Source organism: Pipra filicauda, unplaced genomic scaffold, assembly GCF_003945595.2.
Source record: "Pipra filicauda isolate LSUMZ 115617 unplaced genomic scaffold, ASM394559v2 scaffold72_size3293161_pilon, whole genome shotgun sequence".
NCBI lineage: Eukaryota > Metazoa > Chordata > Aves > Passeriformes > Pipridae > Pipra > Pipra filicauda.
In genome coordinates this window covers 2,854,999-3,292,962 of record NW_024104898.1, presented here as the reverse complement: position 1 = coordinate 3,292,962, position 437,964 = coordinate 2,854,999, and the positions used below count along the sequence as shown (strand labels likewise).

The window sequence follows — 437,964 nt, the reverse complement described above, 5'->3', positions numbered from 1 at the left end:
CAGAAAAATCAGCAGCTGAAATTATTTTCATCTCTTGTTCTGAACATTTCAGCTGTATTTTGAGTCTTTTCATTGTTTCCTCCTTGAACATGGCATTTCTTGTTCCTGCTTGCTCTCTGTTGAAGTCCAACCAGTCTGTACTCCAGGCCACATCTCTATGACCCAATGCAGGGTGGAAGTGGTAAAAATGTTTTAATTCCCTGATTCTTATACAGTATTGTTCTGGAAGCTCTGGCTAATGGATGATATGGAAACATCTCATATTTGTAAACTACTATTCTTAGCTAATCTCTGGAATATAAGCATGGTTTTTAAAATAAACTTTCAGCTAAGCACTTTTGTCTATTACCACAGAACAGAGTAAGTTAACCTTGCATTGAGTTGCTATGTCACCTTGCTCTTAAGCTGTAAATTCTTTTTTTATGATCAGTTATTTCTCATACTCATCATGAGGATTTATTTATTAATAATATTCACTGCTAAGTGTTATTTATGTGTGATACTGTGGACTGAGAATAAGTAATTGCATCTTTTCAAAATCTCTCAATTTACTTCTGGTGTGAGATTAACAATTTCAAGGCACTTTCAAAGGTTATAGAACAGTTCTTGGCTTTACAAGAACAAAATGTCATGGAAATGCCAACTCTCAGCTCCCTCCACATCAGGAATAGTAAATATTTGATCAGCGTGTACTTTCCATTCAGCTCAGCATCCTTGGGCTGGTTTGGCACATCTGTTTTGGAGAAGTCTCACATTCATGATAACATGATCACAGAACGGTCAAGGGAACCTTCCCTAGGTATTTCAGTGAGATTGGTATAGATAACAAAACAAATGAAAGACATGGGTAGACTTTAATGAAACACATAAAGACAAAAGGCCATTGGTTTTTTTACAGAAGTTAAAAAAAAGTATTTTTAAAGAAGGTTTTTACAACGAGGATGGTAAAACACCAAAACAGGTTGCCCAGAGAGGTGGCAGATGCCCCATCCCTGGAAACATTCAAGGTCAGGGTGGATGGGGCTCTGAGCAACCTGAACTAGTTGAAAATGTTCCTGGTCACTGCAGGGAGGTTGAACTAGATGACCTTCAAAGGTCCCTTCCAATCCTATGGTCCTCTAGATTCTTATATTGCATAACAAAACAAGCATCCCTGCTTTCTGCGATTTCCTCCAGATTTGTGTAAACATTAGAGAAACCCCATGTCCTGATCCTCATTTTTCTTCATATTTTTAAATCATTCGGTCTTTGGAGCAGCCAAGCCCCATCTCTTCAGTAATGTTGTTCTCACATTGGTTCTGTGGCATCTGTCCAGCAAATGTGTACCATTGGGCAGCTGTAGGCTTTGCAGGTCCTCAGCTGGGAGATATGGCACAGCAAGAACCACTGAACTTGAACTTGTCCATCTGCTCTTGAACACAGCTGCCTGCCAGACCCACCAGGCAACTTCTCTGAACCACAGGAAGTCCCATAACCTTTGCCTGTGAATTACTCTGTGTTTCTTTCCACCAGCTTCTGAAGATATAGGGCATGTGCCTAATGGTTCCCCACTAAAATCTCCAAAGAACAAGAAAGGGAAAAATACTGTAGAGCCTCAATGCCAACTTAGTGGGAGGCCTTCTATAGGATTTCTGCAGGCTCTTCTTGCTGGAAAGCCAAAGGAAACCAAAGCATAAGCGAAAATTAAGGCAGTTGCCATTCCCCCCAAATATGGGCAAAAAGTAGCAGCAGCTATATTACATTCTAGTGCCTCAAAGGAAGAGAAAAAGACTTATTCTTTTAAACCTGTGCAGAGAAACTAAATTCCAGGGGGAAAGCACTGATAACAATCTGCTATAAACCCAAGATTAGAGTCCAGACAAAGTAGACTTGTTCTTGTTCTCTAACAAGAAATTTATTAACTCACACAAACTATTCAAAAGAGCTTCTAACCAGGTAATTAGAGCCTAAAATTCTGCTTTCAAGGTTTTGTCATATATTACTCCCTGCTTGTTTTTTATCATTCAAGCTCAGACACTCCAGTGATAAACTGTTTGCTCTGTGGCCTTGCTATGGTACATGGAAAACTTTCCATGACTGTACTGCCGTGCAACAGAAATAGCTAGGCAAGTCTCAAGCAGCTTTTGAAACCCAGTTTGGATCCTGATGAAAAGAAGGATTATTCAGAGGCTCATCACTGTCCCATACAACTTGTTTGTTTCTCTTTAAATGTGTTATATGAAAGAGCATGAAATGCTGGGAAGAGATTTTGTTTCATATTCTCTTAATAGCTTTTAGAGGGGCAGAATTCTGTGCAGTTCTTGAAGAAAATGAGAAATCTTCCCTATTTTTCAGAAGCATACTAACCTTTGTCTATTAATTTTACCCTTATGTAGTGAGAAATGGAGTGTTTAACTGGTTTTCCTTCTGGAGTCTTTCATAGGCAAAATTTTTCTGCTGGCCCATAGCAAGTCTGTGTGCCAGTGTTTCAGATACAGACAGATAAGAGGAGAGATCAGTATTTTCTGTCTCAGTCACTAATGTTGTAATAACCTGACTTCATTCTTTTGTTCTGTTCAAAATTTCCCGGGTGAGCCACCTCGCTGCTTCATGCCTCTTTCCTTCTTTGAAGGAACTCCTTCGATTTCCACCGTCTCCTCCTTTTTGTTTCACTGGGATATAACCTGTAAGGCTAAAAAATTAAGTGCCTTCAGCAAATGGATAGACAACTCTATCAGACTTAGGTGATATTGTAACTAGAATTGGCACTAAAATAATTATTCTTGTGGGTTTTATCTTTAAGAAATAATCCTTTGTATTTTATATGTGAGGGCAAGAATACTCACCACTTAACTTTCCTTCCTCCAGATCACTTTGATCTCCTACCATTTTTGTTGTCTGTAACCTCATAGAGATACAAGAACATTGAATTCTGTTGTTCGAACAGGAAAAAACTGAATATAAGATATTTTTTTATAAGAGACTTCCTCTATTCATTTGTGTGTATGGATGCATCCCCTGCCTTGATGAACATTTTCTTCACATAGTTTGTCTTGTCTTGTTTGGCTCCTGCTCTGTCAGGCACAGTCAACGTCTGTATCGTACACCTATTCCCTCAACTAAGCCTGTGTTTATCTGTCATCAAACTTAGACCGTTTACATTTACCTGTATTTCATACCATTCTGAAGCTTGTAGGGACCTCATGGCATGGCAATACAGCAGTGTAACCCTGCTTTCAGGGCTGGACAGGACTGAACCACAGCTTCTGACAATGTGCTTTTCTATACACAGTGTTCTCACAGCAAGAGTTTCCAGAGATACCCTATCAATAGCTTAGTACCAAGTCCTGTTCAATGATCCATGGAAAGCAGAATCCTGAGCTAATACCCTTAGGGAGAAAAAATACTTGAGCACTCCAGAGCTTTTGAATTGGAAACTTGAAGATCCTGTTATGGTGGATTCAAGATTTCCAGCTGTGACACTGTGACCCGCTGTTTAATTTCAGTGATGTCACTTCGTAGGATATAAGCAACTTAAAAAGTTTCCCAGGACATCATAATGCTGTTTAATAAACAAATAAACTATGTCTTAAGATTGTGGCTCTGAACTCAGAACAGTTAAAATGATTTTGAATGTGTACATCTCCTGATAAGCTCAGGTTCTGGGAGTCCCTCGGTCGAATTTGAAAAAAACACATGTGAGAATGTTGGTCAGATATCTTCCTCACTAGCTCCAGGGGGCCTTACCAGATGGTTAGAGAAGACACATCCAGGTGTTCAAACAAACCAATGAAGTTTGAGAGGCAAACTAGGGAACTTCAGGGGGAAAAAAAAGGATGGGAGGATACAAGACCTCTGCAAGGATGAGGAAAGACACTTGCTAGACAAATTCCAACAGAACTTCTAAGCTCTGCTTCAGGGAAAATGTTACACTTTCCCTGAATGGGATTTGCAGCAAGAAGTCTCCCTCTGAACCTGATGGTGCCTGATGAAGATAAACAAAGCAGGAAATGGAATGTATTTTAAATTGAAATATGCTTTATGTAAAACTCTTGCCCTTGTCCAGAGTAGATGCCACATGTTGGTTTTTGGAAGGTGGAGAGATTACTAGGAAACCCAGGCTGGTATGTCTCTAAACAGAGTTCAGCCGATGGTGTCAGTGCACTGCATAGGCAGCTCCCTCAGGAGCTGCTGGATGCTGCTTTTCAGGTGCTTAGAATTAATGTAAAGAGCAGAGATAGAAGGCCACAATAACCAAGGTCATTTGTGTACCCGCAAGTCGTGCTATTAAGACAGTATTTAGGCTGACACTTGTTTTCAGTTAACTTCTTCCACCTTTGCCTAGGATCAGGAAGATGGCAAGACAGGGTGCAGCTGGTAACATTTCATGGTCCAGCTGAGAAGCTGTGCTGGAGGAGAGAGGAAAGTGGCACTGGAAAGAGCTAATGGTGTAAGCACGGGATGAAGAGCTGAAATGGAGTGGGTTTGGTTTGCTTTCTTAAGAGTAAGCTGCATTTCTGGAGGCTGCTAAAGGCTGGTGGGGGAAGAGAAAGGCAGGCATGGGGAGGAGGAAGCTATACAGCGAGAGTCTCTGCTTAACAACAGTTGCCCCTCATTTGTTTTACCATGTTCTATAAAATATTTTCATTTTGCCCCCTACATGTAACCGAAAGCAAAGAGCAGTGATTTTTGAAAAGACTTCAGATGAATAGGAAAGAAAAGCAATACTTGTGAGGAAAGGGGTGCTATTTTAGTAACTTATTAGTAACTAGTTTTCCTGAAACAAATTAAGCAAACAGGTAGAATTTGTTTTCAGACACGACTTTCTCTGAGGGGGGCAGAGCTTTAAGTGTGGTGCATCATGGAGAAATGGATTCGTTAGAAAATCCTGATTCCTGTAGCCAAGACGCTTGAGAAACATCAGAGATGATGTGTTGTTCATAATGGCCAGTCTTCGCGAGCGAAGATTTGGGAAAGGTCATTAACCCTTCCAGCCTGCGCAGTGGATTTTTTAGGTGAGACACAGCGTGCGCTGAACTGAGCCCACCCTTTGTACAGATAGTGGAAAATCACCAGCATGTTCTAGGGCAACGCTGCAGCTCCAGAGTAAGCCCAAGTTTTGTAGTGGGGAGGGGTGAGGGATATTAGTTAACCTTGGATGAAATTATAACTGAATGTGCTGGAGACTTTCTGCAACAGAAACTGATTGTATCTTGTGTAAGATAAAAGAGGATGGTCAGAAATGTTTCTCTTCTGATGAAGTTTTTGCCTGGAGCTGTAATTTACTACAAATCAGGAAAGGAGCTTTTTTTCCTACTAAAAATGTAAGAAGAAATATAGAGATGTTTTTATTGGGACAAATTTTCAGGGCTGTAACCATGGAGTCATATGCTCTGGTGCTGTCATGATTAACATCTTCGCTGCTGTCAGAAAGCACATGTGCTCTGGCAACATATTTCTTCCGACACTATCCCCTCTTTTAGGGATTACTGCTTTGGTTTTCTGTTACACTCATACGCTGAAAAACAACAGGAACATTCTGTAGGGAAATGCTCTGTATAAGGGCTTTTTTAAGGCTTGCTGTGACCACAGGAATATTTGTGTACTTCACTTCTTTACAGCCCACTGTGAAAAGAAAAAGCGATACCAGAAGAGGCATAATAAATAATACGAACAAAAGTTTGGAGAGGTAATACACTTCATATTCCAGGATTTATACCAATCCCTCAATACCTCATTAAGACTTAAAGTATGTGGGGTAAGGAGGGTGATGTTCTCTCACACTTTTTGACTGTCAGTTTCTTTTTTTTTTTTATTTATTAATCAATAAAATGAATTGCTGAAGGAGGAGAATTTTCTTCTGAAAGAATGCTTTTTAAATGCCTTTTGATTCTGTTCTGGATTCAGAGACCCAGACAGTGCTTTTGTTGATCCAGCTTAAAGTTTAGTTTTGTTTTTAAATTCAGTGAAACTATAGATGTGACCTGGGTACAGGCCTGTCTAAATGTGAACAAAACTTGGGCCAGAGACTACAAAATCTGCTACATTTATTTTCAGCTGACTGTATTCTGAGGTGCGGTGTATGCAAGGCTGTATACGTATCAGCAAGCAAATGTGCCCTTTTCTGGCTGTTTCTCAGTGAATGGCTTCACATTCTTGCTTACAAAGCTCCCTTGCTGGAATTGCTGTGACACAGTCACTGAACTGAAAGAAACGTAATTACCTAGCCTTTTGTTTACTGATTGTCAGCTGATACAATACAGTTCATTCAATCCCAGGCTAATAAAGTCCTGAAGAAACACTGCTATGAACAAGTTCTGACCTAAGTGTTTTCTCATTTAATCTAAGCTTTTACAAAATCCTGTTCAAAGGACATTCTAATGGAAATAAAGCATTAAGACTTAATCCCTAGTGGAAATTACCCAAACAAAACATTTAGTAGAAGCAGACATTTCAAACTGCTTTCACTGATGGGCCAAGATCAGAGGAACTTTTCAGGATTTCAGTTTCACTTCACCCTGGGAATGGCATTTTCTGATATTTAAAACAAACTGCACTGTAATAAAAATACAACAACTCTGAAAAGAAGAGGAAATGCTTTTTCCTTCCTTATACTATTTCACGGCAAATTCACCTGTGTTTTCCTTCCTTTCTTTCATGTGGAGCAAGAGGGCTTCTTCCCATCCACGTATTTTGTAATACCTAATGAAGTGGCAATCGCTGTTCTACTGGCAGAGGCACAGAGGGTGGATAAGAACCCCTTTTGGCTCTCTATGACCATTTTGTGAAACACAGTCAGTAAATCCGATTAAATACAGCACTGGAATTACAGAAGCATCCAGTTACTGAAAAGATTATAACATCTTCTGACTACAGATCAAGTTTTCTGCTTATAAGCACATTTTACTGTGGTGATATGTTCAGACAAACAGCCAAATTTTTATTTCCATGTAACGTCTTTTGCATCTGTCAAAGATTATGGGGCTTCTTTATGTATTTGTGGGTTTAGAAGAGCATGGCCTCTTCTCCTGGGCATTGACAGTGCTGCCAGCACATAAATTTAGTCTCATTACTTATACCTCACTCTCTAGTGAAGAAGGATTATAGCTGAAGTGGGTGATGCTGATGTGTTTTTCTTCCAGAAAATACCAGCTTTCACTGGTAAAACCTCAAATTACATTTAGGCCCAAACCATATTTGCCATTGTCCCTTTCCTATACCTTTCTGATCTAACTGCAGATTGTGAAAAGCTTTCAGCTGCAGCAATTTTGGCCTAAAAGAAGAAGATCTGGGATTCTGGCTAAGTCTAGAAGGATCCTAAAGAAAGGTTTTCTATTTTCCAATTTTTCCTACATGGTATTCAGTAGTAATGAAAGTAAGAAACCAAGATGCTGTGATAGTTGAGGGTTTTATCTGCATGTTTTTAGGGTCTCTTGAATAGATTTTTTTTTTTTAAATTTTGCTCTAAAAACCTGGGGTTTTTTGATCCTGAAGCCCACAGAACATCCTGAAGAGATGTTAAACTTGTAGATACAATTAGTTTATACATAAAAGTAAGTCTTTTTATATTGCCAGAGTTCAAACCTAATGCTCTGTGCCCACCAGTCATTCCATTCCAAAAACTAACTGTGCTTTTCACTTGAACTTAAGTTCTGTGTGACTGGTTTTTTCCTGGCCCTTGAAGCTGACCCTCAGAGTACCGCATGCCATCATCTCGCAATGCATCATGCCGCAGAAAGCTTGGAAAGGAGTTAAACGTTATGTTGGTCAGTGAATTAACCAAGCTTTTCCCAACAATTATTTTCTTCCTCTGGTAATCACTAGTGACTTTAAAAAAACAAACTATGTTTGGATTCAAAAGACCAGCTCTCAGAGGAGTTAATGTAATGGCCGTGTTGTAGAATGTGAAGTGTTCTTTCCTAGTTCAGTCCTTGCTTAACTGCTTTCTTCAAAGCTGAGTATGCTTGGATGTATTCTTTGGTATTTGAATGTTAGGAAATGGAAAATTAAAAATAATAATGGAAGAAATTCCCATCTGGGAAATCTGTTGTGTATTCAAAGCACCTTTGGTTGCAAGCTTGCACTTTGTGGCCTTGACACATATTGTACCTAAAGATCAAGCTTGGGTTTGAGCTTTCCCAAGGCTTTTAGTGAGGGGGTGGAGGGCCTGGGAGAGGATTAATTCAGCTCTGCCTAACTCCATTGCTCTCAGTAGTTCTGGTGCCTGGTGCATGGCCAGATATCCCCTTTTCAAAGGAAAGGGAACACAGAGCTTGCCTTGGCTCTAGATTCAGGCCCATGACCATGATTGTCCCATTTAACTCCTGTGCAGAAAATAACCATAGCAGTGAGAAAAGATGCAAAAGAGCCTTGTTTTATGGTCAGTCATCAGAAATTATCTGTGCCCTGGAGGAGGGCATGTACAGAGTGTGTGGGAAAAGCAGTGGTAGAAGACTTAGGTGAAACTTTCACAAGAAGTGTAAGAAAGATATTCAGCTCTCTTCTGGCATGGATGAAATAACAATCATTGCTGTTCAAAGAGTAGATCTCAAAATCTCAATGACATTGTGAGCTGTGTAGAGTTTATGAGGAGCTGAATAAACCCAAAGATGGTGATGATCTTCCTATGGAAGTGTGGGTCTGGGAGAGCAGCAGCCAAGGAAAGCTTGCAGAACCATCACACAGATTTATTTGACGCGTGAAACCAAGAGAGAGAAGGAGCTCTCAGGGCTCAGCTGGAAGGAGGCTTGGAACCATGAGCAAAGGAAGTACCTCCTTGAATGCTCAGAGGTACTTTGCTTATGTAATTTGTAAATAAATGCAAATGTCAGAAAGAGAGGAAATTAGTAGATGGTACAAAGTTTGTGTAAGGGCAGGGTAGCATAAAAGCCCTCTCTTCAGCTAATTAACAGGGCAGGTAGTAGGATCCATTTGTAGAACACTCCTCTCATGAGCCAGGTGTCCAAGAAGACATCCTGCTTTCTAAAGTTCCTAGATTGGTAGTGTTACAGTCTGTGCCACAACCAAACCAACTTGTGACAAAGCTATAGCAAAGTACTAATCACAGTCACTTGTCTGCAAGTCACAAAGAGCTTGTGTGTCTGAATTCACTCAAAAGCAATGGTTTTAAATAATATTTTACTTCTCTCCCCTGTGATACCATGTGATCCAGAAGTAGACCATCATTCAAATTTAAGAAGAAGCTAAAATCTTAGCTCTGGCTCAACAAGTTAATATTGTTTAATAATTCTTTGATATGAAGGCCTGAAGGCCAAAAACTTGTAGTTTTCCTTGAGACCATTGTGAGCGTGTCCATGTGTTTGAAGGTAATTGACTGATCAAACTGTTTTTACAGGAAACATGTCACTTCAATCTCAGGTATACTAGGATTTAAAAAATTGTGCAATTATTCTTGCTCTTACATCTGTAGTGTTAGTCGTGGCTGTGAGCCTTCTGGTGGCATTTGGCAGCCACAAAAGGGCAGCATAACTGAAAGGCAAATTTTCACTACAATGTTTTGCATTTGGCAGTTGTATACTTCTTTTCTGAAAATGTCCGTAGAGTTTTGCCCTCACATTTCTGTAAATTCCTATGACAATCAGTGTTACTGGTTCTCCCGCTCTTCAGGTGCTCCATCCCTGATCATCTCCATGACCCTGCTCTGGACTCAGGACCCGTCTTTCTTATGCCAAGAGCTCCAGAACTGGAAGCAGTACTCCAGGGGTGGGTTTCACTTAGCTGTATAACAAAAATTGTTCCTTGTCAGCTATTTTGCATGCAAAACCATGTGAATTTTTCCTTCTCAATTTGCATGTAACTGCAAGTATCTGTTACTATAGGAATATTGAGAAAGTTAATTCCTGATTGCAGGGGAGTATTATATTTCTGCAACACCGAGATCTTTCACAATAATCCATTTGTCTAGTGTGCTAATCCCCCTATTTGACTTAAGAGAGTGGCACAGAATACAGCTTGTATGCCACAAGCCCTGTGGTGGGGCAGAAGCAGCACAGCAACCACCTCTGAAGTGAACTGTCTTGCTTGTACTTGCTGCTGGGTCTTCGAAACAAATACAAGTGTAGAAGAAAAAAAGAGAAGAATATGATGGTTAATCAAATTTGTGAGTGTCTACGAGCAACCAGTGTGAAGCAGAAGTAAAATGCATAATGTACTTTTAGGGTGCGTTAAGCAAGGTAGTTTCATAGAGTTATCCAAGCCATTGTATCTGACAGTGATAAAGTTTTATGTATGGCTGAGATAACCTAGCTTTAACAAAGCTTAATGTGAATTCAGACAGGTACTGATGAGAATTGGTCGGTTGGTTAGAAGAATGAGATGGATTAAACTTTTCCCTGTTACAAAGAGACAAAAATACCTTGATTTCTTTATCCTGGTTGGCAGATGCTTATAAGGGGATAGGACAACTATTTGTAAATGGATTTTGTATCAGGGAGGCAAAAATCTTTTATAAAAGTATAATATTACTCCCAGATCAAGTGTTTTTTATCTAGCTAATTTAGGCCAGAACCTGGAAGGTTCCTGAACACTCATAGTAAGATGCTCCAAACAGGACTGGAAGGACTGAGGAGTTTAAATTGTTGGGAGATTGAACACGATAAGACCAATGTAAGGGATTGTGTAACTAATTTGGAGAATTTCTGAAGATAAGAATCCACGTCTATCTGCTAGGTTCAAAAGGAAACCAGATCACTGCTTGCACTGTATTTATTTTTTGTTAATCCTGTGCTAAGACTTCTTCCCCTTTCTTGTAGGGATCAGCAGAGATTTGTCCCCTTAAACTATTTAACAAACTTTGTTTAGCAGTTTTCTTGCGTATTGCAGGGATCTAGCACAGCAGCAGTGCCTTCAGTCTCTCTTTTGCTGCCTTCTGTCTATAGCTATTTTGTCTGACATGTTTCTTAGGTCCTTATTTGGTTATCAATAGGCAGATACTGTGTGGAAAGTGGGCACGTGGACATCTGCTGTGTGATTTCCTGGGAGTGCAGGAAGCCTTACTGCAGGATCTGTATCCCAGTTCTTCATTCCTGCTGAAGGGAGAGCTGCTGAATTCTTTTTCCATTAAAAGGTGTTGGTAATCCAGTAGTGTCCCCCCCACCTCTGTTTACGCAAACAGTTTGTGTCTTTAAAGGCTACTTATCTTTTTGTTTTGAACGTTTCACAAGACACGTTGCTGTTTACTCAAAGGCCTGGAGTACAACTGAGTATTGTCATGCTGTACTTATTGAATCTAAATTTATTTTAATTCTGTTATTCTTCCTTTCTGCTGCATAAAAAAAAGATATGGGAGAGAAGCACTCTTTGGATTCCTTAAATATTCCTTGTGCCATCGTGTTGGGGCAGAGCTCTGTATGTAACAGAAATGACAGCAGGAGAGATCTTTCTCCATAAGTTGCACAGTCAAGGACTGCTATGTAATTTTCTCTGTCATGGTTTTTGCACAGGTGAAATAGCTATGAAATTTTAGAGAGCAGCAGTCATACCTTTATATATCAGTTTATTTTTCTCAATAGTGCATAGTTAATTTCTTTTTTTATTCTGTAGATTGCTGTTTAAAAGCACTTGCTGTGGAGCCAGCTACTGTGTATGCTTTAAGCTGAGGAATAAAAACACACTACCAGCTGCAAGGTCTTGTTGCTGTACTTTTCCTTGCGACCTCTAATAAACTCAAATCATTGTTATTGTGCACAGAATCCAGCAAGGCTATAATCACCATTAAAGAGGGTGGTTGGTTTATGTTTAGTTTGGGTTTCACTGTTTTAGGGCAGACGGGAAAAATATTTATGTTTTTTTAATTTTTTTAGGACAGGCATAATCTTTTCTGTTTACATCTGTGGAGTGAGCACAGCCAAGTCCATGCAGTGACTGGGACTGCTGTACCGCAGTACACAACTATTTCTCACCTTACTTTTCTCATCTCCCATCACACTGACCAGTGGATAAGCAGGTTTTCAACTGATTGAGTAAGATGTCTAAATAGTTAGGAAGCATTGCAGTAGAAAGAAACTGTTTTTCTTCTGAGCTGCAGAAATCTAGTTCCCCCACGTCTTGCATCCTACATCCCAACTTTCTGCCAGCAAAAATAAATGAATATAATAAATTTTAAAAACCTCTCCAGAATTAACAGTTGCATTTTTTCTGAGGCCTCCACCAGTAGGTTTTTTCCCTTTCACTGTTTCTTGCCTTTCTGCTCCCTACATACTCACTCTCATCTTCCTCTAAGCCTCCACATGGGCAGAAGGTGGTGTGTGCCTTGTTCAGAGCAGTGTCCTCCCTGACCCGACTCAGCAGGGAGCTGCAGATTCCCTGCTGCAGCCTTTCCCTCCACAGGGAAACTTGCTAGTATCTTCTGTCATCATGCAAATCTCCTAAAGCACTGTGGGAATTTGGGACCTCCTCAATCAATCCATGCCTCAAATGTGGCTAAAACTGCCTGTCATGTTTGGAAACCATTAGGAAATGCAAAGCTGGACAGATGTACAGCACTACTGTATAAAGCCATTTAGTTAGCAAAGTACCCTAAGAAGGCTGGATTTGCAATTGTAATGTATACATATGCATTCCTGCCCAGATCATATAACATTAGCTCTGAATATGTGCTGTTACATGCATTCTGCAAATAGATAATTGGAGGGGGAGAGAAAGGATGGAGAGGGATTTTGTGTCATCTCGTGGCAGGTAACAGTGTCATACCACACCTGGGTGCTGCTGACTTTGTTACTCACACAAGTGCTAATGAAATATTTTGTGGTTAAAAAGAAAAAAAGAGCTGGGAAACCCAGTATCCAAAGAGTTTCAAAACTTTATTGTATGTGCCAAATATTTCCAGCTGTTATTGCCTTCCACTTATTTCCCACAGCATCTTGGCCTGGGTTTGCTAGTGATCTTTCTTCGTTGATGGCATGAGATGTTAGCTGAGCCAATGTTTATGCTGCTCAGAAATATATTCCTCAAGCCTTACTTCATTAATGATTTTAAAGCTTGTTAACCTGTTTATCTTCAAAGGATGGAAGCTTTCAATGCTAAATAAAGTGAACAGCATTTATGAAGATTTTGATAGTGAGTACAACTGAATATCAGACTCCAGTCTGTGTTGTAAACTAGGAGCCATCACGCATAGTTCAGTTGCTTCTCACTAAGAGAAGGGAGATTAGACTGCATACATGGCTGTCTGAAGCAGCATTACATCTGCTCCCTCCAACTCACTGAGAATTTTTAATGTACAGCTTCTTCAAAAGAAAACAGTTGCTAAGATATTCCAGAGCAGAAAATTTGGGAATGGTTTGCTATAGCTTCTGTGATCATCCATGGATTGCCTTGTGGCATAGCCCAATCATGTGAGTGGTTTAATTTAATTAAATCTAGATCAACAAGGGATATCTTGGATATTGTGGGATCAGCTGCTTTCTATCATGAGACTTTAGAAAGTCCTCTATGTAAAGCAGTTGCAAAATCTGTTTAAATTTTCGTATATGTCAGTCCTACTGTGTCTTCTGAAAGAGCTGATGTCAAGCTACTAAAGTTACTCAAAAACACAGTCTGGTTGATTGACTGCTTTTTGCTGTTGCTCTGGCTTTCAAGCATTCATTAGAATGGAAGGAAATTTTTGCTTTCATTTTCCACCATTCATATTCGTGCCACTTGCATTTTCTATTTCTTTTTGTTTTGGTGACAAAAACATCCTACTTGGTTGTTAATTGTTGTAAACATTTACCTAGCACTCTGCAGCTGCTAATGAATTATTCTCTCTAATTCTGGGTAAGTAGTACCTGTATTTTAGAGCTCAGGCGTGCTGATGAGACATACTTAAGGCTTTAAAGTGTGTCAGTAGTGTAGATGAGGATTTAATTTGAGAACCTTACTGTGACTCACTGTAGTTAATGTGCTAGCTTTGTCAGTCCGTGGGTTTGTATATGAGCTGGGATTTGCAGTATTACAGAGATTACATCTTTCTTATTGTTCTAAAGCATTTCTTTCAGGTTGTATTCATTTTCCTTTGAGAAGAGGGTATTTTTGAAAGCTTGCTTTTGTGAAACTGAAAGGTTAGGTTTATTGGAAAGGAAGTTTCATTTACAGCTAAAGCAAACCATTAACTGTTTCAATATCAGTTAGACTCCAAAAGGTGAAAATCCCCTCTTCTTCTCCCACTGACAGGGTAGAGAGAGACAACCTGTTCTCTTTTCCACTTGCCTGTCTGCAGGGACCTCCGAAACCAAGTTGTTTTGCTGAACCTCAGAGGTGCTCCCCTGTCTTGCACGACAGAGCTACAGGAAGCACAGCCAGGAGGAATCCCACATCCCACCCTGCGTGTGATTAAGCAGCCTTAGGGTGAATGGACTAGGGGCTCACCAGCACAGGCAGATTCTGCCCTAAAGGTCTCTTTGAACTTCAACTCACAACGGTATCACCCTGCTTTTTCTGGGAAGATGAGAAAAGCACCCTTCCCATTATTCTATCCACGATAAATCTTCCCACAAAGCAGAGACAGAGAAGCTGTCCCTTGCTTTACTACCAGCAGCTCACAGCAGATAGAACAGAGTATAAGGCACCACTAACAGCGCTGGTGCAACAGAAGGAGCAACCTATGGGGGTATAAAGTTCTTGTATTTCATATTCTCATTCAACGGCTGTGTTTCTGCTATTTAAGCTTCCATACTACTGGGTCTACACTCACAGCCTAGACTGTACCACTTAAGTACGCATGACTATGGCTATGGTTTGGCTTGGCTCTTTCCCCACCCTCAAATAACTTTATATTGCTTCATTCTCTCCTTCAGAATTCAAGGTAGAACAAAAAAATTGCTGAACTAGATACATAGGGTGGAGAGAGGGAAAAAATTTGCCAATCACACATTACTTGTTCCTCCCTTTTTCCCTCATCCTTATTTCCAGATGTGGCAAAATGAAACTTAGGGCTCAAAAATGTAGAGGTCGGGATTTGTAGCGGAACACCTCGTTTAAAGGCTATTTATTTGAGTGAAGTAACAATGCCAACTAGTGGTCAGATCGTTCATAGAGAAGACGCTTGGTATTCTAGCAACGAAAAAAATGAATCAAAATATAGGCAAATCACAGTAGTTCTTGTGAGAATCTCATTAGTCATCTACGGAAAAGATTAATTATTTATTTTGTTTAATAGGGCATTTCAATTAGTAACATAACAAGTGCATCATTTGATTAATTATATTCTGTCCTTGGACCATGCATTAATATACTGATATGTTTTTCTTTTTTTCCAAAATTAATTCATTTCACTTGTAATCTGATTGCCTGTGCTAAAAGTTCCAAAACCAAAGAAAAGAGTATATATTGTCTCCATCTTGTTTCACAATAGTATCTGGGTTCTTCTTTCCTAGAATATGGACGTCCATTTGGGCTTGAATAATCCACTCTGGCTTCCGTGGTTATTCTAATAACAAGGGATAATCTTCCAACATCATTAAAGGTTTTTTTACTTCCCCTCTTCAGTCTTAGTTTTAAATGTAAATCAACATATCAAAGTTCATGAAGTGCTGTTCCACAAGTTGCTCTTTTTTCTTTCTCAAGGATTCCTTTTGCATCAAGATAGCTAGATTTTTGGATACATGTGTAAATATCACTGCCTGTAATCTGGATGCTAATATCGAAATTAATTATCATCTTTATGGTTTAAAGAGATAAAACTGTAAAGCAGCTGTCTGGGTTTCCTTTTCTTTTAGGTTTATGGGGCGGTTGGTTGCCTGTCTTTTTCCCCTTTCACTTCCCATAGTGTTCACCTAGCCCTCAATTTTTTAGAAAACTCATGGGCCGATTAACAAGGTGATTTCACTAGATGACGCAGGGAAAGGCACCAATCAGGAAAAAAACTCTCTGAGTTCTACAGACTGGTTAAAATTACAGTATCTTTTTAATCTGCATCAGCTAGATATTTTCAAATTCTGCAGTATGTATGTGCTGTGTCTTCAGAACCTACATCCTGCACATCTCTTGATGTGTCTGATGTTGGAGTGCCCTATTCTTTTAGTATTAAACTATGGGAGACATTCCTTGGAGTTTCTCCTAGAAATTTGCCTGACTACCCACCTATCTACTTTTGAAAACTAGATTTGCATGTGTTATCAGGTATTTGTAATTATGAATTTTGCATTCATAATAATTTTGAGCATCCCTATGCCATTCATCATGCTTTATGGCTTCTTCAAATAATTGTGACCGTATATATTCTGCGAAGTCAGTTAGTTTGTGTATGCCTCCTATTTCTTACAAATACAAGAGTCACCTGTGTTTTATCGTATCCAAAGGCAAGCCTGATTCACAATGCTTAGTGAACTTTGGATCAATTCCTTGATTTCATGTCTTTTGCTATGATGTTGAGATTAGAAGTTCTGATTCACTTTGAGCTGCACAAAAATGCGTGTCACACTTAAAGGAAACATTTTGGGGTCTAGTTTTGATTTGTGCTAAAGCTCCAAATCCTTCTTCCCCTTCTGGCAGGCATCTGTGTGTGCTGTCCTCTTCCACCAGGGAATAACAAAGACAGAAAGCCCTCTTCTTCCTGCAGCATCAGGAGTTGAAGCCTGCTGCCTGTGTCTGTGAAGCTGTCCAGTGACTACTTGTGGCACTGCTGAGTGTCAGATTTGTATGAGCATCCTTGTCCAATGTGGTCCTTCAGCTTTGCTTTCACCTCCCTTTGATGTCCTGTGTTTCAGAGCATCATATACTTCAAGGCAATTCTGAAGTTTCCCATGTGTTTTGGAGAAATGTGGACATGTATCCCATTCTCTGGCTTCTCTGCATCGCTACAGGGTTTCTGGGTTTCTCAGTCACTCTTCTGACTTCAGACCATGGGGTCTTGATTTTTCTCCTCCTACCTTGCTTGTTCAGTGCTGGTAAACCAAAAGAGCACACTTACAGCAGCCACAGTTTGTTCACTTATTTTTTTAATCTGTGTCTACTTTGAAGATCATTTACTAACAACCTTCACAGAAACAGCTTTCTACCATTACTGTTGAATTTGAATTTGAATGTTGCTAGTTGCTCAGCTACCTCAGAGCTCATTTTTTGCTTTTTCTCCACTTGACTCTAAGCTCCATGGTTTGCATATTGCTTTTATTCTGTACTTCAATTTTATTATTTTATTTAATTTTAGCTCAGAGACATCAAATGCTGGCTGCATTTCTGGGTATATGTATTTCCTGCTTTCTTGCCCTTTGTAGCCTGAAGGCAGTCTAAGTTCATTATTAAACTACAGGCGAGATGGGAAAAGAGAACTGTTTGTTCCATGAACTCAGCAGCATTAACCATTAACTATGTCTCTGTTCATTTATTTTTAATGAAGGAATAAGTGGAAAAATAATAGCATCCACCTCTCACCTGTATTAATATACGGCTTTTATGGAAGTCGGAAGCTAGAAAAGGGAGAGAGGAAGTTACTACCATTGTTTTATGTCATCTTTTCCACTCTACTCCTGGAGAAAGGATTCCAAAATTTATTTCCCCCACCTCAGTTTTTGTCTCTTTCTTTCTCCCCTCTTCCCTGACCTTGCATTCCAGTAACTTTTGAAAGAAGAGGGAATAGAAAGATGAAGCAGTGTTTAATCTACCATTCTGCTCCCCATTGCAGTCCTTCCTCTTCCCTTCCTGACAGAAGAATGCTGCTTTCTTGCTTTTGGGGTTTCTCAGTTGCTAGGAATTCAAAATATTTGTGGCTTTTTAAAAAATAATTTTGGAAATTGCGTCAGTGCTGAGGCCCCGGGGCTGGAAATGCCAAGGGTTACCTCAGTGGAATACTTGGCAGCCCAGCATGGCACTGTGTGATAGGAGATGAACCTGGGGCAAGAGGAGACAAACACCAAGGGTAGAAGGCCCCCAGCTGTTTCTGAGTCTCAGTCAGGCGGAGGAGCAGTGCCCTGATTGCAGAGGGTTGGCTGCTGAACTGAGCATTTGTCCTTCACAAGAAGCAGCCCACACGCAGATCTCGGTGGCAGAGAGAAACCAGAGACTAAATGGAGAGGTGAGCAAATAAGGATCAGAAACTTTTGACTGGTAGGAAGAAATGGGTTCCTGAAGACAGACCAAAGTTGAGGGAGATCCAACTAGCCTTAACCTGTCATGCTTCCTACTTTCAAGCCTGCTATTTGCCACAGGAGTCTGGGCAAATGCAATTACTCTTTTTCTCCCACCCTGTACAAAACTGTCCTACCTGGTGGATTCAGAAATGAATGATGAACAAAGCCAGGGAACAAGGAGGCTTGTAGTAGTTTGTGGACAAAGAGCTCCTCACTGTAAAGTTAGTGGAAAAAAACAGAGGAGACATCTCTCCCTCATACTGGCATAACATGCAATTCTGTGGAGTAACACACAAACCAAGGGAATCCTGCCATCTCTAGGGAAGGCTTAAGATGTTAAAATTCCCGTTTTCTTTGGCATGTGAGGAAATATTGTTTGTTGTTTTAAAATGAATATTTGAGTAATGCCAGCAGAAGAATTTACAAATGTCATGTACAGCAATGAGGAGGTAGTGTCTGTGCAAGTGACATCTATGAGAAAGAATCTGGAGTGTTCAGATATGTCCCATTTGCTGTAAACATATAAGTTTTTTAGTGTAATGCGCTTTACAATATATCGATCATTTGGCTGTTTTGATTCTTCTTCAGAATTTGGATGTCTGTTGTCAGTAGAAATGACCCTTCTTCAATGAAGAGGCCCTTCGTTTCTTAAGGAAAGAATTTTACATTTTCAAGAAATTCTGCTCAAGTAGAAGGGAAGCTTTTTTTTTTTCCCCACTTTTTTCCTATGCCCGGTTTCCTTACTAACAGCTACACTGTAGTCAGTGCAATGGTCCGACTACTTTGCTCCTCAGCACTGCCTGGTATTCAGAGAAAGTTCATCTAAATCTGTACAGGATTAGTCACTTTCAGTGTGAAAGAATGTTCAAGAATATACTCATAAATATTACTCAGTACCATTTTGCAACAATACACATGAAGGAATTCTCCAGCTGCCATTATAATATCCTACAACTAGCACTAGGCTGCTGCCGTGCAGTTGTTCATACATAGCTCTGGGGAAATTTTTATGGCCTGTGTTGCAAACTTCTCAAAATCCAAACCAGAAATTTCCCCTGTTGGTTCAGTTAGGTCCCCCACGGTTTGCCTTGCACTGTGTCCAAAGGTTTGGGGGACCAGGGCTCCATTTTCTTCCGTTCAGAGATGGAGCTCAAATGTGATGCACATCGGACAGCTTGGATTGTGCTTCTCCGGATGCCTTGGAGAACACAAGTGTAATACAGACTTGAGGTCAGACTGCTCTGACTTCTTCTACCTTTCCAGGGATTTTCTTATGGGAATGCTGACCTGGCTAAGTGTTTTGTGCTCTACTTCTTCCTCTAGGCAAATTCCCTTCTCCACTCTACTCCTGTGATGAATTAGGGACAGATACCTGGACTGCTGAGACTTCTGTTGATAAGTATGACTATCCTACATCCTTTTCCTCACCTTGCTATTGTCTTTTGAAAACTATTTTGTTCTTGTTGCCATCTGATAAGTCCAGACTGAACTTTTGAAATCCTGGAAAAAGGAGGAACTCTGATTCTTTCCTGCAAGGGGAAGACTTTAGCTGATCACCTACGTCCAGGGAAAGAGGATGGAATATTGCCAAAGCTGAGCAGGCAGAACTAAAAAACCACAACAGATTTGGTGATCTGAGGCAAGATGGGAAAGGAGTTGCAGATAAGGGGGAGTGTGTGTATGGGGTGACGGTGAGCTGGAGGAGAATTTGAGGGCAGGATAGAGGATTGGGGGTGAAGGGAGGAATGAGAAGATGGTGATAAGAGGCTCCAGGGTGGCTTGCGGGATCAGGACTAAGATTTTGAAACAGGAGAGTGTTTAATGAGGAGATGCTCTTGAAATGGAGAGGCAGAGGGCACCGTGGTTGACTTTTGGGACGTTTGAGAAAATGGGAAGTGGGGTATTTGAAGCAGGAGTGGTGCAAAGGGATTTGGGATTGGAGGAAAGCTGGAAGGAAAGGGGGTGATGAGGACAAAGGAAGGAGTTGTAGAGTGAACATAGGTAATTTGAACTCTTAGTGGGTCACTGCAGTACAGGGAGCTGAGGAATATGACATCTGGGTCAGAAGAAGAATAGGCTAGGAGCATGATCAAGGCCACAGGGACCTCTAGCTCAGGAGGGACTGTGATTAAAATAGGGACAATTCTTGTCCCTATTCATCTACCCTTCTCACTTGGACATCTTAAAGCTGGACTCAGGCACAAAAGACTTCCAAACCTGCTTCTTTGCCTCTCCTCTCTGCTCCAGACCAGTGAAACCCTCCTGTCATCATGGCCTTCCCTCCTGCCACAGAGGTGGTACACCAAGCAATGCAGCAGAAACTCAAACTCACAGAGTTCAAAGTTCTTGGTGTTTCCAGTTTCCCGCGAGGGGAATGTTTGACCTGAGTGTGCTGGTTTAAGAGTTAACCAGCAGGGGAAATGAACTCAACTCAAAGGAGAGATTATAAGTCAGAATAACAATTTACTAAAATAATACAGTAAGTACAATCATACAAACAAACAATTGGTCTTAACCCACAAAACCCAAATGTATAACCCAGTACCCTGGGGCATGAACAACGTGGTGTTCCTTGGGCCCCGCTTGAGTCCAAAGTAAAGGGAGAGGGGAAGAACCTGCTGGTGGGAGAGCTGTTGCAGTCTAGTCAAAAGTGGTGATTGCAGTGAGATGCTGGGGGGAGAGCTGTTGCAGTCTGGTCAAAGTGGTGATTGGAGTCCAGTATAGGGTGGTGATCCAAGTCTGTTTGAGAGCGATGAGCCGCAGTCCTTCTCTGGATCCCACAGAGTGGTTGCAAATGTTCCAAGACTCCAAGATTATATATCCTGCAGTTCAGGCAGAAATGCTCAGCACTTCCCTCAGGGCGGGGAGTTCCACAAAGGGTGTGAGGACAGGAGCATCCTCCTATCTCACAGGCCTCTTAACACCTAGTTTATAGCCTGAGGAGTCAGGCTCTATGGGCAGAGGGTGTAAATGGTTCATTGATAACAGTTTCTGGGAAATGGCATGGAAGGCTATAGAATACACAGTTTTGGGTTACACCCATACCCTGATGAACTGGTCTCAGTTGTCCTAACTAGGACACTGAGGCTGACTTCTTCTTTTAGGTAAACTTGAGCTTTGAATACATGTTCAGACATGCAGAGCATAGTTCAGAATTACAACCACGATCATGATTTTTTGTTTCTAAATATAAACTACGGGTAGTGGGAGATAAGAATAACTTCATCCAGGTTTCTGTACATTCCCACATTGTTTGACATTACTGCAGGTGCAACACTACATTAAAATCCATTACACTTCTATTTTCAGATTAAAACTTTTTATTAACAAAGTCTGAGTTTTAACGAGTCTGTTAAATGAATTCTACAGAAATTACTGAACACCATGCAAAATGCAATAATTGCAAACAGCCTACTAATTTATCATCAGATAATGTAAAAAAATGTCATCATGGCTTTGCAAAACCTATTAATTTATGATAATTCTTTTAAAATATTATATACATGTTACAACCAGAAACAAGCACTGGGCATTGTTTTAAATGAATCTGTATTCTTCTTCAGTAGGATGATTTGTTAAAAATATTTACTAAAAACTGGATAGGAAGACACATCAGTGTATATGCATGCCATGGCAAGTTGTGTTTCTCTTGTCTGGGGACTAGACAGTTCTCCTGTAGGCTGTACCTACAGACGTTGCTGTGACTGTATCCTTAGGCCAGTTTTAATTTTTCTGTTTGTTTCAATACATTTCTTGTTTCAATACTGGAAATTTTAAATAGATAAATTGTAAAAGTAGAGAAATAAACTGAACAAAACATGAAATCTTTTATTTGAGAAGCTTAGCGCTTGACTGTGAGCGAATAGCTGTGGAGTTGTTGATGTTGTACAAAGAGGAATACAAACTCCTCTGCAAAGTCTTGATGAAAAAGTTACTATGTGACCTCAGTAAAGTACATCTGCAGGTAAAATAATATGAAAAATATTGCAAAATTTCTTTCCCAGGGCACAGAGCATAAAAACAAAGGTTTGCCTTCAGGTGCAGTCACCAGACATAGAGTAAGAAACAGCAGCCTGAGGTTCATGCTGTTGATTTTGTAACATTTTCCAACAAACTGTTAAGGTTTATTTACCTATCCTCTTGACCTTGAGCACTTGCTCTAACTGGTGCTTGGTTATACAAAATGGCATCCAGGACTTAAAATGCTCATAACTATGACATAAAATTCAACTTCCTAAACAACTCAGGTAAGACACGACTTGTTTGTTTGTTTTAGAGGAAAAAGCAAAACCATGAATGTTATGTTGATTTGAATGGAGAATTTATCTAATGCAGTAATAAATAAAAATAAGGAAAACCAAACAACTTCACCTGCAGGTGAATTTCAAGACTAATTTGTCCCTCTTCAAGGAATGTCCTCTTGTTTACTGAGGACATTCAGGCTCATGTTTTGTACTAAATTAATTCCCTGCACTAAGCCTGGTATCACTTAGGATAACAGAGTACTAACTAATCTTCTATGCCCTTTTATAGAATCTTTTAATTCCAGCTCTTTGTGTTAGTGTAGCAACCTTTTGTGTTTTCAGTATCCCACAGCAAGCTGTTGCTAGAAGCCAGAACAAGGGACTGAAGCTCTTGATCCAGCTCTGTGACGTTGCAAAATTACTGAATGATTATATGCAGGTATATACCCAAATGCATATTGTTCCACTTACCTTCCAAATATTTGAAAAACAACCAAGCTCAGGTTTGCAGGTAGGTGAATGCTCAAAGTCGGAACCCTGAGAGCCCCAGAAAAACACTCACTGGCTTCACAGGTTCTAATCCTCTGAGAAACACTAATCCGGAGCTTTTGGGATAGTGGATATGAGCGAAAACCTGCATCACTAAGGTAATAACTCTGCTCTAGTGAGAGATGTGGATTGGGAAACACCTTCACTTCTTTTTATATTTCTATTTTTAAGTTTTTGCAAAATTCCACATAGAAAAACTTAAACTTTTGTTGCCAAATTCTGTCCCAATATGCACAAACACGACCTTTTGAGGGTAGGCTATGGACTTCACTGAATATTGAAGAGAATTGCATAGGCTTGGAGTGGGAAAGAAAAGTAACTATCAGGGACTTCAAGAAATTTATTACCAAGTCAAAAGTACCTGATGAGAAAAAAATGGTCAGTTATCTCATGGTTGGGATGTGGAATAGATAAAGACACAGTAAAAAATATAAATCAGCAGGATCAACACAATATCACACAGCCAAAGAAATAGCAAAATGCTGGATAAAGGTCAACAAAACCAGAAATGTCAGGAAGGCAACAAAAGATGTGACAAAAAAGGGTTGAAGATTGTGAAGTCAAAGTAGGACATTTATAATCATGTCAGGAACAAAAGGTCTGTTAGAGAATGCTTTAGCCAAGGGGAAGTTGTTCATGGATGTGCTAGATAGTGCTGGGAAACAGACACGTTTCTTCACCTCAGCATGCAGCAGGAAGAAAAGGGAGAAACCTGCCAGAACCAAAAAGGCTGTTTTGTAGATCAAAAAATTGAAGATTCCTGAACACTATGTCTGCCCACTGCAACTGACAGAAGAATACAGTGGTTCAGCAGAGAGGTCCCAGGGCAGCTGGCATCCTCTCTTACTCCCCCCAAAAAGGCAAAGATGGGAAGCAGCAACAGGAGGACTGGCAAGAGCCAACTGCAATATCTGTATTGTCCCACTATATTGGTCAGGGCAGCCCTTTCTTCCCTGTCTCCATGCATCATACATGGTATGTATGAGTTTTGGTGGTTTTTTTTTTTTGTTTTGTTCTGCTTTGGTTTTGGTTTTTTTTTAATTTTATGTGAGTGTGCGTGTGTAAAGCCTTTGGATTTAATTTTAGTCCTGCTTCTGCTTGTTCTCCTTATGGCCTCTCCTTTGTTTAGTAAGAGTAAGGATGTTTACTTGCTCTTACTAATGCAGCACAATGTGCTCAAAAAATGCTGAATGTTATGCTCAGACCCACCGTCCCCATTTGTCTGGGTTCTGTGCTTACCCAAAAGCTCCGGGGCTCAAATAAACCAGGTGATATTGCATTTATAAATAAAACTCTGCATGACTAACTCATGCATCTGATGGCAGAAAATAAGGTGACACTTGAGGTTGCAAAACTCGTAGTCACAAAAAAACAAGGTTAATGAAATTGCAAAGGCCAAGACAGTTTATTGCTACTGCTGCTCCTGGACTGTCATCCATGAAGAACATGATAACAGAATACTTCATTTAACCATGGGATAGGCAAGGTTCGGGCATGCAAAAAGGGAACTTGTTTTTTTTCTGCTTGTATGCTAACCCTAGTTTGGAGAAAGCACTGTTAGGCATCAGCACAGAGCAAACAGTCATTAAATGAGCAGGGGATGCTGCGCCCACTAAACTCTTCTTGCTGGCAGGAGGTAAAGGTATTAAAGCTTCCATTAGCTTGCATATGTACAGCATGAGATTCTGTTCACAGGACTCCCTGACCCTGAAGTCTTCTAAATCTGTAAGATACTTAATTGCTTGACTTACTGAAAATGTCCACTTTATTTCATAACAGCTGGTCTAACTTTAGGTTCTGATTATTAACTCTTTGGTGAGCAAGGCCAAGTGGACTCCTATTATGCTTTATGAATATCTTTTCCCTGGAAATTAGATCAAGATCCCTCAAGTCTTGCAATCTAAAGTGCTGCTCTTTGACATTTGTTTGGCAATTGAGAAGGGCAGGATTCAAAACAGCATCTTAGAGGTGAAAGGCTACATATCCTGTTAGTGGGAAAAATCATCTATAAAAGCAATGGTATTTGTCAAGGAGCTAGAGAAGATATGACATCAGGAAAAGCCTTTGTGAAGTCTACCATAGTAACAGAAATGTATTCACCTTGATTTAAAGCATTCTTTTTACAGTGAAATCTAAAAATGGAGCAAGACTGGGTTATAACTTAAATGCAGGAACTGTGACAAATAACAATTTATATGAGGAAATGGAAGTGCCACAGGGATTGGGTTCCAATGCACACTTGTCTTGTGAAAAGGATATGAAGTTAAGCAATGGTCAAATAAACCATGGTTCTGTTTTCAGTATTAGTTAAAAAAAAATAGTGACAAAAAGAAAAGCACAAGTACAGGACTGTCTGACATTGAAGAAAGGCTAGCTTATGATTACTATACCAAAGAAATTGCTGAATAGTTTATCCCTGTGAAAGTATTTCTTCTAGGATGTTGTTAAGATCATGAAAAAATCTGGATTATTGATTACCTTGCCTCTGAATCAAACCTGCAGGAATGTGGGAATAAAAAGCTGATATAACTAATCCTGTTTTACATGGGACATTTTCTGAATTTTTTGCTCTTGAACCAATTCACTTTTAATAAAGAGTTACTGTTTTTGTTCTGTTTCTTTTTTTTTCCCTGCTCTGCTTTTCTCCTGCAGAACAATAAAACCTCAACTAAACTGCAATCTGGTGAGGATTTCTCCAAAGAAATCTGAACTGTTGCAGCCTAAACACAGAGGACCTGGAGAAGAGAAACAAACCGCATCTTTCCCAGTGCTACTTGGTTGGTACCAAATGACTACACAGGCATTCTGTCACCCTTTCTATTAGGCTCCAGCAGTAGCTGGGAAGTTGTATGTGCACAAGAGGTCAGGCAGTTTGCTGAGTTTGCCTTTTTTACTCTGAAATCATGGCCCTCCTGCTTCATTGAACAAAGATGGTCAGGAGTTCCTGGAGCAATTTTCCAAATAAAAGATGCTTTTTTTGGCCAAATGTATTGCAAGAATGTTTCAGCAGAAGATGTTTCCTGTAGTGTGGTAATTCAGATTAACATGCTGGGAGAGACCTGCAAAGAAGCAGAGGCTGGGTAGACACAGACTGCATGACTGTGTCCCATGAGGTGACCTAGAGGTCACAGTCTCTGGTAAAGCCACCCATTGAAATCAAGGCTTGCCTTAAGTCAAGCAGGTCTGGGATTTGAATGAGAGATTTTTCTTGGTTTATTTTTTTCCTTCCCCATGTAAATGTTCTAATTATTTCAAGGAATTTCTTTTGCTCTTTTTTTTTTTTTTCCACCAAAAATAATGCCATCTTCCATTTAAAAAATATTCAGTTTGTCCCTATATGGAAAAGTAAAACTTCTACAAGATCAGATGCTTCATATATTTTTACTAAGCTCTAGTGCTAGCCATGTTACAGATGTGGAGCAGGAGATCCATGTTTGTGTCTTCAGGCTTCCACCTGAATCTTTATCCAAACAAATAGCTTAGTTAATTTATTAATTGTAGGTAATTTTAAATGAAGCAATAATGTCATCAGCATATGAACTACCTTTGCCTCTTTCCCCTCCTTGACCTCTAGCACTTTACCCAGGGATGGCCTTATTGTATGTAGCATATCGTGATGAAATGAGCAGAACATGGAAACTTCCATGCATGTGTGGGGGAACACCAATGCCCCAGAACATTCCTTTGCACGTTTTGGGTGTGCTTTCAAGGAGAAAATTCACAAGAATTCCCTACTTCCTATTTTGTAGTTCTGAAAGAGCAAAACATTTGCAGCAACTTGCCTACCTCACATCTACCCGAAGTTTGAGAAGCATTTACTCTTTATCAAGCTCATAGTTTAGGATACATACAATTGAAGCTCCTCAGAGTTTTCCCCCACCTGCCCACCCCCAGCAGCAGCCTGACTCCAGGTCTGCCCTGCAGATATCTGGGGAGAAGGATGCAGCCACCCGGGCAGAGAAGAGCCCTGCAAACCCTTCCTTTCCAATAACGTCTTTTTGCTACCACCTAGTGGACGTAAACTGGTGTGAAAAAACAGACTTGTAGAGAGGTGGATGTCAGTAACGGGAACAACGTGGAGAACTGTGTACAGAAATTTCGCCTAACTTCGATTTGCTTTTCCTGGGCTCTGACCCTGCTGCTGTTGCTCTCAGTCCATGGCACAGCTTAAACAGGCCAAAACAGAGCTATGCCGTGCTCTCATCCGAGATCTGCCTGCCATGATGCTACAGCTCCTTCATTTGGCGCTCCTCGGTGCCAGATGCTTGCTTTTGCTTACCTGCTTTGGGATGATGCATGCTGTAAAACTGACTGAGATTGCTAGAGGGTTCCCTGCACTGTTTATACTGAAGAAGACCGCAGCAGTCTTCTAATCCTGTACTGGGTTTCATCAAGAGATCAAAGGAGCCTTTGCTGAATGTCCTAGATAATGATTTGAGTGCCTCATAGCAGATGTCAGTCAGCAACAGCAAAACACCACAGCAACTTGTCTGAAGGCCATAGAATTGCATGTCAAGAAACCTAATTTACATGCTGTGAAAGGTGGCCTTGGCCTAAAGAGACAACCACCTATCAGACAGAGATAATATTTTTGTCTTAGACTGCAAGTATACACCAAAACTGTAAGTACAACAAAGCATTAACAGAAAGTTATAATTAAGCACCTAAGCATTGTTAGGTGGAAGTGGCCTTGGAAGCCTTACAGCCCTGCTAAATGCTGAGGAGGGGACGGGAGGACCAAGGCTGTGACAGGCAAATATGGATTTCATTTTTCTACAGTCAGCAAAGACTGGAGAACAAGAAAACATAGGAAAACAGGAAAGGGAATCAACTCCCTTGTGAAGCGAGGCTGAGGTGATAAAAGGGCAACCAAAGAGAGACCCAAACTGTGATAGGTCTGGAGATATGGCAAAAGTTCTTTTGGCTATATAGTAAATATAACTGTAGAGCAGATGCCATTTTGTTCAATCTCCTAGGAATTTTTTCCCAGAAATAAACATAGACACTGAATTGAACCAACCACTTAGCATTGGTCCAGAACCTTCCATGAGGAAAACTGGGCCACATGCTTGCTAATGTATGGTATGCAGTGCTAGTGATTTTTATGTACCAGCTGATGGCCACTGAGAACCTAGACAGTTCTGTCCTATTGATTTCCCATTGGTTTTGTTGTTTAACTGCATGCTAACATATCTGGGCAATGACATGAAGCAAAAGCAGTGCTGAGATAATTATGTGTTTGTTCTCTCTTAGTAAAAAGTCTATTACTTCATGTACATTACCTGTACTTACTTTGCATTTCTCTCCTGAAAATCACTTTTGTTCAAGAACACAAATGAGTACTAATACACAATGTTTTAAAATCACTGCCAGCAGAACAACTTCTTATAAGGAATACAGAAGAATCTTTTCTAGCACTTCAATTTAAAATGTTGATATTGAGCATTTAAAAAAAGAAACAAAGAGAACAGAATACTAGATTTCCTTTCAAAAGAAATAGCAGTAGTTGGAAAACCTGAAATTGAACTCTGAAATCCAGTTAATGAGATAGACATTACATATACAGCAAGACTTCATCCATTTTTGGCTTAATACCTCACATAAAGTTTCTAAAGTAAAGGATTGTCTTGGTATTGAACCAGAGCTCCATTTTCAGCATCCCAGGGTCTGGAGACACAGATGCTTTTGTGCAAATCAAAATATTATAAATCCAATATATTTCACTCTGTTCACACATGCGAGGGAATTAAAAGCAACTTGAGATCTATCAGATCAGGTCTACAGCAAGTAAGTCCACTTCCATAAATATATACATAAATAAAGCCTCTGTGATTTTACATTTCTTTTAGAACTTATATAAATCAGAACCACAAACATATGACCATCACAGAAGGGAAGCAAGAATTAGAGACAGAGGGAGTATATATTCATCTAATATAATGCAAACTGTACTTCAGCCCCTAATTCTGGAAGTAAATCACTTCAGGCTTCTGTAGTCAGTCCCCAACTATGTCTATGGGAGCTTAGTGTCAGAATCACCTGCGTCTGCATCAAGGAAAAGGGAGATGTAGTCTCAACTGGTATTGTGCAGTTTTCCCATGTTAGCCGTATGAATTACAGAAGTGAAGATTAAACCTGTCTGGCTCTCCATCAGAGAGTAGGATTTAGAAAACATATGTTGAAATTCAGTGTACATGTGATAAAAAACATGTTTATTGAAAGAAAAGGTATATTTCTTTCAATAGAAGGGTGAGTGTTACCTTACATAAGTAGAAGACGGATTTAAAATTTCAGTTCTTTTTTAGATCTCAAAAGACAAACTAAACTGAATTGTGGAACATAACAGTAATTTACAAAAGAGTAAAATAGAAATAAATCACAAGGCCGTCACAGTCTTTGTAACATGAAATAAAAATTATGAACCAAAGATTCCGTCAGCTTTTTTCCCAGGGAAGATAAAACTAGTGACATTAACACAGAAATCTTTAAGGTAATCATCTAAAATGACAGCAGAGGGCGCTATCATTTCTCCTTCGGTTCACGGTGTCATGAGGGAATTCGCAGCTTTCTTACCCCTTGTGTTGCTACGCTTAAAAAATCTCAGAAAAAGTCTCAACAAATCTTGAAATTCGGTGGAAGTTTTCCAGAAGGGAGTTAGAGACCGCAAATGGAGGAAGAAAATATAGACCGGTATGTCTTTAAGGCCAGAACTCAACTTCAAAACGTGAAGGCTGTGCCACAAGCACTTAGGTTGTATAAAACAAAAATGAAGAGATTTTTGCTGTTGTCTATTTATGTTTTCTTTAGAAACATAAATGTCAGACTTTTTAATCTGTAAATATTTCTCCCTCATGATTTCATAACTTATCTGCTACATATTGTTGTCCTTGCTGGACTGCTCAAACAGAAATTATAGGATAATATTACTAAATGTTCACAATGTCCTGCCTATGACAGCCACTTAGTCATCCTTTGGAAGAGCTGACCAAAGAACGTATTGCATCCTTTCCTGCTCTCTGAGATAAACAAATGGTCTGTAAATGGTCCTCAGTCTTTTCTGCCATCTGAAATCTCTACTTGACCAGTACATACAAAGTATGGTTTTCTTGAACTTGTTTTCCCCCTTTCTTTCATAGCTTGATTGCTCAAAGCATGGTCTGTGAGGTCCCAGACAAGTGAAATACTGAAACTCTGGTCAAGTTTGACTGAAGAGAGAATCCTGGTAGGAGGTTACATGCTGAACTTGCTGCAATGCTGAGTGCCCCTCAAGATCAGCACAAAAATGCTAAAACAGAGCCCATGGTTTCTAAACCCACCAGAGCCAAGATGAACCCTCTGCATTCTCTTCTTTCATTAGAACCAGCCAGACCCAGATCTGAACTTTACTTGTCATAAATTTGGAGACTCATCCCCATGCCAGGTTGTCTTTACAATCCAGTACATAAGAAGATAATCTTGTTTAGATCCCCCTAGTGTAATTTATGTTATTTTAAAATGCATAAGGTACAAGATTTGTGGGGTATGCTTACAGTACAATAAATAGAATAAATTGTCTAGACTTGTCATGGTAAAAAAAAAAAAAGTTGTAAGATTTTATTGTTGTGCGGTTTATTTTTAAGGGAAGTAATGTGAAGCTACTTTGCTTCAGGAGATGTCATCCCAACCCCAGTGTAGTCCTGGCAAAGTGCTCACTGACTTCGGTGGAGCCAGGTTTTCACGTTGCAGGGTCTCATCACTTTAGAAAAACTGAGAATCTAGCTTGGTGCCTGTTTCTCTCAGACCCACTGGAGTGTCTCTGGCCTCACCTCTGTTATTTTCACATCAATTCCCCTTGTTTTTCTCTCCTACCTGTGTATTCATCCAGTCCCACCTTACCGGCTTTACTGCTGAGATGTTATATCTTGATCGCTAACGACAGGCAGCTGTTGCTGAGTCTCTGCTCGATGTGGTGTTTGATACGTGTTTTTTCTGGGCTCACAGTCAGACTCAAGCCACGGAAATAACTTGAAGACAAAGTAGTAGCTAGTAGAAGACAGGATTTTCCACTTTTTGAGGATGTCAGAGGTAGGCTTCTGCATTATGCACTGTATTTTGGAGTACTGAGTAGATTTTTTTGCAAGTCAGGGTTGGCAATGTGTTTAAATCAAAGTGTTATTAACCTGTTTCAATAGGCCAAATTGCCTTTTACTAGGTTTCAGCTGTTAGCAAATGCTGTCTTTCTGCAAGTCTTTTGTAGATTTAAGACTTTCTAATATCTTGCTTTTCTTTTCTCATACTGCTTTATATAAGCTTTTCTTCCAGATCTTTGTTCCATTTATTAAAACAAATATTGACATGAAAAATACTCTGTCTGTGAACTATTAAATTTAACTTAAAAAAGCAAGGAACTCTGATTACTAAAGAGTTCTGTACCACCATTGTACCTTTTACTCTGGCTGTACCCTTCTGGATTCCTGTGTTTTCTTTACAATCATGAGGATAAATTTCTTGGTAGTTTCTTAATGAATTAAAAGTCATCATTTGGAGGGTAAGATCCAAAATAGCACGTAATTACCTAGAGCAAGGCTGAAATTTAATTAGACCTTTGCACACAGATCAGTTCAGTCTGGACTGTGACTTGATCCAAAATGCCAATTATTAGATGTAAGACAATAGAGCAGATGCACCCACCTAAACATGGGTGAGGGATTTGGACAGAATTTAGATTGCATGGCTGCAATCCAAGACAGCCATGCACAAAATCTTTGCCCTGGGGATTAGACACTCTTTATTCAGAAAGCTTTCTTGGGTGCTTCTGTGTCTACAGAAGTGGTGTCATATTAAGTGAGCAGAGCACCCTCATGTCCTGTTTTCTATAAAATTAATTTGTGATTCTCAAACCACTCATCCCTAAGAATGGTAAATTGCTCTGGTACATGGCTGAGATATCTGATAGCTCTGGATTTAAGTCAGAGCATTAAAAAATAATCACCAGTTCCATTAGAAAATGAATAAGTGCTTGGGGAACTTTGTACCTGTGGTGATGTTCCCACTTTGTACGATGTATCACAGTTTGACCATTCCCCCACTGAACAATGGATTTTTCACAGCTGATTCTGATGATGCCCCAGCCTGGACTCATTGCATTGGTGGAATATAAAGCTTTTTGCTCCTGCCTTCCTCCCAGGGTTCACAAACCCATAAAAATTCCTTCCAAAACTGAAAGATGAATTTAGGGATTAAGTTCATTTTTCACTTGTGTGAAAAATTTTTCACTTTTGTGTGCCATCCACTAACTTTCACTGGTGGACCCCTACACAACCTTTGTGTATTACTGAAGGCAGTTTAGAGCTCAAAGCTTCTGTTGCAATGACGATCAGCTACTTGCGTTATCCCGTAGCAGAGTTTGGAACGAAGTACTCAGTATATCATATGTTTAAATACTGGTTTGGAAAAGAGTCTTCCTAGGTCATGCTCTTGGTGGACTGCCTAGTTTATTCCTATTTTTGAAAGCATTAGGGAAGGCTTTAGTCCTAACCTTTAGCTGTGATCTGACTGAGCAGTTTCACTTCCAGTGGTAAACATCATAAATATTCCAAAATCTAACACAGGTGTTGGGCCTAAAAGGTGATTATGATAAGGAGAAATTGCCAAAAAGAGTAAACAGATAATATTTTCATACAATGCAACAGCTTGTCAGAAGTAATAGTTGGACTTCTGTCCTTACATAAAGATACAGATATTCAACTATTTTGTTTTAGATAAGCTAATTTCTTTTGTGTAGAGCCAAGGAGGAATAGGAATGTCATGATGTCTCGCTCATTCATAATTTGTGGGAATTAATAAATAGCACCAAGCCCTTATGCCTGGTATACCTATCTCAGGGGCACAGATGAACTCTCACCCTTATTTGAGCTGTTTATAAGAAAATTATTTCTATCAGCAAGAGCCTGAGGTTCCAACCACCTGGCTGGAACGCACCCTGCCAACCGCAATGATAGCTCAGTGTTTCTGGACGATGATTTGCCCTATCATATAGGGCAGAGGCTTGAAGGCATGAGAAAAGGTTGCTGCAACACCTTGCTGGGCATTCTGCTCCTCTAAAAATGAAATCAGTCAGTGTTGTGATGCCCTTGGTGTTTTCGTGGAAGTGGCTGTATAAAACTGGCAGCCAACGTGAGTATTAAAGCTTACAGTGCACACTTAACGAAAGACTTCTAAAGACTGAGTGTGTATGTGTGTAAGGGGATAGTGTAGTCCCCTTCTGTCTTCCTCACTCTTTATTCAACTTCTAGCATATAGAATTTTCTGTATTTTAAACTCCAATGGATTTGAAGGAAATAGACTTGGAACCAGAACTCAGATCTACAACTGGTTTTAAGGTCTTCTCTGACATTCTATTTACTTCATTTCTCCTGTCTGGAGAAATGCTATTACAGTATCTAGTTACAGAATGTTGTGGCTAAGTGCTATACAAACCTAGAATAAAAAAATATTCACTCCAAGCCCAAAGAGCCTTCTGTATTTCCAGAAAATACTTTCACAAAAGTACTTTGTTAATTAATTTACAAAGTATTTTTTTTTTCAAAAAAAGTTATGAGAAGAGTAGACTGATTAAACCCAACATAACATTGACTGATAGGAGACACAAATCAGGTTTCCTTTCTCTTAAGTTATAAGGAATACCAAGTGGCAAATGCCTCTTTTCCCACACTAGCTATATGATAAAAATCAAAAGGCAATATTCTGAAATTCTGAAATTTTTGAACAGTTTTCAAAACCTTGACTTTGAAATCAGATTAAAGTTATGAATGCAGCAAAACAATCCCACTCAGAGTGCTCACTGGGTGTTATCTTCTAAACGCAATAAAATAGCTCATCTCCCTTTTCTGTTACAATGTTTTCACTAAGTATCTGACATTTACAGCTAGCATTGCACTAGTGAGGGATTTTCACTCTGTTCCTCAAATGGAAGTTTCTTATGAAATGATAAGGAACAGTTCAGAATTGTGACAGAAACATTAATAACTCTGCACTGCCCAATTTTAAATGTGTTTAAATATAGAGCATTTCAGTACATAAAGCAGGAACATAAGTGCTAGCATCTCAGAAACTTTTAGTATGCACTGCTGAATATACAAACGTACGTTTCAAAACCACACAGATACGAAAATTTGCAATTCAGAAATTAAACTAGTTCAATAAAAAGAATAAAATAAAATATTTCTTTCTGTCTAATGGCAAAATACCCTGATGCTGCTATTTTACAAAGGAAAATTAACGACCGTTTTTTAAAAAGGAAGCAGCTCTTCTCTGTAGTTTAGAACTGATTAGTAAATGGATATGCAGGAAGCTCTTTGCGGAATTAGACAAATATGAGTCTGTGCACTTCAATCTATTTTATACATGTTCTGCAAGACCTCAACAACTAGAGCTAATGCTCCCTCAGCTCCATTGAACTAATTAAGCTAGGTCATTATATTAATAATGGGTTGCCCTTCTGTCTGCATTTATGGCACTTAGCAAGTCAGTGCAAGAGTGAACGCTTATCTCACGAAGGAGAGAGCTCCTGAATTAGATTAATCCATCAAGATAATTAATGTGACTTGATTACTGAAAAATCTGGCATATACAAACAGGTATCTGCAGTCATAGGATGCAAGCAACAACACTCCAAAATACTGAGCAAGGCCCTGAGCCTGTACTATTGAATAAAGAGGTGGCTGACACCAAGACATGGTGACAGGCTGCTGATGTGGTACATGCAAAGGGTGCCACAGGATCTGAATGTTGCTATCAATGCTTAGGTTAACTCAGCTGAGTTGATATTTTGCTACAAACACTTCTAATGCTATTTGTCATATAAAAACACCTCATTGAATTAGTTTCAGTTCTCTTCTTTAAGGGGCATGGAAGAGCAGAGATACTTGATAACTAATTAAGAAAAACTCTGCAGTCACCACCCCAAAAATATAAAATCGAATGCACTTTGGGTATGGCTTCAATAGCTTTCTTGTTTTGCCAATTCTTTCAGCAGGCACTTTACCTCCTTCAGTTCACTTGCTGACAGAGTGCCATAGACAAAGTTCCTAATGGCTTGGAACATTAGTTCCTTACGCTGGTGACAATTGGCTGAGAGCAGAATGCAATAATTCTTCTGTATCATAAATACTAAAATATAATGAAAAGTTGATAGCTGGGATAAGGGAAAAGGTTTCAAAATTGCTGAAGTGGAAATTTATAAAGAACAAAGGTTTTCTTCTTGGCAGAGAGAAATACACATGTGAGCTTCTATGTAGTACGATCTATTACAAAACAAATGAAAAAAAAATCCTAAGTTTTTTAAGTGATCTTAATGCTGCCTCCTAGAAGCTGATGGGCAGTTTCAGGATTTCTGTTATCAAGAATGCAGGTTCTCCCAAAGGGGAGAAACCCTTGGCTCAGTCTCACACCTACAGACCCACTATATTCAATTTGTTTTTCTCATAAATAGTGAGAAAGACATGAAGTGATTCAAATCCCACAGAAGTATTCTTCAGCCTCTCCATGTCCCCTCTGCACTCCCAATCACAGGCTGAGGATCCAAAGATTAGGACTGGTGAACTGCCAAGGATCTTTGTAGGCACTGGAGTAGGAAACAAATTGTCCGTATGGTTTGTTAAACAAACAAACAAAACTGTCTATTCAATTAAGCTGTTTGTTTAAAACAAGATATATTGAAGTAATTTAAGACTTTATGAGTACAAATTTGTACAGGTATTTGTCTGCAGTGAAACCCTCATTTACAGTTGAGGGTAGTGGAGTGCTCTTAGGCCTCAAAGGCCTGATTCATGGCACTATTCTATGTGTTTCCTAACAATACATGGCAATATAGGTAGCTCAACATAGCCATAAAATAGCTGTTTGGATGCACAATAGCAAATACATAGTAAAACCAGAAAATTTTGAATTAAATTTAACAGCATGGGAATCACTGGGTGCAGCTCGCAAAGGAGGTATTAAGCTCAGGTATAACTACTAGTGTGACTAATGATATATACAGAACAAGGAGCTATTTCAATGAACAGTAGAACAAGAGGAAGAAAAAAATATCAAACTAAAATGATGCCCTGTGCAGGCTATCTTAAAACATTTTTGACTGTTATTTCAAAATCAAATTTCCACAAATAAAGAGAAAAATGTCATTCATTGCAGCACTTTTTGTAAAGTCGGAAGGTTAAAAGAAAATAATTTTGTAACCAAGCATAAAATAGGCATTTGAAAAATGATTTAGCTGGGGAAAAACACAATTTTTTCCACATTAAGATAACTTAAGAACACCCAAATTGATTTTTATTAGACTTCTCATAATCACTTCTGAGCTGACACATGCATGAGACATTCAGCCCCAAAGGTCACTTCTGAGAAGGCTATAAGTAACTGGAAACAGCACTGCAGGATGAAATGATGTCTCATTGCTGACTATTACTGCTGGAGAATGATGAATATTTTACTCCTGAGGCTAAGAGACAGATCCTGTAAATAAATTTTCATTTCTTGGCAGTGCTGATAGCTGAAATGTGATGTGATAGAGCTGGTTTTCCCAATCTTAGTTTTTTATTTAAAGAGAGGGCGAGATGGATGCTGGCAAGGCCTGTGGGCCTGTGTTGGAGGGAGCTCACCACACACTTTTCTCCATGGCCAGCAGCGGGTGGCACAGGGTGAGCCCTGGCTCCTCACATGGTGAGTGGCCGTGGCCACGGCAGTGCCCTCCTCCTCCACTTCCTCCATGCTGCCCCTGCCTGGGCTGCTCAACACTCTTCTAAAACTTCATCTCGAATGCCTGATGCAAATGTTGCTGGTCAGCCTGGCTGTGAACACTTTATTCACCTTCCCCAGGATTTGGTTTCCCCACATTTTATTCTCTGCTCCACCTCTTCATTTTGGTGCCAACACTGGTCACTAAGGTTGTTTAGCGTGGAGAAGAGGAGGACAGGGAGACTTTGTCACTGCCTACAACTCCCTGAAAGGAGGTTGTAGCCAGGTGGGAGTCGGCCTCTTCTCCCAGGTAATTAGTGAAAGAACAAGAGGACACAGCCCCAAGCTGTGCCAGAGGAGGTTCAGATTGGACATTAGAAGGAATTCGTTCACAAAAAAGGGTGATTAGATATTGGAATGGACTGCCCAGGAAGGTGGTGGAGTCACTGTCCCTGAAGATGCTTAAGGAAAGACTGGACTTGGTACTTAGTGCCATGGTTTAATTGACATGGTGGTGTTTGGTCATGGGTTGGACTCGAGGTCTCTTCCAACCTGATAGATTCTGATTCTGTGAAAACAAAACACAAGAGGAGGCCTCTGGTGAACTACAGCTTTTCACCAGAGCCGGTCGGCCGGCTCTACTATCCATACAGGGCAGCGACGCGAGCAGCAGCTCGCTGCTTGTAGCGGCTTGTGGCTGCTTGTGTCTCCCCACGGCGGAGTACCCAACTCTTCTCCTTCCCCGTTTTTTTGTTTCCACCGGCCCCGCCTCCCCACGGAGCCGTCACGGCCCTGGCGCAGGCGCGGCTCGGCCATGTCGGCGGCCGTGGAGCGGCGCCTGGCCGAGTTCCGCGCCGCCCGCGGTAGTGCTGCGGCCGCTCCGCGCCCCGCGGACCCGCCGGGAGTGTCCGCGGCTCCGGAGCCCGCCGAGGGACCGCCGGCCGCAGTGGGCCCGGGCGGCGGCGCTGCTCAGGTGAGCGCCGAGGCGGGCGGGTCGGGGGTGCGGCGGCCAGTCGGTGCCTGACGCCGCGTCTCGCTGCCGCCTCCGCAGGTCCATCCCGCCCCGGCGCCGGCGGCTCCGGTGTGGGCGCGCCCGCTGCTGCTGAAGGTGCTTCTCTGGGCCGTGTTGCTGGCGCTGTTCGCGGAGCTGGAGCTGGGGCTGCCCTACTTCGTCCTCTCCTTGCTCTACTGGATGTACGCCGGCACCCGCGGCCCCGCCGAGCGGCGGCCCGGCGAGCTCAGCGCTTACTCCGTGTTCAACCCCGGCTGCGCCGCCATCGCCGGCACGCTGACGGCCGAGCAGCTGGAGCGGGAGCTGCACTATCGGCCCGCCGCGGGCAGGTAGCGGCGGCCCGGCGGGGACAGCCGCTGTGCTGGGCCGGCCCCGCCGCCGCCGCCGTCCCAAGGACCCGAGGAAGGGCCGACGGGGGAGGAGACGGGGGTTGTTTCTATGCAAAACGCCTTCTTGAGCCTTACTGCTGGCCCCGAGTCCCCCGGCGCCGTCCGGTCCCGAATAAAGCCCTAGCAAAGCCCGCGCTCTGGTCTGGTTTCCTGGGGGCCGGGCAGCTGTTGCGGCCGCTGTCGGGCGGCCCCGAGAGGCACGGTCTTGTCACAGCTGTGGCTGCCAGCGTGTCAGCTGGTGCATTTCAGCTCCATAGGAGTTTTGCCGCACCTTTGACTACACCTTCACTAGAATGGTCCAACTGCTGCTCTTCCCAGTACTGGCTGGAAGCCTCTTTCTGGAGAAAAGACATGAAGAAGTGCTATCCATTTATCTAAAACAGACTGCTGTTTCAGTTTGCACTCGTGTCTTTGATCTAACACAAACATCTGATTATCATGCAAAGTCCGTTTGCTTCATATTAGTTCTCATAATTTGTAACATAAGCAAAAAAAAAGACTTATGCCTGGCAGGTGTACTTGTATGATCCGCCACTATTTTTAATATAAAGATCATTGCATTAAACCAGATCTGCCCAGCAAAGTGGTAGAATCACCATCTCTGGAAGTGTTCAGAAAACAGGTGGATGTGGCACTTGAGAACATGTTTTAGTGGTGATTGTTGTGGTGGTGCTAGGTAGACAGTCAGACTTGATCCTAAAGGTCTTTTCCAACCTTAACGATTATGTCATTCAATGAAATCATTAAATCATAGTGAAGAGCAGCTGCTAGAACTTGTGCCTCTAAGGACAAAGTTGAGAAAAAACCCCACAAATTGGTCCTTCAAATCCTGATTTGTTATGCCTTGTCTAATTTAACTGTTAAACACAGTGTTCAGGCTTGAGTTACCGCAAGTTTTCTCATTGGTTGTGGAAACAAAAGGAAGTGGTGTTTTGAATTTAACTGGACTGGAAAGAGATTAATAGATTAAAGCATACATAATATGTTAACACTGTTAAGCATCACTCAGTAGTTAAACATCTCTCAGTAGCTCTCCACAGCACTCTCACAGCTTTTTAGGCTTTTGTCTAATTTCCAAATGCCGCTATTTAAAGCCAACCCCAGAATTTTTTGATTTGCACATAATCAACCATCCCCTGGTAAAAATCCCTCAGAGTTCTCATTATTATTACACATTCCTCTTGACTGTACAAATCACAGAAGCACAGAATATGCTGAGTTGGAAGGGACCCAAAAGGATCACAGAGTCCAACTCCTGGCCCTGCAAAGGACCATCCCCAGGAGTCACACCATGTCCCTAAAAGTATCATCCAAACACTTGAACTCTGTCAGGCTTGATGCTGTGACCACTTCCTTGGGGAGCCTGTTCCAGTGCCTAACCACCCTCTGGGTGAACCTCTGGGTGAAAAACCTCTTTCTTATATCCAACCCAAACCTCCCCTGACACAACTTCAAGCCATTCCCTCGGGTCCTGTCACTCATCACCACAGAAGAGATCAGTGCCTGCCCCTCCTCTTCCCCTCATGAAGAAGTTGTAGACTGCGATGGTCTCTCCTCAGTCTCTTCTCCAGGCTGAACAGACCAAGTACCCTCAGCCACTCCTCACATGGATTCCCCTCAAGGCTCTTCACCATCTTCACTGCCTTCCTTTGGACGCTGTCTAATAGCATAATATCTTTCTTATATTGTGGTGCCCAAAACTGCACACAATATTCAAGGTGAGGCTGCCCCAGTGCAGAGCAGAGTGGGACAATCCCCTCCCTTGACTGGCTGGTGATGCTTTGCCTGATGCTCCCCGGGACATTTGGCCCTCCTTGGAGCCAGGGCACTGCTGACTCATATTCAACTCGCCATGAACCAGGACCCCCAGGTTCCTTTCCATGGCACTGCTTTCCAGCATCTCATTCCGCAGTCTGTACGTACATCCGAGGTTGCCCCATCCCAGGTGCAGAACCTGGCACTTCCCCTTGTTAAACTTCATACAGTTGGTGATTGCCCAGTCCTCTAATTTGTCAAGGCCTCTCTGCAGGGCCTCCTTGCCTTCAAGTGAGTCAACAGCTCCTCCAGTTTTGTGACATCTGCAAAATTGCTTAATGTCCCTTCCAGTCCTGTGTCCAAATCATTTATGAAGAGGCTGAAGAGGACAGGGCCTAAGATGGAGCCCTGCAGAACCCCACTAGTGATGCTGCATTTTGGTTTTGATTAACATAGGTTCTGCAGGTTCAAAGGCCTCTTTGTAGTGGACACAGAGTAGCAAATATAAATATTTGTTTCCTCAGAAGAACCATGAACTGTCAACCTTTCCATTCTTAAACGCTATTCTAATTATAGGTCAAGAAGTAGTCAGATGATACTCAAAACACCTGTAAACAATGGAATTTTGTGAGTTGAAACTTTATTCACAATGATAAAAATAAACATCAGCATAGTGTTTATGGGGAATTGATAATCTGACATCCTGTACAGTTCAATTCTGTGGGGTTTTTTTAAAACAAGGAAATACATGCAAATAAATATTAAATATAAGGTAAGATTCAGGAAATTATAAAACTTCATAGCAGCAATGCTGGAAATAAAGTTTTCACTTGCTATAAACTCTAGTTGCATTATGTCCAGATGGATTTATAGACTCTTGTACTTAATGCTTCATGAAACAAGTTACCACAATAAGTGAGCATGAAGCTGGAAGGCACAAGAAATAAAAACTGACACAGTTCATCTGTTCCAGTGCTTTGTGTTGGTTCACCTATTTCATTCTACCCAAATAAATGTACATTACGCATTTTGAAATAGAGATGACATGAATAACAAAGGCTTGTAAAAGGTTTTACTGAAGTAGATAAAGAATGACAGAGAAATTGGCATTGAGACCTTGCACTGTCTCTAAATACATGAATACTGTAATTCTGCTTTAGTGGTAATAACTTTCACTGAGTTATTCTTAGAGGGGATTTAAAAAAGTTTGAAGAAGTGAGAGCTTAATCAGAGAGGGAAAAAAAATTCCTCCACAACCCTCTGCTTGGCTAAGACCTCACTCTGTTACCTAATTTTTCTCTTGTATTCTAACAAGGCAAAAGTTACCAAGATAAGTTTGATATCTGGTGCTGGAGCTATTCTTGTGGGCCCAAAGCCCTCACTTCTCAAATGACTAGAGGGACAACTCAAAAGCATGTCAAGCTGTTGAAAGAACCTTGTGACAGCAACTAAGTACAGGTTTGTTACCACACATGGAAATGCTCTCTATTCCTATGACTTTCCTCTTTCATTTGTTACATACACGTTTTTTCCCAGCGCAGTAGTGAGTTAAAACACTTCTGTAACTTCCTGTTGTCATAGCAAAATTATCATCTTGCTAACAGCTGCACAAGCAGCAGAAACTTTTTTTCCCAGGTTTACAAGCAACTAAGCAGGGCCCTGGAAAACTAGTATCCACTCTTGAATATTAATGAGTGAAATTATTCCCTCCAGAGTGCATTATCCTACAGCTGCAAATTTCATCTGTCATCACGCTGCCTTTTCACCTACCAGTGACTATCATTTTTTTCCTGTTCAAAGCACATCAGAGTACATGGTAGATAGAAATATCAAGCATACTCTCTACGTATAGGAAGCTAATTAATTATATTTTAGGACAGCAGTTAATATCTGCATGTGGTAGTCAAGTATTGTATTGACAGTCACACAACACAGAAGCTAGTTATTAAATTTACAGAAGAACCTGAGGTGCTTCATTCCAAAGTTAGCTCTGCAACTGATGTTAAGGAGGGAAGGCCTGGGAATGGCCCACATAGAAGCCAGCATGCTAAACATATATAAGCCAGCCTGAGAACTGTGGTGGATTTCTACAAACATGTCTGACTTTCTCCCTGGAGCTCTATTACAAGTATTATAGCAGAAGAAGGTAACACATCCTCTCTTAATTCAATTCTAACCTGGTGATTCCAAAACTAATCCACACTGTTGGCAATTCGGATTCTAATACAATGATTAAATAATACCATGCAAAGCAATCTAGCTTCAGGCAGGAAAGATGCTGAATTACATCCCAGAATATCCAGTGTATTTTCTTGGTAATGGGGGCTGTGAGTGCAAGTGCAAAGAGACTTGAAAATTGGAGGGTGGTAGTGGTGGTGGTGTGTTATTTCTGCTAAGTATTTCTTAACTGCTATGCCATGGAAGTTACTTACTAAAAAGTCTCTGAACAGGGAGATTCTCAGGACTAGTCTTTGGCATTTGGCCTCTGTTGTAAAGGGAGCCGAGTAACAGCTGAATAAAGATATGTAAAGCTTGCTATTGAGTGATGCAATGGATTATGTCCTGCTTGTAAAGGTACCTCTGTTTTTCCCCAGCAACTCTTGTAAACATCAGGGAGGGAAACACTGTGCAGTGCAAGTACAGTCACTGCACAAGCCCTCACTGTTTTAAACTCACAAAAGCTCGTGGAGTTCAGGATAGTGGGTTTGGGGATTTTTTTTTTTGGAATCCCACTCATGGGAAGCAGGCAGATTCTGGAGGAGGATGGCAGCCCACCCGGGCAGGAGCTCTCCTTGGTCCTGAACCTGTGCCCTATGCAAGGGCTGCCTTCCTGCCCCCAAGTGCGGGTACCTCATCTCTGGAGAAAAGGACCAAGGCTGAAGGAGAAACAAAAGTGAGCCCACAATGCCAACCAGTGCATCTTTTCAATGCCATGAGATGTGCTAAGACCAGCAGTGGCCACTAGCTGACTTCTGTGTGCTTGCACCCACACGAAACAGAGTAAAGCTTCGACAGAAAACATTCTCTTGAAGCAGAAGTCATTATCCCATCCCTGTGTGCCCACCAGACAAGCAGAGTACCAATTGGAATGGAAGGGCTGTGCATTTAGGGGACACTTCCATCCAAGTCAACAGAGATAATGTGTACCTAATTCTGTAATTCTAGCAGATGAGGCCCCTAACAGATACTGAGTTTGGTTCTTTGTTTTTTGTTTTTTTTTTTTTTGCAAGTGAAGCTTAAAAAGAGCATTCAGAAGTGTTCAAGTGTTCACCAAACTACCTGCTGTAAATTGATAAACCTTCAGGATGCTGTCCTTCACCTACACAGAAAAAATGTTAGTATATTTTCACCTTTAACTTTGGGAAACTCCTACTACAAAACTGGTTCTTCCCTAAAACATGAGTTGTGTCCCACTAAATTATTTTTTTCTACAAATGGTGACCTTACCCTGTCCCCATAAAAGTCTAAACGTATTTTTTGGCAATAATCATATTCTGTATCCTTGTAATTTAATCAGTCAATCACTCAGCTCGCCCACTCAACAGTAATAAGCCATTGACCCTGTGGTTTCAGACTGGATCAATGCTATGCTTAAGTTTTGGACACCTGGAGGCCTTGTGTGCAAACAGGAGGAAACTCTTTTAACTTACTTTAGACGTGATCAATTTTTCCTCTGATGTGTTGATTACATTAGCAGATTGCTTTCGCTAGAAACCTTTGTCCAACAGCCTGCAGGCAATGAGCAGCATATGCTTAAGTTTCTTGCTGGAGATGGCATACTTAAGCCACTTGCTTGGGTATTTAAGGGTTTTCAGGTATATCATACAGTTCATTGTTCTCAGTCTGATTCACCTGCAGAAATCTCAGCTGAATGTGGCCTGACAAGTGGCAGCATAGACACTACTGCCTACCGTGCCTCCGCTACTGATGCTGTTGGCTGGACATTTCAGAGGTTTCATACTGCTGTCTCTCTGGACATACAAATGTTCTAATCTCCAGCGCTCCCAGCTTTTCCGAAACTCCATCTGAACCTAACAGAAGCAAAGAAGAAAACAAAAGGAATTAATGTAGAACTAATCCGCTCTTTAAATGACTCCATTTGCATTAGAAAAGAGCAAGGGAAAAAAGAGAAAAAAAAAAGATACCACACTGCTGAGAAAAGCTGAAACCTGCAATATTATTGCTTCAAATTATCCAATTATCTTGTTAGTCCATTGTAGGGTATTTCACATTTGAAATAATGACATTCCTGTTTACTTGTAGAAATAAAGCTCTTTTATGCACCAGAAAATCTTAGCTTCATTATTTTACTCTAAATTGTATTCACCTGCAATACTGATTGTACTCTGTGCCCTACCGATACTAACAATTAAGTTGATTTTGCTTATCAACCATGAAATGTCTGAAAAGATTGGCTTCGTGCTCAATACTGTCACCATAGGTATTCTTAAGAGTTCTGTTCTAACTTCTGATTTGATTTAAACATTATTATGTCCTGGATTATTTTTGTTCTTTGAATATTTATGTAAGTTTTTTTTATTCCATACAAAAATGAAGATTTATTCAGAATTCAAAACAACAATTAAGCAAGTTGAAGACTGTACTGTTTAAATAGCAATTCCAGTATCTTTTTCCAGATACTAGCTTTTTTTCAAAGCTACAAAATATACTGATCTAGTCGCAGGTTCTGGGTTGAACTGTGTAACCTCTGTACTCATTTGGAAGTTTATCCAGGGTCTTTTCACTGCTACACAAGACCAGAATTTAGATCTCCCAGTTCCATGGGCAAAGTTCTTGCCACTTGACCAAAGTAAGAACCTCCATTAGCTTTTAACACATAAGGCAGAGGACAGAAAATTGAACACTCAGTACTCTAGATAGGAAGGCAGGAGTGCAACTACAGTAATCAATTCATTATGGCATGTATTTCAGCCTGGAAATAAGTTCACTGTAGGTGGGTCACTCAAGTGAGCCTTCTCTGGAGAGATGCTTTTTGTTTCCTTTTAGGATCTAGTAATGACCACCAAGAGACTAAACAGGCTGATGGTAGTTTCAGCATAGACTTGTCATCATTCCTGGGCTGCTGAAACCTTCATATTCTGAAGGCAACTTCCTAGGGAACCAGCTGCTGTATGTCTGTCTCCTCTGCTTGTTCCCTGTGAAATACTGAATCTGGGAGGCAGCCCTAAAAAAAAGAAGCAAAGCCTTATATAACTAATTGTCTTCCCTTGTTGGGTACCTCTAGCAGTGCTTATCAGCTCTGGGCTACAGCCCTTGTATTGAATATTGTCCTGCTGGGAACCAGCCGCATCTCTGCGTTTCTGACAATAGAATCTGTCCCTCCACTATCACAACCAAATGGGTCAGAAGAAAAGATGCTAAGACGGAAGCTTGCGTTGTACCATGGTAACGGGGAGTTGTTGTGTAAAAAGGTGCACAAAGACACCAGAGAAAGACAGTGTGTCTGGGATAGCTTGGCATTGAAGAATGAGGGAGAATGGTCAGATAAAGACAGAAATGCTCAGGAACCATACTGTCTGCAGAAGAATTGGCCATATTACCATCCCTTGGCATCTTTTGTGGGCATGAAAAACAACAGGCAGCACTGGGAAAAAGCTGTTTTAGAGATTTACAGGCAAACCCTGAACAAAAGCATGAATGTACTGACTGACAGAATAAGTCAATGAGCAATAGAAATAGGTACCTTCAAGTCAGTCAAAGGGAGGACATAACAGGCTGTAGCTATGATATAAATAGCCTGCAAGATTGAGATAAAGTGAATGGAAGACTGGAACAAAAGACTGTAGGAAAGGATCTATCTTAGGAATGGATCTGTATGACAGAATATAAATTTTCTCTCAAAAGGTTAGGAAAAGGATAGGGAGCAGCTCTGCTGTCTGAGCTGAATTGAGCTTTTGCCTAGATGGCTGTGAATGTATAACCAAGGGAACAGCTTAAGATTTATTTTGCAAAGAGGCAGTTCTCTAGCACAGAAGTAGACCTACAGATCTTTCAGCATAATTATTATCCTAGTAACTTCCACGTGTCAATAAGATTCCCCAGAAATAAGCTCTACAGGGAAAAGGAAACCAAGAACAAACCTCTCGTGATATGCTGATTTTGTCTGGGTAGAGTTAATTTTCTTCATAGCAGCTGGTATGGGGCTGTGTTTTGGATTTGTGCTGAAAACAGTGTTGATAATACAGAGATGCTTTTTTTATTGCTGAGAAATGCTTACACAGTGCCAAGGCATTTTCTGCTTCTCATCCCACCCTGAGATCGAGCAGGCTGGGCATGCACAAGAAGTTGGGAGAACACCTGCCTGACAATGGGAAGTAGTCAATGAATTCCATGTTTTGCTTTACTTGCACGCACAACTTTTGCTTTTTCTGTTAAACTGTCTTTATCTCAACCCATGAGTTTTCTCACTTTTACTCTTTCAATTCTCTTCGCCATCCCACCAAGGGGGAGTTAGCGAGTGGCTGCGTGGGCTTAGTTGCCGGGGTTAAACCATGGCACGTGAGAAAGGGGAAGAAGAAAAAAGTTTATGTAGCGTATTTTGAAAGGGAAGAGGTAGGAGAATTTGAAAAAGACGGTGATGGAGGGTTAAAGTGGAGAAGACTTCTCATAGAGGCCAGTTGATCGAGCTTAATGCAGCTAATGGGGAAGGATGTTGAGAGTGTGGCAATGAATGTGGAATCTGATTACAAAATAGTTAAATTCTGGCAAAAAAAAAATCTCAACAAATCACAGTGAAAGGAGAGGAGGTCTGAAATGGGATAGAATGGAGCTGATGGAAGTTTAATGAGTTTTCTATATGGAGAATGAAAAGAAATTACAAGAAAAAGGGAGGATTGGGCAGTATTTAAAGAATTCAAGAGTCCTGGCATCAGGACAGATTCATTAATGTAGACGAGAGTGAAGTGTACTTCCATAGTGATAGGAAAGAGGCAAAAAGGAGAACCAAGACTACAGAGAATTAAACCTGAACCATCTTAAACTAACTGTTGGAAAAAGGCAGCATCTCTGTGGTTTAAAATATTTCCTATAGAAAGCAGTACTAACTGCAGAAAAACCGGTCATATTAAGCCTAGCTCATTTTGCAAAGAACAACGGTGGTAACAGGTGAGACCCTGTTATTGGCTTCAGAACAAGTTCAGAGAAAATCCAGAATCTTTCAGGTGAAATAAGACTTAAATATGAACATATTCTAGTGTTTTTTCAGAAGTAGATACTAGAAAAGGATAACAATAGCACTTCTAGCTAAATTTCTACTCTTGATCTGGGCACTAGGACTTGCAAAGATCTTTCATTCTGTATGGTTAAGGAAAAAGCAAAGGAGTCAATGAGTCACAGACAAAAATAAAATATAGACCACGTTGCAAACAAGGATATTCTTTGGACACATATAGTGTGTCAGAAGACAAACAGTTTCTCATTCAGTTTAGGAAAATATTTCTCATATAGAAAAGAAACAGAAGAGACTTTATTTAATCAAACTCTTTACATGGATTTATTTTATGTATGCTGATGACTGGGCTTGACAAAACCCTACTCCCTTCTTTTAACAAGAGCTGGAACAAGCAGAATAATTCATCCTAGATTGTCTGTCAGTGAAGCTGAGCACACTGTGGTTAGATTTTATGAACTATATTACAAAGGCAAGAGAATTATAGTAATAAGAGATTTGAAGGATCTCTTAGAAACATAGATAGGCTATTACATAGTAAGCCCCCTAAAATGAAACAAGCCTACCTGTTTCAGGTTTGTAATAGAGTCTGAGTTATGATGTAACTTTGCCCTCATATCATGTGAAGGAAATTACTGGACATTACTCAGGAGAGGCCTGGCTGCAGCTGCACAGGGGATGTATGAGCAAATGCCAAAGTGAATCAAAAGAAATACAGGATGCACCAGCAGACAATGCTGCATTTCACCATTAAAGTACACCTGTAAAGTTGTACAAGGAATTTGAAACAAATATTTTCTAATTAATATTTGAGTAAAGCCTGCTGCTACCTACCTTTGAGTTTCACAAGCAGTACAACTAACAGATTCACTTAAACAAAATCTTACCCACAAGCTACAAAAGTAAACATTCTCCTGCAAGGCTTAGTTCAGGATGCCTGCAGCTTTTCTATTGACTCCAGCCTGGCCATAATGACACAAGTAGCACATTTTTCCACCAATTCCAATTCCTTGATGAGGCCTGTCTCTCAATAGGTGATCTTGAATTACCATGTCATGGTTAAAAGTAGATTTAGTGCGAGTGTAAAACACATTAATGCTCATTTAATTTAATAATGTACTGCCAAATAGGAAGTGTTTGCTTCCCTTGAAAATCTGGCTGCTGAATGAATGAATGAATGAATGATAATAATCACTTAGAAGGTAACATGAGGAATTCCTGCGATATGGAAACAGAATTATACCCTTTCACCCAACAAGGCTGGGATTCAGCAGAATCCACAGGAGATGGTATTTGCAATCAATTACTCAAAGCCAAAGATACATTTCTTCTGGGCCTGTGGGAGAGCTCACCACTTTGTGAAGTTCAGTGTCTTAATGAGAGAGTGATTATGTCTTCAAGAGCTGGGCCACAGGGAAACCAAATGAAACCAAACTATACAGCAATAGCCATGAGGATTCTCCAGCTTCAACAGTCAGTTGAGTTGAGTTCACAGAATAAAAAGGGCTCCACTCCCACATTCACCAAAACAAGCAAAAAAGAACCACCATGAGATTAAGAAGAGCAGCTATAATTCTTAAAAAAAGATTCCAGCAGTACAAACTGTACAATTGTGAGCAAGACAATTTGTGAGATTCCACATCTACAAATAGTGACCCTAAATTATACTGCCAGAATTCCTTCCAACAACATTTGTCTCTTGAGTTATCCTGTGCAGCTGTGCAGGGAAGGATCTGTAAAAAAAAGTGAAATTTCTGAAAAAGGACAATTTAGCAGTTCAAGACCATTTTCAATTTCCTTTTCCTACAGTGTATGCTGATAAGGCAAATTGGAACAAATGGTGTCTCTCTTACCTCATTATTGATGAAACAGTAGAGAATTGCAACCATCAGCCCCTGAAACCAACAAAAACCAGAAGAATAGTCAGCAGAGCAGTTTCCTTGCTTTGTCAAACAAAACTGCAGAGGTCTAGAGGCTCCACACTGGCATGTCCATGATAAGACTGAAAGGTGGAGACAATCTTTGGCCCCTGTCAGCTCTCATGGCAGAGGAGAGGTTTGACCAAACTATATCTCAAAGCACATGACCTTAGGAAAAATGAGTTACTGTTTTCTTCAACCTGTTATTTTTGTTAAATGATTCCTTTCCCCTTCTTTTTCCTTACCTGGTTTGAAGTCATAAACACTTCATAAGTGAGCAATTCACAGCTGTCTTAAATACATCTCTGTGCTTGATAAACAGGGGATTAGTGAGTGTGCAGGGAAACTAAAGGAATAATGATTTCTTTAAACAAGGAGACTCAAAATAGCCTTTACCTAAGGCAACAGTTAAATAAAAGTCACAATAAGCCTACATCCTCCTCACATGCAGTTACAGCTGTAGACTTCTCACAGCACAGATTTTCCAAGGAGTATCAAAAACACTGGAGAAAGCACAAAATTTGCTTTCAGCAATGCCATTATACAATTATATGAAATCACAGACATTTTTGTTATTGCCTTGAGGTGATCCATAGGAAGTAAATATTAATCTATAGACAGGAATACCAGTTTACTGCAGTAAATTTAAGACACTGAAAATAAGTGTATGTGACACTAACATGTAAGTTGGCTATTAAAACCTAGTCCTTATACTTTCACTGTCATAATCCTGTAACATCCAGTGCTAAACTAACAAATATAAGGAACAAGGAACATGCAATGAATTAGAGAGAAAGCAGGTCCCCAAATAGCAGCTAAAAAGTATCTTATGCACATGTGCACACTGTGAGTGCTACCTGGAATGAAGCAAAGGAGAGTTCAGTAAAAAGCTTCACAAAGCGCAGCATCCCTCTGGCATGCTCATCCGTAATAAAGGCAAAGATGACCTCGTGGGTCCCCAGTAGTGGGATCAGAGTCAATGTAGACTTGGCCAGCCTAAGACCACAAAGAAAGAAAAAAACACAGTGCCACTGAATAGATCATTGTTGATTCAAATGATCACTGAGAGTCACTGTTTCTGCATTCTGCTTCTGACACACTGTCAGCTTTGGTAAGCCACTGTACCACTTTGTGATGCAAGGTCCTCCTCCAGAGGCAGCAGGAAAAAAGAAATCCTCAAAATAACCTTAGTAAGTTTCCATATCATTTAACTGCCCCTACCCCTTCACTGCAGACCATTTCTTGGTGAGAGCTACTCTCTGTATCCAGTTGTATTTAACCTGGAAAATCTTCCAAACTCAGAAAGAGGCCACGTGCTTTCTTGTACCTGTGATGTCTTCCTGCGTATCTTTTTCTCCACCTGTAATTCGGGAAAGATGACCAAAACCTACTTTGTTGATGGCCTGAAAGAAATAATCTATCAATAATTCGAATATTTTAAAAGAATCTTGGCAAAGGGAGGCGTGCTTGCTATTCCACCCTGTGGTGTGTTAAATCTTCATTGTAACTATCTGTAACTGAGGGACACTTTGTCAAAGCAATTAAGCTGTGTTAAAGTGAGTGATGGCTCCATGATTTAAACAGCAAGTTCAAAGACACAGCTAGCAAAGGAAAGAAGACAAACCAACCTGGAATAAAACATTTTTCACATGTGAGAGAGTACTTCTCAAGAGATACAACCACAGGAAAAAATTCACAAGAATGATCCTTAACTCTCTTTTGACAGACAACACCCAACAGGATAATGAAAGATGCCTTAGCATCACATGGGAGCTTCCTGGGCCACAGAACATATCAAGATCTCACAACAATTCAGTAGATACGAAATCACTCATCTAGCAGGGCTGTCAGTACTTAGCAGATCTTGTGTGCCTGCGGGCTACTGGCTGCTATTCTGAATCATGTAATCATTCAGATTGGAATTAACCTCTGGAAGTCTCTTGTTGAACTCCAGTTCACAGCAGGTTACTCAAGGCTGTGTCCAGCAAAGTTTCGAATATCTCCAAGGTCCTCCACACCCTCTTTGGGCCACTCTTTCAGTGTCAGATCACTCTGATTGTGAATTTATTTTCACCTGAGCTGCAATTGGAATTTCTCTTGTTATAACTTGTGACCTCTGCCCTTGTCCTTTCACTGTGACTCTCTGAAAATACTCCAGCTCCATTTTCTGTATAACCCACACTAGCTGAAGACTGCACTTAAATCGTTACTTACTCTTCTGTTCTGTGGACTGAATAAACCCATTTTGCAGCACCTCCTCCTGTGTCACCTGGTCCAGCCCCTGAACTGGTTTGGTGCAAAACTGATGCAAGACCCATGAGGCTGGAGGCAAGGGACACATTGCCTTTCTTATACTGGGAAGCCTCAAGGTGGACACCAGAAGCAGTCTCATAAGTGCTGAATGGAGGGGACCAGTCACTTCCCTTGACCTTCTGTCTCTGCCCTTGGTTGTGCAGCCCAGTGTGCAGTCACCCTACACTGCCACAAGGGCACACTGCTGAACCACGTTCAACGTATTTTCCTCCAGCCTCCCTGGGTCTTCTGTAGTGTTCTCCCCAGTAAGTGTGCATCCTGTACTGCTGCATGAGGTTATCACAAAGCAAGTGCAAGGTTCCTGCCAGCCCACCCACTGGCCTGCCAATGTCCCTGATACACAAGGACCAAAGGAGGATGAATCAAAGCAGCTGTTGAAATTAAACAGGTTTACACATATAGATAAGCAGAAATGTTGCTCTTAGTAGACCCAGGCACACCACTGCTTTGGGGGATAGGCAGCCTGTTTAAACAAGCAGCTTACCAGCTAGCCTTGCAATGGAGGCTGTACTCCACCATCACCTGCCTGAGATAGAGAAGTGGGAACCTGAAGCTGAATTGGCCCTGGGTAAAAATAAGGAGTTGTGTAGGTGTACAGCAATCTCCTTGCTTATTTAATCAAAGTTAATTGCTCTAGATGGGATACCTGGAGAGTTCTGCCTTAAACAGGAAGCCATGCAAAGTCCTATGAAAAGGATTCCTGGGTGAGCAAAATCCCCCTGAGCAAGGGGAGAAGTTTCTCCACAACTCCAGTCCTGTAGAGAAAACAGGTTTGCTGCCATACTGAACAATGAGCTTGCTGTGGGCAAGTGGGCAACAGGAGAGAGATGAGAGACAGACTGGCCTGAAAGCAAAACACTTTTCTCCTTTCTACACATATCTAAACTAGTGACCTTCTAGGGCACCTAGACTAGTCCTTGTTTAAAATAACCCATTCCAGCATAGCAGTTCTGTCTTTCCTCTGCCCAACATCTCTTCCAGTGACTTTGAGTGGAAGAGAAGGGGGAAAAGAAGTCTGATACAGGAATCTCTGATTACTGGTCTTGTTATCATCAGAGGCACACTGAACTCTTTTCAGTAAAAGACTTCTCCAAAACTTCTAGTTACAACCACCGACCTCCAGACAGACCACCAAATCTAGAGTCTTCATGAGTGAAGAAGAAGGCTCTGTTGCTGGGTAAATTCTTTCCTGATAAAACCCTTCTGTTCACACAGAAGATTTTTGAACATGTAAAATGAAGAAATGTATGAACATGCACCTCTGAGGTGATGGCTCACCTGCATCAAACCTTCCTGCCACTTGCACAAGTCATGAGGGCAAAGGCTTTCTCCCTTGACAGGGTAAATTTACAGTCAGACTTTTAAATGGGTTCAAGCCATAAGGACTGGAAAATCCCCCCCTTACATCACCACAAATTTTATCCTGGCAAATAAAGCTCACACATATTCAAATAAAATAAAAAAAAAAAGGAGGCTTGAAAACAAAGCTCATTAAAACAAGTCCTTTTCTCTGCTTTGAGCTCTAAAGATGCATTAGGATTTCTAAAATTTCAAGTGAGGTAAAGAAGATAGGTAACATACAAAGCAACTCTATACTGTGATGAGAATGTATCAAAATACATGCTTTGTCTAGCTTAGAAGGCTGCAGCACTGAAATACCCAATTTCAAAGTCGCTAAGTCCAGTGCCAGTAGCAGTCCAGCTGCCACAGCATGTAGCTCCACACTGGAAAATTCAACAGCTAACCTGTTATTCCTACATTGTTTTTCAGACTGCAATAAAAAAGTATTCTTCAAGATGCAGAAATGAAGGATGCAACCATGAATCTTAGCAAGGTGATTAAATAACAGGAAGAATAGAAACACAGACAGGGTGAAGCTTGAAAAACAAAAACATTTCTGTGATAACCCTGACATTTCTCTTGAAACTCCTCATGCATTCAAGATTGAAAGTTTGTCCCAATAACAACTGGCATGAAGAACAAGGAGCAAAACTCAAAATGACCCGTCTTACCTTTCTCAAAGTGAAACCTTTTATTTCTATCATTCTTTTTTTTATTTTTTTCAAAATTGAATAGGATAGGATATTTCCTTTGGGAGAAACCTACAATGACCAAGTAGTCCAACTGCCTAACTACTTCAGGGCTGTTCAAAATGTAAAGCATGTTATTAAGGGCATTGTCCAAATGCCCCTTAAACAGTGACAGTCATGTATATCGACCACCTCTCTAAGAAGCCTGTTCCAGTGTTTGACCACCCTTGCTGTAAAGAAATGCTTCCTAATGTCTGGTTTATCCCTCCCCTGGTGCAGCTTCAAATCATTCCTATACATCCTATCACTGGATACCAGGGAGAAGAGCTCAGCTCCACCCTCTCCACTTTCCCTCCTCAGGGAGCTGTAGAGAGCAATGACAAGTCAAAAGTTCTCAGCCACTCCTTACAGGTCATTCCTACCAACCCTTGCACCAGTTTTGTTGCCCTTCTCTGGACACTTTCAACGACTTTAACATCTAGTACTTGCATGTGCTGCATGTATTTTAAAAATATCTGTTTAATTAATATTCATCCAGTCTAATGGAAGACTGTAAAGTGACAGACATCAAGCCTTTGTCTATCTGTAACACAGGTATAATACCTGCCCCCAGCTTCACTGAGGCTTTTCTGGGGACTGACTAAGCAGCTATACCAATGTGTGACACCACACCTGTGCATTACTCAAGGGCTGTGATTTTTAACCACGTTTGTCCATCCAGTCATGTCACGTACCTTCTTGTCTACTTCTATTTTGAAGGGTATGGAAAGAGCCAGACCACCATAAGACATACCTGCATTTTATGTCAGTTTTGCACATCAAATTAGCCTGTAGTTTGGAGATGATGATGCATATAACTCTGATAAAGATGAGGAAATTTACCTGGAGAAATGAAAGAAGGATTTATATCATCATCATCATCATCATCAAATAAATAAATATGCGCAAGTACTCAAGAAAGCTGGTTTGTGTATGCACGCGTAGGTCTCTGCATTCAGCTACTCTGTAGCTGCAGAATTTGCTACGTAACTCAACTCCTTGCTAAGGAGTTGTGCTCTAAATTCATATTGTGAATGCACAAGTCATCTTTGAAAACACAGGCACTTCATTAAACAGAGCAGGGAAGCCTACCTACTCTCTGGGAAGTGAGACACTATGAAAGTGTGGGTTGGCCCATTTGCCTTGTCTGGAGATCTGAGATTGACACAGTATTGTAGCTGCAGAACATGGCATTTCTACACAATACCACACATTTGTGGCTCTTTCGCAGTCCAGTACCTAAAATACTGTCTCCACCCTCCCTGTACTACCTGCCATAGCTTTCTGTTCGCTGGGGAATTAACTGGATTGCTGCAGCATGCTGTTTTGTTATCATTTCCTGCCACTACAACATGACAGCATGTGGCCAAATTAAACAAACAAAAGGCTAGTCTGGAATTCCAGTGATAGAAACCAATTTGGTTTCATAAAATCACATTTCTGAATGAAAATGCCAATAGCCTCAAAGGTTATTAGCCTTTGGACACTCACAAGGGCCATGTGTGCATCTTTGTACTATGTCACGTCCTGTTCTCATGGAAATCTGCCAACTCACAGCACATGCTTCATACTCACCCCAATGGCAATGAGAATGGGCAGTCTGATGATCAACCAGTAATTCATGTTATAGTTTCTGGTCCAGCAACTAGGAAGATGACAAAAAGGAGACAAGAAGCAAAAGTTTCAGTACATTACTAAAATCTCCTGCTTTTCATTCTGTCACAGCAATGCAGATGGAAAACAATATTAAGGACTAGATACTAGGAAAGCACATCATGCTGACATGGAAACAGAGGCAATTGCTTCTCAGAAACACTGAATGCTTTGTACTATTGCAGCTATCATAATCCAACTGGATACTACTCACTGGCCTTTCTTGCCCACTAATGGCTAGCTCTCCTCCACAATTTGCTATAAATTATCAACCATTAATGGTGAAGATTTATTCCATTAAAACCAAGGTCAAACTTGTCATATGGCTGAAAGGAGAAGCGGAAGGAGGGGAGTCCGTTTGAGTCAGATCTTTCCTGAGTGGTTCCTAGCCTCCTCTTTCTGCACTACTTTTATTTGTCCTTATTTTCATAAAGGACCTACTAATTTCAGCCCGGAGAAAGCAACTGAGGCAGCAAACTCCAGTTCCTTCAGTGCATATGCACAGTGTTTCTGGCCCAAAGGGAGTTTTAAAAATTATAAACAAGTAAAATCAAAGATGGGAGTAATAGTTCCTAACTTTTTGTTGACCTGAGCCCTCTGCCAAGTAAGCAGCATGCTGCAGGCACTATAATCCTTAATTTCCCCCATGAGTCTCATTTTAGCTTTTTAAATTCCTGTCTCCTTGTGCAATATTGGAGAACAATGACAAGAAAAGTGATGCCTGACAGCCACAGTTTGGGATTGCTGGTTTGAAGTGAACCTTACATGGAGGGGTTTGTACATCTAGTCCTTTTTGGTTCTGCTCTGGCCACAGCCAGCGACCACCACCAACTGTCTGATGGGCTATGTCTGTGCACAATGGTGGCCCAGGTGTTAGGGCAGTGCTCACTTGTTGCTGCAATGACAGCATTCTTAACATTTCTATGAAATAACTTCGTTAGCCTCCTGCCATATTGCTCAGCATTACTCAAAAGCAACAGTCACCAGTAAAGTGAGCAAGTTTCTGAGCTACACAGGCTGTGAAACACAAACTAGAAAACAGCACTACAGAAAACACAGGTTCCTTCACAAAACAAGTTTCTCTTCCTCTCCAAGTTTCATCTCTCATCAAAACATACATATGCACAATTTTCCTTAAGATTTCTTAACAGACCTCGGAAACTTCAACTTGGGTGATGGTGGTGGAGATGAAACCCTCCCAGCCTTGAAGTGGGACAGTCTAAGTGGAAAGAAAAAAGAGCAAACCATGCAGTATGTGGGAGCGATCCATGCTACAACCACATGGCCACATGTGCCCACAGACTAGAGAGGAAAGCGTAGCAGCTTGGCTGTGGCAATTCCACATTCCCTTGCAGGTAATGCAAGTCCGAGAAGGTCCCAGGATTTCATTTTTCTTTCTGTTTCAGTTTAACGCGTATAACAAGCATATTATTGCCACCAGCAGCTCTACGACCTACAGCTCAATCGTATTTTAGATATTGGAGAAAACAGGTATACGGACTGTGTGCAGTCAGCATACCTGAGCTGGAATCTGAGTAACAGAAGAACTTAATTGGTACGTGTGACTGGGAGCCAGCTTCATGGAGCCTTTGAAATTAATTTTATTTGAACCCCTCAAAACCGATGGGATAACAGGCATGGCTGGGAGTGGAGTTCTACTTTTCTCACTAGCTGCAACAGATGCAAAGGCAATGTATAAATTTCTTTATAATAACATACACTGAGAAACAATTCTTTACATTAACTTTGCTACATTTCTGTGTATGTTAATTTGCTTCCTGTGGCACATAGCAGTTTTAGCTACTTTAAATAAATGTGTGCAATAAAAATACCACTACAGGTCAATTAAAGTGTCATGGCTATTAAAGTGTCCAGAAAATAAAACTGGTATATCTGTACATGATTTCTTGCCCATTTGTGCGTTCTGTGATTGTCACACCGATAAATACACCAACATCTATTGTGTTTGGGATCTATCCCTGCAGTTTGCTCAGCACCACTCAGAAGATGCTTGGCAACTAATAGCCTCAGAGCCATGAGTGGAGAATTTGTCCAGTGAAACAAATGCTACTGGGAAGCTTCTGCCTTTGCTTACCAATCCTGTATTCTTTCTCTAAAAGTGAAAACACTAAATTTTTACCCTGAAGAGCTAGAGCTGAATGGCTCCATTTTTAAAAAAGGATTGTAGGCTGGCTGTTCTCCTCCCATACTTTATTGCGGACAGGAACAAAAATGTGTAAGTATCAGCTTTTTAGGCACGGTCTAATAACTAAGAACAGCAGCTTGCTTTTAAATTTACTTCTAAACTAGACAAAGTATTTTTCAATAGCTCACTTTTAAAACACAATTGCTTTCTAAAGGAGTTTATACCTGCACATGTAAGGAAAGAAGAAACCAGTGTGCAAGTAAGCCTTGCAGGCTCTGGTCCTTCATTCAAATGGCTACGTTCACAGGACTGCCTCAAATTCCCAGCCCTGACCACATTTACTTCCAGTTATTCTTCATAGCCAGGGAAATAGTTAAATCACAAATGAAATTTACAGCCCGCTGCACATCCACAGTGACAGAGCTATGGCAAACAGCATGAAGGATATCCCTGGCTGCTCCAACAGCCCAAGGCACAGAAATCTTGCCTTTCAGAGCAGCTGCAGCACATGGTTATTTATTGCTGTATTTTACAAATATTTAGACAAGATTTAGAAAATTCAATAAGGTGCAAGATTGCCCCTTTTAAGGTCCGCTGAGGGCAGTGAGTGACAGTTTTCCCTAATAGAAAACATAAATCAGCTCTGAGCACCGCATAATGTAGGAGGCTCAGTATGGGCACTTTGAATACATTTTCTACATCAATGGGAAGATATGTCCATGGAATGCTGCCTGCTCAGAGACTGCATGGTCTCTATACCTATTCTGATAATTTCAATAAAACTTGCAATATATCAGTACAGCCACAACCTTGCCACAGAATATTGTCAAGTCAACCTTGAAAAGGAAAGTCAGAAAATCCTAGCATTGCTTAACCCAGAAAAAGCAGCTTTGACTGAACTGGTTCAGAACTAAAAAAAGCGCTGGTTCTTAATACTAACGAACACCACAAAAATGTCTGACTACATTGAATTTTCACACTGCAGCATCCCTCCAGCAAGGATTATGCCTGGGGGTAAAAAGAAAAACAAAAAAAGAGGAAAAAAAAAAGGGGGGAAAAAAAGAGAACCTTCTACAAAAGTTTGGCTGCGTAGTTCGGAAACTAAGTAAGAATAAAACTCATCAAATAGTAAATTTATAATAGAAATGAAATACCATACGTTTATTTATATCATCACAAAGAAAGCTACCCAAATACTTCCAGGTAGCCACTGCCACTAAAAAGAGGAAGCCACTTTCCTCCCTTTTACTTAATTTTTTATTTTTAAAAACCCCTACAAATTGCCTACAATGCAATTTGGTACAGAAAGCACATACAAAGGTAATTTTTTCAGAACAGCCACTATGGTAAAAACAGATGAAAAGTATTTTGTGTTTTACAGCAGTCTTGTGCATGACATAGTTGACTTCAGCAAGACTAACGTAAGCAGACAGAGAATGTGCATTTGTTTTAAGAAAATCTAAGTAATGGAAGCTTAAACAAGAGCAGGCAATCACATCTCTGCTGCTAGGCATAAGCTAACCACTACAAATCGCAGGCAGAATCCTGTGGGAGGTTGTTGCCTCCCTCTGAAGCATAACTGTAAAGGCTACTGCCAAAGGCACAGCATCAGGAGCGGTCTTGGTTGGTATGATGACTTCTACTGTTGATACTGTTGATACTGTAACTACAGAAAAACAAAACATACCTTTCCTTGACCTGCAAAAGGATAGATTCATTCAGACATGCAGAAAATTTTGATCAGAAAAAAACATATGCTCCTTTCTGAAATGTTATGCAAGACCTTCAGACAAAACAGAAGCAATTATGTGAGGTTTCAGCACATTGCCAAAGCAAACCACACCGAAGAGAAAGCAAACAATGACCTGCTGGTGCACACATACAGCACAAATGAGATAGCTAGAAAAATCAGAACAAACCAACCCTTCATCTTCATAAAGGTACTTGACAGTTCCCCAGAGGATAACAAACAGCATTGGCACACCTGGGAAGAGAGGAGACAAGGTTGACACTGACACTGAGACTGGTAAAAGCAGAGAGGAGGACAACCCACCCCTCCCCATACAAACACCATAATGATGAGCAACATAATTAACTGGTGGCAGGGTTGCAGCTCCTATCCAGCACAGATGGCCATCAACAGTGGGAGGAGGCATTTAACTTACAAGTAACTAATAGATATAACTCATTTTCTTCTGGGCTCCTACCTAGTTTCCAACAGGCATGAAAAATGAAAAACAGAACTGCCCCCATACTTGGCATATACCACTTCTTCCATGTAACATTTCACGGAGGGGCCAAGGGAATTAAATTTTTGGAAGTTCTACTACCCTCTGTACTCACATGAGAGAGGAGTGTGCTCTGACCCTGACCTTTGCCTCCAAATTTCTGCCTGTGGGTCACCTACCCTTCATTCAGGCAGCACCAAGCTCAGTCTGTCCATTGGCATCGGGGCTGGAGCACACCCAGCCCACATTCCTCCGATGGCAGGAGTGTGGGCACACCTGGCAAGTGTGCTCAGGCCTCCCCCACAGTGAAGTCCCAAGTTTGGGCTGCAGTACTGGCATGGACTTGAGTGGCTGCAGCAAATACAGCAGAGGCACCTTGCTTTGAGAAGAGGCTTGGTCCTACCCTTACCTCTGACAGTGCATGTGCCACAGTTGGTCAATTTATCTGGGGTGTAAAGGGAAGAGAGACAAACCAAACAAACTCGCAGACATTACCTGCTTTATAGTGTCAAAGGCTCTCAAATTAATTTCTTTAATTTATGAAATGCCTATGTCATGAAAAATAATTTGACAGTACATCTACCAACCAATACTCAGTACACAGAATGCCAAAAAAAGCACACAGGGAAGGAAAGCAGGTTAAGACTTAAAGAGCAGGATGAGGAATTTCTGCCTAGGGATGGATCAAAATGGACTAATTTCACCAAGTACCTCCTTGGTAAGTATTTGATGATGCATGTACATTGTATAGAAAGGGCAACATTCACTGTACTTAAAAACATTGGGGTAGAGCCGTAAGTGCTGTACAGGGCAAATACACAGTTCCTGGCAACAAAAGCCACACAGAAATTGGTTATCTCCTGCAGTCTGAATATCTCAAGCAGTTATCTGTAGTGGGTATTATCAGTAAAAAAACTTCTCTCTTGTACTGCAGACTGTTTCTGTTATCAGAACAGCTAAATACTACCAACACAGAAGAACAATATTCTCCTTAATCAGTTAAAAAAAAAAAAAGAGAGAGAATAAAGAACAGCAAGAAAAAAAATTACCAATAATTAGAACAGCAAAGATAGTGAATTGAGTAGAGATTATTTGGGCAAGTGGTTGAACACGTTCCATGAATGTACCTGATACTGAGAATACACAATATTTTGGGAGCAAACTTTCTAAGAATTCTATGCTGCTTTCACAGTGACATAAAGAGACTAAGAACATTTGCTCATTGCAAATCAGTTCCAAACGAAATGAGCTTGTGATTCATAGAAACAAATTATAGATTGAATTATTCCTTTCTTGACTTTGCAGAGAATTAAGACATCTTAATATAGAAGTTACAGGATAAGATACAAACACTGACAGCACAAGGGCTGTATGTCAGTGGATATATCATTTGACATATCAAGTGATAACAATAATGATTTGTGGATATCTCCATCTTCTGGATATCCCCTGACACCTACCAAATTCACAAAACCTTTCCTTGAGAAATGGGTGGCTCTGAAAACCATCTAGGACACACTCTCAGCAGATGGGAATGCATCCAGTTTTCCAAAGTCCTCGTGAAGATCTAAAGAGGAGACTGCCTCAAGAACATTCCCTTATTCACTTCAAGCCTATAGAAGTCTTTCATAACAGCAAAAGGGCAAGTCTAAAGCATCTCTGCAATAGTTGTAGTATGCAAGGAGCACTGAGACTCTCCAAAGATTAATTAACAATTTTGACACCTAATTACCCTGCATTAACTGTCACAAGTGCAAATATTATTCTGGTTACATCACTCAGTCAAGAGAATTCTGTCTGGTTTGAGCAGGGAGTGGAAGTAAACTGCATACAACTCTTTGAATAAATACTACAGATGACTATATTTCATTAACAGAGTCAGTGGTGTATTCCACTGGGCTCTCAACATGCAGGTCTTTTGGGGCATTTAAGTTTCAGTCCTACATTTCTTTCTCTTGCTGCTGCTATTCAAAGAATACCAGATATCCGAGAAAAAACTGCACTCATTTATAGGATGCACTTATTCAAGATATAGGCTGAACTCTTTCTGGTTTTGCTTTTTATCACACAGAAAGCTCTGAGATTGATCTTTTCCTAGATTAACTGACCAGAGAAAGGTCTCTGAATTCTGGAAATGGTAATGTCTACTTTTTTCTGTACTGCATCACTGCTGAAGATGCCAGAAATTACAACAGCCTGCTCATAATAGCTTCTGCAATGTTAATTCTTGCAGGCTGATAGCTGACCCAAAATCTTTGAACACTACACGGTGATTATGAAATCTGTCAAGTGTACTAGGAAATAAGCCTGCTGACAGTTCAGCTAATAAAGTTCAACTTCAAATGACTGGGCATCTGAATTATAGGCTGCAATAATAATATATATTATGGATGATGAGAAAGTAATGGAACTGCCAAATCAACACCTTAACACCACACTGCACAAATAAGCAGTACAACTTTCCTAGTTTCACTCTAGCTTATATATTCTACACCTGGTCAGGTGTCTGCATTGTAAGAAAAAAAATCTGGAAAACCAAGCATTTTCCACAATGACAAAAGGATGGGGTAGGTAAGAAAAGAAAATTGTAAGAAAATCTGCACAGGTTGACATTTTCAGAATGCTCCACTGTCCTGAATGAGCAGAGGGGCATGAAACTCGTGGAGCTGCTAATGGAAGTTGCAATGTCCTGACCACAGCATGTAGTAATCAGTCTCTTCATTTAATGGGTCTAAGATATTTTGGTAACTGAACAGAAAAGCTCAGGTTTGTTCCGGAATGCACAAAGTCCCAGTTACCATGAAAGGTGTCACCAGGTGGTGCTATTCCATGCCATCTTCTTTCCCTTACCTCCACGTGCAAGCAAGTTTCCATTCTTACAGACACACTGTATTTGTGGCTTTGCCTTGTACCCACTTTCCGTAAAGGCAATTTCAGGGAAGATATATGAGGAGCAAGAGAGGATCCCCTCATCCTCACGTGCTGAGTAGAAAGTCTTCCTGAAGTGAATTTGTAGGACCAAAGCACTGCCATCCTGCTGAGACCCTTGAATGAGGACATATTCTGAATATAGCATTTTAGGACTGTATTCAGTATTTCAGCTGTAACCTGACGTCACTGGTTGCCATGTGTGATAAGTTCAACCTCTGAGACAATAAGGCACACAAACCAGAAGGACAGTCCTGCTGTCAGAACAATTTCAGTCCTCTTTTTCTCAGAAAGCATCTAGGATGCTCTGACTTGATCAGCTGCTTTATGTATGAATGCATGAACAATGCGATGAGGAACTGAAAGAATTGATAAATACATATGAGTAGATGTAGAAAGAGTAAAAGCGCTGAAGATGTGAGAAGAAAAAATGAAACATTTTTTATTTCTAAGAAAGGAAAAGAATGAAAGACTTCAATCTAGAAGACAAAGAGTGAAGAGAATTAAAAGGAACTCCTGACATGCATTTCCTACCAAGATCAGTCTGGATACCAAACCTACTTTCACATCCTCGTCTGAAACACCATTTTCTTTTGAAAACAGAATGGAAGTGGTCAGTGCAATGAATGCATCCTGTTGCCGCACTGAGTTCATACTGGGCTTCTGAAGGAAGGTTTCTTACTGCCTCTGTTCCAGTCAGATCTCCCTTGCAATCAGGATGGAGATTTTGATGCCCTAGCCAGGCTTCCTGCTTTTGATAACTTCATTCCCTTAAAGTATTCTTCCTTAGAGCAAGTTTGGATTGCCAAGGCTTGAAAGGAAATGGATTATTTATTTTTTATGGCAATTTCCCTGCTGCAAGAGCAGCTGGGTGTAAAATTGCCATAGAAGCTCAGAGAATATTTAGTTTTTTATTAACATTTTCTTCTTAGCCTTTAGTGCTGAAAATGGTCTCCTGTTGTTCTTCCTGCTGGATGTCACACAGAGTCACCGTGTGATATTTCTGTTGTTCCCCATTCTCCCCTCCTTGCTACTCCTAAATGCGAACAGGTCCTTTTCCCACTAAAAGCTTCTGATACAGCAGCGTTATAGTCTAAACTGCTCTTCTCCAGAGACTACTGTTAGTTTGAAGTCAATGTCAGGCTCAGCAGCTCTTCACTTGGGCTCAGATGCGATGAACACCATGTTGGTGTCCTGGACACTCTGATTCAGAGCATTCTGCACATCCCAGTAAAGAATAATTACTCATTTGAACTGATAATAAATGGACTACTGCTTAATAACTGACTTAAGAACTTACCTGAAATGATCATATTGCAAAAATATATTTGGGATATCTTGGAACAACTGGTCTACTGTGGACTGATGGTGTCCATCAGATAGAGAATGGAAAGAGAATCTAAGTCATAGGCTTGACAAGCTGGTGAAGAGGACTTTAAACTAAAGTTGCTGGGGAAGGGGATCCTCAATCCATCCCACTCCTACCAACTGGATGCCAGTGCCAGCAATAGATGATGCCAGGCCCAGAGCCTGAAGGAATCAGAGGTTAGCAAGAAAGTACCTGAAGAGCAGCATGAAGGAATATCAGCCACTCCTGACATCAACTCCAAGTCATCAGGGACACAACTAAAATGCCTCTATGCAAACACACATAGCATGAGGCATAAACAGGAGGAATTAGAGATGTGTGCACACCTGCAGGGCTATGATCTTACTGGCATCACAGAGCCATGGTGGGATGGTTCCTGACTGGAGTGTTGGAACAGAATCACAGGCTCCTAAGGCAGATCAGGCAGGGCAGACCAGGAGGGCATGTTGCCATCTATGTCAGTGAGAGCTGGAGTGTATGGAGCTCCACCAGGGGATGGATAAGGACCTGACTGAGATCTTACAGGTCAGGATGAAAGGGAGGGCATGGACAGGTGACATAGTGGGGGTCTGCTGCCAGCCACCAACCAGGAAGTCCAAGCAGATGAAGCCCTCTATAGACAGACAGGAGCAGCCTCACATTCTCAAGCCCTGGTCCTCATGAGGGACTTCAACCACCCCCATATCTGTTGGAGGGACAACATACTAGGGCATAAGCAGTCCAGGAGGTTCCTGGCATGTGTTGATGATAATTTCCTTCTCCAAGTGACAAAGGAGCCAATGAGGAAAGGTGCCACGCTGGACATTGTTCTCACCACCAAGGAAGAGCTGGTGGGAAATGTGAAGCTGAAGGGCAGCCTTGGCTGCAGTGACCACAAAATGCGGGATTCAAGATCCTTAGGGAAGTGAGGAGGGTGCACAGCAAGCCCAGTAGTCTGTACTTCAGGAGAACAGATTTTGGTATGGTCTGAGAGTGATCACAAACTTCAGTTATAATTAGAAGAAATAACAACATGAAGTGACTAACACCCACGGTGTTTTTGAACAATACACACATGAAATTTGTATACATAAATATTCACCAAATGATGAATAATGAACAAGTTAAAAAATTACCCTGTAAGAGGACAATTCATTAATGGGAAGAAGGGTCAGGGTATCAAATCAGCTCTGACAACCAAATATTTATTTTTTTGTTCCAGCTTTATTTTTATAATTGATAAACTACTTCAAAGAGAAGGACACACAGCTCAAACAGGAACCTACCGTCTCTCTCAAGCCTCAGCATTATACTGAGTTTATCATGCTGCTAAAAAAAAAATTAAATAAAAATCTTCTGAGCAATGCATACAGCAGAAAGTCACCCAGTGAGGGACTTGAGCACCCAAAAAATGTAATCATCAGTGAAGAAGCAGAAAGAGGGGGAAAAAAATCTTCATCTCTTTCCCTTGGTAAGAGATGAAACTGTTATCTAGTATAACTAATCTGGGAGCGCTGAAACAGCAGATGCTTCCGCATTTGGAGGTGGAGAATCATTGGCAAGGTTTGTACATGCAGACACATCTGGAATAGCAAGAAATTGTACAGATGAGGATTGAATGGCATGGACAGACCTTTCTAGGAAGCTTGGATGAAGCCTACATATCCAGTGCCAAGTTCTGACATTGCCGCTCATTTCCACAAACTCATCCAGAAATTCAATATACAGTAGCAGAACTGCCATTGTAAAGGAAGAACAAAACCAAAATAACATCTTCTGTTTCTGCCTTCTGCTCTTGCAGGAGACAAACTCTAAATAGAAGTGATTCAGACCAAAACCAGCCTATCCCTTTCTTATAAAACATCATAATCCCCTTGGGATTTGACTAGATATAATTTTGTTCTAATTTCTTTACCATTTCCTTTCATGACCTCAGTCAGTGCTTCGGGATAGCTCCCCCCACCTTTTTTTTTAATTAAATTGAGGGTATAATTAAAACATATATAGTTCAAATGTTATACAAATTGGTGTTGCTTTTGCTGCATGCCCTATATAAAAGAATATGGAAGATAGAGAACTTCAACTAAAACTCTCCAGCAGGAGACTGCTATTATTTGCATTTATTTATTCCCATCAGTATGCCAGAAAGCCTTTGCTCCTCATATATCACTGTTCAGTAAAATTGGGTAATTCACAATAAGCCATTTATATGCATTTTACCAGGGAATTAATTTGTTAAAATATTCACAGTTGAAATCCATGGAGAGAAAAGAAGAGTCAAAGCAATTTAAATGTTCAAACTAGCATCTGTGAAAGCACTTGCAGTATTTACTTGGATTTACTCTCAGCTTTCCAAAAGTGGCCTGATTCCACCAAAAAGGAAGGGTAGAGAAGAGGAAGGGAGAAAATGCAATAAAAATCCATAAAAGATCATTCCAAAATTAGGATGAATCCTGAACTCTAATGTATTTTCAGGTGAACCGGACAGTGAAAGAATCAAAGCATTAGCATTTCTACACAAGGTGGCCCTTGCTCAACCAACTGATTTCAAGGCATCACAATTCTTGATTTCAAGCACACACATGCCCATGGCACATACACCCTGACCATTTTTTTCCCCCAACAATCCCTATTAGACCTGCTCTGCCCACTTAATCACCCTGAAAATTCACGGCTAGCAGTTCCTTGTTCATTGGTCCCTTTGCATCCCGCTGCTCACACTGCCACCATTTCTCTACTGCTATCCTCACCCAGATGCAAGGCATCATTGCTCTTTTGCTCCACAAGTAGTTAACACATCTGTAAATGCAATGGGAAACTTCAAGGAGATGAAGCAGGGCAGGCAAGAAAAGTTCACACCTGTATGGAACCACCGACATGTAATTTGTACTGGGAAGCTGATGACTTGCAGGAAAAGTTCCATGTGCCTGCCACTGGTGTGTGGAGTTTCTGTGATGTCACACAGCCCCTGCGTTCTGAACTCACAGTTTCTACTCCATTAGCATCCAGAAGCTGCGACAGCCCAGCACCCTCCAGCTCAAACAAGGTAAGGGATTGGGAACAAAACAGGAATGCAGAGTGCAGGACTTGAACTGGGCAGCACTGGGGTAGAACACAATTTTTCCCGTTATACCATGAGCCAGTGTAGCCACAAACAGAAAAATCAACTTACCCCAGCCAATGCAGAGATAAAGCCGAAAAATCCTTTGCTCAGAGAAGACCGAAAGTACCAGCAGTGTGTAAAGGTACATGCCTTCCACCAGCAACCAGTAGTAGTTTGCAGCCACACAATACTGCATCATCACAAAGACCAACCGGCAGCTGAGTGATTCCTGTGAGGGAAGAAAGCACAGCCCAAGGGGCCAAGAATAAAAGGATACTAACACGAAAGACTGGTTCTCTCTCCTACTTTTGTTCCTCAAAAAAATGACTGCTAAACTAATCACATTTGAGTACTGAAGGGGCAGAAGCCGGTGCTATATGCAGCAGACAGACGCTTTTAACAACATTCCTCCCTTAAAAAATAAAAAGTACACATTCTGCATTTAGAATAATAAGCAATAGACTGTATCTCAATAAGCAATAGATTACAGCTTGAAAAGCATGACACAAAGATGAAAAGAACAAGTGGAAGGTACTATATCAAATGCTGTCAGTGAATCTTTACATTTCCCCAGATACTCTAATCTGCAGTTGAGAATTTCTCTATTAAAGAGCAAACAGTGGATGCCATAATGTTGACTATTTTCCAAAGCAAAGATTTTTTAACAGAATAGCAATATTGCCCAGTGCACCACATTTAAGAGCAAAATCTCTCATAGTTGGCAAATTACAGAGGTGGTCAGCAGGGCTTTAGATAAATATGAAATCTGATTACTTAATTAATATATCCATCAGAGTTGATGAAACCACTATTTGAATAAGCCGTCTGTAAAAGAATAAAGCCTAGGCTTTTTGGAAGAGGAAATGACTGACAATCCTATATGAACATTTCCAAACCATTTAAGATGTGTATTACAATGTTATTTTCTGGCAACTGATACACTGCAGATGAGAAAAAAAATCAACTATCATATGAGATTCACTATGTGGTATTAGCGCTTAAGCCTTAGGCAGTGTCAGAAAAGAATGGGTACTAAGGATGCATCAGAAAACTTACCCTTTACAATCCCAACCCTGTATAGCAGCAGTAAATGCTGTACCCATGTTTTAGAACCACAAGAGCTATACAGATAATAAAAATACCTTTCTTTGAGGATTCAAGTACATTTTGTATTCCAAATCCAAATGGGGAAAGGGACACTTTCATCGTATTTACAAAAGAGCTGTATATCCTCTCCCAAGAGTTAGAAGTACTTAATTATCCTGTTCCTCCGAAGCTTTTCTAAATACTTTCAAATTTGCATTTTAATCAGATGCTTCCTTTTTTTCCTGTCATCAAGAGATTAAAGATCTCTAAGAACAACCAACTAATTTGGTCATTACACAAGGCGGAGAGTCCTATCACAAAAGGTGCTGGCTTAGGGAAATGAAAACCCTCTTGTCACTGCTAGAAAGAAATGAACCTGCAGGATGGGAAGAAGATATGGGTATTTGTACATATACATATATATATATATACACATAAAGCAATTTCTTTGTGTTTCCTCTGTCCATTGGGGGCAAACTTCTCATAGCTAGAGAAACATGCCACACCATCAACTAAAGAATTAAATGACTTGATCTCATGCAGACACACACAGTGATGACTTCAATATCCTAAGAACCACCACAGTGTCTGACCTTACCTGGAAGGCAATAAGTCCTTCCCACTGGTGCTCTTGTGTGGCTGTGCTGTACATCCACTTGACCACTGAATCTTTAATGAAAACAGATATAGCTCGGAGGATGAAAGAGGTGAAGAGGTTCAGGTGAATGTAATTCCTCGTGCAATGCAGATGTCTGTAAAAAAACAAACTAGTCATGATCTGCTACCTATGTAAAAGCTGCAACATCACACATAGGACAGAGAGGGAATAATAAGCCCTGTAGGGAATCAGAAGGTACCAGAGGAAATCTCATAACTTGAGAATCGCTGTAGGGATTTCAAACTCTCTTTGAAAAGAAATCACTACCAAGGAAAAGACATTCAAAACTTCAAGCCTAAGACTGAATATTTGGGAAAAGAAAGGAGACCAGTGTGTTAAGGAAAAAAAATTTAAAAGATTAAATAGTGTAAAAATTAAGTAGTTTTCAGAAGACATATCTGAAAGGACTGAAAAAGTCAAGTTGCACATAATGCTGAAGCTAATTGCTTTGAATTGACCCCAATGTCACTGCACAGGTTTACTTTGGCAAAGCTCAGGAACTGGTGCGGTGCAGCTTCTGGCTGTGCTCAAACCCACAATGAAAAAACATCCACCTGTAAATTACCACTTTGACAACAAAAGAAAAATCTGCATTCAAATTGCCTCCTGGGGGAATTGTAAATATTCTCGGTAGAAGTAAAAGGAACAGACTTTTCACCTCTGCATTCAGAATGGAAAACAAACAAACAAAAAAAAACCCAAAGAAAAAAATCCTCTTGAATTTCAGCAGCCAGCTGCAAAGACAATAAAACTGCTACTTGTCAAAAAAGAGCATGTTAAGGGACAGCAAAAGAAACTGCAGTCATGTAAATGGCATCCAACTGCAGAGTGCTGCCAATGTTTTACCAGCCTTACCCACAAACACTTTTCTTCCAGCTCTGCAAGGGTACACACTTTGCCCCGAAGTTATACTGGGTAAGACTCTTTTTAAATGCTAAAAGATAGAGGTAACATATGGTAATCAGCAATTATTCCAGCAAGAGTTTCAGCGAACTTACACTTTAAATGTCTGTTTTTTACTGCTCTATAAATTTTGGTAGAAAAATTGACTTGGTCTGAAAGTAGGAGATTTTGCGCTGAAGAAGAAGAGCTATTTTTTTCATAGTTCTAATGAAATCTTTTAATCACTTTTAAATCACATCTTATTTCAAAACTTACCTATTATTAATATTTATTTTCTTTTAACTCAAAATTCATTTGTTTCTACCCTTCAGAACTGCTACACATTTCAATTTGATTGAAAAAATTATGTAAAATAGGCAATTGAAGAAAATAGGTTGCAAATAGTTACTGAGTATTTCTGCTACAGGCAAAGCAAATTATTCAAATTGTTTCAGTCATAAAGTTATGGGCCTAATTCAGCTTACACCACTGAAATTACAGATTTTTCTTCCATTTCTTTCGGAAGATGCAAAATAGGACTCTAGAGAGATAGTTTCCTCTGCTGTATCATCATTAAAGACAATTAGGAAGGTTATTTTGTAGTCTAAGAATTTAAAAAGCCCCATCAACATTCAGGTGTCATTGATTTAGATTTCAATCCGCATTTGTTGAGGCTGCACAGCTCCAGGGAGAGGCCACAGGAGGAGATTCCAGTCAGAATAATTCACATAGGAGCAGGTCTCATGTATTTCATGAGATCCAGGACCAAGTTGTCTCCTGATAGACAATTTAGAAAGAAAAGCATGAAATGGATTGATGGCATAGTATTAACAAGACTCTTGGCCCCTTTAACATCTCTGGAACCTCATTTCCAGAATAAGAATCACACACTCCTGTACACTTCTCCAGTCCCTGCTTCACAGCTGAAGGAAAAATTGCTGAAGCATCACCCCACAAAAGTGAGGGCATCAAAATTCCCTCTCTCCTACCAGTCCTTGGTGACAAACTTGCTCTTTGCTCCCTGCCAGAAAACACGCACATCCTTTCTTCCTTTCTTCAAAAAGTATATGGTTGTGCTCTGTGACCTTTACATTTGGGCTGCTAAGATTACTCAAAAAGTGTCATTGATAGGTGAAATGAGGAGAAAACACTTATCCTGGGAGACATTTGGAGACTTGAAGACCATCTGGTGTTTTGTCAGATGGGTCCCAAAGTTGCACAGGTAGAACACGTACAATTCATAATTATCACATGGCATTCACAGAGGGTGAGCACGTCTCTGCACTTCTGCAGTCATTTTAAAACTTCTTTGAGATTGCTTGCCTATGCTTCTCCACTGCAAGGAGGATGGATAATACATTGCTAAAAGGTGTGATACAATATTAGAAGGTTTGCATCATTCCCACAACAGAACATCTTTGTGTTTTCTAAATACCAGTCTCCTATGCTCAGCATCCCCAAACCACAGGACAGTCTGGCTGGAATCAAGATGTCTCTTGCATTTACAGAGGAAAAAAGGAGATCTCTCTTGGAGTCCAAAGTTGTGTTTTGGTTTGTTTGGGGTTTTTTTCTTTATTTTTTTAACCAAACATACACAGTGTATCTTTGGCATGTGCAACCAAGAGTCTCTCAATGCACTCCATGGAATTTGTAGGTGCAAACCTGGATGAACTCAATACATCAATATGGCCAGGTGACAGCAATTTATTTCACATAAACTTTTCAAGTTTCAAAATTAGGTTCTCTTTTATATTGCAAAAGAAGTAAGAATTTCTAAAAGTTCTCCAAAAACAACAATTGTTTAAAAAATCCCTGTCTGCACACCTTGCACGTGAGGGCTGGGAAATAGGCCAGACTGAGATTTATGCTCCAAGCAAGACAAGATGAAAATTTCTCTCCTAAATGTCTTTGCCCATCTCAGACTTGTGCCTCATCTGCAAGGTGACACCACAAAGGAATGCTGGCATCTCTTTCTTTTACCACCTCTTCCAGTGGAAATTTCATTGAAATAAAAATTGTCACAATAAAATATTCCAATTGACAAAAAGTATATGTTCCACATATTCATACAGGAAACTGCAAAAATTTGGCAATTTTACTTGCATTTTGAGAAGAAATTCTTTTCAGAAGGAACACAGAAGTGACAAAAGATAGAGAAATTATGAGGTGATGGAAGGAAAGAAAAAATAATCAAAAGTTTCTGTCGAAGTCTGACACGTTCATACAGAAAAACATAAAACCTTTACTCCACTCTCTTCAAAGCTTTGCCAGTTACCTGAATCCAAGAAGAATGGCAGTTGCTATTACAAGGGCAGAGAAGGAAAGAGCATATCCAATGGTGTATATGATGGACAAATTCAGGAGCTGTTCTTCTGGTGCATCCTGAGAGCATATAAAGGAGAAAAGAAAAACAAGAAAGGGGAGGGGGAAAAGACAGAGCTCATGGGCTTCAGTTCTTTTCTCCCAGCTGCTTTCTAACTTTTCTTAATGATAACCAGAAATCATTCTCCTACTTTTAAGTTTAAATGCACATATCAAATCAGTCTTCCACTTTCCATATACTCTAAAGAAATAAAAATTTAATCTTAATTCCTCAGCTGCTCCCAGGTGTTCACTCTAACAGTTGAGTTTTGCAGCTAGGCTAGAAAAATAGATAATGTGACATTATTTCATAATAAAGCTGGAGAGGCATGAATTACCACACAAGCAAGTCTTAAAATAAGTGGCAAGAAGCACAGACACAACTCAGTCCTGTAGTAAAAATGGCAAAGTGATTTTTTCAGACTTGAACACTTCAAGCAAGTCTCCTTACTGCGGTAACGAGCAGGGTCCTTTGGTTACATCAATATTCAGAAATAAAACAAGCCAGATCCCATTTGTTGATGTTGAGGCAAAGCATGACTTGCATTCATGCAACCAAACTTTTTTTCTGCCCTCAAATAGTCTCTCTTCTGCTTCAACTATGCAACCTCCTGGTAACAAACCACAGCCCAACAGCATCTCATGACCTCGGTGTCACATCCTGCTTGGGATGGAGCGACCCGGTGTGGACCAGAGCAGTGGGGATTCTTGTACCACCTGCAGTCCTGAGCAGGGGCTCTCTTCAGATTCACTGCTGAAGACATGATAACTGAGACCCTTGTTTGAAAATTCTGGCCAAAATCCTTACAGAGAAGAGAAGTTCTTGAAAAGGTACAGGCAGGTCTGAATTATAACAGAGGTTTATTGCTCAGCCTCTGAGGTACATTCATATTCACTACTCTGGTTCATTTCTACGTTTGTATCTTTGTCTAAATAGACTCAGGCATTTTACTTCCCTTCTTCAAGCTGCTAATTCTGCAACTGACTCATGAGACCTGTGCTGTACAAAGGAATACATTCCTTGCACTTCAAAAATTAAGTATAGTTATTCAGATGTACTTTGCACAGTCAGGAGGATTTAAGGTGAACAGGCTGTTCCTCAGCGATTTGCTAGGTTAATGCTTTAAAGGGAATGATGTGAGAGCTAGCTTATGAAAAGAAAAATCTCTTCAGCATCAAAGCTGAGGCAAACTACTGAAACCCAACAGTTTAAAACATGTACACAGATCAAAATTACACTGCACACATAGAGTAAACAATGTTATTTTATAAAGATTCACTAACATCCCCTTTAGAATTTGTTTTAGTAACAACCGTAACATAACACATAGCAAACTTATAAAAACCAAGCTCTTGTTCTCATGTGCCAGATGCATAAAACAAAGTAAGTTATTAGGGGGCTCTATATACATTAGCTGGGAAACCAAACATGGTTGTTCACATTTCAGGGAGTGACATTGTGTACACAGGGTTTCAGAATCCAGATCAGTTCATGGAAATCTGGGGGCAGGTGCCAAATGACTAAGTGTTACCACTAAAGTATCTCGCTCCTTGGCATGTCCCAACACAGCTCTAGAAGAAACCATAATGGCAAAGAAGGAAAAGTCAAATGACTAAGCTTACAGGTTGCTTTATGAAAATGTGCTCTGCTGGGATTCCCCAGAAAATGAAAGGGACAAGGAATAAGGCTGCAAATTAGAGGAAAAGGTTAAATTTTACAAAATTGGAGAACAGAAACTATCTCTACTTCCATCTCCTCCTACTCTGCAGCCATTATTCCCTCTGAAGAATGAGGCACTGAGTAATGGGAACTACAGAGGGCAGAGATCCCGCAGCACTTGGGACTTTCATGAACTTGAACTGTTTAGACTAGATAATGTACTAGTGCCTAGTACTCTGGGATAGAGAGAGAGTGCACTCAGTTTCTGTGAGGAAAAGCATCGCCCTTGGAGGTTCACAGTAGTAGTGGTATCACGTGTCATGGGAATGCACACAGTGTGCTAGCTGACGCCAATGGCTGTCAAAAATCCTCTGGAAATCCCTATGCTCTCCTTCATTTGGTGCCAGGTGTCTCAGCTCCCTGCAGAGTATAAAGCACTAGGGCAAGAAAATAACACTGACAAGCCTAATTCCATCGCCCACAGAAAATTAAGGTAAAAAGACAAAAAAAAAAAAAAAGAAAAAAAAAAAAAAAAAAGGCAGGGACTGCCCCCTGCCCAAAGGTGAAAAGCAAATATTCTTCAGTTCAGTTCATCTTAATCACTTTAATAGCTGCTAACAAGACAGAGAGAGCAAGTGGTCACTATTACAATGACGTGACAATGGGAAAGAAAGGAAAGGAATAACATTAGGTCACTCCTGTGAGTGGGGTGAGCTGCATTGAGCTCTTGCACTGCACCACAGCTGGGATGATCTGATTCACTTCTCTTGGCTCTCTCATGTACACTTAAACCTACTCTAGTCTACGCTCCATGTTCCCTTTGTTGAAGGGGAGAGACCTGACATCTCTTACCATCAGGCTCACCGAAGTGAGACAGAAAAGATTACTTTGACCGGACAAAACCGCATGGGTACCAAAGACTATTATCCTCTTCTCTTCTGCTTTGTCCTAAACAACAGCATCAAGAGGGGTGAAAAACTCTTACCTGGTCAGAGGACTCACATTCAGACAGGTTCCTCCAGGGCAGGGTTGAATTCTCCTTCAGCAGCCATGTCCCCTCCAAGGTGCAGAACCGGTACACCTGCCCATGCAGCACTGCCAGGAGAAAACGAGCCACAGGGTTAACAGGAGGAGAGCCTGCTTCATTGAGGGGCAAGGCACACAGAGCACTCTGAGCCTCCATAAAACCCTCCTTCCTCACCTATCATCCTCCTGGATGGAGGGGGAAGCTGCAGCATGGCAGAGGTAGAGCTTCACCCACTCCCTGCCTGCGGCTGACACTCTGCTACTCATCCTTGGAGAGGCTTTGAAGGATACGCAGCTGCCAAGGGATCAGATGGCACGTGCTCCAGGACAACTGCTGACCATTCAGCAGCAACAATAGCCTGAAATAGTTGCCGCTATGTTTGTGTGAATTTCACAACATCCATAATTTCCAGCTCGCTGAAATGTTAGATTTTGAGACACACAAATTCTGGGAAAGTTAAGCCTCAGCTACAAAATCCACATGGAAAAGAAGGTGCACAAAGACTAAATGTGCTTTTTCTTTTCCAAGAGAATACAGACTCAGAGAAACCTCAGAAGAGATATGCTAACACAGGCTTTCCAAATGTAAATGCTTATACAGACATCTGTGCTACAAAATGAAGCCATAAATCTTTGTCTAAACTACCCATGTGCTCCTTTTTATTCCTTCTGTCTATGTGTTTGAATAACGAAATCAACAATAAATTAAACACCTTTCTGAAGCAGTTAGTTGCTCGATCTTGTAAAAGCAGGTATGTTGAAATGGCTCATAATACAATTACATCAGACTGAAGCACCAAAATAAAAGTGGAAAGGAAAAGGAGCACTCAGCCATAGCGTATGAAAACAACCCCCCTCTCTAGTGTATAGAGAATTGGGGAAGTCTAACAACTTTTACAGCTGTATACATAAGCAACATAGAGTTGTCCTTATAGTACAGTAATAGTGTCAGATACTTTGCAAAGAAAGTTTCTTACTAATCACATTTCTGACCCAGTAAACAGACCTATTCTATATTACAAAGCTACCCCTCAAAAGCTGAGTAAATCCTTCAACCAGGATTAGCATGTTTGGAAATATACAATGTTTTGAGGTAGAAGCTCAGTTAGGAGGATTCAGTCCTACAAGGGCATCCAAAGTGCTTCTCAATTACAACTTTTTCTCAAACCCATCCTTGCCTGCTGCAACCCCATCCTGTTGTCAGCTCCCTCATTACTGCAAAATAGAACTTGTTAGAATTTGGCATTTCTGTTCAATAGGAAAATTTTAAAACTTATTTGAAATTATAACAATCCAGTAGGCTCTGCATATTAGTTGGCAACTGGTAATCTGATAATTGTCAGCAGCAGACTTGTATTAGGTACTCTAAGTTAACAGTGATGCTTGAAAAAACAATATAGACATTAATATTCTAATAAGCCATTTTTAATGAGTATGCTAAATGGTGACTGATAATGGTTCTGGTAGGCATAGCCTATTTGCCTTTGTAATTAGTACACAGAATATACCAGCGAGAAATAATATAAAGTTGATATAAAAATTAAGTTATGATTGATGGAGTTTTTTTCTTACTATTAAGGATATCTATTTGTGTATGTTTACACAAAACCAGAAAGAGATATTCGGTAACCACCTGCAACACATACCTTCACAGAAACTAACTGCTATGAACATTTTTCATCTGCTCTCATTATCTACTGCCAGTGCCAACCACTTCCTTAGGCTAGGATATTGCTTCAATGTTGCTCACGGGTAATGAAAACAGCCTCTTCAGGTACACCAACAATAAAAGAAAGACTAGGAAAATATAGGTCCTCTCAGGAAGGATATGGGAGACCTGGCAACCCAGGACATGGAGAAGGCTGTGAGGTATTTAATAAATTTTTTGCCAGAGTCTTCCCCAGTGTTTCAGCCACACCTTCCCCTCAGTCTCCTCTTCTCCAGGCTTAACAGACCAAGTGCCCTCAGCCACTTCTCATACAGTTTCCCCTCAAGGCCCTTCACCATCTTCATTGCCCTCCTTTGGATGCTCTCTAACTGCTTAATGTCTTTCTTACATTGTGGTGCCCAAAACTGCACACAATATCCAAGGTGAGGCTGCCCCAGTGCAGAGCAGAGCAGGACAATCCCCTCTCTCGACTGGCTGGCGATGCTTTGCCTGATGCCCCCCAGGACATGGTTGGCCCTCCTGGCTGCCAGGGCACTGCTGACTCATATTCAACTTGCCACCAACCAGGACCCCCAGGTTCCTTTCCGTGGCACTGCTTTCCAGCATCTCATTCCTCAGACTGTCCGTACATCCAGGGTTGCCCCATCCCAAGGGCACTTCCCCTTGTTGAACTTCATATGGTTGGTGATTGCCCAGTCCTCTGATTTGTCGAGGTCACTCTGCAGGGCCTCCCTGCAGGGGAGTCAACAGCTCCTCCAGTTTTGTATCGTCTGCAGACTTGTTTAGTGTCCCTTCCAATCCTGTGTCCAAGTCATTTATGAGGATATTGAAGAGCACAGGGCCTAAGATGGAGCCCTGCAGAACTCCACTAGTGACAGGTCGCCAGTTTGATGTCATTATCATCCTCTGTGCTCGACCCATAAGCCAATTGCTCACCCACCACATGATGTGTTTATCCAGCTCTGTGCTGGTCATTTTATCCAGAAGGATCCTGTGAGAGACAGTATCAAAAGCTTCACTGAAATCCAAAAAGATTACATCTCCTGGCTTCCCTTGATCAGCTAGGTGAGTTACCTTGTCATGAAAGGAAATCAGGTTTGATAAGCAGGACTTTCCTCTCAGGAAGCCGTGCTGGCTGTGACCAATGACTGCATTGTCTTTCAGATGTTTTTCAATACTTCTCAGAATAACCTTCTCCATAATTTTACGAGGCACTGAAGTGAGACTGACAGGCCTGTAGTTTCCAGGGTCCTCCTTTTTGCCCTTCTCGAAAATCAAGACAACGTTTGCCAGCTTCCAGTTAGTTGGGATCTCTCCAGAATCCCAAGACTGCTCAAAAATTATCAAGAGGCTGTGCAATGACATCAGCTAGCTCTTTGAGGATTCTTGGATGAATCCCATCATGGCCTACAGTTTTGTAAGGATCCAGCTGGAGCAGCAGATCCTGCACAATTTCAGGGTTGACTGGGTGTTGGTAACTTTCGCAGTCATGGTCCAACAGCTCAGGGCATTGAGACCTTCTTGGTCCATAATCTCTGTTGAAGATAGAGGCAAAGAAAGTGTTAAACATCTCTGCCTTATTTCTGCCCCTGGCTGTGAGGTGACCATCCTCATCCTGTAACAGGCTGACGATATTTCTATACTGCCTATTGCCATTAATGTATTTGAAAAAAATCTTTTTATTGTCCCCCACATTTCTGCCCAGATTCAACTTCACTCGAGTTTTAGCTGCGTGAATTTTCTCCCTACAATGGCAAGCAACATCTCTGAATTCTTCCCGTCACTTGACCTTGCTTCCACTGGGCATACACCTTCCTTCTTTGCCTTATTTTCAAGAGGAGATTCCTGGTAGCCAAGCTGGCCTTCTGCCTCACCTTCTTGACTTCTGATACTTGGGCATTGCCTGCTCCTGTGCCCTTAGGAGGTGATGTTGGAAAAGTGACCATCACTGCTGGACTCCAGCACCTGCAAAAATTTTCCCAGGGGACCTTGCTTACTAATTCCCTGAGCAGCCTGAAGTGTGCTCTCCTCGCATCCAGAATTGAGGTTTTGCTGGCACTTCTCCTCCTGTCAACAGAGATTTTAAATTTGATCACTTCATGGTTGCTCTAGCCAAGACAGCCACCAAATCTCCACTTCGCTCACGAGATCCACTCTGTTGACAAGCAGGAGATCAAGGAGAGCATCTTTCCAAGTCCCTTAGGACCCGTTAGGAATCTTCTGGCCTGGGTTGTACCAGTTGTGTGGTGCTTCCAGTTAATTTCTGGCAAGTTGAAGTCCCCTATAAGGACCAGGGCAGTTGATTTTTAAGTGTCTCTTAGTTCCTCAATGAATAATTCATTGTCATCATAGGAGGTCTATAGTAGACCCCTACAATGACATCCACATTATTTGTTTGTCCCTTGATTCTTATCCAGAGGCTCTCAACTGTGCCATTGACAACTGTGAGCTCCATACATTCTAACATTTCTATTATACACAGTGCCATTCCTTCACCTCTTCTGCCCTGTCTAACCCTCCTGAAGAGCCTGTAACTGTCCAATCAGGCACTCCAGTCACAGGTCTCATCCCACCAGGTTTCACTTATGCCAATGATATCAAATCTCTGGGACTGGGCCAAAGCTTCAAGCTCCTCGTTTGTTCCTCATGCTGCGCGCATTGGTGTAGAAACATTTCAGGAGTGGTAGACTGTAGCCAACACCTTGTGAAGCAGATTGAGGGATTGCGTTAGTGCTCGCTTCCTCAAGCTCTGGTACACCATCCCAGTGTTCATAATTGGCAAGTCTAGTTTTGTCCCTTTCATCTTTCTAAGCCAAATTTAAAGCTCTGTCAACAAGCCCTGCTAGCTCCTGTGCTAGAGTACTTTTTCCCCTGTGAGACTGGTGCATCCCCTTAGGTGTCAGTAGACCAAGTGTTAAGTAGATCATCCCATAGTCAAAAACCCCAAAATTTTTCCCATTATGCTGACCTCAGAACCACTCATTGACCTGATGGACCTGCCTATTTCTATCAATCTTTGTTACTGGAAGAATCGAAGAAATCTCTATTTGTGTTCCCAATCCCTCTACCAATTATCCCAGGGCCCTGAAGTCTCTTTTGGTTGTCCTCAGACTTCTCTTTGTTATTTCATCGCTGCCAGTTTGAACAACCAATAGCAGATAGTAACCAGAGTGCCTGACTAGACTGGAGAGTTTTCCAGTAATGTTCCTTACCCAAGCCCTTGGGAGAGAGTTTTAGGAGGCCCCACTATCCCAGAAGGACCTTTGCTCACCTCATCAGTTGTCTGGCCTTCTAGTTCCAGAGCCTCATACCTGATGTAGAGGATGCCAATCCTATCTGTCAAATTCTGAGCAGGAAGAGGAACCTTCCTCCTGTTACATGCCGTGACCTGCTTCCAGACTTCATCTTTAACACACCTTTGACTAACATGCCTTTGATTAATTACCCTGCAGGGTCCTGAGTCCATCTGCTTCTCCACTACAATGGAGGACTGAGACTCCCAAGAGTCTTGAGGCTGTAATGTCTCTAATAATAATCTGCCTATCTTCTGCTTGTTCGCTCGAATACTGTGCAGCCTGTTCACTTCTTCCTGTAGCTCCTTACCATGGTGACACAGCTTCAAGAGACCAATGAGATACATCTGCAGGTCCTGAGGGAAGTGGACAAGGAAGTCGCTAAGCCACTATTCACCATATTTGAGAAGTCCAGTGAAGTTCCTACTGACTGGAAAAGGTGAATATAACCCCCATTTTTAAAAGGGAAATAAGAAAGACCCACAGAATTACAGACTGGTCAGTCTCACCTCAGTGTCTGGCAAGATCATGGAGCAGATCCTCCTGGAAACTATGCTAAGGTACATGGAAAATAAGGAGGTGACTGGTGACAGCCAATATGGCTTCACTAAGGGTGAATCACAACAAATTTGGTGGCCTCCTATAATGGTGTCACAGCATTGATGGATGAGGGAAGGGCAACAGACATCATCTACTTGGACTTGTGCAAAGCATTTCACACTCTCCTGCACAACATCCTTGACTCTGAACTGGAGAGATGTGAATTTGATGGATGGACCACTTGGTGGATAAAAAACTGGCTGGATGGTCACACTCAAAGAGTTGTGGTGAACTGCTCAAAGTCCAAGTGGAAAGCAGTGCAGAGCGACAGTCCTAAGTGGTCAGTATTGGGACCAGCACTATTTAATGTCTTTGTCAGCGACACAAACAGTGGGATCGAGAGCACCCTCAGCAAGTTTGCTGACAACGCCGAGCTGTGTGGTGCAGTCAACCTGCTGGAGGAAAGGGATGCCATCCAGAGGGACATTGACAGGCTTGAGAGGTGGGCCTGTGTGAACACTATGAAGTTCAACAAGGCCAAGTGCAAGGTCCTGTGCACAGGACAATCCCAAGAACAGGTAGGGGTTGGATAGAGAATGGAAGAAGAAGAACTTGGAGGTGGTGGTTGATGAGAAGTTCAACATGACCCAGCAATGTGCTCTTGCAGCCCAGAAAGCCACCCCTGTCCTGGGCTGCACCAAAAGCAGTGTGGCCAGCAGGTGGAGGGAGGTGATTCTGCCTCTCTATTCCACTCTTGTGAGACTCCACCCAGAGTTCTGCCTCTTGCTCTGAGGCCCCCAAAACAAGAAAGATGTTGGAACAAGTCCAGAGGAGGGCCACTGAGTTGATGAGAGGGCTGGAGCACCCCTCCTATGAAGACAGGTTGAGAAAGCTGGAGCCATTCAGCCTGCAGAAGAAAAGGCTCTGGGGAGACCCTATAGCATGTTACAGTACATAAAGGGGGCTTCAAGAGAGCTGGGAAGGGACTTTTCACAAGAGCATGTAGTGATAGGACAAGAGGGAATGAGCTTAAGCTGATGGAGGGTAGGTTTAGATTAGATGTTAGAAAGAAATTCTTTACTACAAAGGTGGTGAGGAACTCAAACAGGTTGTGCAGAGAGGTTGAGGATGCTACCTCCCTGGAAAAGTTCATGACCAGGCTAAATGGGGCTTTAAGGAACCTAGTCTAGTGGAAGGTGTCCCAGCCCAGGACAGGAGGGTTGGTATTAGATCATCTTTAAGGTCCCTTCCACCCTGACCCTTCTGTGCTTCTATGACAATATTACGGATCTCACACCTGATGGAGGGTAGCAAGTAGGAAAGCATAATTTTTTTCCCCCTCAGGATTAGTGGACAGCATATTGAAGTAAGCCAGTAAAAACACCTATGCAAAAGCAGCGTTAGGAATTAGGAATCAGTAAATATTATATATTTGAAGCCAATGAAGGTAAAATCCTGGAGGTTTAAGTCCAGAGGATCACAGGACTCAGAAGTTCAATCTGACTGCCACTGTTTCTTCGAATAATTTTGTCTTGTAATATATGGTTATAGCTTATACAATTTCACACAAAAAGAAATTCTACTATATTCCTGGAAAAAAAAAAGGAAAGATAAAGAATTGCTAAAGGAGAATTAATTAAAAAACAAGCAAACAAACAAAAAACCCCAAACCCCAACATTATTTCACATTCTCTGAAACGCTTTGTGAATTCCACCCCGTCAGTATTTTCTAGTGGCAAGGTCTAATTCAGATGAATGCTTAGCCTCAGTGTATTTATTTTATCTTCAAATCACCATGACATATTTTAATTCTCTATTATTTAAAAAGAAATGTTATCAATAAAAAAAGAGGAAAATCTATTGTATGCTGAAGCCTGGCATATATTAGAGAATCAAAGTGTTTGCAATAGATGAAACATGAAATTTGCCATCAGACAGAAAGACAAGGTAATCTATTTAAATATGAAGAAAAAAATAATGTCATGCTATTACACTGGACAGGAACAGTCCTGCCACGTCTACAAGTCACAAATACTTTTATGGACTTCTGGGTAGCCACACGCTGGCTGTGTCACGTTACCATAGCCTCACTGCTTGCCAAAACTCATCAGTGCAGGACTCAAAGGCAACTGAAGACTAACCGGGCTGCCTGTACCCAGAAAGAGCCTTAAGAAGTAAAATAATTAATCAAACCAAAAATCAAAATAGAAGAGACTGCATATCAGAATGTGAGAGTGTATACATCTGGTCTAAGGAATAATTTATTAGCCAAAATGCTTATGAGATAGAAAAAGTTAAAAAATGTTGACAGGCACTTTAAGGCAACATTGAGATTCTGGTTGATAAATACAGAGATGCTTATGAAAGATTTGAGAGATTGCACGAACCAGGACATGAAAAGAGCACAGGGCTGATGCCCTGTAGGCAGCAAGTTACTCTCAGAAATCTGAAAACAAGTTTCACTGTTGTGGAAATAGATTATATTCAGCCATGCGTCAAACACCACAGTACCCACACAACATCACTGCGTGGAGCCATGAACAGCCCAGTAATGGATATACACCACACACACGAAACTCCTGATCCCCTGCAGCTGGGCACACCCAGCCCCAGCACCATGAAGGACCTGTGAGGCAAACCCAGTCCAGGAGCACTGACATCTTTGAACATTGTGTGATCAGTTGCAGAAGTCCCCCAGAAGACACTGCCCAGTGCCACAGTCCCAAGAGTCCCAAATTTCACACAGCATGATACATATATATATATATTAAGATGGATGAGATCTTCAATGTCCTAAAACAGATAAATGGAGATGCTATATGTACACATTCTGCTTTTGCTATGGGCCTGATCCACAGCTCACCAGAAAACTCATTTCCTTCAGCTTTCACATGATGCCATTGCTGAAAAAAATTCAGTTATTAATACACACAGAGGTAAACTAACAATGACATGCTTGGAGGTGGCCTGTGAGCCAAGACAGAAGGAAGGCACGCACACAGCTTCCTCTGCAACTGCCGAGCAATTTCAGCTTCTTGCTTGCAGGTGGTTTAGTCAGAGGTGATTCACATTTGTCCATGCCTGAATCCTTCACAGTGACTCAGGCCCTCTTACCTTTAATGCAGTGAAAATACCAAACATACAACAATCAGCTTTTGTTCTAATAGATCAGCATGATGAACAAACTTTTCTGAAGGTTTGAGTGGTTCCTGCCTCCTCGCTATCCTGCAATACCTTTTTCCTGTCTTGTAATGTTTTTTGTTACCATAAAGTCAGTGTTTCCAATCATTCTATTGCATTCTAGAATTGGCTATCTTCCTCTGCAAACAAACAAATATATCTACAGCTGGTGCACAGGGAATCCAATTTTATTTAACCTTTAAGTTAAATGCACTCACAAACTTGCACAACCTTTGGAACAGCAGCTTAATGAGATCAGTTTATTTGAACAGTGTCAATCACACATCTCATTAGAATTACACGTTGAAACATGGACTGATGCCCAAAACTCAGACTCTGTAAGCTGACAAAAGATAGAGTTAGCACTGAAGTTAATAATATCTATCTAGTGAACTTGTAAATCAAATTAAATCAAATCTTATAAGTATTTGAATACTTTTACATATGGAGAACATGGGTAAGAGGCTCACAAACATTTATTTATTAGTCCCTTTTTGCTAGAAAAAAAACCCAAACTGAGTGACTTCTCTGTTTAAAACAGCCAACCTGATCTGCATTTAACAACATCAGGATGTCAAGGTCAGTGTGAGATTACTCACCCAACTGTTCCTGAGGATAAACTGGAACATTATTCATTGTAAAAATAAATTACAGCATGTCCTAGCCAATCAATTCTATTCAGGCAGAGAGATGAGAGAATGAGAAGAACGAGCGACTGCGGTTTTGTCTGTCTACTCTGTGTCAAGTATTATAGACCTCTCCTCTGTTAATATCCATTCTCTATTTCCAGCAGGGGAATTGTTTTGGAAAAGGTAACAATTTTCTCCATAAAACAAGGACCTCTGCAGCATGAGAGCATCACGACAGTCTTCAATGCAGACTGGTTTGTTCCTGAAATAAGCAACCTGCCCTTTGATGGGGACAACAATTTATCAGAATTTAGGAGGTTGTGCCCCCATCAGCAGCCTTTGTTCAGCTATCACTTGGTGTGACTTGGGCAATGCTCTCCTGAAAGGAATGACTCTTGGCTGTAAAAGCTGCTGCTAACTGTCACTCAGTCCCAACCCTGGTGCTGCTTACTGCAAAGACATCCTAAACCCAGGACTCATGCAGCTTAAAACACAACAGTAGGGAGCAGCCTGATCTTGAAGCCTCCAGGAAGTCAGAGGAGCCCCAGCCCACAGTACTGCCCAATAATCACATTTATCAAAATGCTCCTTTGTGCTGGGCTCACTGCCTACCCGAGCATCGTCCAAAATTATATTACCTCAACAGGCAGTTTAACTATAGGTACTTAATTTAGTATTCCTTTCCACTATTTCTCTTCCCTTGTAGTGTATTAGTCATTTCAACTCCTTTTCTTTATTAATGACAAGAAAAAAGCCTGTGCTTGCTTAGCTGGATCTTCCCTTGCACCATGTAAAGGTATCTGTTAGGTCTGTGTAAGTTCATGTCTGTCCCTCGGTAGGAGTGTGGATGCATTGATTTTTTTTAGCTCCTCTTGTCACTCCTCTTTGCAGTACTATTGTTTTTTATTGGAAGAGATTGGAGGGATTCTTGGATCTTTCAAGCTAGGCCCTAATGATGGCAGTCTTTGAATTTCTTTCCCCACCTCTTACCCGAACCATATAACATTACTTAAAATTATTCTCTTTCTGCAGCAAGAACTTGCACTGATCACCTGATGTGAGCTTGCGCAGACCTAACAAATACCTTTACACGGAGCAAGGGAAGGTCCAATTAAGCAATCACAGGCCATGCAACAGGCTGCACATCCCACCCTATATGCAGTAGAAATCCTCAGAGCCTGAATCCTGTGCTGTGCTATCAAAAGCACAAAGTCAGAGTCTTTGCAGATGGAGATGATGCTGACTGGCATCACCCAAGGGATACTGTCTGCATATAAATACTTATTTAAAAATATTCCTTCTGAAAGTACATTAACACAACAACACTAAAGATTCCTGAATTAGGAAGTGTTAAGCTCAAGCTACTTATATGGATTTTAGTTCCTTCCAATAATACTGTTTCTACATATACAGCCATACATTTTTTTCCAACAGAATCCACTGTTTTATTCAGAATAGAGGAAGATAATTTATTGTGAAATTATTCATCCTTACTACTGTGAAATGTCAAATCATATTTAAGCAGAGTGAATCAAGTCTATATCAAATGCAGCATTTTCTGATTTGTATGGTCCATTCAAAGACTACCAACAATTCAGCTCCCCAGTGAACACTAAGGGCTATTATCTTGTATGTGTAAAGAGATGACCCAAAAAATAAAGAGCACATTTTAGTCACATTAAAAAAGTCAGATTTATACAATAAAGATAATTATGCAGCCCCAAAATTTGTTCTGCATGGGCATATTCAGTTCACCTAGTGCAGAGATCATCCTTGTCAGCTCTGCAATATCTTGCTTCACTCAGAACAACCTTCCTCAGTTAATGAGGCAATGATCCTGCAGAGAAGAGCCCCCTTTACTACATATCTCACAAGTAAACCCATTCTTCATAGTGAAGGAATAAAATCTGTAAAAAAAAAATATACAGAGACTATAGCTTCATCATTAATAACTACTCACGTAATGGTGGCCAATAAAGGTTGTGTGAGCAAATAGAACTATGCCAAACCATAAAGCATTCATTAAGTTGCAAAGTTATACATCATTAGGTAGGACTTGATATCTCGTAAAATTTAAAATAGCTGTCTGAAAAACAATACTGTTTTTTAAACACAGAGTGTTACCCCAAAAGGAGTTATACCCTCCAAGCATTTAATTAGAGTAACTTTGAGGCTGTATTACCTATGCTAGACCACACAGACACCTAACAATGTTTTGAAATACACTTAAAAAAAAAAAATGCATGCATGTATGTTATGTGTGCATCAGGTTTTCAATAAAGAGTGTTTATGAACTATAAAAGATACGTGAATTAAATGTAATAAAGGGAGGCAGTTTATGAAAAACATGTATTTATGATAATGGTACAAATTTGTCAAGGTTTGGTATTGTACCAAAAAGCACCATTAAAAGTTTTGTTCAGAATAAATACAATAAATTTATTGCAACAAACGTGATTTGTAGCTTAATGTAAAATAAACTTAGAAAAACAGTGCTAAGAGGTTTTGTGTTTTAAAGTTATTGGATTGGTTAATGTAGTTAATAGAAGCCATCTCCGAGATATTAAAATGAAGCAACAAAGTTATGCAATAAAAAGTTTACTTAAAAGGATGCAAGAGACACAACTAAAGTCTTCCCAGAGCAGAGGAAGGGATCTGTTTTACCATGCCCATGCCCTAAGGCCTTATAAAAATAAACGAAAACCACTCCTAAATAAACAAACAAACATGCAGACAGTGATAGGAAAAAACAAGCTAAAAGGAAAGGAAACAACTAGACAAATCCTTAGCATAATGCTTGCTGAGCTAAAGCTAGGAAAAACAACTTTGAGAAAAACCAACATACAACTAGTATGTTAAATATGCGTAGCTAGGAGGAAGAAGGAAGTAAACATGCAAATAAACACCAGTTGGTTGATGCTGCTTCTGTGCAAAAGAAGCTCCAGAATGTAAAGGCTAAAACCAATGCCAGGTGCTGCAAACAAACAGCCAATCTTTGGCAAGAAGGAAATTAGTGGTATTTAGTTATCCTCAAAACCAATGGTATACAGAACTAAGGATTCAATAATCCTAAATTTATCATGTCTCACGGGACAGTTATAAAGATAGTCCAAAAAAATCCTAAAGAATGGCACGCTTTCAGCACAGACCCCTGCAAAACATATCATAAAAAGGAACTCAAACCATCAAACTTCATTTAGAGATGACTATAATTCCACAAGTATTACCCACTACCTACAGAAGGTAAAGAATGCGGATACTTCAAAGCAGAACAAATACAATGAAGCATTTCATGCATTTCAGACTGAAGAGTGACGTTTTTATTGAGCAAGCTGTGCACTCTGGCATTGGTTAAAAGCTTATACATGAGCTAAAGCATCTGAAGCTCTAAAGAGAAATTGTATCAACTGCTAAAGGAGTTCCTCAAACATCACTCTTACACTCTCTGCAGACTTATATCTGTGTTACAGATATAAGCTGCATCCTCATAGAATCATAGAATGTTAAGGAGTTGGAATGGACCTTAAAGATCACTTAGTTCCAACCCCTCCTGGCATGGGCAGGGACACCTCCCACCAGACCAGGTTGGTCAAGGCCTCATTCAACCTGGCTTTGAACACTGCCACAGTTGGGGCACCCACAATGCCCCTGGGCAACCTGTTCCAGTGTCTAAACATTCTCACAGTAAAAAATTTCTTCCTAATATCTAACCTGAGTTTTCCCTCTTGCAATTTGTACCCATTATTCCTTGTCCTATCACTGCTGTTCCTGATGAAGAGCCCTTCTCTGGCTTCCCTAGAGACCCCCTTCAGATACTGGAAGGTTGCTATAAGGTCTCCATGCAACCTTCTCTTCTCCAGGTTGAATAGCCCCAACTTTCTCAGCCTCTCTTCATAGGGCAGGTGCTCCAATCCTCTCATCAACTTCATGGCACTCCTCTGGACTTGCTCCAACCGTTCCACTTTCTTCTGATACTGGGGGCACTGGAACTGTATGCAGTACTCCATGTGGGATCTTCTCAAGAGCAGAGTAGAAGGGGAGAATCACCTCCTTCAACCTGCTGGCCGTGCTCCTTTTGGTGCAGCCTGGGACATGGTTGGCTTTTTGGGCTGTGAATTCACATTGCTGGCTCATGTTGAGTTTTTCTATCAACCATCGACCTCAAGTCTTTCTCTGCAGGGCTCCTCTCATTCATGTCTCTCCCCTGTAGGTAGTATTATGCAATAAAACCCCAAACCCACCGAGCTCAAATGTAAAAAGACATACAGTTCTTACTTCTATCACTCAGGACACTGCCCTGGGCCACATCAAGATATCCCCATGCTTGGCCAATGGATTTCTCTGCTATACAACAAGGGAAAACTGATAACTGAATTTCAAGCTGTTACATTTCTCTTCCTTCCTGTCCTGTCCTGTTCCTCTTTTCTCTGCCTCTTTTGCCCCACTCCTTTCAGCTACTGTCACACCATTCTTCTCTCCCCTAATTCCATTCCCCTCCTTGGTTCTCCTCTTCAGCTAATTTCTCCAGCCCTTCCTGTTGCTGCAGTGCTTACTTCTATGCTGTATTACAATGTATGAAAGCATTACACACTTTCCTATTTCTCTCTCAGCTCCTACTTGGGCTTGCCTTTCTCCAAAAACACCATAATTAAAATGCAACTTCACTCCGGCCTCTCAAATCTCCTTTCTCACCAGCCTGTTCCTCAGCCTTCCTCATCGCACCCCAGCAGCATCTCCTCCTCCAGCCAACCAGCAAGGTGAGGTGAAGTCAATTAAGAGCTTCTGCTCTCAGATCTGGAGTCTACTGCAGCTGACAAGAGCACAAGAAGTCCCGCTCAGCCCACGCACCAAAAGCACATCTGGCCCCAACAGTCACACAATATTTAAAGAGAAAGGAACACTGCTCCACACTGATGTAGCCTCTGGAGACAGTAGGTACAAACTCAAGGACGTCCAGGGAGCACATATAAGGAATTCATCCCCATGAGCAGCAAAAGTCATATCACCAATAGCATAGGAGCCATATTACTCTTCCTCATCCACACGCTGAAATATAGACTAATGTTTTGAAAAAAATGTTCTTGAAAAACATCAGCCTTAAAACAGAGTTTGATTTTGTTGAATCTCATCAAGCAGAGTTCTACAAACCTGTAAGCTACTAAATATAAGCTCTTACAAATAATGAAGAAAGCACCAAGTCATTTCTATTATGAAAAACACCATCTTTTCTGTCAATAGTGACTGGAGGCCACTAAAGCTGCAGGTAGGTCTGGATTTACCTTTCCATTACAAAGCCAAGCTTTACATTAATCTCACTGATTCTTACCCTCCAACCCAAAGTTGGGACCTACCCAACCCAAAATTGGGATCTCTTACACCATTTTATTGGTAATCTTCCCTAAGTTCTCCACTCATTTTTGTTTCCACTCAATTTTCATTGCTTGAAAGGTACTTGGATGGACATAAAATCCTTTTGACTTAAACTTTGCTTTTCCTGCCAAGGCACAATCCTTTCCTTGAATATCCACTGCCAACGCTACCTCACATTTTTAAAAGATTAGAGGCCCACTATCATTCATCAGCCACACCAACACATTTTCCACATTTTACCCATGCTTTCATTCTGCTTAAAGGAAATTGTTGGTGCCCTGCTTCGTTAAGCTCCAGGACAATTATCAGGCAGGTTTTGTGTGTGAAAGCCAATTTTTTGCCTTCAGAGGAAATATGCTGATGAACACTTGATCCTTTTTTTGCTTAACTCATTTCTGCTCATTCCAATTGTCAAAAAGTAAATTAGAACCAGAAGGGTCAGATGACTCTGCCCAGGCACCAACCATCATTATTATTGTCAAACTAGTCATGTACCCAGGTTCTCTCATAAACATGTTGCCCAGAAAAACTTTGTTCTTATTCAAAGGAAAAATAAAGTGTTGCATGGGAATCCTGACAGTTACCATTTGGAGCATGTCTGAGGAGGATTAGACACACTTTCAAAATTCATAGCAGGGTCCTAGGTCTCTCAGGGGAAAAATCTAGTGTATGACAGAAAACTGTCAAGGCAAAAGTTACCAACAAAACACACAAATGGGAAAGGATAATACTGCTAAACAAATAAAACCAGGTGCATGATTAGGAAGTGCAGTCATTGTATAGGTTAGCACATTTTCACATTAAAGCTGCATTTGTGAAATGGCATGAAAGGGAGGATGTTCTATAATTAGACTACTTACACGCAGACACCTATTAAGGCAGTACAAATTCTTTACATGACTGTTCTACCAAATGAAAATACTATTAAAAATTCAAAGAGAGTTAATAACTTCAAGAGGCAAAGACTGAGTTGTTTTTACACTTACTTTTATATAAAACTATAAGTAGACTAAGTTGTATCTTCACCATAATTTAACTGAGGGTATTGGGAAAAAGAAGTGCCAGGGATTCCTGAAAAAGGGAGGAAGAAGTGAGTTGCAGGCCATATGGCTCTTGAAGCAAATTGCTCTCCACCTATGCTGTTTTAAGATCAGGCATTCATATTTTATCCCATCTTTTGGGACTCTGAGGGGGGAGGGGAGGGGAAAATCAGTAATTTACTAATTAGCAACATTTAAGTAAGCCCGATAATTAATAAGCTGCTTTCAGCAAGGCATTTAATTTTGTAGCACACACAAGCGCTATGTTTATCTAGGCTGTTAATTAGTTCAGTTTACTCCTTGTCCACTGCAATTAAAAACTGCAAGTTCTGAAGTGTAAGTAATGTGAAGAAAGGTTTGAGGTCCCTCCATTTAAGAATATACTGGTACTGCAAACAAACAAAAGTGAGTAGATAATATATACTTCAGTTATGCAAGTGTGTACTGAGAGCATAGATGAAGCCTAAGGTAATTGGTAAGCTCAAACTTGTCTAGCTACCTGCTCAACTAGCATGGGTAAGGCATAGAGGCAGTCCAGTAACTTCCTTGCAGCTGGATCTAATGGTGTTCATTTCTCATACCCTATTCATGGTCAGATCAGCTGAGGGAAACTTCTCAAGCAGTCGCAGGATGAGGCTCAGCTAAGTCTCTGCTGAGGTGTGCCTTGACATCCTTGACAGTACTTTTCAAGGAACTACTTTAAAAGAAACAAAAATATGATACAGTTATAACTGAAAAATTGCTGGAAAACATGAAGTCCTGCCATCTGCTCTAAATATCACAGCAAGCTGATATCCTACAGCAAGGCTGTCCAGCATTAATACTATGTCCAGCAATATAGAAAACTTAATTCTTCCTAGAAGGCCTCAGGTGACCAGATGAACCTGACACGAACAACATGCAGCTGCTCCCATCACCCACTCACGCACTTCAGTGTCCGGTCACATGCAAGGTCTCCTTGTGTTCTGTAACACATCTGATGTATTTTGATTGCAGCAGAAGAGGAATCAGTAGATAGCTTTTCACTGTCCCTAAAGGACAGTCACATCTCAGCCCAGCTGAAAAGTCATAAACCACTGCTCTATTGCATGTAGCTCAATATGAAGTTCACCAGCAATTTATTTAAAAATATATTTTGTTTGCTTAAAGAAAATTGATAAAATGGAGAATGGCATTGCCACATGGTCCAAAATAAATGCATGTTAATAATATCTATCTGTTAATTACTTCAAAAATTATTTCTGCCAACAGTCCCTACATCTACCCTTGAGATGAACAACATATGTTAGAGTTCTCTGGTGTACTACCAGATGGAGACTGGCAAACACAGGCAGAGGTGAACTTGAAAGGCTAAGATTTTATTATTACTTTAAGCAAACTGAAATTGCCAATTAGCTTGAGACAGCTTATAGTGCAAGGAAGTATAAATTTTGAATTGCTTATGGGTTAGCAAATGCAAAGCAACATCTTTTTCACTGAAAAAAGGTCACACCCCTTTTCAGCATTATGGAGAGCTTTCTGGAAGCTTAGTTTTATTAATGCAAAGAATGGAAGAAGTTTAATAAATGTCTAATCATCTTCACCGTATCCAATATTTGAAGTGAAATTTATTTTCTTGCACGTAAAAAGACAAGCAGGTACTTTAACTATTCACTCACGTAGCCATCTGCTACCTTGGTTTTTAGACTATCTCAAACTGTGAAACCGCATGATTAAACAAAAAATGAGAGAGATTAAACCAGACAAGGTCTAACTTGGTACCTTGAACAAAATGTTCCTGCCATGCACATACTTCAAAAACAGTCTGAAAGAAAACTCACACAAATGTCTGCTTCCTTGCCTGTAGGACTTTCCATAAACCCCTCTAGAAAACAACATATATTGTTTCCTTCGGTCTGCCTTTCACAGGCAACAGTAGTTTCACCACTGCAGCATCACTACCCATAGGAGGTCTCACAGGACAGAGCAAGCATCTTTTTGTTTGTTTGTTTTTGCTGGTGCTCTGTCCCCAAACTCCCTCCCCCTCTGAGTTTGAACAGTGCCCAAACACAGGCAACTCAGGGAAAGGGAAGAGGACCAGAAGAGTGGATTTAATCCTGCAACACAGCAGATGCCCCAGGAGTGCAGCAGCTTGAACATCAACCCTCAATAACCACATTTGATAGCAAGGGGATGTGGGGAGCACTAAACCACATTTAGGAAAAGGTTAGCTGCAGAAGCTTTTCCAGTGGCCCACATATGGTGTGCCTAGGACACCAGTGGCATCACATTGCTCATGGAACAACATTTGAGCAAGACATACAGATAAAGTCAGTTATATTACGCTTCCAACTCCAAACTAGTGCTTACCACCAGCCTTCTCCCCACCATGCTGCCACCTGCCCAGCCCAGAGCACTCTTCTGTGGGGAGGGCATTGTGCTACTAGCCACCCCATCTGCAGTCAGTAACAAAATCCCTGCTGAGGCACAAGTCTACTTGAAAATTTCTCTCACCTGGGTCATGGTTGAGCATGCCATAGACACAAAGCACTTGTGGTAACACCTTGACAAACACAACAAGGTTCTGTTTCCTTTCTCAGCCCTTCTCCTTGGTGGGCACAACAATCACAGATTAAACTATCTGATCCCAAACAAAATCCATTTCAACACTTACATTTTGGCTGCTTGTATAGCAGGGAATAGGATCTGCAATATTGCGGTATATGATGTGATTACAATTGTGTAAATCTATCATTACAGCTTTTGGGTAGAGGAAGACACCACACAAGAAGGAAAGTATTAGTTTACAATCTAAACAACAGCCAGGACTAAGTCAGAGACTAATGCTGGGTGGGGACTGTGCAGACAATTTCCATCATCTCTGCTGCACCACAAGGTTTGTCTATCTCATAGCCCCAGGGAAATTGCTTTAAAAAAGCATAAAATCCTCAGGAGCAAACTGCTAACCTCTGGCACTTTGGAGTAATGCCCCACTTCCACCCAAAGCCTCATGCAGCATCCACACCTACCTAAAGACACATCAGGTAAAGAAGTTCTGCCAGCGAGCAAACGGGGAGTGCTGGAAAGAGGATCTCAAATGTAGATTACAGCGGGGGAAAGTGAGAAGAAGCTGACCTGGATGTATCCTTGCAACTAAAGGTACCCTGAAGCAGCAACCTGGTCTCTGATCTCTGCATTACCACAGCCCCACATGAAGCTTGGTTCATGCTCTGTGACCAGGCAAAATTATTGTGTGAAGTACAGCTGTGGTAGCAGATCTCCACTATTTCATCAGACTGACTGCACCTCTAGTAGCCAGAGGCAGCCACAAGGTTACTATCAGAGATCTGATATTACTGCTGGGTTATTCTCCCACCAGAGAGACTTTCAGGTCTTTCACGTCACAGGCTGAACAGTAATGTTGTTTCCAGGGGTCCCCAGGCTGTACTTTGCCTGATGATCTGGGAGAACAAAGGAGCAGGCATCAGTATTGTAACACATAATGTAGTGAAAAGAGGATAATACATATAATAAAGTGAATTATAGGAGACAAGTGATTCCAGCAAAGGTGAATGACAACAGAAGTTATTAGTTAAACAAAGAAAAGGATTTCAAACTAGGAGAAAAGTGAATCTAGAGAACATAAGGAATCACAAAGCATTGAAGCTTCATGGACGACATCATTTAAAGGCGTACAAGCCACCTGGCCCTTTACCTGGCACAAGAAACATTCACGATTTAATAAGAGTTTGGTAGTTCAGAAGTCCTCCAATGGCCCATGTATGGTCATACTGGAAGACTTCATAGTTGTACAGACAAATCATTAGGTCCTGGACTGAAAAGAATCCAATGCACTCCTGGGGCACAGCTTCTAGTTTCATTTACTCCAAAGAAACAGACACCAAAACTGCTCAAACTAACTCAGTCACAGCAAGCAAGACAATCAGGAGGCTGCTTCAAAATTCACTACAGTGCCATAACACGATGCCAATACAGATACAGATCAGCAGTCAAGCCAATTCAGGTGTCAGACACCTCAAAACTATAGACAGGCCCTAAGCTGAGAAAAAAGCATTCAAAGATTTTAGAAGATTTTGAGTGGAGATCCCAGTAACATCAACATGGGTTGATGCAAGTCTGCAGCCAGACTCTGTGCTGCTCGGTGCATATAGGAGCAACTGATGTGGCTACTGTTCACATAACTCTTGTCTGAAACTACTACCTCTGGAAGGTTTTTTAATTAAAAAGGATTTAGTGCTATTAAACAATAAAATATCAGAACCCCAGAGGAGGCATAATTGCAAGATGAATTGCGCAGCTCCACAGTTTCCAAATCCACATGGTGTTACTGGCAGCCAGCCTTCAATTATAAGAAGGTAACAAGAAAAAGCACACAGCCAGTGACAGTGAGGCAAGGTGCCCACCATCCCTTAAAGGAATACTGCTCCCCTTGGAGTTTCTGCACTGACTGAACTTTGAGACATCTGCGTCTCTAGAACTTGCCATAATCTCACTGGTTACAATGTGGATAGCAAGGTGTGCCAACTTTACCTGGTGTAACTTCAATGCTACTATAACCTAAGTAGGCTTCACATAGGGGAGCAAAAGCTTCAACTCTGTCAGCTACAAGTAAGTGACATTTGCCTTCAACAAGCTTTGGCTGCGGTCCAAGATGTGTGCTGGCAACTTTGCAGAACAATTCATTTAACAATAACCTCCCTCCTGCTACTCAGTATCTCCCTGTAAAGACCTGCCCACAGTGGGAGTTGCATAAGAACAAATGAAAGCCAAAGAGAACTGGAATAAAATTGCTCGTATGGGTTTGAAACTTCTGTAGTTTGCTATTTCAAAGATTTATAAGCAAAAGCTTTGCTTTGGTTTTGGGGGCTTTTGGGGGGTAAGGAAGCAAAGCAGGGCATAAGTCAAGCATGTGCGTGTTCTGATAGTCCAGACATTTCGCTTCATATTTTCAAAGCGTTTCAAAACAATACTTCAAAAACCAAGAAGACTTCTCAAAGAGAAAACTTAAGAATTTCACTACAGAGCCCTGATCAGAGTGCTTGCTTTGACCAGAATTAGATTCCCTTCCACCTTCCATTTGCCCCAATGACACTGCTTCTCACTGTCCCAAATGGCTTCCTCACCACAGGCACAAAGGTATTTTATATGGCACTTAAGGGACACAGGTGACTTTATGAACTCTTATTCTTAGTTGTGAATTCTTATTTCACAGTTTCCTGTTAAGAAAATAATATAAGCACCAATACACTTGAAGCACATGAGGCTTAATTTACTTGCCGTCACAAGCAGTACAGGGATACATGGTTTTAAGCATAACATCTGGGTCTAATGTTGTGATCTTTCTTCTATTCAATTATCACAAACATATTCCCAGCCCTTGGAGTCCATCCTTGCAGACAGCACACCAGTACTGAGTCTGGCAGGGATGCTGATACACCTGCTATGTAATACTACAACAAAAAGAAGTCGCAGTCTCAGCGTTTCTAAAAAGATCTGATAAGACTAGGACAGTATTGATGGTCTCTACTGTACTTTATAGGCTGCCTTAGCAAGCAGCACTTTCAAAAAGGACAGATGAATGTAGCAATCATAAGGCAAGTGGTCCTGTAAGAAAAAAACCTTGCAAGTGCACGCATTGCTTAGCACAGAAGACCTGCAGGCCCATCCTCCATGGATTCGTCTTGTGAAAGGCTGGTCTTGAGTGTCTGTATACACACAAGCCTGAACAGGCATACAGCACTGAACACCAGTTTAACTCCCAAGTTTTTCAGTGAACAGATTCCCATCTCCCTGCAATTGCTCTCGTACCTGGAGATAAACGAGCAATTCAAAGACCTGGAGAAAGCATTACTGCTGAACTGTGCCCACAACGCAGGCAGGGATTCAGAAGCTGCCCCATTAAATGAGCAAGAAGAAAGTTACACCTCGGCGAGCACCTCTGTGGCAGCAAGTAGAAACAAGAACCTACTAACGTCATGTGCAGTTGGACTAGTGACACAGCACATACCTGCTCAGCAGGTAAAAAGTTCTTCACATTTTCAGCTTGCCCCTTTGCTAGGCAACATGCTGAGCCACATCTGCTGTTAAGATGTGCAGAAGGGCAGGATCAAGACTGACAGCCACTGGGACAAGAGTGGTACACAGAGTAAGAGATATTAAAGTATCGAGTTTGCAAAACCTGTAATTCACCAAGGAACACTCCAGCTTTTCAAACATTTACCATACAAATTCTTTTCCTCGTCTCATATTCTAGCTGACACATAGAGAAATTTGTAACACCTGACAGTAACTAGTTACCAAGAGTTAATATATTTTTTTAATAAGATGATAACAGACAAGCACAAAATAGACAACAGACAGGGACTCTGGAGATTTCCTAATACAATATCCTGCTCAAAGCAGGGTGAACGAGGGCAAGTTGCTCACATCTATGTCCAGTCAGACTGTCATCATCTTCTTCAAGGACAGACTCCAAAACCTCTCCAGATCACCTGTCTGAGGTGTTTGACCAACCTCACAGTAAAATAATTATCTTAAAAGGAAATTTCCTGCATTTCGGTTTGTAAACATACACCTTGACAAGATTTTCCCAAAAGGCTTCTCCTCACCAGGCTGAAGAATACCAGCTCCCAAAGTCTCATAAGAGAGACACTCCCATCCCTTACTAATCTTCATGATCATTTGCTGGACTTGCTGCAGTATGCCCACATCTCTCTTACACTGGGGAGCCCGGAACCAGACAAAGCACTCCTGATGTGTCACGCCCTACAGAGCAGAGGGGAAGGATCACCCTCTTGAGCTGCCAGGGATGCTCTTCCTAATACAACTACTACCAAGCTGTGGGGTACACCACTAGGGTACTGATTTCCAACTGGACTTTTTCTGCTGACCACAACCGCATATGGCCATCAGCTCAGGCAGTTTTCAGTTCATCTCATTGTTCTTTTGTCTAACCTAAACTTCATCAGTTTAGCCATGAGGATGTTATGGGAACCTTTGTCAAAAACCTTACTTAAGTCAAGATAAACACATCCATTGCTCTTCCCTTATCTACCAGTCTAGTCATCTCATCAGGTTTATCAAGCATGATTTCACCTTCATAAATCCATGCTGACTACTCCCAATCACCTTCTTGTCCTCGATGTGCTTGCAAACAGTTTCCAGGATTATTTGCTCCATTAACCTGCCTGGGGACTGACAGAAGCAAATCTTCCGTAGGTTCACAGACTTGTCTCCTTGCACTTTTTGAAGAGACTGGTGACAATTGCAGGAATCTTTCTCAACTGCTATGACATTTCCAAGATAATAAAGAGTGGCCTCACACTGGCATCAATCAGCTCATTCAGCACTTGTTAGTATGTCTCACCAAGTCCTGTGGACATGTATATGTCCTGTTAAAGTATTCCATATTCTAAGCCTCATCCAGTAAGAATAAGTCTTCATTGCTCCTGACTTCACCACTGACCTCAGTGACCTGGGATTGCTACAGGCAAGTTTTACTGGTAAGGTAAAGATAAAGAAGGCAGTGAATACTTCAGTCATTTCCCCAACCTTTGCCACAAGATCCTCCTGCCCCACTCAGCAGTGGATCCAAATTTTGTCTCATACCTGTTTAGAAACCCTTCTTGTTGCTCTTCACATCACTTGTCAGATTCTGGGTGGGCTCTGGCTTTCCTAATGCTATCTTTGAACGATCAGTGTCTCTATATGCTTCCTGGGTCACCTTTCCCTGCTTCCAGCTCTTCTACACTTTTTTTACAGAAGTGGTCAAATCATGGGGACTTGCACTCAATGCTTCCTCCTTTTCAGTACCCCATCATAAACAGCACTCAGTTTCAAGTCACTCAATTCAATCCCCAGAGGACTTCTGGGGATATGACATGAAGTCCCCCAGCAAGGGTTTTATGAAAACCTGACTCTTAATCAAAGGAACAGTCTTAAATGAGTACACTTGGCCAAAGCACTTCATACTTAATGATGACCTTCACTGAACAGGTTTTGAAGGTGCTCCCCAAACAAGGTCTCATCTTTTCATTTTCTCTGTTTTCATTAGGTGATGATATGGAAACCCTGCAGTGCTAGAATCTATTTCAAATTCCAAGTCGGGGGCTAAGCAAGAACAAGTAATAAGCATGCTTTAGTGGCCACTTTAAAGCACAGGGTGTTCAATTTCCTCTTGCTCTAGATCTTCCATTATAAAGACATTACCTCTTCATCATGGCAGCTCATTAGCATTCACTTCAAACACAACTCCACAATATGTCACAGAGTACTATCAGGTAATTCAGGCTCCTAAATTGCATAGCTGGCACCAATACAAACTTCTTGTTTTATATTAGACAATGAAAGGCCTCCTTGTTCCATTCTTATTTCTCGCTGATAAAACAGAGGTTGAGGTTTATGCACAATACACACAACAAGGGAACACATCCATAAGTTGAATGAATTTCTAAAGTATTTCACAATCCTCCCTAGCAAGGAGTTTACAAAATGCTGCTATTCTTTTCACTGAAATAAACACTGTTTTCAGGATAATTAATTTAAAAAAAAAAATCTTATTTCCAAAAGTATGAAAGATATTGCACATTCCAATAATTTATTAATCTGCAGTACTGTGTTCAACCTTGGTTCTTTCCAGCAGTGATGTTTCAAGAGCAGTTGGAAGTCAAATAACTGTGTCCAGGGTCTTAAAATTTGAAAGTAAACAGGTTAAAAGGAAAGTTAAATTCTGTGAAGAGTTTTAGGTATCCAGAAAGAATAGCACTATTGGAAAGAAATTCTGCAGCATCCAATCATTTTATGTTAATGAATTATAAGGTAAATATTAATTTAATACATTTGTAAAAGCTTGTTTACCCATTCTAAAAGCATAACATCTTTAATAGTAATCTGAAGAGGATTACCAAACAGCATTTCAACTTCTGAGGTCACTTAGAAAGCAGGCAAGGCTGAAGAGGTAATTGAGGGTGGCCTCTGCAAGGAGAGGCTGGAGCTGTCCCATGCTGGACGTGACCGGTTCCAAAGACCCACTGCAGGGCATGGCTGAGCACCTCAGCCACGATGGTGCCACCTCAGGGAAAACATATGCAAGGAAGAGCCAAACACTGCCTGGCAGTGAGGGGTGAGAAAAGAGGTGTGAGAAACAGCCCTACAAGCACTCTGGTCAGAAGGTGAAAGTGAGGAGATGCTGCAGGCACCAGAGAAGAGATTTCTTCACAGCTCCTGGAGCTACCATGGTGGAAACAATGAATTCGCTTTGGTTGGCTGCCAAACACCCATCCAGCCGCTTTTCCTCCTCAACAGGATGGGGGAGAAAGTAAGATGGAAAAATCTTATTGGTCAAGATAAATAAGTAACTGGGAGAGGTAGTGGGAAAAGCTGGGACTGGATGTTGCCACATTCTCCTCTATGGAGAATCTTTCATGGTTAGCAGTGAAAGATAAGGGGTGCAGTATTACTGTGTGTGTAAATTTTTAACCTTTTTCGTGACGATATTCTCATATTAGTGTGGGGATTTCCACCTGCACATACCACCAACCCTTCAGCAAAACAAGGACTTTATTCACTGCTTCCCATCTGCAGGCAGATGCCCAGGTGCTTCTTGAAAAGCAGGGCCTCAGCATGTAAAACCATTACTTGGGAAGACAAAACACCACCATTGAATGCCTCTACCCTTTTCTTCCCCCTCTCCTTGAGCTTTTATTACCAGCCACAATATCCTGTGGTAGGGAATATTCCTTTGGTCAGATGAGGGTTCAGCAACAGCCACAGGTGCATTATCAACACTTCCAGCTGTAAAATGGGCTGCTGCAAAGGAAGTTGCCTTCAACACAGCCAGACCCAAAACAATCTCCACCCCTTATTTCATACCACTTGTATTACACCCAGGTCCCACATTACCCAACACATCTAAGTAATCTCTGACTAGACCATCCCATCCCTTTTCTTTGTCATTCCTGAGGTCCTTTTATACCAACACTTACATGTTCTCCACACTTACACCATTTTTATGTCCATCAGTCAGATTTATACATACTCATTAACCAATATCCTCTGTCCAAAGCCAATTCTCCTCACCAAGGTAGCTAGCTAAAAAACCTGTTTCATTTAGACTTCAAAACATGGAAGGGTGCTTACAAAGAAGAAGCTATACAAGTCACTGGTTTCAAAGATAGAATACTAGACAAAGTAAAATAGTACACGTCGCCTTCAAGTATACATGTACATAAGGGTGTAAAATCTAAAGGCAACATTCAGTCCTTCATAGAGAAAAAGTCTCTGCAACCACTGACAGTGCCTTCATCTCGCAGCATTCTGAGAAATAAGTTTGTGCTCAGGAAGTAGCATGAAACACTTTAACTTTAGACCTGTTTGTCTGTATTTACTACAGGATGACCTACCAGTTAGCTTTGTTACTTTTATCTCGGTTTTCCATTTCCATCTCAGCCATTATCATGGTGAGATAACCTTCAACAAGCACCACAGAGCTATTTTATTAATAGCTACTATTAATAAAATACTACTCAAGCAGCAAAACCAGATGAGAGAAAAAAAAAATCCAAACTAAATGCAACCTTTAAGAACCATCTCTTCTCTCATTTTCATTTTTTCTGGCTAAACAGGGATAGAGTGTATCATATTAGTCCCCATTCCTACTTTTATGTTACAGAAAACTGCCTGCACTCACAGCCATTTAAGCCAGTCTTATCCCTGCTAAGACTGCGCAAGGAAAACAGTGTTAGTTTAAAGTTCTGCCTAAAAGGAAAGGCTCTTACCTGCATTAGCCCAGGGAAGATACCAGGGGCAGCTGACATTCACATAGGTGCCAGGCAGTCCATCTGGCCAGCAGGCATAGTCATCAAATGTTCTGTTGCAAAACTTGCCTTCTGCAGAGAAAAAGAAGGGAGGGTTGTACCACTGACTTGTATTAACACTGCAAGAAGGAAAAGACTAAAGAGCAAAGTATAAAAGAAAATACAGACACATGCATTTAAGCCATAACAGCATTATGCATTTAAGCTTTGATGTGCAATTAAATGACATTTAGTTTTCTGAGAGTTTATTCCCACACAGGAAATAAGAGCAGATTAGGGTCTTAGTCTAAATCAATAGACAAGAAAGATAAATTAATACTAATCCATTACCATCTTTTCTCTTTTACACACTTATGTGTCTCAGTTTAATTAAAATAATTTTTGCTAAGAACACTAAATAAATTCCCCAGAATGGTTCACAATCCTGCAGTTGGAAAGTCTAGCCTAATATATAGATCCATCAATGAAATACACACACACAACCATAACTTTGCACTACAGCTTAATCAACATGATAATATTTCAACTTCAGATTTATTAAACTGTCATTCTTAGAGGGCAACACTCAACTGCTCAACAGGATAATGGAGCAGAGGGAGATGAATGTGTCCCTGCCATTGCTGTCATCAGCTCCTGCTCTCATTCTGCCATAATAACACAGTTAAGACAAGGAATATTGACAGTTTTTAAGTAATTCTTTACAGACACAACTTTAGACCCATCTTATCTTTCTTGAGTGTGTCACAAATGCACTGAAGCATAGGAGAGGCTGCATGGTGTCCAGTTGTGAGTATCACTGACAAGGCACCAGTGTCCTCCAAACAGCACGATGCTGGCACAGATGTTCTCAGCACATTATTGTAGCTTGTCATAGTGTTTGGGCTGCTTTCTCATTTTCTTAAGCCACTTGTTTTTTTCCAAAGCCATTTCAGCATTTTACAATGCTCAAAATAATTTATACCAGCTTTACAACCCACAAACTCCTAGTTCAATAGGAACAGCAGGGTTCCAGATTTTCTAATACCTCGACCCCTATAAAAGTTACAGGGGTATTACATTAGTGGGCTCTTGATGTGCTACAGCCACCACTTGCCACTGCAAAACACTCTGGACCTAAGGACAAACATCTTTACAATGAAATTTTTCTATGAAATGCTTCCTCAGCAGAGGGAAGAGTCCCACAGAGAGCAGGCAGAAGCAAATGGGATAAAAAGGCAATGGACCAGAAAGTAAGCTCAAGAAGTATTTTCAAGCTCATAATCACTACCTTGCTACTGTTATCAAGCATTTTAAAAACTAATATATCCTATCCTGACCAAATTAGCTTACCTGAAACAATAGGGGGTGTCTCATATAAGTATTTTTGGCATTGGAGCTGATACTCCTTCCACTTCTGCATAACTTCAGATAGAGACCCATCTGAACTCTGAAAGAAAAACCATGAGTCTCAGACATTGCAGGAATTTAAGCCATATGGCTTTTCATGTAGACTGAGTAGGTGAGTGTGAAAATGACTACAAAAAGACAAAACAGCATTGCTTCTCATCCCTTTCTATTTGTATAGAAATCCCTTTCCATTTGTACCACGAGGAACTGAAAAACCCACAAACTATATCCTCATATATCTATATCCTTGCTGAAACCCAAACTGAGCTAGCCTTGCTCTCTTGAACATGCCCCAACTATGTGATTTTTTTATCTCAAGAAAAGATAGGGACAGCAGTAAGCCCTTTATTAGTAGAGATTTTCTTTCCAACAGCAGTATTTCTGCTTTCCCATAAATGAAACCAAATTAGTTCACTGTATTCAGCGGATATTCCTCAAGTATGCTTCCAGAATGCGGATGAAAGCTTTTCCAACTCATCTTTTCTTTCATGAGCAGCTTTTCCCTGCATCCAGCATATTTTTCCTGAAACTGCAGAAAGAACAGGGACCTCCTTTTTGCACATTTTAACAGGCTGCAGGTTCCACCATCAGCTAAACCAAATAGTGAGGGGGCAGGGGAAAAGTATGTACAAACTTCCACTGAGGACAAAGGAAATTAGCTGTTATTAGAATGAGCAGCTAACTCAGCGCTGGCTGCTCACTCAACCCTAGCACATGTCCCACCTGCCTCACAGAGATCCAGTTTACTCACTGCATTTAAGTAGAAACATCAGTCCTTCTCTCTTCACATTCGTATAAACTGAATTACAAATGTAATGTACAGCATTAGCAGGCTGTAAGTGATTAACAGTGCAGCTACCTCAGCCTTCTTTTTCCAGAGAAAGGCCCAGCATGGATGTCTCAGACATACAATCAACAGCATGAACGTAGTGGTACAACACTCTAACACTGAGTGAGGGTACATTCGTTTAATCCCAGATGTCCATCAGTTTATTTAGTGAAGCACAAGAGTAAATAATCCTTGCAGTTTTACCCTCTCACCTTCAACGGCTAATTTTTATTTTCCGCTTGTGCTTCTAAACCCTTCTCAGATGGCTAGAATAAAACCAGGGCACAGGAAGAATTATTTTTAAATGAAGAAGTAATTTTAAAACTATCTTGCACTTCAGGAAAGCTAAACCAAATGCTGTCCTCTACAACCAATGTGACCAAAATTTAGACACTGGTGGAATCACCTTGGTATAAAAGAACAGAAGTAGAACTGATATTTTTGGACTACAGCCACCTCGAGTCCTCTTCATTTATATCCTTCCAATTAAAAAAGTCTTAGAAAAGAAAAAAAACCAAACACCATATGCATAATGCTTTTGCCTGGATTAAGCCACCAGATTTACTTACAAATATGCTCATGTACATGTGACAAATAGAACACTTAGTAGATATCTGTGTTGTGCTTCAAGGATAACTACCTAAAACTTACCTGTAGCTAGGGCCTTGTGGCCATAATTTAGAATTTAGCCAGCTCTCCCCGAAGTCAAAACAAGTACAAATCTGTGGATCTCGGAAACTCTGACCCTGTGTGCCTGATTTTAATAATCTGATCTATGCCAATAAATGCTGCAAAGTCTGTCTGGGCTAAAGTCCCTATCATAAAATGAACGGATTCCACTGAATTTTAACTCCATGTGCCTATGGAAACACAAACTTCTAATGTAGTCATCTATGCTCAACATACCTGAAGGGGAAAGAAAACATCACCTAAATTAGGTCGACAGGTGTGTGTAGAGAAACAGATAATCAGTAATTAAAACTAAAATGCCATTTACAGATCCACATAGGCTGAAAAAGGATAAATGACCAGAGTACAGGGAGAAGAACAGCTTTCAAAGTGTAGCTTCTCTCAGGCAGTCTTTAAAAAGTGACTTTCAGGTTATATGTAATTTAGAACCATAGAATCATTTAAAGGTCTTCATCTTACAAAGGTGGTTATTGAAGTTACACAGGACTGTTTCACTATCCTCTCATCACCAGGTTAACACTAATAAAGGAATGAGAAGGACATTTTCTGGATGAACTCTTAAATTACGATTCAGAATAATTTCAGAAGTCACGAAATGTCACACATCTTCCCAAAAAGTAACTATTGATCAAGTATGTTGATGACTACTACATCAAGTTAATCCAAATCCAGCTTTTAAAATCATTACAAGACAAAGATGCATACAGAATTTCATTTAGAAACGAGACTCTATCTTTTAAAACATCCTGACAATACCCTAAAACTGCTTGCATTAAGAAAATTTGCTCTTTTGGAGTCAGCAAGCCTTAAAGTATCTTTTGCTAAATCAAGCTTTCATCTATTGCCTTCACAAATGCAGGAATAACCAGCTTTAATTACAGCTGAGGAAAAAGCAAGCCTCTATCCCTTCATTTAATGAAAAAGTAAAAACATTCTACTTATATTGGTTTTTCATAATGTGAGAAGAAACTCTAACAGGAAGATTAGCAACCTATAAGAGTAAAATAATTAGACATGCCTTTCTGTGGATAAGACGAATTTGGTAGACAGTTTTCTGTTATCTATAGTTGCAATAAGACAATCAAATATAAATTCCAAGACCACATAATTTGTTCTCTCTATGCAACAGTTCACTCTGGTTCAGCTAAATACCATGCTTTCTTACCAGACAAATTGACTTAAACTTGCTTTTAATATATGTTAATCTCTATTTCCAAGGGCTTTTGGCCCACATGAATGAGAATCACAAGTTACACAGTACCATAGATTTACCATCTGAGCAGTTACTCAAATAAGAGATACTGTATTTTCTTGAAAAGTTATTTAATTCCTTCCAAAACAAAGTTCTAAAGGAACATATAAAAGCCAAAGGTTAATTGGTCAGCACCCAAAATTTCAAGCAAATGGAAAAAACATAGCTTTATTCAACTCAGAACTATATTTTTGTTGCTAAAAGCATGTAGTTGTGGCTTTGTTTGGGGATTTTTTCCTAGTCATACTCAACCACAGGAGGAAAAACAGTAGTAGTTTTGCTGTGGTGAAAATATATCACAGAAGGATAGTGGAGGAGAAGATAGAAGCACGGCTGATTGGTTAAGGTGGAAGAGTCAAAAGGCATGAATGGGTGAAGGACATTAGGGAGGTGAGTAATGGTGCAGCCAAAGGAGCTTAAAACAGACGGAGAAAAATTAGGATGGGCAAGAGGAGAGCCTGGGAGTCTCTCAGTGTAAGTATACAATTAAGTGTAATTAATCTCTAGAGAGCACACTCTAAATTAGCACATTGAACAGTCTGAAGATTCAATTCCTTACAAACCATTAAAAACTTCATAGGAAAGCCCCTTTCCATAGCCATCATTTGTCTTCATAGCACCTACTGTAAAACGAAGCATTTTAATCACTTTTCAACATCTTTGAAACAATTTCTGCTGAAACAAAAACAACATCCATACAGATCCAAGGTGCTCAATGCCACAAAAGCAATAATCTAATACAGTGAAATCTGAGCACACAAAATATAAGTCTGCAGGAAAAATACACCATGAAACAGCATCAAAGTGGAAGGAGGAGTTCTCAGAGCTTCATAAGCAGCTGGTGACTCCTGGGGTTATCTTCTTTCCTCTTCTCCCATCATCACATATAAGGTCTCACATGCAATAGAGTGAGAAATTCCTCCTTACATTTGTATTTCTTTTGTCTTTGTCTGTTTTTAAATGGGAACACTTATGTTACAATATTTTCATGCTTCTAATATTTCAGAATAGCAAGCAAGACTTCACCTTGCCATTAAAGGCTCACATCAAGTTGAATATGAGTCAGCAGTGCCCTGGCAGCCAGGAGGGCCAACCATGTCCGGGGGGGCATCAGGCAAAGCATCACCAGCCAGTTGAGGGAGGGGATTGTCCCACTCTGCTCTGCACTGGGGCAGCCTCGCCTCGAATATTGTGTGCAGTTTTGGGCACCACAATACAAGAAAGATATTAAGCTCTTAGAGAGCATCCAAAGGAGGACAGCAAAGATGGTGAAGGGCATTGAGGGGAAGCCGTATGAGGAGCAGCTGAGGTCACTTGGTCTGTTCAGCTTGGAGAAGAGGAGACTGAGGGGAGACCTCATTGCAGTCTACAACTTCCTCCTGAGGGGAACAGGAGGGGCAGGCACTGATCTCTTCTCTGTGGTGACCAGTGACAGGACCTGAGGGAATGGCCTGAAGTTGTGTCAGGAGAGGTTTGGGTTGGATATAAGAAAGAGGTTTTTCACCCAGAGGGTGGTTGGGCACTGAACAGGCTCCCCAAGGAAGTGGTCACAGCACCAAGCCTGACAGAGTTCAAGAAGCGTTTGGACAATGCTCTCAGGCACATGGTATGACTCTTGGGGATGGTCCTGTGCAGGGCCAGGAGTTGGACTTGATGATCCTTGTGGGTCCCTTCCAACTCAGCATATTCTGCAATGTAATCTTAGAACCACTGGGACCTCCAAATTGCTAATCATAGTGTTCAAAAGCAAAAGATAACCAACTTGGCACGGCCTTGGTATTCTTCCCTTGGATAGTAACTATGACATACCTACCTTGTGAGAAGAGGATTCAGATTATATTTCCTGCCTTTTATCTCAGAAGCACCAGCAAGTTACTTTTAAATTTCACTGCTTTTTTTGGAAAGTCCAATGCAACATTATTTCAAGGCTATTCTGCTCAGGATCAGCACAGCAACTAAGTCCAAGATAGGTGAAGATTATACATTACCAGATTTATGCTCATTCCGACTTAACATTCTTTCCTGTATAAGATAGATCTTTTAAATCATCTGTTATGTAACATAAGATATAGGTTTCCATCAATAAAAGCCAACACAGCAGTGAGCTAATTGAATTGTTTATTCAATTCATAGCATGGACATAAGCTGGAATTTACAGTTTTGTCCTCAAATCACAGCCCAAATGGGGCAAAACACAACATGGCTACCCCACAACAATCTGCTGGGACCCAATAGCATCTTTCATTTATTGAGATGAGATTCCTCCTGTCCAAGAAAGAATTATTTTCAGGTTTTTAAATAAATTAATTTATTTATAAATAATTTAATAATATATAATAACATATAATAATATATAATATAATTTATAAATAAATAAATTAATACAGTCACCCTCCTGATAGTGCTTTCCCACCAAACAAGATGTTTCAGCTTGCCACAACAGCCCTCTATAAGCAGAAGTTTAAAAACAGGGGCTGTAGCACAGCACAACACTGCAACAGGACTAGCTATTGACAGAACAAACTCATCTTCCCCTGGAATTAGTCATCACATTTATCCACTTCTAACTTGAAGTAAATATGAAAGCTCAGGGAGGTAGTAGTAGCATCTTGCCAATCAGCCAAGATCCAATTTCTCTAGAGTTACTACAAAATCATAAAAAAATTTCTACAAATGTTGCTGCTACAATCACCAGTTTGTAGGGTTGGTTACATTTCCTTAATTGCTGCAGAAAAAAAAAACGCAAACTCAACACTAAGCCAAAATACCCAACACCAACTGACACTAACAGAGTCCTTTGACCCACTGTTTACCACATGACAAAGCAATCCTACTGAAGATTAGTCCTTCAAGTACAATGTTTTTTGAAAACACGTTAGTATGGAAGCAGGGTTTATTGTTCAGCCCTCACTCCAATCCAAGAGAAGATATTCAACCCAGTATTATAACTGCTTAGTTCAACTTCTATGTAATAAGTGAACCTAAATCCATTATAGGCAACATCTGACAGTCCAGTTACTCTCCTTCATGTACTGCAGGTATGCCAAAGGAGAAGGAGGTACATCAAAAATTACACTGCTGTCTCTATTATAGATAGTTCAAAAGACATCATTAAACATACCCAAGTCATACCTTTTCCAGAGATCATAAAATAAGATCACACTTTAGGGCATCTGAAATTCCCCAGATTTCTGTATTTATCAAATTCTCTTCCCATATTATGCTGCCCAGTATTGAGTTTAATGTAGTTATCTGACATTACACAGCACTAAGTGACCCTCTGAGGTAAAGTCATTATTCTTGGTCCCTTCTGTAGGGCTGCTTGAGTGATCAGATGATATAACATTAATTTTGCTTCCCAAGTCATATTTTACAAGATACTTCATTGGCAGTTGGATCACTCTGCACAAATTCCTCACCCTTCATGAAAAACAAACAGGATCAAACCAACTTTTCTTTCAGAGGGAAGGCTATTACCAGCTTCTACGAGCTTTTCAAACTGTAAATGCTTTTGCTCCTTGGTTACTAATGAACCAGTGGCTTCAGCAGCTCAAGAGCACCAGAAAAAGAAACCTTTCAGCGTTCTTCCTGATAGGGAAACAGCAACAAATGAGCTCCCTCAAAGTAGCTACCAGATTCAGGGAGAAACTCCCTGATGACACCTGCCAGCTGTTCTTTCTCTTAGGCTGCAGCAGCCTAGTACTTTACAATAAATCCTTCAAGATAAACAAAAAGTCTCAGGACTTTGATAAAGGCAAATCTTGAGAACTGTGTTCTACCAGCTGTCTATGCATGGATACCCTCCTATTCTGCAACTGCTTCAAGTTTCATGATATCAACCTTCTGAACTCAAAGCTGCAAGAGCAAGCTCTCATCAGACACCTACATTTGATCAATGCACAGGAGAGACACTCCTCTCCCTCACTCATCAGAGCCTCTCAGCCCAGACTGATGGCAGACTTCCAGTACTGAACAGTAACATTGGGCTTTCAATAACTTCTCAAAACACACAGTATTCCCCCCATTGCAGTTCATCCTCTGCCTGAGCAGCTTCAAAACAGTATTTCAGATAATTTAGAGAGCATCCTGAAAGAGCAAACACCACTGTTGTCAAAGACAAGAGTATGTATAAAAATACCTGGGTGGAGCTTGATTTCTTTCCTCTTGACTATTTTTCTTTTGGTGGTGTTTGTTGCTGTTGTTCTTTCTGTTTGTTTTAAACCAGAGGCTGAATGTCAGCATTCCTCTCTCTCTCAGCTGAAAATAACCACCGGACCACATGGTCCATCATCCTGGCCTGCCTGCCCTCATGCATTTTTCTTTCTCTTCTACACACCTGCACAGCTTCAAAAGGAAGATTTGGCTGGGCTCAGTCCCATGGCAGCCTATAATAGCACAGGGCACTTATCACTGCCATCACCCCTCCCCCACTCTTAAAACCTGTTCTTTCTGGATTGAGGACAAGAGAATAAGCATATGCATCTCCTAAAGGTTTGAAAATGCAGAATGTTTCTCCCCAGAGTCTCAGATAAGGCATTTTAAAGAACAAACTCAAAACTGATTTAAGGCACATTCCTGTTTCTCAGTGCTTCTGCGCAGGCAGCTCCACTTCAGCTGACTTACTGCTTCAAAAATCATTCCAAATATGTAAACTGTCTGAGCAGGCAGGAGAATTCAGCTGTGACCACAAGGGTTTTCCACTCCAGGACCAAACGCTCCAGCTCTGTCCTGGGATCCTTCATTGGTGCTTTGAAAATAACCAGTTTTCCGAACACTGAAATTTTTGTTTTTCCAAGGTGCATTTCAACGAGAAAAATTTCCTTTGGCCCCTATAATTTTCTGGATCAAGACAAAGTATTCGGCATTCAGAGACAGATGTCAAAGCAAGCATTTTTAAGATATAAATCAACTTGCATGGTATACAGTCCCAAAATAAAGGGAATAAAGTAAAGCCTAATATTTCAGCATACTACAGAATTTAGCATTATCTTTTAGAGACATAAATAAATAAAATCAAACTCCTGTAGTCAAGTAAGATAGTCTGAAAATGTGGTGCAAACTTGTGTTCATGGGGTACAAGGTTCTAATGTTTCTGTGTTCAGTGGTGGACAGACCTGGGACGAGAACCTGCAGAGTTTTTCTGTCCCATGAAAGACTCTCCCAGCCCAGAAAGATGTTTCCTCTTTGATGACTGTAGGACTCATGAATCCTTATGCTTACAGTTGAAGCAGATACACATTTAGATTGGCAGCTGCTGTTACCAGAAAATGTTATTTTCATTACAATGTCTTTCATCTGTTCTGGTAAGTGTTCCTGTCAAGGATGTATTACATGAGTCACTCAAAAATGCCAGAAGAAACTACAAGCAACTACACAGAGGCACAGGAAAAAAACCCACAAAACAAACAGCAAAATTCAAAAGCAACTATAACTCACAAACTCTTGGAGAGAAGATCAGAATCCAACAATTTTAATGGGAGACAGAGTGCAGCACTCATGAGAATTACGTTATCATACAAGCAGATTTTACTGTGCATTGCAAATCTAGACATATACTTTGTGAAGTGCTCTTTAGAAGAGGACTTTTATTGATGTAGTCATATAACAGAGCAAGCAAAAGAACAGAATAGCTTAAACGCATTTTTAGGCAGATAAGCAAGGCATAGCTCTAGAAACATTATGGAAGGAACAAAGGCAAAGTTCAGGAACATTGTGGGAGCAGGGAAAGCTAAAAAGCTGAAGATGAGAAGAGCACTACACATCTAGCAACAAAATATGGCCTATGCTATTAGAACAGAAACTCAGCATTTCACTAAAAATGTTGTAATAATATAGAATCATTGAATGGTTTGAGTTGGAAAAGACTTCTAAGAATTATCTAGTTTTAATACCACTGCTGTGGGCAGAGACATCTTTTACTTAGATCAGGTTGCTCACAGCCCCATCTAACTCGGCTTTGAACACTTCTGGGGATGGACATCCGCAACTACTCTGAGCAACCTCACTCACCTTAGTATGGCTCACCACTGCCATACTAATTCTCATACCAAATAGTTTCTTCCTTCTATCTAATATAATTCTGCCCTCCTTAAGTTTAAAACCATTACCCCTTGTCCTATTACACTACGAGGCCTGGTAAAAAGTCTCTCTCCACTTTTCTTATGTCTCCTTCAATTACTGAAGGGCCACAATAAGGTCTCTCCAGAGCCTTCTCTCCTCTAGGCTGAACTGCATCTGAGTGCTCTCAGCCTTTCTTTGCAGGAGAGGTCATCCAGCTCTCAGGTCACTCTCACAGCGCTCTTCCAGACCCAGTCTAACAGGTTCATTTCTTCCTTGTACTGCGGGCCCCAGAGCTGGATGGCAGGATCTCATGAGAAAAGAGTAGGGGGCAGAATCACCTCCCTCAACCTGCTGGCCATTCTGCCTTTAATGCAGCCCAGGATACGGCTGGTTTCTGGGCTGCAAGTGCACACTGTCAGCTCATATCCAGTCTTCCATCCACTAGAACCCCTAAGTCCTTATCTGCAAGGCTGCTCCTGATCTATTCTTCACCCAGCCTGTACTGATACTGATGATTCCCCTGATTCAGGTGTCAGACCTTGCACTCAATCCCATTGTACTTCATGAAGTTCACACAGGCTCACTTCTCAAGCCTGTTGAGGTTCCTCTGGGTGGCACTCCTCCCCTCCACTGAATCAACTGTACCACTCAGCTTAGCATCACCTGCAAACTTGCAAGGGTTTGCCAAGGGTGCATTCAATCTCGCTGTCTATGTCTATTAATAAAGATATTTAAGAGTACTGGTCCCAGTACAGATCCATGGGACATTGTAATCATGTACTATCAAACGGAGTAGAGGAGCAGTGAGGGATCTATAGGGCTGAAAAAGCAAAGGAGATTGAGGGTGGAATTCAGATGCCTAATCACAGGTACCTACACTTCCCCTCAGCACAGACAAATTCTGTGTTTTGTCTCCTGCCATAGCTACAGAGAGGTGAAGGATTCCCCTAGATCCTGCATCATACCCGTTGGTCCCATATAGGGTCTCGAATACTGAGAAGTTTTGAGCAGCACTAGATGCCTACATTTGGGCAACTGACTTATCATCATCTCTGAGCTGCTGAAGCAAAACAAAGCAAAGAACATCTGTCAAAGCTGGACTTCTGGCTCCTCTTTCTGAGGTTTAAAATGCAATTAGTCAAGCTGGTTCTTGAGGACATACTGAGCCAAGTACATTTAAAAGGATCTTTATTTTATGCTTATAACTGACTGGTTACTCTGCACCAGCCAGCAATTGTCCAGTCCCAGAGCTGGCTGAGCAGAGGGGCAGACTGAGCCGGCAGTTCCACAGAGCCATGGAATTGCAACATTCAAGTTTCCAAGTTAAAAAAAAAATTTTTTTCACAAAAAAAAAATCAAAAAGTAGTCTTCACCACAATCTCAGGGACTGAATGAGCAACACTTCATTGTAAACAACCTGTATTTTCACTAGGCAGAAAAAACTCTAAATCTTTTCACTTTCCATACCAAAACAACTCAAGGGAGTTAAGCTCCCTCCAACTTCTATTGGATGACTATTTAACAGTCGTCCTCCTTAAAGAGCTGTGGTGCAAGGTGCAGAGAGCTCACAAATCCTGTAGCAACTTAACCAGTTTGTTACTCCATCACTGCAATCCCTGCAATAAGCTCAACAACAAGAAAAAAACTAACAAATAAATCACACACATTAACCTTCACAAACCTTGAATGCATTCCCATTTACATTTTAATTTGTAAACAAACTTAGTTCTCCAGTTAAAAAATTTATTTGATAGAAAAGCAATCACCACAAAGCTATTTAAAAAACACCATCACACACAAACCCCAAAACTTCAGTATACAATTTCATGGGTTCTGCATCTACTATCGTTTAGAGATTGCTAGGGAAGAATGCAATCAAATCTGTATTGCTTTTGCAGTTCTAGTTCAGGGCAGTAGTTTATTTTGGTTTTAACAAATGCTAATTAACTCCCTCAGCAGCTCAAGGTCCACTGTCCCATTATCTGCCATATTGCCTTGTCCCTGCCAAGGCAGTTATATGTAGCACCTTTGCAAACTGCCAGTGTTTCCATCAACAATTACAACACATTTGAGAACAGAGCATACAAGAGAAGTTCCGCCAGCGAAGCTCATTCTCCAGACATCATCTGTTTGCCTTCCAAATCCTAAATAAAAGGATTTGGAGGTACATGCAGAGGTACACCTTGGCATTACACAATGACAGGACAGAACCTCTAAAACAATGTCCTTGCAGTATCACATCATATATAGTAGAGTTCACATTTACGTGGTCGGATGCAGTGTGGTGTTTTACAGCCTGCATATAACCTTATACTTTCCAGCATTCAATCCAGAAGCCTGCCAAGTGTTATATTCCACTTGATTTGTCAAAACCAAGACAGGAACAATGTTGCATAAAGACTACAGTCTTACATGGAGAAACATTTAAATGAACAAAAAAAGTAGTAAGACAAATGAAAATGGTATATCAAGATGCTACCCAGGGACTGCAGTCTGATCATGTGAAACACCAAGGTAATACAGGCTGACAAAAAAGGCCAAAATCAGCATGCCTGAAGTTAAACTTACATTGAATGATCATATTATTCTATCCAAAGTTTGGGGAGAAGATCTTGCAGTTTCTTGACATCAAAATCAGAGGGCACAAGTTAGCAGAAAAAGAATCTGGCACCACAATCAGTAGCAGCATCCTCAGAGCTGTGTTCTCAGGCAGAGCGGGTCAGATGACACTACCACCTCCAGAGGCTACCCAAACATGGAACTTGTATTCCCACCACCATCCCACCACTCATGTCCTTCCTGTCCTTTTCCTTCTTTTAGAACAGAAGAGTTAGCTCCCTGGTGGGTTTTTTTTGTTGTTGTTTGGTTTGGGGTTTTTTTGTTTGTTTGTTTTTTGGCTATGCTCCTGAAAGCCTCTCAGCAGAAAGGTTCTTTAAAGCATCATCTTAACTTGACAACAGCCTGCTGTATTTGTGAGGTCTTGGTAGCTAAGGCTGCATGATCATCTTTACCCAGAAGTGATGGCACAAGAGTCAACAGCAGATATGAATGCACTACAGTGTTTGTTTTCACTTCTGCACAGTTCTACATTAGCTTTTATTTGCAGAGGCCAAATCAGCTTTCTTGAGGGCAGAAACAAAATAGCTCAAAACTGAAACCTAAATTTTCTGATTTCTCATTTTCTGAGGACAGTCATCATCATCTTCTACAATATTTAAAACTACAATCAAGCAGGAGCCATTTAGTTGCTGGACACACAAATGCAATCTTTCTCAGCCAGAGAAGCCGACTACGGACATAGAGGCAAGTCAAGTTGAATCACAGACTTCGCTTACTCTAGGATTACAAAGCAATTTATGAACCACACTACCACTACAAGAATCAGATCAGTTTTTTCTTCAAATCTGAATTAATCTACTCCAATGCCTCTTTCAAGAAGATGGCCATAGTTCCTACATTTCAGAAACGCAGCAGAATGAAAATATGAGACGCCAAGTGTGACAGCAAGCAAATGGATGACCAAAAACATGCAGACTCTAGGAGTTTTTTGTCTTCTAGTTCCTCAAAGAGATGATAATAGTTAGTACACAACACTAGCATGTGTAGATCAGACAGTAGTAAAATTAAAAATCCTTCTGTGTGCTTAATCCTGAGACCTTGCTTTAGTATACCATTTCCTTGAGCTTAGAGATTTTGTAGCGTAAGAGTTTTAATAAAAAACAATCCTCAATCCTTTCTTTCTGTAGCCAATATTGGGCCATTTTATCAGACATTCCACACTGCAAGTCTCTCAAACACACAAACTAGTAATTTTCCCCAATTCTCTCTCCAAGTATTTTAATTAGGTAAGAAATAAAATGAGTGAGCAACTTCCAACCCATTTCAGGATCATGTTCACAGCAGCTCACTGTTCTCCCCATACCTCTACATTCTTACTTCTGCTGCATTAACCTTGCATACATAATATTCAGATAGTTAGTCCCCCTTGTGCCCAGAGATCCTGGCACTGACTGCAGAAGTTGAATCAGTAACAAAGGATCTCTGCATTAGTTCTGCAAGGCAATCCCACATGCTACCATGCTTCTGCCCCCAAATAGTAGCAAAAGAGAGGAACTCAAATGCAAGATTTAACTTCTACTTTTCCAAAAGTTTATCCCTACCCCATCCTCAGGCCACTTTTAGTAAGCTTTGATCTTCATCACTGGAATCTCACAACATCATTTTCCACTATGTGGGAAATCTGTTTATTTTCTTCATTCAGAATCCATACCAGCTCCAGGACTGGATCCTACTTCTTTACTTCAGTCAGGTAGCACAGCCTTCAGCCCTGCAGGTCTGCTATGGCAACAAGCCAGTCTGAAAGACAGTCATAACTGTCCACAGAAATCAGCCTGCCTCCTCCTCAGCCCTTCTTTCCTTTCCATACTCTCACAGAGGTATTTGTAGCTAAAGAGGTTTGTGGTTTAAGCTACAGAATTGAAATGTGATTGTGTTGATGTTAAAGCTGAGGGGACTTCCACTTTTCCCCACTCTTCCTTAGTGGCACCTTCAAAAGAGAGGGGAAACTGAGCAAGAGGAAGATTGCTGTTCAGGAAGCAAGTACACTGGTTTTCAGAAAGCAAGAGAGAGGATAAAGCCCAAGGGAGAAAGAACTTCATAAGCCAAGCAAAGAAAAACATGCAGAGAGCTTCAAGTAAGCTGCCTAGGCTAGACAAATGGAAACATGGAAGAGAGAGCTGCTTCTCCAGTCAAGTCCCTAAATTATTCATTTTGAGGAAAGTCAAGTTGTGCACAAAGCTTCCCCTCCCTCAGCTCCAATTTTAAAAGCACTGAAGGAAGCAGTGACCATGCAGTAATAAAGCTGAGAATGGATAGGTCACTTAAAGGAATTAAACTCATTCCATGTTAGTAGTTTCACAGCTACATATTTCCCTTTCTGACATTTACTTTAAATCAAGCAACACTTGTAGGAACAGAATAGATTCACAGAGAAGATGCTAGAGAAAAAACACAGGAACTTAAGTAGCAGAGTCTTGACATGTTCCCTTTTCAGAGGAAAAATCTGCAGAGCTAACCTGCTCTGCAAAGGACTTATGTTTTACATCTTAGTTCATCTTTAGGATGTACTTCTGGAGCACTGAGTCATCTTACAGTGTAACTATTTGCATTTAAAGCAGCATAAACCAGCACTACTGTTGAAAGCAGTGGTTTATCTGTCCCCAGAGAAAGGTGATTTTTCTTCCCCACATTTCACTCCCCTCTTCTCCTTATGCCACCATAAGCACTCATAACATCAACACTGTAAGCCAGACAACCAAACTCTCCAAAGAAAAATTAAACGGGAAAAAAAAAGTTAGAGAGAATAAGAGTTGCTGTGAAGCAGAGACAAATGCAGCACAGTTCACAGCAAGGTATACGAATAATCTTAATTATCCACCACATTAGAAGTAAGAGAGGAGCCTGAAGTAAAGTCCTCATAGCATATAAAATGAACTACCTGTATAAAAATGTTTAGCTAGGAGTTGAACGTATTACTCAAAGAAGCAAAGATTTGAGGACTCCAGCAACTGGAGAAATAGCCTTTAAGTTTTCCTCATCTACGCTCCCACTGTGCAGGTCGTGATTTTTCACCTTTTGCAACCATAGTGACCTTGATAACAAAGCCATCGATTTCCCCCATAGCGCCTTCTAGAACCTCACAGCAACTGCCCCATCTCTCACACACACTAGCTTAACCAGAAGATACCATTCAGAAACAGTTCTAATCTTGAACTTGAAGAATCCAAGTGATGGAGAATCCACTGCAACCTTAGGTAAGCTGCTACTGTGGTTGATCACCCTCACTATTGAATTCTCCACTTATTACTGGTCTGAGTTGAAACTCCCAAGCAAATAACTTTCCTTAAAAGCAACAACCTTGCAAAACATGAAGTATGGCACAATAGTTTTAATTAATAAGATAGAAATTACATAATTACATTATACCTGACTGAATTTTCCTTAGATAACAAGTTGGTTAATATTTACGAAGTTAGATAATTTTTCAGTTTTTTCACAACACTGTTGGATGAGTATCAGATTAAATAGCTAATAGTTACTAGTGAAAGCAACACAAATTGAAATTTTCATAGATTGCAGAGCTCTAGAGCAGAGTGTTAGCATGGTACTGAACGGTAGCAAAGGAGAGTCCGGGCTCCTCCACCCCACCACCATTACGACTGAATTGGTTTCTGACAAAGGAGCCAGTTGTCCTTGGCCCAGAGCCACAGACTTGTCAGATACTTTAACCTTCATTAGCATTTTTAAACGGTTGGTTTGTACTTGTTGCCACCAGCTTCCTTACCTTTTTGTTATATATAATTGCAGGAGGTATTTTAGCCAGCCCTTCAATTTCTTACAAGAATGGTTTAAGTTATTACAGAAGACAACTACACAGCTGGAGGTACTGGGGACACTATCAGCATCACTATCACCTCAGAGTTACAAGTATTTGTGCTTTTATATGATAATATTTTCTTTTCACGTAATTTTCACTCTTTCAGTTTTACAGCTGAAGATGGTAACTTACATTTTTTTCCTGCTTTTTCAATTAGGAGAAATGAATTGGGTAAACAAGCCAAAATCTGTAGATGAAATTCTGCAGTATCAGGGCTGTAGATCACATCTGCTTCTAGAGATTGGTAAAAGCTTTCATGCCTGACTACCTTGCCCAAAAAAGTAAGTCTGTTCCTCACAGCCACCAAAAGTAGCTATACTACAGACAACAGTCCCTCTTCTGCCTCAAGTCTTTTTTTTTTTTCTTTTGCAGTGTAGATTTTGAGGGCAGAAAGTTCACTGAAACATTTAGGTTTAAAATAGGTAAATAAGCCACTGTATGTGAAATTTCTGCTCAAACATTACCCCAGTCACACATGCATGTGTGCATATACACTCCCCACTCCCCTTCCAAAGCACATAGAAAATAATCATTACATGTCCCATTGCCTTTTTCCTCTCTTATTGTCTTCTTTTCTTCTCTCCCTCTTACAGAGTGCATGCGGAGTCAAGGAAAATATGACTCAAAGCACAGGACCTTCAGAGGATCCACAGTATAAAACAATAATAGTCTCTATTCACTTTCTGACTTTAATTACTGCCTACATTTCTCAGCTGTCTTATCCTCCTTTCTTACACACACACCCACATATAATACTCAAATTTATTTTTACATTATATCTTGCAGAAATGCAGCAAATCTCAATCTAAGATTAATATCTCCAAAGCTGTTGAGATGCTCTTGCACTTTAGTTAGAAGAGCACATTTTAAAAGAAACTCACTACACAGCTTCTCTCTCCACATCTTATTACGCTTTCACCTAGCTCTCAACAGGCTGAAAGCAATCATCAATACTCCTTAAAAATAATAACAAAAAAGATTAAAAAAAAACTAAACCACAAAACAAACCAAGCTATTCTTCATCATTAAGTAATAAAATCACAAATTTTAAAACCATATGAAGGACTAGTTAGGAGATCAGACAGACCTTTAGGATTGACATGGTACATAAATACCACAGAATATGCTGCAATTAAGATTTTACCAAGTGAGTAAAATATTCTTATTATCCACGTAGAATTAAACGTACTAAGTGGAAAAGAAAGGAAAGGTCAATTCTGATCATATTCTTAAAGCCCATAGCCAAAACCAGGCTAGAAATGGCAGGTACACGAAAAATCCTGTGTTCCAACAACTTGCAGGAACAGCTTCTGTTCAGGTCACTGTAAGATGCACCCTCCTTCTTTGTGGCAACCAAAATTTATTTAGATTCAGCGAGTAAGTGTTTGTGCATGCAAATCTTCCACAAAATCCTTTATTCATCAGTCTCCAACTATTAAAATGAGCAAGTCACAAATTCTTTAAGTTACATCCTTTACAATTCCTATCTCCAAAATGAAGGCTCATTTAGCTACACAGTGTTTAAAAAAGGAGCAGGAAAATAGAAAAAAGGACATTTTCATTAGCTTTTCAAAAGAAAAAAAAATACAAATGCTCATCACCACAAGTTCATGAGACTCCAGCTGAGTCCAGAATCTCTCTAGGCTGATCACTATATAAACAAATGTTGGGCTTTTTTTGGGGGGGAGGGGAAATAAAAATCCTAAAAATCTTGGTCTTAACTGGAGTTGTTCAGAAGCATCCACTTCATGGAATTCAAGGGAGGAAACAACACAACCAAAAAAGGCAGTAACTCACTACATGGAGGACAGGAAGACAACACTGGTCAGAGCTGGGACATGCTCCCTGGAGAAGCCCATTAGACAAGCAGCTTGGGCAACCACACAAACACACAGCAGACAGGACAGCTTGTCTGCTTTGTTTCTACCATAACTTTTAATGGAAAGGACACTAACCCACAGAACATCCCTCTTGTCAGATTACTTGGACCAGAAATAGTCAAAAACTTAAGACGGCGCCAGGGCGGAGGAAGAGACAGATGAGAGGGAAAAGAAGGTTAAAGAGAAAACGATTTAGTCAAAACCAAAGTAAGCTGACACTTTCCATTCCCTACTGTTCAAATAGTTTCTTTTCCAGTTTGGATCATAAAACTAAATAAAAGATAAGCATTGCAAAATAAGCGCAAAGGAGTTAGATCACAATGGTAGTGGAAGTTGAACGTTTCCACGTCTGCTGCTTGTCATCCTGTACTTGACAGTGTTCCAAGCTTGTTACAAATTTGCTATGAAACTATCTTCTTCTTTCCCAATGACATAGTCTGCTGTCCATGTTGTCTTTCACAAAATACTTTTCTTCTGTGCTGATCACAGCTGTCCATTGAGCAGGATACAGATACTTTGAACAATGTAATAAATCTGGTTTTTACCAGAATCTGATTTTGCTCCAAATATTTCCAGCATGACAAAACTAGGCGAAAGAGGGAAGAACAGCTATAAATTAAAAACAAACCAAAAAACTCCAGAGACCATAAAGCAGCATCAACATAAAGATCAGCATCTCAGATGTAATTTGGGGACAAGAGAAAGTATTTGGAATTCAAGATTTTTATACAAGTTCTTTCCAGCACACTTTCTCCTTGATCAGTCAGTAAAGGCTCTCTCTCCTTCCCCTTCTTTAAGTACAGGTATATTCATTAATTACTTGAGCAAGTGAATCTTCTTTAAACCTTTACTTAAGCATTATGCCAAGCAGCTCAGATTGAATGGCAAAGCCAAGATTAAAGAAGACTGTAAATCTTTTGGTTGAAAAACTGTTGAGTATTTTCAAAGAAAACAGGGGACACCACCCAGCAATGATTAAAGCCAGTCTGTGAAACAAGCTGCTGAACCTCAGAACTCTACATGTAAGGGGCAATACAAAAGACAGATATGAAGGAAACTAATCATTGAAAGCTTGAGCAAGTAGAAAGTTAACCTCATGAACTGTAAATGATGTTTACATTAGCTTCATTCTCCCAATATTACAGCCTAAAAGTTCCCTAAATAGGATGTGTGGTACCAACAGCTTAGTTTGTTATGAAGGGACTGGTTCTAAAGAATATACTGCTTAACAGTACAAATAGTCTCAATGAAGATGTCTACCGTGCAGCTCTAGCCCCTCCTTCCCCAGCAATCAATTATACAGGAACTGAGAACATTTTCAGACAAACAGTCCTTCAACCCCAGCTCAATATAAAAAGCAATTCATACTCCACTTTCATACTTATAAACTACTTTCTTTAGCTATTAGGTATTTCCAAGGCACCCATCATATTAGTATGGAAGCACACAGATTTGGTGAATTAAGTGCACACAGAAAAAAGCATTACCAGTCCTTCCCCAAACAGGTATTTGGAAGGAGTCTTTTTACTCAATGGATTATAGCAACATGCACATGTGGTCATCCTATTTTATTATTAAAAGCAAGAGTGACAACAGCTCCTACTTTCTATGCAAAACGGAGGACAACACAGTAAACCATTTCCCTATTCAAAAATTAAAACATAAACCCATAGGAATGTTACTCACCTGACTCAATCTCTCCAAAATGAAGAGAATAATATATTAAAGTCTGCAAGTTTAAATATTTCTGTGTCAGATAGTCAAAGAAAAAAAGCAAACACCCCCCCTAAGCCCAAACCTGGACATTTTTCGTCATCTATCAGCCACAAGATGTTCCACCAGTCTTGCATGGAGGCCACAGAGACACATTTAAACACAGATCTTGAGACACCTCTGTTTCTTTTCTCACCTGACTATTCCATTTGCTATTTCTGGAAGAAAGCCTTTGTCTGCAAGTGCAGGCACCATATAAGCTAAAAAAAAACAAACAACCAAACCTCTAACAAAGAACAACTTATGAGTGAGCCACAAGTTACAGTTTGGCCAGATTCCTCGCCACCAACAGCCATTGTCTTGGATGGCACATCTCTCTTGACTGCTCAGACTAACCACGATTACTATACCAACAGGGTAGACAGCTTGTTACCCACCTTCTTTTTTTTCCTGTGTAAAGAAGTCAGAGCCCCAGCCTCAAAGAGGGCCCTAACTGCTTTCTGAAAGCACATACTTCCCACCCACCCTGCCACAGAAATTACTGTTTTCTGTTGAAAACAAGAAACATTTTATCCTGAACAGGTTTTGAAAGAGTTTCCCCACAATACACCATACACACCCCTCAAAACAAACCAGCAATGACAAAAAAACCCCCAAGCCCCTTGCTATCTTCCTTCTAGGAAAGGAAAAAGCATCCTGGAAGATCATCATAAAGATCCAAAGAAGAGAATGCTGTTCACATTTTACACCCTTTTGCTAAAACCAAGAAGAAGTAATCAAAGCTGCACTAACTCAAGGCTTCTTTTACAGAAAATTAAGTCTGCAACTGTAACAGCTTCCTCTAGAATTATATGTAGGGGAAGAGATTATTTCCCCATTTCCCTACTCACAATGTTTAATTGCTGGTGTGATCATGTAAAGGCCTATTTGAGTCCAATCAGCTGATTGTAAGTCTACTGTATGGAGATTTATTAGACCTTTACACCTTGAAAAAAGCTTTGATTGGTGAAATACTACATGCAAATTCAGTTTATAGTTAATTAAGAAAGATGAACAGTGGTACAGGGCAAAAGAAGGCAGGAGTGAGGAGCAAGATGAAAGCTTCCTTCAACCATTAGAGGATGTCCCAACACTCATTTACTCTAAGAAGCAAGTAGCAAAACAGATTAGGAAATACATGAGTAAATAACTAGGAGGCCCTGCTTGAGCAAGAAGGTTGAACCAGTTTACGTCAAGAGGTTCCTTCCAACCTCAGCCATTCTGTGGTTCCAGCCCTGAGACACCAATATGTTTAAAGAAAACATAAAAACAAGGGGGGAGGATGCAGCTTTCAACTCCAGCTTTGTTTCCTGCAGCAAGGCCATTAAGTTAAGAGCTCAAACTATTAAACTGGCATTCCTTTATCATTACATCTCATTAGTAATAAAATCAGTTTTATTCTACAAAGCTTTAATAGCCTCATTCATTACCACCAGGTGTCTTAATCCCCAAAGAGCAATGAACAAATACAGAGCATACTGAATAGTTACAGAATAATTATTCTAAATAGTTATAGAATAATTATTCTAAAGATATCTTCTAATGCAAGCTTATCCTTTAACTAAGTTAGTTAAAAGATAAAATTGCTGCTCCTTGGATGCCCATAGAGAGCAAAGCTGAGTGCAACTGAACGCAGGTTTTTGAAGTTTCCAGTGTCATCTTTTAGCTTAATTCAACTAATAAACAGAATTGCCAAGATGGAGACTTAAAGCACATCTATCACAACAATAAATGTGTTGGAACTTAGTCTTCTGAAATACTGTTCAAACAGGATATTTGTCACCATCTTTATATCTGAAAGCCATCCGTGCCATCTCTGTGATGCTCTATGTTTCCTTTAGAGAAAGGAACATATTAATATATAAACATAATAAACATACATATTAAGAATTTAGGGCTTTTTGAAAGAGGTCCACTACAAACACATCTTAATTTACTTGATGTGCAATTCATAACTACACAGTGTCATTGTAAACAGAACATAATGTCTTGTCTTTTTTTCCAGAGCGTACTCTGCCTGCAGTGCCACCAAGTTTAAAAGGAGTGGTATAATTTTGTTATTCTTACAGTGATGCATTTCAAATGGCACTTAATGAATTTGTCTTCATTAAGAAACAGTAACGGAAAGAGCAGTATATTACAGGGCATCACAGCATCTGACAAAAGCAAAGACCAATTGCTATTTCAAATAATTTAGATTAAATACTACACATTTAATTTTCCCATTTCAAGGAATAAAAACTAAAAGCTTCATTCATTCTGCATGACTAGCTTTTTACAGCAGAACATTTTTATTTGGCAGGAATGGGACCGAAGAAGGCAGATGCAGATTGACCTAACTGAGTATCATTGATCCAGCGATACACAGCTGTAAATCTTATTTGTAACCCAATATCCACAAAACATTTAGAAGTGACTTAGGTGAAAGTGTAGGTGTTTTTACAGGGTCTGGCTCCTTCCAAAACAGCAGTAGCAACTCTAGTGATACTAGGGCACATGAGGCAAGCTGTTACCTTCCTAGATGTTGGGGTTTCCCCCGCACTTTTCACATACTGAGAGAGAGGGAAAAATTCAAGCACTGATGCCTAGTCTCTCATCCTCTTTGAAAGGCATGAAATTTGGATTTCTATGTACAGAACATCTCAGCACAATGATCAGTCTGTAGAGAAGTCACAGCCAGCCCTAAAGGCAACAGGTTTCTGTATTTTGCAAACTTGATAGGTACTTTGCTCTGACACTCTATTCTAGCTTTCAAGGTGCTCACTCAGTCTGAACAACACAAAGGTCACACTGGGATGAGTAAATTAGTAATTTCATAAAGTAGTACTTGAATACAGCATTCTCTAACCTATAAACCAAGATTTTTGAGTTTCCTGGTTTCCCCCTCCAATCAGGTATAAAGACATCTGATATTTGTCAATGCTTCTCTACACCCAACCCTTTCCGCATATCAAAATGAATTACAGCAACTCTTCAGTAGCCTTTGTACAACACTCTAGACATGTCAAAGGAGCAAACAATGTTATCAATTTCCATCTTGAAGAAAACCTATGAAGAGTCTACTGCATTGCCAGGAGTCTGTGCATATCAGGAAATTAATCTTACGATAGAAGCCTGCAGATATCAGCCATGTCAGTCTCTCCCAGAAGGCTCACAAGGCAATAATTACTACTTTTTCACACTGCAGCATAATAGTTACATTAACTCCATACTACAGAATTTCTTCCAGGCAGCTGCAGAAGGAGAAAACTAGACCAGAAACACCACCCAAAGGGAGCAAGTTTTCTGCAATTACTTTATCTGCCAAAGTTCAGAGTTAGACTCTTTTACAGGAGGGGGCAAAAAAAAAAAAAAATCTGCTGTGTTGCTGACAACACACATGGCACACTGTGCCTAGGATTTATCTTCCACTCAACAAAAAGCTAAGAAAGAGCCAAATATCACAGAAGGGTGCTAGTCAAAAGTCAAGAGGAAGTTAGTCTACTGATTGCAACCCATTCCCAGAGACAGGGTTTCAGAGATGAATGGCAGTACAGAATACAAGATTTAGCCACATCCACCAAGGCTCCTGCTAACACAGACATCAAATGCTTTCTTGTATGCATTCTGCATACATGGCCTTGCATCTAACAACTAGGTTAGAAACAGTCTCCCCATGTAATTCAGCACAAACCCTTCACCCTTTCTTCTCTCCATTAAAAGCTATCTCATCTTGAAAAAAAACTAAAGACTTGGTCGTAAGATCCCTGCAATTGCAAGGACATACCATATCCCTTCACCTACTATCCTCCTAATGCCTTATACAGTGACAGGAAACATCAAAGAAAAAAAAATGTTCTGGAATGCTTTTGAAGTTCAGTTCTGTTTTAGGGTGGGTTTCTGGTTTTGTTTTGGGTTTTTTTTGTTTTGTTTTGTTTTTTTTTTTTAAGGTGGTCACAGGTCTTGACACCTATCAAGGTAATAAGGTAATCCTCTGATTCATTTGCTCTAAGACGTTCTTAGAGGACTGGGTCCCCCTTGCTGCAGTTGACAAGTCACCTACTTGTCATCTGTATTTTATATTCCCCAATTGCACTCTATATTGTCATGCAGTCCAATTACACTCAGGGCTCTTTCAAATGTCAAGAAAGACTGAGTTGATAAAAGACATGAGATATCCAAAATTTGACTCAGTCTGGTCACATGAAAAACTCTTTGAAACTCAGTTGCAAAAACGTTGAGCTGCAATGAAACAACTGGAATATGCTTTAAACAAACAAACAAAAATTTCAGTTTTCATAATGAAATAATACATAAGGATGAATTGCATCCAGGAGATGTTGGCCAACACCACGAGCAGTGAGTGCTGTTAACTATGGAGCAGAAAGGGACCTGGGGGTCCTGGTCAATGGCAAGTTGAATATGAGTCAGCAGTGCCCTGGCAGCCAGGAGGGCCAACCATGTCCTGGGGGGCATCAGGGAAAGCATCACCAGCCAATCGAGGGAGGTGATTGTCCGGTTCTACTCTTCACTGGGGCAGCCTCATCTTGAATATTATGTGCAGTTTTGGGCACTACAATATAAGAAGGACAATGAGAAAGCACAATGAGAAAGCAGGTTTGCTTTCCTAAACTTCTCCCACAGTGCAGCAGAGAACACATAAGAGGAGCAACAGAGCAACGGAAAGGGCAGCAACAAACAACAGGTAAAACCACACTTCAAGACTAGAATGCAAGTTTCAAAAATTGTCCTGAAGGCAAAGAAGGCACCGGAAGACTAGCAGGGCATGTGAGCAAGCAGGACAAGGCAAGATCACAACAGGTGAATGCAGATGAGCTCAAGGGACAGATGAGCATAAGACAAAAATACGGTAATTGGAAATGCCAGCATAAAACAACTGAGGAAAAAGATGGCGAGAGGGTGAACTAACAATGAAATGCAATCAATTTCAAGAAAAATAGCAGTCAATACCAGACTGCAATAAGGCAGCAATCCATTAACAATCAATTATGGTGAAACAGCAATAAAATGTAGTCAGTAAAAATGACCAACTGAAGGAACTATTCTTTTCCACATGTATAAACTACAATTTCCCCTACCCAGTTACCATTTTTTCGATTGTTCATTCAATTAAATTAAGCCCATGTCTTTTCTATACATAACTGCAGTATTTAAGAAGACATACTTGAACCCCCTGCGGGGGCTGCTCACAAGGTTTCATGTAAGCATTTGTGAAAGAGCTGTTTATGTTATCACTGTATTAATTCATTCACAAGCATCAGAGGGCAGCGGGAGTTGCTTGTCTCTTTAAGACAGTAAGACCATAGAGATTAAGAGGAAGACAACTGGTGCAAATCCACTCATTCTCCACAAAGATGTGCCACACTGTACCCCAGAAACACCGGCAAGCTTACTGAAGTCCCAGTAAAACTGCAGGGAGTTCTTCCTTGGATGGATCCATATCCATAGCAGTTAAGAGTACAGTCATCTACTTTCCTCCAGCAGTGGAAGAGGTGGGGTTTCCATTTCTGTGCTTACAAACCACAGATTATTATGATGATGCAACTTTGCCTGGAGATTCTCCTCATGCCTACGAAGATCAACATGCATTTCATAAACATTCACCCCAAAGGATCACCGCAATGCAGCGATCACAGGCCAGTGTGGTTGAAATTTATAAATACCAGTTTCCAACACTGAAAAAAAAGAGGCATCAAAGAGCAGTATTCAGCCACCAACAGCAAACTTTCTTCACCCGTTATAAGTTGCTGCATATAAAACTATGACATTTGAAGGGGTTACCTTCCATTTGACAAGCTAGAGAACCCTTGCTACTGTTTTCCCTATTCCTCTTCTAATGGGAAGCATTGGATAGAAGCAATAAACTTGGTCTTTTTTTTTTTTTGGTAGCTAGGTTAGGAAGATTTATTTATTTAAAGGAGCTCCTGTCTGATGTTTTAATTCAGGCTCACAAGAAAACAATATTATAGAGCTTAAATAAAAGGTCTCTTATCTATTGAGCTGACAACTTTTTTTCCAGAAACAGAGACATCCCTGCAATTGTGTACACTTACTTTTGTTAAGACACAAACTAATAGAACTGATGTACTGCACCAAGGAAACGTCAGCAGTCAGCCTTGGCGGCAGTACCTACACTGGTTTACCACAGAGAAAGAAACACAAAAGCCTTTATTGAAAGAAGCCAAACAAAAACATAACAGCTTTCATTTCCCTACAGCATCACAGAAGGAAACAATCAGTTTTGAAAAGGACTTTTCCAAGTTATAAACTAGCGAAGGCTCTGTGATTTCAGAGATAACAGCTCCTCCTGGTGTGTCCTCTCAAGTAACTGGCAATCAATCAATGCAGCAAATTAAAGCCCTGTTTAGTCTGACAGACTAACAGAAACAGGATATGATACAATACCTTTAAAAGTCTGTTTGACAGCCAGCAGACAACTGTTTATGCTTTGTATATCAGGCCCAGTTTCACTAAACTTTATCCCAGCTATAGAGCTACAACTTTTGGAGGGCAGGAGTTTTAGTTTTGCAAAGCTCTATCACTTCCATCACTTTGAGAATATAAGTTTTCTTCTCACAGAAGACAGCTACATGCACTTGTACAACCATGAAACATGTCCTTCTGTGCCCAGATGTATCTACCTGCACTTTACCTCAAATACTTTTGTCCAAACTCTTTCAGATTGCTGCCTAGTCTGGGCAGGAGGCAGGATGGTGCGTGTGGAGTGGTGCTGGTGCAGTAATGGCGAGAGAATTATGGGGAAGGTGGCAGAATTTAAGAGCTGTTTCACGAACTTAAACTTTCCTGGAAAAGACATCAGAGCTTTAAAACAATGCCAAGGGCCAAGTCATTTTGCTGTGTGAAATACAGTCCATTCCTTTGGCCTGGGTTGGAAGAGACCTTAAAGATGATTTAATTCCAAACCCTTTGCCATGGGCAGGGATGCCACACACTACACCAGGTTGCTCCGAGCTCCATCCAATCTGGTTTTGAACACTGCCAGGGATGGGGCATCCACAGCTTCTCTGAGCAACCTGTCCCAGTGCCTCACCACACTCACATTTCCCTAGTATCCTTTCTCTTTCGGTTTGGAACCAATTCCCTTGTCCTGTCACTACATGCTCTTGTCCTAGGCTCCTTAAGCCTAAAATGTCATATGCCATCCCTGGTCCTCCCCAATGTAGTTATGTTTGGGATATTATAACAAGTAAGTATCTCCTTTTTAGCTTGTATAACCAGATTTGCTATGTTAGGCCATCTGTCTTTGTAGCAAACACAGTCACTAGTTTTATAAAATTACAGTTGTTTCTAAAAAAAAAGGTAAAAGCAAACAACAACCCCCACACACACAAGTTTTATGAATACATAAAGGTTTTAGTCATTTGGGATAGCAATTTAATCTGTATTGAATTACTTAATAGGACAATCATCTAATTTAAGTTTTACACCATACTAATATAGTCACGAATTTAAGTAGCCTACAAATATTAAGTTTTTAAGAATCTGGCCATACTCCTGGGAAAGAAGCCCATTACCTAGAAACCAGCCAAGAATCCTTGAATAATTACTTCAACAAGGTAGCCCAGTGTCAGACCTTGTCTGTTAACCCTTTCCTCCACTGCTTTCTATACCTCTGTCAGTACATGCCGCTGAGACTGGTCTGGCATATTTTGATTTGCAGAGAGCAGGCGACACCTTTATGCAAGCTTCTGGGAAAGAAAAGGAGTAACTCCGAACTTCCAGCCAACCTAAGTATGAAGGGGGTTTATCCTATTAATAAAGATGTAGTTCAACTCCCCATCCTTGCTTCTGAAAGGAATCACTAGCTTCCACGTCACTTTTCTATTTGTAACATCCACATACCCTTACACTCTAATTAATGTTGATATTGACGCAAGTGCTCTTCTATTCCCATACCAGAGCACTTCAGAAATAAGAGGTGAGGAGATCAAAAGATGTGTAACCTTTCCACTGAATTCATCTGTACTTCCACTCAGGTGCCTGTATTACTCACATTTAGGCTCTGGAACAGAAGCACCAGGGTAGTCTGAAGAACAGAACCCCCAGCTAAGAATTGTGGCACAGCTCCTTTCTGCTCTTCACTGACATTTAAACTACTTTCTTCAAGATTATCTTATCAAACCTTTGAGCATTAAGTACTACATAGACAAACAGGATGCAAAATCCAAATCCAATAGAGAAGTGGATGGTAGGGAACCAGTGGCCAGCTGTGTGTCAGCTCTCTCAGCATCAGGGCATCACTCTTCAAGGCCAAGCAGGTAAAGGACACAGGCTTGTCATTAGTAGTAAGATTCTGCAGTGCAGCCATGTGCTACCAGCTCTCAGTCATTTTATTATCCTTAATGCTGTAAGGAAGATCTAGACACTTATTAAGGAATTTCCAGTCACCCTGCATTTAAGATGATGGCATGTAAGCAGCACAAGCTCAGATAAAAACTCTGGACTTAAATTTTTCTTCCTTCTACAAACATTCTCAGCTTACTCTTCTTCCCTTTCTCACTTTTTTGAGGAGTTGATGGGAGAGACAGGGAAGGCCAAAGTAAAACAGCAGTCACAGCACCAATAAAATACTTCTTCCCCCAACTCTGTATTAAATTATTCTACCTTCCTCTCACATCTGTCTTGTGTATTTAAACCAGAAGACCTCGCAACTGACTGTTTTTTAACCAAGATTTTACTACCCACTACTGGGTTTCAGTTTACCTTAAATATTACCTCTAACGCTATTCTAAGTGGAATTAGAACAAAGAATCTGGATAGCCAAGATCTCGTGCTTTCGTACAGTTAGGATTGAGCAGAGTACTTTGTACAGTTTCTCAGAATACAAGCACCACTACTCTAGAGAAGTTGTCAGATAAGACCCTCTAGTGTCAGAAAAGGCTATAAAAGTACACACTTTATTGCATGATTGAAGTCACAGTGTTGAGGGCAGAGAAGACTCTTCTCACCTGCCCCCAGTTCTGCATCCAGCTAAAGGAGACCTCTTTGCTAGAAAAGGTACATCAATTCTCTACCACTGCTATCCCTACCATTAGTTTACTCTGTGGTACAAGCTCAGGTTGCTCAGTGCCTTATCCTGTCAAATACCAAACACCTCCCCAGGTGGAGTCTCTCCGGGCCTCTCTAAGCTCCCGTTTCAGTCTTATCATCTTCATGATGAAGAGATTTTCCTAACCAGAATCTTCTCTCATGCAAATTGTGCCTGTTGCTCCTTTAAGGGCCTGAAGTAGATAGCAAGGAAAACAAACCCACCAAAAAAAGAAACAAAAAACAACCCAGAAGCCAATTCATAAGACAGTGCTACAGACTTAGATCTAGTTGGGTATTAAACAGATCCTTAGTGCTGTTCTGTGTAAATCTGTAACCTCAAAAACTTTTAGCAACTGAAAAGGAACCGCATAGGCAGTACATTTGGTTTATCATCAGCTACACTGTCCTTTCCTTCACCTCTGGAGCCCACAACTTCCACTTCGAGCCTGTCCTTGTTCTCCCTATAGCAGTAGCCTCCTGCTGCCACCTCCAACGCTGTAACCTCCATCCGTCCCCACCAGCCTCTTGTCTTTCTCTGTCCCCAATCCACCAAATCGCAGTCAGCTTTCTCCGTTCATCACCCCTTCCTTCATTCTCTCCCTCTTCCCCACCGCCAACCCTTGCTCTTCACACAGATTATATTTTGTTTTCCCAGCCTCGCGCTGTGTCACAGCCGACCCTACAATCGCCCGCCACGACCCTGCTCTGGTTTTCCCACGGCACTACATCTGCTTGACAAAACAGACACGCGTGTTATTTCCTGTCGGTAACAGGGGGAGCGTTACCTCGAGGGCAATGCCCTCGCAGCAGCAGCATCTCCTTTCCTCACTCCGTTCGCCTTAAACCCAAACCCGTCTCCCTCCCATCCCCGATCCCCCGGCGGGGGCGCGCACGACGGGCGCGGGACCCGCGCAGGGACCCACGCGCGGAGAAGTCCCCGCGCTCCAGCGGCCGCTCGTTGTGCCGCAGTTGTTGGCGCGAGAACCCAAAAAGTAACGCGTTTAAACTTCCCACTTCTCTTCCAGGTGCGCCTGGACCCGCGGCCACGTCCCGCAGCCCTCCCGCCGCTCCCGCGTTCCGCTCCACGGGGCGGAGCGCAGCCCCCGGCCCAGCACCGACAGGGGGCGCGGAATCCCCTCGGGGCTCCGGGCCGGGCAGCGGCGGGGCAGGGGCAGCGCCCCCCGGGCAGGGGCAGGGGGCCGGCGCCCCCGCCGCTCAGCGCGGCACTCACTCACCCGCCTCGCCGGGAGGGACCTTCCCGCGGCCGCCAGCAGCAGGAGAGCGAAGCCGAGCGGCGAGAAGGGCATGTCCGGGGCGGCCCCCCCATGCGCGGGGGCCCGGCGAAGCTCCGCTGCGGGAACGGTGGCGACGGCGGCCGCTTTTGTATCGGCGGCGGAGGCGGGGAGGGGCCGGCCCAGGTACGGCCCGGCCCGGCCCGGCGCCGCCCGGCGGGGATGGGGAGCCGCGGCCGCCGCCGGCGTGGGGGGGGTCGCTCCGCGGGGCGCGGGCGGGTGTCGGGAGTCGGCAGCGCAAAGGGCTGTTTCGGCGAGGGGAAGGGAAGGGAAAGGAAAGAAAAAAGCTGAGGAAGCGCCTTTGCGACGACGCCATCCCCCCACCTTCGCAACTTCTTATTTTCTTTTATTTGACTCTGAATCTTTTCACGCTTGTGCATCTTGGTGACCTTCACGCTGTTCGAGACGTCCGAGTTTTATTAGGTTTTAATAATAGTAAATGCAATTACCCATTTATAACATGAATTTGCGGAGCTGCACGTCAGATCAGAGCTTGGTTTTTAAGCTGAGGATGGGGCACAGGTCAGTCCTGGCAGAAGTATGATGTGTAAATTTGGAGGATTTAGAATACTTACTTGCCAAGCTCTGCATCTGCTTTTTGCTAGATTCGTATTATTGTTCTTATTTATTCACTTTGCGCTGACTCATAAAACTAAACTTCCACTAAATCACTTATATTTTATGAAATTATACACCAGAATCCAGAAGAAGAAATCATACAGAGCCATCAGAAGTAAAGCTCAAAATTGAACCAGGAAGTGGGGAAAATATTTCATATTGGTCTGTTAGATGCTACTGGAATATAAAAAAGTTAAGAGCTTAAATATTAATGATGTGTATTAATTTCAAATACAACACAGCATCAGGCTGGGAGTGTAACTAGTCAGAGCGTCGATGCTGTGAGATCATGAAATCATGACATTGCCCAGAGTGTGAATTGCCAGGGCAATTACATCTCAACAGCTAACTCCAGAAGAAAGAATTTCTCATGGTAGTTTGGTTGACAGAAGACTGAAAAGATATTTCTTTCAACTTTTCTAAAGTGAGAGGAAAAAAAAAGATTGAAGGAAAAAAATTATTACTACCTTCAGGCCAGGCAAAGGACACCTTTAAGTAAAGGGAAAGAGACCTCTTCCACCTGGATAGCACTGTCAGCCTTAACAGGGTACACCTATTTCACTTGGAAATCTTTACTGCTCTCTATTGTTTCTGCACCAGGCTTATTAATTAAGTTTTTCAATTAGGACTTCTGCTCCCAAGACAACTCCCAGCATCTGTGCATAGCTGCTTTTGCAAGACCTTAGTATGCTCACCTCTCCCTTGAAAAGCCTTATCAGGGCTACAAGGGTGACACATATCAGGTTGGAAGCAGAGGTTTTACTTTGAAATAATTCTGTTTTCCAGAAATAATCAAAGTAACTCTTCAGGGATGATGACATCATAACATGGGATAATGACCAAGGAACCAGGCAAGAGTTAAGGCTTACTACCTGCAGCCTGCACTGTGTACCCTCTAAGTTATCTTTGTGGGAGGTGGTCTGCATGGCTGATGTCAAGCAAGGATGAGCTGGCTGAAGGAGGAAGTCCTGTGGATGGTCCTTTTTAGACAAACAGCACAGGACAGAACAAAGTCATATTACCAGAATGTTGAAGGACGCCATGGCCAAAAGAGAAACTTTCCTAATTAAGGTGCACTTAAATGTTAAAATGAAAACTCAGTATATGCTGATAAGCTCAATGAAGTACATGCTACCACATATATGACTGTATTACTCAATTCTCCCCTTAGATCATGCTATACATAAGCAGGAGGGAAAGTATAAGACTGGACTAAGCAGGGTAGAAATATCACCTAGTTAGGGGGAAGACCCAAAAGGACCTGGGAGAGAGACCCTGGAGACAGACTCTTCTCTCCTGTTCCTCCCCCCAAGCAGGGATGCCTTCTTGGCAAGCTTCTGCATACAATTATTATTACCTGGGTTATCATAACAGTAGTATTATTGGAGCTCTATTGCAGCAAATGCAATTCCAAATCTGTATTTCTGTTGCTTCACTAAACCACACTAGTAGTGAATCTGTGATTGCACAAGTTCCAGTGAACATGGCCAGACCTACCATGTTGAAACCAGTATTCATGAAATCTGTGCTTGTGGAAGTTCCTATTGAACGAGATCACACTTACAGTGCCAAATTGGCTATAATCAGAAATTAAGCCCAGCCGCACCCAGCCCCTCTGATCTCTGAGGAGCAGCTGGAGCACAAGGGGGTTTATTTTCATGCTAAATTTCTATACTCTTAACACAACAATACACTAGTGTTATCTACATGACAGGAGGAAAAAATCAAAACTGATTGGAGTAAACTCTGAACATGAACATTTTCACTGTGCCCAGTGAGAAGCTGTTAATAAATTTCAGAAGACTGAGCAAATCCTTTTGACCTAAATCACTGTATTAAAAGACAGGTCATTTTCCTAGAGATGGAAAGGTAATAAATTCAATAAATTCAAATTTTTTTGGGGGAAATGCTGTTGAAATTTGTCTCTCAAACCTGAGTCTGCTAGATTTTTGTTATATTTATTCATTATTTTATTTATACTAAAATTTAACTTGATATTTCATTAGTGTTTATGCAAGAAAAGAACAGTTTGAAAATAGCCAAGTGCAGCATTAAAATGACACAACTTGAATTTGTAATTTGAAAAGAAGCTGGGGTCCTTTCTGTTTGAAAAATAAAATGCAATGAGTTGACAAAGCTTTGTTCAACTTCAGAATTTTGTTTCTTTAGGCAAGCACTTCTTTTGCTGTACCTGAGACTGTAGATGTTATTTAAAATGCAGAACTTTGTAATTTTTCTCTTGTTCCTTTACCTGCCGGCTGGACCACAGCTCTCATGTATTAAGGAGGCTCCCATGTATTAAGGAGGAGCTGCCTTGCAGTTACACTGCAACACAGGCATTATTGTATGCCTATAACCAATAAGCATTATTAATGCCGTTTACTTTTCATAGAGGGCAAAACTGCATTTTGAAAAAAGCTCAGTGTCTCTTTTACTAATCTCCCCTGATAATCCCTTTCTATGGAGGCTGCATAACCAGTCACTTGCCATGGGAGGTTTCTGCAGGCAAGTGATAAAGCCTCCACAAGGGTTCAGGTGCTCTGCTATCTAAAAATTGTCACCACTGGACTCTTACATGCAGCAAGTAACACCCTGTCCCATGAGAGACTGAATGCTTTGTCTCTGAAATTTTCTAAAGAGAAAAATCTGTTGTGGAGAAACTGCATGTTTCTGCTTTGACATTTGCTGGGTAACAGACATTTTCCTAAGCTGCCATAGGCAGTATCATAAGGAATGTTGTCAGTTTGCACTGCAAGTCACCCACTTTTTGCTTCTCTGTGACCAGTAACTACTATCTTCTATAAACATCCTCTTTTACAGCAACTTTTTTTGGGACAGAGACATACAACTCTCGGAAACAACCTCAGTGCAAATAGATCTAAACTCTTAGTTAAATTTTATTCCTTTCTATTTTGTACATGTGTATTTAAAGTTGCAGGGTACACAGCTGCTGAGATTTGGAGAATTTTACTGAGACTCAGGATTTATATGAAAACTGGACAGAGTGGCTGCCCTGTACAGGGGTTGTGCAAGTGTTGCCCATGTGCCTGAAAGTCTGTTAACCATTTGCTCTTGTGTTTTGTACCTGTAGTGTGCTGCAGCAGTGAATATGGTTTGGCTCATTTTTTTCTTTACAAACCCAAGAGGAACTGTCAGTAAAGATCTTTCCAAGCTCAATAGAAGCTAAGGTGTCTGAGCTGAGGACTAGCACCTATGAAGTTGTTCAAACAAATCCCTCAGACATTTGAAATATGTGCTTAGGAAAGGAAGCGGAAGAATGTTAGTGTTGAATCATTGAATTTAAATGGTGTTTGGAGAATTGTAATTCATATTGATACCTACTTAACTGAAATAAAAGTTTATCTAAGCTGAATCCTTCTGTAGGCCTCCTAGGGAAAAAAAAAAGGTATCTCTGAGCAGGATTATGCAAATGAGAGTTACAAACATATAAGCCACAACTGTGATTACAAGCACCTATTGGTGTTTAGAAAGGACGTCATCTTGCCTTGGAGCTAGATATACTCCTACATATTTGGAGAAACTAAATCATATAAATTACACCTTGAAACCTGAACTTTGGGTAAAACTCAAAGTGATCTTAGAGTATTCTGAATCAGAACATGGCTACAGCAAATAGTTATGTGACAGATCCATGTACAAAACTTTTCAATGTTTTAAAAGAGCATTAGGAAGCAGGAGCATTTCTTCTGGTTACTGGCCATTAGTACACATTTTGCATTGAATCTCATTATTTTTAATTTAGTGCTTATAAGCATTTATTATTCTTGTTACTTAAGTTACGTGCCCACATGCGGGACACTGTGCTCAGTACATGAAATGTCTCATGGTGACTGCACAGGGCTGGAACGCAGGGGTTGAAATGACCCACCCTTCCATAATTGTAGATGCAGACTCAGAATGAATGAACATAAAGAGTTACTAGATTGCAGTTCCAGACATAAGAGACTGGGTTTATGTAAATATATGAGAACAGTGCTTGATCGAAATGGACAGCTCCATTTTTCAACTGTCAGATAATATGGCTTGTACACTTTGGGCTATATATTTCTTGATGACAACAAAGAAATGAGTGCAAATATAATTTTTTTTAAACTAAAGTTTTGTAAACTATATAATGAACTGAAATAGTTGTACCTACTTTTAGAACCCAGCTGCCTTCTGGAATTTATTCTGTGTAATGATTATATGGAGGGAATGATTTAGATAGGTATTTAATTTCAATATAAAGCTTAGATTCTCTGTCTTATAAAGAAGAAATTGATTTCAATCTTTTCCATAAAGTGTTGTTGTAGGATTTGTATGTCTCTGTGTCTGAATGTGACCCAACGTTCCTGTATTTAAGATTCTTAGAAGTATAGAAGTGTCAAGGCTATTTGCAGTCATGTAATATAATAGAAAATAACTTTATTACAGTTTGAATTTTCTACCAAAATCCCCAATTCCTAATTAAAATTTCCTGATTAAAAATCCTGTGTTCAAAAATGTTTGTTAAGAATTGTATTCTGGACTATAGAAGACTGCTAGGAGGAACTAATGAAAAGTTGCTAGCACAATGGAAATGATTGTAAGAAATTCTCTTGCTCTCTTCATTTTTCACAAGAAAGTAGGAAGCTATGAATCACAGAACAAAGGAGGAAAAGAGAAGTCAAATTATTCCTTATTAAGTAAAACTGACAGAAGTATTACTCTCCCGTCTCCTTCTTTTTGTAGTGGTAACTTTTTCCGGTGGGGAAGTTATTTGGAAATCACTCCATTCAATATTTTCCCACCAAGGGAAACATCAATACAGAAAAGGAAAACTTCCTTGTACAGCTTGATATGCATCTTTTGCAGTGATCATAATATCGGCCTTTTCCAAAGAAAGAGATATAACTTATGTCTACTGTGCTGCTAGATTCCTAGTAGGTAGGACCTGTATCCCCTTGGTAAAATGCTTCCCAAATGCTGAGACAAGCATTTAGTTGCTTGTCTGCAGTATCTGATAGATTTTTGAGAAAAATAACATTTGAAGAGGGACAGGATGTGTCCCTTGAGAAACAAAACTTCATAGCCTAGCATTCCATATCAAAATATTCCCCAGACGAATGAGTGAGATTGGGAACCTGTTTCCTGTGTTTCCCATATGCTATTGTGGCTATGACTAAAGAGAGAGAGAAGGGTACTGTTTGGATTAAATTCTGTAGACCGTAAATACGCAGGTTTAATAGTTTTCATTTACGTTTATATGGCTATTTACATTTAAGTAATTTTACTTTTTGTACTCATGTGCCCAGTGAGGAGATCACAAACTGCTAATCACGATTTCTTTGAGGCTTTAGCTTGTCACATCATAAATATCTCCCCCAAAAGAGAGGGTGACCCTAACCATCATTCATTTCCATTGCTATACAGCAGCCTGCTCATAAGTCATCTGAAGCTGCAAGGATGAAGGGCAGTTATCTGTAATTACTGTGTCTGTAAGGCAAATAATCATTCTGCCTTTGACCGTCCGGTCACAGAAATCCTGCTTTGCCATTTTGCCAAAGACTTTGAGAAACTAATATTAGGAGTTTTAATTAGCTAACCTTTTGAGCAACCACTTGACTAATCTGAATATCAAACATAAACATGTAAACACTGGTAGGGGGAATTACTATTTAGTGAATATATACAAGAAGCTGCAGACAGTTTACCTGTTAAGACATGCTGCCATGATTGCTTTGGAAAACGAAGCATAAGGTGAATTGAAGAAGACAGCCTGTTGATACTGTAAGACATTTGAAGTTGCAAATCCACAAGGAAAGTCCAAGAGTTGGGACACGAATGAGGGGAAAGGCAAGGACTCAAAAAGGAAATTCTTTAACTTCAGGTGTGTCATTTTGTCCTGGAAAGAATAAAAGGTAGTGTTTTCCTAATGTCCAGAGAGTGGAATGACATATGCCTGGATCTGAATGAGACTTAGGAAGAAAATACGGATAACTATATGTTAATTAAAGTAAATGTTGGCACTGACATTGAGCATGATTTTTGGATGAGAAATCAGTATTTGTGAGAAATTACAAAATAATTTTGATAAAGATTGAACCTCACAGGAAGGCTGAGAAGAGTATCTTCTTTAATAATAAAGGATACAAAAACATAAGGCAAATTTTCAGATCTATCAGCAAGGTAAGAATTAAATTAAATTCCCAAAACTAGAGTTTTTAACTGGCAGAACACAACTACTAGTCCTTTTTGACATCTGGGAATGTGAAGATAGTCAAAATTGGTTAACTGGGTCTTATATTTCTGGATATTCCTTAATTGCTAGTCATCAAACTACCGAATACCTTGGTTGAGTCATTCCTCTGTTAAATAGTCAATGCAGTAAGTCAGAGACTGTTCAGATGTCCCCAGTGACATTATTAGCATATATTTATATTGAATAAATTAGAAATTGTAATGGAAATAAAGAGGCATAGAAGTAAGTCATACATGTTAGCAGTGCCTTATTTCCCATCATAATATTTCCTACGTAAGAATTATGTGGTATTTCTATTTCCAAAGTCTGTTTCTCGATTTGACCTTTATGATGGACTCTTGCTAAGTTAAAAAAAAATTTTCCTGGATGTCTAAGAGTTAATGTATGCATGCCTCTTTGTGCTCTGAATGCAGTGTTAATCATTAGAAAAGGCATGAGGGTTTGGCTTTTATACAACTGGACCTGCCTCAGAAATACCCTGCTTGTGTGGTGCATATACAGGCACCAATCTTACGATGTTTGGTTTAGTGTTTGTGATATCTGTACTAGGAGTATAAATAATACTGGTGGCTTCCAAAGAAATATGAATGAGAGACTGGTCATAGTTATGCAATTACACTCAAGTATTTAAAAAATCAGCAGAAATATTTCCATACATTTGATATTTGCGTTGACACAAATACACTTATATACTGCTGACAGATGTTTTTCCAGACTATCAAAATACAATGAATTAGTTTAAATATTAAGAATAGATATGATCAATGAATGAGATTACTGATTAAGAAAATGGTAGGTTTTTCCGTAAACTGTGAATATTCTCAGCAAATTTTAGTTACAACTGACCAGAATCTAGAGGCACAAACAGGAGCTGTAGATGAAGAAAATGATTCTTTGGAATTAATAAACCTTTTGGGTTAAAACTTAGCTGAAATGTTACCTTCTTGGAACAAGCTCATTCCAATCAGTGGTTTTATGAGATTTAGAAACCTGAACAGAAGACAAATCCCCCCCTCCCACCATTTGCCAGCTCTTTTCCATAGGTTTTATTAATTCTTAGCCATTTTTACATAAGACCTTAGCGCACAGCCATGCTCCAGGCTTTCTATGAATCATCACCCAAGAACAAACACTTCTGTTAAAAGTGAGTATCCTGACATACCAGCAGATCAATGACTCCCAATTGATGTGTCCACTCTAAAGCAGCAGGAAAGAGTGTGCCTTCTCTTGTCTCAGACCTGCTTGAACTTACCTCTGAAAATCAGAGGAAAGTCCTTCTGTGTGACAGTTCCGCCAAGGGAGGAAAGAAAAATATACACTGTGGATGCTAGTTCTGGACATGTTCTTTACATTCTCAAGCACAGATCTTCCTGAGTTAGGTTTTCTCTCATAGAGACTAGTTAAATATCATATTTCAAGTATTTGTCTTTTTTTATCATCTTAAATATTTGTGTTTTGCTGACATGGTATTCCTGTCTTTGGCAATTCAGGCAGCACAATACTGTCTCACAACTTGAACAGCAGTAACTTGAATGGCAAATGAGCATAAAAAAGTTCAGAAAGTTAACTTGTTTAGTTACTTGCAAAAAAACCCCCTGTGTTAGAGTAATTTAGGAATTTGAATGCTTATTACAACATCCTGAAGGTATAGAGAATTCCTGGGAGTGAAGTCTTGACTGGAGGTCTTGAATTCCTATGGATAATGACAACTGGAAAGAATGACTTGTGGAGATTCAACTAATTAACTGCACCTCGCTAAATGTTTGAAGAGCTGGCTGTAAACAAATTAAGTGTAAGAATACTGTCCCACATATAACCAGCATATGAAAATACTTCATAAATATTCTTAAAGCATGCAGAAAAAAAAAGTCTTCTAATACATAGTAGTAGATTGTGTTGTCACAAAACACAGATTATTTCCATAAATTAACTGCAAAGCTATATAGAAATTAACATTCACTGTAACCTGGGAGTAGTGAGCTACTACATGGTATTGAGGGAAGAGAACGGAACAAGCCCCTAGACAGGCTCAGAAGAGATGGGAAGTGGTGACTGGACTCTGACAAACGGAAGAAAGAGACGCTCTCAAGAATCTGCTGCCATATATGATATAACCGAGATAACAATTCATCTCTATTCTTGATACTATATTAGATGGAGAATAAAATTGTCTTCCGTGTAAATTGTATAACCTCAGCACATTAATTTGCACTTTCCCTGCTGTTTTCCTCTACAGACTTTCACTTGAATGAATACATTATAGTTATTGTGCTGGTTTTGGGATGTGAACTTTTTCCCCCTCAGCCCCCACAGTGATTAGACTGGGAATGTGCAAGAATATGGGAGAGGAAAAAGCCAGAGCAACTGACCCAAACTGTCCAAAGGGATATTTCATACAATTTGATGCCATGTTCAGCACCAGAGACTTGGGGAAGGGAGAAGGTTGGGAGATACATTTGTTCTTATGAATCTGTCTTACCGAGTAACCATTATGTGTGCAGAAGCTCTTTCCAGAAAGTGGCTAAACATCTGCTGCCAGTGGGAAGGAGTAAATAAATTCCTTAATTTTATTTGCTTGTGTGTGCAGCTTTCCTTCACTTATTAAACTGTCTTCATTTTGACCCCCATGTTTTCAGCTTCTGCTCTTGCAATTCTTTCCCCCGTCCTCTGGGGCAGGACAGCAAGGGCAAGAAACTGGGCAGGTACTTAGCTGCTGGTCAACTCACCACAAGTACTGTCATCAATATTTTGATTACTTGGAGCAAAATCTCTTGCAGTTGCAAACTTAGATTTTTTTTTTTTTTTCCTTCTTTGCAGGTGTAGTTCTGTGGTACAACTTTTAAAAATACAAAGAAATCGTAAAAGTTATCTAACACCTTAGCTGGTTTCTTGTATTTGGACCTAAGTCTAGAGAGAAGAAATTATTTACTTAATTGTATTTGGAGATCTTTCTTTTTCTTACTCTGCTCATGATTTTGTGTCTATATATTGCAATTTTCTGTATGCCATAGACTTTCTGCAAGCGGATATCCTGGGATGGTGACCTCTAGCAGAAAGCCACAGGATTCTAACTTGAGGAAGAAACTTTTACCGTCCCACCAGATAACCAGGAATTCAAGTAGTAGCTGCACTTTGCCACAGCAGATGCATTTGAACACTCTCGAACAGCAAAAGGAATCATGGGGTGTAAGTGAAAAACCATATTGCCAAATAAAGCTGTCTAAAGAAGAAACTTTTCTCACATTATTAAAGAGATAGTGTAGACTGCGTATCTTGTTAAGTATTAGATAAGTAGAATTAATTTATTACTAACTATGTCTGAAAAATTCATGGTTAGGATCATCACAGAATAATGCTGTGATAGCCATTTCAAGGACTGCAACCTGTATTTTATAGCTAAAATGAAATGCAGACAAAATTGTATATAATCTGGTTCTCTATTTTAATTTTAAAAAATCCATGTTAAGTAGTTGGAATTGTTCTACTTCTGTAGCTGTTCCCACACAGCTAAACTTGACAGAGAACATACTGGTGGTCTCTGTCAGATATTCCAGACACAAAAATTTCTAGTGTAATTTTGCTTAATCTAGATAGTGTAACAAGAACAAGTAAGCCCTGAGAAAGCCCAAGTGAAAAATATGGATCAAATATATTTTTCTGTCCTAAAGTTTCCTCAAGGCTCAAAGAAAATAATGTGTGTATCATGCAGATATTTAAATGCAGGAATTTAAATTTGCATCTAGGAGATTTTAAATTTTGTTATGTTCTGTTGTCTTCTGTTGTCATCATATGTCACTGAAACACAAGCTAAAAGTTGTATCTGTGAAAGAATGTGAAAAATCAAAGTTTTTCTTTTTTAAGGTTTAACACCATTTTATTTGACATTAATTGTATTATTTCCTTTTTAAGTAATACAATAGAAATATCAAAGACTACAATCAGTGAACTTATTTGGAAAACTTTACTTTAAGACTATCAACAAATAGCCAAGGCAAACTGAATTTACAGAAAGCAGAGAAAAAAATCAGTAAGCCAAGACTGAAATGAAATTTCTGGTATAATGACAAATAGCCACCAAAACAAAGCAGTAGAAGAATTACACATATAATTTGTGACCTGTGTCATATATTCCATTTCTGTTCTGGTATGAAGAACAGCTTACTTGATGTCACACAGAAGAGCCACTCCTCTCAATATCCAGTGGTCTGGAGACTTTACTGTCTTTAAATAGACCTCTGTAATATAGTTCAAATCTGTCCTCATGGGCTTTTTGTAAAGAGGACAAACATAGAGCCTGGGATCCCTAGGTTTGGTTGAATCAACAGCAAACATATGCAGCACAGGCAGCTGGACAAAAAGAACCTTTGGTGTAGATTCAACGAGAATGCTTCTTCGTTTCTCCCAGCCTGCACCTTCCAAGTAGAGCCCATAGATGTATACTCCTTCCTGTGTGAAGGGTAAGCAGATACACCACATGAAATAAAACATCTGTTTTCTAAAATGAGGTATTGTCTTAAACCATTAAAAGGAATATATATTTTATAGTAAAAAATATCTAACATTGAATCTTTTCTAACTATTTAATCTTAAACTATAATATCATCCTTTTTCAGAAAATAATGCTGCTGAAATGGATGGCAATAAAAGTTGTTAAATAAAGTATATATCCTACAAAATTTCATCTAAAGCTTACTATAAAGAAAAAAAATTAAAAAGTGGTACAATTAGATAGTAGTTTTAAAAAAATATTTTTCTAGCTTTAGAAAATAAAATCTTCATACTTAGTATTTGTCTTCTATGCAAAAACAGCAAGGTGAAGGCAAGAGTAACTTTGCCCTCTATCAATCCAAAACGACTCAGTGATGCATAATATAAACTAAATACCAAAATTAATATTGAAACATCTCTGCATGGCATACATACAGGAGGAGGTGCTGTGATTTCCTCTCTGGTTTGCTTTAGCACCTCATTATGTACTGCAACTTTATCTAAAGCCCAGTCTTTATGTGCTCGAGTTGCCTCTTGTTTCATTGCTGTCAGGAATCCTTGAGAAATTAAGCCAGAGATTTAGTATTTATCTCACATGACCAAAAAAAAAATTATCTTATTTGGTTACAAGCATGTTTCTGCACTGAACTTATAGTCAGAGTTCTATTGAAAAAAAGCACCCTGATTAAGATAGAAATATTGCTTTGGGACCAAAATAGGAACAAATGACAGAAGTGGTATAGAATGCATTACACCGAGAAAAAGATTTTTAAATGGCACATACTTTTGTGGGGTTTTTTTCCCTTTTTTAAAATTAAATTAGTCTTTGGAGGTAAAGGGCTGAATAGTTTAAGCACAAGATGACAAAAAATTGAGCAGCAGAGGTTTGGATGTGTTATAAAAGAAAAAGCTACAAAAATAGAAACACTAGTAGCAAATACCTGGTTGTTTCTATGTGTGTCAGAAGATGTCAATGGAGTCACTAAAAACTCAGTAGCTGCTATTTTATGCTACCAGATGAAGAACTACTTGGAATTGTCGTAAAGAGGTAGAGATAAAGAAAGAGAAGTTAAAATAGAGAACTGCACACTTTAGAGTGAATTTCCTGGTGAGCAGTATTATGATTACAATAACTATATTTACTTCAACCCTACCCATAGCACACCTTTTGCACTTAGCAGACCTCTCTCCAGCTGCAGGACTACTCTTTTTTTTGAACACAGATGTTGAAGCAATAGTAATATTAGAGACTCTCCGTGTCTCAGGTTTGTTGGCTATTAGGCTAAATGTTTCCTTTGGTCGAAAGAATTTGGTCCGTTATCTTACAGCATGAGTGCTGCTCTCGAATCACCAGAGATCAGTGTGCTTACCAGCTGTGCCATTTATGATACAAATGGAGTGATGTTTTGACTGGCATCTCAATACCATCTTTTAATGATAATTTGGATGTGCTCCAGGCACCTCAACTGTTTATGAGAGTGACTCTAAAAAAAACTTTGATATTAGTACTTTCTACAGTCCTGGTCACAGGAAGCCCGGTAGGAACAAAAGCATCACAAAGCAAAGGTAACTCATAAAATATTCAAGAATTTCAGAGTTTAATCCTAATTAAAAAACCAACTAATAGCTGTTACACAGAAGTTTCTCACAAGAATTTTGTTTAGACAGTTGTGTAGGATAAATGAGATTCTTCTATGAATACACACCTAATAAAGTAATGGGGTTTTTTACTTATGGAGATGGTTAAAATTTATTTTTCTTCCTCCTTCCTCTAAATGATAAATATATTAAGCTATAACAGATAATGACAGATAATGTTTACTTGTACTTTGCAGCATATCTTTGATGAATTTGAACAACCTATTCATGAAATAACCTGTGAAATGGGAACATTGAAAACTACATTTTGATGATTCCCTGTGAAAGATAGATAACTGCTATAAATGCTGGTACTGTTGCACATTCATAGAATCACAGAACAGTCCACGTTGAGAGACCACCTGGTCCAACCTTTCACGGGAAAGGGAGACTAGATAAGATTATCTAGCACTCTGTCCAATTACATCTTGAGAACCTTCAGCAATGGGGATTCAACCATGTCCCTGATGAGGTTGTTTGTTGTTCCTGTGCTCTTACTGTACTGTAAAAAGTCATTTTGTTTCTACTGTAACATCTTGTTCTAGATTAAAGCTCTTGCAACTTACAGTTTGGAATAAGTTAAACAGTTTGAACCACAAATAATATTTTCTTTAAAAGCTGGAAAATTATCACAGAATTAAAGAGTCACTGAATATTCTGAGTTGGAAGGGACCCACAAGGATCATCAAGTCCAACTCCTTATCATTAAGTATACTTTCTTTAGAAGCTGTATATCATGATATAATGTCAACAAGATAAATTATTTTATTTATTAACTACATGTTTTCCTTCTTGTAATATAGAACCTGCATTTGTGTGTCTGATTAAAATACCATAGAATCACATGGCATGGTTTGGGTTGAAAGGCACCTTAAAGATCATCAAGTTTCAACTCCTCTGCCAAGGGCAGAGCCACCAAAAAAACCCAAAACAAACAGATAAAACCCAAAACCCCCCCCCAAAAAACAAAACCACAAACAAACAAAACACAAATAACCAAAAAACCCAAACAAACGAAATCCAGAATTCCTCTAGACCAGGTCCCATCCAACCTGGCTTTGAATACTGCCAGGAATGGGGCATCCACGCTTCTCTGGGCAACCTGTTTCAGTGTCTCAGTGTCTCACCCCATCACAGTAAAGAATTTTGTCATACCTATTCTAAACTTACCATTTTTCAGTTTAAATCAGTTCCCCCTTGTCCTATCACTAAATGTAGTTGTGAAAAGTCTCTTTCCATCTCTCTTGTAGCCCTGTTTAGGTACTGGAAGGTGCTATAAAGGTTGCCCCCAGAGCCTTCTCCTCCAGGCTGAATGGCCCCAACTCTCTTAGCCTCCAGCCCTCCGATCATCTTTGTGGCCCTCCTCTGGACTTGCTCCAACAGGTCCACATCCTTTCTATGTTTGGGCCCCTACAGCTGGATGCAGCATTCTAGGTGGGAATTCACAAGAGTGGAGTAGAGGAACAGAATCACCTCCCTTGATCTGCTGGCCATGTTTATTTTGATGCAGCCCAGGACATGGTTGGCCTTCTGGGCTGCAAGTGCACATTGCCAAGTCATGCTGAACTCATCAACTAATACCCCCAAGTCCATTTCCTCAGGGTTGGTCTCAATATCTTCTCCACCCAGCCTGTATTTGTGCTTGTGCTTGCCCCAACATTGCACTTGGCCTTGTTAACCTCACAGTGTTCACACAGGCCCACCTCTCCAGCCTGTCCAGGTCCCTCTGACTGGCATCCCTTCCCTCCAGCATGTCAACTGCATCACAGGGCTTGGTGTTGTCAGCAAACTTGCTGAGGGTGCACTCAATCTCATGTCCATGTTGCTGACAAAGATGTTAGCACCAGTCCCAGTTCCAACCCCAGAGGAATGCCGCTGTCACTGCTCTCCACTTGGAGACCACTTGTACAAGCATTCTGTCTCTGACACTAGACAAAGGCAGATGCTTAGTGAAATAATATTACATCAGGCAAAATGACACATAAATCCTTTCCCTTCTATGTTCTTCCAGATTCTGGCAATCTGGAGTTTAGGGACCTCACAACTCAAAGGTCAAGTTTGGGCAATCATGTTTATGGCTACCATTGGACCTGTTTCCGGAGACTTTATCTAATCTCTTTTCTGAACCCATTTGTCTTTTGGCTTCTATAACATATTCTGGCAGCAATGAAAATATCTTTTCTACATGTAATATTAAATGAAATATGTAGTATAATCATTAAATTATTATTACGTACATTACTATTCAAGTCCTTTCAGTACCCTTACCTTGTGGATTAAAGAATCCAGTTATCCAAAACACATTTGGCCTTCCGTGAAATATCCAAGTAGACAATTGAGCATTTCTTTCCAAAAGTTCAGTAAACCAGAAGCCAAGTGTGGAAGAATCCCAAGATACTCTTTTCCATACTTGAGGAATTCGAGCATCATACATGTTGTCAAGTGCATCTCTTAAATTCTAAAGCAATGAAATAATAATATCCAAAGTAAAGCAATCAAAGTAATAGTTTAAAACACAATATTCCATATGTAGTAAATATGCTTTACTTGCCTCACTCATAACAATAGTTCCCTCTATGGCTAATTTCAGATCATTCAAACTGTTGCGGACGATGGTGATCACTTTCTGCATGCGGTCAATTTCTTGACGTAGAAAAATATTCATAGAGTTAAGGTGCCCCATTTTAACTAAACGAGCTTTGACCTAAAATATAAAAGCACATAAGGAATTTAGTTAAGTCTAAATTGTTGAAATGCTGTTGTCATATACAACATCCTAACTTTCAGTGTGTTCAGAAAAATAAATATTAGATCTGTATATTATTCAGTTAAAATTTATCCCCTTAAAACTGTTGCAGTTTTTATTTTTTGTCCGATACTACCCAATTACACATGATTTTGCTAGAATACGACTTCACCCAGAAGGCCCAGGGGACTGCTGCACAAAAAGGAAAGACTGATTTTTTCCTATGTTTTCACAAGTAGATTTGGAAGTCCAAGCATAGTATCCATGACATATCTGCATGACCAATTGTTAGATACCTTGATTTTAAATAGCAAAGCCTCATACCAATTCATACTGACAGAAATAATATTGCTGGTTCCTTACTTGAATCTGCTACTAGCTATATGACCTTTCGTTACAGTTCAGTGTTTCTTTTTTGGAATATCTTATGTGAAAACTCAACAGAGAGAACAGTAAGACAAAACTAAAATTAGCTTGCCTCATGAGGTATGTAATCTGGAGGAAGTTTCTCTAGCATGTCTTCAGCTAAACGATAAACAACTGATTCACGAGTTTCTCCAGATCCTGCACCACTTTCTTTAGGCTGAATGTTGGTAATAGTATCTAAAACATCAGCTGATGTATTTCTTTGGTATCTGAGAGGATAAGAAATATGTTATAAATTACATAGGATTTTTTAATAGTTAGTCATAACTCTGTAGAACACACAACCTGCAAGGTGAGAAAAAACATAAAGTGTCATAAAGTCAAATCAAAACTCGCACAAAATTGTTTTCCTTGGCATTCTGCAACAAGTTTAACACACTAATCATGAACAATGTTTGATTTTCCATGGCTGTAAATGGTATGAGCTTCCCTCTACACACCCTGTTATACAGTTGATGTTTTTCTAATTGAGGGATAAGGAGATCTGCAAACTAAGATTGTGAGGTGGCAGAAAAACCTATCACAACATTTCTAGAGATTCTGAGGGAAGGGAAGAAAATGGCATGTTTCTGATAAGAACTTCTAAATAGCTATTTGTTGGGAAGAAGCGACAAAAATTTCATAAAAAGAAACAATATTTCCCTCAGCTACTTCTTAAAAGTGAAATACAGAAGAAGGAAAAGGTGGAGGTATAACTGCAAGCTGCCCCTATATTAATTAGTAAATTCATTCTGCTTTGAACTATTTCCAGATTAATGATAAGAGTTGCTAGATTTACAGCACTGCAGGTTGAAACATTGTGTTCCATAATGAAGCTTGGGCAGTGCTAATGTAAATTTATGTTCTGATTCAGTACAAAAAAAGTGAACTAAATTTGTGTAGCATTGGATGATAAAAAATAGTAGATCATGTCAATCCGTCAATACAAGCAGAATTATAGGAGTATTTTTGTTACAGTGCTATCCAGTGGTGTAGACCTATGAGAGGCAATAAGAAAGAAAACAGATACTGGAGTACTAGCAATACCTACTTTTACCTTATGAAATCAGGTACACAAGGAACATACATCCCGAGTCTGGGATGTAAATTTATGTCCTCATAGTGTAGGACATAAATTTACACTGATTCAAAGCATAGTTTTGCATGTCAGTTTTACTTTTCAACTTTCATACAACACCCATTCCTTCTATTACTTTGTCATACCTAATTACATAAGACATGAAACTAAGGATAGAACATGTGAACTTCTAAAGCATCTAAGCTTTGGAGATAGTATCACAAAACTAAAGAAGCTACATACCACAGTAGTTAAACTAAATTGTTTTGTGAATGCAATTATAAAAACTATAAATCAGAAATGCAGAAGAAATACTACTGGGAGTTTGCTTCTCAGAGAATATAATTTCTGCTTCTAAATGTAGGAATGGTAGGGCTTTAACAATTTTTAACAACCCTTGACTTTAGACTCAAAACTCTCAATCATTTTTTCAATTTATGGCCCCATTTAAAGAATGAAAGATTTATTCAAGACCACATATGAGCGGCAAAGATAAAATAAAATTTCTCTTGGACTCGTGACTTCATCGCTAATTTGGATGACATACTGGTGGCTGTAACCTTTGTCTGTGTCTTGCTTATTTAACAAGTAGTGATAAGAGAGATGTGCACCTTCCTCTTCACACTGTGAGTACTGTTCTTCCAATACTGCTATTGGACTATTTTATGTAGAAGGAATAGGTTCCCCAATTATTACAGCAATTAAATTATAATATATTACAGAATTATAAAAATAGTCTTTCCCTGAGTCTAAACAAAAATAGAAACAATTTTAAAAAGAAAAACTTTGGGGAAAAGGAGAGAACAGATTTTGAAAAATAACATTAAAGTAACAGAATCAAAGGTTAGCAATATTTCTTTCTTGAATGACACAAGGTAAGAATCTTCTGAAGAGGAGAAATTATGTGAATGTTGTAAAAATAAAAATTACAGTTTGAAGAAGAATTTTTTTGTAAATAAAAATAGAAAAGACAAAAAGAAGTATCTCAATGTGAACATAATTAAAAATAATGTTCCAGCATGAAAGTGAGATTAAAATAAAAAGAAGAAAATTCATTCACGTACCACTGGGACACATTGAACATAAAAACCACTCTGAAACAAAATTTTTCTGGGCTTTGGAAAACCGTTAGAAACTTTCCTTTAGATTGCAAATAAAATGTTGAAATAAAGATGCAAACAATAATGAAAAAAACCCATCACATAGGTTTGTAGAGGAAGTACCATATTCCTGAGAAGAAAATCAGTTATACATCATGGGGTGACCCTCATCACATGTAGACATCCAAGTGTAGATGCCTACAAAACAGATTTTGTCTAGATAGCCCAATTCAGCTCATGTATTTTAGATGTCTGCTTTGTGACGAGAGAAATTGCACTTTACAAGGATTTATTTTTCTCTGTTACAGTAAAGGAAGTCTTGGGTAACCATGAATGAAGCTACAGCAACATTAAGTTAATCTCATAGTGTCAGTGTTGTCTAAAAGTAGGTATGTAAGATGAAGCACTCAATACCTGTTTATATTGTTTTTCCCTGAAATAGTATTGTAAAGCAAATTGTGTCATAAGAAGAAAAAAAAGAATTAATTTTCTATGAATTTTGATGTACTCCAAAAAGCATTATTAAGAATATTTTTCTAAGAGTTTGGATGTGAAAACCTAGCACAGTTAGATAGCTGGAGTCAGTGCCATCAGGAATTTTCTGTACTGGAAGTTAAAATGGAGAAAAAAATGCAGTGTGACAAGAACATTGCCTCAGCTTTGTGTAGAAAACAGCAATATCTATTGCAGCAGGGTGTTCAAAACCTTGCATTCACCAAGGGACAATGGGAGATTCTTCTCTATCTTCAGTTGGTTAATAGCAGCTTGCAGTATCTTTAGAAAAATTCAGTTACATTTAAGGTTTCAGTAGAGAACCAACTGGGACAGGGTTTTCACAGAAGATTGTCAGGATATTCCTTTCCCACTCAGATACCTGTTCATGATGTTGTTTTTGCAGAGCCTATGATTCACATAGCAAGTTAAAATCATTCTCTGACTTCAGGTGTTAATCCTAAGTGAAAGCATTGAAATTCAGTGCAGATTTACAGTTAGAACCAATGGATCGAGCTTTTGGCTGAACTGTAAAACTGTCACAGTAAATTGGTGAGAGATAACGTCTTGTCCTCAGTAATAGGAACTTGGAGAAGTCCTGGCTCTCTCAGGGTTCCAGCTCTAGCAGTTAGCCTTTTGCATACAATGAGATGACTTGATAGGATATTTTAAGGAGAATTTGAACTTTTCATATTGTATGGGATGCTAATCCATTTGGTTTGTATCAAAAATGAAATTCAGACACAGTATCTGTGCATAGTTGCCTATAACAGATTAAACATGTGATTAAACATGGAAAAAAAGCATGAAACATTTTCTCCAAATTCTAAAAAAATACCTTTAAAGGAAAATTAAAAAAAAAATAAAAATAAAGGAACTAAAGTAGCAGGAATACGCTGAGGTACCAAATGGAAGAAAGAAAAACTCAGTAGTAAAGAGAAATCAAAGTGCTGTTTCTATTCACAAAAGCTCCCCCAACAGTGTTAGACCCAAATTTCCTCCTATAAATTAGCTCTCCTACAAGCCTAATTTTGGATCTAAAGTAGGTGTCTCTTCAAGACTTTGTTTAGTTCTCTGTTAAATCTTGGCTCTTCTTTAATCAATTCTGCAAGGGAGGTCTTGCAAGTATCAGAGAATGACTTGAAACAGAATCTACTCTTAGATTCTTTTCTTCACAAGTATATATTAACAATGGTATGTACTAGGCAGAGCTGACAATAAAACTGTGTACTGTTCTCACAGTATGCTTAGAATACTAGGCTCTTGATATGGCATCAGCCTCTCAACTTTGAGGCTGAAAAATTGTGGGAAATTATTGTTTTGTCCAAAAATGTTATATTAGGTTTTCACAGCAGCTCTGCATTTGAATAACATTTGTTTTGTTTAAAGTACAAAAAAAGCTATGTTAAGAAACAGTGAATGTTTCTTAATGTGAAACAGTGAATGAAAATGCAATAATTCATGGCAGAATTATCGTGAACTTCAGTGAAAAAAATATGATGATGCTCATATCCTTTCACGGGGCATGTAATATTAAAAGGAAATAAAAGTTAAGCTGTTACACAGATTATTTGGAATGAAAGTGAATCAAGTCAAAGTTTAAATGGAGTTAGTAGTTGGTGCAGTTGAAAAGTCTTCTTTAAATAATGGAAATGGCAGGACTGACAGCAACAACAATTTGTAGTTGCATCCAAAGATGTGTTTGTGAAGCAAATGACAATCCAGAGAACCATTTATCAAGTGCGCACAGAAAAATAATATACTACTTTGGAACAGAAGGCAAATATTAGAAACTTTCTCTAATTGAACCATATAGAACTTTGTATCATATGTTCATTATAATTACTTCAATTTAAAAAAAATTGTAAAACCATGAAGACTAAGTAGCAAAAATTCCAACTGCTTCAAAACAACTTGAAAAATGTAGCTGAAGATACTGCATTCATAACCACGTGCATACACAGAAAGCGTTCCACTTCAGTAGTAAAATTCACATGAATCCTGTTTCCTATGAAAAATATACTTTACTTGAACATTTGATAGGGACTTGTTTCCAAACACTAAAAGAAAGGTTCTCTTTTTTCAATATGTTGAGACATACTTACGTAATATCAGCATTAGGATGGAGACCAAAGACCTCTGGGCTGTCCATGGCAGGGAGTAACTGGATGTATTCAAAGTACTGTTCCAGGGTTTTGCACACTGGAATTTTATATCCAGTGTAAAAACAGAAATCACTCTCAAACATATTTTCATTAAACCATACCTGTGAAAAATCCAGGGGAGAAAAAAAACCAACAGTTACTTCACTACTAAGAGGGTTTTTTTAATTTCATTTTTGTTCTTGGACAATTAGGGTTCTTATTTCAGCTACTACATCTAATTTTACTTGAATACAGAAGTAAAACATTAAGAATTCTGTCTGCTAAGTTTGAATTCCCACTAAGTCTTTTTAAGTTTCTGCTCCTCACTAAGGAGGAACCTCACTGCCAAAGAATGATGTTTTGAAAAATTCATTTTACTTTGAACAGTCCTATAAACTGGTGAAATGCATATTCAGCAGAAAGAAGGTATTTTGATTTCTGTATTGCAACTGCTAATAAAAATGACAAATAACTATTTCCAAGGTCTCCTACCCTTGCAAAGCAATTAAGAAGACGCTTATCATAGTCATCTGTGACTCGGCCTCCATATTGTACTTCTCCAATCATGTAGCGTACTGTGTTCCATGATATCCCCTGGATGAAAGTAAAGTAAATGAAAGACTGTAGTTATAATATGTAAGAAGAAGGTGTCCAGTACTTTCAATATCATCTGAAGCTCATAAGGCTCTGAAATGCAACCTGAAAAGATCATACGAAAATAATATTTTCCAATGTATTTTTTGAACTCAACTCTGTAATTTAATAGAAGAGTTGGGCTTGATCCTGCTAATATAAATATATAATCGCAGAATCATTTAGGTTGGAAAAGACCTCTAAGATCATCTAGTCCAACCTTTGACCAAACACCAACTTGTCAACTAGACCACAGCATTAAGTGCCACGTCCAGTCATTTCTTTAACACCTTCAGGGATGGTGACTCCACCACCTCCCTGGGCAGCCCATTCCAATGCCTAACTACCCCTTCTATGAAGACATTCCTCCTGGTGTCCAACCTGAATCTCCCCTGATGCAGCTTGGGGCTATGTCCTCTCGTCCTGTCTCTAGTTCCCTGGGAGAAGAGGCCAACCCCACCTGGCTACAACCTCCTTTAGGTAGTTGTAGAGAGTGATGAGGTCCCCCCTGAGCCTCCTCTTTTCCAGGCTGAACAACCCCAGCTCCTTCAGCCTCTCCTCGTAGGGCTTACTGTCTAGAAGTAATATGTCATTACATATCTAAAATATATATAATTTATTTCATTATTTCTTGTGTGACCTGAAATCACTCAGCTGCTACTTCCTCTCCCCTTTCTCCCCACCTCCCCATACCCCACCCCTTCTCCCTATTTCTCATCTTTCTCTATTAGCCAAGTGCTGCTTTGCAAGGAATGGCTATTCCTTGCTAAGTAGAAAACCAAATGGTAGCCCTTTCCAAAACAGATAATGTATAGACTTGGTAATTTTAGATATAGGAGTGAGAAAAAACAATATCAAATATAAGTTCTTAAAAGCTACATAATTTTACATGGATTACAGCACACAAATATTTAAGCTTGATTGTCTTGCAAAGAACTTGAAACTTTGATCATTAGAAGTTGCACTGAAAGGATAGCAATGAATAAACTATGACAAATAGTAACATGAGGAAAAAACAATTGCTGATGCCATACAAAGCAATTAAATATACTGTATGCAAATTTTAGTACATACCTTCCTGATGTCACATTTTTTTAGGTGATTTTGTATAAACTGAACACTGGCTGTAAAGTCTGCTGAGTTAAATTCGTAGGGAATATTCCAACCCAAAGGCCCAAACTTGCGTCGCTCCTTAGGAATAAAATTAAAACCAAGTATATTTATGAAACAACTAATAATTTTTTTTCCTTATTGAAGTTCAATAATAATAGTAACAGCAGAGTAAAGATTTGAACTGGTGAAGAAAGGTAGCATAGGAAATGGTTTTCATACATGTCAATAATACAGTTAATATTAAGTTACACCGTAAGGGATAAGTATAGAGAAAGCAACAAAATAGTTTATTGCTAGCTTTACTAATCAATGTATCAGTCATAGGTTTGCAATGTCTGGTGTCTATTTGGATGATGAGCTTTTTATATTAAGTAATTAATTCTGAATTTTACAGTTTTCAACTTCTTTTTACATAAACTGTCTACTAATGATAGGTTCACATTTTCAAGCTCCTGTATTTTTGTTCGGTCATCCAAAGGCTTCTAGGTTGCTTCTTATGTCTCATTGTTTCAATGTATGGTTTCAAAATTCCACCACTTTATTATAAGGCTGCCACCATTACATTACTTAAATTTATTATTTCATATCTCTTTGAAAATAAAATTATAACAGTTGTAGTAACAGAAAAATACTTGACTATAAAAAAGTAAGAGAATATGTTCTGTAGCCCAAACATTTTAAACATTCAACACTATTAGATTTCCCACAACTTTGTTACAGTCACCTCAGTTAAATCGCTCAATGATTTTTTTTCAGAAGGTAGAACAAATTAATCCAAGAAATTAAGAACTAAATTGCTGAATAGTGCTGACATTTATTAAATGCGTAAATGACATTTTAAAATTAACTAAGTGATAAAGTAATTATCAGAGTTTATATTACCAGGTCACCAATGACTGACAGTCTTTGACATCTGAAGTAACATTTAAGTACCCAAGCTACAATATTTAAAAAGATCTAGAATTGGAAAAAAAAAGCTCTTTTATTTTTCAAAATCAAATATTGCTTATAAGCAGATGAGACAGCATTAACAATAATACCCTGCAGAAATGTAAAATGATTTTCTGCCAAATTTTATGAATTACTTCTTAAGCTATATTTATCATAATGATCTTGTCACCAAAGGATACTAAGAATCGGTCAGTTTAAAGGCAGAACAATGTATATTTTGCTTATTGATTGGCAATTCATAAATAAAATTTCTTAACAGATGAATAGATGTTATAGTTTTAAAAATACTGATGGGTTGAAGAAGCCTAGATCTTCTAGTTCCAAAAGAACAGTATAATCCTGAGGCAGTACACAGAACAAATTTTTCACTGTTTAAAAGGTAGAAGGAGGAAAATAATGCAGAATACCGTATCTTAATAGGGAACATCAACAAATTGTTCTTCTCTCACCATCTCCCTACACTGAAAATACGAGCTGCTCAATGGAGCCCAAGGCTCAAATAGTGGTTTATAATGATTTTGAGATCCTTGATGAAAAGAAGGTGCATTCAAGGAGCTCAAATTTTTGGTATGTATTATGAACTCAAAATGTATATATCTTTAAAATACAAAGTATAGATATTGTTCTCACATTGGAATTAATGTAGAAAACACGTTGACACAGATAAGATAAAAACTAGATGCAGAGTGATAGAATTTTATTTAAATTTAGCCATCTAGAAAGTAGACAGCTACTCTAAGCTAGGCATCTGGATTGTCTTTAAAATCAGTGGACAGAAAGAGTGATACACCTCTAGAAAAATATTCACTTTTAGAGAAAGACAGCTGCGACAGATCAGCTAATTTTCTATTTCAGAGGGCTTATCTATTTCTATTCACTACAGAAAGAGAAATTTTCCCCTTACACCAAATGACTAACTTTGGTCAGACAAAGTTAGATGAAAAAAAACAAATTCTAAATGCTCATAGTATGAAAATTGTTTAACATTTAAAAATAAAAAATAAAAAGAGAATAAGGAACCTTGAAATATAGATTATAGAAATTAAAGCTTCAGCCCTGCAGCATGATACTACAAGAAATATCAGAATGTGTTTTTTCAGGAAACTCTATTAAAAAAGTGACTCCATATACTATAACACTGTTTGCAAACTTTTTAAGAAATACCTGAACAGTAGAATGCAGGAAAGCTACAGTGTAAAGCAAAGGTTTCCACATAGGCAGGTTGCTTGCATTTAACAGATCCTGACTAATTCCAGAAAACGTTCTTTTCAATCCGGCACGCATACCTTGGGGAGGTTCATTTGTGAACTTTATAGCAATCTGTCATGTGAAAAAGATAAAGGATTTGGGTTTGTTTACTGAAACACAAGTAGCAATGCATGAAAATGTCAAAACTATTAGTTATAAATAAAACGTAAATAGCTGAAGCATTGCAGAGATAAAGTAGATATGTAGCTATAAACTGCATAAAATGAGTACATAGAATCATAGAACAGTTTGAGTTGAAAAGGTCCTTTTAAGGGGGGGCCATCTGATCTGAACCCCCTGCAGTGACATCTTCAACTAGATCAGGTCAGTTAGAGCCCTGTCCAACCTGACCTTGAATGTTTCCTTTCTGGGTAACCTGCCTTACTGCCCCCATTGTAAATAACTTCTTTCTTATATCTAATTTAAATCAAACCTTCTTCAGTTTAAAACCAGAACCCCTTGTCCTATTGCAACAGGCCCTGCTAAAATATCTGTTCTCATCTTCTTTAAAGGCCCCGTTGAGTATTGGAAGGCCACAATAAGGTCTTCCCAGAGCCTTCTCTTCTCCGGTCATACCAGATTAGGCCACAAAAGGTTTTGAACATAGACCTTTAACTTATGTTGGTCAGAACCATCACTGACACTTGTCCATGGATCTGAGAATTTTCATCAATGACCTGGAAGCAGTCCCCATGTTTTTCAGAAGGAAAAGTTTCTCTATCCCTAATTCAATGACTGAATGATAGAAGAGAACTATCCAGCATATATGACAAAAACCATGTATTTCTGATCCCAGAACTTCACAGTAAGTACTAAGAAATCTCACCTTTTCTCAGTTGAGATCTTTGTGTTCCAGTAGCTACTCTGGACTCTGTGGCTATGTCTACAGCAGTAAATTAGATTTACCAGAGAATATTCCCAAGGACTCTGGTCAGCAGGCATTGAATCCACATTTGTGATACTAAATTGTCACAGCCCCTTAGTCTCATTCAAACTGCCTAATGGGAATAGTGGCTACAAAATTTTAATCATCAAACCATACCTGGAAATTATTTGGAAGAGTGCTAGTAAGCACAGGTTTTCATGTCAGAGAATGTTGTAACTACTTACCCCTATGTGCTATGGCATTCCAGTGCTGGATAATGTTCATGGGACACGCTTCAACCTATTAGTTCAGACACAGACTGGCCTTACCAGAATCTCTGTTCCTTGAGACACTAACAAATGCTAGAGGAACCAAGTAAAAACTAAGAATTTTTTTGCTCTGACAATATGTACTTGTCTATCTGGCTTGGGTAACGTGGTAGCATGGACAGAAAAGGTAGTAAACGTCAGGCAGCCCAGGGGCAAGGACCTATCTGCACATATGTATTATGTGTTGTGTTCATGTGACTGTTGGACTGAATGGGAACACTCAAAAATCAGTGTTTCCACATTTCAAAGGATATCCTGTTCAGTTTTTGATGAACGCTCTATATTAAAAAAAATCAAAGCAAATTATTCTCTCCCTTCTTCTGAGAAGGAGCTTTGGTTTGCCAGTTATGCATTTTCTGGAACCCCTGAATATGTTAACTTTTTAACAGGTAATGTGACCCTATAGACTGGGAAATCACATTTGAAACATTTGAGATAAATACAGTGAGGATTCATCTAGCAACCCCCTCCGTTCTCTAGTTTCACTTTTAGCAAACCATACGTTTATATACCTCATTGTTCATAAAACCCTTGAAGATGCAGGATGAGTTCATTTGCTGTTGAGAGAATATAAGAGGTCCATATGGCTACCTTTCTATACACAGTCCGTGGTGACAAGACACTTATTACTGGAGGTTGTCTCTAGATTCATTCAAGAAAGGAGCACTTCTTCCCTTCTCATCCTAGATATCATGTGTGGTATCTATTTTTATTCAGAGATGAGAAACACTAAGGAGACTTCCACTGCTTTTAAGAGGAAAGGGAACACAGAAGTGTCAACATACAGCTATTACAGTAGATATTAGGTAGCATTATCACCCACTGTGAGAGTGCTGGGAACCACCATCAGTGACTCAAATGTACTTTGTAACAGTTTAGACAATTTTCCTGGTACTGATGAAAAATATATCCTTGAGATCTACAGAACAGCTATTTATAGTTCATCCAAAGAAAAACAGGTTACTTCCTGGTATATGATGTTCTCTGAGATGTGCTATCCATGTGTGTTCTGTCCCATTTACACTTTATTTCAGATAAGGGAATCTGGAATCTCTTTCTGTAAGAGACTAAGAGCAGCTGTGGGCATTAATCTGCTCACAAGGCATCTGGTTGGGCAAAAAGGGATACAAGTAAAGCCAAATAGTTTTTGTTCAAGTGTTTCTGTGTAACCTTCCTGTTTAAAGTAAAATTCGCATTGCAAGACAAGTCCATTTTTTCTTGGGTTTTGGTTTTTTCCCCCTCCATTTATTTAACTGCCATTTACAGGATTAATTTGAATAATATTGATGGCATGAAGTATCTGAATTAAATATTTGAACAAACCTGTAGCAGCGTAATTGGGAATTTAGGATGTTGTTCAGTAGTTATCCAAACTCGAAATGTTTCATTCTGGATCTCTGCAGTAAGAAGTGTCTCCAGTAGTTCATCCATGAAATCCAGTCCAAGATGACAATTCTGGAGTAGCACCCAGCCTCCCTAAGTAATAATATCAACTATTACCATATACAATTTAGAACAAGTTATTTATAACACTAAACCCAACGGTCTATAGAAAAATCAATTTGGTTTTCCATGTAATTTTTTTTTACTTTTGTTCTGTTCCTGAATATGTATTATCATTTGATATGCTGGGATATTGGCACAGCTAAATCAAATAGGAAAAGTTAGTGCTGAAGTTACTTCCACCAGACTCAATATTCTAAGTAAAGTATCAGTGCTATCTAGTGGCAAAAAGAAGTAGTTCCTGTACGCTCCCAGCAAAACACCAGTGATAAGCAATCCTTCATCAGATCCAAAAGAATGTGAGTGGAAAAGTAACAGCTGAAATTTTTGGAATACATATTTTTTTTAAAACTGATTTGTTAATAACATAATCTAAAGTAAGTGTAGAAAGGTGGTAATAAGACTCTGAAAGTTTTTAACTGTAATTATTTTATCTGCAATAAAAGCCTTTGCATGAAATTCAACCTCAGCTTATTTTGATCTTCTTCAGCTCTCAAATTCCATGAAAGCTCTTGTTTGATTATTATCTCTCTGAACTTCTGCTTATGAATTTAAATTCAATCAGCTTTTATAGCATCACTTTTGAAGCCTGATGAATCAGAAGCCCGATATTAAAATGGGACATGATTTAATCTGTTCTAAACAGTGATGTGTGGATTTCATTACAGTTTGTAATTTCATTTCAGCAATTTTGTTTTAGCTCATTTAAAAAGAAATCAGTAACTTCTGGTGACAAAATATAATTGAAATATATATGGTGAATTGATGGATATAAAAAAAAAAGGAGGGTTTTTTTTTCTTTTATGGGGATCCACTTTTTTGAGCTCTTTAATCAGTTTCTTACATTTACGAATGAATCAGACCTAGTTTTTGAAAATTTGAAAAATTTGAAAAAAACCTGTAAGATAGCACAGCAGTTTTAGTCATATTATATACTCTTGGCTAAAGATACAAAAACACCCAGACAGATATTTGTCTTCATATTCACTATTCTGTTCTGTAATTTCAAATCTGATGTTCACATAACACCTCCCTCCATAAAATCTTTGCAGCACTTAGGCATGTAGTTCAGAAATTGTTACTGGAATGCTGTTTAGAGTATTCTTGTTTTTAATTAAGGGCAAAAGAAAGGAAGGGTGACCCAGTTTTCACCATTGCAATGAATTGGAAGTTGAAAATGACCATTCTAGACATACAAACAAAGAAATATGAGATGCATGAGTGCATTTACACATAATAAAAAATGCCATTTGCTATAGAGATTTCTTTTTTCTCTTTTTGTAAAGTGGTGTATATCTATATTCCAATACTCATGTTCTGCTCTCTGTTAGTGGAGATACTCTAGGCCTCCAAAATAGAGGCCATATTTTGAGTTTTCAGGCAACTATGGCTGTATGTCTTCATTTGCAACACTGTACACAATTCTTTGAAGTGTCCAGCTGACCAGAAGGTCCCACCTGTACGCTGTAACTTTTACATTGTATTTGAGGTTTCAATTACCATCTTTCTCTAGCTGCTACTTAGGTTTTTCGTGTTTTTACTGTTTGAGCATATCATCTGCCATAACAAAATACAATATCAAATTTAAGAGAAAAATTCTTATATATTGATTGGAAACTCTTAGACATCCTTGAGACTAAAAGCCAAAGGATTGACAATTAAAGAAACAAATAATGGACACCAGATGGTGGTGAGGAAGAGGTGCTCTCACTAGCACAGGTGTAAGGAGAATATGAAGCATTATTAGGAGGAGGCATATCCTTATGTTTCTACAACTTTAAACTTCGTGTGCACTCGTCATTTTATCTAGTAGAAGCTATGCAATATCTAGGTATTTCTTACAGGAGAGGGGAAAAAATGAAAAAAATATTCCAGTAAAAAAGTGGGATGTGCAGGATAGGACTAGGACTCAATGTCATTTTACCCTTGGAAAACAGTATAGTGATAAGTAAGGAATGCACTGCTTTTGAAATGCTGCTCAGTAGCACTGCTGCCAGAAGTATTGACTTGGACTTCACTGTCACATACACATCCCCCAGGGGAATGTTTTTCAACTCCAGCATTTAAAAAGACGTGTTCACCCTGAGATATGCCTGACAGTAAGGTGAAAATGTTAAAGAGATTGCGTGCTAAAGAGTTTTTTCCCCACCTGTTCTTTTGACACCTCTATGATTTTGCGTGCGTGAACTTCTTGTCCTTGACCCATAGAGATGGTCCTACATTCTACAACATATTTGACAATATAAAATTAATGAACTTACATTGAGAAAAAGTAAGAATTCCAATTCAGTCCAAAAAACAGTGATACAAATACATCACAATTAAATACATTTTATGCAAAAATATATACGTACAAAAGTAGAATCCCTTCATCATCATATTAGGTTATAATGTATAAATTTTCTAAATACTGAAATTTTGTAAAATAACATTGAAATATACATCCACAATATTTACAGAAGTGAAAAACTGTGACTAATATTACTATTGTCAATGTGAATTTGTGCTAAATTTTAATGATGCTAGAGCATTTGAAATATGAACATAGATTTTTCTCAACATGTACATAATGAAGCCACATAAATGAGCACAATGCATTGTTGTAAAATTGCATTTGTGAACGTACTAATGTGACTAATATAAAGAATATATCTAACTACTTCCAACTCAGTTTGTATGCACAACTTTTCAAAACTTCTATATAGTATAAAGTCCAGAATATACAAATGCAGATCTTGTGGGTATTTTTTTTTCCAAAGTAATCTTGTAAGCTGATTTTTACATTACCTGCAGTTTAGAGTTAAAACAAGAAAATTGTCACTCTAACAAAATTTTTTAAAAAATGAGCTGTTGGACAGATAGGGATTTAAAAAGTTATCATCACTGGGAAGAATGATAACAGTTTATAAAAAAAATAGAACTGAAAACATTACTGTCTAACTTCACACGGAATGATGCTCAGCATATCGTCTTTTATTTAAAATATTATTTATCTCTAAGATGATAGTTCAGGAACAAAAAGGAGTACAAAAGAGTTTAAGAAATACCTCTCAGAAAAAAATATTACTGAAATTACTTACATTACCCCTCTGTATCTTAATATATGACAATGAATAATTATTTTCATACCTAAATTAAGCTTCCTAGACAAGGAATCAATCTGCATAGTTGGGTCAGATCCCATAGACAAAAAACAGATGAGAGGTGTTCGTGGGTCACTTTCCTCCCAAGTTTTTCTTAAATTCAAAATAACTGGCTCTGTATATTTCTCAGCCAAGGAACTTGCAATATATTTCCTGGCTTGGGAAAGTGTTCGATCTGGACACCAAGACCTAGAAATTACAAAGATAAAAATTCACTGCCTCTTTCTATTGCAAAGACCAGACTTAAATTATAAATTCTATTTTTATCAACTAGAGGGGTTTTTTTATAGTATACATATATATGTATATGTATATATACATACACACATTCATATATATGTTTGTAGGTTTGTCTTTACAGATATTGTAATAGACAGAGCTGGTAGTCTTCCCTCTACTTGTGACTTTTCAGTTGCTTACAATTTTGCATTGGAATTTTCTGTTCTAGGTACCTTTATAAGGTTGGGACAGTCTCCATTTTAAACAGAATTTTTGTATCTGAGAACACAAGTAGGGAAATGTAAGAGATTGTTTTTGCCCTTTAGTAAAATTCTGCAGAATGATTCATTAGGTCTGTTAGTCTTTTAGGATACAGATTCAAATCTTTTGCACTGTATTGCATTTGTGTTGGGGATGAGTATTTTTCCTATGGAAAAAACAAACAAACTACTTTTGGATAAAATATATAACTTCAAAAAACTTCAATTTATAACTTATTATTTAAATACTTAAGACTTAGGTGCTTGCCTCCCCCTTTAGGGTGTGGAGCATACAACAATATGGTATTTCCATCAGATTCTAGCCTTTTTTACTGCACAGGTTGAATCTCCTCCAAAAACAAATCATGGTCTAGTAAATAATGTTGCTGGGGGTTTTTGTAGTGTTTCTGATTTATTTGTTGCAGCACTTGGAAAGTATACAATGAGTGTAGGAAGATATGATCTCATGCATAAGGCAGCTGAATGCTGCTTTGTGGAAATCCATTTTATCCCAAGCTCTGCCACAGAGATCTTACACGATGCAAAAGAAGTAATTTATAGCACACTTTTCACATGGGGCTTTGGAATACCATTTTCACAATCTTTCTCTCTTTATTTTTTTTTAAATTACTTGTTTAAAGCTATTTAAAATAGTTAATTTTAAAAGAAATTAAATTGAAAACTATTTGAATGATTCAACTTTTCCATGTGCTTCTCACAGGAGGCTGCAATGTGGTTCCCAGTTTCCATTTATCATGACATAAAAGCAAAGCTATAAAAAATATTTTCTATAAATAACTCTAGTTGGCAGAGGATAGCTCTGAAGTGAATAAAATCATATTTCATGTGAGCGAATTAAATAATATTTAATGTCAACCAGAGATAATTAAAATTACACTGTTATGGTAATAGCACACCAATAGATTGAGACACATAATGCAACTGCGTAATTTCCCAAAATGCCTGAAGACACTCACCTGATGAGTAAAAGCTTGCGAAAGGTATCAAGTGAATCACTGTATCCATCAGGTATGATTTCTTCCTCAGGAGCATCTTTATCAAACCAGTTTTTCCATGCCTTATCGTTTTTTGCTACCTAAATTTATTACATTAACAGACATATGAATATATTTCAGCTGCAGTAAAATCCCCTTGTAAATGTATTATTAACGAGAGGTTGTTATTATATTAGGATATATTACAAGTAACATTGTCTATAGCATTTAAGACATATGCCACATGAATTGCTATTAAAATATTACAAATAGTATTAACTAAAATATTACAATTAGTATTAAGATACAGGCTGTAAAGCCAATCAGTTATCCATGGATTTCTTTCTCAAACACATGCAGCTACTTGAGAAAAATCAATAATTAGCAGAAGGTTCTATACTACAAGAGGAACATACTGTGATTAATTCATTCCTTTTGGTCACAAAGTATGAGGAGGACCAGTAAAATCTGTCCCAGTACAGTCCAGCCAGCCAAGAATCACAAATTAAAAGTAATAGATTCTAGTATACTTTTGACTTGACAAAGAATAAATTTGACCACAAATATGATCACAATTTTAGGCACCTCTTAGAATCCATGACCTACCAGTGGATACCAGTGGACAGAACATAGTGAAAATGCAATTGAGCATATAATGAAGTGACTGAGAAGGGTCAGCTACTACAGTATTCTCAGATCACTGGAAAGAGAACAAGGAATGCACTGATAAATGTTTAAAAAAAATGTGTATATTAAATTAAGTCAGGCATCTGCAAATGGAGGACTTATTTTTTAAAGGTGAAAAAAAATTAAAATACCAAGAAAAAAAGAAAAGCACAGGCAAGCTTTTGAGACCTGGGCATACCATTCTCAGGCTCTTTTTTCTTACTTTAACTAATTTTCTCTTTCTATCTAAATGAATAATGATACAGTTGTATTTAATATGATAAGTCAAATAGAACAGCATATCTACTGGATGCAAATAATTATTAAAAATATTATTTCCATATTTGCATTTTTATTGATATCCTAGTTGGCTTCCTCCCATATTCCATCCCTATCTATTACTAAAATCACCTAAGTGTAACTTTTCAACTTGCAACTATATGAAAAATGTAAGATAGTGGTAAAATATTACTTTAAAACAGAGGCCTTTGGGGGTAACATGGTCACCTAAATATTTTGGAGTCTAAAATTTTGTTTGCAACAATTCTAGGAAAGTCCTGGTGAAAGGACCTTTCTAGAAAGGGTTCTGGTGTCCTAACAACCCAGAGTGAACAACCGAACTAAAGTTCATCCAACTTTCTCGTAACTCAATATCCTAGTTTGATACCCCCAGAAACCAAAAACTGGAGGAATTGGGCTGGTATGCATCTAGATCTTGCCTTGATACAGAGCTAGGAAACAGCCAGGATCATTTCCAGATAACCATTTAGCTAAAATCTCTGCTACTCTTCAGGGCAAGAAATGCTATCACAAAATGGACTTGGCTGACCAATGCTGTCACAGCAAGAACTTACTGTCCTGGCTATCAGCCTGATTAACATGAAGTGCTTAGGAGTTACAGAACAAGAAATGCTTAGGAAGTGTTTTAACTACACTGAAAAGAAGATAAATGTACCAAACTGAACATGTCATAAGCTTATGTGCATATAAGTTCATGTATGTCTCAGTAAAATAAATAATACGTTTATAACTAGCTCATCGTATCTGAATGACATGTTAACCTTGGAATGGAAATGAGTATTTAAAAACAAGCAGCAAACAATTTACTTGGAAAAATATACCAGACTTAAGACAGAAGACATTGCAACTTAGAACATGACACTCAGATAAATTTTATGAGCCACTTTGATACTTCTACCTTTTTATCCTTTCTACTTATTTCTCTTTCACTGCCTTCCTTTTTTGCTAGTTATTTGCTCCTGTTCCTTCTCTCCTCTTTCTACCTCAATTACTATAATACAAAATACAGTAAAGCAGATAACAAATGCAGAGCAAATAAACATACCCCCACTCATGCTACCTAATTGCTGATCCCTGTGCCATTACTCTGCATCCTCTCTGGCCTTGTTTTTAACTACATCTCTGGTGCATTCCAAATGTAAAAAATTGGAAGTACAGTTATGATGATGAAACTGGTTATTAACATTAAAACCATAACTAGCAAATATCACCTGATCCATAATTTCTTCAAACTGTGGAAGTTTGTTCAATTCCACTAGGTTTAGCCATATCATGTCAAGAATCCAGCGGGATGGTTTGGGTGGGCAAGCCTGTAGATCCAAAGCAGCACCTCCTGTGGATAAAAATATTCTGATGAAGTACACGTGATATTCCAGGAGTCAAGATATATTTGATATTTCTTTTTAAATTATGTTTTCTGACCTAAGTAGTTTTTTTTCTGGAACACTAATTGTACTCTTGTGTAATTAACATTTATTTCATATCAAAGGATAATTCAGTCTTCTTAATAGACCTCTCATAGTTGTTAGAAGGCTACTATTTGATCGCCTCTAAGGCTTTTCTTCGGCAAGCTGAACAACTCCCATTCTCTCAGCCTCTCATCTTAGATCACAAGTTCTCTACAGTTTGTTCTTGTAAGTTTATACTATGATACTGATTGTATTTCAAGTATTGGGAATTTTAATAATCTCTGTTCCTTTTCATTTGTGCTGAAAATATGCTAGAGATAATTTTGTATTTATTTGAAAGATAAAAATATTCCTCTGAAGACCTTCCCTTAGCCTATTTTTTATCTCACTATTCCTAAAAAGGAAAAGAAATTGAAGTGAAAGTCTTATCTTCTCAACCGCAAACTTCTACCTCTTTTCTAATGAAACACATAGCTATAATATCTAAAGAATATCATAGATATTAGCAAAGTGTTCTCCTGAGATCATTGGAAAAAAAAACCCCACGCACAACAAGAAAAGAAAAAGTCTGGAGTAATGAAATCAATCGATCCTAGACCAGTACGAATTATTTTAAATAGTTGAACAGCCAGTAGGACAGTAGAGGATGTTTTACATCCTCTGATATGCCAAAGAAGAGGAAATAGAAAGGAATGCCTCTAGGATTAAGACTGCAATCCAATTTTAAACAGACAAACTTTTAACTTTTTATCATGATTAATTTTGTATCATAATTTTTTTCTTCTTGTAGGTGTCTCTTTCCCTGTCCTCCACAAATTAGTTAAGGCTACTTCTTGGAAAAACTAGAGGATGGTGTTACAGTGCCCCCCAGAACTAAGATCAATTATTCATTTTATTAACTGGTATAACAAATTTCACCAATTTGTAACAAACAGACTAAAAACCCACCTTGGAATAAGTGCTATTATTTTTAAGCACTTAAAATATGTAAGCATGTGGGGGAATATACATATTCTATATATATATGAGCTATAATTATTTCAATACTTTCAAAATATACATACATAAATATATTTGTACTTCTTTTTCAATTAATATAATAATACTTCTTACAAACTAATTATTCTATAGAATAATAGAATAATTATTATTATTTAATTAATTTAATTATTATTTAAACACAGAGATCCTTCTAATCGTGCACCCACCTCCATGAATAGGATGTAGACAAAATGAATCATGAAAGCAAGAAGGAAAAAAATGGAGAAACATCATTGAAATAACAAGGAATGAGAATATTAATTTCTTAGACACTAATTTTGTTATTAAAAAAATTATTGAGAAAGACTAAACATTTCCTAGTTACCTGTATATCTTTGAGTAGAAACACAAGAATCACTTTGTTGAACTGGACATTAGTATACCAGTGGGGAGAAGCACAGCTCAGGGAAGTTTTAACTTTTGGGGAAATACTTAGACCTTAACTTTTTGAGGCAGAGTTATTTAATGGAGAATGAGAATTACAAAATTCTAAACAACATGTTTCTCATTGTAGTACTTTATATTCTTGTTATTAATATACATACATAATATTTTGATAAATCCTGTTAAAATCTTATGGTTAATAATTTTTATATTGATAAGTTAAATATACGATGCCGGAAAAATTATTTCTTTGTATTAGCTTTCACTTTGCCAGTCATAGGCATATGAGAAAAGTTTCATCATCTATAAAAATTTATGCAATGCTTTCTTCCACAGATGAATAGAGTGAGATATAACCAGGAAACAGAATTTTGTATGATTAATATATTATATGAATGTTTTCATGAACTATTGAAGTAGTTTCAGTCCTACTGCCCAGCTAAAGGCCAAAACTCTTGTTCAAGATTCTGGAGTCCCTACAAACAAATCCAAATTATTTACGTAATCCAAAATTGTAAAGTTACTTAATTTGCTTTTATGACAAAGTTTTCCTTCTGTTGCAATCTTTCTTCTTCTTCCCTTCACCTCAGGGATGACAAGCTTCAGTAACCTGAAGTAACCACAGAGAGAAAGGCTTCTTCATGATACCTGAGATGTAAATACTGATTTTCCTTCATTTCTTGTAACTACTTGTTAAAAGTTCCCTCACATATCCTCTTATGTCTTTGTCATTAGGACATATAGTTTGAAATAACTGCCTGTGACCCATGTATGGATCCCAGAACTTCCTCGTAGTCTCTACAAACTAAAATAATGGAAATCAAAGAGAGATAACAAAAAGTGTTAACACAAAACTGTAACCTATTATTGGCATTTTTATAGCAAAATGATACCCTATACCAGAATCACGTCTTTCTCAAATTTAGTACCATAGGCCAACAGGAATACTTTTGCAAATTTTTGAATTCTGTGAGAGAATCATAATCACTTTATCCCAAAAGATTTGCCTTAATTTGAAGACTTAATCATGAATTGTCCACAAAGTACCATACTTGGCAATATTTCTGTCTTTTATTTAGGTCAAAGATGTTTTGCAGTTCCTCTGTACCATGCTCTCTAATATTTATAGACCTTCTTAGTAAAATACATCTGCTAGAGAAGTTAGTATTATTCACTTGTGTCAGTCCTTCACTTTCTACTGGTAAAGGACACAGCTTATCTATGTGTCAAGATACCTACAAAATCATCAATTAACTCCTTAGATATTATCATATCTTTGGATTTTCTTCCTTCCTAATGCTTTAATAAAAATTCTACACCATTATCTTAGGAGGCTATTTTCCTATAATTTGGGGATCTGCTTTTTTAGTCTGGCTGACTTAAATTTACCTTCAAGCTATAGCATTAGAATATTCTGGAAGGGTCTAGTGATTAGCTTTGATGGAACACAGCAAATAGAATGAAATTCAATTTATGTACTTTAGCAGAATGAAAGACTTAAAGTTGATAATCTCCTGAGACTGGCTGAACAATGTGTTTTAGAGACCTTTTCATTTCAAATAGCAATGCTTATTTCACTGAGACATCCCCTGATAATAAGCAATGAAATCTCTTGGAAAAGAAATGGAAAGAAGAGGAACAGAGATTGATTTTCCAAATAAATCCTTTCTTCAGCTGCTGTTTGGTAACAGGATGTTCATTTTGCACAAAGAACTGTTCATCCAAAGAGGAAAAATGAAGAATTCATTCATTGCATAAGATACCTAAGAGTCCAGGACAAATTGGCTGGGTGTCTGCCTACTTCCCAATCTTATTTAATATAATGTGAATAATTAAAGAAAATATGGTGCTATTTTGGTGTCATTTTATACACCAGAAAAATTTCTCACTATCAAATCACCTCTGCTAAAGCTTGGCAGGAAACTGCAATCATATGTTCTAGACAAAAATTGCTAGAAGTATTTTTATTACAGATTCTCATCAGTTAAAAAGAGGTGACCACATTCTGCTTCAGATGTCCAAGGTATGTTTTCCTCTGCAAAAGAAGAATCCATGAGCTGAGAAGCCAAGAAATATGATTCCTTGCCTAATGCCTCACTAAAGCAGTCTGTTAATTTTGAAAAAATTCCAAGCATGCCTGACACCTGTGGTAAATTGGTAGGTGGATACCATTCTCAAGGGATAAAACCATTACGACAAACTGAAAGGCAAAACAGAAAGTGAATTTAAGGTTGTTTCCTATCCATTTGATTGCTTAAAGACAGATAATTATCTTCAAATCTGGGTTCACTACTTTGACATCAGACCTCTGCAGGATTCATTTGAACACTGTAAAATTCATACAGGTTTCATATGGACCTCCACATAAGCAATCCTGATCACATTTTTCAGGAGAGGCACAAACCCATAGAGTACAGAGGAGGCAGACCTTGTTAGCTGGGCCACAGAAACACCTTATGTTCTCTAAAAGTTAATGTCAGGTGGTTGGCAAAAGTCAGAGAAAGCTCAAACTGAAACTGATAAAAGACTTTGCAGCACGTCTTCAACTTTATGTGGAGCAATTCTGGGAACTGAGGAGATACCTTTATTCAGCTCTATCAAAGCAGAGAAGCAAAGGATCAAAAAGGACCACCTAATTTATAATATAGGGACACAAATATAATACAAAAATATACAATAAACAGCTTGACGGAGAAAACCAGAACTATCATCTTGATCTCAGGATAGAACATAGGCAGGTTAAATGGCAGAGGTAGAAGTGAGACAGAGAACTGCATCTATCTTTACAGGACCACAGCAGGCGTAAGGACAGAGGCAGCTCCCACAGAACTGTTGGGAGAAACGATTTAGCCAAAAAAATCATACTTCGAAATGGCATAAAAATTTAAAAAGTTGAATTAGCTCTACACATAACACATCTTTTAAAAATTACCTCTAATGAGTGTTTGGAACTCTCTGTTTTCCACATGTCCCCTCTCAAGATCAATTTTTAATGCCAGGAGGAGGGTAAAGAGGAATTTGTGGTTTTCATGCAAGCCTCTAACTGAATATGCGTGAATTTCAAAGGTAAGATGTTCAATAATATTTGAGATTCTTTTCTGAGGTACAGGAGACTTCTTAGATCTGAATCATGAAAACAAAGCACAGAGAAAGCCGTGTTAATAGCAGCAAATACATTGGAAAGGCAAACATCCGAATAGTAGGAAAAATCTGTGTCTTCCTACCTGGCTATGGATTGATCAAATAGCTTCAAGAATTGAGCCAGTGAAGTTTGATACATATTATTGACCATGCTCATTGCTGTAAGAAGAAAATAAAGAATGCTTCCACGGGTAGCAACAGGTCGATATTCCTCCTGCGCAGTGTTAATCTTCACTTCAGTTTCTGCTGCCACAGACAACTTTTCAGCTATTTCAGCAGCTGTTTGCTTAGTTGTTTGCAGAACACCAATTAAGGATTCATCATCTACTAATGAACCTAAAAAGTAAAATAATGGATGTTTAGGACATTTTTATAATAATTTTTTCATTTCATATATACATAAAAAAGGGCCAAATTACAGGAAATATTAATAACAAATAGAAATTATTTACTGAATTACAGAAAGGTTTTAAAATTGAGATAAAACAGGATATATAATGCTAAAAATACATACATAAAATACATACTCATACATAGTACTTCAGTTATTTTGAAGTCTATTCACTGGTACACTCAAAGTAAAGAAGACCTAGGGTCCTAAAGGAAATGGCCATTCAACAGTATTCATGCATCTCCAGCAGTCACTGATCAATTTACTGTTACCAGATTCTTTTTCCACCTGAGATAGTAATGGATCATGTTCAGGCTCCTAATGTATTGTGAAAGACTTTCAACACCATTTTAAATTAACCCATTTTACTTTGCATTTTCAATGGGTTAAGAGTTTGCCCATGATCAGGTAGATATCTTATGTCATTTGAGGGGCAGAAATCTCTCAAAAATGGATTTATTTCACAAAACTTGTTTAGATGTTAAACTTAAGTGTCTAGAATTGTATATAGCTGCATGTTATAGTACTAAATCCCTCATACCCCTCATTCTCCTACCACTGGATGTTCTCTTATTGTATCTTAGATGGATAAATCAATTTCTGTATGGAAAAGTTCTAGTGTGAATCAGTTTAATCTGCCTAATTTGAATAATCCTTTGATACAGTACCTTTGGTTGCACTTAGTTTGTAAAGAAGATTGTCTTCCAGTTCTTTCATCTTCCTCTTATTAGAAGTTACATCTTCCATGAGTTTAATTCGTTCTGCCTCTAATTCCTATTATTAAAACCCAAGAAAATGGCATGACACTTTATGGACCACAACTATGAGGGATACTTAAAATTCAGTTCTGATTTTTCAAGTTCATGAATTGTGATTGAAGATACAGGTGAAGAGTTGGTTACGGTCACAAAACGTGCAGTTTTCTGGTTTGGGTATCTTTGGGTTGCTTTAATAGCAATTTTTTTTAAGCAGACCTTATTCAGTATCTTATGACATATCTTATCCATGAGAAATACCTGTGCTTAATTGTTTGTGTCATACTGACAGTCATATGTAGAAGGGCCTCCAGATGTATTTTTGTTATTTGGAAATGTCTATACCGAATCTGAATAAAATTTTAGAAAATGGCTGATATCTTTTACCCATTCGAACATTTCATCTTCCCTACGTACCAAAACATGTTGAGTGAAAAAAAAGAATAAATTAAGCATCACTATAGCTTATGTGTACTGTTAATTTACCTGTTTTTCAGTAAGTATTACTCTTCTCAGTAACTGATTCTCAAGTCCTTTCATTGTAACAGTAAAATCAATAATTGATGTTTTTGCATTAATTTCAGGCGTGAAAGCAGGATTAGGTAGCTTTGTAGTAATGTAGAGTCTAAATGAATTCATAAGATCTACTTCCTTATCACCAACTCTCACCTGTGGAGTAAGTTCAAATAATATTAAACAGAGGAAAAGGAGCTTTATTAAACACAGTAATATTGACAAGAAAAAAAAATTAACCTTATTTGAAATGCCAAAGAGAGGAATTTTATTTAACAATTCAAATTTGTCATGAAAATATCAGCCAATGACCAAACATAGAGTATATTATAAATGCAGCATTCCCTCTAGCTAAATATAGGGGTTACTTTCACTGTGGGTTCTGATTAACAGCTTCAGAACCATGTGGTTTAGGCTTTGGGCTTCTAATTACACCTCGAATGAAGATAGAAGAAACTGCTGACCCTTGTAGAAATCATTATTCTCTTGTGTTCAAGAAAAAAAGAGGAATTGCATGATCCAGCAATGTAACATAAATTATTGGAGATAAATTCTATCTTTATCAAAATTAAGCAGATCTCAAAGAATTTTTCCAAAGCAATTCAAAATTTATTCAGAGTTTTCCAAAGAAATTTTTACAGAGTTAAGATATTCCAAAATAGCAGTCTAACTGAAAAAGCTGCATGTGCACAAGGAAATCTGATTACTGTATATCATAATATGAATCATAGAATTGTTAGTGTTGGAAAAGATCATCCAGTTCCAACTCCACTGCCATAGGGCGGTGGGGGGACATAGGCGGCTCCAACATATGAGCCTCCAAGGCCACTTCAAATAACTGCTTTACAGAGGAGTAGGACCAAGCTACTCCCTTCAGCATATTTGCACTAACATTCAAAATAAAACTAGTGCACAAAAATAGCAACCATTTTACTTTCATTATTATCAGCAATCTGGTCGACCCTCTCTCTCATATCCCAGGCACTTAATTAAGATTATTTGATAAAAATAAATTACATTATTATACATATATGTACATTATGTATATATATATATACACACACATACACATTACAATACATTATTTAGAAATAATACAGCATGTGTATTCATTTTATTTCAGAATGTTTGAAAGGGATCTGTTGTTAAGATTTGGGAGTGATTTATTTATCTATTGATGGTCAGAAAGATTCATGATTTTTCAAGGCTGGGAATAAATATTATTAATAAATCTTTGTGCTTTTTGGCTTGTTCCATCAGAAAACAGCTTTAAACTGATTAAAGATTTTTGCAGTTGCCACAACCAGTGCTTCCCATTAGGAAGAGATCTTTTCAATTCTATTAATTCTGTTAAAGTGTGAAAATCAAGAGAAAATATTTCAAGCGTTCAATAGGATAAAAATAATTTGTTCCAGTTTGGAATCCTCAGTGATAACTTTAGGAGTTAAACTCAAATTTTAGACTCATCAACTTACTATACAGCTGAGGCTCTGTCTCCTGTATTTTATTAGTTCTGTTTGATTCTTTACACTTTACTGAATACAAAGTTTACCTGATTCAGCAGAGGTTTGGAAGAATGGTAAAATATCATTTGTCACAAAACTACCTATTCCACTTCTTTTGTTTGATTACTAACTTTAAATGCAGATCCAGATTTCATGAAATTCTTTTCTAATACATTATCAAGGACTGGATCCAACTCTTCTTCTATATCTTCAATCAGGAGTGATCGGCCCAGTGAAAGACTGTCTTCTAGGTGCTGTCGGAAATACTTGTCATTCAGAGTTGTTACCTCAAAAAGCAAATTAGAAATTGGTGTAAGGGCAAAAACATTTCCTGAAAGTCTTACATGAAAATCACAGATCTAACAATGGAAACTTTTTCCGTTGTTTCTGTTAGTTGCATTTTAAAGAAAATAATATAAGTGTTGACTATGCAGCAGTTTATGCAGAAATACTTCCTGTGTGTACAATGAAAAGTACCATAAAAAGGTTGGCTGTAATCGAATCCTCAAAACTTCATTGTGAGAGTAATAATGTACCAAATAAAACTGGTACAGCTTTTTGTATATTGAAGATGTTATGTGTATTTTTGATTCCTGTTTTTTAATTTTCTGTTCTATGTCCCGAGAACTAGATTTTCTGATTTTAGCTTTGAAGTGTTGAGAAATTCTTTCCAGAAATATGAATTCAGTCTAACAAATGAATTGCTGTTACAATATTTTGAACCCAGACTGACATTTCATGAAATGGGATTCATAAAACCTGCATAAATAAACTATATATAATTAACTAATACTAAATCCTCCAAAATTTATTGATATTCAGGATATAAGAGTTTTGCAACATTTAAGGTTAAGGGTTTTAAAATGCAGATTCCCTTCTTCATGCTATATCACTTGGGAATACTCATTTGTGATGCAAATGATGACACATGAACTTTTCTATATTATACTTCATGAGCAGACATTTTACCCTGTTGGATTAAGCTATAAAAGAGCTATGAAGATTGCAGCAATGTTAGGACAGGTAAATTTTTATTTGGTTTGGTTTCAGCTGGTTGTCCTCAATTTCTTTTTGTAGCAATAACTTCACGTATGAACATCCTCTCAGGTTCTAAATTCTGGACTGCATCAGTTGAACAGCTTTGCTTACATTTTCAGAGCTGTAACTTATCCTGCCTTTGTCTGTAATGTTACTAATAGTTGCCCAATTTACTCTCATTTAATGATTTCATATTTTACTCTTTTGCTGTACTTATCACGTCTTTGCCCTCTTTTGTGTAGGGAATATACTCACCAATTTTGAACAAAAGGCTACTTCCTTCTCTTTTATGCTTCTTGATAGATTTTATACCAGTTATATGGTCTTGGTCTTTTTCAAGTCCTTGAGTGGGATTTACAGCTCTTATCAAGTTTCCTGCTGATGCATCTACATAATTGTCAGTCTCCATACATGTTAAAGTTATCTCAGGTTACACTGACTCAAATGCAAACCTCCTCTAAAGTAATAATGTTTGAAGGACTACAATAGAGCACGTTATTTCTTTGAAATTCTGTTTACCTGCAATTCGTTATCCTGTTCTTTATTTTTAACCCATGTTTTCCCTTGAGTTTGTGGGTCTACCAAAAGTGGGTATCTAGATGCCTTAGTGACAATGATACCATTCTGAATTGAGAGATGATCTCCAGGTAGTCCTTGAAGATTCCACTCACTAATCTAAAGAACAAAGTAAAAAAAAAAATTAAAAAAGGTAGTTTGGAATAAAATATCACCAGAATTATCCTTCAATTACAACTGTTCTAAGAATAGGGACATCAAGCCAAAGGGGATGTATATCTAAACCTGCTGAAAAATTATTAATGTAGATGTAAAAATATTTCTGGGAATTTATTTTTATCAATCTTTTTAACTACATAGAATCATAAAAAATATATTTTAAAAGTGTAAAGATGTCAAAAGACAGTTTGACAGACAAATTAAACATTGGGATTAATTAAAAGAAAACCAAGCTAAGAGAGTTTTTGGGGATTAATATTTACTGAAGGAAACTTTAAGATTCTGGCATTGCTCTCTGTTTGATTTCTCATACATTCACATTAAATGAAAAGACTTTATGCACTCTTTTTTAAAATTGCAACCAAACCCACTGCTTTAGAAGTATCCTGGTTTTGCCTGAGACAGAGTTCTATCTCTTCCTATTAGATGGTACAGTGCTGTATTTTTTTTTATTTAGTATGATAATAATGTTGATAATACTGATATTTTGGCTGCTGCTCAGTAGCACAGTCCTTACCCTAAGTCAAGGACTTTTCAGTGTCTCATGTTCTACTAGCAAGGAGGTGCACAAAAACCTTGGAGGGAGCATGGCCAGGACAGCTGACTCAAACAGGCCATAGAATGCCATGCTCAGTGAGGGAATTACCCGAAAGAGGCTTGACTGTGGTTTGAGGATGGGCTGGGTGTTGGTCAGCAGGTGGTGAGAAATTCTACTGTGCATCACTTGTTCCTCTTGGGTTGCATTATTAGTAGTAGTAGTAGTATCAACATTATTATTGATAAATATTTTTTCAATTATTAAATTGATCTTATCTCAGCCCAAGAAGTTTATCTTTTTTTTCCAATTTTATTTTCCAGTGGTACTTAGATGCTGATTGAGGTAAAACCACAACAAGATATGTATAACTGTGGTGATGGGCTCTTAAAATACGGTACTCAAAAGTGTGCTTACTGGGAATGGTCTAATTTTATACGTCACTTATTTATAACTTTCTTACCTATCTAACCCATTGCTCAACACTCCAATGTTTAGCGAAAATTGCCAAGAGCATTTGAAACTACATAGCACAGCAATATTGAGAATATTGGGGATTATAGTTCTGCTCAAAGCAAGCATAATTTCTGCTAACACTTACAGAATATGCTAATAGAAATTCAACCCTCCAAGCACCAAGAACTTACTGTTGGTTGATCTACCAACATAGAAATGAGGTTCAAATCTTCAGAAAAGGGGATTTTATGAGCTTTCAACTCTGCTTCCCATAAATCTTTAAGCAAAAGATTCCTGAAGTCTTGATTAAAAGGTCCACAGTATGAAAGAAAGCCTGTGCAGAGCAGTATATCTCCCACAAGTCTAGAAAAGGAACAAAATCATAATTAAAAGGTGATTTACAAATTCAATTCCTATTGATTTAGACAACCAGCTTTTGAAATACAAGAAGATTTTAAACAAATAGTTTCTTTGTGTTTGCGAAGTATTTTTGTGGCAAAACTTAAGAGTGGTATCATATGAAAACACTACAAAACAATAAAACCCTGATGACAACTATTTCTTCTCTCATAACTGAAGCAAGAAAACTGTTTATTTCTTAAAAATATATACAATATATGCATATATACAATATATATGCAATATATATGCAATAAAATATTTATCAAGGATACAAACCTAGTTCTATTAGAATGAGTAGACCTCACCAGAAATGCCCAGTTTCCCCACAGGAAATTTTTGGTGACATAAGTGTTCTACAGAAGCTGAGCCTATCTGAAGGTTTTACTTCCCCAGTGACATTAGAATGACGTGCAGTATTAGGGGGCTGGAGAAGCAGCTGTTATACAGGCACATAACAGCACTAGTAACAATCTCTTTGGAAGTAAATTCCAAAATCAGAGGTATTGTTCTTAACTGAAATACAAGCACTCAGCACTCATGTATTCACTTATGGGAGGAAAATTCAGATTTCAGGATAGTTCATTTGATTGTGTTGCTATATTACGATTTCCAGGAAGAAAATTATGTACGACCATTAAAGCTACTAAATTGCTTACTAGCGCTTCAATTTTTACATGTATTTTCTTTTTTTTTTTCTGTAATGAATTTGATACCTTTTAATCTGAGCCTTAAATTCCTTGCTTTGCTGAGTCCACCTAACTTTCTCTCCACTCAGTCCATCTATAAGCGCAGAGGCTGCTTGCATCTTTCTTTTGCATGCTTCTGCATCATTCTCCAAGTCCTAAAATTGAAAAAATGTCCTACATAAATTAATCAAAAAAGGCAAAACTTTAGAGTTACTTTATATTTTTTCATCTTCTTATATTTATTATTGCTATTTTATTTATTTAAAACTCATTCATGAGAACTCTTAAGGGCATCTATTGTGTATCATGCTCCTATTCACCGAAATAAGGGAATAGAAGAGAATATAGATTTAAATCTCTTATACTTGAATCTCATCCATGCTATTCAAGGTAGCTGATGAATGTGTGTTTGCAGCAAATCCTGACAGTATTGTATGTTAGTATTTTTCATAAGACAAAAATACTTTTATCTCACCATTTTCTCCTTCATTGCTGCATCAAACTTTGCCTGCACTTTATCCAGTTCAGCTTGCTTTTCATCTAATTCCGCCTGAGCCTTATCTTTTTCTGCATTAGCTACTTTCAGGCGACCTTCCTGTTTTGCCAGATTAGCCTGCAAAGAGAAGAAATATTAAAACAACAATCATATAAGATGTGAATATAAATCAATGAACTATTTAAGCCTGCTTAGTTGGGAATAATGAGACAATAATACATCAAAGTAACTTTTATATAAATATCAAAAACATTTAATCTGAAAACTATATCACATATGGACTGCAGATAAGATTTTTTGTTAAATAGCAATAGAGTTCCTACTATATAATGTCAACATTCCTTTAGAAAAATTTACTTTTCAAGAAGCTGGTTAAGAAGGCAAAGTTTCTGATCTGTATATATTGATTAGACTAGAGGAACAATCACTCAGTCTTCTTACTTGACGATATGTTTTATTTTCTTTTTTATTTGTACATTCTGTAGTGACCAGCAATCACAATAGGAGATTGGTCCTTTATCATGTAACAGTATTGCTTTGAACCACTATAAAACAATAGTCCTAAAACAGTGAATCTTCCTATTGCTCCTAAAGTCATATTTACAGTAAATGCAGGAAATTAATGAAATTATTTTTGAATCATTCATCTGTATTATTGTTGCTTCTGTAAATAACTCTTCTACCAGAGACAAAAATGTGCAAAATGTTTGGAATCAACTTATGCTTTGCTCTTTTTTTTTTTTTAAGTGTGCTACATTTAGGGGAAAATCTTTGTTTAGAACCAAAAATCACTGCCTTTGAGTTTCATAAACATGAAAAAGAACACCCACAATAAAGTAAAATTTACTCTTAAAAATGTTTTACTCGATTTGCTTCCTACTATTGCAACATAGCTCCTTTATTGATGTGAGCTCTGAATCTCTGCAGAAAGTCAATGTTTGGGCAAGATAACAGTCCTCCACTGCATTTAAGTTACTGTGTGAAAGCAAAGAAGGTAAAATAACTGCAAAGCTCTGTTTGCAGGACTCTTTAGAGAAGGAATGAAGATCCTGGTACAACCTTTTGAAAACAATTATAAAGTAATTATAACATTATAAAAACAAAGACTGTAAACACCTTTCCTATACACAGTAAACCAGAGCACATAAATTTAATCTAGGCTAATTTTTTGTTCTGCATTCTGCCTAGAATCAAGAAGAGAATACAGTTTTTTCTGCTCTTATCATCTTTAGCCACTAACATCACAGGCTATTATGTCTGAATAAAATTATCTATATCTATATTTGTAGAATCCTATTAAATTAAACTCAACTAAATTACATGGTGAGCAAACACAAAGCAAGAGATGTTGTATTACCTTAAGAGGCAAGACTTCTCTGTTAACACCATAAAATACCACCATGGCTTGTGTCCAAGAGAGGAGTCCTGCCACATTGCCACACACCTTTTTAGCATTCATCAGTGTATAGTCTTCCATTTCAAAGTAAGGCTGGACTAATTCTACTGTCTCATCATTGATTGTATCCCTAGCAAAGTTCTGTAGATTGCTCAAGAATGGGCCACTCATAAGCTGCAAAACCCAACATATTTATGAGTTATTTAAACATTTGACATTCAAAACCTTGTTTACAGATGACTATTTTAAAAAGTGTTCCCAAAATTCTTCTGTAAGCAAAGGTAATTCATATAGTAAATATTACAGCTGTGTTAGTCAGTTGTAAATCCTCCCACACATCTTTGATTATTTTGGAGTTTTAAGCAGGTACACTCCAGTAACTAGGTTGGAAAGTTATTGATGTACTTTCCATCTTCTATATTCCTGTGCTGACATTTTAAAAGCATTTAAGAAACACCATGTAATTAAAAAAAAAAGAACCAGAATAAAGCCTCAGAGATATATTTGCAACTTACCTGAAGAATGCAAAAAACTGCTTATGCATTTGGAAATGTGATTTAAATTCTGAAAAGTGAAATCATTGGGTTTAACTTTTTCTAATGAGTGTTTAAGTATTTTAAAGACAATTAATGGAAAAACTGCTTAACCCATTTTATTATGTCAGTGGAAAACAAAAGGTTTTGATGATTTCTTAGTTACTGTAAAAGCATAAATAAAAAGCAAGAGCACTATTTGTATCCAATATACATAATTTTTCATCATTTGCATGAAAAAATATCAAGGTAATAATATTGGCATATTAATACACTAATAGACATAGAGAACAGAATTTAAAGAATGGCAAGAGAAGCCATGGAAATCAAGGTGTATCCTGAGAGAAGATCAAAGTCTGGGAGATAAAAATGGCTGGCTGACCAAGGAATTTGGGCCAGGAATATTGAAACACAGAATGGGAAAAGCTACTATCTCTTAGTCACTTAATTAATCTTTCAAACAAACAAGGAGCTTGAATGGCTCAGAAAAGACTTTAAATGTGAAGATACAAGTTCTCAAAGAGGGCTTTTCCAGAATGTCTTTAGGTTATGTATGGTTAGCATGACTGGTTTGATTTCTTTATTTGCTATCAGGCCATGTGCTAGGAACAGGGCAAAGAAACTCTCAAGTTCCTACTGCAAAAGTCTCCAAGCAATTCACCTGCTATTTCTACCAGATAAACTTCATCTATATACTATCTATGTCCATCTTAAAACTATATGTTTGCCTTTTTACAAAATTCTGTCATGTTTTTGGTAAACAGCCTAAGTTCTCTGATATGCAAATTGCTATTTCTGATGTTTAAGAAACACTGTTTGAAAACTCTACTTACTTTTAATGATTCCGCCCACGATGGCTTGCAGCAAGGCTTTTCTGGATCCAGGGTGACTGGATCCAGTTTCTTTTGGAATAGTAGCAGACAACAGTCCATGATCCTCATAATCAGGTGAGGAGGTTTTGCAAGTTTTCTAACAGTAGCAATATCCTCTGGCTTGATAGTCTATTTGAAGAAAGATGTAACAGAATACTTCATCAATACCATTATTCTGTTTTCCTATTCAATATCTTGATTTTAATGTTTGTTTGCAATGCTTTTCTCTGAAGTAAATTTGTACTAAGTACATACCAAAAAAAGCAAGAAACTTGGCTTAGTTTAACAAACTTCATAGGTTCATGAAACTTTAACAATTGTCATGAATAGACAAGAATATCTTCCCAGTACTGAAGACATCACTCAAAAATAAAATTTACATACAGCAACATTAACTTAACTCATCAGTCTAAGTGTTTGAAGAAAAGTACACTGTAAAATTGCATGGAACCTAATTAAAATCAGTTTCCTTGATAAAATAGTATTTCAGATTTTTGAGTGTTATTATCATTTATTCTGAGATGGATTTGGTTATTTGTGTTGAGTTTTAAATTATTATGAGATACCATTTTTAACTTAATTTCCTAGAAGCATCACTGTCACACTTTGCTTAGTTCAACCATTACAAAATTAATAAATTATTAAAAAATTCAAAAATAATATATTAATTTGTGTATAAAAATACAGGCATAGCACTACCTGTCTAGAAGGAGTAGTTACAGACACATTACAGAAACAATTCTATAAGTCCACACATTTTATAAGTGAACTTTGCAACCATTTTTGGAAGTTTCATTCATCTCATTATTTAAATGACAATGTAAGAGCAAACATTGCTCCTTTTTTTTGCTTTTTCCACTCAATCATTTCTGTCACATAAATTCTGGTAACTGGAACAGAAGGCCTTAAGGATATAATACATCATTGATTTCTGATTCCAGAGTTCTTTACTGTTTAATTTTTCAGGGCAGAATAATGAAATTATGTACCACAGCAATGCCTCCAAATTTCTGAACCCTGATTCTGATCCTGAATACCCCTTGTTTCCTGTTTCTCTCAAAATAAAATGTGTTTTTTTGGTGAAGAGACAGCCTTTTATTTGTCTTAAAGGACAGGTAAAACTACTTAAGTGTAAATTAAAAACATTCTGTTAGCACAAGGAGTATTCTCTTGAATTCAGAGTAACAGATACTCTAAAGGCATCTGTAGCTTTTGGAAAGATTTACACCTTCATAATGATCAATTATTAGGGTGGAAGCAAAAAATAATACAAAATAGTTTCCATGTGTTTAAGGTAAAATGTGAGTGCCATAAATATTCCTGAGAGACATGTCCACCAACAGTGAAGAGCTGATGACAGCAGTCAAAACCAAGTGACAAATGTATGTTGGTGGCTCCAGCCTTTCACTGGTAATGCAAATAGTACTATATTAATAACAATGTAAGACTTTTATTCACTTTCAGTGCTTCTTCTGCTGCTTCTAATGCTGGTTTAGCTGCCTCCAATTTTTTCTCTGCTTCCTGTTTTTCCAAATCAATTGCATCTACGATTTTTTGTGCTTTATCTTTCACACCCTGGACTTCCTGTTTTATTTTAGATGCAGCTTCAGCACTTTCTTTGACTTCTTCCAGTACCTGTAATTGATAATAAGCACAAAAAAATGCATAAATCAAAATGGTGGAACAAGTGATTATCAGACACAAGATAAAACAGGTATATAACAGCTACTAAAAATATAAAGCTAACCCTAACTAACTACAGCTAACTATATATGGCATCATATAACTATGGAATAAAAATTAAATGTGAGAAGTTTAATTTCATCCCTTTCTATTATATATATTTATCTCTTATGAGATTAAAGGTCTTGAGGAATGCAGGCAGTCCCTTAGCAATCACCAGCCAAAAGTTTGCTCTCTATATTAAATATGCACCATCATAGCATTATGGTATCTTCCAGAAAACAGAAGGTCTATATTAATCCATTCCCTAGCACACCTTTCCAAAGAGTAATTTTGGCAACCAGATTTCTACCAGACCACAAATCCCACGAACACACGGATACCTTGTTAATGGAAAAGACAAAATCTGAAACTGAAGTGTGATGAACATTTTTCTAAGGAATTTTGAAATAGTAAAGGCCATTATCATGTTAACTTCTTATCTGCTAGTAAGTGCACATATAACCCCAAATTTAACAAATGTTAATCAAGCACACACACACAAAAAAAAAAGCCATGGAAAAAAGGGAACATGATACTTATATGAGTGGGTAAAAAATAGTAGAAGAACAAGGAAAGCACTCAAACTCTGTTGGTTGAGTGAGGTGAGGCAGCCTTAAAGTGCCTCACTTTCAGAAGCAAATGCTGAATCAACAGGCTACAGAGAGAGGACTGAAGCCATAGAGAGAAGACTGAAGCCTCATTTTAGACAACAAGACAAATTTTTTAGATTGTGCAAATTATGAGAAAATTCTGCAATAGCATTTTACCCCACTCTATATTCTGATACTACTTAACAGTCAAGTACTTACTTTATCTGCCTTAGCAGATGTCACAGCCAGTTCCTTCTCCTTAACAGCCAACTCCTTAGAGAGCTTAGCAACAGATTCACTGGCCTCCATTAGCTTGGAAAGACCTATTAAGAAAGACAAAATTCAGAAAAATTGAAACATCTATTTTTCCTAGTTAGATAATACAATCTAGCTCCAGATCTCACATGCCTTGTACCTTGTGTTCTCATTTAACTTTATGCAAATTTAAATTTATGTCTCATTTAATTTATATAAAGGAGAGAAAGTATGTGTAAGCTGTCATATTATCATGATTGTGCTTATATTTTATATTGTGTCTATTTATGTCCTATGGATATAAATTATTTCACAGGCACAAAATTATTATAAACAACCTTAATTTTCTAAAGGAGAAATCCATACTACTTAGTTTTAGTTTGTTATAGCTATAAACAGTACCCAAAATTTTATAGCTGGGATATTACCTGCAATAAAATATGCTTATGCTCATATAGACTTCTTAAAAAAAAAAAAGAGGGGGCTATGTCAAGGATACGTTGTGTCATAAAGTCACGGGACAATCAGAAAATCCAAATGATACTTCATTTGTGTCATTGAATGAAGAAATGACATAAGGACCCATGACTGCCTTCTAATAGGCAGTTCATTCTAGAAAGATGTGGGAAGAAGTGAAGCCAAAAGTGGACCCAAAGATCACAGCAAGATTATGATCTCCAGCTCCTGAATATTGATTTTACCCTCTCCTAGTGACAGAGAGTGTAGAAAAGCACATATGTGCTTAGGGCCAGTCTTATCATAGCTCTTATATGTGCTGAAGAAACCATCCATAGAGGCCACTCAGCCTAACAGTTCATAGAATTGAGTCCAACTCCTGGCCCTGCACAGGACACCCTAAGAATCACACCATGTGTCTGGGAGCATTCAGAAAGAGATGAGCTTGGTCCCTCTATAATTATTATATATTCAATCTTTCCCAAGCATTCATAGATTCTTTTTTTCTCTTCTCTCTTGCTCACAGACTTGTGCAAAGATATTTTGGCTATTCCTGAGCTCTACATTGCATGCTGAAACTTCTCCTCACCCCTTTCTTTATCACTGAATCTTTAAGACATACAAGTTGCCTGGAAGCAATTCCCCTTATTGCCCTCTCTCCCTAAGGGCTTGACTCAGCACACACTTGCATTTACACTTTTGATGTGCACTGTTTTTCTGTGATGGCTCACCAATTTTCTGCTACCGCATTTCACACACACATGCAGTCTCTTCCAGTATATCTCTTGTTCTTCTGAAACAGCTGCCTCATGATTAGGCTACTGCCATTCTTCAGAATCACAGAATCATCAAGGTTGGAAGAGACCTTCAATATCATCTTGTTCAACTGTCAACCCAGCACCACTATAATCACCCCTAAACCATATTCCCAACTGTCATGTCCTCTTGAACACTTCCAAAGACGGTGAATCCATCACCTCTCTGGGCAACTTATTCTAATGCCTAACCACTCTTTCAGTGAAAAAATATTTTCTAATTTCTAATCTGAATCTCTCCTGGCACAGTTTATGGCCATTTCCTTTCATACTTTTACTTGACACATGGCAGAAGAGACCAAACCCCACCTCACTGCAGTCTCCTTTTGGGTAGCTGTAGAGAGAAATGAGGTCCACCTTAAGTCTCCTTTTCTCCAGACTCAACAACCCCAGCTCCCTCAGCTGCTCCTCATAGGATATGTGTCCTAGTTACAGGGGCCTGGACCAGTTTATCACTATGTGGGTATAACCAAAACTGTGTATTCTACATCCTCTATGTTATTTCTGATGGACTGTTAATAAATGGATCATTTGCAGCAGCTGCCCAGGGCACACCTGACACTTTTCTAGAAATTAGTATTGATTGAGATATTTCTTAGAATCTTCCCAATTTACAAGAAACTTGAATTGGCCCAGACATCTTTACATACAGGACAAACATTTCAACAAGGAGATGAAAAGAGCAACACTATCTCAGCTGAGCTTAATAGTGTTAAATTGAAATCCCATATCAGGATATTTTAACAAACTGAAACAACTGTCAAGGTTGATCTTTTTAACCTTCGAATTCTTTTTGGACATCAGATGAAGAAGACTAAGGATTAAAAGATGGATGTGTGAGATGGTAGCTAAATAATTTACAGTAAATTTTTTGAGAATGTTCCTTAGGATGCAGTTAACAGTGGAGCATACTTGAAGTCAGCGATGACCAGTGTTTTTGTTCTTTTGTAATACATTCTATCTGTGCAAGTGAAGCTAATTAGAATATTTTTTAACTGGCATGAGTATTGCCTATAAGCTGAGACATGGTTTTCTAAGCATCAATGATATACAGATGCTGCAGTAGAACATATACATGTACATGTTCACATGCACACAATCATTTTGTTTTGAAGACCACATAGGAAACTTGCGATGACATGTCAGAGGCTACTAAAAACTACATGACATTTTATTGACAGTGCTGAAGCTACTTACATTACTACTTTTGCGTTATTTTTGGAAATAGAAAAACTGTAGAAAGAATACAAAAAAACCCAAAATGAAACCCATCATCTGAAATCTTCAAGGTTCTCAGACTTTTACCCTATCTCAAAGAGGACTGATAATAAGTCCTGATTTCAGGAACTGGCAAGAGACCCATAAAGGAAAATTTACATAATGTGAAAATAGATCATTTGAGATCATACATGGAAATATATGCTTACCAGTTTGCATGCGTTCAGCCTGTTCACTAATACTCTCTAACTTTTCAGTATAAACTTCTTTGTAGCCATTGACAAAAGAGAGATAAGATTTAGGTGTTACATAAGCTCTTCTTCGATACCTAAACCAAAGAATATTGGCAACGTCAACTTCGCACGTATTTTTGATATGTACATATGATTAATTCCAATGAAAGAGGAAATTATATAAATCAAGTCTCAGTTCATTCAAAAACTTCTTCATAATGCAAATCCTTACTACCAATTACATTGTTTTTATCCACATAAGCAATATTAAAGATTGTTGGATAGTGGGAATGAAGATAAAGACTTTGTAACGTAATAATTCTTTTTCATGTCCTTAGGATATATTGATATAACACATTAATTTTTTATTAGTCTTAAAATTCACTTACAGATACATATAACACAATGAGTTCAAAAAACACTATCATGAGCAACATTTTTGGGATTAATTATTGCATTTGTAGAAAATATTACCTTTGGAAATAATTCTCGCAGCTTTCTGAAACTATATCATGAAAGACACCCATGGTTTCCACTATTTCCGTTCTAACTGATGGAGAGCAGACTATATTAAATTCTGAAAGAAAATAACTGGATACAGCTACAAGAGCTTCCTTTGGCCATCGACTGAACCAATCCATGGTGCACCCTGATATCAGACCAGGAAATTTCAAAGAACGTGCACGGAACTTCTCACCAACCTGAAGAGAGTATCACTGTTAATTTACAATATGATTCTTAATCTAAGGTCAATCAAGCTGTTTAATTCGTACAAACAACTAAGTAGTACATTTTTTCGACGATTTTCTGCTTAAAACACCCTGAATTTTTTTTTTCTTTTCTAATGGTATTCTGCTACATTTTCAATATTCAATATTTTATGAAATTTGAAGAAAGAAGTTCATGACAAATGTATATGTTTTAATATTTTGAAATGTCAAATACTTTATTTTAATTTCCAACAAAATATTGTTTTCAAGTAACAAGCAAGGATTTCAAAAAGATACATTCATTGATATGTATTAAGAAAGAATATTGCAGGGAAATAAAATAATAATACTTTAACATGTAAGGAATAATTTAATTTTTAACTATTTTGATGTTAAGTTCTGACAACTTTACTATTATTTTTATTATCTCAGCAATTACAACTGGACTTTGGTAATCTTATTATGCATCTTAAAACGTCCTTAAAAATATAAAACTTGACTAATCTTCTCACACCATATAGGACAGTTTAATAATGGAAGTAAGGAAAAGAAATACAAAGAAAAAACTTACTGGAGAAAAGCAGAGGACAACATGCAAATTCCTCTTTGCTCGAGTTAAAAAATATTCATAGAGATTATCAAAGGTAGGAGGATGCCGAGGCATCTCTTTTTTCATCACAGCTATTAATGCTTGGGTGATTTCATCCAATTCATCCCGAGGAAATAAATTAGAAATCTTTTTATAAAATAAAAATTGATAAAAAAATTAATTGCATGGATGTAATTATTATAGAACTTATAAATATTTTTCTGTTTATATGTGTATATCTCTCTCTGCACATACACAATTTAGACTAAAAAACAAATTCTTCCTTGATTTAGACTTACGTAACTCAATTAAAATTAGGAAGTCTAACTCTGGAAGAGTATAGATCTTGACAGGCCACTGAATCATCATGTACTTTTATATTGTCCTGGTTTACATTGAAATAGAGATAAAGGGAATATATACCCAGAGTATTCCCTATTTTAGAAGTTGAAATATTTTAATCATTCTCGAGTCTACAGCTTATTACCAAAATAAGTAAGCTAGTGAGAACAAATTTTACAGTTTCCTGCTTCCAAAGTACATTGCCTGTCAAGTTGAGACTCCTACCTCGCCTGAAGACAGCAGATTATTTACATATTCCAAAAATGACTCCTCTTTTATTTCATTATCAGTGAAAATAAAAGTGATGCCTTGTCCATCTAGTCCAGCTGTTCTATACAACAATTTTAGATCATCTGCCAGATTGGTAACATTATAGGATCTAGGAGCAATAAGGAATATTACCTCTCAATTAAAAACGACTCATAATACTGCTATTTTTTGGAATATAGCATTTTATAAATGATAATGCAAACATCTTTTGTAAAAATACATATTTTGGCACAGGAATAGCTAACACATTGTCCACCCTTTTCAAGTCAGACTAAATCCAATGTTGTATACAAATCAGACAAGAATTTATTGGGAATAAAAAAACCAAAACACCAAAACGCCCCCCCAACCCCCTCCACAATACCATAAATGTGATTTATATATTTCTTGCATTTCCTACCTGGTTAAAGTGATCTGAAATATTTTATAGCCAGCAATGAAGGAGGCCAACTTTGCAAGACTTTGTTTTCCAGAACCACCAACTCCAACAAGTAAAGCATTTCCATATGCTGTTCGGATAATCCGGGAAATCTATACAGGAAATAATGAAAGAAAATATCGCTAATAATTTTAAATTTAAATATTAACTAGCAGAATTAAAAATCTATTATGCTTTACACTTAATTTCCCATATTACAATGTAAAGATTATTAAAAGGATACTTGCAGAAAATTTTTCCTCTCAAAAGAATATTTGTAAATTCTTTAGGAATTTTGTGTAACTAATGAAGAAGATGCATATAAGAATATAGGATGGTTATGATCAGTTACACATAGGATTTAAATACATAAAAACGTTTAGAGCTCCATTTTATGTTGAAGGCATCTTCCTGAATGTATTTAGAAATATCAACAAAAAACTTTAGCTAGAAGAACAAACATAATACATTCCTAATTTTAGGAATCTGAAAGACTTGGACAGAGTTAAACTATCCTTTAGTATTACCTTCTATTTTATCTACCTGCAACATTTCCTTTGTGATAGTTTTCTTACCAAGTCTCTCTGATACAAAAGCTGGATTACAAATTTACTGTCTTACTGCTTTTTTACACATGTCCTCTATATACATCATATCTTCTTTAGTTTTATTATATGTTACTGCACTATTACGTTTCAGATTCTTCATTATGCTTTGGTCCTCATGTAAATTATGCATGAAATGCAAAAGATTGGCATCTACATCAAGCCTTTGAACTATAATAATTTTTTCCTTCTAAGAAATTTTGGCTTAATGCACAGTTTCCTCTAAGCCTATCCAGATAACTATATTAAAGAAGTCTCAATATGAAATTATGCGGGTGACTAAATTTATTGTCACTTTAGCACAAAGAAGCCCTGCTCTCACTAACTGCATCAGAGACTTCCAAGGTCTTCTGAAATTCACCTAGCATCACATGAACTATATTTAAAAAGAAAATAATTTACTTCTGTTTAAATGCAAAACAAACACTCATCTACTTCCTTTGAGGTCGGCTAGAAAAGAACAAAACATCTCCATCTGGTTTTGTTTCAGAGCAACTTTTAAATGTCTTTCAGTAAACAGATCATCCAAACTAATTCCTGAGATAACTAACACAACTTCTTAAACCTGAGACACAGTGCTTCAAACAAATCTCATACTTAGTCTTTATTTCCCCCCATGAATTAGATTCTGACTTCAGATGAATTTCTTTCTTATATATTCCTTTCTGCATAGGGGTACAAATGATTGTAAATTGAGAACCATACTCTACCCTAAATTCTACCCTACACACTGATTCTACTGCAGCCTTGATTTATATTTCTTTTAATGCCTCCCACCCAGTCAGATTCTAACTCATGTTGTTTTGGTCACCTGTCAGGTGAACCTTTGAAGTGTTCTCTGAATTCTAAATTATTAAAAATCATTCCATATACAAAATATAAATGAAAGTCTTTATGAGCTCACCTTTCCTGTCAAGGAAAATCTTCATACCTCTGAATACATGGAAGGTTAAACAAATATATTAAAGAAGGAATTTATTATAAAACATGTAAACAGGTAAAATGATTGTAGTTCTTTCCTAGTTCTTGAAAATGACTAGGCAAAAATGGCAAGAAGGTTTGGGGATAAGAGTAGCTTTCCAGAATGTGTCCTCTAAGCATAGCTTGCTTAAATCAGGACACTGTTGCGATATTTAAACTAATAAAAAAGTAACGATACAAAACCTTTACAAGATGTGTCATCGCATCCTTGAAAAACACCAAGTCAAGAAATGATCCTCTAATATTTTCATTGTATTGTCCCTGATACGCCTGCAATTTTTGACAAAGAAATTCAAAGCTTGGAACCTGAAAACAAACAAACAAGAAAACAAAATCAGTAACAACACTAGTATGACCCTTCACAATTTTAAAACTGTACTATTTTTACGCAAACTTCAGTTTATACATTGGCCAGTGTAATGATAATATCTTGCTAATTCACTGTAAAGACTGTAATTGTGTTTAAGCAGAAATGTTTTGCTAATGGTAAAAAAAAAAAGAAGCACAGAGAATAGGAATGAATAAAACACACTTATATGGCATTACTAACTCTAACATCACTAAAATAATTTATTGCACACTAACCAGAAAAATCTAGATATATTTTCACAAAAAATGTGGTAGGTATTCAACAAAAATTGTAAGAGTTCAGCAACATAACATAAATTAAAGGAAAATTTCAGTGCCTAGTATTTTATGTGTAAAATGAAATACCTCTTCATAAACCTTTGGTGCTTGAAGCTCAGCATCTTCTGGTTCCTCACCAGTAGCTTCAGGCTCGTCCCGTAAAAAGTCTACAAAATACGGTTCAGCTTCAAGAACTTTGGTTAAATCTGTATCCACATATTCCTCCATTGTTTTAGCAATAGTTTTATCAAACCAGGCTGTATCTTCAGGAGTATTAAATCTAAAAATCATAAATTATTACAACTTTAAAAAAATATTTCAAGTTATGTAGGGAGAAAACAGGTAATTAAATACTAAAGAAAAACAACACAACATTTAAAAAAAATAAATATTAGACAATATATAATAGACAATAGTCACAGAAATGGATTAGGTAACATTCACAGAATTCAAATGCTTCCATACTCTAAAGTATGTCAGTCACATAAAACATAAAACAACAAAAATAATTTTACTTCCAACTTTCACCTGGAACTAGGCAATGACAGACCATTTAATTTTTCAGATGAGACAGAATGAAAAAGGGTGAATTCTCTCCCAAAAAACCATTGCTAAGTGACCCTTATCATCTTAACATGCAGTAGAATAGCATAAATTATGTTATTGTAGCATTGCCTATGAAACTGCAATGAGACAAGGAATAGTAAAAGGAAGATAAATATATGTCGGTACAACCTGATTCTGTTCTCAACCTCCCTTACACCAAAACCCATAAATTACAGAGGAGAATATACGTTGGGGTTGGAGGGAGTAATAAAACAAAGTCTGCAAACAGATACTAGTGACTACATGTCATAGTTTAAACAACTTTATTTGCTTCCCCTGATTTTAATACAGATCAGATCTTTGACTGCTCTGTCAAAGTAAGTCTGTTGCTGTGATTATCTGAGAAGCAACCAAGAATGCTACTTGGTAGTTACTGACAAACATAAAAGGCAAGAGTCACATAGACCCCAGAAAAAGTGAATTCCAACTGTGAATGTCAAAGTACAAAAAACCCCAACTTTCCTTTATTGACTTTTTTTTCTTCTCAGTGATACAACTGAGAGGAAAATAGAATAAACATGAAAAAGCTCAGTGCTCTGGGTTTTCAAATAAGAACTGAAGAACTGTAGTGCAGAGACAGTCTAGATATACATTACAAGTTTCATTCTTGTTAGAGGGGTTTCATGATGACATTATAATACTAACCACTAGGAAACCTAAAAGCTGTGTGCAGGAAGGGCCTGCATGACTACATTCTCTCTCACCCTCTTTCTAGTATATAACATATCTGTGCAAATACATATCTTCCATGCATGTTTAAAGTCCCCACAACAAATAACAGAAATAAAAGACTGTTTCAGTAAATGTCAATGATATTACTCCTAACTTGAAATCAGAAAATAATACACTGTATACTGCATCAGTGGGTCTGATCCTAACTTTAAATTAAAATTAAACATTTTTCCCCTTTTTATATCAACAGCACTCTGTGGCACATATAAATGCATATGTGTATATATATATATGTATCAGGCAGTGTGAAAGTTTGTATAATACATGATAGTTCAGGCAGTTAGAAATATCAGCACTCTTAAGAATTTGTGGTGGATTTACACTAAGTAGGCTTTCTCTGGTTACAATAATAATAACTATTAAAGTCAGTAGAAAAGTCTGGCCTTCATTTTTGTGTTCTTGAAAACTGATGTTTTCAAGAGTTTGCTAATGCACTTTCTGGGGAAAAATGAGACGGCCTTTGTCAGTGATTCAGAACTCTCATGCAAGAAAATGAGGGATTCTAGAAGATACAGGTAGGGATGGTAAACAAAACTTTTTGACAATGGTCTATGTTTTGTTTGGAATTGCTTGTAACATTTAAATGAAATGGAGGGCAATTGTTTCATCCACAAGTTTTGGCAGTGTGCAATTCAACACTAAATTTCATATATATTGGGTTTTTTCTGTTTCCACTGAGTAGATGCTAAGGTCCACATACCAACATATATTTAAGAGGATTTCCCTTTGTCCCTCTTATATTTCAAAACCAGAGATGGAACTGCTTATAATGCTTTTATACCTTTGCTCTTGCCATTATGTTGAAAAGTTACTAGAATAATACAATTAAGCCTGACTCTGCCTGAATATAACACAATTGTTATGTATTCATCTTGCCTGCTACCATGCTAAATCATCTACAATAGAATGTATTTATGTAGTCAGCATCTTAAAGCAGAGAAATTTCATTTTAATCTTTTGCAGCTATGTTGAATATTGAAAAAATTCTGGTCATGGCAGGTAACTCCTAATTACTTTCCAATTCAAAACTTTAGGTCTAATTAAAAGCAAAAGCACTATAATATGCCCTCTTGTGTCCGTGGCAAAATATTTCTCAGTTCTTTCATTTTGTGATAGCTTTATAAAATAAATGAAGGGTAAGAAAATAAGAATACATATTTTTGAGAGTAAAATTTAATTTTAACGCTTTAATTGTAAAACATTAATTTAATAAAAATTACGAAGGCCCTTTGTCAGGACATCAGAATAAAAAATTATATAAATTATAATAATTCACAGTAGTAGTAGGTATATGTCAAGCTTTTAGTGACAGCTATAGTGCTACTTAGAATTGCACAAGAAAATCAGACACTATAAATAGAAAAATAATACTGATGTCTAACATAGAGTTCATAGCTGTATCTGTTTTATTAATATTTTGACAGAGATTTAGAGGAGATGGGCCAGTTTTTAGCCACAGGCATGCAATCCTGGTTTGTTTGGGTTTTTTTCCTGTGAGGAGATCAAAGCAATTTTATATTATTCTTTGCGTATAAATTTAGGACACTGTACAATTTTCTTTTTTACAGTGTAACTTGCTGAATGTAGCCAAAGCACAAAAAAAAAGTAGGTTATAACATACAATATGTGCATAGTTGGATGTTGTCCACCCAATTACTTGGTTAATCTATCAAAATATAGCATGATATTTATTGGGATAATACCCCAGTGCAAACTTCATGTAAAATAAGACAAAATTTTTCACACTGACCTAATAAGGTTTATCATATTCAGAAGTTGTATGGATATATGAGCATATATGAAGTAAATGGCTAAATCTACTACATATAAAATGCTATACTTATTATACCTGTCAGCAATTACTCTGGTACATTCATGTTTAAAAAGCCTTAGAAGGACAGTGCTGTTGTTGCATTCTTCTGCCTTTATAGTTAACATTCCTTGCCAAATTCTAGAAAGGTCTCGAAGGTTGAAGATATAGTGGAATTTAGATGGTGTAGGCAGCATCTTTATCTAAAGAAAAATATTGTAGATAATAAAAATCAGTAATATTTAGAAGGATTCAAGAATAATATAAATTATAAATTTATAATTAATAACACATATAAAACATAAAAATAAAAAAAACAACTAATTTTCAGACATAATAATGTGGGAAAACTCTTTGCAAGAAGTCACCAAAAGTATCTAATTTGTTTGAAAGCAGAATCTAGCACTAAATGTAGAACACCACCTCTTACAAGATGCAATTGTTTCATATGTTGCTCTGGCTTTATAAGTTAAAAATTATAATTTGTAAACAATTTCACTCTGTGTTCCTTAGCTGTAGTGATTAAAGCTTTGGGTAACACTGATTATAGGAACGAATGGACTGATTTCCATTCATATGTTGTATAGAGAAATCTGATATTTTCAGGTTTCATCTCCAAGACATCTTTCTCTCTTTTATTTGTTTGTTTGGGTTTGGGGTGTATGTGTGTTTTTGTTATAGATATGTTCTTAGAGAATAGTCACTTAAATTACACTGTAAGCACTCTGTTCAGACTGATTGTGATAAAGCTTTTCCTGTAATTTATACCTTTGTCCGCTGCCACAATATTCTGCCTGTTGAGACCAATTTTTCCATCAGATCACATACTTCAGGCTGGAATTCTCTACAGGAATGAAAATATCCACAGGCAATAACACCTAAAAATATAAAATGCAATATAAATTAATCTCAGGTTGTAGGATATAATAAGGTAGATTGTGAGCAAGACATATTAGCACTTATTTAAAACACTAATTGGTAAAACATAATTTTATATTACAGGCTAAATGATTTTTCTTTGATGTCTATGGCTTTTCTGAACTGGCATTGTAACAACAGGCAGTAAGTGCTGGCTTTTCACAATATACCATATTGACAGAGCTAACAGAATCGAGAAATTTAGCAACAGAGTGCATTTCAGACAGGGCAGAGGTAGAATGGTAACCTACAGAGTAATAACAGTGCTCATAGTCTTCCAGGAAATGCCATTACTTTCTCAACATTTGTTTGTCCAAAATTAGAAAGGCAAGCATTTAAAAGGGTTAATTTCTCTTCCAGAGGACTATTTTTGCTGTAATATAACTTCAGTTTTTTCATTGGAAGTACTCTGAATTTGCACGATGAAAGTGAGACAGTATACTTTTATACATTTTAAATCAATTATTGAAAAAAATAAATTATACTAAAACAGAAGAAAGAAGTACCAAATATTTTGTCGATGGATGCGTTGGATGGCAATGTACAATTGAACACACAAAATTGTCTTTTTAAACGCTGGGGAATATCATTACGGCCTCCTCCAGGATGTATCATTGCTGCTATTATTTGTACATCTACAATTGTGGTGAAGTCTCCAGGTTTATCCAAGCTGTACATTCCTCTCATTTCCATCATCTGACGGACAATTTCATTTGTTATCTGCAAGTTTATGCAACTTGTACAAATTAGAAATTCATGCAAGAAAAAACAAAATATACCATGATAATTTAATTTTGTCTTGTAACTTTACCATTAATCCATAGAGAAATATTTTCACTTTAATCTAAAAAGATTAAACTTCCTTCCTTAGTCATATAGATGATCTTGGTTTATGCATTTTTAAATGGCAGAAAAATTCTTTCATGCCTGTACTATCACATAATATCAAGAAAATGAAACTAAAAGTTAAGGCAATGTACTGTGGGGAAAATTTTCTGTTCCTTATTTTGCTGCTGGACATTCAGCTACAGATGTTCAAACTACACGTTTCAGTTCAATTTTGGTCTGCTTTGAAGTAAAACAACTAATTCTTTTCTGAAAGAGGAAGATGTTTATTTTGAAAAGGTTATTCACTCTACATTCTACTCTACAGCACCTGAGTTAGCCCCCATAGCAATTGCTCCAATAATATTCAGCAAGCCTTATGTATATGCCCACATACCTCAGCAAAACCAACATGATATGCAGGAGGGCACTGATTACAAACCATCATCCCATAAAAAATATTTCGACAATGTCTTGGGGCCATAATGCAAGACCTAGTGGAGATCCTTCCCTAATGGAGATCCTTGCTTTTCTGGAAACTTCCTGAGCCTGTAAGAGCTTTTCCTCAAACACAGCTACCCATGTTCTAGACTGTGTTGACGAAGTAGCTAGTGTTGTGGGTTATTCAACAGTAATTTCAATTTTTTTTGAGAAATTGCAGTTCTCTCAAGTGAGAGCAAATGATGCAAACCAAAGAACTGGTATAGGTTCCACTTCAGAGATACTAAAAACTCACGCTTGGCCTCCATTTTACAAAACCAGCTTTCTAAAGTGAAGAACTATTCAGTCCACAGAGACCCACCTAAATCCATACTGCTACTTAAATACATGCCCGGGCCCACTCTCACAACCAGACCTACTAATCATGCTGTTAACAAACCCACTCAATGCTATCAGCAGCCTTAACACACACTGTGAGCTTCACAGAAGGCAGAGAGCCTGAACATTCAAAAGTGCAGAGGTCCCAGGGTTCTCTGTTGTTATTTAGTCTGAGTAAATTTTAAGAAGTCATAGTAAGCATATTTGGTCTTTATATTAGAATAGATATTTCAGAAGACCTAACATCCTGGACTTCAAGTACTTCAGACCTACTACAGGAAGAAACTGTGAAAGACTTTTGCCAGATCTCCAAAAGCATATAGATACTACACAAACAAATTGTAGATGGGCTTATCAAAAGCCAGTGTGTTACCCTTGAATTTTTCACAGCCTTTATTTCTTTCTCCGAAGTATCACAATTACATTTCACAGAAAGTTTTTTTACTAGTGTTTTCAAATTAGTGTCAATCTTGAAAGTAATAATATGCTACTTTAGTACACGGATGCTTTTTATTTAGACTTACAAAAATGAGGAAGTGGGGATTATGTAAAATATGGCACCATTATTGTACATGTCCCTTCAGTAACTTTAATTTGCTTTCTTTTCTTTTTTGTCAGTGTATCATAATTAGAAAGCATTTCCAATAATTAACAATTAATTAAAATATTTAGGAAGTCCACTGATTTCCATGTGTATATATATAAAAAGCACAACAATTTGAGAATAAGTTGTATATGTTAAAAAACAGTTTACCTGATCTCCCCATTCATTGATAAATGGCATATTGATATCATCAATAAAAATAGTCATTTTTCTGCCTCCAGGAGGTCCATAAGTACTTCCAACGCGTTTGTCCACATAACTCTCTATTGTCCTCTAAAAAAGAAAAGAAAATTCTCATTTTGCATCTAAAGCAACAATATTTAAAATGCATTGTTGGAAAGTGTGTTTCTACTTTCTGCTACAGTTCTCCCCCAATGATTCCCTCTGTTTGTAAGCAGTTTCACCATTAATTCTATGATGAAGGAACCCAATTCCTAAGGAATCCAATTCCTGTCCTGCAACCTTCTGGCTAGCAGAGAAGTTTTTAAAAATATTTCAAACTTAGAAATTATTATTTCATTATCAACATTATCATTCCTCTAATACCAATTGTTTTATATTTGCAATACAACAGCAGACCATACACAGGCAACTTAGAGTCCTTTCACAATGATTTCCCAGATGTCTTGTGAGTGATGTAATGCAGAATTTTAATATTTTGATGGTAAGAAGCTGGATGCAATAAGCAAGTGAGACACTGATATATAATTGAAATGTTTCTTCAAAGTTCTACAGCTCTACAGCCTTTCTAAAGATACATAAACAGTGACAGAAAAAACACCTTACAAGATGGCAGCAGATGTTTTCCTTAGACAAATAAGGTTTTCTCTCTAAAAGCACAAATGTCATCCTATATGAGTAATGTGGCATGTGCTGTCATAAAGATAGAAGTATTAACAGCATTTTAGAAACAGAAAACAGATATAAGTTTTGTCCAATGTTTTTGTCCTGTTTTTACAACAATATATTAGCTGAGTATTTTAAAGGCATATAGAAAATATGTGGTTAAGGTGAAAAAGAGAAACTAAGTGATTACATAAGAAATCAAAAACTTTGTAACACATCTAATGCATCCAAAATCATGCAATCTTTCAAATATCCTCAGAATGATGACTCAAAATTAAAAAAAAATAATAATATTTTGAGTGTAGCCCTTTCAAGTGTTTACAGGGATTTCAACTGTTTTTTCTGCTACATCTCTCTTGGAAATCAGCTGAGTGAACTATGTATTCAGCTAGCTTGCTGCTAAGAGGGAGCATATCTTCTGAGGTAAGACAGGACTGCAGCAGAGACAAGACATAGTAAGATTCTTTCACAGACTCTCTGTACCAGAGATAAGGAAGCCTGCACAAGACAGTAATGTTCTAGGGACCCATAATAAACTAAGTAAAGGACACCAAGACAGAGGTACTGACTGTTCAACAACTCTTGCATGCATGAAAGGATGGCTGTCTTATTCTGCCACCCAGTTGATACAAACCATGGCCAGAGAGCTTATACATAGAATACCTGCTGAGAAAAACTGAGCAGACATTCTGTGAGTTTGGTATTTTTTAAAAACAAATGTTTAATCCATTACTTTTCATCATTTTCTTCATAAAATTTACATTAGCTTCTTAAAATATATGTTTGATTTTGGGATGGAGTTTGCAAGACCTGTTCCGCGAGCAGACTTTTCAATCTAGAAATATTCCAAAATAATTTCTTTATCCTAGTGGAGGCTTGTCATCATGAATTCATTGCATTGAATTGGTAACAAAGCCAATTCAACTTACAGGATCACATCTTAGCAAATCAGTAGTATCAAATCATAGCACAGTGGTATAAATGATCCTTTTGATCACTCGAAAAAAACCAAACTATCTACAGATTTTGCCTCTACTTATACGAATTTTTACCAGTTACATTGAGAAAGAGAAATTTCTACAAAAGTTGTTTTGCTAGAGGTCCTTAAAGATTGAATTTCTGATACTGTAGTCACGCCTGAGCTGAGGAAAAATAAAATCATTTGTAAGTTGAAAGCTGCTTATAAAAAATATAGTTGTATACTAAAGAATCAGGAAAAAAAAATGAAGCATAACAAAAAATCTAAAAAGAAAAGGTCTTCAGCAAAAAATGCACACAGCAATCATGGATATATGTATCTCTATGTGAGTGGCTAAATTTTATTCTGATCTGCAAAAATTATTTTTAATAGAATTTCCTGAAATTTTGAAGTGACTTAGATGAAAAAGATACTTTAGACTTTAATCCTAAATCACTTATCATCAGAATTAAGTACACTTTATACAATTAGCAAGGAAATTATATACAAGATTGCTTAAAATCTATACTTTTACCTGAAACATAAATGGTTCCGTGGCAGACGAAAAATTTAAAGATTTTGACAAGTGCTCTTCTGGGTCATATCTCTTCATATATCCCTTAATCATGACTGTCTTTGCAGTCCCCTGTTCTCCTATAAGCAAAACAGCCTGTAACAGATATTTAAATCACATAAGTAGTACAAAACCTTATAATTATATATGCATAACAGATCTCTTTTAGAGAAAGGAATAGTCTCTGTGTCTACTTTTAAATGATATATTTTCTGATGAGTTTTTCCTGTGACTCCATATGCAGTGACACAGTATGTGTTTCTCATCCCACATAGATTATCTAAGAAAATTATTTACAGAGTCAAAAGAGAAAGGAAGAAGCAAAATTTTCTTCCATTTGCCTCACTTCTTCCAGTTTCCAATATATTCACTGCAGCAGTCTCTTTTAGTGGATGACCCTAAGGTGGCTTCCTTTATAATGGAAAGTAATTTCTAACGTCTAATTGGAATATAAAATTTCTACAATTTGTTTGGGCTATAGGTATCCTATTTGTCGTGTCCTTCTTTCCAGCACTGTTCTCTCCTCTTCTACATTTGTGCTATTAACTGCACTTAACTGCTACTAACTACAGCTTTCCTAGTGTGAGGAAAAAGACACAGATAAGGTTAGGAATTACAGATCTTAAGTGAACTGCTTTGTGAAATTTATTTACCTAGTTTCTCTGTTCTAGAAAGTACAAATCCGAAAAATGAATATGATTTTAAAGACTATGAACGTGGTTTTATATCTTTCTCTGAGAAAAGTGATAGGTTGTTGAAGGCAAACTTTTATGATAAAAATTATTTTATGAAAAGGGTATTTTGAAAGTTTTGTCCATGCACAGAAAAAAGTACAGAGAACTCATGTTAAGAAACTAAAAATAAAGCAACACATAAATAATGATACATCCAGGAAGAAATTACTAGAGACCAAGAACATGAAGAATATTTCAACCCACAGTTACTTTATAAGTAACTTTCTATTTATTTCATATAGTAGGTATATACTTAAATAAGTAATCCTGTACTTACTTTCTTTTGTTTTGCGATTACGTCTATCAAAAACTGAGTTCTGGTATTATCAACATTCGGAACCAGAATAGATGCATAATCTGGGACATGATCTGTTGGATAAACATATTCCTGGACTCTTTTACTCCAGTGCTCCCAGGTACCTGAAAGAACAATAAAAACACAAAAACAAAACAAAAAACAAAACCAAAAACAACCCCCCCCCAAAAAAAACCCAAAAACAAAACAAACAAAACCAAAAAACAAACAAAACCCCAAACAAACAAACAAACAAAAAATATCTCACATTTTGGTCATGATCAATATCTTGTTAGTATAATAATTTAAAAAATATATATTATGGGTAAAATACTACAAAATATAAAAAGGTATAAAATTTTTCAAATCCAGCTAAAAGGCATGTAACAAAGGACATACTTAGCCATGACCCCAATTACTCCACAATCCTACCAAATACAGACATATTTCTTAAATTTATATATACATATCTAAATAAAACCCCCAAAACAATGTTTACCTGAAGACTAATTCTCACACTGTTGGTGAAAAATTACAGAACATCAGAGTATGGATTGCACATGTGTACACTAAAACAACATTGTTGGCAAAAAAAAAAGAAGTGAATTTGGATAAGAGAGAAATCAATGTATTCAGGGGAGGACATAGTCTGGCATAGCTATAAGTTTTCTATAGCACTGGTTGTGTGGGGTATTTAAACTAAAAAATTTGTTCTGGAAAATAGCACACTATCCAAAATATCAAGATTCACAGTTTTCAAAATATCTTACCAGTCTTATAGTTTTATAATCTGTAAGATTTACAACTGATTATTGGATGTGGATAAATAATAATTACTGAATAGAATTAAAATAAAATTTTATTCTTTTAACAAAAACTACTGGCTGTGAGAAAATTAAACGTAAGATTAATATTAAGTTTGACTAAACCAGCCTAAGGATAAATTATCTAAAAATTGTAGGATGTTTAAGTTAATAGAAAAGTAACCTGTATCAATGAAACTAAAAACAAAAGAAATAAGAAAATGCTAGTAATGAGCACTCTATCTCGTTTCTGACTTCTTACATCCAAGAGGTGCTGGTACTACACAGTTATCAAAAAACCTCCACTCATATGGCTGTATAATAAGAACTGAAGGAGTAATAGAGTTTTAAACCAACAGTATAAAAAGAATGTTAGTGTTTTTTCTTACCTTGCTCAGAAACATAAAATTCATACATCGTTTGATTGGTGCCACGGGGGATTTTTGGTAAGTCTAATTTATTATCATGAGCTCTAATGAAGGCTTCAAGTTTATCTCTACTATCCAACTCCAGAAGGGCACCTAAACTCCACATTATTGCAAAGCTGAACAATTTTTGCAGACGAACTGAATTACTTGCATCCTTTGGTGAAATCAAGCCCTCCAGAAGATTAATAGACTGAAAATATTTTAAAATATGCCTTAAGAAACTATTACATAATCACTTTTTATTTCCATATATATGTATGCACGTGCATTATTTATATCTATTAAAACATTAAATCAATACAGATTACAAAGGAATAACACAAAATTCAGAATTACAAACCCAATAAAATTTACTAAAGATATCTATATAAGACTGGATAAAATTTCAAAATTACTAAAGTAATTTGATCATCAGCTGCCCTTTGAAATTATGCCTATATAATAAATGTCATTCAAGAGCTAGGGTAACAAAACAGCTTTTTAAGGGATTTTATAATATTCAGAACTCCAAGAGTAGGTGGAGCCTTGCCATTTTCAGCATCTGTCATGGTCAATTAATGCATCTATCATATTAACTTCTATTTTGTGCTTTTAAAAAAAACAGATTAAAATATTGAATGTTATGATTGCTTCACTCTGTTTCTAAGGAACTAGAGTCCAGATTGTAGAAAACGAGTAGCTTGCTGTCTATAACTCTGTGATGTTGCTCATGAAGTCAGATGCTTGACTGTCTTTGAGAATATCATTCGTATTCCCTTTCTATATAAGGTAGTGTCCAGCACATTGCTCCAAAAAATATCCTTTTAGCAGTGAAACTGATTTTCAGTCAGCTCTTGGAATTAGTATTCTTTATGCTATCTTGGATCTCATACTTGAAGTGGGAAATAATGCAGTAACACATACTTTCAATGCAGTCTGAAGGACATAAATAGTTAGAATATTTTTGATTACTTTAAAATTTAGTTTTCAAAAATGATCAGTTAAACAATGTCAGTCCTTTTCTTTAGAAGACAATTGATTTATCTAATTTTTTCCAGGACAGGCTGTGTTCCAGTTTATCTGAACAAAATCTTTTTGTTCCCTCAAATACAACCTTGAGTTCAAAATTTCCAAAGATGTTTTGGGTCTTGGAAATATTCTGTAACAAGTTTTTGAAGGGAAAAAAAAAAGAGGAATCAGACTGACACAAAAACACACATAAAAGGCAAAAGTTCAGATGAAAACTTCAGCTTGCCCAGCATCTCATGTGTAATAGTGACCAAAAGTGGAGAAGAGTAAAAGTAAAGAAAAAACTCTTGGCTTGTGGTGGTGCTGGGTGTAGTATTTCCTGTTGGTACTCTCTTCAGCTTTTGACTTTCTGAATGATATAAGCTTTTTCTTTTTAGTAATCCTCTATGGTTTTTTCCACCCTGAAAATATCAAGAGTGGTCTTGAGCATTACATAAGCTTTTATTGTCTGTAACAACCTTTAGCAAGATGTCCCATAGGTCTGCTATTCATGGCTTTGAACAGTTGTTTTCTCCCTTCATGCTTACCTTCACACAATTTCATTTGCCATTTTATTACCTACTTATTCAGTGTCATAAAGTCTGTCTACAGTTCTTCATGGTTAGATGTTTTGTCCTTACTACCCTGAATAATCTAGTATCATCAATCAACTTCTTCACCTAAAACTTTTCTAAATTGTTTATGAATATTTTGAACAGTACTGATCCCAGCAAAAGTGAATCAGGATCGGTGATAACCTCTGCCCTTCCTAAGAACTGATAACCCAATCACACATTTCATATCTTCTAATAGGTTATTTATCTAGAAATTAATCTGCTATCTTCTGCTATGACTGTTTAGCTTCCATGTAAATCCCTGGTAAAGAACTATGTCAAACACCTTTGATCCTTCATGCAGGTTATATCAATCAGATCTCCTTTAGCTACAAGTTTAATCACTTTTTGAATTGACTTGTAAGGCAGGACAACCCTAAACAAAAAAAACTGTGTTGAATTTCCTAAGGTAAATTATATTTGTCTACCTAATGAGGTGGGCCAGAGGATGGTAAAATGTTAGAAAGTTAGTGGAAATTACAAGGAAGAAAGCAAGGGTGAGGTCACTTCTATATAAAACCATCATAAAACTATTATAGATGAATAGGCAGCTTAAATTGTGAATGCTAACAAATGGAAGATAATTGGATCCATGTGCATGTTTGGGTGAACATCCAAAACTGAACTTCAGAACTCAAACATAAGTCTGCTAGATGCAACGGGTTTGATTTGGTTGTAAATTTTGAAAAGATCTGGACTTAAACAAAAGCATGTCCTGAATCCTACAATTAATAGAGAAGTAAGACCAAACAAATCAAGAGGCTGAAAAGGTACAGGGCTTCTGCATATAGATCATTTATGGCAAAACTGGAATGTTAAGATTCTTTTCAAGCAGGATAAAAGCTCTGGTCTCACTGGCTCTTAGGTAACCCCAGCATGGAGACCCCTTAAGACTTAATTATTCTGTCACACGTGGGACAGAAACTTACTAGAGATTTTCATTCACAAGAAGAAACATTCAATACAGCTTAAATCTGGGAAATATTTCCTTGACCAAGCAGTATGAGCAACTTGCTGACACTTCCTAACGAGCGCTAATCAAAAATAACATAGAAACTTTTAATCATAGGAAAAGTGTTCCATGAAGACAAGCTCAATTCAGTCAGGTTTCACAGATAACAAATGTAGAGGAAAAACAATATATCACCCAAAAATGTTGTGCGTAGCATGTCAACCTATCATCAGAAAGTGGTAAGTTACATAGTTTCTGCCTGTGAACTTCAATCCTATAGATACATTCTATATCCATAATTCTATAGATATCCATTTGCTACTGCACAGTTAAGCTTTGCAGCATTTACTGCAGCTATTAATTTGCAGCAAAATACTTCACAACCTAGAAAATCTGAAGCTGACTGTCTGAAGTACAACAAAAAGATACTAAACTAGCCAATTTGCACCCAATATTAAATTGAAGTGTTATCCAAAACATGATCTTTCTAGCCTCTTATTCAAGGGCACTATTGAATTTTTTTTATGTGTGTAAATATGAAACCGAGATTACATGGACAAATGAAAAGTCTGGAGACTTAGAATCTGCAGATGACAACAGACTCATTAACAAATCTGCTAGAGACATGCAGTACAGGAACTTGCAAAATCTTGCCAAATCTGCCACATATTTTTATTATTAATAAATCACAAATATAATTTCGACTCACTCAAGATAGAATTCCAACTATAGGAAGGGAGAGGCAAAAATTACTACATTGACCTTGGATGAGCTGATGGACAGAATAACATCTATTACATCTGGAGATAAAAAGATTCTCTCCCTCTGCTAACACTACCAGTAGGGTTACACTGATCCTTATCACAATTTTTTGGTATTAAAAGTACTGGACTGAGTCCACTTGCTTATTAAACGTATGCTTCTGAAAATTTACTGAAGCTTACAAATTCCTGTCATTTGAAGACTAGCCTAGGTATGAAGCGATAAAGAGAAGTAAAATTTTCTTCTGCACATCTCTAACCATTCCTCTTATATTGCCCAAAAAACAAATATTGAGTTTGAGCTTTTCTTTGTCAGGAAACATTGAAATTAAGTTTTGTTGCTATCGAATGTTCTCTTTGCTAATTCTGCACATTTAAGATGGTCAGACAATTCATAGAAATTCATACTGTATCTGTTTTACCTGCATTATGTAGTTACATTCCAGAAGCTCCATTTTTGGATTAAGGTTTAGTTTCATATATGTATATGCTGGTTCAAAGATTCTATCATACAAACTTTGCAAAACTTCAGCTTCTTGAGCAGAACGTTTCTTCAGCCATGCCTGGAAAAAACATCCCCAATATATAAAATGTATAACAAGGTAAAATCCTGTATAAAATGTATAGCAAGGTAAAACTAGAAGCAGTCAGCAATGATTATCTTACTTGCAATATTGGTTTCCAGTTGAGGACAGAAGAACTGATGAAGACCATACCCATTCGAGAAACTGTTGCTGGAGAGGCATTCTCAATGTTGTGGACCTCAAACAACAGTTTACATGTAGGAGACATAGGAATTCGATCTCCATTTGCTAGAGTGAGGGTCTTGTTATCATCCAAAACTGAATTTAAATTCTCAATCCAGATTGCATCTACAGGACCATCTAAAATCAGAAATATATTTTCACCTGGAAAAAATAATCAAAAGAGATATAGTTCATATCATCATGCTGAAATAGCAAGAAAATAATTTTACAAAAGATGGTCTTAAATGTACAAAAATTTATTTTATTTATCGTAGTTTCTGCCATCTCCATGGATGCTCATTACTGAATAAATTGCATATTTAGGTAATGAACTATATTAGAAATTATTAGTAGCAGGTAAGGGCACAAATATATCTTTATAATGTTGAATATTTTTTATCTTGGCTGGCTGCCAAACAGAAACTGCTCTACTCTCTCCTTCCCCATCCTCAACAGGACCAAGGGACATAAAGTGAAAATGTTTGTGTGTTGAGATAAAGACAGGTAGATCATTTGCCTGCTGTCATGGGCAAAACAGACTCGGTTTGGCAAAAATTATTTTATTGCAAATGACATAGATTTGGATGATGAGAAACAAACAGCTAAAACAACTTTCCCCCACTCCCTTTTCTTTCTCTGGACTCAACTTCTTTCCTCCCAACATAATTTAACTCTTCCTCCTCCTGCCCCACCCGTGCTCAGGGAAGATGGGAAATTTCTCATTTTTTCACTAAAATAAGGGTTATTTGGGCAACTAAACAAAAGGCATTGAATATTCACAGATCCCACCCAAGTTAATGAAATCTATGATCACTCATCTGTTCTTAAAATCTAGTTGCTTTCCTTTTGTTTTGAAATACAGATGAAAATACTTAAATTTTTGCAAGCAAATTTTAGCTTCACTTGGAATGTACAAAATTTCCAATTTCCAAGAAAAGCATATACATTTCCAATATAGAAAATTCAATTTTAAAATTAACCTCCTTCCAGGAAGGTTCCCTGGAAGAATTATCTTTCTTTAATGTAAGTATTTTTATTTTTTCAGACACAAATGAAACTCTGTGAAAAAGAATTTCAGTACTCCAATAATAAAATATTGAAATATAAAACTGGGTAATCAATGTGTCAAAAACCACAGGATAAACATTATTTTAAAGATAGTGACATTAGTACAAGTAAATCTAAACTATAGTTTATCAGCTTCAAATAACACATCTGCACTGTAGAACTGAAGTGGCAAGAAAATCATCAATTTTTTAATGTAGATATACTACTGAAATAATAAATTTTTAAACTGTTGCCCGTCTTAAGAAGTGAACTGTAACCTCATCTATGTTCTCTATAGGTTCCCTCAACAGGGAACTTCACCACATTTGCAAATTCAATACGCTTTTTTCAATATATCATTCAAGATGTATTTTTATGATACCAAGCACAAAGTATTTATATACCCTTTTTGGTTTTCAGTGTTTTCCTCCACAGTGTAGAAAAGATTCCATCTGTCCAATCATTAGTTGCCGCATCCAGTTTTCCAAACATCTGAGGAGCAGTAATAGCTTTGGGGTTCATTCGCATTTCCCTATGAGGTTGGCCACATTCTGTGAGTGCTTTCATTAATACAGTTATGACCATTGTTTTTCCAGATCCACTAGGTCCAAGTGTCATCAACCCATGACGTACTAGAGACGTTTCATACAACTATTCACAAAATCAAAATATTTCAATTAAAAAATCAAAATAAAATAAAACAAATATATGCTTTAAAAAGATTTTTGCTTGCACTTAGGAGTGATGAAAAATATACCAGACATACAAATTATATGCTCAGAATTAAACTCAGCATGCATTTGCTGAATTTTAGTGTTTTGTGGAATAGTACATAACATCCTAATCTTCTAAGCATCAAGAAAGTCTATTATAAGGAGTTTACAGGACTAAATCTTACCTAAACTTTTCAAAGCAACTGAAAATAGTTTTACCAGATTTTAAAAAGTATTTTTCGTATTATTCAAACGAAAAAAGGAATAGTAGCAAAACATTAATGCAACAGAAGTATGATTCATCACTAGTGCTAAAATACCTGAGTATATGAAATAAACATAGGGACTGCACTTTCTCCAGGACTGTATTTGAGTTTAGTTTCAGAAGAGTTCTTTACTGAATTTTCTGTTTGTCTTTTAATATTAGCATTAGGCTTGCTATGGAAGTGTCAGGGTCTGCCTATACAAGTATCTCCTGTTGAAGGAACTGAAAGGCACAAAACAGTGATAGTTCTCCTGGATGCCAGCAGCTTGTAAGATGAAGCTTATGTAGCTCTTCCTCTGCAAGCCAGATAAAGGCTTATAATCAGTACAGGAAGAAGATCTACAGGCACCACAGTGAGTCACTTGCATAGGTCTTACACATACAATCTTCATTTTTTCCCATACTAGATGTGCAGTTCTTGAGCGAGACAGTGGTTTAACAACCAACATGTTGTTCTGACTCCTGTTTGTGAAAAATGTTTCAGAAAAAAATTTTACCTGAACAAGCTTAAGATTCCACGGTGGATGATTAACCAATCCTGCCTCTTCAACCTGATGAGCTACTGCAGTCTGAAGCTCAGCATAGGTGCTACTGTCTAACTGTATCCCCGGAAAGAGATCATTGATAAGACTAAGAAACAAAGGCTCATCTTCATCTATCTGAAACAAAAAAATTTATTAAGCAATTAAAGAAAGCATGGTTATCTAAAGAATTTTTGAACCAAAATTAGTCTCTGTTTTAAAAGAATAAGTAGTAAGAAGGTATTTTCTAAATAGCGATGCTTACAGACAGCCAACGGGACAGCTTGCTACAAAAATAGCATTTTGAAAATGTCATTCACATGCCACACAAAATATAAATTCAAAACTGAAAGAAATTTGCCACTGAGTAGGCACTGGAATCTGTAAAATTGATTTGTAAAACACTTCCAGCATATATTGGAAAGAAAATCCTATCTGTAAATAAATCTTTAAAAGTCTAATTTCATGGATACTCATTATTCAATTTAGTTATGGTAATCAGTCTGTACAGAAGTCAGTACATAAAAAGTCTCATACACAAGTAAGCCACTATTAATCTATTTGAACCTTTGCACACAGCACTGTTTACAAGTCTAATAAGCTCTCTTTGCTGCTTAATGATAACATGAAGATTATCATGTTTCGATTTCTAAAGAACAGGATGCTTGAGATTTTTTTCTATTCTAATACAAAATCCATGAAAAATCCAGTAGGCTTGCCTTTAAATTGTGCTAAAATATTAAATTAGATTCTTACCAGCTTAGAAAGATTCATATCTCTTAGCCCTCTCATAACAATACTTAATTCAGTGTCATCTGGCCTGGCCCTCTTTTGAGTTCCAAGAGTCCTCAGTACTGAGAGGATATTCCTCAGACCAAAGTCATAATGGACCTAGAGCGTGGTAGAAGGCTTATGCATCAGTAACAAATTCTCTTGCTTTATTTCATCAGTATATCAAGCCTTATTTCCATATTGTATAGTATAGTTGTCCTACCCAGAAAAAGTAGCTAAAATAGGAATTGTTGCTGTTGTTTAGGAATTATTCTATTCAAACAAACGAAGGATAATAAAGGCTGTTTTCAGGAAGGTTGGGGGAATGGAGGGGGAAAGGGAGGAGAGTGTGGTGGTGTGTGTTAAAAGGTTTTTCTTTTCTAATTTAAATTTATTGATTTCACAATTTATAATGCCACATAGCAATTATTTTATAGCTCTGTATAGCAGAGTTCTAAAAAACTAATAGCTCAATTCAAGACTCTGTCTTACCAACTGAGGCAGCTTAAAGCATAAACTTCAGAGCAAGGCAGTGCTATCAGGATATGAGCAACTTAAATCAAACTTTAGACATTTCTTTTGTAGTTTCCAGTTTCCAATTTCCAACTACTTACTCTAGCCCTAGATAATTCTTACAGAAAAACAACATGACTGAGATAATTTTTACCTGGCTGCCATGTTTAGGCAGAAAACCTCATGCACTTGCAACTAACCACAAAGTATCATTTTTAACAAACTAATGTGCCTATGTGACCACATATTAATGAGTTAATATGGCTATTTGTTAAATAATTTTATAGAGATATTTGTTTGAATTACTTTTAGATTATGTCAATAATCCGTAAAAAAGCATAAAAGTTATGCTTCAAAAACAATCTGTACAACCCAGAATATGGGGGTTTATTGCATAAATATGAAGACAAAGAGGAAAGGAATACATAACACTACCTGTTTAGTGAGCTGCTCCTCACAAAGTTTATAAAGAACAAAGAATTTCTTAGCCAAGACCACATTATCAATAAATCCATAACTTGCAAGTTTAACTCTTATAATTATCTGAAATATAATTTTTTGTAGAAATTCCATTAGTTTCTCCAGGAGACAGGTCCTCAAAATAAAACACATTTTTCCTTTCAGTTTATTCAAGATTTTTACCTGTCTATCTGGAACCATCATTGCAACAGTTCTAAACTGAATTTTGAGATTTTCTGGTAGCTCTTGACGTCCAGCATATCCAGGATTCTATATAAGAAAACATACCTCATTATTATTTACAATAGTCAAAATAACAGTAAATGCATGTATAAATAGGTAGATCAGTTCAGAGTTAGAACTCTTGTCTACCAGTTATTAAAATTTTAATCTCCCATAAAGTCACCTTGGATTGTCTTCAGCCTTGGCATTAGGAAACATACACTTTAAAATTTCCTGCTCATGAGATTACAGGAATTAGTGTTATAAAGCCTCAAGAATCCTGTGGCAACAAGACAGCATACTCTGAAAGTTAATATTCTGTATCTGGGAGCTTGAAGAATTTTTACATTTCCATGTAAAGTACCCATTAGTCAAGACATATGCCCCAAAGAATGTCTTTGTTGTATCTCCTACTTTAAGTGAATGTTCTTTCCTCCCCCTCCCCACAGGTATCATTCTCATTAATACTATTAAAGCATTTCAAGGTAAGGTAGTAAAGTGTATTAGTGTTTCAGTCCTCTCAGTGAGCACAGAGAATTCTGGAAGTTTGGTCAAACTCTCAGTCTGCATAATGAATTAAAATACAGTAATAAACGGACATAATTATGAACTGTTGCAATAATATTAAAGTCAAAATGAAGGCATGCCATTCATGAATAATCAGATTATGTGTTGAACACTTTAGTCTAATTCTATACTGACAGCATCACTTAATTAATAAAACTGGTTATTTTCACCTTGCCATTTAACCTCTATAAAATATAATTTGTCACTTCTTTGTAATTATTACTACATTTACCATAGTTAGGAAAATTCCAAACTCTGGATTTAAATCTACACAGTCTCCATCAGCAAAAATGAACTGCTTTTTCTTTTCTTTTCTTGCTGTTAAAATAATATAGATTTGTTGTGCTGCTACCGACAAGACAGGCAATTCAATTCGGTTGAATTCATCAAAACATCCCCAAGACCCGGACTGGGCAAGACCTATAAAAAGCGACAGAAGAAAATATTATCTGTTGTTCTCCATGCATATTTGAGATATCTGGCCTAAATTACTTTTCTTGCAAATAATTAAATAACAGTAGTTTTATTTATTGTCCCGTGGTCAAGGCCCATCTTTCTCCAATCCGCCTGACTATTTCCATATCAATCTGAATTAATATTAGTTGATTTACATACAAGGTTTAAAAATGAATCAAAGTCTGAAAAATATATTTTTATATTTCGGGGCAATTGGTATATAATTTGTCCAGAACTTTCTGTGAATGTAGCCTTTTATTGTAGAGCACCATCCAATTATTTGGAAAAAGCTGTACTGTTAGTCAAAAAAATTAAAAATAAGTGGCCCTAAATGTCACAACAACAACATCCTCTTTTTTATTATTTTCATTTGGGTTTTCCAGCTTTCACAATGCTTTAAAATTACTTTTGACTAGCCTGTTATAAATCATAGAGGTTAAAATTAAAAATTGAAATTATTTTCACACTAACTAGAGGTTTAAATAAAACTGAATCCCAAAAGACAGAAAAAATTAAACTCAGAGCATATATCTCTATGCATAAGCTTTACCATTTTACATCCCCACTAAACTACAAGTTTCTCATGTAATGGTACAGGATATTAGCAACGTTCAAAGTGTAGACATGTCTATGGAAGTAAGAGAGGAGCATAGAGAAAGAAGATTAAATGGAAGGAGAAATCTAGCAGCACTATATTAACAGCAAGAATATTTTCATAAAGCATTATTTTCACAGTTGTCTAATTTAAGTTTGGAAAAGTAACATGTATTTAGCAACAAGTAGGAGAATTGCTCTTCCTTTCACAACATTTTATGAGAAAAGCAGCATCTTTTCACAGATGATATTAAACTATCAGTAAAGCAATGGTTTTCTTTCATGTATACTGGAAGATAGCTATTTAAAAGCGAATAATTTATGCAAGTCATTCAGGGTACACTAGTGTCATGCAGTTAAGTTTAAATCACTTCAAAGGGATTCTGTCATGAATTCTGTCACACGAAGGTTTTCTAAAATTTTAATACCTTGACCGTCAAATTGACAATGTCTTCATAAACCCACAGCTTCAGTTTTTTTATGCCCCTTGCTTCTCAATACATACAATACCATAACTTTGAAAAATGAGATGACAGAAACTTCGTGAAGTTCAAGTCCCTTATCTAGAACAGAATAACACCATGATTTGTTGAGCCTGAAGAGGAAGCTAAGGGAAAAGCCTACTGCTGTTATCACTAATAGGAGGCAGTGAGAAAAGAGCCAGGCTCTTCTCAGAGGTGCAGTGGAAGAAGAGAAGACAATGGACACCCATTTCAATGTGGGACATTCCAAGTTAGTGGAAGTACAAAAACTGTTAAATTTAATATAGTCAAAACACTTGAACAGAGGTGTTGCAGAATGTCCATCCCTGGAGACAGTCAAAACCCAACATGAATAACCTGCTCTAATGGCATGTGCTAAATGACCTCTTAAAGTCTCTTCTATCATATGTGAAGAAATCTTACCTTTGAAAATCCTACCCAAACCTCTGAAGTCCATTTGATCAGAGCAGTTAAAGACCACGACGTATTTTCCCAGAGCCTTTCCCATGTCTTTCGTTGTTTCTGTTTTACCAGTTCCAGCTGGTCCTGCTGGAGCTCCCCCCATGTTCATTCCCAAAGCCTGTGCTAAAGTTATATAGCACCTACAAATGTTAATTGATATGGATTTATTAAATTATATGAAAGATACATGTGCATATATATAACAATTGAGTTATGCAATAGATTCTACAGCTCCTATGTTGAAATGCTACTTCTTCATAAAGCAGTTCCAATTATTTTTTGTGAGTGCAAGAAGTTCAGAGAGGTAAAAGGCACAAACTACAGCATTTAAACATTACTTTTAAAAGAAAAAAAATTCACAAACAAACAACAACAACAAAAAAAAACCCCAACCAACCAAACAGAAAACCTCCTGGTGTTAACAAGCTAAAAAAAAAAAAAGTTAATGCTTATCCCATAAAGGAATTTGTCATTAACTCTTTTAACAGCTATAAAGAGCAGATCCTGCTGTTGAGTTCTGTTATGTCATCACATTCTGCAGCATCTTAACCTGTGTACATTTCATTATGTTACCTTTGCCTAAATTCTCAAGTGTGAAAGAATAAGGATATATGTCCTCTTCCTCAGTTATCAGTAAGAAATATTTACAATTCTAGGAAAAAAAACCCGTAAGTTTTACCCTTTTTCTTTTTTCTAAGTCTTAAAAAGTCTAGACTACTTTTTTACTTATATATGAGCCTTAGTTATGTTTTTCATTCATGGCAAGGTATGGAAAAGTAATGCTAAAGGAATTAAAAAACAAAGTTCCTTTACAAATGATGGGTTGTCTTCAGTGTCAAATCAACATGCTCTGAACACATTTCTAAATGAAGTATTTCTGGTTTTAATTCATAATTGAATAGAGTTTAATAACTAACTGAAGTTTAGTTTGAATGACTATAATTTACTATGTCCAATTTGCACTGCAGGAATTTTCATGTTTTCTATACAATAAGAAACTTTGAAGTGACAAGAATCTCTACAGTTCTACTAGGATCAATTTTGGGGTAGTTAACAACTTTTCATCAAAAATACTCATTTGCTGATGGCAGTACAGTTCACTGCAGAAATCTACTGAACTTTCCATATTGTCCCAATAGCAGTCCTACATTTTCTGTAAAAATAAAGGTGTTCAAAAAGTCATAGAAACACAGACACCACATAGGTAGCAAAGGAAATGATTGTAGGTTGAAAGTTATTTTTAGTTCTTGAGGGGGTCTTCTTGCAAGTGAAGTATCTTTTGGCCTTTTTTTCTCATTTGGTCAAAAGTGACATTTCAAGACAGGATTGAACAGAAAAAGAATTTTGAGAAGAAAGGAAGCAAAGAAATTCTGAAGAGGAAAAAGAAATATAGTTCTTATTGTTAAGCCACATTTGAAACAAACTTGCCATTTGCTTGCCTAGCTACAGAAGAACAGAATGTGAGTACATACAGCTGAGACTTTTTCTTAGGCTTTCAAAGAAAGTAGCCACAGAACCTTTATAGAATCTCTTATTACAAAATTTGAAATATTTGACCTAATCTTTTCTTCAGTATCCTGCTAAACTATATCTTGCTATATAACCTTAACACAATTAATTTCCATTACTAAATGTTTTTTTTAAGACTGGGCAATGATAAGGGATTATTAAGTGTACAAATCAGTGAGATCATTTTATCTTTTCTAAAAGACTATATTAAGCAAATGTTTGAGAATATTTTCATGAGTGGTCTAGCCTACACAGAACTTAAAATGTACCTCTTTAAAGGCAAATGTTAAACACTAGATATTAAAAGTATTCCTTATCCATAAATATTTTTCTAACCTGTCTGTAAGAGGTGTTATAACCAGACGATCAGTGCAACCCAGAAATTCATTTTGGTAAATAAAATCAACATCTGTAATTGATACAATGACGTGATCTGGATCCTCTTTATAGTAGAATCTAGACTGCTTTAACCACTCAAAATCAGTTCGTGATTTGATGTTCATTTTTACCTTAAAAAAAGTAAATGCATATGTTATAACCAAGCATCTACATTTATTGTCTTTGACAATCGTGATAAAATACTTATTTGTATGTGAATAACAAGTGATTACTCAGGTTAAAGTTTCTCTGTAAGTAAATTTAAATATATCAAGCATCACATAATATGTTCAGATATATGCTAGACTAATACTAAAAACATCCTGATCACTTAACCTGATCATCCCAACATCTGTGTTAATCAAATTGCTTTGGTAGTGCAGTCCACCTTCTAAGCGAGAAATGCAAATAGCATACTTCTTAATCCACCAAACACATTGCAACAAAGGGCATGATGAAGGAAGGATGTGACTGAGGCATGGAAGGCAAACGCTGTATAAACTAATAAGCCTATGTCATCAGCAGTAAAAATGTGAGAGGTGTAGTGTTGAGGGATGCCATTATTCAACAAATAAAGTAATCGTAACAACTTAGCACAGTCTCAAAAGTTCAAATATAGGATTGCAACTATTTGCCATTTTTAGTAGGAATTTTTGTTTATTTCTCTTATATGTACTCTCCTTAGTAAAGTGCAGCCCCATGTCAACTACTGAGATTCTGTAACAAGCCATGGGGAAATTAATTATAATGATACAGTTACAACATCCTCAGCAGTCTCAACTTTTTAAGTTATGCTAGTAAGACTAATACAACTTTTTTCAAAGGAAAGAAATACGAAAAGGGTTTTGTCTATCAAAATAACTTATAGGAAGAAGTGAAAAATTTAAATATCCAAGGTGTAGACATTTGGCAAAAATATTTAGTTGACAAAACAAATTAATGCTATTCTAGATTAAGCAAAATTTTACTGCTTTGATTATGGTGAGGTTATGGACATCTTTTTCTTATAAACACATACATACACATGTAACAGTAGCTGCCACATATAAGAAAGAATATTATGACAGAAAACGCATTTAATTGTCAGAAATCAAAATCTATACTTTACCAAATCATCAAAAATGTCACGCTGATGCACATGAATGGTAATAAGCGTTTCATATTTCACTCTGTCAAACTTGGAAAGATCATGTGTGGTCTGGCCAATCAGTGTATTCAGAATATCCAGAAATCTGCCATTGGTTACTTCCATTATTTTTTTGTCTTCCTTAGCATTCTTTAGAGCTTCTTCTGAATCACGTGTCCACAATATTTGAATTCCCAGTAATCCAACCTAAAAATGTAATATTGGAAAAATATACAAAATAATCACTTGTTGAACTCAAGCCTTATTATAGAAGTCTTGGGTGGGAACAATAAATTGCGGTGTAAACAGTCACAAAATATCACTACATCCAGCATGAATCTATCTCACCAGGATACTGTGCTGAATTAATTGGCTCTGCTGTGCCTTCCTGAGAAGACATTTTAAAAGTTGTTCCAAAATTAGTCATGTAGTGAGATACACTCAAACTAAGGACGAGTGTCAGTTTCTCTAAAAATCCTTTAGTGTGCTCCACATAAACATAACATAACACAAACATAAACTGGTCCTGGGTGTAGAAGACCTTCTGAAAATTTCCCACTGCCAATTTGTAGCTAATTCAAGCACATTAAAATTCTGGGCCATTGCTACTAAATGTGGGATGGCTTGCCTTCTAACATTCTGTCATGACCGGAGTACAGCCTAGAGAACATTGAACTAAAAGTTATTTTGCTTCCAAATAAATCTAGAGAGTTAGAGGATGTTGGACATAAACCACCATCTCAGATTGATTTTGATTTACAACACCCACAACAAAAAATGATAGATGAGCACTGTATCCCTTCGTTACCTTTATTCCCCACATTTCTATATTCACAAGGCACTAAGCCCTAAAAATTTGACTCAACCACTCTATTTTTTTATCTCCCTATACTTGCAGTGAGTTCATGGTTACAGAGTTTGTCTAGCAGGAGATATCTCACCACTGTAAAATCACCAGGCTCTAATAAATAGAGTCTAAAACAAATTTATTTTAGAATGAATGGTCAAAGGAAAACAAAAAATAAATATTTGGATGTGACTTTTTCATGCTAGCTATAACAGAAGCTTCAGAGACAGGAAAAAGGCGGTTTGAAGAAAACATTTTGTGTTTATCAGTATTTTGCCCAATTTCTTCTCTCTCTATTAACACAGCTTTTCTTTCTCCGTAAAAATTTCTTGGCCAAATCCTTCTAGCACAAAAAATTTTTTGAATGTAAGAAAATCTGGATTAGCAAGACATGTGAAAAAAAATCTTTGCACATGGTAATAAATCCACTTTCAAATATCTGACAAGCCAGATAGTCTCTATCTGTTTAAAGCAGTGAAATTTTTCAAATAAATAATGGTGACACAATACATAACTACATCATAAACACATGTTTAAGATAATTCTCCTAGATATTTAAATGTACTGATATTTTTTTAATTAGCAACATACTGGTCGGTTTTAATATTTGCAAAACTTTTTATTCAAAAATTACACCCAGCATTGTACCAATTAGCAAATTATAGATTCGGAATTTGTAGAGGATGGGAAACAATTTGTTACTTGTTAATGATATTTATGAATTATCAGTAAGACCGAGGAGTTTTCTAGGCAAACCAGAATACTTCAACATAGGCTTCTACCAGGACTGCATTATCATAAGTGACAAAGACATGAACTATGAGGTAGATCTGGTAAATTATGAGATAAATAATCATAATCATAGCTCTTGCAATCTTAAATTATGAGAGAGAAATCAATCTGCACATGAAATTTTATTTGCTGTTGAAAGGAGTTCAATATCCATCACAGAAAATACAAGCTGTACTTTATATTCTCCAAGAAGAGAAAAAAAAGTAATTTTAAAGTAGATTGCAAGAAAAATATTATGATATAAACAGGGTACCAAAATTTAAGTCTTTAAGGATTGCCTTCTACTGAGTAGATCCTTCCCCTTGTTTCCTCTATGAAAACTTTCTCATATAGACAATTCCATATGCTCTTTACCTTCCACCTCCCCCCCCACACAACACAGACTACACAAACTACACACACATATCCACACCTCGTATTCTTACCTGTGCTGGGAATTGATTAAGAAAATTCACCAGCTGACATCCTGGGTCACTAATTTGGTAATATGCTGCCCTAATTATGCCATGCAATGACTTCTGCTGCACTTGCAATAAAATCTTCAACCAAAGTTCTACTGGTCCTTTTGCAACTACTGGAGTGTCCAACTGAAAAATTAATTACAGTAAAGGGTATAAAATAGTTACCAACCTTCTGTTTCAGAACATGAGTTACTACACAGTTACTAAATTTCTATTTACAATTACAGATTTTATTTCAGCTAACGTACCAGAAATATGTTTAATGAAGACATATTTGAGTTTTCTTAACAACAATCTTTGAAATATTTATTTGTAACTAATAATAATTCAACTTATTCTCTCTTAGATGTTCAATAATAAAATTATTTATCTATTAACATTTCTGGAAAAAAAAAATCAGATAATTACTGGAATTTTTTCTCCTTCTCTTGATATGACTGCCAGTATGCGATCATAATCCTTTGGGTGAAAGTCTACTTCATTTATATTGTCAGATATGGAAGTCAGATGCGGCTGTAAAGATAATTCAGGAATCATTCAATGTAAATATTTCACATTAGCAAACAGAACGATAATCTCAAATAAGGTTATCCTGCAAACGTTCATTTCAACCTACAGATGAATATCTGACCATTTGTAGGTAATAATTACAGAAATGATTGTGTAGAATTTTAGCTCCATCTACTGTGTTTTTACAGTTTCCAGATGTGATCTAGAAGAGATCAACTGGCTTATCTCAATCAACCCTCAGTAACAATCCAGACTAGCTGGATGAATTTTGCAATATGAAAAGCAGGAAAGTTTCACAGGATCCCTTCCATTATGTTTAGTTGTGAAAGGAACCACCTGCAAATCACTTGCTGGGACCACATTCCAGTGTTCTGCATTCTGAAGATTTTTTTAAATTACAGGTATCTATTTCACACTTTGTTAAAGACCAAAGAGCAAGAAGAGAATTTTTTTCTCAAGCAGAGTTTGTAAGAAGAAAATGTTTATATTTTAATTTATCAAATGTTTCTCCATATTCTAATTTTTTATGTTATAAGCAGAAAAAAATCACTAAGGTTGTACCTGAATTGTATGAGAATCACTTGCTTGTCCAAGAATTTCAACAAGTGCAGGATCAGAAATAAAAAAGAATCTTGGAAACAGTAGCCTTTTCTTCTCTAAATACCTTTAAAATTGAACAAGATTCTTTTAAAACTATTTCAGGGCATCATTGTTTTCTGTAAAAGGGTGTAAGTAAAACTAAACTACAATTCATGTTCAATAAATTATTTACAATATAATAATGCAATAAAGAAATCAAACAATTAACTTACAATCACTTACCCTGTAAGTGATTTCTGACATGATTCCAACTGTTCATGTAACTGAGGGAGAATTTGCTCCATAGTATTATCTCCAACACAGCAGGCTACTACATTTGGGTTCTCATGAGCTCGTTGCATTATTTTTACCCATGATTTGTCAATATTCTGAAAACGCTTTGCTTCCTATATATAGCAAAAGCATAAGTCCTTTCACATCATAATCTGTTGGAAATTATTACACAGCTTTTAATACACAATAGTAGGCCAGCATTGTGAAGCTTACCTGTGGTAACTCTTTTGCAATATCCCCCGCTATAAAAACAGCTTCAAGATAGATCCAAAGGTTCTGCACAACCAGCCATTCTTCAATTATGTGTGCAGAGTTGCTTAGTTTAGAAACCCAGCTCTGAATTTGCTTTTTAAATGCTGTATTGTACCTAAAAAAAGATGAGAAGAAGCAATTATTTAATTCTAAATAAAGCTAATTTAAAATAAATACTTACAATGGTGAAAAAAACCCCGGAACAAACTAACAGCTGTTTTACTTAGAACAAGAACAACCTCATGGATAGGTTTTACCAGCTCGATTACATTCAAATATATTGAGACAAAAGTTTGCTACTACTTTTTCATTTAAAAATATTTCATTCAAGTTTATTGCTAATTTATCTCATTAATAGTACTGTTGCTATCTTGGTGTGTTTCTGAAAATACCATGTAAAGTTCCAAGTACCTATTGGACAGTAAAGAGTCAAGAATCATTAAACTGTCCTCCATCAATACCAAAAGTTCTGATGATTCAATTCCCTTTAACAGTAACTCTCCTCTTGTTTTGAACTGTGCAAAACTCAGAATTTGGTTTCCCCACGTCTCAGCTACTTGAGATAGTTTGGCTTCTATGTCTTTTTCCTTCATGGCAGATATGCATATATCCTGCAAAGAAAGAACCACTTTTTAGACTCTCCATTCTTCTGAAATTAAATTTTTCCTAATACTGGTCACCTAGTAACAGCATATTTAAAAATGCAGAGATCACACTACAAATTTTACTCACTCAAATTACTTGTATGGATAACTGAAAAGTGCACATTTGGAAGTGGATGGATAAATATTTTCTGTTGCTTCACATTTTGTTATTTCTGTGTAACAAGATTTCTGAATCATAATTTTACAAGGCTTAGGGAGTGTCGTGATGTAGACTCATCACCAGATGAACTCTGACTCTTACCACATTTTAGTTTATAGAATCACAGAATCTAAGAATACTTTAATTTGGAAAGGTCATCAAGTCCAACATTCAGTTCAAATCAGAGCTTAATTCAAAATTAAGCAGATTACTTGGAATGCTTCCATATAAATCCTTCCATATAAATCAAGTATGGATATATCTATATATGTATCTATATATATCTTTTGCATACATATTTATCATATGAAACATGCAAACCCCACTGAGTTTTCTCAAGTTCAGTTGGGGGTTCTTTTGAAGTTGTATGGTTCAAAAGAAGCCATAATAATCTATAAAATTCTTAAATATTATTATGCATTAATCCTTCCTCTAAAATTTATGATTTATCTACTAAACTTTAAAGCAACCAGAGTTAAAAAATTAAGTGGCCATAATCATTCAATGTTTTGTTTGAGGTTTTTTACCTATTTAAAAAGAGCTAAGAAAATCATATACAATAATGCAGAAGAATTTTAAGAGATTATCTAAAAATAAGTGTCCAAAGATTCCAGCTGCTACCTCTATCTTTATTCATATGCATAAAAACTTCTAAATAAAATATAAATTTGTTTAAACTAGTGTGGTCTGATTAAAAGTTGAGGACTTTAATTAAGTAAAAAATATTTTAAAAGAAGGTAATCATTTTATAAGTAATCATATTATTTTTGTTAATAATAGAAAATGAACAAGGGGGGAAAAATGTATGCACCTACTTCAATATCTTCTTTATGTTTAAGAATTGGGGCTTCCATGATGTTTCGAAGGCAAAAAGTTTCAGATTCTACATCAAATTCATGCCCTGTTGTTTCAGCAATACGTTCCCAGTGTCTTTGCTTCATTGCTTTGTCAGACATCATTTCCAGCAAAGAACAAGACTCAATAAAATCCTCGATTTTTTTCTTGAGGTCTGAAAACGCTTGCCAGTGGTGGAGACCTTTAGGCAGTCTACGGCACCTATAGTTAAATTAAATTGATACAGTAGTAAATGCCTCTTCTCTCAAAATAGGAATCGTTTAAACAATTGTTTGAACAAGGAGATATGAAGTGGATTGTATTGCAGTTTCCATTAAAACATAGCTTATCTGCTGCTTATCATCAGAAACTCTTTATTAGCAAAGACAAAACAAAACAAAATTAGTTACATTTCACATGTGAAATCCTTGTATAAATACAATATTTACTCCAATTTAAATACCAATATTGCTGGTATTTACCAGCAATATTCATGGTACTTAGTAACATACCACTTTGGAGATAGACATGAAAATGAAACAGATATGACCACCTTCTCCCTCATTTTTGGTTAGTGGTCCAGAAACTATTCACTAACGGAAATTATATACTTCTAATGTGGAAAAAATCCCAGCAGAACAGTTAAACAAATATCCATCTCTTTGACCACACTTTTACAGAGCCTACACACTAAGAGCTAAGCAGTTGATCTACCACGTAAATGTCCTATTGTAAATGATAAAGTATATCTTTAGCAAAAAAATAATAAAGCCTTAGTTTTGCATCATTTATCACTTATTTCTCTACCTTCCACTGATATAATTTCATATTTTCAGTAATCAGGTACAATACAGCAGTCAGCCTATGGTTTAGAGCTATGTCAATGCTGGGTGGCTGCCAGTACATTTGTGTCAGTTAGTTCCCCAGGTGCTGTCAAACTGGATGTTTAACAACTGCCTGAATTTCTCTGAGGCGTAAAGTATCTTGTGTTTGTTATTCTTGTATTCAAAACTTAAAATAAATGTGCTAATCATCCTAGTTGAAGAACTTACTTAAAATTTCAGCCCTCCTGACCTCTTGATTGGTTTAGATAAGGAGATTGATGCTTCAGCTGACTGTATGCCCTTCAGTTACAAAAATTACAGGTAAAAGATGCTTAACTAACAGTATGGTTTTATTTCCCTCTTTCTTGAATAATCTTTTTGTTTTTTGATAAACCTTATTCATAGAAACTTTGTATTTAAATATATCAAATGGCTCTACTGAACTCACCTAAACCTTAATGCATCTAACATCAGTTATTGTTCATATTATAAACATACCTGTTTTGAAAATCCAGAAGTTCAGCACTAATTTTTTCAATATCTACCTCTGTCCAAAGGATGTCATAATAACCATCGATAGTGCCTATTACAGTATCATATAATCCATACAATTTCTGAAGCAAAGTCAACTCCTTCCTGGGAAAAAAGAAGCAATTATGCCAATAATTTTAATCAGCTCTCTGGGTATCTCACAATAGTTAAATACTTGGTAATGTAATGTTATTAGAAAAAATAGAAATAGATCAATCAGAGTATGTTTCTTAATGCAGAAAAAATGCTTCATAAAAGAAAATCCACAAAAAGGAGAACATGGTTGGTGCTCAGGACCTAATATCTACACTGAACATATCTGGGGAAGTTTTGCTTTCATCTAGTTCTCCAAAACTTCCATTCACCCCAAAGGAACCTAGGTTATATACCCTGAGCTGGCTCTGCAGTGCAAAACAGAGCACGGTAAGTGGGAACAAGTAGTCAATTTACTTCAGAAGCACTCTGAATCCGAACTAAATAACAGCCAGAAAGAGTCAGATCTTCATGTGTTGTGAATCATCATCAAACCATTGAAATGTGCAAGCATTTTAGAATCTGCTCCCCATTTCTACAGCTGCTCAAAAAATTCTAATTTTCACAAAAGCTACAGTTAAATTCTTCATATATGGTGAGACTTTCCCTTGCATCTTCTTCAGTTTCTACATTATCTTAACATATAATACTATATTTACTCATCTATTTATATATGTATTTTTATTTATATCTGTATTTCTAGAACAGAGCATATTGCTACTTTATATAGTATATACACACATGAAAATGTTCTGATACGGTTCTGTTACAATAATAAATAAATAAAATTATTTTTATTGGCAAATACGTTATATCTCCAAAATTTTCATTCATCTATCTATCTATCTATCTATCTATCTATCTATCTATCTATCTATCTATCTATCTATCTATTTAAGGCAACAGAAAACTTGCATATTGTAATATTTCCCCCTTTGGTATATGCCTAAGATTTTCTAACATACTTAATAAACATTTAAGACATCTTTATTTCACAGTTACCTGACTTTATGCAAAACTTCATACTCTGTGACAGGCAATCCAAACAACCGTTCACCAGATGAGTATGTGACAAACTTTCTCCACAACTCATCGAAGTCACCCTGCTCAGATTACGTTTCATACAGACAAAATGAAAATATAAGTTTATAGGTTTTAATTTAAAATTATCTAATAATAAATCATTAAACAGTTTTAAACTTGTCTTAATTCTATTAGAAGTATATGTAAATATCTGAAAATGTTTTTGAGCTAAAGTTTTGAACAGTCTTCATGTAACATAATACTCAAATCCACATAGTGAATTCAAAAGTGAAGGTTTACAGAAGAAGCAATTAAAGAAGCATCTTATAGAAATGAGATGTGAAATGAATTCCACATAACTGACAAAAAAAAAAAGAAAATATTTGTATCAAATGGTAAAGTATATAGCCTGAAGAAAAACACTAGAGTGTTAAAAATTTTTTTTCACAATTAGTATCCATAAGTACAAGGCATTCTCTTGGCAAAATAAGAAATACAGCAAATTCAAACAAAATCACTCAATTTTTGCTACGTATTAGGTGCACTAGAATATTTAAGCATCTTCTTTCAGTTACTCAGCGCTTTTCTCAAACTTAGAATTTACTTAATCCATACAATATATAAGACTGACAAAAATACTATTCAAGCTACTATAACTTGCAGAAAAAGGAAGAAGGATGAAAAATAATCAAAATCTCCTCATGGACCTGTGAACTGAGGTTCATAGTAAACAAATATCAAGTTGAAACACAACTATCTAATGGAAAATGTGATCTTTAAAAGAGTAAAAGATTGTCTCATATCTGCTTTGTAAATTGGCTTCTTTTCAGTAATTATCATGGTGTCATAACTGACTCTTCCATTTTCTACTGATTTTATTACTTCAAGTTTACAATTTCTGCTCAAAAACATGAAGAGTGAAGAAAGGCTATAGATCAATCAATCAATCCTTCCCATTAAGGGAAGCTTTGCATGAGAGAAACTATAGTTAACATAATATTACACAGAATATCCTAATTATAATTTGATAAACTTGTTATGATAAGCAATAACAAATCTAATTTTAATTATTTGGAAATTCAACAGTTTACTTTCTTACCTGAAAGAGCTGTAGCCTCTTACTGGCTTCCTGAGGTGGAATACTTGGAACCATGGGCCCTTCCTTTCAAATAAGCAATTTAAAAAATTTGAATATTAGTTCACAAAGTGACTGAAGTCCACTGTATATTTACAGGTAATCACAAAATACCTATTTTTTGTTAGCCAAATTCAAATCAAGCTATATATCTTGGTAATGCAATACTTAAAATGGTAAATCTAAGAAAAGATAACTTTTATGCAATTGAAAATTCTTTATCTTAATTAAACTCAAGAGGACTAGACTGTAACTTTTCATACTTTGTTATTGTGTTGAAAATAAAATACCCAGGCCGTGGCTGAGCAGAATAAAATTCTGGCAACCAAATACTGCAAACCAAAAATATTGAAAAATTAAGTACAAGTCTTACATGCAACTACTAACTTCATTTACCGTTTCATATGACGTTTCAAAGTTTGATACATCCTCCTGAAAAACTGCAACTGATTCTAGCAATTCAGTCTTAAATTTGGGCTGAACTCGAACCAACTCATCTTGAACTTCGGTCTGACATAGAAAAGATTAAAATCAAAGTTATTTCCATAAAAATCAGGAGCAGATATTTGAGTATATAACGCATATAAATCAAAACCATAAATAAAACACACCAAATTTTTGAACAAAAATTGAGTATTTGAAGCTAAATACATTTTTTCCTCTTATAGTGTTATGTATTTAATTTTTGAGAGTAAAGCTGAAGGAAAAAAAAACAACCACCTCAACCAAAAACCATAACAAAATCTCCATCTTTAAGGGAATGTGTTTCATTTCAAGGGGGTGACAAAAGAAAAAGGTCCTTATTCTCTTTCTTTCCTCCCTCTAAAACCACCCTCAAGCCCCAAAGTGTTAGAGTCATCTTCCTCATGGATGGCTTAGCCTTCTCTTTAACAACTTTCTTATACTTTGTTCAAAAGCTTGAGAGAAAGAACCAAGAACTGCACACAAATGTAAAACATACTCTCAAGTCCTTTCCTGAGCGATTAACCTGCAGGACAGGATGTACCTTGATGGGCTCAATGAAATATCTACTTATTCCTATCTAACCACTTACATTACCTAAAATAATAAAAATAGAGCTGTTGAGGGATATAAGGCTGTCCTAAGTGATAAAGGACAACCACCACTTATGGGTAAGGGCCCTGGCAGAGTATGCACTTCTTAAAAACAGGTAATCTAAGGGTAGTAAACTCCCTGGTCAGAGAAGAATGACACAAGAACTGGAAATGAAGGCGAGCAGAAGCACAGAGACACAATAAATTACTCATTTTCTTGCAGGTGTTAAACACATATCTAAAAGCTACAATAATATTTAAATATTAAAGATATGTATAAAAAAAATAGAAAATTAACATACTAATAGAAAGTATAGACCCTGGTGCACAACTGAGGCCAAAAGTGAGAAGTCAGAGAGCAGTGACAATTGGTCTCCGACTCTCATTTATAATCTGAAAACAAGCACATGAAGACAAATATACGGCATAATTTTATATACTTACAGCTAGAGTCTGTAATTGCTTGAAAGAATTTCTCATTGTATCAATGCCTTCTGATTCCTCTTTTGTAATCTCCAGTTTATATGTATTTAAAATGCCATAGGCTTCCTAGATGGAAAAATAAAACCTTAGGAATGATGCATTGGAAGTTCATTTGCAGGAAATAGATCAAATTTGTAAAACACATGTAAAAGGAAATCTGTTAATATATTTCAGGCATTTTTTAAAAATAAGGATGATGAATGAAGAACTAGGGAACAACAGCAAAAAAATATTTCTTCAAAGATTTCTTGGCTAGAATACTAGGAAAACATATACAAACAAAATAAATTTAATATTAGAAAATATAAAACTTTATCCTCTCTATGGTATTTTTATTCCACTTATTCAAATTCCACATGAATGTAGATTTTAATGAATTTTTTCAAACTTCGAATAATTGTGCACACCAAGTTACGCATTTATAAAAGTTTTGCCATATCGTCTATAAAATCTTTGTTTCTAAGTTTGCCACACTGTCAAATACCTGCATATGTATCTGAAACTGAATGAACCTTTCTTATTTCTTGTTCTCATTCACAGTTTGTTTGCATATCTTCTGCTTTATTATCCTCCTCCTACACACATTGCATTATTTAAAAATTAATTCATTTTCATACTTTATTCAACTTTTGCTGGACTCACTCCAGTATGCCAATGTCTGTCTCGTATTGGGAAGCCCAGCACTGGACACAGCACTCCAGATAAGTCTCATATCCTGGAGCAGAGGGAATCATGCCCCTCCATCTGTTGGCAACATAACTTGTAATACAGTCCAGGAGACCCTCAAGCACTTTTGTTGCAAGGGCACTTTTCTGGCTTACATTCAACTGGGTGTACACCAAGAAACTCAATTCTTTTACTGCAAAACCTAATTTCTACCCAGGCTGCACTGGTATCTAGGGTTATTCTTCTCCTGGAGATGGAGAAAAAAAGACCTAGGAGCAACTTGTTAACTTGGCTAACCCTACTGACATTTATGGGACTCATTACATTAATATAGAAAGGGAGTAAATGTTTGCAAGATAATTTAGAATATAAGTGGTTTGGGAAAGAATATTATCCTAAATATTCATCTCAAATTGGCAGAAGCACAATAATAATAATAATAAACAAGAATGTTAATACTGCTTAATTTTTTATACCTTTTGTTTATTTATTTTAAAAGTTTGCATGATTTTCTACACATGTAAAACCTGACAAGTAAACAGTGCTGATCTCAGTTCCTTTAGCTTGCTTTATTTAACATCTAAGAAATAACATTTAATAGATCTGAATACTACTTTAAATATTTAAATTATTGTTCAGGTTCTTCTTTTACTTGTTTAACCTCTATGTCTTTTGGATCACAAAACTGATTGTTTTATAAAGACCACCACATAAATTGTTAAGACAAACCCACTTTCATATCATAAAACTAATAAAAGAGATCGCTGAAAGTCCTTTTCAGTATCATGTTAATAGAACAGTCTTCAAGAAAGAAAATGTTACTATAGAGCAATAAAATTTCTTCTCCAAAATGTGGATGAAAAATGTCAATAAGTTGACTGCTTCAGAGCATGATAATAAATAACAAGTACATAGAAAACTTAATAAGCTTCTTTTAGCTTCTTTCTTATAGAGAAAACTAAAAAAATGTTGCAAGATTTTGACAGCATACAATGATATGTGACACCATAAATATTCTCTGGCTATATTTCAAGGGGTAGATGATCAAGATGTTTGTTTACAGACAGAAAAGTTAAGAAGAGGATTAAGGCTAATGGAAAAACACTCAGCAAAAGAGAGAAAATTGCTCCCTCGTCTTGTGCTCTCATCTTATTTCTGTATGTTGTCTCCTAGATTGCATTTATATTAAAATTTATTTGAGAGAGAATAGTTTTTTATGTTTTTTATTAACACAGTATCTAGCAAATTATCTAATATTGATTCATAATATAAAATAAAAGTAACAACAAAAATAATACTTTGTTACCCATCTTCAGCCTAGTTCCTTCAAGACAGTAAATTCACTGTTAGAGTTCTCACATAATCTGAGCTTGTGACACCTAATCTATATTATCAAATATTAATAATTGTAATAATAATAATGGATGAGATATATAAAATAATATTTATTCAATGAAAAAATTACGTCATCTTACTTCAATAGGTCCCAGGGACATATCCATGTCTATTTTATTTTCTTGTACTTTAGCTAAAGCTTCCATTGCTAATCTGACATCATCTAAGGTACGCAGAGGTTGAGACAATTTATTTATGTATTCAGTCATGAACGACATCATGTCTGTCAATTTCTTTTTGTACTGCTCATTTAAATAACGACAGAGAAGCATTTTCCAGGCTTTGGCTTCAATTGCTAAAGCTGTTTTCAGTGGTCCTGATTTAAAAAAAAAAAAAAATGCAATCCAGATCTTAATTTTTTTCTGTTAAAAAAGCCCACATCATCACATATGGTTGTTTAACAGCAATAAGAAAAAAGCAGACAAGAAATCCAATTACAGCATTTTAAAAGTTTCAAAGCAATTCTAACTATAATGAAATATATTTTTCTGTTGTGTTGTTGTATACTATGGTAGGCGTAAAAAATGCTGGTAAACTAACGGAATACATAAAGAAGATGAATAAAGAACAGGATGCCTACTTAGTAATGTGGATTTTCAGAGAATACCTTTGATATATATTAACCAAATGCATAAAGATTGGTGGTATTTAAATGGCTTATACTCATTGAGGAGGTGGCATCTTGGGATTTCAATATTGGGATTTGGAATAGTTCACAGCTAAAACTGTAAGGTGACAGATCAGATGCAGTTAATATATAAACACAAACCAACAATGAAGGGACAGAAAAGTCAATCACTGGCACTCTAACTTATTAACAGAATAAATTAGGATTTTAATAGGCAGTGTTTTGTACTGTGATAAAAGAAAGCAAAACATACTAACAGCACAAAAAGTTTCTGCTCACAAAACAAATTTTACAGCAGATACAGATTCTTCTTTAATAATATGGCTATTAACATTAAGAGATGATTCCTGAAGGCCACAGGTAATTCAAGAAAAGTACTGTACCCTTTCAGAAGTTAGAGTCTGTAAATCACAATAAATCAATTCCCAAATCTAGCAGTTTTGGAAACAAGAAACAGTCCAAGAAACTAACTGGACTGCCTCAGATTGTAAAAACATTTAATAACCTTGTTCCTTAATCTAGAGGATTTGGCTCCCTCTGATGCAGTGGTCACAGATGAGGGAGTACTGTGACCATCAACAAAATCCATATAATTTTGTATACATTGGTTATTACCACTCTTGTTCACTCAATAACAGGCAGAAAGTGTTTTCTAGAGTGGTTTCATTAAGAAGAAACTGTATCCAAGACCTGCATAAGGATATGTAGTCAGCAGTTTGACATTTTTGCCTATTCACTGAAAGAAATAGGGTCACACCACCAAGATCCTGAAATGAACTCTAGTCTTCAAAAATAGGCAGCTTCTGCTTCTCTGATGTGCACTGAAGACAAATTTTAGTTTATTTCTTAATCTAATCAAACAGATCTGTGAGAAAAAAAGGTTGCTCATTAGAAATGTGGCCAACTGATATTTTGAAAGGGACACGTTTTTTTCTTGTCCGTAGGTATCAACCAGAGAGTTGGTCCAGAGTAGACATGTTAGCCCTGCAAGGTGAGAGGCCTAAGTGTCATTCAAATCCTTAACACAAACAGCTATGCCATAGCATAAACAGCTTAATTGAGAATAATGATGTTCTGAGAGCTAGAGATACTAAACATGGGAATGGCTAAGTAGCCATATCTCCTGCTGAAACACACACTGAAAGTGAAAAAGATTCTAACGCAGTTATGGGCTAGTCTTTCACCGATACCAAAGAAGATGCTTTATTCTTTCAATGCTCTTGAGAAGCACTGACTGACCTGGTGCCAGAGAGGAGTGCCAGGGAGGATTAAATTAGTGTCAGTACATACTCGTTAATTCTTTGGCAAGCCTCCATAACAACTTCACAGCCATGACAGAAGTTACTGTCCATATTTACACTCCAAAGAAAAGGCAAGGGGAATAGAGGCTTTTTTCAAGTCAGATAGTCAGTGAGGTCTCTTCAGTGATTTCTATTCATATTGAAATATATATATATATATTTGTACTCATATTTACAAGAATAAACCAAATAACATGACTATTTTACTCATTATCTTACTGTACATACTAAGATATGTCATACCTGTATGCAATTCAATTGGACCAAGAAGAATAATGGGTTTTAAACTTGCCATCTCTTGCTGAAACGTATTATAGTGAAGTATTTCTTCTTTAATTTCAGAGAGAGTGGGAGAGCTAGCCAAAAATTCCTGCATGTAGTTTAAAATGTCAGTCAAAAAATGTCCTTTTTCATATTTCTGATAACACATGTTGCAACTGTTATTCAGCAATTACTGAAAATGTATACCAATATTATACCTGCTTTTAGCCTTCTGTAGCCTTGCTAACATAGTAAAATACATGTTTACCATTTTTTCTGTCAGTAACTCTCAAGCTTGTTCAGAAATTTCAATCAAATTTAACAGAGAAACAGATATCCAGGACATATTAAGTGCCTACTGGTTTTGTGAAAACAAGTGACAAAACAGAGACCAAAAAATACGTGCCCACACTTACAGAAAGACTACCTCATTAGCCCAATTATGTGTAAAACAATCACAAAAAAATACATCTTCTAGGCAGTTCCATGAGCAGAACTCAAGCGCAGAAAAGTTTTGCGATTCTGAGAAGCTGCATTTCAGAAATGTTACTCAGGCCCTCTATTGATTATGCTTACATTGGCATGGGCAAGTAATAAATGTTGAAACCTTTTTTCCACTTCTACTCTTCTGTCTGAGAGTACTCGGACAGGCAGTGGAAGAGTTAGCATAGTGGTAAAGGAAGAATGCAGAAATTAGAGGACATGTATATGAAAATTAACTGCCTTATTCAAGCTTTCACTGTAGCAGTATCTTTTTCTTCAGTAGTAACTAGATCAAATGAATAGTATTTATTTGATTAGACTTAAAATTCTAGAGCAGATTTTCAGCTCTATATATAAAGTGGTGGTTTTTAGCCCACATAAACTGCTTAAGTTGCACTGAGACAAACAAAAGAGGGCAGTGCTCCCGTATTAAACAAAATTATGTGATATGTATATATAGTGAAGCCTGTTAAATAGAAAAGATAAGAACAGAAAACTCTATTAAGTCAAGGTTAAATAAAGACTATATAGAAGACAACTTTCTTCTCCTGAATACCTAAATTCAAATTCTTAATTAAAACTTTATTGTAGAAGAACAGCGTGAAATACTCTGAAGCAGAAGTCAAACCTCCAATTCCTGGAAACTAATTTTTTGTTGCTGTAGCACATGCAAAATATTTCCATTATACCTGAGGATTCAACTAACAGTTCAAACAACCAAGAGTTGCATAGAGGATTCTTGCTGGAATATAGAATGCAGAAGCCACCTCCTAAAATAACTACAGGAAGACTGGTGAATAAAATGTTTATAAACTCAAAGTAAATGCTTTCCATAGATAAAAGTGAACACCTATCAGCACTGATGCTGTGGGAATTTCTATGAGTTGTAATATAGAATCACAGAATGTTTTGAGTGTGAATCATCTAGTTTCAACTCCCTGGACATGGGTAGGGACATCTTCCACTAGACCAGGTTGCTCAAAGCCCCCTCTAACCTGGTCTTCCAAGGATGAGGAAATGCACAATTTCTCTGGACAACCTGTTTCAGTGCCTCACCATTCTCTCAGTTTAAAGGCATTCCCGTTTGTCCCATCACTCCATGCCCTTCTAAAAAGCCCCTCTACATCTCTATTGTCACCCGTTTTAGGTACTGGAAGGTGCTATAAGGTCTCCCTGGAACCTTCTCTTCTCCAGGCTGAACAACAGCAGCTCTTTCATAGGAGAGGTCCTTCACCCTCTGATCAACTTAGTGGCCTCCTCTGGACTTGCTCCAGCAGGTCTCTCTTATGTTAGGGGCCCCAGAGCTGGATGCAGTACTCAGGTGAGGTCTCACAAGAGTGGGGCAGAGGGGCAGAATAACCTCCCTCAACCTGCTGGTCACACTGCTTTTGATACAGCCCAGGATACTGTTGGCTTTCTGGGCTGCAACTGCATATTGCCAAGTCATGCTGAGCTTCTCATGAACCAACACCCCAAAGTCCTTCTCCCCAAGGCTGCCCTTGATCCATTCTCCACCCAAACTGTATACTTGTGCTTGGGATTCCCCCAGCCCATGTGCAGGATCTTACACTTGGCCTTGTTGAACTTCATGAGGTTCACACAGGCTCACCTTTCAAGCTGTCACTGTCCCTCTGCATGACATCCCTTCTCTCCAATATGTAAACTGCACCACACAGCTTGGTGTCATCAGCAAACTTGCTGAGGGTGCACTCGATCCCACTGTCCATGTTGCTGACAAAGATGTTAAACACTGCTGGTCCCAGTACTGAGCCCTCAGGAATGTCACTCGTCACTGGTGGCTGCTTGCACATTGAGCCATTGACTATACCTTTTTGAGTGCCACCACTTAGCCAATTCATTACCAACAGAGTGGTTCATATATCAAAACTGTGTCTTCAATTTAGAGACACAGATTTCATGCGGCACCATGTGAAATGCTTTGCACAAGTCCAAGTAGGTGATGTCAGTTGCTCTTCCATTATCCACCAATACTGTAACCCCATCATAGAAGGCCACCAAATTTGTCTGGCATGATTTGCCCCTAGTGAAGCCATGCTGGCTGTCACAAATGACCTCCACATTTTTCATGTGCCTTAGCATAGCTTCCAGGAGGATCTGCTCCATGATCTTGCAGGGCACAGAGGTGAGACTAACTGCCTCGGAGTTCCCCAGGTCTTCTTTTTTCTTTTTAAAAATGGGTATTATGTTTCTCCTTTTCCAGTCAGTGGGAACTTCATGAGATTGCCATGACTTCTCAAATTTGATGGATAGTGGCCTGTCTACTTTCTGGCCCAGTTCCCTCAGGACTCAAGGATGCATCTTGTCAGGTCCCATGGACCTATGCGCCTTAGATGTTTTAGAACCTGATATACCCCTACAGTGTGCAGTTCTTCATTCACCCAGTCCCTCCCTGCTTTCACTTTCTTCACCTTGGTGGTATGGCTGGAGCACTTGCCAGTGAAGATGAATTGACTTGAGTACTTCAGCCTTCTTCATGTCCCAGGTAACAACATCTCCCGTTTCCTTTGGAGAGGGCCCACACTTTCCCTAGTCTTCCTTTTGTGATTGACACACTTATAGAAGCTTTTCTTATCGCCCTTGATGTCCCTGGCCAGATTTAATACTATCAGGGCTTTAGCCTTTCTAATCTGATCCCTGGTTGATTGGACAGTTTCTCTGTATTCCTCCCAGGCTACCTGTTCTTGCTTCCATACTCTGTAGGCTTCCTTTTTGTGTCTGAGTTTGAGTCCACACTTGTCAAACGTGTAAGTGCTATGACAGAGAAAGTATGGTGCCCTGAAGCAATTGCTTCACATAAAAACGGGGGTATTGTAGGGAATTGGCTAGGAGGACAAGGGCATATGGATATAGCTAAAGCTATGGACGAGCTGTTAGAATATAGAAACATGGCTTGCCTAGGCCAGTGGGAAAATCTGAGATAGCAAAGCTACAGTGTCTTTGTACGTGCTAGTTGGCTGGTAAACAGGACGCTGTGATTAGCAAAACAAAAGCAACTGAGAGCCACCTGTGTCGACAAAAGGAGGGAGTAAAAGGCGGAATCAACATTTAAGCCAGAGCCAATAATGAGCTTAGCTTTTGCAATATGTATGAGCTAATTATAAAGCATATATTAAGCTGTTAGCAATGATCAATAAAAGAAACTTGTTGATTCTCATATTGAGTGTCACTCTCTTCCCTCGCGACACACACTAACCTCCTGGCACTTTTGCCTGACTTTCTCTTCATCAGGATGAAGAGGATGAGCTTGGAGGAGGTGATCCTTCCCTCCAGTGCTTTATCCCATGGTACTCTACCAAGCAGATCCCTAAAAGAGCCAAAGTCTGCTCTCCTGAAGTCCAGGGTACTGAGCTTCCTGTGCACCCTCCTCACTGCCCTAAAGATTTCTGATTTCAAAATAGAAGATTAATGAAGAATAGTTCTGTAGGTGATCATCGTTAAACTCACCTGAATTTTGGCCTCTTTATCTTCTGTCCATAGGACCTTATATTTCTCAAAGTACTGCAGAACTTCAATAGCCATTTCTTTCATAGGATTCACAGAAGAAGAGAGGAGCACAACTAATTTAGTGATAGCTTCATGTTCTGCAACACCTCCGTGAAAATTCTTTAGCTTTCTGACTTGCGCATCTTCAGTTCCTTCTGTAAAATAAAATTATATATACATCGACGAACTGTTAACAGTCTGACTAGAATTCTCTTTAAACCTATGCATACCAAGTTAAGCAATGATGCTCTTCAATAACTCTGAATATCCTCCTTCAAACATCTGTCTGACTGCTTAATATGAAAGTACCAGCTGCTATTTCACACCAGGTTCTATACAGCTAGAGCAAATTCAGTCTAAAATGAAGGTTTGCAAAAAGAAAGAAAATAGTCTTCTTCATTCACAAATTTCATTTTCTTCACTGTAATTTAATTTTAAATGGAACATAAAGGCCTCCTAAACTTTCCAAGTTATTTAATAATTTTTTTTAAATTCCTATATATAAAGCTTTTAAATTGTATATACCCCTTAAAGCAGTGTAAGCCTCTTGAACTCTTTGATGAATTGCTGAGACAATCAGGGTCAATATAGAAATGGATAGTATTGAGATCTAATGAGCTACTTCTGTCATAACAATGCCTGAGCATTTTGAAGCAGACTTCAGAGAACAGAGAAGAAAAATCCACTCTTCCCACCACAAACATTGTTTAATGAGGGGGATTTAAGGCAACTCCAAATTCTCTTTTACTCTGAAGACCTTTTCTGGGGTATACTCAATGGAAACAATCTCAGATTGATCCATCATTACCAGTGTACTCCATAAATCTCATTGCCCAAACATTAACATACATCCCCAGGTGTTGCTGACGTGTAATTAAAGGTGATGAAAATGGTTATTTGCTGATGTTATATTTTGGCACAGCAGAGGCAAAAACTATGACTGTCTGATGAGGATTGTTTCCTGCCACCCTGCTTGAAACCCATTTAAAGAGGTTAAAATAACACAAGACACATCAGAAGAAATATAAAGTTCCAGTTCCAGACTGTCAAAAAGAAAAACTTTCCTAGATGTTACAGATTTTCCAAAGGAATCACAACAAAGTTATAACTATATTGCAGATCACTGGCTCAGCCAAACAGCTAAGAGAACCCAATGCTAAAAATATATTTAGGCTTTTATGGATGCTTTCAAAGCATATGGAGAAATGCTTAGAAACAATATAAGGAATAAAGTATTTCACTAAAATGGATGCAGGTCTATCTTCAGTTTGACTATTTACATGAAAACACATTTGAGGTGTTTTATAATCCAGTCTAGGAACACATACTGCAATTAAAATCTTTACAGAAATCTACTGATTGAACTAGCTCTTATTCCATCTCCATATTTCGATGGCAGCTTGTCTAAAATCATTGTTTATGGTTTCAGCCATATCATTATGGCTACATTAAGTAGAGGATTCAGATCTAGCTAGCATTTTTCAAAGATTTTTCTGCTTATTGTTTCTCAGAGTTTTAACATTTCCATAAGCCTGAAATACAGGTTGAACAATAGAGCTAATTAAATCAAAATAAATCAAAATAAATCAAAAAAAGTAATGCAAAATAATCCACAGTTGGCTGCTTTGAAGAAAAACTAGCTTATTTACAAATATTTATATTTATATATGGTGTTCTTACTAAAGTAAAAAGTTGAAAGAAGTAAAAAAAAACCCACACTTACTTTCACCTCTTTTAGCCTTTTTTCCTGGCAATCCAGAAGATGCTTGCTCTGTACCTGGTTCTGGTTTTAAAATAGATTTTTGCAAATGTCTCTGTCCCCACTGAGCAACTCCACGACTTACTTCCAGTATTAAATGAATCATGCGATTGATGGCTTGCTGTATGTCATCTAAACTGGGAACGATTTCCTATTTAAAACAGTTAAAGTATTGTTGAAATAAATGAAACTGATTGGCATTTTTGAGACCTCAGTTCTTCTTCACTCATAGTGAATTGCGGAGCTTAGCCCAGAAGAGAAGCTGGAAAATGTAACTTTAACAGGCTGTCTGGCCTGAGCATTTCTTGTTAAACTTCAGAAGAATGATCAATCTTGTGATTTGATCAATCCCCGAATACAGTCCTTAAAACAACATCCTATTGCTTTCATGTTCAATTCATCACTTTAAAATGATGGAATCCATGAAAGTGTTCAGAACTGGGATATGAACTAATTAAAAGTGACTCTGATGACCTATAAATCACTTTCACAGATTGAGCAGTTGCATACATAAAAGCAAGGTTCTTGCAAAATCATATTATCATTAGCAAAGTGGTATTTTACCCAGCATTACTGCCCTGGATCAGCCACACATTTGAGAACTGGAAAGAAAGATAGATGTACTTCCTTAGTGGGTAGAGCTTAGAGCCTTATGCTTCTACAAATATCAACAAGGTAAATATTCTACACTTGGACAGAACTTACCTATCATGTGTACACACAAACACACAATGTGAATGTACAACAGAATGCCAGTATAAACACCAGTTCATTGTCAAAGGAATATCACCTTAGAAGAGAACCTTTCTTTCATTATCATTTCATTAATATAAAACTTTTAATCTTTACAAGACATTTGTATAATATTAAGTTACCTTCTCATATATAAAATAAAAGAAACACCATACATACTGCTGACACATAGTTACTTTCCTCTATAGAAGGAAATCAAATTAATGTTTTAGTTCTTTGCAATCAAGCTGCCTTTTTGTCCTCGGCACATAGAAATCCACAGAAATCCATAGAAATTCTATTTTTTGGTTTTGAATCTTCTAATTTTTGTTCAGTGTTCCTCATTCTGGTCATCTAAGTTCCTATTTAGGTTACTAAAGCCAAAATGAGTAAAGATAATATTCATTATTGCAATTCAACAAAGGATTTAGATCACACAAGTAACAGTTAAAATAAATAAAATAAAAAAGGAAGATGAAGGATCTATTTCTGGAATGCAACTGCTACATGTAATCATTCTGGAAAGAACACTGATGAACAGATTGCAATATAATTGCTAAACCACACAAGAACAGTAAAAGGCCAGTATGATGGAGGCAGAAGCCAGAACACTGTGGAACTGTGAGCACATTTCCTCAGTTAGTGCACTGAAAAACCTGAGCAACTGTTCTTGGAACAGATGCTGGTTCAGCAGAAGCGTGCCCACATCCTGCACTTGGGCAAATGAAGAGATAACTTAAATACAATGTATTTTACCTTATCTATATGATTTATAACTTACCAGATTGGGAATAGCAAGGTGTACTTCTGCTTTTATAAAAGGAGTGACCTCTTCAGGTTTGCTTGGATGAACAGAAAAATTTGTTGTCTTGATGAAAATAATTTTGGAACATATAAACACTTCACAATAAAACCTCCTCAAATTACCTGAGAAATATAATTTTGACTACCTTTTCAGGGCAAACCCACATAGAGAATTTTCACATTATATTATGTAGTATTTGACAAAACTTACAGAAGCCTCTTGTCTAAAGGATAAGGATAATAACCAGAGCTCCACCATTCAGACAAAGGTTAGCTTGAATCCAGCCATTGCTTTCAGAATTTTTATTCAGAATATTTTCTTATTCTGGATTTTAATCTCTCAGTTTCAGAATGATGGAACTCTGCCATTGCTTTAAATAGGGCATAGGAAGGTCTCCCTATCATTTCATGCAACAATGTATCACGAGTAAATTTGCCCCACTACATTTTAGATAAATACTCAACAGAACAGAAAAATATTTTTGAAACACAACAAGCTAGTGCAAAATGATAAATACATGTTCTTAACCTATTCAAAACCAAAACTAAAGCCTAAAATCAAAAAGTATAATTTAAAATGCTGTGATATGACATGGTGAAATAAGAAAGGATCCAACAACATGATACAGTAGACAAATATAAAGGAAACAACAAAAAAAATCCTACTGACTTCAATAAGATCAGGATTTCAATACAATTTCTATGAAAGATATCCTCAGAAGACAAAAATGTAATTCAGGCTTTAACACATGTTAATGACAAAACATCACAAACTTCATTTGCTTAAAATAGATTCTCTTAATAAAACTCTAAGTAGGCTTTTCAATCTACAATATATGTTATACTGAAGCAATGCCGTCTCTGAAGTTTATGCCCATTTGAGCAGAGAAGTATCTATAGAGATTATACTGAATATGGGAGAAGGACTTTGTATGGATCTTGCCATTATCATGAAGACTTCATAAAGAGTGCATACTATTGAAGGAATCTTCCATTTGCAACTTACTCGGAAACACTTATTCTTTTTTTAATACTAGCCAAAGACAGCCGGGTCGCCTTCTGGAGGCTGAATAGCAGCCGGCGAGTGAAATAGGCAAGTAAGTCTTTACAACTCTGCAATAAATAAACCACACATTATTTAGGACTGTGTTCAGAGAGAAGCCTGAAGATTATTTCAAAGATTTTTAAGTCAAACACAGGAAAGCCCATGTTATGTCTTAGGAACAATATCCTCTCCAAACTTTTACCTTTACCGCTCACATATAAAGAATTTGTTTAATAAAGGTGTTAATTGGAATAACACGCAATATACTTCTGAAAGCTAAAATCCATCTTAAACTCACTTTTTAGGAAACCTATTTCATCACTTTTACATTATGTTTGATGCTGTCAATGTGATATCTTTCTGTAACATAGATATACAACTATCAAAACTCAAGATACTTAAAAATCAGATCAGTTTGAAAAATAATTTCCTTATTTTTAGAAAATACCTTTTTAAACTCTTCCTCTTTTTCATTGACCTTGCTATCTTCACTAGGAGGTGCTTCAGGAGTGCTTTTTTCTTTCTCCTTTTCATTATTTTCAAATGCTAAACGTTTTTCTTTTGCTGAAAATGAAAAAAAAAATTTTTGTTAACTGCACGTTGTGTTTTACTTCAAAGCATGTTGTCCCCTCTTTAGAGGCAAAATAATATTGACTTTTATTTTAGTAGTACCTGGATTGCCAAAAATAGGGTTTATTTCACAACATTTTTTCACACCAGGAATCTGGTTAAGAGTCCAGCCTGTAAGCCTTAGCCTAACAATCACCATGCACTACCAATCTGTTATTAAAGATAGATAGGCAGACATGGATATATCAGTGAAAATGACAAAAAAAAATCAAAATCAATATAAACAATTTAACAAAAGACAGAGAAGTATCTTTGCATCAGGTTTTTCTGTTTGCATACTATTGAACTACCTGGAGTATTTTGACTGTGACTATGCCTCTATACCTGGAGAAATTTGAAGCCATAAGGAAAAAAAAAACCTATGTAAGAAAAGAGCTCCATTTCTGATTAATGCTCAGAATAAATTTTCTTAAGAACAGAATATTTTTTCCAACTATACACTCTTCCTCCTATAAGAGTACAGGACCTTCTGAAATCTTTGTAACATACCCCAAAGGAGTGGGAACCAGCCATATATATGCTAGCAATTGACTATACTGATTTAAACTGACCAGCCAGCAAAGCACTGGTATTTGAGATACAATTCTACTGTGGCAAAAAAGTGAAAAAGAAAGGGATGGTACTAAATACCTGACATAACTGAGAAGAGAGGAACACTGTATTTCACTTACAGCAGAGGGGAGAGATGGGGGAAAAGGTTATAATGAGTGACTGAAAGAAATGGAACTTCAATGTTCTTCGTCTAGAGCAAATTCCTTGGTAATCTATACAGAAGGACAGAGTTTAATTCTAGAAATACCACCAAAACTGAATTATCTCTATATTTCATGGCCCAGTGATTTAGTTTAACAGTAGTGAGTAAATGAAGGCAAAACTGTGACACAGATGAAAAATGTAGTGGGAGGGAGAAGTCTGAAGAAAATTAGCTAAAACAAATCAGTTTTGATAAAAACTAGCTAAATCTACAGATTTTTTTTTTGTTTAGATAACCAACATTAACTACCTGTTGATTCTTCTTTTTCTGAGGTCTTAGATGGAAGTTCATAATGCTTTTCAAATAGAGCTATTAGCTCATGAACAGCAACTTCAATTTGCATGCTTTTCACGTTCAATAATTCAGCACATTCTTTAGTATAAGCCTGTTAAATAAAAATATCAATGAATTGTCTTAGTATCACTGATTATCTTATTACTGTTCATTTTTATGGAGAATCAAAACATTTCCCTGAATATTGCATTCATTAGACTGAAACAATTTCAAAGAAACATACATATATTTATAAAAATTTTCTGTTACCACTATGTTTTTAATGCTTAAAACAAAATATACATTTTTTAAATGTAGTGGTACTTTTAAGGGCCAGAAGAAAATCCTGAATATTGAAGGGAGGTCACAGTCTGAATTTGAAATTAACCGAATACTCTTTCAACTCTCCTTAACAATTTTATTTACTTGCACTGATTTTCTAATTAATACATTTTTAGCCTCTTTTGGAATCAAGAAACCTTTCAGATTTTCAAATATACTTGTTGGAAAGTATTTTTTGCCTTCTCCTTCAAAAAACAGTTTGGAAAAAATAGGGGAGCAAAAAAGGCTATATGTGTCTGAGTATCTTCATACACAAAAAATCTCATCTAATTATGAAGCAGTTAAATTAAAATTATCTATGAAGTACTACAGCTTAAGTATCTCAAATACCTAAGAACCAATTTATCTTCATATAAAATGTGTTAACTAAAATATTTTCCTTACAAATAAAGTTCTGTATTTCCCCAGAGAGAGGAATTATTTTTTAGTTTTATATTCATTTACTAAGGCATTTTTTCAAACACGCACTAGAATTCAAGTTCAAAGATGTAAAGTGGCACACACCTCATTGCAGGTCAACATATCGTCTACTTTGATAGGACCATCTACTGGTAATATAACTAAAGCAGTATCTGATATGTCTTTTAATAATGAACCAATTCGCACTTCACTTGCAACATTAACCTAAAAAGAGAAAATCATATTAATACCACACACTGATCTTTAAAGCATAATGTATTAATGTATTCTATTTTTGAGAGCTCTATCAGGTATAAAATGTTTTGCAGAAAAATAAATGCTAGACTGTTAAAGTGTAGAAAATCCTCTGAGAAAGTTACTGCAAAAGTTGCAGTAACTTAAGGGTTATTTACTATGGCTAAAAATAGTCTGCTTTTACAGTGATTTAATTATCCTCTTTTTTCTATTATCTACAGAGGGGAATTTAGGGATACAAGTACCCTACAAAAAAAATCCAGATATTTTTAACTCCACTGTAGACAATTTGGAAAGAACAGATGTAAATCTAGAAATTATATGGTTACATTGCCATAGGATCTTGATTGCTGAGACTACATGCACTTAAATCCAGTCTGATAACACATTTCTAAAAAGATCAGTAGTGTGCACAATTTAATTTCAGGTAGCCCTTTAAAAATAAAACCTTTTAATTCTTAAGTATCTGCACGTTCCACATTGGGAAACTGAGACATATGAATTCTTAAGAAAGTGAAATCTTGAGAGGAAGTTGGTGTTTCCACCTACTTCTTCACAGATTTCTGGTTATCAGTACCATATTTTAAAACTCATTGTATAAATGAAATTAATTCACAGACAGTGTAAGCAAAGACTGCTTCTGCACCATAACAGTAATAATCTAATTTTTTTAACAAGCTTCTCTTGGCGGCTCTTTGAACTGATTAGTCTTGAACATTGGATGGATGAGTGACAACAGAGAGAATTACCTCCTATGCCCCAAGAAATTCATTAGAAAGTGGACCAAAGACTAAGAACAGCATTTTTAAACTTTTTTTTCTTCTGTTCTGAAAGCTTTGGAACCGATGGAATAGGAGAGAACTCTTGTTCCATGATGTTATCCATGCTAGACTCCCAAAGAATCCTTGCTGGTTTAACTGCAGCTTTAGGCAGACAGGTAGTAACAGAAAGTCAGACCCCAGATCATTCCTGTCATGCAAGATACACTGCTGCTAGATTAAATAAAACAGAGTAACAAAACAAGCTACATCAATATAATTGGATTCCTGTTGATCGTTTTATAGGCCACAAGTCTAGCAGCAAGGCAAGGGGGAGCCTACTGTAACTTGCTTGATGGGTTAGTCTTCAGTCCTTCTCCTTTTAATCAAACACCTAGCTTTTTTGCTGGGTTTTTTGATTCTAAATTGCAGCATTGTTAGTGTTCAGCCAACAAGCAAATGATTTTTGTCATGGTAGAATCCAAATGAAACTGACTTCTGTCCAAACTATAATTTTTTATCTGAAATATTCTGCATCTGTCATATTCCATCTTGTTTTTCACAATATCACTCATGCTTCTGTTTCACATCACTTTTCCCCTATTTGTTTACAATACTCCATTCACAGCAATAAAGGGTCTAACTCAGGTTGAATTTTTTTTTATTGATATGGGAGAGATAAGAAAAGTAAAAAATGTATGCAACATACATATTTAAAGGAAACAGTGTTTCTATATAAAAACATGGTTATTTCAGATATACTCATAATTAAAAAACCGCTAATTTCGGACAATCTTTTTCCAGCTTTGGGTTTCAGTAGCAAACAGAGCATTTGATCATAATTATGTTTTTCTGCCATACAGAAAAAGAACTAAATATACCCACCACTGTCTAACAGTCTCCTGTCACAGGAGACATAATTTATGATAGTCGTAGAAGAGATAGTAGCGTTATAGTTCAACCATCAAGCCAGAAGGGGGATCTGACTATCAAGGTAAATTCTTGAGAAAAAAACCAAACCAACACAGGTCTTCAAGCATGTTAAATCACAGAATGATAGAATCACAGAATACCAGGTTGGAAGAGAACTTCAAGGATCATCTGGTCCAATCTTTCTTGGCAAAAGCATGTTCTAGACAAGATGGCCCAGTACCCTGTCCAGCTGAATCTTAAAAGTGTCTAATGCTGGGGGGTCCACCACTTCTGTGGGGAGACTGTTTCAATGGCTGACTGTTCTCATTGCAAAAAATTTTCCCTTTTGTCAAATTGGAATCTCCTCATGAGTAACTTTTATCCATTATCCCTTGTCTTTTCCATGTAAGTCCTCATAAACAGGGGGTCTCCATCTTCTTTGCAGCCATTCTTCAAATACTAGACCACAATGATAAGGTCTTCCCTAAACCTTCTTTACTCAAGGCTGAACAAACCCATTTTTCTCAGTCTTTCCCCATATTCAGTAGGCGCTTCCCAGTCCTTTGATCATCTTTGTGGCCCTACTCTGAACCCTCTCCAGCTAGTCCATATCTTTTCTCTATAGAAGGCACCAAAACTGAACACAGTTTCAGGTTTGACCTGATCAGTGCTGAGTAGAGGGGGACGATGACATCTTTATCTCTGCTGGTGATGCCCTTGTTGATGCAACCCATCATTCCGTTGTCTTTCTTTGCTGCAGCAGCACCCTGCTCGCTCTCAAAGATCTTGTTCACCAGGTTGCCCAGGTCATTTTCCACAGAGCTACTCCCTAGCTGGGTAGCTGCACTGCTAGATTATGTTTGCCCAGGTGCAAGACCTTACATTTGTCCCTGTAGAATTTCATAGGGTTTTTGTTAGTCCACTCTTCCAGCCTATTCAGGTCTTCTTGCAGGGTGGCTCTCCACTTCCCCACTCAGTTTGGTATCATTGGCAAACTTTGTCAGGGTACACTTGATCCCACTATCCAGATCACTTATGAAGATATTAAATATGAAATAAAAATAATTCAGAAATTATGTGACAAACATTAAGAGAGTAAAAACCCTCAGGCTGAATCAGCATGCAGAGGACCGAGGGAAAAGTATGTTCTCCTTCATTTTTTTCTGGGCTGTAGAAAGAGGATACAGTTTCACAACATGCCTGCTATGAATAGAGTTAATGTTTAAAAGTTCTACACTGAACAATTTTCACATGGAAGTATCTTTTGTGCAACTGCACTCATGGACAAGCACTCAAAGAGAAGCAGACACCGTCTCTGAAAATCAGAGTGGATGTCACAGAACTGGAAGACAAGAAGTGGAAATACATTCTACTTTAAATACAGAAGAAAAAATCAAACACGGGAGGGTAATAATGGGAGAAAATCATTGACTATATCACTCTCCAAAAAAAGAACATATTTTAAAGACAACAAAATTTCTATGTATGGTACAAAAATAAGTACAGATTAAGTTCCAATGCAAAGAGCAGTGTACCAGATATAACTTCTCTAAACTTATAGGTTTTTTATATAGTAAGTGGGTATACCTTTCTCAAAAGCTGTTTATATATATGCAGAATTTGATCAGCTTCTTGAAAGAAACTTTCCAGCGACACAGACGACCAAGTCAACATGGTAAGTCCTTGCCTGAACACAGCTTCAACCTAACCATAAAAATATAATTTCATTTATTTAAAAAAAAAGAAACTACTTAAAACAAATGCAATTATTATTAGAATTACTAACATCACTTATTAAACAGAATGATATCTAAGGTTTGGAAGGTTACAGGTTTTCAACAGAAAAATCAAAGAAATTTATACAATGTGGAGGAAGAGGAGGGTAGTGCATACTAAAGCCTCTAAGTGACATGTTCAGCAAACATCTTCCCTTTCCTCTTCTCCTTGATACTGTCTTTTAGTGGCTCTCACTGCTTCCTGAAATTAAAATCAAGTCCACTATTGATCATACAATATATCTGTTAACACATATCCTGAATGCTCTCAAGAGTATAATTGCTTCTCTTTCCACCTCATATGTGTCTATCTAACAACATTTTTCACTTTTCCCATTTTGAATCACACTGATCCTCTCCAAGTTTTCTTGTAGTCTCAATGCTATTTTAAAACATCCCCTCTTCCCTATCATTTCCATTATTGAATTCTTAGTTCTCCATGGTCTGTTTCGTCTGGATTTGTCATAAAGATGTTCAGCATGTAGCTGAAATCATCTCTTTTCCCTATCACTGTATGATCTACACCAAGGTCCTTCTTTCACTGCAGATCCTGTACCTTTAATGGAGATGGGACTCATGAAAAGAAATACTACTGCCAAGCTATGAAAATCATCCTTTCCAGACTCTCACAGAGCTCCTATGAAATTTTTGCCTAGTACTCAAAAACTTGTCACTGATTTGCCAGTATACAGCCATCACAGTTTTAAATGTTGTCATCCCATCATCCTTGAAGAGACATAAACTTAATTTTGCTTAATTGTTGAGGAACTTTGAACTGATTTCAGTCATATTTGATTTTAAATAGCCACCTATCATATCTGCTCTTTCATCTTGACGTTTACCAACTCACCGCCTAGAATTAACCCAACCTCTTCATCCTAATACTTCTTTTTGTGATGTCTATATCACAACTAAAACAACAAACTAAGCTCAAACAGACACACAGTCATTTGCAAATGCAGCCAACATTATCACCTTAACTTATGTGGTTTTCGGGAACATATTTAACTCCAGTATATTGGAACAATATTATTACTGGCAACCAACCGGTAACTGGACAATATTGTTACTTGTACTGGTAACATAGTCAATTTAGAAACACTGTAAGGCTCTACATAGGTTGCTGTCTTACTATGGCACTAATCTAGTCAATAGCTTACATTTGCTTATTCCATCTTTGGATTTGTGCTTTCCTTTCTTCTTCCTATACACCAAAGGCTTCTCTCCCTTCTTCAAAAAACATTTGAACTTTCTGTTGTTTGTACAATACTCACCCTTCTCTTCTGCCAGTTGTTTTCTCTAACATACAGAGATGCATGATTCCCTTTATGATATAATCATGTTTACAGGAGTATCATTAAAGTGAAAACTACCATTACTTTATCTCTTTTATTATTTAAGTCTTAAGAGAAGGACATGTTTTTTGCTTCTCACACTTCAGCATATGCCAGTTATGTAGTTAAACAAACTTACACAAACTCTGCGACTTTTTGATGTTACTACATACAAACAAAAAGGGGAGAGTTACGTAGAACAACCACATATATACACTTGCAAATGTCTGGCAAAATTAAATGGCTTGTGGGACAGACATTCTTCATCTCTAATAAAACTGTACCTTTAGTGTAGCATATAACCTTTCTACCTCACTGAAGAGACTCCATTCACAAGGCTAATAAATCTCTCCAAGCAAAGACAAGGATCATGACATTTAGTATTTCATCTAAATGAAAAGCACAGTTAAAACCTCTAAAACTGGAATAAGTGATAATTTACTTCCACGTCAAAGCCAGAGATTTGTGTAGATAAATAGACCCTCAAAGTCCACATTTTTTTTTCTACTGGGCTTGTATCTCATAGGTACTAAGATTATTCTATTGTAATACACGTTACTAGAGCACTGTGTGAGGGATGCAAAGAGCAAATTGCTGGTCTTAAAGGTTTTTGTAAAGTTAGTTAAATTGGCAATATGCAGATCCATCTAAATATTTAAGAATTTTAAATTATAATTAAGTTATTTTAACTTCTTATGAAGTATACTGACGTGCATTTAGCACTACCAACCTTTTGCATTTTTGGTGCCAGTAGATTTACAAACATATTTGGTGTTTCTCGACACAAATCTTCATAACGCTGGACAAGACCCTGTTAATTATTAGAAAGGGTAGTATCAAGCAGAATATTTCAAGTGTTTTTTTATTGAAGCAAACAACATGTTGTACAATCAAATCATTAGAAAAACATGGAAAACGGCACAAGGATCTATTAAAAAACAGTTTTAGAATTTAACACATGCATTACATGCCTATGAACATAATTTCTAGGAAGTAATGAATTTTTTTCATACTATAAAAGGAAGAATGAAAGCCACCTTTGAGCAACACTGTCCTAATGCACAAAGCCAGACAAAGCATGATCTTTCTCTAGAGCTAAAGAAGGCTTGAATTTAATGACTGTAACTTGCAATGCCCTCTTAAAACTGAGTATAATGTGCTTTACGTACTTAAATTCACGTATGAACTCAATTTTAAAATATCATCTTGTCTTATGCTGTACACACACAGTGAGAAATCTTGTATGGTACACCTCATCCACAAGATATAGGCTTCTCAAAATACTACAATAGCAAATACTACAATAATCATCAGAAATGTGACTTCTCTGGCAGATAAACCTGAAAAATTCTTCATGTTTTTCTGGCTCACCAACTTTCAAAATATTCCAGACTAACTACAACCTTTCCTTCTGAAAAACTCTATAAAACTTTGTTTTACTGATTTTCAGACAGTGAACACTTTTTGTGTGCGTTTAATTATTTCATCAGCAGAGTATATTTAACCTGCCATGGAGTATAAGAAGTTTATATTTTTATATTTAAGTGTATCTACTAGCCCCCACAGCAGTTAGCAGGGGGGTTTCAAATGAGATCCTCTATGTCCACCTGTGCATTGCACAAATTTACTTTAAACTACCTCATACCCAGCATTAGTACTTATATAACTACAGAAAAAATTGTATGATTAAACAGATTTTCTTTCAATTTTTTTTAAACAGCAATCATGATACTTTTCGAGTTTACCTCTAAGCGCAACTTGGTTGACTTCAGTTTATTTTCTAACATTACTATCTTTACTGCTTGCTCCGGTACTTCCAGACCTAGCTTTGTCATACATTTGGTCTCTCGCACAATTTCTGGAATTTGAGGATCAAAATTAACCAGGAACTTCTCGGTTTTAGGATGACGCACAAATATTGTGGCTTGTAAGGCTGTAAAGACATTCTAATATCAGTTTCTAAGACAAACAATTGTTTCCGTCCTATAAATTATTATGGAACCCAGATTTGTAATATTATTATACAAGGATTAAGTATGAATGGTTACTTGTGAAATAGCTTCCCATTTTTTTCAGTTAAAGAAAATACACAGCTGACTTCCACCATATTGGCTTTCTGCCTTTCTCATCATAAACTAAACAAGGCTCAGATCCAGTCTTATTTGTGTCATATTTTTTCTGAGCTCAAATTAGAAAATTATGAAATTAATTTTCTAAGGACCTGGAAACACAACACTTGAATATTAAACATTTGTAGGCATAAAGTAATACTTGTCCTTAGAGGGACTGGGATAATACAACTGTATAAATTATTATAGTGGAAAGAAAACAGGAAGAATTATTAAATAGTACACATAAAAATTTCAATACCAAAATTATCTGTGTCTTAAATTTGTATCACTACTGTTTGCAGTCATCTGTCAAACAGCGTGCCAGATCTGCAATCCTCTGTATCAAAATCAAGTTTCAAGGTCAGTAAGGCAACACGACTGTATTACTGAGCCTGCTAATTGACTCATGAATAATTTGCACATTTTAAGGGTAAATGAGGCTTTAAAAACCTATCTGATTGGATTTGTGTTAACTCACTATTCAATAACAGTTTAAACAAGCCAAGTACATATTTAATTACTTACGATATTCTAATTGCGACATTTCCTTCATCCATGCATTATAATAGACTACCTCAAATTCCACCAATACATACGCAAGTTTGTTGTATGATTGAACAACTGCTTTACCTTCCGGACTTGCCAAGATATTTGAATTTTTCTATTAAAAAACAGTGCATTAAAATTAAAACTATATCAAAAAAACCCCATACCACTTGGATTTTTCTCAATTTAACTACTGACTATATATAACTAATACTATGAATTACACTTACAGAGTTCTTAAAAACTGTATCCAGTATTTATGATTCAAATTCATAGGGCAATAAAGTCGGTAAAATCTTGTAAGGAATAAATACTAAATAACACAGGTAAGAGCAATTACTTTATTATACTGTGATAAATACATGCAATTCATAGTGAAGTAGATGCTCAGTTTTACTCAAAATTGAATAACTAAAAACTTATTGTAAAAGTTTCCTTTTTTAATCAGTAATGATACTTATGCCTATTTGGAGCAGATCAGATGATTCATGTTCACATCTGAGGGAAACAGGAAAGCACTGCGTGCAGTTCTGGGCCCTACAGATTAAGAAGGTCCTTAAATGCATCCAGAGAACGGCAACAAAGCTGATGTAAGGGTTGGAAGGAATGAGAAAGCAGCTGAGGACTTGGAGCTTGTCTGGAGAAAAGGAAGCTGAGGGAGACCTCCTTGCTCTCTAGAGCTCCATGAGGAGGGTAAGTGGAGAGGGAAGGGCTGAGATCTTCTCCCTGGGATCCAGTCATAGCATGTGTGGGAATGGTTCAAAGTGAGGGGAGGTTCAGGCTTGAGATTAGGAAGCATTTCTTTATTGAGAGGATGATCGAACACTGGTATAGATTTCCTAGAAAGGTGGTCAATGCCCCAAGCCTGTCAGTGTTTAAGAGGCTTTTGGACAATGCCCTTAACAGCATGTTTTAACTTTTGGTCAGGCCTGAATGGGTCAGGCAGTTGGACTAGATGGTCATTGTAGATTCTTTCCAACTGAAATAGTCTAGTCTGTTCTATTCTAACATGACATCTTGGATCTACAGCAATGGTTACTGCAGAGCAGTACTCCTATACAATTAAACATGTTGCCTAGCATATAACAAGACACATTATCATAGCCAGAAACTTTATAATCACTCTGCTGAAGTAAGACAGTTCACTGTTACACAAAACACCTAATTTTTCCTCACATCAACTTACATGGAAATAGTTGATTGGTTCGTTTATCCTTCTGAATAACTGCCTCACCCACAATATCTTTCCTGCAATAGGTGGCATGTTTCGAGCCAGAGGAGGGTCATGTTTCTGAGTTTGGTAAAGCTACAGTAAGAACAATATCATTAAACACATGGATTAAAAAAATTTGTTGTAATGTTAAATTGTTTTCTCTGGTACCACAATTTCTTCCTCCTCCCAAAGAGACTAAATTTGTGTGGAGGCACACAGCAGTTCATGGAGAGAAAAACATATTTCTTCCTCGACTTGCTACGTTTCTGAGGTGGACACATTGGTATCACTGCCAGTAAGTCTCCGTTCTTCATTAACTCATGATGGTTTTTAGCTGTCCTTAATTATGACAGAGCTCCAAGTACACCAGAAGGCATTGCAAGCCTAGGAGCTGAGCAGCCAGCATTTAAACCAAGCCTGACAAGTGCAGCTATGTGACTTTAGAGCCATCTGCTGTGAAAGCAAGCTGTTTAAGGAAGTGTTTTTGGGAGAACCCTTGTGAGGCTTTTCCTCCTTTGCTTGGGAACTGGCATTAGGAGAGGTCTAAGCTATATTGTTAACTGAGAGTTTTACCTGAATAGAAATGTCAACGTTTTTCTTTGGTCACATGCATCTGACTATTAGCTAACATATGTTGGACTCACTGATTCTTGTGGGCCCCTTCCAAATCAGGATAATCTAGGATTCTATGATATGCACTTTGCTACAAACTTCTAATCAATATGCACTTAGATACTCCTGGGTAAGCAGCCCATGCTTTTATTTGTGCCCAAGATGAGAAAAAAAAATGGCTCCTCCTCACCGAATGGCTATATTAGAGTAAAAAAAAGTTGGCCTAAAATGATCTCATACAAAATTTGCATTGACAAATTAGTCAATCACTTTAGAACCAGTATTGCAGTGGGAGCAACTTTTTATAGAAATAATTTTCTTGGCAAAGATAAAAACAATCCAATAACACCTAATAAATAACTAGAGCTAATCAGTATAATTGAGACATATTCTTCAACAGAAGAAAGGAGTATTTGTATCCACCTAATTTGCAGCATCAAAACTCACGCTGTGACAACACAGACTCTGTGATGACACAACTCTTCACTTACTGGTATGTCTTCTTAACCCTACACTGTCTCCTGCACAGTCCCAACAAAAGAAATCCAAGTAGCTTCACAGTGAACTTAAGAGAGGAGCTGACCTGGATGAAACCCTCTCAGAAAATATAGCCAGTTTTGTTGGGTTTTTTCCCTGGAGAAAACAGCCAGGGGTAGGCTACATGATTTTTTGAGCAGGCAGTGCTGCGGTAAATATTTTATTTAAATTGAGCCAGTAATTACAGGTTCAGGAAGTGTTATATACAGTGTGTAGGTAGAGAAAGGACACTGTAAAGAGTAGTTCAGAGCAGCTTTGCTAGGCTACAATTTTAAGACACTGTTTGGAGGAATCATTTTCTAATAAGTGCAGAGTTTATAGACACTTGGCTCCTCTTGTCAACTTGTGTCATTGATCTCACAAAATGTAAACATCTCAAAAAAATTTTTCATCAGTCTGGTTTTCCAGATTCCCTTTATACTCATTGAAGAAAATGGCCATTTGGAGGGAATTATTTAAATCTTCATGTTACTACGTGAAATGAATCAGATTAACCAACTCTAGAATACTTTCTTCTTTCTCAAGTAGAAAGGGAGTTTAGACCTCTAGTTCCAAGGCAGATGTTTATTTTACAGACAAATAAAGTCAGGTTAGATCAATTCTTCTCTAAAAGATTACAACCAAGTTATGTGAACAGTCACCAGAAGTTAATTCTCATCCTACAGTCATGGTGCACCACACAAATCATGAAATATTACTTTATAATCAACATAAACACAATTTAACTTCATTTTACATGTATTTTATGTTGTCACAGCTTCGATAATAGCAACTTATAAATGCAAATTAACTGTAGAGATCTCATATAATAAAAAAAACTAACAGGCATATGCAAGTAATGTACACAGCGAGTAGAGAACACTTTTTTAAAATTTAATTGATGAAGGAATAACAGAAAATATTTTGGTTTAAAAAGTAAAATTGTGATTACATATTTGCCTTCAAAAGCATGTTTATTGTGTTTCCCATACACTAAGGTCTGTTTGCTGTAACAGGAAGTATGATAATTGATAGTCAATTAGTGAAATAGGCAGAATAAATAAAAATTCATATTAAAATACTTGCGCCTATTTTAACATGATGTTTACAATTTATTGAAAAGAAATGAAATACCTTTTTAGTAGCTTCAAGTTCTGCTACATAATGTTGAAGAATACAACCAGCTGTACGTACTGTTTCTTCTTGAAGGCATGGCATATTCAGATTTTGAAACCTGTATTAAAGATTAGTACCCAAAATTATATTCCTAAAACACAAATAATTTTTTTAATTTATTTTGGAGTATATGAACATTACATAAAGTAAAAGAAGCACAAATCTAGGAAATGCTTCTGAATTCAGAAAACTTTGCTTTGAGCAACTTCAAGTAAGCTGAAAATTTCTGCCTTGCTGGGTATTTTTGTTGTTGTGTTGTAATTCTTTAGGTTTTTCCTTTAGTATCCTCTCATATATACAAAATAATCTAATGAAATTAAGAAACAGAATATATTGATTCACATAGGAAAGCTACGATATATATTTCATGATTATTAAGTGGTTCAGAACATCAGTAATGAAAAATTGTCGATTAAGCCCTTTGTTCTAAAATAGCTGTGTTACTTAAATCATGCTAATCAATAATTTGAAGTCAGTTTAAAATATCTGAAAACATAGTTGCCAATACCTTTGAAGTAACTGAAGTGAGTTCTGTGAAGACAAAATTCTCCCAAAACAGGTACGCATAAAGGTCTGTAGCTGTGTCTAAAGAATATATAATTTAGTATGCTTTTTCTGGTCATAGAATACTATTTTGATGCCTGATATTGTCTTAACATTTGAAACTGTTACTGCTTAAAGCACAAAATAGCAGCCTTCACCAGTCCATGCTTAATACAACTAATGAATAGCTAGTTTCAGTCAAATAATCTCTTAAAATGTCATACAATTCTATGAAATAAATCAGTTGCAGCTTTGTTCTGCCCAAAATCTAACTGTGTTTCTCCAGGCTAATAAATGGCATCCATGCAGATCATTCTCTCAGGTCTCATGATTTTTTCATTTTGGCTGCAGAGTGACAATCATCAGTGAGGATTCTTTGATATATTTTACACCTTTCTTTGAAAGTAGAAGAAAGAATGGAAAAAACCTCCCTCCAGACAAACACAAACTCCTGTTCGTTGGAAGAACAACAGCATAGCCTATTCACAATCCAAAGTCTCATTGACACTCAGTTTGATACTGAGCAAGTAGTGATGAGATTCTTCCATGATTAAATTATAGGTAGCAATACTACTTACCTCTAAACGTTCAACTTCTGTCATGAATTTCACAAAATCCACATCAAATTCTGTGTTTTGTGGATCAAGGACGTCATATTGTTTCTTTTGAAATATGTGGAAGATATTTTTGAATTTTACTGCCATAAGATCTATACCTTCAATTGCACACAGGCTCAGTGCACTAAAAGTTTTCTCTACAGCTATCATCTCTGTAATCTGAAATATAGACATTATATTCATGCTCATAACAAATTATTTGTTACTTCCTCTATAAACTAAAACATGAGTAAAATAAAATAAACAACAGTCACTTCTCTAACTACGGCATTCACAAATGTGTAGTTTCTGAGCTTCTGAATCAAGTATCTTCAACAAAGCATTGTTAATTCAGTTTTCAAATCAGTTCTCACTACAACCCAACACAAAGTAAAATAATCATTGTTCTTCTTTGTGATAGGGGATTTATTTTTTATGTGGAAAGAGTTAAAACATGACATATACATACTGATAACAAAAAGATAATTCAAAGAATAAAAAAAACAATCCTACAGATTAGTATGTATACTGCATGATGAGGAAATGCACCAAAGACTCACGGAATTCCTATGCTGCGATGACTGCCCCATTATTGCCTTATCCCTAGTCTGACCTTATTCTGCACAAGAAGCATCTATTACCTTTTCCACACAAACTCTATCAATGTTAGTTTAAAATCTCTTCATTGGATTACCAAGCTGAATGTTAAGACCACACCAAAGAGCAGAATCATCTGAAAAATTGTATTTAGCAGTAACAGGATACCATTCAAAAAAGCAAAGGTGTGTTATTTTTCACATAATTTTAAACCTCCTACAATAATGATGTAAGTCTAGATAATTAGGTTATTTCTCTCCACACTAACAGAGACAAATTGACAAGCGCAGAAGGCAATTGTGAGGTAATTGCTGAAGTACTGAGTTGACTTTGTGGAAGTACCTAGTTTCTCTCAACAAAGAGTTACAAACTCCTTTACAAGATCATTAGGAGCATGTATGCTGACAAGTGTCCACTTTGTAAACTGCTCTTTGGAGAGGTGTTTCTTTACCAATAATAACAGCACACAGTACACTCACTTTTTCTAATCTCCTACAAAAAGCTTCGGATCTTCCAAAAATGTACATTTCTGATACTTCAAATGCCTTTTCTCCCAGAGTTTCCAAAATCTCTTGCTTAGCTTCATGAAAGCATTTCTGATATTCTTTCAACAGACATGTGCAGTCCTAAAAAGTGAAGGAATAAATACCATACTCATTACGCTATGTTTATGGGTGAGAGACTAGAGAACTCAAACCAACTCTCATTCCAAAGTGGTTAATTATCACTGAATCTAGTTACAGGCAGTAACGACTTACATACAGTGGTTTTCTTTCTGCATCTGTAGCAAATGTTTGCAACATACGAAACGCAATAGTACAGTACAGTAAAAGATGTAACATTGGGAAATGAGTCACCAAAAAAAGAAGAGGAAAGTTTTAGTTCGTGTTAAAGTAAGTAGTGGTTTAGAGGCCTGCAAAGAGCAGATGATGGCTTCTGCTCTAAATGAGGCATTTGGAGATGTCCAAATGAACAGAATGAGCAAGAAAAGCCATTAACTTAATTAAGAAAGGTCAGACTGTCCGCTGAGTAAGAACAGAATGTGGCATAACAGAGTAGTCTCTTTGGAACTCTCAGAGGACTTAAAAGAAATTGGTTATTCAAATTAATGTATGTTGACAAGTCTGAATTAAAGGGATGTTGAAGAATCAGTTGATTATTTTAAGACTTCTACCTCTGAGACAGGGTCACTGACATTCTTGTTTATAGATCCTTTGGGGTGGATTAGAGTAAAACAACACTGAATGACTGATGAATATATGTGGCAAGTTTATTCTGAAAACAATTTGGTTGCAGTAGAAAGAAGGTATGCAGCCTTTCTGGTTCCTTTCTGTAAAAATATCACAAAGAAAATATACAAGGAAAAGAAAGAAAGAGAAGGAAGTGACAAGAGTAGATAGTAGAGAAGAAAGGTATCACCACCCATGGATCCAGCGACAAGACTTGATTGTTGCAATTTCAACATCAGAGTGATGGTCACAGTCTTGTTCCTTTGGGGATGGGGGCCCCCTCAACAAAGAGTTCTACACTAAGACCTTATCAGATGTAAAAACTGTGACTGATGAGAAATGTGAGAAATGTGAAGTCTATAGTCACTGGAATACAAACTTTTCTGCTAGTTCTTGTCAAACAGAAAGCAGATTTTATCACATATACTGGAAGTTACCAGGCTGTCTGAATATGCAGGTATATATAAAACAAGTGGCTATGAATTACAGGAAATCGAAAAAAGTCCTCATTGTAAAAAATGTTCAGATCTTCAAAAATATACAAATACTAGAATGAACACTGATCAACATGATTTGAAACTGGGTGTATATTTCTCTCATTGAATAATGAGGGCTTGTCAGCTGTACACCAGCCTCAAGATTTCCTCATTGAAACAGATGAATTGTTAGTATCAGATCATCCTGTCAGTCAGAAGAGATATATTTAAATACATTTTCTTTTTTACCTCTGGACCTAATTTTTAAGGGACTATGAAATTCTATGCCTTTTTGGGTACATTAGGAACTCAGGAGCTGAGGTCTGATAAAGGAGAAGGTGGAAATGATGTCAGCATTGGCAAGCAGTAACCCCACAGCTGCACATTTTGCCCCGGCACACTGCATGCGTTTGATTTGTTCTTCATAGGTCACCATCAGATGAAGAAGAGGAAGACTATCTTAGCAATGAACTTTCATGATATGTTAAGAAAACCTTGTATTGGTAAGAACTACTGTAACAATGTCATACCTATTCAAATACCAGGTTCCCCATGATAGAGGAAGATGGTACCATACCAAAAGTATCCCCTCTCCCATGTCCTCTCTTCCTCAAGAGGGAAGAATGTGGATTACGCAGGATGGAAAAATTCCTTGGCTGCACATATGGTGAAGATACCAATTCCAGGATCAATAACAGACTACACTGATAAAGATGAGGCCATTCTAATTTCAACAACGCCAATGGGTTAAGAATTGGGAAAATATTTGAAGCATCATGAAATAAAAGAGCAAAGATGTGAAGCATTTAATACATATTGATATGAACTTCCTTCTGATATCAACAGGTAATCAATAGGTTTGATAGGTAAATAATAAAACACCAAAATACGAACCTTAATTTTTTCAGTGATTGTTGATGTCTCCTGTTCCCAGACCTGAGACAAGCCTCCATCTGTAATATAGGCTTTACATGTTATGATCATCTGATTTGTAACCTAGACAAAAAAACAAAGTAGGTCTCAAGCTTAATAGGAAATTTTCCTGTTTCACAAAATCTAACAAAATTCCCACATGCATGTATTAGTACTATCAGATTTTGAATAAATTTTGCTTTTGGGAATAAGAGCAGCTAAATGTTATATGCAATAGGCATAACAAATGCCCTATAAAAACCCCAAGAACACTCTCAGAAATGCGTTTAAGTTCCAGGACATATTTGTAAGTCCTCTAAGTTCAACAATACATATATATAAACACAGAAGGTTTTCAATCCTAATTCAAGAACAAAAAGAATTTCTTTAATTCCAACTATTCTTCCCCTACATTGTCATCTTTACTTTGCAGCATGTGCATCCTTATTTAAAGACTGCCCTTGAAGACTTTGCTATCCTAGCAGTATGTCTTTACCTTGGTTTCCCATGCCTATAAAAAGGAGAAAAGATTCTTCCACTTCTCAACCACAAAACTCCAAATTTAGTAATGACAGAAAGAGAGAGAAGTATGTGCAGATATAGAAGATGTATCACAGAGAACAGCTAGAGGTAGATAATTTTTTTGTCTATTAAGTAACATGGACAATTCAAACCAGTTCTTCTGACATTAGAGTACTGTAAAGCAGGTCTTAAGAATCCCTAACTGAATAAAGACTGAATAGTACCACACCAAAGGCAGTCTCAAACTGTAACAAAATGACTGATGAAGTTGTAGATAGGATGTCACCTCTCGTGATCATTAAGTGGAAACCAACGGTAAGGGGGACCTTAAACCGCTGAAATAAAATAGAGATTTTTCCTTGTTATTTCTTGGCACAGCCTCATGTAACCAGTTTGTTGTTAGCCTTTGTACTAAAATGCACACTCCTTTGGACCATTAAATAACAGACACTAGCAAGAGTAAATACACAAACATGTAAAAAACCACTATATGACAGGCAATATATACCTAACCTATGATATATGGAAAACAGCCCCAGCCATGAATAAATACGGCCTCAAAAGAGCATGTATTTCTTAATATACTAATTCAAATTGAAGTGTAACAAAACTTGACATTAAACTCTGGAGTGTTAAAAAGAAAAAAAAAAAAACAAAGTTGTGTAGTGAGGATCACTGTGAATTTCCTCTGTATGCTCAGTGGCGGTGTGTGTTTTAGTTATAAAGTTTTTCTTTGCTATAAAACCATTATCCAAAACAGTTTTTCATGCAGTGAATACCTGGATTCTGCAAAAGACATAAGTATAAACACGTAACCTGTCTTAGTTTCCGTTTTAAAGTGGAAAAGTTTATGACCTGAAGTTTAATTAACTTTTCAAGTATGACTTCAGAAAACAGGAACCTTTTGTCTTTCACGCCTTTTAGAGGAATGGCCTGGTCAGATTGATGGCCATCTGCCAAATTAGGTCTTCGAGGCTGATAATAAAAGAATCTCTGTGGAGTCTGTGATTTGGGAAACAACTGATCAGAGTAATTCAGGTCAGAAGATTAATCAAGAACATAAAAAAACCCCTGACATTGTTGAACCAAGAATAACAACAAAGTTCCTTCCAGAAGACAAGTCTGTAATCCAAGTCTAATCTTTGCCTGATCAACAGAGTTCTCTTCTATTCCCATATAGACCTCCACAATTTATTATAATTTTTTAACAAATGTTCTCCTGATTCAAACAAAATTTCTCTTCTGGAAAATTACATATTTTTTATAATTAACATTTTGCTTAATATATTTACCTTTATAAGCAGTGATGACATTCTCTCAGAAGTATTGTAATATTTTGAAACACCATGAATCATTTGTACAGCCTTTATCAAATTTGGTATTCCATGTGTCATTGATACCTTAAAGCAGAGTTTTGAGAAAAATTTTACTTCCTATTCGTAGCAAATATATTTCTATTCTATTGACAACTTTTAATTTATATTTTTTCCTAAATCACATGAACCAATCTATAAAATGCCATGTCATTTCAACAAAAGGTTTCTTGTAAAAGAAAAAAACTAACCATGCTCAATAATATTTCAAACCTCAAGTAATAAGAACAATAAAAATACTTGACTGGTTGGTAAGAAATCAGATTAAAGGTATTATAAGTTATGAATTATTTTAATATGCTATTTTGATGAACGAAACTGAAAACCGATTCAAAAAGTACAGCTTGCATTTTTTGCCACAGTCAGAAGTATTTTTCTAGCAGCTCACAGCAGTTGTCTGTGATGAATGCTTTTGCTTTCCTTCAAGTAGAGCTGCTAAATATACTTATGTAATTTCATTGTGATAACAATCTTTACATGAAATGTTTAATTCAGACCTTTCATAAAACTAATAGAATAATTGTTCCAATGTTAGTTTCATTAACAAATGCCTAATTCATTCAACTATCATATGAAACACCTAAATAATTCACATATTTCATGTAATCAGTGTTCATGTTGTTAAAATCATACTGTGGAATTACAAGTACTCTGCAACTCAATCACTTCTGAAGTATTTGGGAGAAAAAAAAAGAGAAGAGAGGTAAAAAATTATAATACTTAACATTATCAGGGGCTTGTCAAAATGTAATTCACAACATCAAGAAAAGTAATTTTGGCTGTCACCCCTCAATGGAGAAATCACGCTCCTGGAACTAACTTTGGGTTGCAAACTCAAAGTAAACTTATACTGTGGGTAGATATAGCAGGCATTTGCATTTAGCAGGAGTGTGAAAGAAATGCTATACAGTATAAAACCAATCACCTGTGTCCACATTGTTCATCACCACCACCACTCCTGAAATGGAATCAGGAGACTCTGAGTCTATCGGTTTTCTTTTTCAATTCTTGACAAAAAATAAAACACTGAATACCGGACTGTACAGAAATTTCTTTGATTCAAAGCCTTAAGTTAAATGTTAAGTCTGAATTTTCATATATTAACCCACTTCAGCTACAAATCTCACCATGTGATACTACATACACAAAATGCCATATTTTATGATATACACACTAAGTATCATATTAAATCTGCATATATTCCATTCCTCATTCGTTAATATATAAAACGGTTTTCCATACCAGATATTGAATTCAACTCAATACAGAGTGAAGTTCTTTTTAAACGAGGGTATATTTAGCATTGTTTTTTAAGTGGAACACCACAGAAAATCTTTCCTAAATTAACTTGATCTCTGGAACACGTTCAAAGACATTAAACAGAAATTCAGATACATCCAAATTGTTCCAGACTAAACAAAGAACAGTAGTTAACTATCTTATATTAGAAAAATTATGAACTCTTCAATGGGTTTCCACCCAGAAATGGAGTGTTTGTGATAAAAAGAATTTTTGTCTTCATAACACCTACGAAGTAGCTCATCGTTATGGCCTGGTACCTGGCTCCCTCTAGTGATACTTTGAAGAGATGAAGATAAACAGGTTACTAATACTGTTAATCATACTTGTCTCTTATACTATTACATGCAATATCAGCTCTATGTCATATATTATCAGTCTTCTTGCTTCCCCTCAGTTCGAACTTCATAGGATTCTAAGCTGCTAGAGGTTCAAAAGAAATGCAACACTTCCTGACAAAGGACAGGAGGCACATAGGACCAAAACACAAAGCACTTTAAAACAAAAGAGCATTATTTTTCTAGAGTACTTCCTCCTTTCATCCTATTCTGCAACAATCATTAGAAAAATTCACCTGTTATAATAATTAATGGTTCCTACACCATTATTAAATAATTAAATTTTATTTAATAAAATTAAATAATATCTTGAACTAGGGTCAAATAGTGTACATTTACAAGTAATTATTTAAATGCTGACTAGCTGGTATTTCTGCAAATAGATGCAGCTAATACTATATTTGATATTAAAACATTATTTTACCCGTTTAGGACCTCATTAGGTTTCATTATTGTCTCTACAACTGAAATTTTGGTTTCAGCTATGTGATCATTCACTGACACATATGGAATTTTCAGTGGAAGGCGTACTTTTAGATTCTTGTATTATAAAATATGTACCTTGCTTAATTGCTTTTTAGAATAATATTGGTAACAGGACTGACTTACTAGGCAATCATATGTATTTATGTTTATTGATTAAATACCTATTCTAAAATACTATATTTTATGTAATATATAAAATAAACTAATGCTTCAACATTTAGCTTGACAGGTATTTAGAAAGAAAATAGAAAAACAGAAATGTAAATCAGAAAATATCACTTTAAACCAAGTACAAGAAGATTTATTTTGCTCTGGGCATTCTAGGTAAACACCTAAACTATGTTTAAAAAATTATGAAAGGCATACTTACAACATCAGTGGTATAAAGTGGCCGACAAACTTTTTCAAGTGTGTTTAAGTATTTCACATTATCCTTTGACTCATTAGCTGCATCTGTGATTCTGGCATCTAACTCTTGCCATGTCTAGTGGGAAAACAGTACTGTAAAAACTTCATACATAGTGAACTATTTCCTTAATTTGCACTTATTTTCCAGAAGTAAACCTTGGTAAATGAATTTTTAAAAGGCATTGTCAAAGCAAGCAATAAAAGTTATTATATTTTTTATATATATAATATATTTTATGATCATTTTGGCTGTATCTCTGTAATGTCTTGTGCTTTATCTTAATACCTTAAGCACACCACAGTCATACCTAAATTTTTCTCTTTTAATTCTCAGAAAATCTCTTTTAGATGCAATGAAAAAACCCTGAAAACATAAGATTTGCCGACTATAGTAAAAAAAATATAAAAAAGAAAAAATAATTACCCTTAGTAGTTTAGAATGTCCAACTCTCAGAACACTAATGACAGCTTTACAGTTTTGTCCTTTGATCTGCTCGATAATAAAGTTCAATTTAGCAGACATATATTTCCAATGCTCCAGTTCAGTCAGTGGACCTGTATCATTAGCTTCTTTCCTTATCTGCTTACTCTCAATCAGAACCTGCAACCAATTTAAAAAAAAAAATAAAAAATCAAATGCCTACTACAGAGAATAGACAAGTCATTATAAAGAAGAAACACTCTTGAGGATACTCATTTAATAAGGAACAAGCTTGCAGTTAATGACACATGAAAATAGTTCCCATTTGGAAAAGCATCCTAAGTCTGAATTGCACTTAATCATATTCTTAAACTGAAATTAAGGCAGTTAAAATGTATTTTCAACTCCTGTCATAAACTGGGTGAATATCAGCATATACCTATATTTCTCTCTTTAATCAGAATCTATGAATTGAAATGCACCAAATGTAACTTCACTAGTAAAAATCTTCAAGAGCTACTTTAATGAAAATATTAAATATCACTCATAAAGGTACCCATTTTTGTGTGGATAAACATGCAGACAGTTCTTTTTACATGTCTTTTATATTTTTATTCTTGTGAGCTAAACACACTAAACATATTATGCCCAGTCTACACAGATTCTCATTTTGACAAAGGATTCTGTGTTTTTCATGGAAGTCTCAGACACTAATTTCTTGGATAACTGAGACCTTCCCACGCAATACTTAGGCAGGACAAAAAATGTGCTGCTGGTCCTGGTCAAAGATCTTTCTAGAAATAGTATCTCACAGCACGAGTGGCAGCAGACACTTCACCGGCAATGTACATTTAGGTAAGTTCTATATACATATGTGGTCCTCACCAGTGTTATTATTCCTGCATCCTTCTGTTCTCTTTTTCTTACTTTTTTGTCTTAATTGTTCAGAAACTCTTATTCTTGCTAGACTGTAAGTTCCTAGGGATAAGGACTATCTGCTTAACTTGTGCATAGAAGCAAAGCACTTGTCTTAACTCAGGTGGAGAAGCAGCTGAGGCTTTTGGCTAACTACAGGTAAGTCTCATATATCATTTATGAACATCTATCTATATTCACGCTGAATAGATGTGTTAAAACAACAACTTACATGTTCAATTTGTTTATACCATATCATAAGTACTTCCTCTAGTTGGCGAACTGTGTCGTAATTGTCAGCCGCTGCAGCTATTTTCTCAAAGGATCGGAGCTCAGAAAAATTTATGTGATCTATTTTTTTCAACTCAACAATTCCTTCAATGCTTGCTGCAGCACCTGAAAAAAAGGAAGTTACAATATAAAACCAATTAAGACTTTAAAATAAATTTCTACCAGTCTAAGTAATTTAAATTTCAAGATATTTATGTCTGCACTCAGTGCTGCTTCAATATAATAGCCACTTTACTGTACTCACATAAAGCAGAAAATTCTAGTTTTAAATCCAGTGATCCTCCTTAAAAGTAACATATCACTATTTCCTCAAGAAAATAATCAACCCACGTATTTATTATGCAAGTAATTGATAATTTTATTTTTCTTGCAAAATGTGAAAAGAACCTTATCTACATGCTACTGCCTTTAAACGGAAATCTTTAAATAGATTTGCTCTAGTATCTTTCCTAAATGCAATGCTTACCTTCTAAAAATGAAAGGTATCTGTTAATTGTTTCCAGAAAATTCTGTTTGTCTTTTATATCCTCTTTGGTCTCACTTAAAGCACCCCAGTTACTTGTTGCGAGAATAGCAGGGAGAAAAACCTTTTCTATCATACTCTTAATGCCACGTAGGAGTCCTTCAGTGGCATCGAAAACACCAAAGAAGATCTCCTGCATTGTAACAAAATGATTGTTAGTAATGCAGTAACTTAATCTAGAAACAGTATTTTAAGTTCAGCGTATTTTTACAAAAGTGCTCCAATATTCCAACTAAAACTTTAATTTAAGGAGAGAAAATCTTTAAAAAATACACCTCCAATGTGGCCATAAGACGGTGTTCTCATTAAAAAATGGAAGTAAATAATGATTTAATAGAGTTCTAGAAGGCTGTCAGGTTATGCTTTTGTAACTTCAGTTATTTCCCTGTCATACAAGGAGTTTGGAAATTTTTAAATCGTAGAAAAATGTCCCCACCCACAATTAGCTACTAATTCATGAAATGCATGAAGAGTAAAAAGTGCTCTGAGTGTTTATCTCTGAAATTATATTAGAAGCAGTTATCTGACCGAATGTATATTACTTTGGGTGAGATTAAATTTTTTCCTACTACCCAAAACTAAACTTTACAAGTTCTGATTATTTTCAATATTCCACTATTTTAAATGTCTTTCAAGTAAGCAAGTATTAACATACTTCATGCAACGAACTTCCTAGAACATAAATTGCTTTTCCTTATCTCTTCAGTATTTGGAATGTATTTGGAAGGAACTTGATGCAAAAGTAATATTTACGACCAATATTTAGACTCCTGATAAAAACAGATTTTGTATCTCACTTCTAATGATGCTTTTCCTCTTTCACCTTCTTAGTTCTCCAAAGGAATGGAATATTTTAATATAAAATATATAAATTAATATTGGATTTTCTGTTTGAAGAATTTGAAATTATATTAATTAAAAGATATATATGTAAAACTGTTTCTTTGCAATTCACAGTCCCTCAAGTGCTGCCTGAGTATTAAGATGTGTAGCTATAAAAAAGAACAAAGCCTACACTTATCCAAGAATTTGTCTTGTAAAAACTCATGCTACATAATTTACATAGGATAACTGTGTGTTTTGCACATTCAAAGACATGTAAAACAGAACGGTACAGGTAAACTTTTTGTCTCCTGGTATTTGCAATAAAGTCTTCTGTGTGTCTTTGTAGTTTATAGAGATTTTCATCACAACTAAAATGTACTTAGTGGCTTTAACTGCTTCAGAAACAACAAGGAGAATAAGAAATTAATCTAAATGCTGACTTCTTTAGTAAGAATCCTGTAAGACATTAAATTCACAAGATATCCTGAGTATTTGCTGAAGCAATACCACTATCCATTGTCCACTGAAAATGGAGAGCAAAGTGTGTGATAAAACTTAACATTCAAAAAATGCAGTTACCAGTAATTTTAGGTATGTGTCAATATTGAAAAAAATAATGAAACAAAAAATAGCTACCTCATGTATAGTTTTTTCATTTATGGCACTGTCATTCTTACAACGAACAAAAAATAAGCATAGTCCCATGATTTTGTCTGGTGCCTTGTCCACATAAAATTGCATCACTTTAGTTCCTTTTGCAGCACCTGGAATTGTCCGACCACACTCTGAAAAGGAATTTCATAGATCTCACTATTTTAAAAAGTGAGGGTATTATAAAATGCTTAAATCAATGTAGGGAAAGAAAACTGAACGCATAAATAATTTATTTTCTTCTTTTGTAAGAGAACAAAAACCAGCAGAATTTGCGACTGTAATTAACTACACCATTAGAAAGGTACACCAAACACATACCATATATCTTACAAAGCTATTTTGGCACATTGTACTGCATAGAAAGGGTAATTTGTTCAGGCTTATCATTCTGGAACAATTTGCTGGTGACTAAGGTACTTTGTTTATTCACATTCATCCTATCAAACAAGACGTCAGGTCTGAGTGAGAAAATAGAGACTATGAATAGCCTCGGGTCCTCTGTGGATATAATCCTATGCAATTTGATAGTTTAATATACGTAGGTAAGGGAACAGCATGTGCAGTGATCAGAGAATCATTAGGGAATTCAGACATTAAATTCTACTTCTCTATCAAGCATCTGAAAACGGAAAAATTTCAAATATTTATAATAAATGCGAATTCAGACAGGTTTTATGAAAGTGCTTTCTAATGAACTGGGGGTAAAATTTTCATATGAAAAAGTTACAACCAATTCAGTATTTCAGGAGAATGTTTTATATCCTTCCTCCCAAGAATTGTTAAAATTGAGAATTTTTTTTCTAAACAATTTGTGTTGAAACAAGCATTTAAAATATTAATTTTCAGTTCTTAGAGTAAAAGGTCGCAAAATTCTGAACAAGTGAAAAATAGATTTTTTTTCTGTGAAACATCAAACAAAATGAGCAACACAATGCACTATTACATTTGTCTATATTAATATTGCTAAACATTTACCTATTCCTGGTGCATCTCCTTCTTGATAGAAAATTTTCAATGCTTTTCTCCCTCGCTTGGCAAAAAAAGAATCAAAGGCCTCCAACTGTTAAATCAAAAGTAAATACTTGTTACTCAAAATATTTTTATGTGCCTTTAGGAGATGCAAAACTAATTTCACCATGCTGCTTTTTAAAGTTTTGTTGGAATGCAAGGTTTATCCTCAAATATTGTGAGAAGATACAAAACAGCATATTAGATATTTCAAATATTACCTTCAAGTACTGAACCACACACAGGTGGCCTAGCTCCTGGTTACTGTGCATCAAACATTTATGATTTTGTCCAGTAACACAGAGATATTGGAGAATATCTGCCACTCACAGAGACCAGTAAGTACCAACTTGAAGTAATTGGTCATATGAGACTTAGAAACATTCACAGAACATTTCCATGACTTGACATATTCTGCTATTGCTACTGTATGCCTTAATGTAAAATATTAATTCATGTAAGAAGAGTAACATGACATGCGAACATTTTATTCTGGAGACATGAACTGGCCACATTGGCTCCAAAAGTTTTCCATGATGACAAAGATTTTGCTGACCTCTGGAAGGACAATGAGATCACACCTGAGGGAGACCGTGTTGCCTCATAATTAGCTTGCTGTACCTGTCCATAAACTGGCCACCCTAAAAGGTGTAGTAGAGACTACAGGTCTCTAGATGTCCATTTTGATTTTGTCATGTTACACAAGGTGCTTTGGACGGTGCAAGGATGGAAAGCTTTGTAACAAACACTGCTTGTGTATGGATTGTCATTCTGAAGAACTTGCCTGAAATTACAGCTAGAGTTTCAAAAATCCAAATTTTCAAACTGTCCTAGACAATTTGTGTGTCCTGGTAAGACCAGGATATGGGATTTAATAGGAAGTGAACAAAGCTCTGAAAAGCACTGAAAGAAGGCACAGAGGAGATCAGAAGATATTGACTGATCTGGTCAAAATCCAGCTTCTTTCACAGTCTCTGTAAGTATCTGCAAGGACAACTAGCTCAACAAGATGTGGCTGGGCATTCAAACTGTCTGTCAAACTGAGACCTTCTGTTTCCCTCCCAACAGAAAAACATCAGAAATTTAGCAAGCAAGTATGTCTGGAGACAAATCACCTGTTCAAGGACAAAGGATGCACTTCTAGATGTGGTATATTCCTTAGGAGTTTATGTTTCTTATAAACAAATATAAAAAACTGAATCAGAACAGTGATAGGAAAATGAGTGACACCCAGGTGGACAGGATTTAAACCCACTCTTGTGAGAAGACAACATCACGTGAAAATAAAAGAAGCAAAAGTAAGCCAGCTCTAGAAATCAATTTTGCTTTGGTTACTAGGTACTAGTGAATAACAAGGTTAAAACTGAGAAAAACACATTAAAAATCTCCACCCCAAAAATAAGGGAAAAAAAAGAAAATTGTTAAAGTACTGAAAGCTCACTGACAAAAGAGAAAGGCAAATTAATTCTTGGGGTTCTATGGTTCTACATCCAAGGTAAGACAGGAGCTGTCACTGCAGCTACTGATTCTGCAAAGAGCTTCTGGTTCAAGTCCATGTGGTACCCACACTCACTGTGTGAATACATATGCAGGCTAATGTTTTAAAGGGTTAAACCTAGCTCATGGATGCCAAAGACATGGTATGTATATGGCAATTTACTAAATGACAATTCATTGAAGGACAGTGTTAACACAGCCCCAACAGCCTAAATTGTTTATGAATAAACTAAAACTGGAAATGCTATGTATCACAAAAAAACATTTAAAAATAAACAAAGCACTCAAAACTGAAATTATTCAGTGGGTCTTTCCAAATGTCATTATAGTATTTAAATGATGTAGGATTAATTAATTGCCCTTCTTATTACTAACAACACTCCTAATTTTCAAAATTTTCCCACGAAGTTTTTGCAGAATCTTTGGAGTTTCAGTGAGAACTTGCTTAACAAATAAAAATGATCATCATTAGAACATAATAATGTCAGGTTGAGATGAATAAAATTGTTGGAACTGGTAGATGTGACCAGAAATTCCTCAGTCAAAACAACAGCAGTATTTATATTTTCCTTGAGATAAGAAAGATGAAAAAGCCACAATCAAAAACCTTGGGGATATTTGCAGATCTGCCAGGAAACCAAGCTGAAAGATTTAGTCAGGTATCCTTTTAGATGAGTTGTGTGCCTTAATAATCACATTTTCTGACAGAAACAATCAAAGTGATCAATAACAATTCAAATCAAATAGGTAATCTGCTACATATTTTAACTAACAATTTAAACCAACAAGTATACAGAACAGACTCACCGAAGGGGCATCCAAAATCATTTCTTCCACAGTTGCTAAGTCTAATCCTATCCTGGCACTGAGAACTTCAAATATGTATTTATATGAAGCATTAACTTGTGCTTTTCGATTTTCTCTTGCTTGTATGTATTGAGCCTAAAACATGAAACATATCTTTCAAACTAAAAATACACAAAATGATCACAATAATGATCTATTTAACTTGCAATTAATGCTGAAATCTACTGTCTTGTATTATACAACTACATAAATGCCCTACTCTTTAAAAATAACTAAACTTTCAGAGGCTAACAGAAGAACAAATAATTAAGAATTATTATAAGATGTAAATTCAACTCTAAGGATATGTCAAGGAAAAACAAATATTAAAAATACTACTAGCTAGATTTTAAAATATTTCTGTGACATATTAACCGATTTTATTTTTCACTATCAAAATTTCAATTTATTATATTAATACAGAAAGGTCAAAACATGGGTAAATATTTGCAGGAATAGAGTAGAGCTTTGCTTCAATGTAAATGATTCAATTAATATCTCCTTCTTCCTTCCTCTATTACTTTAAAATAAAATCTTAGAATATTACTAACACTGAAAACAAAGACACACTTTCTATCAGAAATAATTTAGTAAAAGAATCGAGTATAAGGAAATTTAGAAATAAAAAAAAAATAAAAATAAAACCCCAAAACTAACTGTTTATATAAACTGTATTTAATTATCTGAAAAAATTTATAACCTGTTTTGCTTTGGAACTTTGTATGTTTGTCGCTCCACTAGGGCGGTAAATCTTAGACAAACTTTGACTTCCAAATGAAAAAGATCCACGAGAAGAGGAAACGCTTCCTGTTCGTTGAGCAGGGTGAGTAGTTCTGGCTACGGCATCTTCTGATTTCATGACAGAACCAGTGCGATTACTCCCAGCATTTTCTCGAGGGTTTGAACCTCCTTTATTACTTTTTTGTGCCCCCTCCATTCTGAAATCTGAAATTTGCAAAAAAACCAAAAATGTTTATAACAATCCAGACATTTAAAGTCTACCTTTTCAAGAAGACAGGAGCATCTCAAAAATGAATTCCCAAGGATATAAATTCAGTAGTCGCATAGAGTACTCTTCCAGTTCTTATCAGACATTTAGATACATTTTATGATAGCTTGCAAATGTCAAGCTGAAGATTGAAAACATTTTTTAAAATCAATTTATCATACATTTATGTTCTGTGGAGTGAAAATCTTTCTATATAACAAATATGGTTTAAAATATTAATACTTTCAGTGCATATCTGATTACTGAGAAATAGAAATGGTTTAGAGTACAAATGGTTTGTTTAAATTTTAGTTTCTAAAATATATACACAAATTCAGCAACTGATCTCACAAAAAACTTGTATACACAGAAATTGCTATTCTACTCAGCGTACTACTACAACAAGGATTACAATAACTATCAAGAATTCCTTAGTAGCTCTCGTGAGGGCCTTAGGGCAGCCAATCGCAGATGTAACAGTGTTATACACTCTCTTAGACACTATTGCCTGATTCAAGAAATAAACAATCAAAGGTGAGGTTGACCTGAAAAGCAACACTTGGTATTACACTACTAGCTCCTTATTTTTGTTGATGTAATAGGTGACAAAGTGGCCACTATTCTACGGTCTTTGGCATACGATCACCTGCTAGAGAAAATATTCATCTGTCTCTTGAAGTAAAAATACTACCGAAAAAACCACCCCAAACAAATTTCAGGGAAAAAAAAACACCTTAATTAATTATATTCCTTTGTTTTTTCTTCATTTTTTCTATGACTGGCCTGGTCGTCTACAAGGTTAGCAGGGATACTTTCCTCCTTGATTATTCCACTCAGGCACAATAGGTTAGATGTTAATTTTCTAGCCTTTTAACTAGTTCTCTTTTAGCTGATACCTTCCCCTAAAGTCCCTAAAGCCCAAGATAAAAGAGGTGGGGTTCTCACAGCTTTCTTTAAAAAAAAACACAAAGACTTCATTGTATACTGCCATCCTCCCTGGCTCTCCAAAATCTATACTCAAGATTATATGGTGGCTCAGCTGAGATTTTCACTTTTCAAAAACCTGCATGAACTCCAGCTGCCCACCTCTCCCATCTGGAACAGCAGATGTGCTTTTATGCCAAAATCCCCTTTCCTCCCCTCCAGAATGCCCAAAACCTTGTCTACAGGACCTATTCATTCAAGGAGAGTAGGTCTGGCTTCCAGCATGCATCTTAGGAGGGCTGAAGAAGGATGAGGTGAGGGAGGAAAGTGGAGCATTCCTAAGCACAGAGCACGGAGAGTACGGCCTTTTGACTCTCCTCTAGAAAGCTGAAGTGCCTTAACCGGCACTTCAGCTTTGGCAGAGAGATTCAGGCGAAGAGCTTCACCGACCTCGCCGGAGCGATGCCTCCTCGCAGGGCGGGGAGCCGGGAGCAGCGCCGGGGCAGCGCAGCGCCCGCCGGCGCTCCCTTCAGCGGGCGGAGCGGGCGGTCCAACGCCCAGCGCCCGCTCCTCCCCGCCTGCGACTCCTCCCGCGCCCGGGCGTTCGCCGGGCAGATGAGATCCTGGAGTGGGGTCGCAGCGGACCCGTAACAGCTGCGGGGGCTCGGGCCGGGTCTCGGGCCGGGGTTCGGGCCGGGTCTCGGGCCGGGGTTCGGGCCGGGGTTCGGGCCAGCGTTTCCAACGCCCCCCCGGGAGCCGTGGCCGCGGGGCTGAGGCGGCGCTGCCGCCCGCGGCCCCCCCGCCGGCCCGGGAGCCGCAGAGGCGCTGCCGGCGCCCGCTCGCTGTGCCCGCGCGTCGCTGCGGCCCCGCGCAGGACCGGCCGAAGTTCGACCCCCAGAAGCTGTCATTCTACCGTAAAGGTCTCGTGTACGGGGGTCCCGTGGGTTCCCCCCTGCCCGCGGGGTTGGTGTGGTTGAATGCGCCGATGGAAGTTACTTGAGTAAGGCAGAGGGAACGCTGCACTGCAAGTGCTTTCCTCTCGATTATCAAAAGTTAATTTTTAATTTTTTTCCCCCCCACAGAGTATTCTATCCTGGTTTTCATGCTGAGTTTTTGAGAAAAATACTATTCATCTTTCTTAGGCCTGAAATGATTGATTATACTAATGGTCACTGCATAACTCTGAAGGGTGACAAATGCTACTTGGAATCTTCTCCCAGTGCCTGGAGGCAAAAGCAGAAACCAACCTCTGTCAATATCAAATCACAGAATCAGAATTAGTACGGTTGGAAGGAACCACAGTTGGTCGTTTGGTCCAACCTCCCTTCTCAAGCAGGGTCATCCTAGAGCACACTGCACAGGATTGCATCCAGGTGGTTCTTGAATATCTCCAGTTGAGGGAGACTCCACAACCTCTCTAGGTAATCTGTTTCAGTGCTCGGTCACCCAAACAGTAAAGAAGTTCTTCCTGATATTTAGGTAGAACTTTCTGTGCACCAATTTCTGCCTGTTGCCTCTTGTCCTATTGCTCAGCCCCACCAAGGAAAGCCTGGCTTCATCCTCTTGGCACCCCCTCTTTAAATATTTTAATTAATAAACATTAATGAGGTAACATATTATATTGAGCACACCATATGTATGTTTGTGAACAGGGCAAGGCTAGGATTCCCAACCAGCCTGATCCCACCAGGATTTACAAAAGCATCACCATTCAAATGGAGCTGGGTTACAGTGCCTGTGCCTGCCCAGGTGCTGGTGTGATACCCTCGGCCTGCCGGTGGAAGATGGAAGCTGGAGGAATGTATCATCAGGTCAGCATGAGGGATCCATGCTTTCATTCCACGCTTCAGCTAAGTAACGCCACAGTCAGGGAGGCTCCTTCCTCAGGGAGGCTCCTTATGTTGTCCTGATCGTGGGCTTGTTACCGGGTGCACAGCACCCATTCACACATCAAGGCGAGGTATTTCTATTTTTTATTCTAGTTTGCGCAAAGTAGGGAGCTGGGTTGTAACTCATGAAAGGCTGGCTCCCTGATCATCCAAATTTTACACTATTCATACATTTCAATGAACAAAGGCATCAGCATTAATTGGTTACAAATTACACAACTTTTCTATTAATTAGTATTTAATCCCCTATTTGTTAGTTGTAGCTCTCTCTTCTCATGCTAATTATTCTGCAGGTGCGGTTCTTCCTTCCATTTGAGTTTGGGGTCTGTTTTGAGTAGGTGGTCAATGAGTCGGTGGTCATGATTGTCGGAATTACCTTTGTCCCAGTTATTGCTCAGTTTTGCTGACTTCACTCCTGATGGCTATCGTCCAGATAGCCCACTCATCTCGGGATTCTCTTCGCTTTTTCGTAAAACAGAAAGATTACCCAAGCATACGAAGTTTGATTCAAATCTTGAGAGGCTCGATATCACGAACGAACGAACAGGCAGAACCCTGTTCGGAACCTGACCATACACCCTCACAGCGTTCCACGGGCTCCCTTGCGAGGGAGGGGCCCGGCAGCAAGCGAGGCGGGGCGGGCCGCAGCTACGCCTTCCCGCCGCGTCGTGCTCCTCCTCTTTCTCCTCCTCCGTCTCTCCCTCTCCCGACATGGCGGCCCCCGCAGAACCCAGCGGGCTCACGGACGAGGCAGCCTACGGCGCCTGCTCGGAGCCGGATGCCAGCACGAAGGTGGGGTGGGTGGAGGTGACGCGGGAGCCCCGGGGCTGCAGGCGGCTGCTCTGCGGCGGCGCCGGTGCCCGCCTTTCCCCGGTCCCCGCGCCGCTCTTTGCAGGGCGGACGTGCGGTGGATGGGAGGCGGCATGGGGCCGGGAAGGGTCCCGGTGGGGGTCGCTCGGCACGGAGCTGCCTTGACGGCTTGAGCGGCGGGACCGGCCTGGCGCGGTTTGAGGGGGGTGGCGAAGGGGGCGGGCGGGCCGGGCCGGCTGCTGTGAGCCCCCGAACAAAAGCAACCCCCAAACACCCCAAACATTGTTACTTTTTTATTAGAAGAACGTAATTGCATTTCAGTGGTTCTACATCTGCCTTTTTTCCCCCTCCTCTCATTACCTCTGTCTGCTGTCCTACCGTTCGCTTTTTACCCACTTAGTCGTTCACAAGCCCCCTGGTATTTAGAGTTGCCTTGTGGCTCCAAGAAAATATCCTTACAGAGTTGGAGCCTGGTTTTGCTGCTGAGATATCACCAAGCTTGGCAGAAATTCAACACCTGCGCAATGAAATAATAAAAATGATGAGTTCAGGAGTTTATCTGTATTTAAATTCTATGTCTGCAGTGAGGCCCAATACTGAATATTCACATATCTGATCTGCTTGCATGTGAAGTTGTTCATGTGTTCTACAGCTCCATAAAAGAATAATAAATGTAAGAAGAATACTGTTTTTTGATACCACTGATAATATATATTGAGTGATATCAGTCATGGTTTTATTTGTTTTAAACCTTATGTTACAAAGGCATATTGGTTTAACAAAAATCTGTATGTGTAGGATCAGGACAAAAAGTTTTATTTACCCTTAATGTAGTCCTCTGTTTGTTACTTCTGAACCTACTGGTTTTAGATTCATTACTAACTTTGTTACTACCCATAATTCAATTTTGGTTGGTGTGTAAATAATAAACCTTTCTTCCCCACAGGATTTTATGTTCCAGCAGACAATGTTAAGAGTAAAAGATCCTAAGAAGTCATTGGATTTTTATACAAGGGTTCTTGGAATGACGTGAGTAGAAGTTATATGCCACAATAAACCTGTGTTTTCCTCCTGTTGTTTTTTTTTTTTATTTTGATGTAATTATACTAATTGGTCCAACTACATAAACAATGCTGGCCCATCAGCTGATGCTCAGTTAGACAGTCTGGCAGGGTCTCTGAGGACTCCAATAGCATAGTTAATGCCTAAGCTGCAAATGAGCTAATATAGGCCTTGACTAGAAGTTTCTTTTTTTCCTAAATAGGTCATTAATTATCAGTGTACAACTTGCTTACTTCCTCCTCGCTGAGGCTGCAGCTAACTGGCAATTGTTATGGCAGTGCTTCTAATCAGGGGTCATTGCTATAAATCTTCAAATTAAGTTTTCTACTAGTTCTCAGAGGTGGCTGATGACCACCTCCAGTTATAAAAGAACAAGGCAACAGGAGAGAAGGTCCAAACTCAGTCTTTTGAAGAAGGCTTTTGGGAGGCAGATGCCCTGCAGTAGTCTAATGAGTTCATGCTGAGCCTCTTTGCACTTTCTTGCCATTTGATGTGACTTATTTCAAAACAAAATTCCACTGTGTTTTTAAATATATTGAAAAGAGTCCAAATTAAAGTAAAATAAAGTACTTCCACTGTAGTGAAAATGTGTAAAAAAAAATTAAGTACTTTGCAAGCTGAAAAAGAAATTAGATTCATTTTATGTGCCTACTTGTTCCAGTTAAATGTTCTACATAAAAATGTATGCCTCAAGTATTTTTTAGTTGATTAAATTGTCACATTGGAAATCAATTTTATTATTATAGCTAGCTATTGAAATCATAAAAATATTTCATCTAAAGGTATGTTTGCTGTGTTCTTAAAACTTTGTCTGATGCCAGTGACCTCTTCAAAATGCGTAAGTTTAAAATTTCACCAAAGAATAAGTTGTTAAAGATCTTCCTGTGGAAATACAGACAAGTAACAGAGTGACAACCTCAAGGCCCAAGCCTATGTACTGACTTTGCTATTTACTTACTGGTACTCTGCCTTTAAAAATCTATTTCTTCTAATTTTTGTAGGTTTGTAATGGGTTCTGGATGGTTTTATTTGATAGTTTAAAATGTAGCTATTTTAAGATGTGAATTACAGAAAGGCAAAAATTCACAGAAATAATTCTTCCATAGCAGAACCTACCTGATCACCCTTTTAAGTTACTGTTTAAGTTATTGTTTCAAAATAATTGTTACCATTTAGACTGCTTCAAAAATTTGACTTTCCTACTATGAAGTTCTCACTGTATTTCCTGGGCTATGAAGATAAAAACGATATCCCAAAAGATAAAACGGAGAGAACACCTTGGACCTTTTCTAGAAAAGCTACACTCGAACTGACACAGTAAGTATTTATATAATGAGAGATGACATTTAGATAACTGAATTGGATAAGTGTAAATCCTATTGGATTGAATAAAAAAATTAATCGTTACTGTGGATACATCTTCACTGTCATAGAGCCTTAAAATATGGCTGAGATTAGATACTTGGAAAGCTTAATCTGCCTCACTTCAGAGCTCTTTCAAACTGCTAGGTGAACAGTGGTACATAAATATGAAACAGTCCTTGCTCTATTTTCAGTATATGAGTATGCCTGACACCTAGGTGAGGAATTTAGGAAAACCCAATGTGATTAGACCTTTTTTTTTGGATCCCCAAAACATCCTAGTAATAGATAACTATTGCTTTTGGAATCTAATCAAAAGAGGTATTAAGTCAAAACATACACTTCCTGTAAACAGGACAATTTGGTTAATGCTACTAATTATTGTAATTGTGCAGATAGAATCTCCCAAATCTCCCACTGTCTTTCTTAGCTCCAGGACCTGCTACCCTCACTTTTTGTTCCCCAGTGATGGGTAGATAAACTGTCTCATGCAGCAAAACCTTTTTTCTTATCTGAATGAGACAGGAATATTTCCAGCTCATTCAAATGTGGACCCTGAATACTAGTGAAGGCCTGTGAACATGAACTGGATTAGCCCCAAGCTTATCCCAAGAGCTCATGACTAGGGAAAATCTTGATTAATGAATGCAGCCAGCAGATGAAATTCTTTGGTTTCTTAGGAGAAAGAACTTACCCTCCTGGGGAAACTGAACATTTATGATTTGTTAATTTTGATGCTTTTCTTCAATATGTAATAATTACTTCTTACAGCAACTGGGGCACTGAAAGTGATGAAAAGCAGTCTTATCACAATGGCAATTCAGATCCCCGAGGATTTGGTAGGTCTTTAATTTTGTGTTTATAGTTTTTAAACTTTGGTTTACTGTGGTTGCATTTTTTCTCTCGGATGCTGGGTGAAAATGCAGTTTCAAATATTTTTGAGAAAACATCTAAATCAATTTTTTTTCAAAGATTATTGGGTAAGTATATGCTGTAGGGGTTTTTAAAATGTGAATTAGTAGAGAAAATATTTTAAACTTGGATAAAAAAGACGTCTAATAGGTTACTTTGAAAAATCAAACTAGCTGTAGGAAAGAGGGGAACTTGCATCTCCTCCTTTATCTCTCTTCTTTCATCATATATACTGTGGAAGATGGTGAAAATAAGTAAACAAATGTGTTTCAGAGTAATGAGCCAGAGTTGCATTCTTTAGGAAGAGTCTAATCATTTGACAAGCAACCACATGCTAATTTTAACTACTGAATGAAGAACAGCAGTTCTTGTGTATTAGATTATCATGGTGTTTAAACTGATTTACACTTGGATTTCTAATTTATAATCCACTGGTTACCCATTTTAAGATAGAAGGACAATTCTGTTTGTCTGTAGCACTGAGGATATTATTTGTGTAGCTTAATTTGATACTCTTGAGTGCTTGAAAGGTCACTGCTTGTAAAATAAGTTTCACACTCAATCTATCCATTTGACATTTAAAGCTTCTGAATTGGTTTGTAAGCTCAGGCCTTGCATAGCACTAGTGTCAGTCTCTGCAAATACAGCATTAATGATAAACTCCTTGTACTGTTGAACTGAGCAAATGCAACAAAATCCTGTTATGTAGCTGTGCTTTAAGAAAGGAAATACAGATAAAGGAGTTGATTGAAAAATCTCATTTTTTCCTACTCCAGATAATATTCTTCTCTAAACAACTAGAGATATTTCAACTCTAAAGTTCTTATTCTAAAAGTCATTATCAAAGGACAACTCTCTGAAGGAGAATAATGTTAATACTCAAAATGCTCTTCTTTTCGGAAGCTGTGTTTTTCTTCTACAAAATCATATTTTATGTGAACTACAGCATGTGAAAGTTTTGCAGAGGATGAAATACTGAGCAAACTTTTTCCTGGAACACGCAGCAGTATTTACAGTCTACTTCACTCTTTTTGCCTTATTGCACAGGACACATTGGAATTGCTGTTCCTGATGTCTATAAAGCTTGTAAGAGGTTCGAAGAACTAGGAGTGAAATTTGTGAAGAAACCAGATGATGGTAAGTCTTCTATCAGAAATGCAAGTCAGTTTTTTTCTTTGTTTTTAGTATATTCTGTCCAGTAGATCTTCCTGGACAGCTGGGTAACATGTTTCTAGTAGTTGCCACTGCTTAGAAGGTTCTAGAACCAGTTACACCTGCACCTCCTAATACAGTGGGCAAAACTGGCAATAGATCCATCTCTATAACAGTAGCTCATGAGTCTGCTATGTGCCTTCTGTATGCAACCTGACCTTCAGTAAAATATCAAAATAGCCTAAAATGCAGAAGTGAGTGGTGAGATCTTGCATTTTTCAACTGGATTCTCTTTAATGAAAATCTCGTGAGAATTTTAGGACTGATGCGTTCCAAAACAGACATTTAATACTAGTAATTGAAAAGAGACTTAAGGGATTTTCATCTTATTCACTGTGTTCTCAGCTGAAACAAATATAGGAAGTATAGCTGAAAACTTAACTTGAACACAGATTTATTGATTTAAGAATTGAACTTGGTATTTCTAGCATTTTAGAGTTTGAACTTTGTTCAGCACCTGTTAAACCTTGAGAGACTTGAAGTGAGGGCTGCTAACTTGGAGCTGTGAAGTGATATGGAATGAAGGTATGTAGGACAGGAAGCTATAAAAGTTTTGTACTTCACATTGTTTGTGGAGCAGGCTGGGAGATCCAGTGTGGGTTTTTTTCCTACTGATCAAACATGTACTATTCTGCATTTCTCTGTTTTATGAAGCGGATGAACACTTACAGGGGCATATGCAAAAGACTTCAGTCATCAAAAGATGGAATTCCGAAGTGACTTTAACCTACAGCTTTGAGAGTATGATTGACAGTTCAGCATACAAAGATCTAATGCTGATTAAAAAGTAATCTTGATATTTTTAGAATTATCTGTCTAAATTTGAACTAATTCTCATGCAAAACGAAAAAAAGAAAAATATTTTTCAAAGTAGTAATATTTGATATTAAGAACCAGTCATGTAGTCTTAACTTGATCTTTTTTTTTTTTAATCTCTCTAATAGGTAAAATGAAAGGACTTGCATTTGTTCAGGATCCTGATGGCTATTGGATTGAAATTTTGAATCCTAACCACATGGTGACTCTCACTTAATTCTAATGAAGTATAGTATATAAGAGATGCCCACTTGCAGTCCCCTGGCGAAAATCTGTAACAGTGTTGGCGAAATTCTTGTTTAATAGGATTCAGTCATGTTCAGAGTCTCCTCTAAAACTATCCCCTGGGACTTGACTGTACTTGGATTCCTTTTTTTTCTTGTCCTGTGATGCCACCACAATTTGTTTCCATGTAGGAATACTGAACCATTTTCTGGAAGAGCACTTACACAGATTCTCCTCTTGAACATTGATTATGTTAATATTTCACTAAACACTGTCAAAAGATATGTTGACTGGAAACTCACTGCATCCCACACTGCTTAGATTTAAACTAACAACAAAAAGTCCTCTGTTACTACTGATGAGCTTCAACAAGGAAGAAAAAAAGAATATTTTTGAAGTAAAAAGATCCTGAAGACTTCATGCCCTATCATGTATACTAGAATGTATAAATAATAAAATGTCAGGTGAACTTTGACTTAAGTAGTAGCATGTTTATCGAAGTTCTAATCTTATATTATATTAGGCAAACCTCTTTAAGGAGCAGCCTTAAACAGTCTTGAAACAAGAAACTGTGGAGGCAATCAGTCCAGCAGAAAGAATTCAGTCTTGCAGCTCCTGACTGCTGATTTACAGCCAAGATAAGAGGTCTCATAGCTGCTAACTCACAGTGACCCTTCTTGTCTCTTTCAACACTATGAAGAACTTGCTCATAATTTTTGTTTCAATGCAAGGCTGGGGCTGTATTTAACTTCAATGCTCTGTACATTCTGCATTGGGAAATTAATAAAAATAGTATCTGAAACAACAGTTTCCTAGTACTAGACTTTGTGATCTAACCTCTCAAAATGAGTGACAGTACATACCTGTAAACAGCAGGAAAACATGTAACATTTACATGTATTATACAAATTGTTTGATTTTATGCTGTTCCACATCTTATAAACAGTGTAAAATTAAGGGGAGTTCTTGAAATCCTGTTGTTCTTCCAACAAGGAAAAAAAAGCCTCTGCCTTGTCTTATTTTGGTTTGAATAGCACTTAACTCCTTCAATTATGTGACTATTGATAGTGTAATGGCATTGCAATTCACCTCTCAGTAAAGCAATGGGCGAAACTACAAAATAATTTTAAAGCGCTGTGACCAGTTGCTTTGCTGATTGTTGAATTCTGGATGACTGAAAGGTGGTTTGGTTTACTTTTTTGAGAAGAAATCTGGTGATAACATGAATTGGGAGTAACAGTGAAGAAGATAAATGTGTGACTTGTTTAGCAGGATGTTTCAGTAACCTGATGTTAATGACTTAAATGCTAAGTGTTGCTGTCCTGTCTCCTTCTCTGAAACATCTTTAATTTCATCTACCTCATCTTAACAAGTAGCATATATAGACTCAGGAGTTTTACAGAACTCTACATGAAAAATCAATTACAAAATCTAGTCCAAGATAATTTTTTTACCCTTGGAAATGAGTAAAATAGATATGCTTCTTCTGAATCTGAGGTGTTGGAAAAAGGAACGTTAAAACTATTGCTCTGCTTTATACCACCTATGGATGTGCAAGCAATCATAAATTCATTAGAAGGTAGATAGCAACTCAACATAGCAACTCAAAAGATATTTTTTTCAGTTTTCTATTTTATGAACTAACCCTGATACTTTAAGTTGTCCTTTGTATGGTATTTTCTGTCTGGCCTCTACAGTATCTACAAATACTGTGCGTCAGGTGCTGCTTTATCAGTGCCATTCATATACGGTAGATTCTTTTCCCTTTTTGAATATTTGCCAAGTTGCCTTTTTCTATGCCAATAAACACTGTTGGTTCATAGTTGCATTCTCTATTTCTGCCCTCTAATAGTTACAGAAGTAATACTTAGCCTGTTCCCTCCTTTGCTCCTTGTGCAGTTGATTATTCTCCTGCAAGTTAAATCACTTTGATAGGAACGATAATGTTTGGAGTGAGTGAGATCTCCCAAGTGAGCTGTTGTAATAGCTGTAGGATCACCAATGATCTTAAGTCTTCTTCCTCCCAAATACAGGGTTTTTGACATTGCACTCCCAGCCCCAAGGAGGCTAATTCAGCTTAAGCAACTGACAAAAGCTTTTCTTGAATGCTCAGTTTTATGCCAAGTTTATTATGCAGGAATGAGGAGCCAGTTCAATGCTCCTTGGTTTCCCAAATGAGTAAAGCTGATCGTTCTAGCAGAAAGTTGGATGAGCTCAACTAAATCATGAAACCTCACCCTACTTTAAAAAAAGGTACACAATATTTCAAAATAGAGCAGCAATTCAGAGAGCTCTTTATTCTGAAGCCTATTGTAGTGTAACTGTAGTATGGTATCTTCTGAAGTTAGTAGGATAAGTATAGTGCCAAGAAGCATCAGAGCTGTGGCAATGAGACAAAGCACTTGGTTGATTGCAGCTTATATAGGTTTTGATGGCTAAACTGTGTTTTTCATACACATCCTCTGCTGGTGTTCTGAAGTAAGAACTTAAAATTAAATAAAAGAACTTAAACGGGTGCTAATTGCAGTTTCTCGCCATTCAGAGTGTCTCATTAGGTTGTGTGAATAGAAAAACTATTTTAGACTAATAGTTTGATGAGTCCACTTAGACTAAGTTTTATTTTAGTCAATACAGGTAGATCTGACCAAGGCATTGGTTAAGAAAATCTCAAAAGTTTTACAAGCATGTCACTTGGTGGTCTATATTTTAGCAACATGCAGTGTCTCACTCAGTCTTGTTTCACTACACTTCAAAATACAGGTGTGACTGGAAAAGCTATTGACCCAATTGTATGGAATCCAGTAATTAAAACCAGGATAGTTCATAAATCAGATGAGTAATTCAAAGGGTGTGCAGATGTAGTGCAGTGGATAACTACTTGAGTGGGAGCAGGCTATGCCAAAGCTTCTCTGCTTAGTAATCACATAAAAGTTACTCTAAGCATGTTTGTTAATCTTAGAATGTCCTTTGTTTTTTTTTTATATGCTTGACAAAGTGCAGACATAATAGATAATGAAATAATAAAGAGGAAACTAATAAAAAAACACTGGCATCTACAAACTTGTTACAGCAACATCATGAAGGGGGCAAGGTATGGGTTTGTTTTTTCTAAAAAAAAGTTACTGCTGCTTGCCATACTGAAAGCTAATTAAAACCAGTATTCTCAGTTATAAAATCTAAGAATAAACTATTAAAGATAAACACTTGATGATTCTTTTAACATGCAACAATATTAAAATATTTTAGATGTAGAAAACTTGAAATTATTTGATGTTCTCACTCTTCACAGACTGTCGTTTTTACTTCTTCCAAGTAAGACTTCTTTTCTGCTAAATAAAGCATGGAATTAAATAGCATGTAATGCTTTGCCTCTTGGAGGGCCTAAATTTAGCTTTGTGCAGTTCAGTAGAAGTGAATCTCATTGTTACGCAGAGACAAGCCCACATTCTGTGGGAGAGGTTCTCATGACTCAGGAAAGCAGAACTCATACTGAATGAAAAGAGGCAGGTAAGCACACGGTTATGAAAGAAACATGTCCATCCTTGGGATTTTTTCAAGACTTGGTCACATAAAGCATAAGTCACCCTGATCTAGCCTTAACTTTGAGCAGGGGACTGGCCTACAGACCGCTTGGTTTGCTCCAAGGACCGCTCCTCAGATGGATGGAGCTACACCTGGCACCATCTCTCTGATGACCAGTGGTAGGACCGAAGGGAATGAATGACATGAAGCTGTGTCAAGGGAGGTTTAGGCTGTATATTAAGAAAAGGTTTTTCTCCCAGAAGGTGGTTCGGCACCAGAACAGGCTCCCCAGGGAAGTGGTCACAGCACCAAGCCTGACAGAGTTCAAGAAGCGTTTACGGAACGCTGTCAGGCACATGGTGTCATTCCTGGGGTGTCCTGCGCGGGGCCAGGAGTTGGACTCGATGATCCTCGTAGGTCCCTTCCAACTCGGCATATTCAGTGATTCTGTGTATTTTGAATGTAGCCACGGAACAGCAGATGAAGCCGACAGGGAAGGTTGAGCACCAGTCGCTATTTCACAAGGGCTGGGCACCGCAGGCCCGCTGCCCGGACGAGCGCACAGGCCCTGCCGGCACCGCCCCGCCGCGGCCGCCCCCGCCCCGCGGCCGCCCCAGGAACGGGCGGCGCGGCCTCAGCGTTGCCGCTCCTGCTCCGCCGGCGCGACCCGCGCGGGGCGCTGCGTCACGCGCAGCCTGCTGCTGCCCGGTGACGTCAGCGCGCCGCCGGGTGGCGCAGCGACGGCGGCGGGGCGGGGTTGAGGCCTCGGCGCGGCGGGGCCGGTGAGTCCCGCGGGAGGGGCGCGGGCGGGCGCGGCGGCCGCGTCACCCCCGGGCCGAGCGGGGTTCCGAGGCCGCCCGGGCTGTGCGCTCCGGCTCCTCGGCGGGCAGAGGTGCTGCCGCTGGCGGCTCCCGCCGGGCGCGGGCAGAGCCACCCGGGAGCGGGCCGAGGAAGCGCCGCCGCCCGGGGAAGGCGCCGGACGCGTTTGGCGGCCAGGCGATTTCACCTGGAGCGCCTTCCCGCGGAGGCGAGGGAGGGGGCGGCCGGGCGGGCCGGGGTCACCTTCCCTGGCGCCCCAGGAGCTGGGGGCCGGCGGTGACCCGGGCTTTTCGGGCGCGACCTTGGGCGCATCGCCGGCTCCGGCCGCCCTCTGCTCCGCGCCTGCCTCGCCCGCCGCCCCCTGATCCTGTCCCCCTGGCTGGTTTGACCCCTGGCTGGCTTGTCAAGGCCCTGTTGCAGCTGCCTTATTTGAATTTTCTTTTGCTTTAGCTATTAGTTTAGTATTTTGATGCTCTTATGGTACACCGTTTTCCCTGGTCCTTCTGGTGTCAGAGTAGTTAACCAGTTTCGCGCTGCTGTGATTCACTGAAATTATTTTAGATTTACAAGACGTATTATCAGACTTTAAAAAAAAATAAGTTGATGCTAACTTGTTAGCAATCTGCTGGTGGTCTCACTTGCCTAGCAATGCTGTTTGCTCTTGCTTTTAAAGTGCAGCACGCAGACGGAGCTGTGTTTGGCATGTCTTCTGTTACAAATCTGTAAATCAGATACTTGAAATATACTATTCTTTTTGAATGTTTACTCATATTTAAGCAAAAAAACTCAAGAATTTTTATGAATGGCTTTTAAATATATTTTGATAATAGAGGCAAAATTGATAACATACATTACTGGTAGGGACAAATATTTACACATTACATTTTGTTCCTCAAAACCGGGAGAGTTTCTTTGTCAAATGCCTGGTTCTGATTTGCAGGATTAAGGTGTGGTTAGTTTCCAGTTAATGAGACTACTGAAAAATATTTTTTTCTACCTTCTCCTCCCTTGTTCTCTTAAGCATATATTCTAAAAAAGATGAGAGTGACTCTTAGGAGAGAATTTGTAGATCAAGGTATCATCTGTTTAACAAGTTAAATCCAGTTTATTTTTCCTGCTGGCAGGTATGATGGGAAGGATAACAATAATTTATACTTGTCGAGAGAGACTCATTATGTTGGTTATGTATTTAAACAAATAAAGCCTCTATATTTCTGTATTTCCTCACCCTGCAATTTTGTTTTGTTTTCCTGTTTATAAAATTAAAGGCTTGCACAAGAGAAAGATCTGCAACTGCCTTAAGTGTTGTAAAAAAAACAACCACTAAAGCCAAACAGAACCCCCAAAACCTTCAGCTAGGCAAGGAGACTTGAAGAGATTTGGCTGTGTAGGGAATAAAGCATGTGTGATTCAGTTGGTATAGATCTGGTTTAATTAGGACACCTATATGTGAAAACGCTGTCTTCAGGGACATTGATGCTGTGGCAGGAAAGTCAGGATGAAATTTTTGTGACTTATTATGAACAAATGAATGGTAATATGTTACCATCTTCTTTGATGATTTAAAATGTGAACGGTTAAAAGTCAGTAATGATGACTCAAAAAAAGAAATTCTGTTTCTATATTCTAATGTTATTAGAAGTTTTCCCATAAAATTGAGGTGTTTTTAAAGAATTTATTTCCACAAAAATTTGATTTGAGAAGTACACATCTCACTTTTTTTTTGTCATAATGCTCAGTGCTCCCAGTTTCTGATGGTATGTATTTCATGCATTGTTTCAGGAAATGGTACAGTTGTTGCTGTGCAGCTGCATGTTGCTGAATAGCGTTTCTATGAGCTTGCTGTTCAATCTGTCTGTTGTTCAGAATGGCGAAGAACCCTAATTTTCAGGAAGCTGGTAATGTGCCTACGGGCTACGTTCACTGTAGATCTTCAGAGAGTTTTGCTGGTGAGTGGACCCATGTATTTTCTTGAGATTTTTAACTTAGTGGTTTAGTTGTATGCCATTTTAACCAGGTTAATTTATATGTGTGTTAATATATAATCTGCACTTAGTATATTCTTTTTTGTACCTAGCTAAACTTACTCCTGCTCTTCTATCCCAGGGATACGTATTAGAGCAGAACTTGAAACCTTAGCGCTACAGCACTTAAATGATGGGAGTGTGTTTGCAGATAAGCATAACTTCCCATATGCTTTGAGTCAAAACATTTTTTGGTACTAAATTGTTGTTTAGAATGCTGTCATTGAATGATGTGGTTAGTTACCATTAATGCTACCATCTGCTTTTCTTTTAATCCTTTCACAACAGAAGGTTTGGAGATGAGACTTGAAAGTTTTGTGAATTTCATTTTCTTGAGCTTTCATATTCTATATTTGTAAAGTCAGATTCGTTATGTTGTTATTATTAATGGCTACTAAGTATCAGAACATGCTTTAATTTTTTTTCCCTGTTAAAATTTTCACTCATAGTCAATTTTGTTATTGATACTCAGAAGTGCAAAGGAGCTGCTGTAGCAAGGGTTCTGACAGAATCAAAGTATTTACTCGGGTTATACCCTATGAATGTTGAAATATTTACTAAAAATTCCTATTTCCTGAGATATTAGTTTACTGTACCGAACTTAGGAGAACAAAATATTTTTTTTATAAAAAGACATATGCGTGTTCATTAAAAATACAAACCATATGATTTGAAACAGTGGTATGTTTGTACAGTAGTCTTACTGTCACATCTGTCATATTCTGGAAGTCTACAGTAATAGAAATTGAAACATAAAGTAATATTTTGCTGGAATATATTTACAGTACAGCAAATTATTTTATGAAGTAATGAATTACAAAAAATTTTAATACTACTCAAATGCCTTCTGATCAACTGAGAACTAATTCCTATATCTAGATAAAATAGTACTGTAAGAGAATTACTTTTAAGAATTCCCTTTGTGCAGTTCTGACAAAAATACTGTCTTGCTAGGTACCAACTAGATGATGAAGGAATTAAGCATTTCAAAGATATGAAGTTATTTGCTCAGTTGTAGTCCAGACTTATTTAATAAAGTTTTTAATTCCAACAATAGTCTATTTGCTTGCATTTATTTCTAAACTTTTGATAGAGTTATCTGTTACATAAACATTCTTAGCTCATTTTAAATAACTTTTTTTTTAAAAAGTATTCACGATAAATTTCTTGTATTCTTTTTTCTGTGCCTGCTATAAAAACAACTCTTCCATGTCTCACTGAAACAGCACTGCTTTTCAGAGAATTCTTTAGAGTTAGCCTAAATGAGGGAGAGAAGTGACTGAGTATCAGTCTTCATTGCAGCTCTGGTTTGAGAGTTGTTTAGTAAGGATGTCATTGGTGTTCTGCTGTTGTTGCTGCAGTTTCTAGATCATGTTTCTCTATGTCATAACGTGTTACAGATTACTGTAATAGAAATCTAGCAAACCGAAAGCTGGGGGGCTGTTGTTTTTCTAGCCATGACACACATTGTGTGATCTAGCACGCTGCCTTATGTAATAAATATTAGGCTGCATTTTTCACATGCTCTCTGTTGAAGATGGACACCAAGCAGCGCATCTTTCAGTGAGGTCTTAGAAGTGGTTTGTAGGAGGCCTTCGAACTTAACAAATGCCTTTCCCAATTTTGCAGTTTTAAGGGTGCCTCAAATCCACTGAAAAGACTGTTTTGCTTATTTATTTCTGTGGTGTGAACAAGGCTGCATGACTCCTGAAGCAGTTAATTAGCTCTGAATACCTCCTGGAAATAGGTTATGGTGCTGGCAAGAGGCTTGTAAATGCTTGGTGTTTTATTCTGAAGTTGGTTACGTGTTCTTTGACTGCCAGGATGAGTAAACACCTGTATCCTCTGAAAGGGTGATGTTTGATGACAGAAGATGCCAGAGGGACCTTCAGGAAGGGTTTCACCCAAACTTCTAGCAGGATCTGTCTTTTTTTATCATAAATAATACTTCTGAATGGCAACTAGAAAAACACATGTTTAGCTATACAGGGAAGTTGTGACCTCATAGTGACTTGCCACAACTAAAGAGGTTGTTATGTTTTACTTCCTCAAACAAGAAGTGTGCAGATCACCTCAAGGGTTGACTAAATTCATTCCAATAATTAATCCAGTCTGGGAAGATCTGAAGTCATGTATTATTTGGTTCTGTATTTTGAAGGCAGGACTGTCTCACTGGACTGCTTTGTATGAAAAATCCACAATACAGACAAAACTTGCATTGGAAGTCTGTGGTAGTAAACAAATGAGTTTGTTGAATGCTTCTTCAGTGTATTAGTATTACCCATAGAACACATATAAGACATGAATATAGTTTCATAAAAGCAATAAGTTTCCAGCACTTTGGGTCCTTCAAGCATTTGAAAGGCTCCTCAGCTAGAGGCTTGTAGCCATGATTTGAGTCCTGTATTCCCTGGGATCAGCGTGTTCTTGTTTGAAACTGACAGTTTAGAGTAGTACATGGTACCAGCAATTCGAAGAACATTAAACATCAGAACAGATTTGTCTTGCTGCTTACACACGGCGATTTCTAAATTTCTGCTTTCATTGCTTGCTGTCGTTCAGGGTCTTGATGTTCATAAGGACTGGCATCATTGGCTTACTAGCAAATGTCCCACTTAAGACTTTGCCCTCTTCTATGCACCGATTCTTGTTTAGAGAGAGGTTTATGTGCCCTTGAGAGGGAAGTATGCTTTTGATTTTATTTGTTTATTTAACCTGAAATAGAAACAATTTCCCCTGAACTTTTCACCCTATTGATATGTGAAACATCCACAGCTACTTAGAAGCAACGTTAGTATGCAGCTGGTGGCATGTCCTTGTCTTCACCACTTTTACAGTCTCTTGGTTTTATTCAGACAGTACGTGTTCTTATTTTTTAGAGATAAGAGTGGATTCAGGAAACAAAGAAGTAAAATGTAGACAACATGGAATTAAAAATAGATTTTAAAACCAAAATGTGTCAATGCTTGTACATGTATGAAGTATCATAAATCAGTTTCCCTACGCAATCGAAGTTGGAACTAACAGAAGAGAGATAGTACAGAGTTCCTTGATAATGTACACGTAATTTGCATTTGTTGGATTGCCTGACTATTGCAAATGAAGATCAACAGCAGCAGATACGGACGTGTAAGGTACAGAAATCTTCAAGGAGTACTGAGACTCAAGTTTTGCAGCTGAGTATTATACATGCTTTTGTTTCTTCCTCTGGTAATAAAAAATTTTCTGTTAAAATTTTCTGCTAAAATTAAAAAGGGTGTTAAAATTTTACTGTTGTTTCTAAACTCTCAGATATTTATGTTGTGATAAATATTATTCCTGAATAAATAGATGCTGCTGGACTGATGTGAGTTAAGTTAATCTTGCTTGTTACGAAGTAAATGTTACTGGAAGTGTATTTGGCAGAAATTTAAGCTGTCTTAGCTAATTATAAATTAACAAGTGCAAATGGAAGAAATAATCTGTTATTATGAAAACCCATAAAAATTAATTTACTATCATGTCAGAATGGAAGAATGACTGTACAGTATTCTATGTTCCCAAGGTTAGGCCGCCTCCAGTATCTTGGCCAGTGTTGCTGATTCTGTGCTGTAATGGCTACATGGACACACAACTTCTAATTCAAGTGGCAGAGACAGCCTGTGGAAAGCTGGAGTTTTGTTCCCATTTGTGCTGTGATCTGTATTGTCGATTCAATATGCTCTGTTTTTCTCAAGTTTTATTTTCTATTTCTATCACTTTTCCTAGTTTAATATAAAGTTCTTTGAGACCTTGTTTCTACAGTATTTGGATTTTGGGTTAAGCATTTCTACATGTTAAAGTGCAAATAATACTTAACCCCATGTGCATGTGTTTTCTTTTTTGGGGTAGAAATGCCTGGAAACAGATGCATATTTTCTTATAATATTTTTAAATGGAGCATAAAAATGCAGTGGTGTCATGAATATTTCACTTGAAAAATGAATGTGTTAGCTGTATGCAAGGTACGGCCTCATCATTTTTCTTCTTCATGTGGTACACCATCTTTCTTCAGCACTAGGTATGTGCCCATTTCAAAAAGTGGGTGGTTACTGGAGAACAGAGGATTTCTCTGAAAATATGGATGGTTATTATCTGAAACAACCAACCAGCCTCTGTTGCTGAAATAAACCAAAACCAAGAAACCTATGGAATTATTTTGTTTCTTCACAACAGAAGATATGACTAATGCCTTAATCTATACTGTACATTAGTAGAGTGCCTCCTAATTTTAATGACTGAGAGATATTAGAGGCTTTTTTTCTTAATTATATGAGGGAACAAGAAGGCATCAAGAAAACTGAGTGGAAAGAGTAAGAAAATTGAATTGTTCATTGTAAAGAACAGGCTTTATCTGTTATTTATTAAAAGTTATCATGATTGTTTATTTTCTCCCACTTCTGGAAAGTTGATTAGAATCCTGCAAAAATGCTGATGTTTTCACTTGTTACTGATTTTGGTACAGACTTGAGAATTAAGACTATGCTTAGTTGTTCACATTATAATTTATGTGCATTTTAATTGAGATAAAGTTGCTTTCTAATTGTAACATTATTTAAAATAGTTTAATTCTTAATTCCTTTTGTTGGAGGCTTTTTCTTTTAAGTAAATGTATTGACAGAACAACAAGGTGATGGAATTTTCTGAAATATTTTGTCAGCTAGAATTGTATCATAGAATCATAGAATCATAGAATCGATTGGGTTGGAAAAGACCTCCGAGATCATCGAGTCCAACCCTTGGTCCAAATCCAGTCCATTTACTAGATCATGGCACTCAGTGCCACGTCCGATCTGCGTTTAAAAATCTCCAGGGATGGTGAATCCACCACCTCTCTGGGCAGCCCATTCCAATGCCTGATTACTCTCTCTGTAAAGAATTTTCTCCTGATATCCAATTTAAATTTCCCCTGGTGGAGCTTAAGCCCGTGCCCCCTTGTCCTATTGCTGAGTGCCCGAGAGAAGAGACCAACCCCCACCTGGCTAGAACTTCCCTTCAGGTAGTTATAGACGGTGATGAGGTCACCTCTGAGCCTCCTCTTCTCCAGGCTAAACAACCCCAGCTCCCTCAGCCTCTCCCCATAGGACTTATGCTCCAGTCCTTTCACCAGCCTTGTTGCTCTTCTCTGGACCCGCTCCAGCACCTCAATATCCTTTCTGAACTGAGGGGCCCAGAACTGAACACAATACTCAAGGTGTGGCCTCACCAACGCAGAGTACAGGGGAAGGATCACTTCCCTGGTCCTGCTGGCCGCGTTATTTTTGATACAGGACAAAATTGTAGACACAAGCTGCATTGAATCCTGTTCTAAATGAACTTTAATAGAAAATCTCTTGGATTACTTTTTCTTGTAATATATGGTTACTTAGACTAGTCACTCTTCTTTTGTAATTGCAGTTTCATATTTGCCGTTTTTTATGGTTTTTGCCCTGTATAATACTGGTTGTTTTCTTTTTCCCTTTAGGCTACCAGTATCACCATCCCTCCAAGATGAGTAACAGCCATCCACTTCGTCCTTACACAGCTGTGGGTGAGATTGACCACGTTCACATTCTGTCAGAGCACATTGGTGCTCTAATGAACGGGGAGGAATATAGTGATGTTACCTTTATTGTAGAAAAGAAACGTTTTCCAGCACACAGGGTGATCCTGGCTGCTAGATGCCATTATTTCAGGTGAAGTATAGCTTTTTGTCAGGCTTACAGGAAATTTTTATGCAAATAAGATAAACATTGTTTCTCTATGAACTTTTCAGTATGTAATCATCTGTCCATTGAGTGTGACCTTTTCTGTGTGAATGGTTCCCAGCACATCAAATCATTGTGTCCAAATAGAAAAAGATAAATACCATGTCACAATGTTATTCTTTTGACCTTCATTAAATTGGATTTTGAAGGTAGTTTCACAAATTCAAGAGAAAGATAACTTGAGAACAGACAAGTTTTACTGCAAAATTGTTTTGATTTCTCAGAGTATAAATGGTGTGCCTCTATGGAATATACTCATTTAGAAAGTTTCATTTTGATCCATTGGAATTGAATGTTTAAAGAGATTTGGCTGATACAGATTAGAATATATGTTTTAAAACTAGGAGTAATTGAAATGCAACTTTTTTTTTTTAAGAGCTGGGCATTTTTAACTCTAAATGTATTTAATAGAATTCCTGGTAATCTTCCAGTGAATTTTGTCAGAGGGATAAGCTAATAGCTAAACTAAAGTGTGATTGCAAATTTTGTTCAAACCATCATTGATTTTTCTCAAGATTCAGGAGTTGCCATGTGCTGGGTTTAGGAACAGCAGATAAGAATCCTGAGATTTGCTAAGATGCACTGCAAACTATTTGTTTCACTTGCTTTATGAAATAACTTTTTAAAATTTTCTTTCTCACTGATAGTACTATATTTAAAAAGCAAGGCACAAGAACCATATCTCAATTTCTGGTTCACAAACTGTTGTTCTAAGTGGAGATGCAGGTATTATTGTGTAGGATAAAAACATAATGCATTAGAAGATTATTCTTGTGCAGAAGATTATTTCAGAGCAGAGCCGCACTATAAATACCAAGCATAAGGAGTTTTCTTTTGTACGTTCTTAAAGCATGTCCCCTTCGTATTCCCCTTGCTGCAAATAGTTATTCTTTTCTTTTTCTACTTTTTGCATGGGTTTTGTCAGGATATAAATTTCTCAAATTTTATCTTCCTTATAGAGCGTTATTGTATGGAGGAATGAGAGAATCTCAGCCTGAAGCAGAAATTCCTCTTCAGGACACCACTGCAGAAGCATTTACCATGCTGTTGAAATATATTTACACTGGTCGTGCTACACTACGAGATGAGAAAGAGGAGGTTCTTCTAGACTTTTTAAGCTTAGCACATAAATATGGATTCCCAGAACTGGAGGATTCTACATCTGAATATCTTTGCACAATACTTAATATTCAGAATGTCTGTATGACCTTTGATGTTGCCAGTCTTTATTCTCTTCCCAAATTAACTTTTATGTGCTGTATGTTCATGGATAGAAATGCCCAAGAGGTTCTCTCCAGTGAAGGCTTCCTGTCACTTTCTAAGGTATATGTTTTGTTTGCACTTTCCCCGCCTGAAATGTTTCATTTTAATCTGTGTATAACTTCATGATAAAATACTAATGCAGGCACCAAATAAAAATTTATTTCTTAGTTAACAGTTGTAGTTTTATACTACTGAAACTGTGACAGTTGGGAATGTTCAAGCCAAGCGGAACTGGAAGTTCTGGTGCTCTGTTCTGAATTTTTTAGGTATTTAATTTTGACCAGTCAGTATAGCTAAATATAGAAAATCTGATGGAGCATTCTAAAAGATGGGAGCAGGCAATCTTAATTTGTCTCATTTCATCTGTTCTTGATATAATAGAATTTGGCTTCTGAATGCCACACAGGGAATGTAAAGATTTGAAGATGGCAGGAGATACTCCATTATTTTCTTGATATAGGCTACATCAGTGATGGGGGATTTTCTACTGTGTAAACTAAAGCATTCTGGAGATTGCTATGATTTATGTTGCTGATTGTTATCATGTTCTGAAGTTGCAGAATATAGTGGTATGGTGGGGTGGTTTTGGTTTTCTGTGTGTTAGTTTTGTTGTTAGATGCATATCTGTGGTTGAGTCAGGCTAGTCTATGAAGTTCAGATTTTCCACTTACTCTGGAGTGATCTTTGAGCTGTTTATAACAGTGATGGAGTGTTTTCAAGTGATGTTCACATGAAGTAGCAGAGGACCTTAAATGATGGTTTCAATTTTTTTTTAAGTGTTTTTAGTGGAAAAGCTGTGAATGGTCTCTTCCTTGAGTGAGTATAAGACACTTTGGCTCTGCTAACTTACTAGTTGAGAAGGGAAAAATACTTTTTTCTCTACACTCTTGTCTGTCCTGTGCAGTGTGTCAGTCTGAGCTCTGAGAGCATATTAATGATAAAGAAATGAGGAAACATCATTCATCGGGAAGAGCATACTTTGATGTCTTTGGTGTAGCCAGTCCTGGTATATATGAGAGATTTAGCCTTTTTCTATGCAAACTCCTGATTATTCTGCAAGCTGAGTGAAAATCCAAAAGCTGTTTGATTGTTCTTGTTCTCATTTTGCAGTCAGTGGTTTTTCTGCATGAATAAGAGCCACTGGAGTTTTTACCTACTTATTCTAAGTTTGTACCAAAAGACAAAGAGATTGTGGGGGGATAGAAATCCCAAGTAGTTAGAAATGGTTTAAAAAAGTGATTCCGAGCAACGCTTTTTTCTTATTAGTGTTCTTAGAGCAGCCTAAGTTTAAAGGAATGTTTTGAACTATACTCCCAAATCTGTTATAATATTCCAAAGTAAACTTGAAGTAGTGAGTGGTATTATATTGATTTGAGTAGTTCTCTGCATTTCAATTCTGACTTATTTTTTCTAGTGGTTTTGTAATATTACCTGTTATTTTTGTGGTGGATTCTGTAATTCTTACATAACTAAAACAAGATACAGTTTCAGGCAGTTACTCCCATGGAGATTATTTTTAATAGCTACAAGTTAAAATACCCATTAATTTTTGCCTTATTTTAATTTCCCGTGATTAAAAAAATAAAACTCAATTTAATTTCTGTTTATTTGTGTGGTTTTATTTTGTTCTTGTTTCTCTTTTCCAGGCTGCTCTTCTAAGTATTGTAGTGAGGGACTCATTTGCAGCTCCTGAGAAGGACATTTTCCAAGCTTTGATGAACTGGTGTAAACATAACCCCAAGGAAAACCATGCTGAAATCATGCAAGCAGTACGTTTGCCACTGATGAGTCTAACTGAACTACTGAATGTTGTAAGACCTTCTGGATTGTTGTCACCTGATGCCATCCTAGATGCCATTAAGATTCGTTCAGAGAGTCGGGACATGGACCTCAACTACAGGGGCATGTTAAGTAAGCATCAAGTTTTTTGTTTGTTTCCTTTTCATTTAGTGACTATGGTTGTCTGGAGGATATGGTTAGTGTGTGCTTTTGAGTTTTTAACTATTATTACACGTTTTAAAGGTCTGACATAAGGAAATATCTTGTGTACTGTTCACTCCATTTCTATTTCTCAGATAATATTAGTAAATGTATTTTCTTGCTTTTTATCTCAGATATTGCTCAAATGTAAATATTGTAATAAAAGTGTATTTTCCTAGAGGGACTGCTATTTTAATAGAAAAGCTTTTACAAAAATATTAAAAGTAAAAATGCATTGGCTGTGGGATATATGATATTTAAATGGTTTTATGTTGATGGTAACTTGTTTTCTACTTCTGTGAAGATTCTCATATTTTCTCCACTACTTACGACTTTTCTCTTACTCTTTACATGCTTGCCCAAGTAGTATAAACAAGTCTTTCAAAACTGTTTTAATGGAAGCCTAAAAAGTGTGAGAAGCTTTGTGCTTGACTTGAGTCTGCGCTTCTTGTTAATTCAACAAGAGTACCTAGCTTTAGAGCTTTAGAAAGGTATTGTTAGCTCTCTAATGTGTGACTTATAGAGAGTATTTGGCCTACAGTAAAGAATAAAGTTAAATGTTCTCTAAGAGCCTACACTGTATTCTCAGTCATACATGATGAGCTCTGAAAATGTTAACTGCATATCGGCTTTGTTCTCCTGTAGAAGTTACAGATATTAATATTTAAACATATGAGTTTAATACTAGGTTACTGTAAAAATCTTGTCATGCAAGATATTCTATTGACACTGCAGTAGATAAATTTGAATAAGTCAGATGGTGTTTTCTTTGACTTCTTTTTCTGAATATTTATCTCTCCACAATAGCATGCTCCTAATCACAGCTTTTTGGAGAGTGGAATTTCTTTGTTTTTTAAGTATTCGTTCAGGCTCTTGGAACTTTTTCTGTTTGTGTAAATGTTGACAACCACTTACAGTTTCATAATTGTGCATTTGATGTAGTAGTGCTACAATACAGTTAAAATTTCAACACTTCAAATTCTGTTCTTTAGATGTCAAACTTAACACCCTGTTGAAATTCATACTTCTATTACCAATCTGCCTGAAGAGTTTAGGGGCAGCTTTTTATCATTTAGCTTTCAGATGATGTTTTTTCGGGTCTCTCCTCAAAAAAGGTTTTAAAAATGTCTTTTGAAGAGGGTGGTTCATCAGCGTATTGTTTTGTAGCTGAGGGTAGGGATAGTTATCTCCAGTTATCTTGATGGAATATGTTCCTAGCATGCAAGAAGTTTATTACTGTGAAATGATGGCATAAAAAAATTTGCTTTACCATGTTGGTTCAAAGCCCAAGTAGCTAAAACTTGCCTTTTTCACTCGAGTTCATTTAGCTTTGCAGAGTACTAGAAGGTGATACAGCTGTCAAAAGAGCTATACTACCCTATATACCACCCTGCAAATTCATGATGCATCTTGAATATTTGATCCACATCTTGTACATTTTATGTGATTTTTAGTTTCCTTCCACTTATGAAAAACAAGACAAAACAAACACCCAAAACCAAAGTGAACAACATTTGAAATCAGAAAAAGAAGACAGAAAGGGCAAAAAAAAGTGTTAGAGGTATGGTGAGAAGCTGATCACAAGGAGAGACTAAACAGACAGACCAAAACTTTAAAGCAAGAAGGAAAGTATTGATTGAGTGAGGAAGGTGCAACAGAATTCTGTAAAATCACAAAGGGGACTGAGAATATAGCTATTACAAGCTAGTAAATTATCACAACTTTATTACCATAAAAGACCTAGGGGGTATTGAAGAAGCTAAATTTCTAAAATGCCTTTTTTTTTTTTTTCACTTGAGCATGTGTTTTTGGCTAAGAAAGGACACTAGCAATAAATCTTTGATCTGAACTAATAGAGTTGATGTTCGGAATACCTAATTTGCAGTATGAGAGTGTAAAAGTTAAACAATTATTTCCTTTTCTTCTTAGTACCAGGGGAAAACATTGCAACAATGAAGTATGGAGCACAGGTTGTAAAAGGGGAGCTGAAGTCTGCTTTATTGGATGGAGATACTCAGAACTACGACTTGGATCATGGCTTCTCTCGACACCCGATCAGTGACGACTGCCGTTCTGGAATTGAAATTAAACTAGGCCAGCCATCAATAATCAACTACATACGAATACTCCTGTGGGACAGAGACAGTCGGTAGGTGCCAAGTTGACATAAAAAGGGAAGGTAATGCATTTTGTACTAATGAAAGTTTACCAAATAGGAATTGTTTTAATTGTTTTCTGTTTGCCATTTATCAACTGCTATTGTTTTAGTTTGAAAAACAATTTTCTAGTTCATTGGAAGAACCCTATTTTTAACATATTTACATTATAAACATTGGATGAATTTTTTTCAGGTTTTTTCGATATGTCAAAACATAAGAAATGACACACTTTGACAATAAGGTTGGACTCGATCTTTGAGGTCTTTTCCAACCTAAATGATTCTGTGATTCTGTAATTCAGAGATAGTAAAATTTATTTAGAATGTGAATTACCAATAAACTACAGTAGTTATTAGAAGCCACTTCGTGGTTTTTAGCTATCTAATTGTTTCAAGTAAATTCTCCTAATTCAGTTCAACTGAAATTTATGTTTCTTCTCTATTTCTTTTTTTTATCTTTCTTTTGGAAAGATAAAAAAATAAAACTCTGAAGGTACAAGGAACTGCTTCATATAATATTATACTACTTGTCCCAGAAGATCAACCAAATTAATGAACCAATTACCAACCAACTTTATAAAATTTAAAGCAGTATTAGAAATATACTAATAGTGAGGATTTCTCTAGCAATTTTTAGAGAGCTTGTATTACTGGTAAAATGTCCCTCATCTGCAAGGCATTAATTAACAGCTGCTGAAACTCAGAGAAAAAATATTCTCTGTGGGACAGCTTAGTACAGAATTATCTGTTGTTTAGTGTCCTGTGCCCTTGATGTGAAATTTTTAGAACAAACCATTGTTGCTGGCAGAATATCAGACAAGATGGACCTCTACTCTAGAGATTTTTGTCTTCATAAAATACTGAGGGCACAGTGGTTTAGGATCTAGTTTCTGTGTCATCCTCATTTTTTTTAGTTTCTGTGGAAAGTTTGCTACTGGTCTTTCTTTTGCTTCCTATCAGATTCAGTACCGGAATTAACACTGACTGTCCTGTGCAGGGCCAGTAGTTGGACTTTGGTGATCCTAGTGGGTCCCTTCTAACTCAGAATATTCTGTGATTCTGTGAATTTTCAGTGTTTTTTCTCTCCAATAGCTCAACTGTCTTAAGATAAATGGAAATGGAGGCATTTGGAGTACTTTGTCCATTTGTGGGCTCCTCAGTGTAAGATACTGACCTTCTGGAGTGAGTACAGCAGGACACCAAGATGATGAAGGCTTGAGCACATGAGAACCTGCAGTTTTAAGAGGAGCAGGCTTAGAAGGGAGAGTTTGTTGCTCTCTCCTCACCTATTCAGTGGAAAAATGTAGAGAATACAGGGCCAGACTCTGCTTACAGCTGTGTGCTGAGAGTGGACACAAGCAAAAAGATAAATTCATGTTAAATAGTAGGAAAAAAATTCATAATGGGGTAGTTGAACTTCAGGAGAGTTTGGCCAGAGAGGCTATGAATATTAGCCCTTGGAGGTATGCAGAGTTTTACCAGCCAAGGTCTTAAGGACCTTGCTCTGAGATTGTCCTTGCTTTTTCTAGGGATTTTTCCAATCTCTCTACACTCTCTTAGTCTAATGATTGCCAACCACTTACCTACATCTTTCTTGTGGGATACATAATAATGTACAAGCACATGGTTGCTTCTTCTTGAACATCTTTTTAAAATATTCATTCATTTTAACTCTCTCTGTGAAGCTCTGGTCTACTGGATATTTTTAACAGAACCAAATCTAAGATAACAGGTGTTTTGCACCTCTACTTTAGAGGTGTTATTAACAGCTGAGTCTTAGATATAAAATTGCTAAGGAGAGTAGCTGTCCAAAGTGCCTCTGCTAAAAGATACTATCTAGCCTTAAAAAAAAGGCATATGATAATGTGAGTGTATTTTTGAGATAATATTTCTTTGTTTGGTACCTTCAGAAACCAAGAAATAGCATGTTATTTATTGGTTACAAGTTTACATTAATCTAATGATGATGTGAGAATCTCTTAAATTTTCACCACACAGAGGACTGTCAGTAACTTTTGTATCCAAACTGCTCAAACTCTAAAACGTTGGAGTCTAGTATGGTCAAATATGCATAGGCTAGTAATAATAATGTTGCAAAACCACAGTGTATTTATATGGGTTGTGAATATTACACATCTGATTGGTGTGAATGTGAAAGCTGATTATGCAATTAACATCTAAAAACCCCTCCAAGTGCGTCAATTGCTGTTAACAGCTCTCTAACATTTTAAAGGTTTTTAAACAGTACCACTTTAGACACCTACTCTTCTCAGTCCTCAGGAAAATTGGAAATATTAACAAAGGCATTAATGTTTAACAAGAAATGTTTCTGTAGAACTCTGGAAGAGCAACTCCTCTTTAGAAATCAGCGGGGAAGGATGTTAAGTGCTGATGTGATGCTGCTGAAATGCCTGTGAATGTTGCAGACTAGTATATTAGGAGAAAGAAAATATGCTGAAACATATATTTCATGACTTGTTGCTCCACAAGTCAAGTTTCTACTTAATTATAAGTGTCACTATTGTAGGTATAATAGGGAATTAGCTATGGCTTTAAGGTTCTAGTTTGGGTTTGTTTTCTCTTAACAGGAAACTATAAGCTAAACATAATTGATAAGCAAGAGGAAGACAGAGATTTTGTTGGTGACTTTTTTATTTTTCGTGAGGTAATTTTGGAGTGTATAAGGAAGTAGTGACAGGCTTAACAACGTATCATAAAGAACTGAAAGGGTTAAAAGTGAAGAACAGCATCAGTGAGAATGACCTTAAAGTAAATTCGCTTTTTTTAAGTGAAGGGTTTGAATTTGCATTTTTGATCTGCTAATTGTTTTGGGTTTTTCCTTTATTGATTTGGCAGTAGAAATAGTGCTTTAGTTTTATTTCATGCAGAAGGAATACAAACTGTTATTGTTTTTGTGATTGAGTTGAAAGTCTCTGTTGCATTTTTTGAGGTATCTTACAGTGAATGCAGATTGTGAGTGTAAGGATGTTTTAAATCATTCTAAAAATGCCTTAACTGCATGACAGTTTATTTTCAAAGCTAGTTGGAAAACAGGGATCTGGGTAGGAATAAACAGCCTTCTCTTCAGCACAACTGAAAATCCAGAAGACAGTGTAAAATTTAAAACCTAAAATGTGTCAACTTGTGTTCTAACCAGTGTTTTCTGACAATCCATAGGTCTTATTCCTACTACATTGAGGTGTCCATGGATGAATTAGACTGGATTCGGGTTATTGATCACTCTAAGTACCTCTGTCGGTCCTGGCAGAACCTGTATTTTCCTGCCCGTGTCTGCAGGTTAGTTCATCAATGTAACATTGCATGGCTAACATTAAAGAATGTGGGCACCAGAATAAGTTGCAGGATTTTGCTACTGCATTATGTATTTCTAAAAATGTATTATGTACACAACTTTCATCAGCTATCCTAAAATTTTCTATCTTGGTGGATGCTTCTTTAATGTAAATATAGTTGATAAAATGTACTTTTTTACTCTGGTTTTTCCATATCTACTTTTTTTTTTTGACTCATACTCATGCTTTTTTGCAGCTGATACAATTTTTTTCCACTCAGTAGTAAACGTTATCCCTTGACTGCCTAAATGTTAATAATGCATTTACATACTTACTATAGAACTTGGAAATGTATCTTTATATATCTTATATATTTTCTGCTGATGCACTGAGAGACTGTTTTAAAGTTGTGAAAGAGTGAAAGGAGGTTTGAGCAATGCCTTGTGTAACCCAAAATACCTAGATGGGTTTAAGCAGTATTAAGGTGATGATGGTTTTTTTTACTGTAGGTGCTGGGAATTCTGGAAAAAGCTTATAATCAGATTGAAGCTATTTTATCCAAAAATTGAATCGAGCTCATTGAGGGAGAGGCCACAATCTCTAGATATCGAAGATACTGTTGTCATTAGGTTTTGGGTCATAGGCCCAAGGAGAAAATTACGTGTACTGTGATTGTTTGGGAGATGCAGAGTTTTTATTCGGCATAGCAACTCTTGGAATCCCCAAGGAGGAAAGTGCTTTCTTTTTCCCAAAGAATGACCTCTTTCTCTGATCCTTACTGCTCTGCAACATTGGATTGCTGGCAAGCAGTTGTAGTCTATGGGGAAGGGGTCTGGCGGGTCACTTGTGTGTCTCTCCTCGGATAAATCTTTCTCAGCCTTGCTGTCCTTTCGTTAAGTTCATACTGAATGTGACTTGAAATTTATTTTTCCTTATACAAACAAATACATTCTCACTTTTTCCCTGTAACTTTTTTAATTCTGGTTTTAGCGTTTTTCTGAAACGGTTGGTGCAATCCCTTAGTTTGTGTGTGTATTGATAAATTTTTGCTTAAAGATGTCTGTGATAAATCACCTAGCATTGATAAAATGTCCATGAGTTGGTAGGTGTTTTACATTTCCTGGGGGTATTTTTTTTGTGCGTGACTTTAGCTTCATGCAAATTGGATTGATTGTTTGTATGCACAGGGTTTTTTTGCTTCCATCATGTTACCAAGATAATGCCTAGGGACTTCTCTGTTGTGATGGGAGTTCCCTAAATTGTTTTTTCAAAAGGGCTGCCATTCTTCGGCCTCATTCAAAGACTTGTCCAAAAGTGACTATTCTATTTCAACAGCAGTTTATCTGTTTGCCATCCACCCTCCCAGGTGTCTTCATCTGTGTTTGAGTGTGAGTGTGCTGTCTTTTGAGAGTGTCATTGTTCTGTGTTCGTGAAGGCCCTTTGTAGCCTTGCCTGAAAGTGCAGAGAGGGAATAGAGGAGGCGAAAATATTATTCCAAAGTTTTAGAAGATACCTTATGCGTTTTTTGGCACAGAAGGATCTCTTGTACTTTCTAGCTCTCCAGTGAGCTCCTAATCCTCTGCAAGTGACTTGCCCTCTTTTAGAGGAGCAGATTATCAGGAGGGAGATCATTTCATGTGATGCTTTCATATGCACAGGGATACAATTTCCGCATGCACAAGCACATCTGGGAACCTCCCCCTTGCAGTTTTATTGTAGTACATATTGGAAGTATACAGTTGTCCAGATATCTACAGCACAAATTTCCTTATCACATAATCCTCATGCCTCAGATTTTTCCTGTTCTGCTCCATGATTCACAGGAAGCACGTTCTATTCTATAAATCTCTGTTCCTCATTATCATATCCACAAAGTGGTGGGGAATTCCTTGGAGGTGCAGCTTATTTGAAGAGCAAGTGAAAAAGTCATGTAGTAGCATAAATTTATGAGTACTTATTGTTAAGGAGCAGTAACCTTAAGGCACTCACCTTAAGGTGAGTTCTCAGTTGAGTCAACACAATAATTCTTGGCTGTTCTGTAATCTCTGCTTACATCAGTGAATTGAAGCCTACACTGTAGTAAGAATGCATTTGCTAGTCAAAAGTAAAAGTGGCTGTAGTTTACTGCTCTATTACGTGTTTTTCCTGTAAATAATAAGAAATTTTACATGTAATTAGAGATGTAAAATTGCTGACTAATTTTTGAGGAGTTGCACTTGAAGAACTTTTTATTTATTTATTTATTCATGTTAATATAGTTAGTTAGATCTAACTTGAAGGTTGGCTCTGCTTTGATCTGGAATTTGGACCAAATTCCCTCCAGAAGAGAGGCTTTGAATAGTGGAGGCTACATACAGTTACATATTAGTATTAAAGACTTTTATTTATCTGTCTTTTAATTAATATTCTGTTTAGAAAGAACTAAGGAAGGACTACTAAACTTTTTCTTGTTTCCAATTTCAGTGTTTTGTGATTATGTTTTTAAAGTAGTTCTGTTTACTTAAATGAGTTAAACTAGTTATTTCTAGGATATTATAATGCATAGAATAGATATCTTAAAATGTGTAGCAGTTTTTGTCACCTAAAAACAAGGTGTTCTCTAGTCTTTTGAGCACAGACTTAAAATATGAGCTAATATGTGGTTATGTGAGAATGTATTCTTTTATTATTTGATATTCTGTTTTTACAGATAAGTTATGCATGCTTATCAAAGGGCAGATATGTTTTAGGTGTTTTATATGCCCTGTTTTATCAGCAGATAATAAGAAGAAACTAATTTTTTTAATTTGAAGTCGTAAATGCCTGCCCCATTTTTAGAGAAAGACTATAATGTAACTCAGCAAATCACTCATATTTACTAGCACTTGGTTAATCAATATATTTTTTAATTTAAAGCTAATTATATTTTCATATTGCTCAACGCTGCTTCTGTTGTATACTCAAGTTAGTGTGGCAAGTCCCAGTGCCAAAATGTTCTTGTTAATGAACAAACAGTACAGAGGACTGGATTGCAAGCATCATGTTTTCCTCAGTCTTCCTGCCATTAATTTTCACATTTATTCCCTTTTTGCCTTAGTAATGCAGATAATATTTTTGGAAACAGCCACTTTGGGAGCCATGCTGCGATTTTTTAGAGGGTTTTTTTTTATTTAGCAGAAGATCACGGACTAAGTGTCTTATCAGTACAGGCTTGAGATAGGTGGTGTTTTGATTTTTTTCATTTTTAAAAAAAGATTATTTTAACCCAAAGTGCTTTATGACATCACTGTATAGGATGACATTTTGAGGAGCAACAAAGAATTGGAGGCTAGAATTACTAGCTGGGTGTTTTTATTCCCACACCATTTTTCAAAGCGAGGGAGTAGAACATGTCAGATTGTGTACAGGTTGTTGAAGGACAGCCAGTTTGTGTCTGATACAGTAGAGCAATTGTTCAAACAGATTATAAAGAGGATATGAGCCCTGTAACATTAGGCAAGGTTAGTTGCCTTTTTGAGTTACCTTCCACATAAATATTAGTTTTAAAAGGTGAGAGCTGTCAAGGGCTGAGCTGATGTGTTCATCTAAGTTTTAAGAAGCTACTCAAACATTTCCATGGGTGTAAAAATTGATGTAGTGTGTCTTCTATTTACATGTACGCCAGCTGAGGTTTTTGTTTCTCTTTGAAAACCTTTAACTTTTCTCTTAAGCAAATTCTGTCTATGTTGAAATCTGCAGTCAATGCCTCTTTCACACTAGGTGGATGAAAAAAAATGCACCGTTCTGGCAGTTGGTTGTTAAATAAAACAAATAATTTATACCACAGTGAATTAAGACCAATTCACCCTCCTTAATGAGTCATGTGCTGTGTGTGTGATAGTCTCTGTCATGACTTCGATTTTTTTGATATATGGGACATTGTGAAATATTCACAATAGTGTTAGAATTAGGGGCATTATTGTGCTTCCCATGAAAGATAATTTGTACTTGGCAAAGCATGTATCAAACCATCCAACTAGTTAGGCAGAGTCAAGTGAGTAACATGATAAGATTATTTACATGCTTTGCTTCTTCCTGTTACTACTTGCATGCTCCAGCATATAGGTTCAGAGTAACTTTTGCCAACCATAACCTTTGTTAGATTAATAGATGTTAAAAATGGAGGGGCAATAACCAAAGACTGAAATGCTAAAATAAAAAGGAAATGAGAAGACTGTTTATGCTTTCTCACACTCATCAAATGATTTATTTGTTATTTTTAAAATGTAATTCCTGATTTAGATATACAAGCTAATTTGTACCAGGAAGATTATTTATTTGGTGTCAAAGCCTAGTACTACAAGTGAGGGATGTTGCTCTACTTAGAGGGCTTTTAGTAAAAAAAAAAAAGGTAAGTATAATATGTGGGGGGTTTATTGATAAATTGTGTTTTAGGCTTTTAATTTTTGCTTTAAATACTTTTAGAATACATTATTCTACCACCTTTGAAAAGTGAACAGCCCTATAGGATGCAGAAAAAGCAACTAAGAGAGTGAGATTACAGGGCAATTTTTTTTTCCTTTTTTTAATATGGTACTGTATTTTTTTAGAATTTCTTTTGGTCCTACTTTCATTGTTTGTGCCTTTATAGCAATTTTCATGTAGAGCTGAAAACTCTTTAGAGGGAAGACAGGACACAGAAAATATTCATGTAATCAGGTTTCTGTCAAAGTTAGGAACATGTGATGAACCCAACATGTGTTGGGTTCATAGTTCTTCCAGCTTCCTCTTGTAACACTGAATGTTAATACTGGTAAAGATCTTTGAACAGGCAGTGCTGTTTTCTGTTTTATCCTGCTCATTTTTTTCATCATTTCATTTTTTTTGCATTTTCATCTTTTTACTTTGTCCTAGACCACAAAATATGAAAAAATTCCTTAAAGAATTAAAAAAAAATGAAAAATTTTGAGGTCTCGAAGAAAGTCAAATGTAGCCACAAGATGTCACTACAATAAAAGTTTAAAAGTCTTATCTTCTTTCTGTTTAAACTCCTTTGGTGAAACTGTTATTCCTACTGTGTGCTTTGTTTGTGTATTAAAACTTCCCAGATTTACGGAATCATTCTGATTTGCTGTTTATGCTGTAGAGGGGCAAGTACAGAGATGGTACGTAAAATCAGAAGGAAACTCGATTTATTTCTCATGTTTCATCTGACATTGGATGATGCTGAGTTTTGATTAGGGGAGTATTTGGCTCACCCGACTAATTTAGGGTTTTAAATTAATGCCACGTTATCAGTAATATCAACATTTGAAAAAGATAATGAAAGGAGAAAGAGGTCAATTTTTATAGGCATTTACTACTATTTTAATATCTTACCTCTTTTTGAGATATTATAATGTAACTTATCAAAAAGAAATATTAATTACCGCTGCATAAATTTTTGTCACTAAAGCATTTTTTTATTAAGAGAGTTGACAGATCTTTGTAGAACAATGCTGTGAATATGGGAAATTATTTAAGCATATTCTTTTTCCTGTTTTTTAATTTGCTTTGAACTCAAAAATATTGAGGTTTTCTAATACTAGTATGTTGAATTAATAGTGATATTATATGTTTAAATGCCTTAAAGCACTTGGCTGCTGTAAGAAGTGTGGCATTACAGTTTTTTTTACTTTAGAAGGTGTACTCGTGTATTAAATGTATTTGTTGGTGCAGAGAGATTTACTTGCCTTTCCTTTTATTAAGCATTAATGCTACTGGGTGGGTTTCTTGTTTGGCACTTTAACAGTTTTTGCTACTAATGATTACACCATTTGTAATCCTCTGCCTGAGTGAAGACAGATTAAATTGTAGACCCTGTCTCCTGAACATGGAAGAAATGCAAAAAGAGTAAATGTTTCAGTACTAATGCAGTTCTAGACTAAGAAATACCAGTAGTTGTGCACAATTATTTTGCACATAATGATATGCAGAGACATTAGATTCTTAAGTATAGTCTAGACGACATTTTTCTTTAATTCTGTTCTTAATCAGATAGCTTCACATAACTGTGCTTTCTGCTGGTGGTGATGCAGTAATTTTATTTTTCTTTCCACCTGGAAAAGTTATTGAAATTAGCTACTGATTAAGCAGCAATGTCTCATTTTCAGCTTTACCAGTAGGTCTCTGACATTCTTATCTATAGTAGATACCCATTTTGCAGTTTTCCTGTTCTTGGTGGAATCTCAGTGGACAATAACTTGCCAAAAGGCATTCCAAATACAGTTCGATTTAAAATGTTGAAACGAGTGAGGAATCAGCTCTTGAGGAAAAAGCAGGTGAAGCATTGTCCCAGGTACTGGAAATAAACTGAGGGGAAAGCAGTGTCTGCAGATCTAATTTAGTACTGGTTTGTTTTTTTTCACATATCCTCTCCCCTTCCCCAGTAGGGAATGCTGGTGTTCAGAAAAAGCATGCAGACATCCAAAGGAAGTTTTTGGACATTGTTTTAACTTAAAATGAAACCCTACTACATCATTGACCTAACTGGAAAGCATAGGCTAAGAACTGCTGGCAGGAGCTGGGTAGGGCCTTCAGTCAGGCTGGAAAGCATTGGAAATTTTTTTCATCAGTAAGTCATTAGTATCTTTATAAAAAGACTTCCTGCAAATGGAATGATTAAACTTGGGGAACTGAATCCATCTTTACCTTAGTTACCGCATTTGAGAACTACAAATGGTTGCACAGGCAACATGTTGATTAGTTATTTTGTTTATACCGTTCTTCAGAAAGCATTGACTGTTATGTAAATATTTTATTTCCAACTGTGCAAATATGCTGATGTTTCTGAGTTTAGGCAAAAACCCCCAATCTTGCTACATAATTCAGATTACCTTTTCTTTATTTCTGGATAACTCAAATTTTAAAATCTTTTCCTGATTCTAATGCTGTAAATAATTCAGTGATAATGTAATGTCCAGAGATAAGTAAAAAAAATCTTGGTTTGTATTACTAAAACATATTAATAAATGAAAGCAATTTTGAAATGTTACTCCAGACCTTTGAGGCTTTTCACTGACATTCTTTTTAAAATTATATTTTCAGTGCAGCCATGCAGTTTGCTTTTTTGTTTGTTTTGGGAGTGGAGAAGAAAGCTAATCACTCTATTAGGATGTGATCATATTGAGGAGTCTTTATTGACATGTTTCCAATGCCTTGTTTTTTCACTGTGTGAAATACAAGGAAATGGATAGGTAGGTGCTGCTTATCTTTCTATCTATCAGTGCTTAAACATATATATTTATTTTTTTTTGCAGTACATGTTCAATCTGGCATTTTTTTTCTTCCTAAGATAATATGGTAGCCTGAGATTTTTCAAACAATGTAGATCATCTACACAGGATCAAGAAAGCTATTGCCTCATCTAGGGTGGAGTGTTAATTGATTTAAAAGGTTTCTTTTCTTCTGTTCAGGTTATGTATACTTTTGATCTTAAGCTTATACTTCTAATTTTGGCTCCAGATGTGCTCCTAGTGATACAGAAGCTCATTTCTCTTCAGTAATAATCAATAACATTTTTCATCAAGAACTTTATCAAGGCAGCTTTTTTCTTCTCAAATTCCTTCTTCTGTCTGTCAGAGCAGTTTCAATTACCCTAACCTAAAGAGCCCAACCCAGCTTTGAGGAAAAGCAAAAAAGCTGGTGTGCATTTAAGCTGTTGATGACAACCTACCAGACGACTTATCCTCTGAAAATGAGTATTTGCCTGAAAAAGTGTGTGCAGAGGGTCAATATGGCATGTATAGAAATATCTGAGAAATGTGGAGAGCCTGCCAATGCAGTTTGTTGGACATGAATTATAAAAAGGTGTAATATATTCTATTCTTTTTACTTCATAGTTTAGAAGAAACAATTAACTTTTTAAGAGACCTAGATTACAATATTTCTCATGTTTGGCATAATAAGTAGGGGTTTTGTAGTATGGTTAGAATTTTTGTAGTCTGGATTTTGACATATTTATTGTGAGTTTCTTAAACCCCAAATTGTCTATAGGTCTGTTTTCAACCTGTTTCACCTCATAAATGAGATCTGACATAGGTAAAAATTATAAGTAATTATTGAGCTTGACAGTGATACATAAAGATACAGCTAAATGTTGTTATCAAATTGTTTATAATAATTCTACAGCAAGTTGTATTTAAAAGTTAATTTTGCTTAAGAAAAACCTATTTATACGGCATCTTCCACACTCCTTTTCTTTAAATCCTCCTCTGTGATTTCTGTTACACTCCAAGAGCTAGAATTAACTGTGAAAACTTGCCATATATATTTACAAAGACAGGCTTTTACAAAAGGAAATCATGTTTTGCCAAATTTGTAAGAGTTCTGGTTTATTTTAGTTTGTTGATCAGTGATGACCATCTGTTGAAGTTGTTTGATGGCATTGTATAAAGCATTTCTCTCTCTCTCACCATTTCTCAGCAGATAATGGTCATGCTTTGTCAATGTGTATCTGAAACACTGTACCACGCTTACAATTACACATTATGAATATTCAAATTGTATATGTGAAACCAAGTAACACACTGCTGTGGATTCACTTTTCAGTCTTCTGAGTTTATAAAGCCATCTGTCAACCAACACTAGGCCAGTCTCAGTTGTGGAATAATTTGGATGATGTTGAAAATTTTATAGTAAAGCAAATTTGTCTGTGGTTAAACTTGATTCTGTGTTCACAAAGATGAAGTTATCTTCTGTGTAGCACTTTTTAAAGCTATCGATCAGTGTATGAGTGGGAGAGCCCTAAAGTAAACTACTTTTCAGTGTCCTTTTTGTCCTCAAAAGAAGCTTGTTCATACTGAAGTTAAGCTCCTTGGGCTTGATCTGTTTCTCATCTCAGTTTCAATTGTGAGGATGAGACTGCTGGTTCCATTTGATGCAGCTTTTAAATAGTTTTCTATTCCACAAAAGGAATATTCACTCTCCAAAATGGGAGAAGATAAGACACAGACAGTTGAAAATGAAAAATCAAGCTGAAAATACCAATAAATGATCAAATTATGTTCTATAGAGAATCCAATTTATAGAAAATAAGCCATGAACACGTCTCTTCAACTGACAGAAATGAATGAGTGAAGGAAAGAAAGCAATGGAAGAGAGATATCACACAGAAGAAATACTACATGTTTGGGAAAAAAAAAATCTTTGCAACTTAAAAGTGTTGTAAAAGAGTTTTTTACAGTTGGGTTAATTATAGGAAAGCCACATGTGATTTATCATTTTCAGACTGCTGCTGGAAACAGTTATTTTATTCTTTGTAATGTCTTCTAAAAGAAAGAAAGAGTGATCCTTTTGTTAAACAGCAGATTCTGCATTTGGGTTTTGATTTTTACCACAAAGCAATTTTTACAGCGTTATACTTTCATGATAGTTTTTCATTTGTTAGATCAGGACAAATATTTCCATACTACACTGGAGATGTAATAAAGATCTTGGAAATTTTAGATACTGTGAGTAACATCTTCAGTGATCAATAAAGTAGTGGCTTCATTACTTTTCTTCATATCATTGTCTTTCTCATTTCTATTGGGGAATAACAACAGTGATGGAAGGGGTATTAAATATTGATTTCTAAATCTGTATTCTGTTCAATTTAATTATCCTGTCTCTGTTAATGGCAAATTGCAAAGTTGGCTAATCAAGCTGCATTTTCATTAACAATGCAAGTGCCCTGTTGAGTCAGGTCAGTGGGCACCTCGCCTGTGTCCTATTTCTGACCTTGAGAGCTGATTTTCCAGCTGTTAAGTATTTGTGGTGGGGTATTTTATACTAATTTTCCATGTAATTTGAGATTATGTGTTCATTTTCACATTAACTTATCAGATATCCTTGCTCTTTTTATACCATCAAAATTTGGATAATAGAGTTTAAAACTAACTTCAGTTAAAAAAGCTACTGAAAAATGTAACGTGTTAATGTTTCTGTACTAAGCTTTTTAGAATAGAAATTATGAGTTTGAATGTCACATATTGGGACATTTGAAAATTTTTAGAGTAAATTACGAGTACATAGTATTGGTGCATACAATCAATCTTAACTGTGCCTTAGGGAGTTTTCATGCTGCTGTTCTGTTCCCTCAGTGCATAATAATAAGTTTTTTATCTGATAAAATCTTCTTCTAAAAACTATTGAGCTTGGACTTTTGAAATTGTTATTGTTTTTATTGCAGTATTGGTAGCAGCACAATTTTCTCTGTAAATGAGTATTTATGAAGACTTTTATTGATGTTGGACAGTTTAAACTAATTTGGGTTTTTTCAGTTTTACTGGCAATGTTAATGTTTTATTTGGAGGGTGAGGGTTATTTTAGGTTTGGGTTTTTTACAGGAGAGTTTCTGATTTTGACTTAATAGGTAGAAAAACTAAATCTGGGTGGAAGTCTGTGTATATATATATATATTTATAAGCATTCTTCCCACTCAGATTGTATTTCATCTCTTTTTTTTTTTGAGGGAAGGATTTAATGTATATTTAGATGAAAACTGATTTTAACACTTCAATAGATCAAAACTAGTGTGAAGGGCTGGAAGACATTATTGCCGATGATTTCAGTTTGTAGTAAATTATAAAGCATATGTAACAGCTGTAAAGAGGGATGACTTCCTGTATCATATTTCATCTTGCCTTTGTAGATAAGTGTGTAAATGAAAGGGAAACAAATTGTTTCAATAAGGCAAATCTATATTATTTCTTTGGAGTGAAAATGAATGAAATTGAAATAGTTCACTCTTGGGTGAAACTAGAAACTATAAATGTATTTTATCCTCTTGGTGTGGATTGACATAATGCAGATTAGTAGTAAGAGAATGTTCCTTGTATCATCAACAGTTGTCAGACGGGTTCATGAGTACTGAATTATAGTAAAGTAAAAGGGGTTCACCGTATTCTTATGTAATTTACACAGAAGAGCGTGCAATTCATCATTTTAACAGAAATTGCTGTTCACTGCTAGAAAATTTATTTTTTTCAGGCTTCCTAATCCTTTTTTATCTTTTGTATTATGGAAACTTTGTAGTTACCTGTGCCTGTATCATCTATGCATCACCTGATTTCTAGGCATATGACTGAAGGCTCTTTACCATCTTCTGGCACATGGGCATGTGTTGGCACCATTGCATCTAGCACCTAGGTGGTTTTCCCCACAGATGTCTGGAAGTAAATATAATAATAAGGTTTGAGGTCAGCAGCATACTTAGAATACTTTGTTTCCACATCTGACCGACAGTCTCTTGGAATTTTCCAGGCCATGAGACATCCTTGAAAGGTTCACAGTGCCATATGCAAGTCGAGTTTGTAAGGTTTGTTATAATGGTGCATGAGGAAGCTAGCAGGAAAAGTGTCTGCAGCCACCAAAACTGCTGATGTGTATGGTGATGTAGCTAGAAAATGCCTGTCTTCTAGAAACTTTAGTTGTTTTGTTTCTCAATTCTAGCTTGGACAGTCTGGTTTACAAAGTTTCACAGAAATAGTCTGATGAAGGATGAAGGTTGTCTGACTTCATAGCAAAGTGATTGCAGAAGCTCATGTAAGGTAACACACATTGCCAGAGGAGGCTAATCTTGCTACATTGAACATATAATTAATAGAGAGCAGGGAACCTCTTCCAAGACTTGAGAGCATGAACCTGAATGTGGTGTTTTGAATGGCTTTGAGAGGAGTCTTTTTATATTTGCTGATAGTGCTGAGAAACTGTTGCCACAATGAAGCTCCCCAAGTTGAATGCCTGTAGCTTAAATGATGTGAATCCTTTTTCCTCTGTAAATTGTTTCTTGGTCAGAGCGTTCATGTTATGAACTGGAGATATGCGTCTGATGGAAGCAATTAATACATCTTTGGAGGTATGTTAGTACAAGGGCAGGCTGCTGGTGAGGCCCATGCATAGGAAATTACTTTTTGAATAATACTAGGAAAAAAATTACTATTGGAAGGTATTTCAGAAATATTGCTCTGAGTTTAGTTGTGCATCACAAACTTTTGAGAAGGAAAGTCTGTATCTGGTAAACTGGGGAGATGATGGGACCCAATTCATCTTTTAGATGCTGATGAGTCTGGACTTCTTATTCAAAGAGCAATGGATGGTCTACATTTTACTGTCATTTGTTTCTGTATTTTGATTGTTTCGTATTTGTCATCAGAAACAAGGCAATTGAGAGAAGATACTTGAAACTTTGCATTTTGTCAGGTTTTTTTGTGACAAGTCCTCCAACTTATCACATGGTTTTAACAAATTGCTTGGGCTTGTTGAATTAAAGAACAACTTCTAAATTGGAATTCTCAAAAGATGCAGATTAGATACAATATTGGTTCGTGTCTAAAATGAATCTAAAAAGGCATTTAGCAACTGGGGAGTTGATTCAACATTATATTCTGTTCTATAAGCTTGTTTAGTGCACATTTCTTCCAAAAATTATTGCTTATGAATCCTCCAAATCATAGGCTAAGGAAAACTGCTTAAAGCAATGCATGGAATGCAAACTGTCTGCCTAGGTTGGCCCATTTCCTGTATAACTTCGGCAAATACTGGACTTCAGTTAAAAATATGATTCATTGTTCTGTGTGTTCTGGGATGGTTTTATGAAATATTTCTTATGGAAGGTGTAGGGAGCAAGTGGAATCATAGAATCATTTAGATTGGAAAAGACCTCTTAAGATTGAGTGCTACCATTAACCCAGCACTGCCAAGTCCACCATCAAGCCATGTTCCTGAGTGCCACATCTACACACATCTCTTAAGTAAGTTCAAGGTTGCTGACTGAACCACTTCGCTGGGCAGCTTGTTTCAGGTACTATTCTAATACTGTTCTTGACCAACCTCTTGAGTATTTGAAGGACTTAATTTATAATTTATTTTTTTTAAAATAGCTCATTTAAAAATAGATCTTATCTGACTAACTACCCTGTTTGAACTTACTTGACACGTTTTTTTATTTTTTATTTTGTGGATGACCAGTGTTTGAGCTGGTCAAAAACAAACCATTACACTTATTCAGTAGCTACATTTGAAAAAAAAAATTACAGAGTGGAAAGAGGCAGCTAGGCACTGAAGAACATCTGTTATCCCATTTTATTTTAAGGTAAGCTCAGTGGTACATTATTTAAAATTGCCATTTTGGTGAAATTCATAATCTAATCTTTATTATATAGCTTTATGGCTTACATTGTGTGCAACTGCTGTGATGCAATTTTAAAAGTTAAATATGTTTGTTCTCTTCTCTATTACCTAAAATGGGAATGTTTCAGTATGAAAATGTAATAGTTGTTATATCAATTTCTTAAGTGCACGTGGGAGGAATTACTATTGATCTAATAGATTTAATAGTTCATATTCAAAATCTATGAAATAGAAGTAATATTTTGCATCTGAGTAATTGCTGAGTGTAATCCTTCAGGCAGAATTCTGAAAGCAGCTGTAAAACTGGAAAATTACCTTCTTTTCTTTTTTCAAGCATAACTGCACTTGAATATCTTTGTTCATTTTAGCTTCTAGTGAATTATATCTGCATAAGGAGCTAAAATATGTATTATATTTCATTCAGTCAGGTAAAGATTTGTTTTGGCTATTAAAATTAGGAACTGTGGGCAGTTACCATGGGAATTACTTGAAGTAGTTGTAGTACTTTAAAGAAAACAGAGGTCACCACAGTAGTCACAAACAACAGAGAGTGCTTTTACATGAGGTACATAGGATCAGGCTGATAGGATCACTTTTTAGTGATCTATGCATTGTTTTTCCTATTTCTAGTAGCCTTTTTAAAGGAGAGAGGAAAGTTGTTTCTGGGGTCCTTTGAATATCATCTAGTTTGCTTCCTTCCAGTTTACTCTTTCTCCTGACTTCTGGTTTTCAGAACCCATCAGTGCTACTTCAGACATTGGCTAGAAGACATGACTTGACAGCACTATGGAGCTTTCCTACCACCTAGTCTTTTAAGGAGAACTTTTATGTTGACCACATAGTTACCTTGATTTATGGGTCAAGAATAAATCTATGTGCTAATATGTCAGTTCTTCAATTCTTTACAAGCTCCAGCCTGGTTAATATAGTGGTTTCATTGAAGTTGTCTAAAATGTTCCTATACTGAGCAAGCAAAAGTTCCATGAAGATGGAATACACTAATGTGTCTTATCTTAATGATGCAAGATTTGTCATAGAAGATATATATATATATATACAAATTAGCATCATTCAAGGGGAAGAAATTAATTTTTTTGTGGTTTATATTTTCTTGTGCATGATACTTAAGGTGTTCAGATGTGGTGCTTTAGAGTGGATGTACTCCATAATAATTATAGGCAAATATCTCCAGAGTTCTATTTAAGAGATACGGAAGATGCAATGAGTATCTAAAATAAAGCAGTAAACACCAATATCAGGAAGCAAAGTGGAGATTTCTTATCCAGGTATTCTGAAATATGCTTGTCCTTTTCACAAGGGTTAGAGACCCTGGGGGAGGGTGTTCTTAAAAATAAAGTTGAAATTTTACTCTTTGTAGAATTATGGTCACACTTCAGTGTTAGAAGAATTGTCATTTATAGTTACTGCAACATTAGAGCTTTAATGAAGAATAATTTATTCCAGGATCACTGGAGTAATTTTTGTGGCCTGTTTTCTAGAATGCAGTTTTGGACAACTTCCAAAAGTATAAATGGAAGAAGTGCCTGCCCTTTGGCACGCTTGGTCATCTGCAGCTAGAATATGCTTTTCCTTTTGATACTACTTTTCTCCTTACAGTTCCTGTTGAGTAAGTTAAATCCAGTAGTTCACTTGCACATTAACAAAGTCTTGATGCTCACATTAGTCCTCTATATTTTTAGAGATCTTTGTAGTTAGAAAAACTGCTAATTTCTCATATTCATCCTTTAAATTCTTTTCCAGGCTAGGACTGAATTATAGGTCATTCATTCTCATTCAGAAAATCAGATGTTAAGACAGCTGGTTTCTTGGCCTAGTGACTAACACACATCTCCCATACACTGTGCTGTCACTACTTCATCTTCCTTCAGAAGGTTTTAATTGAAATGGTCCTGCTGATCTTCCTCTGCCCTGAGCTCAAGGTTAGCACTGAGGCGGGGATTTTTGAGGCTGACTCTTACCTTCCTCTCTTAACCTCATATGCTTTGATTAAAAGTTTGTACTCCTGGACTGAGTGTATGAGAAACTGCCAGTCTCTCTTATAGAAAGAAAAATAATTTGCTGAATTAGATGTAGACAGGAGCTGCGAGGATCAAGCTTGATACTTCCTTTGCTTTATTCCCTCACTTTTTTTACAGTGGTAGAGATTCATGGTGCAGTCGTCAAATTTTTTGGATCATTATATCTGTTCCGCTGACCATGGGTGCTTGACAGCAGGATCATACCTAATTTGTGAGTGAAGAATAGTTCTTGTTCATGTGCACAGTAATTAACCAGGAAAGCACATTCTTAGACTAAACATGAATATGCTCTTCACCCTTAGCACAGTCCCCTAGTGACTGTTTGCAGGCCAGTCATCAGTCAAGTGGGAAAGTGCAGTCCCTGGAGCAGGCTGAGCCTTCATTTTGCTGAGCTGCTCTCTTCCTTCTCTCTGCTGCTTCTGGTAGGGTTTCTGTATTTTGTCGCATCAATCTTTTTTTTTCTGTGTTTTTGATGGTCTTAATTCTCTGCTGAGCTAGTGCCAGATAGTAATGGTTTAAAGCTGTCTCACATTTGTGCCTTTGCTTTGTTTTTAGTTTACCCTGCATGGCTTAATTGCTTAAACTTGTAGACAGAGGTGGTATAGACAATGTAAACTCATCACTAATTTCTCTCAGTAAAACTGAGACTTGGATCATACTTCAGGAAGAAGGGAGGGAAGAATGAAAAGTTTCATAATTGGCCTGGGAAAGGCCTTAATTCCTCACTGGAACCAGCTGTTTTTATTTTGGCAGCATCGTCCTGTCCTGAGCTGGAAGATACTTAAAAAAATTTGGACAGCTAGGTGAATTCTGTGGTCAGCTATGATGCAATAGCTTGTAGATACTGTGTTAAGGTAAAATGGATCAAATGATGTCAACAGAATTAGAAGGAATGTTTTGTTGATTTGAAAATGATGCTAGATAAGATTTGGAACTGTGTCAGTAAATGAAACTGCATATATATGGCAAGTAGTCAAGATTATTTGTAAAGTTTTTTTTGTGCATCTTTGGACAATATAATTGGACTAAACATAAATGCAGGATAATAAAGTACTTGTCAATGTCACTCTGATTTATTCTTGAAAGTTTCTCTGAGATCAGCCTGATAATCACTGTGTTTAAAGGGAGACAAATTCTGCACTATTTTCTTTCTTGATCCAAATTTTATAGCTCTTACTTGAAATAAAAAAAAATATTTCATCCTATTTAAAGGCAGCTGGCATTCTCCAGACATTCTCTAAACCTACAGTATAAGCCTGATTGGGAGATTGCGTAAGTTCTTAAGAACTATGTAGCTCATGAGTTTCAGAAGAGACTAGAGAGATTTAGAAAGCCTGGTCAGAAGAGGAGAATAGGAGGATAAGCTTTTAAAGTAAAGAAAACCTTTTAAAGTGAGAGTATTAGGCAAAGGGCAAGGTAAGCTATATATGGAAGATAGGATTAAGAGCAAGTGTCATGTGCAAAATATAGAAATATGGCCATGCAAGGCAAGTTTAGAGAGTGCCTAGGAAAGCTGAACAAATTTGAAATGTATCATTCTGCCTAGAAAGTATGTTTGTTTCTAATAACTATTGTAATAAACGTCTGAAACTGTTTCAAGTAGTTTATAGATGTATCTAAAAATTAATGGACTAAATAGTCCCAATGCCTATTCTTTAGTCCTATAATGACCTTTTACACCTTGACCATCCATCGTATGAAACTCCTTTCAGCTTACAGAGTATATTGGCCATCTTCATTGCCCTTGGGTGGAACAGCTTTTGGCCCATGTAAACCCTCACTCAAGTAGTGCTTGAGAAGGGAATGCCAGTTGGGTTAGGCTGAAATTATGCCAGAGACAGCTCTAGTGTTTTAACAGTGCAGGCAGTATGTCTGCTTACATTTTCAGATGACCTTAAAAACGGATAGGGTAGCCAGAATAATCTCAAGATTGAATTCTGGAAGAGTTTGTCCTGTGCTTTTGTGCACAATGATTGCTGTGCAGAAGAGGGGAACAGCTTGGAGGTAGCAAACCTAAAATGGGGGGCCATCAGGTCTTCTGAGGGCATGGTTTCTGTTTGCTTGAACAGAGTGTTTTACAGGGTGTGAAAGCTCTTTGCACGAGGTTCAACTTGTTAAATGATTAATTTGGAGAACTTGAGTTGTCACTCTCCTGATACATCAAAAGTACCTCAGTCTGAGCTATTTTATGACACAAGAGATATGTATGAGCTGTATAGAAATTTTTGTTTTCTGTTATGATACTGAGTGAAGCAATAAAGGATGTAGCTGATAATTTCTTTAGGTTTGGTAGAGTGCATTACTAATTTTTTTTTTTATATAGGTCATCTTGAAAATTCCTTTAGCTTGTGGTTATTGTTCACATGTAGGTGAGAAAAATAAAACTAAAAGATATTGGCTAATTTGCTTTTGTTTATAGAACAAACTACAATTGCAAAGTTTTATTTTTAGTGCTTGAAGGATTTGGATAGTGTATATTAAATAGATTCAATGAATATTAGTTGCTGGATTTTTAGTAGCATGTAAGATGCATAAGTGAGTGAAGCAAAACGTATTCAGCAATTACCAAATTCAAGATCACTTTGTTTCTGTGACATGTAGGGAATAAGAAGTGCAATGTCAGTTACTTTTATATGGAATGTTTATCCTCTAGCTGAAGTTGAGATTTAATATTTTAAAATCTTTTATGTTTTGGTCTTTTATGGCATTTTGTTAATCCCAAGTTGTCTAGCATCTCTGGACTGCTTTTAGGATGATAGAATGAGAGATAAACCTGCAGAGATCTAACATCCTCTCAGGGGGATAGCAAAGCGTAAGACTTACTACCTGTACAGAATGAGAAACCTTGTGTTAGCGTATTTCAGTGATAGAGTTAATACTCAGTTAAATACAAGAGGAAGAGGAGCAATAGTGCAAGGGAAGGAGTGAGAAAATAAGTGGTATCTTTTTAGAAGTCTGCCTTATTGCTGCCTATATTGCTCCTTTGGGATTTTTCTATTGAGAGCAAGAAAAACAGCAAGCTCTTCTTGAAAAACACAAGATGAAATTACTGCCATAAATTTTTATTTTTTTTTCTGTGGTGTAAAAGCTTTATTTAGATGGGGAGGTTTATTACCAGTGTTTTCCTGGCATGGCTAAGTTCAATTAATTTCAGATGACAAGCTCCAGGGTTTTCTTCCTCTGCTCCCTCACAACCCCCATTTCCCAATGTATGGAAAGTACAGTTTGTTATTGGTTTGCCTTGGGCTCTGGAGACCTCATTAAGAGCCCAAAAAGGGGTTTCTGTCTCTGCTGTTGGATACCTTTCTGTTTTCTGCTGATCTGGGGCCATTTACATTCTCACATGGAAAAGGAATGCAGGGACCAAAGGATGAAAACTGTTAGGTTTATTTTGCTTGCCTGTTGATAAAAGTGGTGATAAGAGATTAAAAAACTGCTGTTTCTTAGGCTCTAGTGTTATACTAGAATTTGCAATGCAGAGGCAGATTAGCTTTGAGAAGAGAATGTAAGTGGGAAATCTCAAGTTATTTTTTGTTCTGACAGTTTATATGCAGAATGTCTACTTGTTTGATGGTAAGGAAAGATGCCCACAAAATACCACATTTAGTCACAGTTCTGAGGTACCATGTTAACTTTTCAAATTTGTATTCCTGTCAAAGTGCTCTAAGAAGCATTTTGGAAGCAAGAGACTGGGCTTTTAATCTGCACAGTAGTTCAAGACACTGTGTTGGAGCAATGAGCATATAGGAACTATTATTTAAGTACAGTGTATTTTCATAGCAAAAGTCAATATGCCTGTGAGAAACTCTTTATTCTATCCTTACAGTAATTTTAAGGTTTAACAAGAAATATACAGAATCACATCTTTCTTTGACTAGCAAACAAAACTATATGTCTTATGTGTTTAACCCCAGGTAGAGTACTGAATTCTAATTTAAAGCATTCTTACTGGTGTAAAATAAAGTAGGAATTCAATAGAACTGACTTTCTTATATAAGCAGTTATTCCTTACTATTTTTCTCTGGTGTTGCATTGTAATAAAATAATGTGTAGCAAATGTTGAATTTATCGTGCCTTTAGTGTCTTTGCAGTATTTGACAGTGTTTTCAGTGTAAAGCACCTATAGACACATGCACACACACATTTATATGTATGTGTACAAAGACACACACGTAAACCTGTTTAGACAGATGTTAAGACTACTCTCAGGAAGATTAAATATTAAAGTTCCTTTATAAATATAATGAATAATTGTTTTAATTGCAGATTGTATACTGTTGTAATACTCATCTTATACATGTAATGCAACATAAAATTCAAAATGTTACCTACAATTAAGATCAAACTGGGAGTGCTGGATTTCTAGTTAGGTAGATACGACATGTAATAGTATTTTAAAACAAATGTTTTCATAATATAAGATTTCTTAAAATTATTCTTTCTATCAAGAGGGTTGTATATATAAGAACTAGAATTTCTTTGTTAAATAAAATAAGAAATTCAGAATAAAGTGTTGATAAATTTCCTTTCCTAAATTATCACTCCTGAAAACAACTGCAGTCTTCATGAGCATTTACTCTTTAAAATTAATTCAAAGGTCAAAAATGCTTCAGAAAGTCTTTTGATTTAGAATAAATGTATGACAGCCTGAAATAAGAGTATTTTTTGTAAAGTTTTAAAAAGGGATGGCATGGATTTTTATGGTGTTAAAAAGCTCACTTAATTTTAGAGAAAATCCTCCAGCATTTTCTTCATTTTTTTCCTTCAGAAATGAAAGCTATATGGTAGAAACTGTTCTAACAGAGACTAGCTAGTAAGAGAAGTTCTTTATGGAGAAACAGTTCATGTTTTAAACTTGCATGTTGACAGTAATCAGTGCTTTATCGTATTGTGGAATTAAGGGATTTAGATTCCAGGAATTCTGCAATTTTTAAAGCATCATGATGTTTGTGGTACAACTCTTAAAGGAGTAAGCTGTACTTCTGAAGCTTTCGTGAGCAATGAGTTCATACAGAAATCGTCATGCTGTGCTCAGCATAGTTCTCTGGCATTCTGAACACCAGTTAAGGCAGTGATACATTCAAGGGCTGGTTTTGTATGTGTGGTTTTCCAGAAGTTGTGAAACTGTGATACTTTTATGCCAGAAATACCTGTTCATTGTCAGGGTAGCTTTTCAAAACAATAAATATGCACCTTTACCTTCAGCAAATAAATTTTGAAAAAGCTAACAGGAACTGCTAATAAAATGGAGAGTCTTCAGAAGGGTGTTCAGAGACTATTCCCAACAGGAGCTGCTTATTCCTAGTTAACATAAAGGGCTTTAAACAACAACAATATTATCAACAAAATAAAAAGTTACGGAAAATTCTGGTTTATTAGGATTTTTTTATCTAGTCTCTGGATCATACATCAGCTGGTAGAAGTATCAGAAGTCAATAATGTTTCAGAGCTCGTATGTGTACCTTTTCAGCATGCAAAAAAACTAACCTAGGTGAGGGCTTTCCAGTGGGCTGTACATTCCCCCAGCACTAGGTGATTCCTCGAATGTAGGCATTTTGGATTGTTTTCTTGGAGCAAGATCAATATTTAGATACATAAGTTCTTTTTACCTGCTGGAGCCTTTTGAATCCACGGCCCTTGAGTTTGTTTTGATCAGATCCTACTTGGCCCCAGCTGTCAGCAGTTGCAATTCACTGTTTGCTCTCAGCTGGCGGCAAGCCCAGTGAGCCTGTCTAGGGAGATGCCGAACGAAACAGTGAATCTCTAGTTCTCTCTTTGAAAGTTTGGGTATTAGCTAGTAAGTAGGCCCAAATGTACTTAAATAATTAAAATGTTTTTAAACTCGTTTTATTGTGTAAAAAAATCTTGTCTAGAAAGCATAATTTTGCATGTGATAATTAATGCTTATGAATGGGCCTTTTAAGCAAGAAGGAACACATTTATTTACAATTTTGTCATGAAAATGGATTAGCCAGGCTTTATCTGTGCTTGTTCTATTGCTGGAATGAAGTTAGTATTTTACTAATCTGCCAGAAAAGATGCTTGTTCCTTGAAAGTAAAGCTAAAATAAGTTTGCACTGAAGTTCTGGCATAAAATGGGAGTTTAGGAACCAGCATGCCCTGAGTCATTAAATAATAAGGCAAGGTTTGTTCCATTTCAAACACAGTCGAATTTCAGATTAATTTATTTAATGAGCATGAAAATGAGTTGATCTGCATTTGAAAAATAAAGGGTTTTTTGCTTATATCCCAAATATTAAAGGAAATCTGTACTGTTGAGCATAAGGATCTCATTGAAAATTTGCTGTTAGAAGAAGAGATAGGGAGTGAGCTGATTGAAAGACCAGTAAACTCCTCTGTACTTTTTGCAGAAACAAACCTCATGTCTTTGTTCTCAAGTGATGGATGAGGGAATTTGGGTTGACATGTGCAAAGCTAATATTAATCTTAAAATAAAATTACTTACTTTAAAAAATATAAGCAAAAATATTATAGCTTACGTCATTTTTGTGCAGATTAATGGAGATAGATGATCTTTGTCTTTATATGCATTAGGTACAATTTATTATGTACAAAATACAACTTGGCTGCATGTGTGGGTATCCAAATCTTCATTTGTAACCTATGAGTCATCAGCCTCATGAAAATATACTTCAGAAAGAAGTATATATGCAGGCTGTAGAAGCTGCTTTCAAGCAGTTCAAAGTGTTTTGTACTTACGGGCTATGCTGGAAGTCAGAGAACATAAATGGAGAGTTATGCAAATGCTTTCTGGTTTGTTGTTCATGGAATATACTGCATTAGATAGAAATTAAAAAGCGTGATTTAGAGAGAGATGAAAGGTTATTAGATTTAGCATTAGTAGTCTTCAGATAGATTATATTTGAAGCATTACTATGAGAAAAGTTGTACGTGAGAGAGGGTAGTTTAAAAGAAAACCCCAAACCACAAAACTAGCAGAAACCATAACAAACGTAAGCACTTTTCAGAAACTCCAAGGTAAGAAGCATATATATATTGTCATGTAAAATTTTTATAATTTAAATGATAAATTTCTTAGTCAGATAGAATTGTTTGAAAGACTTAGTTGACTTGAACACCTTTTGCCGCTAGAGAGTGCTGTGCAATAACTAAAATCTTTTCTCTCCAGAAAAAAAATCTCCAGTTGCATCTTGTCTTCTTCACGTTAAACAGATAAATTATTGATATTCTTCAAACGGCAAATTAATTTACACTTAACATGCAGACTTTACCTGTAGAAACTTGTTTGAGTGACAGTAATGGTCTCATTGCAAGTTATTTAAATTTTAAGGTTATAATTTACTCAAATTCATGTAATTCCTTATTTGACTAAATCAAAACAAAATGCTGCTGACGTTGTTTTTAGCATTAATTTAATGACATATGTAAAAAAAAAACACAAAAAAAAACTGTAACATTTTCTGATTCTTATTTTACAGTCAGGTTCATGAGAAGTTACTTGGAAAGAAAGTTTGAAGATAAATGTAGTTTTTAAAATTTTATTTTCTTAAATTACTATTTTCTCAATTGATCTTTTGCTTCTTTCTCTTCAGTTTTATAGTTCTTTATCATTCTTCCTGTGTTTCTTTTTCAGTAGACCTATGAACAAGGTTTGGAGCAAGTGCTGATTCAATCTAGATGCTATTTCTAATAAACCTTGATTTTGAAGACTAATTATACAGTCTTTTAATTTATATGATTCTGTATGTTGAGTAGAAGTGAACATTGTTTGCTGAAATAATGACATCAGTGTAATTGCCAAATAAGGGACTAAAATGTGGACTTACCTGATCATGGTATTCAATTCCTGTCTCCCGTTGCTGAAGTTAAAACCTCAGCATTCAAGCTGAGAGATCTCATGAGGAAATTTTTTAACATTTGGTATACAGTTAGTAAAGGTACAAAAGTGCTTTGTTGTGCAGTTTTATAAGGTTTGAATTTACTGAAATTGGACAATACTAGAAAGCTGCTTTTCTTGTTTGGATTCCAATAGCTTACATTGTATGAGTGCTCAACAGTACAATATTTTGTTATCAGGAGTCCATGGCTGTAGCAGTTGGAAAAAACGCTCCCTGACGTCATAAAAATGTTGGTAAAAACCTTTGCATAAGGTCTATTATTTCAGTTTTAATTAGTGGCAAAGTTGTGGCACTTAGGATTCTTTCAAATTCTTCTTTACTGAAGCTCTCCCTTAAGAGTCTTCACTAATAACCTTTAGTTTAGATGAGGAATAGCAGTGATGGTACAGGCACTTGATCCAGTTTTCCAGGATGGTGGAAAAGGGCTCTTCAACAGGCCTGTGTTTTTCTTGTCACGTCCAAAACCAATGTTTAAGAAAGCTTAAGACAGAGTGAGCAATGAAAATAAGAGTGAATGTTACCATGTGTCTTCCCGTAAACAGGTACATGATAAAAAGCTCAGTACAGCCCATTATGATTATGTATTGAATGCGTTTCTTACTGAGCCATGGACTTACTTAATTTTATGATCATCTCTGGCAATGGTGAAGTTATTTGAGGGTGAATTTTCATACATACTAATAGATGACATACAGGTTGTTTGATAAGAAATACAGTGTTATCACAGTTAGATAGATAAGCTGTAAATTGTGGTGTAATACAGTTGTAACATTTGCTAAAGAGATTTTATACTTCAATCAGACCTGAAACGCCATTGCATGAATGTGAACAATTGTGTCTTGGGGAAAGGACTAATGAATGTCACTACTAAATTTTTGGCAAAGGATTATTTTCTTAGTTAAACATCTCTTTTGTCATGTATTTTAATGTTTTGTATGTGTTTTATTGGATAAGTTTCTGTTGCAATTTATCTTACACTCACATTTTAGCAATTTTGGAAGGAAATACATGGTTTGTTTCTTTTTTTTAAAGAAAAGGAAAAGGACATTAAATATATCTGCAAAATAATGCTTGTGCCTAGGATTCTGATACTTAGATTCTATGAAATTCTAAATAATTATATTAAATTTCCTTAGTTAGGGTTATGTGGGGTCAAGTCTATAGGGAATAGCTAGGGTAGCTTAAATACTGGAAAACATGTAATATGCCTGTGGTGTTCCATCTAGGTCAGTTGATCTGCAGCTTGGTGTGGTTTTGGAAGCACAGCTGCCTTATTTCTGATAGCCATGTCATTACATCTGTCAGATCTCAGACCCTTTGCCTTCATATTTGTTTTAGAAGGTTATTCTACTTTAAGTACTAATGTGGGAGTTAAGAGTCTTGGGTACAGTTCTATGCTTTAGGTGCCTTACGTGATTCCAAGCATGGCATGTATCATTCAGATATCTATGTACGCTGGCTTCACCATATGGCTTCTGCTCACTCCCTGCTTCAAAGCAATGCTGTGAGGAAAAGTACTGAGTTGGTGATGTGAATTGTGTCTCCTCACTTCATGTCCTGAGATGCTCAATATTCGAGTAATTTTTCTTAGCAGTGAGGAAATACTTGTTTTCTACTGCTTTGAAGCAATTTAGGAGACTAATTGGTTTATAAGATGGGTTAGATGTATGTGCAAGTACAATCTGTAGCTGCATATCGGGAAGGTTGAAAAGGATGGAAGATCTTTTTCCTCATTCTAGGGTGAACATAGTTGTCCCTCTCCATTGTGCTGGCTCTGGTGCATGTCTGCATGAACAGATTTGACTCACTGATCCATGACAGGATAATTTTCTACCTCTGGATAAGATAAGTTGATTAAGTGAATAAGCTCTGTCTGATAAGCACAAGAAGTGTTTCGAGATGGAACTCCTTGGCTGGAAGTAAAAAAAGTGATGGGAAGTTTGAAATAATGAAATTGGAAATGGAGTGAGACCTACCCTTTCAATAGTAGAAAAGTTGCCATTTTGATCATCATAATACAGCAGTCTAATCACCTGACAGTTTGTCAGATGATTAGACTGCTGTATTAATTCTGTCTTTGAATTGGATTTCTTTCCCCAGGTTGAGAGGTAGAGCTCTTTACTCTTAAATTTAGGAGATGCATACCAAGAGACTTGGAGAAAATGACAGCTTTTGCTTTTTCTGCACTATGGGTATTATGGAAGTAGCTGAAAAGTAAAGAGTAGCCACAGCTGAAATTTCCTTTTCAAGGAACTGTACCTTAATTAAATTCACTTTTTTGTTTGATTGGTAAGGTAAACATGAAATGACCATTATTTGTTGAAGCATTTATTTCTGGGTTTTTTTCTGTTTTGTTTTTAACTGAAACATGAAATGGCTGTAAACGCAGGCCATTATCTAGTGTACTGTTTTCTCTGCTTTTAAATAAAAGCTTATATTTTAAAATTCATGTTCGTGTTAGACAACTTTGCAGTTATTACTGGAAGAGATGAGCGTATTTAAGTCTCCATTGCAGAATTTGTCTTCTGTTCCTTGGTGTTGGAGGGCGTGTAGTTTCACAAACTTAGAAGAAAAATATACAGTAATAAATGAAGGGGAAAAAAAAGAAAAATATGAAGAAATTCTGTGGCAAGTTAAATACCAACATGCTTTATGTAGGGGAAATTAGAGAAAGAGGAAGTTAGGGAAGAGGAATCTAGCATCCCAGAACTGTATTAAACTGGGAGAGAGGAAAAAAAAATCATACTATGTACATGTTAGGATTGAAGTTAAAAAGAAATCCCTGGTTCATATGAATTAGTTAGGAGAAGCTCTGACAAGTTGTTTTATGTGATCCTGGAAAACATAATTTTAATAAGCAAACCCTCTGAAATTAAGGTCCTGCCACCTCAAAGACCTGGAAGTTCTACATCACATCCTTTTTCTCTCTTTTTCATTAGATGACTGGCAAGAACTTCAGAAGTGTTGCGTAGAGGTTTTTAGAAGTTAACTCCCAGTGCCTTTCTAAGACTTTTCTATGGACCAGTTTTATGGTCTTGATTTCACCTGAGAGCCTACCTACCATTAGAGCCTTTTTTTAATAAAGTAGAAGTTCTGCTGATTGATTTCTATATAATATAGTAGGTTGAGAAGCTGATGGAGGACTTTTCATTAACCATACTATCCTCCTTATTAAGCTGCTTCCTTGTCTTGCAATACAATATGACTTCATAAGAATGGCAGTTATAAAAATATTTTTCTAGGATAAGCTTCCAAAGCATTCAGGATAGGAAAGTCACAGATATTTCCATCCTGCTCACACTTCCATACTTGCTGTGCTGTTTGTGAGTGAAGTGCAGCTGCTTTTGCTTTGTATGCTCTGGGTTTGTCTCCTGAGCCTGCTTTATGACAACAGCCTATCTCTATTTTGAGTTTGGCATTATTGTAGGTGCATTCATATGTTTATATAAAAATGAAGGGGTTAACATTGCACATGTGTTGGCAAAGGAAAAATTGAGTCATTTGCTGCATAATGTAATGAAAATAGTTTGTATGGGAAGTCAGTCAAAATAGAGCTTTTCTTTAGGTATACCAGAAGTGATGGCATCCTTCAACCCTCTGAAATAAGGGGAAAACATTTTGTATTCTTGTGACTTGAGTGATTGATGACAAGGGAAGTTCTGCTTACTCTGTATTACTTGGTTCAACCTGGAAGTTACTTTTCTTTCTTAGTCTCCTATCCCTCATGTTTTTTGTTGTTGTGACTTATACCTTAAATAATAGTTGTCTGACTGCTTCTTCATCTCAAAACGTTAATGGTACTGGAGGATCTACTTGCTTTTTCCCAGGATGTGTTGACATATTTTCATGTGTGATAGAGAGGAACGGACAGGGGGAAAAATGTATTTGGAAATGTATTTTCACAAAAGTTTTGATTTAAGGAACAAACCTGTCCAATCCTAATGCTGTTAAACTGTATCCTGTAGTGCTTGTAGTCAGTTTGCTTTAGTGATCCCTTGTGGCCTCCCTTTCTTTGCTCTTTTGACAAAATAGCAAGGAATGAGATACTTGACTTTCACAGGCTTTTTTCCTTGCCTTTGCAGAACAACCTGACTAGCCAGTGAATATCCTGAGTGGTAGACTGGAAATTATGTATCAGGAGGTAACACAAAAATTATAGTCTGTTTGGCCATGCAATAATCTACTGATAAAGTGATTTTTTTTTTCCCTGTCATGACATAGGGGTCAAGGTATGTATTGATGTGTGAACAGCACTTAGATTTTTGATTATTCCAATCAATATTTTTTTAAAAGGGGATTTTATTAAGGTTTTTAGAAATCACTATATCTTGTATTGATACTGTGAACAAATTTACTGTGCTTCATTTTTACTTGTCTTAAAATATTTTACCTTCCAACTGTATTGACTTGATGTTTTGTCTTCAGATGAAGATGCACTTAATACAATTGGTCCTACCGCTTATTATCATTCAGTTCAATTTTGAGTCTTAGTAATTCATAGCCTAATAGCAGAGTGGGTGGATAGAATGAGTTAAAATATCAGTATGTTAAGCATGAAATTAATTTATTTCAGGTTGGTGGTGTTTTTCTACCTTTATTTTGCAGTTTATAATTAGCAGCATGGATAATGTTTAATGGTAAATATCTTGAGGATTGATGTCCTCAGAAGCATGTATATTCATTTAAAATACAGGGGAATTTTCAACACAAAGGGAATTTAAAAATCAAACTAAGAAAAATCTTGCCTTTCCAAACCTGAAATGTGTATGAGCGTAAATAAATGAAAAGGAAGAAAAATCAAAACCAGGACTGCTGGTTTTGCCAGATTACTGTTTATAACTAGTAGTACCTTGATATATCTTGAATTTTAATAATCAAGTAAGACACTGGTTTGGAAAAGGTTGGGATGGAGTAGGCCTGACTGACTTGCTCTCTGTCTCCCTCATCCAACTGATTTTTAAAATACCACCAGAAATTCTTGAATGTTGGCTTTCTTCTATTGGCAGCAAATATCTGTGAAACTTGCTGAGCGTTCCATTCATCTGTACTGCTGATGGGGTGGAGAATGAGTATCTGCTACTGTTCTTAGTTGCTCTCAGTTAACTTTTGTTAACAAGCCTGCATGACAAATGTGTATGTTGTCATCTGAGTGGATGAAAGTGTTATATCATATGATAGATCTATTGGCTTTAAAAGTCAGATATAGTTATTTAATTTTCTGTGTGGATTTTCTTTGCGAAGTGGCAAATCCAGTAATTGCATGTTTAGAAAGGCCGAAATCAAGGTGTTATATATAAGCTTACTTATAGTCCTTAAGTTTATGTTTGTAATACAGTATTGCATTTATTGTAGTTGCCATTTCCTGTTGATCTCAGTTTACAATTGCGAATGTTAAGTGAAGCCACAACCTTCAAGTATTGAGGAGCCCTAGTTGATGGGTACCTGAGAAAAGCCTGTTTTACTTGATGTTTTGGGTGTCACTTGAGAACTGCAGCTTGTGAAAGGACTGTGCCCTGTTCTACAGTGCAACACTGAATCATGGAATTTCCCCCTATTATGTCCTTTACCCTTGTTCATGTTCTACTCTGTGCTTTCATCAGGTGTCCTGCGGTCAGTCTTACGCTTTTTTTAATGTACCAGCCTTGTTTCTCAGCTCCAGCTGTATGCATACATCATTTGCTGACTTCTATTATATTTCACTTTGAGGATCCAGGGAGCTTAGATCACATTTGGAGGAATGAACTGCTCTCTTCTTGGGATAAACTTAGTTAACCTAGCAGGCTCAAAATCACACTGCCAGCACCAAATTATCCCTTCTAGGTAGGGAAAACACCTGCTTTTTGTAGCATTATATACAATAGGAAATTAGTTATTAAGAGGATTCTAAATTGAATACTCCAGGCTTCATTCAGTTAAAACTACAACTTTAAGATTTTGTTGGGAGTTTAGGTATTTTGTTAGATATTTTACTTGATGCAGATGCCATACAAGTTTCTAAATCTGACAACTGATGTACAATTGCCTTTGTGCCCCACAAGGCACTTCTAAATTTGACTTCTATAAATTTATATATTCTATTAATATAGAATTTTATAGAGTCTATTAATTTATGTCTATAAATTTAGCTTATTCACTTCTATTTAATTAGATGTGGCTTTAATGTCTTTCCACTGTGGATTTCAAATTGTTGCCCACTGACATTTTAGCTGGTCTCGTTGAACTGAAGCTTTTCAGGAGAGCTGTAGATGCTTTCAAAAAGTGAAATAAGTGAGAGAGACTCATACTGGTTCAGTTTGATGCTAATATTATCTTAGCTTTGGCTATGCTACTGGAGGTTTTCTGGATTTTGGTTGACTCATATTTCTATCTTGAATTTTTTCTGGGAAAATTTGTATACAAGTTAAAACAATAGGTAAACCCTCTAGGTGATAGTATAGAACATTCCTTCTATCTAGCTTATGTATCTAAGAGCCTAAATTTCACACATATGTGTAGACACATGCAGTCTCCTACTGCTTCTAAGAGGAATAAAAATCAATAAATGTAGGGGAATAGATGGGGACGAGCTTGTGCTCTTCGACAGTGACTAAACATAAGCCAGCAGTGTGCTGGCCCAGGTTGCTCAGAGCACCACCCAACCTGATCTTGAACACTTCCAGGGATGGGTATATTATACGAATTCCCTAAAAATAGTTTGGTGGTGCAGTTACACCTGTTCTGCAGTTTTCCCCTGGTGTAGACATGTTGGTCAGAGGTGTCATTTGGGTTTGGTTTTATTTTTTTCTGTACAGTGACATGAATATACAAAAGATTTGTTCTTAAATATTATTGTGCTGGTCAGGCTAATGTGATAGCAAACAAGGGATATTCCGTTCCCTTTCAGAATATTGTTTTTACATTTCCTAAATTCCTTGTAATTGGAAAACTTCTGCTGTAGAGTTTCATAGAAATATTTTCCATTTGAAATTTTTGTTAACAATGAGGATAATGCTGCACTTTTAAACACATTTTTAAGTTTACACTTTGAATAATAAGAGTTGAGTTTATTGTATAGCTGACATTAAAAGAGCAGAAATGTAAATATGTATAAAATAAGATGTGATATGGTGAACTTGGGATTTGTTTTATGCATTGCAGACCATTGCTGCATCTGCTAGAGTATCCAATTTCTTCAGAAAAAAGAAAGATAAACCTGTTTAATAAAGTTCTGCCTATTTTATGAAAGATCAGTTTAAGGGGTTTTCTTATGGACTTTTAATTGACATTGATACTTTCAGAATCAAATGTATTCTATGAAAAATATTCTTCCAATGTGATATTCCTGGTTCAGAAATGTGGTGAATAAAGAACTTAATTGAAAATAAACTTCATTTTTGTCTCATGCTAGAAGGTAATTTTAGAATAAATATAAAATTGATTTCAATATATTTGCAAAGTTAGGCATTTCGACTCATTGTGCAAGCTTTGTAGCTATTTTCTTTCTCCGAGTCTGGTAGTGATGGTGGTATTTTCTTTGCATCTTGGTTTTTAACCTTTATCTTCTTTCTCTGAGAGGCCAGTGTATTTGAGGCATTGCCATTCCTACCAAGTCAATAGTTTCTGAGGCTGTTATAGAATTGTCTTTTATGTCATCACCAAAATTGACCCCGAACTGAGGACAGTACGATAAGGAAAGTGATGTATCTGAGGTGATTGCTCTGGGTCCTTATCTCTTGGAGATAAAATAAACATATTGAAAGTTGGAATGGTAATGTGCCATTGAATGAGTTTGGAAACCATGTTTTGTTTGGTCTGGAAGTACATTAAATGTATCAGGTGTCTAAATACAGAAGGACAAGGTCGGTTGTAAAAAGTTGTCTGCCCACCTGCTTCTTTCCTACTGTCTCAGAAAAATAATTATACTATTTTGAAATTGTGGAGATGACGTACTGTGACTGGAAGCTGAAGAATGTTTTCTCTTTGCTGTGATTTTATTATTGCAACCGTATTATCAGTAAGGTAGTGTTGTAATGGGCAGAATAGACTAATCTTTGAGATAAACAAAAGTTGAACTGATTAATGGTTATGCGATCTCTTGTCAGAACCACTCTGTGTTACAAACAAAAGGGCAGTATTGTGACTAGCAAAGCAATATTGAATCTGCTGTTGATGTATTTTCTACCACCCTTTGAAGGTGGTGGGTGATAGGAGCAGCAGCAGAAAAATTCTTAGAAACATACTCAATAGAGTGGTAAAATAAAGGTAACTAATTCTCATTTTTGTAGACTTACAATACTTTTTCAAAAGCTAAACTTGTTGAAGTTACTTGAAATTACAAAGTGTCAAAGCTACAGATCTAGTGTTCTTGAAGCTGCTACATGTCAAGCAGCTTATATGGAAATGGCTTTCAGGTGTTAATTTGTCATTCAATATTTTTTATTTCCATTTATATGCTTTACTTGGTGTAATGAGCATGTTTTGATTGAGCTATTAATTGAAAAGAAACTGATGCTGACTTTGAGATGAAAGATAGTTTTATGAAAATTGAAAGTGTTTGCTGGATTGCCATCTCTTGTTTATCTGTAAAACAAAAACAACAACAAAATGGAAAAATAGCAAATTACAACTGACTCTTAACAGTGTTTTTTTATTCTTATAATTTTTGTAATGTTAGGTCTATTTTGGTATATTTTTTTTCTTTATTAATATCAGTAAAGAAGCTAAGGTCTCTAAGCTTTGATGGTCAGGATCCTTCTGTAATGTCCAGAGTGCACTGAACATCTCAGAGTTTCACTTTAGTCAAGACAGTATTTTGCATTTTAAATCTGTTGGATCAATTGTCAACTGATAAACTGTGATGAAATGCAGGAGCTTCTTGTTATTTCACAGGGAAACAGCAAACTACTGGCAGAAAAAAATATGTTTGTATTAAAAATAGAGAAAGAACTATTAGCAGAATAATAAGGTAAGTAGTTGTATGTTGCTATTTTAGTTGAATGTATAGTGAAGCGATATCCTATAAAAGAAAGTATGATCTCAGGATGAAAATTTAAGTATGAAACAGTGTCTTTCATTTCAGTGTTCTTCTCCATAATGACATGAAAAATAGAAGCCATAAATTCCTCAGTGGGATCTGGCCATTTTCAGTCTTTGAAATTCTACTACTAAACTTTATTAACAGTCTGTCCGATATGAAGGAAGATGAATCCTTGAAGCTAGCAAACTGTTGCTGTAGCTTTAGAGTTGAAGAGCCTTTTGTCAAAGGAAAGATGTTACGTTTAACAATGTGCAGACTGTATTTCTTACGGTGAATTAAAGTATACTAGTACAGAGAAAGAGACATCAGTTTTTGCTTTGGGAGTTTGAATGTACCTTTACCTTGGATTAAAACTACAATTAGGAAAACGGGAAGCACAGTAGTAGTAGTAGCTATTCATTAATAACTAGTGGTTGGTGCCTGGTTTTTAATTCTGTTTCACTGCAAAGTTCAACAGAGACATCTCCAAGATGTGTATTTAAGAGCTGCTCAGAGCAGAGTGAGTTATCAGCACCATCTCGACCCCTGTACAGGCTCAGCTTGCTTTCTGCAGACTTGCCTGGAAGCCTTTGCCCCTCTGCTCCTTCTCCTCATGATGAGGATGTTGAACAATACCCACTCCCGCTATGAAGTCACTTTGCTTTTTCTGTCTATAATACATGTACTGGTCTTGTGCTTGTTCCAATATAATAAGCTTGGGCGGAAAATGCTTGAGCAGCCCTGCAGGAGTTAGCCTGGAGGTGGTCTGAACAGTCTTTGTAGATTTAAGTTAAATCTGCGTGGAAGTACTACTTTGCCCACACTGGAGTTTCTCCAGAATTGCGATGCTGAGACATTGGAGCACAGAACTTGGTTTGTGACTTTTATTTGGGACAAAAATGTATGCAAGCAGTGTAGTAACATCTACGTGACTGAGTACTTGAGTTGAACAACCTGTGCTACACTCAGTAGACTGCGCACAGAAGTGGATTAGTAGCTTTTATGTCTGTAGTGTGGCTGATCTGCTTGGTAGAACACAGGGAAGAGAAGTTACTGAGAGTTGAATACTGCTTCTGATTCTTAATCTTTTTACCTCATTTCTTTAAAATAAAACTTAATTCAGATTCTGTTTGCTAGTTAGGAATACTTATTTTCATACTTCAGTGTTAAAGTTTTGGCTGGGAGTTTGCCTGATCCTCCTTGACCATGTTTGCCCAGTGACTGAAGAACAGTTGGAGAGCAAAATGTATATACATAGGTTAGTATTCCATATAATTAGATCATAGAGTATGTGTTTGTTGATTTTATCTAAGTCATGGTTTGCTGCAGTGCAGTTTAGTGTTTGATTATTTCTTTTGATATATGGGCATTGATAGAAACTCCTATGTGTGACTGCTTTTGAGGGATCAAATACTAAAAAAATAAGACTTTAAATGGGGTTAGAGTTTTTCTTTAGACTGAGCTTAATACTTGTTCAGTATGATACAGAGTTAGTAGTACATAATTTTTTTAATATACAATATTTATTGAAATTTGAAGTGATGTAGGTCATTTGAGTGGAATAGGAAACTACTCTTCTTCCTCCTGTTATGTTTGAAAACTTAGAGTCTTATTCTGTTACTGTCTCTCACCTAGCATTCTTCCTCATTAGTAGGACTGGAATATCTCAAAGAAAATAATATCCAAGCAATGTCTGTGTGGCAGACCCATCACTCAGTGCCAAGAGGAAAACTTGAGGTATCTTTGAGGTCATGAGAACAGAAGATAGAAATCTTCACTAGCTTAATCTATTTTTGCATTCTATTTTTTCAGACTGAAAATTTTGAAATAATATTTTACAATTGTGGTAGGTTATGTTGGTTTCTTTTAAGATTTATATATCACATGGAGGAAAATGGAATGTAAAATAACTGAACTCTAAATAGGAAGAGCTGGTAATTAATCTGTCTTGTGGAATACTGCTCATTCTTCTGTTACCTGATCATGGTCATCAAAGGATACTATAATAGTTTTGAAAATTAAGCTTACTAAAGCACTCAGCTTTTTTCCTGAGGTTATTTTTTTTTATCTAACCTCTTGCTATTTGTGAGGCTATTCTTGTCAAGAAATATACGGTATGTCTAAAATAGCAAACATAGCTTTCTTAACACTTACTTAAAGTTACTTTACACTTACATATTAAACATATGTTTCATTTTCATCTCAATTTTGTCTAAATTGAGCCTCCTGCTCTAAATTTCTGAACATTTTCTTATTTACTGATTCCTCTGGTAGAGAGGTGATGTCTCTACTGAGATGCAATGATGCATGTGTTGTAAAGTAGAGGAAGATGGCATCATGTGAAGATCCTTTAACTACTGGGGGGGGGAGGGTAGCAGTGACTTCATCTGCCCCTGTGGGATTTTAAATGTGTGTCTAAACAGAGTATAAATTTTTGGGGGTCCAGGGTAAGGATTTGTCTCACAGGTTTCTGAGTTTTGTTCTTTTTCCCAAAGATTACTGCATCCAAATAATATATAGGAATACCAATGTGTAATATGCTAATATGTTAACCAACATTATAGGTTGATGTTAATGAAGTGTAAAAAAGGCAACCACTTATGTAAAATGGGAAGGCAGCTCTCAGTTCTTTGTTGCAAAGCATATAAGGCCTTGTTATTAACACACCTGATTTTCTATCTTCTCACTTACCTTGAGTCCCCAAATTTTGAAACAATAGTAAAAATAACATGCAGGTATTTGCATGAAACAAACAAATGCAATAGATTCTCCCTCTTTGCTTCCCATTTAGCCATGTTATAAAACAGTTATTTCAAATATTAAAAAAAAGAAACTCCACATCATTTGACCTCAACATTATTACTTTCTGCATACAAGAAGAACAAGACAGAGCTAATTGCCTTCCTTTGGTTTGTTGTGCCTTCCACCACCAAATTTACATTTAGGAAAAAAAAATTATTTTTAAAATAGTTCTGCTCCTAATTTTATTATTTACATTTTTTAAAACTCCATATATGATACGAGACAGATTTTGAAAGACAGTTTTCTACAGCACTTAAACAAAGACTTTGGTAGAAAACAACTGATAATTCTTGTGTACACTTTGCAGATAACAGCAGATATGCTATCACATTTTTAGTTATTTCAGTCAGTAAACTAAAAAAAAATAAGGTGACTTGTTTTTCAGAGCTATAAAACTCCTATCATGGTGTGTATGTTGAACAGTAGTTTCTGTGCTTTTCTGGTAAGATGAGCTCTTACCTGCACAGGTTTTTCTCTTGAATGGAATCTTCTCAAACTAGAAAGCTGTGGGATTTCCTTCCTTTTCCCTACTTTTCCCTCCTTTTCCTTCATCCATCCATAAAAGGAAGACCTATATGTTTCAGTTGAGGTGGAGGGAGGAGAAGAAAGGTATCTACATTTTTTTCCTGTAGGAAGGTTAGAGTGCAATATGACAGTCTCTCACTTAAAGGTCTTTCCTCCTCTGCCCTGCAGTGGAGGTCTCTGAGAGGCCCTCAGTGGTGTATTCGATTCGTAAGGACACTGTTGCATTTAATGAAGTTAGTGAGCAGAGCTGTTGGCATTATGGCTTACGTTGAGTTTTTACCACTAGGTCTGAATATTCTCACAGAAAGGCTTTCATTAAAACTAATTTTTTTTCTAAAAAAGTAAAAAGGATAAAAAGGTAATGTCACCATGTTTACCTCTTTTTCTATATGTTCTTGATTTGTGCCCATTGAAGAATATTACTTAGTAAGGCATAACTTTCCTCTTTTGTTTTGAAGTTTGTTTATTTTTACAGTGTACGTAGTTTCATGACGTGCAAAAGTTAATTCCAAAATTCCGTATATATTTCACTATGGAGCTGTAAGGAGCAATAATTGTGTTAAGGAAGGGGCAGTACTTGTTCTGCCCTTAATGAAATTTTATGCAAACTGGGAAGTTGGAATTATAAGCTAAACTTTAACTTCAAGCTTTTGTCCTTGAAAGTTTAAAATATGTAAGCTTTCAACTTCTCAGTGGTAATAGTTGCAGTTAACAATTAGTAATTGAAGTACCAGAAAGTTGTTCTGCTGGTACCTGTAATTTACATTTTAATTCCCATTTTATTTAGTTATGTAAACATATAACTTGCTTTCTAATCCCCAGAAAACAGCTTTTGAACTAGTAGTTTTAGCTTTTTTTGAACTAGTAGTTATATCTGTTAGCTGGGAAGACTTATTGATTTTATGAATTTGTGGAAAATAGGCAAAGGGCCCCAAATTTGTTCTTTTCTCATCCTTAAAAGGAGCAAAAAGAGGGATCTGAGGAACTGTGTCATACAGCACAATTTCAGTTTCCAGAAAAATATTGGAGCAAGTAATTGAACCAAATTGTTTGTAGTCACTGGAAGATAAATGAATTACTGTCAGCTAAACTGGATTTGTCAAAAACAGATAGTCAATTTAGTTTCCTTCTGAGGCAGAAAAACAGGGCATGAACAAGAAATAAATCAGTACACTTATATTTTGTTGTAAGTAAAGCTTTTGACAGTAACATGGTATTTCAGTATGCAAGCAAGGGGAGCATGGTCTAAAGGAAAATACAGTAAAGTGCATATAAAATTGGAGCAACACCTGTTGTAACCGTAGTTAAATATAAATGGAAAATGGAATTATAATATGAAGTGGGATTTTTATGGGGTCTTTCGTGTGTTCCATACTACTCTATATGCGTAATGCCTTTTTCTTAAATTTGCAGATGGCATGAAACTGAGAGAAGATTCATTTATGCAAAAGGACAAAATCAGAGTTAAAAAGAATCTTGACAAGTTGGAGACACAGTCTGAAATAAATAGAATGCAGTTTCCTAAGAACAAGTGCATGAGATGAATATATTTTCCATCTTCTTAAGGAATAAGACAAGAAGTAATAGGCATAAATTATAGCAATTAAAAGTTGGATATGGTGCTAAGAAAGACTGTCATTAGCTACATACAAGCTGTGAAAGCTTCATAAGTGAAGAACTTTAACAAGGTTACATATTTATCTGTCTGGAGTGTAATAAATATGGTTTGATCTTTCTTTGTGAAGGGTGACAGGAGGAATGGACTACATAGCATCTTAAATTATCTTTTAAACCTTTTCTTCTCTGTGACTTCTGGACTCTGATTTCTAGACTGTGTGACTGAAATTGGGAGTTTGAGTTAAAGCAGCATGATGACCATAGGGTCAGTAGAGTTTTATTTCTTAAAAGCTGATGATTCTTCTGCATTCTGATTTTCAGCATTTTTATTGGTGGGATAATTTAGCTCCATGGTATATAAACTATAATTTATTGATCACTGTTTGTGGGTACATAGTATGGTGAAGCACATTTCTTTAATAGCGTATGCACTTAATTGCATGAAGAAACAAAGTCTCTACTAACTGATAACAAATATAGGAAAGACATTCTGTTAATATCTTCACTGGAAAAAAGCCTAAATATTGCCAGGCATTGTAGGATCTTTAAGAAGAAGGTCAGACAGAGACAGAAAAAAATTGCCCTGATTTTGGAAAAACCTTATTCAGAGTTTGCATGTGTCAAAACCAATTAATTCGGTGAGACACATGAGTAAGAAAAACATGCTTATTTTATTCTGAAACTCATAAAATAACTTTTTTTAGTAAGTTTGATAGAATATCCAGAGGTCTGAGAAGCTTGGAGAATTGCCACTGTCATCACGTCCAGAGAATCTGAGAACCTTTGATTTAACTGATTTTTAAAATGCAGATTTTTTCTGCAGTAATATGTAAAATTTTAAATTTTTTTTAAAATTGGATTGTCACAAACCTACTGGAATGTATTTTTACCATTAGAAGATTATTTCTGACTGCTCATGGGAAAATCATACAGTCTTTAAAATTGTGGTAGAACATGCTCATGCTTCTCTTTTGACATCCGTGTGATTATTTATGTGTTACTGAATAGCCACAGCAAGGGTTATCGTCCAGTTTCTGTCAGAGTTAGATACCTACTCATAAATGTCTGTATGTGATTCAATGATAAAAGATTGGGGTACTCAGATTTTCTTCTGGAGTTCAGGTAGGATCCAAACTGAGGTCATGTGAATAGCCCTTTATATAGTCTACTGTATTGGTAAATTGATTTGCTTCACATGAGACTGTGTTCCTGAATAGCAATATCATCTTTTCAGAAATGATGGCCTTTAAGCAATACATGGGACAGTTGCTTCAAAGGTTTCAAAAGAGAAGAAGGGGAAAAAAGAAGGTGAAAAACAACAGCAGGAAGTAAACTGATTCTGTATGTTACTGTGGCAGACAAAACATTCAGCAAAAGAATGAGTTAATTTACTTGTCCTTGGAAATTCCATGTATAGTCATTCCAATGTATAGTCAATAATTGTTAGAGTAATCTGGGATGAATAGGATATAATGGCTAAAACTTTTCCCTACTGACATTAGTTTCACTGGTCACACGTCATGTTTCTATATACAAAGAACGCAGATAAAACACCTGACTTTCTTTATGATGTTCTGTGGATTCAGTCAATTAATTTCCGTGTATTTGTTCAAAACAATAACCTTTACCTTTTCTTTTAATTTGTTAGACAATAGAAGTAACTGGGAGAAAAATAGTTCTTACACTGCTTTGCAAATAAAAGGATTACATCTGTATTTTTTGCAGCCTTCGTAAATTTTTCTTCCCATTCGATGTGCAATAAAGTGATGTACTGGTTTGATGCTTCTCTTTTCTAGTTCTTTTAGTAGATGTAAGTGCAATGTTTTATGCAATATCTTTCATTAGAATTTTCTTTTTTCTAATCAGAGGGGTGCTACTTCCCCATGTTTCTTCACACAGTCTGTTGTCTGCTACTTCTTCCCTTTATTCTTTTGTTTTCCCTTATGCTCTCTTCAGTTCTCTTCTTGAGGTGTTTTGTTGGTGTGTTTTCCTTTTCCAAACCTCTTGTTCCCTGCTAATATATATTTCTTACCGTATTTCTTTGACTTTTTTTCTTTCTTTTGAATCACCTTTGTGGCAATATTTTGAGCTGATAGTAATGTGAAATTATAAACCTGTGTTAATGAACAAAGCATGATGGCAAGGCACATTCTGCAGAGTTTACAATCAGAGAAAGAAAAGAAATAAGCAGGAATAACTACTAGAGTAAAGGCTAATCATTACAGGTAACCTTTCAAGATGAATAATTTTTAAGAGTGATTTGACTAAGAGTTAGTAATTTTTAACAAATGAGGTAGAGGGGTTCTTTTCCAGTTGTATGGGCAAATGAAGTATGGAGCTTGATAGGAAAAGGCTTGTTAGGAAAAAGTGATGTGAAATGGTTGGAAATAAAAGCAGTGTTCAGATATTTTAAAAGATGGAGGTAGAAATTATGTGTAAAGCTTTAGGATTAACTTTCAGTGGTATATTTAATTTGTTCAACTGAAGACCATGGAAGTGCAGAAGAGATGGAAGCAGGGAGTGGGGCCATCTGTACTTTTTCTCCCAGCTGTGGTCTTTCTCTCTATCGATCAAAGTTCTTCACAATAAAGAACATTTAAAACGTCTTGTCTTGGGCAAATACTAAACAAATTTTATTTTGGATTCAAGGCTTAGACTAGAACTATATAGGAGTGTAACATTTTGATTTTTGTTTCTCTTGGATGTAAGTTTAAAAACTGTATGAGCTTTAAAGGCTCTGAAGATAGATATCTCAAATATTCTTTAGTGACCTGTTAAAACCATTCCGTGTCAGAAGTGATGAATAGTTTTTGTGGGTTCTGAACAAGTTCCTGATCGATTGGTTTTTAGTTAATGAGGGAGAAGAAGGGCAAGAGCTGAAGTCCAGCTGACTGTGCGAGAGCACACCTGCCTTTTCTCTTTGCTTCATTTTCTCAGTAATGAAGGAACCAATTGGTTTAGAGCGATCAATGCTGACCTGTTAGGATCAGGCAGTGTTCCGGCATTGCCAAGGCAATTAAATTCAGCAGAGCAAGGATTATAAAGGAAAAAAAAAAAGAAAGGGCTCAAGACTTTGATTTGAGTAAGAGCTACATTGATATTTTAAGGTTGGCGAAAAACCCCAACCCAATATAGTTTAAAAAGAATTAAATCATTATCATGTTCTCTTTTGTGTGAGATTGGGAATGACAAGATCATTGTCATTCGTCCTTTAAATCCTGCTTCTGTGACTGGGGATTTCTGACAATGTAATCTATGTATTTGGAGGAGGCAATTTGCTTTGAAATTTCATATTGGTACTTGAAAACTTCCCCCACTGTTGTTTATTATAAAACTTATAGACTGCGTACATTCATACAATGATGGATTCCAATTGACATGGATAAAAAGAAAAAACAAAACGCCCAAACCCTTAGTCAGTAATTGCAATCCATAGTTCTTGTCAAGTGTTAAGTTTAGAAAATTTGTCATATATTTTAAAATTTAAGTATGAATTTAAATCTCTTGTGTGGATTCCCTTAAAAGGAAATTAATTTATTCTCTATAAGAGTTTTGGCCTTGTTAAAACCAACATATTTGGCAAGTTCAAATTACTTACATCAAATATTAGTTTCCTGCTCCATATTTTAATTTACAGATTTTTCGAATGTGGATATTAACTGGTAACAACATTAAATAAAATGCCAGGATGTCCTTTCTATGCCTTTTTCCTACTTGGAAGAGGCTTGGAAGAGGCTAATGCATTCTTTTGTAAGATTCATACATTCTGAGTCAAGACATTTCTCTAAAAAATAAAATAAATCAACCAAAACCCTGAAGGCAAACCAAAAATCTTGAAAAAAAAAATTAAAAGTATAATATCAAAATATGATTTGTCTTTGTATCTGATGTTCGCAATTTTACTTGATTGACCCATGTTTCAGTGCAGGGAGGGGTAACCTTCCCCTCTTTCCACCTCAGAAACATCAGAGAACATGAATATAGAAGTTCCTTTAATCATCAATTCCATGTTGTCATTTTAACCTTTATCACACGAGCATTGTTTAGTTCATGCTTGCCCTTGGGCAGATGAGGTGCATAATCCTATTATTTCAAGCTTTTAAAGCATTTTTATTGGATCTTTGTAATGGAGTACTGTGTTAAATCAACTTCTTAATTTGAGGACTGAAGCTTCTGAGCTAATAGGTTGCATTCATTCTAGGTGTTAACTGTGACTTTGTGCTGACTTCTGTACATGAGTGTGTATATGCATACAACTTAGAGAACCCCAGTGAATATGATCATGTATTCCATAATGGGTAGGAGGAGTGGACATTTTTAAGATGCCACTTTTGTTATGCTACTTTTTTGACATAATTGTTCCCCCTTTAGTAGTTTCCACCAGTTAGTTTTCAGATACAGTTGTAGAAACTATTTCTCTTTGTTTGCATATGTTGACTACAGAGGAAACCTTCTACTTGAAAACAAAATACCAAGTGTGTGGACTTCAGAGGTGGTTGTTAGATTGGTGCATTTCTGCCCTTGCGTGGGGAGTGTGCTAATGATGGATAGTGCTAATAACTTCTGTCCGGAATGTATCCTCTTTTAGGATGCATCATCATATAATCATTATAATCTCCACTGATAAAGAAACATTTTGAGATGGTTTTGGGTTTTTGGGGGAATTGTATGCTCATAAAGCATGGGACAGGTTTAATGTTACTTTTCACACAGAGTTTATTATAAAATAAGAACACTGGATGTAAACCTGTATTGGTTATCAATAAGATAAGTGAATTCTGTATCTCTGGAGGATACTGGTGTTAAACAAGTCTTGAACAAACTGTTTTTGAAAAAGAAGAGCCAAAGAGTATTCATCCATTGACAGTAAGGAAAATTGATTTTGGCTTATCCTGATCTACTGATGGAGATCTACTGTGATCCTATTGCACTAACAACAATGTTTATAAATATAGAAGAAAATTGGTAAAAGAATATTTTAAGTAATCTTTCTGTTTTTAAAGGGAAGGGATATGTTAGCCATTTATGAACTCAGCTCTCAAAAATGAGTGGTTTAAACTGTATATTTTTTTGCTGAAACAAGACTGCTTTTTCCAGGTCAAAGCATTCCCCAGATTTTCAGTCTCAGCTTTTTATTTGTAAAAAGTTCAGTCTCTAATCTAAACCTTTTATTAAAGTGCAGGTCTGAAAGGTCTCTTTCAGGAAAGGGACATCACAGCATAAAATATAAGTAATACCTCTAAAAATGTATTTTTGATGATGGTTTAATATTTAAAAAGTCATGAAGGTTTGAGTTCTAATTTAAATGTGTCTCAGGCCTTTGGCATTAGTATTTATGAGTGTGAGTCATTTTGAGATTCAGTTTTTTGGTGTAGAGTAGGCATGCTCATAGACTTGACTAATGCAAAGCAAATATGGTGTACCATGTAGTATAGTAATCATAGTAAAGGTGCAGCTACAATGCTGTCCTTTTGCCATGCCCTAAAACAAACTTTTGGATTTTATTTATTCATTCTAGATGTCCTTTTTTGTTTATGTGTGTGCAGCATCATTGCTTTGAAACGGAGGTGGAAAACCAAAGCTAAAGGTGCAGAACTAAAAGCATATGCACTGGGTTTATATTTTTGGATACTGACATTCTACAACAATAGTGTATTATTTATAATAAAAATAATCTTTGAATTCTTACAAGTTAACATTGGCAATGCACACCTGACAAGGTATTTTCAAAATTATGATGCACTTGCTCATTGTTTTTGTTTTTTGGGGGGTTTTTTCTGCTTCACAATGGTGAATGTTTGAAAGTCTGAAGCTAAATCTGTTAAGAGTTCTCAAAGTAAAATCAGGTGTCATTTGTATGTGGAAAGATTTTTTTTTGTTACTTTTTTGCTATGAGATTAAATAATACTTTAAAAGCAAGTACCTTCAAAAAGATGTGTTGAAATGAGATAAGTATAGAACAGTGTGGAGCTGCCTGCTTATTAATTTTCACTCTGTTTCCTCCTTTTTTTTCTTACTCTTCCTTGTATTTTTCATCTTTCTGTAATCATGTTTGGATTTGTTTGGTTGACTGTGGTGAGGTTTTTTTGTTGTTATTTATTTTTTCTTTTTGTCCTAAATATCTCTCCTGATACATAAGTAGTTGTCAAGTTTCTTACGTCAGTTGATCTTTTCTCAGCATCGTGAATTTTGTTATTTATTTGGTGCTCAAATGGCTTGTCATGTACAGTCATGCAATAGGATGATAAATAGGATCTAGTTGTAATGTTTTCACGCAGTACTTAATATATGGACTTGATCATTATATATAGAAAACAGAATCAGACATTGGGCAAATAATTTTTAGTATTCCAGAGATATAAAATTATTAGAGCTGAAATTTGTTTGTGTCCGACCATTGTATTTCTGTTTTACCTACTTATTTGCAACTATAGAAGAATCCCTGAGTAGAAGAGAGAGTTTTAAATGTAGTTTGACCACATAGAAATCCTATTTCTATGCTGTATGTGTATAGCAAAATGAAAGTGTGCTCCTAACACAAGTTAAGCATGCATGTTTTAATTGTGATCTGGCTACTGTGAATAATAATACCAGGGGAGTTGTAGGGATGCAGGTATTATCTACTGTAATTCTGAGGGTTCTTTGTAAGACTTGTATGTGCTTCAGTCCACATGTAAGATGTAAAACCAATGGAACTGTGGCATTAAAATTACCATAATTTTGCTTCCTTATGCTTCAGTCGCTTTCACTAAATATGCATGGTCCTGGACTCTTTTTTCCCTGAAACCAGCTTAAAACATTTCTATAAGCTAATGTTTCACTAATGTTTTGACATTATTGACTTCTTTTGGCTTATCCATATCTTTCCTGACTTGATGTTAGGAATCTGCAAATTGAGATACTGAGAGTCAGCTGTGTGTATTTAGGTAGAAACAGTGACCAGCCTTGTCTGGACTAATTTTTATTTATTTTTTTTTTTAAAAGGCCATATAAAGTAATATAAAAAATTATATCAGGAAGTTTAAGGTTGATGTAGTTGAACCACTGGGAGTTGTAGGAGGTCAAGAAAGCTCTATGAGGGGATATGGACCAAATGGTTAGGTTATGCATCAAAGGACATACATTACATAAATCAATACCACAATTACTTGCTAAATGTAGTGTTCTTAAAGATTAGAGTTCTTAAACATTTTATGATGAAAAGTACACAAGTTAATTATTGATTTCAACTAAAATTATGAGGCTGTATTGTATCAAGATTCATTTTGAATATATCAAGTATATCATCTATTTCAGGATACATGACATGGTCGGGAAATGGGAAACACTGATACTAATTCACCTGCCAAGGTGAAAGAAAGGGCGTGAGCTGAGAGGTGGAGAGTAAGAGATCTGAAAATTTAGTGTGAAAATATGACTTTCAGCATAGGTAAGGAAGGTCAGACAGACCAGAGGGTAAGGAAGCTCAAATGGGGGAACCTTAGTTCTGAAGTTCAAAGGTTCCACTCCATGAAGGACAAAAGGAAGTCACAGTCTTTTATTCCCTGTAAATTTCTAGTTAATGAAAATAGAGCAATAAATAATATTGATTGCCTCCATTTCCAAACAGATATTTGTCATTATACTGAGAATAATAATAATATTATGGAGGAAAAAGTACTATTAGACTGGTAATAGCCTCCTAACTGACATCAATTACAACTAGGAATAAAGCAATGAAGTATAATGAAGAGCTGCCTACTGAAACGTGTTTTCACTGCATTAATATGTAAGAATAAAATGCATTGACTTACCTTTTAGCTACTTAAAATAATGCAGTACTGAGCTCAAATTATCAGCTTAATAAAGTGAAGTAGATGGTTTAAAAGGTAACACAGGACATTCAGGAAAATCGAAATGATGCGCTAATGAAATTTGTGCCTACAGAACTGAGATTCACATAACTGCGTAGTAAGATTCCTTTCCAAGATACTCTACTACAGAGCACTTCTGTCACTTCTGAGGGAAGAATTGTGGCCTTCAGAGGGAAAAAAAATCTTCTTGAAGAAGATACAATACAACCTAATGCCTTTCAGTGCCAGTTGTTGCAATGTAATGTTGTTAGGATCTAATTGGATTTTGGATAGGAGAGGGTTGTGTATACTCATAGCCACCTTGGGAAGGCCACATACGAGGTAATAACAATGGAGACCTATCAAATATGCTGAGGGTAGGTATGGTGAAACAAGCATGTGAATACCACCAGCTCCGCTAGTCCCAACACAACTGTGTAACTGCAGGTTTCTGATGGACTGCACAGCCGTTAGAGCTAATCCTAAATCACTAATTTCATTCTCACTGTCTCACCTGCTATGCAGTATAGGGAAATACTTTCTATTTCTTTTTTTTCCCCTTTTTTTTTTTTTCCTCTGACTTTTTGATTCAAGTATAATGGTTTATTTCTTTATTGAGGAGTCACATTCTAGTGTTAGCTTAGTAAATTCAGCAATAGTCAAAAGCAGACAGAATTAAAAGAAAACAATTTCCCATTAAACCTAACATCATGGTTTTGTTTTGAGAACTCCAGTTTGTCAGTGCTAGAGATTTGCTGTATAGGCAGAATTCTTCTTCCAGCTGCTATCGAGGTGAAAACAGATGTGTGACGTAGGTTTATAAGGTGGTGTCAGGGATATTGTGGTAAGAATTTAGATGGTTCAGAGCACTTGAAAAATCTTTGCATTTTCTTTACATATAAATATATATATGAATTTTAGAGCTGCATTTGAGTGTTTCTGAGCATAATACGAAATTCAACAGTAAAGGAAAAACAATCAAGATTTACCTGAATTGAGGTCTAATGCAACACCTTCATGAGTAATGGAAATATTTTAGAGACTGCTTTAAACTTGGAAAAGAAGGGTTTCTGAGAACTACATGTCATCTGGACTGAAAAAGGCAGAGGTTTATGGAGAAGAAATGAGTTTGTTACATTAGAGGATCCTAGATCACTAAATTATTTAAGAAGCCTTTATTTTCTCATGATGCTAAAACCTTTCAATTTGCAACTTTCAGCATTTTCAGTACAATTCTTATGCTTAGTGAGTTTATGTTGCTTTTTAGAAACAACTGATAAAACTGCTCTCTGGCACTGGTTAATATATAGATAGCCAAATGGATAATGGCTTAATGTATTCTGTCTTCAAGTAAGTATCCAGATAAAGCTCTGTTTCATTCCCAAATAAAAGATTCCTTGTTCATAGTGCAGGAAGTTATTACTGTAGGTTTTCTTTTTCCATGACCATAAACATGAGTTCACTACAGAAGCAGTCATCTTGCAACTGGTAGAAATATTTGTGCACAGGCAAGTACTGACTTTTTCCCGTCCTTTCAATGCTCTGCGGGATCTGTTATTATTACTATTTGAAAGGCATTACAAAGAAAGATCAAGGCAAATTTGTTGTTGTTACTGATACAAATATGTGCTATTGTCTCAAACGCAGGCTCGTTACCTGGTGCGCAGCGCCAATTCACGCACTGAGGCGAGGTAGTTCTATTTTTTGTTGTAGTTTGCACAAAGTAGGGAGCTGGGTGGTAACCATCAAAACTTCACACTATACATTTTAACAAACAAAGGTATCAGCATTCATAGGATACATATTACCTAACTTTTGCATTAATTAGTACTCAAACCCTTCTTTGCTAGATATATTTCTCGCTTCCCGTGCTAAGTATTCTGTATGCGTAGTTCTTCCTTCCATTTGGGTCTGGGGTCTATCTTTAGTAGTTGGTCACTGAGTCAGTGGTCATGATCTCCCACTGGATAAGTATCACCTAGAAGGAACCTACATGCAGCTCACTCACTGTTGAGCAAATTTTGGACAGGTGAGAATTTTAGTTTCTATTCCACTTAAAAGAAATAACGTTTAAAAGAAAAGTCTTTATTTTTCTGGTTACCATTTATTCTCTTTTCCTTCCATTGCCTCCAAATTGATTTTAATATTTGTGACATTAGATATAAACAATTTAATATTTTTACATGTTTACCCATAGGAAAAGAACTGCATGAGTGGTTATTGTTCTTTGGTTAAGGAACCACTTGAATGACCTAAATTCAGTAGCTCAGTAAATATATTTCTGTCTTCTGCAGTCTGTTCGCCTGCTCATGAGTTTTAGTAGCATATTTCATAAACATGTCAAAAATAAGTTATTTTCATCTTGTAGGAGAACAAGAACAACATTTTAACAAAATAATAAAATTTTCTTTGGGCTGTGGCACTCCAGCCTGATGGTAGTCTTTCAGTGAGCAAATATCTGGCTAATTAATTTAACTGGTGCAATATTGCGAATATTGCAATATTGCTGTTCTGAATTTAACAGTTTTCCTGATTGCTTATTAAATCATCAAGAGAAATGAGGTAAATACCAAGTGATACATGTGGTTTTACTCTACAACTAAAACAAATTTCCCCCCACGCCTCTCCAAAAAAAAGAGAACAAGCGAGAACAAGAAATAATTACATTAAAGTAGTTTTCTGTCTTAAATGCTCTGCCTTCAAAATAACCATAATTCAACTCTTCTCACAAGAACTTGAGTTTCTGGAAGTTTTGTTCTCTTGGTCCAGATATTGGAAGTCACTGCCCTTCTCTTTTGCCATCTCATTGCTGCTGAGCTGTATAGGAGTGTTTGTGCAACTTAATATAGACCTGCTTGTAATCCAAATTTATGATCTCCTTTCATCATGTTATCTATTATTTCCTGTAAAACACAATTTGATTTAAAAAGAACTAGACTATGAAGCTTACGAGATTGAATCTGCTGCACTGTCCATGTTTGATGAACAGTCTCATAAATAATATTTCTTTTGTCCTTTATTTTATAGCCCAGTTCAGGCCTGCAGTATTTAGGAGTTAGGTCTTTAATATGCTAGAATGTATAAGCAGTGAAAATTAGAGACACTGATTAAGAGAGGTAGCAACCATGTATATGTGTAGCAGGTGATACAGCTAATTGATATCATGTCCGATTTTTCCCATAAAAGACACAACTTGGTGAATATAGAAGTAATTGGTTGTTACTTTCACTGATGTGTCTCACATCAGACATTTGTTTCACCAACATGAAAAATGTGTCTTATAATTTCCAGTGAGGCTTCTCTTCTATTTCATAGTGACTGATATATATTTCATGTAAATTTGAGTCTTCATTAATAATTTTTAAAATGCAGCCAAAGAATGATCATAGTTAAAAAGTTTGGCTAAGCTGTGTGTTGTCAGGAGCAGAACAGATGTTGCACACTTTATTTATGTCAAAGGAACGCCAAAGCAGTCAGAACTGACATTCCACTAGTTTGAGTGTAATTATTTTTTTTTTTTTAGAGGTTTTGCTCCTGCAAACATTGCTCCTACTGTTGAACAATTTAAGTTGATGTTTCTTCTAAGTGACATAGTAACTGTTAGCATGGCATCTGTAAATCTGTAAATCACTGGGTAGTACAGGGATATAATAACTGTATCCTCATCTTTTTAGTTAAGGAACCAGTTAACAAAACCACTCTTGCCTCAGATCTAACCCACACTTGAATATTAACACTAAATGGTATATCATAAATGTTTAAAATTTATAAGGCAAACTTAGCTTAATGTATTACCTCACATTTCAGCATTCCAAAATTGCGTAGCCAGTTTGAAATTGAGCCGGCAATACTTTGCATCAGTTTTCTAACCACCTCCACCTTCAAATCTACACAGAATTGAATCCATAGGTATGAATTTTTAAATCATAAAAATATTGATGAAAAAGATGTATTCCATCATTTTTATGTTGCCAATACTTAGCTGATTTCATTTGAGTATTGCTTAGTACTTTTCTGGTATGATTTTAATGTAATAAATGGTAGGGTTTCTTCCATATATCATTGGATATATTGTTCTAATACTTTTGAAGTATTTCTTTGTCATATTGTATATAGTCTGATTCCAGGCTAGATCTAGACAGCACTTACTGTATTATCTTTGGAGCAAGAAGTAATTACTGCATGCTAAAATCACAGACTGGTTGAACGTGAGAAGCTGGGGAAAATGGAAAACATTCTCAGATTTCACTGAGCAGGACTATCCTGTATTTTCTTCTGTTTCTTCAATATGTTTAAAAATGTGGAGGCTGTAATGTATCTATATATTGAAACCTAAGCTAAATTGACCCAAAGTCATGAAACTACATCAGAACATAGGATGATTCAAAGAAAACTAATCCTGTTGAAGATTATCTGTATTTTGGAAAGAATCTGTCTCCATGTCACACCAGCCTGGAAGGTAAGCAGAGCCAGCTTGTGTCTGCTCTCTAAATCCTGTAACCAGTTTGGGCTAGAACCAGACCTTCTGAGGAACAATGCTTTCTTCTCTGTTTGTAAGAACTACTTTTTTTCTGTAAAACTGGATTTATTAGAGTCCCATTTTATGTATTCAACAAAGATAGCATAAAGATAAATGAAGGTGATATTTGTGTTTGGCTGCAAAGTCGAATCAAGGGTAGGGTTTAAATACAGAATTCTTTACATCGAAGTCTTACTATCTTCTTCTACCTTGTTTTTTATTCATGTCCGTTATGAGATCAGATGTAATTGCAGATTTCTGCCCATATGTAGGTGAGTTCTAGGAAATAGAGCTACTTTGGGTTGAGGTCTGACCTGAAACAAAACCAGGCAAGCCAAGTTCAGATTTGACAACTTTAGTGGAACTAGAGACGCGTGCAATGTGAAGATGGAGATTCATGCAAGTTTATCTGAATTTGGGTTTTTTGTTGTAAAAAAATAAAAATTGGAAACCAGTAATGAAAAACAAAACATTTGTAAGCTCATTATTCTTACCTGTGGAATACAAAATATCAGACTGTGCAAGTCTCACTTATGTTCCGAAGCACATCAGTGTTAATTTGGTTAAATATGTTGAGAAACATTGGATGCTTGGTTGATATACTGCTTATGTACAGTACACAAGCAATTACATGTGCTGTCTAAGTATTGCATACCAATATTTTTAGGCACTTGAATGCTCCACCATGAAATATCTGGAAGCACGTTTTAGCACATTACAAAGAGAAATGTGTTTTCAGGCTGCTACCCTGTTGGCTGTATTTGCATTAATTGCAAAGGTGAAAATGTTTGTTACTGTACAGGCTTTGCAGGCGTTACATGTACTTTTGCTGCTAGAGTTCAATGATTTTGTCTTGTGTAAGTTTTTTGTTTGGTTTGTCACTCTTACTTTCAATATTTGCAGCAGAGATTTCCTTTGTTATGCTATAGACTTTACTAGACTTTCCTGTCTAAGAGTGGGAAAACTTGTCTTCTGTCAAAAGACAGATATGCTTTTCAAGTTTGTTCTGGCTTAATTCCTTATTTTATGTATTTATTTACGTTCACTGTTTTGCCACATGATTTAATGCTGGCAATAGATTTTTTTCCTCCTTGTTTTTTCTGTCCTCCTGCCATGGGACTGTTGATTCAGCTGTGTGAGCCTGAAGGATTATACGTTTTAGGGAGTTGTCAATAAATGGAGTTTAGATGGTGTTGAATAGCACTGTTTCCTTTTCCACTAAAAGACAAACAGAATATCTTCAAATGCCCTTGTGTGTTAGGCTGTACCTCATGCATCTTTGTGGCAGTGACTGGAATGTGAATGTTAGTGGTTTTTAAGCAGTTAGGGGAGATATAAAGTATGTAGGACTAGCACTGGTGTCTCATACCAAGTGCTCCATGAAGGAAAATGGAATGCCAAGTTCATAAGAGCACATTTTTTACCTGTTTGATTTAGTTCTTTGAGTTTGCTGTTGCTGTTCTTAGGTTGCTTTTATAGTAACTTAGAATGGGTATCAGTGCAAAATACCGGTTAGTTTCCATTATCTCTCCTTATTTAGTCTTCTGTCTCAATATTCTCAACAGATTGGAATCTGTGCTTAATATATTTTAGAGTTTGTCTGTATCTTACTGGTGTTATTATAATGAAGCATTAAAATGACCTCTAGAGTATGCATATTTTTGTATTTTGACACATATGTCCTAAGCACTGTTCTGATGTAGGCAGATGAGCTTTGGTATTGGTAGTCCTCCAGGGTATCCACAGCTGAATCAGTGGTATGCTCTGCAGCAGATGTTATCTGAATTAAATGTGTCAGCTGTACAAATGTAAAGAGCAGAAGTAAAACATAATTTAGTTGTTCAGAAACATGAGTATTTGTGGCCACAACAGAGTACACATGTCATAGTTTTGTGTAAATGTGAAGAATTGCTCTGGGAAAAATGGGAGATAGATGAGGGCCATTGCCATGTGGGTGCCTAATTAATCAACCCAGGGAGTCCATTCAAATTTTAGAAGTTTAAAATTCTACCAAGCTCCAGTAGAACATATTGTTTTCCCTCTAGTTAAAACAATTTTCTTGTAAGTGCGGGAAAAAAAACCCAAACCCAACCAGATTATTTTAGTATTCCCATTCTGGGAATTTTAGGACCATGTGTAGCATGACTAGCTGTGGCCAGAGAAATCTGTGACATGTGGGTGAAACTCTTATAGCATTTATACTTTCAGTATCCGTTATTCTCAAACAGGGCCAGAAAATAAAATAAAGGGGCAAAATTATCATGCTGCGTTTCTGTTCACCTGCCAGGGAAGTACTTTTAAACACTATGAACTGATCAAGGTTTTCTCTTTAAAGAATGATTCAGAGGTTTTTTTTTCTGTCTTCCCTTCAGTCTTAGCAGTTGAGTCTAAAGTCCATTAACAGTGGAGCTAGTCCAGCCATTGGATTGTGATTCTGCAATCACACACAGATTCATAGATAACCTTGTGTTTTATAAGCCTGCTTTGCTGCTGACAGGAATTTGAACAATTTCTGATCTTACTGAAAAAAACAATCAAGAAGTTTGCTCTAGTATTACAATTTCATAACACGAAAAATCCAAAAAAATCAGTTTTAAAGCTAATTATGAAGCAGTTTCTTGTGTTCCTATTAATATTGTTACTTTGTTTATTCTCTAAACTCTTTAAAGCAAGGAAGCATAACTGAAGGATGTCAAAGTATCTCTCCATTAGTAATGCTCTGTTGGTTAGCCGGGAGTGGGTTTTGTCCAAGCAGCACAACTCAGTCAATACCCTTCTTGCCTGAGAGAGACGAGGGAGTCTCTGTGGCAAGCCAACCTCCATGTACACTTAAAAATATTCCAAGATTTTTCCTGTATTTAATTGAATTTTGTGCTTCTGAGGCTGGAGAGAACAAGAACAGTTACTCTTGTCAAATCCTGGACATTACCTGTGTGTTTAGGGTTCATTAGGGTTACCTGTGCTTGTGAATTGACAAAAGAAAGTAATCTGGTTCACATGGGCAGGTCTGGGGAAAGAACTGCTGTTTCCCTGACCGTCAACCAAGATTCCTGTGATGGTCTTTGCAGGCGCTTGGCACAGTTATGTAATAAGGGCTAAATTCTGCTTTACTCTTAAGACGTAGGTTCAACTTCTTTATGAATAATAAATATTTTCTTCAATTTTGCTACTTTATGTTTTCTACATAGAATAATTTTCGGGAGATTTGCTACTGTGATAATTAATTGATCCATGAGTTAATATTAATTAGGGAATAGCATTTAATTCTTTTTGTTAGAAGTCATGATAATTAAAATTTCTAAATGAAATTTGGAGGTTGAACATTAGTACACTAAATAGCTATGAGGGTTGCTTTATTGTTTAAAAAAAAAAATCACAGGACTGAAAAATGTCTTGATACAGATTCAAATTGATCTATTGAGAAACACAAGCAAAAATGATGCTGTTGGGGAATGGCCATGATGTTGGAAATATAATTATAGTACGTAAGTGAAAGATTGCTTTATACCACAGACCGAGGATATTGGTTAAGATTCATACATTCTGATACTCATTGAAATGAGTTAATTCCATAAAAAGTTTTCTGCGGTGTGGGTAACCCATTTTGTGGGGTAGTGGTATTTGGTTCAGGTAGTTTTCTGTGTTGCTTGCTCAGCATTTATTGAGATGGCGTACAATATTCCTTTTAAGATTTTTCAAAAAGTATAGTAAGAACTGTTGAGTCTCTTCAGAAAATGCAGAATTGGACTGAATTGAGGTTAATGGTTGCTCATGGAAGGTGAAGCCTTTAGGGTAATACAGCAGGTGAGTAGGTCACAGTGTTCAAGAGCAGCTCTATTCGATTTGCAATTAGAGTGTAGAAGTGTAAGTTATACAACTAGGAGTGAAACCCAGAGTTAGTTTTGTTTCATAATGTTTGAATGTTCAGGAATTTTTTTTTATTATTATTAATAAAAGATACACCAACAAAGAGATTGATATCCTATACCGAGTGTTAGAATTAGAAACAGTCATAATAAAATGGAATTAATTTTTGGCTGCTGAAGAAAAGCCTGACTGATTTGCTGTGTTTGTCCTGGCTGTATGAAATCTTTCACAATGCTGAAAATTTGTTGGTGAAAGGATTATTATTTTTATTATTATTATTTGAAGCCTCCGTGAGCACACATATGCACTAACAGACCATTTCTGAAGCAGAAGGTCCCTCACTTTACTTTTCTTGGCAAATTAATCCAGAAAGATTTTTAACAGATTTCACATCTCTTTAAAGATTTTTTTTTTCTTAAATTGTAGTGTAACCAGCATCTCGATTAAATGCAAACTTGCTGTGAAATTTTTAGTCTTTTTACTCCTTTTCTTTTTTTAAACAGTTACTCAGTTCCTATAGGTCTGCACATTTTAGTCCAACTGAATCAGTTACATTTTAGTGCACAGAAGTTTATCATGTTTAACTTGTGCTATTTACCTTTTTTTTTTTTTTCCCTGTAGGTATATTCGAATTGTTGGGACCCACAACACAGTGAACAAAGTTTTCCATATTGTGGCATTTGAATGCATGTTCACGAACAAATCCTTTACTCTTGAGAAAGGTCTGATAGGTAAGAGATGAAACTATTTTCCTTTTACATGAACTGTTGCGAATGCTTGTCTTTTAAAGCTGACCATCACTGCACTCTTGCTCCTGTTTCTACACAGAAATCTCTAATTTGAGTTAAACAATGCTGTAAGCATAGAATTAGTTGGGCAGTCCTTGTAACTTCTTTGAAATTCCAGTTTTGTGGATTAATTAATGATGCTGCAGGAATGCTGAAGTTCAAATTAAATCAACTGCTGCTGACAAAGCTACTGGTAATTGAGTCACTCTGTGCTGACAGTCTAATTTTTCCTTGCATGTCATAGTATGGTTGCTCTTTCCTCCCACTCGGTTAGCCCAAATTCTTTTACAAGAATGGAGTAACCAGAACTATTTATTGCAGTGAAGATGGATTTGGGCATTTAGGGACTCTTATACAGCCTGGTTTCAACTGCTGAAAGTAAACTCTCATGTGTTGATTTTCCCCCAAAGAGTCGTAGACATGCTTAGCCATGGCAGAACGTTATATTGGCTACTATTATTCTCAGAACACCATGTTGATGGAGCTCTGTTAGCTCTGGACATCTTATATAATACTGATTTAAGTGCCTTGACATTACTTAAGGTAGAAATCCCCAGCAGACCAACACTACTGAATGATAAAATATGTCACAGCAATATCTAATACCAATTTTTTTTAATAGTTCAGAGTGGCTTGTGTGCTTTCTTCCGTTTATACTCATGGAATTCAGATCCTGAAGTTTATTGGAAAGAGTATTATGTGCCTTTTAGTAGTTGTCTAGATGGGATTTTACCCAGTTTATTAATTCTGGCATGAAATTTAGAATTTCAGCAAAATTCTCAGAATTCATGCTGATTTGAAATATATATATTTAAAGTATGCACCTACAACAGATGGAAAGGAAAACAGTTTTCAAAATAGGATGAGACATGTTTATTTTTTTTCCTGAGAAAACTTTAATATTTACCTTTGAAAAACTGAGGTACAACTCTTTTCAGCCTGTTCCCTATGCATTATAAAAAGGCATTGCATGGTTACACTTGGTCTCATGATGTTTGATGTGAAATTTTGTGTTTCTTTGGAAGCATAGAACGAAGTAGCCTGGCAAATCACACTTTACTGTTTTTTGTTGTGTAGCCCCAAATTGCATAAGCTGTCCAATAATGCAGATCAAATCAATCCCCTTCGTTTTAGGCACTTTGCAGGTAACATTGCAAGTAGCATTGCAATTGCTATTGACAAGAAAATAGAATAAGCAGTAAGGAAGAACTGTGTTAAAAGAAAACATCTACCTTCAGTAAGCTTGTTGGCAGAGAAACAAAGTATTTGAAGTTTATTAAAATCTTTAAGTTAAATTTCATATTTAGCACTGCCATATGCGAATTTTTAAAAACTTCAGACAAAATCAGTTACTGTGTGCCAATAGCTGTTGCATATGTATGGATTTGATATCAGATTATCAAACTTAATTAGCAAATGCTTAATTTAGGACTCAATATATTTGCTTTCCTTTTTTTTGTGTTAACACAAAGTTTGTTTGTTTGTAACAGTAGGCAAGGCAGTGAATCCATGCATGTTTGTGGAAGTGTACTTGTACTGTAATTGGCTCATCCTTCATAGACTCAATTATATTTCCTGGTTGAGTGATCATTTTGGTGAGATGAACTATTGATCTGCTTTAGGAGACTTCACATGGCTTTATTAAAATTTCTCCATTTTTAAAAACATTTTTGTAGTTACAGAATCTTACCGGTAAATAGGGTTTGGACAGCATAATACTATCCATTGGTATGAATGGGGATCAGTGGAACTACACTGTTGTTCAGTGTGAGTCATAAGCTGTTATACGTGTAAGTCATTTGAAGTGACCAACAATAAGGAAAGAGAGGCCTGTAGGTCTCTCACAGCTTTTTATATTTAAGGGATGGTAGTCAATACAATTAATAGAAAATTAAAAGTAAGAATTTAGTGAGTAGTTAATTGAAAGAAGGATGTGGACCGTCCTCCAGTTGTAAATGAGGCAGCAACAGTTGGATACATGACCCTGAAGAATTTATGGTGAGAAAGGTAGAAATGAGAAGAGTTAGAGGTTAGTTGAGAGCAGTCCGGTTGTGAAAGAATGCAGGGGCATAATGGCTGTTCCACCAGAATTTATGGCTATCAGTATTGCCTATTCAAAAATATTCTCAACAACTTTGATCCAGCAAAATAACCTTATATCCATTTAGTACTTTGTTTTCCATACCTCTGAGGATTACCATAAGGTACCATATTGTCTCGCTCCTGTGATCAAGCAGACTGTCCAAGGTCCACTTCTGTAAAAACTCTGTAGAACTACCAGTGATGTAGTTAGCACAGATTTATTTTATTGCTGTGATGAGAATTTATAATGTTTATTTCTGTTTCTGCAATGACGGGATAGGGTAAAGTGAACTGAAAGCAGTTAGGAAAGTTCCATGAAATATATGAAAGTATAGTATTCAGAGTAGGTTGCTTTTAAGCTTGACTCAGTATAGAAGCTTTCATCTTCAAGCCTTGAAAAGCAGTTCATTGGATTCATTGCTTATCCCATATGATATTAAATATGGTATTAAATTAGGTTAGAACAAATACAGCTGCTGTTTCTATAAGCTGTTTTATTAAAAAAACGAAATATTGGTCAGCCCTTGAAGGCCATATGGCCCTTTTCAGAAAGACTTTGTGACCCTTACTTGTACCAAAACAACACTGAAGATAATATGCAGAGACTTTACCATTTGAAAACTCATTCCAATAAATAAGGCCTCTGAGGTATTTGTTTAGGGATCTTATGTGGAGACTTCAGAGTAGTGTTTTTTTTTTTTTTGAAAGCTATCCAACTTGATCAGAAAGCTGTAGGCAAAGAGGGTAATTTTTCAGCCATATTATTACTGATACATAGTATCTATGTAATGGCTGTCACTGTACAGTGTCGATTAGGAGGCTGGTAAACAAATAATAAAAATGAAGTGCTGTTTCATGATAACAGTTTTATATTGTTGTGGTTTTGCATGCAAGGTTTTAATGAAAAATTATTAACTTGATATATTGCATTTAAAAGTTAGTGTGGAAGATGATTTATGCGGTTACTTTACACGATACTGGATGGGGTATCGGCATGACCCAATGGTGGCTGAGTAGTAGTTTTGAAGTAAAAGTAGCAGAAAATTCTCTTTCTAGCACTGTGTGGTGTTTTAGTGTTGGTTTACACTTTGCTGTTTCACGGAATGAGGCAAGTGACAGAAATGAATTCAATCACATGAAATTATTCCCTAATGCAGATGTTAGGGTTGAGATGTAATTTTCTATTTGGCATAGTATTATCTCTAAATGTGTGAGTTAACAGTTTTACATACTAAATTCATGATACTGGCATAACTTTAATTTAACAAGGATGTAAATATTTTTTAATCTCAAAATCATAGTGCTTGCTTTTAATAACTTCTGCTTCTGACATTTTGAATGGTCTTTAGACACTAATATTTAATCTGGAATGCAAAACAAAAGAATGTTTTCACAAGCAAGAGACATACTCCTTTGGAGGTAAAAGCAGTACCTGGTGTGTTGTGATGTGTGTCTGCCCAGTGGCAAGAAGTTAGAACAGCTTCTTTTCAATACCTACTTTGGTTTCTGGGTTTTTTTTCCCCATCTAAATATAGGAAACAATTCATCTTTTCTGCCTCAAAGGGAAAAATTTGATAATCTCACTTAGTCCTTTAATCACTACTCAGTGCTGAGGGACAGTCAAGGACTATGTGGGTGTGTGAGTTTGACCAACCTACTGGCCAATTTTGAGCTTGGTTAAGGTCATAGGAAGTGCAATATGGGTGGCTTGTACATGAAGTAGTGTTTGTCTGTAGTCTGTCTCAGTCTATCAGACTGTCTTCTAACTTCTACATTACAGATGAAAGGGAGAACAGTGAATAATGACTGAAAAGCAGAAGATGGATATAAAACAATGGAATGTCCTTGGTCACCCTTTGGGGAATGCTGTTCAGCACTTACGAATCATTGTGAACCTTCTTTTTTGTGCTGTTCAATGCCTCAGGAGAACTTGTTTTAAAAGGGAAAAAATATGAATAAACATTGGCTTGTCTTTGGCAGTTATTTGAAACAAAACAAAACTAAAGTAAATGTGTAACAGAGAGAAACCAGTCATATCAGTTTCCTAGTGTGTGATTCAGCTTTGTAAAAGACTGCTTTGTCTCTCTCTAAGGAAGCAGTGAGAGATGCTATTTTTGTGTCTAGTTTAATGTGGACTCCACACAAAGCTATCGTATTTTGTTTTTTTCTCTTTTAAAAAGGTTAGCATTCTTCCAAAACGATGCAGGCTTACCCAGCAGTGTAAGTCAGCTCTGCTACAAGCATAGCCTTAGGAAATTATGAAAATTTGAAGATGATCTAAATACTGCAGGGATTTTTTTTTCCCTCTTTCTACAAGGACAGTCACGTGATTGGTTTAGTTACTGGTATCCGTTTTTCAACAGAGTTCTGTTCATATGGTTCCAGTTCCTTTTTTTTTTACTTTTTCTTTTCTTTCTATTTTCAGTGCTGCAACAAGGGATATGTACTTCCTAAAACAATTGTTATTTCTAAAAGCCTTCTTCAGGCATAATGTTTAATGAAAGAGCCCTGTAGCAGCGTATTGGTTGGGAATTAAAAGTATGGCCAGTTTAATGACTTGAATGCTTTTCTTCTAATTTATTGGATCAGAAATCATGAGCTCTAGCAGATATCATGTGAAAAATCATCCTTCTCTGAAGTTTTTTCAAATCCATAGACAAATATTAGTGGGGTTTTCTTTTCCAGATAAATATGGCTTGCAGAAAGCGTTTCATTGAAACAGGTGGGAATGCTTGTTGATATTTGTTTGAAGTTGATATTTCTTAAGCTCTTGATTTCTTGATTAAGGATTCAGATTAAATGTAGTAATTCCATCAGTAAGTTTCAGCTCAAGAAAATAAAAAAGAGTGTGTAGAAGGAGAGACAGGACTTTGTGACAATAATTTTAATTAACTGAAAAGTCTGTAGATTTCATATTTTATTCTACCATGTAGCAAATAAACAAAAGCAAATCCATATACTGAATAAAGATTAGACTTAACAAATCTTTTGGCATGTGGAAAATAATGACAGCAAAATACCCAATATCCTTTTATTCAAAACAATATGTTCAAACCCTGAAATAATACTTGCATCTTTAGTTATTATTTTTGTTTAGTATCAGCCTTGTATTTTCTAGCCATCACTTTCTTGTGAGAATATTTATGCCAGCTCACTAGATGTTCAGGTAGAGAAGGAATGCAGTTTCACAGTTAAATACAAAGCAATTGAAAGCTGTACATTTAACAGATATCATCATGAGAGGAAAATCACTTCTTCATATTAACTAAAACAGAAATTTATTCATTTCGGTATAATTTTTTGTTCATAATTTCTTCAAAGTGATGATTTTGTAAGTTTCCAAAGAGAATTGAGTAAAATAAACAGTTGTGTTGCTGTTATGATCCAGTTATTAAAATTATTAGAAATGCCTCTACCCAAATTTAGGTGCAAACAAGACCAGATGCCAAAGTCAATATTATGAGTTTTATTTAATGGTAAATGTGAGGCAGAGAAAGAGAGATAGAAAGAAATAGGAAACCGGAGGCAGGGGAAGAAAAAAACAGAGAGAGATTAAAATAGAAAAAGTATCACCACTGTGGAACCCAGTAGTGTCCCATTGGTCCAGTCCTTCTGCTCTTCATGGTGGTGAGGGTCCTGAAAAACATAGCCTCTAATGGATTAATATACGTTCAGGAGATGCCCAGGCACCTCCCCTGAGGGTGGGGAGGAAGCTTTGCAGTCTTTTGGGACAGGCACTGGATTTGTTGCCTCATTTGGTTCACGTGCAGTCCTCTGGTGGTAGAGAAGGCCTCAGGAATAGTTGGGGGTGGCTTTGGGGGTCTTTGATGGTTTATGACCCCCTTATCAACTGCCTTTCCTGTGAGTGTCCCATGTGTACATGGTCTTCCCAGAGCAGGGGCGTTCACTCCTTCGGTTTGGTGTGGAGAGATTTCACCATCACACACCCAAAACCCTTCTCCACCACCCCCTGAGACCAGTTAGTGCTGATTCTTAACACAAATAAATTCTTCTTTCCTGAGCCTGGTTTACTTCTCCTCAGACTTGAGATGACTAGACAGGAGTCTTAGCTCAAGTCCCCAGTCACAGTCCAAATTCCAGTCAGGAGACATTGGGAGGGGAGGGTGCCTCGGTGGTCACAGACAGGCAGTTGCTTCTTTGCAGTTTGACAGAAAGTCTTTCTAGGATTTTGACAATGTTCAAGACATTACTGACGTTTCAACCTATCGCAGTTGCAATGGTACTTTAGCTGAGAACCTTTGACTGTTGTCTAGAGTGCAGTATAAATATATTCAACAGTCCATAATACTTTAAATTGCTGCCTTCCTATTCTTCTGTTCCTTTCCTAATAAACAGAGAGACAGTAGATCTGCTGTCTCCCTGTTTTAGGAGTTGTTTTAAGGGTCATTAATGGCTGGTTTTTTGAACTGGTACAGAAACCCACTTTGTTCTGTTCCTTCCTGTACTGCAAAAAGTTATTTGAGGATTTTATGTCATTTCCCCACCCACCCACATTAGCCAGTTGATTGTAGTTCAGTTACAGTAGATGGACAGAAAGCAAAAGCTGACCTGTCCAAAATGGGAGACAAAAGGGAATACCCTACGCTCAGATGTGGAAGCCAGTTGGCAGCAGCTGCATTAAATTTTTTTCTCAGTACTTCAGGGAAAAAAAAATTCCTATGAAAAATCAAGTATGCTAAAAAGAAAAAGCAAAAAACTTAAGGAGTGATAAGTAAATATGACTGAGGCTACAACACACTTCTGGTACATTTTATCGTGCAGGATCTCTAAGGACAGTTGAATAACATATTTACCTTATCTTTAAATATAACCAGTATAGATGACCCTTAGGCCATGACTTGAAAATTACAGTCCTCTACAAAAATACTATTACTAGCATTAAATATACTGCCAGATGTTCATCGCTCTATACTGCAGCATAAGACCAGGAGACAAGAAAGTAAGTTTTAATAAATGTTTGCTGCTGCTGTCCTGTAACCTCAATCATCTTTTCCTTTTGTTTGCTTACAGAATGTATATGCTTTACTCACACACATCTTTTCTGTTCCGTAAAAGCAAATCAGATTTTTCAGGGCAAAACTACTGTATGAACAGTGGGGAAAAAAGCAATTTCCATATTTGTAATCTCCTCTTTTGTTTTCCCTTACAGTACTGGTTACCGTAAAAGCTGAATAGCTGATGGATTAAAAAAAAAAAAAAGTAGAAACAAGACTGTTGTTTTTGGCAGTATGTTTTTGTAAACAAGTGACCTAAATTGAAGCAGAAATTCTAACGGGAAAAAGACAGAGAACCAGAAGACTTTAAAATACAGCACAGCGCAGAGTCCCCACCAGATGGTATTTTTAATAAATTTATCAAGCGGATATAAAAGGTGATAATGAACATTCAAAATAGGGAGTGGCAGACCCCCTAGAGAAAAGAAACAGTATGGCACATTCTGCACACTTCAATTAGTTTGAGTCACTTTCTAATTAGCTGATGTAGGGAAGACCACAGGATTATGTTAAAAACACACCAAGACAATTTCTGTGTGGTTGTTAAGAAGTTTGACTAATCAGGGTAACATCTTCATAGGAGGTCATGGATTAGTGCAGAAATGTAGATGTGAGAAGGAGCGGGATGATGCTCAGAGGGCATGCAGGCAAAATAGTGGATGAACTGAGCTGCACTCCATTCAGTTAATACCTTACATTGCTTGGAGTGTGTCTGGAATATGCCATGGAGCTTCAACATGAACATTGATTTTGACACTTCATCTTTTATTCATTTTTTTTTAATCAAGATTTTAATAGCTTCCTCTTCCTACAAAAAGCAGCCATATGTAGAAGATGCTTTAAAACCTATATAAAATGGATACTCAAAGAAGTTCCCTTACTCCTGGAGAGGAGGGTAAGAAAAGGAAGTCAAGGCAAACTTTATTTCGATGCTAGTACTTTTAGTTTGCATTGTTAGTCTTTGTTTTATTCAGATTGTTCCCAGTGAAGTACTTCTAATGTCTACCACCTGCTCCCCTACGAGAATCTGGGAATTGTTGAATGCCTCTCTTCAGTAGGGGATATGATAGGGGAATCAAGAGATTTCTGGAATAATAATGTGCTGGGTTTAGTAATTTTTTTATGAGCAAACAGAGATGGTAGTACATTTGATAGCACAGTAGATTTTTTAGAAATGGTTGCTTTTCCACTGCCTTGGATTATTACTTGGCAACAAGCTTGCACTTTTTCCTCCCAGGGTGTGTTTTATGGTGTTTTGGTTCATTGGTGGTTGTCTAAGATTATGCTCCTGATACCAGTAGCCCACTTAAAACACGGAATCCCAGCTCTTTGTGGAAAATTATCTCTTTTTTGCGTGCTGGAGACTCATACAATAGCTCTGAAGTTTCACATAGCTATGTTTCAGTCATTTTCAGATGTTGTAGTATTTTAATACATATTTTACAGACAGCTATTAAAAGTGTGTGAAAAAGTTATCCGTGTACAGCAGGCTTAAAATGGTACAGGTTGTTTGTCCTTTATCAGAGGACGATACACAAAATCTCAGATTCTTTTTTAATACAGCCTGTGCTGAAAGAGTTCTTGTCATTTAGATGAACAAGCAGTGCTTCTAACATTTTCCCTCCAAAAAACAAAGGCTCAGCAGACAATCTTGATTTTCACATGTTCAGAGAGCATATTTTTCAGCCTTGTTAATTTTAATTTTTTGATTGAGAGAGGGAATAGAGAGAGTTTTAGAAGCTAAGGAGGTTAACTAGAAACTGAGCTTTTTAGGAAAGTGCTGGACATGATTGGGGCATATAGCTTGGGGCATAAACCCAATAGTTTTGGGGGTTTTATGTTATCTGTCATCTTGCTGGAAGGTGACATTCAAAAAGCTTAGGATTCTCTCTGAATTACAATTGGAAAGTGCCATACTTGATCAAATGTTAACAAAGGGAAATAATATGTAATTTGAAAAACAAGCGTTGAAGCACTTGTAAAACAGTGCTGGAAGAATACCTCCTTCTTACAGTGTGTTCCCAGAGGAGCTGCTGTTGTCTTGATCTTTGAAATTGCTGAAATTATGTCAAGTTCTAACTATATGATGAATTCTGTTTGATTTGAAAGGAGGGAGTAAACTACTTAGCATGAGATGTAAATCAGATTAAGCAGGACTAAGTGAGTATAAGAAGAGCATTCCTCTCCTTGGAAAGTTTTCTAGAAACCAACGCTGAAGTTACATCCTTTGCTAAAGAATAACAATTCTGAACACTACACTTTTTTTTATTGCCCAGTACCTTCTGTTCCTCTACTTCTAAAAATGCCTAGTAAAAGGTTTATATCACCTTTTATATAATTTGATTTCTAACAGCAGTTTCCAGTCTAGAGTGTTCAGTTCTGGATGTGCTAGGGAGAAGGAAGAACTGAAGTTAGATGATGCTGATGCATAGACCACAGTGTTGGATATGTACACTGATTGCAAGAGGGGCTGTAGAGGTGAAAGAGTTCATTATAGATGTTGCAGCATAAGGTAGCAGTTTAGCACTGGCCTGTGCAATTAGAATTGTAATCTACCTTTTTTTTTTTTAATTAAACTCCCTCCTTCCATTTTCCCAGGAATGCTTTTACTAATTTGAAAATTTTTTGAGTTTCCTAACTTACTTGTTTTCCCTGTAATAATATTCCAGTAACTACATATCTGGTGAATGAAAGAGGGCAAATTTGATATTTGCAGTAGTGCCTTCAGCTTTCTTTGGTATAACAGTACTGCATACTGGCATTTTTTATGACTGCTTATAGGATAGAAGAAAGAATTATCCAGCAAGGATCTTTGATGACATTAATGGGGAGAGTATAATTCCATCACTCTCTCCTATAGGGAAATCATTATCCTGTGTTCTGGCCCTCCTTTTTTCAAGAGGATGGGTTCAAAGTAGTTTATTTTATATTCTGCTGGGATATTATAGGGTTTTTTGTGGCATTCAGTCATACATCTTTCCTGTCTCTTGGCTGAATGAAAAATACTTCTACATTTGCAGTTCCATTGTCTTACAGACCTATTGGTCTCTCCTTTTCTCTTGTAGTCCAGTACTGATATTGAAAGATTTTATAAATATTTTTAAAAAATTTCATTTTTTAAGGTTGGGGTGCAATTTCTCATCACAGTCAGAGAGACTGTCAGAGGTACCAACAGGTACATGTTGAGAATAGTCTCCTGAGGTGTGAGTCTTCAAGCCCTAGTTTTGAAGAATTTGAGTCCTGACTTCCTACAGCCCAGATCAGTGCTCTAAATTATCTCCCAATTTTTTTCTTTGTCTCTATTCATTTGTTCATTTGGCAGTAGAGAGGGAAGTTTCATCATGAAAACAGGAAGAAATTGTTTTAAAATTTCTAAACTTTTGCTGAACAAGATGTTTTTTTTCCAGTTGTATTAAAAGAGTGCTTTCATATCACCAAGACTGAAATCCATCTGTTAGTTTACCAAGCTATTCTGGGGTCAATGCTGTAAAAGTTATCTGTACCACTTGTTCATAGTTCATGTTATATGAGTTAAATTTCCTTCTGTTGACCATACTTTGAATTTTCTCTTTTTTAGCCAATCCTTTCCCAGCAATAAAGTCCACTGGTATCTGAACTGTTTTCTGACTGTATTTCTGTCATCTTTATGTTTTTAATTCACAGTTCCCACTGAAAATGTTGCAACAATTGCAGACTGTGCCAGTGTGATTGAGGGTGTAAGTCGCAGTCGTAATGCCTTATTGAATGGAGACACAAAAAACTATGACTGGGATTCAGGATACACGTGCCATCAGCTTGGGAGCGGCGCTATTGTAGTACAGCTAGCACAGCCCTACATGATTGGATCAATACGGTAAGAAGGTTTATTTTTCTCTAAATTAAAGGCCGCAGTGAAACTTTTAATAGAATATGTGACATTTGGGAACAACATCAATTAGGGGACTGGTTTAGTCGTTGTGATTTGGCTTCTTACTTCAGTATAATAGGTGTGTTAAAAAATTAAATGTGTGAATTATTTGTTGAGATACAGCAGTGCAATTCCTGAAAATGTTGCATTACAGAGGCATAATAATAGTAACAGTCAAATTGTAAGATTAAAGTTATATACTTATTTTAAAATAGAATTTAATTTCTGTCTCACTTTTGGTTAAGTAGGTGCAATTCCTCTTATCCACTTCATTGTGAAAACAATTTTATTGAACAAAATCATCACCTCCAGTCAGCCAGATTTCCTTTTCACTATACAATTAGTGCCAGTTCTTACTTGAACATGAACGGTATAATAAAGGTACAGTAACCTGACTATTCCTTTAGAATGCTGGATTAATGAATGTGTTTAGATTTGGATTGAAGTTCATTGAGCTCTTTCTACAGTGAATGTCTGTATACATATGAAGATCAAACTTTTGGCTAACATACAGACTTAGGAAATAGATTGGAAAGAGGGATTTTTCAGAGGTGAAGACAAAAAAAATTTGCAAACTTCAGATTCTGACTATGAGTGTTTGTGGTTCTTGTTTCATAAAATCAGCATGCAAAACCTTGTCTTTATGGCATCATGTTCTTTGTAAATTTAGAATATGTAGTCAGGGATGTAATTTGTATGCTCTGCGGCAATGAAAAAAAGGGAAAGATTTCTGAAGTTTGGAGTACCAGTGAGCAAAGGTTGAAACCCCAGGTGAGTATGGCTTGCAACAGAGATCACGCACATAGGTACGTATTTCTAGGAGCTCAGTGGGGTCCGCCTGTTAGAGCTGCCTCTTCAAACTGACTGATGAGCCAAATGAGACTTGAAAGCTCTTTTGTAACTTCATAATTTCTGTTTTGTTTGGTTTGGGTTTGACCCTTGGCATTGTTATGATGGATGTAAAACTTTTAAGATAAAGTTTAAAATCAAACATCCAGGCATATCCGTAACCTAACAAAAGTAGTGTTTTATCTACGTGCTAGCTATAGATGTTATGCATAATCCAAGTTTGGCTTTGTTCTTGCTGAAACAAGTTGAATAAGTGTATTTGGAAACTTTCCACAGTCAGTGTTTTATGCCTTTCAGTTTGATGTTTTTAACGTTCAATTAAGTATTGCATCTCAATTAGAAAACCAGGAAAATGCACTACTAACATTTCTTAAAATAGATAAATGAAACGTACTTATATCATTTTCCTGCCACTGTAAACTTAAAGCAGCAAAGGCTTTGACCACATGAAGGAGTAAGACAATAACCAATATTCCTAGTTTCTCAGTTCATAATCTGTCTTCCTATCTTACTGTTTTCTGCTACATTTCAATTGGTGAATTGTATCATATTTTCCAGTCAGTGAAGAAAGTCTGGCTTTCCTATATTCAATACTATACTAGTGTTTATTCTTAAGAGAAGATTTTTAATAAGTCTTATTATTAAATAGTGAGTTGGATGAACTAGACTTTTGGTTGCCAAGAAATGATAATTATATAATCAGCAAGGGTGTAGAGCAAATTAAAAAAAATAACCCAAACATTACACAATTTAAAACTAATAGGCATTTAGTGATTTATGTGGTATTGCATTGTACAGCTACAAGATGAGAATCTCATCTTTCTCTGTCAGTTTTCCTGCATGTATAGTACAAACCAGATGAATAGCTTACTTTAAGAAAACAACAGTGTTATCATCTGGGATATCTTTTGACAGAGGAGGCTACCTGCATTGCCTAGAGACAGAAATCTGCCTGTGGGTTTAGATTCTGAATGAATAATTAGGAATTAAAGTACATATCTTTTTAGTTCAGAAACACAAATGTGCCATTGAATATATTTGTTTCAAAGAGGGTAAATACATGAGCCTTTGAAAACAGAGTGGTATCTGCTTTTAGTCTGTAGAAATCAGAATACCACTGGTGAGAGGCTCCAAGACAGAATGTGTTACCATGACAACTAAATTCTGAGTATGAAAAAAACCAGAAGAACTCTCGGTACTCAAATATGCCTTAGAAATGCACAGAGAGTTTAATGTTTCAAGAGTATATATTTGTGTGCATGCTTTCTGACAAAGTCATTCATTGTCCTACAATCTTAGCACCCTTCACGTTGGAAGGCACTTGAGGAAGAAGACATCTAACCCAGCTTGTTTTGCAAAGGAGTGTAATCTATGAAAAAAGAACATACTACTCAGGACTTTATGCACTCAGGTCTTGAAAACCTCCAAGGAAGGAAATTCCACAACTTTTCTGGGTAGCCCATGATAACCTGCTCTTAGGTATTGGCAAGTGCTGTTAAGTTCCTTCCCAACCCTAGGCCTTCTTAGGCTAAAGAAGCCAATTTCCACAGCCTCACAGTGTGTGTGCTCCAACCTCATGGCCATTCTGATGGTCCTCTGCTGTAATTGTTCAGATCTGTCACTTGTATTTGGATGCAAAATGGTACTCAGTATGCCAGGTATGATCTAACAAGTGTCAAGTAGAGGAGAATCATCTCTTTCCATTGTTTAGCTGGCTCAGTTCCTGTTGCTACAGCTCCACATGCTTCATTGCTGAGAAGGCACATAGGCAACTTATGGTATCTTCTGTTCAGTTTGACTCAAGAATGCTATGGGAGACTGTGTTGAAAGTTTGTTAATATTGAATACTTTTTCAGGTATTTGTATATAAATTTGGAGCTCTTGACTTACATATCAAAATTTACTCAGAAATTCTGAAAAGATGTAATGACAGTCAGTGCTCAGTAGTATTTTGTAATAGGGAAGACTTGGAAAACATGAAGGTTGGACTAGATGACCTTTAAAAGTCCCTTTCAACCCAAACTGTTCTATGATTCTGTGATTTTTTTAAAAAATAATTGTAACTAAATAAACTGTAAATAAATTTTTTAAAAATAATTCAAGAGGTTTATTCTTTTATTAATACTCAGAACAGCTTACAAGATATTTGGAACAGTTAACAGAGAAAATGCTAGGTTAGGTAGTTTTTCCACATAGTTGCCTGTCTGGGCACAAAATAACCTTCTTCTTTTCTTCTGTGAAAAGACCCTTTCTTATCAATGACAGTAAAAGTATTTAATTAGGAAGAGAAAGACAGCGATTGCTGTGTGCAACATACTAAACATAGTTTAACTAATGGCTAAAACTTTAATATTGAAATGGCTGCCACATCACAATAACTCTCTAACTCTCCCTGCATTTATCTGGAAGAGAAATATAATACTATTACACTATGGTCTTTGCTTGATTTTTTCCTATGAATTTAAAAAAAAAGAAAGAAAACAAAACATAAAATGGGATTTGTTATAGTGTGGAGGGAGACAGAATTATTCTGTAACAGTGATTTTTTTTTGTTAGAATAAATGGAAATATTTTGCATCTTTAGAAAAGTACATTAACCACTTATCCAAGTTTAATCTATTTGAAGACTTTATTGCTAATATGATAGCTTTTCATATTCAGAGTAATTCTTAAATTAACGAACAATATAAATGAATTTTTGCTTGTACCATCATAATATACATCTCTTATGCTTTCTAACTTTCCATACCACTTCTGCTTAGGAAGCTTTTCTTTCTTTGCTGCTCCTTTTCTGTGCTTGTCTGACTTGAGAGTGAAATCATAGCTCAGAATGAATGATCGCAGGAACACTTAGCAAATGTGCAGGAATTTTATCTCCTCTGTAAGATCCTGAACGACTGGTTTCTTGCAGGATAGCTGCTGAAACATAAATATCTGCACGAAACTGAAGAGGTTTATAGACATCCAGAGGCAAAAATGCCACAAATATTGTATAAGAAAACTCCTCCCGTGTGGTTTTGGGTTTTCTTTCTTTTTCTTCATCTTTCAAGAAGTGTCGCTACCTCATGTTTTAATTTCTGTCTTTTGGGTTTCTAAGGTGTGCAAGTGGTTTATGAACAAAGTATGATCATATTTATGCCATACATTTAAATAGTGACTTAATAGTATTCAGGAAAGAGGTGTCATCCTGTCAGATGCACAACTAGTAGTGTTCGGTATTATGCTAACACCTTGAGTACCTGTAGTTATACAGCAGTCTGAACTAAGAAGTGACAATCTTTTTTTACAGAAATTTAGGAATAAAAAGCAAGCAGAGACAACACAAAATGCTTGTAGAAGCACAGAACATTCAATCATAGAGCAACACGTGACATTTAAGGATATACTGTTTTAAAAAGGGCTACAGCATCTTTTTATGTAACAGGTAGCCTATATAATCTGTGTCCCACACCTGTAATATGAAGTTTTATTTATATTTTAAAAGCTTTTGTTTTATAAAGTGAGGCATTGTCAACACGTGATGTAAATAAAGATGTCATATTAAATTACAGGCCTAGACTCTAGATTCCCAAACAAGAAATATGTTTAAATCTCACAATGTTGCAGGGTGTAAGATGGATAAATCTTCATTTGACTTTTCCTTCTTAATCCTGAGGGCAGGATTTACTAATGAGCTAATTTAGCTTTTTATTCTAATATGGAAAGTCCTAAGAACATGAGCAATTTTTCTATAAACAGATGCATTTCCAATGGGTATAGACTTTTTGACTAGAGTATTCTTCTTCCTGTCAATTAATATCCATCTTAGAAAAACATAGCTTTTCTACAAAAGTAGCTTGGTAATTTGCCTGGAATGTATTGCAAATACTATTATACCTGGTGTAAAAAGTGGCCTTTGTGCTTTGTATGCACTGGTGAATATTCACGTTGTCACCTGAAAGGTTTTCACTGCTTATACAGAAAGGCTTTCAAGCAGAGTAAATTCCAAATAGGTTCTTTTGTCAGTCTCTCTCCCCAGTCTTTCCTAAAAAAGCTACTGGAGAAGAAATAACTTCTCATTTTCTTTCACAAGCACCAAAGAAAGAAAAATTTACATTTAGTATTCATGCTAAGTCACTTTGGGAAAGATTCCTCCAACTTTAATTACTCATTGTTTGCTTTGTAATAATTCTAAGCCATACGCTTTTCTAAACCTATTTAACTTGGGCTAGGTTGTTTCGGGAGAGAGCAATTATACATGTGTTTGAAAGTAACACACATGTCCTGTTAGCCTTTTGCTCTGCAGCCAAGCCAGTTGTGTTTTAATTAGAGTATTGTTAGTTGAAATTACAGTCACCAGTGTGCTTCTGATATTCAAACTCTTGATCATAGCTTTGAAAAACAAGGATCAAGGAAACGACACCGAGTCCCCATGATAAAAGGATTCTATTGAAAAGCATAATTAGCTACATTTTAATAGCCTTTTTGAAAGAAAACAAATTTATGAATGTTTTTACTTTTCCCTCTTTTTATCATTTAGAAGACTTGGTTTAAATATAAATGTTAAATCAATTCAGAATCTGTTGATTAGTAGTAGTTAACCAAATAAAGGATTGTAATCAGTAAACTTTTTTTTTAAGAAAATACGCTTTATTCAGTGTCTTCAGTATTTCGAGACCTTCGAGCTATGGAAAAGCAGAATGAGGATGATTTGATGAAGGAAAGGGGTTGAAGTTGGGGGGTTTTGTTTTGGGGTGTGGTATTTTTTTGAAGTCTTTCATGGTGCCACAGGCAACTATTTTTATTTTTTACTAAGTCAGGTCTGAATCTTTTAATTTGCAAATAGACAGTTTTAACATGTTCTAAAATGGTTGTGTTAAAAATGGTTTATTTTAGCTTCTTAAAGCTATTTGTGACAGCATATTATTTTTGATAATATTAATGAGCTAGATTCAGCATCGAGGGAATTTATTTTGAATCTGCTTGTCTACTAGACCTAATTCCATTTTGAATGCTGGGATTTCAAAACCTAAAAAAAAAAAAAAGCGCTGAACTAAATTGTTTGCCTCTCTACTCATCGCTGGTGAGGCTGCACCTCAAGTACTGTGTCCAGTTTTGGGCCAAATATCTCTTACAACAGGGCAATAATCCCCATATAAAGAAAAGTAAAGAAGATACATTTGCCAAATGTGTGTTTCGGTACCTAAGATAAATAAGATAAATAACATCCCTGATGCTTTATGTCTTCCTCCCTGTAAGGCAAGTATGGAAATCGAAGGCTATTCAATATGTTATTTAGTGCCCTTCCTGAAGAGCTGCATGTTTGTTAGAATAAGTACAGAATGAGTCCTTGAGACCTTTATGGTCTTCCTTTTTCTTCTGCCTTTTTAGCAATTTGTTTAACAATTCATTGCCTTTTTTTGTCATATTCTGATGAACCAGGACTGGAAATTCCCCTTTCCCTACTCATTTTTTTTAATATATTTATTATTTCTGTGGGGGTTTTGTGGGTTTTTCTAAATGTATTTATGATATATTTACCAAAACCAAGAGAATACAGTTAAGAAGACAGCTTAATCCTTTTAAATCACCCAATTCTTTTTTTCTGTCCCCTCCTAAACTGACCTGTTGAGACATCTTCATTTCGTGTTTAAAGCCGGCAGTGCCACATGCCAATTAAATTGAAAGCAATTGGATGAATGTAATAGATTAATGTTCTTAAGATGGTTATTATAAGCCTGTAAGCCTATTACTGGCCTTGGGATAATAAGAATAGAGACACAGTAGTTTGAGATGGCAGAAACAGTAAAGTTTGCTGAGTGCTAGAGGTACATTGCAAAAGAAACAGTTACATTTATAAAGGATTAAGTGGAGAAAATAAAGGACTGGCAAACTTAAGAAGCTTGGTTTGATGTTTGTTTTACTTATCATTCAACAACTTGTTCATATGCTTAGGTTGCTACTTTGGGACTGTGATGATCGGAGTTACAGCTACTACATTGAGGTTTCTACGAATCAGCAGCAGTGGACTATGGTGGTGGATCGCACAAAAATTTCCTGCAAGTGAGTCCAGTTTTTTTCCACTTATTTGCACAAAGTAAGAACTGTAAACTTGTTTTTCTGGTGGGTTTTTTGTTCAGTACCTATATAGGTTCCCGTGAAGAGAATGATCATTACATAACCTGTAGATTAATACAACTTTAGAGGGTAACAGCTTCTAGTGTAACTGAACATCTAGACTTTCAGACCAGAATCAATTTCTTAAGAACCACATCAGTACTGGATCTTTAGATAATCAGTTGGATAATTCATTCTTAGAAACAGTCTGCCTACCATACCCTTGATTTTGTGATCACTGGAAGTTAAACCATGTTTTTCTGGAGTTCACATGTTTATGGTGACCCCTGGTGTCAAATCACCCTACCTTGAGAAATGTGGAGAGAGAGGGAAGAGAGTATAGCTGGTAAACAATTTTGTTAATAAAATGTCTTTCTCCCCTGTCAAAGCACATAAATGTATTGTATGGTATTTGAAGGGAGTGGGGAGAGTGAGGGCAGGGACCAAAGCATAACAGACCAAACAGTTACCAAAGCTTGACCTTGTCTCTGTTCAAAAGCAGAGTACCTGACTAATGCATTGACCACTCTGTTTTCGAAAAGGACCCTTCCATAGAACAAACGTGCTTCTTAAACAGTGATAAAGAAAGGAGAAAAACTGTTTCATTTTCGTTTGAATAATTAAATCAGGAGAAATCAGGCATGAATATTCTCCACATGTATACTCTCCATTGGCTTTTCGGCAATTTCTGCTGATGAAACCTATTCTTCTAATATGGATGAATAATTTAGTATGGGTAGCCTTCTTAAACCATGTGAATATAGTTCTAATTCCTAGCAAAGACTGACCTAGATACTGGTCATGGGACTGAAAAGACAGTCTGCAAATTTATATATTACATATCCAGAAGCCAGGTATGCTCAGAATTCAGTGAATGTTGATAGGACATGATTTCCTGACTAAGCCCCAGGGAAGCTCAGAATTATAAAAGCCTTATTTATCTCCTTTTCCCCGAGTAAGTTTTCTATAAAATATATTTTCTTTCTTGGGACAAAATTGAAGTCATCCACCCCCACCCATCTTGTATTTGTGCCAACCAAAACAAAATTGATTTTACAAATTCAGAGATGTATCTCAGTTTGTCACATCAAGTAAGGGAATTATTCAGTCCTTTGTAGCAATGCTGCTGACACACATTTTTCTAAAGTTTATATTCCATCTCTTAACAAACAGTGCTACTCAAATGCTTTACAATGTGCTCTAGACACGTTGGTGAAGGAGAACTTGACACGTCCTTTCACTGTCTGTAAAGGGCAGGGTATTGATGAGCACAAAACCTGTGTTCTGCCTGCAGGTCTGGAGGAAGACTAAAGATTTAATCATTCTCAAAGACATCTCAGCGTAATAGATAAAATTCATCTTTTTGTCTGTCTCCTGCAGTGGGAGTACTAAAAGGCTGAAACCACAAAGGAGAGAGAGACACTCAAGAATCTTTGTGCATTTTTTCCTTGAACATTTTGATACTAAAAGCCTATAACAATCAAAAGAAGCACTTGCTTAAGTATGCGCAGCACAGGTGAAATTGCTGATTGACTGCCCGGTTCAAATATCTTCGCACAGTGTTCAAACCACGCTTTTTTGTTTGTTTTTTTTTTTAAAACCTTAACCTTGGGCAAATAGAGATGCATACCTGAAGTAAAGATAGCTGCCTTATTGGGATATACTTCAAAATCTTGATTCAAAACACAGGTGCTCTGGAAGTTCTCAAAGCTATGGCTGCAGGAACCATTTTCATGTGAATTAGAGAACTGCATTTTGCCTAACTTCTTGCTCTGACAGATATGTGTTCAACTGGCATAAAGCCAGTCTTTAATCTTGAAATCTGCAGATACAGAGTGTCCTAGCACTGTCTCTAACTATCTCCTCTAAACAAATACAAAGGTTGGTCATAAAGCTTGCAGAGTTCACTGCCCATCAATTTTCAGGTGATTTCTTTGCATTTGACAGTGCTTTTTCATGTTCAATTTATATCTCTTGCCCTTTATGATCAGAGAAATGGACTTTTTTCTTTTTTTGCAGGCACAGAAAACTTAATATATGTTATTTTATTTTCAGGAATTATTTGCAGAAATGCTGAAATTACTTCATCTCAAAAATTACTTTTATTGTAATGGCAGGTCGATAACTCTATGTATATCATATAGAAAAATAAATATTTACTATAATATCTATAAGATCAGTCAGAGCTGGACCATCCTTTTTTTTTACTGAAAAATACTGAAACACAGTACTATGACCTAGAAAGCCATACTCTTAGTGCTTTAAAACAGTTGAATGTAGAATGAAAGAAACAGTATCATTCAATGACTCATGCACTGAATGAAGGTCCTCACTTAAAATTGTAAGGTAAGCTTTCAATATGGTAGTAGAGACATCTTAAGGATCTCGCTATTAAGATGAAGAGGAAAAAAATGGAACCAGTCACTGCTAGAAATGTGAAGTGACTTTTTGGGTTAGTTTCTGTAATTTAAAAAAAATCTCTGATTGAAAACATGAGGGTTTTTTTCCATGAAAACAAAAAAGTTATTTTCACTTTATATAATTTTAACAGCAAAAACAAACAGAGGAGAGAGTTGGATTTTAACCAAAATTAACAGATGCTAATAAAGTGGAGGTGGTACAGTTTTTCTGGTTTACTGTCATAGTATAAGTGTAAAGATAGTCCTGCTGGATGCAAGGGATTTCATGTTTTTTTCTGTCTGTCCTTCCTCTTAGCACTATTACGCCGGTATTTTATGCAAACAGCACAGCTCGAGTGAAGTCTGCCTCTGTATGTCTTTTAGTCTAGTGATTCACAGACTTCCCAAGGAAAAGCAAGGATCAAACTCAAGTGCTGCGCCTGGGTTTGACTCGCCGTCAGGTTTAGGCAAACAGTTAAAGATAACCTGCATTCAGTAATCTTCCTTAACCAGACTAGAGCATAAAGGGGTAGAAACCAGAGTACGCTCATCTCTCTTCATTGTATGTTTCTGAATGCTGCACCCGTCTCTCACCTGGATGAAACAGAACATATCTTTTGCTGATGTGGTCCAATTTTGCAACTGTTTTTTGACTCAACCACATCCTGATTTTTTTTGATTAATACTTTGACATGCCATCCCAAAAAGGACTAATCCTGTATTGGTATTGAAATTGTCTTCACTTGGATAAGAAGGAGATATGTCCTTCCATGGGACTATGATTGCCTGTTTGACAAGTGCCTCTCAGAGCAATAGTCAACTAAGAATCGTTATACATGTATTCATGTCAGGCTAAAATACCAATTCTTTCTAAAAAGTATGCTCCAAATTACATCTGATTCTCTACCAAGTTCTGGAGATGTGAGTGCAACATAAGTGGTTGATAAGGTCTTGAAATCCTGAGTTTACCCTTTCTGGCACTAGTTCTATGTTTAATATACTGCAGTAGACTGCAGAAAAATAACTTACTTTTCAGTGTAGGGAATGAAACTTGATGGAGTTAAAACATAGGAGAATTTCACAGGAGCCTACATTTAAAGAGACAAAATGCTTTCACAATGAGAAAGTTTAGATTACTAGTAATATTTTCTATTCACTTTCCTGTCTTCAAAGATGTATAAGAGGTGTTTCCTTTGCTGGCTTTTGGTCTGCCTGGTCTTGCAGTGGAGTTACAGACTTTATGAAAGTCATTAGCCCACTGTCTTGCAAGTGTCCTGTGAGGTTTCCAAGTAATTTTGCTCAATCTCTGGCACAAGCAGTAGGATGAACCATAAGGGTACCAAACACAGACCTCGACAGACACCTTAGATGATTAGGTAGTGGCAAACAAAACGATGAGAAAGAAAATTAAATTATGTTTAAACAGCATATATTGGTTTTGGCAGATTACTGAAGCGTGAACTTCCCCTTTAAACTATCAGTGTGCTGCTTTGGGTTGTTTTAATGGCATTTTTAATGTAGTCTTTTGTGTAAATTAATAATTCAGTGCTCAAAGGCAGGAACTGACAGGCTACTCCTAACCTTCTCTTCTCTCAGTTTTAAAAGGCTGAAGACAGAAACTGGATGTCTGTTATCTTCACAGGGGAAGCTTGTGTACCTTCCCTAAGTGCGAGCCAATTAATGCATACTGGTTGTGTAATTGACAATTTTCAGATGCTCTGTGGAGGCTTTTTTTTTTTTCTTTTCCACAATAAGCTGTTTCTCCCTACACAGTATGACAGTAATGAAAAACAGTCATGTTCCCTTCTATTTTTAAAAACATTTATTATAAGTGGACTCGAGCATGTTAGTGTTGAACAACAGAGACTTGCACTTGTTAGAAGAATTTGCTGACAGAGTTTGAAAGTCAAATGAAAAACACAAGATACCAAAGGCCAGTAGGAGAGTCAGACTTCAGAGTTAATGACACTTCTGATAGAATAAACCCTGCAAAGACAAATACAAAGCAGGCTATCACAATGCTCATCAACTCAGTATCATTCTTTAAAGTTCTCCTGTGTAGTTGTTGTGAAATGGATCTAATACATTGGCAACAGGCATACCGTGGTCAATTCCCCAGTAAGAAAAAAGGATCTAATACTCTGATAGAATTTGGGAAACAATGAATATTATTTATGGATCAGCAGTTCTAAGGCAGTTTGTATCACCTGTCTATATGGCTGTTTTGGGAGTTTTATGATTTTCTTGTGGGCATTACCTTATTTTCAGAAGGTTTATAACATACAACATTATATATTGTTTAATTTTTTTTGTTATTCGGAATATATTGCTGTTTTGATAAATGTTTAAAAACTTCCAAACTTAATTTCATGTTTCTATTGTTTGTTATCTTATGTAATAGCTATTTCAAATTCTGAATCTCATCTCAGTTCTGAGAATTTTTTTCTATAGTACTTCTGCTTTAAAGAATGTTAGTGGCAAACTTGGGTTTTGATTTTTTTTTTTCTGGGTGTACTTTTGTGAAACCAGTTTAATGTCTATCATGATATGATTATTTCTTCTGCTATAGAAATAATATTTGAAGTGTGTGAATACCTTTCCTCATAACTGCATGTGGCACATTACTTACGTTTGTAGCTTCTTATACTTAGCCACAAACATAGTAACTTTTTCCTCCTGTTCTCTTCTAGTTCCTTCACTTCACTGTATGATCCCATCCCTAGAATTCCCTCACATCCGTTTTCATTCATCATTCTTCTCCTTAACCACTTCCATAGGCCTTCTCTCTCATAATAAAATGGCTGTAGTATTTCTCAACTCTTTTGCCTTTCATCTGCCTCTATGCCTACATCACTCTTTCTGATGCTTCCCATCAGTTTTGCATGCCTGTCATACTAGAATAAGAAAATAACATTTTTCCTAATTTTTGTGTAGTCCTTAATTCTGTCTCATGCCTGAGCTCCTGAGTGATGGGGTGGAACAGGATAAAAGGAACTGCTCTTGTGCCTGTGATGTCAAACAGAGTATTTTGACTGTACTTCATCCTGTTTTACATTAAGTCGGTTCCACAGCAAAACCATTCTTGTACCTCTTCTGTCAAACAGAGTATATTTGAACTATGGTTCATCCATAGTTGAAATATACTTCACATGAAGCAAATTTCACAGCAACTCCGTGAAATCCAGATGCCTGCTCCAGGGTTGCCTAACCCACTGTAGCCACATTCATGCAATGCAGGATGAAATATGTTCAAGCAAGATGTCTGTGAAATTGCTACATTGTTAAGCTCAATTTCAAGTCTCACTTCACAAAAATAAACTAAGAGTTCTCATTAGTCTGTTCATTATGCCACTAGCAATGCCTACTGGAGCAAGTTAGACAGATATAAAGGGTCATTTTGTGTAATTATTGAGCTTTTAAGCCCTGCACGATAGAGGCGTTGAAGAACATATTTTTCCTTGTGTTTATCTGCTCACATTTTGAAAGATTCTAATAAGGCAAAAGAAGAAAGAGACTTCAGCTTCACAGACCTGTGTCTTATTGAGCACAAAGAATTAAGATTTCACAGAGAGAAAGCGGAGTTTCCATTTCAGAGCATTAGGAGCCTCTCAGAAGTGTGTAAGCTCTATATCTAATGTTTCATTTGCTAGCTTTTAGATGATTCTAGCTTGATTGAAGAAAGATCTAGCTTCCCTGAAGTTGTGTATCTTAGTGGTGATTCAGGATCACAGGAAGGTTTTCAAATTGTTAATTTGTCTTTTCTCTTTTTCCACTTGTACCGTCAGATCACTGTGTTTGCTTTTCAGCCACAAATATACATGGATCTTTTGAACAAGCCTTGAACAGTGTAACAAGGAGTTGCAAAGTGTCTTAGTCTCCCCTGAATGTTTTTCTATGCACTTGTTTCACTGCAGCTCTACATGTGCCATGTGCATTAAAGTTTTGCTTTACTCTCATTTGCCACGTGGCTGGCGTGTTCTCAGCTCCTCTTCATCCGCGTTACTGTGAGGAGAGTGGAGAGAACAACGCAGTAACTCCAACATCAGTTTGGATGTTAGCTCAGTTCTGCCTCAGAGAGAATAAGCAACACCTAATAATACCCACAGTTTCTTTTAGATAAGGAAATTTTCCCCCATGTCATCTAAGACTTGAATGTCTCTTTGGAGGCCAGTAAAAGCTGTTAAGTTAATGATATAAATAGATGTATGTATTACTAATATAATCTAGAAAAATACATATTTTAAAAAGTGCTAATTAAGTATGTCCAAAATATCATTGCATAGTCTTCTATTTAAAATAAAAATCAAAGCAAACATTCATTTACTTTCAGGAATTATTTTAATTATTTCTTATCATACTGACGTTTCAGTAGAAAATAGACTTGCTCTTCGCAGAAATTTGTAAATTCTGTCATCCTTCCTCTGTGACTGATTGTTCATACAGGCTATGAATACTTATATATCCCCCTTCAAATATTTGGGTCCCATTTTGATCTATAACGTTAAGCAATTCTGCAAAAGCCTGTGGTCTTAAGAGGTCTGCACCAACTATTGCTAACTTTGTTTAATGGTACAGAAATTCAAATTTTCTTACTAGGATAAGAATACTGCTGCTGTCTTGCATCCTGTTAAGCAAAGGGGTTTTTTCCCAATGGTAACAGAAACAAACTTTCAGCTCTGTCTGGTTAAGGACTCAGCAGTGCAGATTACTGCTTTTATATTATGGAATGATCCTGTGGCAGTACATTAGATTGTCTTCACAGTCATAAATTCTCTCTTTTAAAAATGTCTGTGCATGCATGCATATACCCACATGCATGCAGACACACCCACACATGCAGACTCAGCACCTGTGTAAGTAAATATTGCTACAAAATAGTTACCCAAATTGTAGATGTCTCCTGTGACACTGGTGCATTTCTCTCCCTGAGATAAGAAAGGAATACCTGATGCTTGAACTGTTGTTTTGTGGTCATATTCATTTACTTTGAAATTTGTTGTTGCATAAGATAATCTAATAAACTAATGAATAAGAAAGAGTTCATGATCTAGATGGTAAGTTGCTATTTTGTCTGTAGCCCTTTCTTACAGGAAAAGTTATTGAATAATATAGCAATTGTTGACATCTTGTATAGTCAGGAGACCAGTCAGATGTCAGAGATTTGCCCTAACTATGTTGTTGATATTCAGGATCTAATTTCATCAAAACTCTGGAAAGTTTGATGAAATTTGATTATGCTGGCCAAAACAGGTATGGTCTTTAGGGTTACAAATATACTGCATTGAGATTTATGCAGTATTAAGCCATTGATTTATTCACAGTAATGTATTTAGAAGGACAGATTATAACCATGAATCACAAAGCTGAAGAATTATTATATCTTTAGGTTCATCCTTTGGGGATTTCTGCCCTATGTGGTATGTGGTTTATTTTTTTTTAGATTAATTCGTTGTCAGGCTTTTTTCATATACTTCAAGGGATGGTGCTTTCATTCTGCTCTTTGCTTTTCTATTACACTGAATTCCCACAGTAAGGAAATTTTTTTTTTTCTCAATACCAGTACAGAACATCATGTTACCTAATTTCATGATATTATTTTTCTTCTGTCCTTGTCAACTAATTTTTCTTTCTTAATGGATTTCATATACTTCAACTACGTAAAATCATTCTGCCTTTTTTCTGTTACCTTGGTTGCTACTTAAGCAAGTTTTGCTTGACTTTGTTTTGTGCTCTTTAATCATGAGTCATGTTTCCTTTGTTTTTCATATTGTATTTGTGAATTTTACTCAGCTCTTTGTATATAAATTTTTAAGGCATAGAGTTTCTATCTAAATACTAAAATTTAGTTTGTCAGACACTATTGTAAGGGAGTTACATTTTTTTCTGTTCTATAACACAGTAAGAGAAGCAAAAGTTATATGTGTTACTTTTGTCTTTCTTAGTTCACTTTACTCTCATGTCTAAAATTACTGCAGTCATGGATTCAGGTTCACGGTATTTTGTAGGCGAATTTCAGTCTGAGGTCACAAGGCTTTCTTTTCTGACCTTGAGGTTAATAGATAATTCAGTGTGGTAGTAGAAAGGGTAACAGTTTTCCTCCCTTCCATTACCAAACCTCAGTATTTGTATTGCTGTTAGGAGGAGGCACATGCTGATTTACTTTTTTCACTGTTTTATTCTTCTTAGAGGCTGTGGTTCAATTTACTGCATTCCTTGGAGATTTGACATGTCAATTAGATGTTATCGACAGTAATAGAAGGGCGGTTGCTGTAAATGTGAAGTTTTTACGAGTGGCTATGAAATTACACCCAGGGGAACGTAAGAGACAAGTGCGATAAATACAGCGTTAGCGTTCACGCTGCAAAGAAACTGAATAATAGGGAGCATGATTCTGTCTCATATCTCTGAAAGTATTGTTTATATATTTGTTATTAATCAACTATTCCCTTGGTATGAGGAGTTATATAATAAAAATAGCTTACAATCTGTTGTAAGGTTTATGGGTGGGAGAAGTCTTCAAAGTTGAAAGCATCCCATTAGTTGTATTACTGGGTATGTTATTGCATTGGATGGCTTTTCATATCTTTGCTACCAATGTGAACGTCAGGAACAATGACTATTGGTAGAGAATAAACACCACAAAACCAATTCAACCCCTAGGATTATGCAGACTTGTCTTGTGTGTGTGTGCTCTGGTGTACACAGAAGTAAGATCATAGGTCAAGTTACTCAAGTTCACAGCCTTCCTCCGCTGCCACTGCCATCCCCTAAGGATGTATCTTGTAGGTACTACATGCACAGTTCTTGCTACAGCATAGAAATTTGGCTTGTGGCATTCTGCCAGAAAATTGCCAACAAATTGCTAATAATTTAATTTTGTGTAAGATTTTTTAAATATAATCCATATTTTTGGAAGTACAGAAAGACAACCTATTGAAATTGGAAATATGTGTAAGTAAGCTAGATTATATGAGCTTATGCAGGACAAAAATGCTAACAGTTGCCTACAGTGGTGTAAATATTTGAAAATTGATTAGTTCATTTAGTTAGAAAAATAATGAGTACATTCAGTTTTACCATAGTTCAATTTGACTGTATTTTAACATTTTCTTCGTGTAATATTTTTTCTAAAAAAGCAAAAATGTCAGCACTGAAACTGTGAAAGCAGATGTTACTATAAGAAGTCTTTCATGTTAGAAGCTTTATAAAGATGTCAGAAAGTCAGTATGGACTTTATCAATCTATTTTATGTCAGAATTGTCATAATAGGTCTGTTTCATCAAACCCGCATTTGGTTTCTACAACAAACCCTATGTAATAAAATGTTTATGGCAGTTTAAGAAAGTATTCTTATAGAGGACAGATGTTTTGTTTGGATTGGTGTGAGTGACTAGTCATAGAAATTGCTATAAATAAGTTTAGTTCCGATTCTTTCAGAATTATGTATTCCTTATGGGAGGTATATTTAGAATAAAAACATTTGAGTGGAAGTTTCCCAAAAGGTGTGAATATATGTTTTTATTTGTCAATATATAAAGCTATTATGTAACAAAATCTGTGATAGATGACCTTTAATATTTATTATTATTCTCACATTTATTCCATACTCTTGTTATATTTCTATTAACCGTTTTTCTTACCTCTGTTAGAATTTCAAGTCCTTTTTGGGGTCTTTTTTGTGTTTTTTGGGTTTTTTTCACTATACTGCATAAAGTATATTTGGTAACTCATCAGTGGACTATCACATAAATATAACCAAGATGTATTATTAGGTCCGGTTTGCCTCTGTCTCTGAGAGCAGCAGAGAAAAAGCTGTTACTTCCAGCTTGCACCTTCCTTGCGTCTTTAGAAGTCTCATGTTTGACAGACCCCTTTTTGAAAAAGTGCTGTCGTGATGATTAGCAGAATAGATGGAAACTCAGTTTTAGTAGAGGTAGACCAGGGATAGAACTGCACTTAATTTGACTTTGATTTAAAAACGGAAGTGTTGATGACCTTTGATTCCTCAAAATATTGTCTTTCTCATGCTTTGTCTTCCTCCTCAGTGGCTTGGGAGGCTGGATGGCAAAGGGGTGGCTGAGCCAGCTATGCAGTCTGAATTCTGTGCTTTATGGGTCTGTCTCTCTGAATTAATATGTTAAATTACAGCTGTAACAGGAGAGGAAGCATTACTTCACTTTATTGTTCAGTACTGTTATGGTGGAAAACATGGGGTTTATAGGCAATTTATAAGGTAGCTGTAGACCGTTTTTGTATTTTATAACAAAACGGAAGTGTATAACAATTACCTTTATAGCATTTTTAGTGCACACTTCTGTGTTTATAGGTACTTCATAAGAGAGGTTAGTGTGGTATTCATTAATAGAACAGGGGGGGTAACATACCATGCAGAACATGCTGCGGTGCTCCTTGTGTCTCAGTCAGCTTGCTTATGTGTGCACACCATTTTTTATTTGGTACCATCACATACTGATTACAATCTGTTTTATTTTTATCAGTACAGACATCAGACTAATACATGGAAAGACAATACATCTTTTCTTTCCTTTTCCTGTCATTTGCTTTTACAAATTTCATTTTTAAAAAAAATATAGTCACAATTGAAGAATTCTGCATTCAAATAAGCTAAGAAGTGTTTCACTATTACTGTAGAACAAGGCCTGTGTGGACAAGTATTAGAAAGTAAAATGGATGTTACATTTGTTTCCCAGTCTGCACTGCTTTTCTTTTTGAAGTGAGGAACAAAAAATGGAGGTTGTACGTCACCGTGGAAAGTGAGGAGGCACAATGTGCACACTGAAAACATACATGCTTAGCCTAAAGCAAGCCTTGATATGGATATGATGTGGTTGTTACAGTTTTTGAATGTTAGTCACATGTAACAAAGCTTTCTCTTTTGTCTGATATTTTTGGCCTGAACTTGGTTTCAGCTCTGATCGGTGCTGCTCTGGTAGCCCACAGAGTGGGTAGTATTGGTAGTATTCTGTAGTGCCTGTGGCTCATTAGAAAACCTCAATAAAAGATAAGCTTCCACTACTTTCTCAATTTGTTCTTTCCAGAAGAGAAGGAAATAATGGGAAAGAGCCACTATTTAGGTCCTATTATATGTAATAAATCTTTAGAAAGATAGCAGCTTTTCTTAGAAATAACTAGGCAAAGATTCCAAATGCTGAGAAAAAACCATTATATTCTTTAGGAGGTGAGTTGCTATTTTGGAGCTATAGATAGTTATAGCAATAGCAAGCTATTGGACATGAGTATTTCTTGCATTTTTCTTGTAATAGCCTAATAAAGAAAAAAGACAACAGACATGAAAGTAGAGCGGTTTCAAATATTTTTTTCTTCCTCTGAATAGAGTGTGGTGAAGAGATTGTGAGATGTACAAAGCCATTGGGTTTTCAGCTGTTGCCGTTGGAGAGATGAAAGCACTTGGCCCAAGAGTCTGTTTATATGTTTGAACAGAGAAAGTGATTTTATTGCAAGAAGCTCTAAGTGAGACAGGCAGAGTCAGAGAATAAGAGAGCAAAAGATAATTATCTAAATTATGTTCAGGCTATTATAGAAGACGAATATAGTTAAAATGTAATTAAATATGACAGGCTCACAGGATGCAAGCATGGCTTTGGAATGCTAATCACCAATTACTGCATCTCCTGAGGGGAGTTGGGTAGAAGAAGACAGTTAAAAGTCGGGTGGCTGAGGTGAGATGTAGAGTGTTAAATAAAACACTATAGGACTGTAACAAGGCTAATTTCTTTTGGAAAATGGAATTGTGGTATCGGGGGACATTTGCTAGCCAAATAACTTGTAGTACTGCATTTCAACTTGAGGACCCTGGTATAAATCTGAGTAGGCTGCTAGCCTTGAGTCTTCTCTTATAGATGTAAACCTCAGCTTGAGGTAGTGATTATTTCTGTTGTGAAAGTGATGACCAGAACTGCTGCAGATTGAGCCAACAAATCTAAAACAAATCAACAGCAAGACATGTGTCAAAGCAGAAAAAAAAATCGACACTGCCTGAATATTTAATAAAACTAAACCCTGAAAAATGTATTTGTTAGAGGGTCACTAATAAGGACTACAGAGACACAAAAAGTCCAAAGACAGCAATGTCATTTTATGAGAGAAGTAAATTCTGATAGCTTCTTTATGACTGTGTCCTAGGTAAAGACAGTGAAAGTATTGCCACCAGTTTGGAAGATTTGTTTGTTTGGCATATGGGGAGTAAAGGTGAAGAAATGCCATCTATTACATAGAGCTATCTAATCCCAGGCTAAAAATGAGGTGCTTTTGATATACTTGAATGCTGCTGTTCCTGGAATACAGTGACTTATGTGTGAATCAATGGCAGAGCTATGTATAAAGTTTGGAGGAAATTTTTGTAAAGACCATCAAAAGCGATTTTGAGAATAGAAAGACTAGCTCCTGTGAGGAAAATATAAAGTGAGCAAATATGCATGGCATGACTAGACATGTACTGCTTTACTAGTAGTAGGAAGGTTAAAAAGAAACTTAAGGCTTACCCACAATGTTCTTAATCAAGGAACACCACTGAACAATTGTTATGGCCTGATACATAAACAGAAGTCTTAGTGAATTTGTTATATCAGCAAAAAATGCAAAAAGAGGTCAGATATGCCTTGATAATGTTCTGTCAGTAATCTCTTTTCTCATATGGGTATAGTTACATGCATAAATTATCTCTTTGATGCATAATTATATCTGTACTGGAGAGCTATTGCTTTGCATGTATTGATGTTCTCAGATGTACTGCTGCAGCCGAATCCATGAAACTTTCCAGTGAAGAAGGTTTGCCTTGCTTATTTCAAAAGTGATTCTTCGCAAATCCATTTGGCGTGTTTTCTATTTTGCTTTTTTTTCTTTTTGCTAAGGAAATAAACTAAGAGACCTAATTTTCTCATTATACAATCAAGTACTAATTCTCTAGTGGCACTATTCTTGAATTTTAATAACTCTTCTACAAATGGTCTATAATTTTGATTTTCCGATGGGAAAGGAACAAAATGGACACATAGCAAAACAGTAAATATTTTTGGGACTGAATTTATTGAAAAACCTATCTCCCTTCAAGCCTCACATCCTCAAGAAATTTTTTTACTCTTTTCCATTATGTTTTAATATTATTAAAGGCGTAATTATAATCCAATACTAAGAACAGCATTGTAGCAGAAAGTAAGGGCTTCTAATGAAGTGGGACGTGGGAGAAATTAAGGACTTCCTGGATGAGCTGACCTGGAAGTGTGTTGTCAAAACGATCTTCAGAGATCTTTTTCTCAACCCCTCTTACTATCTGTTGTGCTCTGCAGCTGTATTTCCAAATAGATGCATCAACTTTCTTGTTATCACATCATAGGACAGACAATGGCATTTACTGCCGTCCTTGGAAAATCTGCACTGAGCTCTTGCAGTGATTATTTGGCCAGTGCTCAGAAATAGTAGAAATAAATACAGACCCACTTATATTCTATTCTATGATCCCTAATTAACGTATTTTCTTGTCATGGAACACAAACTCTACCTTGGTGTCTAGGAAGGCGTGGACTGTTCTTAATAGCTTCTTTAGGATTTTATACTCTTTTATTTCTAATAGCTTTAAAATATTTTCCAAATCACTAAAAAGGGAAATCTGATTTTTACAGCATCATTGTCCTTGCATAAAGTGTGTATGTATGTAAATGTGAAAGCATATACATAATGCAAACTATGGCAATGCTTTGTTGTGAGAAGTAGTGTTGTGATCATCTTATTGTCCCAGCTGCTCGTCTTTGGGACTTTGTACTTTAAGGTAACAAGTTCTGTTTGGTCATGGGGACTAACTGACTGGCTGTACTAGAGTAATGTGAGAAAGCAATTCAATAATTACTCACCTGTTTAGGGGGAAAATGTTTAAATCATAACAGTCTTTCAGATCTTGGGACAGTCAACAAAATAGTCCATTCTCATTTTTTGTATTTTATTTAGAGCATGAAGAAACAGCCTGAGCTTTAAATTAAGGGTATAGCCACACGAGGGATATAAATAAACCATGCTGTTAGGTAGATAACTGCTGTACCTCTGAGGCCTGCCACAGACCACACCTTTCTGTTATCATGAGTAACTCTAATTACACCCATTACCTGATGTGGTAAGACCAGTAAACTACTTGAAATTCAGTCTCAGTTGGGCTCATAATCTTCTTTAAGCAAAAACAGCCAGACAGCAGTGATAGAAGTAATAGCAGACTAATTTAATCCCAGAAATGCAATGTTTGTGACAAAAGGTTTTTCCTACTAAGGGAAAAATCAAGTGTCTGACAAATAGTCAGCAGCCAATCTGTTCATACTGCCAGGCTTTAGGGTAGTCTATTGGTGGTGAGTAGTGTTTTATTCCAGTTTTGCTTTGGTCCTTTTTTCTTATATGAACACTTCTGAAGGTATTCTGAACCCATTCTGGAAAACTATCCAATGTTTTACTTCTGTAGTCAGTTAATCAGGTTAGACCTATCTCCATTTTATTTCTGAAACCATCTGTGATAGTCTGTTTCAGCGAAAAATTAAATGGTGTATCTCATTTGCATGTTTTATGAATGTAAAATAATTTAAATTTTAATGTGTTCAAGTACTAATCTAGTATAGTGGAAGACTGGTACCAAACCGAAACCTCTATTTCCTGGTATTCTTTTTATTTCTTCTCTTTCACTGTCAGTGTGTTCTATAAGCACAAAGGTATGTAGGAAGTTGTGTCCTTTTCCTGCTGTGTATTACATTACTTGAGGTGCTGCCCCTCACCGAGATCAGAAGAGTATGAACGAGAAGCAAAGATTATACTGGTCCCACTGTACCTCTAGTGTTCTCAGTCTAGCCCAAAAAGTTATATGCCAGCTCTGAAGGAGTAGTGGTCTGTTCTCCTCACTGCCTCTATGTCAGGATGGGGAAATCTTCACGACCTGACCTGCAAAGAATGCTTTGTGTCACTTATAATTTTCTGAAAGGACCTTGGCCCACACAAAGGAAGCTTGGCTCCTCTGCCTCTACTGCTCCACTTAGAGTGAGATGAATTTATTTGAGTTTTTGGGTGGTTTGTTTTGTTGGGTTTTTTTCCTTAGATCTGTAATTTCTTTAATCAAGCTCTGATGATTTCTCATGAGTAGTTAACAGGAGAATGCATTTACTTTTATTTGTCTGACCTTTTGTTTATCTAATACAGTCAATATTAGCCAAGGATTTTAGATTTTAGGCTTCTTTTCTTTTACCGTTTTCTTAACTTTCTACAATAGTATGATTAATGTTCCTGCACACAAATTATAGTGGTATAAGGTATGTACGAAATCACATAAGCAGAGTCAAGACACTTAAAAATAAACATGAGGGAGGAGTGCTGAAAATTCAGGCAATGGAAGGTGTTTCTCTATTTGCCCTATTAAGTGATAATAGTACTTACAGTCACTTGAATGCATTCTTTTGTGACTGTGTTCAATATTTGTATGTCTTTCTGGATTTTCTTTGTAGATCCTGGCAAACAATCACTTTTGATAAACAGCCTGCATCTTTTATCAGAATAGTTGGAACTCGCAACACAGCTAATGAGGTAAGGAACTTTTAAGAAAACCTACATTCTTCATGAATACACGATACAGGTTTTCATATCTTGCAGTGAAATTGATAAGGTCTTCTCAAATGTACAGGCCTAATTTTTTTGCTCTGGCAATCTAGCAAAATTAGAATGAATGCTTTTCTTATGTGAGTGTTTAACGATGTTATTGTCTGTTCCTGGTTTTGGCCTTTCCACACTGCCATCAAACATTTCTACTGGGTTGGGTTTTAAACTAATCCTTATTCGATAAACGATGAAAATGCCATTTTAGCACACTAGAAAGGTGTATGGTCTCTGATTACTTGGTTTTTATCACCTTTATATTATCTTCTTAATTAATAAAATGTAAGAAAAATCCCATATTTTTTAGAAAATCTTATTTGCATAAGATTCATTTATAATTAATTTTCATACCTGTTAAATCATTTGAATAATAGTGGCCAAACCAAGAGATATTGTTAATTTTATACAGAAAAAAAAAATGGGCCTTAACCAACCAAGTGCAGTATCATCCTCTCTTTATTTACTTGTGCTTCTGTCTTTCGTAATCGTTGTGCATTGTCTCAGATGAAGTCCAGATTTTACACTTGACTTCAATGAAACAATTTACAATATGTGAATTTAATAATATTTGTAAGTCTTTGTGAGATTAGGACTTTATATGAGAAGACTGTAAGAGGCACCAAACGCTGCTGCTTCTGTGTATACACATGCATGTCTACATCCCACACGTGTAGTTCACCACCAACCGTTGTACTTTCACACTTTCTACAAAGAACTTGGGATAGCACTCTTACATTTGGATTAGTTAGAGTTTGTCAACTGCATAATGACAGTCTTGTTTCCTCTCGTGCCAGTGTCTGTACGTTCTCAACTCTTTGTCAAAAAAGAATGAGGTGCATTGAGTGAACCTAGCAAACCAGCCTACAGTATATATCACTTTCAGCTTTTAATTCTTAAAGATAGCTTTAAGCCCTGAAGAGTAATAGGCTTTTAACCATAATTCCAGTTTCAAACTGGTTACTATTTTCAAGGATTTTAATATCCTGTGTAATTTATTTATATAGAGCACTGCATAACTAGTGAAGAACAGTATGTGTAAATTGAGGTTACAGCTATTCATGTAGTGGCGCAGTGGAATTATAAACACATGCTGGTGTTCTTGGTCTTTTCCTCTTTTGTTTCTAAAATCTGTACCCAACACTAATTTCGTTTAGTTTTTTTATTATTATTTTTTAGTTTCTCCTAAATCCTGTAAAGTAGGAACATAATCGGTGTGCACATTATTACTAAATTACTTTTATGTATCTATAGATATATTAAACAAATGGTCTGTAATATTTTGGCATAAATTTTAACTTTCCAAACAAGGAAGCAAGATATTTTTCATATTTCTGATTTAAATAATAATAGTGTAACTGAAGTCTTGGTTTGTTCTGGAGTCTGTAGTCTCAGTAGTCTCTTCAGTAAGAATACCAGCAGTTTCCATAATTATTTGCCCACAGCTGGTTGCATATTATGTCAAACCATTCTCATTTTAAATAAAATATACTAATGGCAGCATATTTTTATCAAGGAGTATTATTGTAATAGGTACAAAAATACTCCTTGCTTGTTGTACCAACACATACCTTTGAACTTTGAAGCACAATCTGTACTTCCCCAAGTGAAGAGTTGACTTTTGGACTTGCAAAAAAATCCCATAAAATTTCTCCACTTTGTGAATTATTTAATCTTTTAAACTTGTTTTTACCTTTGCCATGTTTTCCAGGTTTTGGAAGACGTGATGTTCAGTGATTTTTTGACCTGATATTTGAATTTTTTTTTGGTATATTAGAACAAGATACAATTGTAACTTTGGGTTTTTTTCTTGAGCTCCCAAACATGCTACTTTTGTAGAGAAAAGGATTACTTTTCCTTAGTTCTTGTCTTCATTTATTTGTCAGACAGGTCACCTGATACTTTATGTAAGTTTACCTTGTTATTCCTCTTCAGTATTACTGACCTGGAAAGGACACCTAGTTGCTGATGTGAGAGCTTTATCTTACAAATTACTGCACCAGTGTGTATGTACTTGGCCTTCCTTCTTTGTATGTCTGACCTTTCTTAAAATATCCATGAGAAGTATAACTGATGTGGGTCAGAGGATGATGCTGAACTGTCATCTCTTTCTTTTGAGAGAAACACGTGCAGGATTCTTTGTTTTAGTAATACTGTTCTGAAATACTTAATTCCGATACCAGCTGAAACGGTTGAGCTCAGTTGTGCTTCTCAGTCTTATGCTTCTCTCACATGCTCTATTCTTTACATTTTGATGTGGCAGAGTAACTGAGAAAAATGTTCTAAATTCACAGGCTTGTTAATGTACCAGATGTTTTGAGCATTAAGAATTTAGTATGAAAGAATCAGTAAAAATTAATTTTAGAATATAAGGATCAGGTACTTCTGACTTTCTAGACTAGTATTAGATAAATTTTAGTGCTACCCACACTGTTTTTAAAAAATCTGCATCACTATGTAAAGTGAGGTTTTAAATGATAACACTACTGTTGTGAGATACAGTAGAAATATGGAATCTTCTGATTTGAAGGCTTCTATCCCATTCATTAGACTGTGCTGCCTTTCAAGGAAAGCAGCATCTTAAAGAGGTGAGAGAATGTTCTTTTCTGCAAGGCCTTATCCTTGTAAGTGCAGCTGGAAAAATGAGAATAGCTGTTACTTTAAAAACACGGGGGCGAGATGAGTACAAAAGGGGCTTCTCGAGAAGTGTAACTAAATACAAAAATCAGCTTCTCAAGAACTGTAACAGACGGAGAGAATTCATGCCGCTGTAGGAATTAGTTCAGCTTCAGAAAAAAAGTCACCAGAAGAATAGCAGAGAAAAACCATTTTGTGCACATGTGTCTGTGTGTGGCTATGAGTGTGGATTTGTAATCTGTTCATAAGTGTATATATTATAAAGGCATAGCAATGCATGTGAGCATGTACATAAATATAGAAATATAAGCATGCATCACCATGTATCTGTATAAAGAACTGCAAGAATTCTTACACTGAGAGGCACAAGAAAATATAATGGGGATTAAAAAAAAAAAAACGAGTGACTGTGAATACTTTTTTATTCGTTTCATGTGTGCTGTCAGAATTGGAATTAACTAGCTACATCCTCAAAAAAGACCTGGGGCTATTGCAGACATGTCAACACAGATGTCTGCTCAGTGTGCACTTGAGCAGGGATGGTCAAAAAGAACAATAGGATTTTAGGTTGTATTGAAGAAAGGATAGAAAATATAATATTATGTAGTCTTGTATGAATATGTAGTATGTCCATGTCTTGTTTATGGTATTTGATTTTGCCCACATTAACTTGAAAGGGTCTGGGAAAGGGCAGTTAAGATTATAAGAGATTATCTTTGTTTGTGAGAAGAGCTTTAAAAACATGATCTGCTCTCAACAAGAATAATAGAAAATGTCATAAAAGCATACAAAGTTAAGACGAGACAGTAGTTTTAAAATTCAGGTTTTAATATTCATGAAGCTTTAGCTTTAAAACAATAAGGCATGAGAAAATAGCAGATTTTAAAACAGTATAAGAAAAGATTTATGTTTAGTCTGTAGCAAAGTTGTGCAATTCGTAGCAATGAGAAATCATATGGAAAGAAGTTTTGTAACAATTTTAAAGAGTTCCTCCCCCTTCTCCTCCCAGGCACTTCAAGAACAAGAAGTAAGTAGAAGTAAGAGTAAGTAAAGTAGAAAATAAAATGGAAAAAATGCTTAAACAGATGGTCCTCTAAGATACAGTCACCTGTACACTGGTCCCAGATATTGTTTGAAACATCAGTAAATGATCACTGTTTGAAATGGAATATTTCATCTGATGAAGCAGCAGCCTCCGTGGACACTCTGAATGCCTTTCTACATACTCCAGGACATGTCTGTAGAGCTACCATTGCTGTTACAGCAGAGGGCAATCTTGAAATAAAATCATGTTGGTAATGATTTAAATTTCATTTCTAGTGTACGTGAACATTCAGCCTTTTGAGGAAGTAATTATATTGTAAGATATGTTTAAGACAATATAATTGTTGTTGTCATCTGATAGCATGTAGTAGATATTTCTGCTACTTGGCAAGGAAAAGAATAATTTACAAATATCTCTATCCACTTTTGAAGTATTTTTCTGATTTTTAGTGCCATATGTAAAGGTTGGTATATTTTGAAGGCCTTCTCTTGCTCCACTGGTGTCCTTTTCTAAAGTTTATTGCCCATGGATAAATGTTTTTGACCTCATGGCGAAACATTCTAATTTGACTAATTACTTTGTCATTGATCTGGCCTGCACACTTCCATATAGACTTCATCTTACTTTGATTGTGCTTTTGCCAGCATTAAATTGTTTTGCTTTATCTTCATTTTTCGTTCTCTCCAGGTGTTTCACTGTGTGCATTTTGAGTGCCCAGCACAAAACAGTACCCACAAGGACGAGAGTAGTAAGGAAGTGGCATCAACAGAGGTGGGGACTGCTGGACAGTAGCTTGTTTCTCGCCCTGTTTGAGCTGCAAGCACTAGTCCCCTGCATTCCCCTCCTGGATCCACCTTGTGTTCACATGCTCACCAACAATAAAGAAGGTTGAAAGGGAGCTTTTGCAGCCTTGATGACATTCTGTGAAATTATTCAGAACCTTCTTGTGCTGGCACCTGTTCTTTCTTTGTGAACGAAGGGGACCATGTCTGAAAGCTGGAAACGTTGAAATGGAAAAGGCTTTTCCTGAGCACATGAAGAGACTGCTTCACTCTCCTCAATTTGTTCAAATCAGGCTGGTCTTCAAGGGGTGAGAAAATAGGTCTTCAATCCTCATCAATTACCCCATTAACACCCTACCTCTCTAATCTAACCAAGGCAAGGAAAACAGAAGGAAATAAAAGGCAGAGCTACAGTGGAAATCTAAAATTACTGGAGCAGAATGGAAGGCATATGAAATAAGTATTTGTTCCCTAGAGGCTTTCATTAGCAAAAAAAAAATATTTATGGAACACATCAGTCCAGCATATATGTTATTTTTAAAAGTGATTCTTCATTCATATTCCTTTGTAACTAGTAATCTGTTTTCTAAATCATTTTGACCCTGTATTCCAGTTTGTCTCTTATTTTTGGCTGTAGTCAATGCTGTACAGTAGATTAAGGAAGTATCAAACATGTTTACCTGCTGAGATGCAAATTCCCTCATTCATCAGTGGGATGACAAGAAAAGCATTCATGATATCAACAAACTAATTAATGTATCTATATTAATCTTGACCTTAGTTGACTTTTCAAAGTACAAAATTGTCATTTCTTACACTCAAAAAGGAAATTCCTAAATCAAACATCCATCTTGAAGAATAGCATATTTTTTCACTCCTGAAAATGATTAAATTTTGCCTGCGTTTCTAAGACAGCTTGCAACAGATCATCAAAAATGTTTGGTTTAGAAAAGTGGAACTGCATCTGGTCACTGACAAGCAGTTGTTCAAATACAGAAAGAAGAATTTGCAGATAACTTACATTTTTCCAAGAAAAATTGTTTTACAGTTTGGAGCTAAAAATTCACAGGCTATGTGTGCATTAACATTTCTCATGAGCCTCACAAAATATGATACTTTTGCGCTGTATTGTAAAAAATTTGGTTCTTACTTTACAGTTACAGAATTCATTATCCATCCGTGTCTGTCTGGATTGCATTGCCTGCTACTTTGCTTATTCTGTTTTCACACTGATGATGATGCAGTCTCTTACTCTCTAGACCTGCATGACTTTTAGGAAGAACTCCATGTTGGTCTTTCAGTATGGGATAAAGACATTTTGTTTTAAGACAAATGCTGATGTAATTGGCAAAATTGATTAGGAGGATTGTTACTCCTCACAAAGTATATTGTATTGGAAATGTCAGCTAACCAGTTTTATGAACTTGGAATTTCCTATGGTGATAAATAGCCTTGTCAGAAGAAAACAAAGCTGGTGCAGGATAAATACGGTTTTGCTTTGCATAATCATAGTGATAAAATGAGTTATATCAACATAGTGAATTGTATGTTAATTTATCACACTACTTAATTTGAAATAATTTCCCTGTTGGATACTAGTTGTGCTAAACCCAAAAAGAAATATAATCGGTGGTAGCAGTGAATCAGAGGAAATTTCTAATAAGAAAAGCGTTCTTTCTTCTTTCAAATAAAATTGATTAGGCTTTATCAATAATATTACAGTATTTTCATTGCCAAATTACAGTTTAGTTCAGACAGTCCTCTCCCTTCCCACTGCTGTCTCCTGACTTGTGAATGCTTGTTGGTGAAGATGGATGCCCATTGTGCTGTATAAAGCTTCTAATGTATGTGCTACAGCTGCCTCAGACAGTCTGGAGTTCTGGGACAGGATTTTGCTTGTGACAGTCACCTCCTCATCTGTGGGGCTGATTACCTTATGGTTTAGCAGCCTTTGGAGCATGAAAGAATTGAGACCAGCTACTGGGGACACCACCCTCTTGTTTAAGTATAGATCCAAAAAGTTGAAATTTTTTTCCCTTTGAAAAGTAAAAGCAGAAAATTTCTCCTGTTGTAATCCATGCTGGAACTACTGAGATGCATGGAGTGTGTCTTGCCTTTGGTAGATATAAGTCCTTTTGTGTGAGTGATGGTATTTCTTTGCACTTTGATCAAACAAGTCTGCTTTTGTCAAACTGTGGAGCAAAGGGCATAACTTTCTAGCTGTTAGTATTTAGTAGTCACTGTGGTAGAGAATGTTAAAAAAAAAAATTAGGAAAAGGTTGTGCCAGCTGTTCTGAGTCTAGGCTCCCAGAGAAAGAATGGGATTTTTCCATTTGCAGTCTCTAATGTGCACAATTAATTTTTATGATACAAAATTAATTTTTATGATTTTGTAGACTATAACCTACTGCAAATCTTTTTGATCTTGTCCTGTGACTCATTGTGGAACAGAAGTGTCTATTTCCCATGATATTCACTCTCTGCCAAGAATATGAATGAACATATCTGAGATTCCCAGAGCAAAAACTCCAAGGTCCTGTAGACCCTTCATTTCCTTACCCCCATAAATCAATAAAAAACCCAACAACTTTGCATTGTCTCTTCCTGCAGGTATTAGTATTGGACTTACTCACAATGGCCCTTCTCTGGGTCTTTATTTTATACAGAGTTGCTCTTAGAACCTGTCACCAAGGTGAGCCCAGTGAGCTCCTGGGGTTTTAAGGCAAGCCCTGCCACAACTTCACATTTTCAACCTTTACCCTTTTTATTCAAAGAAATAATGTTTTCAGAGAGCTGAACTCTGCTTGGTCTTCTAATATTACCCACCAACAAACACCCCTAATACCTGTATTGCCTAGAAGAGGTCTCTTCTCTTAAACGTTGTATCAGCAACGTATTACTAGTGACAGAGGAAGACGCCACACAGAATTGAGTTGTGGTTTGGTGTGAATGTTTGCATCCTGTCTAATTATTGTCTGTATTTATTGACTCCCAATTTCAAATGTACTTCCTGTATATTCTTCTGAAGTTTTTTTTTCTTTTCTTTTTTACCTTTGCTTTTCCTTTCAGTGAAAGTAAGTAGTGCTGTTATGGCTTAGTATCAGGGTTTAATCAGAGTGATGAAATACTATAGTTATTCAGAACTGTGCGATCACTCATATTTTATTTGCAACAAGGATAGAGCAGAACTGACCAGGCATTCGTGGCTTTCTCATCAGAAACTATGAAACAGACCTGCTGTTAGATTTCTACATACTGCAACTAACTGTATTGTCATTATCGAACCATTAATTCTATTTGGTACTTTAGTATCTTTAAGTTCCCTAGGCCTCATTTTCTCAGTTTTTCTTCCATGGGTTGAATTCAGATTTAGACTTAACTCATGTGGAGCTCAACAAAGGCGTTTCTAAAAATCTTTTTGTTTAGTTAACTTTTCCGAAATGCAAATAAAAGGTTTTTTTATTCACAGAAATGTAGGGGAAAATTATTATCTGGGAAAATTAATTTTTTAAGTGAGACAAAATTGTTCAGCTCTGTTTCCAAGCCGTTTCCAATCAGCTCTAAAATAAGGTCAAACAACTTGTTAAATGGAATTGCAATGAGAGAGGTTAACCCAAATCTAGTGTAAAAGACAGCACAGAGGAGATATACCAATTTTCTTAGAGTAGGAACTCTTTTTCATTGCAGTTTCCTTCCTTTAGAGCTCCCTTTCTTTCTTTTTTTCCTCACGAAAATCAGGTTTTCTTGTTTATTATGACAACTCATGTAAGAGCTCAATGCTTCTCAGCATTACTAAAAAATTCAATTTCGTGCCTCTTCATCTTTACTAATGGTAACATTAGAGGATTTTCGGTTGAGTATCTGACTTGATGAGAGTTGGTTTCCATGAAAGAAAGCAAAAGATGTCTGTAATCGTTCCAATCTAATTAAATGTTCAGTACAAAAATTAGAAGACAAAGTTAATGCCATTCTTGTCTGATTGTTGTGTGTTCGTAGTTCTGGTAATAAAGTGATGCCCGTTCAGAGACACTCAGTAAGGAACTAGAACTTAGATTTGATTTCACATGCTATACATTGCATTTCTCTATGAAGATATTAATTGGCTGATATTCTGACAGGTGTTAGTATACTGTCAAATAAGCAAGTGAATGCATTGGTAACTTTGTTGTTGTGGCTAGAGTAGTGAGCAAATAATCAGAGCCAGTAAGAATTAATATATTTAAGAGTAAACGTTTAGGCTTGTGTGTCATGATACTAGTTGCCAGAGGACTAAACCATGCTTCAGAAATAATGGTTTTTAGATCCTAGGAGATGCTTGAGGCCTGGTTCTCATCCCAGTTTCTCAATGAACGGTCTATTTAGATTAGAATCATTAGTTCTCTCTGAACTGATTGTTGTTGTCAGTTGTACTAGTTAACTTATATATATATAGAAGCTCCACAAAACTTTGTTCAGGATACAAAAATAAAAGTTCTGAGTCAGGTTTTAGGAGTACCTAAATATTCATATATGTGTGCACACATATATATATGTTAAATCGAGCTAGTAGCTAATTATGTAGCTTGAATTTAGAACAGGCTCTAAAGCTCCAAAACTAAAAACAAACAAACAAACAAATACAATGTCTTCAGGCATGTGTGAAGTGCTACTCCTGTGATATGGCAGGATGGTGACTATGTTATGGTTGCTTAAGTGCTAATGTCCAAACAAGGTATGGGTGAGCAGGTCCAAAGTGCTTTGTTGCCCAGTTGTCAAGTATTAGTGTTTTGGCTGGGGTGTATAAAACATAGAGCAAGTTAAATGCTAATTTCAAAGACAGGGCTGCAGTCCAAAGAACACAGATATTCCTCCTAGCTGCCTTGTCTGCTATGGCTTGCAGTGTTTACAGAGTGAGCCTTCATATGATTTCAGTTAACTGCTCAAAAACACCCTGCAGTCTTTTTGGCCCTTCCCAAGGTTTCATTGCAAAGCTTTGGCTGAGGTAGTGTCAAAGTCCCACTCATATTCCATGATAGAATCTGGGTCTGTGTTTGACTGTTTACTGTGAAAAGTTTTAAAGCCACCCTGCTGCTTTTCCTAGAGAAAGAAAGTCCAAATTAAAAACTTCAGTATAGAATGAGGAAACTACAGATATCTGTCATTTACCAATAGACTGACTGGCAGTACAACTACATACCAGTTTTATCATTCTGTATGTGTTTCATTACTACAATACATACAAATGGTGGAGGTGAAGAATCAGTTCCTTCCACCCTTGGCATTAGACATTATCACCAAACAGTCATTAGAGAATTACTTCTCTTCTCTTACTCATTCCTTCCAGCCTTAATAGAATAATACAGTTCGGTGTTTGGCAAAAAATGATAATTGATTCCTTACATAACCATAATGGAATTGAAGTTCAGATTACTAAAAGCTTGAATGAGTGGTGGCATCACCCTGCACAGGTGTAAACATACCTTTCCAGTGCCTCCTACTACTTTAGGCCCTAATCTGTAATAGAGGAGGAAAGCTGCACTATTGGTAAAATGAACTTTTACTCATTCTTTTCGTATTTATCATCTTGGCACATCTATTCTCTTTGTGCAGATGCTTGGTTAAAACAAGATAACCTAGTTTGTCATAATTTTCTGAATTATCCAGTGACTCCTGAGATTTGGCAGATATACATGAACAACTTCAGTCTATATTTAGTAGTCTGAGGAATTTACAAAACAAATCTATATGGTCTTTTACACCAAATTCTACATGTCCAAAAAAGTACAGCTGACTCCTGAAATATCAAGTAAGTTGGACAGTATTACTGTTCAGATGAGGGTTTGTGTGTCTGAGCTATGTGCCAGTGAACAGTAGTTATCACAGCTTCTTTTCAGTAGAGGAAGCAGGGAATCATAGAATGATTCAGATTGGAAGGGACCTTAAAGATCGTCGAGTTCCAGCCTCCCTGCCATGGGCAGAGACACCTTCACTAGACCAGGTTACTCAGAGCCCCATTCAACCTGGCCTTGAACACCTTCAGGGATGGGACATCCACAGCTTCTCTCAGCAACCTGTTCCAGTGTCTCACCACCCTCACAGTAAAGAATTTCTTCTTCTTCTTCTTTGGATCTATTTCAGGAATTATGTCCCTTATTCATTTTGAGAGGTAAATACTTAAGTGAATGTTTTTATACAATAATACAAAATTCATGGAAGGTAGATGATTAGATTTAAAAATGTCAGTTAAAGGAAGAGCTGGTGTTGCAAGGAGCAGTTTAAGGGAAAGACTGGTATGGAATTGCATGGTTGCATCTGTGCATATATAGCAAAGAAAATGTATGTGTTACCCAAGTTGAAGTGACTATTGGCAAAGATGTGTTTCTGCGTGGCCTTTCTGTTTTTAGGGAATTTTGTTAAGGAATCTCACTCACCTGAATGTGAGCACTAAAAGAGAACGTAGGGAGTGAGGCTTCAGTAGTTTTTTATGGGAAGAGCAACACAAAGATATGATTCTTGTGGTCTGAGCTAGTTCTGTTTGTCTCCAGTCTTCTCAGCTGTTACTTTTTCCTACATGCATTCCCCAATCTGCTTGTTACTTCTTCTCTTTTCCTCCCTATCTAGCATCATATCACTGGTGTTCCCTGCACCTTTCCTCCATATTGTGATATTTTAAGGAATTTTAAAACTTTCTTTATTTTTCTTCTTTGTCATATGCTGAATAAAATATCCTCATCCCCTTTCACTCACATCAGACTTTAAAGGCAACTGCCACTAGGCTGACAAGTGCTAGTGAGCAGCATTTAAATTTGACTGTCTATGGATATGCAAAATACTAACCCTTTTGGACCTTGTGCTTCCATAATCTGTTTAAAATCTGTTACCCTTAAGAGAAAAATCAGTAAGAAGTTTACTGTTGACTTAAGAAGTAGGTCAGGTTTTGTGCCGGTTAATCTAAATTATGCTTAAATATAAATGTAAGTATTTCTTTCTCACCCTGATGCACCAGATATATGCTCAGTTTGTTAGTTGTGCATTGCTTAACGCATTGATTGTACATAAATATTCTTTTCTAAATAAACTGCATCATCTAAAGTGAATCTTGAAAGCATTTGTAACTTTTCAGTGTCCCTGTGTGAAGGTATTTCAGCTGTCAGAGATCCAAACATCACACTGAGCATGTGGATTCACTTTGTGAAGTTCAGTGCTACTTCACAATTTGGACCCTATGTCTGTTAACCTTGTCCAGTCTCTTGTAAAATTTCCTTTCTGCTTTGCTCAATTTCATTATTGTTGTTGGATTTGTTGTTTTGTTTGTTTGTTTGTTTTGTAGTGAATGTTAATGTTCAGAGCCAGGCTAAATAGAAGTTTAGCTTTTAGTGAACTTTTTCACTTATTTCTGTGTTTAGCTCCTCTTTCCTGACAGACAGTAGTTTAAATCTGTTTTACACTTTGTTACACTCCCCTTCTCTGTAGCAATTATAATTGTATCTTCAAATTTTTGTGCATTAAATCCCTTTCCTTCTTTCTCATAGAGTGGTTCTAAACTACCTCAGACCTTGTTGTGAACAGGTACGAGTTTCAGCTGCAATTTTTAGAATTTATCATAGTCTTTGTATGTTCCTTAAGTGCATGTGTATGTAGCGAAATCAGCCTGCCAGACCGTGATTGCATTTTCGGGAATACTGTTCCCGGTGAGACATGTAACTGGGATGAGTTCACAGCCACACCCATTCAGGCTCACGCTGATACCTCTTTCAAGAAAAGCTTTTCAGGAGAGCAACTTCTGGTATGGGAAGTGCTTCAACTTTCTCTTTGAAGGGACATGATGCTGCCTGCACTGGACTACTTTCACCTCTCCATTGCCATGACAACCGCCATAAAATTGCATCGTCAGACCTCCCTTCCTGGCTGTGAGCAGGAGCCGTGCTGTTGCATTGGACTGTGCTCATCATATGAGAATAAACCCCACAAGGCATGTTCTGATGACCTTGCTATCATTTTGTACTGCAATGGATGTGCATTACCAACCCTTTGGGCTAATTAGGTTTCAGGTAAAATGATGGTTGCAGATTGTGCTGCAGTTGATCCAGTTGATAACTTTGGGAATTGTCTGGTTTTGTAAGTTATCCATTGTACAACCTGGCAAACCTTGTTAGTACTGATTTCCTTTTCACCAGCAGACGTGGACATCATCAAACAAGCATTTTGTAACATGGAATTTTCTATGTGCATCCAGAAAAGAAGCATCCCAGTTATTTCCTTAGTAGCAACGTGTATTTGTAATGAAAGTTTTAGAATTACTAAACTGCTGTAAGCTATTCTGTGCATGCTCTGGCATTGTATTAACAGTTTGTATTTACAGCTGATAAGCAGAGGGCTCTGGAGAGCAAGGAATGCTGACTGTGGATTTCTTTTTCAAGAGTTTCAAGGAACAGCAAAACTTGACAGAGTGGATGCAGGACCAGACAATGCTCAAAGCAAATCATAAAGTGAAACTGTTGTGCTTTGTATTTATTTCTTTGGGGATTCTTCTTCAAAGTATTTAACTTCACAGGAAAATATAGAGTATATTTAAAACAGTGACAATTAGAAATACACCTTTTCAAGAATGAGAGGGGTGTCATTTGAAAAATAAAGTGATCTTTTGTGCTTAACTGCTTGTCTGTATTTTTGTTAAAATAATGGTAGAGACTTGTCTGATGCTGCTCACATATTGCATGCACGAATAGAAGAGTTTTGGCAGAATTGTATTGATTTCTCATCATGGCAAGGAAGTTAATAACGTCATCATTGTTATATTAACTCATAATACCAGTCTTAATATCAAATGCTGGTGATTTTTGCAGTGACTTTCAGGCCAGTGGGCATCCACGAAACTACTGCAAAGAACAGCTGTGGGATGTTGCTACCAGGATGTGCTGCTGTACACTCTGGATGAAGTGTATGAGTATTTACTTCATTTTACAAAAAAAGTGGGGAAATATTTTAAAACTTGGGATTTTGTTTTCAAACAAGCCAGAAAAAGGCTTGATTTTTCAGAGTATTTAGCACTTGAGTTCATCAGACTGCCATGGAATGTGGGAGCACTGAATGTTTGATTCATAATAGTAGGCCTTTATCTTCCTTTATCTTATCAGCCTCACATATTGAACAGAATTTTTGTAAGCCTTGCCTGGATTTCAGAACTTCATGCCCTAAAGCAGTGGCTGTTCTCCAGTAACAACACTATATTTCTCTATAATATAATCTTTTAAGCATTTGTACGTGTGTCATGCTATTCCCTCCATGAATGTATATAGCCTTTGTTACCTACAAAGTGGAGAGGTCAAGCTCAAAAAAAGAAGTATGATACCAAGTTGTAAGATCAAGCTGAGGTACCAGAGAAAACCATACAATGCCATAGTATAATTGGATCTAATTTCTTTTGTGTGTTGATTTGTTATACAATAGTTAATACGTTTGACAGTTATAATTAGATTTTAAGAAGAAAAATGAGATTTTTTAAGTGTCAGATCCTGCTGTTCATTTTAAAAAGTAGATGTGTGGATTTTGAAGCATAAGCTGCCACTCACCTCAGTTACTAAATTGTGACACAACATGTGGGGATACTGAGGGGAGGAAACCTTACTTTGGAAATTATATTTGCATAATAGGGTACAGGTTTAAAGTAAGACAGAAAGCAGTATAATCCAGTCAATGAGAAGGAGCACATGCTGAAGCCATTCACAGGCCATGTGTCCAAGTTAAAATGATTTTTTACTCTGTCTTGACAAATCAGAGGCTTCTTGAGGCCTTTGGGAAATTTTCATTGTGGCCCTCATGCAGAATTTTGATTGTGTTCAAGATAATGCAATTCGTAGCTGGATATATTATACTAGAAGAAAAAACACAGTAAAGCATAGTGAGGAGAAAAAGGAGTTGGATGAGAGTAAAGCTAAGAAGAAATATTCTTTCTCCTTGCTCTGGTAAGGGTCCAGTTTATCTTCAGGCTTAGGCTTGTAACATCATCAAGAGGTAGGGCTTATGAAGGGATTGCAGACTGAAGTGGAAATACAGCTGCCTTTCCAAACAGTAGTAGAGTGCAGTCAGTTTGGATGGTATAGCCTGAGGATTTATTTCAAAGTTGTTTCTAATTCTGTGTTGGGCTCACTTGTTAATGAGCATTGGCAGTTGAAGCTTAAATGACCAAGACACATCAGTGGAGCGTGAGTTGTAAAGACCAGATACAGACCAAATCACAATACAAAGAAAAATGCACATAAACAGAGCACTTGTTACTTATTTTGTATTTTACCCTCTATTAACTGCTCCTTAAATATCCTTGTAGGCTGTGGTAATTAAATTAAACATCCTGGAAAGTGGGCAATTTTTGCCTTATAGCTCAAAGCACAAAAAATAATTGTATAAGATCTTTTTTGAGTCTCTGTATTTCTGTGATTTGTCATTCTTTTTCCCTTTTTCTCCCCCAATAATATGCTGACCTTCTGTAGCTGACCCACTGTAGAAAAGTGTGTGTGTTTTGCTTCAAAAGCCTCAGAAGAACCAAGATGTCTAGGTAAAAGCATATTCCATTTAGTAAGAATAGATGCATCACAAAAATATCCCTTGTTGCAGCTGAGTCATTGGGAAGTTGCATTCCTAGTCTGTGCAGTGCCAACTTTAGTCCCATTTATGAACGACTGTTCTTTGTCATCTGCTTTTTAAGGTGGTAAACATCAACTTGAAGGTTGACATTTAAATTGCTAACCTTTTTTTTTTTTTTGAAGACTGCATAACTGAGGGAAACTACAATATTCACAAGTCTTCACCCTCAGCAACAAACTGACTGCTCCCCAGACTCCCTTCTGGCTTGCAGAGCCAGAATGTTACCAATGTGTTTGTGGAAACACATCTGTAGCTCTGTTTGATCAAACACCTCCCTGTGCTTTTTGGATGTGAAGATTCATGGCATGTGTATGAGAGAGATAGTGGTATTGCTTAGCACTGAAATATCACCGTCTCTGGAACAAAATCAAGTTGTCAAGAGAAGGTATTATTAGAATATAAAAGGTATACTTGGTTTTCTATCCTTTGAACATTATTTCTTTGTGAAGGGGCATTCTATGCCCTATGATAGCTCAGTTTCTTGGAGCCTTTGGTAAGTGCTACAATCTCCCTACTCTGGTATCCTGTTTCTGGTGGTAGCACATAGCAGAGTTACATTCTGTGAAAAACCTTATCAAAAGCTTTTTGGAAACTCTAAATATACCGACTCGATTACTGGCATCCTTATGTTCATTGACTTCTTCAAGGCACTGAGTGTATTTGTGAGTTAATTATTTCCTCTGCAAGAGGTAAAAGGAAAATCCTGGTTTTTCACATTGTGTGTTTATTGAGGAGGAAATGGAGATGACCCACCCTTCTGTGCACTGTGGAGTAGTTTTTGCATTTTCAGATCTGTCAGGTCATACACATGCTTTACCTGAGACTTGCTTGTCAGTCCCCAGTTTCATTTATAGTCCTTCACTACCCCTTGTGGTATGGATTTCAGAAGACAGGATTTGCTGCTCAGGGCCCACACATGCTATATGCAGGTGATCAACCTGCCCCCAGCCAGGGAAGCACATCTATTGAATAGCCAAGGGATTTGATCATCCTCAGAATCACAGAGTCAATTAGGTTGGAAGAGACCTCTGACATCATTGAGTCCAGCCTGTGACCGAACACCACCTTGGCAAATAGACCATGGCACCAAGTGCCACATCCAGTTGTTTCTTGAACACCTCCAGGAATGGTGTCTCCACCACCTTCCTGGGCAGTCGATTCCAATGTTTAATAACACCTTCTGTAAAGAAATCCTCCTGATGTCCAACCTGAACCTCCCCTGCACAGTTCGAGGCTATGCCCTCTTGTCCTGTTGTTTGTTACCTGTCAGTAGAGGCCAACCCCTACCTGGCTGCAACCTCCTTTCAGGTAGTTGTAGAGAGCAATAAGGTCACCCCTGAGCCTTCTTTTCTTTGGGATAAAATCCTTGTGGGGATGTAACTGCTTTCCAGTGTGTCCACTCCCTGGTCTACCCTTAGCTACTGCCTCGTGCCTCGGTTATTCTCAAGTTGTGTGACCTACTACCTGGAGCTCATGCACAGGGCAGCAGCCCAGATTGAGACATAGCTGTGCTTATTTAATAGAAAGACTTCTCTGCCTTGCAGGTCACGCATACTTGCACATATTTCTGCATACCTGATGTACGCAAATGGCTACAAGCAAATCAGCTGTGTTCATGCGCCCACTTTGCTAATGAGAGATCCCTAATTGGATTCAGAGAATTTTTGAGCTTTGAAAATATGGACTGTTGTATTCTTAGGTAGTAAGCTTTGTTACAGGTTCCAGGATTACTGCTTGAAAGCCATATAAAAGTGATTCTAGCAATGATTACTCCTAATTGCCCTTGCCTTGGAGATGCATGAGAACAAGTGTGAATTCTATTCAGAGGTGTTTACTTTTTGATAAATAGCCCTTTTGCAGCTTGATTTAATGGTTTCATTAGGCACAACATCTATGAAGAGATCAGGCACAAACAAATATGCTTGCATATGTCAGTGAGGGACATGGTAAGAGTATTAGAAATTTGCTTAAGGCACAGCTGAGGCTGCCTGGTGCAGTTCTATAAGTGCCTGCTGTTTAACAGGGCAATTTACTATCAATCCATCATTGCAATGTATTAAACTGAGCCACTATAAGGAACTGAAAAGTCTTGCTTTCCAACAATCTAATGAAATGAACACTTATGATGTGTATTTTAAGAAAGGGGAATGTGGTACAAATAGATGTATTTCTGTCAGGTGCATTCTTTATGGTGAAAGCTCTGTGCTAGACCTCTACATAAATATCCTTCTTGTTTTAATTCAGATGTGACATTATCATGTTTCTTTATCAACTGCTGGGTGAAAAGATATTTTCACCAAGGTGCTGACATAGTGTAGTTTTATTGCTACTTAATGCTGTTCAGATTTCAACATCACATAACGGTGGTGACACTTTATTTTATAGATGTATTTTAAGCTAAATTTTCACTATTAATAAACAGATAAATGGAGTTTTATTAATATAAATGGAATACATGTCATGGTGATCTTTTAACCGTGTTCTAAGCTATATAGTGTTAGTAGTAGTATATAAACTTACATTATAGTTATATTTTGATTTATCTGGTTATTAGTGATAATGGCTAGCTTTGGAAATGAATAGAATGAGGAAAGGAATTACCTATGCTTTTGATGTTGTCATAGTACTGTCTAGGTTAAAACCTAGTAGGAGGATAAAAAAGCACTGCTTTTCAATTGAGGCTGTTAGAAGAAATGTGTTTTTCAGCAAAGACATGGGAGATAACAGTAGGGGTATACAAATATTCCCAGTCGACAGCTTTCTAGCTGATGTGTACACTTAACTCTTTCCCGTATGTTTAATGGTCCTGCTTTCTTGTCCTGTTTCTGGCAGTTTTCATCCCCTTTTGTAACTGCAGAATGGAAGGGCTTTCTACCAGTGAGAGTTCTGTTCTCCCATTCTCAAGTTCAATCTACTGAAAGGGAAATAAATCATGTAATTACTGCACAGACATTGTCTATGTTCTCATATAGGATTGGTGCGAAGGTTTAAATGGAGGGAAGTACAGGTAGCTCCCTTGTCAAAAGCATCTCTTCCAGCTGCAGACCTGTAGAAGAGTTTGGGCAGAGAACACTGAATACCGGGTTAGTACTTTCAAAGTCTGAAAAACTAACTGGGGTAACTTTTAGCACAATTGTGATTTAATATTAGCCCCTGATTGGAACAGCCAGCAAGCTCCAGTATTCTCTCTACTTTTCTGGAACTGGGAGCAATAGTATAAGCATACCTATGTTATCCTGCATATTTTATGAGATCTGAATTCCCCATTAAACTGACCTACCTTTTTGTTTCAAACTAGACTAGGACTCATGACTTACAGCAAGAAATTGGCATTTGCCAGGTTCAGGTTTGACTGTTGGTGTGTTTAAGAACTTCCACTGTCTCTCACACTGGCACATATCTGTTTGAATGATGGGCCAACATGTTGGGGGCTCTAGTACATGACTACGGTGATTAAAACATCTGCCCAAAGAGGATACTGTTTTCCCTTCATGTCGTCTTTAATATGGGCAACCTCAGAAACAAAAGCCACGAGTTTGCTGATACTCCAGGGCATTTTCTGTCTTGTTTTCCAAGCATTAACTCTGAACTGCTCCCAGTGGTAGCTGTTTAGGGAGATGGCTGTTCCAATAACTTAAATGCTATGATTTTTAAGCTTAACTATTACACATTTCAGATATTCTCTCAGAGGGATAAGGGAAGAGGAACAAGGCTTATTCAAAAAATGATCCTTTCACCAGATTTATGTATATGAAGAAGCTCATGAAAGGGCCTGGCATTTCACTTTAGCCTGTCACAATCCATAGTCAAGGAGATGCTCTTGTAAAGGTTGCAAGGATTTTTTTCTCTCTGAAGGAGATGAGACAGACAGGAGCTGATGCAACATGAATATTCAGTGCCACATCAACCAACTGACCTACAAGTAAAGCTGGTGTCTATCTATAGCAGTTTCTAAGGACAGGAGATGACAAAATAGTTTAGATCATCTGTTTTCCAAGGCTACCAAATCCTGGCTTGCTATGTAGTCGGTTGGAAGCTGGCTGAACACTGAAGCTGGTATATATCTATATTTTATGTATTGAATATGATCTCTAGTTGTCTTCACTGATTGTGGTAGTGGGCAAGCCAAATCAACCATGCTGTCTTGGGCAAGACATAAATTTATGTGCCTACTGCTAAAACACCATAGAGAATGCCTGTGGCTGCCTGTAGCAGTCCTGCATCAAATGTAATGTTTGACTTTTGTTCCACTGAGATGCTTGTGTAATATCTATATCCAAAATATTAAATGTTTCCAACTTGATTACAAATTTGTATCAAGGTAACTGCCGTACAGTCTCTGTCACTAATGTCACCTGCAGCACATCCCTGGTTTTAGTATATATTATGGATGACATAAGATCACAGTTTTGTTAGTTATCTAACTGAAGAAAATATTCTCTGCTAGGTACTATGCAAAGGTGTATTTCAGGTGTAGTTTGGAAGTGTTGGCAAGGAAGTTCAGTAACATATTCTGTTCCCCTGAAAATATTGTAGAAACTATTAGGTAACAGGTGTTTGGTAGATTGTACTTCTGAGAATGTGAAGTAGCAAGTTGCTTTAATGTTTTTTTTTTTAAGTGAAAATAAAATTGCCCATCGTTTTTTGAGTGATTTTAATCTTAAGGTTGATGGGCAGATAACAGTCTTATTTTTCTCAAGATTCATGGTTTTCCTTACCTGTCTTTCTCCCCACTCTGTTTTTCCTTTTCCCTCCATCATCAGAGCCAAATTACTAAAACATAGCAGATGCTGACAAACAGAAAGAACCCTCTATGCATTTAATTTATCATGAAAGTACTAAAAATTTAGCTTTTGAGTTCAGTTAATCATTTTGACAAGTTGACAGTACAATGTATCATCACTAGACAGATGACAATGCTAATCCTGCAGCAGATTCTCAAGGGAGGTTTTTATTGTAAAAATTGACATATATTGTATCAAGGCGAACAAAATACATTTAGGAAAACAGCAATTTGCTACTTTGCACAGTTTAGAGTTTCTGCTAATCTCAGCTGCCTCAGAATTTGGGCTCTGGTAAAGCTGGCAGGTCCGTCACGTCAGCCCCCACTTCTGAAGCTGTTGAGATGTTGACAGATAGGAAGTACACAGATGTTTGCTTAATGGTTATTTCCCCGGGGGCTCCTGTCAGAGCTGTTCACAGGAAAATAGGGGAATTACCTTGGAAATTGCTAACTCACTTTCACTAAATGATGGACCAATGCATTACAAAACAAATTTGACCAGTTTGTGAATGTATGAACTGCTTCCAGAAAGGGAGGAAACCATTCCTAGCATAGATGCTGTCACACATCTGTTGCTCTGTCAAACCACTTATATCGCTGTTGGCAAGGACAACTGTACGATGCTTCAATTGAAGGAAAACATTCTCTAAAGCATACCTGACCTGTTGAGTGGTCCTGGACAGAAGATAAATAGACAGGAAGCAATTCCTAAGAAGACATGCTGGGTAGGGGAGAGAGAAAAAACAACAGTTGAATTTTTACTGCATGGTGCATTTTCAGAAAACATGGTGCATTTTCAGAAAGCATGGTATAAGATTTGAGCAAAGAGATTTTCTAATTATCTCCTTGTGTAATGACTGTTTGTCCTGCAATATGAGATCTGATTACTCTTTTCTTTATAATTCAAATATGGTGGTCAGAAGACCAGGCTGCAGACTGAGGGAACTGAGGTGGCTGTACCCCTGTGTGCAGTCAGGTGTTGGAAGCATCAGGTGGCAATATAGTACACTGCTCCTTTTGCTCCATGGATTACGTGCTGTTCCCACATGTTGAGATACTTTTAACTCATGTGCAGACTTTGATCTTTCACTTTTTTTTCCTGGTATTAGCAATTTTTTTCTGTGACCTGTGTAAGAAACACACAGCCCAAGCTGAGGAGAATGTCTAAGCCTTGCTGATGCCTGCCATATGGTGACTTACCCTGAGATATATTTTTCTTGATTTATCTGATATATTCAACATCACAATCCCCATATGGTTATTGCTTCTTTGTGTATTCCAGTGGGAGTTTTATCTTTTGCTTTTCAAAGATTTGCCACAGAGACTATCCTTAGTGTAACAGTGTTGTGTGCCTGGTTCATCTAATTATCCTACCTAGTTAGGGATGCATCAGGGGCTCTGTGTTAAATTGGGGAAGGCTTTTAAAGTTGAATATTTGAATACTGTTGAATATCTGAAAGCTGTAGAAACACTGAAGACTGAACAGAAGGCATCATATATTGGAGTGTTCAGTCAGCTTTGACTTCCTACTGACTGCAGCTGACTGTGACTGGATTTTCATGGCAAAGCTTGGGGAAATACATAAAGAGAAAGCCCCTTTCCCTGAAGTGACCAGAAATATTTTCTTCCGTTACAGCAAATTTACAACATGTTACATGCTCAAGGATCTTTTCTGAGCTATTACAGTAATGTAGTACTGCATCATAGTTCCACCCAGACAACATCAAAATATGAGGATTTCTTAATGATACTGGCAAGTAAAATCTGTCTAGGTGGTCAGAAGATTTTTAATAAAATGACAATAAAAAATTTAAAACATATTGTTCATAATAAAGCACTCATCCTGCTGTCTTACTTACCTTTTCCTGAAGGTCATGCCTTTTCACAGCATCATACCAGGGACATGTACATGTCAGTGAGGAGTGATTGTGGTGGGACAGAACAAGGGCATCAGCCTGCTTAAGGCTCACCTTGTAGAGGGCACTAGGAATCAGTGAAGCCAGCAATAAGTGAAGTCAACAAATCCTAAAAGCAGAGTCCAAAGAAATACCAACTAGGTGGGAGTCTTCAGCATACAAACAACACACTGCTCCTATGCTGTGGTTTCCAGTGCTGGAGAAGAACCAATTCAGACCACACTTGAAAAATAAACCCAAACCAAAGCAGATGCCGCTTTTTCTAGTTCCTAGTAGACATATCACAGCACAGGATGTACGATTTATTGCATTATGTGTTTATCATTCAGACCTCAACTAGATTTTTCTATACTTAGCATGGTAGTAAAGGAATTTCATATAATGTCTCATTACAATGGTGTCAGATATTGGAAAGCAACACTGTGAAGGATGTCACTGTGATTTTGAGAGGTACAGTGTATGCATATCATCAAGATTAATTAATGGTAACAACATTGGTATGAGAATTTTATTACCCTAACTCCCTTCGGATTATTTTTCATGTGGTTTCAAAACATAGTTTGAACTGCTATAAATCGTGGAGTTCTGTAGTAAAGGTACACTGTAAGCACCATGTATTGCACACTGAATCAAGAGTTTTACAAAGAAGCTGCAATATCAGCTGCTTTCCTGCATTGCTTGTATTTATAGGGAGGGTTCATGAGTAATAGATAAGGTCAGTTTGTGCTGCTGTTGTCATAGCCCAGAGACCAAGAATCCAGTGGTTTCTCAGAAATTCTTTCTGCTGTCCCATGTCACCTGGGGAACAAACTCTGGCAAAAACAATCAACAGAATGGCACAGCCAGTATGGATTCTGAGCACATTTGAGAGAGACTTCTGATCTCATAACTGCACAAGTGTCTGGTTTGCTCTATTTACTCTTAAATAAAACTGGTGTGGAGTTGTCTGCTTGAGCACTCAGGTACCATAGCTACAAGCGCTATCTGTGCTCAGGTAGTTTAGATAGGCATAGTGAGGTAAGAGTGCAATGTTAAACTCTGGCTGAATCAACATTAGTTTCTATAATGTAGATTTACAGAAAATGCTTGGAATAAAACCCTGTGTAAAAGCAGAAGGAACTATCAGTGTCCTAGCAATAGCAAAATTGAGCAATAGTAAATATGTCTGAGGAAGACAGAAGGCAACCTCTTTCCTGAAGAGCTGGTATTTCCACAAGACAAAGGGATCTTTAAATACTCAAGAAACACTATAAAAAGCATTTTGAGCTAATAACTTCAGTCTTAAGTGACGTCTGTGGTGAAAACAGTGTTCTGATCAGTTGGCTGGGTGGAGAGATTTGCCTTTACTTATATGGGTGACAGCAGGTCTAAATAACTAAAATATAATAAAACCATTATGCTTATGGCCTTTGCTGCAGTTCACCCACCTGCAATCTTTAATTCCAAGTCTAATGCAGAATCCTTTATATGAGAAGTAAAAAAAAAGGAGATGTGCAATAATGAATGTCTGTGAAATTCAGAATCATTGCCATATTGTTTTCTTTCTTCTAATACGGTTTTAAAGTCACCTGAGTGTATTCTATAAACCTCTACACTGAAAAATACATATGGGATTCCTGTATCAAGGAACTTGAAATATAATTTCAAACACAAAATAATAGGTAAGGTCACAAAACAATAGGTCTGGGCAAAGCACTTAAAGTCTGTGCAAGCAAATTTCTTGCACCTCAAAGGAGGTTGTAGCAAGGTGGGGGTCAGTTTCTTTTCCTGAGTAGCAAGTGATAGGGAGAGAGGAAGTGGTCTCAAGTTGCTCCAGAGGAGGTTTAGATTAGGTGTTACAGAAAATTCTTCACCAGAAGGGTTGTCAAGCATTGTAACAGGCTACTCAGGGAGGTGGTTGAGGCACTATCCCTGGAGGTATTTAAAAGACATGTGGATGTGCACTTAGGGACATGGTTTAGTGGTGGACTTGGCAGTGCTGGGTTAATGGCTGGACTTGAGGATCTTAGAGGTCTTTTCCAACCTCAATGGTTCTATGATTCTAAATGAGAATAAGTTGGGGTTTTTATAACTAGAGACTGGATTATAGATCTAAAGGGACTTTTCCAAATGTCTATTATATGAAAATAGAAATGATGGAACAGTGGTCTCACAGTAGAAAACATAGGATCCTCTTTCCATTGTAGTTTTAAATGTAGAGAAAGCAGCTAGTATATTCCATCCTGGGATGACCTTTCCTCAAAATTTGCTGCAACTATCCTACAACATAAGAAATTTAACTTGGGTTGCTGGTTTGGGGTTTTTTTTATTCATACCTCGAGGCAAAAGGGATTGTAACAGCTGTCTTTCATATTTCACCATTGTAAATCTGTGTTTCAATTACTGTTCTGTCTGAATTTCCCTTTAGCAGGATTTAGATTACCAAACAAAACTTATGGCTTCACTATGCAAAAAAATCCAGACATTCACAGAAGTCTGTGTATTTATACTGATGCTCAGCCTGGTGTGTTTCCACTAAACAGCACAACTAAATTCAGTCTGGGACATCAGATTTACAATTTACACAAGTGGGAAGGAACGTCTATGTTAAGGGGAAAAACTTCTGACAGGGGGAAGAGAAACCAGCAAGTGAAACAGGGTATCTTCAGTTAAGAAATCCTAAACTCTGCGTATTTTTGTCCCCTCCTTCCTCGTTCTTGCTACTGGCTTTTTTGAACAATCATTTTATAGCATGTATTTGGTGCAAGTGTCCCTTTGGCACTAGTATGTGTCAGGAAAGTGGCTATCCCACAATATAACCAGTAAGGATCAATACATTGACAAACTGTTTTATTGTGAATGGAGAAGCTAAAACATAACTAATAAACTTTGCTGAAAGGCTGACAGGGTTGGCAATCACTAAATTCAGGGGAGCCTTGGATTTTGTGAGAATCTTTTTGCTTGACAAGTGCTCTAATTAATGATTAAAGGAAACGAGGAGGCTCAGCACATGAAGCAGAGTGGGAGGAAACTGCTGGCATGATTAAGAGCTGGTAAAAATATGAATTTGAAATAATTGCACTGTTCTGCATGTTCATGGCTTCTTTTTACTCATTCTATACAGTTCTTTTGATGACAGAAAGAGAAGAGACTAACTAACCCATCAGCTTGCCTGAGATCTGTAGGAATTAATTTTGTGGCCTCTGATCAAGAGAAAGCACTTCTCTAATGGTTGTAGCAAGGAAGGAGCAAACAAGTATTGCTCACTACCATGTCAGGTCAGGGATTTACAATCCATAGCTGTAGGACAGTTTAAATTCTCTGTAGGATACAAGCTCAAAAATGATGAAACTGTGCCTCATTTTATAGATTCAAAAGTGAAACTCAAAATAAGCTTGCATTTCTGACTACCAGACAGGTCCCTGCAGTCATGTAGAGGATCTTGTATGACTGTAGTTTGACTGCAGATGGAAAGTTATATGCTTACATTTTACTGATGTAAATTTCATTTACTGAAATATAGTTTTAATTTTAAACATCCCTCCTGAAATGCCCTGTTTGGTGAATGTGGGTACATATCTCTGCATTCAAGTGGGTTTCTCAGCCTGTCAGATGCTACTGGCAGGGCAGTGATTTGGCTAGGGAGATTATTCATACTCCTATGATTATTAATCAGCTAATAACCACCTCAAAACTTCCTACAAGCCACAGAAAACCATGGCATTAACTTCAACTCTCAAGTGGGACTTCTGAATAAATGTATGTCTTCATGGCTTGTCCAGGAATTTAGGACAATACTGGAGAATGACATGCAGAAAGAGGACGCAGTGCAGAGGATATTTAATTGAAGCATAACACTCAAAACCCCATACTATATTCAAATATTATGGGTAACACCAAGATATACTTTTCTACTCTAAAGATGAAAGCCATTTTAAAGGTGGAAGGCTTTTCATGCAAATCATGGCAAGAGAAAAACCCTGCAGGACTGAGGAAAATGGGAGTTTCTGCTCCACAGTGGAGAGAGGCTGGAAAGAAAGAGGAAATGAAAGGTTAGAGGAGGAAAACTAAGGAAGAATAGGAGGGGAAAAAGAGATGTGAAGAACTAGAATAAATTAAAAGGGTAGTAAAGATCCTTAAGAAAGAGGTAGAAGAGGCATTAAAAAGGAAAACAGCCAATAGAATTTTCCATGAAGAAAACTGTTATTTCCTGGTTCTTTCAAAAAATGGAACCTCAATAAGCAAAGTTGCTCAGAATCTCAGTTTTTGTATCGCAGCCAAAACAAAGAGAAAAATGAGAAGCTGTGGCAAAAAGCAGGTACAGGAAGCCAAAAATCTCAGAGAAGCTTAGTTTTGGAGAAACTGAAGTGAAACGAAATGTGTGTGCAAATATGCTTTCTATTAAATCAGCTTGAAGGAAATCTCACACACCAATGGGGCAAAAATGACAGCCAAGGACTTGGGAATAGAGCTAGAAGCAGAGAAATGGTAGTCCTGGTCAGCTAGTTCAAACAATTATTTACTGTTATTTCCCTCCAAAGTATTGTTTTTCTTGAACATTAAAGGCCCAAAGCATATCAAATATATTACAAACTACAGTTAATTAATTTAGCACCCCAGCTAGAGAAACCAGTCCATTTTTTTCTGTGTCAGGTGGTCTCTCCAGTGGCATACTCAGTCTTAGCATGCTACCTGGACATTCCCTGGCCTCCTGGAAATGTAAGACAGGTGCTACTCTAGGTTGAATGTGTTGATCTTATCTTTGTGTAAATAAGTAAAGTATCAGAGGCAACAAACGAGCCAAGAATGAGGTTGTGATTGATAAAGTCGTACCTGGGCAGTTTTTCATCTTTAGAATCTCTTGAAAAATGTATTCAACTAAGAATGTAAGTGTGGATACTAAGCTGCTGCAGTTGCAGATTTTGGCAAATTTCCAAATCTCAGCTGCCATATTTGTTTTTCCCGTATACCTAAATACTACTGGATAAGAGATGGAAGAGAGATCCTATAGTAAAATCTCCATTATCAAAGGTAACAGATAAACTTGTGAGATGAGAAGCCTATACAAATACTACTGGGTGCTCCCGAGAGCACAAAATAATATACACAATGTCTGTGTCCAGTGCAGCTCTGAGTTCAGTTGAACCTATTTGGCCATATCAGAGCTTGGTTGGCTCTTACATCACACTAGCATTCCTTAGTCTTCCAGAGAGAGGCTTCACTAATCCAGCGCAGTGCTAGCCTGGATCTAGGTTTGCAGCTGTATCTAGGTCTCCACCAGGACTTGAACAAACGAGTGCTGGAACCAGGAGCACGGAGCTGCAGATGTTCTGCACGGCATTAGCTCAGATCCAGCTTGAGCAGAGCTACTGTGCACAGCTGTACTCAGTCACACTGCTTGTGGCTCTGGAAATTGTCCCTGCACACTATTCCTGACAGCCCACCTGTCCTGCCAGTGTGGCACAGGCACTGAGTCTGACAAGGTTTATAGCTGGGGCTCCATGCAACACAGATCAGCTCTGTGATTTCCAACCCTTTAAGTGGTATGTCCAGCTCTCCACCTCTGCACTTAAGTGATAATATGAAGTGTATCACACCCAGCTCCCGCTGCAGCCATACTAAAGATGAACCATAATCTGAATAATCCAATCCCAGAAAACAGAGAGGTGATTGCACGGTCATGTTCATGGCATTAGTTTTTGCAAATTACAGCTCTGCAAAACTCAAATGACTATGGAGGTGCAGGAGAAGAAGAAGATGGATTGCAAAGGTGTCTTGAACTGAGCATGGAAAAGTGCTTATGTTCTACACTGTCATGATAAATCAAGCACATGACTGTGAGTATTTTCAGTGGAAAAGCAGGATGAGTTTCTTAGATCAGCTGAGATGTGCACGCAGAAGGAGAGGCAGATAAATGAAAAATCCTTTAAGGGAATCCTGGGTATTCAAATATTTAGAGAGAACCAAAGCAGGTTTCATTTGCCTTCTGGGTATGTTCACCTCCCTAGGAGAACACAGAAAACTGCAGGGGATAGCGGTAATCTGAAACATTCCCCTTCTTGGCTAATGAGGGGAGAAGGAAAATTCCATTAAAATGAATATGTAACCAACCATAAAATCAGTTCCTTTGTCATTCTAAAGACTTGGAAGGAGAGCTGTATTTTCATTACAACAGCAGTAACAGACTATTCCAATTCTCTAACGGGTAAAAGAAACCTGAACACCAGCATCCCTGCCCACAGAATTACTTTTTTTTTCTTTTCGATATATCCTGGAGAATGGACTCAAAGATCTTAGTGCAATTAAGCAAGAGGGAGACAGTGTTTTTAACAGAAGAGATTAGTAGATGCCCTGGGAACAATATGAATTTTTACCAGAGGAATTTTACACTTTCCTCTGATTTATCTGGTGGTGGCAACTGCCCATGTGTGACCAACCCCATTAAGCTAAGCAGGTACACTGTTCTGGAATTCTGGGGGACAAACCTTCATTAACTAGTCTGCTCCAATGCAACAATGCCACGATTCTAAGATGTCTTCCTGAAGCAATACTCCATGAGCCACAGCCCCTCACTTGGTCTCAGTTTACTCATACCTAAAAATGAAAATACTGGCTTTAGCCTATCTCACTGGGGTTTATGAGCCTGAATTAGCAATTACAAACTGTTATAAGATCTCTGGAGAGCTGACAGAGCATAGTATTATAATCAGATTTCTTCTGTCTTAGATACTGGATTTGGGTAACTTGGTGTGTGTGTATTCTGTTGCCCTGCTTCAGGGAGACAAAAGGGAGAAGAGCAAGTCAGATTCAGATTCATAAATTCTTCTTTATTACTGTATAATGAAGGGTAAAGGCACATTGATTCTTTTGACACATTCTTCTGGTTCCCATGGGCTAACACATTTGTGGCTTAGAGACTAGAATTTTGATTGATACCTCTGTGCCAGTCCTTCCCTTCCATGAAGAATCAATTGTTCTACTTAATGTGAAGCAATAACCAATATGAGCCTAACATTTCACCTTTGTGGATAAGGATTCAGAATGAATGTTAATAGAAAAGTTTTGGTTAAAAGGCCCCAGCTTCAGTGAATACCCATTTGCTTTGTGATGTTTGTGACAACTAAAAAATTATACAGGAACTGGTACAAAAGTATGAATCTTCCTTGAAGGGTGCAAAAGTCAAGTGTGTTCTGAGAGCTCGCAGGATTGGACCAGAGATACTAGTTTCAAGATTCCTACTGATTAGTATCTACTTCATGTTGCTGCCAAGGCTTCTGGAGGCTTCAGGTTTTCTGCAGGAGTCAGATAAAGGTCATTTTCCTTTTCTGGGTGAGAGTGATGAGGGGAGTCACTAATCATCCCTCCTGGGTGGCCAACTGCCTTCACAGCAAGGTCCTGTGCACTGGGATCATAGCCAGCCATGGGCAGCATGAAACAGGTTTCAAATCACCAAGGTTAGGAAGCACAGTAAAAAATAGGCTAATCCCATTTCTTTAATAGGAAAAGGGCCATGTCACACCCAGTCCCATAGCAGTTATCTCTCCAGACTGCCTGGAAGCTTCAGCTCCTTATAAAAACTCTGGTAGAATAAATCTTGGCCACCATCTAATGTGACAGTGACACCGATATAGACGTAGACTAGGTTGTCCACCTGCAGCTTCTCTAATTTATACATATTCCCCTTTTTTCCCATATCCCACTCAAATCCCTTTCTCAGAGGGAAAGCAAATTATATTCCAAACTCCTCGTGCAGGCAGCCCTCATTGGGCCACTTTATGGCCAGCAACGAGGGAGTTCTTACATGTCAGTCCCTGATACTGGCATTCCTGCGTCTTACAGCAAATACTTCCTTCCCAAGTCACCCTGGGTTTTAATGAGCCATATTTAAGCAATTCACTAGCATCAAAATCCCTGTTATTATTTCAGCTGTGCCTCTGAGATAAGGCAGGTGGTAAACAGATCCAGCTGGACAGCAGATTTGCCTGCAAAATGTGTGCTTGTTCTTTTCGAAATTTTAGAGAGCGCTTGCTTGACTTGCCCTTTAGAAGAGCTTTGTTCTATTAGAGCTTCCTATTTCCTGCCCACAGCTTCATGTCGTCTACTGGAAGCAGCTGACAAAAGCATCATGTTCAGTTCTTCCATAAAGAAAATGCCTGATGTTCTGCTTGTCCTTTATGTTGATCTGCAGCATGCACCCTTACAAGAGGTTTTTTGGTGGGTACAGCACAGGACAGCGATAGTATGCCCAGCCTGCTGCTCTTGATCTACCCAAGCTATCTGCAGCAAATTGTTTACCCACTGAGTTTGAATTTTGTTTCTGAACAGAGAATAGTTTCTGTAAGTGGATCTCTCACCCACAGTTACTGACTGTTTTGTGTAAAGAAATTTTAACAGGGGGATTGTACTGATGGCCTCCCTGTTTGGCACTGTAACATTTGCAATCTAAAATCAGATTGATATGGGCTTGTTCCATGTGGTCAAATAGCTGCTGGAAAATAGCTTGTGCCTAATATAATCATCTCTTACAAACTAATCATTAGCAAATAATATAAGCATGGTTTAACTATCCATTCCAAGTGCAGAATACTCTTTGCTCTTCAGATTCGTAAGTTAGGTCGAACCAGTCGCATTCACTGTCAGCTGCCATCTGTCAGATGGTTTTGTAATGTGGAGTTTTGAAAACAATTATTTTTCCACACCTGTGTTTTAAAAAGGGCATTCTGTAGTGAGGGATAAGAGACACTAATCTAAATCCCTATTAGTAGATCTTGCACGGTATAAAGACCTTTGTGAGTGTTTACGCTCCAATACCACTCAGTGGTGATTAAGATGCTCCTCTTCTGCAGCTTCTTCACGAATGCTGTTCCCAACATGGTGGGAGGCTCAAGGTGCTGGCATTTCCAAAGCGGCTTTTCCTTTTTTTGTTATGTCTATAATGCTCTTTCTTGTTAAGAAAGGTGTTTAAAGCAGCAGGAGATTCTATTTCCTGATTCAGTTCCTAACTAGAGTGAATTCTTGGCAAAGAAAGGCTTCCAACACTGATACTTGGATGGAGATTTCTGAAAGATGGGAGTGCTTGTAAATAGACAGTCTGCTGTTGTGAAGTAGTTTGAATGCTTTTGGTGCATTTCAAACATTTTCTGTTCTTATTCTCTATTTAGCACAGTTGCACGCATAGTATTAATTATAATTATCATATCCAATACTGTGCTACGTTGCCAGAAAAGGCCTGGGAGGTGTTCCTTTTCCTTATACACAGCTTAACCCCAGCAAGCAGGATGACTAAAGCACAGCAAAGCTTGCTGTTCACCTAATAACTACAGTGTGAAAGAGTGTCCCAGAAATCCTTATAGGTGGGAGTCCAGGAATGATATCAGTTCCAGATGGTTTGAGAATAAATTCCTAAGGATATCATTTTAAGGCTTTAGCTGCTTTAAGGGGTATTTTGCTGGGTTTTGCCTGAGCATTTTCCCACAGAAGATTTGACAAATGAGGCCTTTCTTCTCCCTGTCCCTGCTGTTCACCACCCCAGTGGTGGGATGAGTTGGCATTAGGGGCTGGCTTATCACCCGGGGTTTCCACCCATCTGGTAAAACCACACCCACTACAAAATTGTTCAGGAATCAGGAGTAGTCTGCTTCTCAGAAACATCTGTATTTGAAAAATAAATGAGTTAGAGATAAAAGAGAGTGTGTTACCTCTTCTAAGTAAATTATTTAAACTTGCAACCTGTTTCTATCTTTTCCGTATGAAAAATTAATGTACCACAGGTCCTTTGGCATCTTCACAGTAAAAAAAAAAAATCATCTTTTTATAGGTTTATTCCTCTTATGGGCTTTCCACAGCCAGTATCAGATAGCATTTCGGCTATCAATCCTCAGGCCTCTCTCCCCCTGCCCCTCTTCCCAAAGGGGACAACTCTGTAAATGACCATCTAAGTATGAACGTAACAGAGCAGGCCCAGTAATCTCCAGAGCACCATATGCTACTGAGAAAGGAAAGCTGAGTCAAAAATGCTGCTCTTAACATTTGTGAAGAATGAAATGAGAATTTTTTTCCATGTTCCACATGGATCTTGCACTTGGCTTTAGACTGATGCTTGCTAAAACTCACGGCCAAAATCTTCAACCTGGGTGCATAAACAGGGCTTTTATTTTTAAATTGATGCAATACCTGAATAAAACCACCGTAATTTTCAGCAGTGCCGAGCAAATGCCCCTCCAATTCATTTCACTGGTAGTTAAGAAATCTCAGCACCTCTGAAAATCAAATTTACAGCTCCTCTATTTGAAAGTATCTTCCCCCGTCTCCATGTCTTTAAATGGAAAACTGTGAAGCCAAGGGCATATGGTGATGTGGGCAGTTAATAATGTTCCTTGCTATGTAACAAATCTGGGAAACACTTGGGAATAATGGCAACAACTCGGATTTAACAGTTTCAGGACAGTGTCACTTTCCAACAAATGCTGGACACATGGCATTAGGGAAAGGTGAGTGTTGCCCTTCTCATCTTGGAAGAAGGGAAACAAAGAAGAGGGGGCAATTCCCAATCTCCCTGAATTGGCTTCAGTCATTGCTGAACAATGCCTTAGATTTTAGTGAACTGAAATGGCAGACTGTCTGATCCCTCTAGGACACTGCAAGAAGAAACTGATTCTTCTTTCCCCCGTGACCTGCAATTAGCACCTGTCTGACTATGTAAAGCATTAATATTCTAGCCCTGGAAGTGTCTGTGCCTGCATTTGGAGTCTTACTGCATCTGCCCTGAGCAGTGGTAGCTTTCTCTTCCACGTCCCCTGTTTTGGGTGGCTGCCTGGGAGCAAAGCTGTAGTGTCTGCTCTTTTACAAGAGTGCTCTCCTGGGCATTCCCACATCTTTATGGGCCCATCTTTCAGGGCCTCCTGCTTCCTCTCATTACTTATTTATTGCATTTAGCTGCTTATTTGGCTGACAATGCACTTTCTGTCCTTGTACACTTTGTCCCCTCCAATGCGCCACATACATTTTAAAGACAATTTTATTAAAAAAAAAAAAAAAGCAGGTGAGTTAAATAACAGTTTGTCTGGCCAAGACCTCAAAGGAAGATTTACCTTAGCTACACTATGAGCTTCAAGCTGTTAGGGAAGCTGAGGCAGTATCTGGTTTTGCTTGTTTCATGTAATTTGTTGTAGAGTATCCCAAGCAAATGCTGCCAAAATGCTGGGCAAGGAAAGCAACCTACAAACTATTTAATGCATTCTGATATCTACATAACCAGCCAGAAGAGCAACAGTGACATATGAAGGTTGACATTGTAAACTTAATGCAATAATTTATTTAAGAGTTTACTATTTTGCTCTAGGATCCTTAGTGAAATACAGCTGAAAGAACCAATTGAGACTTTTTGGGTGCAGGATGAAATTTTACATTAAAAATTACTGTGGAAAGTCCTTTTCCCTCTGGAGATGGATGATCTAAAATGACCATCTATTTCTTTCCTTAGCATCAATAACATGAAATGTGTATTGAGCGTTGCTTTGTGAGAAACCCTTTGATATCTTTGTTAAACGCTGTCCTTTGCTATAGTTTTATCTCTAGCAACAAATCTGGTGCGTTTTGTACAGACAGAATAAACGATAAAACCAACTTATCGAAGGAGTCCATTCAAATTTAAAAGGAGAATACTCATTACAAGAAAGGTGGTTTATCTGTCCTGGGGAGAGGTGCCTTCACTCTGATCAGATACGCCGTGAAAGGCACAACACAGCACCTCTCACAAGGCTTTCTCAAGGCAGAAGGACGGGATTCCCGTGGAGAGGCACCTCCCGACCTTCAGCACCTCCCGCAGCCTCACAGCGGAGACGCCTGGAGAGCCACAGCCCCTGGAGAGCCACAGCCCCTGGAGAGCCACAGCCCCTGGAGCGGCGCGATCCCTCCTCGGGGCCCCACACGAGGGCTCCGACCCGCCTCCCGCTGCACTTCCAACATCGCCACCGGCTTTTCCCCTCTCGCAGGGCTCCAGGGCTCTCTCCTCTCCTCTTCCAGGAGCCGCACCCGGAGCGTTTCTCCCGGAGGGGCTCCTCCGGGGCCGTACCGGGCCCCTCCCCGCAGCCCCCCGGGCCAGCCGGGGGTACTGAGAGGCAGGAGAAGCCGCAGGGCGGCTGTTCCAGCCGAGGGGCCGCAGCCCGGGCCCGGGGGGCAGCGCCGGCCAAGGCCGCGCCGGCAGAGGGAGCCGGAGACCGCCGGGCCGAGGAGGTGTCGCTGGGGCTCCTTTCGGCCTTGTGTTCGCCCTCTTGGGTGACGGAGAGACTTGGCTTTCCCTCGCCCTGGCAGTGCCCTCCCGCGCCGGGGGCTCAATCCCCGCCTATCTGTGGAAGCGGCGCTGGAAACGCGGCTGCCCCAGGGCTGCCCATCCCCAGCGTGGGCCAGGAGCTGCTCTGTGTGCCAGAGGTGCCCTCCACCCGCCTCCCGCTCTGTTTGGAGTGATCGATCCGGGCTGCTCTGCAGCTGCGTCTTACGACCTCCAATTTGTATAATTTGATTTGACAGTAATTCCATCGTTGTTATGTTTATTTACAAGAGATGCCCTGTGATTCGTTCAGTTTCTGTCTGTTGTTTTCCTCCTTTCTCCTGTCGTGGTTCCATAATTTCCTATCCAGTTCTTGGGGCCTGACTTGCATCACGGCTCCCCGGGTGTCAAGCCCCAAGGAGGGTATGGGTCTGTACTGTACCTGCTCATCCTTGCCTAAGTAAAACTACTATAGTCTGACCTGAAATACCTTCTTTTATTGTAATATTACAGCTGCTTTCTGCTTTCTGTCAATTTAGTTTTGCACCTTTCCCCCCACACACACTTTTTTTCCTTTTAACTTGCCATGTTTACCTTCAGATGTTTGGTTAAGTTTGAGGAAGGCAAATAAATACAGCTTCATTATGTCAGTTTTTAAGAGCTAGATACCAAAACCAATTCAGCACAATGAAGTACAGCACTTTAAATGCCAGAATGCTTTATTTTTTAATCACCTCTCCCTGGAGCTGAATCTGAAACTTGCATCAAATCCCACTTGTGCTTCGTGAATGAGGTATAGGAAAAGCTGGGTATATCAAAATGACTTCCAGAACAGTGTTTTGAAGATGCATCGAAATGACTTCCAGAATAATGTTTCCAGAACAGTGATCTACCAGTAGGAAACTGTGGGTGGAAGGGTTCATCATCCATCATGTCTCTCTTTAGAGTTCAAGTGTTTAATTAGGAAACATTTAGGATATTGTTTGGAGTTTTTTATAGAGCGGAGATGCCTGCAAAGAGAAGGGAGCTTTTATTTCTTCCTTAATGTATTCTCATTGCAGGAGAAGAGATGAAGGTGTCATCTTGGTATATAACACCTTGTCAGAGAAACTGTGCAGAAAGTGAGAGATTGTTTTCTTTGGAACCTCACAACTTTCAAAGTCACATCTCTCTCCCAGAAATCTAAGCCTGCAGTTTACTGGGAGAGAGGCATAGTACTTGTTACCTGTGTTATTGAAGCTATGCCATCATGCACAAAACAATACATGGGAAAAGGAAATTAAGCTCCCACATAAAGTACTTCGGTCACCTGAGAGTCCAGAGTTCTGATCCCTACTTCAGGGAACACATAGTTATTTTACCAATTAATAATGGTCCCTAGAGTAATGCTGAAAACTGAATACTGCCTTCTCTCAGGTGTATATTTTTCTCTCAGGTGTATATTTTAAGTCCTCTGGTGTTCTATATCAGCAGGTATTGCCACCAATAGGCAGCAGCTGAGTGAAAGCTGTTGATTAGTAGTTTGGGATCTTCATACATTATGCCTAAGACACAATTAGGTGGCTGTCTTTGTTATCCTCTGAATAAAAATCTGATCCTCTTTTTCCTTTATTTCTGTAAATATGGATATTTCTGCATACATCTGAATGGTGAGATGATTTGGGGGGTTTTTTCAGTGACAAAAAGACTGCTTTGGAAGTAAGTAATATCACAAAAAAATAACGTTTTAATGTCTAAATCACACTAGTATGTGTAAGCACAGTGAAAATTTCAGGATGGAGATTTTAAAGCTAATGAAAAAATTATGTAAGCACACACATGTGCCAGCTATGCAAATACAAGTTACAGAAAGAACTTCTAAAGTTGGATTTGCATTTATTAACTTTGTAATTGTGTGCACAACAGGCAATTACACAAGAGTTAATAAAATAATAGTAATAATGATTTGTACTAGGTAATTGAAATTTATGAAGGAGTTTTGGTTTCTCTAATAAAGCTGTGATGTCTTCAAGTAGAGCTAATGAGTATATTGGAAGTGACTAGCATGAATAAACTTAATGTTGCATTTATCAAACAAAGATAGTAAAATTTTTTAAAGGTGTCTGAATATTATTATCATGATTATATAAATGACAAACTGAGGTAGGAATGCAAGTCAGATTTTGATTTGCTTTGCAGTTCAAGTCAAATGGAATACTACAGTCTTTCATCTAAGCACCCTTTTCTCCTACTCAGGAAAATGTTGGCTGTTATTTACAAAAACTGTGTGAAGTGCTGGTATGCTTCAGCATTACTTCCATGCCTGGGGCATGTTACCCAAAACACTGTTGTGTTTAGCTATTTGATTTCTTTTCTCATGCTTGCACCACTTTAACTCTACCTGTTTGTTATTGTTGAGTTCAGGTGCATATCTCTTACCCTGGAGAAGTAAACGCATTGCTTTGGGATCAGGGTATGACTGTCTGTGCCTCTGAGGTCTGTGAAGAAAGAAAGAAAGGAGATCTCTGAATGTAAGAACTTTTTAAAGTACTGGTTTTTAGCTTAGGGTTTACATTAAGGTTACTCTCTTTATCTGAGAGTTTTAATTCTGTGTTCTTTCTTTTCTTCTTTGCCATTGGATGTATTTAGCACTTGATAGCAAGTGCTTTTTCACACTAGAAAATTCTGTAATTTGCAAGTGAGGTGAATACCATCCAATTAGAATGGTCCTTGCTTTATGTGAGGGTTTCATCTGGATGGAGAATTAAGACCTTTGTGCTGAAAGGGGTTCACTTTTCTTTATGTTCTTGTTTCATTGCAATATCTATCTCCTAAAGAAAGTATGTTTACTGTAGGGCAGGATGAAACAGTATAGAATGGTATGGATTATTGTTGATTTGGGGGGATGCAATTAGGAGGAAGAGGGAAAAACTCCAGAAATAGTGTAGTAGAGGAAGTGTCAAGCAAATCAAGTTGTTGGGTTGTGGTGTTAGTAGTTTGGAGCTCTGCTGTCAGCAGTGAGTAAGGACTGCAGGGGGCACAAAGGTTGTAAGTCAAGGTAACATACATTGGCAGAATTATGTATCGGTATTTTGAGAGAACTAGGTATATGGAATTAGGTTCTCCATTTCCCTCCTCTCCCACTCCTTCCTTGCCTCCAGCTGAGCTCCTAATGGAAAAGCTGGGGTGAGGGGAATGGGAAGCGGCAAAAGGATGTTTATTGCTGCTTGGTAGGAATATAAATTAAGTAGCTAATGATGTGCATTGAATAAATGGGTTTTGTGGGGGTTTTTTCTAACTTCTTAGCACACGTTGCTACCAACAGTCTGCCTCTGCCTTTCACTCACACATAAGGATGTGTAAATTTGACCTGTTCCTAGGAAAGTGTCACCAAACCAAGTCTTGTTTTTGAGCATCTTCCTCTTCTACAGGAACCAGAAATTCCTTCCATTTCTGAATACAATGCAATGTGGGAATGATAGGTATGGTTACCAAAGCTCTGGGAACCATTCCACTCTTCAAATAATAAAGTGGGATTTTTGAAAATCTATGAGAGCAGAAGGAATGGTGGTGGTTCTCCCACACTCTTTTTATTTTTTGGTAAATTCTGAAATTTCTATGGGTGTGGAGCTGATTGGTGTTCATCCCCTCCAAATGGGCTCCTCACATAGGGAGTGAGCTATACTAAAGGTGCCAGAAAGCTTCACAGCACCTTTTCCTTAAGCTGCATTTCTGGAGGGAGTTTGAGCTGATAGGAAGTAGGAATATTCCACATTCTCCTTTAGCAGAAGGAAGAAAAAGGAGGGGTTTGGTGTTATTACTGGGCATGCTGTATTTAGCAAATGACAGAAAAAGGAAGGAGAGGGGTGACTGCCTTAGGTGAGATCAATTCTGATCACTGGTGCTGAGGAGCTAAGAGAATAATTGGACTGACATAGGCAGTAAAAATGAGTGAAGCTACACGTCATGCCTGTTGACCTTGGAATTTAACCTAGGACTTTGCCAATTTAACCTAGGAATGAGAAAGGAGTGGTTTGCTTCTTTCTGAAAACCAAACAACTCATCAAAGACCTTTCCATAAATATAGGTTAGCAGTCTGCATTGTAGGGGGACATAATGCTTGCTTCAGCTGCTTTAAGTTTGGTGTAGAAGGTGTTGTGACCAGTCTCAGAGTGTAGTCTCATGTCTGCTTTCTGTCACACAGCTCTTTAGAGCCCAGCTTTCTGATAGTATCTGTTGCAGGTTCATTTCAGGTTATGTAGGATTCTGTTCTTTTCCTGCTAAATAATCCAACCTGCTTCCACCCTAACTCACTGTCCAAGCTCAAGCCTTCCTTGCTCATGTATGTAGGAAACTGGAGCAGTATCTTAAGACTGGGAGCTGTCTGCTGAAAGCTGCTTCACTCCGTTCAGTATAAAAACTTACAAAACACAGTCCAAATCCTCGTCTGTGGCTTGCAATGACTGTCTTCAGCAAGTAATAAAGAAGATGGGTGACTGCTTTAAGGGAGTGCTGCAAAAACATTTTGCTTGATTTTTTTTTTTCTGGTGGTTGGTGTTGTTCTTAAATCCTTTCCCTCCACTTCCTTGTTTTATCTTCTTTCCGTGCTTGTTTTGCCCTTATGCACAGGCTGACCCTGAGAAATGGGGATTATTCGCTAGGGTGGTAAATTCAATTCCTTCCCAAGCCACTCTCATAATTCTCACTGTCTCTCTGAGGATCACTCAAGCAGGAAGGTGTGAAGAGAAATACTGGTGAGAAGGTGTGAAGAGAGGAAAGACTTGCAGTAACAAAGATGCTTTGGCACAAACAATTATGATCTTTTCCTGCTTGGTTCATTTCTTCATAAACACCCAGATCCCTGAACTGTGTATTCTCTGGACAGCATGTCACTTAATTATTTTTCACTGGATGAAAAAAAAAACCCTATAATTCCACTAAATTAAAAATAGAACTGCAAATAGGCTTGGTTTGATCTCTGTGGTGTCTGAGGCAGATGAACAAGATTAATTCCCGCAATTAGATGTTAATTGATGTCTGAGCATGTCTATTCCTAGAAACAGCAAGACCACGTATAGCATAACTAGCACCATTAAAACAGCATCGTCTACCCTCTGTGCTCAGCAAGCACAGAACTGGAGGAGGGGGGAACTTGCAAAGGCCCTGCATCTAAATAGAGCAGTGGGGGGTGCTGTGAAATGAGCAGAAAGTTGTGATGAGGAAGACGGAGTGCAGCCTCCCCGAATGGTTCTGATCTGGTGGTTAAATGCACAGAGTATTACAGAAGAACGGTGGCTTTGTTTGTTGAACCTACATACACTTTATTTTCATTCTATTGCTGGTCAAGTCTGCTTGAGATTCACATCATAAGCAACTACAAAGGTTTATTACAAAGTGATGAAATACGTAATAAAGAAAAGAAGAAAAAAAAAACCTAGAATTTTTCTTTGGCCTTTGGAAAACCATATACTAACAATTTTGATTAAATGGAATAAGAGGTCACTGAATCTGGTCTTTTACCTGCTGTGTGTAACAGCTTCAGCTACATCCATTTCAATAATGAAATTCTGTTTCTGTACTGCCTGTGCCTTATATATAAAGCACCGTGCACTTTATATATTTCATTTTGTTTCCATTTTACAATACAGTAAAAATCTTTTTCAACTAGAATAGATGCTAGCCTTGGATACTGAAGTGGTGAATAGAATAATAAATCCTGTGCATCACTAGCTTGACTTTCATCTAAGAGTATCAAAAAGCTTTATAAACATCAAGTAATCTTTCCAGCATGCCCATCACAACTGGAGAGTATTACCACAGCTCTGCAGCTATTATTATTATTTTGTATCATTGCATCTAAGGGCTCCAATCAGACTTGAGACTCTCCTGTGTATGTAATGAAATGTTAAGGGACTTAATAATTTTAATAATTGTTTAAAGACCTCTAAACAATTATTAAAAAATAGGAGAGGGATACAAGATGCCAGAGGAATGCAGGATAATAGTAGAAAGGGAAGAAAAAAAAATTGCAACTTGGGGAGTGACCAGTGTTGGAACAGCATGATCTGTCCAACCATTGTCATATATCTTGTGGGCAGCTCACTGAAGATGAGACCTGAAGAATTTTTTCAATGACTCTTCAGATTTTACTGTGTGACTGCTTCCATGTTTAAAGGGCAGCGCAGGCACACTTGGCTTGATAAGCGATTAAGTTTGCCTCAATATTAGGAAAAAAACTTTTAGAGTGGAGTTAACTGAACTGTGAAGGAGTAAAGACTGTTGTGTTATGTGAGGTAGTAATGCAAATGGAACCAGTGGTCTGAGGGAAAGAGGAAAACAGTGGCCAGCCCTTTGTCCTAGCAGAGCTGACAACAAGCGGAACGTGGATAGACCTCCCTGTACCAACACCTTGTGATAATCTCAGTTCTGTATTTCTGTTTCCAGACATGCTTAAGGAGGAATTTGCTGCAGCAAAAGGAGAGCACTAAGACTATACCAGAATACATAGAATATTGTATACAGCCTGGTCACCTGTGGCCAAACCAATTAAACTGCAACAGGTGTGAAGTGAGTTCTTCTGTTGATTTAACAACTGCAGAAGCAATTTTAGGAAGCAATGTCAGGCATGTTTAGGCTGTGCATTGATTTTGTATCACTCAGGCTTACCCTTGCATTCTTTGTGTAGTCTAGCAAGTGGGGTTTTCACTAGTCTTTTAGGTGAAGGAAAAACTTCCTTGTGGGATTTCCTCCTAGCCTGTGCCAGTTAACACCTGAGGCAGTAAGGAGAGTGCTTAGCTCGGAGCACCCCCCTACGGTAACAGTTAAGGGGGAGTGAAGTGAATCTGAACCATCCATGCTGGGAGTTCTTTTTTCCTAAGCTGGAACAAAAATAAGTTGAATGTCTCTCATTTTACAGCTCCTCTAATGCAGTTAGACTGCAGAGCTAACAGGGGTTTTATACTTTCCATCTTGGTTCTCTCAAGATGCAGAGTCTGAGGAGCATCTACAGCAGACTTATTCAGTTTACCCTGAGATCTGTTCTCCCACTTCTGAGATGCACATGCTCATGCCTAGTTCTTACCAAGGGCAGAGATCATACCTCTGATTGCTCCCAGCTGCTGGGCACAGAAAACACCTGGGAGAGGAGAGTGCTTGTGATCACTGTGTGCAGCTGCTGTTGGACTAGATCCCTCCTTCTCCAGTTTCACCCTATGACCCCACCTCTGTTTTTCTCATTTGTTTTCTGATGACATGGCTGTTCTTGGTAAAGCTGAAGCAGAATTTGCTTCACAGTCCAGGTCTAGACAGCAGTCTGCTTTTTTGAGCAGACTACCTCACCTGTGTTGCTTCTTTCAGCAGTTTAGGCAGGTCCAGGTTATCCCTGATGTAAGAGTGCTGATGTGCAGAAGCCTGTACCATTGAAAGTACAACTGTCTGTAGACTATAAGCACCTGTGTTAACAACAAAACAGAAGAAAACCCTCAGAGCCCTCACACTGCTTCTGCCACCCAGGCTGTTGGATCCCAGGTGTTTCTTAAGTATGTGTCACACTGCTTCTCCCATCCTCTACATTGCCCAGGACTCCCACAGTACACATTTGTCTTTGCACTCCCACAGTGCCTGAGTTAGCTCAGGTTTGTTAGCATGGGCCCCTTTGCCATTCCACACCATTTACTGCTGGCAAATATTGCTGCCAAGTTGTGCCTCAGTGGCTGCAGGCAGTGCAGTGGGCAGAACACGTATCTGCTGAAAGCTTTGTACAGGTTTGGCTCCTCGTGCTCTTCCTTAGCGTTGTCACTGGGCTTAGGTGGCTGCGTGTTGGAGAGCTGAGGTTCATGAATCTTGGGAATTGAATCTCTGTGTGCATTGTGTGAAACGTGCATGCTTAAGAAATTCCTCTTGTAAAGTCTGTGTTCCTTGCTTTCTGCCGTGTTATCCCCGGCTTTAATCTAGAATCCCAAAGACTTTGTGGTCTAGGGAGATGTCTTCCAACCCAAGGATAATGGACATGATATAAACATGAAGCTGTGCTTTGAATGAATTAAGTCAGGATGACTTAGAAACACTGGCTGTTGGTTTGTTCTCTTCCTGCCTAGTGACCTTACAGAAAGCTATTTTTGCACAGGTAAAGGAAAAGAGGGGTGACAGTTTGGGTGACTGCCGTTTAACATCAGCAAATGTGGTATTCCTTTTGTGTGCCTCGTTTGCGCATTCCAGGACACATCTCCCTGTTGGTCTCTAATATCTGTGTCACTTCCTGATGCAGTGAGATTTCACAGCCATTTTAGTGCCAGTCTGCTGTCATAAGCAGTGCAAGATCTTGCAGCTGTTGGTCTCTTTGAAGATGTCACTGGATTTGAGGATCCAGCTGAAAGGCAATCAGCCAGGGCTGTTAAAAAGACTGCAGAGATCTGAGTAGTGCTTTGCTTGGCCTGCTGGCTGGCTGCCACAGACTGTGATTCTGCTAACTTTTGTGAGGTAATACAGGTTCAACTCTGGTCAGTTCTTAGGTGAGAGAATGCTGGGAAAAGCTTGTGCTGCAAGGAGTGTAGTCCTTTGATGGAGGAGCTGGCATTCCTCTCCCTTCAAGGGCGGACAGCACTTTGCTGTGATAACGGGGATGTTGTCCTTCTGGAAGTGCCATCATTCATGTACTACATGAAAATTGCATTTGGTTTATGCTGCAGTTAAAAACTTCCCAAGGCACTGAGATTCTTATTCTGCATGGCCTGTTCAAATTTCCATGTAAACAACTTCAGTGCTGCCTCCCTAAATCTACATTCCTATGATAACAAATGTTTGAGGTACTATGTGTGTGAAGGACTGTGTTTGCAAGAGGAGAAGAATGCATGTGAAATATTACTGAAGTGCTGGTGATAAATGGTAGTTTAGTACAAGATTTTAACTTAAACCATGTGGAAGTCATTTTACTTTGCATTTGCAATGGGTTGAGAGCATATGAGGCCTTGGCTACTGTTGCTCATTGGACAAGCCGTAATCCAGGGTACACCATATTAACCCAATCACTTTCAGGTCCATTCAGGATGGAGACAGCAATTTCATTTGGAAATGATTTTTTTTTTCGTGCCAAAGAAATGCGCAGTGTTGACAGTGTGCTCAGAGGGATAGTGATTAATCTGTGTTTAATCCACACACTTGATGATTTTTCCTGTGTGAAAAGGATTGGGCTTTGTTTACTTCTGTGTAGGAAACTCAGCAGAAGAAGAGTGTTCTTCGTATTTGAGGTTTCCTTTCTGAAAGAACAAATCATTTGTGATTGGGGCCCTTTGCAACTGAGGCCACATCTAGCAGTAAAATTTCAGTAGTAGAGTGAATGTTTGGATTTTTCTAGTGGAAAGGATAATGAGATGTTCTGATGCCTTATATGATCTCCAAAGGGCAGATCTCTGATGCCTGTGGCATTCTAAATGCCACGTGAAGCTTTTCAGTTCTCTGATCAGGAATTGTTGGGCACCTGGGCTTCGTGTGGGATTTCTAATACTTCTTTGTTGCATTTAGACTGACTTGACTGCAGAGAGTCACAGCAAATATTTCTGATGATATTTTAGCATTTTTGCTGCCTTTTAAAATCTAAGATGAAAAAGAATGTAATGAGCCACCTAATCTGTGCAGTCCTTGCTCTCCCTTTCTTACATGCAAGAGGAACTGCTCTTTTTTCCTCTTGCCACTAATTGACTTGATCTTCCCTTTATGCTGCTGAATCTAAGATGCTGCTATGCTCTTGGATCAAGGAGGAAAAATGGCATGTACAAGGTAGGTCAGTTCAGCTACCACTGGGAAATATGTACTAATTACATTGATTTCTCACCTGTACCTTGAATGACAGAATTGCTTGAGAGACAGAGGGTGGGGGCCCAAGATTAACCATTGTAACTAAACTTGCCTTTGAATAGGGAACCTTCTGGGTAATTTTTTTACCTGCTTGATGCCTGTTTTACAAAGCTGTGAAATGATTCTAAATGAGAGAAAAGAGCCTAGCCAACATACACCATCTCAGATGTCCTATTTGGATGGTGGGGAGATAAGAGAGATAGAGGAGTGCTGCATAGCTGCAATTAATAATAAAAAAAATAAATCTATTTTTGCTATTCAAAAAGCAGTTTTGTTTCATCTGTTTGGGTTCAGCATCTGACATTGACTGGCTTGTGCAGTTTGACTCTGGACTTCTGGAATTCTGATCTCAGTGGAAATGTATTGGAGAAAACAGAAATGGAACAAATTAGGAACCAAAGCCATTCCCATGCTAACTAATTGAATATATCTATAAACATCAAACAACCCACAATTGCTGTTGAAGCTATTGCATGCAACAATCATGAAAATTCTCAAAGCATGCAGATATAAAACGTTGGCAGATGGGAAAGGAAGCTATAAAAAGGGAGAGCTTTTTAAAAACATTTGGACTACAGGTTTACACATCTCATTTAAAAACAAACAAACAAAACAACAGAGCTGTTATGCAAACCATCTCCCTCTAATTCCTGCACAGTGTAGTCAACACATACCATTTACACTGTACAGTAAAGAGCAGCCATTCAGAATGAGCCAAGCCACTGCACAGGTTTTAAGGCCATCTGTCCAACTGCTCAACTGTCCATCACTGGAGAGCCAGCGTTACCTCTGGGCTCATGCAGACCTGCTGTTATCTCAGTTTCTCTGTTACTGTCATTTGTTGACATCAAGAAATGGAGGTTATGGAAGATTATTTACATGACTAAGTGCTACCTTATTGGCAGCTGCCTTCTGTCTAGCTATTTCCTTGCAAAAGGAAGAATATTGTCTTCATAGCTCTTCATGGCTTATTTTTAAGTTGTGCATCAACTCTGACAACAAGAATCCGGGTTTAACACTCTGAATTAAATGAAGCAAGCTCACTGTTCCCAGATCTCCTGTTTATGCTAAATGACTTTTTAGTTACCCTTGGCTGCAGAAAATCCATTATCTTGGGTATACTGTAGTAATGCAGGTTGGGCACATCAGCTGAGCTGTACTAGTTCTTGTACGCTGTTCTTGTTTTTTTATTTATTTTTTTTTTAGTAGATGCAAGAGGTACCAGATGCAGGTCTCATGCAGCAAAGGGTACAGCTGCTTAGTTTCATCCCCTTTGTTTCTGATGAGGTGTGTTGTAGCAGTGCAGCACTGAGGAAGAGCTGCCTGCTTGTCTGTACTGTTGGAACCACCTGTACTTTCTCTTGGAACAACATCAGCAACAAAAGCTATTCTTCTTAGTTAGAAAACCTTTAGCAGGAAAGAGCAATAACATGGCTAGGGAAACTCCAACAGAAGAGAGAGTCCCTCTCCCTTTCTACAAGGACAGAGAGATAAGAAAAGGAGAATTTTCTCTGAAACTCTTTTTACTGGCTGCCCTACCAAGCACATCTCAGTTTTTCATCTATTTGAAGAGAGGGCTTATTTTAGAGCCTAATAAACTAGAACATCTCCTGGTTTAGAGATTGAGAGCTTGTTGGTGTACTTTGATGTGCTCATTTGAAAGAAAAGGTGGGGAGTAGTTCCACATGAATACTCCAGCTGATTCAGGGTTCTGTCACAGCCTATTTTTCTTCTCTCCTTTTACTTTAATTGGACAAATGAAAAATAATGAAGAGGGGACATGGAACAGGCTACCTGGATCAATAAAATTGTCAGTTTGGCTGCATCAATGTAATAGGCAAGGCTAATGGCATTTGGCTAAACAAATGGGTATGTTTTGTGCAGCATTGTGGTTGTCCAGAGTGCTTTAAAAGCAAAGATAATAACAGAGCTTAGCAGCTGCTGGCCAGCGTGGCCTGGTGATCTTAGAGCAGAAGAGACCTTGTCCAGTTTTCAAGAGGAAAGGGTCTTTATGCCAAAGCAGAGAGTGGGTCGTGAAGCTCAGCAGGGCAAGGCTGGGCACAGTATAGCTGCCAAATATAAGAAATAACACAAGATTTTTCTGAAGTTTGGTCAGTGTTGCTGCTGCTGTCTTTGTTGCACTGTGATAGTGTGTTGATACTGCCTGTGCAGGCAGGAGATCTCAGCACTGGATGTGCCCAGGACCCACAGATCTGGATTGGTGGCAAGGATTCAACCAGATTTGCTGTAGATAAGTAGAGCCCTAACACAAGTACAGCCCAAACAGCTGGCCAGGTTTGCAAGCCAGCTTGAGCAACGCCACAGCATTCCTAGAGAGGTTTTCATTAAATACCAGTGGAAGATGGATGAATCTTAATGGTCGAACTGCAGGAACTGCTAGTTTATTTAGGAACTACTTTCATTTCAGCCGCATATCAGAAGTTTTCACAGTTATTTTATCTCTTAATTCTCAGCTTTAGTTCTTTGCTGCTAAATGTGGCAGTTCAATAAATTTTGTCCACTGATCACTAGATAAATACAGATGTGAAATTGAAGTGCTACCAAAGTCCTGATTCTGTGGGAGAGGTAGCCATGTGAGATGGGGGAGAATTTCTACTTCCGAGGCTGCTAAAACATAAATGAAAAGAAAGTCTTTTAAACCCTAACCTTCAGGTTCTGGGTTTACATTTTTCACGTTCTCCTTCAGGACTGATTTTATTTATATTTAGGATCACACACTTACTTTATTTTCTCCTACACACAGGCCATTCTGAAATTAATACTGACAGACAGTCTCTTAATAGTCTGCATATAACACTTTTCTGCATGTATTTCAGTGCTTTGCAAATAGGATTGCACGCTTTGATCCCTTTCCCAAAGGGCAAATACCTTCGGGAGGAAGGACACATTTACCACCTTACAAGCAAAATCAAACACCCTCTTAGTGTGAGAAAGGGAAGAACAGTACTCCAGCTAACCTTAGGAAACTTGAATGGCTTGTAAGAAGTCAGACTAGTGTAGCCCAGTCACCTTGGCTAGTGACCTGTTCTTTCAGTAGTCTTCCATATCTATTTGTTTTTAATTTCTTGTGAAAATGAAATACTGAGCCAAAGCATTAGTTCAGCATGGAGCCAGATACTTTATGTTGGATCTTGACATTGTGCAATCACTGATGCAGGACTCAGAATGAAATGTGGCAGAGAGATTTACTGTTTCTGTTCCTGAGGAACACTTTGGTCTTTTACCCAGAGGTTGGGTCAGTGACTAAAACTTGCTTCTGCAGGAAGCTCTGTGTCCAAGATGATAAAATGGGCACTGTCAGTTCACCAAATGGAGGCTGGTTGATGCTAATTTTAAAAAACAAAGCAACTTCCCTTGTTGCATGCCAGGAGGACATTCCACCTAAGTTTTGCATCCCATTCCACCCCCACCAAACTTTCCAGAACCATCAAATACCAGGACACCATGCAACTTTGGTGGGATCTAAGAAGGAGCCCTGTGTGGAGCGTGGGTGTCCCTTCACTGATCTTCACTCGAGAGATCTTCAGGACCCGAAACAAGACTTGAGGGATGGGGAGAGGGAAGGTTTCATCATGGCCTTCAACAGTCTGAAGTAGCATTGGGACTCCTACTTTTTTTCCTTTCTCTTTCAGTCAAGGCTTTCAGTCAAGCATTTGCCACAGTGCTGATCTGCCACTTGTCCGATGAGAGAAAGTGGGTGGATGTTATTGCAGAGGAGATCTTAAGCCCTTTCTATTGCTGGAAGAGAGGGTCTGCAGAGTACAGGCAGACCATGGCCGAGTGGTGTAGGGGCAGAGCATGGAACTAATACAGGAGATGCCTCACTAGCTCCAGCACTGCACCAACGCTGTACTGCCAGTATTATCTTACACATCACTGCCCTTCTGTCCTGCCTATCTACCACAGATAGTGCAGGAAATGTCACAGTGACTTCACAGTAGCAGGGGGTTGTACCTTTTTCTCTGCAGAGGGACTGGTGCACAGGTCTCGGCCCGGCCTGGGAACTCTGAACTTCTTGATACTGCCTGTGACTTCGGCGTGATGAGGAGCTTGTGTGCCAGTCACGCTGGGGATGATATCTCTCTCACTGGTTTGACACAGTATGGACAAACAGAAATGGAGCTTGATTCTTTTATGTGGGTGGCTGTGGACTGTAACTCAGAGCTGGCTACCACAATCAAATAAATTTGGGATAAGTGAGAGCTTTAGAGCCCAGTATTACTTCTCTCTCTTTGCCAAATTACATGAACTAATTGCTGAACTGCTTGCAGGGGAAGGCTGTCATCTGTGTGAGACTGTCCTGTGAGCATCTTAGGCTGGTTGCAACTTGAAGAATGTGACTGTGTTTCATATTCTCGAGAAGGAAAGATCTTTTTTATTTTTGGGGAGGGGGAGGGGTTGTGTGGTGTTTGACTAAGTCTTAGTTGCTTGGCTTTTCACCAATACAAAGGAAGTTGTTATGCTTCTTGATAAGGCCTATGTGCCAGCAGAGAAGTAAAACAAAAGATGGTTAGAACAGCATCATGTAAACCCATTATCTTGCAAACCTTTGAAGTTCAGCCGCCTTCATGGACTGCAAGAGCTGGCGTGCAAAGCTTGTACTTTTATTTGTCTGGCTCTGCTGGCACAGACAGGGCCCCAGCAGCCACAGATAGCAGACGGAATAATTTGTATGTAACAGAAGCACGGCACAAGGAATGTGTCCCCTGGCTGAAGTGAGAAAGTCACTTCATCACTGAGGTTTTCTTAAATTGAAGACTATTTACCTGGTAGCTCTTGACTAACATCCTGATGAATTCTGTGCAGGAAGAGTTTACACAGGTTCCTTGGAAGAATTTGCTATTTTAGATTTCTCTGTTTTTCTATATTGAGGCAATCAACCCCTTAGCCATATGCTCTAAAATAAAGGATGAAAATTAGACATTCTAAGACTTAAGGCTTTCCTTCTTCTCATATGCTCTGGAGTAGCTGTTATCTAGTAATGGAATTACACAGTATCCACAAACTGTAGTTCACAGTTAAGCTCTCTCAAACAGAAAATTACACCAAGAAATCCATAAACAGTAAGAACAGCAAGGGTCAGACTGTCTTACCATGAAGAATTATATGGTGCAGAAAGCCTATTACCTTTTGTTCTTTCTGCTGTTAATGCCCCAATCTCGACTCCATGGAGCTTTCTGAGAAAACAGAAATGTAATGTTGTATTTGAAATGCATTTCCGTATCAGAATTCTATTTTGGTACATTTTACACAAAACTGTGTAATTTTTATAGTAGATATTTAACTCTGATATGTTTTATCTGCAGACTGCTCTCAAAATGATTGATCCTCCTTGCCTTTACTCTAGAAAGATGCTGAATGTTGGCTGAGGAAAACTGATCTGTGTTGATGTTAAGTGACTGAATCAGGGCTGGTGTGAAATAAAGGCATTAATCTTTTTGCCTTGCTGGATGCATGCAGACTGTATAGGACCTAACATTTTCTTTCAGTTCCTGTGGAATGATTTAAGTTTCCATAGGCTTGTTGAATTTTCTTACCTACCTTTCTGCTACCAGCCAAAGGCTGGTAAAAGAGAGCCACCCCACAATGCATAATTCAATCACAGATCAGCACTGTCTTGTTTAATACTTTTATCTCTTCATAAACAATTTTATTGCTTCACACAACAAACATGGTTAGAAAGAGCAGGTATAATATACAACTTGATTGCCTTCAGGGACTCATGGATAGGTTCTGTGACTCCTGAGATCTTCCAGGGCTTGGGAGAGCGGAGGCACCACCCCAGCTGCTGAGCCCATGGACAACTGGCACGTGCATGCAGCCGAGGCAGCAGAGTTGGCTTTACCTTTATCATCCAGACGGAGATCAGCAAAGGCAAGGAACTGCTTCTGATTCATGTAACAAGTTTGACTTTGGTCTACTTGACCCATGGTTTCTGTGTCAATATAATCTGCCTGTTTCAGTAGCTTTTAACAGTGGAGAATTGTCTTCACAAAGCTTGATGTAAAGAAACTAAACAAACCCACAGTATCAACCACATGCTAATAATCTTAAATCAATCACTGTGATTGATGTTTAGCACTACTTGGCAAATGAGTGATAGCTTAATATTTTATCCACAGAATAACATTATTGGGTTAAGACTGGCTTAATGGAAAGGAACAATTAAAGGCAGAACAAAGAGAGAGTTTTTTATTCTTGGCCTGGATGGGTATTTGATACTTGCAGAGGTGGTATTAAACACTGCCCGCATATCTCCAGTGGCTGCAGTATCAAACTATCCCTAAGGTTCCTCATATTGAGAAAGTCCACAAGACAGTTCAGAGAAAGGGAGAAGGGATTTAAATTGGAAGTAGAACTCAGCCTTAATGTTATTTGCTACAGTGTATTAAGACATCTCTAGGAGTTTCATATACTAAACAGCAGCAGTCATTTAACACTTCAAAATTAACATTTTCATTACAGATGGAAACAGCTACCAGCAATACAAGCCTCAGTACCTTTAGATGTGGTCATCTCTACTGTTGTCTTCACACAGACTCTGCCTCTCAACATGACAATTTGATGTGGAAGTGGGCATTATAGTTAATGAGGGAGATTTTGCAAAAGGGATGATGGAGAAAGCCTATGAAAATCACAGCAAATAGAGAAATCAAGGCCTGTATAGGTACTAGAACAGGCCAACAGGTTAAAGTTTCAAACAGCACATAGGACTTGCTGCCTCAAGCAGAGGCAAAGTATTGCTATTGAGGTAGCAGCTGAAATACAGTCAGCATCACCGAGCTGATCCCACACACACAAACACTTCCCTTCACCCTTCAGAGTTCTGTGCCCCTGGGAGAGCG

General features: G+C 37.3%; 5 protein-coding genes across 12 annotated transcripts; 3 read left to right on the top strand and 2 right to left on the bottom strand.

The window, feature by feature from the left end:
- The first annotated feature begins 37,359 nt into the window (after positions 1 to 37,359).
- Positions 37,360 to 38,086, top strand: SAYSD1 (SAYSVFN motif domain containing 1). The gene is made up of 2 exons (XM_027735107.2): positions 37,360 to 37,526; positions 37,605 to 38,086. Exons 1-2 carry the CDS (start codon positions 37,368 to 37,370, stop codon positions 37,896 to 37,898), a joined length of 453 nt encoding a protein of 150 aa, XP_027590908.1. The 5' UTR covers positions 37,360 to 37,367; the 3' UTR covers positions 37,899 to 38,086.
- Positions 38,087 to 40,329: 2,243 nt separating this feature from the next.
- Positions 40,330 to 131,552, bottom strand: GLP1R (glucagon like peptide 1 receptor). 2 transcript variants are annotated; one of them, XM_027735125.2, is made up of 13 exons: positions 131,385 to 131,552; positions 102,143 to 102,239; positions 100,775 to 100,885; positions 74,238 to 74,347; positions 71,507 to 71,613; positions 68,290 to 68,443; positions 66,675 to 66,834; positions 58,922 to 58,982; positions 54,775 to 54,844; positions 53,954 to 54,042; positions 49,675 to 49,813; positions 48,752 to 48,793; positions 40,330 to 43,740 (listed from the first exon to the last, which is right to left on the bottom strand). In XM_027735125.2, exons 1-13 carry the CDS (start codon positions 131,454 to 131,456, stop codon positions 43,573 to 43,575), a joined length of 1,380 nt encoding a protein of 459 aa, XP_027590926.1. In that variant the 5' UTR covers positions 131,457 to 131,552; the 3' UTR covers positions 40,330 to 43,572. The 2 variants fall into 2 exon arrangements, with proteins under 2 accessions (XP_027590926.1, XP_039245410.1); XM_039389476.1 differs by lacking the exon at positions 131,385 to 131,552 and adding an exon at positions 126,492 to 126,505.
- A 10,690-nt stretch (positions 131,553 to 142,242) lies between these two features.
- DNAH8 (dynein axonemal heavy chain 8) lies at positions 142,243 to 270,703 on the bottom strand. Of its 2 annotated transcripts, none has more exons than XM_027735071.2 (93): positions 270,598 to 270,703; positions 268,936 to 269,180; positions 268,197 to 268,331; positions 265,860 to 265,944; positions 264,867 to 265,015; positions 263,349 to 263,538; positions 262,824 to 262,987; positions 261,680 to 261,856; positions 261,218 to 261,331; positions 258,644 to 258,751; positions 256,812 to 256,913; positions 254,692 to 254,838; positions 253,598 to 253,795; positions 252,985 to 253,061; positions 252,435 to 252,534; positions 250,146 to 250,265; positions 248,939 to 249,074; positions 248,048 to 248,235; positions 247,033 to 247,113; positions 244,781 to 244,897; positions 241,374 to 241,493; positions 240,504 to 240,639; positions 239,319 to 239,434; positions 238,832 to 238,938; positions 237,803 to 237,863; positions 236,254 to 236,440; positions 234,492 to 234,685; positions 230,526 to 230,652; positions 228,434 to 228,669; positions 226,254 to 226,358; positions 225,151 to 225,264; positions 224,719 to 224,781; positions 223,599 to 223,699; positions 222,531 to 222,668; positions 221,190 to 221,430; positions 219,982 to 220,181; positions 219,532 to 219,685; positions 219,268 to 219,431; positions 219,007 to 219,109; positions 218,344 to 218,448; positions 217,900 to 218,061; positions 215,818 to 216,042; positions 214,668 to 214,840; positions 212,784 to 212,962; positions 211,061 to 211,248; positions 210,223 to 210,309; positions 210,016 to 210,123; positions 209,053 to 209,187; positions 208,273 to 208,434; positions 207,202 to 207,448; positions 205,671 to 205,912; positions 205,427 to 205,567; positions 201,652 to 201,880; positions 200,442 to 200,584; positions 199,392 to 199,526; positions 197,203 to 197,325; positions 195,311 to 195,524; positions 194,655 to 194,764; positions 193,926 to 194,089; positions 190,826 to 191,018; positions 190,295 to 190,417; positions 188,508 to 188,638; positions 188,063 to 188,216; positions 187,478 to 187,642; positions 186,671 to 186,897; positions 186,173 to 186,291; positions 183,439 to 183,542; positions 182,363 to 182,539; positions 180,866 to 181,033; positions 179,461 to 179,673; positions 178,083 to 178,220; positions 177,635 to 177,762; positions 176,711 to 176,882; positions 175,313 to 175,468; positions 173,887 to 174,042; positions 172,224 to 172,406; positions 171,651 to 171,756; positions 170,675 to 170,927; positions 170,383 to 170,573; positions 165,828 to 165,949; positions 163,633 to 163,751; positions 162,163 to 162,365; positions 161,183 to 161,256; positions 158,854 to 159,006; positions 156,253 to 156,408; positions 154,099 to 154,215; positions 152,884 to 152,985; positions 152,353 to 152,513; positions 147,651 to 147,807; positions 146,978 to 147,130; positions 146,695 to 146,884; positions 143,224 to 143,345; positions 142,243 to 142,746 (listed from the first exon to the last, which is right to left on the bottom strand). In XM_027735071.2, the coding sequence occupies exons 2-93, from the start codon at positions 269,170 to 269,172 to the stop codon at positions 142,459 to 142,461; spliced, it is 13,938 nt and encodes a 4,645-aa protein (XP_027590872.1). In that variant the 5' UTR covers positions 269,173 to 269,180; positions 270,598 to 270,703; the 3' UTR covers positions 142,243 to 142,458. The 2 variants fall into 2 exon arrangements, with proteins under 2 accessions (XP_027590872.1, XP_027590873.1); XM_027735072.2 differs by lacking the exon at positions 270,598 to 270,703 and adding an exon at positions 270,396 to 270,547.
- A 245-nt stretch (positions 270,704 to 270,948) lies between these two features.
- Positions 270,949 to 279,242, top strand: GLO1 (glyoxalase I). 4 transcript variants are annotated; one of them, XM_039389478.1, is made up of 8 exons: positions 270,949 to 271,147; positions 271,290 to 271,568; positions 271,800 to 271,958; positions 273,793 to 273,875; positions 275,085 to 275,225; positions 276,042 to 276,109; positions 277,230 to 277,319; positions 278,339 to 279,242. In XM_039389478.1, exons 3-8 carry the CDS (start codon positions 271,863 to 271,865, stop codon positions 278,425 to 278,427), a joined length of 567 nt encoding a protein of 188 aa, XP_039245412.1. In that variant the 5' UTR covers positions 270,949 to 271,147; positions 271,290 to 271,568; positions 271,800 to 271,862; the 3' UTR covers positions 278,428 to 279,242. The 4 variants fall into 4 exon arrangements, with proteins under 4 accessions (XP_039245412.1, XP_027590881.2, XP_027590883.1 ...); XM_027735080.2 differs by lacking the exons at positions 270,949 to 271,147; positions 271,290 to 271,568 and having other exon boundaries at positions 271,597 to 271,958; XM_027735082.2 differs by lacking the exons at positions 270,949 to 271,147; positions 271,290 to 271,568; positions 271,800 to 271,958 and adding an exon at positions 272,720 to 272,828 and having other exon boundaries at positions 278,339 to 278,719.
- Positions 279,243 to 282,665: 3,423 nt separating this feature from the next.
- On the top strand, positions 282,666 to 394,290 carry BTBD9 (BTB domain containing 9). 3 transcript variants are annotated; one of them, XM_027735018.2, is made up of 13 exons: positions 282,666 to 282,739; positions 284,559 to 284,725; positions 290,283 to 290,493; positions 291,525 to 291,888; positions 293,475 to 293,739; positions 295,738 to 295,957; positions 299,144 to 299,263; positions 353,067 to 353,176; positions 363,994 to 364,183; positions 371,021 to 371,128; positions 387,090 to 387,168; positions 390,881 to 390,898; positions 391,604 to 394,290. In XM_027735018.2, exons 2-13 carry the CDS (start codon positions 284,644 to 284,646, stop codon positions 391,706 to 391,708), a joined length of 1,872 nt encoding a protein of 623 aa, XP_027590819.1. In that variant the 5' UTR covers positions 282,666 to 282,739; positions 284,559 to 284,643; the 3' UTR covers positions 391,709 to 394,290. The 3 variants fall into 3 exon arrangements, with proteins under 3 accessions (XP_027590819.1, XP_039245398.1, XP_039245399.1); XM_039389464.1 differs by lacking the exon at positions 282,666 to 282,739 and having other exon boundaries at positions 283,084 to 284,725; XM_039389465.1 differs by lacking the exons at positions 282,666 to 282,739; positions 390,881 to 390,898 and having other exon boundaries at positions 283,089 to 284,725.
- The last annotated feature ends 43,674 nt before the right edge of the window (positions 394,291 to 437,964 follow it).

What these genes read in the sequence shown, in the direction of transcription:
- SAYSD1 (XM_027735107.2), top strand. Translation starts at nt 37,368, where the DNA reads ATGTCGGCGGCCGTGGAGCGGCGCCTGGCCGAGTTCCGCGCCGCCCGC. An exon ending in CGGGCGGCGGCGCTGCTCAG is followed by an intron (nt 37,527 to 37,604) that starts GTGAGCGCCGAG and finishes CCGCCTCCGCAG; the next exon opens with GTCCATCCCGCCCCGGCGCC.
- GLP1R (XM_027735125.2), bottom strand. Translation starts at nt 131,456, where the DNA reads ATGCCCTTCTCGCCGCTCGGCTTCGCTCTCCTGCTGCTGGCGGCCGCG. An exon ending in AAGGACTTATTGCCTTCCAG is followed by an intron (nt 66,835 to 68,289) that starts GTAAGGTCAGAC and finishes CTTCCCTCACAG; the next exon opens with GAATCACTCAGCTGCCGGTT. An exon ending in TCTCCTTTGCTTCATTCCAG is followed by an intron (nt 48,794 to 49,674) that starts GTAGCACTCACA and finishes TGTTGGTTTCAG; the next exon opens with GGGCTGATGGTTGCAATTCT.
- DNAH8 (XM_027735071.2), bottom strand. Translation starts at nt 269,172, where the DNA reads ATGGAGGGGGCACAAAAAAGTAATAAAGGAGGTTCAAACCCTCGAGAA. An exon ending in AAAAGAATAAGTGTTTCCGA is followed by an intron (nt 237,864 to 238,831) that starts GTAAGTTGCAAA and finishes TGTTCATCCAAG; the next exon opens with CAAACCTGAAGAGGTCACTC. An exon ending in AGGAGCAGCTCACTAAACAG is followed by an intron (nt 209,188 to 210,015) that starts GTAGTGTTATGT and finishes ACCACGCTCTAG; the next exon opens with GTCCATTATGACTTTGGTCT.
- GLO1 (XM_027735080.2), top strand. Translation starts at nt 271,782, where the DNA reads ATGTATGTTTGTGAACAGGGCAAGGCTAGGATTCCCAACCAGCCTGAT. An exon ending in GCTACACTCGAACTGACACA is followed by an intron (nt 275,226 to 276,041) that starts GTAAGTATTTAT and finishes TACTTCTTACAG; the next exon opens with CAACTGGGGCACTGAAAGTG. An exon ending in TGTGAAGAAACCAGATGATG is followed by an intron (nt 277,320 to 278,338) that starts GTAAGTCTTCTA and finishes TCTCTCTAATAG; the next exon opens with GTAAAATGAAAGGACTTGCA.
- BTBD9 (XM_027735018.2), top strand. Translation starts at nt 284,644, where the DNA reads ATGGCGAAGAACCCTAATTTTCAGGAAGCTGGTAATGTGCCTACGGGC. An exon ending in GCTTCCTGTCACTTTCTAAG is followed by an intron (nt 291,889 to 293,474) that starts GTATATGTTTTG and finishes TCTCTTTTCCAG; the next exon opens with GCTGCTCTTCTAAGTATTGT. An exon ending in CTGTGGGACAGAGACAGTCG is followed by an intron (nt 295,958 to 299,143) that starts GTAGGTGCCAAG and finishes GACAATCCATAG; the next exon opens with GTCTTATTCCTACTACATTG.